This window comes from Cydia pomonella, chromosome 28 (assembly GCF_033807575.1).
Source record: "Cydia pomonella isolate Wapato2018A chromosome 28, ilCydPomo1, whole genome shotgun sequence".
Lineage (NCBI taxonomy): Eukaryota > Metazoa > Arthropoda > Insecta > Lepidoptera > Tortricidae > Cydia > Cydia pomonella.
Window position 1 is genome coordinate 1,568,475 of NC_084730.1, and position 504,561 is coordinate 2,073,035.

General features: G+C 37.8%; 9 protein-coding genes and 1 non-coding gene across 22 annotated transcripts; 5 read left to right on the plus strand and 5 right to left on the minus strand.

Annotated features, from left to right (window-relative positions):
• Positions 1 to 2,677: 2,677 nt before the first annotated feature.
• LOC133532954 (acidic fibroblast growth factor intracellular-binding protein) lies at positions 2,678 to 26,566 on the minus strand. The gene is made up of 11 exons (XM_061871840.1): positions 26,404 to 26,566; positions 24,655 to 24,751; positions 23,793 to 23,894; positions 20,395 to 20,476; positions 19,950 to 20,095; positions 18,844 to 18,943; positions 18,315 to 18,442; positions 17,933 to 18,001; positions 17,077 to 17,163; positions 10,270 to 10,368; positions 2,678 to 6,270 (listed from the first exon to the last, which is right to left on the minus strand). Exons 1-11 carry the CDS (start codon positions 26,486 to 26,488, stop codon positions 6,192 to 6,194), a joined length of 1,074 nt encoding a protein of 357 aa, XP_061727824.1. The 5' UTR covers positions 26,489 to 26,566; the 3' UTR covers positions 2,678 to 6,191.
• Positions 26,567 to 26,922: 356 nt separating this feature from the next.
• Positions 26,923 to 32,526, plus strand: LOC133533054 (zinc finger protein 189-like). Its single transcript, XM_061871985.1, has 3 exons — positions 26,923 to 27,122; positions 28,935 to 29,288; positions 30,360 to 32,526. Exons 2-3 carry the CDS (start codon positions 28,939 to 28,941, stop codon positions 31,894 to 31,896), a joined length of 1,887 nt encoding a protein of 628 aa, XP_061727969.1. The 5' UTR covers positions 26,923 to 27,122; positions 28,935 to 28,938; the 3' UTR covers positions 31,897 to 32,526.
• An 8,798-nt stretch (positions 32,527 to 41,324) lies between these two features.
• On the minus strand, positions 41,325 to 155,610 carry LOC133532880 (SH3 and multiple ankyrin repeat domains protein 1). The gene is made up of 31 exons (XM_061871740.1): positions 154,891 to 155,610; positions 116,179 to 116,372; positions 97,203 to 97,347; positions 95,602 to 95,663; positions 92,151 to 92,289; positions 88,766 to 88,916; positions 87,935 to 88,076; positions 86,738 to 86,810; positions 85,353 to 85,482; positions 82,900 to 83,039; positions 81,952 to 82,149; positions 79,794 to 79,880; positions 78,580 to 78,696; positions 76,302 to 76,382; positions 75,922 to 76,009; positions 75,173 to 75,319; positions 73,935 to 74,033; positions 72,686 to 72,754; positions 70,143 to 70,231; positions 68,148 to 68,249; positions 65,943 to 66,074; positions 64,461 to 64,629; positions 62,166 to 63,361; positions 61,425 to 61,560; positions 60,136 to 60,229; positions 57,432 to 57,506; positions 57,015 to 57,078; positions 56,004 to 56,130; positions 52,554 to 52,668; positions 51,486 to 51,690; positions 41,325 to 48,557 (listed from the first exon to the last, which is right to left on the minus strand). Exons 2-30 carry the CDS (start codon positions 116,235 to 116,237, stop codon positions 51,486 to 51,488), a joined length of 4,431 nt encoding a protein of 1,476 aa, XP_061727724.1. The 5' UTR covers positions 116,238 to 116,372; positions 154,891 to 155,610; the 3' UTR covers positions 41,325 to 48,557.
• Trnar-ucu (transfer RNA arginine (anticodon UCU)) lies at positions 84,740 to 84,812 on the plus strand. The gene has a single exon. It is a non-coding gene; the product is annotated as a tRNA-Arg (tRNA).
• Positions 155,611 to 171,106: 15,496 nt separating the features above from the next.
• LOC133533107 (glia maturation factor beta) lies at positions 171,107 to 180,187 on the minus strand. Its single transcript, XM_061872060.1, has 4 exons — positions 179,972 to 180,187; positions 178,394 to 178,503; positions 173,269 to 173,356; positions 171,107 to 171,462 (listed from the first exon to the last, which is right to left on the minus strand). The coding sequence occupies exons 1-4, from the start codon at positions 180,077 to 180,079 to the stop codon at positions 171,343 to 171,345; spliced, it is 426 nt and encodes a 141-aa protein (XP_061728044.1). The 5' UTR covers positions 180,080 to 180,187; the 3' UTR covers positions 171,107 to 171,342.
• Positions 180,188 to 180,522: 335 nt separating this feature from the next.
• On the plus strand, positions 180,523 to 280,987 carry LOC133533049 (copper-transporting ATPase 1). Of its 6 annotated transcripts, none has more exons than XM_061871975.1 (31): positions 180,523 to 180,647; positions 182,747 to 182,823; positions 183,758 to 183,791; positions 221,805 to 221,922; positions 223,977 to 224,101; positions 225,264 to 225,385; positions 225,576 to 225,755; positions 226,393 to 226,484; positions 226,961 to 227,069; positions 228,169 to 228,335; positions 231,255 to 231,355; positions 232,616 to 232,744; positions 234,193 to 234,379; positions 237,059 to 237,156; positions 239,131 to 239,266; positions 240,641 to 240,781; positions 241,852 to 241,960; positions 243,356 to 243,515; positions 245,015 to 245,114; positions 245,817 to 246,017; positions 247,363 to 247,519; positions 253,812 to 253,950; positions 255,913 to 256,036; positions 256,605 to 256,734; positions 260,733 to 260,875; positions 261,260 to 261,352; positions 263,374 to 263,484; positions 264,803 to 264,946; positions 266,206 to 266,282; positions 266,446 to 266,589; positions 273,418 to 280,987. In XM_061871975.1, the coding sequence occupies exons 2-31, from the start codon at positions 182,814 to 182,816 to the stop codon at positions 273,533 to 273,535; spliced, it is 3,699 nt and encodes a 1,232-aa protein (XP_061727959.1). In that variant the 5' UTR covers positions 180,523 to 180,647; positions 182,747 to 182,813; the 3' UTR covers positions 273,536 to 280,987. The 6 variants fall into 6 exon arrangements, with proteins under 6 accessions (XP_061727959.1, XP_061727958.1, XP_061727955.1 ...); XM_061871974.1 differs by having other exon boundaries at positions 180,571 to 180,897; XM_061871971.1 differs by lacking the exons at positions 180,523 to 180,647; positions 182,747 to 182,823; positions 183,758 to 183,791 and adding exons at positions 188,901 to 189,229; positions 200,715 to 200,890.
• Positions 280,988 to 283,279: 2,292 nt separating this feature from the next.
• LOC133532856 (uncharacterized) lies at positions 283,280 to 287,912 on the plus strand. Its single transcript, XM_061871705.1, has 3 exons — positions 283,280 to 283,582; positions 286,158 to 286,244; positions 287,345 to 287,912. The coding sequence occupies exons 1-3, from the start codon at positions 283,510 to 283,512 to the stop codon at positions 287,596 to 287,598; spliced, it is 414 nt and encodes a 137-aa protein (XP_061727689.1). The 5' UTR covers positions 283,280 to 283,509; the 3' UTR covers positions 287,599 to 287,912.
• A 315-nt stretch (positions 287,913 to 288,227) lies between these two features.
• LOC133532855 (P protein-like) lies at positions 288,228 to 333,776 on the minus strand. 4 transcript variants are annotated; one of them, XM_061871701.1, is made up of 20 exons: positions 333,632 to 333,776; positions 331,865 to 331,977; positions 308,797 to 308,900; positions 306,828 to 306,950; positions 306,162 to 306,223; positions 304,176 to 304,311; positions 302,805 to 302,941; positions 301,341 to 301,500; positions 300,743 to 300,891; positions 299,689 to 299,892; positions 297,269 to 297,384; positions 295,704 to 295,842; positions 295,243 to 295,378; positions 294,237 to 294,334; positions 293,504 to 293,605; positions 293,195 to 293,288; positions 291,840 to 291,982; positions 291,180 to 291,290; positions 289,896 to 290,043; positions 288,228 to 289,040 (listed from the first exon to the last, which is right to left on the minus strand). In XM_061871701.1, exons 2-20 carry the CDS (start codon positions 331,972 to 331,974, stop codon positions 288,865 to 288,867), a joined length of 2,448 nt encoding a protein of 815 aa, XP_061727685.1. In that variant the 5' UTR covers positions 331,975 to 331,977; positions 333,632 to 333,776; the 3' UTR covers positions 288,228 to 288,864. The 4 variants fall into 4 exon arrangements, with proteins under 4 accessions (XP_061727685.1, XP_061727684.1, XP_061727686.1 ...); XM_061871700.1 differs by having other exon boundaries at positions 306,162 to 306,222; positions 306,824 to 306,950; XM_061871702.1 differs by having other exon boundaries at positions 301,341 to 301,479; positions 306,162 to 306,222; positions 306,824 to 306,950; positions 333,632 to 333,775.
• A 552-nt stretch (positions 333,777 to 334,328) lies between these two features.
• On the plus strand, positions 334,329 to 406,504 carry LOC133533095 (TBC1 domain family member 1-like). Of its 5 annotated transcripts, none has more exons than XM_061872042.1 (25): positions 334,329 to 334,472; positions 336,447 to 336,638; positions 337,390 to 337,478; positions 338,904 to 339,009; positions 375,627 to 375,796; positions 384,809 to 384,908; positions 385,271 to 385,411; positions 386,168 to 386,842; positions 387,322 to 387,523; positions 388,423 to 388,557; positions 389,014 to 389,129; positions 389,930 to 390,021; positions 390,896 to 391,034; positions 391,195 to 391,318; positions 393,578 to 393,674; positions 394,652 to 394,767; positions 395,317 to 395,466; positions 396,211 to 396,378; positions 398,032 to 398,196; positions 398,800 to 398,951; positions 399,866 to 399,964; positions 400,053 to 400,206; positions 400,745 to 400,914; positions 402,553 to 402,699; positions 403,082 to 406,504. In XM_061872042.1, the coding sequence occupies exons 2-25, from the start codon at positions 336,519 to 336,521 to the stop codon at positions 403,940 to 403,942; spliced, it is 4,488 nt and encodes a 1,495-aa protein (XP_061728026.1). In that variant the 5' UTR covers positions 334,329 to 334,472; positions 336,447 to 336,518; the 3' UTR covers positions 403,943 to 406,504. The 5 variants fall into 5 exon arrangements, with proteins under 5 accessions (XP_061728026.1, XP_061728027.1, XP_061728028.1 ...); XM_061872043.1 differs by having other exon boundaries at positions 388,435 to 388,557; XM_061872044.1 differs by lacking the exons at positions 334,329 to 334,472; positions 336,447 to 336,638; positions 337,390 to 337,478; positions 338,904 to 339,009 and adding exons at positions 351,606 to 352,142; positions 364,405 to 364,480; positions 395,059 to 395,077 and having other exon boundaries at positions 394,652 to 394,749; positions 395,315 to 395,466.
• A 1,023-nt stretch (positions 406,505 to 407,527) lies between these two features.
• Positions 407,528 to 476,051, minus strand: LOC133533058 (probable multidrug resistance-associated protein lethal(2)03659). The gene is made up of 33 exons (XM_061871989.1): positions 475,859 to 476,051; positions 473,866 to 473,928; positions 471,987 to 472,063; positions 469,681 to 469,783; positions 468,578 to 468,682; positions 467,822 to 467,924; positions 466,905 to 467,121; positions 465,768 to 465,924; positions 463,981 to 464,334; positions 462,475 to 462,640; positions 461,115 to 461,276; positions 460,489 to 460,618; positions 459,568 to 459,677; positions 457,482 to 457,607; positions 455,979 to 456,110; positions 452,496 to 452,595; positions 450,861 to 451,011; positions 448,539 to 448,612; positions 447,357 to 447,522; positions 446,187 to 446,313; positions 443,508 to 443,658; positions 441,711 to 441,820; positions 439,504 to 439,627; positions 437,334 to 437,443; positions 435,509 to 435,623; positions 434,964 to 435,198; positions 430,201 to 430,387; positions 428,962 to 429,134; positions 426,818 to 426,934; positions 425,775 to 425,868; positions 422,637 to 422,749; positions 420,899 to 420,995; positions 407,528 to 411,838 (listed from the first exon to the last, which is right to left on the minus strand). Exons 1-33 carry the CDS (start codon positions 475,936 to 475,938, stop codon positions 411,797 to 411,799), a joined length of 4,371 nt encoding a protein of 1,456 aa, XP_061727973.1. The 5' UTR covers positions 475,939 to 476,051; the 3' UTR covers positions 407,528 to 411,796.
• Between the last annotated feature and the right edge of the window lie 28,510 nt (positions 476,052 to 504,561).

Consider the following 504,561-nt stretch of genomic DNA (forward strand, 5'->3'; position numbering starts at 1 on the left):
AAATGCAAACATGTCAGTCGGATACTGCCACGTACACTTCAGCTTATACCAGTTATGTATAATGCACCGGAAATGTTCACACTGCGGGTAATAGTTTACTGTGACCACTATCCTCGCTAATTCGTCGTTTTGACCGTTTAACATTGTTCCTTCGCTCCAGCACCAATAACGTATCCACCGTTGTACGCGGTCCGCCCGTGTCCTGTACATCAACGTCGAACTGCTCACGATATCTGCTTGCACCTGGTGACTCCTATCGTCTATAATCCGGAGAGAATCAACGTCAGGGCCACTGCAGAACACCTGGTATTCTTCACCGATCGGCACGAAGTAACCATCACCTTGCTTAAGAACCCTGGCCGAATTGACGGCGTGACCCTAACAGCCAGAGAGTGCTTGCAGCTAGTTATATTATCCGTACAGCTATATGTAAAGTCACCGAGGTCTAGTTCCTGCAGCTTTAGTTGAATGGTGGTGCTGTTAATCGCGACAGCTTGTAGAGATTTTTCGTTTACATTTATCTTGATGTTGCGTGAATCCTTGCCGGAACGTGAGCCTTACCAAAGAGAATTAAGTCTACATCTAGCATCGAGTAGCGGAACTCTCAGTACTACCACTCGACAAAAGATGTCACGGCAAACAAAAAGTCTAATGCTCAACGATTTTCAGCTAATATTATAACTAGAGTAACCGGAACTCACTTTTCCACTCTTACGTTTACTCTGGTAATAATATTAGCTGAAAATCGTTGAGCATTAGACTTTTTGTTTGCCGCGATATCTATTGTCGAGTAGCAAATATTAGTACTGAGAGTTCCGCTACTTGACGCTAGATGTAGACTGCGAAAATAATAGTATTTTTGGTAACAAAACCGTTGTATGGAGTGAGCACTCTTGGTCTTCTTAATTATCTTTGGCCTTACGCTGCCGCGCTGGACACATGACCGGTTTTGGTATGCTAATGACGAGCGTGGTGTTTAAAGTGTTAACAGTGTCACATTAATTGCAAATGCAAGTGTTGACGACCGCTCTGGCCTAGTGGGTAGTGACCCTGCCTATGAAGCCGATGGTCCCGGGTTCAAATCCTGGTAAGGGCATTTATTTGTGTGATGAGCATGGATATTTGTTCCCGAGTCATGGGTGTATTCTATGTATTTAAGTATTTATAAATATTTATATATTATATATACCGTTGTCTAAGTACCCTCAACACAAGCCTTTTTGGGCTTACTGTGGGTCTTAGTCAATTTGTGTAATAATGTCCTATAATATTTATTTATTTATTTAAGTGTGCGAGCAGTACATCGCTATATATAAGTGTATAGCGATGCACCACTCACACACCGAAGCAACTTACGGATCCACATCATGTCCACATCAACGTTACTTTCCTTTAGTAAACTGCGTCGTGAAGTTCCGACACGCGATACTCCAGGGGGCCTACCGCGAACACCGCAATTCGCAAATTACGGGATCTTTCTCTTTTACTCTGACTAAGACGTTATTAGAGTGACAGAAAAATGCCCGTAATTGACGAACTTCGATTTTCGCGGTTATAGCCCAGGAGCCGAGTACAGCTGTAAAAATATCGGTAACTAATTTGTTAGCACCTTATATAATCGTTCAGCACGCAAAAATCCATAATCAATAAAGAAAACTCCAAATAATTGAAAACTTTAATATATTTTTCTACAAAAACTCAAAAACTTTACATTAAATAAGTAATTTATAAGTTATAACATACATTTAAAACACAGTACCTGGGCGACCGAGCTTTGCTCGGTTATAACTATTTATTGTAATATGGTGGTGTATAGGTGATAATCTTAACTACATTTTTTTACTAAATTAAACTTGTCTAACACAATAAAAATTAAAAAAATATATAAATCATAAAATCATATATTTATTTGTAGGTATATAAACTAGAACATATAAAAAAAAAACAAAAGTTAGTCACCGGGCGAGACTCGAACCCGTAACACTCGTTTAGCAGTCCGCGTCTTAACCCGCTGGACCAGACGGACAGTGGCCAGCAACACGAAATTAGCGACCATATTCTGCGTCGAAAAAAAAAACGCATGAAAACTCGAAAACACGCGTTTTCCCAAACATAAGACTAATCTAGATAGATTGTATGGGTCTCTATTGTTTCCCATAAAGTTTTAAGTCATAATGTATTGTTTGTCCGCATTTTCGTTAGTCATAATTTGGTTTTTCTCAGAAACGCGTAACTTTTCAGGATTGCCATAAAACAAACCTAACCTAACCTAACCTATCTATAGGATAATCTAAGGAAATTCCTGAAAAGTTAACGGTTTCAGAGTTATGACTAATGATAATATGACTATCATTACATTATGACTTTCAATAATTATGTCAAACAAAGGGATCCGAGATTGTATACCCCCAAAAACCCCCATATACCAAATTTCAGCGAAATCGTTAGAGCCGTTTCCGAGATCACAGAAATATATATATATATACATACAAGAATTGCTCGTTTAAAGGTATAAGATACCAAAAAAAGCGACCAGCAATATTAAATACAAAAAAAAAACAACAAAAAAGCAATAGCGGTCAGTATTTTTGGAACTTTTGCGCCGGGTACTTGTCGTCTCGGGGATTAACGGAGAATCGTAGGTAGTTTTACGTTTTTGGACAAAGCTTGTTGCGGATTTTGCGTTGTACCTACATTAATGACGAAGCAAAAAAAAAAACAAATATAAAAAAAACACATGAAACTTACACATCAGTTTGTCTCTTTTTCACATATACAATATCATAATATAGATCGTGCCATTCACGAAGACGCTTGCCTTGACTAGTATTATAATGTCATTAAGGATTCGATTAATGAATATATATATATTAATATATATTATTTAATTAATATAGCCAAACAGTAGGAAAAGATGTGAAATTCAATATTTCCATGGGATAGGCTTACAATTTTTTATTTGCCGCCCTTTTGTATGGGTTTAGTCAGTTTGGCAGACTATAAATATTTCCAAAAAACAATTGTACAGTTTAAGCGTCCCCAGCTAGCTCGGTTCTCCATACAAACGTAGTTAAGCTCTCATTTTGAAACGACTAGCTAGATTGCTCTGAAACTTTGTACTTACAATAGGATAAGGTATATCTTAGGGCTGTAATTAGTTATCATTAGATACTATAGAAAAAAAAATACAGCGAATTAAATATTTTCATACGAAACTTGTTTTTTCTCTATTTCGTTTGTTTTATATGGTGGAGCACTAAAACAAAATTAAAAAATAATAATAAATACAGGACATTATTACACAAATTGACTAAGTCCCACAGTAAGCTCAATAAGGCTTGTATTGAGGGTACTTAGACAATGATATATATAATATATAAATATTTAAATACATAGAAAACACCCATGACTCAGGAACAAATATCCATGCTCATCACACGAATAAATGCCCTAACCAGGATTTGAACCCGGGACCATCAGCTTCGTTGGCATGGTCACTACTCACTAAGCCAAACCGGTCGTCAATAAAAGGCTAAGGCAATATAAACTAATTTCAGGTATATATATCATGTATGTGTAAAGTTTCATTACAATCCAATACGTAGTTTTAAAATGAGAACGAAACTGTGTGGGAATGTGGAATTCGGCCGGGCTTGCTCCACGAATATTATAACGGAACTAGATATCGAAAATTAGAAACGATCTTAATTTTGCACACGGAATTTTACCCACCTGTTGCTATCTCTATTCCACGCTCATACTCATTTATTTATTATATTCTTAAAATATTACATGAATAATAATAATAATAATTCAACCTATATACGTCCCACTGCTGGGCACAGGCCTCCTCTCATGCGCGAGAGGGCTCGGGCCCACGCTAGCCCCAATCCGCAAAATATTACATGAAAATATCAGAAAATAAAGTTTTATCATCACATTGTGAATAATAAAATGTGTCACTAGACTTAAATCGACACCGGAATATAAACCGTAATTACCTTTTATATTGTTTTTGAGCTCCCGATATTTCGACGCAGTTACATGCCTCTTGTTCACGGGTAACGGGTGGTGTTACCCGTGAACAAGATGTCCCGTTACCCGTGAACATGATGTCCCGTTACCCGTGAACAAGATGTCCCGTTACCCGTGAACAATATGTCCCGTTACCCGTGAACAATGTGTCCCGTTACCCGTGAACAATATGTCCCGTTACCCGTGAACAATATGTCCCGTTACCCGCGAACAAGATGTCCCGTTATCCGTGAACAAGATGTCCCGTTACCCTTGAACAAGATGTCCCGTTACCCGTGGACAAGATGTCCCGTTACCTGTGAACAAGACGCATGTAACTGCGTCGAAATATCTTGAGCTGAAAAACAATATAAAAAGTAATCACGATTTAAATCCCGGTCGATTTAAGTCTAGTGTAACTAACCGTGAATCATTCAAAACTGTTATAATAAAAATGTATATCTATAATTTATTCAAGGGCATTTATTCGTGTGATGAGCATGGATATTTGTTCCTGAGTCATGGGTGTTTTCTATGTATTTAAGTATTTATAAATATTTATATAGGTATTATATATATCGTTGTCTAAGTACCCTCAACACAAGCCTTATTGAGCTTACTGTGGGACTTAGTCAATTTGTGTAATAATGTCCTATAATATTTATTTATTTTTATTTATTTAATTAAAATTACAATAATCATTATGTTCATTAATATCAAATTACAATTGAAATATTATGTCAAGATTATTAAAAATATCATGTCTGTACATAGTTATACTACGGTATTAATAATTAACATTATTGCATAATATTTTATTTTAAACTAAAAAAAACTTTCAAAACTTGATATTTTTAGCTAAAGAAAGTACGGTATCACGAGAAATTTGCTGTCCTGCCCATGATGCCGGCAGTTAATGATACTGTGCGAGCGGGACAGCTATGTGGTCTTGCGCGTGCAAGAGATACGAACATGCGGGTCAACGTACGAAATCCTTCGTGGTAAGCGTACTTTTATAATAACTTAATTGAAGCAAAGAGAATTTGAAATAGCATTGTCAAAACTTTGTAGCCACAGTAAATTTACTGCCATCTTTCGACACATGATTATAACTTTTCGAACGCCATTTGACTTTGATCCTTATTATTTCACGGATATGTGTTAAATTTGTAAATTATTAAAAAGTGGTGCCATCTTACCGGGCACCACCTAAAGGTTATGGCGCCATCGCTCGAAACTATGCTGCTATTATTATTATTATTAATCATTTATTTCAAATAACAAGGATTCATAATACATGGTTAGTAACAAAATAGTTCATTATCCTATTATCTACGTTAGTATTCTTATATCTAAGATTTTTATATTACTATGGCTATGTACACAAATAAATAAATACTCCATTGCAACAGTGCGCACATCACCCCACTACATTGTAAGAGACACAGCCACTACACAGCATTGTAAGAGATGTGCACACTGCAGCAATGTCGTATATAAGGACAATCAATCCTATCCGCTATCATGGCCAGGATGCGGTTGCGGCTATCCCGCACCCGCCGCACCAGGGACGCGCATTTCTTTCTGATTGTTGCATAAAAGCAGTCAACTCCCGCTTCCGCAAACATCCCTGATGCGCTGCAGAAGCGGGGCAGCCGCATCAGCACCCTGAACGCATTACCTTTGCTACCTACCTATACCTTACCCCTTATACCTTATACCTTTGGCCTTCGATCTATTAGATGGCGCCACTTTTTGATATTTAACAAATTTAAGACATATCAGTAAAAGAATAAGAATCAAAATCAAATGGCGTTCTAATAGTATATTACGATATAAGTGCGAAAAATAGGAAATTCGAAACGAGTGGCGATAAATTAAAACACGACCGAAGGGAGTGTTTTAAATCGACACGAGTTGCGAATTACCTATTCGCACATGTATCGTACGTTTTACAGTACATATGGCCCTTTAAATGTTCGACATAGTAACGTAATATTCTAATTTTCGCACTAATGCGGTAAAGTAGCAACCATATGTACTGTAAAAGATTTAATCATGCGTCGAAAGATGACAGTAAATTTACTTTGGTACAAAATTTTCTTTGACAATCCACCTCTGTTTCAAATTCTCTTTGATTGAAGTTACTGTTTTACTAACTCTGAATTTTCTGGTCTTCAAGCGTGATACATTGTGAGCAAACACTGGCTGACTACTTTCATGTATCTCTCCCAGACGCTCTTCAGATCTGCTTCTCTGTAAATAAAACCAAAAACATAAAAAAAACGTAAACAAATCATCTCACACACACACACACTCTAGATAGATAGATAGATAATCCGTGTATTTGTTTGCCACAATACACACAGGAAATACAATTAATAAAATGACAAAAAAACAGATAATACAAAACTATACGAGAGTAATACACATTTATACAAAATATAAGTAGAAAGAAAAAAAAATACATATAAATAATACTGTTCCATACATATAGGAAATGTTGTGTGCGTCGCAGCAAAACAAAAGGGTTCTGGCTCAGTATTACGCTTCACCCTATGGGAGAGGCACTGATATCCTGCCAGGACCAGATCACGTCAACCAAGATACAGTGTAAAATATGCAATATTCAAATTCTTTAAAAACTAGTCAAGCCTCCATGAGCTAGCAACCCTAGGAAACAGTTCTTGCCAAATCGTGTAGTAAATGTGTGGAACTCTCTATCAGAAACTGTTGTTAGTGCACCGTCGGTGAACTCTTTCAAAAACAGACTAGATACACATTTTAGAAGTTTAAAAAGTGCTAAATATATACAAGTGCTGCGACATACACGCATCAGCTCCAAGAGTTGCTAGTGTAAAAATAAATAAATATTATAGGACATTATTACACAAATCGACTAAGTCCCACAGTAAGCTCAATAAGGCTTGTGTTGAGGGTACTTAGACAACGATATATATAATATATAAATATTTATAAATACTTAAATACATAGAAAACACCCATGACTCAGGAACAAATATCCATGCTCATCACACGAATAAATGCCCTTACCAGGATTTGAACCCGGGACCGTCAGCTTCGTAGGCAGGGTCACTACCCACTAGGCCAAACCGGTCGTCTGTCGGCAGTGTATCAAATAAAATAATAATAATAAGAACATCGACACTATTAGAGCTTGAGAAAGGAGACCTAAGCTCTCCGAAACATGTCGCGCGAGTGACTAAAAAATACGTGAATGTAAACCGTAGAATTATTTTAACCTTTTGAACGCCACGCCTATCGTACGCGGCGCGTAATCGTGAACCTTGTCGGTACGCATGAAGGTTGATATTGGGCTGCAGCCGCGCGCGTCATATGACGTCTTTGGCCGTCAAAAGGTTAATGTTAGTATGTCTCAGAATGCCGGATTTAGAGGTCTGGAGGCCTCGAGCAATAAAGGAGTAGAGGCCCCCTGGCCCCAAATTTTTTTCAAAATAAAATGGTAAATTTTACGAAGTCTATTGTGGGGGCCCCTCTTTTGTGGAGGCCCGGGGCTGTAGCCCCGGTTGCCCTCCCCTAAATCCGGCCCTGTGTCTCACGACAGTTTAAATTCAACGTTGCTGCTCGGCAAATTATAATTTTTTTTAAATTATGAAGTTATAACCACAGATAATTTGGAAATTATACACCTCTATTGTCAAAGAAAACTTTGTAGCGACGTAAATTTACTGCCATCTTTCGACACATAGTTAAAACTTTCAGGACACCATTTGACTTCGATCCTTATTCTTTCACTGATATGTTCAATTTGTTTAATATCACAAAGTGGCGCCATAGAAATGAAGAAAAACATCGTGAGAAAACGGGACTAATATTGGGACCGTGCGAAGTGCATGGTGGGGGTAAGTAAAGCGATCCCGGCGCATAAGGTGGTAAAAATTTGAACTAACTGCGGATAGCGTCTTTAACATTTCGTACAATTATATGGCTCGAAATGAAACTTTGATTTACGATTACTCCTGAAATATTCATTTAAATTGTATGGTGTAAGGGACCATTGTAATCTGTATGAAATGGTTAATATAACTAACGTATTTATTTTGATAATTGTTAATAATGTATCCATGTAAATAGCTTTGCAAATGCCACATATTACGTGATCTTTTTCTAGAAGTTAAGAATGGATATAGTAAGTTATCCTTAAAAGATAGACATTTAACATCGCGGACTTTTTTGTAGACCTATGAATGAGAAACAACCCCACCATACATTGTGTTGTTATAGCTCAAACGGATTAGGCAGCGTTTTCGATTAAAGCTCCTAGCCAGCGTGATTTTTTCCGACAACATCGTTATATTTCAAACAATTTACACAAAACCTTAACAAGTTATATACTTAAGCCTTCCTCAAGAATCACTCTATTGATAGATGAAAGTCGTATGAAAATCCGTTCAGTAGTTTTTAGTTTTGGAGTAGTTTTATAAGATGTAGTGAATTGACGTTTTCCCCTAGACTTGCGGACACTAGGTTTCGTGACAGTCGTGCACGCTCCTAATAGAGGCGCAGTTTCCCCTTTGGGCATTTTGATTGGGCGGGCGATTTTAATAGCCCAGCCTATGCAAGTATTAAGTGAACGTCATCATTTTATAGATATTTGACGTTTAAAATAACACTTTCACTGTGTGATTAGGGACCGTGCGCGTTGGAGGGTCTGCCATCTTGTGGCCTGAATCGGAAACATAAACGTGTACATCGACACTTCACGCCAAATCAAGTGCTGCCATCTACCGTTCTTGTACGTTTTCTTGTGCATAGTATGTTCTGCCATCTTGTTGCCTATACTGGAAGCATAAACTTAACATTTACACCTCGCGACACAAATCTGACGTCTCCTGTGTCCCCTACAGTTTATGCACGCTCACCATAAATAGATAGATAGATAGATAAACCATTTATTCGCTTGCCACAATACACACAACTAAACAAAAAAATTATACAAACAATAGCAACACCAAAATAAAAATTAAATAAAGAACAAAAAGCATCAATAAAAGGTAATGTGTGCTGTGTGCGGTGCAGCAAAACAAAAGGGTTCTGGCTCAGTAATACGCTCCACTCTTTCGGGTGAAGCACTGATAATTCTGCTAGAACCCAGATCACGAACGATTCACGATGTAACAAAAAAAACTTATATATACATAAATATTTAGTAGCATGCCTATAAAATAATAATAAGTGTCGTAGTATGGATTATGTAAAAGTGTGGTGCGTGTTGGTGTATAGTACCTTATTATATCAGATGTCGAGTATAAAACGGCCTACAATAATATAAAGAGTTTGTACACATACAGACTAGATTCGGTAATCTGCAACCAAGTACCCGTGCGGTATTCCTGCAATTTGTTTATTTAAAAGGTACATTTTAAAATGAGACTTAAACGATATGACCATAGTGTCAATGTATTTCTTTTTATAGCAAAGAAGTATTATTTCACAGCACACTAGACCCTACTCATAGTGTTGTGTTCCTGCCGGTGAGTAAGGTTGCCAGAGCTCAACGAGGGTGCGGAGTGTTAGGGTCGGCAACGCGCATGTAACTCCTCTGAAGTTGCAGGCGTACATAGGCTACTGAGACTGCTTACCATCAGGCGAGCCGTATGCTTGTTTGCCACCGACGTAGTATTTAAAAAAAAGAAACCATTTGAAATTCATAGTAGTGTTAGGGGTAATCCATTAATTACATCACACGTTTAGGGGGAGGGAGGGGGTCAAGAAAATGTGACATGTTGTGACAGGGGGCGGGGGGAGTCACAAACTTTGTGACGTCACTTTAACTTCACCAGTATTTATAAAAAAAAAAATTATTCGCTCTACAGTTAAACAACGAGTTTTTAGAACGATAATTGTTTTATGCGATTAATTTTCTTTCCTAGTCGGTTTTGTGTTATAATTACTAATATTTCTTAAGTCCAAAATAGTTTGATAAAATAAATTAGAATGCCGATTTTGTTGAAAAAAAATGCGAAAAGTGTGACGTCACACCAGGGGGGAGGGGTTTGCCAAATGTGACCAAGTGTGACAAGGAGGGGGGGAGGGGTCAAAAAACTTAGAAATTCGTGTGATGTAATTAACGGATGACCCCTTAGTTAAAAGAAATACCTATACCTAAACTTGAACACAAAAAGAAATTCACATGTAGGGTCAATTCCGGCAGAAGGAAGTGGTTTTATAGGTTTTATATTTGGTCGACGCCCAGTATACAGGATGGATTACCTGAGCACGTCCATCTGTAGAGCACATTGCTCGTATGCGCTCAAGAACTGAGCCAAATCGGTGCGTGGCCAGCCGCCTGCTCGTAATGGCTCCACACATCTGTCAAAAGTGTCAAACAATTACTTAATATATAAAAAAACACATAGTAATGTCAATATGGTGTAGATCGTGAGAGTCAGAATGGCGGGTGTACCTAAATAAAATTAAATTAAAACCATACCATAGTTTTGTACCTAATTTGTACTATTTAGTACCTCCTTTAAAAAAAATTTACCTCACGGTACTTAAAGTTATCACCAAAAAACAGTACACCCGCCATCCTGACAGTCAGAATGGCGGGTGTACTTTATTACTCTATGTTCCCGTGGTTTTTGATAAATTCTATAAAAGCCAAATTTTTGTACCTTTGTTGTACCTTTATATTCAATTATAATATGAGTCATTTTATTTGTGCTTTCCAAGTTTTATTTAGTACCTCAAATAGTACAAATTAGGTACAAAAATATGGTATGCTTTTCAATTATTTTTATTTAGGTACACCCGCCATTCTGACTTTCACTGTAGATCGTCTAATAGTCCAAAATCCCAGAGCCGCAAGACCTTACTTATTTGCTCATGAATAAAATGTAATGAATAATTTAGTATTAATATGTACTTTTAATGTCTGCATGCTTGCTATATTGGCCCGACGGCCATTTGTCCGGTAATAGGTGTTAAAGGTTGGAAAAAATAATACTAACTTTTTTAATATTCTCATGGCTGGCTATCAGCAGCTGACTTTTCTCTTTTTGAGTTAGTGTCCAGGCCTCACAGCCGTACATAAGAATAGGCCGAATGACGGTTTTCCAGATTCTTCATTTTGTACTCTTACTGAGAAGCCCGGACACCAACACTTTATGGAGGGCTGCACTACATCGTGTTTGTGTCGGTGACTGTACATCCGAGGTAGCGGAACTTGTCTCCCGGATAGACTGTACCCTCCACATGAATTCCCTCCAGATTTGTACCGTTTCATGTGGACGTATTCAGTTTTTGCTTGATTGATCCTGAGACCTATCTTGGTTGCTTCCTGCTCGAGGACCTTTACCGCCTCCACCACCTCTTCACGGCGTTCCCCTAACAAAGCAAGGTCCTCCGCGTACCCAATCACCTTGTGCCTCCAGCTCTACTCCTATTTCAAGGGTTATCACCTTGCGGACGACATAGGAGTAGAGCTGGGACATAGACACGACGACGAAAGCTCAGTTAGCAGCAAAAAAGCTGGGCATCCTCAACAAGGTGAGGCAGTATTATACACCTTCTTTTTGACGCAGAGGGAATGCTTTTACGCATCATCCCCAGGCCATAGGGTGTCGGCCTATAGTGGGGGGTATGTAGGACTCACAGCTCTCGCACCTTTCTAAGTCAAGAAAAGAGCGTACTCCCATCTTAAAGGCCGGCAACGCACTTACAACCCCTCTGGTGTTGCAGGTGTCCATTGGCGGCGGTAAGTTGAATATATCTCTATATAATCTTTGTACATATAGTAGTAAGTTTATCATAATTGACACTAACAAATTTGTTAGTAAATACCATATGCCTATGGTGTTTTTGACTAAAGGTAAGTGTTACCTTTCAAATTATTACAAGAGACAAATAGCTTTATCGCTATCCTATTTACTTGACATTTCTGCCAAGAATTTGGCAGACAACTCTGCTCCTATTGAGCAGCCCAGTGTGAGCTTGGAATTGGTTCCAGTCATAACCAATGATTTAAACTAGCTGTTAAGACAAAAGATTCTGTCTCTGGCAATTTAGTTTTAAATAAATATAATGAAAAATACTGTAAACATGGAAAGTATATCCACCTGGTGCATCAAAACATTCAATGTATTAGAGGAAAAGATTTACAGATTGAACTTTTTATGAACGATTTTTATGTTGATATTTTATGTATTACTGAACATTGGTTAACAAATAATGAATTAATGCCTCAATTTAATAATCATCAGGTGGGAAGTTCGTTCACCAGAATTAGTTCCATACATGGTGGGTCGTTAATTATATTAAATAGTCAGTTAAAATTTAAGGAACGTAAGGATATTGTATCCATGTCTGTTGAACGGACTATAGAACTAAGTGCAGTAGAATTGGAGCAATTTATTGTTGTCTGTGTGTATAGGCCGCCATTAAGTAATTTTGAAATATTTGAAAGTGTAATGGATTCTGTGCTACTTAAAATATCATCTTCTAGTAAGAAATTATTTATATGCGGCGACTTTAATGTAAATATTTTGGAAAATTCAACAATGTCTTGTAGATTGTTGAATCTATTCAAATCTGGTAATCTCAACCACATGTTTATGGAGCCTACTAGAGTGACTGCTACTAGTGCAACCTGTATAGATAATATTTTCACTGATATTGTTCCTATTACTAAAAAAGTTATCAGTAATTTAGAATCAGACCACTTAGGTCAATTAATGGTATTTGAGACATTAAGGAAAAATACTTTGAGAAAACAAATAACTTTTGTACCAGTAACCTCGGACCGCGTAGAAAGAATGAAGCAAAGTTTAGTTCAGGCGCTACCCTTTTTGTCTTCCGATATGGGTCCAAATAGTATGTATAATTCATTCTTTCACACTTTTATGGATCATTATAATGCGATATTTACTTCAAAATCGGTCGTAGTTAGTGGTGCATCAGTTTTTAGTGAGTGGGCTACTGCGGACTTACATCAACGAAGACGTGCACTGTATGCCTTGTATGAGGAACGGCGGTTTAACACGAGTGATGAATTTAAAGAACATGTCAAGCAATATTCGAAAAAGTTTAAAATAGATTGTCATATAGCTAAGCGAAATTATCTAAGTCAAAGAATAAAAAATAGTACCAACATTATTAAAGCAACCTGGAAAGTAATCAATGTGGAGACTGGTCGCTCGAAACACAGAGTGAATGATTTTAAACTAAATATTGATAACAAAATTATAGATTCCAATTTAGAAGTAGCTACAGAATTTGAAATTTTTTTCACTGACGTACCAGTTTTCACAACTAAGGATTTAAATTCATCACCCTCATCTGCTGTTACTCTATTAAAAGATAACGCTCCAGAGTGTTGCGGAGATTTTCATTTTGAACGTGTTTGTACCTCCGATGTAGTAAAGGCGTTTAATTCGGTTAATGTCAAAAAAACGAATGACCTCTGGGGAGTCTCTGTCCATGCTGTCAAATCCTTAGTAGAAATTATAGCGCCTGACTTAGTAATTATATTTAACAACAGTGTTGATTGCGGCGAGTTTCCTGATTTAATGAAACATAGTAAAATAACTCCTTTATTTAAATCGGGTAGCAACTCTGACCCCACTAACTTTAGACCGATATCTGTGCTACCAACGTTCAGTAAGATTTTTGAAAAATTAATTCTTTCTCAATTAGTACGACATTTTAACGTCAATAATTTAATGCATAATAAGCAGTTTGGTTTTACACGGGGGCGCTCGACAACCGATGCTGGTGTTGAGCTAATTAAGCATATCTTCGATGCCTGGGAGGAGTCACGAGATGCTATAGGTATCTTCTGTGATTTGTCTAAGGCCTTCGACTGCGTTTGTCATGAAACATTAATCAGGAAACTACACTATTATGGAGTTAGAGGAGCGGCACTGGATTTACTTAAGTCCTACTTAAATGGTAGAATACAAAGGGTCGATGTGAATGGACAGCGATCACCGGGGTCATTGGTCTCTATGGGTGTACCACAGGGGTCAATATTGGGACCTTTCCTGTTCCTTATCTACATAAATGACTTGCCATTCCTTGTAAAGACCCACCATGATATAGTATTGTTTGCAGACGACACTTCACTTATTTTCAAAGTCAAACGACAGCAACAAGCTTACAATGATGTAAACGATGCTATTTCTAAAGTAGTAAATTGGTTCAATGTTAATAATTTATTGTTAAATGAGAATAAGACTAAATGTATTAAGTTTGTCACTAGTAATGTAAGGCATGTACAAACAAGTGTCATTGTGAAGGATGAGGAATTGGAACTAGTTGATAGTACAGTTTTTCTTGGTATAACTTTAGATTCTAAACTCCAGTGGGGTCCCCATATTGCTACTCTTTCGAATAGACTGAGTTCTGCAGCTTTTGCAGTAAGCAAAATCCGTCAGTTAACTGATGTCAAAACAGCTCGATTAGTATATTTTAGTTACTTCCATAGCATTATGTCATATGGTATTTTACTGTGGGGTGGTGCTTCAGAGATAAATACCATTTTTGTTCTGCAGAAGAGGGCTATTCGAGCAATATATAAAATGAACCATAGAGACTCACTGAGAGATAAATTTAAGGAAATTGACATCATGACAGTGCACTGTCAATACATTTATGAGAATATTCTGTATGTGCATAAAAATATTGCCGATTTTAAGAAAAATTGTGACATTCATAATATTAATACTAGAAATAAACATAAGCTCGCCGTGCCCTTCACTCGGCTCCATAAAATTAAAAAATCATTCATGGGTAATTGTGTGAGATTTTATAATAAACTTCCAAACCATATTACTGAGTTACCAATTAATAAATTTAAGAATCATGTAAAGCGTAAACTTATTTCTAAAGCTTATTATACCACACAAGACTACATGAATGATAAAACAACGTGGGATTAATTGTGATTCGAAATGATTAATTATTTATTATATTTGAATAATGATGATGAAATGGATATTCCAATGCATGTATTTCCTTTGTTGTTTTTATTATATTTGTTTGACATTTAGAATTTATTCTAGAAACAATCTAGACAAGTATTTTTTATACATTTTTTTTGTATGACTGTATTTTGTGAAAGTTTTAGTATTAAATTTGATCTATGAATTATATTCATTAGTATTATATATGGAATAATATTTACAACATCAATAAATTGCTCTGATAATTAGATTAAGATAATTATATGTAATACTGTCTTACTATTCATAAGTGCTTGTTGCTAGGCCTACATGAATAAAGTATATTTGAATTGAATTGAATTAATCGCTTACCATCAGGTGATCCGTCTGCTCGTTTGCCTCCTCTACCATAAAATATAAAAAAAAAAGTCAGAAAGGAGAGAGAAGACTACCCACTAAACCCTCTGCGGCGTTACACCCTCCTGCCGGTTTGGGGAGCATCGTGGGGTCGCTAGCATTCATCCATGGTGCTCCCCAGGTCGCTAAGTTCGTTAGCACCCTCGCGCCTAAGGAGGAGGGGTTGGCAACGCTACAACCCCTCCCCAGACGGGTAGAGCCATATTGTGGGTCCCCTCCCCGTAGCTCTACTGAGGAAGCAGACGGTTAATGTACTGCAACCTCCTTCTTCCCCTTCGCATATATTTATGAGAATATTCTGTATGTACATAAAAACATTGCCAGTTTTAAGAAAAACTGTGAAATACATAATATTAATACTAGAAATAAGCATAAGCTCGCAGTGCCCTTCACTAGGCTCCATAAAATTAAGAAATCATTCATGGGTAATTGTGTAAGATTTTACAATAAACTTCCTAATATTATAACTGAATTGTCTGTTAGTAAATTTAAAAGTTATGTAAAACGTAAGCTTATCTCTAAAGCCTATTATAGCACACAAGACTACATGAATGATGAAACACCGTGGGATTAAGTGTGATTGTAAAGAATGAATTATTTATTGTTATGTTATTAATGATGAAATTGATAATTCAATGTATATAATATATACCGTATTTTTTGACATTTAGATTTTATTCTAGAAAGGTTCTAGACTAGTATTTTTATACAATTTTGATGTTTGACGATCCTTTTGTGAAATTCTTATTATTAAGTTTACCATATCTATAATAGTTCAATGTTTTTTTAGAACAATAATAACTGCATCAATAAATTGCTCTGATATTTAGATTAAGATGATATTTGTAAAATTTGACGATTTAAAAGTGCTTGTTGCTAGGCCTATTTGAATAAAGAATATTTTGACTTGACTTGACTTGACTTGACTCGCCTGCGCCGTAGCGGGTGTGCGTTCACAGTATTATACACCTAGGCAGCTGCTCGACCTTTACCAAGTACAAGTCCGATCGTGTGTGGAATACTGTTCACATCTGTGGCATGGTTCAGCCAAATACCAGCTTGAGGCGCTCGAGTCAGTCGAGAGGAGGGCCAAGTGAATCATTAATGACGATTGACGACGATCTGACGAATGATCGACTTCAAAGTCTGGAGCATCGTCGCAAGGTTGCCAGCCTAACGATCTTTTATAGGATACATTTCGGAGAGTGTGCCGAGGAACTGCACAACCTTATTCCTCCGTCCCCATTTCACCATCGGATTACCAGACAATAGGCACTCCGGCATCGCTTCATGGTAGGTATTCCACAAAAACGCACGAAGAGTTTCGCTTCAACATTCCTTATGCGAGCTGCCAAGGAGTGGAATGCCCTGCCCGAGTCTGTGTTTCCGTATGAGTACAATCTGAATATCTTCAAGGCTAGAGTAAATAGGTATCTCATAGGTAAGCGTGCTCCACCGTAGACCGCATCATCACTTACCATCAGGTGTGTTCGTGGTCAAACGCCTGCCTATCCTCCATAAAAAAAAAACATGCTCTAGAGCCAGGTTGAAGAGTACAGGCGACAGGGCATCACCCTGCTTTAGGCCGGTTATTACTGTGAATTCGTCCGTCAGTTCTCCACCAACTCCAAGAAAACACGTTACATATAAATCATAGTACATTAAATTTAAACAAGTAAACAAATTCCAGTTATAATAAAACAAATAACTATTATTGTACCTTTCCAGGAGGTCAATAAAGAGTGACCTCAGCTCTCTTCCGCGATGCAGGTTGCACGCCAGGCCCACTAAAGCTCTCGTATATAACCTGCAAGAATATATACACATCAATGTGTATTCAAAACGTGCATTTCATTAATTTCAGTGATTGTACACTTTTGTTTGTGTTTGTCATTCATTCACCGTTACTTCTGTTTTACTCATTTCCTCAAAGGTTAACTGGAAGAGATCCCATACAGGGATAAGTTCGCCTTTGTTGTATTTAATTTACTCTGTAACTGTGTTTTTCGTGTTTTTATTTCTATGTACAATAAAGTATATACATACATACATACATACATCTATTAAGTTTGAACTAGGCCATTTTTGAAATCTCCACTCCACACACAATTTTAATTTTTTTTTTTAATTCTATGATATGATATGATATGATATTTATTGGTAAATATTTACATTTACAAGTCATTTTATATACAATTATCTTGTGATAGATTTTACATTGGATGTCTATTACATTATTTATTTACTATACTCATGTATTAATTCTATACGGAGCGCTTTTGATTGTAATCGAGGAAAAAATAGTATTTTTCTATTTTTAATATTTGTGTAAAGGTAACAAAATGGATGACACTGGATGGCGCCACTATTTGATATTTAACAAATTTAATACATATCAGTGTAAGAATAAGGATCATAGTCAAATGACGTTCTAAAAGTTGTAATCATGTGTCAAAAGATGGCAGTAAATTTACGTGGCTACAAAGTTTTCTTTGACAATACACGTCTATTTCAAATTCTCTTTGGTTTTATTAATGTAAACGCACATGTGCGTTGCCGGTATTTATTGCGAGTACCTGAAGTTCAGTTCTAGCTCTTGGTATGACTTCTCCAATAGCTTTGGTTTCAGACGCATACATATCAAGCTGAAACAAAGGAAGTATATAGTCTAAGCTGCTTAAGTATAAATTTTTAATTGATATTTGTTATTTTGAAATTAATGGCGCCATACATCTCATGACTGGAGCAAAAAACCATAGTTTTAATTGGTTAATAATATTGAAACCAATTGCAGTAGCTTTCATTAAATACATAGAAAACATAAAGGATGAATAGGACATTCAACTTTTAAAGCTTAAAGCGGTAGAAATTTTACAGATGTCGGTGAAATATCAAAAATACTCCAAATTTTCTCTTAAATGTCCCATGATTGGTGCCGTTAACACAGGCATGGCTTACTGTTTGTGTTCCTTCTCCTTGTCCAGCAGGATGCGCAGTTCCCTCAGTTCTAACAAGAACTCGCGGTCCATCTCTGTGTCGTAGTACTCAGGACCCGTGCACGAATACGTCCAAGAAGTCATTATTGACTGTCGAAAAAACATCAATAAAAAAAGTGGAAAAATAACTGCCTTGGGTGAGACTTGAACTCACGGTCAGCGCTCTGCCAACTGAGCCACCAAGGGGTCATCCATAGCCAGCAAATTTTCCCACCATATGTACCATCATACCTAGCGACATCTACCGTAAGAGCGTTACACTTAAACGGCTACCGGAGTTCCAAGTCATATCGTAAATTCACCAGTTACGATGTACTAAATTAATATTTATATTTATTCTAAGTAAAGTAGTTAAAAATTAAAACATAAATAGTTGTTGCTTGTTCCACCACAGAGTATCATCAGCATCATGTAATTAGGTAATGAATTCAATGCCAGATGGCGCTATTGCTATGGTTAATGCCAATAACGACAACGTGTCGTGAACGCACCTGAGCGCAGTGGTAGAAGTCGTTGAAGCACAAATACTGTAGCTTGCGTTTGGTGGTCTCGAATCGCATGCACGCTATGAACACCACAGCGCCATATTTTCTATAACAAAGAAGAACACACACACACACACTTTGAAATACAGAGGGAACTTCAAAAACATTTTTACCGTTTTGTAACAATGTTTTATAAATCATTTTTAACAAAAGCCGTTGCGGTATTTTAATATTGCATTATGGTTGAATGTGAAATCTCCCAACTTAGACGTAACCGGGTTACGGTTCACGACAGCATGTCTTCATAGTAATATTAGTAAACTTACTTGGCTCCGACATGTCGCAGCCAAGTAAGTTTTACTGCAAGTAAGTTTTGGTCGCGACAGTAAGATAATCAATCTAATATTGGCGACTACATTACAAGGCATCTCCTCGACGTATGAAACTCGCGGCGCACGTTCTCGACCTGCCACCCGACGACAACGTGTCGTCACTGTAAACTTAGCAAGAGGCTCTGACAGTAAGAGCGTCGACCTGATATTGGAGAACGTTACTAACGCAACGTACGTTTAACTGCCACCTCACGACAACGTGTCGTCATTGTAAACTTAACAAGTGGCTCGGACAGTAAGAACGTCGATCTAATATTGGCGACGACGTTGCCACGCATCTCCTCGACGCCGCTTTACTTCGCGACAACGTGTCATTATAAAATTATTCACTAAGAGGCAGTAATTTTAGGGAAGCAGACCTTATATATTTGAAACATTGAAGCTTAATATAAACTAATTTTACGGTTTAAACTCACGTGTTTTTAGCCACTCGCGCGACATGCAGCGTGCGACGAGGCGAGCAGCAGTACGCAAAGCACGGTCGTCGTGAACGCTGCACGCACTGTTAGCGCTTGAGAAAGGAGACCTAGGCTCTCCGAAAAATGTCGCGCGAGTAATTAAAAACACGTGCGTTTAAACCGTAAAATTAGTTTAATGCTAGTATGTCCCACGACAGTTTAAATTCGGACATTGTAGCTTGAAAAAGACCCTAAACTTTATTTAATAAAACACTTTTTGTATAATTAAATATTATAAAACACTATACAAATGTGAACTTACTTAGCAAGCGGTTCGGACAGTAAGAACGTGGATCTAATATTGGCGACGACGTTGCCAGGCATCTCCTCGACGCCCCGAAACACGCGGCGCACGTTGTCGAACTGCCGCCGGCAGCAGCGCAGCGGCGCGCCCGAGCGCTCCGCCACCTGACGACAACGTGTCGTCGTTATTTTTCTTTTCATATTTTGATTTGTAAGTGATATCACGGTCAATATCCCGGTGGATATACTCGTAAGTCTAGTAAAACTAACCGTGAATCACTCAAAACTGTTAATAAGGAGTGTACAGGTTTTTAAAGGGTCGGCAACGCGCATGTAACACCTCTGGAGTTGCAGGCGTCCATAGGCTGCGGTGACTGCTTACCATCAGGCGGGCCGTATGCCTGTGGGGTTAGTGTCGGCAACGCGCATGTAACTCCTCTATACTCAACATATTTACCACTCACCTCATCCAAATCTTTTCTATGCCGCGACGACAGTTTTCGCCCGAGCAGCTCCCTTATTACTGCATCGTCCAACTCATAATACCTGAAGCCGAACATATCATTTAATATTTACAAGGCATACTTTCAATTAGATTAACAGTCTGTTAATTACATGTGTTTGGTTAGCAGTAAAATTTACTAACAAACAAAAACTGTTCTTCATAGCGGCGCATCATGCGCCGCGTGCGGGGGAGTAACAAACAACAGCATTCTGGACGTGATCGCTAGCAGTTTAGACTCTCCCATAGCTAGACACTGGAATAATCTGCATGTAATTAATTAATAGGCATAATTTTAACCATTATTAAAATTTATTTTGTGATTATATGTAACGCTAAAATGTACCTTTTTATTTGTATAGGATTTAAATTTAATTTTAAACATTTTATTGTAATATGGATCATTTGTTATCTGTAATAAAGAATTGAATTTAATTAAATTGAATTGAATAGCAGTAAGACAGAAACACTGAGAAAATTTCAACTACATATTTATCTATAACGGTTTTTGACGGTTTTAAGATTATTATAATGGAATATTTACCCAGGTATTTATAAATGTTGTTATGTATTTTTTTCTACTCGCGTACTTTTATTTGTCATTTAAAGGGTCGTGCACACATCTTTAAAACCCTACCTTATAGTTCTCAAGACAAGTCTTTAGTCTATTCCCCAAAAACGCATTTTTGCATACACGCAGTATCTTTTTGGTACTTTTCGATACTTCGTGTAATTACCACTTAAAGAATATTGTATGAAATACATTGTTGCCAACCTTATTTTAAATGTCATCTGTGACAAATAAGTGAACCATAGACAAGTGTTTTTAATTTTATTCATTCATTTTCCCGCCCATACCCTACATTCTGTTACTTCTTGAATGAGGTTATTGTGGTTGTCGAATAAAAACTTAACTTTTGTGTTAAATAACAGTATGTATTTCGAGTGAAATGGATGGATGAAGACGAAAACTTAGTGTCTACGCCTGAAGAATTATCAGTGATGGCCCAAGAAGTCACAAAAAATTTTCTGCCTTCAAAATCGATATAGATGAAATGAAAAATATTTGTTAAATTTACAATTTTATTTCAAAGTAAATTCTTCGTCGTAGAAAAAGTATTGCATGCAACGTTGTTTAACTGAGTCAAAAAATACTCGTGGCGTCTTTATTAACAATTTTCGGCTTCGCCGCTCAATTCTTACTCACACCACTCACCTTTTTTGACCTCTCTTAAACAACGGTTGCATAAAATACTATTTCATGTCCTTTTGTCCGGGTCTGCCTAAAACGTAGTCTGACTAATTCGCGTTATGCCTAGACCAACCGAGAAATAGTCGCACTAAGACTTAGGCCTAATGAGTTTTTGTCCAAATGCGAATATGGCACAGTGAGACATATACTTATGTATTACGTTTTTATCCAAAAGCTCCTATAATAGATTTTTTCTAATTGTTTATTTTCCAAAAACATTTCCTCTTAAACGTAACTAGACGGAGCCCCGCTAAGCGGGGCTCCTATTTCTGGGCAGTTTGCCCTTCGGGCATCTGAAGCTACCTAACGAACCTAACCTATCTATTGACTAATTGTGACTACCCTGAAAACATTACACTTTGGGGGAAAAACGACTACGAATTTCTGCTACTCACTGATAATTAGGCGTATCGCGAAATGGACAAACAGCTACTTAGGCTTACTGCGTTTGGGACATATTGCGAAATAGGTAATATAAGTAATAGGTCAATAGATAGATAGATAGATAAAATCTTTATTCAACCACAACTTACATGCTTTGTGACACAAACAAATAACAAGAGAGAAAGAAAATTGACAAGAGACAAAGAAAAAGTAACATACAGTTTGACACTAATATCAATAATTACGTCAACAATCAAATGTATTACGTGTCTTATTTTAAGATTAATAGAGATATTAGTAGAGGGTCATGTGTTGTGGTAAAGAATAGGCGCTGACTCAGCATACATGCTGCGGAGACCACAGCGCTGATCTTCCGTCAGAACCTTAAAACCTACACTAATAAACGACTGGATATGGATGACTCAAGGTAACGGTTCTAAGCTTACTTTTAGCTTGCGACAAGGACAGCCGGAATCGCCACCAGCGGTCTTCAGCGGCGACCGACGATTTCACTCCACAACTCCCGGACTGGAAGGTAACTTCGCCCTACACTGTTCTTTTACACTCAAGCTCAACTCAGTAATTTAATTTTATCGCAACACAACTTTCTTGCTCAACCGACCCCTAAATTTCATTCCCTATCGCCCCTTTTTTTTCGACATACAGTCCACTCTTTCGCTAGTGAACATTTTGGATACCTTAAAACCTACACTAATAAACGACGAATAGCGATTTAGACGAATAGCGAATTTCAAATGAAGTTTTGTCATAACGCGAATTAGTCAGACTACGTTTTAGGCAGACCCGGACAAAAGGTTGTTACTATAAATGTTGTATTGACTTGTAAAAGAGCCCTTGAGGCCTAAGAGGTCAAACCAAGATAAGGTGACGATATTGGTAGCCCAGATGGTGCACGGATCATTTTAAACGTCAAACTTCTATGACATAATGACGTTTACTTGACACCTGCACCGTCTGGGCTATCAAAATCGCTGCCAACATCTCTTGGTCTGACTCTAGATATTTTTTTCGTGACTTCTTGATTTTTAACTGTAGAATTTGGCCTCGTCCCAAAATTTGGTCATCATCATCAACACCAAATTTCAACCCCCAGTTCCGAATTTTAAATATGGCCGTCTCGTAAAATAGCAAATCTGACATAACCACTTGTTGTTGGTCTCACACTTCATTATTATTTGTATTTTATTTTTGTGTCTAAACCTGTGTGTTACTGTTTTTTGTCCCGAATAAAAAGAAAAATAACCAGTTACCATGACTTACTCGTCGTATTCATTAAATCATAAAGAAATAAGAAGTACATAGAGTGCTCAGTCCATACATCAGTTTTGGTGCCAAACCGCTTATTATTTTCGTAGTCGACATCTAGCGTCGAGTAGCGGAACTCTCAGTACTGCTACTCGACAATAGATATCGCGGTAAACAAAAAGTCTAATGCTCAACGATTTTCAGTTAATATTATAACCAGAGTAAGCGTAGAAGTTGAAAATAGAGTTCCGGAGCATTAGGCTTTGTTTGCCGCGACATCTATTGTCGAGTAGCAGTACTGAGAGTCCCGCTACTTGACGCTAGATGTAGACTACGAAAATAATACTATTTTTGGTAACAAAACCGTTGTATGCAGTGAGCACTCTTGGTCTTCTTTATTCTCTTTGACTAAACCGAGTAGCCCTAGGAGCGAGTAGTTAAAAAAAACTTGCACTCACTTCTCAATGAGCATCTGCTTGGTAGCTTCATCTATCTGGAACACCATCTGCTCCGACAGCTTGGTCGGCACTGTGAGGAGTCGCTCCAGCAGCGCAAATGTCCTAGAAATGAAAAAAATATTTTATGATTTTTTTATGAAATTAAATTGTATTTTTTATTTAGTACAATAATATAACCTTATAAACCATTAATAATGTAAACTAAAACTAAAATATAACTAAATTAAATCTAAAACTAAAAAAATAAACTAATTATTTTTATTTTATTTAATGCATGTTAGTTATAAAATGTAATGTTTTGAAAAGATGTGTCCCGCCCTGTTTCTTGCCAGCTCCATATTGGGATACCCTCCTACAATTTAGGAGGGATTTAAATCTTCTCGACAACTGGCCCATATATAATCTTAAAATATAAATATCATTTTGACGACGCAATTTTCGGTTGCGCCACCTGTTCTGGTGCGGGATTCGGCAGATTCCCACGAAACCGCCGAAATATCACACCTTCCAGCCAGAAATCCGCGCTCGCGATGGTTTCCAGCAGCGGCCGCGGGACGCGCACCACAAACGAGCTGAAGTGCACGTAATGCCGCGATCGGATGCCGCAAGAGAATTTTGGGCCTTATGAGGGTAAGGGTCCAACAAGAGAATTTTGTGATGTCTAGAGGAATGACTCATATTAAATAAAAATAACACTTTCAATATCTCTGGGTTAGCGTTATTCATAACTACGAGTATTCCAAATTTCAATTTGATAGCTTCTTGAGGTATTTAGAAATGTCACAGACACACGGACAGAGTCCCACCATAAGGGTTCCTTTTTACCTTTTTAGTATGGATTCCTATAAAGGGTTTTGCTCACCTGTAGTGATCCAGCACATCGCTGGCGATGAGCTCCACGGAGGCCCCCATCTGCTTGGCGACGCCGCGCTGGTGCAGCGTGGACACTGCTTCGCTAGCTACCAACAAAACAATTTGGCTGACCTCATATTTGGTTTGCTGAGATATTGTCTGCCCACAAAACATTCATAGGAGATATGCTTTTTCTACGAGATTTTTCATTGCTCCGGGTCATTTTCTATACAACAGGCTTAACTAAACTTTAGATTTATATACACTTAGCGTAAGGAAACGCTCCGAAAAGGGTTTCTCTGGGTTTACAATAGGATAAATAGAATATTTATTCGATTAATGTATTATAGTATTAAATTGCTAAATTGTATTATGTACTCTGTAAGTGAAAATTAATTTATATGAACAATGTTTGCCATATATGTTGTGTATAATGTGTAAGTAGGGCATCCAATATTGGACGATTCTCAATACCAGCATTCAAATTTGAACTGTCTGGCCTTGTGGGTAGGAACCCTGCGTATGAAACCGATGTTCCTGGGTTCAAATCCTGGTAAGGACATTTATTTGTGCGATGAGCACTGAGACATGGATATTTTCTATGTATTTAAGTATTTGTATATTATGTATATATACTTATTGTTGTCTGAGTACCCACAACGCAAGCCTTCTTGGCTTACCATGGGACTTATTCAATTTGTGTAAGAATATCCCTACAATATTTATTTATTTAAATTTGATATTGGTCTTCAATTCCAGAATTAATATGGTACTGAAGTTTCACTATATAAAAATCTTTTTATAAGGTAAATACAGTTGATAATCAAATAAAATGGGCCGTTTTTAATATTTTGTTACACATGTACAATTTCTATAAATTTATTCATTTTTTGTACCATTACCAGTTACCAGTTTTTGTGGTAATTTCATTCCTTTTTTTAACTAAATGAAATAAATCCGATACCAGAATTCCCATATTTCATCCTCTTAAGTTCCCGTATTGAACTATCGGAAAAATATTACGATATTTCATAATTCCAGTATTCATGCCCTAGCAATATGTATTAAAAACATGATTGTAAATTGTTACTTAGTAATAAATTGAAAAGAGATGGCGGGATGACCTCGACGCTTTTTGCAGAGACTGGCGGGAACAGACTTCAAACCGTGATGAGTGGCGGAAAAAAGGGGAGGCCTTTGCCCAGCAGTGGGACACAAAATAGGCAATAAAATAAAAAAAATTGAAACTGAATATGTGTTGTTCCAAAACTATTTTTGATTGATATATTTCAGTCATTAATTTCTATTTGATTAAAAAATAAAGTATATCATGTTACTTTAAAAATAATGTGATTTATCATTGTTGTCTTAAGATTATGAAGTTTTATTATCAGCGGGGAAATATACCAAATTACAATGTATAAAATGTTTATTACATACAAAAAGACATAAAACCGTTACAAAAAGATTGGCCATAAGTATTTGGCGATTGTTACGTTTTTTACGTTCACTGTAGGTAAATAATATGGAACATAAATCTTATGGAATTTTTTCTAATATTTCAGATGATATAAAAGTTATTATACATATATGCAATATGCATTAAATTGATTTTCATTAAATTTGTTCTTATATGACTTCCTGGTACTTTAAGGACTTATTTTTATAAATAATCTACGATGTCCGTGATTGCTTTAAGTATTTATTAATAGATAAGACTGATGGAACTCACCGATTAGAAAACGAGCTTAATACTTACATGAGCAACCTTCTATCCATAACTGATATATTTCAGGATCTATTAAAGTGTAATTACTAACGAATACATCCACCTCTGTGTACATTTTGTAATTATTTTAATGTTTTTATACAATTACAATAAGAAAACACGGCGACTTTGAAAGATCCAAGATCTGTCAGACTGTTTCACAGATTTCGCTACGTTCCGATCACTCGCAACTGCATAGCACGAAATATATTTTTCAATTCATTGGTACCAAAATTGGTACACATTACATTTGTTCTGATTTCATAATTACGATGTGATCAAACTATTATTTACACACATGATGATTATTTTTCCTTTTTTTGAGGATCTATAAGTAAAGTATTAAAGACCTTTTATAAACAAATAATAAATTTTTCTCAATGTACTATATAAACGCAAAACTCGTGACGATGTGTTCTGAAACCAGTTTATATATGAGTAATAATAATTGTTTTACTTTTTATAATTAATTAAATATTTAATGTTAGCCCTCGTCACGAATCAATGCAGTTAACAATATTTATTGATTATTAGAAATAGGGATATAAAAAAAATATTGAGGGATAAAAAAATAAACAGATAATTATGTTAAAAAATAATGCGGTGTGCGGCGATATAGTTTTTTCGAACGTATTCACAAAGCAATTGATTTTTTTTCGTGAACAAGAAAAATTGTGATTTTTAATTCGGTTTATTTTGTAAATAGAACCGTAAGTACTTTATTTCCTTACTTTTTAAGCTATTTTACCAGTACATAACAACTAGTTACATTAAGAACTTATGTTTATTGAGAATAATATGTCTTCAAAACCCGATGTTATTGCGCCCAAAAATAGATGATTCTTAACTAATACATATATAATATAGTATTTAAAGGCCTCGGATCTCTATAGAAACTTGATTCCGACTACTATTCGTATTTTAAAACAATATATTTGTTTTTAAACATCTCAAAACTTCGCAGGATCAGATATTTTCACCGGTTTTTTTTTTCCATATCGATCTTTTTTTATTATCTTGCTCAAATTAGACGCATCCTTTGTATTAGGCACATAACATAGATTATATTTAGTTATAATTTGCTATGTTATCAATTTCAAATAACGATTATTAATAAAACCACTATGATTTACGCATTTATCTTGTCCTGCCACATATTCAGCCTTCATACGAAATTATGAAATCTTATGATACATACATGTATTTTGAATAATTCAATAACATTACGAAACAAAGAACTACGCAAAAAGTTTACAAGATTTAAATTGATAGACGGGAAACCTAAGTCCAGTTCCAGTTGACTTGATTAATAGAAACATTTGCACCTCCTAATTAGTTAAATTTAGTTTCATTTCACCACTGCAAAAGTAAAAGTTGTCTGGAAGAGAGCACTCTTTAATGATAAGGCCTCCTTACCTCTGTCTATGTATGTGTGTTAGGTACCTTTTAATTTATTTGGATATTTTGCAATAAACAGGATTTGTATTATATTTGAGTCTTTGATGTTACCTTATCAAATACCATATATCTGACCTGACCATATATATCAAATCATTATTATTAGTTAAATTAAAATAGTACATTACGATACAAGTGCGAAAAATAGGAAATTCGAAACGAGTGGCGATAAATTAAAACACGACCGAAGGGAGTGTTTTAAATCGACACGAGTTGCGAATTACCTATTCGCACATGTATCGTACAACGTTTTACAGTACATATGGCCCTTTAAATGTTCGACACAGTAACATAATATGCTACTTCTCGCACTAGTGCTATAAAGTAGCCCCATATGTACTGTAAATTCATTTCTCCACTACCTAAAGGTTGTCGAAGAGATCACTCTGTAGCGATAAGGCCCCCTGTTCTTCATGTATTATATATGGTTCCATCTACATTTGTTCTGAGGTTGTGCAATAAAGAGGATTTATATTGTATGCAATATGCATTATCTTTGAACTTGGCACAAAACCTTTTAATTTCGGTTTCGCTCAAAAACTGTTATTTGTTTAACTTTAACAGATCAGTTCTTGTCAAACTAACCGGTTTAGAGCAATAAAAACCAGTTTCTTCCTATGTTGGCATCTATATTTACGTGGCACACCACCAGGCTGCCTGGGGGCTATTTTATAAACTGGTTCCGAACCTTGCTGACCACACTATTCTACTATACCTTATTCCAGGGGTTAGTAAGGCCAGCAAAATTACCCCACAAAATGAATGAACCCCATTGTTATTTATTCCAATTTAAATAAATATAAATATTATAGGACATTATTACACAAATTTGCTAAGTCCCACAGTAAGCCCTATAAGGCTTAAGGCGTTGTTGTGGGTACTTAGCCAAGGATATATATAAATACATAGAAAACATCCATGACTCAGCAACAAATATCCGTGCCATCACACAAATAAATGCCCTTACCCATATTTGAACCCGGGACCATCGGCTTCATAGGCAGGATCACTACCCACTAGGTCAGTCAAGTCATCAAACTAAACTTCTATTCTGTTTATTACAGTATAATGTCAGAGTCATTACCCAGCCCGGAGACAGAGAAAGAAGATATCATAGAGCAGGAAGAAATGACATCAGAAAAGCAAGAGACAATGACAGATAATGAAGAAATGTCAGAAAAAGATTTAACAGATGATGAAGAAGTGACATCAGAAAATGAAGAAGTATCAGAAAAGGAAGATGCAATAGAGAATAATGGAATGAAGTCAGAGAAAACTGTGTCAGAGAACATTTTAGAGAGGGATGAAATTACGATAGAGAAGGAAGATATGATGAGCATGTTTGCCAGTGTGTGGGTGAAGGTAGAGGTAGAGGAGGCAAGAGAGGAAGAGTTGCAGATAGACGAAAGTCTAGATAGGTAAGTTCTACAGTAAAACATATATTTTCTTTTATTATGGCAAAACATCCCAATTTGTTGCCATAAGGAGGCCTTGTCAGGTTAACAAATGTCGACCTTATGGCAAGCAACAAAGTGAGACTTTTGCCGGCCATGGTCATATATTTTGAATATAAAGAATCATTTTGATGATCGGTCTGGCTAAGTGGGTAGTGACCCTGCCTACGAACCTGATGGCCCCCGGGTTTGAGTCCTGGTAAGGGCATTTGTTTGTGAGATGAATACAAATATTTGTTCCTTAGTTATGAGTGTTTTCTATGTATGTAAGTTTTTATATATTATATTTATCGTTGCCTCAGTACCCATAACACGCCTTATTGAGCTTACTGTGGGGCTTAGTCAATTTGTGTAATGATGTCCAAGATTTATTTATTTATGTGGATACAAAAGAACAAATCAAATGATTAATTAAGCTTTGACCACCAAAGACGTCAACTGACGCATGTAGGTACAGCCCAATATAAATAAAATAAAATAAAAAAGCCATTTATTTCTGGTAAACTACTTATCTAACATGTTATTAAAAAAAAGTTTCTTAAACCTAGTTTACACCAGAACCCTCCTTGGAGGTGTAGGCCTCTTCCAGCTGTCTCCATTTGATGCGGTCTTGAACCACCCATATCCAGTTGACCCCCGCTACTTTTACCAAGTAGTCTTTCCATCATGCAATCATCATGCATCATCATGCATGTCAAAGGCAGGCTCCTTTTTCTCTTCCCTTCTGGACAGCCCAATATCAACCTTCCTGCATTGTGACACGGTTCATGATGACGAGCTGCACGCGATAGGCTTGGCGTTCAAAAGCGGGTAGCCTAGAGGGCCAGGGCAGTTAGCCGCATAAGCTGAAGCTGATTCGAATCGGTTTTTGATATTGTTACCTCATAACTAGTCCAAACAAAATTACGAAGTCAAAAATTGTGTTCCAAGCGTATAACTTTCTTTGAGCATTTGTTGCCTGGCCTACTGTGCCCTTAATGATCGGACCAGTTAGCTGAGTCCCGCTAATTTAATTTTTGTTTACATTGATTTCAGACCGAAACGCAAGCATCGTTCAAAGAAACACCTAAAAAACCTCGTCTGCGACCAATGCGACTACCGAACAGCCTACAAGAACTGCCTGGAACTGCATATACTCAGCCACAAGCAGGGCAAAGGCTTCGCCTGCCATGTCTGTGACTACAAATCTAAATATCCAACCGCCTTACAACGGCATATCGCCATCCGACACTATGAGATGAACGGAGACACCCCCATGGACAACGGGAAGCCTTTACCTCTACACCAGTGCCCGGACTGTGACTACAAAACCTTCTACAAATGGAATCTGAACAGCCACAAGAGGAAACATAAGGTCATCAAACAGTTTAAATGCCCGTTCCCCGACTGCAACTTTGAAACCGCATATAGACACAATTATATCAAGCATAGCAAGGTGCATAAAGAATCTGTTGCTTTTAAATGTGATAAGTGCCCTTTTACAACCAGATTTGAAGGGCATATCACTAGACATCTAGCGAAAATTCATAACGAAGTCACAGAAAAGGCTAATAAATGTGATCTGTGCGATTTCTCTACTAAAACTAGATGGAGACTGAAAATACATGTAAATAGAATGAAAAAGGAGAATGCGATGAAATGCAGCTTCTGCGAATTTGAGACTTATTACACATGCGCATATAAAAAGCATAAAGTAGATCATTATAATGAAATTTATATTAATCCTAAACGCACTAAAAACACTTACAGCGCAGAACAGCAACATATTAAAGAATTACAAGAAAAAATCCAGGAGACATCAGAAATTGACTTGTCCTTCGAAAATTATGTGGAAAAAAATATGCAATATATACCAAGTGAGCCGGAGAATCATAATAAATATAACTTAGATCCAAATTGCGTGGATTGGAATAACATTCAAGTTTTAGAAACTGATGATAAGGAAAAGCCTTTTCAGTGTCATATGTGTGTGTATACTTCTAAATTCAAAGCCTCAGTGCAAAGACATTTCCAAAGACATCATACCGGAAGCCACAACAGACCGTACAAATGTGTGAACTGTGATTTTTCAACTAAAACTAAAGACCAAATCGCTTTACACAATAAAAGGAGTCTCTCCGACATACAACTATATTGTAACATTTGTAAATTTCAAACTTCATACAAATGTCAGTTCGTTATGCATCAAAAATGTCATTACGCTTACAAATGTACCGCTTGTAACTATTCTTGTAAACACAAATATGAGTTACAAAGGCATTATGGTATAATGCATCTCGGGAACGGTATCAAATGCAGATTCTGTGAATATAAAGCTTCTAGAAAGGACAGCGTACTTTGCCATGAAACTATACACACCGGAATGAAGCCATTTAAATGTGAGTATTGTGACTATACTTCCATAAGAAAATCTCTGTTAGATAATCATGTGAAGCGTTACCATAGTGATATTAAGAAGGATGTAACTATAGTTAGTGAGAGTAAGATACAGAGTTTAAAGATACCGCTGGTTCTTCGGGAGCCTGTAGATTTCTGTAAGGAAAATCAGGACCATAATGAATCTAAGGAGTAAAGATTATTTTTCTAAAATTCTAAGATTCAAGCTGACTGCACGGATGCAATCGTGAAATTCATAAAAATAGTGAAAATTTTGTGTTTATTGTAGCTGTGCAGAGTAAACACAGCCTAAGCCTTGAATTGTGACTCCTCACCTCTATTGTCAAGGTGTTAGATTGCGAGTTCAGATATTTTGAGTTCCTTGGCCGCTCCGATATATCTGATGGCGACTGTCACATTGTCGCTTACCATAAGGATGAAATTTTCTCATATCTTTATACGAATAACCTGTCATAGCATCCTTATGGCAAGCGACAAAGTGGTACCTTTTGCTTTAGAACAACACAATTCTTAGACGGACTCGTAACCTTGGATGGACAGTTATATTTAACCTTTTGAGCGCCACGACAATTTATATAACATAAACTATTTAAATTATAGAAATAGTAAACTTTTAAGGTTAATTTTATTCTGTAACCTTTGTCGGTTATGGCCGACTGTGACGTTCAAACGGAGGCTATTCTCAAAAAATATGTTTTGATTACTTTTAATTGCCACGACTCCACAAACACTGTATATGGAGTCGTGACTAGAGATTCCGCGAATATTCTGCACCCGGTATTCGGCGTATTCGGCCACTTTGCTAAATTGAGGTTATTTTTGTAGTTTTATTTTTCTTTTTCGGTAGGTTAATAGATATTCGGTATTCGGCCGAATGTTGCCTACTATTCTTTTGCCGAATACCGAATATCTATTAACATACCGAAAAAGAATAACATAACCGCAAAATAAATAAATAAATTCTAAAATGTATTCTTGGGACGTTGTTAAATACGAAGGCCATTTTTGAACAGTTTTTTTTATTAAAATTTTTTTTATCATGATTTATATTTGATTGACTCTAACTACATTAACTCATTATCTTCCTTGCGTTGTCTCGCTGGCAACTAATCCCAAGAATTGACGAAGGCACTAGTTTTTACGAAAGCGACAGCCATCTGACCTTTCAACCTAGAGGGTAAACTAGGCCTTATTTTTTTTTCCTTCACCGAAAAGCGACTGGTGAATATCAAACGATATTTCGTACATAAGTTCCGAAAAACGCATTGGTACGAGCCGGGGTTTGAACCCGCGACCTCGCACGTTCTTACCGCTGGCCACTAGCGCTCTAGCTACATTAACTGGCAAAGAAAAAATTTAATCATAGCAAACGTTGTGCTTTGTTGGCGAACAGTTTTCATAAAAAAATCACTCAAAATATAGGCATGTTATGCCGAATATTCGGCCGAAAGAGGCAGAATATTTGGTATTCGGCCAAAACCACTATTCAGGGGATCTCTAATTGTTACAATTAAATCACGGACATATTTTGTGAGAAGCCGTCAATTACACTATTTAATGTTAATAATGAGCCATACTTTATTTATTATATTTAAGAAATTACAAATTGAGCTGGCACAATCTGTTACTATTGTTAGATAGACTCCAGGGAAAAAAAATATAATTGACATTTGGGAGTCAAAGCGCCATACCTAGTTGTACCTACGAATTTTTAATCGCTTAAACGTTGTCGCCTAGGCGGTGTATTCCCATCTGTGCCGGCCTCCTGACCGGAGAGCGGGCATAAATGGGTATTATTCATTCCCATCTATACCCGGCGGTAACAGATGGGAATAATTTCATTTCCATCTGTGACCGCCTCGGTTTCTTGTTATTTTTGTTATAATACAACCGTCGATTTGTTCGAAGAAACCGAGACGGTCACACCCAAGTAGCATTTTACTCCATTTAAGAGTACACATTTAGTTCCCAGGTGTACTTGAAGCATTATTACAGTTCACTCGTGATGTATAAGCTGCATTATTGCGATTAATAACACCTATACCTGTCTAAGGGACTTATAGGAGGGTAGAGTTATACTTTTATACGACTGTTGGTGTTATAATACTCTAACAACTATCCTTTAGTCAGCCGTCTGACTAAGAGCATTATAGGAGGGTAGAGATACGGCAACCGCTGTTTAACAGCCTACTTGTACGATGTTGTAGAGCTAGCATTTTAATAGAACACACATGGTCATTTATAAAGCCAAAAGCTGTTATGTTTACTTGTTTGAGACTGTTATACAGCTAGTAGCTGTAGTAGGACTTGTTTGTGATCATTAAAATAACCTTTTTTTACTAGCTGTACAGAAGTGTTTAAATGGTTCGCATGTGCACTGTAGGCTGTTAAAAGGATTATATGTGTTGTCCATTAACATCAATAGCAGTTTATTTGTCCACAAGTACTACTCTAATTTGCTGTAAGCTGAAAATGAATGTGAATGTGATATTCTATTACACTTATCCCACAAGCTGTGTGTTTATATTACGTCGCGTGCAAAAATTTCTGAAAATGAATAACAAACCTTGGAAAATAAGAGCGAGAACCGGTGGAAGAAGAAAGGATCTCTAAAATTTCAGTATATTGAAAGAATTATACGATGATACACAATTGACCTAAACTACATCTTAAAGCTGTACATTAGTTCACATTAGAATAAATTTATAGACATTGGCTCTGTAGTGGTACAAATGTGGGACTTTATATAGGTAACAGCATTCTAACAGAACACATGTGAACCTATTATACGCTCACCGCATTAAATTGGAGTTATATCAGTTCACATAACCGTATTTCATTTCCACCATTTTGTTCTCCGTAACCTAAAATATTTACCAAATAAATCTCCAAAATTATCATGCAGATTTATCACAAAATACGCAGATAGAGCGATTGAGTTTTGGTTTCATGCTATAATTAATTACCGTAGTATAATTATAATGCCAATATAATGTCAAAAACTGAAAATTGTTGATTTCCTCTCAGCCAGTTTTAAATATTTTAAAATGAATATCGCGTTTTTACAGAGGCGCGTGAATATTTTAGCTGTAAATATGTATACATTTCACGATAAACTTGCATTCCCATAGCATTTAACATTATTAAGAATTTAAAACAGGTACTTTACCGCGTGTTATCATAAAATTTATCCAAAGGATATCCGCCGGTGTTTCTGATGGCACACAAAAAACCAAACTTAATGAGGAATAAATAAAATAAAGAAATATAATGGACCCACGTGAATTTTAGGTAGCACTGGAGTACTTTTGTCGGATTTTATAACTGTGATAGCTGTGTATTTAGCCACTTGTTACTCTTTATTACACTCATGTACGTTGTATGGTTCACACTGCGTCCCATATAGTGCCATTAGTCAGCCTTAAGTCCGATGTTACTACTTAAACTGCTATTATAATGCTATTATACTGCTAATGTACAGCCATAGTGAACTTAAGGCTGTCTAATTTGTGCCCAAACTGGTTCTATAAGAGCATTATAGCAAGCTATACAGCTCTTATACAGCTGACTTACACAGCTTGTGGAGTACATGTGAACGACTAGACATCTCATATAGAACCCCGAATGCTACTTGGGCAGATGGGAAGGATGCATTCTCGTTTGTTCCCGCCGGCCACAGATGGGAATGAATCCTTCGCATCTCTCCTTGGCGGGAACAGATGGGAATACTCTCATAACGCTGTTTACTATCATGGCAATAAGGCTGACGTTTTTATTTTGTTGGTCCTGAGCATGGTTTTAAGTGGATAAATAGTGGTTAACCCTTTGAACGCCAGACGGCGAATGAATTTGCCTTGCCCCGGACGCCAGGTGATCGCGATTATTTAAGCGAAATTGAACGTTACGGAGTCCCGCGTAAGTCCCTATTGGCAAGACTCAGATGACGTCCAAAGCCGTCTGTAGCAGTCAAAGGGTTAAGCAAATAAACTTTTTTATTATCTCTACTTATTTTTGTAGGAAGTTATAATATGAAACAGTAATTCTCTGAAAGTATGTCTACACTTTTAATTGCACACATCTTCATACAACTTTTGTATGTAACCGCGATATGACCGCATACACATTTTAAAGACCCGTACGTGAGATATAAATGTATTAAATGTAGTGTGTACCTACATAATAAATATTGATTGTGAAATAGATATATTTTTACATTTAGGTAGTTTAGTTATTATGCATAAAGAACAGACGCTTTCCACGTCGATTTTCGTACATTGAACCGCCTGTTGCTATCTTTATTGCACTCGCATAGTGGTATTCTTCTTTTTTTTTAATTATGGCTTCAGTCCAGTGGGACTATTTCGTCAGTATCAAGGTATTAGGAGCTTTAAATACGACTAAAATTGTACGGTTAGTACAAGACAGTGTACGGTGATTTTATCAGCTCTTGTAAAGCTATAGCTGGACTTGACAAGTAGCACGTGAACTACCGGCCGTTGACTCCAAAATGGAGGTTAAACGCGTTTCAAGATTAATTCTCCATTCACTACACACTACCACATTAGCCTACTGTATAATAAGCTATCGATATTACACTTTAAACAATATTAATTAGCAAAAAACAAAATTAAAAATTTTGAAAAACCCACGACGGTTAAAATGTAGTTGAAAAAGGATGCACAAATAAATGTTTACTGCAGCGCCCTCTGGTGAGTTGTCACCGTAACACCTATCTAAGAACATGCACCAATCAAACCCGAACCCATCACTGAAAACTGCATCAAAATCGGACTAGTAGTTTTTAAGAAAAATGTCAACATTAGTTTGCACAAACATCCTCTCACCCCAAACGCATATACCGTCTCCGTTCCGTCGTAGGTAAAAAACAAAGCAATTAATCACGAGGCGTGACTATCAATATGGCGCTCGAACCGGAAGTCCTCGCATGTCAAGCTTGCATAGTGACATTGACAAAAAAATAATAATTTAAGATTAGTAGTTAAGCTAGAAAAATGCATGTTTTTTTGGTATGAAATAAACAGATATTTTTTTTTTTCTAACCTGCATCATGTCATGGGCGGGACAGCAATATAATTATGCCAGAGCAATAGAGATGTCAACAGGCAGGTCATTGTACGAAAATCTATTTGGAAAGCGTCTCTTCTTTAGACTGCATAATCTACAATAGATCAGTTATGTAACATAACTAACATGTTTTTAAAACAGAGTTGATGTATTTTTTTTTTTTGTTGAATAAGATTTTTACCTCATAATGTAGTTTTTACGGGTTATTCCCACTATTTATTTTATTAATCAATTCACAAACTAGTTACCACCAATACTGGTAACTATTGGGAATTTTTTTCCCAGTAGTTACCACCAAAATTTTGACCACCAAACTGCTGGGAATTATTTTTCTCAGTAGTTACCAGTGGTAAAAGATGGGAAAAAATCCCAGAAATTACCACTGGTAACAACTTGGTGGTAACTAGTGGGAATAACCCGTTTTTACGCAGGCTTCTTTACAACCACATGTGTAGGCATCTTAAACAGACGGTTAAACCGTTTCACCACCAATGACGTCTAATGACGTCGATGACAAATCGTGCTCCTGCCGGACTCTGTCTGATACTCTGGCTCGTTTTCCTATCTACTTCTAGCTTCGAATTTAGCAATGGAATCCTTGACTTCCGTCACAGAATAAATAAAAGTACTACCGTACAAAAATGACACCTACAAAACCGAAATTTGACTACGATTCACGGACGAATCACGCTGTCCCTTTCTAATGTATGGCACTGTCCCTTTCGGCTATTGAGGGTTGTCAAAATACAAGTCATCTTATGGTCGTGCACGCATATGGACGTCAAGTTGTGCCAACCCTAATAATTGCTCGGAGCAATGCTGAGCCGAATGGAGCCGAGAATACCCGAAAGGAGGAGAGTCGCCCCACTGCTTCCGTAGACGTCGAGGTGAAATTTGGGACGTGATTGGCGAAAAACGGGTTTAACCGTCGTTTTAAGCTTATTATGTTTGTATTATCTGTTTATAACAGGAGGCCTCTTGTGTGTTAGATACAGTATAGTAAATATACCAAGTATTATACAAACTGAAATTATGTGATAATCCAACAAGGTTCCATTTGGTTTCAAGATCTGGTATTTTGGGTACCGTAAACTGGGGTTACTTTGAATCGCGGGGTAACATTGATCATCGATTGAGAAATGGGGCATAGATTTTTGAGCGTGAGCTCAATAATTCTATAATGTCCTTGGCAACCTTACCTACATGATGAAAGCGTTCAGGAACGAATTCCTTGTAGTTCAAAAATCAATGTTACCACGAATCAAAGTAACCCCAGTTTACCGGTACTGGGTGGGTATTACGGAACCCATATGTCTTAAGAGTTGGTAGGTAGCGTTAGTGATGGGTGAATTAAATTATGTTTCCAATACTTAGTCTGAGGGCCTGTTTCATGTCCAAGTATTGGATAGCTAATTAACAAATAAATTAATTAATAGAATCAGGCGTTACTTTGCGGAAGTCCATGCTAATTAGAACAAGAAATATTACTTTGCTAATCCGCGAGAAAAATAACGTGCTAATCAATCAGTGCTAACCCATTATACTTACTTGCGTAAAGTTCAGTGACTTTCAGTTGTCGGGTGTCAGGCCGTCAACATCTCTAGCATCTCCTGAGGATGCCTCGTAGAGAGGCGAAACACGTGTCGAGTTTTGTACTTTTGGTGGTGGGTTGTTATATTTATTGCGTATTTATTTTTGCGGTGGGAGGGTGGAACATTAATTGCATGTAAAAATACGCAAGTAAGTATACCGGGTTAGCACTGATTGATTAGCACGTTATTTTCTCGCGGATTAGCAAAGTAATATTTCTTGTTTTAATTATCAAATAAATTAACTGCCAGATAAAATTACCTTAAGTTGCAAAGGTTTTTATCTACCAGTTAAGCTTATTTGCATATTGTAAAACGCCAACGATGTCTTTATTCGGTTAGAAAAATAGCAAGTAGCTTATTCCGGACTTTACTTGGACATTGTGAAACAGGCCCTAAATATTATATTAATGATTAATTGATGTCAATTTTGCCATAGTTATTTTTTATTGTTGATTTTGTAAATAAAAGTATAGATATTATTATCTAGATTTTTTTATCTACCTTGTTTTCTCCAATACATAATCTTTTTAATTAATTGAACGTCAACGACACATAGTCGTCATGAACTGCCACAGATCTAGAATGACGCATATGGGTCGAATAAGTAATAATGTAAACAATCCGACGAAAATCGGAATGAAGTCATGTCCTGTCACGGTCGCCATGAAATATCAGACTCTCGGGGTAGGTATGGGGACACCAAAACTCCGTATCTGCGTTTCATAAATTCTTGTTTGATAATTAATTATGAAATAGGAAAAATTAATCTTCTTTGGCAGCCAGTTAAATTTCGTTATCTAACCTCTCTATCACTGTTGCGTATTCCAGCGATGAAGAGGCAGATAACTTAATTTCGATTTTCGCGTTTCCCGGTAGGCCCTTTGTAAACAAACCGCCTTGATGCATCAATGTCATATTTTATTATCTGTGAAAACTTGTCAAAAAAAAACAGTTTAAGGCACAGTATGTATAAGTTACTCTATGGTTTATGAGAGGTGCTAGTGGTGCACTCTGGCGGTAGAACAGAACAGTAAGACTCTCTATTCTAATAAATGCTGACCACTTAATATCTGCAGACGTGTTGATATGAGTGTCTGCCTATCGCAAGTTTCATTGCCAGATATGAATTCGGAAATATGTGATTCCGCGAGTCCTTTTCTCCTTTTCCGCAGACGGATTTGGTCGCTACAGATATCCAAATGGTAGTCACATTTTTTAATGTTGCATTTTTTTACTTACTTTATCCTTTTTGACGCCAATGACGGATATAGCACCAATAGGATAAGTCCAACGCGGAAAGACGTATTATATTAACCCCTCGTATGTGTAAGCACTAAGTACTGATCAGTGCAAACATTTTAAATCTTTATTGTACCGGTTGTGGCCTGTAACATGAGCAATAAATTTAACTGTAGGCTGTTCTCCTCACACTTACCAACATTAGTTCAGCGATTTTTAAAAATTATGAATTCTTTAGACTTCCTATTTTTCATACAAATTAAATATTACCTTCAATGTAAGCTGTCATTAGTGTAATTGACGTTGATTGAAAAGTGTTCTAAAAATCAAAATTAAAAGTTATTTTTAATAGTTGCTGAACAAATGCGGAAATATGATCATGTGTCCTCGTTTCGTTCCCAGTTGGGCTGGCTCCCTATTCGTCAACGGCGTAATATTCGTATGCTCTGCACTCTCTATTCCATTCTCAATGATCCACACTCCCCTGAATACCTTAAACACTTCTTTCACTTTTATGGTGCTTCTCGTGACCGTCAATTTCGCTCTACTGGCAATCTCTCTCTTTCTATCCCCACTCATAGAACAGGCTTCATGTCTAACTCTTACGCCATTCAGGCAGCACGTCTCTGGAACGGTCTTCCCCCTAACATTAGAAAAGCTCCCAACAAGTTTTACAAGTTTGCTTTCAAAAAATCTGTGCGTGATTTATTTGCTGGCAGTTCAAAGATCAATTAAGTATCAGTCTCACGAATCGGTTATGTATATATTATATATATTATTTTTATGGAATGTATGTATGTGTCTTTATGTATTTAAGTAGTTTATAATTTCTTTATATGTATTAGGACTCTAATTATTTCAATACCAATTTCTGTTAGTTTTAAACGCACCGCCTACAATCTTTTCTGCTTTGTCCTAAGGTTGACTGGTAGAGAATGCCTCATGGCATTAAGTTCGCCTTTGTAGATTAAGTTTTTCTTTTGTGCAATAAAGTTTTAAATAAATAAATAAACATATGTTGGTCAGTTTGAGGAGTACAGCCTACAGTTTAATTTTGTGCTCCTGTTGCAGGCCACACCCAGTATAAGCCGTATAAGATAAGGCAATGAATTTAAATTCATGCGCACTGATCAGTGCATACGAAGGCTTAATCTGTCCAACATAGACATACGTGCATATGCATAAACTTCAATTTCAGTCTTGACACTTCCGCGAATTCGGTGATGTGGCGTCCCGAGCGACAGCTTTTGTTTGACACGGTGTCAAAAAGTTAACTTTTTGACTGCCATAACCATTCTATATAACCCGCAATAGTAAACTTTATTGGAATGTAATGGTTAATTTTATATTGTACTTAACCGTGTTGGGCGGTCAAAGGCCTATCTTTAACCTTTTGAACGCCAAGAACACCTAATGGCGTCGTAACTAGTCGTGCCCACAGTGCCAGGGACAACTATAATAGTGTGTGTTATGGCGGACGCTGTCAAAGTAACCTTCACATTTACAAGTAAGGTTTACATTAGCTACCTTGCGCCAGGGAGCTTGGCTCATCAGTAACGTTTTTGTTTATGATGTAAAGCGTTCAAGAAGTTAAACATTAGCGTGGTATTAGATCTGTGATATAATTTCAACCAATTTTTTTTGGGAAATGGGTAATGAAAGCAATAAAAAATAAATAAAACAATAATGAAAGGACAAATTACCTTTTATTAAAATTTTATTGTGCATATTTCGGTAAATGTAAAAAAATATGGCAAAATAAAACGTTAACCGAGCGTGCGTCCATAAAAAAACCGCTCACAGACAATGTTTTAAAAAAGAGCCCTATACTTATTAACATTTTTTATACATTTGACAAAAATAATGTCTCATTTTTTAATGATAAAATTTAAGAGACGGAAGCGGCCATAGACTAGAATTGTAATGCGTCGGTTTTTCCATACCCTATTTATTATATCAAATTAGTAAAGAAAACTGTTTTTCATGGAAAATCTACCTTTTTGGAGTCATTTAAATATCCTAATTTATCTTTTCTCTTCCCGAAATCTAAAGATACGGATACTCTACGCATTGACACATACAAATAGGTACTGTCAAACGGGGTGAATACGGACGGCTGGGGTGAATAGAGACAAAACTTAAAATGTGATTAATATTACCTGTCAATTTCTAACAACATAGTTACACAAATTGTATCATACAAAATCGACATTATGTTCAATAGAATGATATAATTTGTATAAGTATTTTCTAAGAAGTTTAAGTTGTGTCCCTATTCTCCCCAGCTGTCCCTATTCACCCCGGTTAAATTAAGTTGTATTTTTAAATTTTTGGAACAGAATTTATATTTTTGTTAACTATTTATAGACCCTAAGTAAATAAAAAGGCAAGTAGTAACAGATTCTTGTCGTGATATTTTTGAGTATATAGAAGTACTCTCCACTAATTAAATATATTAAATGAGGTATAACATAATGAACTCATCTGTAGCTGGATTAAATTAAAAATATATCACTTTCTTCCTGCATCCGTAGTATGCCAACACCTTTAATTTCATTAATTACAAATTCAGAAGCGATACTTGACCATACTTGCAGATTTTTATCGCCACGGCTATTTTATCGGGTTAATTTTAACCTTTGACGGCTATTGCCGTCTGTGGCGTTCAAGGGGTTTGGTGGTTTGACACATTTTATTTTTCAAGTAAAATATTAATCGCTATTTAAATGTACCCATATAAGGAAATAGTTTAGTTACAGATGAGTTTAATATACATATAGAAACCGAACGCGCTTTCAAAAGCGAATTTAAATCAGCAACATTTTTCGGACTTTTCCACACTGGCAACAATACTCTGTGTTGCTAGTGTAAACCAATCCAGGTGCGTCAACCTTTTCTCTCGTTTAATATCATAATTAATTACTAAATATTATTTGTATTAATTATTTATTACATATATTCTCGTTCTAAGACTACGCAGCAAGACTAGAATTTAATGGCATCTACGTATAATTACTATTATATCCATTTTATACATATGTATAGATCGAATTAATAATATTAAAGTATTTAAAAACAATTCAAAGACAAATTAAAAGCAATAGGAAATAACAATTGTCATTTCATTTGAATTATCATGAAATGAGTATTATGTGAAAAGAATAGTATTCGAAATGCATTGAAAATTAAGTTAAATGCTTTCATTTGATATAAATACTTTAATATTATTTATTTAAATTTAAAAGAATAAAAGTGCAACATCGATACCTTGAGATACATTTAAAAACCACAGCGAAATCCCTTCAAAATTCCACATTTGAAAAATATCTTTTTTTATACACTCCTTCAAATAGGATACACAGTCATCCCTGCATTTTCGACTAAAATCCAACTTTCTATTAACGAAAGTTAGAATTTTCGACTTTCTCGAATCTCGAGCCACTTCAATCAGTTCATTCAAAAGCAACGCTTAATATTATTCAAGAAAGTGTTTTTTTTTTTTTTCGAAAATTCCCTAATAATATTCACTCTTAAGCCACGATAGATATTAAGTAACAATTTGATAATAACAATTTATTTTGAACATTACACCTTGTTATTAAAATAAATATTAGTGACCATTTAAGCCGCAAAATAATCAAATAAATAATCTCCTTTTTTTAACATTAAAGCAAACCTCTCTGTACATTTTTCCGTAAAAGAACTGTCATTTCAACTCATGATTTTAAAATCAGTAGCACCTAAAATTAAATTTAGCATACAACTATTTCTTTATTTCAAAATATGCATCTCTTTTTAACCACATAATTATTAACGTACGCGTGAAAGAGACAAGACTAGGGATTAATATGGACACCGAGTCAAAAGCTGAAGGAAAATGGTCGATTTGACATTTCCTGTCAAAATACTCGACGAAAAGTTAGGCTATACAAAACTAGCACCTGTCAAATAAATAATGAGCGATAAGTCTTATATTTATATAAGCCAATTAAATTAAATTATTCAAAACACTATATACATTTCGAGATGAATAAAATGTACTTGCATATAAAATACAAACTTCTACTATTACTAAAAAAAACGACGGCATATGCCGTCAGCGGCGGCAAAGGAATATCGACTCTCGTGGATTGGCAAAAGGTTCAAATTCGCTTTATAAACCCAATCTGTAAGATTCATTACAAAAAGTAGTCGCATACTTACCTACGACGTAATTTCATTGGAAGGATGTAAGAAATGTTATATTTATATGCAAGTACATATGTACCATTAATATTATAAATAATGAATAGATTAACCATAAGCTCAACTGTGCCACTTTAGTTACTATATTACAATTATATTTGTCGTTATCATGTGGGTAAAAATATGATTGACATTTTGTTGCGTATGACGTGATATCACGGCATCATATCAAGTTTTTCACTTCAAATCAGAAAATACTGGCGTACGCGAAATTGCGTAAACTTGTTTATTTAGCATTAGAGAAAAGGTAAACAATCTTGACACTTTTTAAGAAAAACTCTTTTTAACCTTTTGAACGCCACGCCTATCGCACGCGGCGCGTAATCGTGAACCTTGTTGGTACGCATGAAGGTTAATATTGGGCTGTAGCCGCGCGCGTCATATGACGTCTTAGGCGGTCAAAAGGTTAAAAATCAGTAACTATTACTAATGAAAGCAAAATAATGTAAATGATCGTATATGATTTATAATTGTTACATATTTGCCGTGACTTCTTCAAACGTGTTTTTCAATAAAAAACACTTTAAAATCGCCTACCTCCTTTCTATTGCTAAAAAACGAACGATTTTATTTGTAATATTCATCACTAAAACGACGCAATTGACGTTGCGTATGCACCAAAATAAGCGACTCAATGCTTATAGTTTTCAAATTACTAGAAAACAGTTTCGTAACTGTATTTTTTGCACAGAAATTTTAGCTAGCAAAACTATTCCAATGCCTTGATGCTTACGGTAGCTTACAATTTTACATTTAAGTTCAATTTGTACACAATGACCGCAGGCTTATGCACCAGGCTACAATAAAAATATTAAAAAAAGTTGGCAATACTTTACCGTTTTTTCTGAAAGATTCAAACATTAGAGTTTTCAATTCAATCTTTTTTAAATCATTGCCAATGGCCATAACCAAAGATAATTAAGAAGACCAAGAGTGCTCACTCTATACAACGGTTTTGTTACCAAAAATACTATCATTTTCGTAGTCTACATCTAGCGTCAAGTAGCGGAACTCTCAGTACTACTACAGTAGCTAATATTATAATCAGAGTAAGCATAGGAGCGGAGGAGAAGAGTAGATATTAGCGGAAAATCGTTGAGAGCATTAGACTTTTTGTTAGCCGCGACATCTATTGTCGAGTAGCAGTACAGAGGTTCGCTACTTGACGCTAGATGTAGACTACGAAAATAACAGTATTTTTGGTAACAAAACCGTTGTATGGAGTGAGCACTCTTGGTCTTCTTTATTCTCTTTGCCATAACTAAGAAATTTAATCTTACATTGCAATGTAACATTTAGCTCGGGGAAGCGAGTCCTATAATATTACCCTAAAACTGCTTCATCGTATTTCATTAACACAGGTATCACTAGAAGTGGTGAGAGCGTTTCAACTATTACAACTAATGTCCTCCTAAGGCCCAGAAACTTACCACTGAAATTTGAACCTAATGTGTAGGAAATAAAGTTGATTTTGCATTGTTTCAAAACTGAACGAAACAATGCAAAAGTGATTGTTCCAATTGAATATGATTTAAATTTCATCGAACGTAAGTACTACAGGTAGGACCTTGGGCCTTAGGAGATTATTATATTTACTTCTTTAAGAAGAATGTTTATATCTGGTTTTGAAAAAAAAATATTAATACCGAAAAATTATCAATTTTGACTGTGTATGATATGTCTCTAATACGCTGCAGAACCACTTCTAGAAAATAGTCTTTTTGTTACCTCACCAAGCGTATATGCTATACTTATACAAGTTTTTTTTTTCATATAAAAACCAGTCGTTTTTTTCTTTTTTTCTTTTATAAAATCATATTAAAGCACCTGCGTTTTGAAAGCATATCCGAATATATTATGAAAGTTAACGCATTCACTGCTAGGGGGCGCGGCAAACTTGTATGACGGTGAACGCATATATGCGTCAATGGCAGTGAATGCGTTAAGCGACGTAGTTTGCAGTCCAAAACGTTTAGACGCGACGGTTATACACGACAGAGGTCTACGGTTAACCGCTTCCCACTGACAACCGATACAATTTTGGAAAAAACGAATTCAATTCTAAATTTAAAATTTAACCTTTTCACCGCAACGCCAATGAAGTAATAGTTTCATCAACGCCACGTCAAAAATTGCACGACAAACCTGACCAAAACCACGACTTGATATGAAGTCGTGGCGTGTGGGACAAATGTACTGACTTTATATAAAGTCACTGGCGACAAAAAGGTTAAGATCGTGGCGTGTGGGGCAAATGTACTGACTTTATATCAAGTCACTGGCGACAAAAAGGTTAAGATCGTGGCGTGTGGGGCAAATGTACTGACTTTATATCAAGTCACTGGCGACAAAAAGGTTAAGATCGTGGCGTGTGGGGCAAATGTACTGACTATATCAAGTCACTGGCGACAAAAAGGTTAAGATCGTGGCGTGTGGGGCAAATGTACTGACTTTATATCAAGTCAATGGCGACAAAAAGATTAAGGTCGTTATTTGGCTGGCATATTATAAATTCTTGTGAGTCCAAGTTTGGAGCGCTCTTAAGTAGTGAAACAATGCTTTAGATGACGATGTAATTCGTGTCATCCAAGATGACGCGCAGATTTATCAAATTTAACCTTTAATAACATGATAATACACACGTCTTCGTGAATGACACGATGTATACAGCCACCTTTACACATATTATACATTAATAGTACATTACGATGCAAGTGCAAAAATGGAGATAAATTAAAACACGACCGAAGGGAGTGTTTTAAATCGACACAAGTTACGAATTACTTATTCGCACATGCATCGTAAAACACTTTTACAATACACATGGCCCTTTAAATTTTCGACATAGGTAATTATCGCACTAGTGCGGTAAAGCACCATATGTACTGTAATAGTACATTACGATACAAGTGCGAAAAATAGGAAATTCGAAACGAGTGGCGATAAATTAAAACACGACCGAAGGGAGTGTTTTAAATCAACACGAGTTGCGAATTACCTATTCGCACATGTATCGTACAACGTTTTACAGTACATATGGCCCTTTAAATGTGCGACACAGTAACGTAATATGCTAACGTAATTTCCTATTTTTCGCATTTGCATCGTAAATAACTATTGACGGTAGTATTCGTTTAGAAAACGAATCAAAAGTAATTTATCTAAAATAGGTGTAATTGTAAATTGTATTAAATATAGCATAAGTGTTGGAGATCGGTTAATTCCCTTAAAAAGCTATTAATTAATATTAATAACATAAGGTTTATTCTAAGTTGAGGTTCGAGTCGATCACAATTTTTTTATTTCAACATTTCATACCGTTTTAGGTTCCCGTAACTCTTAAATAACAGTGGCCGTTGAAGAATTATATAACTAATGTATCATTCAGTGGTTTATAAAATATGTAATATACTTAAACTAAAATGAGTAATTTTTGGGATATGAGAGAATATAATAGTTATTTACGATGCAAGTGCAGAAAATAGGAAATTCGCAACGAGTGGTGATCAATTAAATCACGACGCAAGTTTTAAGTGTGTACGAAGAAGACTTTACAAAAGTCTTCTTCGTACAGAATCAAATAAAATAAAAAATATATATAAATATTATAGGATATTATTACACAAATTGACTAAGTCCCACAGTAAGCTCATTAAGGCTTGTGTTGTAGGTATTTAGACAACGATATTTATAAATACTTAAATACATATAAAACACCCATGACTCAGGAAAAAAATATAATATAAATAAACCACTTTTTACGTAAATATGTTTCGTAAATCTCAAAGGTCCACTGAAATATAAGTACTAGTCATATAATTCTTCGTTCGCTATACCTTGATATCAACATCATATACCAGTATCACAGCTTGTCTTCCTCGAGTACAGCCAAGCTCATAAATATCTACACTCCACCAAAAAACGTGTGGGAAGTGGACACCGTATTAAAATCACGCTCGGATTACCTGTGGCAAACAATATAGCCTATGTAATGTCAAAGAGAATTTGAAATAGAGGTCGATTGTCGAAGAAAACTTTGTAGCCACGGTAAATTTACTGTCGTCTTTCGACACATGATTAAAACTTTTAGAACGCCATTTGATTTTGACGTGTTATAATTAATCTTTCTTATTTAACCCATTGGTTGACTGGTAAAGAATGCCTTAAGGCATTAAGTCCGGCATTTGTACCTTCATGTATTGTGCAATAAGGATTAAATAAAAATAAAAAATGTTGTTAAATATCAAAAAGTGGCGCCATCTAATAGATCAAAGACCAAAGGTATGGCGGCATCGTTTCGAGCGATGGCGCCATAACCATAACCTTTGGGTACTGCCCGGTAAGATGGCGCCATTTTTTGATATTTAACAACTTTAACACATATCTAAAAGTTTAAATCATGTGTCGAAATGACAGTAAATTTACCGTGGCTCCAATTTTTTTTGACAATCTCTATTTCAAATTCTCCTTGGTACTATTGAAACATCTGTGTTCGATAAAGTAGTGTATAGATATTTTTGACCACTTAATCTGCATGATCTGGACTGTATTCGACGACCTTGACTTGTCAAATCTCATGCTCAATCTCAATGTATACATAACAAGTATAACGATATACTTGTGTATATGTTAGTGTTTAGAAGTCCTCTGCTGTGTCACAGCTGTTTGTGGTGTCCTGAAAAGAAGATATAGTTTTTAATAAATTTCATAGATTTAAATGATTTCTCTCGCTTTGTGTGGTAGGACACAGCGCAGCGGATGTCATTCCAGATCTAGAGCAAAGCCCAACTGGGGAAGTACCTCCACCTTACAAAAAACCGCAGCCAAATAACACTAGACCCTACTCATAGTGTTGTGTTCCTGCCGGTGAGTGAGGTTGCCAGAGCTCAACGAGGGGGGCGGGTTTAGGGTCGGCAACGCGCATGTAACTCCTCTGGAGTTGCAGGCGTACATAGGCTACGGAGATTGCTTACCATCAGGCGAGCCGTATGCTTGTTTGCCACCGTCGTAGTATAAAAAAAAAACACTATATTAACAAGCCGCTAATAATCGTTTGTCCCTTTCCAACGTATTGTTATGATGGAAAGGGACAAACGATTATTAGCGGCTTGTTAACTTTAGTAGACGTTTATGAATAAGGGGGTGTATCTTTAGGTATTTAAAAAAGGTAAACAAAATCTACCCTCATATGGCTCCTTAAGCCAGTTGAGGGTAGATGAAAACATTACATGATCAAATAATGTAGGTTAAAGTCAGGTCGTTCAGTGACAGATCCAGGCGGTTTCGTATTTGGTTGGTTAACCAATAAAGGGTCTAGCAAGCTAAGCTAAGAAGATTGGCCCCCGCAAGGGATTTGGTTGTAATCTGAGGTGCAGTAGTGGCAGGTCCTAAGAACACTGTATGCGTAATATCAGCCTTCGATCTTCTTTTGTTTCAGACTTATCCACGAAAATGTCAAAAAATCAAGGTAATTTTTAAACTGTTATTGCAGCTAAACCGAGCAAGCGAGAGCAACCAAATAAATTCAGAATTAAGGAGCATAAAATGGGGTTCATAATGCATATTTTTACAGACATTCATTTCCTTGAACTTGGATGAAAAAAATAATGTAATTTTTTTCTGCTCCATTTTTTTGCCACTTTTCGCGGAGACACAACTATCAAAAAAATTACGTGATAAGCCACATTTGTTAACTACGTATCCATTTAAAAACATTTTGATAAATCATGGTGCGTCATATTTAAAAAAAAAAACAATTACGAACATAAAGTCGAAAATATTTGGGCCCCACATACCAGTGCAAATGTCTAAGGAGCTCTTTCTGAAATCCTTACCAGACGTTGACATTTCTCTTACGGACGAAAATATTGCCCGTAAGAGAAAATGTGAATATTGTAGAATCGAATTTAGTTATACTTGGGACGATGAAGAGTATGACTGTAAAAATGGAAGAATTGTATTGTTCTGTTTGCTGTACCGAGTTATTTGTTAATATGGAATGTTAATAAAAAATGTTTTTGTCAATGACTTTACATCCAATACTTTTATGTACCCACTTCGTTTCTTATTTGCATAAATTTAAAAAAAAATTAAATAATACCTAAAGCAATAAATTTTTGCAGCGTTCTTTATAATTTTTTAACTATCCATTTGTTTTGCGTAAACATATATTACAACATTTACACCTTCTTTCAGACATTATTAAAATTGCATAAGAAATAGCTAGAAAATGTGTCCTTTAATTATTTCATAATGAAGGAAAGAGGAAGTTATACTACAGACACATTTGCCACTAGGTTGTAGGTACTACTCTATTGATATAATATGATATAGTAAACATATCTTCGTAATTGTTTTTTTTTTGACATGACGCACCATGATTTTTCAAAATGTTTTTAAATGGACACGTAGTTAACAATTGTCGCTTATCAAGTAATTTTTTTGATAGTTGTGTCTCCGCGAGAAGTGGCAAAAAAATGGAGCAGAAAAAAATTACATTATTTTTTTCATCCAAGTTCAAGGAAATGAATGTCTGTAAAAATATGTATTATGAACCCCATTTTATGGTCTTTAATTCTGAATTTGTTTGGTTGCTCTCGCTTGCTTGGTTTAGCTGTAATAACAGTTTAAAAATTACTTTGATTATTTGACATGTTCGTGGATAAGTCTGAAACAAAAGAAGATCGAAGGCTGATATTACGCATACAGTGTTCTTAGGACCTGCCACTACTGCACCTCAAATTACAACCAAATCCCTTGCGGGGGCCAATCTTCTTAGCTTAGCTTGCTAGACCCTTTTATAACTACCCGAAAATTTACACATTGTTTGTTTACTTTTATTTAAATACCTAAAGATACAGAGTGCGCGGACATGTAATTAAACTTTAACCTTTTTACCGCCACGTCAATGAAGTAATAGTGTCATCAACGCCACGTCAAAAATTGCACGACAAACCTGACCAAAACCACGACTTGATATGAAGTCGTGGCGTGCGGGGCAAATGTACTGACTTTATATCAAGTCACTGGCGACAAAAAGGTTAAATGCGATTTAGACAGCATATTCTTAACATTTTTTTTTTATATTATAGTACATTATTACACAAATTGACTAAGTCCCACAGTAAGCTCAATAAGGTTTGTGTTGAGGGTACTTAGACAACGATATATATAATATATACATATTTATAAATATTTAAATACATATAAAACACCCATGACTCAGGAACAAATATCCATGCTCATCACACGAATAAATGCCCTTACCAGGATTTGAACCCGGGACCATCGGCTTCATAGGCAGGGTCACTACCCACTAGGCCAGACCGGTCGTCATAGAATAGAATAGAATAGAATTTGTTTTATTCATAAACACACAAACAGTAATAGACAGACATAAAAGAGAACATAGTGAGAGTAAAGTGTCACGAAATGGCCTCATCTCAGCATGTTGCTGGCGACTTCCAGCGCTGATCTTCCGATGAGACCATCGAGTGCGAAATAATCACGGAAGGTAACAGACAGAAGGAAAGAAACATGAAATAAACCGAAATAAATTACGCACAGTAGACAAGCTAAGACAGTAGTATAGTATAATGTATACCTATGGCGCGATGGAGAGGGGGCGGAACCTCCTGGCGCGCGCGGCGTTGTGCGGCGCGGGCTCGGCGGGGGCGGCCGGAGGGGCGGGGGGCCCGGGGGCGGGGGGCCCGGGGGCGGGGCCCGGGGCGGGGGGCGGCGACGCGGAGGGGGACGAGGCCCCCGAGCCCGGCGGCGACGCCAGCAGCGCCACGCCGCGGGACCCGCTCCTGACACAACACGGACTCACCTCATTATTAACTCATTCAAACGGGACTTAGTCCCTCTTTAGTATTATGGAACGTTCAATGACATTTCGTTATTTGATAAATGTTATATTTACGGAATTATCGCTTATTTTTTTTAATACCACGACGGTGGCAAACAAGCATACGGCTCGCCTGATGGCAAGCAGTCACCGTAGCCTATGGAACACCAGAGGTATTACATGCGCGTTGCCGACCCTTGAAAAACCTGTACACTCCTTTTTTGAAGAACCCCATACTGTAGCCCCTCGGGAAAACCTCGGCAATAAGCTCATTCCACAGCCGGAGCGTCCGCGGGAGGAAATTCCTCTTAAACCGCACAGTACGTGACCATTTAGGCTCCAGGGTGTGAGGACGAACACCCTGCCGACGGCGAGCGGCGCGGTGATAGAAAGCGGCCGTCGGCATCATGTCAAACAATTCTTCTCCGTTTCTTCTTCCTCGCGTTGTCCCGGCATTTGCCACGGCTCATGGGAGCCTGGGGTCCGCTTGACAACTAATCCCAAGATTTGGCGTAGGCACTAGTTTTTACAAAAGCGACTGCCATCAGACCTTCCAACCCAGAGGGTAAACTAGGCCTTGTTGGGATTAGTCCGGTTTCCTCACGATGTTTTCCTTCACCGAAAAGCGACTGGTAAATATCAAATGATATTTCGTACATAAGTTCCGAAAAACTCATTGGTACGAGCTGGGGTTTGAACCCGTGACCTCCGGATTGCAAGTCGCACGCTCTTACCGCTAGGCCACCAGCGCTAACAATTCTTCTCCGTTTAATTAAACTAAATGATTACAGCCCGTACGAGATGAGTTTCAGTAGAAATAGTTACCTAGAGTGCAGCGCGGGCGGCTGGCGGTGGCGCGGGCGCGCGAAGCGCAGGTTGAGGTCCCGCGCGGGGTCGGCCGCGTACTTGTCGCCCGCGTTCTGGCGGCGGCGGCGCAGCGCTGACGATTCAAAATTCAAAATTCAAAAATTTATTCTGCAAGTACGCCTCAAAGACTCTTTTACAAGTCAATACAACATTTATACTAACATCATATAGTATTTTATGCAACAGTTGTATAAGAAGGGTCAAAAAAGGCGAGTGGCGTGAGTTACAATGTGAGCCGGAGCCGAAGGCGTAGGCGAACATTGTAAAGGAATACGCCACGAGCATTTTTTGACCTACTTATACAACGTTGCATACAATATTTTTCCTACGAGTCAACAAAAATAAATCTTAATTTAGGTAAACAAAGCAAAAGTATATAGCCAAGACGCGCGAGCAGACCTTGTTAAGCGCCCGGCCCGCCCCGGGCCGCGGCCGGCCGGTCAGCGACAACTCGTAACTCATGAGGCCCTGGTACTTGCTACTTGCTAAATTAAATTTTTGGACAGTTTTTTCTCATTTTTGGCCACCGTAGCCTACGGAGACTAACAGGCAACGCTAAGCGGTCTTCGTAGTCTATGGGTGTTGCTATATTACAGGTGTCACATGCGTGTTTCTGACTTATGAAATAATTATTTTTACTATGCAACCAAATGAATATATTGTAAGTTGGCAGCAATGCATTTAGTTTAAACTGTATTCGTTTTGGTTTTGTTAGGTTGGTAGCCATTAATCGCAGTAACGTTATAGCGATTAAAAGCACAAGAGCTTTTATGAGGAATAGACAATATAGACTTTTCTTGAAACCTTTTATGTATGCTCTTATATTCGTGTTAATGAATGCATAAATGACAGATAACAGTAGAGGAGTAGGAAAAATACATAACAACATTTATAAATACAACAGCCAATACCTGGGTAAACATTACATTATAATGAACAACAATTCGACGACTCGTATCGTAATGTACTATTGAGTGTCAAAATTATCGTACCGCACCCATAAAACCAAATACAACAGACCCACTGAAGATTTCAAAAACTTAATGAATAATGCGAGTTCATATCTGCATAACTGTAAATTTTGAACATTTACAGTTTTTTTAACCAGTGGGGTACACACCATATGATAAATAACAAGTAACTTGGAATAATCTATCACTTCAACAAAACTTCGAAATAGACATATTTAGTGATTCTATTCAAAATTTAAAGCGCAGAATGTTTAAAAAAACTTAATATGCTTGTAATATTATATTAGTACTATTAGTAGTAGTTAGTATTTTCCTATGCATGTTTCAATCACTTAATCTATTAATGTATAGTTGTAGTTAATAATGTAGTGTAAAAAGCCTCGAACTGTTTGAGTGTTGTTGCACACCTGTTATTGGTGCATAGATATTATACGTGGCCACTATACTTGTTACTTTGCTAGCTTTGTTTATGTACTGTTGGTGTGTCTTATAAAATAAAATAAAATAAAAATAAAATAAATAAATATAGAATTGTCTAACTACTACCCTCGACTATGTCAGCGTGGGTGAATGAATGGTGATTGATAAAACTATCCTAAATTCAAAAATGTATTCTGCAAGTAGGCCTCAAGGACTCTTTTACAAGTCAATACAACATTTATACTAACATCATATAGTGACATGAAAAATACATAACAACATTTATAAATACAACAGCCAATACCTGGGTAAACGTTACATTATAATAATCTTAAAATAAATAATTACTACAATACAATAGAGATGTATGGTCTCTATGGTTAAAAACAAATTAAATCTGGAGATGTAAAATGTCCCCAATGTCAGAGTACTAATACTAATAAAATTTGGAGGTGTGAAGTCTCTCCAAGTGTCAAAATAAAATTTATACTAAATAAATAAACCGCGTCTGGACTGTTAAACTAGCAGTCTCATAAACTAATGCTACAGGACAATCGTATTTCATAGTTACTTTATAGGTTAGGAAATACTAATAAACGTTGAATATTCGTAACAGACTTTATTGAAACAAGTAACGGTACATTTAATCATAGAGAAAGAAGTAATAGAGTGCTCTCTCCATACATCAGTTTTGGTACCAAAACGCTTATTCTTTTCGCAGTCGACATCTAGCATCGAGTAGCGGAACTCTCAGTACTGCTACTCGATAATAGATGTCGCGGCAAACAAAAAGTCTAATGCTCAACGATTTTCAGCTAATATTGTAACCAGAGTAAGCGTAGGAGTTGAAAATAGAGTTCCGGTTACTGTAAATAAATAAATATATAATAAATAAATATAATAGGACATTATTACAAAAATTGACTAAGTCCCACAGTAAGCTCAATAAGGCTTGTGTTGAGGGTACTATTTTTATTTATTTCAATCATAAATATCAATATTTTTTATAATTCAACACAAATTACATTTAATGGGAAACATACAGCACATAATAAAACAAAATGGTAAAAACTTATATACAATAGAAAACACCACTGACTCAGAAACAAATATCCATGCTCATCACACGAATAAATGCCCTTAGGGGGCGTCCATTAATCGCGTCATACGTTTTTGGCTTGTTTTAGACCCCCCCCCTCCCCCATGGTGATCTTTGGTGATATTTTCAGGACCCCCCCCCCCATCCAATATGACGTGTATTTTTTTCGATAACTAAAGAACAGTTTTCTAACAAATGAACCTAAGTACACGTGAAGGATTATTATTGACTATAATACAGTATAGCACAGATGAAAAAAAAAATACACGTGATACGTGTCCATACCCCCCCGTCCCCTGTGGTGATCATTGGTGATTTTTTGCTGACCCCCTCCCCCCCCCCCCCCCTATACAATAAGACGCGATTAATGGACGCCCCCTTATCAGGATTTGGACCCGGGACCGGGTAAGCGTAGGAGTTGAAAATAGAGTTCCGGTTACTCTGGTTATAATATTAGCGGAAAATCGTTGAGCATTAGACTTTTTGTTTGCCGCGACATCTATTGTCGAGTAGCAGTACTGAGAGTTTCGCTACTCGATGCTAGATGTCGACTGCGAAAATAATAAGCATTTTGGTACCAAAACTGATGTATGGAGTGAGCACTCTATTACTTCTTATTTCGCTATGATTTAAGTTACACACATCATGAGAATAGATGGCGCTAGTAGTAAGTAATAAACATTAAATTATATTTTGATACAAAAAAAAATTGAATCTTGAGCGTCCCGAGGGTTTCAGGACACAAGGATTAAACGAACTCATCTGTGAAACACAAAAATTTTCACCAGACCAAAGCGAGGAAAGTACTAACTATGAAATACTAAATAAAATCAAACCAAATCAAATCCAAATGAACGTAATAAAAAAAATATCATTCAAAATCATCATTTAAAAGTCGATATGTCTGCCTGTACATACCTGGCGTCAGATCGTTAGGGTCCGGGGACAGGGGCCCGTCCCCGCTCCAGGAGGCGCACTTGGCCAGCCTGTTCTCCGCCATGGTCGCTATGGGGATACGGGATGTGGTCGCGCTGGTGGTCGAACGCTGCAACAATCGGTCTTATAACTACAAAGTTTTAAATGGCGTCTTTTTTTAGGGTTCCGTAGCCAAATGGCAAAAAACGGAACCCTTATAGATTCGTCATGTCCGTCTGTCTGTCCGATTCTGTCACAGCCACTTTTTTCCGAAACTATAAGAGCTGTACTGTTCAAACTTAGTAAGTGGATGTATTCTATGAACCGCATTAAGATTTTCACACAAAAATAGAAAAAAAAACAATAAATTTTGGGGGTTCCCCATACTTAGAACTAAAACTCAAAAAATCTTTTTTCATCAAACCCATACGTGTGGGGTATCTATGGATAGGTCTTCAAAAATGATATTGAGGTTTCTAATATCATTTTTTTCTAAAATGAATAGTTTGCGCGAGAGACACTTCCAAAGTGGTAAAATGTGTGTCCCCCCCCCCCGTAACTTCTAAAATAACAGAATGAAAAATCTAAAAAAAATATATGATATACATTGCCATGTAAACTTCCACCGAAAATTGGTTTGAACGAGATCTAGTAAGTAGTTTTTTTTTAATACGTCATGAAATTAAAAAAAAATTTTTTTTTTTCAACATACCCATACATGTGGGGTAAATGGCATAAAATAACATTTTATATTTGCCAGTCGCCTTTCGGTGAAGGAAAACATCGTAAGGTAACCAGAATAATCCCAATAAGGCCTAGTTTACCCTCTGGGTTGGAAGGACAGATGGCAGTTGCTTTCGTAAAACTAGTGCCTACGCCAATTCTTGGGGTTGCCAAGCGGCTCCCATGAGCCGTGGCAAGATGCCGGGACAACGCGAGAAAGAAGGCGCAAGGCAAGCGCCGCTGTCGTACACACAACCAATATAAAAATTAAGTCAATAAAATAACACTTACATCTCTCAAGCTCTGAGATCCATCCCCGCCCGCGCTGGAGACTTCCCGTTTCACAATTGGGGTTCTAAAAAAAGGTTTTTTTAAATACAGATTTTTAGTAAAAATGTTCTTATCAGAATGTATTAAAGTTCATTTTATACTGTAAACTTTGTTGTGACTGCGGATAAGAAGATTCCAGGTTCGGATCCTGGCAGGACCGCCATGTAAGGTGTGGCGTCAATGATACAACGGTTTATTAATTAATTAATTTTTATTTAATGTCTAAATACGAATATATTCTGTTAAAATAACGCGCGCAATACTATTATCAAAGAGAATATGAAATTGAGGTGGATTGTCAAAGAAAACTTTGTAGCCACGGTAATTTTTTTAATTTTTTAAGATTGTAAGGAAACAATGAAAATATGTTGGACATACCTATCTGGTATGGTGTCTAGTCTGGTCCTCTCTACAGCTGGGCTCTGGCTCTTCTCGCCGCTGCGAGTTAGCGATCTGTGACCAAATAAATGAATATGCAAATTAAGTATTATTATATTGGACGACCGGTCTGGCCTAGTGGGTAGTCACCCTGCCTATGAAGTCGATGGTGCCGGGTTCGAATCCCGGTAAGGGCATTTATTTGTGTGATGAACACAGATATTTGTTCCTGAGTCATGGCTGTCTATATCTATATACTAGGGTGGTCCAAAAAATTTATTTTGCGATTTTTGAATGGGCCATGTTTTCATTTTGTGATCTATCTCAATAGTATTACTTATGAGAAATTACAACTTCCTAGATTGAGTTTAAGAGGGTGCTCACGAAGTGTAAATTTTAAGCTTTTTGGTAAAATTATCTCATGTGAGCTAAATTCGTGACGGGTCATGTGAACGTGTTAGAGTGAATTTTAATATTATAAAGTTAAGTTTAAGGGGTCCTCCGGATCCTAGAGGTGTTTGAAGACCGTATATGTGTTAAAAAATTGAGTTCAAGTGTATACATATTGAAAATGGCTTCTTCTTCCCGACATAAAATGTTTTTTTTATCGGTTTTCGAGAAATGCAACCAAGTACTCAGCTTAATCAGCTTTTGACCTTGCGACAAGTACTCCGGCCTTTTCACGAATTCCTAAAACATGGGAAAAACGTAAGACGCCCTGCTCATTTAGTTTTAAAAGAATTGATTGAGCTTTGGATAAAGTCCGGAATACTGACTAAACATCATAAACACTGCGTTGAGAAACTTGAATTAATTCATAAGAAATCGTTTCTTTTGTTGTTAATGTTACAAAGGGCTTGATACAGACTCAGATCTAGAACCATTACCTAAAAGTACCTTTGAAGTTCTCGCGAATTCGCTAGCCAAAGAAAGACCTGCTCGAGACAACTACTTCGAACTTATGGAACTCACCATGATCGTTCTTAATAAAGTACCCAATAACATACATTGGCGATCCCCCGGTCCAACACATCATGCACGTTGGATGGCGAAATTACTTTACACCTACCTACAAGCTTTTCTTGTTTAGAGTTTTTGGGTTTGTCCAGTTCGGTGCGCTAATTTACACTGCAGCATGGGTTGAAGCCCCTCTGGCTGCCGAATCAGCAGGCAACAATCTACAGTTGTGGAAAAACCTCTTAGCCTATGAATCAGTCGATTTAGATATCGCAAAAGCTGCAAGAGTGGTCCTGGAGCCATTTGTGGTATTTATCTGACGAACTAGTAGGCTTTGCTTTATTTTCCGACAAAGTGACTTCTGTCGAAAAAGCACCAATAGTAGAAACCTAAACCTCTCGAAAGCGAAACCTCTCTAACTTCTTTTGGAGCCTGTACGGTCCGTACAAAGATTTACATTTCACCCGTCAGCTCTTTCCGTCGCACGGTATAAATTATTACCTATTATAAGACAGTACATGCCCGACCGCCGCAGAGTGTATTCACTAATCAAATACATTTTATCAATAAATCGCCATTTGGGTTTTATCATTATATCAATTATCATCTATTCTTAAGATTGTGCGAGGGCAACCCGTACATTTGCATCGAAAATAACACTGAAAACACTCTCTATGCTGGACATTAGAGAATCTTTTCTGCAATTGCCAATAGAAATTTGGCACAAAACTTCTGACTATGTGCAAGGCATACAGAAAATTCACAACTTACGTGTCGTAAACGATACTGCTGAACGAGGTGTCAAATTATTTGGAAAATATTCTTACCAAGGGGCTTCTTACCAAGTATGAAGAGGAAAAGCAAATCATTTTGCATATAGTGGAACACAACCGGAAGATTGTATCAACGGAACCGAAGAAAACGTCACTAGTGGATGCTATTAAAAATATGAATAACTAACTGTTGTACTTTGTAATGCTAATTTTTTCGTATTTGTACTTTTGTAGTGTTTATTTTAATTAATGTAATATACAAACTCGTGTATTTTTGTATTATTAACATTTTCCTAGTTGCTCAAAAAATTTCAAGTTTCGTAAATTATTTCAATATTTCATGTTCGATGAGCACCCTGTTTCCGTTAGTATTTCTTTCTGAAATTTTGCACACATGATATTGTCAATACGTGTAACAAAATTAGGGGGTGGCCCGAATCTTAAGTCAAGTTTGAATTTTTTTCATACAAACGTGGACCACCCTACTATATACGTATGTATATCGTCGCTTAGAACCCATAGTACAAGCTTTGCTTAGTTTGGGGCAAGGTCGATCTGTGTAAGATTGTCCCCAAAATATTTATTAATTATTTTCATTTATTAAAAAAAAATAGGACATGACATTATTACACAAATTGACTAAGCCCCACAGTAATTTCAAGAAGGTTTGTGGTGTGGGTACTCAGACGATATAATATACAAATACTTAAATACATACATAGAAAATATCCATGACTCAGGAACAAATATCTGTGCTATATTTTTCACTTTTACATTTTCTAAGTCAGCCAGTGAACTAGGGGGGGGGGAAGGTGATATCGCCGGAGGCCTAGGAGGAGGGGAGGGCAGACGCCGAAGACGAGTATACATGTAGAATTTGAGCTCAAGGGGGCGGCTGCCCCCTGCCTGTACCTGGCTACGATCATGAATATTGAATGCAAGTTTTTGTACTGTCTAAAGCGGTATTTCCTTACCGCTTGTCTCTATGGTCCGTGGCGTCGTAGTAAATAGAGGCGTCCTCGTGATTCCGTATTGGTTCGCCTCCGCTCACGACAGAATGGATTTTCACTGTAACAATACCAATATTATAACGACGAATGCATGACACCCACACTTACAAATAATACTTGGTTAATTAAATAGTATCCGATATCTGACGCCGGAAGGCTGCGCGCAGGCCGATCGCTCTCGCTTGTATTAGGCCGCGGGCCAGGAGCATATTTCGTCAGTCATCGCCTCACGGCGAAAAATATATATAAATCGTAATTAAAATATAGACCGCGAGCCAGGAACAATTTCCATGACCAATCGCCTCCCGTCTGAAAACTCGTGTAGTGCTTAACGGCTAGGTATGATGAATCCTCGAGGACGACAGCTGCCGCTCCGTTGGTGGGTTAAGGAATGGCAGCCACCGAAACACGTAAAACAAAAAAATAATTGTCAGCGCCTCCCGTTTAATACTTTGTCAAATGATAGTTCAGATGCTGTTTTAAACTAAAAAACACCGTCAGCCGGTTCTATCGCGGTGGAATGACCGTCAGCTGTAAAATTAACATGTAAAAAATATGCGCCTTACCACTTTATGGCGGCAAAGTATGCGTAATGTGTAAATTGCGTAATCCGTTGATTACTTTCAGGCGTTTACGCATGATGAAATGCTACATGCAAAGTTTTATGATTTGTTATTGCTATCATAAAAGGTATAGCGCTTATTTTTTACATGTTCATGCGACCAGCTGATGTTCTTACCACCGCGATATAACGGACTGACGATTTTTTTTAATTAACAACAGCATCTGAACAATCATTTGACAAAGTATGAAACGGGAGGCGATGACAATTCTTTTTTTGTTTTACGTGTTTCGGTGGCTGCCATTCCTCAACCCACCAACGGAGCGGCAGCTGATGTCCACGAGGATTCATCATACCTAGCCATTAACCACTACACGAGTTTTCAGTCGGGAGGCGATTGGTGATGGAAATTGTTCCTGGCTCGCGGTCTATATTTTAATAACGATTTATATGTATTTTTCTGTATTTCTTCTTCTACGGTGTTCTGTGCTAAACATTTAGCTCCTTATTCATAAACGTCTACTAAAGTTACGATGCCGCTAATAATCGTCTGTCCCTTTCCATTATACCAATACGTCGGAAAGGGACAAACGATTATTAGCGGCATCGTAACTTTAGTAGACGTTTATGAATAAGGGGGCTAAAGCTAGCATTTAAACATTAATAGCTTGCTTATTTATGTATGACTTACCCGAATGACCAGGGGAGGCGGAGTCGGGCGGCCGGACTCGTATTTCAAGGCGACTGGAGACGGTGGCGCCCTCCGGGGGGTCCTGCTTCTCTGGCCTCCGCGGCGGCGCTGTAGTGCTTGACGAACTCGATAGACTCTGTAGAAGAAATAAGTTTTTGGCAAAAAAAAATATTTTTGGTACAAGCTTTTATCGCTGACTGTACTTTGTTTTCCACAGACAACTAATACTCATCGAGACTTCTAAAAGCTCTAAACACAATTAGGTTGCGTTGTTTTATCACAGAGTTCCTATGGATACCTCCTGTCTCCATCATCAGATCAGCTCGATGGTACCATAATATTGCATTGTCACCCGACATACATATGTATGCAAATTTTCAGCTTCATCGGAAACCGGGAAGTGGGTCAAATTTAACTTGCAAGATTCCAAGACATACATACAAAGTAAGCAACAAAGATAAATACACGTGAATTTAAATAAAAGTTTGTAAAATAGTACATTGTTAACCAAGGGTGGAAACCGAACCGTACCACGGCGAGGTGGTTACTTTTACTCGAGTTAAAGACTACTTTTCGACTATGAGGAAAGTCAAACACAAGAAAGGTAGGCTATGACCGGAACAGGCGCCATTTACATTTTGATCGCAAAAAAGATTTGAACCATAGATAATTCGATCTTAAGTTGGGATGTGTCTGAAACGGCCTTAATGTAGACGCGCCTTAAACGAACGTTATACTTACGGGCGCACTGCTGGCCCGAGGCAGCGGGCCGGGCGCGGCCGGCCCCTCGTGGCGCGAGGCCACGCCGCGCATCACGTCCACGCGGTACCGCAGCGAGCCGCCGCTGCCGCCGTCGAACGTTATACTTACGGGCGCACTGCTGGCCCGAGGCAGCGGGCCGGGCGCGGCCGGCCCCTCGTGGCGCGAGGCCACGCCGCGCATCACGTCCACGCGGTACCGCAGCGAGCCGCCGCTGCCGCCGTCGAACGTTATACTTACGGGCGCACTGCTGGCCCGAGGCAGCGGGCCGGGCGCGGCCGGCCCCTCGTGGCGCGAGGCCACGCCGCGCATCACGTCCACGCGGTACCGCAGCGAGCCGCCGCTGCCGCCGTCGAACGTTATACTTACGGGCGCACTGCTGGCCCGAGGCAGCGGGCCGGGCGCGGCCGGCCCCTCGTGGCGCGAGGCCACGCCGCGCATCACGTCCACGCGGTACCGCAGCGAGCCGCCGCTGCCGCCGTCGAACGTTATACTTACGGGCGCACTGCTGGCCCGAGGCAGCGGGCCGGGCGCGGCCGGCCCCTCGTGGCGCGAGGCCACGCCGCGCATCACGTCCACGCGGTACCGCAGCGAGCCGCCGCTGCCGCCGTCGAACGTTATACTTACGGGCGCACTGCTGGCCCGAGGCAGCGGGCCGGGCGCGGCCGGCCCCTCGTGGCGCGAGGCCACGCCGCGCATCACGTCCACGCGGTACCGCAGCGAGCCGCCGCTGCCGCCGTCGAACGTTATACTTACGGGCGCACTGCTGGCCCGAGGCAGCGGGCCGGGCGCGGCCGGCCCCTCGTGGCGCGAGGCCACGCCGCGCATCACGTCCACGCGGTACCGCAGCGAGCCGCCGCTGCCGCCGTCGAACGTTATACTTACGGGCGCACTGCTGGCCCGAGGCAGCGGGCCGGGCGCGGCCGGCCCCTCGTGGCGCGAGGCCACGCCGCGCATCACGTCCACGCGGTACCGCAGCGAGCCGCCGCTGCCGCCGTCGAACGTTATACTTACGGGCGCACTGCTGGCCCGAGGCAGCGGGCCGGGCGCGGCCGGCCCCTCGTGGCGCGAGGCCACGCCGCGCATCACGTCCACGCGGTACCGCAGCGAGCCGCCGCTGCCGCCGTCGAACGAGGCCTGCTGCAGGAGCGGCGGCCGCAGCTTGCGCACGTGCGCGCCTGCGGGGAAACTCCCGGTTACTTATGCTCGCCTGCTACATTTCTATACTATTTCATCATATGTATACAACATGTCTCCACTCTCTGGACATTGACCGAAATCCCGAATAGAGTTCCTTCTCAGGAATGTTCTAATTATGGTATTTTTTTTTATTTATTTGATTAGAAAACAAAAAAAAAATAAGTTAAATTAATTCAAATAAATCATCAATAAATAGGTGCATACTGTATTAGCCGTTCACGATGATGATAACATTAAAGTGACATGACATACTTTTTAATTACCATGTATCTACACACAGGCTTTTTCGAAATATTAAATCGTCATTCTACTTTTTACTGCAGGTTTTCGTGTCCCCAGAACAAAATTTTGATTTTAATATTTGTAAACTATGTATTTTTTTTTAAATTGTATATCATCATAAATCATAAAGCATATTTAAATGCCGCACTAACGATACCTTGTTTTTATAAGTAACAAAATTGTCATTATGAGTAAAAGAGCTAATAAGGAAACATAGTTGTATATTTTCACATTTCAGGCTATAAATTCTAAAATTTTAAAAAGGCTAGGGTCAAATATTGAAGCCTATTCTGGGCTTGTCACATTTTAGTGCCTAGTGTAAGTTAAAACGCATTACAAATATCAAAATTTCAAGTTTCTTTTAAATGGTAAAACCTGCAGTAAAAAGTAGAATGACCCTGTTTAAGTTACTCGAGTTAATATTAATATCCGAGCAAGCGAAAGAATCCAAAATTGAACCACGAGCGATTGGTTCTAAAAATGGAATCTTGAACGTTGCGAGGGTTTCAAGGCATGAGAGTTAAAAAAAAATTGCCCCCGAGTGAAACAAAAATTTTCACCACACCTACAAACTCAACTTCAACAGCATCAAATTAAAACCATTAGAAAATGAATGTTATTAAATATTTATCATTCAAAATTATCATTTAAAAGTCAATTGATGATGAAGTAAATACAAAGCCTAGGGCTGAACTCGAACCAGCGTCTTCTGCATCCGCGACAACCATAACCACTAAGCCACCCGGATCACGGCGGAACCAGTCAAAATGTCTCTTGTAGAAAGTAATAGTTTACCAATAGCGGGTAAGGTCCAGCTGCGAGGTAAAGCGGGCCGCAGCTTGGGGAAGGCCTCGATGCCGGGGATGTGCAGGCAGCGCCGCGGCCGCGGGGCCGGGGGGCCCGGCGGGGCCGGGGGCGCCGGCGCGGCCGCGGGCCCCGGCGGCGGGACCGCCGCTGGCAAGGGCTGGAAGTACCATTATATTTCACTATAATAAGTATTAATATTTTTCCTACTCCTCTACTGTTATCTGTCATTTATGCATTCATTAACACGAATATAAGAACATACATAAAAGGTTTCAAGAAAAGTCTATATTGTCTATTCCTCATAAAAGCTCTTGTGCTTTTAATCGCTATAACGTTACTGCGATTAATGGCTACCAACCTAACAAAACCAAAACGAATACAGTTTTAAACTAAGTGCATTGCTGCCAACTTACAAAATATTCATTTGGTTGCATAGTAAAAATAATTACTTCATAAGTCAGAAACACGCATGTGACACCCGTAATATAGCAACACTCATAGACTACGAAGACCGCTTAGCGTTGCTTGTTAGTCTCCGTAGGCTACGGTGGCCAAAATTGAGAAAAATCTGTCCATAATTGAATTCAGCAAGTAGCAAGTACCAGGGCCTCATGAGTTACGAGGAGGTGTCGCCGACCGGCCGGCCGCGGCCCGGGGCGGGCCGGGCACGTAACAAGGTATGCTCGCGCGTCTTGGCTATATACTTTTGCTGTAATTTGTTTACCTAAATTAAGATTTATTTTTGTTGACTCGTAGGAAAAATATTGTATGCAACGTTGTATAAGTAGGTCAAAAAATGCTCGTGGCGTATTCCTTTACAATGTTCGCCTACGCCTTCGGCTCCGGCTCACATTGTAACTCACGCCACTCGCCTTTTTTGACCCTTCTTATAAAACTGTTGCATAAAATACTATAAAAATATTACTGGTAACACGTTGTAAAAAAAAAAGAAAAAAAAACTAGTGCTAACCACCAATTATCTGTTAACCTGTTGCTATCGGTGGGAACCTATAATTGGCTCTTTGTTATTTATATATATATCTATTCTGCAATTTATAGCTGTTGGTTCTCCGAACAATAAATAAATAAATTATGGAGGAGATAAAATGTAGTATGAAGCGATGGTGGCTCAGCGGTAAGAGCGTGCGACTTGCAATCCGGAGGTCGCGGGTTCAAACCCCGGCTCGTACCAATGAGTTTTTCGGAACTTATATACGAAATATCATTTGATATTTACCAGTCGCTTTTCGGTGAAGGAAAACATCGTGAGGAAACCGGACTAATCCCAACAAGGCCTAGTTTACCCTCTGGGTTGGAAGGTCAGATGGCAGTCGCTTTCGCAAAAATTAGTGCCTACGCCAAATCTTGGGATTAGTTGTCAAGCGGACCCCAGGCTCCCATGAGCCGTGGAAAAATGCCGGGACAACGCTAGGAAGAAAGGAAGAGATAAAATGTAGTATGGTGGTATACCTGCAAGGTGGGGGGAGGATCTCTCGCGTTGAGCTGAGCATTAGTGTTGGCGCGCTGCGTGCGCGGCGCGTTGGCGGAGCTGGACACCGCGCTGCTGCGCGCGTTGCTGGCGCCCGCGCGGTGCTCCGGGGACTGCGGGGTACTACACTGTTACAGTGCTCGCACGAGTATGGTTTTCATTAGAGAAAACGCTGTACTGAGTTGGAAACAAAGATAATTTGAAATATAGGTGGGTTGTCATCTTTCGACACGTGATTAAAACTTGTAGAACGTCATTTGACTTTGATCCTTTTTATTTTATCTATATACCTATATTTATATTATATATGCATACATATATACACCGTGTTTTTATTGAATTGCGTCAACTTTGGGGTATCGGTAAGTACGTTTATGGAAACTAAATGGCATAGTTAATTTTCAAAAAAAAAAAAATTTTTTTTTTACTATTTTTATTTATAAAAAGTAACTAAATGTTACATATAGCGTTGTTGTAACACGGGCATTACATTTAACTCAACCAAACAATTGAAAACTGTGACATGTCAATGTCATTTCGAAGATCTATCGTGCGAGATAGTACTTACGTTTAGTAGCAAATGTATGAACTCGCACTAAACATTCATCAATAAGTAAACAGGCCCTAAGGCAAGTGTACACGCTCGTAAGGCCCTTATAAGATAAAAATTAATGATTGATTATCTTCGAAATGGAGTTAATTAGAATATCGGTGTCTTTGAGAAAGTTACATAATTGAAGCTCAGGAATGCAACCTCGAAATTAACGCAAATAAAAAAAACACGGTGTATATATATTTGTATCAATGTGTATTCAAAACGTGCATTTCATTAATATCAGTGATTGTACACTTTTGTTTGTGTTTGTCATTCATTCACCGTTACTTCTGTTCTACTCATTTCCTCAAAAGGTTAACTGGAGAGATCCCAAACAGGGATAAGTTCGCCTTTGTTGTATTTAATTTACTCTGTAACTGTGTTTTTCGTATTTTTATTTATATGTACAATAAATTATATACATACATACATATTTTACTCATATGAGTTAAATTTGTTAAATATCAAAAGTGGTGCCATCCAATAGAACAACGCTAGAAATATATATATATTTTTTTATATAATTTTTTTTAATTATATATTCTATTTAATGACATATTATTAAAAAAATACTTTATTAAAATAAGAGGGCAGTCTACCGAAATCATTTAATTAGATGACCTAATGTACCTAAAAACAATAATAATTAAAATGTATAAATATTTCATATAAGACTCCTTGACTCAAAAATCTTTTGAATTTAAGATTAGTAGTTAAGTTTAATATTAAAAATAAAAATGAAATAAATAAAAAAAATAAAAATGAAATAAATAAAAAATAAAAATTATTTATTCTCAGACAATTAATACAGTCCATATTTGTTAGTATCAACTTACAACCTATGTTATGTTACCTTCCGCACAATAAATTACATAAATTAAATTACTTAACTTACACACTTTAGATTGCTGATTATCTTGGCCGATTTACCGAACATTATGTAATGTGATTTTTTTTTAACGGCCAAAGGTATGGCGGCATCGTTTCGAACGATGGCGCCATAACCATAACCTTTGGGTACTGCCCGGTAAGATGGCGCCATTTTTTGATATTTAACATATATCATTGAAATAATAAGGATCAAAGTCAAATGGCGTTCTAAAAGTTTTAATCATGTGACGAAAGATGGCAGTAAATTTAAGTGGCTACAAAGTTTTCTTTCACAATACACCTCTATTTCAAATTATCTCTAACCACTGACCTATAGAATACCTAAATCATAGAGAAATAAGATGCATCTAGCATCTAGTAGCGGAATTATCAGTACTGCTACTTGCCAATAGATGTCGCGACGAACGAAAAGTCCAATGCTCAACAATTTCCAGCTAATATTATAACCGGATTAACCAGACCTATTTTCAACTCCTACTTGTAATATATGTTGTAAATTGTTGAGCAATACAATTTTCGTCAGTGGCGACACTCGTGACATCTAGTAGCAAGTAGCGGTACTGATAATTCCGCTACTCGACGCTAGATGTCGACTACGAATATAATAAGCGTTTTCGTATGTACTGATGTATGGAGTGAGCGCTCTATGCCTAAATAAAAGTTGTTTTTTTTCTATAATCAATTAAAAGATTGCTCTTACCTGCAACTGTTCTTGTTTCCACTCATTATCTGTGGTCTCTTCTGAATCGTCGAACTGAGATTTCCATAAAGATACTAGAGTCAGTGCACCTCCCTTTGTCACCTATGAATACAAAAAAAAAAAACAATTACAAAAAACATTATTAATAATAAAATAAATATTATAAGATATTCTCACACAAATTGACTAATCCCCACAGTAAGCTCAATAAGGCTTGTGTTGTGGGTACTTAGACAACGATATATAGGGACCGTGCACGTTGGAGGGTCTGCCATCTTGTGGCCTGAATCGGAACCATAAACATGCACATGTATACGTCACGTGTTTTCTTGTGCATAGTAGGTTCTGCCATCTTGTGGGCTACATCGGAACAATAAACATCACATTTACGCCTCGCGCCAAAAATCTGACGGCTCCTGTGCTGCCTCCTACAGTTCATGCACGCTCCCTATACACCGAGGGCCGATTAAACCCGACAGAATTTAATCACGCATTCATAAGGAGCAAAAAACTTATATGATTTTTGGCCCAAGTCGCCAAAAAAGCTTTTTGTATTTTGGCCCAAGTCGCTAAAAAGCTTTTTGTATTTTGGCCCAAGTCCCCAAAAAAGCTTTTTGTATTTTGGCCCAAGTCGCCAAAAAAGCTTTTTGTATTTTGGCCCAAGTCGCTAAAAAAGCTTTTTGTATTTTGGCCCAAGTCCCCAAAAAAGCTTTTTGTATTTTGGCCCAAGTCGTTAAAAAAGCTTTTTTGTTCGTTTTGTGGTTAAAGAATTGCGTTTTCTTCACACGACACGTTATTAATTAATACAAGGCTTAATTGAGCTTACTGTGGGACTTAGTCAATTTGTGTAATAATGTTATAAGGATATTTTTTTTTTATGGTAGAGGTGGCAAACGAGCAGACGGATCACCTGATGGTAAGCGATTACCGCCGCCCATGGACACCTGCAACACCAGAGGGGTTGTAAGTGCGTTACCGGCCTTTAAGATGGGAGTACGCTCTTTTCTTGAAGGTTTGAATTTATTTATTATACCATACAGATATAATAATATTTCAAGTATATTATATATATGTGTATGTATGTATATATGGTATATGTATGTATTTATTAATTGTTTATTGATAATAGTAGTGTTTAGATAGTTACTTTTATCTCTCTGTACCAAAGAGAATTAAGAAGACCAAGAGTGCTCACTCCATACAACGGTTTTGTTACCAAAAATACTATTATTTTCGTAGTCTACATCTAGCGTCAAGCAGCGGAACTCTCAGTACTGCTACTCAACAATAGATGTCGCGGCAAACAAAAAGTCAACAATTTTCCGCTAATATTATAACCAGAGTAAGCGTAGAAGTTGAAAATAGAGTTCCAGTTACTCTGGTTATAATATTAGCGGAAAATCGTTGAGATTAGACTTTTTGTTTGCCGCGACATCTATTGTCGAGTAGCAGTACTGAGAGTTCCGCTACTTGACGCTGGATGTAGACTACGAAAATAATAGTAAATAGTAGTATAGGTTTGACGACCGGGTTGGCCTAGTGGGTAGTGACCCTGCCTACGAAGCTTATGGTCCCGGGTTCAAATCCTGGTAAGGGCATTTATTCGTGTGATGAGCTTGGATATTTGTTCCTGAGTCATGGGTGTTTTCTATGTATTTAAATATTTATAAATATTCATATATCGTTGTCTAAGTACCCTCAACACAAGCCTTATTGAGCTTACTGTGGGACTTAGTCAATTTGTGTAATAATGTCCTATAATATTTATTTATTTATTTATTTTGGTAACAAAACCGTTGTATGGAGTGAGCACTCTTGGTCTTCTTAATTCTCTTTGCTCTGTAATGATTTTCATTTCAACACCAATTGTTAGTTTCTGTTTAGCCCAGTGGTTGACTGGTAGAGAATGCCTTAAGGCATTAAGTCCGCCATTTGTAATTTTTTTGTATTGTGCAATAAAGGTAAAATTAATAAATAATGGATAATTTAGTGTACCTGTTGTAGAGCAGAAACGTTTTCATCGTCCATGACGGCGAATTGTGTGTAGCTCTGGTCGGCGCGAGCCCTCGCTGTTCTGCGGGTACCTGTTGCGAAAATAATTAGTTTTAGTACCAGAGCACGGAATTTTAGACATAGACATAGACATAGAAAATTTTTATTCAACATCACATGAAATGGCAGAGTTAACAGACAGTGACATTTAATACAAATAAGCCTTAAATTCTGACTTAAAAACCAAGAAATTGAGTTGTATATATGAGGGAGAAATATTCATGAGTGTTAAAAAGGAGCTTGCCTCAGCATAGTGTTGCAGTGTATTTACTACAACGCTGGTTTTCAGGCAGACCCTTGATATTTTCGCGGCAAAACCAAAGACTGCCGCAATCTAGCTAGTGTTAGAAACATTTTTTTATCGATATCGAGTATTATTATATAAAAGAACATGCCGAAATATTTTGATATATTTAAATATATTGAATGTTCAAAATTTTATTTTTTAATTTTAATATTTTTAAATCGGTGTAATTGTAATTTATCTCGTTGACATATTGAATTGATTGATAGTTTTATAACAATGTTATAGAATATAAATTATTGAAGATTAAGATAAATATAATTATTAATAAAAATTATTAAGAGGATTGCTATCGCAATACAGCGCGGGAACGCTGCCTGCGTGATGGGCACCTTGCCAAGGGGCCTAGGCTTAGAAGGTAGTTTTTAGGGATTTTTAAATTTTTTAGTTAGGTTTAGTTTTAGTTGTGTTATTTTATAAGTATCTTACTAATTGTATGTAGTTGTTTTACAAATTGATTACTAATTTAAAATAAATTGATAAACACTTGTAAAATAAAAAAAATATTGATGATGAATTGATGACTATGTATTGCCTGTTATGAAGACTGTATACAATTAATTATGTAAGTATGTTTTTGTACGCCGAAAGGCAAAAACATAGTGAAACAATAATTATTATTAACCAAACACCTCTCATATGATGTACAGTCAGCATCAAAAGTAGCGGATCAAACAAGGTGTCAAAAGTATCTACCATCCTGTAACAGCTTAACATACAGGGATGGTTCTATATGTAGAACAATGAAGATAAAATATATACTTTTGAATGTAAATTTTAGAGATTTATCTATATTTGGAAAAGTTATCCGGGATGTCAGATACTTTTGACGCGTTGTTTCATCCGCTACTATTAATATGAGTTGTACTAATAATAATAGTATGATTATGAGTTGAATTTTATTGCAAATGTCGACTCCATAGCTCGCTATTAGTCTTACCGTGCGATAAAAACTCCGATGCCTGCTAATTATATACAAACCTCACTTTTTTTTACATAGTGGCCCGTCTTTTCCTTCCATTACACACAACTATCGATATCGATAAAAAAATGTTTCTAACACTAGCTAGATTGCGACAGTCATTTGTTTTGCCGCGTAAATTCCGGGCCCTGCTTAGTACATCAGTGGCGGATCGTTCAAAGAACTCGATTCCCACCGGCTTGTCTAATTTCAGCCAGTAGAGTACTTTCACGATCGATTCATGGAGAAAAGGAAAGCAAAATTAGCTCCGGGTTCCCCACGAATATTTGTGACGCGCCGCCGCTGGTACATTATCAGGCGGAATGGAACTTGGAGGCATAGGAAGAATAGGGGAGCTAGAGGGGTTGGTTGCGGTGCCCAATATCATTGGCGAGATCAAAGCCACACGACTCCGCTGGCTCGGTCACCTGGAGAGGATGTAGACAGCGGGCCAGGAGCATATTTCGTCAGTCATCGCCTCCCAGCTGATACTTTGTCAGATGCTAGTTTAGATGCTGTTTTAAACTCAAAAAAACCGTCAGCCGGTTCTATCGCGGTGGAATGACCGTCAGCTGTAAAATGAACATGTAAAAAATATGCGCCTACCACTTTATGTGCGGCAAAGTATGCGTAATGTGTAAATTGCGTAATCCGTTGATGGCTTTTTAGGCGATGCATGCAAAGGTATAGCGCTTATTTTTTACATGTTTTAGCGACCAGCTGATGTTCTTACCACCGCGGTATAACCGGCGGACGATTTTTTAAATTAACAACAGCATCTGAACTATCATTTGACAAAGTATCAAATGGCGATGACATTTTTTTTTGTTTTACGTGTTTCGGTGGCTGCCATTCCTCAAACCACCAACGGAGCGGCAGCTGACGTCCACGAGGGTTCATCATACCTAGCGGTTAACCACTACACGATTTTCAGCCGGGAGGCGATTGGTCATAGAAACTGTTCTTGGGTCGCGGTCTAACGGGAGAGGATCGTGCTGTGAGAAGAGCGCATGTGGGGCACCCGGGTGGAAAACGTCCGTCTGGACGTCCCAGATACCGCTGGAGTGACGAAGTCCTAAAACACCTGTCCGCCCTCGGAGTACCCAACTGGCGTGAAGTGGCGATCTCTTGTCTCAATTAAGTTTCAATGTTTATGTACATTGTAATGTACATTGGGCCTTACAAGGTTAAGTATGTGCAATTTTAAAGTTTAATTATTACCTCTCTTGAAATGTGTGTCCGAGTGTACGCTGTCCACGTCGGCTAAGATCCTAGGGCTGACCGCTTCAGCTGAAATAATTAAAACAGGATTGATCACCTACCACCATCGACGATTTCACTCATAGTCATTGTGCGGGTAAGGAAATTGATTGTGTCATTCGAACTTTGTCACAGTGACAATAATTTTTTTTATACCACGACGGTGGCAAACAAGCATACGGCCCGGCTGATGGTAAGCAGTCACCGCAGCCTATGGGCGCCTGCAACTTCAGAGGTGTTACATGCGCGTTGCCGACCCTTTAAAAACCTGACAATAATATGCGATGTGGGAAGTAATATCAAATCTTAGGGCAGAATTGTATCCCAATAAATTCTTATGGAATATAAGAACATGTTAAACCTTTCGTGGACCTCTAATAAGCATATTTTTGTAAATATTGAATTTAAAATATCTTTTAACTCACGTCACGTGTTTAAAGTAAAAGTAAGTAAAGTATTATTATTACTTAGAGATGTATAAGGTCTCAAAAAAGTCGAACAACAAAAACTAAAATAATAATAATAAAGCACAAATGGACACAAAAAAAAAAAAACTAAAATTATTTAGAGGTGTAAATATCTCTAAATGTCAGAACTAAATGATTTTTTATCAAAGTATCCTTAGAGATGTATAGAGTCTCTAAGAGTCAAAATTCTGTATAATTAAAACATTCATTAATATGGAAGAATGAATGAATGAATTTATTTCATAAACATCAAAATTACATAGATTTCCTTAAATTAGAAACTCTGCTTCCTAAATAGGTATAACCTGTACTTTAGGGTAAACAGCGCTCCACCCCAAAAATTTAGTTGCAAAAGATGTTTTATTTATACAATTTTAGATAAAAATTGAAAGATATTTAGGATCATTAATACTGAGAAATTTAACTAATAATCTCTCTAGATAAAACAAACATACGAGAACCGAATGAGGTTTTTTCTTTTTTTATTATGCGTTTAAAATTTTGGGTCCAGTCCCCGCGAAGTGTACGGGCGGCTGGATCCGTAAGGTCTGTGGGATGTTTTATATCTCTAATGAATTAATTATGTGACACTGGGATGATGTTGTGTTGTTATGAAAGGTGATGGTGGTAATGAATGTTAAGATATGAAGATGGATGGTGTAGATGAGTTGTTATAACCGAATGAGGTGTCTCACTGTAATTATACGAAATGATTTGTTACTGCAACATGTACATGTACACACCCGGGTTGCTGGTGGCGGGCGTGTGGTCGGGCCGCGCCAGCTCCTGCACGCAGCACGGCGGCGCCGTCACCACGCGCAGCCGGGCCAGCGTCGGCCCGCCTGCACATACGATCATCATCAACATACCTCATCAACATACATTACAATAAAAAATATTGGGCTATTTCAGGGTTTGTAACGGGCAACGAATATATAAGAGGCAGCTTTAAAGTCGCACCGATCACCAAGAAACTCACCGAAAACCGTCTCAGATGGTACGGACATGTTAAAAGAAGAAGTGAGGACCATGTGGTACAGCTTGCACTAGATTTGCCAGAACAAAAGAAAGGTAGAGGCCGCCGGCCCCTAACCTGGTGGTCAAAAATACAAAGAAACCTCAAGGAAGCCCATTTGCCTGAAAAAACAACCCAGGATAGATTAGCTTGGCGCAGAAGAGTGAGGAGACCCGACCCCAAATAATGGGAAAAGGGCAGGACGAAGAAGGGCTATTTCAGGGTAAAAAAAAAAACAGATTCCGAGCCCTGGCTGCTATTTAACCAATAGCGTTAGTGTCATACATAAAAACCGGTCAAGTGAGAGTTTGTTTATGTCGCGCACCGAGGGTTCCGTACTAACTTTCAATTTTCTCATGTACCTAATAATCACGAAAGACTTGACTAGAAGTATACTATTAGCATAATTGTATACAGCGCCATCTATGGGCAAATTGGCTAACTAATTTGTGCGATCTGTATGAATGTTGGTTTTTCAGAGTTAATTTTTTATCATGTGAACAGATTTCAATAATTTTTATTTTATTTGAAAGAAGGTGTCTTTAGTCACATTTTCCTTCATAAGTTTTTTTTTTTTCCACTATGAAAAAAAAAATTATTTTGTAATGTTCAATTTGAGCTCTTTCAAATGATACCCCATTTAACATAGTAACTAGACTTTGAATTTGTGCCCCCTCATTATATTGGACATTTTCCATAATATATATAAAATAAAATAAACTACACTTCCAATATGTTTGGGTTAGCGTTGTTCATTACTATTGCAAATTTCAGATCGATAGCTTAAGTACTTCTCGATATATTTAGCACCGTACCGGTCACCACTGAAGTGCTATAGGAGCCCCCTAGTGCTACGTACCGGGCCCGACGCGCGTCTTGCACGGCGGCACGCTCTGCCGCTCGGGCCGCGTGGCCGTCGTACCGGTCACCACTGAAGTGCTATAGGAGCCCCCTAGTGCTACGTACCGGGCCCGACGCGCGGCTTGCACGGCGGCACGCTCTGCCACTCGGGCCGCGTGGCCGTCGTACCGGTCACCACTGAAGTGCTATAGGAGCCCCCTAGTGCTACGTACCGGGCCCGACGCGCGGCTTGCACGGCGGCACGCTCTGCCACTCGGGCCGCGTGGCCGTCGTACCGGTCACCACTGAAGTGCTATAGGAGCCCCCTAGTGCTACGTACCGGGCCCGACGCGCGGCTTGCACGGCGGCACGCTCTGCCACTCGGGCCGCGTGGCCGTCGTACCGGTCACCACTGAAGTGCTATAGGAGCCCCCTAGTGCTACGTACCGGGCCCGACGCGCGGCTTGCACGGCGGCACGCTCTGCCACTCGGGCCGCGTGGCCGTCGTACCGGTCACCACTGAAGTGCTATAGGAGCCCCCTAGTGCTACGTACCGGGCCCGACGCGCGGCTTGCACGGCGGCACGCTCTGCCACTCGGGCCGCGTGGCCGTCGTACCGGTCACCACTGAAGTGCTATAGGAGCCCCCTAGTGCTACGTACCGGGCCCGACGCGCGGCTTGCACGACGGCACGCTCTGCCACTCGGGCCGCGTGGCCGTCGTACCGGTCACCACTGAAGTGCTATAGGAGCCCCCTAGTGCTACGTACCGGGCCCGACGCGCGGCTTGCACGGCGGCACGCTCTGCCACTCGGGCCGCGTGGCCGTCGTACCGGTCACCACTGAAGTGCTATAGGAGCCCCCTAGTGCTACGTACCGGGCCCGACGCGCGGCTTGCACGGCGGCACGCTCTGCCGCTCGGGCCGCGTGGCCGTCGTACCGGTCACCACTGAAGTGCTGGTTTCCTGCACAAAAAAATACTAGTTGAAGAGCCTATTTGAATAAAGAACATTTTGACTTAACATTTAAAAATAATGTGTATTAACTCTTCAAGTGGCATATGTCGTTTTTAAGTTATTGAAATTTTGATTTTATTTCAATTAATCAAATTTGAAATTTAAATGACATAATCGGTCAGGAGTCGACGGCCTACCACTCCAAGGGTTATGGAAGGTAGAGGTAGGAGCCATTTGAGGGTAGATTTTGTTTACTTTTATTTAAATACCTAAAGATACAGAGTATAGTCATGACAAATACCTTGGCATGTCTGTCGGGTGAGGGCGCTGGAGTGGTCCTGGGCTCTGGTTCCTTCTCCACCGTCGGCTTGTCTGTGGTGGACTGTAGACAATCAACATGTTTATTTTTTTGTATCTGTTTGTTTTTTTTATTTTATTATATCTCCTTGTGTGTGTCTCTCCCAGTGAGACACCTCATTCGGTTCTCGTATGTTTCTTTTATCCTAATGAATGTTTTAATTATACGGAATTTTGACTCTTAGAGACTCTATACATCTCTAAGGATAATTTGATAAAAGTCATTTAGTTCTGACATTTAGAGATATTTACACCTCTAAATAATTTTAGATTTTTTTTTTATCTGTTTGTTTTTTTTATTATTGTATCTCCTTGGATTTCACGGGCCTATAAATCCCGTTTTTTTTATAGGCTTGCGTGGGGATATAGATCCAACAGACAGAGGCCCCTTGGAGAGCTTTAATGTCATGTAGATTGTTTTTGTAATTCGACATTAAGAGACTTTATACATCTCTAAGGTTTTTTTTTTCTGTTTGGAACTGCCATCAGTCGGTAACGACTATAATCAGTTTTGATGTATGTAGGAATTGATACATCTCTAAGTAATAATATTTTAGTTTGCATTTATATTTTCAGTTAATTGTATTTTATAATTGTTAATGTACTTGTTTTTGCTAGTGTGTAAATTCCATGTTGACGTGCAAAAGTGCCCGTGTGGCCTAGTTGCTGAATAAATATTGATGTTGAACTTATTGTAAAATTCATACTGAAAGTGGTTAAAACCGTCTATCAGGTAAGAACGCTAATAAGCGCTTTCGTCAAAATTCAAAATTGTATTCTGCAAGTAGACTTCAAGGGCTCTTTTACAAGTCAATACAAAATGTATAGTAACATCATATAGTGACATGAAAAATACATAACAACATTTATAAATACAACAACCAATACTTGGGCAAACATGACATTATAATAATCTTAAAATAAATAATTACAATACAATAGAGATGTATAGTCTCTATAGTTAAAAATACTTTAAATCTGGAGATGTAAAAGGTCCCCAATGTCAGAGTACTAATACTAATAAGATTTGGAGGTGTAAAGTCTCTCCAAGTTTCAAAATGAAATTTATACTAAATAAGTTGACCGGTCGTTGAAGGTTTGACGACCAGTCTGGCCTAGTGGGTAGTGACCCTGCCTATGAAGCTGATGGTCCCGGGTTCAAATCCTGGTAAGGGCATTTATTCGTGTGATGAGCATGGATATTTGTTCCTGAGTCATGGGTGTTTTCTATGTATTTAAGTATTTATAAATATTTATATATTATATATATCGTTGTCTAAGTACCCTCAACACAAGCCTTATTGAGCTTACTGTGGGACTTAGTCAATTTGTGTAATAATGTCGTATAATATTTATTATTTATATTTATTTATTTATGAAGCCGATGGTCCTGGGTTCAAATCCTGGTAAGGGCATTTATTCGTGTGATGAGCATGGATATTTGTTCCTGAGTCATGGGTGTTTTCTATGTATTTAAGTATTTATATATATTATATATATCGTTGTCTAAGTACCCTCAATACAAGCCTTATTGAGCTTACTGTGGGACTTAGTCAATTTGTGTAATAATGTCCTATAATATTTATATAAAAAAAAAAGTTAAGCTAGCAGTCTCATAAACGAATGCTACAGAATACATAACTATTATGTACCCAATAAGTCCAATCGTTTCTTGCGTTCGCAGTACAGTTACGATCGGCAACACATGTAACACCTCTGGAGTCGCAGGCGTTCATAGGCGGGCCGTATGCTTGTTTGCCACCGATATAGTATTAAAAAAAGAGCTTCGAAGGAGTTTGAAGGCCAGGAAATACATATACAACTTACGTATAAAGCCAATTTAAAGCCATTCTCAAGAGCATAGGGCGTCGGCTGAAAGAAGGGGGCTGCGACCCTCGCTCTGGTTCTTTCCTGGTCCAGCAGATATCACTGGCCATTCAGCGAGGCAATGCCGCCAGTATTTTTGGCACTTTTGGTCCGGGTGAAAATCAGAGTGGGGGGTAGGTTTCTATTTGTTTATTGCTTTTTGTTATATAGATACTAGGTAGGCCGTTGACGAAACGTGTTGTGGATATATATTTTGTAGGATAGCCATATTACGATGACGAAGCGTGTTGTGGATGTTTTTTTTTTTTTGCTTGTTTACGTATATATTGACGAAGCCTGCGTCGTGGATCTGACATCTGTCTTGATATTATTTTAAATGTGTTTTTAATACTTACGTATCCATTGACGTGTTTGTCCGGCTCGGGCCGTTTGTTCTCCAGTTTGTGCGCCAGCAGCGCGGGCGCCGTGTCCGTGCCGGCCATCGTCGCCTCCATTTCTAGGCGACGACGGGTCTGCAATTGTTCAATACTTGTAACTTTACGATCCAAGCAGGTAAGTAGGCATTTACTGGTTATTTATCGACCGAAATAAATGTCATATACTAAGAAATTCCCGTTTTTTTCTAAAAGCCATGTTTAAGTTTTATTTGAAAAAAAAAAACAATGTCACTTAGTGCCTATATTTTTCCGATAAAAACGAAAAAACGGGAAAAAATGTACTTTGAAACAACTTGTGATTTTTTTCATTCATAATGAATCCATATTTTAGGTAGCTACACCTGCGTCGTGTGTTTTATTATCCAAAGGCTAGCAATCTTTCCCAAAAATACGGAAAAAAAAAACCAAAAGTTCAAAACGTCCTAAAAAAACATTTTATTTAGGTAACAGTTTTATACAAAAAATAATGTAATCATAAGCAATGTGTCAATAGACCTCGAGTGCCCTACCTTAATAATAATATGTTTTAATCTAAAGTAGCTAGTGTGGGAACAGCAAGCGGAAAACAAAGTTATCAGTAACTTGAGTGAATCTGTATTCATTCATCCATGTATATGTATGCACGGGCAGGCTCGTTGATACTCGTACATACATCCACACGGGGTACACAAGAATGTTATATATAAGTTAATACCTACAATGTTATACTAATATGCAAAGATTATTACAAAGGTATAAATTATACCTACTTTTATTAACGTTACCTACTTAAATAAGTAGTTTGTTAATAACCAACCCCAATTTGGGTAGGTAAACCATTGGGTCGATGGGTACCCAAGGCTGAGCCAGATGCAGATGGGTGAATCAACTTTTTTTGTTTTGTTATCCTGTCCCGTTGTCCAAGGGACAACAGTGGCACAGTTTGTTTGAAGAGACGGTGTATGCCGTTCTATTAACAAGCTTAGTAGGGGGCCCAATATGGACATTGGTTATAACGACCACAAAAACGCAAGTTTGATACATTTAAGTACCATAAAAACAGTATTTCAATGAACTTTTGTCCCCTGGACAACTAATCGTAACCATGGCAACGAGTGACGCTAAAAAGTTGATTCTCCCATTATATATATATGCAACGTGCACGTGTGTGTGGAGCGGTACTCGGTACTCACGTTGTCGGGCACGCTGTCGGTGGGCGCGGCGAGCTCGGGCGCGGCGTGCGCGGCGGCGCGCGCGCGCGCGGCCCCGCCCGCCGCCGCCTGCGGGACAAGCAAGCACACTGCTACTGCCGCCGCCCCGGGACTGTCCGGGACTGTCCGGGACTCCCGGGACTCCCGGGACTCCCGGGAGGGGGCTTGGCCCTATTTGACAGGGACCGGGGGACCGGACTAACCCTTTCCTACCTACCCACCTAGACTCATTAACTCAAAGAATCGTTTTAATTTAAGATTAATAGTTAAGTTTGTACAAATGTTTTTTTTTTCATGAAATACAAGATTATTATTTTTGTTCATTTCAATGAGCATCCCTTTAAGACGGCTAACCCGGTGAAAGACCTACCAGTTCGAACCGCTAGCCCATTGAAAAGCTTACCAAACGATAAATCTAGCCCTTTGCAATTGCTTCCTGCTATCCTATATCCCTTACAATCCCTTTTATTCTCTCTCTGTATGCTGAGGTGGGATCATTTCGTGGTAAACTATTTATTTATTCTGTGTTTAAATTATTTTTGTTATGCTATAGTTTTGTATGTTATAGTTCATCACGAATAAATGCGATGATTTCTGATTTCTCTTTTTGATGCCAGTGACGATTATATCCGCACCATAGAGATAAACAAAATGTAACGTACACTACCCTCAAAAAGTTTAAGACCAAACACAGAATAAGCAAATAATCAACATTTTAATGAGTTTTTAAAAATACTACTTTGCAGTACCTACAATCCGAAAAATAAAGCGTTATACAATTATTCATTAGAATTTATTTAAAAAAGGCAAATATATAATAATAAAAAGTTTTTTTTTACAGTTTCTCATCGAAAAATCCTTGACGCTTTTCCACTACAGAGTTATCTTGACATTCTTTCTACAAGTTTGTGTAGTAGCGTTTATGGATATCCACTCATATTGCAGCATCTCCCATAGAGTTTTTGCTGATGTCGGACATTGTTTTCGGACCCTACGGGCGAGTTCATCCCATGAAAGCTCGATCAGGTTAAGGTCTGGTGATTGTGGTGGACAAATCATGTTTTTAACACACCTTGCTGTTCTTTATTGGCTGTGTAGCCTTTCCAGATCTTTACCGAGTGCTTGAGATTGTTGTCTTCTTGCAAAACAAATGGGTTACCGATCAAACGTGTTCTTGAAAATGAAACTAAAAATTGCGTTTGGTCTTAAACTTTTTGACGGTAGTGTACCTTGATTTTAGAACAAACAGACATAACAGAAAACTCATACACATAAAATAACATATAAATGAATACCATATTCCATTAACGAAATGAAAATGAATACCCCTTTACATTGTGATATGACTTAATACTATAATAATGTCAATCAATATTGATATCAGTAATGTAATGTTTTCATGCCTATAATTTTATTGACTTCATGCGATTACGCATTATGAATTCGGTATCTTTAAATGCTGTAATATGTATGACAAATTACAAATATGTATGTAATAAACAAGAGTACATTTAGATGTGACAGACAGAGATATACTAATGTTGTCTCACCAATATTGTTATTCTGTATAGTCAGAATCGGAATCGAAGATATAAGCCTGAAAACATATGCTATGTTGATTGATTGATTTGTTATTTTATTAATAGTTGTGTGGTTTTGATGATCGTTTGATTTCATAATTAAATTCAAAATTCGGTAATAACGAAAATAAATAATGATAAATATTTTGTTGTACTGATTGAGTGATATAGCGCATGTACAAAGCATAGCTTCTGATTATTAAGTAACATGATTGACTTAAACATGATTATACTCAAGTATAATTAAAACGTATAAAATTTTCCAGAAAATTTATTCTATCTGCTAGACATGATCTGTCCCAAAATTCTTTGTCAATATTTCATCCATAAATATTTATAACTAATCATGTTGCAATTTGATTGGGTCATAATTAAAAATACCTTTTTATTTCTCTCAGTGAGGAAATATGGAGTCTTGATATACTGTCAATATTACTGATGGACTTACATCTTTCACAAACCATGTCTGAATCCGAGATAGCCGAATATAGTATATATTCCAACATTGAGATTCTATCAATACAGATTAAAAATACTGTCAATAATACTGAAGCACTTACATCTTTCTCCCAATCATACGGATCGGTGTCCCTGATGCCTCTCCGTTTGCAGCACCTCTCCAGAAGCGCAGTCAGCATGCAGTAATCTGGACTGTCTGCGTATTCCAGCTGCTGCACGTGTTCGAGGAACTGGCGGAGCTCTGACGGCAGGTGCTTGAGGAGGAGTCGGTGGTCGTACTTCTCTTTCATCAGTCCGACCTGGGGACATAACGGATAGTTATTAAATGAATGAACTTATATTTATACACTAATCGCGCGATTTGACAAGAACTGTTCTCATAAAAACTGGTAAAAAATTACAGTATTCCCAGCGAAACCGAAATAAAATGGTTTTGCGCCTAGTACATGATGACTGTTTGGAAATTTAACCGAGTTTCGAGCCTTGGTTATTGATTTTCACAGTATTGACTGCTTTACTTACTCTTAGTTATTTATATCATAATTACTGACGCGTAGAGTACTGTACTGCCATCATTATTGACGAAACGGACTGTATCGACAGTTACTGATGGACTGACATTATGATTAATGCCTTACTAATAGGCATTAATCATAATGTTTATTGACACGGGTCTGTGCTGACTGTTTTACTGATGCCCACCTGTACTGACATTATTACTGGCAGTATTGACAGCGTACTTGCTCCTTATCCTCGATCTTCCTCCACGGCAGCTGTCCGTTGACGAATTCGACCAGCATGTAGAACAGCGACCACAGGTGCCACAGGTACAGGTCGTCGTGGCGACCTATCTTGTGGCCAATTATTGACTCGCGGTCACTTTACTGTCAGTATTGACATACCTGCTCCTTATCCTTGATCTTCCTCCACGGCAGCTGTCCGTTGACGAACTCGACCAGCATGTAGAACAGCGACCACAGGTCGTCGTGGCGACCTATCTTGTGGCCGATTATTGACTCGCAGCCACTTTGTTGTCAGTATTGACATACCTGCTCCTTATCCTTGATCTTCCTCCACGGCAGCTGTCCGTTGACGAACTCGACCAGCATGTAGAACAGCGACCACAGGTCGTCGTGGCGGCCCATCTCCTTGTTTTTATGAGCGTTTATTGACGCGTAACGGACTGTACCTGGAGATAGAAAATAATGTGGATTTTTTTTAAATCAATATTGGGTAATTTCGGCAGTCAAACTATCATGTCATCTATAGTAATCTAAATTATATTTTTTCTTATTTAATGCATGTTAATTATTAGATGTAATGTTTTGAAAAGATGTGTCCCGCCGAGTTTCTTGCCGGTCCATATGGGATATTGAGGGGGGATTTAAATCTCCTCGGGTCAGAGGTGTAGGGTTCATAAGCGCATTGTAATATGCCTACTTGAATAATAAACTATATTTTATCTTTATCATGAGACATGAAGGAGAAAAATAACCGGCCAAGAGCATGTCGGGCCACGCTCAGTGTAGGGTTCCGTAGTTACTCTTCCGTCACAATAAGCTAAACTGGAGCTTAAAGTATAGTAAATTGTTAACTAAGGGATGAAACGGTACCTTTCACCTGAGTTAAACAAATAGGCAAATTTGCATAATCAGTACCTAATTAAAATAAGTCTTTTTACTATGAAGGGAAAACTTTTTGCGATAACTCAAAAACAGCTAAACTGATCATGTCCGCTATAGTTTTCATTTAATGTCTTTCTTAAGCTCTACTTCCGCGATTTTTTTCATATTTTTTGGACCTATGGTTCAAAAGTTAGAGGGGGGGGGGACACATTTTTTTTTTCTATCGGAGCGATTATCTCCGAATATATTCACTTTATCAAAAAATGTTTCTTCAAATCCCCTATTAGTTTTGAAAGACCTTTCCAACGATACCCCACACTCTAGGGTTGAAGCGAAAAAAAAATTTCACCCCCACTTTACGTGTAGGGGAGGTATCCTAAAAAAAATTAAATTTTTAGATTTTATTGTACGACTTTCTCGGCTTTATTGATTTACATATCCATGCCAAATTTCAGCTTTCTAGCACTAACGACCACGGAGCAAAGCCTCGGACAGACAGACAGACGGACATGGCGAAACTATAAGGGTTCCGTTTTATGCCATTTGGCTACGGAACCCTAAAAATGGGAGTATTTTGATATTACACTGTTATTTTTGAAACTTCTACGGCTTTATTAAAGTCCTTTACGTTTTTGACTTCGACATATCTAATAAAAGATACTGCGATTGGTTTCAACATAATTAACACATTTAATCTACGGTTTTTATGTACAGTCACCTCTGTAGGTGTATTTAAAAACAGATGTTAAATATTTCTTATATTTACTTTACAGTATTTGTAGTTTACGTCCCATTATTGGAGCCACAACTATCATATTATAAGGGTGTTTACTATAGCTATGTGAGCTGTAGACCAATGCTCCGTTATGAAAATTTTGCAAAAACTGATTCGACAAAAAGTATCAAACCTACCACACAATTTCACGAGAAACGGTTGGAAAAGTTTTACCCCATCAAAGCATATACACACTTCCTTGGTCAAATACATACAACCAACACCTATGCAAATAATAAATATGTACAAATACAACAATCAACATACTAAATTAACCATGAAGTAACCACATATTTCTTCAATTTCTCATACTATAAAATAATCATAAATCAGAATTGTTATCCTAAAACATGATTACAATTACCGCATGGTAACCATTTCAAAATCAAAACACCAGAAAATAACCTACAAATATGGTACATACGCCATTTGGACACTAATACAGACGGTCAATAGCACATGAAAGGTAATTTCGTGCGCTCACTCACAGTCCCTGTGGCGCAGAGGATAGCGCGTTGGACTTCTAATCCAAAGGTCGTGGGTTCGATCCCCACCAGGGATGCGCAAACATTTAAAATTTTGTTTTTGTATTTTTTTGCTTACAAATTATACAGCAGTTATCTTGCCTAATTTTTTTTGTAGTCATTTGTTTCTCAATAGAATAAGATTTTTTTTCTCTTAAGGATTTCGTTTGTTTTTCATTGTTTTATAATATCAAAGATACATTGATTGAGTAAGATATGTAAAATCTGAGACAACTTCGTGTTTCGAATTTGTCTGGTAAACGAGATGGCGCTGTACAGCTCAATACATTTTGCGGTAACATGTATTTTTTCAGTGAAAGAAAAAGGATCAGTTTTTTTTTTAAATCATGTGTCGAAAGATGGCAGTAAATTTACTGTGGCTACAAAGTTTTCTTTGACAATCAATCTCTATTTCAAATTCTTTTTGGAACATACATACACATGCATGTTGGCATATTTTCTGCAGATTCAAAAAACACACACGTTACTGTTCAAATTTTCACTTCTGTCGGCACTCCCGGAGTGCAACTATTGTTGCAACAAAATGGCGATGGTACCTAGTACAAAATGAGACTAACCTCTGAAACCGGCCGCGGCCCTCGGAGGCCTGACCTGGCCGTTGCTGGTGGTGTACTGTCTGGCGAGACCGAAGTCCAGCATGTACACTTTGCGACAGTTTGACGGGTGGCGGCCTATGCTGAAGTTACTCTGAAAGTACAAAGGTATTCGTTAAGAGGAAATGGGATGGCCCCTTGTCCGAACAATCGTAGTCCCCGTTTTCCTCTCTAGATATTGTTATTATGGAAAATGTTTTTACATGATTTGGTGTCTATATTAACCATAGCTTATACGTTTGTCCATTTTCGACTTTTTCATTATTGTGTAATTAGGAGCGAATTGAGATTTGATACGAATTATTAAATGCTCCTAATAATTAAAAAATCGAAAAAATCAAACGTAGGGGCATACATTTAAGAGGCTGTCAATACCTAAAGCGCGCACACTGTCTATTTGTATCGGAGTAAATGAGATAGCACTGTCGCATGTTACTGGGCCTGGGCAAGGGAATAATAAGAAAAATATTTAAATAAAAAAAAGTGGATTATTAGTGTAATATTTTACTCAACCACGGTTTAGATATAAATGTTTTGAAATTGTGATTTTAATTGCAGACCCATAAGTCAAAACAATAAAACTGTTTAATTGTGATTTTAAAACCAATCTTTGCAATTATTTTCTATCGAGCCGATTTCGTTCAATCGTGTATCGAGTACAACCACCGTCTTTGAAATATAATTAATATGAACATATATTTTTCTTACTTGACTAAAACAAATAGTCTTTCTTAAAAAACTGTTTAAGTAACATCAATTTCAAGGACATTGGGTGTTGACAGCATCTTAACAAATTGCGTTAAAATACTTTCATTCAATAATGTTAATATCCAGATGAGGATTACGTTTGTATGAAACGGCGATTTTTCGTAAAACTTTAATTTCATTTATTTGTTATAATGCCATTTTGGCGATATTTTTAGGGTTCCGTACCCCCCCATTGGGCGGCATATCATTCGATGTATGAAAACTAAACACGTGTGAAAAATCCATATTAGTCAATTTATATACCTTTTAACGATTCTCCCAAGTGATATTTGGGGCAAAAAAGTGATACCTGCGATTCAAGATATCGATGATTGTGGGGCCAAAACAGTTGTCATAATAATTGTGACTCAAAATGTTCGCATGTCATGCCGAATATTTGGCGCTTCGGTCGAGAGAGGGGCCGAATATTCGGTATTCGGCTAAAATCACTATTCGAGGCATCTTTAGTCTATATACTAGTTTTTGCACAATTGTGCAAGGTTTTCGACAGGGGGGTAAATTAATGAAAGACTAGTCAAGTTATCTATGGTATAAGGTTCTACCAAGTAAAAGTAAGTATAAATAAAAACTGAATAACTTACTGGTTTAATGTCCCTATGTAAAAATCCTACTGAGTGTATGGAATCTATCGCCTTGAGTATCTGCAGGCCCAACCTGAAAAACATAATATTCATTAGATTAATAAACCTACGAGTGTAATAACAGTATGGATATACACGGTGCATGCGAGGAAACGGAAAGATTTTAACTTATCATTTGTCACCACGTTCTAACAAGTATATAAGCGCGAAAGTGACGGGCATAGTGACAAGTGGTAAAAATGGACCATAATACCGCCGCTGATCGTATTTAGAGACAAAAATGTCATATAAACTTTTTTTTTAATTCGCCTTGTTTCAGAGTTAATACCAATTAAATTTTTTTTTTTTCGTGCATAACGTCTAATATATGTCTCAAATATTTACTTTTGGTCAAAAAGTTTTTGATCGTACACGTATTTATCACAACCAGTCATAGTAACGACCGCATCTTATGAATTGGTACCCCTGACCAGGATATCTCACCTGAGTGTGGTGGACAATGAAAATGCGCCTCCAGGCTGAGCCCAACTCAGTTCTGGAAGGTTCCTTCCTTGCAGTTGTATGACTAACAAGGAAAAGTACCCAACTGTCCGGTTCCGATTTGATTTATATTTATACACCGTGTTTTTATTGAATTCCTTTAACTTCGGGGTATCGATAAGTACGTTAAAGGAAACCAAATGGCATAGTTAATTTATATATTTATAAAAACTAATTAAATGTTTCATATAGCATTGTTGTACCGCGGGAATTACATTTCACTCAACTAAACAATTGAAAACTGTGACATATTAATGTCATTTCGAACACCGATGGTCCGCGATAGTACTTACGTTTATTAGCAAATGTATGAACTAGTACTAAACACTAATCAATATGTAAACAGGCCCTAAGGCAAGTGAACATGCTCGTAAGGGCCTTATCAGATAAAAAATAATTATTGATTATCTCCGAAATGGAGTTAATTAGAATACCGGTGTCTTTGAGAAAGTTACTTAATTTAAGCTCAGGGATGCACCCTTGCAATTAACGGAAAAAAAAAAACACGGTGTATGTTATAGAGTAGTCTAAAATAACAGACATGTATTTTGTTTTAACTGCCCAAACTCAACCTATTGGGAGAAATTGTCCTCCAAAGTACAAAAAAATTATTAAATCTTCTAACTCCTATAGAAAGTGATGCTCAAGCAATCTCACCTGAGTGTGGTGGACAGTGAAAAGGCGCCTCTCGGCTGCGCCCTCCTTAACTCCGCAAGGTTCCTTCCTTGTAGTTGCATGACTACGTAGTTGAAACGCGCGTTCCGACCGCACCCTATGAAGCGGCAGACATGCTCTTTTCCTGAAAAAAATTGAATAAAAAACAAAATTAGATGTCTGGAAAGCGGCATGAGTTTAGTGGTGTTATTTTTACAAACTTAACTTGCCCTGTTAGTATAGGGAGCGTGCATGAACTGTAGGAGGCAGCACAGGAGCCGTCAGATTTTTGGCGCGAGGCGTAAATGTGATGTTTTTTGTTCCGATGTAGCCCACAAGATGGCAGAACCTACTATGCACAAGAAAACACGTGACGTGTAAATGTGCATGTTTATGGTTCCGATTCAAGCCACAAGATGGCAGACCCTCCAACGCGCACGGTCCCTATATGTTATTTTGTCATGACAAATCCTGGAAGCTAAATATGGCCCACATCCCGATTTCCGATTGAGCTGACATTTTGCATACATATGTAAATCGGATGACAATGCAATATTATGATGACATGGAGCTGATCTGATGATGGAGACAGGCTGTGGCCATGGGAACTCTGTGATTAATCAACGCAAACTAATTATGTTTGGGATTTTTAGAATTGTCTTTTTGAACATTTTAAGCATTTCGAGTCCTGTCTGTGTGTCAATAGCAGAGCTTCTAACTACCAAAAAAACCTCACCTTGCAGTTTGTTCAATACAGCCACCTCCATTTTCAGCACTTGCTTGGGCTGCCCCGCTTCCACCTTCAGAACCTGTTCCCACCTCCATAGAGCTCACCTTGCAGTTTCTTCAGCACAGCCACCTCCATCTTCAACACTTGCTTGGGCTGCCTCGCGGATTCCACCTTCAAGGCCACCTGTTCCTGGGTCACCAGGTCCAAACCCTCGTAGATCTCGCCGAAGCCGCCGCCACCGATTTTTTTCACGACCTGAAAGATGAACAACTTATGATTGCACCTCTAGAAATTATCAATAGCACTCTTTAAGTGAGCAGTTGTAGATCTTGTGTCGTTGGAGTAAGGTCTCAGAATAATTAGTTAACCATTGACCGCCAAAGATGTGCAATGACGCTCGAGGTTACAGCCCAATGTCAACCTTCTTGCATTCCGACAAGGTCGACGTTGGCGCGCCACACACGATAGGCGTGGCGTTCAAAGGGCTGCTTCGACGATGGCACAGTTTTCAATTGGATGTATCAGACGGATGGACAAAGTGACATACACATACCTTCCATCTCTCCTTGACACGTGCTCGGGCTGCAGATCCTCGCTGGCCATCAGTGCCGGATTAAGACATTTTGGTGCCCTAAGCATTTCTAGACCATGGTGCCCCCTCATCAAGATTACATTGAATTTTCTTGGTAAATTGAGTGACGTTTACGCATTACTTTTGAGAATAGAATTTTCAATCCGTCACATCATTTTATCACGGAAATTGACAGAACTGCAGTATTAATGTTCCAAGAGTAGGTAAGGTCAAGTGTAAGCAAATTCGAAGACCGTGCTTCGCATAAGTCCGGAGGCCAAGCCAACCATGGTCCAAGTGTAAGCGAAGACGTAAGACATAGGTAGTATTCCGCACAGGATTTTGGAACCTCTAGAGCTTTCCTGCGAAGCTTTCATGTGAGGGCCAAGGCCGAGCTTCAGTAGGGGCTTAGTTATTGGCCATTGGTTTTTGTCAGAACAAGTACCAATGGCCACAAATGTTTTAAATAGCAAATTATTATTTACGAAAACGGGACTTAATAGGGTAAGTTTTAAAATTACCTCTGACCCGACGTTTCAAGGACGGCGTTGTCCCCTGGGGTCTCGGAGAAGACTGTGTAAAGTCGACATCATTATTTTGACGTTGGAGGTAATTTTAGAACTTAATCAAACACGCGAATAAGTCCCGTTTTCTTAAATAATAATGTGTCACAATTAGGCCAATACAATTAGATTTTTTCGACCTAAAAATACGTGTAATCCGAGTTTGCTCCATTCCAGGACGTGTGCATAAATGTTTCCTCTTTTTCAGTTTTTTTGCTTGTAAATCGAAAACGGTACGGCCGATGGAAAATTTGTTCTAATTACAAGTATTATTAAAATTGATATCTAAGGATCCGAAATGTAATTTAACTATGTTCTTGCAATAAAATATATTGATTGATTGATTGATTTAAGGTACCTTAATATGTATTCGTAGTACCTAAATTGTAAATTAGGTCGACATTTTTTATTTTTGGTAAAATCATGTTAATAATCCGAAAACGCTTTCTAACACTGGTCTGATCCACCAAGTGCTATTGTAAATTGATAGTGGGTTCCTTCTACATCGAGTGGTTTGGCAATCTAAAGGAAAAAATTATCTCTTAAGGATCCCAAAATGTATGCACACCTCCTGGGATAGAGCAAACTGGGATTACACGCATTTAGGACCAAATAAATGTATTAAAACACGACCAGTTTGGCCTAGTGGGTAGTGACCCTGCCTACGAAGCCGATAGTCCCGGGTTCAAATCCTGGTAAGGGCATTTATTCGTGTGATGAGCATGGATATTTGTTCCTGAGTCATGGGTGTTTTCTATGTATTTAAGTATTTAGTACCTGGGCGACCGAGCTTTGCTCGGTTATAACTATTTATTGTAATATGGTGATGTATAGGTGATAATCTTAACTACATTTTTTTATTAAATTAAACTTGTCTAAAACAATAAAAATTCAAAAATTATATATAAACTTGAACATATAAAAAAAAACAAAAGTTAGCCACCGGGCGAGATTCGAACCCGTAACACTCGTTTAGCAGTCCGCGTCTTAACCCGCTGGATCAGACGGACAATGGCCGGCGACACGAAATTATCGACCATATTCTGCGTCGAAAGAAAAACGCATGAAAACTCGAAAACATGCGTTTTCCCAAACATAAGACTAATCTAGATCGATTGTTTACCCCCAAAAACCCCCATATACCAAATTTCAGCAAAATCGTTAGAGCCGTTTCCGAGATCCCGGAAATATATATATATATACAAGAATTGCTCGTTTAAAGGTATAAGATACATATTTATATATTATATATATCGTTGTCTAAGTACCCTCAACACAAGCCTTATTGAGCTTACTGTGGGACTTAGTCAATTTGTGTAATAATGTCCTATAATATTTATTTATTATTATTATTTATATTTATTTATTTAAAACAATTTCCAGCTTGCTGGGAATTAATTCCTCAAAACGCTATTTTTGGATCTAATTTGATTGGCCTAAATCGTGAAGGTGTTTTTAAAGGCAAAGTCTAAGGCTGAATGCGCGTAGCGTTCGATCAGCGCTTACGGATGAGGCCAAAGGTCGAGCTGGAAGAAAGCAAGGCTTGAATTTGACCAATGGCGAGGTATGAATAGCTGGACGTCCGCAGCGTCAGATCGCGGCGCGTTATCATATAATACAACTAATGGCTAGGTGTGAGCAAGGCAGCCCAGCTGCGAAAGAGGACAGCATGGATTTGGATCCATGGCCAAGCGAAAGTGGGGCAGTTTGCATAAAGTAGAAGGCCTGGCGTCGCATAAGACCTAACGCCGAACTGCAAAAGAGTGGCTTGAAATCGAACCTATGTAATCACGGTCCTCCTACTGCTCGGCCTTTGCCTTAACTCGAAAGCGCAACTTGATAAGATGCTTTTGTTTTTCGGCATTCGCAGGGCCCTTTATTACACTTTGACAATTAGGTCGCAGGATCGCGGCTCTGTAGCAACTCGGCCTGGCCGACACATCTGGTGTGCAAGAGACCAAAATACGCTACAAAATCGGTAATCTACGTCGAGAAAATCGGTTGGCCACAAGCCCGACGGTAAGATTTTTTGGCCATGAGCTTTGATGGCTTCCGCGTAAGGTTGGAGATGTGCTTACGTGTCCTCACTCTCTTACGACCCTTCGTTATTAGATGGGTACTTGCACACGTATCAAAAAGTTTCGTGTACATAAGTACTACACTACGACTGCGATGCTGATGCAGCCTGCGCGTTTTTTTTTTTCCTATGATTTTGGTGCCCCCCTAGACGTGGTGCCCTAAGCAAGTGCTTATTTTGCTTAATGGTTAATCCGGCACTGCTGGCCATGGTGATGTGGTGGCGCGAGGACAGCGGAACACAGAGCCGCCATCTCAGTGTGAGCGGGACACACATACCTTCCATCTCTCCTTGACCACGTGCCCGGGCTGGAGCAGATCCTCGCTGGCCATGGTGATGTGGTGGGCGCGGCGCGATGTATCGCAGCGGGACACAGAGCGCTCGCGTTTACCACCGAAGTTTGGTAGAGTCCGGGACCTGAAAAGAAATGAAATTAGTATTTTTAAACCACTCCCTATAGATGTCAAGATTGTCAATTAATCGGTTTGCAAGGCGTCATCCATTACGTCACATGAAATTTCGTATTTTTGGATTTACATAAACTTGAACAATTTTCCAAGGAGAGAGTGAAAGCCAGATTAGATATTTTTAACGCAGCACTGCAAGGTACAAAGGTAAACCTTGTATTAACATTCGTTAGATTTCTCTTGATCAGGAGGACAGTTTTTAGGGTTCCGTAGTCAACTAGGAACCCTTATAGTTTCGCCATGTCCGTGATCAGGAGGACAGTTTTTAGGGTTCCGTAGTCAACTAGGAACCCTTATAGTTTCGCCATGTCCGTCTGTCTGTCTGTCTGTCCGTCCGAGGCTTTGCTCCGTGGTCGTTAGTGCTAGAAAACTGAAATTCGGCATGGATATATAAATCAATAAAGCCGACAAAGTCGGACAATAAAATCTAAAAAAAATATTTTTTTTTAGGGTACCTCCCCTACACGTAAAGTGGGGGTGTTTTTTTTTTTTTTTTTGCTTCAACCCTACAGTGTGGGATATCGTTGGAAAGGTCTTTCAAAACTAATAGGGGTCTTCAAAAAACATTTTTTGATAAAGTCTCCGAATATACGGAGATAATCGCTCCGAAAGAAAAAAAAAATGTCCCCCCCCCCCCTCTAACTTTTGAACCATAGGTCCAAAAAATATGAAAAAAAATCGTGGAAGAGCTTAAAAAAGACATTAAATGAAAACTATAGCGGACATGATCAGTTTAGCTGTTTTTGAGTTATCGCAAAAACTTTCCCCTTCATAGTTGAAAGGTACCGTTTCATCCCTTGGTTAACAATTTACTATACTTTAAGCTCCAGTTTAGCTTATTGTGACGGAAGAGTAACTACGGAACCCTACACTGAGCGTGGCCCGACATGCTCTTGGCCGGTTTTTTTATGATTTAAGATGGTAAGGTCGTAGCTGCCAAGTGGATGCCAGAAGAAGGGCGCGGACGCGGAAGGCTCAGACGGAGATGGCGGGATGACCAAGATAGATTTCTCAACAACTGGCTGGAAGAGGCACTAAATCGGGGGTTGTGGAAGACTAGGACACCATAACAGGCTAGCAAAAAAAGGAAATCACAGTGACGTGGCATAAACTTCACGACTTTACTTGGAGTGCATGAGATATTATTCATTTGCGTTGCGTTACAGTTCATGTATCTGCTTGCATGCTAGCGTGGAAATTTGTAATCAATAAAATTACAAATAAATTTTTGTCAAAAAAAACGTTTCGGTACAAGCTTTTATCGCTGACTGTAATTGACAACCCGCTTGTTGTTGACGAGCGGTCTGGCCTAGTGGATTGTGACCCTGCCTACGACGCCGATGGTCCCGGGTTCAAATCCTGGTAAGGGCATTTATTCGTGTGATGAGCATGGATATTTGTTCCTGAGTCATGGGTGTTTTCTATGTATTTAAGTATTTATAAATATTTTCGGTTCTCGTATGTTTCCTTTATCCTAATGAATGTTTTAATTATACGGAATTTTGACTCTTAGAGACTATACATCTCTAAGGATAATTTGATAAAAGTCATTTAGTTCTGACATTTAGAGGTATTTACACCTCTAAATAATTTTAGATGTTTTTTGTATCTGTTTGTTTTTTTTTATTATTATTATTTTAGTTATTTTTTGTAATTGTATTTTACACTTAATTGTTGATGTGCTTGTTTTTGTTTGTATGTAAATTCCATGTTGACGTGTAAAGTGCCCTTGTGGCCTATTTGCTGAATAAATGTTGAAGTTGAAGAAGTTGAAACCGGAAAGTGGGTCAAATTTAGCTTCCAATATTTGACCCACACAAACATTGATACTAACAGGGCAAGTTAAATAAAAGCTTGTAAATATACATTGAAATACCTAAATATAAAATGACAAATCGAAATAATTGAAAAAGTTAACATAATAGCATCTAATAAAATAAGCATGTGATAAAATCGTGACATTTAGGGCACGTCACCAGAGGGAGGAAACTAGAGCGTTCGGGCGTTGTCGGCTCCGTTCGGCTCAGCATTGCTCCGAGCAATTATTACGGCGGGCAAAACTTGACGTTCCTTTGTGTGCACACCCACAGATAAGATAATTACATGAATTTTGGCAACCCTAAATAGCCGAAAGGGATAGTTCCATATATTAGAAAGGAGCAACATGATTCGGCCTTGAATCACTGTCAAACTGCGGTTTTGTAGGAAGTTTCCTTTCTGTACGGTAGTACTATTTCTGTGACGTCACTGCGATTCCGCGCCGTCACCGTTTTTGAGCAGCGCGCAGTGTATTCGCGAACGAACTCGCGGACGGAGGCTAATTTAGTAAACAACATACATTACTAACACTAATCATTTTTAATTGGACCGGTGTCGGTTTTTAATTGGACCTATGTTGTACAAATAAAATCTTTGATCTTTGATGATGGTGTTCCAAAAAGTCGCAAGTGCCCCGCCCGAAGCGGTGAATTTTCCCATTATTCTTTTAATTTAAAAATGTGTAGTATTGCTTGCAAATGTATGTATCTTGATTAAAATAGTACATTACGATACAAGTGCGAAAAATAGGAAATTCGAAACGAGTGGCGATAAATTAAAACACGACCGAAGGGAGTGTTTTAAATCGACACAAGTTGCGAATTACCTATTCGCACATGTATCGTACAACGTTTTACAGTACATATGGCCCTTTAAATGTTCGACACAGTAACGTAATATGCTACTTCTCGCACTAGTGCTATAAAGTAGCCCTATATGTACTGTAAAATAGATTAATACTAGCAAAGATACATTGAGTAAGATGTGTATAATCTAAGACAATTTCGTGCTTCGAATTTGACAGGTAAACGAGATGGCGCTGTACACAAAATTTTACGACAACTCCGATAGTCAAAAGTTGACCATTCAGTGACCGCAAAACCTATGTTGGATGTCAAACTAATGGCCACGTTTTTTGACTTTACCTCCCTATTACAATCGATTATTTTTGATACTAATAATAGTGCACAAGTGCGTTGGAGATGGTCGCAAGTTCTGCGACGAGGCCTGGTTTGCGGCACTAGCAGACAAAAGGGAAAAAAGGCACCGTAGCGAAACGTCACAGTCCGTCGCGAACTTCCCTTGCCAGCTCTGTGGCAGAGTATGCCGCTCTCGCATCGGTCTTTTCAGTCACCAAAAAAGATGTTTTGCGGACATTGCACTATAGATCGTCTGAAATAGACGCTAAGGCCAGTAGTAGTAGTAGTAGTAATAGTGCACATACCTTAATAGTGGGTTGGCTTGCACCCGAGGGGCGAGGGCGGCTTCAAATCGCCTCTCTTCACGCTGCAAGAAACACAGATTATATAACACACAAAACATCTTTTTCATCTTAACCTTCTCCAGAATGTAACAAACACTTTTCTGAAAACCGCATCAAAATTGGTTCAGCCAAACGCGAGATAATCGCGGACAAACATACATACATACAGGTCAAACTGAGAACCTTTTTTTTTGTAGGCGATTAAAAAACAAATGTCACTTCTGTGGGCAACAGCTTGATAATGACTTCACCACACAGGATTAATATACGATACGGCAACCCTAACCCCGGGCTCCTTTAAGTACGACTCCCACCGAACGGGCGGAGTTCGTAGCGCATTTCAAATTTGTACAGCCGCAAGCCGGTCGGCTGCTCGCGGACGCGGACGACTCCGGACGGACTCCATCGCGTCTGCCATACATTATGTATAGGCACATTGACGCGCGCCGACGCGGCTCGACTCCGCCCGTTCGGTGAGAAACGTACTTTAGGGCGCGATCAGGACAAAAGTTAGCAGCTTAAAACAAAAAACTGAATAAATATCAAACCTACTCACAAAATTCCACGGAAATCTATTGAGAAATGGGACCTGAAGAGAACAGGCGGACAGGCATAGTAAGCACAAACCAAAGCATTTTTAACTAAGCTGAAACAGAGTCGCTTTGCTAGCGCATCGCGCTCGCTCAATGAGGTTAGATGGGGCAAATGTTTGAGAATCTTATGCCTTACAGTTAGGTCAGATAAAAACTATACCTATAGTCAGTACTCTGAAGAAATCGGGAGATTTTAATCCCATACTGGGATTTTTTTTTCTCTCAGTTTGAGTGTGGCGCCAGCTAGAAGGACTGTTTGTGACATGATCAGGCACCGCGGTTACCTTGGGCACATTTCGCTGCGGCCGCGCGTCTGACCCTGAGCCCTGGGAGTCGGTGTCCGCTGATGAGGAGGACTCTCTGTTTGAGTGTGGCACCAGCTAGAAGGACTGTTTGTGACATGATCAGACACCGCAGTTACCTGGGGCACATATCGCTAGAGCCACGAGTCTGACACTGAACCTTGCGAGTTGGTATCCGCTGATGAGGAGGAGTCTATTTGACTGTGGCGCCAGCTGGAAGAATGTTTGTGACATGATCAGACACCGCGATTACCTGGGGCACATTTCGCTGGGGCCGCGCGTCTGACCCTGAGCCCTGGGAGTTGGTGTCCTCTAACGATGAAGAGGACTCTCTGTTTGACTGTGGCGCCAGCTAGAAGGATTGTTGGTGACGTAATCAGACACCGCGGTTACCTGGGGCACATTTCGCTGCGGCCGCGCGTCTGACCCTGAGCCCTGGGAGTCGGTGTCCGCTGATGAGGAGGACTCGCTGTTTGAGTGTGGCGCCAGCTAGAAGGACTGTTTGTGACATGATCAGGCACCGCGGTTACCTGGGGCACATGTCGCTGCGGCCGCGCGTCTGACCCTGAGCCCTGGGAGTCGGTGTCCGCTGATGAGGAGGACTCGCTGTTTGAGTGTGGCGCCAGCTAGAAGGACTGTTTGTGACATGATCAGGCACCGCGGTTACCTGGGGCACATGTCGCTGCGGCCGCGCGTCTGACCCTGAGCCCTGGGAGTCGGTGTCCGCTGATGATGAGGAGGACTCGGATCCGTTGGACTGGTGCGGCGCCTGTTTGAATGAGGAATCCCTCTCGCAGGTTGGTTCTTTCTCCCTGTAACAAAATATAATAATATTAAAATATTATAAGTGAAAAATCGATAGTAATATACTATAAGTTATCTATAGAGTAGGGAATGCTAACCGGTTAACCGGTTACCCGGTAATTTGACCAATATTACAGTCGGTAAAATACCGGTAATTTCCAGCCATAACCGGGAATTTACCGAACGTTGTATAGGCAAATAAAAATGTAACAACCTGTTGAATTAGCCCATCTATGTCTTCGTACTTACAAAAAAAACAATTACTACGGTTTACGATTACGAAGAGACACTTAAAATACTTACTTTTCTGCATCTTATGATCTCGTCGGAGTAGGAACTAGGAAGCAATGTTTTGTGACAAATGAGTGGTCGCTAATCCGTCGCCCTTTCCCTTCTCGCCACACCTACCCGATCCGCCTTACTATGTTCAGTGTCCTTTGTTTTAGTCTGTAGTGTCAGACAAGTGTGGAATGCGAAAGAACATTTTCTACCACTGGTTACTTATGTTCAAGATATCGTTCACGAATGTCTAAGCAACGTTCTATATTTTATATATAATTAACAGAATGATCTGATGATGACATGTTCCTGATTCCAACTCCTATCTTAAGAGCCCGGTAACGATTTTAGAGCAAAAATTTAAATTGAAAGATTTAGTCGTTGTAATTGGACACCTTTTGTTACGTAATATCTAAATAACAAGTATTGGTTTCTATTAGCACGTTTTTTTATCTTGCCTTTTAATAATGAGGTCGCAAGCGTGCGTCCCCGGTAATAGGTGACGAGAAGGGATAGTTTTTAAAAATTCATATAAATTATGGTAGTAAATTATACAAAATGATGTATAAGAACAGTTTCAGCAAATGTTGTAGATTGTTTAAGTATCAAAATTACGTTGAAATTAAGTCAATTTTCAGAGAAATGCTCACTTGTTTTGAAGTAATTTCTGGAGAAAATTGATTTCGTCTAACTTTCATTTACACTACTTCAAATTTATAGTAACAAAAATGTAGTTTATTAAAGTTGAAGTACAGGATATGTGTAATACAAAATTACCATTTTTAGCAGTCCAAACTTAACGAAATTTACAAATAAGATCGACAAAATCACTGCTTTTCGCGCGTTTACCTAAACGTCCATCAGAAAAAAAAACATTACTAATTAAGTGAGTCTGTTTAAAAAAAAAATATATATATATATAATGAAAGATAACAAGACGTGCTAATAGAAACCAGTACTTGTTATTTTTAATAGTTAACAAAAGGTGTACAATTTCATGCGCTTAATCTATCAATTTGACATTTTTGCGACTAAAATCGATAACGGCCTCTTAAAGTGCAATTTTAAAATAACTTGTGTTAAAATGATATGAAACTAATCTTGCTGTTAAATTTTTTTTTCTTATATTTACTAGATTTTAATGAATGTTGATTACGGTTTTAGTTACTTTAATAACAATATTATATTGATAGATGTGTAAATGCAAACGTGTATGACATTTAAATGACGACTGTCACTTTTTTGTTACCCTTTGATTACTACGATTTTTAAAGAATTAAAAAGTTTAATGTTGCTTATTTAATGTACAAGATCATTTCGCTTTGAAATGATACATGTTTGATTTTTTATTTAATATGATTAGTAAATATATCTTGTTTAATGTTTATAGTTTATTTTCATTATTTTGTTTTGTCGATGTTTCTATAACGTGCTGTTGATTACTTTTAAAGGTTACTGACGAAAATAAGGACACAATCAATAATAATGCAAAATCAATGTTTTTTATTTCATAAACGTATAACCGGTAATTTACCGGTTAACCGGTTAGTGGGACCTCGCGTCGGTAAATTACCGGTAATGAAAAACGCCCGGTTATTGCATTCCCTACTATAGAGTCTAAGGGTCACGTAGTATGGAAATTTTCCGTAAATAGAGTTGCACCATATTGAGTGTTGGTTAGACTCGAGTCTCTAGAGACCTCTGATTTAAGAATCGACTGTGTTTTCCAGACTCAATTAATTAATTAAGTCGAAACTCAAGTCCTTTTCAACTTGTTAGAGACGCCGAGTCTATTGTAGAGGCTTGAGTCCTTTTCACAGAACTCTCATTGTATTTACCAAAAAATTCAAATTGCATTGCATGTAAAAAAACATGGATTATGTACACCATCCGCTACGCTTATTTTCTCAAACTTGCAATGAAATGTTGACAAGACTTACCTACTTCAAATTAGGTCCGCAAATATTACGTATCCGGTGCGACAAAGAGATTTATTGGGTGCGATGAGTGAAGATGATGTGTAAAGGAATTTCATACAGCCTAACACACCTAGGCCTGTAAAGCAACCTTCTTTTGTTTTTAAACGTCGAATTATGACACAACGTCTTAGCATTCAACCATCAAATAGTAGTAGATTCGTAATTTGGTTTTAGCTGTGTAAACCTAAGAATAAAACAAATTTACTTCATTTATTGCAAGTTTGAGTAAAATATAACAAATCTCAGCGAGAAACGGGGTTGCGTATCTCTATCCGACCTCGCTACGCTAGGCTCGCGTCTATATCTACTTGGCCTGCAACCCTACGTTTCCCAGCCTCTATACTAATGTACTACTTACTGCTACTAATATTTTGCCTTGGAGTGGTTCGCCATCGGCTCCCGACCGATTACGTCATTTAAATTTGAAATTTGATTAATTATAATAAAATCAAAATTCCAACCACTCAAAAATTACTTATGCCACTTGAATGCCCACAAAATTGTTGACGGAGTCTTTATTGGGAGGCTAGAGTCCTTTTGATTTGAGCTTCGTAAAAACGAGCCGAATTCTTTAAGTTTAGACTTAAAACTAGACGACCGGTCTGGCCTAGTGGGTAGTGACCCTGCCTATGAAGCCGATGGTCCCGGGTTCAAATCCTGGTAAAGGCATTTATTTGTGTGATGACCTGATGACACGGAATTTGTTCCTGAGTCATGGCTATTTTCTATGTATTTAAGTATTTATATATTATATGTATATATCGTTGTCTAAGTACCTACAACACAAGCAAGAATTGAGCTTACTGTGGGATTTAGGCAATTTGTGTAATAACTCATAATATCCTCATAATATTTATTATTTATTTATTTATTTAAAACACTCGAGCCCTACCAAAGTACCAACAAATAATTAAATTATTTAATTTAGTCGTTATGGTGTTCTTATGGCCGTGTAACTTTTTCCTTTTTAAACGTTTGTTCACTCTGTGTTATTTAATGTTCACAATTCAAAAATTGATTCTGCAAGTAGGCCTCAAGGGCTCTTTTACAAGTCAATACAACATTTATAGTAACTGAATGATGTCTTTCTTCTTGTCTGTTACCTTCCGTGATTCTTCTCACTTGATGGTCTCATCGGAAGATCAGCGCTGGAAGCCACCAGCAACAGGCTGAGATGAGGCCATTTCATTTCACTTTATACTTTCTGTTTTTGTTATATTATGTAATATGTCTTTTTTGTGTTTACGAATAGAATAATTATATTCTATTAAGTATTCCGCGCGATGGCGTTTTTAGGGTTCCGTAGCCAAATGGCAAAAACCGGAACCCTAATGGATTCGTCATGTCTGTCTGTCTGTCCGTCCGTATGTCACGGCCACTTTTCAAAACTATACGAACTATACTGTTGAAACTTGGTAAGTAGATTTATTCTGTGAACCGCATTAAGATTTTCGAACAAAAAAAGAAAAAAAAACCAATAAATTTTAGGGGTTCCCCATTGTTAAGTCGAAATTTGATTAGCTATACGCACCTATACATGTATACCTATATGTACCTATGATGAGCCAACCCACCGCTGCATTTTTAGTTGCAATAAATAGTCATAAGCGTATGGACCTGTTTTAATTTCTTCTAACACCTTCACTCCAAAATGAACCTTAACGTCTAGAACATATGGTCCATCGACCACGGATATCATTTACGGTGACCTATTTCGCGGAGTGAATTTAATGTAATTTGGAGTTAAATATGGACAAATCAGTGCAAAAAAGTGGACAATAAAGCGGATAATAAAGTGTTAAAGTGAATTAAAGTGAAAAGAACGATATAGATTGGTAACTTTGGGATTTACAACAAAATGTTTCTACAACCGTTATTGTTCGAACTAAATTGAACTGAGTGATTTGGCATGTTTCAAGGGACAGTGGAATAGTGCATTTATACATATACAGCGGCAAAATAAGATTGCAGTGGACATTACGTACTTATATGCAGCGCGAACTTACCTACGTACTTATGCGCTTACCCTACACGGAAAAAAGTGAGTGCCGCGTTGGAACATTCTAGAACTTAGTGATTCTGTATTTAATTTGGTGATATTGTGGCAGTGAAATTACACAATGGAGCAAATAGAAAAACGTATATTACTTCAGAAAGATACTTATGAAAAGATAAAAAAGGCTTATAGCAACTACAAAAAGTCGCCTAAGGAAAGGATAACTATTGGATATGTACAAGGAAGAATGGATACTTTAGATACATATTGGAAGGAGTTTAAGACAGTTCACGAGGAGATACTCTTATCGATTTCAATAGAAGATAGACAATTACTTCCGTACTTCGCCGATGATATGTTCGACCAGTTTGAGGAGTTAGTTTATACATATAAAGGAGAGTTAAAGACGGCGTTATTGAAGTTTAGTTCTGAAATCGCACCTGTAAACACGTCCAACCAAATCACTGTGAGTAACACAAGTACATCCAATAGTGAAGTCCGTTTGCCTAGAATTTCCATACCGACTTTTAATGGGAATTATACAGAGTGGCAATCATTTCACGATCTTTTTGTGGCATTAATTCATAACAACTCGTCATTAGAAAACGTTCAGAAATTACACTACTTAAAAAGTAGTCTGACGGGCGATGCTGAAGTATTATTACGGCAGTTCTCAATCACCGGAGAGAATTATACTGAGGCGTGGGCTATTCTGAAAAAGAGATATAATAACAAGAGATATATCGTGAATACCGTTTTTAAGAAGTTTTTTGGACAACGAGCGTTATCTCAAGAATCGGCGTCTGCGATTAAGCAGCTGTTAGATACTACTGTTGAATGTATGAACGCGCTGAAGAATTTGGGTTTGCCTACCGATCAGTGGGATGCAATCGTCACGTTTGTCGTCATATCTAAGTTAGATGTCAGTAGTCATAAACAATGGGAAGAGACAATTAGTGAAGATAGTTCTGACGATCTGCCTGGATTTGAAAGATTGAAGAAATTCTTGGAAACGCGGTTTCGCACACTAGAGATGGTGGAACCTGCAAGTAGAAGTTACAAACAACCACCTAGTATTAAACCGAAGTCATTTCATACAACGGCAAGCAACGATGATCTGCAATGCACCTTCTGCAAAGAAAAGCACTACATACATAATTGTAAGCAGTTTAGTAAGCTACCCATTGAAGAGAGATATAGCCACGTTCAAGGCAACAACTTGTGCTATAATTGTCTCATACCGAATCACACCGTGTTTAAATGCAAACAACACACAACATGTCAAATCTGCAAGAGGAAACACCACTCCTTATTACATAGAGAGAAGGAGCAAGTAAGTGAAGATAAACAGGTTACAACTGCAACGAAAGAGGATCCGCCTGCACACACAAACGAAGAAAAGTTTGTCACCAAGGTTACAGCGCATGTGGCAAGCGGAGAACAGCCTGGTGAGAATATATGGTTAGCCACAGCACTGGTAGACGTCACATCGAGTTCAGGTCAGTCACACGTCTTCCGTGCTCTCATAGATCCAGGTTCAGAGGTGTCACTAGTAACATCAAGAGTCGTCGATTTATTAGGTTTAAAGAAAAACGAGATCAGCGGCGTCATGTTTGGTGTTGGTGAAGGTAATCGCACATCTCTTAAGCACTTAGTAGATTTACAGATTACGTCTAGATATGATACAAATTTCTCATTTAATGTAAACAATGCATATGTATTAAGGTCTATAACGCGTTGGTTGCCTGAAAAGGAAATTAGAGGCTATAATTGGCCACAGCTTAAGGATATACAACTGGCTGACCCCACCTTCAACGTACCGGGTAGGATAGATATTTTACTTAGTGCGAAAATCTATGCTAAGATAATAGATAGTGGTTTGATTAGGGGGCCAGGTGACGTAATCGCGCAGCACACTCGTCTCGGGTGGATCTTGTCAGGTGATATTGAGGTCAATTCAAACAGGTCTCATTATGTCAGGAGCTTTCACATCACAAGACAGATCAAGGAAGAAGACAATCTACTAAGAAAATTCTGGGAATTGGAAATACAACTTTACACAACCAAGAAAGCTTGGTCTAAGGAGGAAGAAAGTTGTGAAGAAATCTCCAAAAATACAACAGTAAGAGATGAAACAGGTAAGTATGAAGTCTATGAAGTACATCTGCCTCTGAAACAAACAAAACAAGAAACAATAAAGGTTTGCGATGAAACAAAGCAACAAGCAACTAACAAGTTCCAACAACTAGAAAGGAAGTTCCAGAGAAATGGAAAACTAAAGGAAGAATTCACGAAAGTCACCAATGAATGTTTGAATTTAGGTCATATGAAGAAGGAAGAGAAGGAAGATGAAAGGGAAGGGATTTACCTAGCCCACCACCCTATCATTCGTGAGGACAAGGACGCCACAAGGGTACGGGCTGTATACGGTGCGTCGTCGAACGGATACAACGGTCGATCCTTAGCTGACAGCATGCTCGTGGGGCCTACCTTGCAACCTGACTTACGCAGCCTCATCATTCGCTGGAGATGTCACAAAATCTGTGTGGTAGGCGATATAGTCAAGATGTATCGTCAAGTAAGAATGACAAACAACCATACCGATTTACAGCGGATAGTGTGGAGAGATGAAGCTACTGGCAACTTGGAAAGTTATCAGCTGTTAACCGTCACTTTTGGAACCGCTGCAGCACCTTGGTTAGCAGTACGAACACTACTTCAACTCGCTGACGATGAATCTGAAAGGCATCTACGAAGCGCGGCAGTTGGTAAGGACTTCGTTTACATGGACGACTTGTTGACTGGCCATGAAGACTTATCTGAAATGAAGGTAATATGCAATGAAGTTAACAAGTTATTAAAGAAAGGTGGCTTTCACATACAGAAATGTTTAAGCAACTCTGAAGAGTTGTTAAAGTACTTACAAGAGGTAAGTGACAGTAAAGAAACAGTGAACAGTCTGGAAATAAAGGAAGATAAAGTAATAAAAATACTTGGACTTACCTGGGACAGGAACGAAGACACCTTTAAAATAACGGTGAACTTACCGGAACTCAGGAATCCTGTAACAAAAAGGTTAGTTTTATCAGATGTGGCCAGTCTCTTCGATCCCTTAGGATGGCTAGCTCCAGTCGTCATAACAGCGAAAGTCATGATACAGAAATTATGGCTTTGCAACCATGGGTGGGATGAAGAACTGCCCGCTGAATTGGTTAATGAATGGGTTACTTACCGGGATGAGCTGAACGAACTGCAAATGATCGGAGTCCCAACCACCGTGGGGAAAATCACAACAGGCTGCAAGGATTTACAACTGCATGGGTTCCCTGACGCATCATTCGTTGTCGACGCCGCAGTAGTTTATGCGAGAGTCGTGAGTAGTCCGAAATTAGAACTTTACGCCGCAGCCTTGTTTGCAGAGCTATTGCATGAGCTCTCAAACTTACTGAAGACGAGAGAAGAAGAAGGGAAAACCAAGACAAGTCGAGGAGATTATTTGACAGCAGCTGAAATGGAAAAAATAAAAATGAGATGTATAAGATACTACCAATATATTTTGGTATATGAAGATAAAATTAAGCATCTGAAAAGGAAAGGTGAAATTCAGGCAAAAAGTTCTTTAATCACACTGACCCCATACTTAGATGAATCTGGTCTGTTGAGGGTAGTAGTTGGCGGCCTTAACAGCTCTTCCATAAAAGAACAAGCAAAGCAACATATCAAAAAACTAATGATAAAAGAGGCTTCCGTAAGAACTTTGCACATAGAAATTCTGATTATAATGAATGATATACATTCGAAGCATATGTTGGATTATCTGTTTAAAGGCAACTATCAGACAAGTTACACTCGGCTGCAGATCATGTATTCTGGAAGAGGCTACAGTTTCCGCTTACCACTACTTTACATATAAACCGCACGCTTGTATATCACCATCGTGATCTACATACCTGAGTCCAAAGGGGTAGGCGGTCAGCCTTTAAAATACTTACATCCAATTACAGTTTAAAAGTAAATACCTATTTTAGGTAGCATCCCAATCAGACTTAGGTATAGTCGCGAATACCTAAGTAACTAAGGTTAAACGTTCATTACATAACCGCTTTCCCGTTGCGTATCTCAATACATGTGCATACTTACCTATAAACGTAACTTGTAATCATTGAGATGATTTAAGTGGTTATTTAACAAATAAACCACTCGTTATTATTTCGTCAACATCAAACATCATTCAAAAAGAGACTTTATTATGATAAAATAAGAATTATAATCGAGTGTGTTCATTAGATTGTTTGTGAAATATAAGATGTAACGAGTTTCCATGTTCGTACTTAATCATAAACATTATTTACTAAAAAGTTTGTTTAGCTAACATTAAGTTTTGTATTTAGTAACTAAAACAATCCATACAGTCCATTACAATTGAATCGTGTTAACCGTGTTAGCAAACAAAATGTTATTTTCTAAGATAAAATGAATTTATAGTCGTAAGTACGCAAAAAATGTTATATATTACATGCCCTATGTCAGATCGCTTTTAATATTTGTGATATATTTGCTTATATTATTTTGTTAAATTGCTCAGTTTACATTATTTAGACGCGAAATGAACTAATTAGGAAACATTTACTATTGAAATTATACTTTAATTTTATGAATCTAAGGTTCAAAGCAGTTCATTCATGGTTGATAACATATGTTCATACACCTCTTAAATGTAAACGAGCACTTGGGTGATGGGATTTGTTTACTTCTTTTACATTATTAATTAGTTAGCACACATTTTGTGGGTACCTAGCTTGACTAGTTATGTAGTACGTAATTAGCACCAAGCTAACTTGTTCGTGATATAATAATATTTTCTACGGCCCGACCATAGATCGATATTGTGTTTCCAATGAATAAAATGTACCTACATTTTGTTAGATTAGATAATTACCGCCGATACAGTAGTTTAAATTGTATTGAGTAAGGAACTATAGTTTTTATGACTATTTGGTTTCATAGTTTGCATGTCGACTGTTAGTTGTTAACTTAATCGACTAGATTTTTATGCCCTATGTTTTTTCGGTTAAAGTTTACAATGTACTGGTGTTATTATGCGGGTTTAGGTCAACGAATATTTTCTTACTCATTCTAGAGCTTGGTTTAAAAACTGTTGTTTTTGGTGGGCGATATGTTAAGTCGAAATTTGATTAGCTATACGCACCTATACATGTATACCTATATGTACCTATGATGAGCCAACCCACCGCTGCATTTTTAGTTGCAATAAATAGTCATAAGCGTATGGACCTGTTTTAATTTCTTCTAACACCTTCACTCCAAAATGAACCTTAACGTCTAGAACACCCATACTTACAAAAATTTAAAAAAAAATTTTTTTCATCAAACCCATACGTGTGGGGTATCTATGGATAGGTCTTCAAAAATGATATTGAGGTTTCTAATATCATTTTTTTCTAAACTGAATATTTTGCGCGAGAGACACTACCAAAGTGGTAAAATGTGTCCCCCCTCCCCGTAACTTCTAAAATAACAGAATTATAAAACTAAAAAAAATATATGATGTACATTACCATGCAAACTTTCACCGAAAATTGGTTTGAACGAGATTTAGTAAGTAGTTTTTTTTAATACGTCATAAATGGTACAGGTTCCGTTTTCATGGGCGAGTCCGACTCGCACTTGACCGCTTTTTTTTCGGGTTACTCCGGCAAAAAGTTTGAGAACCAAATTTAAATTAGAGGTTCGGATCCAGCTAACTCTGTGACTGTGAGAAAGTGTGGTATCATTAAACGTCAAATTAGTAGTAAAATATGACGTATATTGGTAATGACAAAAAATCGGTACATTATGTAGACGGACTATAGTAAGTATGTTTTATACATATAATACAAACATTTTTAGGTATGTAATAATTGCACAAATACGTATCCCACTGTTGGGCACACGCCAGATCTAATAAGCTAAGTACGAGGCCTTTTGCATATCTCTCGCAGATTTTTACTTTTGCTGCCAAATGACTTTAGCGATTTGAGTGTTTTTAATAAAGTGTAGTAGGACCAGAGAACGGAGTTTTGGAAAAATCGTACCGCTTTTTAGGACCCTATAACTAAGACTCCGCTGTCCATCCGTCCGTCTGCCCGTCTGTCACCAGGCTGTATCTCATGAACCGTGATAGCTAGACGGTTGATAATTTCAAAGATGATGTATTTCTGTTGCCGATATATTTTCTTTGACAATACACCTCTATTTCAAATTATCTCTCCTTGTACACAGGGTGAATCATAATTCTGGAATGGATAACTTAGTCCAGTGTTGCCAGGTGTACTATAATTATCGCACACGTACGATAATTTGGGCTACGGTACGATGTACGTTCCAAAGAGCTTAAGAGCATATAGCAGGCAATATTGCTTACCGGGAGACACCTTCTCTTAAATTATATTCGCCAACAAACTGTCCATTCGCCAACAAACTGTCCACAGTTTGGCGAAAAAATATGTATACCTAGGTACCACTTAAGTATTTTCTTGAAATAAAATAATAATAAAAAAAAAATATTCTTCTTCAGTCAGTCCCTCAATGCTGAGGATCGTGACATCATGTCCTTCTGTTGAAGACCAGATTCGTCTATAGGCTTCTATTCCTCGCCAAGCGCATGGCCTCGTGCAGTTTTAGTATTGCATAGGTGCAGTGATTTGAGCACATCATCTAGTAGGGGGAGGGCCCTGAGGTCTGGTGCTTTCAACTTTGCCCGTCATAATAACTCTCATTAGGCTAGCCGGGGAGCGGCGTGAGAGATGTCCGAAGTATATGAGAGTTACATAGGTCATGGCATATTGTTGACAACCGGCGTTTTATGCGTAGCTCTTCCAATATGGACTTATTAGTACGCATAGCTGTTCAAGGTATCCGTAAAAGCCGGCGCCAACACCACATCTCAAACACGTTGATACGCTTGATTAAATCTGCTCGTTTAGTCAATGTCTCACAACCATAGAGAAAGATTGGGAACACCAGAGAACGCACAAGTCTAACCTTCGTCTGTTCGTCACCATTTTAAAGTATATATGTGCAGTATTTAATGAAAATAAAGAATATTGTATTTGTATCGTACGCAAAATGGCGACAATTTTAGCCCTTCGATGACGCCATCTAAAAAGTCTAGTATTTGAAGCAAAATATGACACTTTCCCACTAAAGTAAAAAGGCTAAAATTACAAAATTAGCACCTCGTCTCCTCCTGTGGCTCCTTCTTCTTCTTCTTTTTTGTTAGGGGCTATGTAAGGCTCTACAGCCTAAATATCACTGCGACCATTCCTGATCTATTGTGATCGCCACCTAGATGGAAACCTGCAACTTCAAACAGCTGCAGGATCCCCTTGATCTCGAGAGACCTTAACTCCTCCGGACGTAATATGTGCCTGCCCAGGATTGAGTCACGAGTGCGCATTAGGCAAGGGCCTGTGGCTCCTTAGTTTAAGTCAAAAATGTCCTTTAAACCATTTGGATCTAACTCAAAAACACACCAATATAAAACTGATTTTTGCGCTATTTAGATGAAATTTGTGCTTTCTTTGATTATCTATTAGAAATTTAAGCTTATTTTGCAAGAAACATTTGGGGTACTGCCTTTTTGATAAGAGTACGATAAATTTAATTTACGATAATTTTGACACTCAAATACGATAATTATCTTCCGCTCACCTGGCAACACTGACTTATTGTTAGTCACCCCTGCCAGCTATCCCACAATTCACTCACATGCATGAATATTGAATATATGTGTTATCCCTACCACAAGCACACTTAGTATCAGATAACTGAGTAACATTTGACACGGTTGACTAACCATCATATCATTTATCTAACATATTATAAATATTTGTAATAACAAAGTTGTAAGCTCTTTTGGAATTATAATATAAGTTTCCTATCTCCTAACATTTTGCCCTTTTTATCAATATTACGATAATAAATCAATTATTGACATAATGATGTTTGTTGACATCAAACCAAAACAAACCAAATTTTCCTTTATATTTGACAAGAAGTTTTATGTCAAATATTGACATTAATGTTTATTCTTAAGGTTATTGTTTGATCTTTCGACGACAATCTGACGGGTCTGAAGCACTCAAAGCTCTTTATGTAAGGAGTAGACTCCGGCTGGAGCTAAAAGGTACAGAAACTTAGCAAAAGAAAACTTCAAATTATAACAGGGCTGTTTACTGAACATTAGTGGGTCAAAACAGTTTTGGCCAAGATGGGATACGCTGACAACACCGATTATCGAATATGTGACGAAGAGGAAGTAAGACACCTAATGTATATGTCACGCTCTCTCCAGACAAAGATTAAAGGACTTTGGAACAGGCTATCTGGAACCAAAGGAATTCAAAAGACTACCCATGAGCTTCATCATCGGCATATGGAGATGGTCAAAAGCTCTTGAATAGATGACAGATTCTTCCTATGGGGTTACCCCCTTTACACAAAAGATCCCTATGGGTCGAAGTGTATCCGCAAGGGCCCCCGAAAAATCATAACATAAGGTTACTAAATAAAATATAAATAAATAAATATTATAGGAAATTATTACACAAATTGACTAAGTCCCACAGTAAGCTCAATAAGGCTTGTGTTGAGGGTACTTAGGCAACGATATATATGTATAATATATAAATATTTATACATACTTAAATATATAGAAAACACCCATGACTAAGGAACAAATATCCTTGCTCATCACACGAATAAATGCCCTTACCAGGAGAGAGGTATGGGCATTGTGAATGTCATCTCGCTTTGTATGGTAGGGCACAGCACAGCGGATGTCATTCCAGTTCTAGAGCAGAGCCCAACTGGGGAAGTACCTCCACCTTACAGAAAACAGCAGCCAAATAACACTAGACCCTACTCATAGTGTTGTGTTCCTGCTGGTGAGTAAGGTTGCCAGAGCTCAACGAGGGGGGGCGGGTTTAGGGTCGGCAACGCGCATGTCACTCCTCTGGAGTTGCAGGCGTACATAGGCTACGGTGACTGCTTACCATCAGGCGGGCCGTATGCTTGTTTGCCACCGACGTAGTATTTAAAAAAAAAAGAATTTGAACCCGGGACCATCGGCTTCATAGGCAGGGTCACTTCCCACTAGGCCAGACCGGTCGTCAAAACCGTTCTTATTCAATCAATAATTATTTATACTTTATAATTATTTTTTAAATTAAAACTGAAATAGCTCCTACAGCATTTTCACAATCAGCTCAGGTGATTAACTTGTTCATTAAGTACCTAAACGGCAAACTAGCATACATCTATGTTAAGTGGTTACTGTAGCCTATGGATGCATGCCATCAAGGGCTCTCACATGTGGAATGATGACCCTTTAAAAACACTTCCCTTTTAAAACTTTTTCTTTGATACAAATAAAAATCTTAAAAAATTTAAAGATTTTTGTAAACGAGTAAACTCTATATAGCGATACTCAAGGCACCATTTTCGTTATATAGAGAGAAATTAATATTAAAGTAAAGCAAAGCAACTATAGCCAACAAATGTCCATGTTATAGGTAGGGGTGTCATACATCCCATATATACTGGACTGTCACCGTATTGAAGGGTCGCGTCCCGTATTTGTACCTGTCCCGTATATCAATACCACTGTAGAATGCCTAGAGAAATGGTCACAATCTCTGTGTAATCAGTTTGTTTACCTATGTAACTAAAGAAAGCGACATAACAGAGCCAAGCTATTTATGTATTTGCTACTATATTTACTACCCCAATTAGGGTCGGTTGCACCAAACCGTCTGTCACCGTTAAAGCGTTCGCTAAATTTTATTGTATGGGAAGTTTCATACCTCACTGCTGTCTGACGTTGATCAGGCCGTTAAATGTGGTTAGTGCAACTGGCCCTTACTCCATTGTCCCCTATCAGTTCCGAATAATTATGACAACCCTAGTTATAGGGAGTGGAGGAATTATATGGAGTTTACCCTGTATATTCTGAAATAAGGAAACTTGTAAACATATAATTGTAAAGTACACCAACCCACTAGTTAAAGACAAATATTAAAGATTGTCTAAAACATAAACTGAAATATAGATTGAGTCATTCACAAAGAAGCGTGCCTTGACTCAATCAATCAATCAATTTTTCGTGTTATGGCTCCATCAAGGTGTTGATGATTCTGAAAATGTCAAGGTTAGATAACTCATCAAGTGGCTTATGTCGTTTTTGAGTTGTCGGATTTTTGATTTTATTTCAATTAATCAAATTTTAAATTTAAATGATATAATCGGTCGGGAGTCGATGGCATACCACTCCAAGGGATGATGGCATACCACTCCAAGGGATAAGACATGGCCTCATATTGTCATGTTATTAAAGTAAGATTTGACAAATCTGCACATCATTGTTAACTGTAGATGTGTGATGTAGTGTTTTGGGTTAGCATTTATGCTGAGGAGGAACTATTTATTTATTCTATGTTTTTTACTTTTGTTATGCTATACTTTTGCATGTTACAGTTTATCACGAATAAATGCGATAAATGAGAACTGCGAAGACATATACTAAAGAAAAATTTACCACGCTCTAGTTCATAATTTATATATAGTGTGACTATTTAAAAACACAAATAAAAAGAAATCCCCAGGCCCCCTTTAAGCACGCAATTAAGACACTTAATAGAGTAGCGAGTTAGATTTGTTTCTTTGTTCTTTGAGCGAATTCACAAGGGCCACATTATATTATATATATTGTGTTACTGTAGTTTGTAAGAATCTATTTACTATATACCTATGGAATTCTTTTCTTTTGTGTGTCAAATTCCATAATGTCGAATTAGGATAGCCTATAATGATGGTGAGTGTATGTAATAAATAAATAAAATGAAAAAATCCAATTTTTCAAAAAAAAAAACTTCTGCCAAACTACAGGACAAGCATTAAGCATCCTAAGTGATTCACACTCCCTTATATCATAAGATTCATAAGGTATTTCAATACAATTTGGGGACCAAATCCTTCCTACTTCTTTTTCCATAATAATTATTACCACACAATGTAACCTCTAACATTTTCTTACTAATATTTCTTGTTAATCTAGATAGGTATGTGTAAATTTTATATTTATATTTATTGAACTTGTTTATACATTTACAACACACATACACATTTAAAACAACACACATTTATTCCCTAGTTGTATTGTCAAAAACATTGACAAGAATTTTATTGAATTACAGTCAATAAAATAATCTTGTCAGTCAGAATTAGCTTAATTCCTTTCAAGTTACTATTCCAATTAGAATCTTTTTGGCAATTAAATTAATCAATTCAAGAAAATAGAAGATTCAAAGAGATCAACATTTTTATTCATTGCTACTTTAATCAGGATACGAGAATAACGTGATGTGACCTTTAGCAGATTATTCATCTGGCATTTGCAAAGGAAAATCCACAGTACCTACTGGGAAACCTTCTTTTGACCTTTTCGTTAAGTACCTAGTACTCCTAGTACCTACAATAAATCACTTTTTAAAAAAGAATGAAATCTATGTTATCTATGATTTGTTTAGAAAAAAATACATTTAACTTTTTTTAAATATAACCAAGTCCAAAGTAATTATTGATTTATCAAAAACGGACGTTTTACAATGTTATAACTTAAAATAATAATTAAATAACGCGCGTAATATGATAATATCGATGGTGGCTTCTAATTATATTTATCTATTTAGAAATTCAATAATTTGTCGTAATTAAAAACTAAAATTATCGGCAAAGAAAAGTGGGACAGAAACAGTAAACCGGCTGATTTAAATTGCGGTCTGTTGTACGAAACGCCGCATCGTTACGTCATCTTCGCCGCGGTCGTATTATAGTCGAGCGCGATAGGTAAGAAATCTGCTAGCCCACCCACAAATCGATTTTGAAGGAATATGAAGTTTATTAATTTAAATATAACTACCAATAAACAGTTGTTAATACATATGCTACAAGTAAAAACAGTTTTGAGCTTGCTAAATGTATAAATAATTTGTAAACTCACCCAGAAAAAGTGCAACTAGGTTCTCGTTAGACGAGAATAAAATTAGAACCTCTGAAAAAACACTGAATAGCCACTGAAAAAGCTAAACAACACCACTAAAACCAGCGCAGTGCTCCCACTAATTATGTCGCATAGCGTTTATAACATTCCGTGACATTTAGCGCGGCATATTTGCAATTTCCCCGACTTTTCCTAGGCACGGGCTAGCCATCGATCGCGATGCCATGACAGTTCTGTCCCGAGTGAATAGAGCCGCGATCGCTCAGCTGACGGCGACTTTTTTTTTTAATTTTGCCGCATTGAAGTTAGCCGTGGGCCGCAGCAAGAAGGTCGACGAACTCCTTGGTATAAATTAGGGTTCCTTTTGACATTACGGAGTACATGAGTACATTAAGGGTTATTTATGATTGGGAATTTAAATGAGGGAAAATCGTAATCGTTACTTTTATCTGCCTTTTGGCTTTCGTGATGCAAATGTTTATCGTTTTAGTGTTTTTCAAGCGAATGTCATAGCGGTGCGACGTGGGCACGAGTGCTCTGTGGTTCAGAATATGAAAAGGTCGGGACAGGGACCCTTGATTTGAAAATTAAAAAACGAGTTTTATTTTATCCATTTTGTCAGTAAATGATAAATAAAAAATGTAAATAATTTTGTCAGTTAGCATGTGTCAGCAATTCATGAATCTTTACCAACTTACAAAATAAGAGGTTCAGCAGTAGCAGACTGCCATTATATATATTTAAGTTGGTATCTAGATCTATATACCTATACACCATGTTTTTTTTTTTATTTCCGATAATTTCAAGGGAACATTCCTGAGCTTAAATTAAGTAACTTTCTCAAAGACACCGGTATTCTAATTAACTCAATAATGGAGGTAATAAAAAAAAATCTTATAAGGCCCTTACGAGCGTATATGTTAACGGGACCAACCAATCATGGGACATATAAGAGAAAATTTGGAGTATTTTTAATATTTCACCGACATCTATATAATTTCTACCACTTTATGCTTTTAAAATTGAATGTCCAATTCGTCCTTTATGTTTTCTACGTATTTAATGAAAGCTACTGCAATTGGTTTCTATATTATTAACCAATTAAAACTATGGTTTTTTGCTCCAGTTATGGGATGTATGGCACCATTAATTTTCAAACTAACTAATATCAAGAAGAGATCGCTCTGTAGCGATAAGGCCGCCTGTTGTTTACCTCTATCTTCATGTGTTATATGTGTTTCCATGTACATTTATTCTGAGGTTGTGCAATAAAGAGGCTTTGTATTGTATTGTATTGTATTGTATTGTATCAATGAAAAATTTGACTCAAGCAGCACTTTGGCTCTTGTTTATGGTAAAATGTTGCCAGCGATTAAAAACTGATGGTAAATACTTGTTTTACAGGATTTGTCTAATTATACCATCCCATTACTGGTGCCTATTCCATTATAGGGGTGTTTACTATACACTCGTCTTATGGCCTGTTTACATATTGATTAGTGTTGAGTACGAGTTTATACATTTGCTACTAAACGTAACGTAAGTACTATCTCTCGGACGATTGATGTTCGAAATGACATTGATATGTCACATTTTTCAATTGTTTGGTTGAATTAAATGTAATGCCCGTGTTACAACAACGCTATATGCAATAATTTAATTATTTTTTAGGGTTCCGTACCCAAAGGGTCAAACGGGACCCTATTACTGAGACTTCGCTTTCCGTCCGTCCGTCTGTCACCAGGCTGTATCTCATGAACCGTGATAGCTAGACATTTGAAATTTTCACAGATGATGTATTTCTGTTGCCGCTATAACAACAAATACTAACATTTTTTTATATATTACGTTGGTGACAAACAAGCATACGGCCCGCCTGATGGTAAGCAGTCTCCGTAGCCTATGTACGGCTGCAACTCCAGAGGAGTTACATGCGCGTTGCCGACCCTAACACTCCGCGCCTTCATTGAGCTTTGGCAACCGTAATCACCGGCAGGAACACAACACTATGAGTAGGGTCACAGATCATATAATACTACTACAGATACCCAATACCATACTAAAAACGCGCACCGTCCTAAGTATCCAATACCTGTAGGCGACTTTTTAGTTCACAGCACGTAGGGTCTAGTGTCATTTGGCGAGATGGAGATACTTCCCCAGTTGGGCTCTGCTCTAGATCTGGAATGACATCCGCTGTACTGTGCCCTACCACACAAAGCGAGATGACATTCACAATGCCCGCTACCTCTCTTTTGGGCGTAGTTTAAGGACGTACCCGGGTCCTTCGTCCGGGTAATTCTTGGGATTAGTTGCCAAGCGGACCCCAGGCTCCCATGAGCCGTGGGAAAATGCCGGGACAACGCGAGGAAGATGATGAGTGAGTTTTTCAATTTCGTAAGTAAGGACTGGCAACTCAGCATGCTTCGTTGCCTAATCACGGTTCTCGACTGACTATACTATATCACGATATAGTATAAAATACAATTATATTTATAATTATACATATAATTACATTACATACCATGGTATGATTGAAGGAGCCCAGTCCAACTGGACCCGCCGTGGCGCGACTAGCGACATTTTCTGTCTCTCTTCAGCCACCGTCGTTGTCTCTCTCGCACGCTCACAGAATTTCACATAACATACACTGGTGCCATTTATTTTTAATCTTCACACAATATTGTGGAATCCTAGTTGATTTCTGCCTGATTGTACCTGTAACAATTAAGAATCATAATTATTATAAAATATTAATAAATACGATTTTTTATGCTTACGACTTTTAACACAGAGGCCTTATAGAGGGATCAGCGTTGTGTTCCTTAGCCCATTCGCCAGAGCCGTATTTAAATCCCTGATAAAAAACAGGCTAAAAGAGTGTCTCCTCGATTTGTCTTAATATACTCGTATGAGACTATGAGAGCATGCTAATATCATAAGTTTAATAGGTTAAGTTGTTAAATTGTATAAAGAACTGAGCGCCTCTCGGCAATAAACGTTACAGTTTGGCGGGAATAATAAGTTTTAATTTTAATATACAAATAAATTAAAAAAAAAAAATTTGGCGCCCCTGGCTAATTAGATTCGCCACCCCATTAAGTGATGGATGACGATGATATAGGTAAAAAAGTGGCTGTGACAGAATCGGACAGACAGACGGACATGACGAATCTATAAGGGTTCCGTTTTTTGCCATTTGGCTACGGAACCCTAAAAACTTAAGCAAGTTACCTGTTGTATGTAGTTGTGACGTGTTCGAATAGACAATACATGTTTAAAAGACACGCAACAAAACAAATGTCTATTCGAACGCATCACAACTACATACAACAGAGGGCCTACCGCGAACCACATTCGACGTGTTGCCACTCTGTCGCACTTGTTAGTTCGTTCGTAAGTGTAACAGGGAGGCAACACGTCGAACGTGGTTCGCGGTAGGCCCTCAGGTGACTTACTTAAGTTTTTTACCTATACTGTATTTAATTTTGGATGATATTTTTTTATCCCAATGGGATCGAAAGAGCTCGAGATTCTGAGTAGAAAAAACACAAAATTCATGAAAGTGGCATTCTATTTAAGAAACGTTAATGTACGGCAAGGGCGTACATTGAATCCTGAGCGCAGTGAGGGATTCAAGTGTGTTACGCCTAAGATGGAAATAATTTTGCTTCCATGTGACACATACCTAGGTACTACTTTTCACATCACCCATGAGAAACTTGTGGAAAGAAAAGTACAGTCAGCGATAAAAGCTTGTACCAAAAATGAAATTTATGCCAAAAACTTATTTCCGAGGCACGTTTTTTTCTTAGACTTTATTGACCGAAGCGTAGCGTAGGTCTACGTTTTTTGACCGAAGCGTAGCGTAGGTCTACGTTTTGACTCGCGCAATCTGCTTTCGTATGTCCGGATGTTCTCCTCTACAGGTCGCAATTCTCAACCGATTCGCGTGAAATTTTGCGACCATATTCTATGACCAAATAGAATTTTTTTGTCGATCCAGTTTTTGGAATTTTTTCAAAATGGCGGAGTCATGGTACGTCGCGCCTAAACAAATAGCCGTATCGATATCATAAGAGTTTCCTCCTTGTGAGACATGGTTACAGAGTGATTTGCGAAAAATTCAGATATTTTAGAACGCTGATATAGGGGGTATTTAGATATTTAGATTTTACTCGAGAATAAGTAGCCTAATTTCACCGTATCACATATATCCATTCGTGGCTCAATTGGAATACACTAGCTTTACAATCAAGAGGTTCCGGGCTCAAATCCCGAACAATGAAATCTTTTTGTTTTTTTTTTGCACTTTAATTTCCTATTTTTTATTGACTAAGCTTTGTAACAGGGAGAGAGAAGAGGAGCCTGGATCTATTCCCTGAATTGTAACATTTTGTATTTTTTTTGTATTTAAATTTCATATTGTTGATCAAGCGAGCACGAAGCGCGAGCAAAGCGTATTCGTTTCAGTTTTATTGTCTGAACTTTTTTTACAGCCGTTAAAGTTTAAGGAGACGGACAGTAGCGCAGGCGAAAACGGGTTCATGTTTAAAAAAATCTGAGCAGTTTTTGCATTTGGATTAATTTATCAACTTTGGCTTTGCTATAGAGACGTAGTTGTAGATTGGAATATTGATATTATATTAGGAATAGAAGTTTAAACGTAAATGTATGTTATATTGCTTTAATAAAAAAAATATATATATATCATAGCTAAAAGAGGGAAATGGTTTTCTAACATATTTCCTGCGTGCAGTCGCCGCAGAAAGTTTCGGTACGGTTCGTGGCATTCTTTTAGAAAATTTAGGTGCATATAGATTACTAAGAGCCAGCGATGCTTGCTATAATCTTGTCTACAAAAAATCAGGGCACAAATTTGCAGGAACACATTATATATCTTCTGTTGATATTTTAGTCAAGGTATTCGGTGTAGCAAAATGATGATTTAGTGGATTAAATTGCCAAATCCTATAGAGATAAAACACTACAGAGTGAAGCTCTGATGGCCCTTCTTCTGCCGACGAAGATGGAGGTGGTTCTACTTTTACCATTCAGGGGATGACCGACTAACTGTGGGCTTTTGGAAACGGGAAAGGGAGTATTTTCTCTTTTCTTCCCATTTTGTAGGCGTTGGCAAAGAGAATTTGAAATGGAGGTGGATTGTCAAACAAAATTTTGTTGCTACAGTAAAATTGCTGCTATATCTTTCGACACATGATAAAAATTTGTAGAACGCCATTTGATTTTCCTTTCCTTGATGATAGACCTAAAGTGGCGCCATCTAATAGATTAAAGGCCAAATGTTTGACAGCATCGTTTCGAGCGATGGCACCATAACGTTCCAAAAGTTTTAATCATATGTCCAAAGATGGCAGTAAATTTACGTGTCTACAAAGTTTTCTTAGTTAATAATTAATGAAAGTTCCTTTTCCGTGCGGGCTTTTTAAATTCTAATATACGAAAAAGTATCTATAAAAAATTAAGAGCAATTAACATTATTTAGAGGTGGCTATAAATGAAACAATACTGCTATACAAAATAGTATGAAAATAAATTGACCCATCAATAATTCTGCTTTGGGAATGTCTTTAAGGGCTCTTTATTCATTTTATTTATTATTTAAAAGTATGCTAAAAAAGATGGCGATCGTTTTTTTTTGTTTTAGGTAACTTTGCATTTTTTTATTTGTATGAGGATATTGCAAATCACAAAATCATAGCGACCACCTAATCATTCGCAAATGAGTTCAAATTTGGCACATAGATTACTGTTCTATAAAGGGAGCCAATGTGAAGATAAAATCCTTTCAACTTTTTTCTACATACAAAGTTGGACCATCCTATTCGATAATTATGTTTTTTTGTCAATTTAGTTTTTATAAATTCTTCTAAACAGCGGAGCCCATACATTTATTCAGTTTTAAGGGCTCCTCTACACGATGGCTCAGCGTAGGCCAATCTAAGGGACGCAGCTATGCGGTGAAATGAGATAGCAATATCACTTGCTCCCTCTAACGCAGTGGTTCCTAACCTTGTCAGTTCTGCCACCCCTATGACTAACTAGGGAACCCGATTTTACCCCTACTCCCAATAAATATCAATATTCTTTCTTACAGGTCTAATTTCTGTTATATTTAATTGAGCTTATTACCTCCGTAAAATACCAGATTTACCACTACGGGGGTAATTACCCCCAAGTTAGGAACCGCTGCTCTAACGCATAAATGCGCCCCTAGGACTGGCCTACGCTGGGCCATCGTGTAGAGGAGCCATAAGCTATGCTCGCGAGGTCTACAGCTCACAGAGCTACTAGTTTATTTTATACGGAGTTATATTTTGGTTCTAACTCACTCGAAGACACCTTGCCGTAGGACCATGTCATTGTCACCTCGAAAACGTAGATTTTGAGATACAGTTTGTAAGCTGAGCGACGTGGGAGTCACCTGTTACCAGAATACGTGCCCTAGATATTCGTGTCCCACATAGATCGACACGTTAATGACATGTTTTGTTCGAGATCATTCAAAACGGTTTTGTTAGAATAATAGTTTACGCAAGGTTGGCAGCGCCATCTCTGTTGCATTTCATGAAAGCAAATCTATTTTTGGTAGTTATTATATTATCTGTGGATGGAAAAAAAAGGTTTGTTTAGACTACTCGACACTAGATTGCGTTAGCGTTGGCATTCCAAAGCAAAGAGCATATAATCACTACGTTTTGCAAAGAAACAGTTTTGTAGGAGGCAGCACAGGAGCCGTCAGATTTTTGGCGCGAGGCGTAAATGTGATGTTTTTTGTTCCGATGTAGCCCACAAGATGGCAGAACCTACTATGCACAAGAAAACACGTGACGTGTACATGTGCATGTTTATGGTGTCGATTTAGGCCACAAGATGGCAGACCCACCAACGCGCACGGTCCCTATAGCTGATAGCTGGACACTTTTGCAACAGTTCTACCATAAGAGATTTCATTCGTCACTAGATGGCGTAGTTTAAAGGAAAACTTTGCCATAGAGTTGATTTATAAATATTTTGTCTACTTAAACTTATGACATCCATTCCGGTTGGCGGCAAACTTGTGTTTGAAAAAAGTTTTTATTATTTTAAGTGTGACCGAAATTCACGATGTTTTCACTCAGTGATACAGATCAGCTTTGATTGGCATCAGAGTAATTATCAGATTGCAGCTTCGAAATAGTTCAAATAAAGTTTCCAAACAAACGATTGTTTAGTCTATAATATGTGTGCAGTATAAATAAACGAGGTATTTCCTGAGATGCGTTCCAACACATTTGAGCTTTCAAATAACATTTTGTTTGATTTTTGTAGACGAGCAGTCTAGCGTTCTCTACGTGTTGCGGAGTGCTGAAAATATTGAAAAGTATGAAAATGTAATAGAATACTTACGTAATTACTATGAAAAGAAATTGTTCGAAGTTGTAGTCTGACAAACAACTGTCAGTAAAAAAGGCGCGAAAATCAAATTTTGCTATGGAATGATTAACCCTTCGCGCCTACATTATTTATTTATTAAAAAAAACTAAATATTTGTTTTATAGGATTTGTCCGTACCATCCCATTACTGGCACCTGTTCCATTATAGGGGTGTTTACTATATGTTTAAATGTTATATGATATCATTATTTGGAAGAGATCCCACGACCTAGGCCTCACATTTCAGCCTTCAATCATAGAGTTGAACGCACCGAGACTTTTAAAAATAAACTTTATAGCGATCATTCGTCCGATCCACAAATGAATGTCATGTTGGATCCGACAGGAGACAATTTATAGACAACACAGACGTGTTTTGGCTTCGGATAGTCTGATGATTTAGATTTTTATGGATTACGAGGATGTGGGAGAAAAGTTTTTAAGTTTATTAGCTTCGTCGTTGTGCCTAAACATGTTTTTTTTTTAAATAATATTTTACGAAAAGTAGATGGTTTTCAGCTTCTAAGGGCCACTTGCACCTTCCAGGGTTAGCCACTTGCACCTTCCAGGGTAGCCACTTGCGCCATTTAAAGTATTTAAACCCGGAGTTACCAGTACAATTTAAACCTGGGTTAACGTTTTACTCCCGAGTTAGTGACTAGCTAACCCAGGATTGGCCCTTAGTGGAGATTTATGGTTCCTGCCTCGGGAAGTCGGGAACTTTGGAAGGAGTTGTGGAACAACTGTTCCAAGAAACTCATTTAGTACGAACCAAGGTTCCAATCCACGATTTCCACCTTGCCGCTCGGCTAATAGCTTTGATTCCAAAACATAAAGCTTATAAAAAAAATTAAACCATAAAAAAAATATTTATTTTACACATTAATATTGTTTTTTAATTTGTAATAAAAAAAAATAGCAAGTTAAAAACGAAATAATATAAATATAATATTGTTATTGAAAGACAATTACAAGAAAGATTATGGCATACCACAGATATAGTTTATTTTAATCTCTACGGTGACACTGACAAATCTACCAGTTAAGGGATTCACAGGCCTTGCAATAAATCGGACGCGGTTTTAGATCCTTTGCCGACAAAGTAGGTGTATTCGATTGATCTGTCTTTCTGGCGAACCGCGAGTTCTCACTTCGGGGCGAACTACTAATTTGGTACGCGTGTGGTATGACGCGGTTAAGCTACGAGTGCAGTGCTACGCCGTGGCTACGCTGTAGCCCTTATGAGGCATTTTCGGATCAATATGTACACAGGACCATACAGTCGATACATTAAGGTAGCAAGTACATTTTTTGACTTTTATTTTTCTATCTTTGGAACTAATGGATCTCGATGATTAGCTTGTTTATCAACAACAACACAATAAATTCATTCGCTAGATTACAACAACACCAAGAAGCGATTCACACGTTATTTCGAGCACAAACAGAAAAATGAAAATGTGGCTAATACATAAGATATCACGAAGATTGAGAAAATCAAATCTGTCAGACGCACACGGTAACCATATTTATATTACGTTTTGTTACCATAAAAGAAGCTTTCGAATCATGGCTACATTTTTAAATAAAAGCTTTTGAAATTGAAATCATTTTATTAAACACACACACACAACACAACACACAACACAACAAACAAAATGTTATATTTTATCAATTAATTCACAACCCTTGTCATAGTTATAGTATAGCACATAGCGGAAATTTTCTAGTTTCTATTAAATCAATTCTATTTTTATTGGCGCCTTATTCTGTCGTTTTGACCCAACAGGGTAGCACAGGAGCTTCCTGTTTATTGGCGCAAAGTGTAAATGTCAAAAAGCTTCCAATGTAGCCCACAAGGTGGCAGAACCTACCATGCACAAGAAAACGTACGTGAACTGCAGAACTGTACATTTCCGATTTAGGCCACATGATGGCAGACCCTCTAACGGACCCTTAACAGTAGGAAAAACACATACAGCATGTTCAGTATTCAGTATTTATTTCTTGCAAACCATGGTACATATTTAGTTCATATACGTATCACATGGCGGTGACGAGAGCTGATGAGAAGAAATATTTCTAATATACTTGTGCTAATCCCAATACCCACTTACAGAATGATTCAATAAGTTCATTCAAAGGTCAAATATTACCCGGAACCATAAAAACAAATCAAACCAACGAGGCACCGACACATTACGATATCTAAACGACTATTTAGAAGTAACAACTACTGAAATAGGCACTTATAATTGTAATAGTTTTGACAGCCTTCTATTTATTATTTTAGATAGTTGTACATTCATAAAGCTACTCTATTATTGAGTCGGTACAGTCGAGATTTGATAAACAAATGAGTTGGATACGTATAACATTTCTCCAAAATTGTTTGTCTAAAAAACGAGCCAAGTGGGTTGTTGTTCAATGTTTGTGTGTGATGCCGTAACACGCGTGGCAGACTTTCCTAAATATTCGTGTTGTAAATCGCGAGCGGAACTAACGTACAGTGAGCTGCGAAATAGCATGGAGACATTATGAATGAATTCATTGATAAAGTCGTCATACACTTTTACGGCTGATGCACGCATGCACCACATACGGGTATACTGTCTCGCTGCATGGAGTTGCCCCCGTCAGCGCGACGGATATATTCACATAAAATTCTCAAATCTGAGAAAGGTCTCGCGCCACTTTCCTCTTAACTCTGGCTCTAATATTTCCACATCCTATATCTTGGAGTACCCAGGCGTTGTTCATTTTTCATAATTACATATGCTATGAAATTGGGTGTGTCATATCGCGAAGGTGGCAGGTAGAGATAACTTTTCTGCCCACATGATGTATCATGACAATCGTGATGGTGAAAATAAAGGGGTGTATAATACTTGAAAGCTATTTGCGAGGGGTCTTGCTATTCTGGTCAATAGGCTTGTTTCCATCTACAAATCTTAGGGCACAATTGTATCCCAATCAATTCTTTTGTATTATATGCGTAGGTATGCGTGCGTATGTAGTTGTGTCAAACCATAAACTGTGACGTCACACAATTTTCAAAGAGCGTTTTGGGCGCGAAAGCATCTGTCAAAATATATTTTGTTAATTTAACATATTTAAAGCCGTTTTTAGTATAAAATTTGAATTTTAGGGCAACTTTTAGTTAATATAGAACGTAATACGAGCGTTTCAAAAAATTGGAAACAACCCTATTGTTTGGAAGAACTTATGGTCGAGTTTGGTATCAAATGAAAGTGCTTAGATTACACTTTTATAATAGAACTTCTTTAGAGCGTATTTCCAATCCCTCTCTAGTGTTGCGGGTGTCCATGGGCGGCGGAAATCGCTTACCATCAGGCGATTCGTCTGCTCAATTGTCTCCTATATCATTAAAAATAACGTTTTTAAATTTACTGTTTTAAAATAATTAGCAAGATAAAAAGCGTAAGCGGTGGTAGCCGAGTGCATATGGCGTCCGACTTTCAATCCGGAGGTCACGGCTTCAAATCCTGGCTCATACCAATGAGTTTTTCGGTACTTATGTACGAAATGTCATTTGATATTTACCACTAGCTTTTCGGCGAAGGAAAACATCGTGAGGAAACCTGCACACATCTGCGAAGAAATTCAAAGGTGTATGTGAAGTCCCCAATCCGCATTGGGCTAGCGTGGGGACTATAGCCCGAGCCCTCTCGCGCATGAGAGGAGGCCTGTGGCCAGCAGTGGGACATATATAGGCTGAATGATTGTTTTATTATTATATTAGGTATTTGACAAGAAAGATTACCAAAATACAGATACTTACAGTTTATTTTAATCTCTATGGTGACATTAACCTATCAGTTAAGGGCTTCACAGACCTTGCCATAGCCACCCGGTTTTCTATCCATTTGCCGATTAAGCAGGTGCAACAAATTTAATCTATCTATCATTTTGACGAACCGCAAGTTCTCAGTTCGGGGGGCCTATTCAGTTATAGATTATTTCATCGGTAACTTGCAAAGGGCAACACGGATCCCTACAAGTAGGGGCCTTTTGTACAAAATCACTAATAGTATTAGCTTGTATTTTATTTTATTTTGTCTCGGGTTAGTAAAATGAACAGGCCCGGCCTTTTGATTTATGGCCTTACCGGAACGCTGCTTTTGGCCGTACAATAGCACCCCGTCTTCCAGAACTTGGCTTACATATTCCATGCACAATCTGCAGCAGCGGTTTGGCGCCGTTCCAACATGGCCGCCGTTACCAGGCGCTCAGCCGGTCCAACAGCATTTGCATCAGCTTCAAAACACCTGTATTCAATTAAAGTGGAAATGAACGCGGTAATTTGGCGAAATTCAGGGTTTCGGACGTATTTTTGGAGATTTTATATCTTAGGGGGCTTTTCATTTAAATATTTTAGTGCATTCAGCTCTCGGTATTTGGTTATTGCGTACGATCTCTACGAGCCAACTTGTAATAGATATTATTTAGCAGCCAGCGACCAGTTTTTTTACGTACCACGGAATATCAGGACACAGATACCAATATACTTAACGATCTTCTGATATTGTGAAACCGAAAATTCAGCCATAGAGAAACTCATTTTGCTCTCTAAAATTCGATGTCTGGTCGATGTAAAACCGTCTCGACGCCCTAGTTACCGCTGGAGGGACGAAGTGCAAAAAGACCTTAGCGAACTCGGCGCCGTCGACTGGACAGAAACGGTTTGGACAGAGAAGCATGGCGGTCTTTGGTGTCAGAGGCCAAGATCCACTTCGGGTCGCTACCCTCAGCAGTAAGTAAGTAAGTAGAATCCGATATCTGTTTATAACACGTTCACCAACAAGCTTCTTCATCTATTGCCCATAGACCTGTTCCGTTTTACGCCTATGATAGTGCCGGATTAAGTAACCCATTTTAATGTCCGAAGCATTTCTAGACCATGGTAGTCTCCCTGGGGTCATCAGAGGCCTTGCCGCGCAAATCTAAATTTCTTTATCTGCCTCCACTCTTGCCTATTCGAGCGATAAGGAAGCAGAAAACGAAATGTTGATTTTCGCGGTACACCTTCAGACTCCATTGAGCCCTGAGATTTTGATGCTCATTTTTCCGATGACAAATTTGGCTAGCAAATTGCTATTTCGGTTTGAAAATAGGCTTTATCCCTATCGTCTCACCCATTTGAACTCTCAACTAGTATACCTACCAACGCCCGTCTACGTCACAGTATTTGCGTAAAGTAGCGCACGTGTTATCGCTTGGCAGACACTTTACGTGCGTTTGTATCACAGCTACTATATAAATTAGTAATTACCTTCTTCCCATTTGCCTTAAACAAACTAGTATTGTGTGGTCTCGCAATCCGTTATAAGTATTCTTAGTTAGATATCTGATTTATGCTGGTTTGGGAGAATGATAGGGGATTGAATAAACTCTGATACTAATGAGTATGATCCGTGTTATTGCTGCTATTTATCTTCCGGAAGCTGGTGTAAATAAATCTTAAGAGAAATTGGAGCGTATTAGAAGAAAAGTTACATTTATCAGTATCAAATTCTGTCAAAAAACAACCTACTTAAACGATTAAATTAAAATCTTTATTGAAATATAGTACATTACATTTGCCTAACTATATTCTATAATATTTAGACACACCTACCCAAGAGATACAAGATTCAGATATATCACGAACACAATACTGTGAAAAATATTTCAACAAAAACGTGATTTGGTGGGCAGGACAAGTCCCCTTTGTGACGCTAAAGACAAGAATAGATCAGGCCTGAAATATCTATTTACCAAGCACGTTACTCAAGAAACCAATATAAATGGGACCAAGTGATCCGTAACCAAATCAAATCAATAATCATTTCTTTTTAGGTAACCAAGGTCCATAAATACATACTTTACAGACTACTCTCTACTCATAAATAAATTTCATAAACTTCAAAGTTTCAAACTAATCACTACTTTGGCGACAGAATGGGGTGGCTCTGTTGAATCATCTGCTCTTGTGTCAGATTCGGCAGTTTGCCTCGGAATATCCGAAGCACGACACTACACCCTTGGGCCAGATTTGGATAATACTTGACAATGCGTTTGCCCGATCTACTTGCTATTACCTAATGCAACCTGTCTGGCCTAATGCGTTGTGACTTGCCTATGAAGATTATGGGTTTAAATCCTGGTAAGTTGTGTGATGAGCACGAATATTTGTTCCTGAGTCTTGGGTGTTTTCTATGTATTTAAGTATTAGAGACCTGACGGGATGTCCTTGATTCCGTGGAGTATGGGGCGGGTGCTGGTGTGGGATGTAACCTGCGTAGACACGCTAGCCCCGTCACATCTCCACGGAACCTCGGTAAGGGCGGCAGCTGCTGCGGAGGCGGCTGAAAATACAAAGGTGGGGAAATACCGCGGTCTCGGTGCCGAATACACTTTTGTTCCGTTCCGCGTCGAGATCCTGGGTCTGTGGGGTTCTGGCGCTCTGAGTCTCTTTAGAAACCTTTCAAAGAGACTCAGGGACGCAACTGGGGACCCGAGATCTGGCAGTTACCTCGCACAACGCATCAGTCTGACAGTTCAGCAGGGTAACGCAGCCAGCATCATCGGGACTTTGCCGCAGGGGCCTTTTTTAGATTTAGTTTAGTTTAGTGTAGTTTTATTTTTGTACAGTCTGTATTTAGATTAATTGTAGGGCTAAGATGGTCGGCACTTTATCATTTGTCACCATGCCTGTCACGTTCTAACAAGTATGTACGCGCGAAAGTGACGGGCATAGTGACAAGTGATAAAAGTTGAACCATGCTGCCACGGTCGAAGTCGCCTATCATCATTAGATATCTATTATAAGAATAAAAATAGTTACTTATTGGCACTTTAATAGTGAATTACAATTATGTTTGGTCTCGGCAAATATACCCATTTTGGAACCGCTGGTTTACACCGTACATATGGCAAGAGGCCCGACGGTCTAACACGGTCCCGTGGGCAAAAGGCCGGAGTCTGTTGTGGGATGCCACATGTGTGTACTTTTGGTCCCACACATGTCAGCCACACAAGCAAATACGCCAACTTTGGACCAGTGTTAGACTTTATTCGCTCGCCGATGCCAAGAAGCTGGTTCAGGAGATTGGGCGCCGGTTGAGGAACAGAGGCTGCAGGCTGTGACCCCCAGACTGGATCATATCTGGTCCAACAAATATCACTCGCCTTAATGGCTATGGCGTGAGAACGCAGCCAGCGTATTTGGAATATTTGGGTCAGGTAGGGAACAGTTCGGGGCTTAAGAGGTAATTTTTGACGGGGCTAGTTTGCCAGGTGTTTTTCTCTTATTTCTGCATAAATATATAAAATAAATTATCTTCGTAACGGCCCAGTATGAATTATTTGCGTAGGTTTTTATAGTCCGCCAATGTTTACTCCACCGGAATTTCTACCAGTTCCCGGCATCTTTTATAGCCAAACTGATGGATTACTCTTGATACCCGGAATTCGGTGTCTGGGATATAACATACTTCCTTGACCGTTGGTAATATCCATGACAGATCTTATATAATTCGAGGATACGTCAGTCTGATATAAGTAGTAAATAAGGCGCTGAACACGCCTTTAATGTCAAGGCATATTAGATGTTTTTGAACATCTTGACCCGTCGATGTATCAGCGCGGCTACCACGATTTGGCATGAGCGTCTGCGTGAACTGCCTCTTTATCGCACGAGCCATGGCAAAATGCCGGGACAATGCGAGGAAGATCCCCTCTTTGGTCAAAGAAAATTATAGGTACTTTCATAGAATAAAAATAACGCTACAAGTCCGATCCTACAAGTAAATATTGTCGTCTTTACTTATCGATCCAGAAATGGACAGGAAATTGGCAGCGTCAATTGTCATCGTGGTAAAATAGGTGAAATAGACTCCGACCACGTTAAGTTGGCATCTTCTTGGCTGTGATACAGTATAACATATCCCAAAGGAGGTCAGACTTTAAATATTATATTCCCCATAGGAAACCACCTTGCAGCATTACCTATTGAGTCACTATATGTTTCATCGGTTAGAGGTAGCCCGTTGTTTACTAGCGAAGCGCTCTTTTAAACAAATCGAGTGTTAAATGCTTTATTTTTAGAACAGCGCACGGCGTACTTCAAGGGTGAACAGTTTGTATGTACAACAACTAAACTTCTAATACTTTTCATTTCACATGCTCTGAAAGTGCAGGGTTGTTGTTGTTCTAAAAAGTGTGCAGAAAATGCTACGTTTCTGCTCTAGAGCACTGTACTTTCTAAGTACGTTTTTTCTCTTTTTACGATAAACAACTAAAATTTTGGTTTTAAATAAATGGATTTGCTGTACAATTTCCATTCTTGTAATTATATATATATTCCCATTCCATAATTAATAATATACTTTTACCTAAATTGTTAATAGAAAGTACCCTCAAGAAATACTACTGAAGTATATACGTAGCCGTGTTTAAAAAAAAAGATCACTAACATTTTTTACAGTACATATGGGGCTACTTTATAGCACTAGTGCGAGAAGTAGCATATTACGTTACTGTGTCGAACATTTAAAGGGCCATATGTACTGTAAAACGTTGTACGATACATGTGCGAATAGGTAATTCGCAACTCGTGTCGATTTAAAACACTCCCTTCGGTCGTGTTTTAATTTATCGCCACTCGTTTCGAATTTCCTATTTTTCGCACTTGTATCGTAATGTACTATTATATTTGTCTTGTAAAGATGTTCGTGAACTGAACTGTATAGGTATACCTATGATTTAAATTCATGCTAAGTTATAGAGAGCTTATAATGTGTGTAGATAAAGCAGTGTAACTGTACATAATTAAGCATTAAAACACTCGTGTGATCCTTTTATGAAACTCCCTTATACCTACACTCGTATTTTAATGCCTTTCATTAGCAATAGCTTAACCCTCTCCTCCAATATCAGAAAAAATTACAATATCCTGTGTTTTAGATTGTACTCTCTACTTTCTTCTACTTTTTTCTTGTTCGTGTGTTTATATACTGGTAAAACTTAGAAACAGTCGACAAACTTGACAAATAAATGAACACAATTTCACCGCATTACGAGTTCCGATAATCACATTCAATCGATTCAATCAAAATCAAACCACGGCGAATTCGATAAAAACATCAGTGCCAATTATTTTTGTATCAAAGAAACAGTACTTCTAACCTTCAGTGAAAATAAACAAACTTTATTTTTACTTTGTGCAAAACTCGAATAAATCAAAAGAGTTAATTCTCGTAATATTTCAACGCCTGTAATCGACATTGACCTTGCCGACGTCCGCCATTTTCATTTTATTTGCAATTTGGCGGGAAAGCGTTTCGTTAGTGCTTGCGTTTGATTTCGTTTCGTAACCTTTTCAGATATAGTGTGAGCTATTTACGTTTTCGGAGGAGAAAATTAGAAATTATTAGTGGTTAATGAAAAAAAGCGCTGCCAGAACATGCATTTTAGCTTGTTTCAGCCATAGCAAGAGACTTGATAAGTGAAAGGTGAAAGGCCTTTGATATGATATGAAGAATTTGATAAATGTATCTGAATGATATATGAGGGTTATTTTTATTCTATGAAAGTACCTGTTTGAACCATACTCGGGACTCATTTACGTTATCAACGTTTTAGATTGAAATGACAGGTGTCAGGATATTTACCAAAGGTATATCTATAAAATCCCTAAAACCGGCTAGTAACTTACCTGTAATTGATCTGTGTGTGTGAATTATTCCACTGGTTCCCAATAACCCCATACTTCATACCTACGCATTCTTCACACGCAAGCAGACAGGTGAACTTGTGGGTTTTTAAACAATCATTGTCCGCTCCATTTTCAGTTCACTGACGTCATTGTTCTATCAAACAAAACTATGGAAGGTAGAGGCAAGGAATAGAAACTCCTTAGGCAGAATTGTTGCAAAAGTGTCCAGCTGTCAGCTATAAATAATAGTTCCAAATCTCTCCAGAAAAGCGCTAGAGTAGCTAAGAACCTCGGCGTTATTGACGGAGTGAAGTGCGCTGTCCATGATTAGATTTTTTTCTCAAGTATTCTAGGTATTGTAACGCCACCTATTTATGGTTTTTTTGTCGGACACTTTTTGGTATATGGAGATTCTGTTCCTTGCCTCTACCTTCCATAAACAAAACGATAACGCTTTCGCCTCGTGTGCACATCTAACCCTCAATATTTTTATCTATAAATGTTTACACAAATATTGATGCACAACCACACATCCAGACAGCCCGGCACCGACATATCTTCAGAGTAACAAATCAAATCACGCTGGCGACATGCTGAAACTGTCAGTAAACAAAGAAGTCAGCTGTTAATTTTAGTTTTATATTCTTAGTAGTAGGTAAATAATGTTCATCAGCTAATCAGCTAGCTAGGTAAAGAAATATTGGTTGAGGACATCGAGACTGTTTGTTGTTGTAGAATTTAAATTGGAAGTCTTTAAACGTCAGTGATCGTTTTTTGACTTTTATCTTTTGCTACGGTTAAATTAGCACAATTTATTGCTTTCCTAAAACATTATTTCTTGGCAGAGGCTCATCGCATGTTCAATCCAGTAGTTGACGTTTTTGATTCTTCCACTTCAATCTTCTGATATGATGATAATAGTTTGTTTATTTGTCTAGCAATATCAAGTTGGGACAATGGGTCCTTCAAATCCTCTATTCCGTTCTTTCAAAATAAATATTTTACGTTCAAAACTTTTGCTACTAATTGCAAGTTTGTTGTTTTTAGTTTTGATGGTTTTAGAATCGTAATGGTTGGTATTATTTTCATTTCCCAGTCTCAGGATCCTTTAATCAAGGAAACTTAAACCTTACATTTTGTTTGGGCATTTTGGGATAAGTACATATTAGTAGGTAATTGCAGTTATTTTATTTTCATTATTCCAAGAAAATATGTAACAAACAGGTGTTGTAACACTAATGAAGGAGGAAAGACCCACTTCTGGATCTCCAACAATAACCAGGTCGTCTTTGTTAGATCTTTGCCAAAATCTAACAAAGCATTTTGTAAGATCGGTCCAATTCTCGTTTCCTCCTTTATCCTGGCCAAGAAAAATACTCAGAACGCATGAGACGTCTGTATGTTACAGCTTTTTTGTAGGTGATTCAAAAGGTCAATGAAACTCGGGACGTCGGCCTGGTTAGACCTAATTTGTCATAAACAAACCGGATAAGACAATTCGTACAACCCACGCAGGTGAACTACATTTTGTTCCTGGTTAAGATATCTAGTGTGAGAAGAAATATTTCACAATGTTACCTACGTTGAGTCAGTTGATGTAGATGATAATGACGCGTATATCCCGGAGGAGTATAGCAGACCTCGGATTTCCACTTGCTACGATCCTGACATGCCTCTTTCGCTTCTTTCACTTTCATGACATTCCTCATACACGCTCGCCGGTTTGCGGTGCTCTTGACCTGGCCTTTCTTCAGGATTTCCCCGATGTGATCAGAGAAAGTCCGCCGAGGTCTACCCCTTCCAGCTCCCTCTTCTACTTTTCCTTTAAAAACTCTCTTTGTAAGCCAGCTTTCAGTCTTTTACTTATTTTAAAAGCCTACTTTTACTAATTTTAGTATAAACTGTTTTTGTAGGTATTATTTGGTGGTTTAGACGACCAGTTTGGCCTAGTGGGTAGTGACCCTGCCTACGAAGCCGATGGTCCCGGGTTCAAATCCTGGTGAGGGCATTTATTCGTGTGATGAGCATGGATATTTGTTCCTGAGTCATGGGTGTTTTCTATGTATTTAAGTATTTATAAATATTTATATATTATATATATCGTTGTCTAAGTACCCTCAACACAAGCCTTATTGAGCTTACTGTGGGACTTAGTCAATTTGTGTAATAATGTCCTATAATATTTATTTTTTTATTTTATTATACATATATGTCAGTCAGATCGACTACCTAATTCAATTATAGTTTTAGTACAACAGTTGACAGAATGAGGAATATAGATTGGGTAATTAATTATCTGTGAAATAAAAACAAAATATACTTACAGGTTACATAATTACATGTGTACCAATGGGGCTGTTGGATTGTCCAAATTTGGGGCTACATTTCCCCTAAAACATCACACTTAATTCACTGATAAAATATCTTGTTATTGTCCACAAACATTTACGGTCGATGACTCTGCATACGCATTGAGCGCTGCTTTTAAAACAAATGCTTTTTCAAAATACCTGTCCGACCGCAGACAAAGATGTATATTTACAAGATTACAAGCTGGGCGTGTTGACATACTTGGCGTGAGACACGTTTTTCTGGAAACTTTACGACTACCATCGCCCACACTGTTAACTGCCCATCGGTGGACCTTATTGCAAAAGGCATAAGGTCCACCTATGGACAGGAGGGTTGCTGTTTGTACGAAGCAACGGTTGAGGAAGAGAAAGCCATCATCATTAAATTGAAATATTTTCAGACTTTCGTGAAGACATTTTTACGGACTTTAAACTATAGTAAACGGCTATGATGGAACAGGTACCAGTAATGGGATGGTATAGACAAATCCTGTAAAATAAGTATTTATCATCAGTTTTTAAACACTGGCAACATTTTACAATAAACAAGAGCCATAGAGTTTGAGGTTTCATTGATTTTTCTTTATTTTATAATTAATGGCGCCATACATCCCATGACTGGAGCAAAAAACCATAGTTTTAATTTGTAAAAATGTTAAAACCAATTGCAGTAGCTTTCATTAAATACAAAAGAAAACTTAAAGGACGAATAGGACATTCAACGTTTAACGCATAAAGCAGTAGAAATTTTATAAGTGTCGCTGAAATTACAAAAACACTCCAAATTCTCTCTTAAAATGTCCCATGATTGCTGCCGTTCATATACAGTGTGGAATGGAGACTTTTTTTTTAAATACCACGACGGTGGCAAACAAGCATACGGCCCGCCTGATGGTAAGCAGTCACCGCAGCCTCCAACTCCAGATGTGTTACATGCGCGTTGACGACCCTTTAAAAACCTGTACACTCCTTTTTTGAAGAACCCCATACTGTAGACCCTCGAGAAAACCTCGGAAGGGAGCTCATTCCACAGCCGGAGCGTCCGCGGGAGGAAATTCCTCTTGAACCGCACAGTACGCGACCATTTTGGCTCATCGTATTGACCCATGCTCTAAACATTTATAGACCATGCATGCGTTTGTATGGTTTCTCAGGACTTTTCTCGATTTTTTATTTTTTAAATATCTCAAAAACTGTGATAGTTAAGGTCACACTTTTGCACTAAATGTATTTATTTATTTAAACTTTATTGCTCACAAGAAAAACTTAATGTACAAAAGGCGAACTTAGTGCCATGAGGCACTCTCTACCAGCCAACCTTAGGGCAAAGCAGAAAAGATAGTAGGCGGTGCATTTAAAGCTAAAAGAAATTGTTATTGAAAGAATTAGAGTCCTAATACACATAACATAATTATAAAATACTGAAATACATAAAGATACATACAGAAATAAATATATATGTATTGACCGATACTATCTACAACATCTAAAACTAAATAGATCTCAAATTATTACAAGAGTATTTTGGTATGTTATTTATATAGCAAGATAGCCACGCGGTTACTTGTATATCAATAGATTTTACGATATTTCGGCAAATTCATTCGCCTTCAGACATGCGGAACATATTTCTCGCACCGTTCCCCATCTTTAAAAGCTAAGGGGCCATTTCTGATTTAACAATTTGTTATTGATGTGTTTGGCAAAAATGAGTAAGAGCAGGAGATTGCAAAGGTGGTCACCTACGTCCGGGCGTTAGGGCAAGGCAAATGAAGAAGATTGATGTGATGACGCCCGGTATGGCCTTGTGGGTAGTGCCCAGGGCTCGTACTTTTCATGCCGTTGACGCCAAAATGACGTAATTTAACATACAGAACCCCGAGTGTAAATTTATTCGATAGCGTGACGTGACGTACGCGTTTGTGTTAAGTCTCAATAAAGGTAGAGGCAAGGAACAGAATCTCCATATACCAAAAAGAGTCTGACAAAAAAACATAAATAGGTGGCGCTGCAATACCTAGAATACTGAGAAAAAAATCTAATCATAGACAGCGCACTTCACTCCGTCAATAACGCCTAGGTTCTTAGCTACTCTAGCGCAACTCTGGAGAGATTTGGAACTATTATTTATAGCTGACAGCTGGACACTTTCGCAACAATTCTGCCTAAGGAGTTTCTGTTCCTTGCCACTACCTTCCATACTTTTACGCACCGCAGCGAACGAAACGCAGCTGTAACGGTCGCACTAATATGGAAGAGGACACAATCGTTTCGTCGTTGTAGCGCAAGGGATTGACACCTTGGCAAGGCACTCAGATTGTATTTTGCTCACATCAATGAGCGCGAGCAGAGTCGTGGCATCCTACTTATTGTTGCGAGTATGGAAGGTAGAGGCAAGGAACAGAAACTCCTTAGGCAGAATTGTTGCAAAAGTGTCCAGCTGTCAGCTATAAATAATAGTTCCAAATCTCTCCAGAGTAGGGCTAGAGTAGCTAAGAACCGAGGCGTTATTGACGGAGTGAAGTGCGCTGTCTATGATTAGTTTTTTTTCTCAAGTATTCTAGGTATTATAGCGCCACCTATTTATGGTTTTTTGTCGGACACTTTTTGGTATATGGAGATTTTGTTCCTTGCCTCTACCTTCCATAGTTGCGAGATGCTGAAGGTCGTATCAAAACGGAACGAAATCCTTAACAAATTTAGAAATCACAACCGGCATCTCGGTGATGTTTTGAAATACTTTCTGCGAAGATGTTTTGTTAGACTGGCGTTGGACCGACTTCAATGTTTGTCACAAGGACGCTAGCCTTCCTTGTTTAAGTTCGGCTGAATTTTACCTTCCCATACAAACAGAGTCGTCTCATTTTAAAACTATTTGTCGGATTTTAATGAAACTTTGTACATACAATAATATGGGGTACATTTATGCCTGTCATTAGTTTATATATAGCTTCAGCTTATAAAACAAACGAAAGAGAGCAAAAACAAGTTTTAAATGAAAAACTAAAAAATCACTATAGTTTTTTTATCTATGGTATCTGACGCTACATAAACTAATTACAGGCATAGGCATAATTATACCTTATTTTATTGTAAATACAAAGTTTCAGAGCAATCTAGTCGTTTTAAAATTAAAGCGTACTACATTTGTATGAGAACCGAGCTTGCTGTAGACTCTTAATAGGTAGTTATATAAATAGTAGCTTTGTTATGATCCATTTATTGGTGAGATTATATCTCATGTATTACCAGTACGAATGTGTGAAGAACTGAAGATGTTTCTTTTTTATTTCCCTTGTCGTCGTATCCTTCATGACTCATTAATTATTACAGTATTATATAATATGTCTGTGTTGATTCATATTTCATATCCGGATTGAAGAGCCAAAAACATTTTAACACTCGCATATATTTAAAAAGCATACAGTTTTTTGCAAAATGAACAACAGAAATGACCATGAATGGAGGAGAAAATATAAGTGGTGCATAAAACATAATGGTAAAAAAAAAAAAAAAAAAGCCTTTTATTTCTTGCAAGTAGTTACAGTGTCAACATGATTCGGAAAATTGGAAGGAATATCTCGTAATTACGATAAGTAGTCAACAATTTCATTATATTTACAAAAAATTTAAATTGATTTTTTTAAATAACTCTAAGAATATTCCTACGCTACGAAGCAAGAACCCCTTCTCGGGTAAAGGCCTCCTACAGAAACATAACAGTAGTTTTGGTTAATACCATTACAATGACTAAAATTATTAATCTACATCCTTTTTTTTTAATACTATGTCGGTGGCAAACAAGCATACGGCCCGCCTGATGGTAAGCAGTCTCCGTAGCCTATGTACGCCTCCAACTCCAGTGGAGTCACGTGCGCGTTGCTGACCCTAGCATTCCCCCCTCGTTGATCTCTGGCCACCTTACTCACCTTATACATTACATGTCGAATAAATCATTTAATGAGTAAAACACTTGTTTCTTGAGCCATCGTTGAAGTTGTATTTCAAATGAGTTTAGGCAAGGGTTTTATATTTTCCGGAAGGCCATTAAATATTTTCATATACACAATATAATAACTGTTTTTCATAAAAATTGAACTATTTGGTACGAAGTCTAATACAAGTTTTTGTCATTGGGGTATCGCGTGTTTCAATTTTATACAATTTTGGTGTTTGACGATCCTTTTGTGAAATTCTTATTATTAAGTTTACCATATCTATAATAATTCAATGTTTTTTTTAGAACAATAATAACTGCATCAATAAATTGCTCTGATATTTAGATTAAGATGATATTTGTAAAATTTGACGATTTAAAAGTACTTTTTGCTAGGCCTATTTGAATAAAGAATATATTGACTTTGACTTTGACTATACATCTTTAGCTTTTTTTAAGAGCCCTTAATCCTTGGAGCGTTCTCCGATTTCACGTAATAACGCTCGATTGTGAAATTCTTATTATTAAGTTTACCATATCTATAATAATTCAATGTTTTTTTTAGAACAATAATAACTGCATCAATAAATTGCTCTGATATTTAGATTAAGATGATATTTGTAAAATTTGACGATTTAAAAGTACTTTTTGCTAGGCCTATTTGAATAAAGAATATATTGACTTTGACTTTGACTATACATCTTTAGCTTTTTTTAAGAGCCCTTAATCCTTGGAGCGTTCTCCGATTTCACGAAATAACGCTCGATAGATGGCGTTGGCGCTCGGTACGCGAGCGCCGGCAACGCGACGCGCGTTTCAATGCAGACTAGAATAATCTTGATAGTTTTCAATATAATTTCAAGCAACATTCATTTTAGTGTTATATGATATCATATGGGCACTCTTTATTTTATTTTATATGCACAGTAGTTTTTTTTATGTACACTACTACTAAGTGTACAAACTACAGAGTGTACTATAACCCTTGCTCTTTATTCTGTCTCTTTCACACCAATGGAAAATGAAGAAGTTAGTAAATGACTGCAGGTATAAATAAAGTATATTAGTGCGATAGAGAGACAGATAGTGTTTCGTTGTCGTATCGTAAACGATTGGCATGTTGGCCACACACTTGCTTGGTGCCTAGCCAAAATACCAATCGTTTGCGTATATTAGTGCGATAGAGAGACAGTAGTGTTTCGTTGTCGTATCGTAAACGATTGGCATGTTGGCTACGCACCCATGATACCTAGCCAAGAAGCCAATCGATTGCGCATATTAGTGCGATAGAGAGACAGATAGTGTTTCCTTGTCGTATCGTAAACGTTTGGCATGTTGGCTACGCACCCATGCTGCCCAGCCAAGATGCCAATCGTTTGTGCATATTAGTACGAGAGAGAGACAGATAGTGTTTCGTTGTCGTATCGATTGGCATGGTGGCTACGCACCCATGCTGCCTAGTCAAGATGCCAATCGTTTGCGCACATTAGTGCTATAGAGTTTCAGTGTTATTTGAAATCACGTTAGGGTTTGTATTATTATTTATGACCCGAATGAAGTCCATCCAGGTTCTTATGATGGAGTCAGGAGTTGGTCACCAGAACTCCTAATCTACTCATTATAATTCCATCGTGCTTGGGCTCAAAAGATTTGCCCCGACAAGCACCATCAATTTACCATTATGATGAATAGATTAGGAGTTCTGGTGACCAACTCCTGAGTCCATCATGAGACCCTCGACTTAATCTAGATCGATGGTACTCGTCAGGGCAAATCTTTTGAGCCCAAACACGATGGAGTTATGATGAATAGACTAGGAGTTCTGGTGACCAACTCCTGAGTCCATCATGAGACCCTGGACCTGATCTAGATTGATGGTGCTCGTCAGGGCAACTCTATTGAGCCCAAACACGATGGAGTTATGATGAGTAGATTAGGAGTACTGGTGACCAACTCCTGACTCCATCATGAGACCCTGGACCTCATCTAGGTCGATGGTGCTCGTCATGGCAAATCTCATGAGCCCAAACACGTTGGAATTATAATGAGTAGATAAGGAGTTCTAGTGACCAACTCCTGACTCCATCATGAGACCCTGGACTTTATCTAGATTGATGATGCTCGTCAGGGCAAATCTATTGAGCCCAAACACGATGAGGTTATGATGAGTAGTTTAGGAGTTCTGGTGACCAACTCCTGACTCCATCATGAGACCCTGGACCTCATCTAGATCGATGGTGTTCATCAGGGCAAATCTATTGAGCCCAAACACGATGGAGTTATGATCAGTAGATTAGGAGTTCTGGTGACCAACTCCTGACTCCATCATGAGACCCTGGACCTCATCTAGGTCGATGGTGTTCGTCAGGGCAAATCTATTGAGCCCAAACACGATGGAGTTAAGATGAGTAGATTAGGAGTTCTGGTGACCAACTCCTGACTCCATCATGAGACCCTGGGCCTCATCTAGATCTATGGTGCTCATCAGGGCAAATCTTTGAGCCAAAACACGATGGAATTATAATGAGTAGATTAGGAGTTCTAGTGACCAACTCCTGACTCCATCATGAGACCCTGGACTTTATCTAGATTGATGGTGCTCGTCAGGGCAAATCTATTGAGCCCAAACACGATGGCGTTATGATAAGTAGATTAAGAGTCCTGGTGACCAACTCCTGGCTCTATCATGAGACCCTGGACCTCATCTAGATCGATGGTGTTCGTCAGGGCAAATCTTTTGAGCCCAAACACGATGGGATTATAATGAGTAGATTAGGAGTTCTGGTGACCAACTCCTGACTCCATCATGAGAACTTGGACTTCATCCGGGGCAAAAATAATAATGCAAATGCAAACCCTAACGTAATTTCAAGTAAAAATGCGTTTTTCAGAAAATCGCAGCCAAATAACACTAGACCCTACTCATAGTGTTGTGTTCCTGCCGGTGAGTAAGGTTGCCAGAGCTCAACGAGGGGCGGGAGGGGGTTAGAGTCGGCAACGCGCATGTAACTCCTCTGGAGTTGCAGGCGTACATAGGCTACGGATACTGCTTACCATCAGGAGGGCCGTAAGCTTGTTTGCCACCGACGTAGTATAAAAAAAGGACCACTGAAAATCCATCAATAAGCGAGAGTCTGTTAAGCATAGTGTAAAAAATGAACTTTTATTAAGATTTTCTAATCGCAGTATATAGCACTTCTCGGAACTCCGTAGCTGATTACGATCGCAACGAATGCCTGACAATCGAGCACAGGTCCGTCCTCTAAGCGCGCTCCGCGCGGACTGAGAGCGGGGCGTCGCTGCTGCGTGATTTATACGTGTTTTAAAAAAATATAAATTTACGGCAATGTAGGTCCTATAGTTATGATTTTTTTTTATAGGTTAACATAAAGTTACAGTTTGCTATAATATTATTTTTAATGCAAAATATGCGTACAATTTGCGGAAAAAAAATATAATAAAACCCTGTTTTCGCCAAAAAAATGAAGAAAACTCGGAAGGTATTTTATCAGTTTTTTCAAATGAATCTTCGATTGTTAATCATTCCAGCCCCTCGTACGAGATATGTTGAATCAAATTGTAGTCATTCATGTACCAAATGATTCTTGTTTACAGCAAAATTGAGAACCGAAACGCCACATCTCACTGCAAAATTTGGAAAAGACTCCCAAAAAAACTCATTAAAAAAGAGGTTTAAAAGAGAAAATGAAAATTTGAACTGTTGGAGCCGCTAGTTTAGGAAACGATTATTTAAGTACGTTACCAGTTTTTGAATAAATACTAATAGTTACGTCGTAATCTTGAATGAAAAAGGAAGCATTTTACAAAATACGCTCGTCTGTAGGAATAAGGACTCTTAATAGATCCGGGTATTTTTTAGCAAAAACTGTTGTTTCGAAAATGTCCATGCATGGTAGTGTTAGAATAGAAAAATTCAACCATCATATAAAAGCAACCACTTACCAAGGTCATGCTCTACGAGCATACCTTTAACATTGGCAAAATCATAATAAATTTGATGGAAGCCATTTTCTTAAGAAGAAGAAGAAAAACCCGTTTTCATATTCCACCTGATCCTTTTGGAAATACCATCGACATATTGGCCGAAATAACAAGGTTATAAATAGTGGCCCACATTTGGCGCACTAATAATAGTCGGCCATCGACCTATCGACGACTTGTCAATCAGCCAGGAAACGTAGGTCAAATGATAGATTGCCGGATTCACGCGGTTGCAAAACATGGTGACAAGCCAGATATTTGTTTTAATGGCCTCCTAGTCTAATCGGTAGTGACCCTGCTATGAAGCAGCGGGGGCAGCATGGTTCCATTTTTATCACCTGTCATTATGCCCGTCACTTTTGCGCTTTCATACTTGTTAGAACGTGACAGGCATGGTGACAAATGATAAAAAGCCGACCATCTTAGCCCTACAGGTCTCAGCTTCAAATTCCGGGCAGGGCGTTTTTTTTTTTATTGGACCTTTATACCATTGTACATATCGGCCCTATCAAGTCCGCTTCTTATAGCTTCAGGAATTACGAAAATAACATGTATATAAGTAAATATTTGTGTTTTTGTCACGAATATTTGTTCCCGTGTTATATACGTTTTCTATTTATACAGAATGTAACAAAAATAGTAGGGATCTGTTTAAGGGCGAATTCGGTATCGTGTTCTGATAAGGAAAGTAGAAGAAAAACATTTTTGACGCGAAATTTTTGAAGTGAAAACTTCTTTTGCGGCGCTGTGCACTTTTTTTGATGGGGAGAAAATGTTCAACTCGCGACAGGTCACGTGACCGACAGATTCGACAGATTGAAGATAACGTAGTCGTTGAAATTATGGATGGAAGTTGATTTTTCGGAGAGATAAAGCTTATAATGTTAAATAATTGTAATAGTTCTGAAGTGTTAAATTTTTAATGTAATATAAATTATCATGTTTATGTATGATAGCGCAATAAATGAATATTGTATTTTACCACATAAATTATAATACTATTATACTGATAATTAAAGCAATTCGTGCAAAATTATTCCCTAACCATTCCAAAATATCAAAAATACACAACGTCAATATTCAAGTTTTCACTTCTGCCGGCACCTCCGGAGTGCAACCCGTTGTTTTTTTTTTTGGCCTTGTATGGGTTGGCTGACGGCTTGTATGGAGGGTCGGCTGATACAGACGTATAAGTGTCAATCCTTGTATATTACCTTCACAGAAAAACGATGCGTAACGGTGACAAAATAAAACTTAAGAAGCTAAGCTTTGGAAATCTGTCCAAATATTTGGAAACGCTCATGAATAACTCACGTTTAATGTAAATATTTTGCTAAAAAACCTAGTAGCTGACGCGTAAAACTTCAACATAGAAAAATGTAAATATTTCAATTTTATTTGTAGGAATGAAATTTCTGTTTGTGTCAAGTTTGACTTTACAAATGTAAGTTGAATGACTTTTCCTTATATGGCCTGCGAGGGCTGGAATTTACATAGATATTTCACCGACACCTATAAAATTTCTACCACTTTATGTGTTAAAAGTTGAATGTCGTATTCCTCCTTTATGTTTTCGATGTCTTTAATGAAATATGCTTTAGTGTCAATATTATTAACAAATTAAAACCATGTTTTTTTGATCCATAAATTTTGAAAGTAACAAAAATTAATAAAAAAATCTAACTTAAGCAGTGTTTAAAAAATATAGTCTATCCAGTCATTTCCGTCAGTAGAAAAAAGCGGCAAATTTAATAAATGCAGGCGCGAAGTGTTATTGTCCAATATCAATTTTGAAATTCGCGCCTTTTTTACTGACAAACTTGTTTGACCGACTATTGATGCGCATTTTTCATGATTTGCCTATACCATACGCCCATTACTGGTGTCACGCCCATCATAGTGTTGTTTGCTATAGATAGTTAGCTCATGCATAACCTCATTCACGATCACCATCAGGTTCAAGGCCACGTCTGTCACCGTCAGCAAATTACGTTCCCTTGAGGTAACAATCGTCATTCTATCCCTGTCACTCTTCCACCGTTATACAACAGTAAAAGTAGTACCTACAATAGAAGTCTCCCTTTTCATTTACAATGTCTACAATTTTGATGACGTCATGCAATATAAGCGATTGCCAAGACCGCGACAATTTTGATTAATTGTCCCTGCGGTTTTCATTTTCAGTCACATGATTTAAAAAAAGTAAGATTTTTTAATGAAAGCTGCGTTTTGTTATAGCTTTTATTTAATTTGTATTATATTAGCTGTCAGGAAGATGCCGTTGGCATTTAGGTGAGTGATATATTTTGTTCAGTGAGAACCAAAAAATTTATCAATGCTTTTAAAAGCATTTATAAAATACTCCAGTAGATTGTATGTTGCTATGCATGAAAGTAATTTTAATCAAAAGATGTTAGCTTTAAATAGTTTGGTCATGGAATTTAGCAAACATATTATGTTATGTAAACACTTCATGGTTGAATCATTACAAGAATACGAAAAAAATACAAGAACCTGGCACAATTGACTAGTTAAATAACATCGCGGTATTTCCGGTAGCGATCTTTGAGTTCTTGACGAGGCAGCATTCTACCAGGCGTCTACCCCCCCCCCAGGCCTCCAGAGATATCAACCCCCCCTAGTTCACTGGCTGACTATGCCCTTGTCAAGCGCTCGAAATTCAAAAATTGGCGCCCAGATTCCCGTTTAGGGGTAAAGTCCACTTTAGTCGCTTCTTCAAATTCTACCAACACTCTTAATCACCATCGGTGATCCTTGTATATCTGCAATAAGGTATATAATTGTATTGCCAAATAACATTTTTCATAATGTTACTGTTTGAAACATGTATTGCTAAATTTGCTAAGGTAAATCACTCAACACTCCGCCAAGCGTGAGCATGACAGAATAATAGAGCTGATGACGGATCCGCTGCTGTCTGTTCGCTATGGCGCTTTAGAAATTTTGGCATCTCACTCCTCAGGACTATTTTGGCTAAATATATAGGTGACTAGTCCAAATGTAGATGTAAACTACTACGAGTTACTAGATAAGTAGGTATCTATACCTCCCTCCTTCGTCTCTTTCAATAAAAATAAGAAATACGTCGAATGCGTTTAGAGAAAAAAAAAATTTGTTAGCAGAAACAAACGTGATTTTAACTTGGCTGGTACCTCTTTTTAAGCGTACATGACACTTGTGTCAAGAAACACAGCTCTCCCGTAGGTGGTAACAGACTTTTTACACTTAAAATAACTGTGGATTAAAAATTAAAACGAATATTTTAAAAAATAACTTAAAATATATATAGAAAGAAATTAAGTAGGCATATGAAACAAAAATCTGTTCTTAATAGAGAAAGTGTTGATTTAGAAGGGACAATCAAGAGAATAAGTGTGTGTGTGAGTGCGAGTGAGTTTATGTAAGAAATATGTATATGAAAAGGAAGAAACCAACAGCGAACCAGAAGAAGTAAAACCAGCAAGATGACATCGCTTGATACAAGATATTAGAAAGGCCGAAACGGAATCACGAGTAGCATATCATCAACGCTCTCCTTCGTAGACATAGCCTACCCCACCTATCTTCCAATATTGGCTTTAGGCTGCATAGCCGGCTGATTAATTATAATCAGCCGTCTTCCCTTTCCCATCCTAGAGCGTGTCCCTCCCCACAAAATTACGTCTCCTGGTGGTCCGGAGCAGGCATGTCCCTGGCTAGAAGTGGCGTCTCTTGTCTTTTGTACTTATATACCTCTATTGTAGGATACACATGCGAATAGGTAATTCGCAAGTCGTGCCGATTTAAAACACTCTCTTCGGCCGTGTTTTAACTTATCTCTACTCGTTGCGACTTTCCTACTTTTCGCACTTGTATCGTAATATTCGTAATGTACTATTGTATGCACGGTTGTAAAGAAATGTAGGTGTTACGAAGCAAGTATTTAGAACAGGCAATTAACACATCGATTTCCAACATGTTATAGCGTAAAATTCCACATTACAAAACATTCTAAAAATATATCTCTTTACGATGAACATAACTTTTGAAATGCGATAACAAAACGCCACAGGTTTTTTATATTGCACACACCACAGATGCTATCTGTGCATTCCGGAACAATAAGGAGACGCGCCCACGCGGATTCGCGTCCAAAAAGCACCCAATTATACGCGGAAACTTGGAAATACAAAATGGCTGACCGTTGTTCAGGTGGGTGGCGCAGAAACGGAAACTAAATGGAAAATGACCTAATTTAATGACTTTCATGAGATAGAGCTATACCTACCTATCCAATACTCAACTAACTTATCTATAATCTGGGTCAGTCGGTCTACAATACTGTTGTTTGGTGTTTGGAACAAAATACATACCACAAATACCTACTGAATGGACGTCATGGATAAAAAAAAAAAAAAAAAATAAATAAATAAACGTTTATTCACATTTCATGCCTTATAAATATTTACAATATACTTCTGCCAAACCACAGAGTGGTTTGTTGGCAGACGAAGCTCCTATAATATGCAAGCATGTAGTCTATATGTTACTTATATTTTTATCTATTTAACCTCTTACCGCATGCGCAGCCCTATATGGCAATTATAATATTCAATTCTATTGATAGCTATTAAAGTTTATTTTTAAACAGATATAATACTTTTGTTTACGACATGAAGTAAGGGGTTAACGCTACAATCTGATCATACAGTATAAAAATGCAGTGCATGTATACAATTTATAGCGGTTGTATTTTACCTTTTATTTTATTTAATAGATTGTTGCTAAGTTTCTTTTTAAATGTTCGTTTTGTTATCCTTTTGGTCTTCAAATCCGATGGTAACTCGTTATAGATCATAGGGACTAAATATTTTCTACATCTCTGGCCAAAATAATTAGTAAAACTAGGTACTAGCAATTTATTATTATCTCTGTTTCTTATTAACCTTTGATTGACAATAGGTATTTTAAACTCATCATTATACATTTGTTCCATAGCTAAGAATAACGTGACTTTTTCATGAACTGTTAAAATTTTACATTCTAAGAAGAGTTGTTCATAGGTAGTACTTTTACATTTAAATTTAGTTTTTTTGTCAACCATTAATTTCATGAATCTAATCTGCAATGCCTTTATCTTATCTAGATACGATAAAATCAGGTGTATTAGCTATCAACACTGTGGTATTTAATTTAACGACTTTTCCCACAAACATAAATATCTAAGCCATCGCAAACGAACGAAACGCAATAATGGCGGTTATTTCTGAACCAAAGGGACGGCTTAGATACGCATCGTTGTATGTTTTTGCCAAAACCCGCGCGTAGCATTAATCAACCGTTTTGATGTTAGCGATGTTTATGTGATGTTTTAAATCTTTGTCTCACTGTTAGGACAATGTCCTAGACAGGTTTATTCATAAATCAGAATGGTTATTAATTAATTATTAATTTTACCTAGATGTATATGTATAAGTAGGTATAGTTAATAAGTTGGAAGGCTTATTAGTACTAGACAATACTAAATATATGGATTCAGCGTTTTCTATAACAAGATGTATTTTTTCCGCATAGGTACAGGTATAGGACTTTTTTGCGTGGAGTATAATAAGCTTGAATGTTGCCTTACACCGTATTTTCATAGCGAACTTACATTTAGAGTAAAACGCGAATTTCTCCAAGTTGGTACACATTTTCCAAGCTGTGCGGCGGTTCCTCGAGGTTCCCAAATGTCAAATGGTGTGGACATGAAGAAAGGGTCTTTAATTAACATATACATACCAAATTTAGAGACTGTTCATGATATTTTAAGGTTTGTCCTATTATATAATAGCTATTGTATGAAATTCCATTTTGTCCACAAGAGTGGCAAAGTCATTAGATGCGAATTTTGAGTTGTTTGCTTTTCTCTGTTGTCTGTTTTTATTGTTGTTTGCTGTTGGCTGTGATGTGATGTGTTTTAAGTGATGATTATTAATGATCGTTCATACAAAAAGAGAAAACGTTTTTCCACTTCTAAATGTTTTCCATTCTAATTGACACAATGAAAATCTAGGTTTATAGGTTTTCCTTTTTTCAAAATATGTAAAACAAAAAAATTTTTTTTTTGTATTCTGAAGCGTTCGACATCAAAATCAAAGTGATATGTTATGATTTAGTTAGTGGAAACCGTTTTCTCCCGAAATGGAATTTCAGAGAAAAATTACCGTTATTTCGTTAGATTCAAAATGGAGTAACATTCATTCCCTGTTAACGTTAGCATTTTCCTCGTTTTTGAATGATGACAATTTTTGCGTTTCTCTCGGTGGTATAGTTTTTTAACTCTAGTGCCTTGAAACCTTCGCAATGATCGAAATTCCAATTTTTGAATATTGTTGTGCAATGATTGAGGACGACAATACCGAATTGTTCATGTATAAGTATTGTATTGTATCAAGTTGTACGAATGCAATTTGTAACGTAAATATCCCAGTGCTGGGCATTGTCCCAAAAGTTGTCACCTTCAATTTTATTTCCAAGCAATAGAGGTGACTAACGGGCTGTCAACTAATGTACAGAGGGTAGTAAGGAGAACAATCTATGTGCATGAAGTGTCCATTAAAAAAGCGGCCAAGTGCGAGTCGGACTCGCCCATGAAGGGTTCCTTTATGACGTATTAAAAAAAAACTACTTACTAGATCTCGTTCAACATTTTACCACTTTGGACACACATTTTACCACTTTGGTAGTGTCTCTCGCGCAAACTATTCAGTTTAGAAAAAAATGATATTAGGAACCTAAATATCATTTTTGAAGACCTATCCATAGATACCCCACACGTATGGGTTTGATGAAAAAATATTTTTTGAGTTTCAGTTCTAAGTAACCCCCAAAATTTATTGTTTTTTTTTCTATTTTTGTGTGAAAATCTTAATGCGGTTCAAAGAATACATCCACTTACTAAGTTTGAACAGTACAGCTCTTATAGTTTCGGAAAAAAGTGGCTGTGACAGAATCGGACAGACAGACGGACATGACGAATCTATAAGGGTTCCGTTTTTTGCCATTTGGCTACGGAACCCTAAAAACCTTAAATAGGTGGCGCCACAATACGTCGCGAACAAATTTTTATTTATTTAATCTTTATTGCACAATACATGAAAGTACAAATGGCGGACTTAATGCCTTAAGGCATTCTCTACCATTTGATTTTGATACATAAATTATTTGAAACATAAATTTTTGATTTTGATAAAACATAATCAAATCACTGACAGCGCACTTCACTCTGTCAATAACGTCTAAGTTCATGTCATGTCCTTGTGCTACCCTAGCGCCACCGGAGAGATTTCGAACTATTTACAGCTGCCAGCTGGACACTTTAGCAACAGTTCTCCCATAAGAGATTGTTCTCCTTGCCTCTACCCACTCTCTACCCTCCATAAATTAATGGAATTAGGCTGTCAGATTCTAGGACTTTTACCTTCTAGATAGGTGTAGGTGGTTGTTTAGTCATAAAAAATATTCCCATTGAAACTAATTTGAGTTGAATTTTATTTTTAAAACACCCGAAATTTTCTGATAAGATTTAGAATTACGCTATGGTATTTTATTTTCATTAACGGTATTTTATTTGGAATGTCATGCATACCAGGTCAAATATAATTATGTATTATCGATTTAAATCCGTTTCATCAAATATCAGCACATCGTTTACAATTTACAATGTAAAAAATGGTTCATATGCAAAAATATCAAACATTGAACGTTTTTGGCAATAGGGTTGTTTCCATCTACAAATCTTAGGGCAGAATTGTATCCCAACAAATTCTTATGGATTATAAGAACATGTTAAACTACCTTTAATGGACCTCTAATGAGCATATTTTTGTAAATATTGAATTTAAAATATCTTTTAACACACGTCACGTGACCTAAGTCGAAACGCATTGAAGTTGAAGATTCTGATGACGTCACAACTCTCGGTTTGAGACTGTTGACAGTTCTTAGGCGATCAACCGAGGCCCCTCCGTTGTCTATTCTCAGTACAAAATTTAATACTCAAGCCCAAAGAATACAATACTCACCTAAATGGCTACGGCTTGAGTATCAAATTTTGTTATGTATGTACGGTCGAGGAAATTGATTCTTTAGCAATTTGCGGTTCAAGAAAATTTGGTTGTACGTACTTATGCTTAGAGCTGTCCAATGTAAAGTGAACCGTAAACTGCTAAAGAATCAATTTCCTCGACCGTACATAGTTATGTGTCAAATCGTAAACTGTGACGTCACACAATTTTCAATGAGCGTTTTAGGCGCGAAAGCATCTGTCAAAATATATTTTGTTAATTTAACAAAAGCCGTTTTAGGGTAAAAGTTGAATTTTAGGGCAACGCTTGGTTAATATAGAACGCAATACAAGTATTTCAAAAAATTGGAAACAACCCTATTAGAGACCCAAGTATTTTTTTACATCTCAAAAATTGTTAACGATGTGCTGATATTCCGTGAATCGGAAAACGATTAACAGGCCCGAAATCGGGACTGATTTCGGGCCCAAAATCGGGAAGGGTGGATATAATTAGCGCTTATACAAGCATCTTTGATAGATGGAATAGAATTATTGTAGGTATAATAAAAACAAAGCAGAAGTTATTTTTATCCACGCTCTTATGTTCATAGCGACAGGTGTCTCCACTCAACTCGGGTTAATACACCAGAGTCCGGCCATTTTTTATTTTTACGGCTATTATTTTACGCGACTATAGTTCCTTGAAGTTATTGGACTATTATTTATGCCTCGTTCACATCTATTCCAGTAGCATTCCAGTCCGGTGATCAAATCCAGCACTGGAATGCCACTGGAATAAATGTAAACAGGGCATTATGCCTCGCTCACATCTATTCCAGCACCATTCCAGTCCAGTGATCGAATCCAGCACTGGAATGCTACTGGAATAATGGGAACTGGTACTGGAATATACTTTTACAGTACATATGGTGCTACTCTACCGCACTAGTGCGAAAATTAGCATATTACGTTATTGTATCGAACATTTAAAGGGCCATATGTACTGTAAAACGTTGTACGATACATGTGCGAATAAGTAATTCGCTATTTTTCCTATTTTTCGCACTTGTATCGTAATGTACTATTTCTAGTGAGCATTCCAGTCCAGTGACTGAATTGACGGTCTACTTTTTGATTCCAGCTCGCCCAATCCAGCACCACTGGAATAGTGTAGACAGCCAAACCAATGCTGGATTAAAGATTAAACAATGCACACGTATTGTTGCTTTTGGTTACAGTCTGCATAATTTCACTGGATGGTGAAAATGACTGCAAATAATGTAAACGCTATGATCCAGTCTAGCACTGGCTTCAATCACTGAACTGGAATGCTATTGGAATAAATGTAAACAGGGTATTATATACTGAAATAGATATCATAGAAGAAGAAGAAGAAGATAGAAATAGACTACATAAGAGTCCGCAGCTAGCTCGGCTCTCCATACAAACGTATTCATCTCCTCTCTCCATTAAAACGACTAGCTAGATTGCTTTGAAACTTTGTATTAGATTAGAATAGGATAAGGTATGTCTATGCCTCTAATTAGTGTATGTAGCTTCAGATAGCATAGATTAAAAAATACAGCGAATTGAAGTTTTCCATGCATACTTGTTTTTGCTCTATTTTGTTTGTCTTATAAGCTGGAGCTATATAAACTAATTACGGGCATACGGTAGATATACCTCATATCATTGTATGTGCAAAGTTACATTACAACCTAACACGTAGTTTTAAAATGAGAAAGAAACTCCGTTTGTATGGGAATGTGAAATACGGCCACCCTTAAGAGGCTGTCAATACCTAAAGCGCGCACACTGTCTATTTGTATCGGAGTAAATGAGATAGCACTGTCGCATGTTACTGGGCCTGGGCAAGGGAAAAATAAGAAAAATATTTAAAAAAAAAAGTGGATTATTAGTGTAATATTTTACTCAACCACGGTTTAGATATAAATGTTCTGAAATTGTGATTTTAATTGCAGACCCATAAGGGCCATAAGTCAAAACAATAAAGACATAAAACCGTTTAATTGTGATTTTAAGACCAATCTTTGCAATTATTTTCTATCGAGCCGATTTCGTTCAATCATGTATCGAGTACAACCACGGTCTTTGAAATATAATTAATATGAACATATATTTTTCTTACTTGACTAAAACAAATAGTCTTTCTTAAAAAACTGTTTTAGTAACATCAATTTCAAGGACATTGGGTGTTGACAGCCTCTTAATTAATTTTTAATAAGCAAAAACGTCTGCGAACGATGCTATTAAGCTTAGAATTAATTTAAAAGCGTATAAACTACTGTCTTGGGTGAGACTTGAACTCACGGCCTCTGAATTGATACTCCAGAGAGAGTTCAAGTCTCACCCAAGACAGTAATTGATCCACTTTTAAATTTATTCTAAGTTTACGGCCGACCTTGTTGCGGACTCTTAAATACACATATCTATAATTATTTGATTTGTTCCCTAGTTGTATTAAGTTTAATAAGATTATATAATAGATTATAGATAACACATTCTATGAGTATTTTGGATAAGACGGATATAAGTATTGTAAACCTCAAACGGAAGAGCGGGGTTTCCTGACACAGATGTATATATTCATCTACTAGGAAACTCCAGCCATTATATTATACTTAATTGTAATTTATTTGTTACCCAAATAAACATTTTCATTTTTCATTTTTTTCATTTCTAGATGTTCGTATTTCTATTCATAGTTGCACGTTGTTTATTGTTGGTGTTGTCAAAACAACAGTATAATGTTGTCCGAGGAGAATGATCTCCTAGAACACCTAGATAATTGTATCCTCGTAAGTCTCCGCTAACCTACTTATAGAAGTACAAATTCAATTCGAGTTTTAAACTCTTATAGAAATAAAAGATAGTTTCAAATTCAAAAGCGCAACACTTGCCCTGGGTCTTACGAGGGTATTCGATGAAATTGCTTAATTTTAATTGCTTACATGTATGTACATATGTCAGGTCTCAGGTAACAATAAAATTAAATGTAATAAATGTAATAGGACATTTTTATTACACAAATTGACTAAGTCCCACAGTAAGCTCAATAAGGCTTGTGTTGAGGGTGCTTAGACAACGATATTTTATTTTATTTTATTTATTTAACACAGTGCAAGCTTACAGTACTACACCAATTCGCTTACACACTAGAAAAATAGATGTCAGGAAAATAAAAACATACAAACAGATAACATGTCAAGAAAAATAAAATTTACATAGTCAGTCAATTAATTACAATATTTAGCATATACAAAATGTCAAGGAAGATCAAATTTACAAATTCAGCCAATTAATTACAATAATTCAAATTCAAAAAGTGTCTAGCAGTATTGCATAGGTACGCTAAACTATTGGCAAACATGTCGGCATCTGCGTACTGAGCGAGCATTGAATGCAGGCTCGATAGAGCGCGTGAGGTAGGAGCGTGCCTCGCATAGCATGTGCGAGCAGAAGGCCGCTGCAACAGGCATGGCCGGCGGCGTGGTGTTACTGCCCCGTCCACATCCTGGGGTATCCTCTTAGGAACTATCAATCCCATCTTCTCCAACACCTCGGGACTGTCGACTCGATGGTGAACGATCGAGAGATAGTGAACTAGGAGTAAGAACTTCCTCCTTAGTTCAAGTGTCTCCAGCCCGACCATCCCCGAGACAAAGATGGAGGGATAGAGATACGGATAGTACCCATAGGCTTTTTTATATAACCAACGAGCAAATTTGCGCTGTATTCTCTCCAACATTAGAGAATACTTGTCCTCATAAGGATCCCAAACAATGGCACCATACTCTAATTTGCTGCGCACATATGCGTTATATAAAACTTTAGCCACTCCAACATGAAACTGTTTACATATCCGCATAACAAACCCTAATGTTTTACTCGCCTGCTTACTAATATTAATGACATGTGTGTGAAAGTCAAATCTATCAACAAGAACTAAGCCCAAGTCGCGGATTTCACTAACTCTTTCCAAGGTGGCATCGGCTAAACTATATTGAGTTAGGAGTGGCGAACGTTTGCGTGAGAAAGTTATCACCTTACACTTGTTCACATTAAAAGGTAGCCGATTTAACACGATTTAACGATATATATAATATATAAATATTTATAAATACTTAAATACATAGAAAACACCCATGACTCAGGAACAAATATTCATGCTCATCACACGAATAAATGCCCTTACCAGGATTTGAACCCGGGACCATCAGCTTCGTAGGCAGGGTCACTACCCACTAGGCCAAACCGGTCGTCGAAAATTGTTTCAATACATGATACCCATATCGGGTGTGACAATGACCGATGCTTCTTATAAGTAAATACATTCTTTCAATTATTCCTAATTATGTTAAATAATTACGATTCACGTTTTCCTAGAAGACAAATAAATAAAATTGTATTCATTTGTCTTGCAGAAACTCTTCTACTGTATAATAGTTTTGTGTTAGGAACGACTTTAACTGTTTCATGAATGTATGTAGTTTCATTTTCGGTCGCTTTAATGTGGAGTGGTAAATGATTATAGCATTTTGCTGCAGTATAGTATGGGCCCTTTTTAGGGTTCCGTAGCCAAATGGCAAAAAACGGAACCCTTATAGATTCGTCATGTCCGTCTGTCTGTCCGATTCTGTCACAGCCACTTTTTGAACAATAATACGTTTAATCGTAAATAAATAAACTGTTTTTATTTATTTCAATAGATGTTATATTAGGCACTAAAGAAAAATGACCTAGCCCTCCTGTGACCGAGGCCGAAATCGAAACTGTGTCTTCAGGGCTATAACCGCGAAAATCGAAGTTCGTCAATTGCGGGCATTTTTTCTCTGTCACTCTTATTACGTTTTAGTGGGAGTAAAAGAGAAAGATCCCCGCAATTTGGGAATTTCGGTTTTCGCGGTAGACCCCCAGATTACGCGGCTAACTTCTTGACCACTACAACCACACTACAGATATTTTTTTTTGGAGATATATGACATATATTTAAGATAAAATTTAAATGATCAAAGAATAAAATAATAAAATAGGTATTTCAATTTGTGTCCTAATTGCTCTGTTTCAATTTCGTGTGCATTTTGAATTTTTAGATACATATTTGTTGCGACGACCTGTCTGGCCTAATGGGTAGTGACCCTGTCTATGAACCAATGGTCCCGGGTTCGAATCCCGGTAAGGGCATTTATTTGTGTGATGAGCAAAGATATTTGTTCCTGTGTCATGGATATTTCCTATGTATTTAAGTATATATTAATGTGTATATATTAAATATATATCATCGTTGTCTTAAGTATCCACATCATTAGCCTTATTGAGCTTACTGTGGTACTTAGTCAATTTGTGTAATAATGTCCTATACTTAATAAATAAATAAAAGATTTTTTTATTTTAGTGTATTTTTGACGAGGATATCTACCTATATTAAATTTGTCTATGTTTACAAATCTTCAAATATATTAAGTACAGTTATCATGGCCGATTGGAATTACACAAAAAACATCAAATATCGCAAACAATTGAAGCAATAAGTTACCTACAGTAAAACAGTACGTTTGCACACGGCTTCAATATTTATAGTGCCGTCCCCGACCCGTCCGTTTTCGACATTAACAACACATTTCACTGAAGATTGTCAGCGTGACAATTTATCTCCCTATTCCCCCGGATATACAAATATATAAAGTTTATTGAACTTAAAAAACACAATACTTACTTACCAATATAAAATCATGATCCACAACACAAAACTATATTTAGCAACAACACTGCAATAACGAAACGCGTTATATTTTTAAATTAATTTTGCAATGGCGCGCGACGCTCTCGCCGGCCCAGCGGCGGACTCAAATCTGAAGCGAAAATGTAAAATTACTCGCGGTTATTTTGGCGAACGCCGCCGTGACGGTGGATGATACTAGTTTTTGTACGCGGAATCTTGTATTTCTGGGTTCGGGTGAATGTTTGACCCTGATGAGTTTGTGATATTTGTTTTGTGTAAATTAGGTTCGCGTGACTTTTCTTGTCTTCCGCGATACAGGTGACACAGTCAGTCTGCCCTAGGAGCTTCAATACGAGTCAATAGTTTCCCCATTTTCATTTTGGTCTGCCTCTACCTCAGTCAAACTGTAGAGTCCATTTCGCAGCTAATTTGGCCCTATATTTTCCAATGATATTTTCGGATGCATCCGGTATGATGTGTCAATATTGTAAACATTGACTAGATATGTATATATATTTTTTGATTTATTAAGATTTAGATATACCTATATGTCAATGGTTGTAAACGATATGTCGGCGGCCTATCGTAAGATCAGGCAGATCGTGAAAGATGAAAATCTTTGTCTCGTTCCCTGGGTCGACGGAGCCCTGCTACGCGGGGCTAATATTTCTGCACATTTTGCCCTTCGGGCATTTGAGGCAACTTAACGAATCTATGCCACATATCTATTGGTTTAACGTGACACAAGTTTGCGCGTTTACCGCTAAAAAAAACCCATTTGAAATGAAATGAAATGAAAATCATTTAGTTCGAGCTAAAAACTCATATAGTGTAAAAAGTACATACAACAATTATTATTTATCTACCTATATATCTAAGTTAGTACAATATAAACAAAACAATAAATACCTAAAACTACTTAACATAATCTATTTCGATGATGCGTTGGTCCGTTGGGTTCATGCAGTTGGTTCCAACGCCTCATCAGTGGGCAGTCCACTCTGACGACAAATACGTTTAGGAGACTGTTGGTGCTACTCTGCTTTTACTGTGGTCCCACAGTTCCAAGGCACAGCTCTTATTGGGATCCTCGGTGTCGATATCTCCAGTGACGTCCAATTCCGTAGCCACCTGGAAGGGAAGGCTGCGCTGGCATCTATAAAACTCGGTGTGCTCAATAAAGCAAAGCGATACTTTACTCCAGGGCAAAGACTGCTGCTTTATAAATAGCAAGTCAGACCCCATATGGAGTATTGCTATCATCTTTGGGCAGGAGCACCTGGATGCCAGCTTGGGCCCTTCGACTCAGTCCAAAGCCGTGCTGTACGAATCGTCGACGATCCCAATTACTGATATTAAAAACAAAAAAAACATAAACATTACGATCTGCCTGATTTTACAAGCGGCCGGCAGATGTTAATCCTGCCTGGATTAAAATAGATGTATTCTTCGTCTGTAAGCGTTTCAGTCCGCCTGTTTGAGTATGGTTCTATCCATGCATATTATTTCCAAATATACTTCTATCCATGATTGTTTGAGGGTAATCTCAGTATTTTGAATCCTAACGTATAAAGTCCGACCAAGCTAAGTTGGCAACGATTTTGATAGCCCAGCCTGTGCAAGTGTTAAGTAAACGTCATAATTTCATAGATGTTTGACGTTTAAAATAACACTTTCGCTGTCTGGGCTATCAAAATTGCTGCCAACTTATCAGGGTCTGACTCCATGCATTTTAGCCTCTTCCCCATGTTAACCTTAATTCATCTTGGCTGCTTCCTAACTACGGCTTCTAAGCCCAGTGTCTCACTTCCGACTTTCCTCTTCCGCTACGTTCACTCCACACTTTTCCTTGACATTTCAGTGCTACGTACTAACTATTCGAAATGTTGGCATGTTGTTGAGCTATGCGGGCAGGATACTGGAATAGCAGAAGGCAGGCAGAAGACAAGGTCCTGTTCCTTATTGGCATTCCGAGATACACTAGACTATAATCCATGTGTTCCAAATCTGTAATACTTACATTTCACTTCAAAGTAAACTATACTATGTATCTTTAGGTATATACACCGTGGGCCAATTAAACCCGACAGATTTTAACCACGCATTCCTGAGGTCATAAGGAGCAAAAAATGTTATATGAGTTTTGGCCAGATTCGCCAAAAAACATTTTTTTTTTTTGCCGAAAAAAAAAATTCCTTTTGCGTTTTCTGCACAAACACGTTATTTATTTTTACACCTTGGTGAAAAAAAAATCATTACAACGAATAAGTAAAGTTTTTTTTATTTACAGACGAAAATTACGAGTTTACTTTAAAACTTTAATATCTGTCAGTAGGTATGTCTAAACCAAGTCACATAGTGGCAGCGTCACAGCTAAAAAGGCGTTTTTGACTAAGTTATAAAAGAAACAAATTTTCACAGAAATTGTCATTATCTCTAAAACAAGACCGATTTCAGAAAACATTGTATGACATTTTAGTCTCTAAATGCGGTCAAGAATACACCTTTGAAATCTGTCGGGTTTAATTGGACCATGGTGTATAAATAAAAGTAAACAAGCAATTTGTATATTTTCGGGTAGTTATAACATTTATTGGTTAACTAACCAAATACAAAACCGCCTGGATCTGTGACTGAACGGCCTGACTTTAACCTACATTATTTCATCATGTAATATTTTCATCTAAAGGAGCCATTTGAGGGTAGATTTTGTTTACTTTTATTTAAATACCTAAAGATACAGTACATCATGTATATTTTACAAAACATTAGTTACCTACTTAGATAAACAGTGAGTCACTTCCAGAGTATGGAAAATGAAAACATGTTTTATTTACAATGCTCTGTAAAATTATTGTTCTAAAACGTGTGCAGAAAGTGATACGTTTCATTTTACATTCCAAGTAGGTCTTTTTTAAATAAAAAACACTTGGTTTTAAATGGATTTTTAGGACAGTTTCCATTCTGATATTTAACTCCCAATTCCATAAATAACGATATATAGTACCCTTAAGAAGTACTAAGTATGTTTTTTTAATACACATGTATTTTACTTTCCTATTCGAAATGGAAAGTAGTGTTTAACTTGGGCACATTTAAGTCTCGGACTATTGGCGTAAAAACTACCTCGGAGGAAATGAGTGTCTCATGATCTCATCCCTTGGTTAACAATCTACTATTGTAGTGTATTGTACTATTGTTATTGTAGTGTATTGTACTATTGTTAGGTATTGTAGTGTATTGTACTATTGTTATTGTAGTGTATTGTGTTGTATTGTAGGTCAATTAAAACCGTAGCCATTGATACCCCGGACTGTACAGTCGCCATCAGATATATCGGAGCGGCCAAAGTGGTCACAAATATCTGAACACGCCTCTATTGTCAAGGCGTTAGAGTGCGTGTTCAGATATTTCTGAGCACCTCGACCGCTCCGATATATCTGATGGCGACTGTACAACAAATACACGTACGAATATGTATACATGGTACCACGGACGGTACATTACTGCCCACCTGCGTATATTTCTTGGAAGCGAATCGTTTATTTTCGTTCGATTCAGCGCTGGGTTGACGGGTAAACAGTTGTTGAGGAAAATGAGATGTAAATCACAATAATACTACGTATACCACAACTTTTTTACATTCTGACGACCGGTTTGGCCTGGTGGGTGACTCTACCTATGAAGCCGATGGTCCCAGGTTCGAATCCCAGTAAGGGCATTTATTTGTGGGATGAACACAGATTTGTTCCTGAGTCATGGGTGTTTTCTATGTATATAAGTACGTATTTGTCAACATACGCATGTATATCGCCGACCAGTGGCGGGGCAAAACCAAAATTTGATGTGGGCAAGGTACATTTTGCGAGGCCCTCTGGTGGCACTGGCATTTTTACCTTACCCAGATATAGGTACCTACTTATTTGAGGCGCGAGGCCCCTTGTACCGCGAGGCCGTAGGCGGGGGCCCACGTCGCTAACGCCTAACACCGCCTGTGTCGTCGACTAGTACCCATAGTACAAGCTTTGCTTAGTTTGGGTCTAGGTCGATGTGAAAGATTGTCCCCAAATATTTATTTTTATTTATTATTATTCTAAAGTAACATGATGCAGTATTGTATTCCGGATGGTAAGATTAAGGCGCGGTGTATAGTAAAATGCGCTATTTTTAAATCGATATTTACAGGCTTGTACAAGGATTTCATCGATTATTTTCTAGTATGTATAACTTCAGTCTTTGAACTAGCCGTATGCTTGTCAGAAACACGATGGCTCATCTTTTTCTCGATAGATTTTTGCTTTGAAAATATGCTTAAAACTGTATTTATTTCGATATTTTAGAAGTACTATGATGAATATCAATATGAAATTTACTTCATTCAATAGCTTTTAAGTAACTCTAACATTTTGCTTGTCAGTTTATCGATGCGTTAAATTTTTCATTCATAATTATGAATTCAACATTTTGTCTACTAAACGTTACCCTGCGCGGCAATACCGTCAGTACGCCAGTACGCCCGTGACCACTGTCAGCGTCGGACCTGTGCTAGTTTAGCGGACGTTACATAAAATGGATAATCACACTATAAATAGACAAATATGTTAAACACACAATGTTTTCATCACTCTTACGAAGAAAAAACTAATTTTTAAGCTAATTGATTCTTAAATACGGTGACATTTCAGACATCCATCCGTCATATTATCTTTTTTGACAAGTTTTACACACGCACCTGTCCGGCATACAGCCACGATTAACCAAATGATGAAATGGTGCCTTGCACCCGAGTTAAACACTCTACTTTTCATTTTTAATACGAGGAAGGTAAAATACATGTACATTTTAAAAAACACTGCTAAGTATAAAATTCAGTAGTATTTATTTCGTGAGGGGTACCTACTTTTAACTATCAATTTAGGTAAAATAATATTTTAAATGGCTATTACAGTAGTAATCAAATTGAATACCTATTTTTAAACGCAAACAAATAAAATTAATCCGCTTGTTTAATTTATATAAGTCATTATATTGGAACAGCTTCATTTTTAACACATACAGGATGCAGGAGATATACTGGATTTAAATATGTGGGATTTAAATAGTGCTTAGTGAAAGGTACCATTTCACGTTTTTGTGGAAGTGCTCAAATGGCTGTAATAGTTTATGTTATAAGTGTTGAATTTGTTTGGTATTTCTGGTTTATTAACTTTCATATGGTGTACACTTAAGACTTTATTTACAACATTTATCAACTATTTTATTTTGTAAGGTGAGCAGGAGTGATATTTACCCTTCAAATTCCATTCAAAATTTTGCAAGTACTCGGTTCGGCAGTTCATATATATTGTACCTCTCGCCAATATTTTTATTTCACTGGTTAATTATTCTGTAAATTCAAGAATGTCACTAAATTCCATTTTTGATAATGTTAAACATAAAGTCCTTTGTAAAGGTTTGGTATAATACTTTTATACCATGCTATTTCTGTTTTGTATGAAATGAAAACTGGTGACATTTTATTTCTTATTTCAAGTATAAATTTCGATGACACTCTGCCGTCAATTTCAGGTCTTAGCCAATTTTACCTTCTTCTTTAAAACCTTGGACCTTGTTATGTGATATGCTTTTACTATTTTTCCTGCCAATACAAAATATAAGTGGAAAAATCGATCGAAAGTTTCGCAAAATATATTTTCTTCATTTTTGCATTAGGGTGCTTATGTGTAATATGTATATATTAAAATAGTTTATTTTTAAATGAATCACTAGTCTAGGCCTATAGTATATCCCTTCAAGTGGCAGAAGCCAAAACGTAAAAAGTAGTCACGTGGCGGGGCCCCGTCGGGTGTTCAGCGCGGATTTAGAGAATATTACAAATTCAACTATTTAAGCTTATCTATGTATAAAAGTATATATTGAAGCATATATCGTTAGAATAAGCACTAAATACGCTATTCAAATAGAACAATTAAATTATTGTCTTCTTCTTCTTGGTCCCTCAATGCTGAGGATCGTGACATCATGTCCTTCTGTTGAAGTTGTCCTTGTTGTTGTTAAATTATTGTAATGTTTATGCATTTCGCCACATGCACCTAACTAATTAAACCTAGCAACAGTGACAGTTTTCCAGTTTCGTTATTAAAAATGACTACCACCACAAAACAAAGTTATGATTGGAGGTAATTGTTAATTAATTTTCTACGTAGGGCTTAAAATTCAAAGGTTAAGTCACAAAAAGTGCCGGTGAGGAAACGGATTTTTTTAACCACGTATTCCTGAGGTCATAAGAAGAATTTCATGTACAAGTTTAAGTCAATTCCGCAAAAAAAAAATTCTTTTTTTTTTTACTTTTTGTATGTTTTTAAATATATTAAGTTCATGTTCTTGGAAAATTTATGGATTAATATAAATTGGTACATTTTTTTTCGTAAAAATTAGCCCATTCAAATGGTACCTTGGGACTTTGATATCTGTCAAGAAGGTAGTCTAGACTAGGTCCCAAAGTGGCGACTGGCGACATAGCCATCAAAAAAGGCGTTAGGCGTTATGCACTAAAACACAATATTTTTTTTAATTGGTATTAACTCTGAAACTAGGCGAATTAAAAAAGTTTATATGACATTTTTGCCTCTAAATACGATCCGGAATATACTGTTAAAATCTTTCCGTTTCCTCGAGGGTACCGTGTATTTACAAAATAACCTCTTTAAAAATCAAGACAGAACTCGACCTAGGCGTTCGATCCCGGATGAACGGTCCTTAGCAACCAAGTGTTAACAAGCGTGTGTATGTATGTTTTCCTTGTCTAACTTGCTAGCTACTTTTGGGCGCTAGAAGAGCGTAAATATACTTCAAAGCCTTTAATTTTGCCACTAAATATGGCAACACCTCACTAACCACCCTCTGTTGGCCGACAGCTTTCTGGCTATCGCATCGACCCGTGAGCGGTGGGCCACCACTTGAAGGGATAAATAACATAGTTGACGATAAAATAATTTTGTTCATCGGAAAAGTTTTGTATGTTAATTAACTTTACGGAACAGGTCTTAACTGTACTTCTTTCCAAAGGAAAATAATACTCATTGAGACAATTCTAACAACCTCAAACGCAATTTGGTTGCGATATTTTGACAAAGAGTTCCTATGGCCACCTCCTCTCTCATGCATCAGATCAGCTCGATGGTACCATAATATTTCATTGTCACGCTACTTACATATGTATGCAGATTTTCAACTTCATCTGAAACCTCAGTGGGTCAAATATACTTGTAATATTTGATTACAGACAGAGTAGACAGACACCAGACTGATTCTTCATTAAACATTAATTAAAGTCAGTCAATTATACTCATTACTATATAACTTCGAAGTAGTAGTAGTAGTATAAGTGCATTTTTGCCATTATAAACTTTAAATAATAAATAATAATAGCAGTTTTCTCGACTTTTGCATTTAAAATTTATAATCGTCTTCATTGTCGTCAATTCAAAAAATAATATAGAAATAGTCGTTACAGTTAGAGTCATGGTTCTTTTTTGAGAAGATAGCATAATTTATCTACTTTTTGGAGCTACATATGCTTGTGCATACCTTATGCTTATGTTTTCAGTTATCTCAATACCAGCAAAAACATGCTACCTTTTTACGTTCACTTCCACAAATTACTTAGCTTTGCTAGTATTCTTCCTTTTTTCACTACTTGCCCGAAATTGACTTCTATTGCATTTTTAAGGTCAACTAAGTTTTGAATAGGTATCTATATATGATTTAAAGCAGACAGTTGTAACTTTTGTCTGAATTAGTAAGTAATATTATTTCGACACAAAACGATTTGGTATCATTTTACTAGGTTCTCAATTTGCCGCGGTATATTCTAGTATTATATATAATTATCAAATTTTTAATTTAATTAAGTTTAAATCATAATCAATATAAATTTCCGGAAAAGATCCCAGAACTAACAAACCAGAATACGGATGGCGTCAGAATAAGGACGTAGGCTTGCTGCGAGCGCGGCGCGCGGGGCGCCCGCCTGCCTGCTTTACCACTTCGTCTGCTTCACCCCCTCAAAAACCTAAAATCTCTCTATAAGAGCGCCTTAACAGGACTTAGGTACTGATACATCGTTTAAAAAAAAATAACAACTTATTATTCTACAAAATACTAGAAAAACACGCTTTTATAAATGCACGTAAAAACCAAAAACAAACACGACTATGATACGATATTCCATCATGAAATGCCAGTGCCTATCTTCCGGCTTCATCATCAGAACTTGAAACCTCATCGTGGTCAAAGTCCATTACAAGACTTTTCTAACAAATCCAAACACAGCTATGATACGATGTTCCATCATGAAGTTCCAGTTCATATCTTCCGGGTCGATCATCAGATCAGTTCCACAGTACCATATTATTGTATTGTCATCCGAACTACATACAGCCAATTTTCATGACGCTACGATCCTTGGAAGATGGTTAAATTAGCTACCTTAGATTCCATTACATATTTACATACAGGTCGACCTAATAAAATTGTGTTAAATAAGTTTTTGGCAAAAATTTCATTTTTGGTACAAGCTTTTATCGCTGACTGTACTTTTCTTTCCACAGGCAACTAATACTCATCGAGCAAATTCTAAAAACCCCAAACACAATTAGGTTGCGTTGTTTTATCACAGAGTTCCTATGTCCACCTCTTGTCTCCATCATCAGATCAGCTCGATGGTACCATAATATTGCATTGTCACCCGACTTACATATGTATGCAAATTTTCAGCTCAATCGGAAACCGGGAAGTGGATCAAATTTAACTTGCAAGATTTGATTACAAACAGACAACGGCCAGGTGAAAGTAAATAAAAGCTTGTAAAAACAATACTACGCCTCACCTGCATGCAAAATTGCGGCTGGGTGTATGTGTGTATGGGGTACAATCAATGGGGGGGGGGGGGGGGGGTCACCTCTCTCTGCATCTGACAGTACATGGGGGTTTTAAATGTTTTAATCATTATTGATAACCTATTTTTGTATCTCAGTGTTGGACAAAGGTTCCTTTTTTTCTCTTACGAGTAAATCGCTGATATCGTTTTCCCACCTCTTCTCGCCGATATGCCCAGCCCAGTCCGTGGTCCAGTATTTTCCACCTTCCAGCGAAAAACGCTTACGAATAGAGAACCCGCCCAGTCGGTCCTTGGCAGCGAATGTATTAAATTCTTCAATCAAAATTAGACAAAAAATTTGTTTATACAATCATGCTGTGTATTGAGTGGCGCCATCTATTAGCGAGTAGGGGAAGTAGTTTTAAGTGCATGCTCTTCGTCACTAGAGGTCGCTAGCACTAAAGAGTCTTAGATGCAACATCAAAACCCCTTATAGGGACCGTGCGCGTTGGAGGGTCTGCCATCTTGTGGCCTGAATCGGAACCATAAACATGCACATGTACACGTCACGTGTTTTCTTGTGCATAGTAGGTTCTGCCATCTTGTGGGCTACATCGGAACAAAAAACATCACATTTACGCCTCGCGCCAAAAATCTGACGGCTCCTGTGCTGCCTATCTGTTCATGCACGCTCCCTATCTGTAGATTCCTGGAAAACATAAAAAAGCGTCAAGCGTGAGTCGAGCTTACGGAAAAAAAATTGTGAGAATATATGTTGTCCGGTTTTTTTAGTCCTTGCATTTACTCCTTAGGGCAGAGGCACTTCTTAATTTTTTTTTCAAAACAAGTTAAAATGTATTCAGTCACTATAATAAGATTTCACATTTTAACGAACATTTATACGGTGTGTCCGAGATATAGGTACTTATTTGAGGCGCGAGGCCCCTCGGACCGCGAGGCCGTAGGCGGTGGCCCACGTCGCCCACGCCTAAAGCCGTCTCAGACCGTGGGACACTAGAGGTAAATTCAAATAAAAAAGAAATAATATACAAAAACACATTGATACATGTTTATTATCAAAATCACACGAAAAAATCTTTATACAAATATCTACGATATACAAATACATAAATGCATCTTAAATCACTTGTAAACATACAAATTTTAATTATTTATGATTAGTCTCCTATAAAATGAGACTTCATTATAATACGAGTATCACTCTTGTAATGGACTTCATATAAATTAAAATGTCTTTTATTATTTCAATCACATTGTGCGTTATATTATATCAGAGACATATTAATAATAATTACATTTAATGAACTCAGTACTTCTCGGTATGAAAAGAAATCATACAAGAACATGGGACTGAGATCTTGATAACGTGATAAATATTTTTTTATTTGGCAGTTTTGTATGGTATGTCAGTTTTTATTATTTGAGACCGCGGCTGGCAAAACGTCGCACTTCGTCGCTTGCCATAAGGACGAGATTAGCTGTATCTTTATACGAATAATCTGTCAAGGCGTCTTTATGACGGGCGATAAAGTGGCCCGCGATCACATTTATTTGTCTTTAACTACGTGTACTAAATTATAACTTAACAATCATAAAGTACTCAATCATTAAACATTATTGTTGTACGTGAACAAGCATTAAAATAATATCGTATTTAACCCTTTTCCAGGCCGCACCAATCAACAAGGTTGTTCGCGTCCATACTTCCCTCAAGTTCTTTAATATAAACTGTTACCAAATATCTCGTGAGATGGCGCTGTACCGGGAGCGGCGATTTCTACATCACGCTATCGAAATGTTTATAGGGATTGTATATAAGGGTTTGGGATTATTTTTAATATATTAGCTTTATTTGTGACTGGTTGTCTACTTTCATTGTCAATCCTCCTAAAATAAAGATCGCCCCTTTTGAAAGAGTTAGAGGATTTCCCAAAAAGCCAAACATATTCCAATGAATCCTAGCTTTGATGATTCATTAGAAGACAAGTAACATTTCCTAAAAGTGTAATCTAATTCGAACCTTAAATCGGAAAGCTAAAGTTGAAATTGTAATGGCGCGTATGTGGTCGATAAATCGTACTATGCCTGGAAAAGGGTTAAAAAACTACATAAGTTCCTCTATGTATGGCTTAGTACTTACAGTTAAATTAATTCTGGTTTGTGATTTACTGATGGTTTTTATACATTTAATTGACTACCTTAATGTAAGCCATTTAAAGTTGATATTAAAATACACTGTAACATAATATTAAGATGATTGTAATACATATATAAACAAATGTATAAAAATCTTTTCCAATGAGCTGGTACAAAATGGCAAACAGCATGATAGTATTGATAGTGTTTTATTATGTTGTCCCTGTCACACGTTGTTACATAACATTTTATTTATAACAGCTAATGAGGAAGCACCATTAATCACAAACTAGACGAAGAGAATTAAGAAGACCGAGAGTGCTCACTCCATACAATGGTTTTGTTACTAAAAATACTATTATTTTCGTAGTCTACATCTAGCGTCAAGTAGCGGAACTCTCAGTACTGCTACTCAACAATAGATGTCGCGGCAAAAAAAATTATAATGCTCAAAGATTTTCAGCTAATATTATAACCAGAGTAAGCGTAGGAGTAAAAATGGAGTTCTTTGTCTTCTTAATTCTCTTTGCTATAGATAACCAAGGTGTATGCTATATGCATAAATTTTATTTATTATTTATTTATTTATTATTTAATAAGCAGGCAGGCAGTTTGACAACTGATATGACCTGTATCCCATATTCATAAAGATAGTTATCATGAACGAGTAGTAGATATCATGTGCTTGTCTAATTCATTTTTAAACTGGTTCACATTTGGTGCTGAAACCACAACTTCTCAGACAATTTATCAGAAAAATAACATGTATACGTTTCTGTCACAGGACATTAAATACCGTGTCCAATTTTCCATAAATTTTATAAGATACAAATATTCTTTATATGACGTCATGGCAATCTCTGTATGTGGAGTATATTCGAAAATAATAACATGAAAAATGTCATGACAATCTACAAACTGTCAGGTTTCTCGTGTTACAAATTGACAAATGAATATTGTGGTCTGTCAAAACACGAACCTAGAAAGGCCTGTGCACACCAGATGCGTGGGCATGCACGTGCGTGTTGTAATATACTAATCCTTATGAATGATGGTACACCGCTTACGTGACGTCACTGGGTGCTCTGGCCTTAATTATTGGATTAGCGACTCCGACGTCAGGTTCATCCTTTTTTAACAAAACCCTTATTTTTTCCGTAGTCGACATCTAGCGTCAAGAAGCGGATTTATTAGTACTCCTACTTGACACTAGATGTCGCGAAGTACGAATAGTCTAACGCTCAACAATTTTCAGCTAATATTATAACCGGAACTCTGTTTTCAATCCTTTTACTTGTAATATTAGTTGTAAATTGATGAGCAATACAATTTTCGTCAGTCGCGACTCTCCTGACATATTTTGCTTACGGGAGTAACGCCATTTGGCTATATGTCAATGTGACAACAAATAAATGTGGTAACTTCTGTATAGTCTTTCGATTTGAAGCTGGCCCGAAGCGGCTAATCTTTTGTCTATTGTTAACTAAAACCGCGCGTGCCACTACCTGCAAAAAAGGGTCTTATAATTCTAATTGGCACCTGAGCTCGGGCTAGTCCAACGCTCAAAAAACCAGTGTAGATGTGCTCTCCGATAACGCGCCTTTGTTACGCATATCGAGGACACATTTTAGACTGGATCGGTAGCGTTCCACTCGCCGGCACTCAGTAACCGTATAGGGACCATCCAAGAAATCGCAAATTATTTTTGAATTTATTCATTTTGAATCTTATTTCTATTACCATAGGAGTTGTAATTAAATAACCGGTTAAAGTGACCGGCCCCTTTATTGCAGGTAGTAGCACGCGCCGTTTTAGTTAACAATAGACAAAGGATAAGCCGTTGGGGGCCAGCTACAAATTTAACGACTATAAGTGAGACACATTTTTAGGTTTGATGCTTTCTTTTGGATACTTGGTGATGTGGTTTCGATTTTTCAAAAAAGCAATTCTGTGATCATAAATGACAATTTATGTATTTTACGAGTATCGTTGAAATACTTGCGTATTTTTGTAAATAAATATTATTGATGTATAAATAAAACTTTGGTCTAGTGCCTTAGACACTAACCCCCTTATTCATAAACGTATACTGAAGTTACGAAGTCGCTAATAATCATTTGTCCCTTTCCATTATACCAATACGTCGGAAAGGGACAAACGATTATTAGCGGCTTCGTAACTTTAGTACACGTTTATGAATAAGGGGGTAAAAATCTCTGATAATATTAACAAAATAAATTAACAACACATATTGCTGTCAGTGGCAAGATTCTCTTTGATAGTTTTTTTTATATTATTTTAGTGTGAAATAATGAACTCCAGATTTTTAGCAACTTCTCATATCTTCAAAGATGTTTTTAATAATAAAATCACCACTTTATAAACTTATCTTTGGACCTTTGATTTGATAAGTGTTATCGAATAAGTTTTTATTGTAATAAATAATGATATATTGGTTTTTATGAATTATACATGAAAGGCATAAACCATTGTGGCGCGAGGCCCCAGACCGCGAGGCCGTAGGCGGTGGCCCACGTCACCTACGTCTAACGCCGTCTCTGCTTAAGACGAAAGGGCACGACCCCCATTTTCCTCTCTGGATGTTAACATTGTTTTTACACAATTTGATGTGTTTTAAACACAGCTATCGGTTGGGCTGCGATAGGCAGACACTCATATTGGCACGTCAGTGCATATTGAGTGATCAGCATATTTAATGTAGATCTTGCGCCTCCACTCGATAAGGGATTTCCTCTTCTGTCACGTACAATAATTATATATAATGATAGAATAGTAAGTATTAGGGGGATTCAAGTGTACAAGCTGGGACACAATACATCTGTTAACCTGTATACTGTGTTAAGTGATTCAACCCCTCCACCCCGGCGCTCTGCCTATTACAGGGCCGTTTGATTTTTTTAGATTTTTTTGAATATCAAAAAGGAGCATTTAAAATTTGTGTGAAACCTGTTTTTCGCTCCTAACTTTTATGATATGACTAAAATACATAAAATCCTGTAAAAATATTTTCAATACCTAATATATTATGCAGGGAGGAAAATGAGGACTACGTTTGTATGTACTTGTCGATCGTCCTCTTTCCTCTAAAAGGATTATATTTAAACAATATATTTCATTTTCTACCACTAAACTACGCGTTCTAATAAAGTAATATATTAAAACCAAATTTAGCACTTCTCTAATACTTCATTACTAATATAATAACTATTAATTCAAATATACTATACAAAGATCTACGTCTATGAACTTTTTAATTCGGCATCATTCGTCTGTGTCGTTCAAGTCCAACATTTCATTTCATGTTTAGAAAAATTAATTAATATTGTTGATTGAACAGTCAAGGTATTTTTTTTTTTTTACTAGCAGATACGTCTGCGAACGATGCTATTAAATTTATAATAAATTGAAAAGTGGAAAAATTACTGCCTTAACGTTTTTACGGTAGATGTTGCTAGGGTCCCCTAAACCCATACTACTACTACTTCATTGGCTCAGTGACCTGAACAGGATCTTGGCCTCTCACAAGAGAGCGCTACTCTGCCCTATCCTGCGCCACATCGCCCCAGTTGGGTATTCCCCCCACCTCCTCCCATAGACCCATATGATGGGAAAATTCGCTGGCTACGGATGAGGTCTTGGTGGCTCAGTTGGCAGAGCGCTGGAGTATCGATCCAGAGGCCGCGGGTTCAAAGAACTGAAAGTTTCACCCAAGACAGTTATTCCACTTTTAAATTTATTTTAAGGTTAAAGGTATTAAATATAGATTCGGAAAAAGCGCCAAAAATATGTCCACACTGCCATAATGTATACTAAGGTTGTGTTTACAGGTCGATTCACGAAAGGTGGAATGAAAGAGCGAATTAAATTATCTATGTATCATATCAATAAAATGGCGGCTCTGACTGTATACCGATACATGTGTCACTCGTACAATGAAAGTTTCGTTCATTCCATTCGTGCCAGCTTTCGTGAATCGACCTGTACATAGTTTTAGCACTATTAATAATTAGAACCTTGACAGTACAAAAGTAATGAAGTCTAATTAAAAAAAACCTAAGTTTGACAGCCAAACTAGATGGCATTAGCTGTTAAATTGGAATCTCGATTTTGTGTTGGTGTAAGGCCTGAGTGGACGCTCGAAGCGGAGCGTTCGGCGGGGCGTGCAGCGTGGCGTCGGGCTCACAAGCGACGTGAGCAGCGTGCACTGCGGCCGCTTTTATACGATTACATTTGTTTAATATGCACGCCGCACGCCCCGCCCTGCTGCACGCCCAACTCCAGCGTCCACTCAGGCCTTACACTTAGGCTTACCACATCTGATTAAGAGACTTTTTTCCAAAAAACAACCTTTGCGTTATTTTAACTCGGAATAACGAGGACTATTGATTTAAAAAAAGATGGCTTCATTGTACACACACAGTTATGTTTTGTGTAAACTGTATGGGATAATATATTATAAATAATATATTCTAGGATTATAAGTTTCCCTTTTTTGAAAAAAAAAAAAAAAAAATTTTTTTGTTTTGCAAATTAAGAAAAACCTATAAACCTAGTTTTTCATTGTGTCAAAATAGTACATTACGATACAAGTGCGAAAAATAGGAAATTCGAAACGAGTGGCGATAAATTAAAACACGACCGAAGGGAGTGTTTTAAATCGACACGAGTTGCGAATTACCTATTCGCACATGTATCGTACAACGTTTTACAGTACATATGGCCCTTTAAATGTTCGACACAGTAACATAATATGCTACTTCTCGCACTAGTGCTATAAAGTAGCCCCATATGTACTGTAAACATTTTTTTTTATGATAGGGGGCGTCCATTAATCTCGTCATACGTTTTTGGCTTGTTTTAGACCCCCCCCTCCCCCATGGTGATCTTTGGTGATATTCCCATCCAATATGACGTGTATTTTTTCGATAACTAAAGAACAGTTTTCTAACAAATGAACCTAAGTACACGTGAAGGATAATAAGGGCGGAAAACTATTATTTTTATTTTATTGACTATAAAACAGTATAGCACAGATGAAAAAAAAAAAACACGTGATACGTGTCCATACCCCCCCGTCCCCTGTGGTGATCATTGGTGATTTTTTGCTGACCCCCTCCCCCCCCTATACAATATGACGCGATTAATGGACGCCCCCATACAGGTGGCAATCGAGCAGACGGATCACCTGATTGTAAGCGATTACCGCCGCCCATGGACACCTGCAACACCTGAATCAATCATGGAGAATGGAATAGAAAATATTCAGAAGTGGCAGAACGTTTTTTTGTATGCACGATCATGTATGCTTCCCTCTTAAGTCAATAGCGTTCGTGATTATCTTTAGACTTCACAATCAATGAACCTGCTTTACATAGTACTGTAGATCTACGTCTACCTGGAGAGCTTTTCCTTGAGCCAATCAGCGGTGAGCTCGTCGATCTCGCGCACCTCGAGCAGCCGCGGGGCGCCCACGGCGGCCGCCAGGGCGCGCTGGGTGCCCGCGTACATCACCTGACAAACAAATCTCAAGCTAGCTAACAATCATACGTCGGGGTTTTCGGTGCGGGAATGTTTTCTTGTATTTATAACTTTGTCTATTGTAAAATAATTACCAAACTATGAATTAAAAGTAGAAGGTAAGCTTCAAATGCGCTTAGAAATATTAAAATAGTATTGGTTTTTATAGTTTTAACCTGTTTTTTTGGCTAGTGTAAAACATTCCCGCACCGAAAACCCCGACGTATGCTAATAATATGGTTTTCACCACACCAACTGGTAAAGGCCCTCTTGATTGTTCAAAAACTAATGAGAACGTTGCATTTTATCCACATGTGGGGCAAAGTAATCAGATGCAAATTTTGAGTCGTTTCCTTATGTTAGCTGGTAGAATTGATACGTACGAGCGGTTAAACAACAAGTTTGCCCCCATGTAAAACAAATAACTATTTCACCTCAGCAGCTCGAACAAGCCAATTTTCGTCACTCCAGTGAGTGAGGAAAGTGCGACTTTCGCCACTACAGGGAGTGAGGAATTTGCGACTTTCGTCACTCCAGGAAGTGAGACAAAGAAGCTTTTTAATGTAGTGAAGGCCATGAATACAGGAATATTTCTAGAAGCTTTCGTCATAATGATGATGCCTTTCATTCATGAATGTAAAAAAATTTGGTTAACTTTACTTGATGTTGAATTTTTTTAACCTTTAATATGTTCTCACCAGGGATCGGAACCGGTTTTTTGGAAAAACTCTTAAATAAACATATATTTCGGTTTATTTTATACTCCAAATATAGGACTCGGTTGTGTTTTTAGATAACGACTTCGTATTATGAGATTGCCCAATTAGAAATAAAATAATTAACAAAGAACGAACAAATACCGTTTTCGTTCCCATACAAAAAATACCGGTTTCCGATCCCTGGTTCTCACTACTGAGGTGAAAAGTTGTATGTGTCTCACGAGAGCAAAGTTATTTTACATCTCGTGTTTTTGATTTCCTCGCAAGAAAAACCAACTTTCCTCTCTTGTTGCACAAATAACTATTTCATCACACTTGCTCTAAATGGTCTTAATTCATGCAGGTGTACTGAAGGACAAAGGCCTATTTGGTTCCCGCCGGAGTTATGCATTGTGAAAACTCCCTAAGGACAACGCCGTCCTCGAAACGTCGGAGGTAAATTTAAAAACTTAATATGCGATTAAGCCCCGTTTCTATAATTTAAAAATGCTGGAAAACGTGTGAATCGGGGATTTAACGTCTTTATGAGCAGCCAGAAGGTGTCGCAAAAAGCACGGTTGGCTGTGCATAGAGGGGTGTTGGTGCCCACTGCCCACACATATGTATGGTAGCGAAAGTTGGGTATTGCAGAAGAGGCATCAGAGCCAAGTGAATGCAGTGGAAATGAGAGCGTTGAGAAGTGTGTGTAGTGTGAGATTACAAGATAGAATTAGGAACAGTGTGATAAGGGAAAAGTGTGGACTGAACGAAGATGTGGTGACAAAAATTGAGAAAGATGTTGAGATGGTTTGAACACGTGGAAAGAAAGAGTGAAAGAAGGTTAACAAAGAGAGTGTATAAGGGAGAAGTAGCAGGAGCTGGAAGGGGTCGACCTCGGCGGACTTTCTCTAATCAAATCGGGGAAATCCTGAAGAAAGGTCAGGTCAAGAGCACCCTAAAGCATGTATGAGGAATGTTATGAAAGTGAAGGAAGCGAAAGGTATGTCAGGATCGTAGAAAGTGGAAATCCATGGTCTCTGCCTACCCCTCCGGGATATAGGCGTGATTATATGTATGTATTTTATAAGAAATATATTAAAACCTGTAACTCCATGTGTGCGTCTCGGGGAGTGTAGAATATGAAGCACATCGGAAATGATGTGCGGCCATCTTCGTGTTCCATCTTGTAGCTGAAACAGTTTTTACTTTTGTTACAAAAACATTCCAGGAAATACAGGCGACATCAAATAGATGGAGGCGGGTTTTATTTTATACTACGTCGGTGGCAAACAAGCATACGGCAAGCACTCCCCGTAACCTGTGGACACCTGTAACCAGATGCCTCCGAACCCTCGTTGAACTCTGGCAACCTTACTCACCGGCAGGAACACAACACTATGAGTAGGGTCTAGTGTTATTTGGGTTGCGGTTTTCTGTAAGGTGGAGGTACTTCCCCAGTTGGGCTCTGCTCTAGATCTGGAATGACATCCGCTATGCTGTGCCCTACCACACAAAGAGAGATGATATTCACAGTGCCCATACCTCTCTTTTGGACGTAGTTTAAGGACATACCCGGGTCCATAATATATCATTACATAACACATCCTTATTTCTATGGTAACAAAGGAATGATTCGATATATTTGGTCACATTGACCATCTCTATCTATTTGATGGTGACGGCTCTAAGCTACACGCTTGACTGACCATTTATAGACTTATATCTTTGCGATAAGATTTACGAAGATTTAGTTAACAGTGAGTTGGCAAAATGTCCTTAGTAGCATAGAGAAATAAGAAGTACATAGAGTGCTCACTCCATACACCAGTTTTCTTAACAAAACGCTTATTATTTTCGTAGTCGACATCTTCAACAGTTTTTTCGCTATCTCGAAGGTTCTGGAAAAACTGCTAAACAATAGACTAACCAATTACTTAAATAAATTTAATATCCTATCGAAATCACAGTACGGCTTCAGAAAAGGTATTTCGACAGAGGACGCTGTTACTGCACTATCTTCACTTATTATTAATAACGTAGATAAAAACAAAAAATGTTTATCAGTTTTTCTAGACCTGAAGAAGGCTTTTGATACCGTGTCGGTTCCCATCCTTATTAACATATTGGAAAAGAAAGGCATAAGAGGCACCTCTCTATCTCTCTTTAGTAGTTACCTCCAGAACCGAATACAGAAGGTAAAACTAGGTAATTATATCAGTGATGAACGCCCCATATCCTACGGAGTACCACAGGGTAGTGTCCTAGGCCCTACGCTGTTCCTAGTCTATATAAATGAATTATGTAACATGTCTATTGAGGCTGGAACTATATTCACTTATGCAGATGACACAGCTGTGGTATTCTCAGGAGACACGTGGGAGGAAGTTCGCCTCTCTGCAGAACTTGGCCTCACCAAAATCGCTTACTGGCTGCAGAGACACTTGCTCACCCTAAATACCATCAAAACAAACTTTATTTGCTTCTCCAACTGTAACCGTACACAACCAGGAAATGAATTCTCAATCAGGATACATAATTGCTGCAACCAACTAGCCATCTGCTCCTGCCCATCTATTCGCAAAGTGGAATACACAAAATACCTTGGAGTTACGATCGACCAGCGTCTCACGTGGCACCTTCATGCTGAGAACATAATGAATAGGATCCGCAAACTGACCTGGACTTTCCAAAATCTTAGGCATGTTGTGTCAAAAACTGTGCTTAATCAAGTTTACGTATCGCTGGCTCAATCCGTCATCACATACTGTATCTCTGTATGGGGTGGTGCCACAAAGACTAAGTTTCTTGAGCTTGAGAGAGCTCAAAGAGCATTGCTAAAAGTCATGCACCGAAAGCCGTTCAGATTCCCAACTAACGAACTCTATTCACTCTGCAATTTATTGTCTGTGAGAAAATTGTACATTCTAAATCTTATTCTAAAAACACATAAGCGAACTACATACAAAATAAACAATACATGCACACGTAGGAAAAATATTAACGTAATTAAAACCCATACAGTGAAAACGGCATTTGCCAGAAGACAGCAACAGGCACAATCTTGCAATCTGTATAATCGGATCAACAAACACATTGACATTTATTCCTGCACTACATACGAGTGTAAGAATAGGTTAACTAAATGGCTAAAAACTAAAAGCTACAACGCAATAGAAAACTTAATTCAAAATAAGTATAGCGAACATTGATATAGACCCAAACAAACACGCACACACACACATACACACACACACGCGCGCGCGCGCACACACACACACACACACACACACACACACACACACACACACACACACACACACACACACACACACAAACACACACACACGCACGCACGCACGCACACACATACACATACACACACACACACACACGTCTATTTTATATTAAGTACCCAATGCATCTCTTGTATCATAATAGTGTCTTGATAAAAATTTTGTAAATAAAAAAATGTTGTTAGGTATCTGTTACTTTTCTATAGTTTAACATACTTTCTACATCTAAGTTACTGTAAATTAACCGCGTGGAAGAGCGGTGCTCTCTTAGCACAAGTGTTTTCTCACTTAAAAAGAGGCACCAGCGCAGATATTGTAATTTGTTTTTTAAGCTACTGAATAAAAATATTTTATTTTTATTATTATTATTAAAAAAACCGGCCAAGTGCGAGTCGGACTCTCACAGGAAGGGTTCCGTACCATTATCAATAAATAAAATAAACATAAAATAAAATCTATAAAAACGGCCACCCATCCAAGTACTGACCCCGCCCGACGTTGCTTAACGTCGGTGATTGGATGAGAACCTCGAGATTGGAAAGAAATATTTATTTTATTCTGTTTTTAACCGACTTCAAAAAAGGAGGAGGTTCTCAATTCGTCGGAATATTTTTTTTTTTAGTATTTGTTGTTATAGCGGCAACAGAAATACATAATCTGTAGAATATCACGGTTAATGAGATACAGCCTGGTGACAGACGGACGGACGGCCGGATAGCGGAGTCTCAGTAATAGGGTCCCGTTTGCCCCATTGGGTACGGAACCCTAAAAAGTAAGTTAATGATACGTACACGGTACTATTGACTGTTTCCTATGAACTGTATGAAGATATGCGCGTATTACTCAACTGAATATTGCATAAGTACTACAAGGAAATTCCGTAGTTTCGAATGTGGGTGCGGTTATTGTCTAAGGATACTTACAAGTATAAATCTATTATCTGTTTCCTTAATTCAGAGCACATATCCGAATACAAATATTCATAGTTTTTACATTAACTAGCTCGAAATAGCTGACGATCGGTCTGGCCGTGACCGGCCTAGTGGGTAGTGACCCTGCCTTTGAAGACGATGGTCTTGGGTTCGAATCCCGGTATGGGCAATTATATGTGTGATGAGCACAGATATTTGTTCCTGAGTCATCGATGTCTTCTATGTAAGTATTTGTATATGTATATCGTGGTCTGAGTACCCACAACACAAGCCTTTTTGGCTTACCGTGGGATTTAGTCAATTTGTGTATGAATATCACAAACTGACCTAGGTGTTAAAATCTCTGAGGAGCTAAAGTGGGAAGAGCACATATCTACAATGGTTAAGAAAGCCAGAAGCATGATTTACCTCATTAGAAAAGCCTTCAAGACCTTAACACCGTATGTGATGCTAAAAATATACAAAACATATGTCAGACCCGTACTGGAGTATGCTTTTCAAGCCTGGAGTCCTTACTTTGCCAAGAACATTGAGATGCTCGAGAAAGTACAACGCAGTTTCACGAAACTGCCAAGGCAACTTAAAAACAAGCCATATGAAGAGAGACTAAAGGAACTGAACCTCACTACTCTAAAGCACCGCAGAGAACGTGGAGACCTAATAGAGACGTACAAAATACTATCTGGGCACTATGACCTCAAGGATTTCCAAGAGATGTTCAAGCGCAACAACAACAACCGTCTGAGAGGTCATCATTTAAAGCTGGAAAGGCATAGGGCTCACAGTAACCCATACAAACACTTTTTCAGCAATCGAGTGGTGAGCGCTTGGAACAAACTCCCAGAAGATGTGGTTTCAGCACAAAATGTGAACCAGTTTAAAAATTAATTAGACAAGCACATTATATCTACTACTCGTTCATGATAACTATCTTTATAAATATTGGATACAGGTCATATCAGTTGTCAAACTGCCTTCCTGTTTATTAAATAAATAAATAAATAATATCCATTTACTATCTATTTATTTATGGATCTTATTTCATACAGGTATACTGAGGGACAACGGCATGTATTGTTCCCGTGGGAGTTATAGATTGTGAAAAACAAAGTTTTTTTTTTTATAGACTCACTAGTTAAATTAATAAATGAGTTTTACTTTTAAAATACTGACGTTTATTGTATTATATTATATTCCATTTATTTCAAGCAACATGGCTCATCAAAGCTTTGAAACATAAAGATTAAAATTAAAATACAAAATTAAAATTAACATATTACTAAAGTATTAACTAACTTACAGAAAACATGTCAAATATAAAAGAATAAAAATAAAGTAAAAAAAAATGACTTACTATATAATTTTAAATTAATTAAACTCAATATCTAATGTCATATTCAGGTAAAAAGTAAGTTCCATGTCCCTTAATAATAAACGTTTTATAGTACATTACGATACAAGTGCGAAAAATAGGAAATTCGAAACAAGTGGCGATAAATTAAAACATGACCGAAGGGAGTGTTTTAAATCGACACGAGTTGCTAATTACCTATTCGCACATGTATCGTACAACGTTATACAGAACATATGACCCTTTAAATGTTCGACCCAGTAACGTAATATGCTAATTTTCGCACTAGTGCGGTAAAGTAGCACCATATGTACTGTAAAATAATTTAACAGACTTTTCAATCGTGGCTGAATGTCCGATAGTCTGTACCTTTGATGCCTAACCTGTCGAAGAATGACAATATTGCGGACGAATATATATAATAAGAATTATTTCGCTTAAAAGGGTCTAGCAGGCTAAGCGAACTATCCGATGTAATGAAAAACATTGTGTTACTCCAGGGTAAGAATATTGCAAACCCGAGTCGCACTCCAGCCTGTGGCTGTCATGCATCTAAAGACCTCGTTTGCAAAATTTCACTCACACAGCAGTAGCTCTAGTTTTCACCATCTTATAGGCTGATGCTAATATAGTTTTGTTATTTGCACAGACCTGTAGACAATGAAGCGTGGCTGGTGAGACGGTAATATATCTTGGAGCTCCTCCAACTCCACACTCTCTAGTTCTTCATCCACCTCCAGCATCTGTTTTTCTCTGTTTACCTGTAGCAAGAAGTTTTTATTAGTGTCCGAAATTTCGGTTTCGGTTTCGGCAACTGTCAGCCGAAAATTACGAAATGGTACTTCCTATTTTTTTATTAGCCTATTTGTGTGCCCCACTGCTGGACAAAGGCCTCCCCTCTAGCTTTCCAATCCTCCCTGTGCTGAGCAAGGTCCCGCCAGTCCCGCTGAAACGCATCCAAGTCGTCCCGCCATCTCTTTCTCCGTCTACCTCTGCCACAACTACACTGAACCCCCCCCCCCCCCTACCCTACCTACTATGAAACTAAATTTTGTGACAAAGACTAAAAGTTGAGGTCAAGGTGGGACAACAATATTAATATACTTAATGATTTAAGTTTACAGAAATTAATAGAATATAAATAATTATTTATTTATAACAATTTCAATATATAACTAAGTAAATATTTTTATATAACACTTATACATACAAACTAAATATAAAATACCTCTCCAAAGCTAACCGCTTCTTATTTTATATAATAAAATCATAATTTTTCATTTTATCTGTAAATTCATTGATTGAGTAAAATGGGTTTAATTGGAAGAAACGTTTCAGGTTATTTTTACATTGTAAAGGGTAACTTTTAGGGAGATACCTTGCTTAAATGTTTTTACTAGCTTCGTCAAAGGAACGCACAGTTTATCATTATTATGCTTGTTATATGTATGAATTTGTATAAAAGCGGCATGTATGTTTCGGTCGGACACTAGTTTATATCTGTTGGCTTTATTATTAATTTTAATTGACAAATTATTCAATGTTTCCATTGTTGCAAGGATGGTGAAATGCTTATTTAAGACCCAGTATGTTCATGTTCTTCTCTCACTCTCACTGAGCATAATCGTGAGCGAGATGGATGTATATGCTCCGTGGATAACATGTTTTTGAATTATAATTTTTTGTGTGGTTTAAAAATAAAAGAGTAATCACTGAATTGGCTTAAGCATATTGTTCATTTTTAGAAATAATTTACATATTGTTAGTTTTTGGACTTGCACCAACACTGAGTATTAATTAACAATCATTTTATTACTACAATATGATAAAAAATTCAATATTGAACTAGGCTCGTGACGCATTAACGATGCTTAAAGATACAATATTATTACATGACTCATAAATCGTGAGTTACCGTGTGTATCTCGCCAGATAATCACTTGTATGACGTAAAGTGATAAATCTATCGAGTTATGGGAGGAAGCCCTTAGATACACAGAAAAATAACACTTTTAACATATGTAAGCAGTATTTTTTAGAGTACAAATAAGTATACACCCATTAATGTTGACAAAGAATGTTTAGTTGTTATTTATTGAATGAATACAAGAAAAATGCTTGAAAAGTATTTGTTAAACAATTCGTTAGAACTCATATCCTGTCCAGTTTATAATTTTCATGTTTTAAGGATAAATATGTAAAGGAAACAAGATAATGAACAGCACGTACCTTCAATATTAAAGCACAATTTTCATTGTGTTTAGAGAAGCGAAACTTCTTTAGTTTTTCCTTTACCTCGTCTCCTATATCACATACATTAACATTGTGCCCGGACATGCTTATTTATTTCGGTAATAATTTGTAATAATTGAATTTCGATTGAGACGCTTCAATAGCTAATGACACGCGTCAATGCCGTCAACAGTTCAACACAATTTTGACAGAAAGAACGTGAATAGTTTTGATTGATCGCAAAACGGAATAATTCATATTATATTGTATGTCTATGAATTCATACGATTATGAACGGAAATGTTTTAGAACTCAATTAATTACTATATTATATAATACTAAAAATTAAACTTTCATTAGGTATTTACTTACTAATTTTACTACTTAGTGCTTAAAATTTAAAAACAGTGACCGTAATCAAGCCTTAACATTGCCGAATGAATCTTGCAAAAATATAACGCTTTTTGACGTTTGGCACCGGACAGGTAGATGCTGTTAGATCTTAATATTCTGCGAATCTTACATTTACTCCAATTAAGATTATAGTACCTCTTTAGTCTATAGTTAAGTAGAATGTATAAACATTTATTTTTTAATTACGTATTTAGTGTCTACAGGATTTAGTAAAAGTAAAAGTGACAATCGGAATTTTCTGAGGTAGTTCCTGTCAAAGGTTAGAGCGATTTTCCGCTCGCAAAACTAGAATTTTACACTTAAATTTAATATTAATGACATAAAAATACTCTTTGTGATCTATATCGATATAAGTTTTAACGAAATTCGAATGTGTTTAGTGAATGGTGCGTGTTTTAGAAAGTGGTTTTCGTATGTAGGATGTTTTGTTTATCGTCAATTGTGCTTGCTGAAGAGGTTTAGATGCCCTATTTAGAGTACAATAGCGTAATCTGAGACCTGAATAACTTGTGAGTAGCTCTTCTTCGATAATACATGCGTATTCATTTGTAAATGTTGTAGTATAGTTTGTCTTTGTCTCATTGGGGAGTACCTTAGTGTGTTGACACTGGTGAGTGGTGACGGACTCCAACCGTAACGGACGACGGATTTTTATCACATTTCAAAACCACATTGCCTGTTTTTATATATAATGCCACAAATTCTATAGCTGTGTAAGTCAAACCTACCATTCATTTTTTACATCAATATGCTGTATAAAATTTAGATACTTGTCAGATGGATTCTCAGACACAATGTTGATTTGTTAGTTGTTACATTTTACTTGCTGATTAATTTAATCACTGATTTGATTTTTGTCATAATTTGGACAGATTAAACTTATAATATTGATATTTTTAATTGTTTTGGACACAATATAGGCTGTGAGATTGAATGGTCCTTATGTTAAGAAAGCAAAATTGACGACCGGTCTGGCCTGGTTGGTACTGAATCCTGGTAAGGGCATTTCTTTGTGTGATGAACACAAATATTGGTTCCTGAGTCATGGGTGTTTTCTATGTATATAAGTATGTATTTTCATTTCATTTCATTTATTTATTTCAACATAAACTTACAGTCTAACACCCAAATGTTTACATGAGAGTTTTACATATACATTATTTATATCTACGACATTAATGTATTAAGAAACAAAAAGAGAAGTAAACAAAATCAATGTCAGATGTGTGGCTTACAGGTAGGAAGAACAACGAAACACAAGAAAACATTCTTGTACAAGCTGAAACTGATACGCTGAGCTAGAGCTTCACGCTGGCTTAGTTAATAAAAAATATGAAATTCATGTGCAAAAAAAATACAAAAAGTAATATCTGCATACACATCCGGGGATCAAACCTGGATTGTCGCTGTTACCATCTGTTTCTAAGCGATTATCTGCCAACTGCGTTACTATAGGATATACGTAAGTCGGTGAAATTACGTTAATATTTATTACGAGAAAGATTTTAAACAAAAGAGGGCCGTGATGGGAAAATCTTACACTTTTTTCGCCTAGCCCCCATCCGCCAACCATCCGATAAGGAACTTCATTCCAAAAAAATTAAAAATGAACACACCTAGTGTGCTCTCGGCAGTGAATGTGTTAATCCCAATAGATTTAGTAATCCGGCCAAGATAACTAATCTGTTGATGTGTTTCGACAAGCAAATCCTTAATGGGCTTATTATAGGCTATTGTTATGTAATATATAGATATTACATATATTAATCAGCAAATTTTAAATACCTACATATTTACTTATATATGAACATTGCGAGTACTTAAAAACTTGTGAAACCTGTGGTAAAGTCAATAAGTTTCGTTGGAGAAGGATAATATTGATAATTGATCTTCCACACAAAATATACTATACAAGGCTCGGAACCGGTTTAAAAAAAAAGCGGTAAATACCGGTTTATTTTGGTTTTACTCTGAACTTTCATAATATCCCGAAAGTTTTAAGAACTTTATTGTAAGCTAAATAAACCGGTTTATTCCACGAGCGACGAGACGGCCGGCCGGCCTGGTGGTGTGCCGCGTAAACAAGGACACCGACATAGGAAGAAACCGGTTTCTATTACTCTAAACCGGTTAATCTAACAAGAACTTTATTGAAATGTTCTCTTAAAAACCGGTTTATAAATAACGATTTTACGACTGAAACCGAAATTAAAAGGTTTTGCGCCAAGTACATGATAATGTTTTGCAAATTTAAGGTTTCCGAGCCTTGTGAATATGGCATCTTTTTATGATGAAAGCTGAAACATGATTTCCAAAACCGAAACTTTGGTATGTACCCTATATATGTCTTTGTTTCAGAGGTCATTGCCCTTCGACAATGTTACGCGAGGACCTGATTTGAATCGAGTAAAAAGCAGATAGCAACATGGCGGAGTGTAAGTTATCTATTACATTTATCATTTATGATAAGCAAATAATTATCGATAGTAGAAGAGGTGTAAAGCCTATTATGCCATTATACTTCACTTTAGTTTTATGTTTTATTATAATTATGCCATTTTACTTTACTAGCTGGGTCGTCCGCGTGGGTCTTCTTTCCCGAAACACACTTTCAACCCTTTTTTAACCCCACTAGGGGATGTATTTCCAAAAACGCTGAAATGACTTTTGTTTTCGTAATATAATACCTTTTATCACTAAGTTTCAAGTTTCTAGTTAAAATAAAACTTGAACACAATACTAACGTTCAACTCCTTTTTAACCCCCTTAGGGGTTGAATTTTCCAAAATCGCTTCTTATCTCTTGTACACTTTATAAATTCAATCGAGTGTGCAAATTTCAACTTTCTAGCTTTTGTAGTTTTGGCTCTGCGTTGATGAATCAGTCAGTCAGTCAGTCAGGACGCAGTTTTATATATAGACTAGCTGTTGTATACTTCGTCAGTGTTGATTTATTTCCCTAAAACACTTTTAACCCCGTTTTAACCCTATAAGGGTCTGAATTTTTAAAAGTGGCCTTTGCAGATTTAATCGAGAATCGTAAAAAATCGTTTCTGGTTTGTATTGTACAACCTTATAATTGATTTTTGATTAAGTGCTGTGGCACAGCGACCCGAAGTGGATCTTGGCCTTCGACACCAAAAAACGCCATGCTTTTCTGTCCAAAGCCGTTTCTGTCCAGTCGACGGGGCCAAGTTCGCTAAGGTCTTTTTGCACTTTGTCTCTCCAGCGGTACCTCGGGCGTCCAGACAGTCTTCGGCCATTTGGAACTCCAAAGTACGCCCTCCAGACGGCACGATCTCCACCTATCCGGACTACGTGCCCGAGCCATCGTGAACTTTTTTGAAATATATGTTTTATTTTGTTGCAGGCGAAACCACGGAAATGCTCGAACAGCCATTAAAGTGAGTATTAGAATAAGCTAAGACAATATAAGTCTGAATTCAACTCTTTTACTTAGAATGCTACGCCATACAGCACTACGAGAGGCAGGGGGCGTGGGGGCAGCTGCCCCCTAGATTTAAATTTGTAACTATAGATGTAATCATATGCCCCTCCACTGGGCCATCCCAGTTGTACTTAGCCTTGGGTACACAGTTTTTATACTGCATTTTTTAGTAAATATTTTCAATTTGACACGAGTTCAGATCGTAAACGTAGACTAGAACTGATATAGGCGGTCGCGCTTCTTACTAAGGTAAATAAGTACCTATAGTACTTCCCTTTCAAATGCTGAACTGTAAGCATCGATATTTTTCTCTCCATGTACATTAAAATTATTCCAGTTAATTGTGGTCATCCGTTGTTTGATAGTTGTAATAAAACTGTGCTTTATTCACGGCTTATCAATATACTCAGTGAAGATAATATTTCGTTGTTTTTCTTAAACTGCACGCCAATACGATTCACTCACTGCCAAGCCCTATACAGGCTTTTCTTTTAATAGTTATTTGGTTATCAAAGCGCCTGTCACATTTGTCAGCGCAATCAATTAACGACAAATATAATGGCTATTAAATTATAAGTAGGCGCTGTTTTTGATGAATGTGAGAACAATATTTTCGAAGGTCAAAATCAAAACTACTCGCTAACTTATAACAACTTATATCCGGTTAAAGTTTTTTCGTCATGTTTTTCAACCAATACTAAGACGGAATAGAGACTGATATGCAGAGATGTATTTTAATATTTGGCGCCCTATAATAAGCACAAATAGTATAGTACATTGTGCAACGAGGGGGGTAAGTGAAATTTTGGATACGAGGGTGGTAATTCCCGATAACCGCAGGCTGGAGGGAATTAAAGACCCGAGTTTGCAATATTCTTACCCCCAGAGTTACACACAATGTTTTTCATCACACTTCCGAAGAAAAAACTAAATTTTAAGCCAAATATTTCTTAAATACGGTGACGTATCTAACATTCGTCCGCCATTTTGTAATTTCTGGGCAGGTTAGGCATCGAAGGCACAGACCTATTTGGTATTCAGCCACGATTGATATTATGCAAAAAATAAAATAAACGGCTGTTAAATTAATCAAATTAAATAATTATAAACATAAACAAAAATATTAATTAATTATAAACATCAGTATTTAAAAAGGAAAACTCATTGATGCTACTAGATTTGTATGAATAAGTGACATAATTGAAAAAGAAAGCTATGACTCCCTAGGGATTTAGAGTTTATTTTTTCACAATCCATAACTCTCGCGGGAATAAAATAAGCCTTTGTCCTTCAGTACACCTGCATGGAATAAGATCTTTTTCGAGCAAGTGTGATGAAAATGCATTTTTTTTGGCGCTCTAGAAACGTGGGACCTGCGCCGCCCTTTGCTGCCCGCCGCCCCGGGCCATGGGCATTTATTTATTATCTTCTTCGCGTTGTCCCGGCATTTTTGCCACGGCTCATGGGAGCCTGGGGTTCGCTTGACAACTAATCCCAAGATTTGGCGTAGGCACTAGTTTTTACGAAAGCGACTGCCATCTGACCTTTCAACCCAGAGGGTAAACTAGGCCTTGTTGGGATTAATCCGGTTTCCTCACGATGTTTTCCTTCACCGAAAAGCGACTGGTAAATATCAAATGATATTTCGTACATAAGTTCCGAAAAACTCATTGGGACGAGCCGGGATTTGAACCCGCGACCTCCGGATTGCAGGTCGCAGGCTCTTACCGTTAGGCCTACACCGCTTTTTTTTTTCTTTTACATAAGTAAAATAAACTAATATACTCTTTATATAAGTAATATAAACTAATTTTTTGAAAGCATTTTTTAATCATCTTGAATAAAAAGACACGACAAGATTGTTTACCTTTTTTCTAATACTAAAAAAACGAACGAACTAATAATTAGTTTTTGAAATCGGCCGGAAGGATCACTACTTGGCTGCTGCTGACTGCCAAATAAGCAATATGTCCCGCACCCGCTAGGGCGGCGCCACGGTCATGCACGGAGCGAATTGGAAATATGGAAATAACGTATTTTCCTTAAGTACCTTAATTAATGATCGGAACGGACGCGGGAAATCCTGTTAAAATCACCGTGTCGTTATAAATTAATGTCATTTGGTGATCGATTACTATGATTTTAATTATAAGTTAGTGTCCGAGCTAAGCCTAAGATTCGGTTTCAGTTTTGGCCAAAAAAAAAATGTTTCGGCCGTAGTTTCGGTTTCGGCCAAAAACGGCCGAACCTTACGAAATGGTACTTCGTCTTCGTACGGTCGGTGGTCCAATTTAAGTAACCAAGTAGCCATACTAATTGTATTTATTATTTAAGCGTATGGCGTAACATTGTAGGCAATATTAATATACTATCTATTTATTAGAAGTCGACATCCATGCCACGCAGCCAACTGATCGCGTCCGGAGTCAAATTGGTATTGAGATCCTCAGGGCTGCCTTGGAAACGTCTCTCTGTGTAGTTTGTTCTTCAAGGCCACCGTCACACAACGGACTCTGTTCCATCCCCATTTGTGACGCATATAATTGCACCTGCCATGACCTGTGCGGATTCTGTTGAGGCGGCACCAGTATTTCCTCTGCAGCGAGAAGCCTTTCGGCTTCCGACTAGGGTTTTGGGTACTTTTGTGGTGACCAGTCGCCGCCTTCGCCCACTCTTCCTTCCACGCCTACTAATTACTAATTGTAAAGGAAAGTGGATACTTATGTTAGGGAACCGAATTATGAAACTAAACTATGTGAAAAAGACCAAAACTTGGAACAAGTAGGAAAACATATTAATATACTAATGCATGTATACGATTATTTTTTAACGATTTTAACATGTCTACAAATGTTTCGGTTTCGGCTAAAACTAGAGCCAAAGACGAATATTCGGTTTCGGCAAAAAACATGTTTTGGGTCGGACACTAATAACTGTAATGACATTCTGCCAATCGTTACTCGGGTAAAGAACCCGTCTGCGAATCGTTGTCGGCGAATCGAAAATCGGCGTATTGTTTGTCGGAAAATCAATAGGGCACCGTACCTATTTATGTATGCAACGTCTTATATGTGTATGATATTGATCGTGACTGAATGTTGAGTCATGTTTTTGCATTTTTTTTGGAAGCGCTGGTGGCCTAAGAGGTAAGACCGTGCGACTTGCAATACGGAGGTCGCGGGTTGAAACCCCGGCTCGTACCAATGAGTTTTTCGGAACTTATGTACGTGTGTACATAAGTTCCGAAAAAGAATGTGTTTGTTATTAACCAGTCGCTTTTCGGTGAAGGAAAACATCGTGAGGAAACCGGACTAATCCCGACCAGGCCTAGTTTACCCTCTGGGTTGGAAGGTCAGATGGCAGTAGCTTTCGTAAAAACTAGCGCCTACGCCAAATCTTGGGATTAGTTATCAAGCGGACCCCAGGCTCCCATGAGCCGTGGCAAAATATTGGGACAACGCGAGGAAGAAGAAGGTTTTTGCATTTTTTTTCGAAAACGATCTTTTCTGCTGAATACAGCACAATCGAGGTTTGAACTCCACATTCGTCGATGGTATTAAAAGAACAGTCTAACAAGATTTTGGCAAAAAAATCATTTTTGGTACAAGTTGTTATCGCTGACTGTACTTTTCTATCCACAAGTATCTAATACTCATCGAGACAATTCTAGAAACCCCGAACATAATTAGGTTGCGTTGTTTTATCACAGAGTTCCTAATTTCCTATGGTCACCTCCTGTCTTCATCATCAGATCAGCTTGATGGTACCATAATATTGCATTATCTCCCGACTTACATATGTATGCAGATTTTCAGCTTCATTGGAAACCGGGAAGTGGCTCAAATTTAACTTGCAAGATTTGACTCGAACAAATATACATAGGTTCATTGCAAGTTAAATAAAAGCTTGTAAAATAAATAAAAATCTGGAGGTTCATTGCAAGTTAAATAAAAGCTTGGAAAATAAATAAAAACAGTTACATATTTCACAGGTATATGTTTTGTTGAAATATTTTTCTTGTTACTCCCGACGCAGATATTAAACAGCAGTAGGTATTCTACACAGAAAAACCTTAATTTATATTATCATACCATAACACAGAAAAACTAGTTACCCAATTACAAACCATTTTAAGTCTTAGCTACTTATGTTTAAAATTGACAATCATTTTGATATCACATCGCAATCTTAATAGGATCTTCAGCAAACAAATCATTTTCAACTCTAATGATTTGTCAATACGACACAAATCACCTTGATATTGTAGAGTTATGTAGTTAGGTTAATTTAAGCAAATTAGAAGCTTAGGTAATTATAATAGAGTTGATATTCCCTTGTGAGATGTGTATGAGATTGTAAGAAATGGCTAAGTGCTTGAATGGGTTGTGCGTAATAGTTTTAGTGATGTGACGATTGTATATTTGTCGATATTTTGTCATGTTCCGGTTTTGCAAGTTTTTGCTATCTGATTATTATAGCATCTCATCAAAGTTAAATAAATACCGGTTATTTAAGTTAATGTACGTTCATTTTATATATTTAATGTCTGGGTCTCACGGAAGTTTTGTTCGCATTGTAGGTGAGATGAATTAGAGTTATTACGATGTATATCAGAAATATGAACATTATCCCCTAGCCGCCCACAGACGCATATAAAAAGGTCTCCGTCTCCGCCTATGAAAAGGTCTCTGTCTCCGACTATAAAGAGGTCTCCATCTCCGCCTATAAAATGGTCTCCGTCTCCGCCTATAAAAAGTATGACAAATCAAAATTGCATTCATCTTTGCAAGTTTCGACGTGTGGGTGGCTAAAGGAGTTCTGAGTGTTAAAAAAATACTGGTTTACTTTTCTTGTACATTTTTCTATATTAAAGACCCGTACATCTTTCATTTATGTTCTCATAAACTAAAATGGTCGCCTCACCTTATCGATTTACGGTTGCTATTGTAATACCTACCTACACGGTTACCACGAGTTGGTATTTGTCATTGACGTTAGCGTCTGCGTGAACTCGATCGCAGTCCATCTCGCTCGAACTGATGGATTGGTGCGATAGAGAGGGAATGCGATCGAGTTCACGCAGACACTAAAGGCGTTGTTAGAATTGTCTCGATAAATATTAGTTGCTTGTGGAAAGAAAAGTAGTCAGCGATAAAACCTTGTACCAAAAATTATTTTTTTGCCAAAATCTATGTATGTTTTTTATCGATATATCGACTCTGCGCATCTCTACTTCCATTGAGCACGGCCTACAGCCTCAGTTCCGTCGTTCGCTCGCTGCGTTACCACGTCTCGCTTTCCCGAAGCGAAAGTTGTCGAACTTCGACGGTCTCGATTCGTATTTCGAAATTAGCTCGGAAATTTGTGAATTGTGTTTGTGTTCTTGATATGTTTGTAAGTTTGTGGTGTTATAAGCTATTATTTGTGGTGTTAAAATTGTGTGGTTGATCGTAATGTTGAATAGGTATATAGGATTAGGTGCTGGTCTATAGTAAAATAATAAAAAGTCTTAGATAATGCGTTTATAATTAGGGGTAAAATGACTAGAAGTTATGTAGAAAAAAAAATAGGGGACATCTTACTTTTTCATCTTATTTTTTTTTCTATCTTACACAGATCAACTTAGTCCCAAACTGAGCAAAGCTTGTACTATGGGTATTAGGCGACGATATATACATACTTATATAGATAAATACGTATTTATATACATAGAAAACACCCATGACTCAGGTACAAATATCTGTGCTCATCATCATCACACAAATAAATGTCGTTACCGGGATTCCAACCCAGGACCATCGGCTTAATTGTAGCAACACAAATAAATAAAAAAGGAAAATATTCGTCACTAAACGAAAGCTGGGCGCCAAGGGAATTTCATTTAGTTTTTTTTTTGCCAAAAAATGCAACGAAGGAACAATATTTTTTATTTAAATTAATCTTATACTTTCTGATAGTGTCTGATCTGCATATAAAATATTGTCTTTGACCCGTGTATTAAACAAGGTGTTTTAAGACCGTTAATTTCAAGGGTGCATTCCTGAGCTGAAATTAAGTAACTGTCTCAAAGAAACCGGTATTCTAGTTAATTCCATTTTGGAGATAATCAATTAATATCTTTTTTTTATATTTGTGCCTTAGGGACTGTACCGACATATTGATTATTGCTTAATGCTTAGTATATGTTTATACATTTGCTACTTAACACAAGTACTATCTCGGACGATCGATATTCGAAATGGAATTGATATGTCATAGTTTTCAATTGTTTGGTGGATTTAAATATAAGGCCCGGGTTACAATGACGCTATTAATTACTTTTTACAATAAAAAAAACTAAAACGAAGAGAATACAAAAAACTATGCCATTCAGTTTCCTTAAATTTACTTAGTCATACCCCGAAGTTAATGGAGATTAGAAAACACTTAGTTATAGTTAAGTAGCGTTTTATTCTTTAATTTTCAACAAAAAAGAACCGACTACGCAAAACAGTTTAAATAATTAAAAAAAAAACAACGGATTGCACTCCGGGAGTGCCGGCAGAAGTGAAAACGAATATTAACGTTATGCATTTTTGATATTTTGGAATGGTTAGGGAATAATTTTGCACGAGTTGCTTTAATTATCAGTATTGTTTACATTTATGTGGTAAAATACAATATTCATTCATTGCGGTCTACTGGCTTCAATGACATTGTAACAGTTTTTCGATCAGGTCACGTGTCCGTCTTACGAATTTTCAATCTGACGAATCTGTCGGTCACGTAACCTGTCGCGAGTTTAACATTTTTTTCCCCATCATAAAAACTGCACAGCGCCGCTAAAGAAGTTTTCAACTTTTTTACTTATTTCTTAAACTCGTTAACTTTATTACTTAGTGTTTAAACTCGTCATTATGCTGTTTTTGGGGGCCATTATTCTGAATGTCAAAAATATGTTAAGATGGTCAATGTCCGTATAATATTTATAAAAAAAAATCCGCCCACCGATGAGCTGAACAGCACCATGTCATCTGCATAGCTTATGTTGTTGAATGCTACCCTGTTCACATGGCATCGATAAGTTCATTAACATACAGATGTAATATCTCTGGTGTTGCAGGCCTCCATAGGCTACAGTGACTGCTTACCATTAGGCGGGCCGTATGCTTGTTTGCCATCGACGTGGTATATAAAAAACCGGCCAAGGGCGAGTCGGACTCGCGTACGAAGGGTTCCGTACCAATAAAAACGGCAAAAAAGTTATGTTTGTTGTATGGGAGCAGACACTATTCTATGGTCGGTCACTATTACCACTACCTAAATAAACGTGTAAGCTCTCTGGGAAAATTTGTCTCGTCAATGTAAATCGTAATTTACAAAGTCAAAATTCAAGGGGCCCATTGATAACCAGTTCGCCAGACGATATCGGTCTGTCAGCGTTTCCGAATAACTGGCAGGCCGATATCGTCCGGCGAACTGGTTATCAATTGGGCCCCTTTACGCCGTGTATAGTACTTAACAGTGTTCTTTAGACAAACGGTCGTACTTTCCGTCGACAGGTCAGCTGGGTAGCCGAACTGTGCGTCATGTAAATGCAAGCATTTGTCCAATTGAACGTTAAGTAGGCTGTCAAGTGCTCTGGCTACGATTGTACGAAACTCATTGGGTTCGGGGTTCAAACTTATGGCCACCCCACACTAAATTAAATGTAAATATTATTATAGGGACATTCTTACACAAATTGACTAAGTCCCACGGTAAGCTCAAGAAGGCTTGTGTTGTGGGTACTCAGACAACGATATATATAATATACAAATACCTGTGCTCATCACCCAAATACTGTCCTTAATATATAATGTCCTTACCAGGATTCGAACCCAGGACCATCGGCTTCATAGGCAGGGTGACTACCCACTAGGCCGGACTGGTCGTTAAACTAGCGTCGTAACAAACGTAACGTAACGTCTTTTGAACGTCAGCGCTATGGAAAATGGCGTCGCTTCGCAGTTGCGTCAACGTTGCGTTGAGCAGCAGCCATAGAGTCGACTAGACGCCAACTTACGAGAGACGTTAATATCAAAGATACATTGATTGGGTAAGATCTAAGACAATTTCGTTGTTCGAATTTCACAGGTAAACGAGATGGCGCTGTACAGCTACATACATTTTGCGGTAACTCTGTCAAAAGTTGACGTTTGACAATTCAGTGACCACAAAACATACGGTGCAGTACAGCGCCATCTGTTTTGGATATCAAAATAAGGGTCACGTTTTTTTGTTAGAATACCTCTTTACTACAATTAATTTTCTTTAATATGTAGTGTGGTATAGCCCTTTCGACCACCAGTCACTATGCCACATATTAGCCCTTATCGCGCTAAAGTAGAATATCTTATCTACTTCGTATTTACCCAACTCTTATGTACTATCAGCTGCACTCTTTATTAACTAACTATATAGACGACCGGTCTGGCCTAGTGGTTAGTCTCCCTGCCTATGAAGCCGATGGTCCCTGGTTCGAATCTTATAGTAAGGGCATTTATTTGTGTGATGAACATAGATATTTGTTTCAGTCATGGGTGTTTTCCATGTATATAAGTATGTATTTATCTAATTCATGTGTTATTCATTCGTCGCTTAGTACCCATAGTACAAGCTTTGCTTAGTTTGGCTAGATCAGTGTAAGATTGTCCCCAAATATTTATTTATTTTTACGCATGTTAATGTATATTATGCTCCTCTTTTTTTAAAATTCTTTAATTATTATAAGAGTTATAAAAATAGTTCTTGGCCCAAGATAATACAAGACATTTTATTTCCGAGTTTCCTCATATCGAAATTCGAGAAGTTCGTGAAACAAATAATATTCCTTGGTTCAAGACCTTTTTTTATCGGTGTATTAGCGATGGTAAAATCGGCAAACGGTATCACGTGCGTTCTGGTATTCCGGAAGCTCATCATCGTAATCGACCAATATTGCGCAGTGATTTGATTGCATTGCCGGCAGGACTTACCAGGCGTATCGAATCGAATCATCATCATCGAATTTTAGGTATAGGGACCGTGCGCGTTGGAGGGTCTGCCATCTTGTGGCCTGAATCGGAACAATAAACATGCACATGTACACATCACGTGTTTTCTTGTGAATAGTAGAGGTTCTGCCATCTTTTGGGCTACATCGGAACAAAAAACATCACATTTACGCCTCGCGCCAAAAATCTGACGGCTCCTGTGCTGCCTCCTACAGTTCATGCACGCTCCCTATTCGATCTGTTCCATATATGATACTGATCTGCCAGCGTCAAAAGTGGGGTTTTTGGTTGAAGAAATGTAACTTTTGACACTGACAGATCAGTATCATATCGGAAACAGATCGAATAACTAAAATTTGAATACGCCTTGTAATCTGCCTCTTTATTGCACAACCTCAGAATAAATGTACATGGAAACACATATAATAATAGATGAAGATAGAGGTAAACAACAGGCGGTCTTAACGCTACAGAGCGATCTCTTCCAGACAACCTTAAGAGAGAAAAGAATTAACATAGAGATTACCAAGAGACAGACCCAGAAATCGCGAAAAATATTATTGTCTCACAGAAATCGACATCGTGCTAACATTGACAATTAAAAACTACTTACTATCTATACTTATCACGGAATGTACTCAAAATTGTCAGTGTCAGGTTGCGTAGCCAACATGCCAATCGTCGGTCCGTAGCGAACGAAAGGCAACTGTCTTGACATTTATTCGTGTGATGAGCATGGATATTTGTTCCCGAGTCATGGGTGTTTAAGTATTTACAAATATTTATATATTATATATATCGTTGTCTAAGTACCCTCAACACAAGCCTTATTGAGCTTACTGTGGGACTAAGTCAATTTGTGTAATAATGTCCTATAATAATAATAATAAAATCCGCAGGGCAGCTTGTGGCGAGCTGTTGGGGAGTAACGACCCCTACGGACCCGAGTACTCCCGAGAGTCGGTCAGGGTCTCCGTCTCCGGCGTGTCTTCGTCGGTCGGAGTAGACTCCAAGGGGACCCGCAGGACTCTCAGCTTTGGCTTGCCTCCATTGGCCGTCCAGAGAGGAGTCGTTAGAGTTAAATGCTCCAGGGGTGGAAGTGAAAACTTGCATAAGACGCGAGTTGGCACAGTGGCTGTTATCAGCCACTGGGTAGAAAGCGGCGTACACCTCTCGACACCCCTGAGCCGCTCACACCGGTGTTGCTCCTGGTCGTCTTCACGACGGCATTTTCAGGGGCCCATCTAGTGGGCGGCGAGTCACCGCCTGCCTCGATAACTAGTGAAAACATTGTTATGGCAGGTGTCCGGACCTCTTTGCAATAACTCAGTCTCATTGTCCTCCCAAACTTCAATCCATAGACCGTTATACTGTTCACTTTTTCTACAATAGTCCCAATGCCTGCTGCGACCGGTTCATGGGTGTCTATTGTTGGGCCTGTGAACGGATTGTAGCAGGCGTTATACATGACATTAAAGCTCTCCAAGGGGCCTCTACGTGTTGGATCTATATCCCCACGCAAGCCTATCAAAAGACCGGGATTTATAGGCCCGTGAAATCCAAGGAGATACAATAATAAAAAAACTGTCACTGTCGCACTAATATAGAAGAGTAGTAGAGAGAGATGACTACGCTACGGACCGTTAACGATTGGCACGTTGGCACCCAGGCGTCAATTGTCAGCATGGTAAAATAGGCGCCAATCCATGCTTAACCATATTAATCTACTTATGAACCTCTTCAGTTAAATGGTAGACTTGGTAGACCTTATAACTCAATAATTGGACCCGGGTACGTCCTTAAACTACGTCCACAAGAGAGGTACGGGCATTCTGAATGTCATTTCGTTTTGTGTGGTAGGGCACAGCACAGCGGATGTCATTCCAGATCTAGAGCAGAGACCAACTGGGGAAGTACCTTACAGAAAACCGCAGCCAAATAACACTTCACTAGACCCTACTGATAGTGTTGTGTTCCTGCCGGTGAGCAAGTTCGCCAGAGCTCAACGAGGATGCGGAGTGTTAGAGTCGGGAACGCGCATGTACGTAACTCCTCTGGAGTTGCAGGCGTACATAGGCTGCGGAGGCTGCTTACCATCAGGCGGGCCGTATGCTAGTTTGCCACCAACGTAGTATATAAAAAAAATAGTGCGTTGAATAAAAAGTATTGCGACTCAAATCGGAATAGATTCAATAAAAGTCAAGTACGGGTTCACTGAATATCATTACCTACTTAATTAATCATTGTTACGAAACAAAATTAAATTATACTACAGTGAAACTGGAATACATACAAGAAGGGCTCTTCTTATTTACTCCTATTTAAATAATATTTTGATTCAGGCAACAAGTATTACAAATACCTTAGACTAATAATATATACATATACATTTTATAAAATTAAAACTAAACACTATTTATACTATTAGATGTATTAGAACAAATTAAATTATTTCTAGAAAATATTTTTAATTTGTTTTTATTTCAAGTAGAAACACTACTATATAAATTATAAACTGTAATATACTAAGAAAAAGTGACCAAGGCCTCCAGTGCCCCAGGCTGGAATCGAACCAGCGTCCTCTGCTATCGCGGCAGGTGCCTGAGTCACTCAGCCACCGGTCAAGAATATATATCTTTCGGGTTTGACTGGCCCACGGTGTATATTGTACTCAGTTCTTCTTTTTTGTTGAAAAACATAAAAGATAGTTTAAAATTGTGCGCATGATCAGCTCCAGACCGCATCGAGCTCGCTTTTACCTCGTTCGGTAACCACAGCGACTTTCACCCGCGAATTGGAGCGGTGGCGCAACCGATAATGATCGTTTATCATGGGTGATATTTACTATATATTCCTTCAGTCTTTCGCAAACTAATTAACACCGTTCTGAAGATAATCAATAATTGTTTTTATCTGATTTCCCAATGGCTTACACGTGCCTTAGATTACTCGTTTGATATAAAATACCGCTACGGATTTCTGCACCTGGGCATTTCTAATTAAAGATGTACAGTCAACCTCAAATTAGTGTTTTAAACAATCGTGATATAATAGAGAGCTTTTCAGCCGAGTACAGTGTTTAGGCAACGAAGCTTGCTGAGTTGCCTAAGTGAGGTACGAGATTGAAAAGCTTGATTATATCACTATTGTATAGAATACTTTTTCTACAAGTCATCAAAAATAATATTTTGTTTTACTATAAAACCTAAATAAATAATGAAAATTGGTAGTATCTAAGTAGGCAAAAACACATAAATGCGCGAAATGCGCGATACCGGTTTTTAAGAGAACATTTTCATGAAGTTCTTGTCAGATTAACCGGTTTAGAACAATAAAAATCGGTTTATTCCTACGTATGGTGTCTTTGTTTACGCGGCACACCGCCGGCCGTCGGCTATCGCGTCAATTCTCGTCGCTCGAATAAACCGGTTTATCAAGGTTACAATAAAGTTCGTCGTCGCTCGTCGGTAAAGTTCTTTGAACGTCCGCGTTATTATGAAATTTCGGAGTAAAACTTAAATAAACCGTTATATATCACTATTTTATAAACCGGTTCCGAGCCATAGTTATTCCAACTGTATGGATGGGATGTGCAGCAAAAGCACTTCACAACTCTTTTGTCCTTTTTTACAAGCTTTTTAATCTTTTTATTAACTTGCAATGTAATAATAAATAATAATAAAATGCTTTATTGCACACTACAAAAAAAAATGGTACAAAGTATGTAAAGGTATAAATATGTAGGTAACAACAGGCGGACTTATCGCTAAACAGCGATCTCTTCCAGACAACCTTCAGATAGAGAAATGGCGAACGTAATCAAGGTAACGGGTGGTGCAAAAATAAAATAAAATACTAAAATAAAATACACTACAAATATTTAATATATATAGGTATACTACATTTATTACTATATATAAACATGTACCTATGTATATACGGGTCAAATTTGATCAACTTCCCGGTTTCCGATGAAGCTGAAAATTTGCATACACATGTAAGTCGGGTGACAATGCAATATTATGGTACCATCGAGCTGATCTGATGATGGAGACAAGAGGTGGATATAGGAACTCTGCGATAAAACGACGCAACCTAATCGTGTGTTCGGGTTTTTAGAATTGGCTCGATGAGTATTAGTTGCCTGTGGAAAGAAAAGTACAGTCAGCGATAAAAGCTTGTATCAAAAATGTTTTTTTTGCCAAAAACTTATGTACTCGTAAAGATAAAGTTTTATGACCAATCAATGGAAATGATATTTCACCAACTATACGATCTATAACGATTAGATAGAGCGCTGGTGGCCTAGCGGTAAGAGCATGCGAATTGCAATCCGGGGTCGCGGGTTCAACTTCAACCCCGGCTCGTACCTAACCTAACTGTTTTTCGGAACTTAAGTACAAAATATGATTTGATATTTACCAGTCACTTTTCGGTGAAGAAAAACGTAATAAGTCCTAGTTTACCCTCTGGGTTGGAAGATCAGATGGTAGTAAAACTAGTGCCTATGCCAATTCTTGGGATTCGTTGCCATAGCCCCCCGGCTCCTATGAAATGCCGGGACAACGCGAGGAAGATGATACAGTCTGTAACGATTTAGTTTACCAACCATTCCCACTTTCCCGTTAATTTGTTATTTGACCTGCAATCGACGACTTATAATCTCTAAGATAAACCGTTTACATAGTGATAGTTGTTATCACCCAGTTTCTAGAACACGACCAAAGTATATCGACGTGTTTTACGTTATTTGTGTGACTTTATCAGTGCGGTGATTGTCAACTAGACGTCGAGACGAAATAGTGGTGAATGAAGAGATTTTTAGTTATCAAGTGTTTTATATATTGAGTGATAATAGCTATTAATTTTTTATTAAAAGCCCTTACGCTATATGCCAAATAAACCAATATCATGCCATAAATACATTACATCATTTTGGAAAACAGCTGATACTCTATATCATCGCAAGGAAACTCGATTTCACGAAAAAAAAAAACAGGAGACTCAAAAACCAAAATGCGAATTCTTAAAATTCGTAATAAGACGAATCCTTTACTGATATGATATATTAATTTCAAGTTTTTTTTTGTATACTACCAATCAAATTACTATGATGTCATAAAGGAATCTTTCTTTCTTTTTTAGTACTTTACAACTTCTTCTTCTGGCATTATGCCATTTTTTTCTTTTTTTTTTATTAAAAATTGAACAAAGAAAATACAGTATTGTAAGTACCTTAATTTAATGTTTCGCCAAACTGTGAAACAGTTTGTTGGCGGTGCGCTCTAAAATAATCTTAAACTAAATAGGTACACTAAATTTGTGGTCGGCTCTCCTAATCAATTTTCTCCAGTTATATGTTCCGGGTCGTCGTTGGGTCTATATTCTTATTCTCTAGGTCTTTCTTACACAGATCGAAAGAAAAAAATACTGTTCTTTATTTGACATTATGTCAAAGAATTACATTATGACGACATAAAGTCGCTTACGGTTGTCGTTGAGATTCAAGATGGCGAAGACGTCTCGAGAATATTTTTTTGTGTTTTGCTCATTTATGTTGTTCAAAGTGTAGTATTGATAGCTTATTATGCAGTGAACTATCGTGGAAGTGTACAGTTAATGAAAAACTAATCTTGAAACGCGTTTAACCATGTTTTAATCAACATCCGGCAATCCATCGTGGTTTTTAGTAAAGTCCAGCTATCTCTTTACTAAAAGCAACTACCGAACAACGTCATGCTCTACGAGCACACTTAAAACTTACAACGAAACTTGACATTGGCAAAATCATCATAGATTTGATGGAAGCCATATTTTAAAAGAAGAAGAAGTCGCTTACATTACGTCGTCATAACATAATGTCCCTTACGACATTGATATTTCCACTGTTTTGCGGTCGGCACTACTGCACACGGGTTAACAATAAACAAACCCGTGTGCAGTGCTGACTTATGAGTGCCTTATCAAATCTATTATGTTACACTTAAGCTATCACGACAAGGGTTCTTTAGTAATTATCGGTGGCCTTTTTGATAAAGGAGTCGTCTCTGTGAGGATGATCGTGCAGTTTGTAATGGTTTCAAGTGTTAAAATGTTACACCATAATTTATTTTTCATTTTCATCTAAAAAATCCGTCGTTGTTCTAAAAAGTGTACACAACATTATGCGTTTCTGCTCTAGAGCATTGTACTTTCTATTCTAAGTATGTTTTTTTCTTTTTTTTACGATAAGCAATGAAAATTTTGGTGGTCCATTCTGATAATTAACTCCCCATTCCATAAATAACGATATTTTTACCTAAATTATTCATTGATCATCATCATCTTCCTCGCATTGTCCCGGCATTTTTGCCACGGCTCACGGGAGCCTGGGGTCCGCTTGGCAACTAATCCCAAGAATTGGCGTAGACACTAGTTTTTACGAAAACGATTGCTATCTGACTTTCCAACCCAGAGGGTAAATTAGGCCTTATTGATATTACTCCGGTTTCCTCACGATGTTTTCCTTCACCGAAAAGCGACGGGTAAATATCAAATGATATTTCGTACACAAGTTCCGATAAACTCATTGGTACGAGCTGGGGTTTGAACCCGCGACCTCCGGATTGAAAGTCGCACGCTCTTACCGCTAGGCCAACAGCGCTATGGAGTGAGCACTCTATGCTTACTTATTTGTCTATGACAGCGGAATGAAGAAGTCGTCATCTTGCTAGGCCTTGTTCCCATTTACTTGGGTTCGGCCTCCCCTATTCATTCCTTCCATTCTGCACGATTGAGCTCAAGGTCGGCGTCTATATTACGATCTTTCAGGTCTCGCTGAACCGTCGTCAGCCAGGTCGCAGGCCGTCTTCCACTTCCTCGCTTCATCGTTGGTATCTTGAGGTCGGCCTTTGCTGTTCTTTTCTTCCATTCTGCACGATTTAGTGCAAGGTCGACGTCTATATTGCTGAATCGTCAGCCGGGTGGCACGCCGTCTTCCACTTCCTCGCTCCGCCGTTGGTATCTCGAGCGCTACCTTCACAATGTAGTCTTCTGGACGCCTCTGTCATGTACCGTACCTCAGACATTTTTCCGTCAGCTTTTCTGTTATTAGGGCTACTTTTAAACCAACAGTTTTGAATGATTCACGGTTAGTTTTACTAGACTTAAATCGACTGGGATATGGACCGTGATTTTATATTGTTTTTGAGCTAACACCACTTTGACACCCACTCGCTATCTCCAGTTACCCGTGAACAAGATGCATGTAACTGCGTCGAAATATCGGGAGCTCAAAAACAATACAAAAGGTAATCACGGTCCATATAATGGTCGGTATATATATTATATTGTAATTTAATATTATGAAAGAAATAAATCTAAATCTAATCTATCCCGCTCGATTGAAGTCTAGTACATTGAAACTACTCTGGATACACACGTTTCTTATCTTTTCCATCATGGTGACATCGCTTACCAGCGTAACATTCGCTCTGTGGTGTGGAGCTTGTTCTGATGGGGTTTATTTGTAGCCCAGCATTCGGATCCGTACAACATCGTTGGTCTTCCTGCTGTCTTGTATAGAGGAGAAGAGTTGTGGATTGCAAATGCTATTGATTGATGTCTGCATCATCTTCGCCTCAGTAAATAAGCAGCCTTACAGACAGCAGAGAGCTCAACGAGGGTGCGGAGTGTTAGGGTCGGCAACGCGCATGAAACTCCCTTGGAGTTGCAGGCCTACACGGAGACTGCTTACCATCAGGCGAGCCGTATGCTTGTTTGCCACCGATGTAGGATAAAAAAAGACAGCCACTTATAAATTGACAATTTTAACATCACAAGTTATTTGTAGATATCAAACAAAAACCTAATCCTTATTTTTAAAGTGCAAATTAACCTAATTTGTGTTAATTTAATTAAAGCTATTGTAGAACAAGCGATTATAAAACGATTAGTGGACGTATAGACCGATATGTGTGAGTGAGTGCAACATAGTGTGTGACAGTGACCGCAACATGTCGCGGAACGTCAAATACCAGAGGCTGGACGATGTGGAGATCGGGTGAGTTAATATAATAATAATATATTGTAGCCAATAAGCCTGATATCGTGTTTATAGACCGATCGCTGCGCCGGGCTATGCTCGTCGATGTCACCATCCCCCATGATGAGAATCTCATGAAAGCTGAGAAAAACAAGTCCAGCAAGTACCTAGACTTGGCTCACGAGATAACCGCCATGTGGGATGTTGATGCGACGATCATTGTTCCGATAGTCGTGTCGCTGTCGGCGAACGGTCAAATAGCGAAGAGTTTCGACCAACACCTTGAGAGACTCTCGGTGGATAGCTGGATCAAGGGTCAGATGCAGAAGGCGGTGATCTTAGACACGGGGCAGATAGTGCGGCAGTTCCTCTCTCTGAGGCCCTGACCACTGGCAGCTTGAGCCCTGCCCTGCTGCTGGCGGCACCCTAGGTTAGGTTTTTTATACCGTGTTTATATGTTTTTTGTATTGTTTTTGTATTTAACTTTTATATTATATTATAAACCTAACTTAAGAAGATAGATGATAATAATTCAGCCTATATTCGTCCCTATATAAAAAAAAATTGGCGTCAATCTCTTATAGCGTCCACACCACACGTACACAATTTCATAGTGAAATCGACGAGCCTATCCTTCAATTTCATTTTTGCGTCCACGCCACCTGTTTAAATTGACAATTTATTCAGATTGGCCGAATAATTATCCCGTTTGGACTGGCCCTTATGCAACGTCATTGTAGCACCGTGGGCGTTCAGAAATCAATAGTTAAAGGCGGGGGACGCCCACGCAGTTGAGATATTCTATTTATATCGGAGCTTTGTGGGCGATGATATTAAAAGTCATATACTTATTACTTACTCTTAATTAATTCAATTCAACGGACGCCAGGAGCTTCCTGGCGTCCGTTGGCTCGTTGGGTGGACGACATTCGGAAGGTTGCGGGTCAATTCTGGATGAGATTAGCTCAGGACCGGGACAAGTGGCGTACTGGAAGAGAGGCCTATGCTCAGCAGTGGGCGATACAGGGCTGATATGATGATGAATTCAATTCAATTCATTTATTTCAGAAACATGCCCATAGTTGTTATTAACAAGAAGTTTACTTAGAACTACATATACATATTTATCACAGTGAGCAAGGCTTGGAAACCGGTTAAATTTTTAAACCGTTATCATGTACTTGGCGCACAACCTATTAATTTCGGTTTCGCTCGAAAAACTGTTATGTTTAAACCGGTTTTTATGAGAACAGTTCTTGTCAAATTAACCGGTTTAGAGCGATAAGAACCAGTTTCTTCCTTTGTTAGTGTCTTTGTTTACGTGGCACACCAACAAGCCGGCCGGCCGTTTCGTCGCTCATCGAATAAACCGGTTTCTTTAGGTTACAATAAAGTTCTTAAAACGTTCGCGTTCTTATAAAAGTTCGGAGGAAAACCGAAATAAACCGGTATTTACCGGTATTTTATAAACCGGTTCCTAGCCTTGACAGTGAGAATCATCAAACAGTAAAAAGCAATGTAAAAAGTTGAGTATCCTATTGATGATCTGCAATGGCGTTAATTTGTAACCTTGGTTAATATGTAATACTGATAGCTTCATTCTCTTGTGAGACCTATTTCAAACATTCCAAGTTTTTCATTAAGACCTACAGCGCGCGTCAAACGGAACGCACGCGATTTCAGGAATTTCATCTCGAACGCGGGGGCGGATGGAAAAAGGCGAATCATCTTTATAGGGTCACTCGTTGCCCCGGTAACGTTCCCCTGAACAACTGACGACCGGTCTGGCCTAGTGAGTGACCTTGCCTATGAAGCCGATGGTCCTGGGTTCGAATCCCGGTAAGAGCATTTATTTTTATTTTTATCTCAAATGTTTGATCCTGATTTAGTTTTTATATACACCGTGATTTTATTGAATTTCGGGGTATGGGTATGTATGTTTAAGGCAACTATGACAAAGTTAATATATTTTTTTCCTTTTTTTTTAATAAAAAGTAATTAAATGTTGCATGTAGCGTTGTTTTAACACGGGTATTGCATTAAATTAAACCATACAATTGAAAACTCAATGGGTGGGGTGGTCGGCAACGCGCATGTAACTCCTCTGGAGTTGCAGGCATACATAGGCTACGGAGACTGCTTACCATCAGGCAGGCCGTATGCTTGTTTGCCACCGACGTAGTATTAAAAACAAGAAGACATATCAATGTCATTTCGAACATCAATCGTCCGAGATAGGGGTACCAGGGTCACCAATGACTAGGCGAGAAGGCCGTCAAATAAATACATTATCATGTGCAATGACACTAGATCGTCTGTTTAAACACGCAAATATCTATTATTGAATCATTATGTATTATACAGGGATAAGTTCGCCTTTGTTGTGTTTAATTTACTCTGTAACTGTGTTTTTCGGTTTTTATTTCTATGTACAATAAAGTATATACATACATACATACATACATACATACATATTATTGACATCAATAGTACTTTGTACAATCGTGATATAATAGCGAGCTTTTCAGTCGAGTACCGTGTTTAGGCAACGAAGCTTGCTGAGTGGCCTAATGAAGGCACAGTCAAGTGCAAAAATATGTATCGAAAGAAACGTCTCATAAATATGGTACTACGCTCTTATTACACTGGAATAAGATGCTATAGGGACATATTTTTGAGTAAGATGTGTACACTCATATTTTTACACTTGACTGTCTTCTTCTTCTTCCTCGCGTTGTCCCGGCATTTTTGCCACGGCCCATGGGAGCCTGGGGTCCGCTTGACAACTAATCCCAAGATTTGGCGTAGGCACTAGTTTTTACGAAAGCGACTGCCATCTGACCTTCCAACCCAGAGGGTAAACTAGGCCTTGTTGGGATTAGTCCGGTTTCCTCACGATGTTTTCCTTCACCGAAAAGCGACTGGTAAATATCAAATGATATTTCGTACATAAGTTCCGAAAAACTCATTGGTACGAGCCGGGGTTTGAACTCGCGACCTCCGGATTGCAAGTCGCACGCTCTTACCGCTAGGCCACCAGCGCTTCATTTTTACACTTGACTGTACGAGAGATTATTCAATCATTATGCAAATATGCATTATTTACATAAATAAACCTATATTTGCGGAACATGGCTCCATCGATACTGTCGATGATTTCGCTAACGTCAAAGTGAGCCCCACGTGCGGGATCGCAATAATTTAAATAAATATTTACACTAATTGACTAAGCCCCACAGTAACCTCAAGAAGGCTTGTGTTGTGGGTACTCAGACAACGATAAATATAATATATAAATACTTAAATACATAGAAAACACCCATAACTCAGATACAAATATCCGTGCTCATCACACGAATAAATCCCTTACCGGGATTCGAACCCTGGACCATCAATATATTGATTGATTGATTGATGTATTTATTCGTTATACATTGTATTGCTCTTAGAGGTAAAGCATATTGCGAACACTGTTTTGCCGCGAGGCGTACGAATTTTTTTATATCTATCGATCGTATTATTAATATAGTATGTGAATCTCTTCAAGGCCAGAGTAAATAGGTATCTCAAAAAAAAAAGACACTAAATCGTCTGTTAAAAGACGCAAATACCTATTAGGCAATTATTGTATCATTCTATTCATTCTGCACTATTTAAATGAAATATTTTATTGTAACAACGTCAATATGCAAATATTTACCGCAGTTGACCTCTAAAAAGCAAAAAGTAAGTCCTAAATCAAGTACTTCCTGTTTACAATTTTTTTTGTAAACAATGCGCTATTGTTTTGCAAATATTTCCGTGCGAGTTTACTGGTCACCGGTAGAAATTGCGCCATGGTGTTTGACTTTACCACTCGCGTCCAGTACCCCTAGTGTAAATATTTTCGACAGCGAAACGTGACGTACGCGTTTGCGTTAAGTGTCATTTTGTATGAGATTTTTGACTTTCCAAAACGTCCCGCTTGGCGCGCTGTTCAAAAACCCATACAAAATGAGACTAAACGCAAACGCGTACGTCACGTTTCAAAATCGAATTTATTTACACAAGGGGTACAGTACCCCTAGTGTAAATTTGATCGACATCATAACGTGACGAACGCGTTTGCGTTAAGTCCCATTTTGTATAGGATTTTGAGTTTCCAAAACGTCCCTCTTGGCGCGCTCTTTCTAAATCCAATACAAAATGAGACTAAACGCAAACGCGTACGTCACGTTTGGAAATCGAATTTATTTACACTAGGGGTACTGAATGAAAGTGATAGAAATAGAAATTAACTTCATTACTTCGTAATCCCGCACTTTTTAAGAACAACCATGATCTTATCAACATGTATATATGCTATTATTATATTATATTAAACATTATATTAATATATTATATTAAACTAAATACATGTTGGACTTTACCTGTTTATATACGAGGTGCCCGCGAGGAAACGGAATTTTTTTTAAAAGTATATTCCGGATCGTATTTAGAGACAAAAATGTCATTAAAACTTTTTTTAAATCGTAATTTACTTATTATTTCCTTGCCCAGGCCCAGTAACATGCGACAGTGCTTTAATTCTGATTTACTCCGATACAAATAGACAGTGTGCGCGCTTTAGGTATTGACAGCCTCTTAATACCAATTTAAATAAAATCGTTTTTTTATTGTGTTTCAGTGCAAAGCCTTTTTGATGGCGTGACGCGATGACAAACATCAAAGTGACAAGGAACACTTTGCCGAGACTAGTTTTTTCGATAAATAAAATGTACCAATTCATGTTAACCCATAATTTTTTGCAAGAACATGCACTTATTATTTAAAAAATTAAAAAAAGAACAAAAAAAATTTTTTTTTGGCGGAATTGACTTAAATTTGCATAACATTTTTTCCTTATGAAATGACATGGTTACATTTTTTTCCGTTTCTTCGCGGGCACCTTGTATTTTTAAATATTCCCACTCACTTCCGATTTGAAATTTTTCCATGCATTCGTTTCTAACTTGTGATAAATATTACTTGCTAAAACACTGTGTGACACTGCCTTTACTGTTCTGAGCTATCTTCTTGCCCTGGGCTCCACGGAAGAGCAGCGCTGTAGCATATATATGTTAGAGCATATGCTGAGTGGTGTCCATTTGTAGCCTCTATTGCAGCATCATCACTGTAACTATTGCCATAGAGAATAAGAAGTAATAGAGTGCTCACTCCATACATCAGTTTTGGTACCAAAATGATAATTATATTCGCAGTCGATATCTAGCATCAAGTAGTGGAACTCTCAGTACTGCTACTCGACAATAGATATTGCGGCAAACAAAAAGTCTAATGCTTAACGATTTTCAGCTAATATTATAACCAGAGTAAGCGTAGGAGTTGAAAATAGAGTTTCGGTTACTCTATTGCTTCTTATTTCTCTATGCTATTGCATGTTAGAATAGGTTACAAGTAGTTATAATTGTTTAGTGTATTAGATCTTCTTTCTTTCTTTTTTTTTACTAATGTGGTGCTGTTTGTAGATGGTTTTGCAATAAACGTTTTTCTATTCTATTCTCTTCTAACAGATTATATACATAAACCGATCCGATTGGCCCCTACATAAGACCAGCGCTGGCTTCATAGCTAGCATTATGCTGGGTTGGGTCCTTTTCGAGATGCGCACTTAATGTCCTGTTCTTCTGGTTTTGTTTCCTGTACATGTTCGTACATGTTTGTGACTGTCACTGTCAATGTCTATCTTTATCTTTAAATCTTGCGTTTTTATATCAATTTTAAGTTAAAAGTATAGAAAAATTAAGTTGCATTGGGATAACTTCGAAAACGGGGTAATTTTGAAAATCAGTAATATCTACTAACATAAGCACTGCATGCTTTAGCAACTATTGCAACGCTTACCAAGGCGTCTTGACTACTGTTGCTATACCCCATTTCATTTACCATGCCGGGATTCCACTTGAGACGGTCGGCGTAAACAATACGAGTAGTGACAACAATAGACAACCGGCAAACTTTTTTTGCGGCGTGTCTTACGTGTAACTGTCCAGTCTTAATCCTTTTGTGTTATTATTTGACCACACGCTGGCTTTGAAGAGCAGAGCTCGTAAAGCAATTGTTAAACAATAAATCAACATTATGGTTCTCTTTGTGCTGTTTCAAGTCGAATCCCGCCATGGTAAATGAAATGGGGTTATAATTGCTATAGCAGAAAATGCTTCTAGTTTAGTAGGGTAATTTTCAAAATTACCCCGTTTTCTAAGTTTTTCCAATACACATTATTAATATTTAACGGCTCCTCTACACGATCGCCCAGCGTAGGCAGTCCTAGGGACGCATTTATGCGTTAGGGGGAGCAAGTGATATTGCTATCTCATTCTACCGCATAACTGCGTCTCTTAGACTGGCCTACGCTGGGCCATCATGTAGAGGAGCCCTAACGCAATGGGGCCAGCCTTCTGGCCCTTCTGGGCACACTTCCCATTGGTAGCGACCTGGAGGACGTTTTCTATTTATAAGACCCTTATTTTAAGTTTACCTATATTATTAATTTTAAGTTGATTAATAGTCTATTTCTATTAATTTGTCTATAAAATACGATTTGAATAAGGAAGAAGTCAAAACGGTCGGAAGGCTTAACAACATTAACATACAATATTTAAGGTGAAAACAACTTTCACTATATGTCATATGCTGACAAAGTCTGTCATATTTGTTTTCATTATTCATTATTTGCAATTTCTAATGAACTCCACTTTAAGTAGAGTAGAATACCGCGGAGTAACTTATACTTTTTATGACTTTAAGTTATTTTTATTTGCGTGACCGACCTTCGGTTCGTCGCGGTCATACGTGGTGGTCATACGTGTTTCTTGGGAGCTTTCAATTATAATTTTGGAAGTGTTTGTGATGAGAATAAGTTCCCTATTTATTTTTTGTTTCTCTACGTATTTTTGATGAGCCTGATGGTAAGCAGTCTCCGTAACCTATGGATGCCTGCAACTCCAGAGGAGTTACATGCGCCTTGCCGAACCTAACCGCATCCTCGTTGAGCTCTGGCAACCTCACTCCCCGGCACACAGGTCTAGTGTTATTTGGCTGCGGTTTTCTGTAAGGTGGAGGTTCTTCCCCAGTTGGGCTCTGCTCTAGATCTGGAATGACATCCGCTGCGCTGTGCCCTACCACACAAACCGAGATGACGTTCACAATGCACATACCTCTCTTTTGAACGAAGTTTAAGGACGTACCCGGGTCTAATACTGGCATATTAGTGTGAGCGAGATGTATAGTGTAAGTTACGCAGACGTTAGCGAGTAGGTATGTATGTCAGTTCGACATCGACAGTGCTAGGGTAATCGTGGTAAGGCTACTTGGCTCTACCGAAAGATGTCGCGCGAGTGACTAAAAATACGTGAGTTAAACCGTATTAAATAAATAAATAATAATTATTATTAATAATAAGTATCATACAATACAATACAAATACTCTTTATTGCACACCTCAATACATAAACAGTACAAATAATACAACACATAAAGAAGAGGTAAACAACAGGCGGTCTTATCGCTAAAAAGCGATCTCTTCCAGACAACCTTTAGGTAGCGGAATTTAAAAAAAATTATGTTATGTCAGTAGGTGTTCCAGATGCAATAAAAGAAGTATTATTAGATTATATATATGCTTATCCCAAAGCACGCAAGATCCATAATGCAATGCATATGATTCAAGTCTTAATCTTGAAGGTACACAAATTTGAATCTTAACCCAATGGCTTAAGAGCCAAATTGCATGGAAGTTATTGCGTATAAGCACGTGACATACTGTCGCAAGGTTGTCCTTTCTCCGCCGACCATTGGCAGTATTGTTTTAATATTTGACCTTATTAAGTACCATATGACTTAAATGATATTATATACGGTTCTAATATACCGGTTTAATAACCGGCGAAGTGGGTGTCGGACTTACTAATAACAAAGAGAATTTGAAATAGAGGTGGATTGTCAAAGAAAACTTTGTAGTCACAGTTAATTTATTGCCATGTTTCAACACATGATTATAACTTTTAGAACGCCTTTTGACTTATCGCTCGAAACGATGCAGCCTTTGATCTATTAGATGGCGCCACTTTTTGATATTTAACATCATGTGTCGAAAGATGGCAGTAAATTTACTGTAGCTACAAAGTTTTCTCTGATCATCTACCTCTATTTCAAATTCACTTTCCTAATAATGAAATAAACTCCCTCAAAAGTACTTACTCAAAAGTTTCTTCAACCAAAAACGTCACTTTTGACACTGATCAGTATCATATCGGAAACAGATCGAATAACTAAAACTCGAATTGGTCTATTAGTCATTGTTTTAGTTAGTTGAAATGTTTGAGCGCCCAATCAAATCGAAAGTAGTCATTTTATAAACAAAGCAGCTACAATGCTGTTTTGATTTTAGTGTATGATAGAATTTAAATAAATGTATCTACATCTACATACATATTATTATTATAAACTATCTATGATGCGTTCATAAACCGCAAATTACGGCCAGCATGAAGATAAACTCAAAAACAATAAACGGCTTTGTTATAGTATTTTTTAATCTCGATGGGTAGCATGACAAGTGTCACCTTCATAAAATTTATAACCTTAAGAGGCTGTCAACAACCAATGTCCTTGAAATTGATGTTACTTAAACAGTTTTTTTAAGAAAGACTATTTGTTTTAGTCAAGTAAGAAAAATATATGTTCATATTAATTATATTTCAAAGACCGTGGTTGTACTCGATACATGATTGAACGAAATCGGCTCGATAGAAAATAATTGCAAAGATTGGTCTTAAAATCACAATTAAACGGTTCTATGTCTTTATTGTTTTGACTTATGGGTCTGCAATTAAAATCACAATTTCAAAACATTTATATCTAAACCGCTAACGAGTAAAATATTACACTAATAATCCACTTTTTTTTATTTAAATAATTTTCTTATTATTCCCTTGCCCAGGCCCAGTAACATGCGACAGTGCTATCTCATTTACTCCGATACAAATAGACAGTGTGCGCGCTTTAGGTATTGACAGCCTCTTATAACGCCAAATCTCGCAACATTGTATTGAGTTGATATCTGGCAGCCTACCCATCGATTTAAAAAATAATATAGATCAAATTTCTTCTTTTTTTAAATGAATTAAAATGAAAATTTTCATAGAAATTTCACATAAATTGACTAGGCATCGGAGTTTTTATCGCATGCTAAGACTAATAGCGAGCTATGGAGTCGACATTAGCAATAAAATTCAACTCATATTCGTACTCATACTCATTAATTTATATAATTAGTGATTTTAATTTTATAATCATTTATTTAATTAGTGATTTTAGTTTTATGAGATTGAAGACCTAGTGGCTGAACCTAACATCATGGGAAAAAGTAAAGCCCACAGACTCCGTTGGTTGGGCCACCTTGAGAGAATGGACGAAGATCGGTACGTAAAAAGAGCGTACCTGGGTCGCCTAGCAGGAGGACGTCCTATCGGACGCCCTAGGTATCGCTGGAGCGACATGGTGGAGGCGGATCTGCGCGAGCTTCGAGTCGACAATTGGCGAGAGGTCGCACAGGACCGAGAAAAGTGGCGCTGTCTTGTGTCGGAGGCCAAGTCTCATTTTGGGTCGCTGAGCCAACGGAGTAAGTAAGTTGTAAGTAATCAAGTAATAGTAGTAGTAAAATGTCTAAGTTTATAATAACTCAAGCACATTGTGTAAGCATTTCTCACTTGTGCTATTAAAAGTTTGAAACAAAACACATCATATACATTATTCAACTATGCCTCAGTTTATCTTAGTTCTACATAAACACATCTATATTTAATCAATACGAACGTTATGGAACTAAAATACTATTGTCCCAGTGTGTCAACAATAGTACAGTAGGAACTTTCAACAATACCATTGAGCGAGGGGCGTTAGGCGCTTTGACACGTAAGTGATCAGCGGCGGCATCATGGTTCCATTTTTATCACTTGTCACTATGCCCGTCACTTTCGCACTTACATACTTGTTAGAACGGGACAGGTATGGTGACAAATGATAAAGAGACGACCCTCTTAGCCCTACTGCGGCGGTATCATGGTCGCATTTTTATCACCTGTCATGTCATGCGTCACTTTCGCACTTACATACTTGTTAGAACGTGACAGGTGTGATGACAGATGATACAAGACCGATCTTAGCCCTACTGGGGGCCAAGCCAAGGTTACAATCGTATGCAGAAATGAAGCGAAACGCATAGAAACGTAAAAAATGTATGGAAATGATAGCGTTTCGTTTTCTGCGAATGATTGTCATCTTGTCTATGGCTAGGCTCTTTTACTCATTAGCTGCGAGGGCTGCTCTGAAAGTTGTTAGTTGCTTGGGCTCTACTGATGTTATTGCAATATTTTTTATTGGCGCCGTCCCACCTCCAACGGACTAATTCCCACAAGGCCTAGTTTTACCCTCTGGGTTGGAAGGTCAGATGGCATTCGCTTTCGTAAAAACTAGTGCCTACGCCAAATCTTGGGATTAGTTGTCAAGCGGACCCCAGGCTCCCATGAGCCGTGGCAATATGCCGGGACAATGCGAGGAAGAAGGAGAATATTGCAATCGCATCAGTCGGAGCAGCTAACAAATTTCGGAGAAGATTTTTGCATTTTTAAGTTAACGCCGGAGACGGGAGGTGGGGGGAGACCGGGGTGCAAATTTTGCTCCTGTGAATATCATCCGGGACACCGCGCTTAAAACCCTTGCGAAATTATGAGAATTGACGGGGACAATTGACAACTTATCCCTCTTAGGGATAAGTTCGCTTGTACTACCCAATTATTTTCCATCTGATGTAATATTTATTTTTCTCGTACAATAAAGTGTTTACTTACTTACTTACTTTACTTACAATTGGGTACTTGACACATGTTGAATATTCTAACAAAATTTAGCTAAATTGATAGAAAATGGGCTATTCATTATGAAAAAACAGGAATTTAAAAAGACATATTGAGATTATAAAAAATACAAGGATTCAAAGACATTTTTTTTTTTACTTTCAAATATAACTAAGCAAATTATGTCATTCGATTCCTGAAATGATATTGAAAAATAAAATGTATTACAACTATATACATAAACGCAATATTTAAAGGTCAAAATAGCAATTTTCATGATCTTCCATATATTTAGGACAGACTAATGTAATGTGACGTCACATTACATTATCATTTTGTTAGAGGCGTTTCAATCGTCGAGTGCGAGCGTCAGACTTTAACTCTCATTTCTGACCTGTGTGTTGCTTAAATGCCATGAGTCCTATATAGACATTAATCCTCAGGAAAATCAAGATCGATTGACTTTATTTACAAAAAATTTACAAGTAGCCAATTTGCTTAATGACGGGGACGACGGGACACTAAGCTTCAAACGGGGACATGTCCCGGTGTACGGGGACGTATGGCAACCCTGGCTAAGCGCTTTGCCGAAATTCCGGAATCCCAAAATTTATCAAATTGGTTTTTAGGGTTCCGTACCCAAAGGGTCAAACGGGACCCTATTACTGAGACTCCGCTTTCCGTCCGTCCGTCCGTCCGTCACCAGGCTGTATCTCATGAACCGTGATAGTTAGCCAGTTGAAATTTCTACAGATTATGTATTTCTGTTGCCGCTATAACAAATACTAAAAACAGAATAAAATAAATATTTCTTTCCAATCTCGAGGTTCTCATCCAATCACCGAAGTTAAGCAACGTCGGGCGGGACTTGGCCGGTTTTAATTGCTTAATGCTTACTTTCGCACTTGCATCTAAAATAACTTTGTCATGTGATGTGAACCAGAGATGTGAACGAAGTCAGTTGATGATATATTACCTACCTTATCCATAGTACAGTCGCCATCAGATATATCGGAGCGGCCAAGGTGCTCACAAATATCTGAATACGCCTCTATTGTCAAAGCGCTAGATGCGTGTTCAGATATTTTTGAACATCTTGGCCGCTCCCATATATCTGATGGCGACTGTACACATCTGTAAACAAAGAGGAAAATCCGCGTTAATCCGCAAACAAAGTTTTAAAACAGTTAAATTTTCATGTATCCATACTATTTGATTAAGGCAATACCATAACTGGCCGCAAATATAAGTTTGCACTAACCTTACTCATTCAAAATACACTTCTGAAACTAAACAGCATTAAATCTAGTAACATATCCATTGAAATGTGAACTTTAACCCATTTAGTTGTAGGTTTAAAATCAAACGACTATCACTATTCAGTTATTTCATGTTAATTTTAAATACAATTTTGCACTCAACGCAGAGCGTGCCGTGTGTATGGTAAATACGCCGAAATGGTTTTGAGTTTTATTGTTACTTTGTTAAAGTTCAATTTTAAATGTAGATGAGATTTCACTTTTTAAACAAATTCTGCTACTCGCTCAGTCAACTCGGAATCTCGGCAACTGTGAACGTGTTATGTTTGGTCATTGGAAATTGAATCTTATTAGTTTCTTATAAAGTTGTATTTGTTTTGTAAGCGACCGTGTGAATTTATGAGAAGTTCGCGAAATACTACTCTAATTTTATCGTGTTTGAGTTCGGTTTTGGAGTTTTTGTTGCTGCTAGTGAAAATGATTTTAATGATTAAGTGAGTCAAGTTTATCATTTATATACATTAATTACTTTTATATCATTTATTACATTAATCTCTGCCGCTTCTTTTCGCCATCGCCCTATATGACAATATTGTCATCCTCTTCACTTAGATGGTTGGCAGTCCTCAACTGTCCGTTTCCCCGGAATCTTCCTGCCTTGCACAGCTTAAAGGTGGAATGAACTGTCGCCTGCGGTATTTCCGGACCGATCTTAAATGCCGGCAACGCACTTACAACCCCTCTGGTGTTGCAAGGTCTGCTCGTTTGTCTATGTCATAAAAAAAGTAGATGTAATAATTAGAGTTTTGTAAGGAAACCATATTAAGCGTTTGGTATAACGCTATGACTCAACTTAGATGAATATCTCCAGCTTCACCAAAATACTAATTTACCTAGATATTAAGGTGTTTTTATCGTCATTATGGTGTTTTCCGCGTGACGCATTTTACATATGAAAAGTATATACAATTCTATATACCAATAGGTTCTCGATCGAGGTTTTCCTTATAGGGACCGTGCGCGTTGGAGGGTCTGCCATCTTTTGGCCTGAATCGGAACAATAGACATGTAAATTTACAAGTCACGTGTTTTCTTGTGCATAGTAGGTTCTGCCATCTTGTGGGCTACATCGGAACAATAAACATCACATTTACGCCTCGCGCCAAAAATCTGACGGCTCCTGTGCTGCCTCCTACAGTTCATGCACGCTCCCTATACAAGACACCTTGGGGCCTAGCCAAAGATGACAGTCGTTTGCAGAAAACGAAACGAAACGCAATCATTCCCATACATTAGTGACGTTTATCTTAGCGTTTCGTTTTCTGCAGACGCTTTTCATCTCGTCTAGGCCCCCTTGACAGACAAAAGTTTCACGTGATGTTATTATTAGACTGGATGTATTATGGAAGTAATCAGAAAAGACCCAATCCTTCACGTCCATGATTAACAAAGCTGGGTTGTCCTGCCTGCGTAGCCGACAACCCAATCGTTATCGCGCCGTGGCGCACGAAACGCAACTTTTTTTTTTTTTATACTACGTCGGTGGCAAACAAGCATACGGCCCGCCTGATGGTAAGCAGTCTCCGTAGCCTATGTACGCCTGCAACTCCAGAGGAGTTCCATGCGCGTTGCCGACCCTAAACCCGCCCCCCTCGTTGAGCTCTGGCAACCTTACTCACCGGCAGGAACACAACACTATGAGTAGGGTCTAGTGTTATTTGGCTGCGGTTTTCTGTAAGGTGGAGGTACTTCCCCAGTTGGGCTCTGCTCTAGATCTGGAATGACATCCGCAGTGCTGTGCTCTACCACACAAAGCGAGATGACATTCACAATGCCCATACTTACCTCTCTTTTGGACGTAGTTTAAGGACGTACCCGGGTCCAAAGGACGTACCCGGGTCCCGGGGCAACTGTCACATCTGCACTAATGTCGAAGAGTGATAGAGAGAGATGACTACGCTACGGAGCGTTAACGATTGGCATGTTGGCTACGCGGGCTGCTCTTACATTACATTCACAAAAGGCAAAGATACAAAAACATGTCTAATTTTTCCTCTCGCTAATGGTCCCTATGCCAGTTTCTTCAAATCTCTTTTGGGTGGATTTGATTTTATATATATAATAATTCAGCCTATATACGTCCCACTGCTGGGCACAGGCCTCCTCTCATGTGCGAGAGGGCTCGGGCTATAGTCCCCACGCTAGCCCAATGCGGATTGGGGACTTCACATACACCTTTGAATTTCTTCTCAGATGTATGCAGGTTTCCTCACGATGTTTTCCTTCACCGAAAAGCTAGTGGTAAATATCAAACATAAGTTCCGAAAAACTCATTGGTACGAGCCAGGATTTGAACCCGCGACCTCCGGATTGAAAGTCGGACGTCATATCCACTCGGCCACCACCGCTTTTTATATATAATTCAAGAAAATGTTTTACCTTATTACTTAACCTCCATACAAACGTAACGTAACGCTCTCGTTTTGAAACGATTTAAAACGACTAGTTAGATAGCTCTGAAACTTTGAACTTACAATAGGATGAGGTATATCTACTCTTCTAATTAGTTTTGTAGTGCTTCCTCTCGCATGGTTACTCTAAACTATTACTACTACAACAATCGGGATACTTGCAGGTACTCTGACCTAACCAGCTCATTACGATGCGTCCTCTTTGACGGCCTCAACCCAAGTGAACGAGCCTGTCCAACATTTACCGTGTCCCCACCACTTGCTAAAACTACCGTGTTGCCAACAGTATAATGTTATTTTCCCAACTACCCCTGTATTAATCGGGGTAACATAATAATGTTGTCACGGTATAATTATTATTTAACTGCTATCTTAAATGTAAACATAAATAAATCATGACATTTTATGTATCTTCAGATACCATAGTTAAAAAAGAAAACGAATATATCTATCTATCTATCTATAAACTGGACCTAGTTAGTTAGTTAGTGCTGCTGGGCATTTTCCGCAAATCGACAACCATTGTGCCTATTTTGCGTGAAACGAGGTAGCGCTACTCTAACCACCCCAGCTCCTCCACGAAGCCTAGCAAAGTTTTAAGGTTGCTAATTGCCTCTCCTAGTGTGCACGGAGTCCCTAGGTATTTGTTCCTGTATACTTCTACCTGTTTGCAGTCTAGGAGAACATGTTTTGTTGTTTCTTCTTCTTCCATGCACGCTCTGCACATGGGGCTGTCTGTTTTACCCATATTGTGTAGGTGTTTGTTGAGTGTGTTATGTCCTGTAATTTTTATTTTATTTATTATAATTTTTTTTTTATAAATATTAGGACATTGTTACACAAATTGACTAAGTCCCACAGTAAGCTCAATAAGGCTTGTGTTGAGGGTACTTAGACAACGATATATATAATATATAAATATTTATAAATACATAGATACATAGATAACACCCATGACTCAGGAACAAATATCCATGCTCATCACACGAATAAATGCCCTTACCAGGATTTGAACCCGGGACCATCGGCTTCATAGGCAGGGTCACTACCCACTAGGCCAGACCGGTCGTCAAAAATTAATTCTACTATTTTACGTAGTTAGTGTCTAGGTGACCTGGACCTATACATATAAACTAATTACGGAACTAGATATACTTCTTGTGTGTGCAAAGTTTCAATATAATCCAAGACGTAGTTTAAAAATGAGAACGAAATTTCGTTTGTACAGTCAGCTGCAAAAATATGTATCGAGAGAATCGTGTTATAAATATGGTAGTACGGTCTTATTACACTGGAATAAGATGCTATGGGACATATTTTTGAGTAAGATGTGTACACCCATATTTTTACACTTGACTGTATGGGAAGGTGAAATTCGACTGAGCTTGCTGCGGACTCTTAAATGTTACATTTCCAAATAAATAAATATGTATATATTTAAAAAAAATATCTAGAATTTTTTGTGACAGCTGCTTCATATAAAAATGAATTTGATTGTAATAGAGGTAAAGTCTAAGAAAAAAACGTGCCCTTGACATCCAAAAGATGGGGTGAAACTGCAGCGCTCGGGTGTTCTCGGCTCCGTTCGGCTCAGAGGGCCTACCGCGAACCACGTTCGACGTGTTGCCTCCCTGTCACACTTACGTGCGAATTTACAAGTACGACAGAGAGGCAACACGTCGAACGTGATTCGCGGTAGGCCCTCAGCATCGCTACGAGCAACACTTGACGTCCCTTTGCGTGCACAGCCACAGATAAGAAAATTATTTGAAAATTAACAACTAAAGAGCTGAAAGGAAAAGTGCCACACCTTAGAAAGGGACAAAATTGGCACAAAATGATTCTACCCTGAATTGCTGCGAGAGCTACCTATAGCGTAGAAATTCGGGACAAAAACCCATAAAAAAGTAAATACTCTGTTAGGAAACGTTAACTTTCAATTAACGTGTGAACTTGACAAGCGTGTACTCACCGATAAGACTAATAAATATGCATTTATGTAAATGCAGTTACGTGCGAGCGAATTAATGACTCGTCGTGTGCAAAACGCCGTGTGCTATGCTTATGAGGGGGCTGTCGCAATAGCACAGAATAAAAAATAGTACTATCGTACAGAAATGACACTTCCTATAAAACTGAAGTTTGACAGCGATTCAAGGACGAATCAAGCACTATCCTTTTCGGATATTTAGGGTTGTCAAAATTCAAGTGGTTATCTTATCTGTGGTCGTGCACGTATAGGGACGTCAAGTTGTGCTAACCCTAATAATTGCTCGGAGCAATGCTGAGCCGGACTGAGCCGAGAATGCCCGAAAGGAGGAGAGTCGCTCCACTGGCAATATTGTAGTGTATTGTCCGTTACCGAAGGTCTTCGTCTTAACTCGGGCATTTTGCTTTCGTATGTCCGGATGTTCCTCTACAGGTCGCAATACTTAACCGATTCTCGTGAAATTTTGTGATCAGATTCTAGGATTAAATTCAATTTTTATGTCGATCCAGTTTTTGGAAAATTTTCAAAATGCGGAAATTGGCATGAAGGACGATAGCCGTATAATTTTTGTAGTTGTAGTGGAGGAATCTGACCAGCTAAATTATAAATATAAATATACACTGAAAAAAAAAATGATTTATCGAGCACACATGAAAGTGATTTTCATTAAGATTAAAATCTATTTATTTAAAACACACTTTTTGCAAATTAATTGAATCGAAAAAGTCAAAACTTTGTAAACAATAATTGAGGATCTCTTCTTCTTTCTCGCATTGTCCCGGCATTTTGCCACAGATCATTGGAGCCTGGGGTCCGCTTGGCAACTAATCCCTAGGTTTGGCGTAAGCACTAGTTTTTACAAAAGCGACTGCCATCTGACCTTCCAACCCAGAGGGTAAACTAGGCCTTAATACGTAAACAATAATTGAGGATGAATGATGAACAATTCGAAACATCAATCCTAATTGACTGATGTTTCGAATTTACATCTGTAATTACTAATGATTTTTGCGGCGAATATATTTGTACCTACTTTATCAAAGCGTGCGAAATGAAATAAATTTTCTTCAAGACTCGTTAAGAGGAATTCCTAGTTGCGATTTTCCCCTACAAACGCTCTCGACTGTTTCCTCCCTGGATTTTTAACCTAGGGCAATGATTTTTTCAAATAAGATCATTATCTGAGCCGCTATGTTTTGCTTTTTTGGATTATTTTATTTTGAAGAAACTTACAGCGCCTCGAAAATCGCAAAAAAGGCTCAATTGAATTGGCTGCAAAAAAGGCGCAGTATACAAATATGACAACAAATATTCAAAAAACCAAAAAAAACCGACATAGATTATTTCTTCCTTTGGTGAACGTAACCTCGATTTTTGAATTTTTTGCGTGGGATGTTTAGTCCGAGCTGCATTTCTCCTTATCGCACACACGCACTCCCGCCCACCGCAGCGCGACAGAAACAGCTTCAAAAATTCGAGATTTGAAAAGTTGCTCAGCTAAAGTTGGAATTGCTCTTAAACTGCCACATACATGATTTTCGGCGTTTATGGTAGGCTTAGAATATCTGTATGTAAGAAATACTAACCACTTATAATAGTTATAATAGTCGGAACCACCATTGAGAAATTCATTTTCACATCACCTATTCGGAAAAAGGCTCTTTCTTCTCTGCTGGAAGAATCAAAGTGGCACTTTTCTTCCCCGTTAGGAGGGATCAAAGTAGGACTTTTCTGTTTTAGGGCTCTATTTCTTACTTTTTTGCATACTGTTTTGCACAATTTCTATAGTAATCTAAATTGTAATTTTTCTTATTTAATGTATGTTAATTATAAGATGTAATGTTTTGAAAAGATGTGTACCGCCGAGTTTCTTGCCGGTCCATATTGGGATACTCTCCTCCAATTGAGAGGGGATTTTAATCTTCTCGGGTCAGAGGTGTAGGGTTAGAGCCGGTGTAGCTTTATTTGACGTTCATAAGCGCATTGCAATATGCCTACTTGAATAATAAAATATCTTTATCTTTAGCTTCAATAATATTTTTAAATATAATCATTTCCTAATAAGTGATGTGAAAAGCAGTATGTGTCATCTTCGGCGTTAACACTTGAATCTGTCACTACGCTCGGGATTCAATTATATAATGCTTCGCTTCGTTCAGGATTCAATGTACGCCCACGCCGTAAATGTCATATTGCTCCCTTGTGACACAATCTACTATTAATTGTGTATCGTATTCTAGCGCGTTCCAAATTCAAACCGGTAGAACACAGCAGAAAGAAACGTTATCGAAGGCGGAAAACGATACGTTGCGGTTCGATGGATTTGACAATGAATTTTGTTACAGACAAACTTGGTAACAAAAAATAGGCAAATTTACGATAAGCCATTGAAGGTTTTAGCATCGGTGACTTCGAGATCATGCGATAAAAAAGTCTATTAATAGTTATTTGTTTTACAAGGGGGCAAAGTTGTTGTTTGATCACTCTGGCTAATAATGATAATTGATAATCGTATATGATTTATAATTGTTACATATTTGCTGTGAATTATTTTTCAAAAGTGTTTTTTTTTATTATTAAAATATATGTCAAGATCCCCCTTCTTTCTAATAAAAAAAGCGGCCAAGTGCGAGTCGGACTCGCCCATGAAGGGTTCCGTACCATTTATGACGTATTAAAAAAAACTACTTACTAGATCTTGTTCAAACCAATTTTCGGTGGCAGTTTGCATGGTAATGTACATCATATAGTTTTTTAGTTTTATCATTTTCTTATTTTAGAAGTTACAGGGGGGGGGGCACATTTTACCACTTTGGAAGTGTCTCTCGCGCACACTATTCAGTTTAGAAAAAAATGATATTAGAAACCTCAATATCATTTTTGAAGACCTATACATGATACCCCACACGTATGGCTTTGATGAAAAACATTTTTTGAGTTTCAGTTCTAAATATGGGGAACCCCCAAAATTTATTGTTTTTTTTTCCTATTTTTTTGTGAAAATCTTAATGCGGTTCACAGAATACATCTACTCACCAAGTTTCAACAGTTCTTATAGTTTTGGAAAAAAGTGGCTGTGACATACGGACTCGGACGGACAGACAGACATGACGAATCCATAAGGGTTCCATTTTTTGCCATTTGGCTACGGAACCCTAAAACACGAATTATAGCCTCGTGCAGAAAACCGTCTCAGTTAAGACAAATTGCCGTGAAATCAGTTAATGTGTAACGAATGTGTTTTCCAACAATCTGTGATTTTAAGATAATAGCTACTCGTATAATTCCGGTTTTTAATCGTGTGTCAGTGATATTGTGGGCATCCCTATTGACTTCTAGAAATATGTAATTGCATTAGAACTATCGTGAGTCATAGCTGATATTAAAATTAACATAAAACAAGAAACAAGTTTGCTAAAACAAGAGTTCAAATAAGATCCATCATTATTATATTTATAGTATATATTTTATAAATATGTGGTAGTTTATATATTGTTATTATTTATTTATGTAGTTTATAAATAAGTATGTTTGGTTAGCTTTTTATTTCATTCTCTGCACCAATTCTAGGTATCTTTGTTAGGCCCTATGGTTGACTGGTAGGGAATGCCATTTGGCATTAAGTCCGCCATTTGTACATTGTTGTATATATTTTATGCAATAAAGTTTAAATAAATAAAACGGTGTTCCGGCGCGGATATAATAACAAACAGAGAGAATAACTTTATGGGTACACCAAAACAACACAATAACAAGTCGTATACGTATATACGTATTATTATAAAGACAAAAAAAAATGACTGCTTACATATATTTTTGGAATGGTATTTTCACTAGTCTTCATTTGATACTCATATTGCTATGGTAAGAAAAAAAACAATACCCCCCTTTTCTTCATTTGCGGGCGCCATTTTGAAAATGTATAGTGACGAATTCAGGTTGTATTTTTAATACATTTTTTCAGGTTGTATTTTTACCTTTCAAATATGTTCACCCTGCTGCCGTGAAAATTTTTGTGTACTACACGAGATCAAAGTTATTTACATCTCGTGTGCTTTTGAGTCCCTTACTGCGCTCCAAATAAGCACTCGAAGAAATATCAAACTTTGCTCTCTTGTTGTACAAATAACTATATTGCACCACAAAGAAAACAAATTTAAAAACAGATTTACAGTAAAGTTTCTCTTGTTTCCGGTAAAATTTTCGTAGAACTTTTCCTACTTCTTGGAAAGTTCCGCAACATCACATCTGTAGTATTTTCTCAGCCTCTACTAAAGCTCAAAAATACTGAACACTATTTCTCTTCGTTCACAGGGAGACGGAGCAGGCCCTGGTGGCGGTTCGAATCCCGATCAAGGGCATGACTTGCCAGTCCTGCGTGCGGAACATTGAGGGCACTATCCGCGGACTACGGGGCGTCGAGCATGCTAAGGTAAGCTCGAAATAACTGGTCTACTCAAAAGACTGGTGGTTTACTCGAAAGACCGGCGGTCTACTCGAAAGACCAAAGGTCTACTTGAAGTACCGGAAAACCTCCCCTCCCTGAAGTACCGGAAAACGGCGTCAATCTTAGGGATAAGATAGAGGAAACCCTCTAAATTCCTATTTTTACCTCTAAAAACAAGAAGTACCCGAAATTTGCTGGAAAGACCTACTGGATGTACATTGAGACAGAGTAGGCTCTGGTGGCGGTTTGAATCCCGATCAAGGGCTGTGTAGACGGCGCTACTACCACAAACTGAGGGCCTACCGTGGAACACAAAAATCGAAATCACTTGCATATTCGAGGGATAGAGAGGCCGATAACGAAATTTCGATTTTCGCGTTTCGTGGTAGACTGTAAACAAACCGCCTTGATACACCAAAGTCGAAGTGGTTGGATAGCCCAAGAGAGGATTTTTGTAGTCAATCGAGCGCGTCAAATTAAGATAGGGCGGATACCTTGCATCCTGTTATTGTCCAGTACCTCCACCAAGTATGAGACCTTAAAACCGAACCGGGAGTCGAGGACAGCCCGTCAGAATAGTAAAAAAACGTTGCCACCTTGAAATACTTGAGCGCGTCAAATTAAGATATGATGGATTAATTACTTGGTAAACATTATTGACTTGGTCAGATTATTATATAGATAGATATTATATATAGATATATATAGATAGATATTATATATAGTAGTTTCCGGTAAACTTCTATTATATGCCGATGACATAAAAGTCATGGTAGATATCAAAACCCCGTCCGATTGCCAGGACATGCAGCATAACCTGGATGCGATATATCGATGGAGCGTTAAAAACCGCCTTTCCCTTAATGTGGCCAAGTGCCATGTCATGAGTTTCACCCGGGCTAGGCTGGGCATACTCTCGAACTACCTCATCGATTGCAAGTCTATATCCCGCACTCATTCTATGAAGGACCTGGGGGTGCTCTTTGATCCTGGTCTTACATTTCATGACCATATACGCTCTCTGGTTGCAGAAGGGTTTAAACGCTTGGGGTTTGTTACACGTAACTGCAAGGACTTTAAGCATGTTGGTGTCTTCAAAGTTTTATACTCTGCTCTGGTACGATCCAAACTGGAAGCAAGCTCGTGCGTATGGAGCCCATACGAGACGACCTACATGCTTATGCTTGAGAAGGTTCAAAAATGTTTTCTGCATACTCTCTTCAAGAAAATGTACGGGTACTATCCGTTCATGTATCCGACGGCTTACTTGCAGGGTGCGCTAGGATACAATGCACTAGCGACGCGCAGACTGTTCGACCAGCTGGTAACAGTGCTTCGTATCCTGCGCGGTCGTCTGGACTGTTCTGAGTTAGTTGGCGAGGCATGTCGACTATTTGTCCCAGACGGGCGTGCCCGGTTTCGTGCTGACCGCCTGCGCCTCTTCGCGGTCCCTCCCGCCCGCACGGTCTCGCGGCGCAACTCGCCCGTTTGAGCTCAATAAGCTCGCTGCTGTGCAACACTCCTGCGATTTGTTTGCGGACGGCTGGACGGTTATTGAGAAAGATTGTTTAAAAATATGCGAGTTACTGACCTGATTTAATTATTTAAATGTTTAATGTATTTTATGACATGACGTGTAGCTTATTTTTATTAGTATTTTTTAACATATATAATTATAATGACCTTAATTATAAGAAATGTAATGTCTTAGGCTAGCCCTGTATTGTTACATTTTGTGGTTACTTGAATAAAATCAAAAATCAAATCAAAATCAAATATAGATATATATAGATAGATATTATATATAGATTATTGAAATGGGCACCATTTCAATAATCTGACGATTTTAGCATTTTTGATTCCATTTAGAAATGACTTACACCTTAAAATAATGTTGGCCGCCTAAATCGAGTAAATCGACGTCTGTGCCTTGGCTTCCTATCAAAAACATGGACTGTTAAAATATATTCTTACTACGGTCTTCTAGATAGATCGGTGGTCTTCCAGCATTACACAATGTGTAAATTTTCTTTCCGCAGGTGGAACTATCAGAAAACGCGGGCTACTTCCGTTATGCGCCGCGAGAGTGCAGCGCGGAGGCGATCCGCGAGCGAATAGAAGACATGGGTTTTGACACACAAGACACCGCTCAGGACGAGACTAGGTAAGATTGTACCTTGGTCTACTGGTAATACCACGGTCTACTGGGAAGACCTACGGTCTTCTCAATAACTCTAGATACTTTCGTTATACGCCTCGAGAGTACAGTGCTGAGGTGATTCGCGAGCGAATAGAAGAAATTGGTGTAGACATACAAAACACCGCTTAAGACGAGAGTAGGTAAAATTGTGGTCTACTAGAAAGACCGATGGTCTTCTCACGGTTATACGTGCAGCGGGTGTGATCTGTGGGCCAATAAAACACATATGCTTGGACACACAGGTTCCACAGGGCGGAAGACACTAGGTCAGGGGTTCCCAAAGTGTGCGCCGCGGCGCCCTGGTGCACCGTAGAAAGTAAAGAGGGGCGCCGTGAGTTCTATCATTATCCGAAACCACAAATATTCGCGGGTACCTCTTTGAGCGCTCGCATCGGTAAATAATATAGCGTCGTGTCACTCTTTTTCGACCGTGATTTTAAATTTACAAGGGCGCCGTTGCAAAATACTAAACTTGTAACTGCGCCGCATGTTGAAAAAGATTGGGAACCCCTGCACTAGGTGATGAAATTGTAGTGCTCAAAATACCATAATCTACTTAAAAGACCGATGGTGTTCTAAAAATCCAGATTACTTCTGATAGACCCCACAGGCAGCCTTTATGGGCTATGTAGCGAGAAGACAAAAAAGTGTATTGTTCTACTTTGCATATGAATAGTCTAATCAAATACACATTGATATACTAGAATGCCAGCTTAATGAAAAGGCCGACGATCTGTAGAATTGATGTCTATCAGAAAGACTGAAAAATTACCTACTTAAACAATAATGTACTGAAATGACAAAGGTCCTTTTGGAAAGGCTGACCATGCTAGATTGTCCACTTGAAAAACGAAATTTCCAGTAGAATTTTAGCCCTCAAGATTATTAGGCGAAGAACCCACATAAATAGACAGATCCGTCTCGTCACACGACGCCGCGCCTCCGACGTTCCGCGCGGTGCATCAGCGCCGTGTGTCCGGTCTAGGGGGATTACCTACACCGTGATACCAAATTTCACGCTACGCCTCCACCGTTCCGCAGCTACGTGGGCTCTTCGCCTTAATACTGAACTTAGCTCCCATTTTCACATTTGTATTTTACATCAAAATTTCTTCTCTTCTTCCAGAAATCTCCTACCGAAAGAAATCCCAACAGATCTGCTGATAGACATGTCAGCTGCCGAGGAGAGCGACGTGCTCATCTTAGTCGGCGGCATGACATGCCAGTCTTGTGTCAACACTATAGAGGGTACGTATTCCTGCACAGGATGCTACAGGATGATTGCATTTGGGATACACTATAAAAGGCGCATATACTGAATAGAACTTGTACAGTTATTAGTCAAATTAAATCGCCTTCATAGCTAGGTAATGTTAATATAGGTACATTGAATACAAAATGTAAAATTTCTAATTTGTGTAAAATATTCCGTTTATAGGTGCTCTAAGAGAAACCCCTGGCGTTATCCACGCCACAGTGGACCTCGCGTCCGGCACAGCGAGAGTCCGGGCCAGCCGCTCTACTCTGACACCTCAACAGATCGCAGACATCATATACGAACTGGGATTCGATACGTCGATCAAGAGCGTCGATGGAGTGGAAACAAATGGAAATAGTGGTAAGAATTGTTATTATCTGTTAAATATATCTTTGGTCTACTGGAAAGACCATGGGTCTACTGGAAAGACCATGGGTCTACTGGAAAGACCGTTGGTCCAGCTAGAGTCCAGGCCAGCGTCTTTACTCTTACACCTCAACAGATCGCAGATGCGCCAGTAGGCTATAATACGTCCATCAAATGTGTTGATTCCATGTTGCAAGTGATATTTTAATTTTATATCAAGAAGAAATGTCTGCAAACGATGCTATTAAGTTTAGAAATATATTAAAAGTAGAAAAATTTAGTTTCTTACATGAGACATGAACTCACGTCCACTGTATCGCTAGCCCAATGCTCTGCTATCTGAGCTACCAAGACCTCACCCAACTCAGCAAATATTTCCACCATATGGGCCTTTTAGGGAGGCACCCTAACGACATCTAGCGTAAGACCCTTACACTTAAACGGCTACCGGAGTTCAAAGTTATATTGAAAATTCACCAGTAAGAATTAATTACTTAATTTATTTCTAAGCTTAATTGCAAGTGATAGCATTTTCAACTGTCTCTGTAAGGTCTTTATTACAAAAAGAAGACAGTTTAGATTAGTTTTTCAATAGTTCTGTTTGTTAACTAAAAGGCTTTTGTCTTTCCAGAACCTAATTCACAAGGCAAAGCCAACCAAGATGCTTCAGGTGACGGCGTGCTAGTCAGACCGTCGCCAACCAAGAGTAAAACACAAACTAATGTAAGTATGAGCGTTGTATAGGCTATGGCGACAGCTTAACATGAGGCGGGCTTATGCTTGTTTGCCATAAGCGAGGTGGTATAAAAAAAACTTGTATAAGAATATTGTTATAGGTACAGGTACCAGATATCATTCACATCATTGCAGCGAGAGTTTAAATTAGTGTTGTTTTCGTATACCAAAAGTATGTTGAACGACAAGTCACAAGGAAATCTCGGAAAGATATCTTAAATATCGTGCATTTTAGTTCACTTATTCATTAATTTGAGGACTACCGTTTTTGCGATTGAAGCTGTGTTCTAGTGCGTTGTGTCGTAAACCCTTTGACTGCCGAAGACGTCAATCAATGCGAGCGGCTAACAACCCTATAAAAACCTTTGTGTATTCTGATAAGGTTCAGGATAGGAGTGGCGTTCAAAGGGTTAAGCATGAGCAGATAACTAGAACGGAACCTGTAGAACAGTTTATGATTTCAGGGCAAACTACCATCAGAATCAGAGTTAACACGATGTACGTTAGAAGTGAAAGGCATGACGTGTGCGTCGTGTGTCGCCGCCATCGAGAAACACTGCTCAAAGTTATATGGTAAGCTGTCGGGGACAGCAGTCTACTGAAATAACTGCAAGCCCACTGTTTGACTGAAAAAACCGTTGGTCTACTGAAAAGACCGCTGGTCGACTCAAAAGACAAACATTTGAAAGGGTCTATCTTGTCAAAAGAGGCTGAGAAAGTGATACACTTAGTGGAGCATTCCACGGGCTGTCCCGTACGGACGTATTTTATTTCCTGTGTTGCGGGCTTTTCTTTCGGATTATTTTCCTGTTCATATTTTTGATCATTAGTCACAGAAAAGGAAACCCTGGTACCTGCAAATCTAAAGAAAATTCACGTTTGTACGGGACAACGGTAGACAATTACATGGAATGCTCCTTGTTGGTTTTTTCTGAAGCAACCACGATGTACGTTAAAAGTAAAATGCATGACATGTGCATCGCGAGTTGCTGCCATCGAAAAAACACTGTGCCAAGTTATATGGTAAGCTGGGACAATAGTCTACTAAAATAACTAAAGGTCTACTGAAAAGACAGCTGGTCTACTAAATTATACAGACAGCTGGGCTAATGGTCTATTTATTAGGATATACATTCCCTGCCTCGACACTAATGTTACTATTTCAAACTTCTGTTAGTTTTTCTAATTTTTTGACTATAACTCCAGGAAGATAAACATGTGTTTTAAAACGTTTTCACATCACCAATTCGGAAAACGGCTTTTTCTTGGCTGCTAGGATCAAAGTGGCACTTTTTTTCCCTGCTAGGAGGGATCAAATTAACACTTTTCTGTTCTAGAACATTATTTTATATTTTTGTGCGTACTTTATTGTAACTAAAATAATATTTTTTAACATCATAATTTCCTCATAGATGATATGAAAAACAGTGTGAGTCACATGGGAGCAAAATTATTTCCATCTTGGGCGTAACACACTTAAATCACTCACTACGCTCTACTTTAGAATCCCGCGCTACTCTCGGGATTCTATTGTAGAATCCTTCGCTTCGTTTAAGATTCAATGTACGCCCTCGCCATAAATATGTCATTTTGCTCCCTGGTGACACGATCTACTATTAATATATGAGAGCCTTAATGAAGTTTTGTTATTAATGTTGTTTATATTATTCAGGTGTGGACTCCGTCCTCATTGCGCTGTTAGCAGCCAAGGCAGAAGTCAGTTTCTCCCCTAGAAAGATCTCCGCCACCGACATCGCTAACAGCATAACTGAATTAGGCTTCCCCTCCGAAGTGCTCAGTGTCGATGACGGAACGGGCCTTAAGGAAATACAACTCACGGTATGACATTGTATTATTCTCAAATATGGACGGTAAAGTCGACTTTCCCAGTTAAAAATTAAAAAAATTGCAAATCGGGGAAATCCTGAAGAAAGGCCAGGTCAAGAGCACCCTGAACCGACGAGCGTGTATGAGGAATGTCATGAAAGTGAAGGAAGCGAAAGAGGTATGTCAGGATCGTAGCAAGCGACCAAATTTTATTTTAGGGACAGAATGAAGAAATAACGGCTCGAAAAATAAAAAAAACCGGCCAAGTGCGAGTCGGACTCGCGCACCGAGTGTTCCGTACAAACCTGTAGGTATATATTATTATATAATGTAACTTAAAATTTACGGTTTTCGCAATTTTTCCTTTATCTGTGCTATAAGACGTTGCTTCGTACCAAATTTCAAGATCCTGAGTTCACGGGAAGTACCCTGTCGGTTTTGATTCCTTTGCGAGTGTCGAAAATTTGCGGCATAAACGGCTGTATCTTTAGATTGCGTTGGCTTAGAAGTTTGATTTTTTGACAGCTCCAAGGGACAGTAGACCTGAGTATTTGATATAAATTACAGCTTGATATCTCCACGCGTTCCTGAGAAAAAGGGACTTGACAGACAGTCAGACGGACGGACAACAAAGTGATCCTATAGGGGTTCCATTTTTTCCTTTCGAAGTATGGAAACCTAAAAAGGGGGCTTGAACAGTACCTTATTGTCAGTAAGATACTATTACTTGGATTGGATGGAGCAGACCCGCTGTATCCGTGGTCTCTGCCTACCCCTCCGGGAAATAGGCGTGACTATGTATATGTATGTATGTAAAAACTTTGCAGTCTCGATTTCCCAACAGCAACCTTTTTCCTCGCGTTGTCCCGGCATTTTGCCACGGCTCATGGGAGCCTGGGGTCCGCTTGGTAACTAATCCCGAGAATTGGGGTAGGCACTAGTTTTTATGAAAGCGACTGCCATCTGACCTTTCAACCCAGAGGGTAAACTAGGCCTTATTGGGATTGGTCCGGTTTCCTCACGATGTTTTCCTTCACCGAAAAGCGACTAGTGAACATCAAATTATATTTCGTACATAAGTTCCGAAACACTCATTGGTACGAGCCGGGGTTTGAACCCGCGACCTCCGGATTGCAAGTTACATCTAGGCCACCAACGCTTTCCAAACAGCAATGTTGCATACAAATTCCATTGTTAGTCGAAATCCATACTTTTTCAAATGTGCAAATGGCCATATCAAATGAAGGCATAGGTCAATTAAACAGCCAAACTCAAACAGATGATGAGTATTTTTCATTATAATGCTAGTTAGTGATATTAATTACTATGAATTCTAATTTGACGGACATTTATTTCTTGTATGATGGCAGCTAGAGGTTATAATTGTTGACTATCATTTGTTCATTTACATGCTGTCGTTGTGGATTTAAGGAGAGATATATTATGGTATGTTTTATAATGAGAGGGCGGAATTCTGGCGGCATTTTTGTCATAGGGACTTCCCATTTATCGACTTCCGACATCTATCATTTATCGATACAATTTAAGAAAACAACATATTGACCAGTTTGGCCTAGTGGATAGTGACCCTGCCTACGAAGCCGATGGTTCCGGGTTCAAATCCTGGTAAGGGCATTTATTCGTGTGATGAGCATGGATATTTGTTCCTGAGTCATGGGTGTTTTCTATGTATTTAAGTATTTATAAATATTTATATATATCGTTGCCTAAGTACCCTCAACACAAGCCTTATTGAGCTTACTGTGGGAATTAGTCAATTTGTGTAATAATGTTCTATAATATTTATTTATTTATTTATTTATTTATATTAAAAAGTTAATAGGATATTTGACTGTAAAAAAAGTAATTTAACTAGATAATATGGACAAAATATGACTATCTATTTCTTTAATAAATAAACTAATGCAACCCTTGTTAACACGAAAATAGAGTTTGAACATGCAATTAAAAAAAAACACTGAACTGAAGTAATTAAATGTGAAATCATCAACTATTCAGTTTTCATTGTTTTTATTCCGTATCTTCATTTCACATGTTCAACTACTCAAAAGTTTTCTTGTTTATCTCTGATCTAAATCTTCTTTAATATGTTGTGTTCTAGTTTTTATCGATTTATGGATATCGATAGTCGATAAATAAGTCGTCGCTAGGACAACTTAAAAATGCCACGAGAATTCCGGCCTCTGTTGATAATACAAAAAACATTTTCTTTCAATATTAGATACAAAATTACATATGTACCTATTTATTTCGATTAAAAATCTTTTCACCACACATGCTGTAATGGTTCTCTTGCATGTTCAAAAACTGACGAAAAAGTTGCATTTTATCCACATGTGTGGCAAAGGAATCTGATGCAAATTTTGAGTTGTTTCCTTATGTGGGCTGGTTGAATTGACTTTTAAATAATGATTTTGAATGATAAATATTTTGTAACGTTCATTTTGATTTGTTTTAGTTTGTTGTTGTTTGATATTTTTCAGTTAGAAATTCCTTGCGTTACTCGGTGGCAAAATTTGTTTAACCCTCGTGCCTTGAAACCCTCGCAACGTTCACGATTCAACTTTTCGAACCACTCGCGACGCCACGAGTGGTTAAACAACAACATTGCTCCCTTGTAAAACAAATAACTAATTCTTGGTATTGTTATAACATTTGATAACATTTGTTTACGTATGTATCTATATTTCCCTTTTGTTAACGTGTACAGTCAAATATATGTTTACGCTTTTACACCCTACGCCTTTGTAAAAGAAATATAACATATTTTTGCCGTCGACTGTACTTCAAATGCATTTAGTCATTTATTCATTCAATTTATATTCACCCACTTATTAATTAATTCATTACTTAAAACTCATTTAATCATTTATTCATTCGATCGCCAATTGATTCATTCAATCGTTGCAGATACGCGGCATGACGTGCGCGTCGTGCGTCAATAAAATCGAGAAGACTGTACTTAAACTGACCGGCGTTGCGTCCTGCTCCGTCGCGCTTACCACCAGCAAGTGAGTATGATGATGATGGTATCCTGTTATCCCTCATCAGGGGCTTTCAGAAGGGATTTCCATTTATCACGGTCCAGCGTGGCCTCCTCCAGCTCCGCCCAGCCGAGGCCAGCTGATGCAGCCTCCTTTTCCACTGTTCGCCTCCAGGTGGTACGTGGGCGATCTGGCCCCCTTTTTCCGGGAATTTTCCAAGTCACCACTTGCTTGGATAGGTGGTTGGCCTTCGTAAAACATGTCCTATCAAGCTCCATTGTCGCGGAATTGGTATTACGCATCGTTACTTAATTTCCAATATGACTTAAATAAATAAAATAAATATTATAGGACATTATTACACAAATTGACCAAGTCCCACAGTAAGCTCAATAAGGCTTGTGTTGAGGGTACTTAGACAACGATATATATAATATATAAATATTTATAAATACTTAAATACATAGAAAACACCCATGACTCGAACTACAGTAGAATTCATTTATAACGACGTCGCTTATAACGACTAACCGTTTTTAGCGTCGATATTATTTACTCAAGTTCGGTCCAATACATAATTACAATACATATGTAAATATCCGTTTTATACGTCATCCGGTTAGTACGACATAATATCGCCGGTCCCTTCAAGGTCGTTATATCCGGATTCTACTGTACAACATGACTTGGAACTACAATAACTGTTTAAGAAATATAACATCTTACGGTAGATGTCGCTAGGGCCTTCCTAAGGCTCATATATGGAGGAAATATTCGCTGTATTGGCTAAGGTCTTGGAAGCTCAGATGGCAGGGCACTGAGCTAGTGATCCAGTGGTTTGTACAAGCTGAAACTGATACGCTTAGCTCAAGCTTCACATTCGCTTAGTAAATAAATAAATATAATAGAACATTATCACACAAATTGACTAAGTCCCACAGTAAGCCCAATAAGGCTTGTGTTGAGGGTACTTAGACAACGATATATATAATATATAAATATTTATAAATACTTAAATACATATAAAACACCCATGACTCAGGAACAAATATCCATGCTCATCACACGAATACATGCCCTTACCAGGATTTGAACCCGGGACCATCAGCTTCGTAGGCAGGGTCACTACCCACTAGGCCAAACCGGTCGTCGTAGTCAAACAAAAATATGAAATTTAAGTACAAAAAAATAAAGTAATATCTTCATATACGTCCGGGGATCGAACCCGGATCGTCGCTGTTAACAAATGCCAGCCTTACCATATATATATTGATATTTTTTTTGCAGAGGGAAAGTTAAATACGACGCTGAAGTTATAGGTCCACGAACGATATGTGAAGCAATCAACAACTTAGGCTTCGAGGCGACCGTCGCCAGCCCCAACAGCAAGGGCGCTTCCAACTACTTAGAACACAAGTGAGTATTATACAAATACAAATACAAATAATTTTATTGAAAACAGTATAAGTACAGTGTTAGCACTTAAAGACTAAGGATTAAGGATAAGGAAAAGTTTACAAATGCCTGAACTAGGAGTTCCTGTGTTTCAGGCAGAATAGGACCATATTAATTAATTTGTAATTATTCACTTAATTATAATTATAAATAGTACACAATAAAAATCTGGTAGGGTGATAACCTTAACAAAATAACTTATTTAAGTATTCTATATCAAAGTACAGTAAGAAATCATTTTACGACTATTAGTAAGTTCTCTGTATCATCGTATGTCATTTTTTGAAGGGCGCGTCGTAGAATATTCTTACAACCAACATAGCTAAGTGGGTATAAGTCTTATTTTGAATTTAACCTGTTGTACAAATAAGGGCCCAAAAAGACAAAAAATCTAGAAGAAAATACGTGTTTTCTTTGTACGGTTTGTATACATATAATATCTTTGCGCCTTATTATATAGTAGTTTCTCCCTTCCCATCCCATCTTGAAGACTATTATCTGTCCCTTCCTTAGTGTTTTTGTCCGCGTTACTGGTTATCACTTTTGGCAAGAATTATATAGTATTGTATATATGTATATATGTAGGTATATAATTATGTAAGTAGTATGTATGTATATGCATTGTCTTGCTGTTGTAGACTTAAATTTTAAGGGTATTTTAGTTTTAATTTAGTTTGCTATTTAGTTTTTTGCACCTCCTAATTAGTTAATTTAAGTTTCATTTCTCCACTACCTAAAGGTTGTCTGGAAGAGATCGCACTGTAGCGATAAGGCCGCATGTTGTTTACCTCTATCTTCATGTATTATATGTGTTTCCATGTACATTTTTTCAGAGGTTCTGCAATAAAGAGGATTTGTATTGTATTGTATTGTATTTCTTGTGTACTTCGTTATCATTCAATTACTGACTTATTCGTTCATCACAGATGTCAACCACTTAGGGAAAAACGCCAATTGAAAACTCACGTCACCATTTCCACGCTTTATGATCCTTTGAATGCTACGGCTGTTGTGTGCGGTCAGGGAGTTTTCAGAAACTATTGTTTCAATTAATACCCAATTACCGTAAGTTGGTAAGAAAAGTTATCGCTGTTTTGTAACGGCGATTAAGCATTAAATGTTTATGGGAATGTACTTTTTGCCTTTTTTACATTGGAATATCGCTTATAGTTTATAAAATGAACATCAAAACCAATTTTTTATTGAAAATTAATGCTTAAAATTCCCGTCATCGTGAACTTTATCGGAATGCTCGAATGGAATGCTCAGTTGACGTATGCGCTTTGGCGGGCAAAGCAAGATGTGTAAAGTCTTATGAAAATTACGTACTTGAAATCCTTTTTATTAAAATATTTCAAGTCCATATGAGGGTACTTAATCCAAGATCTGTCTTTTGTTTTATTTTCCAGAGAAGAAATAAGAAAATGGCGGAACGCGTTCCTAATCTCTCTCCTGTTCGGTGGGCCCTGCATGGTGGCCATGGCGTACTTCATGGCCAGCATGGGCCACCATCATGATCCCAGGGACATGTGCTGCGTGCTGCCTGGCCTGAGCTTGGAGAACCTCATCATGTTCCTGCTGGCTACCCCCGTACAGGTAGTTACTATTAGGATTTCATTCACTTGCTCTATCATTCATTCTTTCTAATTTGTTCGTGAATACAAACTTATTCTTTCATTAAATCGTTCATTTATTTGTACTATTTTATTCATGAATTCACATTTATTCATTTATTTATTTATTCGGCGACTGGTCTGGCCTAGTGGGTAGTGACCCTGCCTATGAAGCCGATGGTCCCGGGTTCAAATCCTGGTAAGGGCATTTATTCGTGTGATGAGCATGGATATTTGTCCCTGAGTTATGGGTGTTTTCTATATATTTAAGTATTTATAAATATTTATATATTATATATATCGTCGTCTAAGTACCCTCAACACAAGCCTTATTGAGCTTATAAATCATCATAAATAAATCATTTTTTTAGCTTTCTGTGAGACTTAGTCAATTTGTGTAATAATGTCCTATAATATTTTTATTTTCATCCTTTCCTTTTCATTAATTTATTTATCTCTTGTAATCATTCATTGTCATAAATTCATTCATTTACCACTGTAGCTTAAGTCTCAATGAGCTACAGGGTCCGCTTACTATGAGGCGAAGTTCAAAAACTAATGCATGCGCCAGTTGACCTCAGGCTCTTTAAAAACCCGTAACAACACTATTAGGGCAATCAGTTGCAAGTATCTATCCTCATAAGGCCCAAGGTCCTACCTATAGGACTTATTCAGTTCGACGAAATATTAAATCATATTCAATTGGAACAGAGTTGCATTTATTTTGCTCAGTTTTCAAACAAAATAAAATCAACTGTATTACACATACCATAGGTTCCAATTTTAGTGGCAAATTTTTTATTTTGTTTTTTATTTTATTAATTCAAATTACAATTTGAACCTTACAGCTATTGCCAAAGTGACACAAATTGGAACATATTAAGCAATTTTACAATTTTAAGACACAATTATGATACACACATTTGTATGGCTTGGCCTTAGCAGGTTAGAGAGGTATGGGCATTGTAAGAGAGGTATGGGCATTGTGAATGTCATCTCGCTTTGTGTGGTAGGGCACAGCACAGTGGACGTCATTCCAGATCTAGAGCAGAGCCCAACTGGGGAAGTACCTCCACCTTACAGAAAACCGCAGCCAAATAACACTAGACCCTACTCATAGTGTTGTGTTCCTGCCGGTGAGTACGGTTGCCAGAGCTCAACGAGGGGGGATGCTAGGGTCGGCAACGCGCAAGTGACTCCTCTGGAGTTGCAGGCATACATAGGCTACGGAGACTGCTTACCATCAGGCGGGCCGTATGCTTGTTTGCCACCGACGTAGTATAAAAAAAAGTTAAAAGGCTATGGTGTCTGAACCTGGCTCCTTCATGCCACTTCTCTACTATTGGGAGCGTGCACGACTGTCACGCAACCTAGTGTCCGCAAGTCTAGGGGAAAACGTCAATTCACTACATCTTATTAAACTACTCCAAAAATAAAAACTACTGAACGGATTTTCATACGACTTTCATCTATCAATAGAGTGATTCTTGATGAAGGCTTAAGTATATAACTTGTTAAGGTTTTGTGTAAATTGTTTGAAATATAACGATGTTTTCGGAAAAAATCATGCTGGCTAGGAGCTTTAATCGAAAACGCTGCCTAATCCGTTTGAGCTATAACAACACAATGTATGGTGGGGTTGTTTCTCATTCGTAGGTCTACAAAAAAGTCCGCGATGTTAAATGTCTATCTTTTAAGGATAACTTACTATATCAATTCGTAACTTCTAGAAAAAGATCACGTAATATGTGGCATTTGCAAAGCTATTTACATGGACACATTATTAACAATTATCAAAATAAATACGTTAGTTATATTAAGCATTTCATACAGATTACAATGGTCCCTTACACCATACAATTTAATGGAATATTCCAGGAGTAATCGTAAATCAAAGTTTCATTTCGAGCCATATAATTGTACGAAATGTTAAAGACGCTATCCGCAGGTAGTTCAAATTTTTTTTTTTTTTTTTTCATTTATTTAGAACACAAACAGTCACATATACAAATGGATTTGAAGTACAATGTAGAGTACTTAACATACTTAAGAATCATAGACCTGGAGGTTCATTATTAAGTACATAATGTTAACATACATACCAACAGCATAAAGAAAATGAAATCATGAGCCATACTTAAATTCTATTTACTAGTCTTCAGAGGAGAAAAAAAAATACAATAAACAGGTTTGACATTACTGTCTGTTTCATTAATTATCGGATATGTTGTATTTTTTTTTTTTTACTAATATTTGGTAGGTATTAGGACAACCGGAAAGTTACATTTATACATTGTGTACATTGTATTGTATTTAATTATATGAAATATGTACTTGAACTAAAACAATTTACGTCTAAGTATCATTTTGAGACTAGACAATGAAATGTGAAAAGGATCAATATCAAGTAGGTACTTATTATAATAACTAGGGACTCGTCTGAAAAAAGTGTGCCGAGAGTAATTCTTGCGGGCAAAGCTGATATAAAATAGAGATCTAGGACGTAGGGGGTGGTTTTTTTGATTTTTACCACCTTATGCGCTGGGATCGCTTTACTTACGTGGGACCCTGCGAAGTGCATGGTGGGGATGCACTTCGCACGGTCCCAATAGTTACTATGATTATTTTTTACTAATTTGTTCATTTAATCTGATTGTTCCAGTTCATCGGCGGGTGGCATTTCTACAAGCAAGCGTACAAGGCGCTGAGCCACGGGACGTCGAACATGGACGTACTAATCTCTATGACTACTACTATAAGGTACAAAATCGTTTAAATTTTTATTATTCTACTCGTCGACTGTAATGGTTGAATTAAGATTTCGTATACCAAACTATAATTGCGTACTTTTCATGTATGGGCTCCAACTCAACTATAAAATTCATTTCGATACGCTGTAGTCAATTATAAAAAATAATTGACCAATCACGTGCCGCCGCGCTCCCATACAAAATACGACACGGGCGCGGGGCACGAGGCGGGAGTCGCGTGTTTATGTCCACATTTATGTCCACTGAGATACTTTACTAATTAATTATTTAGGTTTTATAGTATTATTTTAGATGACTCGTAGAAAAAGAATTGTATACAATAGTGATATAATCAAGCTTTACAATCTCGTACCTTACTTAGGCAACTCAGCAAACACGGTACTCGACTGAAAAGCTCTCTATTATATCACGATTGCATAAAATACAGTAAAACCATTATGGCACAAAATACTGGTTCTCGGTGCTGAGGGCCTACCGCGAACCACGTTCGACGGGTTGCCTCCCTGTCACACTTATGTACAAATGTACAAGTGCAACAGAGAGGGGAGAGAGGGAGGGGTGGTTTCATACGTGTGACGTTTACACAAATGTGTTGTGCCAACTACCTGCAAGTCGAAGTCCGTTGGGAAGTGTCATGGCGTGCAGACCGCAGGCATACGATCATGATCTGTATTTTATTTACCACCTTGTCATACAATGGAGTCAAGACGTCACAGTACTTAAAATAAATAAATAAATATTATAGGACATTATTACACAAATTGACCAAGTCCCACAGTAAGCTCAATAAGGCTTGTGTTGAGGGTACTTAGACAACGATATATATAATATATAAATATTTATAAATACTTAAATACATAGAAAACACCCATGACTCAGGAACAAATATCCATGCTCATCACACGAATAAATGCCCTTACCAGGATTTGAACCCGGGACCATCAGCTTCGTAGCAGGGTCGCTACCCACTAGGCCAAACCGGTCGTCAACTAAGCTTAAGTTAACTAACTTATGGAGTGTGGAATTAAGAGGAGTGACATCTCTTATGGTAGAACTGATGCAAAAGTGTCCAGCTGTCAGCTATAAATAATAGTTCCAAATCTCTCCAGAGTAGCGCTAGAGTAGCTAAGAACCTAGGCGCTATTGACGGAGTGAAGTGCGCTGTCTATGATTTGATTTTTTTGTTCAAGTATTGTAGGTATTGTAGCGCCACCTATTTAAGGTTTTTTGATGACACTTTTTGGTACATGGAGATTTATTTCCAACTTCCGTAAGTTAGTTGTCTTACTTGACAGCCAAAAACCACCTTGGAAGTTTTCAATTTCGAATTTAAATTTGGTTGGGTTTTGCGTCAGTAGGAAGAGAGAGGTTAACCCTTCACCTGGCTTACGTAATTTTTAGGGTTCCGTACACAAAGGGTAAAACGGGACTCTATTACTAAGACTCCGATATCCGTCCGTCTGTTCATCAGTCACCAGGCTGTATCTCATGAACCGTGATAGCTAGACAGTTGACATTTTCACAGATGATATATTTCTATTGCGGCTACAACTGCAAATACTAAAAAGTAAAGTCCGGTTGTTATGCATTATCTGTGCGAAAAATATAAAATATAAAATTAATTTCTTCTTATATTAATTTTTAACAAGTAGAAACGTCTGCGAACGATGCTATTAAGCTTAGAATAAATTGTCTACAAAGCTGGTGGTCCCGGGTTCAAATCCTGGTAAGGGCATTTATTCTTGTGATGAGCAAATAAGCATGGATATTTGTTCCTGAGTCATGGGTGTTTTCTATGTATTTAAGTATTTATAAATATTTATATATTATATATATCGTTGTCTAAGTACCCTCAACACAAGCCTTATTGAGCTTACTGTGGGACTTAGTCAATTTGTGTAATAATGTCCTATAATATTTATTTATTATTATTTATTATTTATTTATATTTATTTGTTTTCAGTTACGCGTACTCGCTAGCGGTGGTGGCGGCGGCCATGGCGCTGCAGAAAGACACAAGTCCCATGACGTTTTTCGACACGCCGCCCATGCTGTTGGTGTTCGTGTCCCTGGGCAGGTGGCTGGAGCATATCGCTAAGGTAAGGTATCGACTCGACTGTCAAAATGAGTAAAATATAAATAAAAAGTTGCTATGTTCCTAGTGGTTTCGAAAAAAAAAGCATGGTTTTTAGGGTTCCGTACCCAAAGGGTCAAATGGGACCCTATTACTGAGACTCCGCTGTCCGTCCGTCCGTCTGTCACCAGGCTGTATCTTATGAACTGTGATAGTTAGCCAGTTGAAATTTCTACAGATTATGTATTTCTGTTGCCGCTATAATAACAAATACTAAAAACAGAATAAAATAATTATTTCTTTCCAATATCGAGGTTCTCATCCAATCACCTAAGTTAAGCAACGTCGGGCGGGGTCAGTACTTAGATGGGTGACCGTTTTTATAGATAATGGTACGAAACCCTTCCTGTGCGAGTCCGACTCGTACTTGGCCGATTTTTATTACATAGTTACTGGCTAAGCGACCCGAATAGGATTTTCGCCGTTCCGTTTCCATCAGAGATGTGCGAAGATGCGTACCGAGGGATGTGTTTGTTAAAATAAATAATAGTACATTACGATACAAGTGCGAAAAATAGGAAATTCGAAACGAGTGGCGATAAATTAAAACACGACCGAAGGGAGTGTTTTAAATCGACACGAGTTGTACCCATATGTACTGTAATATTATTTACAGTACATATGGGGCTACTTTATAGCACTAGTGCGAGAAGTAGCATATTATGTTACTGTGTCGAACATTTAAAGGGCCATATGTACTGTAAAACGTTGTACGATACATGTGCGAATAGGTAATTCGCAACTCGTGTCGATTTAAAACACTCCCTTCGGTCGTGTTTTAATTTATCGCCACTCGTTTCGAATTTCCTATTTTTCGCACTTGTATCGTAATGTACTATTATAGGACATTTTTACACGGATGGACTAAGTCCCACGGTAAGCTCAAGAAGGCTTGTGTTGTGGGTACTCAACGATATATATAATATACAAATACTTAAAACCACCTACCACCACCTGGCCCAATACTGCGCAACACAGGAAAAGATGGCAAGAGCTGGAGGAGGCCTTTACCCGTGAGGGGTCCTAACCAAATTATATAATTATAATCTTAAGTGCATGTAACAAAATAAAAATAGATTTAAGTAACTTATTTCCGTTAGTATATATTAAATGTATTATGTTGCTTTTAATTTTATTTTATTTAATTATTTATTACTTAAAACCACCTAGGCCAGACCGGTTGTCAAAAATGGCTGTGTTATGAGTGTTATGACAAGCGACAATGTGGTACCTTTTGCTGAAAAACGACACATATTTTCATATAAATATGACATGTATGATGTTTCCACACTTCTAGATAGATTAAATCATGTCCTTATTTGTCGAATTGTGTTTCCAGGGCAAAACATCAGAAGCTCTTTCCAAGCTGTTATCATTAAAAGCTACGGAGGCTGTGTTAGTAAATCTGGACGCAAACGGACAAGTGCTCAGCGAGAAGAACATACCGGTGGAGCTGGTGGAACGGGGAGATGTGTTAAAAGTGAGTTTTAGCAAGAGGTCATCATGTAAAAATTAAATAAAATTAAATAATCACTCAAAAAAAAACACTAAAAACACTCGATATTTTATTTTACTAGTCGATACAGTTAAGGTTCCTCCTCCCGCAAAAAAACCGTAAACTAAGATACTCTGAACCATTTTTTTTATATTAAACATGACACTTTTTGTGCAGAAAAAAATATACAACAATCTACAAGATATGAACGATGATATGCTTTTTCTGGAAATCTATTTTAATTTAAATACCTAAGTGAAGAAAAAAATCTAACCCCTATTTCTTTCAGTTATATCCTTATTACTACTGCAACAGTCGTTGGCGTTAGGTGCAGCCTTAATCTTGTAGGGGATGCAGAAAATACCAAACGATATATTTTTAAGCCATTTTTAGTGACTAGTGTTCTACGAGTATCATTATCAGGGCCCGTACTTTTCATGCCGTTGACGCAAAAATTACGTAATTTAACAAACAGTTGTTTTACAATACTACAAATGTTATATAACTTACTTACTGACGGGTATCAAAATAAATACTTGTTACGAGAATAAAAGCTTGTTACGCTGTTAAAAATCAAAAATATGTATTATTTAATAAATTAATAATCTATTATTTGTTTGAGTGACAATAAGATGAAAGTCAGTTAGACGTTTTTGTACTGATTGTCAAGTATATGTATGTATAACTTACCTAAAGAGGTTGATAAATGATTAATTATTACGAAAATACTAATTGGAATCATACTCTATGTAGCGTGACGTCATTTTTCTGTCATCGGCATGAAAGGTACGGGCCCTGATCATTATTATAATGTAACACACCACTATGCCCGCCTACTACGACAGCGCAAGACCTCCCCCAACCGGTTCTCTCAGCGTGCGACGCGGCGCGTAGTAGTACGCGAAGCGCGGCCATCGTGAATGCTGAATGTGAAGCACTCTTAGTGCTTGAGAAAGGAACCTAAGCTTTCGGAAACATGTCGCGCGAATGACTAAAACACGTGAGTTTAAGCCGTGAAATTAGATTAATAATGTGTGTTTATTTTGTTTGATCAGGTAGTACCAGGTGCGAAAATACCAGTGGACGGCAAAGTTATTTCAGGACAGAGCACGTGTGACGAGTCGCTTATTACTGGAGAATCCATGCCCGTGGCCAAAACTAAAGGTAAAATCAACTGTGCTTTTACTAGCTTTTATTTAGTTTCACCTGACCCGTTGTCTGTCGGTCTGTAATCAAATCTTGCAAGTTAAATTTGACCCACTTCCCGGTTACCGATTAAGCTGAAAATTTGCATACATATAAATTGACTAAGTTCCACAGTAAGCTCAATAAGGCTTGTGTTGAGGGTACTTAGACAACGATATATATAATATATAAATATTTATAAATACTTAAATACATAGAAAACACCCATGACTCAGGAACAAATATCCATGCTCATCACACGAATAAATGCCCTTACCAGGATTTGAACCCGGGACCATCAGCTTCGTAGGCAGGGTCACTACCCACTAGGCCAAACCAGTCGTCAATATGTAAGTCGGGTGACAATGCAATATTATGGTACCATCGAGCTGATCTGATGATGGAGACAGGAGGTGGCTATAGGAACTCCGTGATAAAACAACGCAACCTAATTGTGTTTGGGGTTTTTAGAAGTGTCTCGATGAGTATTAGTTGCCTGTGGAAAGAAAAGTACATACAGCGATAAAAGCTTGTACCAAAAACTTATTTATTAAATTCCGGCCATTTTAACCCCAGTCCAAAAGCAGTTTTCGACTGCGAATTTACTTGGGTGCAAAAAAAATCCTTCATAACAAATCTGGGGCGGCCCGCGCGGATGGGAAGCGGGAGACAAGGGCAACAAACATTTGGCCGGTAATCTCCGGCCTGGGTAAATAGACAGTTATTTTTTTGTGACAGCTTGGTAGACAACAGGTTAACTCAAGATACTGTAAAACTTGGCATAGACCATAGTCATTTTTAGGGTTCCGTAGCCAAATGGCAAAAAACGGAACCCTTATAGATTCGTCATGTCCGTCTGTCTGTCCGATTCTGTCACAGCCACTTTTTTCCGAAACTATAAAAGCTATAATGTTCAAACTTGGTAAGTAGATGTATTCTATGAACCGCATTATGATGTTTACACAAAAATAGAAAAAAACAATAAATTTCGGGGGTTCCCCATACTTAGAACTGAAACTCAAAAAATCTTTTTTCATCAAACCCATACGTGTAGGGTATCTATGGATAGGTCTTTACAAATGATATTGAGGTTTCTAATATCATTTTTTTCTAAACTGAATAGTTTGCGCGAGAGACACTTCCAAAGTGAAAAAATGTGTCCCCCCCCCCCTGTAACTTCTAAAATAACAGAATGAAAAATCTAAAAAAAATATATGATATACATTACCATGCAAACTTCCACCGAAAATTGGTTTGAACCAGATCTAGTAAGGAGTTTTTTTTAATACGTCATAAATGGTACGGAACCCTTTATGGGCGAGTCCGACTCGCACTTGGCCGCTTTTTTTTACTTAATATCATTTCCTTTCCCAGATTCCCTAGTAATCGGAGGTAGTATAAACCAACACGGAGCGTTGCTCGTGTCCGCCACACACACAGGCGAATGCAGTACTCTCGCCCAAATAGTTCGACTGGTGGAAGACGCCCAGAGCAGTAAGGCCCCCATACAGCGCCTGGCCGACACTATAGCCGGGTACGTTTAGTTATTTAATCATTTATTCCCTAGTATTAGCAAAGAGAATTAGAAATAGAGGTGGATTATCAAAGATAATTTGGTAGCCACGTAAATTTACTGCCATCTTTCGACACATAATTAAAACTTTTAGAATGCAATTTGACTTTGATTTTTATTATTTTACTGATATGTGTTAAATTTGTTAAATATCAAAAAGTGGCGCCATCTTACCGGGCAGTTAGTGGTTATGGCGCCATTGCTCGAAACGATGCTACTATACCTTTCGCCTTTGATCTATTAGATGATATGTCATATCAGTGAAAGAATAAGGATCAAAGTCAAATGGCGTTCTAAACGTTTTAATCATGTGTCGAAAGATGGCAGTAAATTTAAATGGCTACAAAGTTCTTTCTCTCTCTCTTTGACAATATACCTCTATTTCAAATTCTCTCTGGTAATAGTAATAACACAACTCGGAGCATTACTCGTGTACACCACTCATATAGGTAAATGCAGTACTCTAGCCCAAATAGTTCGACTGGTGGAAGACGCCCATTGCAGTAAGACCTCCATACCGCGGCTAGCATTTAATATTGTATTGTCACCCGACTTACATATGTATGCAAATTTTCAGCTCGATCGGGAAATGAGTCAAATTTAACTTCCTAGATTTGACCCACACACATACTAAGAACGGTCACACACTTACTAAGTACGGCCACACACATACTAAGTACGGCCCCACACTTACTAAGTACGGCCACACACATACTAAGTACGGCCCCACACTTACTAAGTACGGCCACACACATACTAAGTACGGCCACACACTTACTAAGTACGGCCACACACTTACTAAGTACGGCCACACACATACTAAGTACGGCCACACACATACTAAGTACGGCCACACACAAACTAAGTACGGCCACACACATACTAAGTACGGCCCACACTTACTAAGTACGGCCCACACTTACTAAGTACGGCCACACACTTACTAAGTACGGCCACACACATACTAAGTACGGCCACACACTTACTAAGTACGGCCACACACACATACTAAGTACGGCCACACACATACTAAGTACGGCCACACACATACTAAGTACGGCCACACACAAACTAAGTACGGCCACACACATACTAAGGCAGGTTAAGAGGAAAGTATGCTACTTGATCGTCCATACAAAAAGAGGAAACGTTTTTCCACTTCTAAATATTTTCCATCCTTCATGATTTTTTAATATGTTATACAATGAAAAACTAGGTTTATAGGTTCTGTTTTCCTTTTTTTTTCAAAATTTGCAAAAAAAAATTTTTTTTTGTTTTTAAAAAAAAGCGAAACCGATACAAACCTAGAATATATTATGCTGAAGCGATCGACATCAAAATCAAAGTGATTTGTTAAGATTTATTTAGTTCACACCGTTTTCTTCGGACATGGAATTTCATAGAAAAATTATCGTTACTTTCTTAAATTGGTTAAACATGTATATCTATTTTGTTTGCAGGTACTTTGTCCCGATAGTTATAGGTCTGTCTGTCCTTACGTTGGTGTCCTGGATGGTCGCCGGAGCTATAAATGTGGACGTTATCAAAAGGATAATGCCGGTAAGTGTTACTTCTTACATTAATATGCAGGATTCGAAATTATCCAGATAATTATAGTCTTTGATAGTTGTCGCGATAATTATACGATAAATATCGGATAATTATCCCAGGTATGGATGGTGCTATAATTATTTTATTTGAATTCTTTGAAAGTAAACAATGATTGGGTCGTTTTTCGCTATGTACAAATAAAACTGACATAATGTTGATCAGTTTTTTTTAGTAATCATTGAAATATAAGATAATTTTGACGACCGGTCTAGTGGGTAGTGACCCTGCCTATGAAGCTGATGGTCCCGGGTTCAAATCCTGGTAAGAGCATATATTTGTGTGATGAACACGGATATTTGTTTCTGAGTCATGGGTGTTTTCTATGTATTTAAGTATTTATAATTATATATTATATATATCGTTGTCTAGATACCTACAACACAAGCCTTATTGAGCTTACTGTGGGACTTAGTCAATTTGTGTAATAATGTCCTATACCTATAATATTTATTTATTTAATTATTATGCAACAGTAGTTAGATAACAGAAAAAAGCGTGATTGTTTTACTTAAATATGACGGTGACCGATTCATTAACATTTACTGATTGTGTAGGCTTGGTCCTGCTCACGTCTCATGAATCATCCTGTATACATACCTTAGCTACCGACTAATTTAGAAGGCTGTTTCGTAATGTATTGTTTGTCTGCAGGACTCATACTTAAATTCCGGTTTCTCCGACTGGGAACTGATCGTGCAAACGGCCTTCCACTTCGCGCTAAGTGTCCTGGCCATAGCGTGTCCCTGCGCACTTGGACTGGCCACGCCTACCGCTGTCATGGTGGCTTCTGGAGTCGGGGCCAGGAATGGATTGCTGGTGAAAGGCGCGGAACCGCTTGAAAATGCACACAAGGTATGATAGAGAAGGACGGAGCGGAGCACCTGTCTTTCTCGCATTGGCAACTTACGTTACTAAGTTAACGTAAAAATAAGTTTTTGGCAAAAATTTCATTTTTGGTACAAGCTTTTATCGCTGACTGTACTTTTCTTTACACAAGTAACTAATACTCATCGAGACGATTCTAAAAACCCCAAACACAATGAGGTTACATTGTTTTAACACAGAGTTCCTATAGCCACCTCCTGTCTCCATTATCAGATCAGCTTGATGGTACTATAATATTGCATTGTCACTCGACTTACATATGTATGCAAATTTTGAGCTTCATCGGAAACCGGGAAGTGGGTCAAATTTAACTTGCAAGATTTGATTACAAACAGACAACGGTCAGGTGAAAGTAAGTAAAAGTTTGTAATAAAAACACGGCCGTTTATCCCGCAAAAACTTCTATTACAGTACATATGGGGCTACTTTATAGCACTAGTGCGAGAAGTAGCATATTATGTTACTGTGTCGAACATTTAAAGGGCCATATGTACTGTAAAACGTTGTACGATACATGTGCGAATAGGTAATTCGCAACTCGTGTCGAATTTCCTATTTTTCGCACTTGTATCGTAATGTACTATTTCGACGCTCTCAAGGGAATCAAAATTTATAGGGTACTTTCCGTTGACTTAGAACTGAAATTTGGTAAGTAAGTACTATCGTCTTACCCCCTTATTCATAAACGTGTGCTAAAGTTGACAGGCCGGTAACAATCATTTGTCCCTTGCCATCATACCAATACGTCGGAAAGGAACAAACGATTGTTAACGGCTTGTCAACTTTAGCACACGTTTATGAATAAGGGGGTTATACTACAAGTATCTACTAGGAAATTAAGTTAAAATTGTACGGAATCCTCGGTGGGCGAGACCGATTCGCATTGGTCCGTTATAGTTATAGAGAAGTTTAAGAGAGGTATGGGCATTGTGAATGTCATCTCGCTTTGTGTGGTAGGGCACAGCACAGCGGATGTCATTCCAGATCTAGAGCAGAGCCCAACTGGGGAAGTACCTCCACCTTACAGAAAACCGCAGCCAAATAACACTAGACCCTACTCATAGTGTTGTGTTCCTGCCGGTGAGTAAGGTTGCCAGAGCTCAACGAGGGGGAGGGGGGTTTATGGTCGGCAACGCGCATGTAACTCCTCTGGAGTTGCAGGCGTACATAGGCTACGGAAACTGCTTACCATCAGGCGGGCCGTATGCTTGTTTGCCACCGCCGTAGTATTAATTACATTTATTTATTTATGTCTTATTTAACAAATTATCGTAAAATAATACTATTTATTCATTTTAAAATTTATTTGTAGGTGAAAACGGTGATCTTCGACAAGACGGGCACCATCACTCGCGGCAGCACCGCCGTGGCCAAGGTCTCCTTGTTGACTGGAAGCGCCGACTCTTTGCACGAAGTCCTCTCCTGCATACTGTCGGCGGAGCTGAACTCAGAACACCCCGTCGCTTCTGGTGAGTGAGCCATCGTGAAGGGAACATAAATAAATATTATAAATAAATATTATAGTCCCACAGTAAGCTCAATAAGGCTTGTGTTGAGGGTACTTAGACAACGATATATACAGGGTGCTCGCGAGGAACCCATATAACTTTACCAGCATATAGCTGAGGTCGTAATAATTAAAAAACATTATATAAACATAGGTCGAAATTAGATTTTTAACTTTTTTAACTTTTCATACAAATTAAATAAATTATTTTTGGTTCACCAGTAACACAATGCCTTAGGACGAGCTGGCAACGTTTGTTATTGTCTCTATCTCTTTTCACTAGAACGGCAAGTAAGTCACATAGACATTTCTTGTCAAACTAATTATTTCAAACCAGAATGTACATAATGTGCAATCGGATCTCTTTACCTATGTATGATTTACTTATTTAAGGCTTGCCACACACTAGTATTTCCGCCCGCAGGATTATGATAATTATGAATATTATGATCAACCACCGGCGATTTAAATCGTAGTTGTACAGTCGACGTCAAAAATATGTTTACAAATTTTTCACCTTATTTCTTTGTAATTAGGTTCAAAAGTGTAAACATATTTTCAATCTGTAAGTCAATATCTGGCAGTGTTGTCAGAACACTGTAGAAAGGGAAGAAAGAAGAGAAAGAAAAGAAAAGACTTCACGAAATGTAAACATTGCCTTTTTTCAGCGAGAATCGCCTCATGTTGTTAGATGTAACTAAAAATAACATTTAAACTACATAAGGAGAACAACATAACTACGATTCTTATCAAAAAACTTAAATACTCTTAAAATGCTTTTAACTTTTACGGTTGCTTTCGCCACTCTTCAAGGTAAAAAATTTTCAAAGTGGTATCCTCCCTTGTCAACACATAAATTTATTCTTGTACGCATTTGTTTGTTTAGTTGAGCTGGCCAGTCTTTCAGGTTCTGAGCGGCTTCCGTGATTTTTAGGATCAATTCTTCCCTTGAATTAATTGGTTTTGAATAGACCATATTCTTCATAGTGCCCCATAGATAAAAATCTAAAGGGGTTAGATCTGGTGATCTCGGAGGCCACTGTATCTTTGGAGATCCTCGACCAATCCATCTATTTGGAAACTGTTGGTTAAGATAATCCCGTACCACGAGACCATAATGGGGGGGAGCTCCGTCGTGTTGAAACCACATTAAACGCCGAGTCTCCAAATCGATGTCTTCGAGGAGAATGATCAAGTTGTTTCGCAAAAAATGTAGGTAGCTTTCTGAATTTAGTCTAGCAGGGAGCTCCACCGGCCCTATCAATTTATCGTCAATAATGCCTGCCCACATATTGACTGAAAATTGATGTTGGTGCGAGGATTCCCTGATTGCGTGCGGGTTTTCCTCCATCCACATATGACAGTTGCGTGAATTGAATACCCCTGATCTCGTGAATTGAGCTTCATCAGTCCATAAAATAGTTTTAAGGAAATTTGGGTTCTGAAGAAGTTTTTGATTAATTCTCTGACAGTAGGCAAGTCTTGAAAAGCCGTCGTTTTCGATCAGTCCCTGAACTTTTCTGAGGTGGTAAGCATAAAGACCATACTTTTTCCAACATCGCCACACGGTGAGGTCGCTGACCCCACACATCATGCCTACGCGTCTAGTTGACAAGGAAGGATCTTCCGTAATTAAATTAAGTAGCCTGTCTTCAGTCGCGTCATTCAATCCCACAGCTCGCTCGGAGTTGTGCGGCCGAATTCCTCTTTCTCGCAATTGTCGAAACATGTCCGTAATCGTAGAATAATGGGGCACACGCCGATTAGGGTATGTTCGCCGGTACTCCTCAACGGCCTGCACGGAGTTACCGTTGCAGAAGCCGTACGTAAAAATAATATCTGCGACATGTTCTGGTGGGAATGTACGTGGCATTGTCGGTATACTTTTTTTTAAATGTACTTTTTGGTCTTCAAGCAATGCAACAAAAATATGACATTTAAAGGAAGTCATAATTAATAAGTCAAAGTAAGAAAAAATAAAATCCTAGGCAGCCATCTAGCTGTAGATACATATCACTAGAACTAAGTACCTATTGCATGGATCCAAAAGTTAAAAATATCGCACTGTGAAAATAAATGTTTTAAGTACGCATTAAAATTATTACCAGTCTATTATTGTCGATACGTAAATAATTTTAGTAATATTTTATCAATCTTCATGGATTATGATACATACTGGCCACTTGGAAATTTCCTTCGAGTGTGTTTTATAAGTACTTTAAATAATGACATCAGTCACATGAACGATGGGTGACATTGTTGGTATTGATTCTAATATCAATATGATGTCTCACGTTTATAACATTTATTTAAACAGTGCGACGAATAATCATTTTCCTAATAATTGGACAAATCGTGCGGTTTAACTTAGACGGCAGACTTTTTAATCAGTGGAAAGGAGAGTAAATTGGTTTTTTAGTGCTGCTCAGTGAAAAATGTATTAAGGATGCTGTAATAGAAAATACTGCGAGTACTAATACTGAAGCAGTATCTAGTTGAGTGGTTACGGATTCACGGATTCTACGAAGTGCACGTAGACGAACAAGCTGGTAGAATGAGAAGGGTACCTATTGCAATTCCTGACAGTGATCATACTTTTTTGTTTGTAGGGTAATAAATAAATAATCTTATTAAAATTTGTGTTACTTTATTCAGCTTTAATACAATCAAACAATAATGGTATGGGTAATAAAAACACTTCGAACTGTTTATTTAGTTTCATGTGTAGTTTTCACGATTTAAACTGAATAGGTGTCAAATTTTTACCCGAAGTAGCAAAAACTTAGCTTCGTTGTTCTGCCATCATAAGAAATCAATCGATCATTAAGAAATATGCATTCTTATGAATAAATACGTGTCACTTCAAAATTAAACTAAGACGGTTAAATTTATCAATTCTTGGGCGTTAAGTAATTTTGTTTATCAATACTTCACTAATACCATTGTTTTAGTCGTGGACTTAACAAAAGCAATGATCATTGATCATACTTTGGATTAAGTGATAGAATTTTAAGATTCTACGTATTTATTTTCAATGACACATGTCGATGATAGTGACAGGAACGAGCTTCTGCAATTTACGTCAGACAGATAATGTGATGCGGTCTTGCAACGTCGCTATCCTAAAGGTGCATTATACTGGATTTTTTCTTAAATAAAAAATATTAATTACTCGCAAACTAAGCCGAATCCAGTTTACTTTATATGACATTTTATTTTCTAAAGATGGTCAAGAACATGGTGGTAAAGTTATATGGGTTCCTCGCGAGCACCCTGTATAATATATAAATACTTAAATACATAGAAAACACCCATGACTCAGGAACAAATATCCATGCTCATCACACGAATACATGCCCTTACCAGGATTTGAACCCGGGACCATCAGCTTCGTAGGCAGGGTCACTACCCACTAGGCCAGACCGGTCGTCGAACATGCTGTGTAAATTTTGTCCTGATACAGTTATGCGTTTTTAGTCAAAGGTATGGTAGTCGTCTTCGAGGTTTTTGGGAATGTAAATAACGAAAATGACGACTGTTTTTTGTTTACCGTGTAAAAAAAATATTGAACCATATGATAATAAATAATAATAATTAAAGCTCTCCAAGAGGCCTCTACGTGTTGGATCTATATCCCCACGCAAGCCTATCAAAAGACCGGGATTTATAGGCCCGTTAAATCCAAGGAGATAGATACAATAATAATAAATAAATAATAATAAATATTATAGGACGTTATTACACAAGTTGACTAAGTCCCACAGTAAGCTCAATAAGGCTTGTGTTGAGGTTACTTAGACAACGATATATATAATATATAAATATTTATAAATACTTAAATACATAGAAAACACCCATGACTCAGGAACAAATATCCATGCTCATCACACGAATAAATGCCCTTACCAGGATTTGAACCCGGGACCATCAGCTTCGTAGGCAGGGTCACTACCCACTAGGCCAAACCGGTCGTCGAGAACCATATGATATATAAAGGTTTCCTGGAGATCCCGGGTTCGAATCCCGGTAAGGGCATTTATTTGTGTGTTTATCACGAATATTTGTCAATGAGTTTTGGACGTTATTTATGTATATCAGACGACCGGTCTGGCCTAGTGGGTAGTGACCCTGCCTATGAAGCCGATGGTCCCGGGTTCAAATCCTGGTAAGGGCATTTATTCGTGTGATGAGCATGGATATTTGTTTCTGATTCATGGGTGTTTTCTATGTATTTAAGTATTTAGTACCTGGGCGACCGGGTGTACGAGGCGTACGAGTAACTATTTATTGTAATATGGTGGTCTATAGGTGATAATCTTAACTACGTTTTTTTTACTAAATTAAACTTGTCTAAAACAATAAAAATTAAAAAATTATATATAAACTTGAACATATAAAAAAAAACAAAAGTTGTTAGTCACCGGGCGATATTCGAACCCGTAACACTCGTTTAGCAGTCCGCGTCTTAACCCCCTGGACCAGACGGACAGTGGCCGGCAACACGAAATTAGCGACCATATTCTGCGTCGGAAGAAAAACGCATGAAAACTCGAAAACACGCGTTTTCCCAAACATAAGACTAATCTAGATAGATTGTATACCCCCAAAAACCCCCATATACCAAATTTCAGCGAAATAGTTAGAGCCGTTTCCGAGATCACAGAAATATATATATTTATATATATACAAGAATTGCTCGTTTAAAGGTATAAGATAAATATTTATATATTATATATATCGTTGTCTAAGTACCCTCAACACAAGCCTTATTGAGCTTACTGTGGGACTTAGTCAATTTGTGTAATAATGTCCTATAATATTTATTTTATTTATATAAGTATGTATATCGTTGCCTAGCACCCTCTGTTCGGGGATAGGTAGATCTATGTAAGATGTCCTCATATATTTTTTATTTTATTAGTATTTTATGCAATCGTGATATACGTATATATCGTTGTCTAAGTACCCTCAACACAAGCCTTATTGAGCTTACTGTAGGTCTTTAGTCAATTTATGTAATAATGTCCTATAAATATTTATTTATTTATTTAATCTCTACTAACGTCTGCACGCCATGACACTTCCCAACGGACTTCGACTTGCAGGTAGTTGGCAAATACACATGTAAACGTCACACGTATGAAACCACCCCTCCCTCTCTTCCCTCTCTGTTGCACTTGTACATTTGTACATAAGTGTGACAGGGAGGCAACCCGTCGAACGTGGTTCGCGGTAGGCCCTCAGCACCGAGAGCCAGTATTTTGCGCCATAATTGTTTTACTGTATTATATGCAATCGTGATATAATTGATAGCTTTTCAGTCGAGCACTGTGTTTAGGTAACGAACCTTGCTGAGTTGCCTAAGTAAGGAAGTGATTGAAAAGCTTGATTATATCACTATTGTATACAATGCTTTTTCTACGAGTCATCTAAAATAGTAATTTTACTAACTATAAAACCTAAATAATTAATGAAAATTAATAAGTATCTCAGTAAACAAAAATGTGGTACAAAAGACATGCTCCCTATTGGGAGCGTGCACGACTGTCACGCAACCTAGTGTCCGCAAGTCTAGGGGAAAACGTCAATTCACTACATCTTATAAAACTACTCCAAAAATAAAAACTACTGAACGGATTTTAATACGACTTTCAACTATCAATAAAGTGATTCTTGAGGAAGACTTAAGTATATAACTTGTTAAGTTTTTGTGTAAATTGTTTGAAATATAACGATGTAGTCGGAAAAAATAACGCTGGCTAGGAGCTTTAATCGAAAACGCTGCCTAATCCGTTTGAGCTATAACAACACAATGTATGGTGGGGTTGTTTCTCATTCGTAGGTCTACAAAAAAGTCCGCGATGTTAAATGTCTATCTTTTAAGGATAACTTTACTATATCCATTCTTAACTTCTAGAAAAATATCACGTAATACGTGGCATTTGCAAAGCTATTTACATGGATACATTATTAACAATTATCAAAATAAATACGTTAGTTATATTAAGCATTTCATACAGATTACAATGGTCCCTTACACCGTACAATTTAAATGAATATTTCAGGAGTAATCGTAAATCAAAGTTTCATTTCGAGCCATATAATTGTACGCAATGTTAAAGACGCTATCCGCAGTTAGTTCAAATTTTGACCGCCTTACGCGCTGGGATCGCTTTACTTACCACCATGCACTTCGCATGGTCCCAATAGTGGTAGACAGCGGTGACGCGTATTGAAGCCAGGTGTGGTTGCAGCGATCGTGAAGTTCTGCCGCGCCGCGCTGGGCCCCGCGGCGCCCGCGCCGTGCGCCGGCTTCGTGGCGGCGCCGGGCTGCGGCCTGCGCGCGCGCGTCACGCTGGCGCCGCGCCGCCCCGCCGACACGCCCACATACGAGTAAGAGCGTTTTCACATAGTAACCTATTATAAAACCAAAACTTCAGCGTAGAATGTAATTCAAATTTTCACGTCAGCAGCAGGAACAAGGGTAATTTGCTGCTTAAAAACAGTGAGCAAAATCGCTTCACCTCTGGAAATTGGAACTGTCTAGCCATCACGCTTCATGAGATACAGCCTGGTGACAGACGGACAGAGAGACAGACAGACGGACAGTGGAGTCTGGTGGACTGGAGAGTGGAGTGGAATTAGTGTTGGTCGAACGTTAATTAGAATTGACAAGAAACAATTACAAATTGAATCGTAAACGGTAAGGGACGGTTACACCAGGCTGTATCTCATGAAGCGTGATGGCTAGACAGTTCCAATTTCCAGAGGTGATGCATGTCTGTTGCCGCTATAACAACAAATTCTAATCGCTTTCGCTTGCACGGGACTCAAAACAAGCACTCGAAGAAATATCAAACTTTGCTCTCTTGTTGTACAAATAACTATAGTATTGTTTTCAATCTGACTCCACAACACAGGCATAGCCTAGTGTGGCAGTCATAGGTTAAGGAAATCTTGTAAAATTTTTGGTAAATAAACTATTTTTATTTTATTTTTTACATTGTCCGATCCGATATCGGCTGTCGGAAGGGCGTAAATATTAAAATGTATGTGCTTCTTTGTGTTTATTTATACATTTACTAAATCATTATTCATAAAAAACGATATATAACGCAAAAAAGACGGACATGAACACCTTCCGATATCCGATATCAGAAGGTACTTCCGACAGTTTTAGATATATCGGACGATAATTTTGGTTTATGTGTGTACATGTGTAGCATTATGTTACTAGTAGTGTGCGTCATCTGAAATGATCGAAAGGGACAGACTGATGTACCTTTTAGTATTGTTTGTCCTTGTCTATTGTAGGTTCCTACATCCTTAGCACACACTGCGATGAAATTCTCGCGGGTTCAATCTTGCAAATACGTGCGCTTATAAAGCATGCCGTACGTTACACTTTTTATAGTTCCAGAACCGCAAGAAATGAATCACAGTGCGTAAACTTAAGCGAGGGATATTATTTCTGTCACACGTACAACTCAAACCTTTAGTTTCGGGAAGCCGGAATCATCTGCTTTTTTTAGGATTGAATTTATAGTTAAACCATGATAACTATGCAGCGATTTTGATAGCAAAAACTGTGAAGTGATATATATGGAAGTGGGTTAGGTTTTTGCTGTTAGGTCATTCAGTCAGTCAATCCCGATTTTCAGATGTTTGTATCATCATATCTGGTTGAGCTATATTCATGAAATTTAAGGTTCTAGTTACCCTTGAGGGTCTTAAAAAATTAATATGTTTGTGTTTAATACATTTTTAGAGTTACGTAGGGGTAAGAAATGGACCCAATGGTTCGTGTAATATAACACACGGCCGCTGCGTCGCCAGTCCTCTTCTTTTGAACTTCGATTGACACGCTACCGCGTACGTCACAAAATAACACTTCAACAATCTGTGCTATCAAACACGCTGCAGAATTATCTTGCTCTAACTCTATGCGCAATCGTCTCAAATTATATTTAGTTATTTAGGTTAGGATTAGATGCACAATTATCTCTCATTAGGCAAGCTGGTGTGAATCGAGGTATTTTTGGGCAGCTAGTGGAAATCAAGTTCTAATTTAGAGAACTGGAGTAATTTAGCCTATATTGTCTCTAATAAATATGATCCCTGCCAGGATAAACTCATAAACGCGACCACACCGAGCATCGGCGGTTGAAATGTTATTCAGTATTTGGGCATGTTAGTTTTTACGTGTTAATGGTTTTACTGGTGCATGATTCGATTATGTAATTGAGCGCTTCATTCGCCAACAAAATTGACACAGTTTGGCGATAATATATTTTTTTGTATAAGCATGTACAGTTTGAATAAGTAATTTAAAAAAATATTATGTTTTGTTAACAGGGCTGGATCAACGTTCACAGTTTGCGGGGTGCCGGTGGAAGTGGTCGGCAGCGAGGGCGACGCGGCGCTGAGCTCCGCGCAGGCGCAGCACCGGCTCAGCGCGCTCATACCCACGGACGAGCGGGTACGTGCGCCAGGCCGTTGGCTACAGTGACCGCTTACAGGCGGAAACTTTACCAACGATGTGGTATGAAACAAAGGTTTAGTGAGTAATTGAAGTTAACCAACAAGAAGGGTCCTAGAATTGAACCTTGAGGTACTCCAAGAACTGCATAATATAGCTTAGCAAGTGATTGTACTGTATTGATAACTTCTCGCAGTGTTTTATTCGAAAGATATGATAAGATAATACAAGGTCTCTTATTTTTATATTACAATACTTTAATATTGTTACTAAATTCTTATAGTCAACGCAATCAAATGCCTTCGATAAGTTACAGAATACTTCAATACGAATTTGGACCTTTTCCTACGCATTGGCGTACTATAAAAATTCGATTTTCTGATCCCCTCGCTTGTTTGTAAAGTATTTTTATTTAATTAATTAATAGGTAATTCAGAAATAATTCTTTAAATCTTTTTGTATGTATAATACGAGTTCTTATAAGAAAACTTAATCTCACACAAAGATAAGCCTTTGTATTCCCTTTTTTTATACTTATTTAACCATTTTTTTTATATTTTTTTGGCAGGAAGTAGTAGTACTAATAGGCAACAGGGAGTGGATGTCTCGCAACGGGGTCAAAGTCGGTCGGAGAGTGCAGGAGGCGCTTAAAGCGGACGAGCAATTGGGCAGGACTGCTGTCTTAGCTGCCATTAATGGTGAGGACTTCTGTCAAATTTCAATACACCTTTTTCTCCTGTTTTACTCTATAATAAGAATAAGAATAAGAAACCATTTATTGCCACACAAAATACAATGTTTAACTTAAAAAAAAATAGGCATGCGCGGCAAAAGGAAAGGAATTAGCATACGCTGCGTCAGCCATTTTATTACAAATTGACTGCGCAGCGCTGATTTTCAGTTCGTCCCCTTCACTGAACCGCATTGATATGACATGCGGGTTAATGGATTTTTTGTTTTATTACCAGAGATAGCTTGTGTATACAATTAAGCGCTGGTGGCCTAGCGGTAAGAGCGTGCGACTTGCAATCCGGAGGTCGCGGGTTCAAACCCCGGCTCGTACCAATGAGTTTTTCGGAACTTAAGTACGAAATATCATTTGATATTTACCAGTCGCTTTTCGGTGAAGGAAAACATCGTGAGGAAACCGGACTAATCCCAACAAGGCTTAGTTTACCCTCTGGGTTGGAAGGTCAGATGGCAGTCGCTTTCGTAAAAATTAGTTGTCAAGCGGACCCCAGGCTCCCATGAGTCGTGGCAAAATGCCGGGACAACGCGAGGAAGAAGAAGAAGATACAATTATAGTGCAAAAAAAATCAAGAATTTTTTATTTCAAGTGAATATTTAATATTTTAATCTGGTATTTACTTGATATTGACAACTGGTTACATTTATAACTCAAGTATTTTACTGTATAGGTACAAACAATGCCATAGTCATAAGTTTCGTTCATTGAAACGTACAGCGATAAGTAATAGTACTTTTTGTATAATGGCATACCTGTTTCATGTTGGATGATTTATCCTCATAAAGCTCAATGTGCATTACAATGTACACTCCGTTTCAATCCAATTAGAACCTTTCGTAAACCAAATAAAGTAGCATTTCTTTTGATCCATTGCTTTCTCAAACAAACGAAATTAGACCCAATTTATTATCCAAGAAGGTTCAATTTAAAAATAGGAATATTTTTAGTCTATTTTTTTGTCCCGTAGACTAAAATGACATTTCATGTGTTGCTAGTTTTATACGTCTTATAAATAGTGATGTGCTAAACCGGTACTAGCCGAAAATAAACTATATATATATATATATATATGCATGTAACACCATTTTGAGGCATTTAGAAAGTTTGTATCCAAGTGTATACACAATATTTCTAATATTTAAAAGATTATTGTTTTATTGTAAGATTAACGTCACCTCGAAGCTCACAATGCAATTATTAAATGTTTGAGTGGATTAGTAGTGAGTAGATTGTATTTATTGTTTACTTCCTATCATGTAGTGAGTAGATTTCATTAATTGTTTATTTTGAATCTAAAATTAATTTAATATTTATCGGTTATTCACAAACCGAAATCAAAGATCAGCGCTATTTGTTTTAAGCTGGTCACATTATTAAATGATGTCACATTATGAAATGAATAAAAAAACAGACTTTAGTACGGTATGTCTTATGAGACTATAACAGAATGAATAGATTATACAACAATTTAAAGAACGATAATATTCATATGCAATAATTTTGTGAACTATAATATTAATTTAAGATCCGACCATCGTTCCAACAGCTAATAAACAAACAGGTTTATAGACAACTTTGACAAGTAATTTAATAGTTTTTTTCATGATGAGGCAATTTTTTCGCCATAAATGCGAATGGCATTTGCTTCAAAAAGTAAAACGGAACCCTATTACTAAGACTCTGTCTGTCCGTCTGTCACCAGGCTGTATCTCACAGTTGAAATGTTCACAGACAAATACAAAAAAGTACAGAACCCTCGTTGGGCGAGTCCTACTCGCACTTGTCCGGTTTTTGTAAATCATGTCATAAATATACGGGCCCCGATGCATATGTTCTCATCTATACCGAAGTCCAAAAGAAAAATCAAATAATGTAAACCAATATGACAGCTTTTTTTGGCATTCGACATCTAACCTAAAATTGTATGGAGGTTGATTTCACTGAAATATTATTAACATACATATATTTTAACAAAAAATAGTGTTACAGATAAAATATTTAAATATATTAATTGTTGATAAGATCATGATTGTCGTCAAACAGTGCGTGATTACGAAGTAGGTAAATTGGTTTGTTTTCATTTCTATTGACGACCGGTTTGGCTTAGTGGGTAGTGACCCTGCCTACGAAGCTGATGGTCCCGGGTTCAAATCCTGGTAAGGGCATTTATTCGTGTGATGAGCATGGATATTTGTTCCTGAGTCATGGGTGTTTTCTATGTATTTAAGTATTTATATATTATATATATCGTTGTCTAAATACCCTCAACACAAGCCTTATTGAGCTTACTGTGGGACTTAGTCAATTTGTGTAATAATGTCCTATAATATTTATTTATTTATTATATTGAACTCCGCTTTAAGGAGAACATTATCTAAGGTTTTCCCATTTATACAAAAAAATATAGATAGATATAATACTCTTTATTGGTACACCTCATTAAAAATATACAAGAAAAATAAACAATTGATTAAATTTAGAGGCAGACAACAGGCGGTCTTATCGCTAAAAAGCGATCTCTTCCAGACAACCTTAAATAATAAACCTTAACCTTGAATATGTTTCAGATAAACAATAAAAAAGTCATTTCAAAATTCAAAATTCAAAAATTTATTCTGCAAGTAGGCCTCAAGGGCTCTTTTACAAGTCAATACAACATTTATAGTAACATCATATAGTGACATGAAAAATACATAACAACATTTATAAATACAACAGCCAATACCTGGGTAAACATTACATTATAATAATCTTAAAATAAATAATTAATACAATACAATAGAGATGTATAGTCTCTATGGTTAAAAACACATTAAATCTGGAGATGTAAAAGGTCCCCAATGTCAGAGTACTAATACTAATAAAATTTGGAGGTGTAAAGTCTCTCCAAGTGTCAAAATAAAATTTATACTAAATAAATAAACCGCGTCTGGACTGTTAAACTAGCAGTCTCATAAACTAATGCTACATTCTGTACATAACTAGTATGTACCAAGTCAAGTATATTATACAATATGACAGAGACGTATAGTCTCCACGGTTAATATATTAAGTTTGGAGATGTATAAGGTCCCCACGGTCGGAGAAAAATAATAATACACAATAATAAGATTTGGAGGTGTAAAGGTTCTCCAAATGTCAAAGAATAAAAAAATAAAAAATTGTATGAAATACATATTTCACGTCAAGAGACTGTTAAGCTAACAATCTTAAATCTAGTTCTACAGAATACATAACTACTATGTATTTAATATGTCAATGTCATCATCAAAATAACTAAAACATAACAAACATTAATACATAAGGTTGAACAGCTAGAAACAACAGCGCCATATGCCTCTCCGGGACACTGCACGCAAAACTATTACAGCTTTTGAGACTGGATACTTGGCCATGATTCCGTGTCTCCCAAGTAGTCATCTATTTTATAGTATCCCTTTTTGAGAAGTGCATTTTTGACGTATTGCTTGAATGAAGTATAGGGCAGGTTCCATGCCTCTAAGGGTACTTTGTTATAAAATGTTACACAGTTTCCCATGAACGATTTTTTAACTTTCTGTAGACGAAACTTGGAGACTACTAACTTATGTTTATTTCGCGTATTATAACTATGGATATCGGACAGTTTCTTAAAGGACTTTATATTCTTATGCGTATACATTATCACATCTAGTATGTATTGTGAAGCTACTGTGAGAATATCTATTTCCTTGAATCGTTCTCTCAGTGAGTCACGAGAAGCCATGTTATAAATAGATCTGATTGCCCTCTTCTGAAGAACGAAGATGGTTTCTATAGAACGAAGATGGTTTCTATTCATCATTTTGAATTTTAAAATAGTTATCATTTTGGTAATCCGCGCCCCCGATAATCCTTGGAAACGACCACCATGACTATTTTGACTGAGTGCGTACAGTGCTACATGAAGTTGTTATTTTTCTGTTACAGATGAGCTGGTGTGCACGATAGGAGTCTCTGACGAGGTGAAGCCCGAGGCGCACCTGGCGGTGTACTGCTTGAAGAAGATGGGGCTCGAGGTCTGTCTCCTGACGGGGGACAACAGGAAGACTGCCGTCGCCATCGCTAGACAGGTTTATTTAAAATTTATTGCAAAAAATACAGAAATAATATATGTCTGAAATTAATATGTGAACAATTAGACAACACTAGTTTTCACTAAGGCACTTTACGAAAAATTGTTTTGACTGAGAAATCCCAGAGCTCAACGAGGGTGCGGGGTGTTAGGGTCGGCAACGCGCACGTAACACCTCTGGAGTTGCAGGCGTCCGTAGCCTACGGTAACCGCTTACCACCAGGCGAGCCGTATGCTTGTTTGCCACCTGCGTAGTATAAAAAAATCCCACTCTAAAACTTGTTTTTACGAAGGCCTAACTAGTTTTACTAGGGTAAACGTGTTTTTGCGGAAAGTAACATTAAAAAATTATTCAGTGTTAACTGTTTGGTTGTTTGGTCAGGTGGGCATCAACAAGGTGTATGCGGAGGTGCTGCCCTCGCACAAGGTGGCCAAGATACAGAAACTCCAGGAGCAGGGGCAGAAGGTCGCCATGGTGAGTCACCCAAAATTAAAAACTATTGTAACATGTATTTTACTTTTCTCATATTCGAAATGAAAAGTAGAGTCGTAGACTCGGATTTTATCCCGTGGTTAACAATATTATAAATAAATGAATCATTTATTTGAGACCAAGTAGATCCATAGCTTGTTATTTACAGAGTATCTTCATAACTATGTTGGTGGAACAGTACAGAAACTAAAAAAAAAACATGTTATTGTCTGTGTGTTAGAGGCGTGTTAATATATTTTTTAGAGCGCAATTGAATCGTCTTTGGGTTTATTAGAATTGTCTCGATTAGTTGCCTGTTGAGAGAAAAGTACAGTCATCGATAAAATGATGAACAAAATACGTTTACGTTTTATAGAGCTCAACGAGGGGGGGGGGGGCGGGTTTAGGGTTGGCAACGCGCATGTAACTCATCTGGACTTGCAGGCGTATATAGGCTACGGAGAATGCTTACCATCAGGCGGGCCGTATGCTTGTTTGCCACCGACGTAGTATTAAAAAAAACGTTTTTTTTGTCAGAGCTTATTTTGTCTATAATATAAATAGGTTATTTATGTAGATAAGTATAATGCAAATAGTTTATTATGTTTATATTGTCTTTTCTCTTAATTTTTGAATAAATAATTTTCTTATCTATGTTGGGGTCAAATCTGCAACCCAAATTAGACTCACTTCTCACTTTCGTTTGAGCTGAATCTTTACTTACATATGTAAATTGGGTGATAATGTTATATTATGGTACCATCGAGCTGATGATGGACACATGAGGTGGCCATAGGAACTCTGTGATGAAATAGCGGAACCTTATTGTATTCGAGTTTGTTAGAATTGTCTCGAATAGCATTAGTTGCCTGTTGAAAGAAAAGTACAGTCAGCGATAGAGTCTGTTCGGAAAGAGAAGAGTCGTGGAATGTATTGGGCCCCATACATTTCACGACTCTCTTTCCGCACAGACTCTAAAAGCTTGTATCAAATATGATTTTTTAGAAAAAATAAAATTTGTGTGACAGGTATTTATTAGCTAGTACAGACCGGATGGTGCAAAGAGTGCAAAACGCCTGCACACGTTACTGTTTTGGAGTCGCCCCACGAGAGCACGTGACGCCATATTTGAACTCAGCACGTATTCTTAAAATGTCATTACGCAGAGAATTGCATCTTTCATCTCTGTTATTTGGTGTTTTTAAAACGTCTAAACCAGAGTATCTATTTAATAAGTTTAAATTTCGTGGTAGCAGGTCAAGCTTGTAAGGAATCAGATCGGTTTGCGATGATTTGTTACTGCCTCGCTGTCACTTTGCCGTTTTCAAAGGTAGTTTTAAATACTCAGCAACAAAATGCTGGAATAACTTACCGCCACCTATCAAAAACTTAAATACAATTAGTACTTTTAAATTAAAACTCAAACAACAACTTCTAGAATTTCAAAGCATGCTACCTCCTGGTACTAGAGTAAAGCCGTCGTATCTGTAGTGGTCGAAATCGTTCTTATGCGCCGTTCAACTTTGTTAATCTCGGTACTTACTTATAGTAAAATTATTACATTCATGTTATTTATTTCCTCAATATATACTTTATTACCCAACGTATTTATTTAGCCTAAACATTAAACCTACTATCACATATGTCATAGTATCATACAGTATAATCTTATAAATATATCCTTAAACATAAACATATATTTGCATACCTATATTACTTATTTTCTACACAAACTAAAACAGTCTTAGCCATACAGTTTCCGACAAGCAGCAAGTAAATTCGTATTGTACGAAGGGTCGGCCTGAAAACCAGCGTTGTAGTAGGTAAGCCTGCTGCAACACATGCTGAGGTTCGCTCCTTTTTAGCATCATAATTTTAAAAGTTTAGTTATCTACATGTAAACATAAATTTGTGCCTAATTAAGTTTCATTTTAAGGCTTGTAATGTTTTGTAGTATTGCCTGTAAACATGTTTCAATGTGGTGTTAAATAAATAAATTCTATATCTATGTCTATGTCTTCTAGGTGGGTGACGGCGTGAACGACTCGCCGGCGCTCGCGCAGGCCGACGTCGGCATCGCCATCGCGAGCGGCACCGACGTCGCCGTGGAGGCGGCCGACCTCGTGCTCATGAGGGTCAGTATAGACGGCTCTACTGTTATCTGTCATTTATGCATTCATTAACACGAATATAAGAGCATACATAAATCTATTCCTCATAACAGCACTTATGCTTTTAATCGCTATAACGTTACTGCGATTAATGGCTACCAACTTAACAAAATCAAAACGAATACAGTTTTAAACTAAGTGCATTGCTGCCAACTTACAAAATATTCATTTGGTTGCATAGTAAAAACAATTACTTCATAAGTCAGAAACACGCATGTGACACCCGTAATATAGCAACACCCATAGACTACGAAGACCGCTTAGCGTTGCTTGTTAGTCTCCGTAGGCTACGGTGGCCAAAAGTGAGAAAAAACTGTCCAAAAAATTAATTTAGCAAGTAGCAAGTACCAGGGCCTCATGAGTTACGAGGTGTCGCCGACCGGCCGGCCGCGGCCCGGGGCGGGCCGGGCGCGGAACAAGGTATGCTCGCGCGTCTTGGCTATATACTTTTGCTTTGTTTACCTAAATTAAGATTTATTTTTGTTGACTCGTAGGAAAAGTATTGTATGCAACGTTGTATAAGAAGGTCAAAAAATTCTCGTGGCGTATTCTCACGCCACTCGCCTTTTTTGACCCTTCTTATACAACTGTTGCATAAAATACTATTAAATATACTCAAAGCATTAGTGCCTACTTATACACCGTGTTTTTTTTATTTGCGTTAATTTCGAGGGTGCATTCCTGAGCTTAAATTAAGTAACTTTCTCAAACATACCGATATTCTAACTAACTCCATTTCGGAGATAATCAATCATATTTTTTATATTATAAGGCCCTTACGAGCGTGTACACTTGCCTTAGGGCCTGTTTACTTATTGATTAGTGTTTAGTGCGAGTTCATACATTTGCTACTAAACGTACGTACTATCTCGGACGATCGATGTTAGAAATGACGTTGGTATATCACAGTTTTCAATTGTTTGGTTGAGTTAAATGTAATGCCGTAATAAAAACACGGTGTATAACAAATGAAATGTGTGCTCCGTATATGACATTTATTCCGGTTTAACAATGAAATCTTATTTACTTAACTTATTGAAATTTGTATGTCCATTTTTTGTAAGTCCATTTTTAGCGATTAGCGATAACGAGCTAACTTGAGAGCGAGGAAAACGCGCGCACCGTCGCGGCCGAGGCACGTCTAGACTGGCCGTTTTGTGCGCGAGGAAATTGCCTCGCGCGTATGCTCGCTCAGTGTGGACCCGGCTATTGAATGGAAAATAAATAAATGAAAAATAATATTGATCCCTAATTCACCTCGGTTGACATATTTTGTCCACAGAACGACCTGTTGGATGTATACGCGTGCTTGCTGCTGTCCCGCGCGTGCGTGCGGCGCGTCCGTCTCAACTTCCTGTTCGCGTCCGTGTACAACCTACTCGGCATACCGTTGGCTAGCGGTGCTCTGGCTGTCTTCGGTCTTCAAGTAAGTTCTTTTTTCTATTAGTCGACTTTAAACGCAAAATAATACCCTCCTTCCTCGTTCTTCATCTTAACAACTTGAATTTGCACAAGCAAACAAATTATTGCGTTTGTTCGCTCACTTATAACTCACTCACTCACTTTAAACTTAAATAAACAGTCTCTTATCACTCAAAACTCAAAATCGTACGATCAATTCATAGAGAATACTTGCGCGTCGTGTCGAATGGCACAGGTTCCCCGTACGATGGCCAAGCGGCACGCACGAACTTCAATCCTTCTTCCTCGCGTTGTCCCGGCATTTTGCCACGGCTCATAGGAGCCTGGGGTCCGCTTGACAACTAATCCCAAGATTTGGCGTAGGCACTAGTCTTTACGAAAGCGACTGCCATCTGACCTTCCAACCCAGAGGGTAAACTAGGCCTTGTTGGAATTAGTCCGGTTTCCTCACGATGTTTTCCTTCACCGAAAAGCGACTGGTAAATAGCAAATGATATTCGTACATAAGTTCGGAAAAACTCATTGGTACGAGCCGCGGTTTGAACCCGCGACCTCCGGATAGCAAGTCGCACGCTCTTACCGCTAGGCCACCAGCGCTGATAGCGCACGCACGAACTTCAATAGTATCGATTTCTCAAAAACTATTTATATAATTGAAAAATCGGCCGACGTAATTAAAGTGTACATCATTATTCACTATTGGTTACAGTTTCGTATCTAAGCGTTGCATAATAAAAGGTTCACGGAAAAAATATTTACTTATGATACGATATGTTTTTTGAAATCTCAGTAGACCTAATTAAAGAACAATAGCTAAAATATTGTGTACATATCTTTAATGTTTATACAACGTTTAAGCAGGCTATAGCGATGGTAAAAACAGCTAATTTGGCCAGGTAGCCTCTTAAACAACTTTCGCTCGAACGAAAAAATACACGAACGGTCTAAATGCACCATTAAAAATTGTGTAAGTATATTTGCACAGAAGCTTGAAGCAAAAAAATTAACAACATAATTGGTAGTGACTCTGCCTATGAAGACGATGGTCCCGGGCTCAAATCCTGGTGAGGGCATCTTATTTGTGATAAGCACGAATATTTGTTCCCGAGTCATGGGTGTTTTCTATGTATTTAAGTATTTATAAATATTTATATATTATGTATATATCGTTGTCTAAGTACCCTCAACACAAGCCTTATTGAGCTTACTGTGGGACTTAGTTTGTGTAATACTGTCCTATAATATTTATTATTATAATTGCAGCTTCAGCCGTGGATGGCTTCGGCGGCCATGGCGATGAGCTCTGTGTCCGTGGTGTGCTCCAGCTTGCTGCTTAAGACGTGAGTACATTTTTTTTCAAGGTTTACCTTCCTAAGAACAAATTGATTACTAGTTATGAACAACTCGAAATCAATTTGTACTTGTACAAGTACGCGGGGACTTACGAGGATGTGTCATTAATTTTGCTTACTACAAAAATTAATCTACCTATTTTTATCACAGGTTCAGAAAACCTACCAAAGAAGAGCTCCGTACTCCCGAGTACCTGCAATCCATAAGACTAGAGGACTTAGATAGCGTGTCGGTACACAGAGGTTTGGACGAGAGGATCGACGTGGGGGATCGGGGGAACTCGCCCATTGCCAAGTGAGTACTTTCATTCGTTCGTTCATACATTCACATTATCATTCTTTCAATCATAGAAGAGCTCCGTACTCCCGAGTATCTGCAATCTATAAGACTAGAGGATTTAGTGTGTCGGTACACAGAGGCTTTGACAAGAGGATCGACGTTAGGGATCGGAATACGCCTATTGCCAAGTGAGTACTTTCATTCATTTGTTCGTTCATACATTCACACACTCATTCCTTCATTCAAGACCTCCGTACTCCCGAATACCTGCAATCGTAAGGCTAGAAGACTTAGCGTGTTGGTACACAGAGGCTTTGACAAGAGGATCGACGTTAGGGATCGGAATACGCCTATTGCCAAGTGAGTACTTTCATTCATTCATTCGTTCGTTCATAAATTCATACACTCATTCCTTCATTCAAGACCTCCGTACTCCCGAATACCTGCAATCGTAAGGCTAGAAGACTTAGCGTGTTGGTACACAGAGGCTTTGACAAGAGGATCGACGTTAGGGATCGGAATACGCCCATTGCCAAGTGAATACTTTCATTCATTCGTTCGTTCATACATTCACACACTCATTTCTTCATTCGAGACCTCCGAACTCCCGAATACCTGCAATCCATAAGGCTACAGGACTTAGTTTGTCGGTACACAGAGGCTTTGATGAGAGGATCGACGTGGGGGATCGGGGGAACTCGCCCATTGCCAAGTGAGTACTTTCATTCGTTCGTTCATACATTCACATTATCATTCTTTCAATCATAGAAGAGCTCCGTACTCCCGAGTACCTGCAATCTATAAGACTAGAGGATTTAGTGTGTCGGTACACATAGGCTTTGACAAGAGGATCGACGTTAGGGATCGGAATACGCCTATTGCCAAGTGAGTACTTTCATTCATTCGTTCGTTCATACATTCACACACTCATTCCTTCATTCAAGACTTCCGTACTCCCGAATACCTGCAATCCGTAAGGCTAGAAGACTTAGCGTGTCGGTACACAGAGGCTTTGACGAGAGGATCCTCGTTAGGGATCGGAACACGCCCATTGCCAAGTGAGTACTTTCATTCATTCGTTCGTTCATACATTCACACACTCATTTCTTCATTCGAGACCTCCGAACTCCCGAATACCTGCAATCCATAAGGCTACAGGACTTAGTGTGTCGGTACACAGAGGCTTTGATGAGAGGATCGACGTGGGGGATCGGGGGAACTCGCCCATTGCCAAGTGAGTACTTTCATTCGTTCGTTCATACATTCACATTATCATTCTTTCAATCATAGAAGAGCTCCGTACTCCCGAGTACCTGCAATCCATAAGGCTAGATGACATAGTAAGAAGCCGAAAAAACCTCGCGTGTTTTGTGCACAAGCCCTATATAGATTTAACTTTAAGTCCGTAAATAGATTCAATAAAGAGATTCAAAGTATCTCGCGTATACAATTGTTAGAACCTTCATCCACATAATATTACTGATACCGTCAATTGGGGTGAATAGGGACGGCTGGAATGAATAGGGACTGAACTTAAAATGAAAACCTGATAATTTCTTAATAACTACTTACCTACACAAATCGTCTCATACAAAATCGACTATTATTTTCAATCGAATGATACAAAGGTCTGGGTAGATTTTAAGAAATGATCAGGTAAATCACATTTTAAGTTTTGTCCCTATTCACCCCAGACGTCCCTATTCGCCCCGGTTGACAGTATGTGTGTTTATTTAGACTAAATTGAAAAAAACGTAGTTAATTGCATGCCATTAACTACGTAAACGTAAACGTAGTTAATTGCATGCCGCTGTTTTTGGTTATTATAAATTAGTTACTTATAATTTAATTAATAACATTCTAAATTATGTAAAAATTACCTTATATTTTAAAGGTTGATTTATTTTATTTATATTACTTAAAAATATATTTTTATGAATTTGTACTGACATATTTGTTATAAAGAGTAATCCTAATTCTTATAGCTTTAGATTTCACAGGCAACACTCTGTATACTGGCTTCTCACTCGCACTTATACTAATGCTAGTCTGTCTCTTTCACTCTAGCAAAAACGGCGACTGGAAATCTCTTTTAAAGGTGTAGTTATTGGTGTGTAGTTTTTTTTGCCTTTTTTGTGTTTTTTGTCGGTTTGTGCGGTTTGTTTCATATCTTTGGTGGAGGTTTTGTTTTCGTGTGTTTTAGGGGATTTTATTTGAAAAATTTATTTATTAATTAGGTCGAAATTCTTTTAGTTGTCTTGTTTTCTGTCCCCAAAAAATGTGACGGAGTGAAGTTTTTTGTATGAGAGGATTTTTTTTTAATTTTTGTCATGTAAAATATAGTCTACAGCTATTTTTTTTATGTATTTGATAGAAGACCTAGATACAAGCGTGACAGAGTGGTCAGAAACAAGACAACCAAAACAATTTTGACCCAACTAACCTATAGGTTGAAAAAAAGAAAATACTATGCATTTAGGTATCGTTTTTATTCAAAAACTAGCGACCCGCCCTGGAGTCTCATAGGTTACACAAAACCTTAACAAATTATACACTTAAACATTCCCCAAGAATCACTCTATTGATAGGTGAAAACCGCATGAAAATCCGCTCAGCAGTTTTTGAGTTTATCGCGAACATACCTACAGACAGACGCGACGGGGGATATTGTTTTATAAGGTATTGTGCTTTTCACCTCATATTGGGGGTGATTAGGATATGAAAATTTGTACAAGTTCAATTTGGTTACTATCCCATTTTAACTCTCTTGGGGATAAAATTTCGAAACCTCTTTAGTACTCGCATATACGCGTATGGCAATCATTTTTATATCACGCTGGTGGCCTAGCGGTAAGCGCTGGTGGCCTAGCGGTAAGCGCTGGTGGCCTAGCGGTAAGCGCTGGTGGCCTAGCGGTAAGCGCTGGTGGCCTAGCGGTAAGCGCTGGTGGCTTAGCGTCAAGCGCTGGTGGCTTAGCGGTAAGCGCTGGTGGCCTAGCGGTAAGCGCTGGTGACCTATCGGTAAGCGCTGGTGGCCTAGCGGTAAGCGCTGGTGGCCTAGCGGTAAGCGCTGGTGGCCTAGCGGTAAGCGCTGGTGGCCTAGCGGTAAGAGCGTGCGACTTGCAATCCGGAGGACGCGGATTCAAGTCCCGGCTCGTACCAATGAGTTCTTCGGAACTTATGTACGAAATATCATTTGATATTTACCAGTCGCTTTTCGGTGAAGGAAAACTTCGTGAGGAAACCGGACTAATCCCAACAAGGCCTAGTTTACCCTCTGGGTTGGAAGGTCAGATGGCAGTCGCTTTTGTAAAAATTTGTGCCTACGCCAAATCTTGGCATTAGGTGTCAAGCGGACCCCAGGCTCCCATGAGCAGTGGCAAAACTGCCGGGACAACGCGAGAAAGATCTTAGTCAAAAGTGCTGTCATAACTACAGCGGTATTGTTAATTGATATACGGGATAAACACTATAGAGTGATTAATTGCCAAGCAGACCCCAGGCTCCCATGAGCCATTGCAGTAAGCCGGGACTAATGCTAAGAAGATGATAATTATGTTGGTGGCAAACAAGCATACGGCTCGCCTGATGGTAAGTGGGTACCGTAGCCTACGGGGGTGTCATGTACTAAACGTATGCTTTTATTTGCATTGTTTGTGTGTTTAAAGTTTTTTTTTTTGTTTTACTTCAGTGATGTGATATTTAAAAAAAAAGATTTTTTAAAAAACTGTCTAATAAATTTGAATTTGTACACAAATTTAGTATAACTAGTGATCGCGCTCATTGAGAAACGAAGATGTTTTAACACAAAAAAAAATTAATAGGCGTACCGTAAAACCACCCAACTATCCCACCCTAGACGCCTAGACTCCTTAACTCAAAAAATCTTTTTAATTTAAGATTAGTAGTTAAGTTAGAAAAATGCATATTTTTTTTGATATGAAATAAACAGATTAAATTTTTTTTTTTTATAGTCCAAAGCTCCCAACTATGGTCCACAAATAAACTCAATTTTTCTCGTTCAGGTGTGTATTTTACTATATTTTTGTAGTTCTAAGGCAAAGTACGTTTATAAATGGAAGGTAAAACTAAGAGTAAACCAAAAGGAACATTGGTATAGATACTTAATTTCCTTTTGAACTTGTGGACCATAGTTGCAGTATTGGACTATAGTTGGGTGGTTTTACGGTATTCGAATTTTAGTTATTTGATCTGTTTCCGATATGATACTGATCTGTCAGTGTCAGACGTTTTTGGTTGAAGAAATGTCACTTGACATTGACAGAACAGAACATCGGGAACAGATCGAATAGGGACCGTGCGCGTTGGAGGATCTGCCATCTTGTGGCCTGAAGCGGAACAATAAACATGTACATTCACACGTCACGTGTTTTCTTGTGCATAGTAGGTTCTGCCACCTTGTGGGCTACATCGGAACAGTAAACATCACATTTACGCCTCGCGCCAAAAATCTGACGGCTCCTGTGCTGCCTCCTACAGTTCATGCACGCTCCCTATAATTAAAATTTGAATACATCTGATATTGTAATGTCAAGATGCTATTAAATTCAAAATTAAAATCACAATTACACATTATTTGACAGTTCTGGGGTCAATATCAGAGCGTTTTTGCCCCCTAATTTCATTAGACACATTTTTAACGCAGTGTTTCGACATTTTGATGATTATTTTTTTGGTTGCCTGATTGTCCTTGACTCCTACCGATCAACCAAAAATATAATTAAAATGTATGGTCACCTCTAAAATTTTTTTCTTAATTAGGCCTTTAAACATCTAGACCGCGAGCCAGGAACAGATTTCTATGACCTCCTCCCGGGCGAAAACTCGTATAGTGGTTAACGGCTATGTATGACGAAACCTCGTGGACGTCAGCTGCCGCTCCGTTGGTGGGTTGAAGATTGGTGGCCACCGAAACACGTAAAAAAATAGTCATTGCTCCCGTTTGATACTTTGTCAGATGATAGCTCAGATGCTATTGTTAGTAAAAAAAAATCGTCAGCCGGTTGTATCGCGGTGGTAAGAACGTCAGCTGGTCGCATGAACATGTGAAAAATAAGCGCTTTGCCTGTTTATGATAGTATAACGAAATCATGAAACTTTGCATGTACAATAGGGTTGTTTCCAATTTTTTGAAACGCTTGTATTACGTTCTATATTAACTAAAAGTTGCCCTAAAATTCAACATTTATACTAAAAACGGCTTTAAATATGTTAAAATCACAAAATATATTTTGACAGATGCTTTCGCGCCCAAAACGCTCTTTGAAAATTGTGTGACGTCACACTAGTTTACGGTTTGACACATAACTACATACACACGTAGAAGATACGAACTGTCAACTGACATTTGTCATTTGTTGTTTATCGCCTAACTGTCAACAGTGTCAATCCGAGAGTTGTGACGTCATCAGAATCTTCAACGACGTTTCGAGTTTGGTCACGTGACGTGTGCCAAAAGATATTTTAAATTCAAATATTTACAAAAATATGGTCATTACAGGTCCCCTGAAAGTCGTTTAACACGTTCTTATAATCCAAAAGACTTTATTGGGATACAATTCTGCCCTAAGATTTGTAGATGGAAACAACCATATTCCATCAGGCATTTTGAATAAACGGATTACGCAATTTACACATTAGGCTTACTTGGCGGATATAAAATGGTAAGGCGCGTATTTTTTACCTGTTCAATGTAATTACCTAAGTTTGTTTCTGCAATTAAGAACATAAATAAATAAATAACAGTAATAATAAAAAAAGTAGTAAACATTAAATCTAAGATAATGACCTGCATGTACATTAAGTATAAGCAAGGTATAGCGTCTTCCTTTTCTGTTGTTAAAGTTTAATAATCTTACCTGAACCTACTTTACAAATTCATAGAAGTTAAACCAAATTGTATAAGTCTGGTTTGAGCAGCAAAGAATGTTATTATTCTATAAGTGGAAACTGTTATGGCTTGTGTGTATTCTATATTTGTTTAAACATATGTATTATTTTTCGCTGTTTGTTTCCCAATAATAAATAAAATAAAATAAAATAATAGCTGACGGTCTTTCCACCGCGATACAACCGGCTGACTATTTTTTAAATTCATTATTGCATCTAAACTAACATCTGACAAAGTAGGTATCAGCCGGGAGGCGATGACTGACGAAGCTCCTGGCCCACGGTCTAATCGTGAACATTACAAAAGTAACTGGAGATAGTATAAGGATTGTGCAAGAGAGGTATGGGCATTTGTGAATGTCATCCCGCTCTGTGTGGTAGGGCACAGCACAGCGGATGTCATTCCAGATCTAGAGCAGAACCCAACTGGGGAAGTACCTCCACCTTACAGAAAATCGCAGCCAAATAACACTAGACCCTACTCATAGTGTTGTGTTCCTGCCGATGAGTAAGGTTGCCAGAGCTCAACGAGGTGGGAGGGGGTTAGGGTCGGCAACGCGCATGTAACTCCTCTGGAGTTGCAGGCGTACATCGGCTACGGATACTGCTTACCATCAGGCGGGCCGTATGCTTGTTTGCCACCGACGTAGTATAAAAAAAAAATAAGGGGTCTCCCGTTCAAGTATTTGCTCCTGTCACATGCCCCACCTTGTATAATTGTTTTTTTAAGGCTGTTGAACTCCCTTCTGTCATGGGCACCAGATCGTGATATGGTATTGTAAGGTGATGGACGAAAATTGATTGTGATCTGTCTTTCCTATTGTCTCATCCTATTTTATAATCTGAATTGTACAGTGCTTTGGTTTCGACTGTAATGTTATATATTATGTTTCAAATAAATAAATAAAAATATACATTTTACAATTCGTGTTCCAGATTGTTCAACCGACACAAAATAAGTGATGGCTGCCTATTGCAAGAAGAGGACGACCTGATGACCGTCTCTTTCATACCGAAGCGGCCGACCAAGGACCAGCCCAGTCTCAACGACTGAGCATTTCACACTAGATAGAAATATTATCTAGACTGAAATCGGGACTGATATGTTTTAAAAAAAACGGATGATGCGACAACGCGATAGACAGAATTAAAATATTATGTAATCGTGTAGTGTTGTAAAATGTGTTGGAAACGGGTATTAGGCTTCGAGCAACACCGGGAAGGGAGTCGGCATTCGCACTATTTCCCCTCTGTCGGAGCCATAGATGGTAGGATTGTATAGATGTGCTATACCCCTTGAGGGACAGGACATACGCAATGCGACAAAATTAAAAATACATTTTAATACTGACAACATACCTACATAATTTGGTCGGGTTATTTGTTGCTCACCATAAACCATATTAAAATTTACGGTGGGGACTAAAAAACTGTGACAAGAATAAACATAACGCTTTCTCTGCTACTCCTACAGAAAGATACATAATACTATCCCGTTCTGTCAGTTCCCCCCACCACACATGCCCAACTGGGCATAGCGAGGTGCGAGTTGTGATTCCGTACACAAAAAGAGATCGAGGTGTGCAAGATGTGTCATTTTCTATGTTGTGTCGTCATTACAGATTGGATGTTGTATGTAGTGAGTAAAAAGTGCGACTGTGTGCACGTGCCCGCAAAAAATGGCAGAACGGTTTGCACGGTAAGATATCGCTTGGTCTCCTCCCTTCCGACGTGTCGGATGTCGGAAGCCGGTGTTGCTCGAAAGTATTACGTGTCACAATGTAAGAAGAGGCCGGAAGAAGTGAAGTATGGTCAGATCAAAATATAGATCGTGTCGTTCATGATGACGTGTGGCTTGATTGGTATTTTCATGTTAATAAAGGTTAGATTTGACAAATCTGCGCGTCATCTTGGATGGCACGAACTATAGATCGCGTCTTCTGTCACACGAAATAACTGATCTATTGCGCAATATAATTCACGGTCTGTCAGTACCTGAGGATGTTTTTCGGTATGTGTATTTGTATAAAATATGTTACCTATATTACCTGAGTATTGTGTACAAATACATATTTTATTAATTTTTATTAAATCAATCGTACATAAAAGTTCTTTTTGTACTCGACGACTGTAATGGTTAAATTAAGATTTCGTATACCAAGCTATAATTGCGTACTTTTCATGTATGGGCTCCCAACTCTACTATAAGATTCATTTCGCTGTAGTCAACTATAAAATAATTGACCAATCACGTGCCACCGCGCTGCCATAGAAAATAATAAACGGGCGCGGGAGTCGCGCGTTTATGTCTTTTGTACTACATTTTTGTCTACTGAGATACCAATTTTACATTCATTGTTTAGGTTTTATTGTAAAAAAATATTATTTTAGATGACTCATAGAAAAAGTATTGTATACAATAGTAGATTATATTAATCAAGCTTTTCAATTTCGTACCTTACTTAGGCAACTCAGCAAGCTTCGTTGCCTAAACACGGTGCTCGACTGAAAAGCTCTCTATTATACCACGATTGTATAAAATAATAGATAATACAACGTATCTTGTTGTAATAGATTTGATGGTGAGTTTTGGTTAAAAGGCTGTCAACACCTAAAGCGCGCACACTGTCTATTTGTATCGGAGTAAACGAGAAAGCACTGTCGCATGTTACTGGGCCTGGGCAAGGGAATAATAAGAAAATTATTTAAATAAAAAAAAGTGGATTATTAGTGTAATATTTTACTCGTTAGCGGTTTAGATATAAATGTTTTTGAAATTGTGATTTTAATTGCGGACCCATAAGTCAAAACAATAAAGACGTAGAACCGTTTAATTGTGATTTTAAGACCAATCTTTGCAATTATTTTCTATCGAGCCGATTTCGTTCAATCATGTATCGAGTACAACCACGGTCTTTGAAATATAATTAATATGAACATATATTTTTCTTACTTGACTAAAACAAATAGTCTTTCTTAAAAAACTGTTTAAGTAACATCAATTTCAAGGACATTGGGTGTTGACAGCCCCTTAATAGACGATTTTTTAATGCCGTGCGAGCTACACATGATCGTTATTGCCAAAATACTCGTGTCGATTTTTTCCATGATCAAAATGATCATTTTTTTTTTATTGATAAAAATGTTTACATGACATTACAGTTGAACCAATGCGTCACGAAACTTCGACTAACACCAATAATAATTATAAACATTAACAATTATAAGACAATAATGGCACATTGACAAATTAAATTGGAACAATTAAATTTAATCATCTTATAATTAAATTAATGGCTGGCATTTGAACATGTTACGTAGATTTATTGCAATCAAAACTCACTAATTAAAATATTAAACAAAAATCAAGCATGTTTGGGTATTACTACGGTAATTAGTGAGTTCTGTTTATCTGTGATTTATGATCATCTGAAGAAATACTAGGCAGGTACCGATACAGTTTCATTCGGTTCTTAACACATTCACAACCCACCTGGTGGGCGCTCGTGAACTTTGTTCAGATGCCGGATAACCCGCTAGGCGGGTTGTTTTGTACGCAGCTATAGACCACTGGTTTCTGGGGTAGTGCGCCGTTTTTTGTCCGGCAGTGAATGTGTTAATCAGAAAACACTCAGAAACTTCGTATTTAGGTACTAAATACTAAATTAAGTAAATTTGCCCGTTGAATACTTAGTCAGCTCATAAGTTCTCTCACAAAGGTTTTGACTGATAAAATGTAATACTATTTCAACAAAAAAGTTGCCACGATTTGAAAGCTTGTTTTATACTGATCAAAACGTAATATAATTAGTTTAAAAGTTTGATCGCGTCTTTGTTTACTTTGGGACTGTCGTTAGACGTGAAAACGCGGCTGGATTGTGAAAAATTATACTCTACAAAACGTGTTGTTTATTTATATGAACCTATTTTATTAGAACGTTATTTTACCACCAGCATTTAGTTCTCCGACAAGTCTGTACTTCAGCTAATACCCTTCAAACTTAGGGTACTTTTTAGTGACACGCTAATTTTTGACTGCCATTCAACCAGTAGGTTTGGTAAAACACGTACAGTTGCAATTTGGCAATACCAATACACATGACTTATATATTTCAAGATAGATAAAAGTCCCAGCTTTTTTATGACAGATTCAACCGTGTAAAAAGGGAAAAAAGGGATCAAAATCACCTTGAACAAGTCGTGTATTTTTTATGACATTTTTCCGAATATTACGTAGAATTATATTGTAAGTAATTCAGCATTAAATAAGCTTTCAACGTATATATAAATATATATACTTATGAATAATAAGGGATCTGTAAATAGCTTTTTTATCTGTAAAAATCTTTGTGACAGGACTATACTCTGTATATGTCTTTAAATAAAAATAAACAAGCATTTGTAAATTTCCGGGTAGTTATAACATTTATTGGTTAACCAACCAAATACAAAACCGCCTGGATCTGTCACTGAACGACCTGACTTTAACCTACATTATTTGATCATGTAATGTTTTCATCTACTCTCAACTGGCTTAAGGAGCCATTTGAGGGTAGATTTTGTTTACTTTTATTTAAATACCTAAAGATACAGAGTATAACTATAAGGTAAAGAGTTTATAGGCTTCCGCGTATACACGTTGCAAGATTCTAAGAAACCAGGAACCTGCTTCTTAAAGAAAATATTACATTACTAAATTTTTTACATTTGTACGATGGAGTTTTATAATCAGTGATATTATAATGTGTAGACATTTTAATGGAAAAATGTTATTGATCATGTATTGCTATTTATTGTGAGTATTTTCGATAAGTTTTGAAGTGTCTAAATTCTTCCATTGTCTGTTTTATAGTATTTCAATTAGTTTCTAAAATATGTAAAATATCTGAAATTAGTTTGATGTAAAAATTTACATATTTAATAGGGAATATTACCCGAAACTCTGCGTAGAGGGCGCCACTACCACAATCCATCACAATCCGGTCTACCGCGGAACAAGAAAATCGAAATTTCGTTATCTAAATTCTATCATTCTTGCATATTCGAGCGATAAAGAGGCATATAACTAAATTTGGGTTTTTCAAGTTCCCCGGTAGGCCCTTTGTAAACAAACCGCCTTGATGCATCAATGTCATATTTTATTATCTGTGAAAATAAGGCACAGTATGTATAAGTTACTCTATGGTTTACGATAGGTGTTAGTGCTGCACTCTGGCGGCTGAACATTGCAGTAATACTCCCTATTACTCTCAAAGAAAATACTGGCCCGATTTCCTTGTATGAAAATTCTAAACTACAATTTTTGAAGAAATGTATACATGTAAAAATTATTTTAATCTACTTTAAATTACAAAATCATTTATTCAGACATAAAAACAGTTTAAATTATATACTTAATAACAAAACTTATAAACTTATCTTAATTAACTTAACAATAACCTAAATTACCTTTATAGTACATATGGTGCTACTTTACCGCATTAGTGCGCAAGTTAGCATATTATGTTACTGTGTCGAACATTTAAGGGGTCATATGTACTGTAAAACGTTGTACGATACATGTGCGAATAGGTAATTCGCAACTCGTGTTTTAATTTATCGCCACTCGTTTGGAATTTCCTATTTTTCGCACTTGTATCGTAATGTACTATTACATCTCATTAGTTGTTGTCTTACATCTTGTAGACGGTATGGTATTTTCAACAATTCATTTATTGTATAATACTTCGTTTTTTTTAATTAGAAAAAGGGTAAATAATCTGGACGTGTCTTTATAATGATTAAAATAAATAATAACTATTACCAAAGACAATTTATTGTAATAGAGAGGTAGTCTAAGAAAAAAACGTGCCCCTTAGTTTGACATCCAAATATTTTATGTAACATTACATATTTAATGTAACACATTATTCAAAAGTGTTTTTCAATAAAGACACTCAAGATTGTACCCTTTTTCTAATGCAAAGAAAAAACGAAGATAGATATGTTAATTCCTTCGAGCAACACCGGGAAGGGAGTCGGCATTCGCACTGTTTCCTCTCTTCCGAAGCACATGGCCAACTGGGCATAGCGCGGGCATGTTGTGACTCCATACACAAAAAGAGATCGAGGCGTGCAAGATTTGTTTTTGACGTGTGTCATTTTCTATGTATTTGTGTCGTCATTACAGGTTGGATTTTGTATGTAGTGAGTGAGAAGTGCGACTGTGTGCACGTGCCCGCAAAAAATGGCAGAACGATTTGTACGGTAATATATAGCTTGGGCTCCTCCCTTCCGACGTGTCGGATGCTTCGAATTTGTCGGTGTAGACGGCGCTGGCTCCGTACATTATGCGGTAACTGGTTGTCAAAAGTTGACATTTGTCAATTCAGTTACCACAAAACATGGCGCCGTACAGCGCCACGTTTAGCTGTCAAACTCGAAGGCACGATATTTTCTTATAGGGAGCGTGCATGAACTGTAGGAGGCAGCACAGGAGCCGACAGATTTTTGGCGCGAGGCGTAAATGTGATGTTTTTTGTTCCAATGTAGCCCACAAGATGGCAGAACCTACTATGCACAAGAAAACACGTGACGTGTAAATGTGCATGTTTATGGTTCCGATTCAGGCCACAAGATGGCAGACCCTCCAACGCGCACGGTCCCTATACTTTATACGTCTAATACAATAAATGAATCTTTGGTATTTTCTATAAGAATTTTAGATAATCATATTAATCCTCCAAAGACTTGTAAATATTTTTATTGGGAGTTTATTTTTAATGTGTATTTTAATTTTGTATCGTTTTATGTATAGTGACAGGTATAGGCGTTCTCTTTCGCACCTTACTTACGTACTCATTTTATTGCCAGTATTTTTTAATAAATGGGCCAAAATACTTTTTAATGCCTATTAGGAATTATGTACAAATTTTGATTCTAGAGACAAATTAGTTAACAAAGGATGCTTTATTATATTCATTCGGAATTTCAATGTTTTCTATAATAGTTTGTCATCGCTGCAGCGAAGTTTTCACGATAACTATATCATTTATGCCGATATTTAAACAATATTGGATATCCCAAAAAAATTGCGTTACTTTACAAAAACTTTTTTTTTGAAAAATAATATTGCAAGAAGATTATTGGGTAGTGGTAAGTAACAAGACAATTTTGGAGTCCAAGTATTTTAAATAAATATTACTGTATTTAATTTAATTTCATAAATTATGCTAATAAATCTTTGGGTCAAAATGGTAATAATAAATAAAGAATTTTATTAAACGTTATGTATTACATTGTAAGTTAATTGTATTAAATTTGGAAATAAGTGTAATTTTCTCGTAAGTTACCTGAAATTTTTGCTTTAGTAATTGATTTCAAAAATGTATTTTGGCCCAAGTATATAATATTTTCGAGCTCTGTGTGAAAGAGACGGCTATTTACCTACCTGCTATCTCACTCTTAAGGCTTTATTATATAACAATTAATCAGGGATCTCTTTGTAAAGCCTTTAGTCACAATTAAAGAACTAATGCAGTACAAAGACTCCATTAAAATGTTCTTTTAACTTGTTCCAATTTATACAGTATGTACATATATACCATGCTTAGTGTTAACTTATAATACAAAACTAAAAAGCTTCCTAGTTTGTTTTTATAAGTTTTAAGGTCAAAAATGATTGCTCAAAAACAAGATACTTAAGTAATATTAGTTAGTTACACTATACACCGCGCCGAAATAGGTGCCTCTCTGCAGATGAAAATATGTCAGATATTTTCCGTGATATGTGCGTTGTACACTCAATAAGACATATACATTATTTTTCACTAAACCAGCTCGAAATGGCTCTCTTTTTACTTCAAAACTGATAAGAAAGTTGCATTTTATCCACATGCGTGGCAAAGTAATCTGATGCAAATTTTGATTTGTTTGCTCATGTTGGCTGATAAATATTTAATAACCTTCATTTGAATTTGATTTGTAATGTCTTACAGATAGTATTTTCCTCGCGTTGGTGTGGTGAAAAATGTTGTGTTTCACTCGGGAGCAAAGTTTGTTTAACCCTCGTGTCTTGAAACCGTCACAGCGCTCAAGATTCCACTTTTCGAACCAGTCGCTGTGCTCGTGGTTTAATTTTGGATTATTTCGCTTGGTCGGATATCAATATTATCACGAGGGGTTAAACAACAACTTTGCCCACTTGTATAACAAATAACTATTACATTGATCCAAAGTGTTTTTCTATTTTGTGTCCCACTGTCCTTCCCTTTTCTTCCGCCACTCATCACGATTTAGGGCACGCTCCCGCCAGTCACTGCAATATGCGTCGAGGTCGTCCCGCCATCTCTTCTATTCTGCCTCTAATCGTATTATATCGAGCGTTTTTCTGGAGTCGTTGTACTGGTTATAGTTATTATGTGGTAGTCACGTATCCCAGCTAATCCTTCGATGTATATCGTAAACGTACTTTAGTGCAAGTATTCTATTTTTTATTGTACCGAATAAAAATGTATACTTTTTAAAATGCCTTTTATTTTAATATTTATAATCTCATCTTGAATGTGTGGATGGGCGGAGGAACTTTCTTTCTCTAATCCAAGGAACAATAATGGTACAGGCCGCGTAGCTAACACGCAAATCGCTTACGCTCCGTAACGATCAAAATACAACTCACTGTCACACTAATATGGGAGAGTGATAGAGACATAAAGCGTTTCGTTGTCGTAGCGGTAGTGATTGTCAGCTTGGGTAGGCCTGTAGGGCTAATATGGTCGGCCCTTTATCATTTGTCACCATGCCTGTCACGTTCTAACAAGTATGTAAGCGCGAAAGTGACGGGCATAGTAACAGGTGATAAAAATAGAAACATGCTCCTACCGCTGTTCTTTAAAAGTTATGTTATAGAGCCAGGCTAACTCTGCACCGTGTTTGACAACACAGAGTGTGGAAGTGTTAATATAAACGTCAAACTTCTACGATATGACGTCTGGAATAACTTAGCTCAGCTTATAACGTTCGTTCTACTAACATATAGTATATAGAAATGCATGTTTGGTTATAACACTTATAACCCTTTATAAAGCGTAAGGGTGTCAGGAATTATGCTAAAAGGAACCCCGCCATTTTGAAATAAAGTTCAAAATTAGGTGGGAAATATATTCCCTCTGTCTGAAATACCAAAAAATAAGAACTATGATTGTGGGTCCCTTGAACAACTAACCGTAACCATGGCAACGAGTTACACTAAAAAGTTAATTCACAGATAGTGTTTAATATTTTATAAGCATTGAATAACACCCCCTTATTCGTTGGGGCCAAATAAAGTTATTTATCCATTAGGTGGCCATCAATTTAATATCGCTCTGAATCGGTGATGACTACTGGGAATGATTTCCCATTTAAGACTAAAACATAAAGTACGATTCTTTTTATATTAGAATTTAAAAATAATGCTGTATTTGTATTTGGTTAAGATGGAAAAGACGAGAAAAAAATCCCACGAGTTACTAGTGAGTTTAAATATACTATTCCCTCGTAAAACTATGTGTAAGGTATATTATTCTCCCTTATATAATTTTGAACTTCTTCTATAATCATATATTTAACACTATCAAATTTATTCACGAAAATCTTCATATCTTGCTTAGTTTCACGAGCTAAAATCGCCATAAAAATGATGAATTCACTCAAATTCAGCTCAACAAAGTTAGGATCTAGTCTTGAGTAGGTTCTTGCAAAATGCTCCTCGGTTAAAAATCTTCCGTCTAAGATGTTGCATTGTTTAAACCACTTTTGTATGACTGAAAACTTCGCACCTTCACTAAAACTGCCGGCTCTTAAAACTGTATGCATTTCTTCCAAATGTATTGCCATTTTGTAGGTACTTACTATAAAAAAAGTTGCTCACAAATTTTTTATCTAGTCCTAACCGGGCTTGACTACTATGCAGTGCGTATTTATGTAAATTTTTAGTGTTAAAAATATAACCTAAGCACGTAGTTATGTAATTTATAAATACAACAAATACTAAGTAGGTATATACCTATCTTTAAGCCTTTAAAAGGCAGAGGGAATATATTTCCCACCTAATTTTGAACTTTAATTTAAAGTGGTAGGATTCAATTTTCCATAATGCCTCACACCTGTGTTAAAACGGAAGGATATTTAGGCCTGTATTCAGCTCTAAAATACAAGCCCAAAACCTAATCAAGTAATGAACATTAAGGTCGCCTCACTCTCCCTATTAGGCGGCTCCTAAAGTGGGAACGGGAGACTTGGACCAATATTCCAATCTAATTTTCATAGTGATAGCGTAGGTACTCGAATAATGTTAAAATCTATAAAGCCATGATTCTTAAGTCAAGTGGAGGCCCGCGCGATATCACCTTTTCATACAAACTTAGTCCTCATTTTCCTCTCTGGACATTAACATTATTGAAAAGATTTTGGCACAATTTGTTGTATATCAATCACTTGTCTAGGGGCAAGGGGACGTTTGTTTGGTTTTTTTCGAATTTTTAATTATTACCTATAAGAGTTAAGAGTAACATTTAAAATTTATATGAAATCTGTTTTTCGCTCCTAATTTTTACAATACTTAATCAAAAACCCGGACTTGTACCCGGGTCCGGGTTTTGGACCCGGGTACGACCTTAAACTACGTCCAAAAGAGAGTTATGGGCAAAAATAAAACGTAGCATAGCTACATCGAATATACGTTCATCGATTTTCGATAATATCCGTATCCAGAGAGGAAAATGGGGACTACGTTTGTATTGTATGGAGAACCGTCCCCTTTCCTCTTAATGACGTGCACCTAAGCCTACACGATTATATTTCAAACTAACATAATGTACCTCTAAATTCTTCAAGTTTTTCTACCATCCTTTTAACCTATTAATTTTGACCCTATTTTCAAAACTAAAAGTAATTCAAATTATCGAATTTAAACCGTGAATCGTCCTAATTAGCCAAAACAACGGTCACGTAGTTTAAGTGACTCGCGCGACATTTCAAATTACACAAAACGTTACCTATCTCACCAAAATGGAAATGTTCAACCAACTGCAAGGGGAAAGCCAGAAAATGCTTCAAGAGCTGAAAAAATGGACCGCAGATTGTAAGAAGCCAGTTTGAACTTTCACTTCTATACGTGGTGTTTTTTCGTCACCTGTAATAATATACGGGGTGAATATATAGGGACCGTGCGCGTTGGAGGGTCTGCCATATTGTGGCTTGAATCGGAACCATAAACATGTACATTTACACGTCACGTGTTTTCTTGTGCATAGTAGGTTCTGCCATCTTGTGGGCTACATCGGAACAATAAATATCACATTTACGCCTCGCGCCAAAAATCTGACGGCTCCTGTGCTGCCTCATACAGTTCATGCACGCTCCCTATAGGTCATACTGAGTGACTTTTACTATGGGACCAATCTCGAAATCGCGAAAAAAATATTGGCTGTTTCATCCATTTTGGCTGTCTGACCTTGACAGAGAGTAATCTTGGAAGAGAGGAGTCTATGGGAGAATAATTTCTTTTTTCGCGATTTCTGGGATTCCATAGTAAAAGTTGCTCAGTATGACCTATATATTCACCCCGTAAATTATTGCAGGTGCCTAAATAAACACCCTGTATTATCAAATCACGTCGGTATAATACATTACGATACAAGTGCGAAAAGTAGGAAATTCGCAACGAGTGGTGATAAATAGAACACGTGCAAAAACAGTGCTTTAAATCGACGCGAGTTGCGAATTGCCTATTCGCACATGTATCGTACAACGTTTTACAGTACATATGGCCCTTTAAATTTTCGACATAGTTACGTTACATAATGTACTAATTTACGCACTAGTGCGGAAAAGTAGCACCATATGTACTGTAATAGTACATTACGATACAAGTGCGAAAAATAGGAAATTCGTAACGAGTGGCGATAAATTAAAACACGACCGAAGGGAGTGTTTTAAATCGACACGAGTTGCGAATTACCTATTCGCACGTGTATCGTACAACGTTTTACAGTACATATGGCCCTTTAAATGTTCGACACAGTAACGTAATATGCTAATATTCGCACTAGTGCGATAAAGTAGCACCATATGTACTATAAAATACATTACGATACAAGTGCGAAAAGTAGGAAATTCGTAACGAGTGGCGACAAATAAAAACACGTGCAAAAACAGTGCTTTAAATCGACACGAGTTGCTAATTGCCTATTCGCACATGTATCGTACACTGTTTTACAGTACATATGGCCCTTTAAACTTTCGACATAGTTACATAATGTACTAATTTACGCACTAGTGTGGAAAAGTAGCACCATATGTACTGTAAAAATTGTTATGACAGACTTTATAAAATTGCAAGATGTAATTGAAATACACATACTTATATAGTATAGGTACAACTATTGGATCAGTGAGCTGTAGACTACCCTACTATTGAATATACTCTATGCTGTACAATTGTAGATCTTGCATTAGCTTAAGAAATGTAAAAAAAACTTAATTCGTAGAGTCATTATCACAACTCACGGTAGTCGTAAGTGCCACAGACTCTACCGACGCTTAAATCCTTTATGTAAATTTCAACCATTTTGAATATTTTCCAAAAACCGTAACGACAGAAAAATTTATTTAATTACTACTGAATCTGCTTACCGAATTTCACGAGAATCGGTTGAGAATTGCGACTGTAGGAGAGAACATACGGACATACGCAAAGCATTTTGCAAGCTGAAATAGAGACCTTTGCTAACGTTCGGTCAAATATACGTAGTGAAGCTAGATAAGTGTGAAGCTAGAAAAAATAAGACAATTGCATGTGAATGGGGTCTCTATTGTTTCCCTTAAAGTTTTAAGTCATAATGTATTGTTTGTCCGCATTTTCGTTAGCCATAATTTGGTTTTTTCTCAGAAATGCGTAACTTTTCAGGATTGCCATAAATCAAACCTAACCTAACCTATCTATAGGATAACCTTACGCAGCGGCTTACGTGAGCGATGACTCGCGAATGCGACGCGGCGCGACGGCCCAGCGGCATTCGGAGATCGCCCACGTATAACACTTCCATAGGTATCAAAGGATTGAATTCACCCGCGCCGCTTCGCGTTCGCGAGTTATTCGCTCACGTAAGACACTGCTTACGAAAATCCTGAAAAGTTAACGGTTTCAGAATGATGACTAATGATAATCTGACAATACTGTGTTATTCCAAGGTGGTCTACCAAAATATTAATCAAGTTTTGTCAGAACTGTATCTTAAGATGCATACCTAATAGTATTTTTAAAAGCCATGTTATAAGTATACATGACGACCGGTTTGGCCTAGTGGGTAGTGACCCTGCCTACGAAGCTGATGGTCCCGGGTTCAAATCCTGGTAAGGGCATTTATTCGTGTGATGAGCATGGATATTTGTTCCTGAGTCATGGGTGTTTTCTATATATTTAAGTATTTATACATATTTATATATTATATATATCGTTGTCTAAGTACCTTCAATACAAGCCTTATTGAGTTTACTGTGGGACTTAGTCAATTTGTGTAATAATGTCCGATGATATTTTTTTAAAAAAGTAAGAGATTCAAGTGTTTAATCAAAACAAGATCTGACAATCATTATATTATGACTTTCAATAATTATGTCAAATAAAGGGATACGTTATGTTTGATTTGATACAGCGGGGGCCGAGTTGGCGGCCGTGTACGGAACCATGAAGAAGACTGGCAAGAACAGCGTCGACGGCATCGTGCAGTGGATGAAAGATGGTGAGTTGTTGCTTCTTAGCTAAAAGGATGACTGGTCTGTTCTACTCGTATACCAGGTGCCCACGAAGAACCCGAGAGATTTTAACCACGCCATGCACCACAAAAAGAGGTTTTTTTTTTTATAAGAGTTTAGGTCAATTACACAGAAAAAAAAATTTGTACAAAAAATGTAAACGCTGCTGGTTAAACTGTAACTCAAAAAGAATTTGAACTTTTTTTTTATAAAACCTATTTTTTGCAAAGTGTTACTTTTCACTTTTTAGGATATTTGGACTAGGCATTTAGGGATTTTTTTTACATAGTGGCAACATCGCCATCTAAAAGGCGTTTTGCACTAAGTAACAATAAAAAAATTGTTTTTTTTTTTTGTAAATGGCTTTAACTCTGAAATTAGGCGACTTCCAAAAAAGTTTGTAGGACATTTTAGTCTTTAAATAATAAAAATGGGGCCAGTACAGCGGTGTCACACACACGAATTCGAGCCAATCGTGCAGTCTAACGCCACAACGCGATTTGGTTGATGAGTTCGCATCACGCGTGCGATTGGTCGCAACTAGTTGCGTTAGACTGATAGAACAATTGGCTCGATTCGTGAGTGATACCACTGAAGTACCACAAAAAGCCCGTCCTCAGATAAATGCCAATATGGACCCTGCCTATGAAGCCTGGGTTCGAATCCCGGTAAGGGCATTTATTCGTGTGATGAGCACGGATATTTCTTCCTTAGTCGTGGGTGTTTTCTATATGTAAATATATGAGTATTTATTTATAAATTATATTTACCGTTGTCTGAGAAATCGCAACTTGGGAAAAACGATTCCCGAAAATACCATCCGTTGTGATATGGTTTTAATCAATATAAAAACTTTTAGAGTTAGACCAGGCTACGTTTGCAGTGATTTTGATAGCCCAGAGACCGTGCAAGTGTTCTTTAAACGTCATAAATTCATAGAAATATCAGTCTGGGCTATCAATATCGCTGCCAACTTAGCTTGGTCTAACTCTAGAGCTTAATTAATCAGTGGCACATTTTACAAAAGAAGATATCTGATCTGTTTTTAGGCCACATTATGTTAATAGTACTTAAATTTGTTCTACAGTAAAACTGATCTCCTCAAAAGAGACAGAAGAAAAAGTCCGCGCAGAACTCGACAAGGCACCAGATAAAAAAGACGTCGGCTTCCAGCAATTCAGGAACACAGTGTTCCAGGTGGTGGAGGAACAGAAGAAGGCGTTTGCGGAGATGGAAGCAGCGGTGAAGGAGCAGGGGGGGAGGTTGGTAGCGGCGTTCCAGGCGGGGACTAGTGCTGCACAAGAGGCGCTGAGGAGGCATGACAAGACGACAGGAAAATAGTCTTTATAGAATAGTCTAAAAGTTTCAATGGATGACGCTCCAGATCTTAAAAACTACCTATTCATACATCATGCGCCGATGGAAAGGAAATGGGCTTTGGGAAGCAAGTACAGTAAGACAAACATACAGCTAAAGAACGCTCTAAGAAGCTAAAAATAAAACTGAGCTGAAAGGATAAGGACAAATAAGATTAATAACACAAGCACATGTTAACGAACGTGTCAATTAATTAAAAACCGTATAACTACATCTACATTTTTTTTTTACAATTGATTGTAATTATATGTACATAAATAAAAGACTACAAATCACTAGCTAATCTTTAAATCTAAATCAACAGGTACTGAAAGTCTAAAACAGTTATATAAAACATTATTCATATTCATTTATTTCGTACACCTAAATATCGTGTTAATGGTGTAACCTCGAGGTGGGTTTTAAATTTTCAACATTTCCTTTGTTTTTAGTTTTGTACTAGAGTGTGCTGGTTCCTGGTGGTGGTGGTTCCTGTACTGGGTTTTTATTCAGAATCAGTCTCGGAACCGATAATGCCCGGAATTCACCATACAATCGCAGCCCCAAGATTATTATTATCTTTATTTCTGGTGGTAGGTAACAGAAACACATACTACAATTCATTAAATATATTTCACTTAGCATTATCACGTAAAAATAAAACTTATATTTACAATTCTCTTTGTAATAATAATAAAATTTGAATAACAACTAATAATAATTATAGCTAATAACAGTATTAGTAAATTAATAATATATAATTTGTGATATTTTGTATAATCTGATCGCATTAGACTGCCATTTTTAGATTTTCATAAAGATATAATAAAATCTATTTTTAAAAATAATAAATAATCGTAAAAGAGATATAAGGATAGAGAAAATAAAAATGGAGAAATGTGTGTAACATAAAATGTATATATATTTTTACCAGAAGAATTTTTCGTATCGTATCTTTTCGTCACGACCGCCGTATAAAAATTCATTCCCATAAAATAAAGCAAGAAGATGACTAAAAATTCATTGTGGATTATGTACAGACGAGAGGTTAAAGAACCCGTCTAGCGGGTCGCTGGCAGCGAATATGTTAAAGGTTGTCGTCAGTGCCATCCAATAGCATCGAAGAGTAGAAGGTAACCAGTGGCGACGAGTAGGTTACCCAGCATGACCGGGAAACCGACACGCAGGTATTGCAGGAAGGTGAACCGGTAGCCGTGCTGCTCGGCGACTCCCGCGCACACTACGTTTATATCAGTGCCATCCAACAGCGTTGCAGAGTAGAAGGTAACCTGTGGCGATGAGTAGGTTACCCAGCATGACCGGGAAACCGACACGCAGGTATTGCAGGAAGGTGAAACGGTAGCCGTGCTGCTCGGCGACTCCCGCGCACACTACGTTAGCGCTCGCGCCGATTAAAGTGCCGTTGCCTGAAAAATAAATTCAGCTTCACCATCTCAACTCCCTAAATATCCACCTAAAATAAGAAATAAGCAGTTTAAAAAAAAACTCAAACAGACGCGATGATCGCAATATAGTTTATTTTTAATTGCAAACTTTACTTGTCTTAAATAAATATTAGTTTAAATAAAAAAATATTGATCTACTGAGCATGATGAAGTCTTAGTGTTTGGGATTTTTCATCTTTGTATGTGCCATGTCCAAGAGCGAAAACTAAGGAAAATATCGGACTCGGATCGAACTTGTTTTACAGCTGAAGTAGATGTCGCTTTGCGATGTCATATTATGTTATGTGGTAACCGGGATAGACCCAACGTTTTTTTTCTGACATCCAAAGCAGGCTCCAAAGGTACGAGCCCAGGCCAGTGAGGCAAGTGGCAGAGCCAGGCCCGCTGAGTTTGCTAAACATGCCATCACCCCACTATACTCACCTGCAGGACAGGCTCCGAAGCTAAGAGCCCAGGCTAGTGGGGCAAGTGGGAGGGCCAGGCCTGCCGGGTCTGCTAAACCTGCCATCATTACACTACTCACCTCCAAGATAGGCTCCGAAGCTAAGAGCCCAGGCTAGTGGGGTAAATGGCAAGCCAGGCCTGCCAGATCAGCTATAAACCTGCCATCACTCTACTACTCACCTCCAAGATAGGCTCCGAAGCTAAGAGCCCAGGCTAGTTTGGCAAATGGCAGGCCAGGCCTGCCGGATCAGCTAAACCTGCCATCACTCCACCTCCAAGACAGGCTCCGAAGCTAAGGGCACAGGCTAGTGGGGCAAGTGGGAGGGCCAGGCCTGCCGGGTCTGCTAAACCTGCCATCACTCCACTACTCACCTCCAAGACAGGCTCCGAAGCTAAGGGCCCAGGCCAGTGGGGCTAGAGGCAGGGCCAGGCCTGCCGGGTCTGCTAAACCTGCTATCACCCGGACCATCATAGTCGTCAGAGGAATGTTGTCCACGAACGCCGACGCTAGACCCGAAACCTGCGCATATAAAATCAAATCATTTTATTCAATGACAATTGGATCCATATTTACATACGTATCTAATGACCCTAATGTTCCTTTAATGTATATTTTATCAAAGACTCATTGATTGTATAAAATGTATAAAGAGTAAGAAACAAAACATGCCTTAAGTTAATATTATTTTACAGAAATGACAGCCTCTAGGAAGTTTTCCAGAGTCAGCTAGAGGTGGAGAATATCAACAATATTAACTATAAATTATTAGCAAGAAAAAACCATGTACTTCCTCCAAGATGGCGGCAGGAGTAACCCTTCTCCCTACCCCAAGACAGATGAGGAATATGATGCTGCACGGTACCATGTTCTGTGGTACCTATTAACAGAATTGTCAAACTTCTTCTAACTTTGACAAACAACTACCGTATAACACCCGCATATAGTTAGTGCCAGTGTTGGCCGAACGTATAAAGAAATAAGAAGTACATAGAGTGAGTCCATACATCAGTTATGGTACGCTTATTATTTTCATAGTCGACATCTAGCATCGAGTAGCGGAACTCTCAGTACTGCTACTCGACAATAGATATCGTGGCAAACAAAAAGCCTAATGCTCAACGATTTTCCGCTAATATTATAACCAGAGTAACCGGAATTCTATTTTCAACTTCTACGCTTACTCTGGTTATAATATTAGCTGAAAATCGTGGAGCATTAGACTTTTTGTTTGCCGCGATATCTATTGTCGAGTAGCAGTACTGAGAGTTCCGCTACTTGACGCTAGATGTAGACTACGTAAATAATAGTATTTTTGATAACAAAACCGTTGTATGGAGTGAGCACTCTTGATCTTCTTAATTCTCTTTGCTGAACGTTAATTGCGATTGACCATTACAAATTGAACTGTAAACCGTTACAGACGGGCGCAGGTTGGTGCCATTTACGTTCACACGCCCACACCTACAAGTGTTCAACCTTTAAGCGATAAGGAAGAATGCGCGCGGCGCGTCTTCGTAGATGGCACAAACTATTATAAAGGGTTCCAGAGTGACATCTTTGATGACTTACCCAGTTACCCACCGTAAGACACGACTTTCCGCCGACTTGTAAGATGAGTTACCCTGTTAGCTTGCCGATCCAGTTGATGGACTCACCCACAATATGAGCATGATGGCCACCGTGAGACGGGACTCTTCGCCTACTTGTAAGATGAGAGACCCCGTTAGCTTGCCGATCCAGTCGATAAGTCCCAGTTTAGATAAGGCCTGAAATTATAACGCCATTATGGAAAAGAATAGAAAATAGAAATAATTTATTCGTGAGCGTTTACACGGCATATACATATATACAAGACAAATAAACATAGGACGGAGTGCCCTGAAATGGTCTCATCTCAGCAAGTTGCTGGTGACTTCCAGCCCTGATCTTCCGATGAGACCTTCAGGTGGAAAGATGAATAAAAGAGAAAGGATTAATAATTCTAGTAAACTGTTGGAGTGCCCAGGGGGCCTAGCCAAGATGACAATCATTGACAGAAAACTCCAATGCCATACATTTATGGAAGAGTCACGTGACTATGTCCATACATTTACAGAAACTTCACACTTTTTTCGTTAAAGGTTTGTCAATGTACAATTGTCATATTGACTAGGCCAGGGCTGGAATCGAATCTTCTGCATTCATGGTAGATGCCTTAACCACTAGGCTACCCGATCACAGAATATGCAATGTTTTGTTTGCCGTGCTGAAATTTCCCGAATATATGCTATATTTTTTAAAGCTCTTAAGTCGAAGGCCACTATAATTCCCAGTACCTCCATCAACACGAACAACGCGGCGAAGAACAGCAGCGTGGACCATTCGACCCTGGCCAGGATCGGCTCCAGGTCCTGGATGTCTGCCAACAACAGCAGCAACAGCGCGCCGAGCAGCGCAGTCCAGCCGAGAGACAGCCGCTCTGTACCATGTTACAGTTTAGTTTACACACACAAAACGGTTTCCGTACAATGGCGTTTCCCAAGTTTAGAGCCATTATAAAGTTTAATTTAGGCTACTTAGGTATACAGATTCTAATGGCTCTAAACTTGGGGTAGTTTATTCACTTGCGTATAAGTAGTAGTAATAAAACAAAGTTGATGTTAGTACATACATACATACATATAATCACGCCTATTTCCCGGAGGAGTAGACAGAGACCACGGATTTCCACTTGCTACGATCCTGACATACCTCTTTCGCTTCCTTCACTTTGATGTTAGTTTCGTTATTTTTTGCAATTAAATGAGTTTTGATTGAACCAAATGATGGTATCCGTATGATAAAATCAACACAATCATGTAAGTAAGTGTTTTATTTGTAAATATATATAGGTAGAATTACATTGGCGGTCAGTTTATATATGTACAGTTTCACTATATTTTGCCAAACGGCGTACAGTCAGCGTCAAATACTTTGTAGCAGTCAAAGTGGCCAAATAGTTCGGTACACCATACTAAATATATGGTGTACCGAACTATTTGGCTACTTTGGTTGCTACAAAGTATTTGACGCTGACTATACAAAAACGTTAAACTTAATACTAGAAACTAAACTATCATGCTCACAGAGTACGAGTAATTATGTAATTCTACTTACAGCTATGACAATTCAATAATGATAAAATCAATATGTGTTGATTTGAAGTGGACGTGAAAGTACACAATTTAGCAACTCGAATAAGTCCCTTGTAGTATATTAAGAGCATCTTAACATTGTCCGATCGAGTAGCGAGTGCCCTCTGACATCAAGTCCTTTTTTTTAATTTAAAATTATCTTTGGAACATTTTTCAATTTTTATTTCTTTATTCTTTCTCTTTCTTTATACTTTTGATATCAGAGCTTTGACGACCGGTCTGGCCTAGTGGGTAGTGACCCTGCCTATGAAGCTGATGGTCCCGGGTTCAAATCCTGGTAAGAGCATATATTTGTGTGATGAACACGGATATTTGTTTCTGAGTCATGGGTGTTTATATGTATTTAAGTATTTATAATTATAATATATTATAAGCCTTATTGAGCTTACTGTGGGGCTTAGTCAATTTGTGTAATAATGTCCTATAATATTTATTAAAAAAAAAAATAATAATAAAAAAAAAATCTGACAACAGGAAAACGATATGCTGATACTTACGTAGGAAAGGGAAGGCGTGTAGGAAGAAGACAATCACGACGAAAGACACGCAGACACACGACTTGACGAGGAGGGGCTTGTCTCTGATGCGATACTGTCAAACATTCGTTATTATCATAGATCGTATAGATACATTAGATACGCGTGCGCCCGTGAGGGACAGAACATACGCAATGCGAAAAAATTAAAAACACTTTTTAACATTCCTGATATCATACCAAAAACAACCTAAGTAATTTGGTCGGGCTATTTGTTGCCCACCATAAACCATACTAAAATTTACGGTGGGGAATAAACTTTATAGGTTACCTTCTGTTTCATCTGTGCCAGGGTGGAGCAGAACTTGGGGTCAGTCTTGTTGACGCCGCCGCCCGCCTCTCTCTTCAGCAACGCCGCATTCAATCGTTCTACCTGTTTAACAAAAGATTATGGTTATTACTACACACGTGGGAGAGGTGTAAAGTCTAATAAAAAGACGTAAACTCCAGTTTAGCAAGTGGATAGCCGAACTATCTGTATCTTTCGGTATTTAAATAAAAGTAAACAAAAACTACCCTCAACTGGCTTAAGGAGCCATTTGAAAACATTACATGATGAAATAATGTAGGTTAAAGTCAGGTCGTTCAGTGACAGATTCGGGCGGTTTTGTATTTGGTTGGTTAACCAATAAATGTTATAACTACCCGAAAATATACGAATTGTTTGCTTTTATTTAAATAAAGATAGTTTATTTAAATAGATAGATAAAGATAGTTTATTATTCAAGTAGGCATAAATAATACAATGCGCTGATGAACGTCAGATAAAGCTACACCTCTGACCCGAGAAGATTTAAATCAACTCTTAATTGGAGAGGGTATCCCAATATGGACCGGCAAGAAACTCGGCGGGACACATTTTTTCAAAACATTACATCGTATATTTAACATGCATTAAATAAATAAAAAAATACAACTTAGATTACTATGGAATTCATGCAATTACATACAGTAGCTACTTTTCTTTATAGAAGTAAGACATACGTCATAAGTAAATTAAGTACCTTCTTTTCTAGAGCTTTCCTTACAATATCCTCATCTCTGGAATACAAAGACAAGGAGCCAGCTGCTCGCTTCCACACCGCTATTTCTTGACGCATTTCTGGAATTGGTGAAACGTTTGCTGTAAAAATTGTGTATGACAAGCCTAATACCTACTCAAAAAGTTCAGGTTGATAAAAAGACCAAATGAGTAGGTAGTTCGAAACACTTGCGCACTAAAAGTGGTGACATCTACTTAGGCCTGTCTTTCTTCGGAACCACGGGATGTCGCGCTCAAATGTAAGAGATTAATTTACTAGATAAGCATTTAAGTACATGAATACTTACTAACCTTATGGGCTATTTGTGCAACAACCTTTATCTCAACTTTTAATCTATGGATTATGATCCGTTTTTCTTTTGTCAGGTTGTACTAATATTTTGTGTGGATTTTAAATAAATAATATCATTAACTAATATTTCAAAGTTTGTTCATGCCAAATAAACTGTCATTCAAAAAATCCATTCATGCATTCCCGATCAACCAAACGGATCGATTGCTTGTCAATATTCACTCCCGCTTAAATCAGGCAGCTGAATCAGCTGTCAGAGGGCCTACCGCGAACACCGAAGTTCGCAGTTTGCGGGCATCTTTCTCTTTCACTCTAATTACGCCTTAATTGGAGTAAAAGAGAAAGATGAATCCTAAGAACTCAAGGCAAACGCACGTTCGTCACCATCGCAGGAAACGTACGAAATACGTAGTGCATTATCAAGACGGGTGTTAATTGAATAAACAGTCATCCACGCCCGATCAGTTGGAGCAGCTTTAGGACTCGTCGTCACACTTTCAAGGTTCTGTAGCCAACTTTCAAACAACGGTGGACGGAGCACCGGCATAACTACGTTACTGGGTCGCAAGAAGATTTGGTAGCATTTTCTGGCGGCCCATGAGGGGGACACAGCAAATTATCAACAACCTTTTTTGAAAGACAACTTGGTTGCTAGATTTCATAATTAAATATTTACCTTGTATCTCCCTGGGCACGTCGTGTCTTAATTTGTTTAGGTCCCGAAACATGTATCGTAGTTGTAGATATGTCTGCACACACACAAGCAAGATGCCCACACCCATGTGTAGCGTGAACGTCGTGAAGTTTATGTTCTACAACGAAATTAACACTATAATGGACGGGGTACCAATAGTGAGATGTTAATCACTAATCCTGTAAAATAAGTATTCAACATCAGTTATTAAACACTACCATAAACAAGAGTCAAGAGATTTTCATATAGGTAGGACATTTTTGACATTCGGGATCACGAGCCCAAAATCACCCAGCATAGTACCTCTTGCAGCACTACGGGGTGGCTGGCTATGATGACGTTGGGGGCTTCCCCACATTGCTAAAGATCACCATTGACATCAGGACTGGCACTGGGTTGAGTTAGTACAAGAGAGATTGCCATTAGTATATAATATATAGCACCTCTCTCAGCACAGCGGGGTGACTGGCTATAATGACGTTGGGGGGATCCCCCACGGGAGTGGCGGCACCCCCCACATTACTGAAGATCACCATCGACATCAGGACTGGCACTGGGTTCAGTTGCATCACTTCACAGAGCCTGCAAAATATTTTTAAAACATAATGAGTGTTTTTATTCATTCACTAATTTATTTATCCCTTCATTAATTCCGTTCTATTCTAATTCAAATTAATCCCCAGATCCCGCGGATGCGAACCTCCTCACGCATAAAGGAGGTACAGTGAAAAACCCGGAGATATTTGACGGTGTCTGAAAGTGTGCAAGTCTCAGAAAGTGATATAGGAGGCAATTGAGGCAAACGAGCTGAAAAATCACCTGACGGTAAGCGTTGTCGATGGACACCCGCAACCTAAGAAGAGTAGTATGTGTCTTGGCGGTCTATGAAATCGGAGTACGCTCTTTTATTGAAGGTCATACGATACAGTCCGGAAATACCGCAGGCGACAGTTCATTCCATAGTTTAACTGTACGAGGCAGGAAGTTTTTGGAGAACAGTAGTTGAGGACAATTAGGCTTGCTCTAGTCCTCTTCCTCGTCCTCTTCACCACTAAGATGGTAAGTATGTGTGGTGAAGATGGAAATCGCGAAACTTCATCGCGTAGAGGGATGGCGGTAAAAGATTTTTGAACATTGTTCCTCGCCCTTTTCTATCTCTATCGCACATGCCTAATTTGGACCCGGGTACGTCGAACTTAAACTACGTCCAAAAGAGAGGTATGGGCATTGTGAATGTCATCTCGCTTTGTGTGGTAGGGCACAGCCAGTGGATGTCATTCCAGATCTAGAGCAGAGCCCAACTGGGGAAGTACCTCCACCTTACAGAAAACCGCCGCCAAATAACACTAGACCCTACTCATAGTGTTGTGTTCCTGCCGGTGAGTAAGGTTGCCAGAGCTCAACGAGGGGGGGCCAGGTTTAGGGTCGGCAACGCGCATGCAAATCCTCTGGAGTTGCAAGCGTACATAGGCTACGGAGACTGCTTACCTTCAGGCGGGCCGTATTGTCACAGACGTAGTATAAAATAATAATAATTATTATATTGCTGTAACGACCACGACGGCAGTCAATGTCACTGTTCGAGTGGGACACCAATATTATGAGCGTATGTAGGGCTGCCATCTCGAATTTCGCAAAACCCGGACAACGATTAAAAAAAAAAAAATAAAAAAAAATAGTTTATTTACCAAAAACCCGGACATTTGGCGTAAATCGCATTTTTTCCCCGGACGAGTCCGAAAATAAAATTATTAAAAAAGAAGACCTTTAATTTTACATGTAGTTTTAATGTGCTTCCTTACATGAACAGTGTCCGGGTTTTCCCCGGACACTTCTTGACACCCCCCCGGATGGCCCCCGGACGGCCTCCAAACTAGGACAAATCCGGGAAAACCCGGACGGATGGCAGCCCTAAGCGTATGAAAGAGATAGGACATGGCGGCCATGGTGGGCCAATGTACAAAATGTTTTATGCTTAGCGTCCATACTTTACTGATGATGATTGTACCTGATGGTGACTGGTGTCATGAGCAGCACAGTGGTCACGTTGTCCAGGAACGTGGAGAAGACGGCGGTGAAGAGACACAAGCAGTTGATGAGTGGCCATGTGCGACCTCCTGTCACCTGAAATAGAAGGAAACTTTACTTTAGATCGCAATGAAGGTATATAATGAGCTGGCTGGAAAAGATTCCTTCTAGAGAAATATTTGTACATAATTATTTCAAATATAGGCAGGTATACGTTTCAACAGACGACAGAGTTAGAATATCCATGTCCATAAATTTCATTTTTATTGAGACCAACTGAGACCATTATTGTTAGTACAATATAATTGTGGTTAGTACAGTCAGCATCAAAAGTAGCGGATTAAACAACGCTTCAAAAGTATCTACCATTCTGTAACAGCTTTTAACAAAAAGTGATGGATCAATATGTAGAACAATTTAGACTGTAAAATATATAGTTTTGAAGGTGATTATTAGAGAGTTATCTATATTTGGAAAAGTTATCCGGAATATCAGATACTTTTGGCGCGTTGTTTCATCCGCTACTTTTGATGCTGACTGTACTATACACTATAACGGGAATGTCAATATATTAATGATAATTAAGAATTAATTAATTGAAATTGAAAAGAAGTGAAATGAGTTGAAACATAATACAATAAAAACAAAATTTAATAGAATAAAAATAAATGCAAATAAAATTAATTAAAATGTTTCAATTTGGTATTAATGAATACAGAAGTAAAATTTGATTTTTGAAAATATCCAATATCACTTTTTGCAAAATGAATACTGAAATGAATGAATGCCGGAAGTTGAACCCCATAATATAAGAACGTAAGTAATTAACTTAAACTTACGATATTATTGTATTTCCTCGGATTTCACGGGCCTATAAATCCCGGTCTTTTGATAGGCTTATGTGGGGATATAGATCCAACACGTAGAGGCCTCTTGGAGAGCTTTAATGTCATGTAGAACTTCTGATGGAACCCGTTCACGGGCGCAACAATAGACACCTATGAACCGGTCGCAGCAGGCATTGGGACTATTGTAGTAAAAGTGAACAGTGTAACGGTCTATGGATTGAAGTTTGGGTGGACTATGAGACTGGGTTATTGCAAAGACGTCCGGACACCTGCCATAACAATGTTTTCACTAGTTATGCCACAAGAATATTTTCACTTGTTATTACGATATTATTATTAATAATATTAATTCATTTATTCATGTAAAACAATTACACAGCTGTTCGGTTGTGGAATGCTTTGCCAGTAGAATTAAGATTAGCTAAATCTCTCCTCATTTTCAAAAATCAGCTGAAACTATACTTTCTATCTCTGGCTTAAGTTGCCATTTTATATATTGTATATATGTAAGTATAAATATATACCTATTATATTATATTGTATATTTATTAGTGTATTAAGGATTGTTTTAATACATATATAAGTAGTATGTAGTATGTGTGTTTGTGTTTAATAGTCTCCATTTTTAGCTCCTTGCACTACCTGTTGACTTTTGTATGAGTTCTACATTTCCTGCTACCTACAGGTTGTCTGGAAGAGATCGCTTTTTAGCGATAAAAACGCCTGTTGTTACCTGGTTCTATTTTTCTTTAAAATTTATTTGTAGTTTTACATGCATGTAAAATGTATAATTGTTGGTGCAATAAAGAATATTTACTTACACAGTTACAAAGTAAGTACGATAAATGCGCCAAACTGGAGTAACCACTTTATCGGCGCCAAGGCTCGGAACCGGTTTTTTCTTCATACAAAAAATACCGGTATTATTACGTTCTTTTTCGTTCTTTGGTTTATTATTTCATTTTTAATGGGAATATCTAATAATGCGAAGTTGTTGCCTAAATACATGATCCAGTCCTACGTAAAGAGTATAAAATAATTAAAAATATTGGGCTATTTCGGGATTTAAAAATAAACCGGTTCCGAGCCCTGATCGGCGCACCGCGCTCAAATGTCACTTAATTAAGGTAATGTTTACATTCGCGACTTATCTATTATATTGTTAGTATAGAAAAAGAGGAAAGCATGCATTTATGTAATTATATTCAGATTAAGAATATGTTAAGTATTATTATTAGTTAGTTAAATGAATAATTTTAAATTTGCAATGCCCTTACAGGGTTCATAGCTGTCCGATATCCAAATGTAACATCTAATGTACTTACCTATGAAACCAATAAATGATTACTGATTACTGATATGTTAGAATGACCTTATAATTTATATAAGTATGTATCTATTTATATTATTATACTTCAAGAAAGCGAAGTAGAGTAACCGTGCCTAATACTCTACATAGGTAATCCACTTTATTTTCCCGACTGCAAAATTAACAGAGTTTTAACCTGCTTGTTAACGAAATCAAATGAGTTATCACTAGTTTTTGTCTTACCTCAAACGCCATCAAAGCCAAGTAATCCAGCAAGCCGGTCTCAGCCAATATGGCGACCAGCAGCATCATGCTCAGCAGCAGAAGTAGTGTCTCCACATCCAGCCAGGAGACCAGCTCCGGCAGCGAGGGTCGGGAGCCCGTGAGGGCCAGGACCCCCACGGAAAGAGACGAGGAGAGGAGCGCGGCGATTGTGCGGTTTACAACCTAGAAAAAAGATTAGGTATATTTGTTTTATACATCAATATTCAGCAGTCGCTAATGGTCTGGCGAATCTCTAATACCACCGGGTGTGGTATGCTCTTAACCCTTCGTATGTTGAAGCACTGATCAGTGCGTATGAATTTAAATTAATTGCTTAATATAATTTAAATTCGTTCGCACTGATCAGTGCTTCAACATACGAGGGGTTAACTCCTAAAAACAGGCCTAAAACATCAATTACATCATTCTGGGCTGCTCCCTTACCATATAAAACGGCCATATACACGAGTTTATTTAAGATCCTGCCAGAAGAAGTAGGGTGGGGCCAAAATCTAACTTGAGATTATTAGTTTTTTTTCCTTTTTGTAAGTGATCCAGTGACATGATACGCCAACGCCCTACGATAAATAAATAAATCTCGACAATTCAGCCTTTTTGATTTCACTGTAGGAAGGGTAAAAGAGTATTTAGGTGGTAGGGTAAGGGTAGTCCAGGATTATTTCAAAATTTCAGGATCATGCTAAATTACTAATATCGATTTAGGCCTCAAAATTGCAGACCCTCCAATGCAAAAGGGAGCTGAACATAATCCTTTCTTTTAGGCATAAAGGCCTCAAATCCTGAAATTGGCATCTCAGATACATATTTTGTTTAACTTAGTGTCAGTTACTTAAGCTATGTTGGTTTTAGGAATAAAATAAAATAACCAAGGTCAAGGTCGTAGCCAGCCAGTAAACTAGGGGGGGGGGGGGGGTGTAAGTTGGTATCGCCGGAGGCCTCGTTGAGGGGGGCTGACGCCGCAGAAGGGCATACATTGTATGTAAAGTATGAGTAAGAAGAATCGGTAACTTACCTCAAATATGACGAGGATATATAAAGTGCACAGTAGAATGGTTGAGTATATGAGGCCGTCTCTCTCTTCCAAAGGACTCATGACATAGCTGACAGTGAGAGGGACTGTTGCGTTGCTGGATGACTGCATTCGGAGCGACAGCTCCGAACCTGGAATATAAGTGAAATTCTAACGTGGAAAGCCTTAGGTAAGACTTCCACCATATGGGTCTAGGGGTAGATGTCGCTAGGGGTCCTAGACCGATACGAAGACAAGATGGATGAAATCTTGGTGGTCAGAGCGATTTAGTATCGATCCAGAGGCCGTCAGTTTAAGTACTTTTTAATTTATTATAAGCTTAATAACATCGTTCGCAGACGTTTCTGGTTGTCGGCCACTGCTGAGCATAAGACTTTTCTTCGACTATGCCACCTGTCCCGGTCCCGACTTAATTTCGCCTATTTTATGGCTAGTATAAAACATTCCCGCACCTAAAACCCCCAGGGCCAGGGTAAGCAAATAAGGGCCAGGGTAAGAAAATTGGTTTGTCAAGAAGTTACACCTATATGTTATATGTTATTTTGAAATCCAATGAAACACTATATAGATAGTCTCTTACCGTTCCTGTTAAAGACGTCGTTCTCACTGTCCGAAACATTCAACCGTCCCACCAGCACCAGGGTCTTAGTATCAGTAGCACTTTCGGCAAAGTCGATGACGTCATCGGACCTCAGTCGCACCGACCAGGGCAGGGAGCTCTGGAATTTTTCAAAATGTTCCTGTAATTTTATTCTTCCTAATTCTGGATATACGTGTAGATGTCTTACAGAAATGTTTGGCGGACAAATTTCTCAATGTATGGCGCGATTTGGACAAAAATCTCCAGCACACACATTTGCTTAATTCCTGCCATCACGCCATACTTTGGTGGACGAGTTCGCCCAACACCTCTGCCAGGCAAATGAGAAAAACACAGAATGCACGTATGTAGGTAATGTTCCTATTTAACTAAAATCCACGGTCATCACCAAAAATAAAGGATGACTCACGCTAGACCGGGTCGGGGCCCGGCCGGAGCTTTCGGCGCTTCGTTTTCTATGGAAAGCACCACGTGATCAGCCGTCATAGAAAATCACGTGTCGGATGCCTTGGCTCGGGCCTGGGTCGGTCTAGAGCAAAGAGAATTAAGAAGACCAAGAGTGCTCACTCCATACAACGGTTTTGTTACCAAAAATACTATTATTTTCGTAGTCTACATCTAAAACCCCCAACCAACCAAACCAAGTAACGGAACTCTCAGTACTGCTACTCGACAATAGATGTCGCGGCAAACAAGAAGTCTAATGGTCAACGATGTTCAGCAACGATGACCAGAGTAAGCGTGGGAGTTGAAAATAGAGTTCCAATTACTCTGGTCTTACTCCTTAGGTAATGCATGCATGATTTCTATGCTTGTAGATGTACGAATGTAAATACAACCTAAATAAATGCATCTTCTGTATCGATTAATTAAACCTCGTCAATAGGACTATGCTTCGTTGTATTACCGTTGAGTTATTAACTACATTATTAGTTCTAAATTATATTAATAATACCACTATTATATTCTTATCGTACCACACAGATTTCACTGTATTGTAAATAAAGCAATCATGTATGATACAGTTTGGAAAAAATTAAAGGGTCCTGGAGGGAAAGTGCCTTAAAACCTTAAGTTAGCTCATTTCACTTAAAGGATACATTCTTTTATTTTTAAAAAGCTTTTCCCGGGAATCGAACCGACTAAAAATTCAAAATTTACTATTCTTTTCCACTAGCCGATACAGTTAATGTTCAAATTTATCCAAGAAACATTAGGTTCTACACTCGTCTGTCGTACAAAACATTCATAAAATCTAAAATTTAGTACATAAGTATATTTTTCGACAAGTGAATTGTAAAAATCTTTGACTGCAGTTTTGTTTATTAAAAAAAAAAAGATTCCTTGAAGTAAGACGAGTTAACTGAAGGTTTTAAGGTACGAGTACTTTCCCTGGGCTCATTATTTTTTTCCACCCAGTAACGCATTCCCTATGATTTTTACCTCTGTGTAATTTTCGAAAGTCCGCTCCAGCCAAACTTGGAGAATATTATCAGTGTCATTCCCCGCCGTTTGGTCAAAAGGACCCGTTAAGGTCGCTTTTAGGGTCACTCGCCTTAGGGTGCAGTTTAACGGATATACTGAAAAGGAAAATATGGATCAACTTTTAACGTGTTTAAAATCTGTAGAAAGTATTTATAATAGGTTACTAATAGTAAAACATTTTTGATAATAATAACAGGCTTAAACTAAATAGGAACGATCACAATTTAGGTAGAGTAAAATTATTACACGAATTTATATTATTAACCGTTGTAGACAGCAATTGTGTGTGTGGTGTGTTTGTGGTGTGTGTAATATTACTAAGCGAAATTGAAGGCAAACTTTACCGCTAACAAAGCCTACCGAGAAGTTAAACCATTGATTTTACCAATCATTAACCTTCATTAGTTGTTCTGTTTCAAATAAAATCTATTCTATTCTATGTAAACTAGATGCTTAGAGGGGAGTGGTTATTCCTCGGAATTAATGTACTGATGTCATACCTAGATGGCGCTAAAAATGACGCATTCGAAGTCGAAATGAGAAGATCCTAAAAACCTAACTCAGCGTAGGGCGGAAGACTCAGTGTCCAATAGGTGCGCTGTGTGGTCACTGCTTTGTACAGTCACCATCAGATATATCGGAGCAGCCACGGTGCTCAGAAATATCTGAACACGCCTTTACTGTCAAGGCGTTAAACTGCTTGTTCCATAGATATAAACTAAATATAAGCCCATGCATACAATCCGACCGATCGTTCTCGTTAAGCAAAACGGCGCCATCTGTTGTATACTGCGTAAACTACGTGGCCGATGGTGAGAGCAAAGACACAATCGTTAGAGTGCGTGTTCAGATATTTTTGATAACCTCAGCCGCTCCGATGATTCCGATATATATATTTGATGGTGACTGTACTATTGCTTGTACTACCTTTATAATGTTTACAGGAATAATAAGTTTTTGTGCAAAAATTTCATTTTTGGTACAAATTTTTAACGCTGACTGTACTTTTCTTTCGACAGGCAACTAATACTCATCGAGACAATTCTAAAAACCCCAAATACAATTAGGTTGCGTTGTTTTATCACAGACTTCCTATGGTCGCCTATTGGTCTACATCATCAGATCAACTCGATGGTATTGCATTGTCACCCAACTTACATATGTATGCAAATTTACAGCTTCATCGGAAACCGAGAAGTGGGTCAAATTTAACTACATACATATTGTACAAACATAGTTACATACATACGACTCGGATTGGAAATTAAATAAAAGCTTGCAAAAAGGCCCAATTTCCCGAAAGTTAATGACTAATTTTATTTCATTTACCTTTAACTTCTCCTTCTTTCACAGCTGTATGCAGCACCACGTCAGTCCTTTCACTATTGAGGAGCAAAGATACTGTGAGGAACACCCAACCTGCCACCAGTATCGACAGCTTGATGATCTTCAGCGTGCGGTCTACCTGAAATTTCACAAACATAATACATTTTAATAAGTTTAATGTAAGGAGATAGAAATATACTGCGCAGCTCCGCCAAATATCAGCTGGCAGCCCTGGACTTGATAGAGCGCTGCGCGCTGGCGTCATAGGCTCTTTGGCGATGACCCATCTATCAAGTCAAAGTTACAGAGTCTTGAACATCGCCGTCTAGTCGCTAGCCTATCGGTGTTCTATCGGATACATTTCGGGGAGTGCATCCTAGAACTTCACGACCTGGCCGCATAGCCAACGTGCATATCGTTCACGCTCCGTGGCGAACGAAACGCAACTGTCACAGTCGCACTAATACGGAAGAGTGATAGAGAAAGATAGCTACGATACGCTACGGAGCGTGAACGATTGTAACGTTGGCTACGCGGCCTGATCCCACCTTCCCCTTTCTATCATCGGACATCCAGGCGCGGGGAGCGAATGCACCAGTTCGTGGTAAACATTCCATTTGTTCGTACGAAACGGTTTGCCTCTTTTTTGGTACGGACGGCTAAAGCATGGAATGTGGTCCCGCCATCTGTATTCCCTGATAAATATGTCCTCGGTCTCTTTAAAGCAACAGTGAATAGGCTACTACCGAATCGGTGAGATCCAGCTTGGGCCCTGTCTTCACTTTCCATCAGGTGTGACTAGGGTTAATCGCCGATCAGTTTATAATATATATAAAAAAAAAACATGGGGCAAGAGGAACACGTAGGGAATTCCCAGACTGGTCCTAATTCTTAGCGTAAAATAAATTAATATGTTTCCCTTAATATTGTCTTCGATAATCGCGATTCTTCTTACCCAATATGAAATTAAGAGGAAATATTAGTTGAGCCCCTTTTCAAATGTAAGTAATTTAAACCAATGTTGCTGTCTCGCAGGTGCGGGCGGTTCCTCTAAAAATGTGCGACAAGGACAACAGCAGCTCCGTCCAAAATTTCGAAGTAAAAATCTCGGAAATCGAGGTTTCGTTCTTGACTAAAATAATAAATAAATAAATAAATAAATATTATAGGACATTATTACACAAATTGACTAAGTCCCACAGTAAGCTCAATAAGGCTTGTGTTGAGGGTACTTAGACAACGATATATATAATATATAAATATTTAGAAATACTTAAATACATAGAAAACACCCATGACTCAGGAACAAATATCCATGCTCATCACACGAATAAATGCCCTTACCAGGATTTGAACCCGGGACCATCGGCTTCATAGGCAGGGTCACTACCCACAAGGCCAGACCGGTCGTCAAAATGTTACCAGCGATTAAAAACTCCATTACTGGTGCCTGTTCCATTATAGGGGTGTTTACTATATTTCTTATAAAAACAAGAATATCAATAAAAGCAATACGTACAGATTATTATCGGTAATATTGAACTCATATAAAAAAAAAAAAAATTTTTAGAGTCTAGGGTCAAAATCTAGAGAGGAAAATGTCGAGTAAGTACTTTTCTACGTTTATATGAAAAAATTCCACCAATAATAATATTTTCTCTGAAGGGCCACGCCAAACTAGCGTCTCTCGAGCGCCGACGTCTGTAACTCTTACGGTAGATGTCGAAAAGTGCTTCCCCCCACCCTAAACCGCATATGTGGTAGAAATATTTGCTGCTGATAGGTTGAGTTTCAACGCTCAGTTGTCACAATGATGGGCTGGTACCCGGAGTTGTGAGTTCATCTCTAGCTCAAGGTAGTGAGTTTTTCCTTTTTTTTTCTTCATTTAAATATTACATTATTTTTAGTATTTAAGCGCGATATGTTTGGGAGAGCCTAGTCTCCATTTTTATATACCTACTACAGAGTATCACATAAATATGTAGGTACCTGCTTTTTTCTCGCTGATCTGACTTTTTTCGCCTCTTGTGTCTGTATAGGCTCCACTAATCTGTAAATTAGATTTTACACTTTAAATTACCTACGTTAATTATTTGTTTTACAAGGAGGAAAAGAAAACGTGCTCGTGGAAATTGATACCTAAGCAAGCAAAAGATTCAAAAATTGAAGAAGATTCGAAAAGTGGAATCTTGAGCGTTGTGAGGAATTCAAGACACGAGAGTTAACGGATTCACTGCCACCGACGCATATATGCGTTCACCGTCATACAAGTTTGTTCCTAGGCCACGCCCCCTGGCAGTGAATGCGTTAAACAAGTTTTGCCACCGAGTGAAACACAAATGTTTTCACCACACTAATGCGACGAAAACACTAACTGTAAAACATCAAAAATCATATCCAAATGAACACTATCAAATTTTATCATTCAACATCATCATTTAAAAGTCGATTCTACCATCCAACCTAAGGAAACACCTCAAAATTCACATCAACTTACTTTGCCACTTTTGTGGGTAAGTTTCTCATCAGTTTTTGAACAATCAAGCGAGCCTTTACGAGCTAGAGTGCTGAATATTTTTTTAATTTACTTATTTGAGAGAGAGAGATAATTGATAACATTTCCGACCAGAAAACTATGTATTTTGACTTACCTAGTATCACATCCCTTAGTGGGAACATCATTATTAGCTACGTTTTCTTTACTTTTACTGATTTCCGTGGGGTTTTTGGTAAATATTGATTTGTCGCCATCATGATTCTCCGTGGAGTCAAGTTTTCCTGAAAATATAAAATGTTAACATGATTGTCTCAAAGAAACAATAATCATAGAAAAATATAGCAAATGCACTAAAGTTGCAAAATCTTTCATGCGGAAAATGACCCAAGTACTCACGTACCTATGGTAGATTTTATCTTGTCACAATAAAATTGCAAAAGGGTAATTTATAGTTACTAAACTGTGTGGTAAAATATTATACTATGAAATATAAAAAGACATTCTGATAAAAAATTATAACTAGAAATAAGCCCTATGTCCCGTTCCGACTGTCACCTGATCCAATTCCAAATGTGCCAAAAATGCTAGCGGCATTGCCGCGTTGCACAGCTAGCGATATTTGCTGAACCAGGAAAGAGCCGGCACGGGGGTCGCTGCCCCTATCTCTCAAACGCCGCCCCAAAGTACTAATAAGTTTTTTGGCCTCCACACACCAAGGCCCCGCAGTTTCTATAAACTGTGTTAAGGATGGCGAATTTGTCTCAGGCTCATAGGTAAATTCATAAGAGTTGGTGCGAGATTTGTACTGAACAAATGTCTGACAAATTTTGTATATAAAATCCGCGCCATCTTTAATGAATTGACCTACAACTCATCTTATACTGAAACGCCAATCAAACAAATTTGCTACTACTGATACTATTATATTATATGCTATTATAGTCCTATGATACTGGACAAGATCTATAAACGTGACATTAAACTACAAGGTTCTGTACCCCTAGTGTAACTTTGATCGACATCATAACGTAACGAACGCGTTTGCGTTAAGTCTCATTTTGTATAGGATTTTGAGGTTCCAAAACGTCCCGCTTGGCGCGCTCTTTCGAAATCCAATACAAAATGAGACTAAACGCAAACGCGTACGTCACGTTTGGAAATCGAATTTATTTACACTAGGGGTACTGACCTACAATCGGTTTGTCATACGATTCAAACGTTACATTCATTTTGTACTTCGAATTGTATTGCTTCTGAAGCCTTACGTATGTAAGTGATTTGAGGGAAATTGAGGACGTTTCTCCAAAATAATCTTAAGGTTTCAGATTTTTAACATGTTACCTGTATTATTCTATTATTAATATTATTATGTACTTGCTGTGAACAAGAACAAACGTACGAGTAGCTTAATAACTGAATATTTTTTAGTTTAAGATTGGTGGGCAAAACATTTTTATAAAAAAAAGCATATTTATAAATGGGATAAATAGGGAGATGAGTGTAAGTATAAGAATTAATTTGAATAGTTTAAGAACTATTTTGGACATTGATACCTACATATCTCACCATGTTCTACTCATACAGATGCTTGGACGGTGCTAACAACGGGTCGTATTTGATGATATCTGGCAGGTCAACCACCTGTGGGCTATGTATGTATATATGTCTCACCATGGTGTTGCTCGTACAAATGCTTGAACGCTGCCAACGATAGGTCGTACTTGATGGTATCCGGCAGATCCACCCACACCTCGACGCTGCTCAGCGTTAGGTTACTGCAGGATACCATGGAATAAACACTGCTGTATGTATTTATGTCTCACCATGGTGTTGCTCGTACAGATGCTTGAACGGTGCCAACGACGGGTCGTACTTGATGGTGTCCGGTAGATCCACCCACTACTCGAAGCTACCCGGCGTCAGGTCACTGCAGGATACCATGGAATAAACACTGCTGTATGTATTTATGTCTCACCATGGTGTTGCTCGTACAGATGCTTGAACGGTGCCAACGACGGGTCGTACTTGATGGTGTCCGGTAGATCCACCCACTACTCGAAGCTACCCGGCGTCAGGTCACTGCAGGATACCATGGAATAAACACTGCTGTATGTATTTATGTCTCACCATGGTGTTGCTCGTACAGATGCTTGAACGGTGCCAACGACGGGTCGTACTTGATGGTGTCCGGTAGATCCACCCACACCTCGAGGCTGCCTGGCGTCAGGTCACTGCAGGACACCATGGAATAAACACTGCTGTACACACTGTGGCGGCCATCTTGTTTCGGCTTTTTAAACTTTTTGAACAGTCCAGCCATAAATTGTTACAATATTCACTTTTGTAAAGGCACGTGATGTCTAGTCTTGGAATTACATCAAACATGCGCAAAAGCAATGATAATGGGAGATTATGTTACATTATATTATTGTTACATAAAGTGACCCGTTGTCATTGCTCTTGGGTGTACGCCGAACTTATACAAAGCGTTAACAATTAAGAAACATTTACCCCCTTATTCATGAAACTTTATTAGCCTTAAGATTGAGTTAAGATAGCTTTAGCTTTTGATGAGCTCAGATAGAGGAGGGAGGGTTGTTAGGGTCGGCAACGCGCATGTAAGTCCTCTGGAGTTGCAGGCGTACATAGCCTACGGAGACTGCTTACCATCAGTCGGGCCGTATGCTTGTTTGCCACCGACGTAGTATATATAAAAAAACTCTCGTTTCATTAGAGATAAGATAATAATAAAGACTGTTAGTCTCCATGCAAAGTTAAATTCTACCTTATTTATGTGTTAGGTAGTGTCATTTTGATTTGTTTGTTGGTCATTATTACACAAATTGACTAAGTCCCACAGTAAGCTCAATATGGCTTGTGTCGAGGGTACTTAGACAACGTTATATATAATATATATATATAATTATAAATACTTAAATACATAGAAAACACCCACTCAGGAACAAAATATCCATGCTCACCACATGAATAAATGCCCTTACCAGGATTTGAACATGGGACCATCGGCTTCATAGGCAGGGTCATTCATTACCCACGAGGCCAAACCGGTCGTCAAAGGTCGTATAGAAAGCACATATTTATTAAGTTGAGAGTTTAAATGAATTGTCAAGTAGATAGGAATGCGATTTTAATAAAATGCATAAATTAAGTATTTTATCTTAAATATACCTAATATTACATCTAGGTCTCATTTTTTTGTATATATATTGTCTCACATATTTGATACCAAAACAAATATATATAGATAGATATATTAAAAATAACTAAACTAAATAACTTAAAACCCCTATCCCCCTGCGGCATGGTGGCGTAGATGCTGGCGAGCTTGAGCGAGGAAGCTGCCATCTCTGCGGTCACCTGCTAATTGTATCAAAACTATGTATTGGGGTAAAAAGGGTTTGATGTTAAATCCATTACGGAGGTGCTCATTTACCCAACGAAGCTTAAAATTAGAACCCTTCCTTGACCTATATGTGTTAATTTCTAAATATAGAAGGAACTTTACTGTTTATGTCTAAAAAATATTATACTCGTATGCAGTGTTCACTGTGTGTTTATTTAGATTTATGTTAATGAATTGTCTGGACAAAGAATCATAAATAGCCTAAACATATACGAAGGAAGTAGGTACATTACATAAATGATATTATATTAAAGCAAAAAAACCGGACAAGTGCGAGTCGGACTCGCGCGCGAAGGGTTCCGTACCACTAGGTAAAATACGGCAAAAAAATCGCGTTTGTTTTATGGGAGCCTCACTTAAATTTTTTTTTTATTCTATTTTTAGGATTTGTTGTTATAGCGGCCACTGAAATACATCATTTGTGAAAATTTCAACTGTCTGGCTATCACGGTTCGTAAGATACAGGCTGTTGACAGAGAAACAGACAGACGGGCAGTGGAGTCTTAGTAATAGGGTCCCGTTTTTACCCTTTGGATACGGAACCCTAATATGGTCAAAGAAACATGTACCTACGTATATCCGGACCAATGCCTACGACCATCAAAACTTTCAAGAAAAAAGTGTATTCCCATCTTAATCCCGGCAGCGGCATTGCAACCCTTCTGGTGTTGCAGGTGTCCATGGACGACCGTACGTAATTGCTTACCGTCAGATGATTAAAAAAATCGGCCAAGTGCGAGTCGGACTCGCACAGGGTCCGTACCATTATCTATAAAAACGGCCACCCATCCAAGTACCGACCCCGCCCGACGTTGCTTAACTTCGGTGATTGGATGAGAACCTAGAGATTGGAAATAAATATTTATTTTATTCTGTTTTTAGTATTTGTTGTTATAGTTATAGCGGCAACAGAAATACATAATCTGTAGAAATTTCAACTGGCTCACTATCACAGTTCATGAGATACAGCCTGGTGACAGACGGACGGACGGTCGGACAGCGGAGTCTCAGTAATAGGGTCCCGTTTGACACTTTAGGTACGGAACCCTAAAAAGTGTATTATCACAGACGCCAATTCACTACGGCCTCTCATCTCTCGCGCAGCAGGAATGCTGGAAGAATCCCTCGGCACGACGCACGACGTCATCCGAAGAGCCCTTGCCACTGCCAAGGTGCCGGAGGTCCTCGAGCCTAACAGCCCGGCCAGGGTCGATGGCAAGAGGCCTGATGGAATGACGCTTATGCCTTAGAGTATGCACCGGCCCCTTGTCTGGGATGCTACTTGCGTAGACTCCCTGGCCCGGCCCATATACCAAGTACTAAAGTTGGCCCTGGTGCAGCTGTATCGTCAGCCGAAAGCCTCAACGTCGCAAGTATGCCACCCTTGGTAGTAGTTACCAGCTACATATTTGTGGCGTACATATGTCAGCGTTGAGTCAGTAAGCGCGACGTTTGGCATGAAAACAACGCAATGATACATTACTCAATACTGAAATATTTTATAAGGAAAAGTCAATCATCAATCATCAATCAATCATATCAGCCTTTTATCGCCCACTGCTGAGCATAGGCCTCTCTCTTCTAGTACGCCACTTATCCCGGTCCCGAGCCAGTCTCATCCAGAAGTGACCCGCAGTCTTCCGAATGTCGTCCACCCAACGAGCCAACGGACGCCAGGCACTCCTTTCGTCTGAAAGCGGCCACCATTCCGTTAGCATTTTGGCCCACCTGCCATCACTCTGCCTGGCAACATGTCCCATCCAGCTTCATTTTAATTTGGTAATGACGTGTCCGACGTCTTGCACCTTGGTGCGACGTCGGATCTCGATATTCCTCACTCGGTCTTGAAGTTTGATGCCGAGCATGGCGCGCTCCATGGCTCTCTGTGCCACTCGAATTTTATGCACAGTCTCCTTAGTGAGCGTCCATGTCTCGGCACCGTGGGTCATGGTGGGCAGGACACATTGGTTAAAGAGGCGAGTTTTCAGGCATTGTGGAATGTTAACGGGTTTGAGGATGTCCGCCAGTTTATTGAATGCCGCCCAACCCAGCTGGATTCTCCTGGAGATCTCCTTCCGTTGGTGTGTTTTGTCAAATAAGGAAAAGTAAAAGACATTAAGTTGTTTTAGTAAAAAGTTTAAAAAATCATTCATTTAGGTAAATATATAATATCCACCCTTGGAATATGTGCACGTATCAAAAATGTACACTGTAGTTTACATCCCAGATACGAGTACTAAAATGACAATCCTTTGCCCCAATTTGTCCAGCCGAACTGTCATTTTAGAATCAGGATTATTTTATTCCCAGCGCACACAAGTTTTTTGCAGTAATCGCGTAACATTGTTTGACGTAACTGGTGACCGAAGAGATTCCTCGCACAACGTATCAGCATTGCGATATAACGGGGAAATACCGCCAGCATCCTTGGTACAATGCCTCAAGGGCCTATTTTAGATTTATGCTAGTTATAGGGACCGTGCGCGTTGGAAGGTCTACCATCTTGTGGGCTACATCGGAACAATAAGCATCACATTTACGCCTCGCGCCAAAAATCTGACGGCTCCTGTGCTGCCTCCTACAGTTCATGCACGCTCCCTATAGTAATCCTCTGTCCTCTGTCTGTTTAGATTTAAGCTAGTTATAGTAATCCATTATGTATATTGTTATTGTAAATAAATAATTATAATTACTTCGTGATAAGCTATATCAAGTATAATACAATAGGGAAATTTAAAACATAAACACATAAGTTATGATATGATATGATATGATATTTATTGGTAAATATTTACATTTACAAGTCATTTTATATACAATTATCTTGTCATAGATTTTACATTGGATGTCTATTACATTATTTGATTATTCACTATACTCATGTATTAATAACTTTAGACTCATATAGCATTACAAATATTACAATACATATTAAGATAACGAGATATTATTATATTCCTATATATTTTAGTAGGTACACGATTGAGGCAATGACCCGTGGCCATCGAAAAACTCGTCAATGGTATAGCAAGCCATTTCTAGTAGCTTTTAGTTTGCGGACAAATATCGCATCGCTAGAAGCTTGCTTTATTTCATCGTCCAGTATGTTGTACAGTCTGATTCCCATTTTTTTTTTTTTTTTTTTATATTATAGGACATTAGTACACAAATTGACTAAGTCCCACAGTAAGCTCAATAAGGCTTGTGTTGAGGGTACTTAGACAACGATATATATAATATATAAATATTTATAAATACTTAAATACATAGAAAACACCCATGACTCAGGAACAAATATCCATGCTCATCACACGAATAAATGCCCTTACCAGGATTTGAACCCGGGACCATCGGCTTCGTAGGCAGGGTCACTACCCACTGGGCCAAACTGGTCGTCAAAACACGTCAATTACGTGCATAGACTTCCTAGTTTTCACGAGGCGGCACGCGGGCACGACCAACCAACTGATTACGTCTGCGCGTAACGCTACCTCGCAGTTGGCTATGAGTAGGGATCTGATCAAGATTTTGTCTCAGGTATTTGCATACTTCTATTATGTACACACTAGGTAACGTAAGTATGTTAGAGGAGAATTAAACAGCCAGATAAACTTACAAAAGCGGTCACACGGTCAATAACATGAATAAAAGTATTCGTATGCGCCCTAAATAGTTATTTTATTAGCCGACTTCAAGATTTCAAAAGGAGTTATCAATTCGGTTGTATGTTTTTTAGGGTTCCGTAGCCAAATGGCAAAAAACGGAACCCTTATAGATTCGTCATGTCCGTCTGTCTGTCCGATTCTGTCACAGCCACTTTTTTCCGAAACTATAAAAGCTATACTGTTCAAACTTGGTAAGTAGATGTATTCTATGAACCACATTATGATGTTTACACAAAAATAGAAAAAAAACAATAAATTTTGGGGTTCCCCATACTTAGAACTGAAACTCAAAAAATATTTTTTCATCAAACCCATACGTGTGGGGTATCTATGGATAGGTCTTTAAAAATGATATTGAGGTTTCTAATATCATTTTTTTCTAAACTGAATAGTTTGCGCGAGAGACACTTCCAAAGTGGTAAAAAGTGTGTCCCCCCCCCCCCGTAACTTCTAAAATAACAGAATGAAAAATCTAAAAAAAATATATGATATACATTCCCATGCAAACTTCCACCGAAAATTGGTTTGAACGAGATCTAGTAAGTAGTTTTTTTTTAATACGTCATAAAAAATAAAAAATAATTTTTTTTTTCATCAAACCCATACGTGTGGGGTATCTAGGGATAGGTCTTCAAAAATGATATTTAGGTTTCTAATATCATTTTTTTCTAATCTGAATAGTTTGCGCGAGAGACACTTCCAAAGTGAAAAAATGTGTGTCCCCCCCCCCCCCCTGTAACTTCTAAAATAACAGAATGAAAAATCTAAAAAAAATATATGATATACATTACCATGCAAACTTCCACCGAAAATTGGTTTGAACCAGATCTAGTAAGTAGTTTTTTAATACGTCATAAATGGTACGGAACCCTTCATGGGCGAGTCCGACTCGCACTTGGCCGCTTTTTTAAACAGTTCTTTAGCCGGATGGTCGAGTGGTTTTTTTGTCATAATGCGGAGGGCACGCTTTTGTTATTTAAATAGCCTCTCACGGTCCGCAGCAGTACCCCATAGATCTACACCGTAGATTAAGAGGCTGTCAACACCAAATGACCTTGAAATTGATGTTACTTAAATAGTTTTTTAAGAAAGACTATTTGTTTTAGTCAAGTAAGGAAAATATATGTTCACATTAATTATATTTCAAAGACCGTGGTTGTACTCGATACATGGTTGAACGAAATCGGCTCGATAGAAAATAATTGCAAAGATGGGTCTTAAAATCACAATTAGGTAAACGGTTCTATGTCTTTATTGTTTTGACTTATGGGTCTGCAATTAAAACCACAATTTCTAAACATTTATATCTAAACCGCTGTTGAGTAAAATATTACACTAATAATCCACTTTTATTTATATATTTTTCTTATTATTCCCTTGCCCAGGCCCAGTAACATGCGACAGTGCTATCTCATTTACTCCGATAGAAATAGACAGTGTGCGCGCTTTAGGTATTGACAGCCTCTTAATATAGAATGGAAGTAACCATAGTAGGCCTTCCTTAGGTTTTCCTCAGAAAGACTGTTAGTTAGCCTAGACAACGCGAAGCACGCAGAAGCGAGACGTTTACACGTCGCATCTGTATGAGATGCCCACGTTAGTCCCGAATCAATTACAAAACCGAAGTATTTGACTTCGTGTACTTAATGTAATAATCATATTAGAGATCGCTAATCTTCATAACTAATACTGCAGCAACATGAACTAAAATAACTGACCACCGTTCGATCGTATGCCTTTATAATACGGTTTATTTATTGTCAGTTCACAGTTCTTCAACAAACATGTTTGTTTGCATATTCCTGACTACTTTATTAGCAGTTTCCCGTTGTATAATTGTCATTACTAGAGTCTAGTAAATAAAGAAGACTGACAACCTCCATACTTTTTTGAAAGATGGCAATCGAATGTACTTTCTGTGAGATTCAAATGTTTTTAACAGACCAGTACCCCTAGTGTAAATTTGATCGACATCATAACGTGACGAACGCGTTTGCGTTAAGTCTCATTTTGTATAGGATTTTGAGTTTCCAAAACGTCCCGCTTGGCGCGCTCTTTCTAAATCCAATACAAAATGAGACTAAACGCAAACGCGTACGTCACGTTTCGAAATCGAATTTATTTACACTAGGGGTACTGATATCTATTGTACCTGCCCCAAAAACTAACAAATTGCTAAAGTATAAGTAGCAGGTTTTTAAAGGGTCGGCAACGCGCATGTAACACCTCTGCAGTTGCAGGCGTCCATAGGCTACGGTAACTGCTTACCATCAGGCGGGCCGTATGCTTGTTTGCCACTGACGTGGTATAGAGATTTTTTATTCTTTATACCACGCGCCACTTTATATTAAAAGCCAGCCGCCAGTGAAACCGCTCTGCAAAAAATCAAAATTAAAAAGAATGAATCAAAATTAAAGATTATGCAAAAAGATTTAGGGCTGTGCAAAAAAATCATGACCAATAAGTTTTCGCTATTTACGCCGTAAAAATGCATTTAAGTATATAGTTATCATTCACATTTTTTCTTCTTATAACATAAGGAATCTGTTAATATACTATGCATTAGGGCAATAAAGAAATATGTTTAATTTAATGTTTTTAAACTCAGGTAGGAATGTTTACAAAAGAAAAATATTTTTCATGCATGAAAGTAAGTGTCACTGTTGTAGGTAGGTGACAAATCTTATTTTTGTATTTTAATTATTTGCGTATGTAAACTGCCACCCTACTACAATTATAATTTTAAAACGTAAATTTCTACTTGAGAGGCCGTGACTAATATTGTCACAAAAATTTATCCAAAGCGTAAATAAAGCAAGTAGAGTTTTTAGACAATCTTAAAATGTTAAATAAGAATATGACTAATGTGCTTTTATTGTACTTTTGTGTATTTGACAGCTGTTAAGAAAGCCAAATTTTACGTTTAGAAGTCATTAAATAACAGTAGGTTACAGAGGTTATTACGTAAGCAACAATAGAATAATTTTTTTGTAAAAAAAATTGTTTGAAGTTTTTATCGCTAACTGTACTTTTCTTTCCACAGGCTACTAATACTTATCGAGACAATTCTAAGAACCCCAAACAAATTAGGTTGCGTTGTTTTATCACAGAGTTCCTATGACTACCTCCTGTCTCCATCATCAGATCAGCTCGATTGTACCGTAATATTGCATTGTCACCCGACTTACATATGTATGCAAATTTTCAGCTTCATCGGGAACCGGGAAGTGGGTCAAATTTAACTTGCAAGATTTGATTACAGACAACGGGACAAGTGAAACTAAATATAAGTTTGTAAAATAAATTGGCAAGCAAGAAACTTGGTATTGTTATGGAGATTTATTTAATAAAATTTTATTGCACGGTAATATTTGTACAAATAGTAAACTTAATGCTAGAAGGCATTCTCTACCAGTTAACCCTGAGGCCAAACAAAGATCAAAATAGGTAGTGATTAGTGCGGATAATATTTACAATTGAGAAATGTATGGTTGTCAGTCTAGTATATTTACTAGTCTTTGTCATTGCGTACTAACAATAACACTTTTCACTGGACATCAATGGATCTTATGTCTTTGTATTAAGGTTTAAAATTGTCAGTTGCTGTGTGGACGATATTAACCGAGTTTAAAAATAGTTTAAAGGTCATCGTTAATGTTTGATCAGGTGGAAACTGTGTAATTAAAATTTGCTCATGTGGCTAATTGTAAACGAAGTAAATGTGAACGAATGTCAGCATTTTAGAGTAGAGATGCCACGACTATTCGGCAACTATTCGGTATTCGGCCTATTCGCCACTTTGCCGAATATTGGGCATTCGGCTTTATAATGTTTTCTCTAATAAAATATTTAGAATTAATTAATTTATCCACATTATTACATAATATCACATGTCCAAATAATACAAAAATCAAAATGCCATAATATTACAATCTACTTAACGTTAAAATAAAGTCCAAATTTACTAAATAATAAAATATTAATGCATTGATATACGAAATGTGTTTGTATAGTGAAGCCGTTAACCATAAGTACGATGAATTTTATCGACATATCTACCCCATACCTACGTTTTTCTCAACCATTTAAAAAATACTGAGCATTTACTCGGTATTTACTCAAAGCATCCGATAAATAGTTTTTTGACGACCGGTCTGGCCTCGTGGGTATATAGTGACCCTGCCTATGAAGCCGATGGTCCCGGGTTCAAATCCTGGTAAGGGCATTTATTCGTGTGATGAGCATGGATATTTGTTCCTGGGTCATGGGTGTTTTCTATGTATTTAATTATTTATAAATATTTATATATTATATATATCGTTGTCTAAGTACCCTCAACACAAGCCTTATTGAGCTTACTGTGGGACTTAGTCAATTTGTGTAATTATGTCCTATAATATTTATTTATTTAAATACTTACTGAACATTTACTCAATATACCCGTATTTACTCGTTTATACCCAAATTGGTGGGTATAAACTATTTAGAGTGCTGAAAGGGGCATATCAATTTGAAATATGGGTATAAATTGAAGGCCACTACTGGATTAAGTATTAAAAATTATAATAAATATATTTTTAAGGGGTATTTACTCACTACCCATCGGCACAAAATCATACGCCGCGCCGATGCCAGTGCGGAGCGAAATATTTTCAATTAATTCAATTATTATATAAAATACAGACTTACACTTTTTTATGCGCACTCATGGAAAAAACATCTCTACGTTTGGTAAAACCCAGCCAGTAGGCCTATTTGAACTTATATTTGATGTCAAAATGATATCATTTTGTTACATCACACGTGTATTTTTTCATATTTGTTCCGAGTTCGAACATGGGCAGGCGCGAACGAGACGCACGGACAAATGATAACAAAATTACATTATTTTTACATCATAATGTAAGTTCGAATTGGCCTCTGGTAAAATTCCAAAATGGCGCACATAACTGGATTGAACCGGTCCGTACCAGTTGGAACCGGTCAACGAACTCTTGTTTGTGAGAGAATGTTAGTTAGATCATAGACCAGGCTAAGTTGACGTAACTTTCTGAGTCTGAGCTATAAAAATCACTGCCAAATTAGATTGGACTAACTGTACCAGTGTTCTGTTACTTTAGTTTTTAGTGTCTACGTCTAACGTCTTAGCAATATTTTCTTAAACTTCATTTAATATCACTGGCTTACACACATTTTGGTGCCTAAGATTTTAGACTGTACCCTAGTGTAAATTTATTCGATAGCGTGACGTGACGTACACGTTTACGTTAAATCTCATTTCGTATGGGATTTTGAGTTTCCAAAACGACCCGCTTAGCGCGCTGTTTCTAAATCCCATTCAAAATGAGACTTAAGAGGCTGTCAATACCTAAAGCGCGCACACTGTCTATTTGTATCAAAGTAAATGAGATAGCACTGTCGCATGTTACTGGGCCTGGGCAAGGGAATAATAAGAAAATTATTTAAATAAAAAAGTGGATTATTAGTGTAATATTTTACTCAATAGCGGTTTAGATATAAATGTTTTGAATTTGTGATTTTAATTGCAGACCCATAAGTCAAAACAATAATAACATAGAACCGTTTAATTGTGATTTTAAGACCAATCTTTGCAATTATTTTCTATCGAGCCGATTTCGTTCAATCATGTATCAAGTACAAACAACCACGGTCTTTGAAATATAATTAATATGAACATATATTTTTCTTACTTGACTAAAACAAATAGTCTTTCTTAAAAAACTGTTTAAGTAACATCAATTCCAAGGACATTGGGTGTTGACAGCCTCTTAACGCAAACGCGTACGTCAAGTCACGATATCGAATAAATGTACTCTAGGGTATGGAGGGGTTCAGCTTCAGAGCGGCTTTACCTGTCCCGGTGTCTGTAATATAAAATCTTGCAAGTTAAATTTGACCCACTTCCCGGTTTCCGATGAAGCTGACAATTTGATTTGCATACATATATACCTACCTAAGTCGGGTGACAATGCAAAATTACCTATGGTACCTACCATTGAGCTGATCTGATGATGGACACAGGAGGTGGCCATAGGAACTCTGTGATAAAACAACGCAACTTAAGAGGCTGTCAATACCTAAAGCGCGCACACTGTCTATTTGTATCGGAGTAAATGAGATAGCACTGTCGCATGTTACTGGGCCTGGGCAAGGGAATAATAGGAAAAATATTTAAATAAAAAAGTGGATTATTAGTGTAATATTTTACTCAACAGCGGTTTAGATATAAATGTTTTGAAATTGTGATTTTAATTGCAGATCCATAAGTCAAAACAATAAAGACATAAAACCGTTTCATTGTGATTTTAAGACCAATCTTTGCAATTATTTTCTATCGAGCCGATTTCGTTCAATCATGTATCGAGTACAACCACGGTCTTTGAAATATAATTAATATGAACATATATTTTTCTTACTTGACTAAAACAAATAGTCTTTCTTAAAGAACTGTTTAAGTAACATCAATTCTAAGGACATTGGGTGTTGACAGCCTCTTAATTGTTTTTGGGGCTGTTAGAAATTATCTTCATGAGTATTAGTTGCCTATGGAAAGAAAAGTAGCCATCGATTTGAAAATATTTTTTTTCGACAAATAACTTATTGAGCTGTAAAGTCGAAACGAAAGCGTCAGTTTTCACATGAATTAATCTATTGAAAGGTTTATCTATACCAGCTGTCAAGTGGAAAAATACCGGTTTTATCTGGTTACTCGTGCGATAGCGATAGCTAATCGATCGGATAAGGTGGCATCAATAAGCATATAGCTAAAAAACTTAACTAAAAGTCCCTCTCGCATGTAGTTCACGAGTACGTGTTTGGATAGATTAGATTAGATGATTTATTTCATGAAAGACAATTACATAATAAATTTGCATTGATGTCAAAAATATAAGAATTTCTATCATGATCGTCAAAATAAAATAAAAATGAAAATAATAACAGTACTAATGAAATAAAATAATAGCTTCAATAAGGATTGTCAATACAATTAGAATAACAGTAAGTAGGTAAATACTTACAAAATCCAAAATATAAATTTACAATGTCAAAACTTACGAAAATACAAGAACAATAAAAATAAAAACGATAAATTAATAAAAGAACACAAATAATATCTCCCAATAAGAATCGTCAGTTTAGATAAGATAAGTATAGTTACCTAAAACTATTTTTAACTTTAGAATAGAATAAATTTATCAGAAAACGCTTAAATTTAGGTATTACATGAGACGACAGAACCAATTTATTATTAAGCGTCACTGAAAAGGTCTCCACTCAGCTTAATGTCAAGATACCACTAAGGTGTCGGCTTACGTGAGCGAATAACTCGCGAACGCGAATCGGCGCGGCGCGGGTGACTTCAATCCTTTGATACCTATGGAAGTGTCCTACGTGGGAGATCTCGTTGTGAATGCGAATGCCGTTGGGCCGCCGCGCCGCGCCGCGTCGCATCCCGAGTTATTCGCTCACGTAAGCCACTGCGTAAGGATCTCGACGCTGGTCTTCCGTGGATACCTTTCCTAGAGAGCGCAAGTACACGCTAAAGTACAAATTTAATATAAGTGCAAGAGTTTTAGGTTAATTTAATAAGGTTATAATTATTTTTCAATTAAATACTACAATAACAAATAAATAATTTAATTTACGATACCTAAACAGTTATATATTCTGTACTCAGTACCCCTAGTGTAACTTTGATCGACATCATAACGTGACGAACGCGTTTGCGTTAAGTCTCATTTTGTATAGGATTTTGAGGTTCCAAAACGTCCCGCTTGGCGCGCTCTTTCGAAATCCAATACAAAATGAGACTAAACGCAAACGCGTACGTCACGTTTGGAAATCGAATTTATAGACACTAGGGGTACTGGTCTCGAAAGCTCAAAATTAAACAACTTGTTTAATAACTATAAACAGTAGCCTGTTTACTTGGCTGTACTTACACTCCAAAACAAAATGATTACCATATAAAATCCACGGTAGACAAGCGTTCGTTAGTTGTAAAAATGAAAAGTGCCATCTACCGGGAAATTGAGTAAGCTGTTTATACAACAGTAGTAAACACTCACATTTTTGTATTTTTTTTATCTATTGAAACTATCCTATCAAAATTAACTATTTGACTCCAATTTAACCTCGCTAATAGCTCAGTAACCCCTAGTGTAAATTTATTCGATAGCGAATCGTGACGTACGCGTTTGCGTTAAGTCTCATTTTGTATGGGATTTTGAGTTTCCAAAACGTCCCGCTTGGCGCGCTGTTTCTAAATCCCATACTAAATGAGACTTAACGCAAACGCGTACGTCACGTCACGCTATCGAATAAATTTACACTAGGGGTTCTGATTATATTCAGTAACTATATAAATAGTTATTGTAAACAATTTCCAACGGTTTACCTCCTACGTTTTTAATCAGTGTGTCGGAAAAAATGCGCCATTAATTTAATCTTCCATTGTCTTCCGGTAACAAGACTCAGTATACTTGAGAGCAAAAAAGACGGGTCTCTTTGTGCAGATCTATTGATACAAAGCAGTCCGTTTCTATTGCTATTGAGTGTTCGTACTCCTGTTAAATATGAAGATACTAAGCAAGATTCATTATGTTTGCGGTAAATGGCTTCGCGTTATGTCATAGCTTTTTTTTAAACCATTGACATATATCTAAGGACTGTAGGCACTAAGAATGGTGCTAGTTCAGTGGTGTCACTCACGAATTCGAGCCAATAGTGCAGTCTAACGGAACTAGTTGCGACCAATCGCGCGCGTGATGCGAACTCATCAACCAATCGCGTTGTGGCGTTAGAATGCACGATTGGCTCGAATTCATGTGCGTGACACCGCTGTGCAGGGCTATAACCGCGAAAATCTAAGTTCGCAAATTGCGGGTTTCTTTCTCGGTCATTTGAAGGCGTGTTCATTGGAGTATGAGAGCAAGATCCCCGCAATTTGTGAATTTTGGTTTTCGCGCTAGGCCCCTTGGCCCAAAGAGTAAAGTAAGTATATAGGAAAAGAGAGCCCTCTTGAAGCATTTTAAGGAAACTAATTTCGAAGCGCTATCTCTGATTTGCATCCGAAACTAGCTATGTATGTGTGCGTGCACATCTACATATGCATCCGTATGTGTAAGTTCTTACGTACTACATGATATTAGGTCTTCTTGGGCGGTTTACATTTTTTAAAGGTAGCTAGCCTTTGTAATTAATGTTTTAAGAAAATATTCCCGCATATATATTTATGAAACTTATTTTTTATGAAATGTTAATTCTGTTTAATATCTTTTTATTTACAGTAACAATATACATAATGGATGTATACACAGTATTAATATAACTAGTTTAAATCTAAAATAGGCCCTTGAGGCTTTGTACCAAGGATGCAGCGGGATTACCTCGTTGTATCAAAATACTGATACGTTGTGGGAGGAAGCCGTCAGCTCTTCAGTCACCAGTTACGTCAACCAGATGCTTCGCGATTTCTGCAAAAAAACTTGTGCGCGCTGGGACCCCATGGACCTAGAGATTCAACGCCACGAAACTTATTAAAAGTCTGATTAATTATTGAACTCCATTACTAGATTCTTAAGCAAATGAGGCACTAAGTTTGCGTAATTAGCACTGCGATTATTTTTCCGATGATTCTATTGTTCACGCTACAATTATACAGGGCAAGTGTGACACATGGTTTATTTCCAATGATTACTTCATGGCATCTGGTGACTGGGATATGTGATACCTTTATTATATTTAGTGTTGACCGAAGTTTCGGTTTCGGTAGGTTTCGGTATAAAACTCTTGCTTCGGCCGTAGGTTTTCGCCAAAAAAACATCGAACTTAGTCCCTCTCCCTTTAGTTTCCTCTCCAGATATGAACATAATGGAAAATATGTTTACATAATTTGATATAAGTACAGCGTTTGATACGACCGCATAATCAAAGGGCAAATAAATCTCAAAATACCATACAAAATGAGACTTAACGCACTACTATTTTCATTTTAATTATTTTCGAGTCTTATTTGAAAATAGTAAATTTTGAAATAAATCCTATTAAATTTATTGCCCAAATCAATTTCACCCAAGAAAATCACTCGTTCGTCACGTCACGCCATCGAATAAATGTACACTAGGGTTACAGCAAGCAATGTACTCCTATTTTAACTCAAAACGTCGCATTTAATGACGCGCCGTCACAACTGTCATAAGTGATAACTTGATAAGCGCCCGAAATATTTTCAAAATTAACTATGCTCTGGTAGTTAAGACCACCACCACCGTACCACTTTGTTACTGTTTATTTTGATCATAAAAAATAAACACAGATGCATAAAATTGTGTCAAGTAAAAAAAACCGGTCAAGAGCGAGTTCGTTTTACTCGCGCACCGAGGGTTCCGTTCAAACTTCGAATTATCTCGTGTGACTATAAAGGCGTAAGACTTGACAGAAGTACCTATACTAAGTATAATTGAGTACAGCGCCATCTATCGGCAAATTGTCTAACTAATTATGATTTTTCGAGGATAATTCACTACTATCATGTGAACCGATTTCAAAAATTATGTAATCCCATTAAAAAATGTGGTGGAATAAACAGACGTAAAGCTGGTTAAATTGCAAACTGAAATCGACAGGTTTTTTGTTGATTACAAAAAGTTTCCAAGATAGAAGTCTGATTATATTTTTCCTATAAAATTTATAGTAAAGTTAATATAATGTAAAAAAATCATAATTTTTCGTCGGTAAACTTCGGAGATAAGGGGGGGGGGGGGCTATTTTTTCACATTTTCCTTCATAAATCATTTATTTTTCTCTATAAAAAATTAATAAAAAAATTATTTGGAAGGTACAATTTGAGCTCTTCAAATGATACCCCAATTGACCTAGTCACTAGACTTTGAAATTTTGCCTCCTCTTCATATTGGGCATTTTCCATATTTAACAAAAATAAATAAATAAATAATACTTTCAATGTGTGCGGGTTAGCCTGGTTCATAACTATTCCAAATTTCAAATCGATAGCTTAAGTGGTTCTCGTGATATTTAGCGATGTGACAGACGGACGGACGGACAGAGTCGCACCATAAGGGTTCCTTTTGTACATTTTTGGTACGGAACCCTAAAAAAGGAGTCAATAGTACACGTGTTATGCAAAACCCAGTTACAATGCTTCCGTTACAGGTTGAGATGTTTACAAACATTACCAACGTGTTTGTAATTCTTCTTAGATTAACACGAACACTGCTTATCGCCGATATCATACAAGAGGGTGCGAACGCAAAATTGTAGTTATTTATAATGGAGTTTTATACGTTTTAATCCAGCACAATTGCTTTGAAATCACACGAAAGCTATACTATACAGAATATTGATTTAGTCACCTGCAATAATTTACTGACTGAATTTATTATGTATGGTTCCCTATTTGGAGTTTCCATAGGAGGAAATAAAAATATTGGAAAAAAATTTTTTTTTTCTACTTTTCGATTCGAAATTACAAAATAACCATAAATGCCAAGTACATCATATGTTAGGCGGATTTGTAGAAAATTTCAAGGATTACTGTTATGTACTTATGTATTAACCATGTGCCCCTCCCCTTGATCGACATCAACTTCTCCAACTTCTACTAATATTCTACTATTGGCGCAGTTTTGCTCCTAAGTGTATATAGGCCATACTGAGAAACGTTCACTATGGGACCAAACCCGAAATCGCGAAATAAAATTGGCTGTTTCATACATTTTGGCTGTGTGACCTTGACATTTTCCATGGGAGAGTACATTTTTTTTCTCGATTTCGGGGTTGGTTCCATAGTAAAAGTTGCTCAGTATGACCTATATATTCACTCCGTAAATTATTGCAGGTGACTAAATAAATACCTCGTATAAGGGCAGATTCTAAGCTACACCTTCGCGCTGTACGCCATATCAATCCCAGTTGGATGGGGGCAAGCAAGTCGATGCTGCCTATTTTGATTTTCGAAAGGCTTTTGACTTGGTTGATAATGACATGTTATTGATCAAGCTCTCGTCATTCTGCTTAAATTTTTTTCGAACTATCTCAAAGATCAGAGGCAATATGTCCAGCTAGGAGGTTTTAGATCAAAAGACTAATTTACTCGCTCAGGTGTGAGTCAAGGCACATATTAAATAATAGTTCTTACGGTTCAAGGCAGTAATCTAGGACCTACTCTATTTTTGACGATGATTATCGATCTTCCCTCTGCTATTAGCAATTCTAGATGCCTGGTGTTTGCTGACGACCTTAAAGTCCTGCAGCCAGTGGCTGATGTTCGAGACTGCAGATTACTTCGGGAATTCTAGCCGAATGGACTGTGATCAATCGGTTGTTTAAGTGCAAAGTAATTTCCTTTTTCCGTTCCGAAACGCCTAAGAATTTCCCTTATTGTCTACAAGGCTTTCCCCTTTAGCGTGTTAATAGTATACGGGATTTAGGGGTCACAATTGAAAAAGGTCTGACCTTCCATGATCACATTCTTGACGTGTGTAAAAAGGCTAATAAAAACCTGGGTTTTATCATGCCGACCGTTTCCCAGTTCCGAGACACTAGGATTGCGTTAGTCTTGTACAATGCTTTTGTCCGTAGCCGACTGGAGTTTAACTGCATCATATGGGATCCAAACGACCAAAAGTATAGGGATATTATTGAGAGAGTCCAAAAAAATCGCTCGGTATCTCTACAAGAGGCTATACGGCCTCTATCCTTTTCTCTATCCCTCGTTGTTTGTGGCAGATATGGTCGGAATGGAGACGCTAGAGTTCCAGAGGAAAATGCTTCTCGCGATCCATTATGTCTTGCTTTTCCGTGGCAAAGTGGATAATCCTTGTGTGCTCTCGAGCAATACGGCTGTTCGGTCCCAATGACTATGTGCGCACAGGCGCTCGACGCCGGCACGCACTGTTCGCAGTCCCCGCGACGCGCACGCGGTAAGCGCGCCGAGCGCCCACGTCAAGAGCCCTTACACTTTTAAACGGTTTAGTTTGCTTGGTCCAGGATGCTGACCTTTTTAATGATAACTTGAGTGTTTTGTGCTCGAAAATATCCCTATATTTCAATTGTTTTTATCAGACGTCCCTAGACTGAGGCGGTTGGGAGATATGCCTAAAAAATGTTAATGTTATAAAATGTAGTAATTTTTATCTTGAATTATTATGAAATTTTTTTTCTTATTACTTGTTTATTTGTTATTAATATGATTTTGTATATATGTTTTGACATGTTTTTTCCATGTCCTTGTGTTTGGCCTCCGCTGTGAGCCGGACATGTGTTTGAAAATAAATAAATAATCTTTTTCCTTCTGGCCTGGCTTTCTGCCCCCTCTTACCAGTTTAAGAGGAAATACATATATAACTGAACTCCTAAAATTTGTGCGATAACTTATCGCCGATAAGAACAACTGCAGCTCAGACGGAAACCCTGCGTAAAAATCCCAGAAATCTAAGTTTCGTTCTCGACATTTTCCTCCTCCGCGAAATGAGAAAGGAATGATCTCTGTCTGATCGTTGATTGTCGGGTTTATTGTTGCCATTTTTGTATGCTAGACGTCTGTTTACAGCTCTTTTATTTGGCCGTTTTTAGCGCTTTTTAATGAAACCTACTTAGTTCTTATAAAAACAAAAATATCAAAAAAGCAAAACGTAAAGACACAGGTAGTAATATTGAATTCATATAAAAAATTAGTCATCTAAAGCCAAAATCCTTAAAGGAAAATGTTGAGAAAGTTTGTATGATAAATTGACCACTAATGTTTCCTCAAAAGCCTCAAGTGTCAATAGTAAATCACGACCTACAATGTAGGTACAGATCGTTTCTGCGAAAACCAATTTGCGAAGCGTCCGTGGAGCTCGGGTCTCACCAACCGGCTTGCCCATTAAGATACAGCTGGGAACTTAATTAAGTATGAAAATCCTAAACAAACAGTAAACCAAATAAACCCAGTGAATATTTTAGACGCACCGCCAATGTATGTAAAAAAAAAGTATTTATTGAGCGTTCCAATTTAGCAACAATAATGCTCTAGAGAAAAAATGTATCATTTTTTAGAACAACAACGACCCTCTTTCAGAGCATAACAGCGCGGCTTACGTGGGCGATGACTCGCAAATTTATGCGACGCGGCGCGGCGCGGCGCGGCGGCCCAACGGCATTCGGAGATCGCCCACGTAGGACACTTCCATAGGTATCAAAGGATTGAATTCACCCGCGCCGCGCGCGTTCGCGAGTTATTCGCTCAGGTAAGACACTGCCTTAGAAATAAAAAGTATTTTCTACCAGTCAACCTAAGGACAAGTAGAAATCGCTGATATTGTACTTCCCATACCAGGTGATCGTCCATAGGTACAAAAAGAGAAAACGTTTTTCCACTTCTAAATATTTTACATTTCGTTTATAGGTTTTCCTTTTTTTGCAAAATTTGCAAAACAATAAAAAAATAAAAGCAAGACCTAGCTTTAAACCTAGAATATAATATGCTTAAGCGATCGACATCAAAATCAAAGTGATTTGTTAAGATTTAGTTAGTTGAAAATGTTTTCTCCCGAAATGGAATTTCATAGAAAAAATACCGTTATTTTGCTAACATCCCAAAGCTATTCTTCCCTCTTAAGCAGTAAAAGTTTAAAAACTTTGCTACTTTTTAAATTAATATTAACAACATAAACACACAACAATACACATTTTCGTTTCAAAACAATTCAAGCCGAATCATCACATGCCTTTTGTATCCACAAAACACTACAGCGTTAATTAACACAATGAATATTTATAATAATTATAATACGCTACAATGACAAACTTTTTCAACACGAGTAAAAAAAAACGCGGTAACTTTTTTAAAAATGGCCGACGGCCGGTATCGATGGCGTCTGGCTACGGACTGGTTACACTGTTGTGAGTAAACAAGAACCATTGTGGCTACAGATGAAATAATTAAAATACTTGCTAACTGTAACAGGTAAAGTATGTGCACAATTTATTATAAATAAGGTAATTAATGTGGTAAGGTTACGAAGTAGGTAATATGAGTAATAATAATGCTATTTGAAATGATCTAATTTCTACGTAATAACTTCTATCCGCGACTTCGTCTGGTGGTGACTGTTAAAAAAACGGCCAAGTGCGAGTCGGACCCGCCCACCGAGGGTTCCGTACTTTTTAGTATTTGTTGTTATCACGGGTCATGAGATACAGCCTGGTGACAGACGGACGGACGGACGGACAGCGAAGTCTTAGTAATAGGGTCCCGTTTTACCGTTTGGGTACAGAACCCTAAAAAAACGGCCAAGTGCGAGTTGGACTCGCGCACGCAGGGTTCCGTACCATTAGGCAAAAAAACGGCAAAAAAATCATGTTTGTTGTATGGGGCCCCACTTATATATTTATTTTATTCTGTTTTTAATAGATACAGTCAAAAGATTTAATTTGTGTCCCATTTCGTACTTTGTCCCAGAGACAAACAACATGAAAGTCGCTAGAGACTGGTTGTCGTTGAGATTCAAGATGGCGAAGACGTCTTGAGAATATATTTGTGTTTTGCTCGTTCATGTTTTTTAAAGTGTAATATGGATAGCTTATTATGCAGTGAACTATCGTGGAAGTGTGCATCTAATGAAAAACTAATCTTGAAACGCGTTTAACCATGTTTTAGTAAAGTCCAGCTATCTATCTTGACTAAAAGCAACTACCGAACAACGTCATGCTCTACGGGCATATTCAAAACTTACAACGAAACTTGACATTGGCAAAATCATCATAGATTTGATGGAAGCTATTTTTTTTTATTGTTCAAACACATATAGTCATACATAAAAATATAGATATGACTTACATTTTTTTTTATATGAAGAAGAAGACCTCATAATATTGTCACTGACACGAAATACGAAATGGTCACAAATTAAATCTTTTGTTTGCACATCATCAAATTTCAACTGTCTTGCTATCACGGTTTATGAGATACAGCCTGGTAACAGACAGACAGACAGACGGACAGTGGAGTCTTAGTAATAGGGTCCCGTTTTTACCTTTTGGGTACGGAACCCTAAAAACTGTCCTATGTCCTTGCATTTCTGTTAATATTTCCAATTGCATTATCTAAATCGGTTCAGTGTATAAACGTGAAGACGTAACACACGACACAGACTGGGTTATTATTCTGCGACCTGATTCTGCGACTGGAATGGTTATATGGGTTATTATTGTTTGTCCTGGTCACAGTCTCACTTTTTTTAAATCCTTACCATAAATTTAGTATGCCAACAAATAACCCGACCAAATTACGCAGGTTGGTTTTAGTATGTATTCAGAAATCTTAAAACGTGTTTTTAATTTAGTCGTATTGCGTATGTTCTGCCCCTCTCGGGCGCACGCGTATTGAATAACTATAGAAACTATATTGTATCCATGGTTTCAGATGATAAAGTCGAATGTCAAAACGGCTAGGATTAATTTTGACAGTTTGACCCTGGGGCCTAAGCCGCAGTGACGCTCAAACTCGGAAGGTCGGCTGAAAATGGGTGAAACCTTACAAGAAGAGATTAATTATTTGGCCTTTTGAAACACCTCTAGTAATAAGTAGTTAATAATAATCGTAAGGCTAAAATTATGCGATAAATATTATAGTCTGGTAGAAAGTTTATATTATAATATTAGAAACCCAACGCCTTCTATTTCTTCTTCCTCGCGTTGTCCCGGCATTTTGCCACGGCTTTGGCAACTAATCCCAAGAATTGGCGTAGGCACTCGTTTTTACGAAAGTGACTGTCAACCTTCCAACCCAGAGGGTAAACTAGGCCTTATATGCATTAGTCCGGTTTCCTCACGATGTTTTCCTTCACAGAAAAGCGAGTTGTAAATATTTTTCCCGCGAATATCAGCAATGATGCCCGATAATTAACGACCGAGGAGTTCAAAATGATCTGAGCACAAGTTTATTGTTAGAACCTTATCAACCGGTTTATTTTTAAATCCCGAAATAGCCCAATATTTTTAATTATTTTATACTCTTTACGTAGGACTGGATCATGTATTTAGGTAACAACTTCGCATTATTAGATAGTCCCATTAAACATGAAATAATAAACCAAAGAACGAAAAAGAACGTAAGAATACCGGTATTTTTTGTATGAAGAAAAAACCGGTTCCGAGCCTTGCTTATCACACTGGCGATTAGGTATTTGTAGGAGAGTTGAAAGCGGCGCGAGCGCTACGAATTCGCTGCGTACCTACTGGGAATTTAGGAAAAATATAAGAAAATTCGTTGCGCGCTCGCAGCGATACAGTTGCGCGCTCGCAGCGAAGTTGCTGCGTTCTTACCTCGCTAGCAACTACCCCACAAATCACCACTGTGATGAGGCTCTAAAGCAGGGGTCACCAATCAGTTTCTCCAGGGGTCCGGTTTTTAAAACAAAATTACCATCGCGGTCTGTTTCTACTTGATTTTATTATAGCTAGTGTACAGCACAAATGTTGTCGCCATGGTTGACAACACCACGACGACGATCCTACCAATACTGCACGTGACGTACACAATGCCGGATTTAGAGGTCTGGAGGCCTCGGGCAATAAAGGAGTGGAGGCCCCCTGGCCCCAAATTTTTTCCAAATAGAATGGTAAATTTACCGAATTCTCAATTGTGGGGGGCCCCTCTTTTGTGGAGGCCCGGGGCAGTAGCCCCGGCTGCCCTCCCCTAAATCCGGCCCTGGACTTACATCCAGAGCTGTCACACCCAACGTCATATAAGCAGCGATAAGGGCAAGCACAAGGCGCGAGCGACCACTTGCCATCTAGGAGCCACCAGCGACAGAGTATTGTTTATATGGTGTCCTGAGTTGAGTATAATTGTATCATCTATTGGCTTTATCGTTCACGATCGTATTAAGTGTAATATGGTTTACATATTATACTTACGATCAGTTTATTCCTTGTATTGTTGTTACGTGAAAAAATAAATAAATTTATTTAAAAAAAATAGGCCGCGGTCCACCATTTGATGACCCCTGCCCTAAAGCATACGTGTCTAAGCATCTTTCGTCCACTTAAGAATTTTCTTAGTCTGATATTCTCTTACCGTTCACCCTCCAAGGTGGACACATCGCCGTCGCAGCTGGACCCGGTGACTGTGACCAGCTTCAGCCCACGCCAGCTGCCGGACACAGAGCTGGACAAGTCGTCAGGCATGATCTGCAAGATTACCGAACATTAGGCTTGTACACACCGAATATCGATAAATCTTTCTCTTCCTAAGAAGAATGTCTACGGAAATATTTGTATTATTTATTTGTCTATATTTTAAATTTATAATATTAACAAGTAATAAGTAGTACCTATTTAAGAGAGGTATGGGCATTGTGAATGTCACCTCGCTTTGTGTGGTAGAGTACACCCAGTGGATGTCATTCCAGATCTGGAGCAGAGTCCAACTGGGGAAGTACCTCCTTACAGAAAACCGCAACCAAATAACACTAGACCCTACTCATAGTGTTGTGTTCCTGCCGGTGAGTAAGTTTGCCAGAGCACAACGAGGGGGAGGCGGGTTTAGGGTCGGTCAACGCGCATGTAACTCCTCTGGAGTTGCAGGCGTACATAGGCTATGGAGACTGCTTACCATCAGGCGGGCCGTACGCTTGTTTGCCACCGACGTAGTATAAAAAAAAAGTAGTTTTAACAACCATTTTTTTTATATTGTATAAAATTGTGCCATATATGTACATATAGCTCTATATTCTATGATTTATTTAAAACTTTATTGCACAAAAGAAAAACTTAATGTACAAAAAGCGAACTTAATGCCATGAGGCATTATCTACCAGTCAACCTTAGGGCAAAGCAGAAAATATTGTAGGCGGTGCGTGCTGCACGGCACCTGCGCGCTGTAATATACAGATACTAATGAGAGGTGGCACACCGCATGCGTGACGTTTACGTGCACGGCACGTGCGCGCTGTAATATACAGATACTAATGAGAGGTGGCACACCGTATGCGGATGAACGTGTACGGCACGTGGACGTTGTAATATACAGATACTAATAAGAGGTGGCCCACCGCATGCGTGACGTGAACGTGCACGGCACGTGCGTGTTGTAATATACAGAAACGAATGAGAGGTGGCACACCGCATGCGTGACGTGTACGCACACGGCTCCATTTTAGCGGACGTACGCATATGCACTGGCCTTAAACATTATCCTTTAACTACCCAGAGGCCTATAAAGAGGCCTTCAATTAAGTTGTAAGTGGATCTAAACTTTTATTTTTAAACATATACTTATAGGCCTAGTTTACCCTCCGGGTTGGAAGGTCAGATGGCAGTCGCTTGCGTAAAAACAAGTACGCCAATTAGTTGCCGAGCTGACCCCAGGCTCCCATGAGCCGTGGCAAAATGCCGGGAAAACGCGAGGAAGAGGATTATGATACTTATTGGCAAGTTTTGGCTCTGACTCCTCCCTCTGTTGTTCACTTTCTAGCATCTTCAACAATGTAAATTATTCTATACCTTTCACAAGTGCAAGAAAGTAGGTAAGTCACCGTTAAACAATTAGCTTCGACATTAGCTTTATAATGACATTGAAATCATCGACTGTTTTGCAGAAAAAAACAGAATAGGACGCTTCCAATATTACTTAAACTAAAACGCTTTAATTACCTATTCAATAAATTTATAATGTATACCTAAATAAAGTAACTTCATTCAATGCGTTAGCCATTAGCACAAATTTAATGTTCCCACTCACCTTAATGTCAAGTTGCCTTTCGGATATCTTAACGCTAATCTTACGTTTTATAATATATTTTCAGAAATCAACATCACACAGAATAACAGTTATTGTACTAACCTTCACTGATTAATACACTCCTTTAATCAAAATAACAATATTATTTGTTTAATCATACTAAACACAATCCACTACATTCAAATAATATAAAAGATATCGTTCTTGACATGCTACTACGTACCCTCTTTTCATAAAAGACGGTAAAGAATGCGTGAAAGGCCTACCCTAATTCAATTAAGATATTGTATACTGCATATGTACATTACAAACACACACAGTATCTTGTCATTGAATAAATGATGCTACTCAGTATTTTTATTTTCTTATAATTACATAAAACATTAAAATTATAATAAAGTATACACATATGTTGTCAAATCGAATAATAAAATGGCTTAATGTGATTGTTAATTAAAACGCCATTTTTTACATCCTTTACAAACTAAAATGTAAAACAAAATTAGTTCTGCTTTTTACCACTAGATGGCACGATTTTTGATTTCAGCGCCATCTTATAGATAATGTCTGAACTAAAACATTACACATGCAAACATGCACGGTGTTAGTTCTGCTATTCGTCGCTAGATGGCTTATTGAAACTAAAAATGAGAACTTGCATGAAGATATTAGTTCCGCTATTTATCGGTAGATGACACTTTTTTTACAAGGTTAGTTTATAAACTATGAAGCGTATCGTTTCTATCAGAGGCTACTAGATGTCGTAATGCAACTAATAAGGAGGACAGAATTTTCCAGCTACTGTTTTAGTAGGTACTTTCAGATCACAGTTCAGTTCAGTAGCCTCCGATCTTTTGTTTTGGCTGTACGAAAACACCAACCATCGATTTCAATACTGTTTTCGTATGTGAAATCAAATAAAAACATGCCTTAAAATGATTACGTAAGTGAAATAAGTGACCAAGTCGTGCCTTTAAGTTGTTGTTATGTTAAAACCGAGTTCTTGTTTAAGATTGTTAGAGTTATTGATTTGAAGAGTTTGCGGTTAACGTTTATTTCGTTTGTTAATCTTTATTTTGTGAATGAATAATATTTTGTACATTTGAACAGTTTGTGTGATTTGTTTTATTTTGTTATTGACTCACGTTAAAGGTTGGTAATATTTGTAGTTATTTATTAATTAATTAAAAGTCAGTAGGTTATTTTCATACCTAAATTAAAAAGCAATTTCAAATCATTTTCTACTTCACTGAATAAATGTAGGTGTACTATATAGTTTCTTTAATACAAAGAGAAAAATAAGCAATAATTTGTTTTAATTATTAACGTAACCAAATTTTGAAACAAATAGTTTGTCGAAATAAAAGACTACTTGGAAGAGTAATAGCCAAGTTGTGTAACTTTTGTAGTTTTTCGAATGCGAACGGTGCCATGACATAAGGCCTAGTCATTATTTTGGAACGATAAGATTTCACTTTAAATATTAAACCCTCGCAACTATTTGAATACTTACCTAATAATGGTAATATTGAATGTAAGTTTTTCTTCGATCTCAAAACGTAAGTAGTCGTATTACCCAACGATTGAAATAAGCCCAGAGTTCTAAAAAGCGTTATACCATATATTTATAGAGGTATCACTCTTATTCCATTGCAGTTTAAAAATAATAATAAATAAAGTGGCGTGGCTATAGATTATTCTAATATTATGTAAGTAGCCATAGCTGCATAGTCACTAAGAGTATACACATAAATTAGAACAGGGAATTAGATAAATTAAAATCGAGTCGTAGAAATGCATATAATTTAAAAAACACACATTCAACGAACGGGTGCTAACGTTAAGCCAATAACGTAATAACGTTGTATAGTATAGTTCGTGGCATCCACGATGACGCGCACATTTGTCAAATCTAACATTTATTTACATGACAATACGGTTCAAGCCACGCGTCTTCGTGAATGACACGATCTATATCTAACTTAGTTAAGTAGATGAGCTTGATAGGCGGTAATCGGATAATGTTGAATGTATAAATTGTTCACTTCAAATAGCTACATCTACTATTATAGGTAGTCTAACGGCGTTTGTCACTGCGTAACCATGGCAACATACAACCATTGCAAATATATAACTCCGTATAAGATAAATAAGGTCTAGGAAAAAAACATGCGTCCAAAAATCAAGAAAAATGTATCCTCGAATAGATGGCGATATACTTTTGGCCTATACTCGAGTAGATGGCGACACCGTTTGATATTTAAAACATATCGGTGAAAGAACATGGGTCAAAATGCCATATGTCATTCTAAGAGATTTAGTCCTGTCCTGAGTCGAAAGATGGCAGTAAATTTAGCGGACTACAAAATTTACTTTGACTATACGCCTCTATACTAATTATCTTTGATCATAGCTAAATCTCCCCCTATTTTCTTCTGTACAGTCGACGTCAAAGATATGTTAAATATTTTAACTTATTGGGAGAATCAACTTTTTAGCGTCACTCGTTGCCATGGTTACGATTAGTTGTCCAGGGGACAAAAGTTCATTGAAATACTGATTTTATGTTACTTAAATGTATCAAACTTGCGTTTTTGTGGTCGTTATAACCAATGTCCATAATGGGCCCCCTACTAAGCATGTTAATAGAACGGCATACAACGTCTCTTCAAACAAACTGTGCCACTGTTGTCCCTTGGACAACGGGACAGGATAACAAAACAAAAAAAGTTGATTCACCCTTTTACAAAGAAGTTAAAGTAATTTTTTTAATGAAATATGTTTATTATGACTCCCTTAATTTGTCCTCATCATCTCATCACAGATGATATCGTTGTCTGAGTACCCACAACACAAGCCTTTTGTGTAAGAATGTCCCTATAATATTTTTTTATTAATAGTTTTATTTTCTTCGCAGCCTAAAACACTCATGATGCCTACCAATTAGTCTTCTAAGAGTTCCCGAAATCTGTCAAACACCCACAAAATCATGAAGACTCGTTTGACAGCTGTCACATATCTGGGCTTCACCGCAACGGACCGCCGCCTGTCAACTGTCATGCTCCCCTGGCTGTTGAAGGAGATTAGGACTTGCGGCACTAATGATAAGGTCAGTTTTTCAGCATTTAATTATCACTTTCAGTTTGATGTTTAACCGACTGTAATGTTTCGAATTTGTTTTTATCTATGTTCTAATTTTAAGGGTTCCGTACCTCGAAAAGAAACAAACGGAACCCTTATAGGATAACTTCAAGACCCTTTTTCTCAGGGACGCGTGGAGGTATCAAGCTGGAATTTATATCAAATACTCTGGTCTACTGTCCCTTATAGCTGTGAAAAATCAATCTTCTAAGCCAACGCAATCTAAAGATACAGCCGTTTATGCCACAAATTTCCGCAAATTTTCGACACTCGCAAGGGAAAACCTACAGGGTACTTCCCGTGAACTCAGAATCTTGAAATTTGGTACGAAGCAACGTCTTATAGCACAGATAATGGAAAAATTGCGAAAACCGTAAATTTTTAGTTACATCATATAATAAAAATATTTTTAATAATTGATGACTCGAATATGAATCGAATACCTACAGGTTTGTACGGAACCCTCGGTGGGCGAGTCCAACTCGCACTTGGCCGGTTAAAAAAAATTATGTCGGAAAACATAATTTGGTCAAGTGGAACGGGCGATAAAGACCATAAAATGATGATATGTATTTGAAATTTGATATCGCCGGAGGTCTAGGGGGCACCGCAGAGGGGCATACACTGTATGTAAAAGTTGAGCTCTAGGGGGGCCCATCCCCCCGCCCGTACCTGCCTACACCCATAATGTATGATAACGAAATTTATTTTTGTTGTAGCTCAGCATAACGATAGAAGACGGCTGCCTTAAGGCCTACAACGAGAACTTTGAGCCAGTCATCGTTCACAGGCTGGTGGATATCATCAGGTAGGTAGTTACTAGCTTTTGTAATAGCTAATTTAATATAGGTAGTAATTTTTACTAATACCTACGCTACGTACAGTCCCTGTGAATGAAATCGGCTAGGATCTCATCATTATTATCAATTATCATCACTAAATTTACTTTTTTTATGTTTTATTTTTATATTAATTAGTACCTGGTTACATATGTAATTAGTACCTGGTTACATATGTAATTAGTACCTGGTTACATATGTGATTAGTACCTGGTTACATATGTAATTAGTAAGTACCTGGTTATGGTTACATATGTAATTTTTATTTAGTGATGGCGTTATCGTTTAAATATTTTTTTTTCATAAGACCTACCACAATGTTGTCTGGAAGAGATCGCTTATAGTAATAACAATTAATAACAATATCATTATTAAATAAGCACCCACATTTTTCATCAACGAACTTTTTATTTATCGTGCCGTAAACTCACCCAATTAAATTCAATCTGCAACTGGTTCACAAGTTCAATGCGTCATTAAGTATGAATACCAATGTTATTTTTGGTGTTATCCGTTTTTTTTTCTCCCATTAAAAATGACACTTTACAAAACAAATAATCATATTTTAATGAAAAGAAAAATGATTAAAAATACATCTTTTAATTCAAACACAAATTACAAAGCTACAAACATTATTATTATAGAAATAAATTAAATAATTATTAGCGGCACTCTGTAGAAATCATTACTTTGTTTGGCCAGTGATCATAAGCGTAGGAGTTGAAAATAGAGTTCTGGTTACTTTGGTTATAATATTAGCGGAAAATCGTTGAGCATTAGACTTTTTGTTTGCCGCGATATCTATTGTCGAGTAGCAGTACTGAGAATTCCGCTACTCCATGCTAGATGTCGACTACGAAAATAATAAGCGTTTTGGTACCAAAACTCATGTATGGAGTGAGCACTCTATGCACTTCTTATTTGTCTATGGTTCAGCAGAGACGCTATTCTCTTCCTTCTGACGGAATCATAGGTATTTTCATTTATAAAAATATTATCATCAGAACTCAATCATTCAAATAATAATTCCCGTACAACTAAACAAAGATATTCGATTTAGTTCTGAACAGGACAGTAGTTGGGAGATTTTGGACTATACGAGTACTCTGTATCTTTAGGTATTTAAATAAAAGTATACAAACATTTTTTAATTTTTCGGGTAGTTATAGCATTTATAGGTTAACCAACAAAATACAAAACCGCCTGGATCTGTCACTGAACGACCTGACTTTAAACCTACATTATTTGATCATGTAATGTTTTCATCTACCCTCAACTGGCTTAAGGTATGGAGCCATGTGAGGGTAGATTTTGTTTACCATTTTTTAAATAGGTAAAGATACAGAGTATAGATATAGTTGGATGCTTTCATTATATTTAAAACTGTTTGGCAGGGCAAGTCAAGTTCCGGGCAGGCCTGATGAGCTGTTCTACATACTCCTCAATGAGAAGGAGGCGCTCCTTCACTGCTATCTCTTCAAAGCAAATGGTGTCCAAGAGGTAAGTCTCACCAGCAGGGCAAGCTAAGGCCCAAGTCCTGAGGATTCTCCTCAATGAAGGAGACCTATCCTCAACCAGTAGCGTCCAGGAGGGCTCGTTAGTCATGTACCAGGCAGACCTGATGAGCTGTTCTATATGACACACTGTTTGATGAAAAGGACGCTCTGCTGTACTGGTACCTCTTTAAATCAATCAGCGTCCAAGAGGTAAAATCCTAGGCGTGAGTGGTCCTACAGACTCCTCAGAGAAGGAATCACTCCTTGTAGCCGCCGTACAGGTCAGGATCTCGACGATTCAAATAAAAATTCGATTTATAATGAAGTGAATCTTCCAAAAGGTACTGGTTTACAAGGGTCCTTGCCAAAACGGTTAACTGTAGAAAGTGGGTGTTGATAGTCTGGAGGATGATGAAAGAGTGATTTGCAATATTTGATCAGTCCAAAAGGTGGTTTAAATTTAGGTGCCTCTAATTGGCCGCGTTAGAAAATATGTGGAGCGCTCCTATTGGTGCTTTTGAAAAGCCTCCGAATACTAGCCGAGCCCGACGGCTGCGTTTAGCTACTGCATTGGGAATATTTTTATACAATAATAAGTTGCATTCGCAACACTCCTCTACCTCAGAATCACACACTACAGAATTATTAGTGTCCAAGACCAGTCTCACTAGCAGGGCAAGGTTCTAGACCTTTGTTCTACATACTCCTCAGTGAAGGAGGCCCTCTACCTCTTCAGAATTAGCGTCGAAAAAGTAGGTATTACTAGTAGAAGTAGTGGGCAAGCCATTAAGTACCTACCAATAACAATGTTATTTTTAATATTTTCTAAATTATTCTAAATATAAATAATAAGACGAGCGTAGCGCAAGGGCACTACCTATCTTTTCGAAGCGCTCTGTCGTTTTTTTTAACCTCTTAACTTAGGTTTGGATTATACCAGATAAACAAAATTCTTGGGATATGATGTCAATATCGGACTTATTAAAAATACAAAGTTTCAATTGCATAGATTTCATATTTTAGATTTTATTGATACCTAAAAAAATCCGATTTCGTCACTGACACACTCACGCACTGATGATCATCAAAATTGTTAGGATACTTCCTGGAGTCCTAGAAAGCTGAAATTTAGTACGTAAGCTAGTTAATAGTATACAAACAACAAAAAAATATAAAACTTGGATCTTTTACCCCTCAAATCCCTCAATCTCTTAAACTAGGTAATGGCTGATAACTTTTTGGCAGTGCGAGCCGTATGGTCTCGTCTTGACAACATACACGAAAATGTTTTTGGTGGGATAATGTAGACCTGCGGGTCGCTATTTTATCGCTTGTCACGTTCTAACAAGTATGTAAGTGCGAAAGTGACAGGCATAGTGACAGGCAATAAAAATGCAACCATGCTGCCACCGCTGAAGTCTCAGAGTAAAGTATAAGATGTAATGTGTTGAAAAGATGTGTCCCGCCGAGTTTCTTGCCGGTCCATATTGGAATACCCTCTTCCAATTGAGGGGGGATTTAAATCTTCTCGGGTCAGAGGTGTAGGGTTAGAGCCGGTGTAGCTTTATTTGACGTTCATAAGCGCATATTAATATGCCTACTGGAATAATAAACTATGGTTATCTTTAAAAGTGATACAAATAATAGTCACCAAATTACCCAAACCATGATATTCGAGTTCGATTTTCACCATAGTAGGAAGATTTTGGACTATAACTGGGTGATTTTACGGTGTATGGTACAAAACTTAGGATACTTCGTCCAGATTTAATACACGTTGGGCTCGAATCCGACAGATTTTAAAGGTGTATTCTTGATCGCATTTAGAGACTAAAGACTAGACTTTTATGTTATACAAAGTCTTCTGAAATCGATCTTGTTTTAGAGATAATGACAGTTCTTGTGAAAATTTATTTCTGTAATAACTCGGTGAAAAATGCCTTTTTGGCTGCGATGCTGCCACTATGTGACTTGGTTACTTACATACCTACTGACAGGCATTAGTTTTATAACGAAACTCACAAAATTTATCTGTAAGTAAAAAAACTACTTATTTGTTGTAATATTATTTTTGCCAAGATGTCAAAATAATGTATCCTGTGCAGAGACACACACACACACATACACTTACAATTTTTTTTTTCCGAATTTAACAAAAAAAAATTATAACATTTTTTGCTCTTTATGGCCTCAGACATGCGTGATTAAAATCTGCCACATACAGATCGCAGTTTACACTCCTTATTAATGATCCCTGCATTTACCTAATTAAATACGACGTAAGTAGCTTCTATTCTGGTGGAATGCATAACTAATTAGGTCAAGAGACTTGGCCTCTTTTTTGGCGACACAATTTTGTGATATTTCAAATTACCCTGAGAGCTCGAGCTAAGATTGGGCATGTATTTTTTACAGGGTAGGTTTATTCGATTCTTTAAAATACATACAAACATACATTACAATCTCGCCTATTTCCCGGAGGAGTAGACAGAGACCACGGATTCCCACTTGCTACGATCCTGACATACCTCTTTCGCTTCCTTCTCTTTCATAACATTCCTCATACACGCTCGCCGGGATAGCATGCTCTTGACCTGGCCTTTCTGCAGTATTTCCCCGATTTAATCAGAGAAAGACCACCGAGGTCTACCCCTCCCAGCTCCCTCTTCTACTTCTCCCTTAGAGAGTGTATATCTTTGTTAGACTTCTTTAAATCATTCTTTCCACGTGACCAAATCTCAACATACCTTTCTCAATTTTTGTCACTAAATCTTCGTTCAGTTCCGTTCCTTATCACACTGTTCCTAATTCTTTAAAATGTAGTGAAATAAGGGTAAATAACGTCACCTGTGTCTGTATTGACATGACACCTATATTTTGATATCTTTCCCATCACGGAACAATGGTATTCCGGAACTTTGGGAGTCGTGCGCGGAGCCGAAGCCAACCCGTAGAGGGTCTTTTGACACTTTAATGAAATGTAATGGTGTACCGAGCGGATACTGCCCTTGCTCGTGTCATGGGACACATGCATGGGATTGGGAGTGGATGGAAACTAAAATGAACTAGGCTAGTGGGTGAAAGCAATGGACTTAATATTAATACTGGGCTGTAGGATATAAAACCGGACTTATGCCTATTAAATTACACCTTTATTATTGTATCTCCTTGGATTTCACGGGCCTATAAATCCCGGTCTTTTTATAGGCTTGGATATAGATCCAACACGTAGAGGCCCCTTGGAGAGCTTTAATGTCATGTAGAACGCCTGCTGGAACCCGTTCACAGCACCGGTCGCAGCAGGCATTGGGACTATTGTAGTAAAAGTGAACAGTATAACGGTCTATGGATTGAAGTTTGGGAGGACAATGAGACTGAGTTATTGCAAAGAGGTCCGGACACCTGCCATAACAATGTTTTCACTAGTTATCGAGGCAGGCGGTGACTCGCCGCCCACTAGATGGGCCCCTGAAAATGCCGTCGTGAAGACGACCAGAAGCAACACCAGTGTAAGCGGCTTAGGGGTGTCGAGAGGTGTACGCCGCTTTCTACCCAGTGGGTGATAACAGCCGCTGTGCCATCTCGCGTCTTATGCAAGTTTTCACTTCCACCCCTGGAGCATTTAGCTCTAACGACTCCTCTCTGGACGGCCAATGAAGGCAAGCCAGAGCTGAGAGTCCTGCGGGTCCCCTTGGGGTCCACTCCGACCGACGAAGACACACCGGAGACGGAGACCCTAACCGACTCTCGGGAGTACTCGGGTCCGTGGGGTCGTTACTCCACAACAGCTCGCTACAAGCTGCCCTGCGGATACACCTTTATTATTATTATTATACCTGAAAAAAAACTCAATCTGTTTAGTAGGTAGACTATACAAACATATTTTAGACCCAATTGTATATGACTTAAGGCCTGTTTCTCAATGTCCAAGAAGATTATTGGACAGCTAACTAACAAATAAATTAACTGCCAAACTTCCTACAAAACTTATCACTTTATCTACCTACCAGTTAAGCTTATTTGAAGATTGTGAAACGCCAACGATGATTTTATTCGTCAGATAAGTGGCAAGTAGCTTATTCAGGACTTTACTTGGACATTTTGAAAAAGGCCTTTAATCTACTTATCTATTCCACTTAGAAACAAAATTATATAGTGAAGTAGGTATGTTTTTGTATACGTTATATTGAAAATTAATCTTGTACATATTGTTACATTTTGTTATGCATCTGAGTTGTTTGTAGATGATCGATCACCGCGTGCGTCACGCCATTTTGTTGATAGATCACCGATTTCGTTATAGACCACAGATTAGATAAAACAGCGCTTTCTCTTATGAGTACGTGGGATGTATTAGGACTATTAGGTAAACTATACCTCAGGTGGCAAATGATGATCCCTGAGGCAGTTCATTTTAATAAATAAAAAAAATAAAAAAATGTTTTTAGACCATTTCGGTCGTTGCAATTTTCCCATAATTTACACACAATACACAGTGTAACTTATAAAGTAATAGTTCTAACACGATATTTATTTAAATAAATAATTAGTAGTTAAGAATTCAATATCAAACATAAACTAAAATTATATATTTTTTTGTTTCATTGCCTTGGTGGGTATTGGCGAACGAATTGAGCGGGTCAATTACGAACGTTCGGCATTGCCCCATACCTATAGAATAAAAATCGGCCCTCAAAAGGGTGTATAGAATATGTAGCTATTTAATTAAAAGTAAACGTAAACTCCCATTTAACTTGAATTCTCCATTAAAAAAAAGTAAATCTTCATTTTACGTTTGTTTAAAATGAACCCATCTATGGAAATGAAAATGGAAAGAGTTAGGGGAGGCCTTTGCCTACAAAAGGCATACAGATGGATATTAGATATATATATATATATGTTAACAACAAAATGTACTTACAAAATACTTGTCTGAAATAAAGGCTATTTCATTCATTCATTTCATTTCATTAAAATGAACCCAAAAAAATGTACAGCCGGGCAGTCGTCTTCATTTGGCTAACGTTTTGATTATATTTGCCGGCAATTTGTACGTTTTAAAATTAAAGTTTAATGTTGACTAACTGTCGTACATGATCCCATTTATGGGCTAGTCTGGGACATTTGAGAACGATCGTAAAGGCCTCATTAGGTGTTCGTGATTGCCCGACCAGTGTCGGGTAAACATGAATGAAGATTTACAATGTTATTTACACAAAAAAGAAATATACATATATTTATAGTTTTAAATCTAAATTGAGCAGCCAATCCCTTGCATCTGCTGTGAGGGCAATCAGGTCTTGCATGCCTCCGGCAAACCGCCTCTTAGGACATTTCTCTACGATGTGAGGGATTGTTTGGATAGGCTCCCCACAGTCACAGGCCGGTGTCGGCGAAATTCTCCATCTGTGGAGGTTGTGATTGCAGCGCCCCACTCCCGTTCGGATACGGTTTATAGTGACCCAAATCTTCCGTTGATCTTTAAAGCCAGTCGGCAGTTTAGTGGGGTCTATGTTGGAGTCACCATCTTGTTCTTGCCACTGCTTTCTCCACTTCGCGGAAACATTAAATGGCTCTTGGCCCTGTAGCAGTCAATGCAGTTAAGGTCAGACCAAGCTAAGTTGCCAGCGATTTGATAGCCCAGCCTGTGCACGTGTTAAGTAAACGTCATAATTTTATAGAAGTTTGACGTTTAAAATTACACTTGCACTATTTGGGCTGTCAAAATCGCTGTCAACTTATCTTGGTCTGACTACCAAATTTACCAGTAGGTACCTATATCTAAGTCTCAACGATGCAGTTTATTTTAGTTCAGTAGTGTCACTACCCCGAAGCGCAAACTCACCCATTGTATGCAAGTTTATTCAACTAATATTTTCCACGTTTGAATATGTTTTGAATTTTAAATTGGGTAAATTCATTCTTGATCCTGCCAAGGAAAATGTTAACATTAGGAAATTTTATCACCTTTCTTTATTATTTTACCCTTATCGAGGCTGAGATTTACGGAGTGTAATAAAATTACTTTATAAGTATTAAAAGTTATTTTCAAATTTACAATATGCGGTATTTTAAAACTAACGTATTTTTAAAATGAAACTAAATTAAAACTAAAAACGAATACTAAATAAAACTAAAATATGTCTAAATTTGGCCTCTTTGGCATGGTGCCGAGGATGCTGGTAGCATTTCCCCGCTGGATTGCGATGCTAATACGTTGCACAAGAAAGCTGCCAGCTCTTCGGTAGCCAGTGAAGTCGACCGGTCTTTTGAATAGCTGTTTAAATTGTAGAGCCGGACCCCACGGGCCAAGGGTCTCGATCCCAAAGGCTAAGGATAAATAGTTTAGTTAATTTATTAAGGATTAATAGCTAGCCGTCAAAATTAAAGTGGGATAGTTGCAATGCATTGCCATTTTGAAATATTTAATAAAAAAATACGTTCATGAGTCGCTTCCTCATTTCGTCGCTTGCCTAGTCGATAAAGGGTTAGAGTAATAATAAATAAATAAATATTTAGAGACAATCTTACACAGATCAACCTAGCACTAAACTAAGCAAAGTTTTTACTATAAGTACGTCAACCAATTTGATTCCTAGGCCATTATAGAACCATGTCATAATGACTTCTACGACAGTGCTTATTCAGTGATGCATGTCATGTATAGAATAGTTAAAGCGAAAAGGTTCTATAGTGGCCTAGGATTCAAATTGGTTGACTGTAGGTGACGATGTACATACTTGAAATAGATAAATACATACTTATATACATAGAAACACCCATCACTCAGGAACGAATATCCGTACTCATACAAATACATAAATGCCCTTCATCGGCAGAGTCACTACCCACTAGGCCAGACCGGTCGTAATTAATTTAATCAATCCGATTTTATTAAACTGCACTAGCTGTTTTAGAATAACCTATACCAGTCAGGATGAAGATGATTCAATTAGGCGTGTTTACACGATGCTGTTAACGAACGGTATTAAATGTAGCATACTGTATACGCCGTACGCAACATTTGCGTCATATATCGTAATAGTAGTTTACGTGACTGTTACATAATTAAAGTCATTAAAATACGAGTGTGGGGTTATGGAACGAATAAAATGAGTTTCATAAAAGAATCACACGGGTACTTTAATGCCTAATTATGTACAGTTATATATACTGCTTTATGTACACCAATATCATAAGCTTCAACAAAACAAACTAATTTTATACTTACAAACGAATTAAAAGATAAACAAAACATCAAATGGCGGTACTTAAATGAAAACGCATGGGGCATATCCGTAGTTTTTTTTTTAATTTAGAGACAAACTAGAGTCGAGGGCCGACTGCCATATCGTTTGATAACAAGTAAAATGCGAGATTCGTCAATATTGTTTGCAACTGACATTTCATTTCTGATACAAGAATAGAGGTCGAATAGAAGCCTGCATAGCTTTAAACGGCGTCTAAAACACTGGCTTATTGAGCGCCCGTTTTATAATTATAATGAATTTTTAATGTATAAGGGCAGTTAGTCCTTTTACACATCAATTTAGATATAATTATTAATTTATTAATCATATATTAATTATTCTGTTTTTTATTATTTCTATTTTACTATTATTAGATATTATCATAATTTCAATGAATTTGTGACTTGACTACTTTTTTTTTTTTTTTTTTTAATGTATTAATTGAAAATTTTAATGTTATTTTTTGTAATTTTACCGTGATGTAAGGATTAATTTTTCTGTATAGTAATTCGATGTTGACTTGTAAATTGGCTTTATAAAATAAATGACTATGACTATGACTATGACTATAGAATTCATTTGTTTCTCAGAGATGTTCTAAATTTGAATGTAATTAAAATATCGGCTATCGATAACGTAAAGTAAAAATCGGCCAAGTGCGAGTCGGACTCGCACAGTAAGGGTTCCGTACCATTGTCTATAAAAACGCTCACCCATCCAACTACTGACCCCGCCCGACGTTGCTTAACTTCGGTGATTGGATGAGAACCTCGAGATTGGAAAGAAACATTTATTTTATTATGTTTTTACTATTTGTTGTTATAGCGGCAACAGAAATACATAATCTGTAGAAAGTTCAACTGGCTAACTATCACAGTTCATGAGATACAGCCTGGTGACAGACGGACGGACGGACAGCGGAGTCTCAGTAATAGGGTCCCGTTTGACCCTTTGGGTACGAAACCCTAAAAATTACGATTCAAACACAGATGAAGGTTTGTTAATAGGCCATTAGCTGGTCGCTTCTGAACATATTGTAGGGGAGTTATGATATGGAAGTAGAAAATATATTAATTTGGGGATGTCGACTAAGAATGCCGACAACGCACTTGCAACCCCTCTGCCCGCATAGCCTTAGGGTCCGACCGAGAACGCTTTTTTTGTCTCGGCCGAGACCGAGACCGAGACCGAGAATTTACAAAATAGAAAAAAAAATACGAATTTTGTACTAAAAATGTTTTGAATATCGAAATTCGACAATTTATCAGCAAAAAGTTATCATAGGTAATCAATTCGTAGCACTATTAAATAGTATTTTCAGGGTTCCGTAGCCAAAATGGCAAAAATGGAACCCTTATAGTTTTGTCACGTCCTTATGTCTGTCGGTCTGTGCGTATGTCACAGCCATTTTACTCATAAACTATACAATATATTTTATAAACAAATTTGGAACGTAGGTGTAAATGTATTATGTAAGTTGCTTCTTAGTTTAGAATAAAAATTGTAAAATATATTTTCAAATATATACTCCATACAAATGTAACTAAAAGTTAAAAATAATTCATGTGGTTCATCATTAGATAGGTCTTTAAAAATACATAAAGATTGTTAAAATTTTTTTTTTTTATTTAGTCAATATTTTTGGAAATAATTGCTCCAAAAAAAATTGTGTGATCTCCTCTAACTTTTGAACCGGGAGAGCAAAACCACTTCCAAAATATCTAAATAATAAAGCTTCATAAGCAAATAATTTTTCAGGAAAATTATTTAGAATATGGTCGGTTAAGTCATTTAAGAGTCATAAAAAAACTTATCTTATTAAAACGACGAATGACCCAAATGAAATGAACAAGTCATTACTTGCAACCGCGCCTATCCGTATAGTAATTGGCTTAAAATGTGGGTACTAAACCAATCAAAATCACAAAAAAACGTCACACTAATCGGGCGATGCAACCAACGGGTGGCTTAGATCCCGGTGCTCGTGCGCGGAAAATTCAAATTCACCAATGATAACTCATTGCCTAGTCTCGGTCTCGGCAGGAATCTCGGCCGATTTTGGCCGAGAGCCGAGACCGAGATCTCGGCTCGATTTTTGGCCGAGAATGCCGAGACCGAGACCGAGACCGAGATCTCGGTCGGACCTTACATAGCCTACATGTAGGGATTGCAATCCGGTCCGGCGGATCCGGTAATCCGGCCGGATCCGGCACTTTTCAGGAGCTACCGGATCCGGTAAAAATCACCGGATCCGGACCGGATCCGGTATAATAAAAAAACGCCTAAATACAGCACGCGCTGTGCGTTTCAGATGAGGAAAAGGCAACGGATACGAGGTATGAAGTTGAACAGAACAAAAAACGAATGAAAAAGTTTAAATTTAGTAAGATAAAAATATATTTATTATGACGATGACTGGGAACAGAAGAGGATTTCTTCTTCTTTCATGTTGGTGGCACGATATGACGATTACATAAATACTGTAATAAAAGGAAAAATGAAAGGATGGAGATGCCATAGAAGGCATTTGTAATTTATGCATTTGTTAGATGCTTTATGTCGTATCATAATGTTGTGATAGGAGATTAACTGACTACAGTTGGGCTCATCAATATGTGTGAATGAAGAATATCTTGTTTCTCCACAATAAATAGGCAATACAATATTTTAGAATTCGAAAAGTAAGCAATATGTACCCCTAGTGTAAATTTATTCGATAGCGAAACGTGACGTACGCGTTTGCGTTAAGTCTCATTTTGTATGGGATTTAGAAATAGCCTACTTTAGTTTTCTCCGATATATGTATATATATATGATAAAATATAGATTCTTTTCTATTCAAATTTAAGAGAGAATCTTTTGTCTTTACAATTACATCCAATCTAATGGAATTTCCTTCAACTCCTGGTACATGCTACTCTACGTCTAGCCAATTCTTTATTTGATCTATGTAACTTTTCTTAGGGAGTCCCTTTCCGCGATGGTTTTCAATCATACATTCTATTATTTTTCGCATGAGATCGTCGTGTCGTGTGTTGTTCCTTATAATTTGACCAATATACTTTTCAATAAATTAAAAAAAGTACAATTTTTTAAGTCATACAGTCTACTACTTTTTCGGACAAATAAATTAGAGCAAGATAATACTAGAGCGCATTTAATATCATAATTGGTTAAAAGTAAAAAATCTTCAATAAAAGTAATAAATAATAGTAAGCGTAGGAGTTTAAAATAGAGTTCCGGTTACTCTGGTTATAATATTAGCGGAAAATCGTTGAGCATTAGACTTTTTGTTTGCCGCGATATCTATTTTCGAGTAGCAGTACTGAGAGTTCCGCTACTCGATGCTAGATGTCGATTACGAAAATAATAAGCGTTTTGGTACCAAAACTGATGTATGGAGTGAGCACTCTATGTACTTCTTATTTCTCTATGCTAGAATGGATGTCAACGTTAGTTTGTGAGGAAAGAGAAGAGTCGTGGAATGTATGGGCCCCAATACATTCCACGACTCTTCTCTTTCCGAACAGACTCTACAAAGAATCCAATCAAAGAACAGTTACGAAAACTTGTCCTTTCAAGGAGCTCCAATTCCCACCCCACATCCCATGAATCCCATCATGCTTTGGAAACTAATGAAATTTATAGTTGTAAACGAAAATTTGAGCACTTTAGAATGGTTAAATATAATAAATTACCGATTTAAAATTTTGTTTTTAAAATGATATTGACATTGTGACACTTTTTAATACCAAGTTCTATTTTATTATTATGAAGTTATTTATTAACTTCAAATTATAGATTTAGGAATACGTATTACGCAAAAAACTAGAAAAATATGTCATTTAATTAACTTTTATATCCCTATACCAAACCGGATCCGGTCCGGCCGGGTCCGGCCGGATTACGGCCAAAATCCGGCCGGATCCGGCCGGATTGAAAATCAATCCGGTTTGCAATCCCTACCTACATGCCAATCGTTAACGCTCCGTAGCGTAGCGTAGTCATCTCTCTCTATCACTTCCATATTAGTACGACAGTAACAGTTGCATTTCGTCCGCTACGATCGTTACGATTGGCATGTTGGCTGGCTGGTGTTGCGGGTGTCCATGGGCGACAGTATTGCTGCCCATCGGGTCTACTCGTTTGCCTCCTAATATCGTAAGAGAAAATTAATAAATATTTTGGATAAAAATTAAAATGCGACAGAGTGTAGCATTTTTCTACAAGCTTTGTGAAAATGTTAAAATAATATAGGTACATACTTTACTAATAGGCCAGGCAATGAATGCTCAAAAGAAGTTATACTCGTAGGGGGAAATGCTTGGAACACAATTTTTGACTTCGTAATTTTGTTTGGACTAGTTAAGAGGTTAACATATATCCGCTCTTGAAAGTTTATTTAGGGCCTCCCCCTCCCCATGGCTCATGTGCTACGGCCGGGGACTTTCACTTTTAGATGTTCACCTCCTAACTAATCCAAACAAGGTTACGTAGACAAGAATTGTTTTCCAAGCATGTCCCTCGATACCTTATTATTAGGCACTTGGCCTATAAATACATTTCATAAATACTTAAATAAATTCGTACTAAGTGTCAAAATATTCACGCAGCAACGACAACCAACGCACGACGACGACGTGGGGACTATATTAGAGTCAGACCAAGCCAACTCCGCAGCTGCAAGCGTCGACGATTATAACGTTAAAATAACACTTGCACAGTCTGTGCTATCAAAATCGCCGCCAAATTAGCTTGGTCTTGTCTTCTCAATTAAAAAAAAACTCCTAATAAAAACCTTGTCAGTAATACGCAAGAAAGAAAACGTTCGAGAACATCATATGATTGTTTTTTTGTTGCTAATGTCGACTCCATTGCTCGCTAACGTCTTGCCGTGCGATAGGAACTCCGATGTCTAGTAATGGGTCTATTGCCTGAATAAAGAAATATTCAATTCAATTAAACTACTACTACTAAAATATAAAGAAATAATAAATCATTGACCTACCTCAACGTGGTTCGTCTGCACATCAACGATCAAAATATTAATTCCCCACTTATTTATAGACATTGACATTCAAAAACCTGTACTACTTATATGATATAAATATTGATTAAGTAGTGTCGATCTACGATATCAAATCCTTGGCTTGAAATAGTGTTCGGTATGACTTTGATTAGTACAAACTGACCAGCGTTACTGGTCATACATTATTTTATTTTGCTAGTAAGAATAAAACACTTAAGTAATATCAGAATTATTTAGATTCTTAAAGTGACAGTTAAAAGTGTGTTTGAAGACAGTGAAATCAAGTGAAATTTAAAAAAAATTTGGGGCAATTCTAAAGTTCGCTGCATAAAAAAAAATAAAGTAACTTCGTTAAAGACCCCTGTTTAATTTTAGTAACCATAATTGTTAAACCCTCGTTACAATTTCAACATTTTCCTAATAAAAATAACAACATAATTAAAACAGTGTGACTGTGTATTAATCTAATAAGTGATTAATTGACTCGGAAACAGTGCCAAGACGCCATCGCCATGTTAAATTCAGTGTGTACCCCGCTAGCGCACCAGACGGCCGTGTTTCGAACGGCCTCGCAAATTTCAAATTTAGAATTCTGGCTCGGAGTCGTCCTAATACTGGCGGCTTGTGAAATGGACTTGATATATTTTCACTTATGGAACAGTTTCAATATGTTTTTTTAGTGTGACTATGCGCGTAAATTTACATATTTTCCTGTATATTGAATAAATATTAGAGTTGTGTACGAAGTTGTTTTGTTATCACATGTTTAAGAGTTTTAAAAGTTTTGACAGAATCAAATCGTTTTAATTGTGAGATTGGTAGTGATGGTGTAAAGGATTAATAGTACAACTTTACCGCGTAAGTGTTTTCCTTATTATCAAGCATTATATTAATTTAAATTATCACTAAATATGTTACTTTTTTGCGAAAATGTAGAAAATTAAAAAACAAGTTTCACCTATTTTAAGTCGATATATCTATTAACAAATAGGTAGGTAGATAATTTGCGTTTTTTTTTAAATTTCGCGCGAAAACTCAACGCATGTTGGCGTAGAACGAAACGCGCCAACGCCAAGATTTGTATTATTTTAGGTGCACAGTTTAACTGCCAAAACAACGTTTTCAAACATAATTTGTATTGACAGTGTGGTCATATTGTTTTCAAATGAAGGTCAAAGTTATTTTCTTTTATTGCGTAAATCATGAGCGTCGTTACCAAATACAAATCTGACGCATGAACGTACTTATGAAATAAATAGATAAATATTATAGGACAATTTTATACAGATCTACCTAGTCCTAGTAGTAGTAAAATACAGTATATATAATATTTATAACTACTTATATACATGGAAAACATCCATAGCTCAGGAACAAATATTTGTGATAAACATAGAAATGAACACCCTTACCAGAATTCGAACCCGGGACATTCTGCTTCGTAGGCAAAGTCATTACTGACTAGGCTGCAAGCCGTTATAATTACTCACTCACTCACTTATAAATGTTTTGTTGTTTATGTTTTGTTTTATTATTTGTTAAATTATTCAGGTAGTTTCTTCTCCATCATATCGTACTTAGGGAACAAAACGACACTATCAAACTGCGTGTTGTTTTTGACGCACCAGCAAAAACAACGTCAGGAAATTCTTTAAATGACATTCAGTGTGTCGTACGTGTAGTAGGGTCATTGCGCTGGTTCTCGTCCAATTATAGGAGTCGCCAACTAAAAATGTGACCGTGACCATCAAAACGTACCAATTTGTCTCTTGCCATAAGGACGCCTTAACAGGTTATTCGCATAAGGGTAAAAATTATATTTTTGTCTTGTTTTTCATCCCTAAAAATGTGACGGGGTGGAGCTTTTTGTATGAGATGAAATTTAGTTTAAAAATTTTCCCATGTTAAATATAGTCTATAGCTAAAAATACATGCAGTAGCACTCAACTTTTTTTGTTTATTTGATAAACGACTAAAACAAAAGCGTGACAGAGTTATCAAAAACAAGACAACGAAACGAATTTTGACCGAAATCAAGCAAATCTCGTCTTTATGGCAGGTAACAAATTGCGACGTTTTGCCGGCCGCGGTCACAAATAATGAATGTTTACGAAAATCAACCAAACAAACGCTACATAATATCTATATCCCGAATTTTAACCTTGTGTCCCGAATATTAAACATAGTTTCCCGTAAAATAGAAATTTTGAATGTGGTAAAATTATCAAGAATTTTAGTGTGTGTGGTGCATTTTGATCACTTGTAGTCGTAATAACGTAAAAATTGATTTTAGACAGTTATGAATTATCCATTTTATATCTTCTAGCATCGCACGGTCCTAATTCTAGTACGTACTAGTATGTACAAATAACTTCCAAAATAATTATTAAATGGGCCAACATGGCTTATTTGTATTTTGTAATATCATTGATTCCAATTTGACTGCCAATTTGTATGGAGGGCGCAAAGTTACATACAGTGTGAAAAAATGAATAGGCCCTGGTGGAAAAGTGCATTAAAAATTTAAGTTAGCTCATTTTTCTTACAGGAACATTTTTTTTTTCAGAAACAACCCTTAATTTAAAAAAATAAAAATTCGCTTCTCTCGCCCCGGAATCGAACCGACAACAAATTCCAAAACATAAAAATTAGCTATTTTATTAGTTAATGTTAAAATTTCTCCACGAAACATTAGGTCTTACAGTCGCCTGTCGTACAAAATATCCATAAAATCGAAAATTTCGTACACAAGAATATTTTTAGACAAACTGCGTCGGAATATTGGGAACGCGAAAACAATACAAAAAGTAACAACGGTCCATATTCCGGTCAATATAAGTCTAGTGAAAATAACCGTTAATCATTCAAAATTATTATTGCAGCTATATTTCTTTTTAAAAATAAAATAATGTTTCCTTAAAGTAAAATGAGCTAACTTAAGGTTTTAAAGTACTTTCCCTAAAGGGCCCATTAATTTATTCCACCATGTATATTTAAATGAGAGCATAGGTACTTTTGCTGCAGTCTATACATTAATTGACAGATAAATAACAATACAATATTATATCATTTATACGGCTTGTTAAACGTAAACAAACAAATCATAATTGTCTATGTTATTCAATACAGCCATTGAAAATCAAATAATTACCAAGTGGCGTCATCTTTGTTACGTCAAATTTGTTTTGTTGTTGTTGTGTTTAAAAAATAACAGGTTCCGTGACCGTGACAGACAAGTTTTTCCTGTTGAACTTCAAAATGGCGTCGTCTCGAAAATATATTTATTGGTTATTATAATGTAGATAATACTGATAGCTTATTAGTTATGCAGTAAACTCACGTAAAAGTGTCTAGCTAATGAAGAATCTCGTTTTGGCCCTGTGGTTGACTAGTAGAGAATGCCTTTAGGCATTAAGAACGCCATTTGTACTTATTATTTTATGGGCAGTAAAGATTAAATAATTCAATAAATTAGTTTTGAAACGCGTTTAACCATTATTTATTCAACACCCGGTTAATCCGGCAATCCATCGTGGCTGTTTGTAAAGTCCTGCTATCACTTTACTAGAAGTACACTTTACTAAAAGCACACTTTACTGAAAGTACACTTTACTACGAGCACACTTTACTGAAAGTACACTTTACTACGAGCACACTTTACTACGAGCACACTTTTGACATTGGCGAAATCATCATACATTTGATGGAAGATATGTCTTATAAATAGAAGATTTTCAAACAACTGCGACAACGCACAGCTTAACTAAACGGTTACAGATTAACTGAAGGTAACATAATTATTCCCTGAGTTATTTTTCCAATTTTGAATTTGGAACCTTTTATTCCATCATACTTCAAAATATAAAATGATTTTGGGCTTAGGTCAAAAATGAAACCAAGCTAAATCTGTTTAGGCTTTGTAGTGACGGAGTGGGTAAGTGACACTCCACACTATGTCACTTCAAAACCTGTGCAAAGTTAGATTATAGGCGGACTCGACGAGTTTTTTATATTTTAAACACGTATATGTAGGTGATTTTCGAAGGTTGTAGGTTGGAAAGCAAATTTCTGAACTGGACAGAAGAATAAAACATGGAGCTAATTTGGGAGCCTAAAAGAGGTCCTAAAAAGCAATCTTCCAATAAATCTGAAGAAAAAAGTTTTAGACACTAAATTATTGCCATGCTTGACATACCATGTCAGACTTGAACTTACGCTAAAGACATAAGACACAAAATTCAAACTTGCCAAAAAGTGTAAGAAAGAAGACTTCACAAACTCTACACCTTAGTCAAAATATGCGGCTTGGCCGTTTCGTTGCTACAAGAACTATTGCACCTATAACAGAAAAATAATGAACAATGAATACATTTTTCACCTTACGCCCATGTGACGGTAGCAATCTAGCAATATGTAAAGGTAAGATATAGTATCCGAGAGTATAATGTAAGTACTTATGTAGAAATGTGACCTACAATCGATATCGATGGCCTTATAAAGTAATACATACCTTTGTTTATTCATGTTATTATCATAACAAGCTAAATATTCCACGGATTTGACCTAGCTCAGAGGTCAAAAGTTATGTACACGGAGAATAATACCTTATATTTTGTCCCTATAAAATAAATTTGCAGTATGAATTTGGAACCTTATATTCCATTATATTTCAAAATACGAATATTTTGTTTTTAAAAAGGTCTTTTTTCCTCACCTGTGGTGCCCAAATTTGGTCATTAACTGAGGCGCAAATATCATGGCTCAAGGTTTGCCAAAGGGCAATGGAGCGGAGTATCCTGGGTATCCGAAGATCTGACAGGGTGAGGAACAGAGCTTCACTCCAAAACCCGTGTCGTCGATGTTGGGATGAAGACCGCCAGGCTAAAGTTGGACTGGGCTGGACATGTCTGCCGGATGAATGATGACAGATGGGCCAAAACAGACCGAGGAAGAGATGGCGGGACGACTTGGATGCGTTTCAGCGGGATTGGCGGGATCTTGCTCAGCACAGGGAGGATTGGAAAGCGAGACTTGAGGCCTTTACCCAGCAGTGGGACACACACAACTAGGCTACAAAAAAAAGTCTTTTAGGCGACCAAGAATCAAACCTAGCTCAGGTTTTGTAGGCTTCGTTATAATTGTAGATGAGAATGTGTTTGTGTCGAGTGTTCCACGGTGACGATGTACCTAACTACTCAACCGGTTTTGATAAACAACTTGTCAAGTAATTCCATTTTATGGCGTGGCTAAAGCAAATGTAACTTTTTAACATCGAACGATTGAAAAATATGGTTATCTTGACACGAGCGAGACCATGTGAGTAAACTTATTTACCTAAAAGTCAAGATATTTTTATATTAAGAGTTCTCCAAGCTCGGTTCTCCATACAAACGTAGTTACGCTCTCATTTTGAAACGACTAGCTAGATTGCTCTGAAACTTTGTACATTACAATAGGATAAGGTATATCTAGTCCTGTAATTAGTTTATATAGCTTCAGATACCATAGTTAAAAAAATACAGCGAATTTAAGTTTTTCGCTCAAAACTTGTTTTTAACTAATTACAGTAGGGTTAAGATGGTCGGCTCTTTATCATTTGTCAACATTCCTGTCACGTACTTCTTAGAACGTAGAAGTAGAATGTAACCGCGAAAGTGACGGGCTTAGTGACAAGCGATAAAAATGGGACCATGATGCCAACGCAGGACTAGATATACCTCATGTCAACGTAGTTTTAAAATGAGAACGAAGCTCAGTTTGTATGGGAGGGTGAAATTCGGCCGTTCTTGCTCGGGACCCTTTATTAATTGGCTACTTGACAGGTTTTTGTAAATAATGTCAATGGATCTTGATTTTCCTGAGGATCAAATGTCTATATAGGACTCATGGCATTTAAGCAACGCAAAGGACAGAAATTAGAGTTAAAGTCTGACGCTCGCACTCGACGATTGAAACGCCTGTAACAAAATGATAACATGATGTGACGTCACATTATATAAGTCTGTGCTAAATGTATGGAAGATCAAGGAAATTGCCATTTTGACCCTGAAATATTGCGTTTATGTGTATAGTTGTCATACAATGTATTTTTCAATAAAATTTATGGAATCGAATGGTACCATTTTTTTTTTCTATTTTTCAAGGAAAAAAAAATTTTTTTTGAGACTTTGGAGCCTTATATTTTTTTTATAATCTCAGTATATTTTTTTAAATTACACTTTTTTATAATGGATGGCTCCTTTTCTATCCATTTAACTAAATTTTGTTATAATATTCAACATGTGTCAAGTACCCAATTGTAAATATAATTTACACCTCGACTGAACTTCCAATACAATCAGCACCTTACAGAGACTTCGGTTGACCAGGGACCCATTTCTCGAACGGTATTAGACTAATATTATTAGACTACGAATTGTTAAGCAAATAACCCATAAGGGGTTACCATGGCAACACACTAATAATATTAGAATTATACCGTTCGAGAAATGGGCCCCAGAGGGCTGGCCAATATTTCGCTCGGCGGCATTGCTATCTTGATGGGCAATGCGTCCAGCCTTCTGAGCACCCTAGCAAACGACCATGACTTAGGGGCTGTTTCACAATGTCTAAGTATTGGATATCTACCATAAGTTGTTATCTACCAGAGCTTATTTGAAGATTGTGAAATGCCAACGATGCTTTTATTCGTCAGATAAGTGGCAAGTAGCTTATTCAGGACTTTACTTGGACATTGTAAAACAGGCCCTTAGGGGAAAAAATATAGAATTTATTAATTTAAGTGTTAATTTTATATAGTTTTAGTTTTTAGTTAATAATTGTATATTAGGTTTATTGCAATAAAACTTTCTAATAAACTTCTAAAGCTAAACTTATTAGATGTTTAAAATTAATTTTACAAAAAAATATTGCAATGAACCTAATCTACAATACATATATACGGTACATTATTAAAAGTAAACTAACTTATCTATTAAATAAATCTAAATTAAAACTAATACTAAATAAAATTAAAATAAGTCTAAAAAATTTAGCCCCTTTGGCATGGTTCTCATGGCCGTTTCTTATGTTTTTACCGATTTGTATTTCGTTGCATCAAATAAAATAAAACGTTTCTACTACAACGTACGTAAGCGAGAAAAAAATACAATGAATGAATATTTTTGTCAAATGATCATGACATTACTAAAGACGTTCACCTGATTCGTGGTTTTGGCAGCTCGCCGACGCTCTAGAATTGTGTTGACTAACATTTGGACGCACGTATTATGTAAATACTAGTTTCGAACGAAGTGAGTTGGCTTGAGAAAATTCGACCCATGCCGTGACCCGGGTGGCCGAGCGGAGCGGAGGCATCTGCCGCGAATATAGGTGACGCTGGTTCGATTTCAGCCGTGGGGACTGGAGGCCTTGATGACTTTTTCTTTCGTATATGTTTCGTTCATTTATTTCAGTTTATAATAAATATTGTAGCCATTCTTACACAAATTAACTAAGTCCATAATTTCCCGTCCCGTACCTCCGTACCCAAAGGGTAAAACTGGACCCTTTTACTAAGACTCCGCTGTTCGTCCGTCCGTCCGTCCGCCCGTCCGTCTGTCACCAGGCTGCATCTCATGTACCGTGATAACTAGACGGTTGAAATTTTCACAGATGATGTATTTCTGTTGCCGCCACAACAACAAATATTAAAAAGTACGGAACCCTCGGTGGGCGAGTCTTGTCCGATTTTTCTTCTTGAAATAACACAAATTATAATGTTTTCACAAAATAATAGTATAATATAATGTGTGCGTCACATTTTGTAACTCAAATTTGAGCCACTTCCCGGTGTCTGATTCAGTTGGAAACTGGAGTATTTCCTTTTTTTATTAGACTATAAAGTGTCCCACTGCTGGGCAAAGGCTACCCCCCTAGACTTCCAATCTTCCCTATTAACTCCAGCATCCGTCCAGTTGCTGACAAATGAATACGTTCAGGTCGTCCCGCCATCTGTTAGGCCGACCATGCCGGCGTTTACGCTGTGGCACCCACCTTTCCTTATAACAATGCAATAATATGCTAACATGGAGCTGGGCCCTATTTCTCGAACTGTATAAGACTAATATTATTAGTCCACGAACTGGGCCCCATTTCTCGAACCGTATTATTGTAATATTATTAGTGTGTTGTCATGGCAACCCATACGATTTGACAGTTCGTGGACTAATAATATTAGTCTAATATCGTTTGAGAAATGGGCCCCTGTCAAATCGTATGGGTTACCATAGCAACACACTAATAATATTAGACTAATACCGTTCGAGAAATGGGTCCCTGATCTAATAAATTGATAATGCATTCTGAAGGTAGCCAAAGAAACTCAACGATGAATAAACACAAACACACAACACACAAAACATTTTGGTACAAATAGTATTATAATAACATGTAAGCACTAACTGCCAACAGGACTAATTATATACTTAGTTAAGGCTAAACTTAAGATAATTTCCAAATATAGAGATTGTAATTTGTAACTGAGTTCAGCCTGTACCTCAACAAAAACAAACACTTCTAGTTTAGGCTCATTATAAAAATCATTGCAACTTCTTTTTAGATTGTTATTACAGTGAGCAAGAAAAGTGTGTCACAATTTTTTTTAGTTTCTTCTTATTCTTTCTGCTACTATTGATCCTAATTGTATAACAATATAAATTACGTGTCAGTTCTACAGCGTGTATTTTTGATACAATCGCTACTGTATCAAATGTATCACTACTTTGTTTTAACTCAAAACGTCGCATTTAATGACGCGACGTCACAACCGTCACAAGTGACCATGATGTACGAAATACATTGCCGCTCGAAAAATTAACAAAATTTAAATATGCTCTGGTAGTTAAGACTAAATTTAAAAAAGTTTCGGAATTGTTTTATAGCGCTAAAATCTAGTTTAAGTTTACAGTGATATCTAACATATACACTATATTATACTTATAGATTTATATTTTACATCACTTTTCAAGTGGCCTTTGGTTTACCATTGTCCGATTTTGATCGCTTGCCAAAGAGATTCTGAGAGTTACCGAAAATAACCGAAAATTTCTTCCTTGTTCTCAAAACTATTGCAAACCTTGAGACAGAAAATACTCTTATTTTTTAGGGTTCCGTACCCAAAGGGTAAAACGAGACCCTATTACTAAGACTCCGCTGTCCGTCCGTCTGTCTGTCCGTCTGTCAGCAGGCTGTATCTCATAAACCGTGATACCGACGACCTGACTGGCCTAGTGGGTAGTGACCCTACCTATGAAGCCGATGGTCCCGGGTTCAAATCCTGGTAAGGGCATTTATTCGTGTGATGAGCACGGATATTTGTTCCTGAGTCATGGATGTTTTCTATGTATTTAAGTATTTATAAATATGTATATATTATATATATCGTTGTCTAAGTACCCGCAACACAAGCCTGATTGAGCTTACCGTGGGACTTAGTCAATTTGTGTAATAATATCCTATAATATTTATTTATTATTTATTTATTATAGTTAGACAGTTGAAATTTTCACAGATGATGTATTTTGTTGCCGCTATAACAACAAATACTAAAAATCGGAATAAAATAAATATTCAAAGAGTGTTTTTTGCTGTTTTTATTTCGTGCGCGAGTCCAACTCGAACTTGGCCGGTTTTTTTTTTTACCGTTTCCTAGAAAAAGACCCGGAAGAACATTTACAGTGGATATTTTGAGATATTTTAGTAAGTTTTTGGTAAAATTCCGAAAATATTATTCATTGATAATATGAAAGTTTGAATGTTTTGATTTGTTAGAATTCTGTTGAAAGAAAAGTGTTTTTACAAAGAAATATGATTAACTATATTATTCTGAACTTTGAAGTTTGAACCACCTCTAGCAAATCATAACTTATGATTTTTTGTCGAGCCAAACCCCACGTGGGACACGCGAAATGGCGGTAGATTTCGCCGTTTAGGGTTTGAAATTCGATTTTATCACAAACAATACATACTTAAGGAACATAAATATATTTTTGTTATAATATATACACCGTGGGCTGATAAAACCCGACAAATTTTAAAGGTGTATTCTTGACCGCATTTAGAGACTAAAATGTGATACAAAGAAGAAGATAACGAGTCGTATGAAGAAAAAGCAAAAAAAAAAATTTTTTTGTCTGATAAAAAAATTTTTTTGCCGAATTTTCCCAAAACTTATATAAAAATTTTTGCTCCTCATGACCTCAGGAATGCGTGGTTAAAATCTGTCGGGTTTTACCAGCCCACGGTGTATAATGAAAATATACCCATAGCAATACTGTTCGTTCAATGTATTTGGAATTATAGCCTTGCGACAGCAAAAATGCTCATTCGAAAATTGACCCTTTTGTGTCAGTTGTGACGTCACGTCACTAACCGCAAACCGCAACGTCTTGAGTTACAATAATTTTTTTGACCAAAATTTCATAGTGGACTTTACTTTTCTTTCAGCAACCAACTAATACTTGTCGAGACAATTCTAACAAACCCAAACACAATTAGCTTGCGTTGTTTTATTTATCACATAATCTCCATGGCCAACTCCTGTCTCCATCATCAGATCAGCTCGATGGCTCCATAATATTGCATTGTCATCCAATTTACATATGTATGTATGCACATTTTCAACTTCATCAGAAATCGGGAAGCGAGTCAAATTTAACTTGAAATATTTGACCCGTACAGTCATAGTTACATATGTACAGTCACGTCTGAAAATATCGATACGAACAAAGTCCCAAAAATATGTATACACGACCTAATTGACCATATATTAAGGTGTAAGTATACATATATTTGCCACTTAATCTTCGTATCTATATTTTCAGATGTGACCGTACATAGGTACATTACATTGCAAGTTAAATAAAAGCTTGTAACTTGATACAAATTAGTGATATACCGCATGCTGAATTATTTTATTAGGAAAAATAAAAGTCGTATTTCTTTATAAATCCTATGAAAGTGTGTTTACGGCCTAAACTATAAGTACTCTAATATTATTCACTCGTACCAAAAAGACACTGTATAATTATATAATTACATAGACATAATCTTTACCTTTTGACCTCTGAGACTTGTAAATTGTTTGAAATAGCTACTTAATTCAATATTCTTCTGTATTTACGCAGGAAGCTAACAACAATCAACAGATGATTTTAGCGAAAACATGTCAAAATAATATACCTATGTAATTTCCTATTCATTGGGCAGATTATGCAAAACGTATGTTAGAATGTTGACGGAATGGCACATTGTTCAAATTATTTAAATACATACATTCTTAGGTGCGTAACTGCGTAGACAGGTTACCTACCTGGCCTGTCAACTTGTTTCACTCTTAAAGAACGTTAAATACCTAAATATGTGTTGACATCTGACGTTCACGGATATATTATGCACCTAGCATTGACATATATCTATATCTAAGGAAGGGCCTTTCGGGCACTAAGAATAGTGCTAGTTAAGTGGTGTCACTCACGAATTCGAGTCAAGCGTGCAGTCTAACGCAACTAGTTCTCATCAACCAATCGCGTTGTGGCATTAGACTGCACGAATTCGTGTGCGTGACACCGCTGTACTGGCCTCATTCCTATTGCCCGTAAGGCCCGTCCTCGCCTAGTCCCACTTACTTTTCGCGGGCATATCATGTGCCAAAAAAAGGTCCTATCCTCTATTCTCTCACTGGTACCTAACACATATTATTTAAGTTAAAGGAGGATGGGCAGATTTGCATGGACACTGGCCCATGAACCAATAAGAATAAGCGACATACCATCGGAAAGGTTTTTAATAGACTCCATTTTTTTGTATGGCGATACTTGTCAAAGCTCTGTTTAAAAAAAAATATGACAAAGAAATGTAAGAAAACTAATAAGAACTAAAATATCGTGACACAAAATCATCGACCCGGACCCGGGTACGTCCTTAAATTACGTCCAAAAGAGAGGTATGGGCATTGTGAATGTCGGGCACATTGTGGTAGGGCACAGCACAGTGGATGTCATTACAGATCTAGAGCAGAGATCAACTGGGGAAGTACCTCCACCTTACAGAAAACCGCAGCTAAATAACACTAGACCCTACTCATAGTGTTGTGTTCCTGCCGGTGAGTAAGGTTGCCAGAGCTCAACGAGGGTGTGGAGTGTTAGGGTCGGCAACGCGCATGTAACCCGTCTGGAGTTGCAGGCGTACATAGGCTACGGAGACTTCTTACCATCAGGCGGGCCGTATGCGTATTTGCCACGGCGTAATATAAAAAAAATTGACTATAACAAAACCTATCTATAAGTATCGAAAAAAACTATATACCTAAGTAGTTAGAGTAGTCACGTTTCAACTCACACTACTTTGGGGTCATCCATTAATTACATCACACGTTTAGGGGGAGGGAGGGATTCAAGAAAATGTGACATGTTGTGACAAGGGGGAGGGGGGAGTCACAAACTTTGTGACGTCACTTTAACTTCATCAGTATTTATTTGATTTTTTTTTTCGCTGTACAGTACAGTTAAATAACGAGTTTTTGGAACGATAATCGTTTTATGCGATTAATTTTCTGTTATAATTACCTACTAATATTCTTTTGGCAAAAATATTATGATAAAATATGAATAGTACCTAATTCTCTTCGCAGATTTTGTCGAAAAAAAATTGCCAAAAATGTGACGGCATACCAGGGGGGATGGGTTTGCCTAATGTGACCAAGTGAGACAAGAAGGGGGGAGGGATAAAAAAACCTAGAAATTCGTATGATGTAATTAATGGATGAACCCTTTTTGCGGCGATAACTTTTTTCACACAAAGATTTGGGACTACCTGCCATAGGCAAAGTTTTACAACTTAGAATAACCTATCCGGTGGCATACCGCTTGCCCTTATTGGTCAAATGGACCAATTTGCCCTTTAGCTACCCTACTTCCTTAGCTAATAGAGCTTCCTTTAGCTAATAGTTCCCCCGAATAAAGACAATCAAAGAAAAACATAAATACAAACTAACAATAATTCTGTGTAACTATAAAGCAGAAAAATTCATCTCATTTCTTAATAAATACAATATTCCTTTACCTCTATTTTTGCTTCACAGATAAACCATGAATCCGAAAGAGAAGCCACTATTCGGCTCTCACTCTGACACGTCGACTATCAACATAAAGCACATGGTATTTGCTTTGTGCGTGTTTTTTAACATTTTTTTTACTTACTGACCTCAATAACACAGTTTTTGTGTGTATTTTTTAACCCTTTAATAACTTTATTTTGTAACTTCCTCAATAAAAAAAACACAAGCAATTTTATCCTCGTAAGGCCCAAGGTCCTACCTATAGGACTTATTCAGTTCGATTAAATTTGAATCATATTCAATTAGGACAGAGCATTTGTTTTGTTTCGTGCAATTTTCAAACAAAATAAAATCAACTGTATTCCGTGCACTATAGGTTCAAATTCCAGTGGCAAATTTTGGAGTTTTCATTTCTATGGCTGGGCCTTAAGAGGCTATTTACAAATGTCTGCTATTTCCGAAAATGATCTACAGCGTGTATTTTTGATACGACCACATAATCAAAGGGTAAGTAGTTAGTTTAGGCTGTAATTACACACACTTTCATAGGTTTTATAAAAAAATTGCCTACATTTATTTTTTCATACAAAATCATTCTGCAAGCAACGCATCACTACTTTGTTTTAACTCAAAACGTCTCATTAATGACGCGACGTCACAACCGTCACAAGTGATCATGATGTACGAAATACATTGCCGCTCGGAAAAAAATCAAAAATTAATTATGCTCTGGTAGTGAAGACTAAACTAAAACAAAACTTTCAGAGTTTTTATAACGCTAAAACCTACGTCTAGTTCAAGTTTGAGGTTATATCAAAAATACAGACTGTATAATCCAGGTCTGTACAGGTCAATTTAATGTAAGTTTGTATGACATATTTACGATATGATAATATGATAATCCGTTTATTTGTTTGCCACAATACACACAGGAAATACAATTAATAAAATGACAAAAAAACAGATAATACAAAATTATACGAGAGAAATACACATTTATACAAAATAGAAGTAGAAAGAAAAAAAATACATTTAAATAATACTGATCCATACATATAGGAAATGTTGTGTGCGTCGCAGCAAAACAAAAGGGTTCTGGCTCAGTATTACGCTTCACCCTATGGGAGAGGCACTGATATCCTGCCAGGACCAGACCACGTCAACCAAGATACAGTGTAAAATATGCAATATTCAAAGTTAATACTTACCTAAATACCTTGTTTATAAAACTAGTGAAGTAGTGACATAATTATCATTGAAAGTGTGTACTTGCATAGTTATGATATTGAAGTGTCAGTGTGATTAGCATGCTTAAGTAATACGTAGTGTCAAGTGTAATTATAAGAAGAAATCATTTTATATACATTATGAATTACTAAGACCAAATAAAATAATAGTATTAGTATAGATATCTAAATCCAACAATGGATGGAAAATGGCAAAATTAGAGATAAATGGAAAGAGTTGGAGAAGGCCTATACTCGAGAGAGGTCCTTAATATCCAAGACATAAGTTATATATTCATTAGACAATTAATATTTATTAAGTTATTTATTAAATTATATTTCAATCAAATTAAATAACAAATTAATGACATAATGTAAACAATTTTAGAATTTCAGAATATATTCATAAGTAAATTATCTATGAATTAAAATTAATAATGTTAATAATGCATGCATTCACATTTGTATATTGCAACGATATTAAGGAATAAATGGCTTATTTATTTTATAGATATCTAAATTACTCCAAGCATACATTGCTATATTATAATTATCTGGCTTATATTTGCGTATCCGTCAAAGGTACGTCATCGTAGCACGTCAAAGATTCTAAACTCGTTTACTTAATTGGTTAAATTGCTTCTGATTTTCTACTACTACTACTTAATGGCGCAGCGACCCAAAATGAGTCTTGGTCTCCGACAAGAGTACACGCCAGTTCCTGTCGGTGAGTAAGATTGCCAGAGCTCAACGAGGGTGCGGAGTTTTAGGTTCGGCAACGCGCATGTTACTCCTCTGGAGTTGTACGCGTCCATAGGCTACGGAGACTACTTACCATCAGAGATATGCTTGTTTGCCACCGAGGCAGTATTAAAAAAAATTGGTCCCTTGTTTTTAGGGTTCCGTAGTTTCGTACCCAAAGGGTTAAACGGGACCCTATCACTAAGATTCCGCTGTCCGTCCGTCTGTCTGTCGTCTGTCTCATGAACCGTGACAGTTAGACAGTTGAAATTGTCACAGATGATGTATTTCTGTTGCCGCTATAACAACAAATACTAAAAAGTACGGAACCCTCGGTGGCAGTCTGACTCGCACTTGTCCGGTTTTTTTTGTTGCCTGTCTGATAAACGGTAATACAATACCATTGATATCGCACACTAATGGATGTCTAAATTTGGATGTACCTAATTGTGTTTTAATCAGTCATAAACGGTGTCAGACCCAGACAGGATATTTATGCGTATATTACTATCAAAATACTGACTTGTTTAGGTTTTATTGATTAGGGAACAAATCTGGTTTGAAAATTAAACCGAATCATTACTTTAAACAATTTAATACCCACCGGACTACCTCGAAAACTCGGGCAAAATAATTATTCGAATTGTCGTTTTCATACGTCACTATATTTTAAATTGAATTGAAATCACTAAACCCGTTTTAGGGAAAATACTAGAAAAAAATATGAAAATGTATGTGTGTATGTAATGTATGTATGTGTATGTATGTATGATAGATTACTTGCCGCTTCTAAATAAAATGTGATCGGAGCATGGCCCATTTTTTTCGCGGTGGGCCCTATGCTGACATCATAAGCAGTAGTGTAATTTCTTCTTCTTTTAAAATATGGCTTCCATCAAATCTATGATGATTTTGCCAATGTCAAGTTTCGTTGTAAGTTTTAAGTGTGCTCGTAGAGCATGACGTTGTTCGGTAGTTGCTTTTAGTAAAGAGATAGCTGGACTTTACTAAAAGCCACGATGGATTGCCGGATGTTGATTAAAACATGGTTAAACGCGTTTCAAGATTAGGTAGTTTTTCATTGACTGCACACTTCCACGATAGTTCACTGCATAATAAGCTACACTTTGAACAACATAAATGAGCAAAACACAAAAAAATATTCTCGAGACGTCTTCGCCATCTTGAATCTCAACGACAACCTCGTAGTGTAATTTAAACATCTTTCAAATTAATAATTTGACAGGCTGCTAGCCTAGTAAGAACTCGATATGTTTTCTGAAAAAGCTACGTATTTGTATGATTTGATATGACATTTATATATTTTTTATCAATTTTCTATAAAGAAAACTAGCTACTGTATTTAATTGCATGATTTCTATAGTAATCTAAATTGTATTTTATATTTCTTATTTAATGCATGTTAATTATAAGATGTAATGTTTTGAAAAGATACGTCCCGCCGAGTTTCATGCCGGTCAATATTGGGATACCCTCCTCCAATTGAGGGGGGATTTAAATCTTCTCGGGTCAGAGGTGTAGGGTTAGAGCCGGTGTAGCTTTATTTGACGTTCATAAGCGCATTGTAATATGCCTACTTGAATAATAAACTGTTTTATCTTAATTTATATCGTATAATCATATTTTTTGGTCACAATAAACGTGTAATTTACGCTTAAAACTAATATATATTTTCCAATCCGTCATCCATATATTCTTCGAGAGTGTAAAAAGCTTTACATATTTTTTTTAGTTTTGTAACTAAAGTCGTGTTTTTCTCTTCAGCTACTAACAATAGTTTAGAATTTAGAGTCTGTAAGACAAAATCAGAATGTTAATACTCAAACAGACCTTGGATAAAACAATAATAAATGCAAAATGCAACAGCACGCTGACAAATAATAGACTAGAGTTAACAGTACACTCACTCGGCACACGATTCACCTAGGGCTGCCAATTGGGCACTTGACACACGTTGAATATTATAACCAGACATAGGAATCCATCGGGCAAAATTGTTTGACAAGTAGGGAGTTCCTGTATCGATAAACTTAACTATCGATGCTAGTTCTATATACTAGTGATCACTCAAGGGTTTGCTTGTAAAAATATGTTTTTATTAAGAGTAAAAAAATAATTAAATAATAATTCAATGTACTCTTCTTCGTTTTTAAGACAATTTTATAATTGAATTATAACAAAAAAAATTGCTAAATAGATAGAAAATGGGCCATTCATTATAAAAAAGTGGGATTTAAAATGACATATTTAGATTATAAAAAAAATACAAGGCTCAATTTTTTTTGATTTTTAAACTTTACAAATATAAATAAAATTATACCATTCGATTCCTTAAATTTTATTTAAAAATAAATTGTATAACAACTATGTACATAAACGCAATATTTCACGGTCAAAATAGCAATTTTCTTGATCTTCCATACATTTAGGACAGACTAATGCAATGTGACGTCACATTACAATATCATTTTCCTAGAGGCGAGGCGTTTAAATCGTCGAGTGCGAGCGTCAGACTTTAACTCTCATTTCTGACCTTTGTGTTGCTTAAATGCCATGAGTCCCATATAGACATTTGATCCTCAGGAAAATCAAGATCCATTGACATTATTTACAAAAAACTGTCAGGTAGCCAATTAGAGCTGGCGGCTTCCTCGCACAACGTATCAGTATTGCGATACAACGAGGAAATGCCGCCAGCATCCTTGGTACAATGCCTCAAGGGCCTATTTTAGATATAAGCTAGTTATAGTAATCATCTGTATATATCCATTATGTATATTGTTATTGTAAATAAATATAGCGTTGTATTAGAAGAACAATAAATAGTTATTTGATTTTCAAGGGCGCAAAGTTATTTAAGGCCCCGTAAGTTCGTGTACTTCTCTCACTCTTACTAACGTAAGCGTAAGATGGGTGTGTGTGCTTAAAAATAAAATTAAAATATTTAGAAGCAGTCTTCATATCTATCGCCAACAAACTGTCTCGAAGTTTGGCGAATATTTTGTTTTGTGGTACACATATTTTATATTTTAATGTTATAATAAATAAATAAAAAAATATGTTTAGCTTTTGTGTAAGTATATATTTTAGAAAATTTTTAATGTGCGTCGTTTGACCTATGTTTTTAATATTCCTATCGAGCGAAAGTCAAAAGATCAGTATTCGAATCGCTGAAGACCCTAGAGCAAAATCCCCAAGATTCTCAAAAAGCTTTATCAAAAAACTCCGTTCTACTAACCTGCGGCACCTTTACTCGTGCTGATATTGACACCCGAGCAAGCGAAAGATTCTAAAACGCTTTAAAACAAACATTTCAACATACTCGCAAACTCCTGAAAATAACCCTCCCTTTGTCAATCATAAACAATAAAATTAGAATCCTAAAGCCATTATAAATAAATCAGGCTAATTGACATCGTAATTACTATAATATGACGCCACGTTATTAATTGGCACTATTAATTATTCTTTCTGATAACTACCTATCAAATTCATTTACGGGTCCACGAGTAGTTCAAATTATCATTTTCCTGACTATTTGCTGAGTATATTCCTTGTATTCTTGAGAACGTAAAAAAGCTATTAAGTTAAAGATAGGTTGGATGTATAATTGTTGGTGCAATAAAGAATATTTACTTACTTACTTATTATTCAAGTCGGCATATTACAATGCGCTTATGAACGTCAAATAAAGCTACACCGGCTCTAACCCTACACCTCTGACCCGAGAAGATAAATAATTAAATCCCCCCTCAATTGGAGGAGGATATACCAATATGGACCGGCAAGAAACTCAGCGGGTCACATCTTTTCAAAACATTACATCTTATAATTAACATGCATTAAATATGAAAAACAAAATACAATTTAGAGTATACAGTTGCTACTTTTCTTTATAGAAATTTGATAAAATATATATAATCATACAAATACGTAGCTCTTTCAGAAAACATGTCGAATTCTTACAAAGGGAAAAGAAAAATAAAATGAATAAAGAAATGAGAATATACATTATATAAATCTGACTGATTGCTATACCTACAGCTACTAATAGCTTTGCGATCCTAACGAAATAACGTTACTTTTTGGAGCATACAATTTTTTTTATGAAATCTGTTTTATAAACCTAATTTTTACAATAATCAAAAATCGAAAAAAGTCAAACGTAGGGGTTTGACCATGGTTGATGTACATCAAATTATGTAAAAATATTTTTCATAATGTCCATATTCAGAGAAGAAAATGAGGACTCCGTTTGTATGGATAAGTCTTTCCTCTTAATGTTGTCTCGATATAAGAAAAAAACACCAAAACACGTCTATTTTTTATTTTATTTAATTGTTTTCGCTGTCAAATATCATTTGATATTTACCAGTCGCTTTTCGGTGAAGGAAAACATCGTGAGGAAACCGGACTAATTCTAACAAGGCCTAGTTTACCCTCTGAGTTGGAAGGGCAGATGGCAGTCGCTTTCGTAAAAACTAGTGTCTACGCCAAATCTTGGGATTAGTTGTCAAGCGGACCCCAGGTTCCCATGAGCCGTGGCAAAATGCCGGGACAACGCGAGGAAGAAGTTAGTTTTCGCTGTCAGTTGTTCGATTTTTGTTCAATCTGTTGACCCTAATTGAATGAAGCCATGATGTTCATAGTAATGACATAGTCATAAATAGCGGGTTTAGTGGGCAATCACACCGCGTCTGTAATTACTTGATTTATGGCTACAGCTATATATACAAATGTCGAGTACCTAGCAACAATTGTTCAGCAATAAGGAAAACGTTAAAAAACTAACTTGAGTACCGGTTTTGTACCTCTAGTGTAAATTTATTCGATGGCGTAACGTGACGTACGCGTTTGCGTTAAGTCTCATTTTGTATGGGATTTTGAGTTTCCAAAACGTTCCGCTTGGCGCGCTGTGTACTAAATGAGACAACGCAAACGCGTACGTCACGTTTCGAAATCGAATAAATTTACACTAGGGGCTCTGCTCATAAAAAAAACTTCTTTCATAGTCAGTTACGGCCCCGTAGGTTTTTATATATTTATGTTTGTTTAACCCTCGTCGTAAGTTTGTCATCGTAAATACATATATATATATATATATATATATAAAGTGTAAGTGAGATAGATGTGCGTGCTCGAGACCACTTTTTTTGTAGGTTTAAATACAAAAAAGTAATCTCTACATTCCCTCAAACATGATAAAGCCGATTTCTAGAAGCAATTTTCATATTTTTAGCCTCTGTGCATAATTTGTTACGAATTTTTAAAATGCATTTTAGACATGTAATCACTGACAACGCACTTTACTCCGTCAATATCGTCTAAGGTCATGTCATGTCCTTGTGCTACCCTAGCGCCACCGGAGAGATTTCGACACGAACAGTTCTCGCATAAGAAATTGTTCTCCTTACCTCTACTCTCCATACTTGGAATTCCTATCATTCAATCAATGCAAATTACATTAATTAATACATTAATTAATGTTCTGTTTCAAGAAATTAACTGTACCTACCAGTTCAAGGTGATACCGTTATAAAACTAGATCAGTAATCTTACTAATTTTGAGTTTGTTTAAGTAAAATACATTAACCATAGCTATGCTTTTCTACTTTTTGTTTGGATTATTATAAGATTTTGGACCAAAAAACAAATTCCATACATTTTTAAAAGCTCCCAAAACTTAGATTGTTTGATAAATAGAAAAATATAACAGAACAGAATTAAGAGACATTACATATCCCTGTAATGTTTATTTATTTATTATTTATATACTCTGTATATTTAGGTATTTAAATAAATGTAATCAAGATCTGCCCTCAAATGGCTCCTTAAGCCAGTTGAGGGTAGATGAAAACATTACATGGTCAAATAATGTAGGTTAAAGTCAGGTCGTTCAGTGACAGATCCAGGCGGTTTTGTATTTGGTTGGTTAACCAATAAATATTATATTATAACTACCCGAAAATTTACAAATTGTTTGTTTACTTTTATTTATATACCTAAAGATACAGAGATAGCTATGGTATATATACATAAAACTTTGTAAAAATATTTTCTGGAATGTCTTATATCCAAAGAGGAAAATGATGACTACGTTTGTATGGATAAGGGGTCACTTTCCTCTTAAGGTATACCTATCGGTCGAATGCAAACGTTCGCTCAGAGTGAGTTCACTATAAAAGAATAGTACGTTGTGCAACGAGGGGGGTATGTCAAATATTGGAAACAAATACAAATTGTTTATTTGACAAATATAAGTTTAAACAGTGTTACATGTTATACTGACCTCCGCACTAGGCATAGCCTGTCTCGTAGAGGAAATAATAAGATTGACATATTGTACGCATTAGCGGCTAGTAGCAACAGTAAGTACTTATTCTAAAGGTAATACATATAATTAATTTATATGACTTATGACCTAGATAAGTAACATACTTACATAAACGAGGGAATTAAAGACCCGAGTTTGCAATACTCTTACCGCCGGAGTTCACAAATTTGAACTTAATTGATCCAGTAGTTTCGGAGCAAATAAGCTGTGACAGACGGACGGACGGACAGACAGAAGCACGAGTAATAAAAGCTATAACTCACTTTCACAATCCATAACTCCCGCTATATTGATCATTATAGGCATTTGTCATTTATGAAATCAGATCTTTATCGAACAAGTGCGATGAAAAATAAATAACACATCTTGCTTTGCGATACTAACTTTGATCAATGAACCTTGATAAATGTTATTTGCGTGTACGTTAGAGCTAAACGCATGTCAGCTACCAATTGCCATGATTGGTTACCTTGACATTCGCCAGACAGGGGGCGCCTCTGACGCACTATCAATAGGCAAATAGTTAAATATGCGCTCCACACGTAATGAATACTTTTATCACAGATCTAAAATGACTGTATTCAGAGGCTGTAGGCTGTCAATACCGAAAGCGTATAAAGTCTATTTATTATATGTATGATTTCTATTTATAATATATACTGTGTATTTGTATTCTACTAGCAAAGCTACTAGCATCTTACTGGGAACTACCTAAAAGTTATGGCGCCATCGCTCGAAACGATGCTATAACTTTGGCCTTTGATCTATTAGATGGCGCCACTTTTTGATATTTAACAAATTGAACACATATCAGTGAATGAAAGAATAAGGATCAAAGTCAAGTGGCGTTCTAAAAGTTTTAATAATGTGTCGAAAGATGGCAGTAAATTTACGTCACTACAAAGTTTTCTTTTTAGGATTCCGTAGCCAAATTGCAAAAAACGGAACCCTTATGGATTCGTTATGTCTGTCTGTCCGTCCGTATGTCACAGCCACTTTTTTCCGAAACTTTAAGAACTATACTGTTGAAATGTTGTAAGTAGATGTATTCTTTGAACCGCATTAAGATTTTCACACAAAAATAGAAAAAAAAATATTATTTTTTTCATCAAACCCATACGTGTGTGGGGTATCTATGGATAGGTCTTCAAAAATGATATTGAGGTTTCTAATATCATTTTTTTCTAAACTGATTAGTCCCCCTCCTGATCCCTCCCCCTGTAACTTCTAAAATAAGAGAACGATAAAACTAAAAAATATATATGATGTCCATTACCATGCAAACTTCCACCGAAAGTTGTTTTTTTTTAATTTATTATAACTTTGGCCTTAGATCTATTAGATGGCGCCACTTTTTGATATTTAACAAATTGAACACACATCAGTGAAAAAATAAGGATCAAAGTCAAATGGCGTTCTAAAAGTTTTAATTATGTGTCGAAAGATGGCAGTAAATTTACGTCGCTACAAAGTTTTCTTTGACAATACACCTCTATTTCATATATATTTTAATACGTCATAAATGGTACGGCCCTATAAGGATGAAAAGGGTTCGCGATCCTGAGTAGAAATAACACATGCAAAAAGTGGCATAAAAGGTCACACAAAAAAAGTGGCAAATAAAAGAAACGCTACACTTTAAATTGGCCTTCAGAGATATAGCGTTGTGGGCGTAAACGCATGCTTCTGAACCATGCACACACGCGCGATCGCCAGTTTGTAAACAAAACATTTAAATTTAAACGTTAGTTATTGATGACGGGATTGATGAGTAAGCTGTGAGAAGTAAGGATGGATCTTCATTGAATAGAATTATTTTATTCGTAAACAGAAACAAGACAAATCATATAATAAGAACAAACATCTCATATACTCGTATCTATATAATATGTTACCGTAACAACCCGCTGTGAAAACGCATTAACCCTAGTCAAAACTAGTTTTCCGTATGACTTAGGTGAAAAAGCGTTTTAACTAGTCAAAACTAATTTTCCGAAACGCCTTGGTGAAAACTCGTATTAACTAGGACTTTTCAGTTAATACTAGTTTCCACAAAGAGCTGTTAATTATTTGTGTGTTTATCACTGATATAGTAAACACCCCTATAATGGAACAGGCACCAGTAGTGGGATGGTGTAGACAAATCCTGTAAAACAAGTATTTATCATCAGTTTTTAATCGCTGGCAACATTTTACCATAAAAAAGACCAAAGAGCAGTTTAAGTTTATTTTTCATTAATATTTGTTAGTTCGAAAAGTAATGGCGCTGGAGCAAAAAACCATTGTTTTAATTGGTTAATAATATTGAACACAATTGCAGTAGCTTTCATTAAATACATAGAAAACACAAAGAACAAAATGGACATTCAACTTTTAAAGCATAAAGCGGTAGAAATTGTACAGATGACGGCGAAATATAAAAAATACTCCAAATTTTCTCTTAAATGTCCCATGATTGGTGCCGTTAACATATTTTGTTCCTGAGCTATTGATAAACACATACTCACACCCACACACAAACACGCACACATTGACAAACTTTTTTGTGCATTATTTCATTATTAGATTACCTATTAGACGTACTTCTCTCTTAATTATGTTCCTTAGGTAGTTTTTAATTAAGCTTATCTTTGGCTATATGTTATCGGAGTAACTACCTTTTTTGTGTAACTACTTTCCTCAAACCGAAAATGGCTGCCACGTGACAGGCGTAGCCTAGTGTGGAGCCGCAGGAGGTGTGGATCTTTTAAATGTTAATAAAGTTTTTTTCTTTTAAATAAACAATTCTTATTCTATTCTGGATGTTTTTTATCTATCTACATATATCTATCTAGTACCCACATTACCCACAACACAAGCCTTACCTATTGATCCTGTGGGACAAGGTCGACATTGTCTCACAATAATGTTTTACCCCTTTCCAGGTGACGGAACTCTTCACGCAGATGCGGGAGCCCTCCCCCGGGGCCCCGAGCCCCAAATCCTCCACCAGCTCGCTGCACGTAACCAAGAACGTTGGCTTCCAGCAGCAGACCCAGGAGCTGCCGTGGCAGACCCCCGCCATATCACTACCAGGCAACTGCAATAGCAACTTGTACGTTATTTCTTAGTTACTTGTTAAGAAAACCATCGCCCTCCCAAGCCAAGTCCTCCACCAGCTCGCTGCACGTCACCACGAACGTGGGCTTCCAGCAGCAGATCCAGGATCTGCCGTGGCAGACCCCCGCAATATCACTACCTGGCAAATGCAATAACAATTTGTAAGTTTATCTTTTTAACCCCCGACGCATAAGAGGGGTGTTATGTGTTTACGCCTATGTCTATCTGTCTGTGATATCGTAGCTCACCAATGGATAGTCCGATTTCGATGCGTTTTTTTACGTAAATGAGAGTTTCCTTGCGCTGGTTTCATGGTTTAGATCCAGCAGTTTGAATGGTATCAGCACTTTTTCAAAATAATGTGAGGAATTTTTGGCATAAAATGGATTTTGTTGGCATATAGCTTATTTTTAATGTAATAGTTATACTCCGAAGCGCTCATGAGAATCTTCAGCCAAAAGCGTCATCTAATGCTTTGGTACTATCAACCAACAAACTTTGGTCAGGATACTGAAAGAAAGAAAAGTGGTTTATTCTATTCAAAGCACACATACTGGTGACCTTAGCCATTGGACAAACCCTGAAATCCCACGTAGGGTTACTTCTGAGGAATGCTCTGACGTTAATATTTTTTTAGTTAGAGCAAACGATAAAAAAAATTTTTTCGAACAAAAGTTATTTGCTATTGCATCGACAACAAAAAGAAACACACTGTGTTAATCTTTGGCAGTGTTTTTGACAATTTGTTCGAAATATTTGATAATGATGACATTTTTCAAAAGTCAGAAGCTTATTAGTGTCATAAATAAAAAGATAATCAAAAAGGTCGAAGAAGGTTCCATACTATTCTTTGAGGATATTACCTTAGGAGCTACTAACACATACAGGCTGCTCCAAAGTACAAAATGGTAGGTAATTTGTTAATTTCTTCGAAACCGCTACACCGGTTGTTATGATACTTTGTACACTGGTCCTAAATACCCTAATGCATGTGTACATTTCGGCTTTGTCCAATGGCTAGGGACACACTGTATAAAGCCTGACCATAAATATATGATCATTGTCAAGAAGGTGCTGTTATTATCAATATTATCATGTGTAGAGGGGCCAGTTCTTTTTAGTATGAAAAATTTAGTTCCAATGATATTCCGCAATATGGCGCGTGGTCATATATTACTGGTCAGGCTTTACACGACAACGACTCAAAAACAAAACCCTTCCCTATAGCTCATTCGTAACGAATTAAAATGAGGAGATTCCCTCAAAAGAGAATAATAATTCAGCCTATATACGTCCCACTGCTGGGCACAGGCCTCCTCTCATGCGCGAGAAGGCTCGGGCTATAGTCCCCACGCTAGCCTAATGCGGATTGGGGACTTCACATACACCTTTGATTTTTTTCGCAGTTGTATGCAGGTTTCCTCACGATGTTTTCCTTCACCAAAAAGCTAGTGGTAAATATCAAATGATATTTCGTACATAAGTTCCGAAAAACTCATTGGTACGAGCCTGGGTTTGAACCCGTGACCTCCGGATTGAAAGTCGGACGTCATATCCACTCGGCCACACCATATTTCAAAAGAGAATGCCATCACAAAAAAATCTTATAAAAAACCAAGTCTCGCAACTCAATTCTTCTTTGTACCGTAAAAAGTTGTGAGATCCATGTAATACCAAGTCGGTTAATTTGTTCAGTCCCTACTTAAGGGACCTTCTGTCTTAAGTTATTACCGTAAACCTACACAACTATAGTCCAATACTGCAACTATGGTCCACAAGTTCGAAAGTAAATTAAGTATCTATACCAATGTTCCTTTTAGCTTACTCCTAGTTTTACCTTCCATTTATAAACATCTTTGCCTTAAAACTACAAAAATATAGTAGAATACACACCTGAACGAGAAAAATTTAGTTTATTTGTGGACCATAGTTGGGAGCTTTGGACTATAGTTGGGGGGTTTTACGGTACGCAATTAGCTAACCTAACAACATCTTATAACGGCCATATCAATATTAAAAATCCTTTATATTTCAAATAAATAGATTGACTTGGCAATCGCACTAAACAATCAAATTTAATATAATATGTATTGTTTGTGAGGATACATTGTGTTTTCATGCGATGCAACTATGTAAAATATACAATGAAATATATATATGAAATTAATGTATTTGTCAAAAGGTCAAGGAATATGGACACGTTTAAAAATATTTTACTGTTGACAGTTTCCTTCCTTAAACAACTCATTAATCACATTGGTTTATTAGGTATATAAACAGTTAGGTATTTACGTGTATTAAACATAATGATTCATTGCCAGAATGAAATAGGTATTTGTTTTACAAGGGGTAAAATTGTTGTTTAACCACTCGTGCTAATATTGATACCCGAATAAGCGAATTCCAAAACAGAACCACGAGCGTAGCAAGTGGTTCGAGAAGTGGAATCTTGAGCGTTGCAAGGGTTTCAAGGCACGAGGGTTAAACAAACTTTGCCTCCGAGTGAAATACAACCAACGCGAGGAAAATACTAACTATGAAATACCAAAAAAATCAAATGAAACCATCAAACCAAAACCAAATGAACGTATTAAAAAATTTACATTCAAAATCAACATTTAAAAGTCAATTCTACTAGCTAACATAAGGAAACAACTCAAAATTTGTATCTGATTACTTTGCCCAACATGTGGATAAAATGAAATTTTTTCATCCAAATTTTACCGTTTATTTTATTTTATGTCCCCTTTAAATAAATATAAAGTGTCATTTTTTCATTAGCTTTTGAACAATCAAGAAGTCCTTTACCAATTGGTGTGGTGAAAACATTGTTATGACAAGCTTTTATTTAACTTACATGTTTTGTAAGAAATCTTTGGGCAGTCTTTTTTATTTGATATAGGTGGCAAACAGTCAGGCAGATAGGCGATTACCGCCGCCCACGGAGTTCTGCAACACCAGAAACCCACCACCAGAGAGTTTTGAGAAAGTATTTACAAATGCAGTAATAAGCGCTGGTGGCCTAGCGGTAAGAGTGTGCGACTTGCAATCCGGAGGTCGCGGGTTCAAACCCCGGCTCGTACCAATGAGTTTTTCGGAACTTATGTACGAAATATCATTTGATATTTACCAGTCGCTTTTCGGTGAAGGAAAACATCGTGAGGAAACCGGACTAATCCCAACAAGGCCTAGTTTATCCTCTGGGTTGGAAGGTCTGATGGCAGTCGCTTTCGTAAAAACTAGTGCCTACGCCAAATCTTGGGATTAGTTGTCAAGCGGACCCCAGGCTCCCATGAGCCGTGGCAAATGCCGGGACAACGCGAGGAAGAAGATTTACAAATGCAGTAATATTTACATATATTGTTTGTTGAATTAATATACTTGTGTGGAGACACGCGTCGGTCCAAAGTCGCGATTGGCAATCGTCCAATGGCAGTGTGGACTTTAAATAGAGCGATCCGAACACGCTGACAATTTCTACAGGATGGCCCAAAAATACGTTGTTTTTAGGGTTCCTTACCCAAAGGGTAAAACGTAAAACTTATTACTAAAACTCCGCTGTCCGTCTGTCAACTCATGAATCATGATAGATCTTCGACCAACACCGGAATCCGACACGTCGGAAGGAGCCTAAGCGATATCTTACCGAACAAATCATTCTGCCATTTTTTGCGGGGGACACGTGCACACAGTCACACTTCTCACTCACTACATACAAAATCCAATCTGTAATGACGACACAAATACACAGAAACAAAGAGGTGTGCAAGATTTGTCTTTGACACACGTCGATCTCGTTTGTATACGGACGAGTCACAACATGCACCGCCATAGGTACAGTTGTACCTATGCTTCAGCAGAGGGGAAATAGTATGAATGCTGTCTCCCTTCCCGGTGTTGCTCGAAGTGATAGACAGTTGAAATTTTCACAGATGATGTAATTTTGTTGCCGCTATAATAACAAATAGGGTAAAGGCACCTATTACCGTGGTAGTTAAGGAACTTTTCAAAAGAGATCCAAAAATTAAGGGTATCAATGCTGTCTAACAGCCAGGAATTTTTTTTTTTCATCAGATCATTTAATGAACTTTCCGTTTCACACGTTTTTGGATTCATTTTGGGTTATTATATGTATTAAAATATTTTTTGAAGCCAAAATGACCAAATCTTCTATTACCGTGGCAAGGGACAGGGTGTGATTCTATTATCGCGAATTGAGCTTTCATTACCGAGGGTACAATTGGCATGATTTTTCTGCACTCGTTAACAGAAACCAAACTCAAAATTCGAAACCTAATACCGAGGGTTAAAACAATAATAACGACGTGGGTTCTGTATATTATTTTTGTGTCATTAAGTTTAATAATGACACAGAAATAAAAAATAAAACTATAGAAGTATGTTTAAAAATAAGAGATATATTCGAAGAGATTATAATTACACTTTGGCACAATCAAATACTATTAAATAGTTAACTTACCAAGTACCCACGAGTACCTGTATAACAAGTTATAAGTTGAATGTTTTACATGTAAAACAACAAAAATTATTGTTAGTAAAGTTTTACTAAGGACGTATATGACAAATAGGCCTGCCTGTTATTAAATAAAGTAATTTTTAAATGCTATAAAGATTGATAAGAGTTTGTCTTACTGACATAATTAGCTGCACAAAAAAAACAAGTAAGTAACATTTTCTCATAAGGCACAGCGTAAATTATAGTCGAAATTTTATAAGCTGGACGTTTACCACCTGAGTGAAAGTTTACCACAGTGAAATGGTAAATGTCCACATTATAAAATTTCGACTATATATAAAAACATGAAATTTTTTAATTCTCATATTTTTGATAAGGTAATTAAGTTAAATAAAGTCTCTCACATATTATGTGTTATAATTTACCCGTTTATAACTAACAAATCACAGTACTTTTCTTATTGCTGATTCTTATAGCTAAAAAAAATCATGTCTGAGATTTTGGACTACTGTATAAATAAAATTATATAAAAAAAAAAACTAATCTGAATTGTCCGGCAGTTGGGTACCCTTCCTTGTCTGTCAGAGTAATAACTGAATCAGAAAACAGAAGAATTTAAATCTGATAATGATAACTGAAGTCCAAATTTTATCAACGAAATCTGTACTTGCGGTACCCTAAATGCGATATTTCAATACAATACCAAATAGTCACTCGGTAATAGATAACTCTTTAAGAGCCTATTACCGACCCATTCGATATTTCTCTGGGTTGGTAATAGATTTCTATACATTCTATTACCGAGGGTAATCTGATCATACCATCGGTAATAGGCTTAATTTGGAGTTTAATTAAACCTAATTCCGACCCATAAAAAGAATAAAACACAGATGTTTTTTCAAATCAAATCAAACACGTATATTACAAGCTTCTTGTAAAGACAAAATCACATAACTGGCAAGTAAATTTTAGGTTTTAACTCAAAATAAAAAAAAAGTTGACAGATTAAGGGTTCCCATAGAAACAAGGAAATCGGTGCTGAAGTTTTTGTTAAAAATTAAGGGTTAGTTGAATACTTTCCATACCACGGAAATAGCTCTTTAATAGTGTGAATAGATCAAGATTGGAATAAATAAAAGAAATTATAAAATTGATAATTTGTACCAAAACTAAAGAGTAAATAACAAAACTACCACTTTTTCTATTAACGTGGCATACCACGGAATTACTTACCACAGAAGTAATTGGCGCCTATCACCGCTGTATTTTATTTTCAATTTTAAACGTATTTCCCGGTCAAAAACTAAGTTAAAAGTAATTCAAAATCGTGTAGAAAATAATACACAACCTCTTAAAAGGCATTGCACTAGTTTATTTGCCATAACTATTACGTAAAACACTAAGTAAGATTGGAGTGCACTTACCTGTGGAGTCACGCGTCTGTATGGAACAACCGGTTCTTGCGCCGCCGTCGCACAAACTGACGAATCGCGAGTTTTTTGTTACACTCACACAAATGCACACTAATGGGCACGATAGACCAATGAATGAGCTTGTCTTGTGTATGCTTTATTTCTTAGAGAATAGATCTGTTTGCTTGCAAAATGCGTATTTGTAAACACCGCGGTGTTAGACGTCGATTTTGATACCCGCGTTAATAGCCGCCGTTACCCTACTAAAAAAACCGGGCAAGTGCGAGTCGGACTCGCGCACGAAGGGTTCCGTACCATTATTTATAAAAACGGCAAAAAATGACGTTTGTTGTATGGGAGCCCACCTTATTATTTTATTGTTTTTAGTATTTGTTGTTATAGCGGCAACAGAAATACATCATCTGTGAAAATTTCAACTGTCTAGCTATCACGGTTCATGAGATACAGCCTGGTGACAGACGGACGGACGGACAGCGAAGTCTCAGTAATAGGGTCCCGTTTGACCCTTTGGGTACGGAACCCCAAAAAGCACGGAATCCTCGGTGGGAGAGTGCGAGCACTTATAAGGCGCAGTGAGTTTAGAAAACCGATTTTTTTATTTCGAACACTGGATTTCGTCACTCGAACATCTGTGGAAAACGGCGAAATGCTATTATTACATATTTATAAATATTTATATATTATATATATCGTTGTGTAAGTACCCTCAACACAAGCCTTATTGAGCTTACTGTGGGACTTAGTCAATTTGTGTAATAATGTCCTATAATATTTATTTATTATGGAAAGGGGAATTAATTATCATAATGGAAGTTGTACAACAAATCCATTTAAAATCAACATTTTAATTGCTTATCGTAAAAAAAGGAAATAAACGCACTTAGAAAGTACAGTGTTCTAGAGCAGAAACGTGTCATTTTCTGCACACTTTTTAGAACAACAACGACCCACTTTCAGAGCATGACAAATGAAAAATAGAAAATATTTGCTACATACTTTGTTTTAGTAAAATTGGAAAAGTAACGTATATTTACCTGATTTAATGTTTCCATGCAAAAATGTAAACAATTCCGTTCGAGGTCAAATTTAATGCATTCCAAATGGGAACCGGTAACCGTCCGTAGCCAAATATAATTAGGAACAAAGACATGATGGAGTAGCGCTTATTTCACGTCCTACGCATTAAAAAAATCTTACACAAGTCGTGTTGTAACCGTAGCTGTGTTAATTTTAGCTTAATATCCTTTATATTGTTACCTAGCGCTATATAGTGAAAGTCAGAATGGTAGATAGATAGATAGATAAATCATTTATTTGGCAGCTGCAAAAACACACAATATAAAGTTTAAATCATCATAAAGAACACAAATTATTACAGGAACAAAATAAAATAGCACAAAAGAAAATTGAGACAACAAAATAGGCATAATTAATAAACAATAAAATAAAATAAAAGTACCTACCTACATACTGTGTGCGTTGCAGCAGGACAAAAGGGTCACGGCTCAGTGATACTCTTCACTCTTTCGAGTAAAGCACTGGTTTTCTGCCGGAACCCAGGTCACAGCAGATGTATAAAATGAGGGTATGTGTGTGTTACATGTTTATAATATATAAGTCGTATGTGATAATAAATAAGTCGGCAAGGGTGTGAACAGTGTGTCTGCCTGCCATCTCCACCATGTTAGATTCTGAAATCTGGCGGGTGTAGGTACCTAAATAAAAATAATTGAAAAGCATACCATATTTTTGTACCTAATTTATACTATTTAGTACCAACATTAAAAAACATTGTACCTCACGGTACGTAAAGTTATCATCAAAAAACAGTACACCCGCCATCCTGACAGTCAGAATGGCGGTGTACTTTATTACGCTATGTTCCCGTGGTTATTGATAACGACGGTACCTTCGGTAATCTAGTAATCTATGAACGATGTTGTTCTGAGACATACTTTATTATTTTTTACATTTGAAAGAAATATTTACTCTCCCATAGATGTCAAGGTCAGACAGCCAAAATGTATGAAACAGCCAATTTTTTTCGCGATTTCGGGATTGGTCCCATAGTAAAAGTTGCTCAGTATGACATATAAATTCACCCCGTAAATTACTGCAGGTGAATAAATAAACAGCCCGTAGAAAACAAAATGTACGAATCAGCCCAGACCCGGACTGTTAAACCAAGTGCCGTGCTCAGCCCTATTATCATTAGCACGCGATTATTAATTGAATAAAGCATTATTATAATTAGTCATCACGACTCCACGACGCCGCTGTTTTCACACCGAAGGCAAACAAAACCCATTGTTGGCGCGATCGTCTCATCAACGCGAATGATGCGAAAATAGGTCCGGTTTTATAAGACTACTGTTTTCATGCGACTTTGTCTGCTAGAATACCTATTTGTTTAGTTAAAGTAGTTAAAATGTCCCAGAGTTTTTCCTATTGTGTTACCATTTCCTCATATACTTTGTATGGCGGTAACAATAAGGAAAGATTGATAAATGTATGGAAATTTTGGGTATTTTTTTTCTCGTATAAGGATATTTTGTTATTTTTTTATGAAAAGGGTCCGCGATCCTGGCTAAAAACAACACAAAAAGGTCACATAAAAAATGGCAAAAAAAAATTAAACCGTATCCGTGCAAGAAACAAGTAATTATAACCTCTTGCGACATAAGATGGTCGCTATGATCATTTCTATATGGAGTAGCCTCATATCTTTACAATAGCACAAACATTATAACACTGTATTAACATATATATATATATATATATATATTCCTATTCATTTATTTATCTCGTTGCTTAAGTTAGGCTTTTTACAATATGTATATAAAAGTAAAATATAAAAACTCAAAACAATGCAAAAGATATAGTTAATTACATTTTAAAAATCTAACCGAGGGTGCCGCCAGCAGCAGGGCAGGGCCCAAGCTGCCTGTGGTCAGGACCGCAGAGAGGGAAACCGCCGGACTATCCACGCCGTGTCCTTGATCACCGCCTTCTGCATACTACTATTATTATTAACATTGTTATGAAATAATAATAATACCCAATTTAAAATATTACCAGTAGATTTGCTTTTTTCCAGAGCCGGAGAGCCGTCTCCCCTAGTAAGAAGCGTCAGCAACGCGTCCGCTCTAACGTCCCTTTGCGCCGATCTTTCCCCTTCAGACTCACATTTCTTTGAGGTAAGAGCGTTTTCACATTATCCGATCCGCTATCGGATGTGGGATCCTACATCTGCATAGTCAGGCCGCGGGGGTGCTGTCTTTAGCGGTCACGCGCACTACGACAAACATTATACCTACAAACGCACAAAGACAAATAATATCGTCGTTACTGTTGAACACTTAAAGTGGCTAATGGCCATATTACAGCTCGTTTACCTCCTACTATATTATAAAAAAGCATAAAGCCTATACATGCTTCGGTACTTATATTTTGGAAGGAATATGTATTTTCGGCCTTATGAAATTAAATGGTCTTGGTTCGTCCTGGTTTGTATCGCACTCTGCCTACAATTTTAATTATTAAACCTCATAACTTACAGGTATTATACATCGGTAAAGTCCGGATATCGCAACGGAAGGTTCCCGAGTCGCTCATAGATGATGCTTTAATCAAATTCGCGCAGCATGAGGCTGACAAAGCGAAGAACCAACGACGACACAGTCTGCTGTCTTCTAATGGGGTAAGATGGGAACTTCTCTCCTGCGGATATACCGAGAGTTAACGCAATAAACCCTAATTAGCCGGGTCCACACAGAGCGAGCATACGCGATATCCTCACACACAAACCTCGGCCGAGGCGGCGCGCGGGTTTTCCTCGCCTGAGCGTGCCGCCTCGGCCATGGCACGTCTACACTGGCCATTTTGTGCACGAAGAAATTGCTCGCTCTATGTGGACCCGCCTAGCTTTGTATTAGAAGTAGCCTATCAAAACGTCCACTTAGTATGCAAACTTGATCATAAATAAAACGAGGGTTGTGTTATTGCCTTATAATAATATTAATTCAGCCCAACGTCCCACTGAGCACAGGCCTCTTCTCATGGGCGAGATGGTTTGGGCTACAGTCCCACGTTGGCCCACTGCGGGTTTGAAGACTTCACATACACCTTTGAATTCCTAGATATATGTAGGTTCCCTCACGATGTTTTCCTTCACGGAATAGCAAGTGGTAAATATCAAATGATATTCCATATATAAGTTCCGAGAAATTCATTAGTACGAGCCAGGTTTTGAACCAGCGCCCTCCGGATTGAAAGTCGGAGGTCATATCCTCTCGGCCACCAGTGCTTTTAGCATTGCCTTGTTTAATTTTATTCCAAATCTACATTCTTACTGAATACTTCTGTAATAGTACCGCATTTGCTCTTGCCTAGCTCAATGTATGAAATGGCTTTGATAACACAATTTAATATTATTAATTATGTTTTTACTTTGCAGACTTCGATCTACAGTGCTGACTCCAATGAAAACTTAACAAATGACAAAAAGACTGAATCACCAGACAAAAAAACAAACGTATCCATATCAAATACCCCGTTGGAACCAGACAAATCCGTCTCCTGGAAAAGTCATGAAAATCTACCTGACATTGTAAAAACAGACAACGCAGATTTCGACCAAGAATTTGAGAAATTTACTAAAGAAAGAGTAAATAACAGGAAAGCGGATATAGTACTTAATGTACCTAACTTAGGTACAGTTGCAGAAGACGAAGAAAAACACGAAGACATCAGATCAATTCTGTCTGACACAGCGTCGTCTATAACTCAATTCTGTCAAACGAATTTCTTAACAGACAAAAATGAAGATAAAAAAGTAAATAATACTAGTGAAAATATTAACCCATTTGATGTTAAATCTAATCAAAGGAATAAATTAGATTTAAAGCTTAACTTAGTAGAGAAAGCTGAAGTAAAGAAATCGGACAGCTCAACTAATATAACTTTTGAGGAATCGAAATCAGGAAGGAAAAATGAAGAAACTAGAAATAATGCAGGAATGCCGGAGAATAAGTCGTTTTTAAGAGACAGGTCTGCTTCAATAGGCACTATTAGTTTAAAAACGCCAATAGCACAAGTTATAGGAGAGCAAAACAGGACAATGCTGTTTCAAGTAAGTATAGGTACATTTTTGAGACGATCTTTATAATATATTTTATTGTAACCCCAGGGATAAATGTATTGCAAAGTGGAAAGAGATCACGCATACAACATGCCGCATATTGACTTGAATCTGTCAGCGCCATTAAATAAAATGTAGAAATCTTACCTACTCGTTTCTTCATTTCCCTCTTTAAATTGAAACACCTGTCTTTGTGCAAAGCACGTGAAAACTAAAAGCTGATGATAATGTCAGCTTTCATATACGCAAAATATTCGTCGACGAGTTTTTTAGGATCTCTCAGAACTCTATACTCACTGGTTTTAAGAATTAAGTTAATTTAATCAGTCCGGGTCTGGGCCGTCCAACACTTCGTTTTCTATGAGAGGTAATCGGTAATCACGTGATGTTTTCTATAGAAAACGCAGTGTCTCGGTCCGAATCTGGATCGTTTTTCCGTGACTCATCCTTTAATCTCATGTACTCCTAAGGTCGGGCGCTCCGAGCTCCGCCTCATCAGCCCAGACAGGAAGCAGATCCTGCTGCACCGCGCCTTCAAGGACGTTGCTAGTTGCGTCATAGGCCGGCACAACAGGGACCATTTCGGCTTCGTCTGCAGAGAGACCAACGAAAGCTATGCGGCTTATGTATTCAAGTGTGAAAGCGATTCAGTCGCCATGGAAGTTGTCAGTGGTGAGTATTAGTAAATTACCCTTACTTTCGAAGCCAAAGTTAAGACCTTATGTTCTGAACCTGTTGTACCTGAACGGCTATCATGTCTGTCTATCAAGTCATCAATCGCAAGGAATTGGCACAGTTCTAGTTAGAAAAAGATTAATCTTAACAGCGGAATAGTGCTAAAGATACTGCTCAGGCAGCTTTGAGTTAGTGTCAAAAGATCACAAGCCAAAGTCAGCCTCATCAGCCCAGACAGAACAAGAAGCCTTCAAGGACGTGATAGGCCTCCACAACTAGGACCATTTCGGCTTCGTCTGCAGAGAGGCCAATGAGAACTATGCGGCCTGTGTTCAAGTGTGAAAGCGATTCTTTTGCCATGGAGGTTGTCAGCGGTGAGTTTTCATTTCCATCCGTTTATTTATGTATTCACATCTGTCCCTGCTCTAAACGGCAAAGCAACCTTAAATAGAGTTAGTTCCGAATACGAGCGGCTACAAGTGCAAATTTATAAATTCATCATGTCGTGTAACTTAACAGTAAAGTACTTGTATATCTTAAACTGAAAGCCTGCACCATCTTTATTGTTCCGTGGTTCCTACTCAGTAACCATTTTGGCCCACCTTTCTGAATGTATGTGGCAGATATGTCCAGCCCAGTCCAATTTTGGCTTAGCGGTCTTGACACCTAATAATACGAGTTCTGGAACGCAGTTCCGTGTTTCTGATCCGAGCGGCCTTAATCAAAACACATTTACTCAGTTACTATTTTTTATTCTAAATACGTGTGTAATCAGTGGCTTCAAACCCAATTTCACAAGTTGCTATCCCTTCCCATACCCCGATAGAATAGAATATCATGTAGAATAGTCACACCCAGATATCTACTATTTTAAAAAAGCTCTCGATTCAAAGCAGATCTTGTTCCAGCGATCAAACAAGCGTTCGTAGCGCACGCGGAGCTCTTGAAGAAGTCTCGAGAAAAGTCTCCAAATCTGACGTGTGAACACTGCCCCATGCTGTGGTATCATCGGCTGTGCCACGACGTGGAAGGTAATGATCCACCAAGCAAGCGTTAGCCCACGCCGAGCTGAAGTGTCCAAATCTGACGTCATTCTGCCCCATGCTGTGATATCACCGGCTGTGCCATGACGTCGAAGATAATTATCCTCCAAGCAAACGTTACGCGTTAGCCCATCGTCGAACTATTGAAGGGTCCACCTGACGTGTGAACACTGTCTTATGCTGTGATTAATTTTCGCATTCCATTCGCATGCCTAGGCGCGACTAAAGGCAACTTGTACAAGGTAAGCGCTTCAATTTTCGAACGCATATAACTTACCTTGAGTGATAATATCATTGGGTGCAACCCAACCCTATAGATTATGCATTTGTTTTGCAACAAACGAGTCATAAATGTATCTTTGAAAAAACGAGCTGTCAATAACTGATGCCTGTCAGTTTAAGGTGTCCACCACTGGTTACCCCTAACCCTTTATTTGTTCTCAGGCATGAACGAGAAGAAAACACACGCGTTCATATTACGGCGAATCGAGCAGTTGCCTGAAGATGAACAGGATCTCATCATCACTAAATACCAAGGGGGGACCAACCATATGTACGAGGTAGGGTTAGAGTAAAACTATTCACTAAATGCCATTAAGGTCAACGTGAAGAGGACCGGCATAGGTATAAAATTAATTTCAGGGACGACCGTGATAGGGCAAGAACGTACGTCACTCAGACATAGCCAGTCAGTAAGGAAGAGCTTCACTCGTTCTGCTCTACCAACCTTTTTTTCTTTTTTTAAAGTGGCTTGTAGACGGTATTCCCTTATGGCCGGTCTTTTTCACATTGAATAAATAACGTTTTTTTTTCTGGTATTGTTTAAAAACAAGTAAATTCAACGTGCTGAATCGTAATTTGCACATTTTTTTAAGAAGTAAATATATATAGCCTCATAAGGCACCATACAAAATTTTCTTAGTTGTTTTCTTTCCTTCGTTGTCTAGTAAATTGGGAAGAATTACATGCAATCAAACAAAATAAAAGCTTCTTTATTTGGTTAATAAGGTTCTAATTAAGGGATCCCTTTGTTTGACATAATTATTGAAAGTCATAATGTAATGATAGTCATATTATCATTAGTCATAACTCTGAAACCGTTAACTTTTCAGGAATTTCCTTAGATTATCCTATAGATAGGTTAGGTTAGGTTAGGTTTGTTTTATGGCAATCCTGAAAAGTTACGCGTTTCTGAGAAAAACCAAATTATGACTAACGAAAATGCGGACAAACAATACATTATGACTTAAAACTTTATGGGAAACAATAGAGACCCTCTAATTAAGTTTGAACCGGAGTGTACATTATAATGCACGTTGGGCCTTACGGGGATAGATACAATAAGTGGTTTTTATTTCAGGTAAATGAACACAACGCTTTCCTAATGATGTTGTTACGGGCCCATTGCGAAGCGAAACAGACCAGGCATATCCACGACACTGCCGAAAACAGGTAACATTGTCTTCTCTAGAATATAATAGAATAGAGAAGCTTTATTCAAAAACGCTTAATTTAAACTTAACTAAAGCACTGACGTATTATCATTATAAAGCGTCACTGAAATGGTCTCCACTCAGCTTCATGTCAAGGAACCTTTGAGGACCCCGACGCTGGTCTTCCGTGGAAACCCTTCCGTGAGAGCGCAACTACTGATAATGAAAAACTGTAACAACTATTAATCTGTACAGTAACAGTTATACTTGACTTACTAATAAAATTAGTTTCACAAAGAAAGAAACACATAAGTACACAAAAAAAAAATAGCACAGACTCTCTATCTCTCGTTCAAGTATAGGCCATCTGTTCCCGATTGGGGTTATTGTTGTGGGGACAGATGGGAATGATTTCATTACCATCCGTGCCCACCGGAAGTTAATGAAAGTTGTTACATTTCCATGTGTACTATTTAATTATTCACCGCCTTCCGCCATTTTGAAAAAAATCAAAAACTTAATCGTCAAATAAAATTGTCATCGAACCTGCTAAAATAATTTCACGAGAATCGGTTGAGATACGGACATACGAATACATTTTTTGTCCAAGCTGAAACTGAGACCTTCGTTAACGCTCGGTCAACTAATAGATATTTGGAAGAATGCTGCATATTTACGATTTTAATGATCTATCTCTATTAAAATTATCACGTTTCAGAGAGCCTAGGCCTCCATTTTCAAGCACTTTAAAACCGTAAAATTAATTTCATGATTGAACATACAACAGTTTGAATGTGTTAATTTATTCTACTGATATGTTTATACCCTTTTGAAATCCTAGTTATGCTTCATAATAACAATAAACTATCTAATATATAATGATCTGTTGTCAGGTCGGAATTCCTGAACCAGTACCTAGGCGGCAGCACCATCTTCATGAAAGCTAGACGTTCCCTCACGAGCGGCTTCGATCATCTTCTCAAAAGGAAATCCAGCTTGTCCAAAGACGATATCATTCCTCACATTAAGAAGGTAAGAATAATCGTGTATTTTTTTATGCGTATGGTAGTCAGCAGACGAGCAGGCGAGATCTGTGGAGTCTTCGAAGGGAACCGAAGGACATTGATATAATGGTAGCGTTATATATCTAAAAAGATACATATCATACGACTATCCTCTGACATTGTTTCAGGAACCATCCCCTCTGCCAACCCCTCCAATACTAGACACATCGTCGGAACCGTCCGGGTCAGAGTTGTTGTCCCCTGATCAAACTCGTTGCAAGTCCCTGTCTCCAGTTATTCTCAATGGAAGCGGTAAGTCCCGATTTATCTGGAATTTTACCTGGGATTAGTTGAGAAAATGGGAAACTAGAAAACTGTGTACTCTGTCCCCACTATCAGTGGCGTAGCGTGAACTAATGCAGCCGAGGGCGAAGTCGCATCTGCGAGGCCCTGTTCTTTCAGTGCTTATTCCCAAGACAATAAAAAGGGCTTGTTGGCTTGCGCGAGGCCCCCTTTAGTGCGAAGCCGTGGACGAGGCCCCACTTCGCCCACGCCTAGCTACGCCACTGCCCACTATGGGGATACACCTATCACTGTTTAACAGAGATCTATAGCGCATATCATGATAACTGTTTTTGATCCACTGACGTAGAATCATTGCTACATAAGTATAATTTTGGTAATTTTCCATCTACTGTCAGACTGTGGCTTCTCAAAATATGTGCAAATATAGGTACTACAAATGTCACATTAACGTAATTTCAATACCCGCCTCGTATAACAATGGCGTACCCGTATGGCGGGGACGGATAGTAATAGTTTTCCTTCCATATGATACCGCCGGGGACAGATGGGAATGAAACTACTCTAATAGGATGTTCACGGGTTAATTGACATAAGGTTAAGGTTAAGTTAATTGCATATTGCATATTGCCAGACCAATAAATTAGATCTAAATGTATCTAAATGCTTTACTTTAACCTTCACTAGACAACAAAGTTCAATTCCAACTTCGTACAAGCTAAATGATCATGTGCTTAAATCTGTGTCATGTATGAAGGACCTGGGAGTCACCCATGATTCAAAGCTTTTATTTGATACTCATATAGATAATATAGTAACTGGTGCTACCAAGACTTTGGGATTCATAATGCGTAGTTCTTTACATTTTACCCAAATTAAAACTATAAAAGTTCTTTATTGTACATATGTCAGAAGTAAACTTGAATATGCGTCTCAAATTTGGAACCCCAGTTATAATATTTACATTAACAGAATAGAACGTATACAGAAAAAGTTTGTAAAATACCTCTGCTTTAAAATGAAAACTCCTTATAATTCATCCAATTATGAGAATATTTGTAAAAAACATCACCTTATCCCACTACATAAACGTCGACAGATTGCAGATATTACTTATATACTTAATATTTTAAATGGTAACATTGATTGTCCTGAATTGCTCGCTAAGCTCTCCTTCAATACTCCATCTAGGTCTAAAAGATACTTCCCTCCCCTCTCAATTCCTTTTTCATCACGTAATTACAGAAAGAATAGCTTTCTACTACGAGCTGGTAAAAGTCTAAATGAACTAACGAAGGAGCGGGATATAGACGTTTTTAATAGCAACATCACAACTATAAGACGGATTCTAACAGACAAATTACTTGAGTGAGCGAGTCGTATGTGTTGGCATATTATTGTATCTATTAACGTATTAAGATTACTAATAAGTTTTGGTTTCTTTGTTCAGTATATAATATAATAAGTATTAATATTTAAAAATATTAGTGGTAACACGTTGTAAAAAAAAAAAAAAATCTAGTGCTAACCACCAATTATCTGTTAACCTGTTGCTACCGGTGGGAACCTATAATTGGCTCTTTGTTATCTATATATATAACTATTGTACAATCTATAGCTGTTGGTTCTCCGAACAATAAATAATAAATAATAAAATAATAATAAGGCAATATTGACGACCGGTCCGGCCTAGTGGGTAGTGACACTGCCTATGAAGCCGATGGTCGTGGGTTCGAATCCCGGTAAGGGCATTTATTTGTGTGATGAGCACAGTATTTGTTCTTGTGAATCCTGAGTCATGGGTGTTTGCTATGTATTTAAGTATCTGTATAATAATATACAAATACTTAAATATATCGTTGTTGAGTACCCACAACACAAGCCTTACCGTGAGAATTAGTCAATTTGTGTAAGAATGTCCCTAAAAATTATTTATTTATTTATTCAGTATTACAAGTCATTCAGCCTCAAGGCTTCTACTGAAACTTGCTCTACTCGCAAACTTCATGGTTATATGAGCTCTCCCTTGAAAGAGTAGAGAAAAGGGCAATGATAAGTTTATTTGGAGCATTCCACGGGCTGTCCCGTACGGACGCATTATATGTCCTGTGTTGCGACTTTTTTTAAAGCAGGGGATTATTTTTCTGTGCACATTTTTCACCATTAGTCACAGAAACTTTTGTACCTCAAAATTTTCAGAGAAGTCGCGTTTGTAAGAGACAACGGTAGATAATTTCATGGAATGCTCCATTTAATTATCCGTTTCAGAACCGCCACCATCGCCGAAGCCTTCAAACATGACCCCACCAGTTGAAGAGGAGGAAGAAATGAAGGAGGAACCCGTCAACTCTCCCATGATGGACATGTAAGTTCTTCTTCTTCAACCTAGCGTTTTCCCGGCCTAGCGCCAGGGTCCGCTCTCCTACTTAATCTTCTCCACTTTTCCCGATCTTCGGCATCCTCAGATGTGAGATTGCTCTCCACCACGTCCGCTCTCACGACGTCCAGCCAGCGCTTCTTAGGCCTACCGCGGCCGCGTGATCTAGGGCCTTGGACAGTGAGGTTGAGGCATCTATTTCCGACGTAGTCTACTGGTCTGCGGCTTATATGGCCATACCATCGGAGGCGACTTTCCTGCAGCTTATCCGCTACGTCACGAATTCCAAGGCTGCCACGAATGTGTTCGTTACGTATGCGATCTAATCGCGTAACGCCACACATCCATCGCAACATCTTCATTTCGGTGACGTGTAAGTTATACAGAATAATTTTGATATTTTTGACCAATTTTTTTCCAGGCACTCGTCAACATAAATTTAAGAGGTGCGGTCATGGCATGCCCTGTTCTTTTATCCCAGAATTAAGTACAGTCAGCTGCAGAGATAAGGTACCATCGACTCCATTCCTGCATACAAATTTCTATGCATATACCTTTGCTGCAGCTGACTGTACCTATATAAACGAGATATCTGTTTTATCTTGACGTTGAGTGGTACAAAACGTTTTGATAAAAATGTTTCGAGCAAATTCGCTTACACTACGATTAAATAACATGGGAATATATCCCGACTTTGAGTCTGGCTTAAATTGGGGATTTCTTCCATTTTCAAGGCCACCGAGGTAAGTTGAAACCACGTCAATTTTGAGACATCTGTAACTGTTACCGAGTTGGGAAAAATGATGTTTAGCCTTGTCCCACCGTCCGCTGGTCCCTCAATATGCGTCCTTGCTTCAAGACAATTATAAATACCGCAAAATTCTCTCTTTGTTTCAACTTACCTCTGTTGTATTGTAATGTAAGTCACCTCGGTCTCCGCTACTCAGCTTTTTTTCTCCTGGCAGATTTTTGAAAGTAAGCGACAACCGACCAGCGCCGACTGAAGCAGGCGCTGAACACGACGCTACCTGGCGACAAGCCATCTATGAGAAGGTCCTGCAACCTGACGTCCAGTGTGAAGGTAGGTAGCAGTAGTCCAACCGTTGGTAACCGTTGGTTGGTCGTTGGTGGGCAAGACAGACAGACAGAAATCCACCAGTTCCAACTAAGGCGAGTGCCCAACAAGACGCTAGAGTCAGACCAAGACAAGTCTGTCTGTAAAATCCTGTGCCTGCCTGTTACGTAGGTAGCTTCACACTGGACGTCAGTAGGTTCCATAACCTTCTCATAGATGGCTTGTCCAAGATAAGTCTGCAACGATTTTACAGACAGACTTATCTTGGACAAGCCATCTATGAGAAGGTTATGGAACCTACTGACGTCCAGTGTGAAGCTACCTACGTAACCGGAGTGGACATAACACTCATAAGCAGGGTCGGGTTTCCACTTAGGCCCACAAGGCCCGGGCCTAATAATGGTTTTGAGGTGGAGAAGGGGGCCTCCCTAAAATCTAAGTGCCTAGGGACCCTAAATCTCTAAATCATTTCATAAAATTATTTCTTGTTTTACTCAAAATTTCTATTTAACCTTATAAATTCTCGTAAAAAAAAAAAACAATCTTCTGTTTTAGCCGGAGACCTGACTCCCGCGAATCTCCTGGGTCTACCCTCTCCCCGGCCCGGCAAGAGGAGCAGAGAGGAACTGCGGCAGCTGTGGAAGATGGCCATCGACCAAACTGTACTCCTGGTCAGGATGGAGAGAGAAAACGCCAAGCTCAAAAGTAAGTTCTGTGTTGGTTAAAATAATATTTGTTGCCTTCTCTGGAGCTTAAGAGGTAAGTCTTCAGACTTGACTTAGGAACAGAAGCCAAAAGAAGACTGTCCTATTGGCTGGATAACAGGAAAACGTCGAGCTGAGTCTTGAAGAGTTGAAGAGGCTCTCGGGATCTTGAAAGCTAAGTCTGCATATCTCTACTCCCGTGAATCTCCTGGGTCTACCATCTCCCCTGCCCCATCTCTCCAAGAGTAGGCAATAACAATAATCCATCGTTTTATATACAACCTCCAGTAAAGTTTTAGTTTTAAGCTTCTTGGTGTTAACTTTCTGGACCATAATAGCCAAGTTCCGTTGACTTGCCAAAAGGAGCAGGCAGGGACTCTGGCAGCTGTTAGGTGACTGCTATAGTTATTGGCCACTCCATAGGAATTGGGCACTCCATAGTAATTGGTCACTCCATCGTAATTGGCCACTCTTAACAATAAGAATTCTATTACCTTGTTTCTTTTTGATTTGTTAAGGGTCGGTTGCACCAAACCGTCTGTCATCGTTAAAGCGTTCGCTAAATTTTATTGTATGGGAAGTTTCATACCTCACTGCTGTCTGACGTTGATCAGGCCGCTAAATATGGTTGGTGCAACTGGCCCTAAGAGTGGCCAATTACTATGGAGTGACCAATAACTATAGCAGTCACTCGTCAGGATGACAAAATATGTGCGGTCAATATTATTTTGTTTATATGTTACAGAAAGCGAAGAAACCTCAGCAGTGCGTCGTATAAAGCTAGAATACGTGGAGCTAGGCGCATGTGACACCGGCGTGGTGTCTATGTGGGACTCGCTCCTGGCCTCTAGAGACCGGTTGCAGCCAGTAGCTAAAGTTGATAGGCATATGTTGACTCAAGCTGTCATACAAGGTGAGAGTTCGAACTCTATATACTTACTTTACTCTTTGGTACGATAGGTATATACCTACCGACGTAATTGTGTACCATGAAAAGGGACAACAGGCAATCGCCGCTTAAAATAATTGTACACAGATACATTTTCAAACATCCAAATCACTGACAACGCACTTCACTCCGTCAATAACGTCTAAGTTCATGTCATGTCCTTGTGCTACCCTAGCGCCACCGGAGAGATTTCGAACTATTATTTACAGCTGCCAGCTGGACACTTTAGCATCAGTCCTCCTATGGAGTGTGGAATTAAGATGAGTGGCATCTCTTATGGTAGAACTGTTGCAAAAGTGTCCAGCTGTCAGCTATAAATAATAGTCCCAAATCTCTCCAGAGTAGCGCTAGAGTAGCTAAGAACCTAGGCGTTATTGACGGAGTGAAGTGCGCTGTCTATGATTTGATTTTTTTGTTCAAGTACTTTAGGTATTGTAGCGCCACCTATTTAAAGTTTTTTGGTACATGGATATTTCGTTCCTTATCTCCTACCTTCCGTAAGTCCTCCCTTAAGAGATTGTTCTCCTTACCCCTACGCTGTATACAACCATGTTATAGGCAAAAAACTTAAGTAAGTCACCTGTTGTATGTAGTTGTGACGTGTTCGAATAGACATTTGTTTTGTTTGTGTGTGTCTTTTAAACATGCATTGTCTATTCGAACACGTCACAACTACATACAACAGCGGTGGCAGCATGGTTCCTTTTTTATCACCTGTCACTATGCCCGTCACTTTCGCGCTTACATATTTGTTAGAACGTGACAGGAATGGTGACAAATGATAAAGAGTCGACCATCTTAGCCCTACTGGTGACTTACTTAAGTTTTTTACCTATAATTGATTTGACAGAATACATAAATATATAATTTTTTATTCAAATGTTTATTTTTGCATTTTTCGTTTTGCGGATTTATCAAGAATATTTAAGATATTATTACTAAGTTGTTCTACTCATACCATCGAAATTTTTACTCTTACCCTCCAATGTCATAAATCTTTATTTTGTAACTGTTGTATAAAACATGTTTCGCATTCTCTCAAAGGTTAGCTGGAAGAGATCCCTTTTAAGGATAAGTTCGCTTTTGTCAAAGAGAATTAAGAAGACCAATAGTGCTCACAATAGATGTCGCGGTAAACAAAAAGTGTAATGCTCAACGATTTTCCGCTAATATTATAACCAGAGTAACCGGAACTGTATTTTCAACTCCTACGCTTACTCTGGTTATAATATTAGCGAAAAATCGTTGAGCATTAGACTTTCTGTTTGCCGCGACATCTATTGTCGAGTAGCAGTACTGAGAGTTCCGGTACTTGACGCTAGATGTAGACTACGTAATTAATAGTATTTTTGGTAACAAAACCGCTGTATGAAGTGAGCACTCTCGGTCTTCTTAATCCTCTTTGCCCTTGTACACCTGTTTATGTGCAATCAAGTGACATACATACATACATAAAATATATCCCCCTTATTCATAAACGTGTGCTAAAGTTGCCAAGCCGGTAACAATCGTTTGTGCCTTTCCATCATACCAATACGTCGGAAAGGGACAAACGATTGTTACCGGCTTGTCAAGTTTAGCACACGTTTATGAATAAGGGGGTATGTCATCATCCAGGGGTCCCCCGCATGAGCCGCGGGCTGGTGTGGTACTTCCTGGCCGAGCAGGCGAGCCTGCGCGCGCCGCCGCCCGACCCCCGCCGGTACCCGCGCTACCAGACCCCCTACAGGACGCTGTTGGCGGGACTGACCAAGCACCAGCACGCCATATTGATTGATCTAGGTACGTAACTACTAAATAGGGATCTTAAGAAGGAAGTTATTTTACCACTTTGGAAGTGTCTCTCGCACAAACTATTCAGTTTAGAAAAAAATTATATTAGAAACCTCAATATCATTTTTAAAGACCTATCCATAGATACCCCACACGTATGGGTTTGATGAAAAAAGATTTTTTGAGTTTCAGTTCAAAGTATGGGGAACCCCCAAAATTTATCGTTTTTTTTCTATTTTTGTGTAAACATCTTAATGCGGTTCATAGAATACATCTACTTACCAAGTTTGAACAGTGTAGCTCTTATAGTTTCGGAAAAAAGTGGCTGTGACATAATCGGACAGACAGACGGACATGACGAATCTATAAGGGTTCCGTTTTTTGCCATTTGGCTACGGAACCCTAAAAAAGACCACCTTTGTATGTACACAGTTATACAATAAAAAAATATTCTATCCTATTCTAATTTGACAAGGTTCTCATAAAAACCGGTTTAAAAATGACGGTTTTTCGAGCGAAACCGAAATTAAAAGGTTTTTCGCCAAGTACATGATAACGGTTTGGAAATTTAACCGGTTTCCGATCCTTGCTACATAGTCTTACTTGTTCCAGGCCGCACGTTTCCCCAGCACTCGTATTTCGCGTCAGCGCTCGGTCCGGGACAACTCGCTCTCTACAACATCCTCAAGGCGTACTCCCTAGTAGACCCTGACGTAGGCTACTGCCAAGGACTTAGCTTTGTTGCTGGAGTGCTTTTATTACATGTAAGTACTTGCCAAGTGGCATTTATAGGAACAGCTCTCGGTCCAGGACAACGAGCCTTCTGCAATATACTCAAGGCGTACTCCCTAGTAGACCCTGACTTAATTTGACTTAATTTTGTTGCTATAAAGGTAAGTACTTGCTAAGTGACAAATCGTCGGGGATAGTGCAATACCGGGCAACTAACAAAGTCGTAAGAGTTCGAAATTCAAACAATGTACAGTCGAGTACACAGATATCTTTACAACCCAACATTTCAAATATATGTCAACGCGACCTTAAAGTCAGTGTCATAGAGGCGTGTAAATATATTATTGGCATGTTGGCTTGTAAAGATGTTGGTGACGTCGACTGTACAAGGTAATTGGACCTTACTGCATTTGTTAGTTACGCGGTATTGCACTATCCCCGACGAAATGTGACAATATCTATTGACTGATTCAACTGTCATCTTAGTATTTAGGATATAAATCATACTGACAACTTGAAGGACCTTGACAAGTCAATTCTATCAGCAAGGGCGTTGCCAGCTATGGGCTATCAGTTGAGATAGCTGATGGCCAAGAGGAAGGGAAGGGGCATTCAGTTACAAATTTTGTTCTCTTTGGGGGGGGGGGGGGGGCAGCTGATATCTTTGAACTTAATATAGTTAAAATTTCAGTTCAGGGAGCGGACGAGTTATTTAAAAACGTACCGCTTTTTTTATATCACAATAAAAATAAAACTTGATAGAAAATCACAAGCATATGTCTAAAACGCACTTTTAAAATGTATAACAATTCATGCACAAAAGCTATATAAAAAAAACGTCCAAAATGCGCAATAATATTCTTCATCATTTCGCTCACGGTTATGCTCAGTGAGACTGAGAGAAGAACCGACCTACGGAACCTTAATACTTCCTTTCGTGTTGCAGACGGAGGAAGCTGATGCCTTTATTCTCCTTCGGCACCTCATGTTCAGACGAGGCCTCAGGAAACAGTACTTGCCTGACATGAGCGCTCTACAAGTTCAGGTATTTATCTGCCTACAATATATTAAAGCACCTATTCCCATCCGTTCCCGACGGGGATAAAATTACATTAATCATTGTTTTTTTTTAGCTTTACCAACTATCCCGCCTACTCCGCGACCACGAGCCGGAACTGCACGCCAAACTGGAATCTCTGGACATCTCTCCTGCACTCTACGCAGCTCCATGGATGCTGACTCTCTTCACAAGCCAGTTCCCTCTGGGTTTCGTCGTAAGGGTCTTCGGTGAGTCTCTCTCCTTACACCTAATTGAGGTCAGAGCAAACTAGGATCCCTGGACATCTCTCATGCACTCTACGCAGCGCCATGGATGCTGACTCTCTTCAGAAGCCAATTCCCTCTTAGTTTCGTCGTAAGGGTCTTGGGTGAGTCTCTCTCTCTCCTTACACCTAATCTGAGGCCAGAACAAACTGGGATCTCTGGACATCTCTCCTGCACTGTACGCAGCTCCATGGATGCTGACTCTCTTCACCAGTCAGTTCCCCCTGGGCTTCGTTGTTAGAGAGCTCGGTAAGTCTGTCTCTGTCTAGATATATCTCCCTCTTTGTCTACACCTACTCTGAGCCAAAACGGGGGTGTTTTTTTTTAACCATGGCAATGTGGATATCAAATGAAAGCTAGTGAAAAAACCATTTCAAAATTATATGTAGCCATCGGCTTTTTTGTTTTTATTATTAATTTACTTGTTGAAGAAACTTGCCGCCCTTGTCCACTCACCTAATGGTTGCCAGACTATATCTTATAATTTGTTTTTTTTTTCCAGACCTAATCTTCCTGGAGTCCCTCGACATCGTGTTCTCCGTCTCCCTCGCACTACTTGCTGCGCATAGAGACGGACTGATGTTATGCGAGAGCTGCGAGGAAGCAGCCGAGTATTTGAAACATAAGCTGCCGGATATGAACAAGGCGCTCTGTGATCGAGTTATAAAGAAGGTAACATATATCTCCGTCTCTCACACACTTCTCGCGGCGGATAGAGACGGGCTGATGTTATGCGAGAGTATCTCAAACATTAGCTGCCGGATATGAACAAGGCGCTCTGTGATCGAGTCATGAGGGAGGTAAGATACATCTCCATCTCTCTCGCACTGCTCGCGGCGGATAGAGACGGGCTGATGTTATGCGAGAGCTGCGAGGAAGCAGCCGAGTATTTGAAACATTAGCTGCCGGATATGAACAAGGCGCTCTGTGATCGAGTTACAAAGAAGGTAAGATATATCTCCGTCTCTCTCGCACTGCACGCGGCGCATAGAGACGGGCTGATGTTATGCGAGAGATAAGCATCTTAATTCTAATGCTCTGAAGGGGGGTCATGTTCTGAAAAGTGTGCAGAAAGTGATACGTTTCTGCACTAAAACACTTTTTTTTTTATTATACGACATTATTACACAAATTGACTAAGTCCCACGGTAAGCTCAATAAGGCTTGTGTTGCGGGTACTTAGACAACGATATATATAATATATACATATTTATAAATACTTAAATACATAGAAAACATCCATGACTCAGGAACAAATATCCATGCTTATCACACGAATAAATGCCCTTACCAGGATTTGAACCCGGGACCATCGGCTTCGTAGGCAGGGTCACTACCCACTAGGCCAGATAGGTCGTCTTTAATTACCAAGTACGATTTTTTCATTTCTTTACGATAAGCAATTTAAATTTGGTTTTAATTGGATTTGTTGTATAGTTTCTATTCTAATATTTAACTCCCCATTCCATGAATAACGATACTTTTTACCTAAATGGTTATTTAAAAGTACCCAAAAATTCTGTATAAAATTATACTTAGTCATGTTAAAAAAACACATGGATTTTACTTTCCTCATATTCAAAATGAAAAATAGAGTATTTAACTCGGGTGATAGGCACCATTTAAGCCTATTGGCCCAAACTACCTCGGCAGAAATGAGAGACTTTTATCCCTTGGTTAACAATCTACTATTTTAGTACAGTCGAGTTCATAAATATATGAGCTAATCCGAGACTTCAAAAATAAATGAGCATAGAAAGATACATATGCATCTGAACAGATATTACATATTAATCTGAGCAAGTCTTACAATAATATGTAAGCAACTGAAAACTGATAATGTCTGTACTAATATTTTTCAAAATTATTTAACCAAGTGAATGTACACAAATACCTACGCAAAAGTTTTTCAAATATTTATAAGCATGTCACTACATGCTTGTTGTGCATGTTTACAATTTTAGGTATGTGAACACGTGGAAGTTCATAAATGTCGGATTAAAACTAAATAAATCATTACTAAATCATTAGGTCTGAGATGGTCGGCTCTTTATCATTTGTCACCATGCCTGTCACGTTCTAACAAGTATGTAAGCGCGAACGTGACGGGCATAGTGACAAGCGATAAAATTAGAACCATGCTGCCACTGCTTATTTTATCGCTTGTCACTATGCCCGTCACGTTCGCACTTACATAGTTGTTAGAACGTGACAGGCATGGTGACAAATGATAAAGAGCCGACCATCTTAGGCCTACAGGCCCGTATAGTTTTATGAATAAGAGGGTTATAAGATATTTTTTGATTCCAGGTTCTAACTCTGGACATAAGTCGCCAGCTATGTGATTACGCCGTGGAGTACGCAGTACTGAGAGAGGAGATGCCGCGACTCGCGACGCTGACCGAGGACAACCGGCGACTGGTCGCACAGACTAATCGCATGTCCGGCGAACTGGACGTATGTACACATGTGTACCTACTAATAATTATCGGAGAAAATATTAAATGGCTATGACTATTTGTCAGCAGAAAAAAATTGTTCGTAACTAGTTACGAATAATTAGTTACGAACATGTTTTTTTCTTTGAAACTGAGTTACCAAAGATTAGTTTTCAGCGTAATTAGGCAATTAACTTGATTACTTTTATTTCTTAGTACCCAGGGTCCTAGGCTTCTGACGGGCTCATGGTAAATCTCAGACAATCTGAGACATCTATGAGAATGATGCTTGCCCTAAATTGAACTTTTTCAAGCAACTAAATGTATTTGTAAGATAGGTTTATATCATTTGATACTCCCGCGTTGTTTAAATAAAACTCACTAATATGTTTTTATTCTAGTCTGCCATGGACGCCATAACTGCGTACCAGAACAGCCAAGCGCGCTTAGAATCAATAAACAAATCCATGGAACACCAGCTCACTCTCCTCAGTCGGTACATCGCCGCCCACCACAGACAAGATATGCCCGCAGAAATAAAAAAGATCGTCCAAAACCACAACAAGAAAATATCCTTCGGCTCTAAAATATTCTCATCCAAATTCACATCAAACGAAGATGACGAAAATGATCCCAAAAAGACTTTCAAAACAGGCATCAGCGCACCTAACCTCTTCGCTAAAATATCCAGGGAAGACGTATTCAATGCTGTAAAAGAAAAATCTTCACCAGAATCAGATAAAAAACAGTTCTTGTCCAAAAAATCGCAATCTGTATCATCTGGCTTGACTGTTAAACCTTTCCCATTAAAAGTCCTCGAAGAAAAACCGGAGAGTAAAAGATCTGATAGCTTCAAAAACAGCAACGTACTTAATGAATCTCTAAGAGAATTGGGGAAGAAAAATACAGGATTCTTTGCTAATACACATGAACAAATAAGACAAGAAAGACTCTTTGAACAGCAGTTAAAACATGATTTCGATGAGAATTTAAAGAAGTTAGACCAGAAATTATCACCCAAATACGATGAAGATTTAAGTATATTCCAAAGTAGAAAGAGCATGTCGTTAAATTTGAACACACCGAAGGAAAACAAACAAGACAGTGGTTTCGTAACTCCCATGAGTCCAGAGGAAAGAAAAGAAGATACTTCATCGATAATATCGCATCCTTTAAGCGATTGTGACGTGGAAATCAAGTTTGATGGTCAATCGACTAAACTGAAGCAAATTAGGCCTTTTAGAATATTAAGCGAACAATAAAGTGTCACGTGCCCTTAGTAGTTTCGTAACCAGTTACGAAACAGGAAATAATATTCCGATTGTAACTATTTAAAACTACATGGAAAATACCAAGGGGAAAGGTTACTAAATAGAATTTTACCAGCTGGTTACGGAACTCAGTTGATGCCTTACTCAAAATGGTTAAAGTTAGCTTTACAATGTTCGGCTTTACATTCAAGTGTAAACTACCAACAGTTTACGTTACGTTAATGCTTAATGATTTTAGCTTGATGTTCGAAATAAATAGTTCCAATTTAAATTTAAAATTTCACTATCATAAGCGGTTTATGATGATGCTGCGGCTTTTCAAGAAAGTCAAAATTGTTGCTTTGAATTGAATTAGAGTCAAACCAAGATAAGTTGAAAGCGATTTTGATAGCGGATTGTTTGAAACGTCAAACTTCTATGAAATCATGACGTTTGCACCGTCTGGGCTATCAAAATCTTGGTCTGACTCTAATACCAAATGCACTCTTCCAAAAATCGTGACAGATAGAAATAAGCTCAATGTCATGTAGTAAAAGCTGTGTTATGTGCATACCCGGACAGACGGGGGCAATTTAGGTTTGGCAATAGTGAAAAGGCAAATTAAAGTTGAAAATCGTTATTATTTATTTAACTTGCTCTAACTTGCTTGCTTGCTTTTATTTTTATATCTGCTTGATTTTCAACTATCATTAGCCTTTGCTCTATTGTCAAACCTAAATTCCCGTCTGTCCGAGGTATGGTTACGTGAAAACGAATCCAAGAGATCTTTTAGTTTCGATTCGTTTAGGTTTATCCTCAATAGTTCCGTTGATAGAAGGAGCTTCAGCGGCAATACAACAGATTGAGTCAAAATATTTTCAATAATGTAATCCAGAGAGGAAAATGAGGACTACCGTTTATATGAAAAGACGATTTCGCGCGGGTCCTCCACTTTCGTCTTAATCTACCCGATATAAACATTATTTGAACTAGATCAGCGCGTGCGCTAATTTCTTCCAAGTTATCGTCACGTGCTGATAATATTTTGCTGACTGGCATCTGGAACATTACCAGGAGTTTCCCGAGGAACATATCTTCACGAGGAACCCGAAAGATTTTAATCACGGATTTCTGAAGTAAAATGAAGGACAAAAAGTTTATGAGTCCACGTTCATTTCGCCAAAAATATATATTTTTTAATGTATTGGCACATAGAAATCTAATATTATTAGTAAACCTTTCATATAAAATGAACTAATGTTTTTTTTTTCGTGAAACCTTTTTTTTGCTAAGTGTTATTCGTTATTTTTTTACATCTTATCTATGAGGATATTTAAACTACGTCCGTAAACGTATAAATTGCCACCAAACCGCGTATAAAACGGCCTAAATCACAAAAAAATGTTATTTACTTATATGAGATCCAGTTATGAACTCGTTCTATCAATCGGATTGTGAATAAATACTTATTAATTCATGGAGAACAAACCATTGAAATGTTTTAGATCTCTTGCGGTTTGTATTGTTGCACTTGCTAGTTGTTAGGTATAGATTGATTCACGTGAGCTGGCATGAATGGATCAAATTGTAAAAGACAATAGAGTCAGACCAAGATAACTTGGCAGCGATTTTGATAGCCCAAACGGTGCACGCTATAATTTCATAGAAGTTTGACGTTTAAAATAACACGTGGACCGTCTGGGTTATCAAAATAGCTTGATCTGACAAGCAATTTGTGAAAGTAACAATGAGCTGAAGGCAGTAAAGGCTACACAATAGGTTATTTTATAAAAAAAATTGATCAGCGTCTCGCGACAGCGACGTTATGATATGTTAAAACGCTTTTTGCTACGTAAAGCTCCACCACAAATATATAATCATTGTCAAGAGGGCGCTTTTTACTCTTGTATACGGTGACAGTTCAGTTTAGTATGAAAAAGTTTATTCCAATGAAATTTCGCAATATGGCGCGTGATCATATATTACTGGTTAGGCTTTAGTTAATAAGAGACGTATCTTGTGACATCACATATGTTGTGAAGTCAACCTGCTTTATATGAGTTATTGATTTAAGCCACGATTTACTATAATTTTTTTTTTGTTTATAAACAGTGTTCGTAAACAAACTGTCCCAGATAATGGTATGGTATAAAGTAATATATGATATATTAAGAAACATTGTTTATAAACAAAAATATTTATAATGAATACGTGGCATTACAATATTTGCGATGCATTATTTGATATTTGCCGCATTTGCGTGAAGAAAAGCAACACAGGAAACCGGACTAATAATAATATAAGGCCTAGTTTCGCCTCTGTTGAAAATGATATAGATCGTGCCATTCACGAAGACGCGTGCCTTAACTCGTAATGTCATGTTATTAAAGGTTAGATTTGACAAGTCTGCGCGTCATCGTGGATGACACGGACTTAATTTACTTAATTTCATAATAGCTAGGTTTTGCGAATCCATCTGTACGTAGAAAATTATGTTATTGTTGCATATATGTGTATGTGTGCATGGATGTATGTGTGACTTGCCTTATACAATAAATAGTGTGCTACAAAGTATATGTTTGTTTCATTTGTACGTTCACAAGCATTAACGGGAAAGGAGTCAGATATTAGTATTACACAAAATTTAACCCTACCACTGTGAAATAGGTATATAAAGGCTTAACCCTTTACCAGGCTGACAATTCAAAAATGACAATCGAATGTCAATCTTACTCATCGAAAATAAAACACATGTTTGAAGAGCCGCATGTGGGAAACATTTTAGCCTAGTAAAGGGTTAATAGGGAATATTATGCAAAACTCTGCGTAGAGAGCGCCACTAGTACATACCGAGGGCCTACCGTAAAACACGAAAATCGATATCTACCTGTCTATCACTCTTACATATTCGAGCGAAAAAAGGCAGATAACGATATTACGATTTTTGCGTTTCTCGATAGGCCTCTGTAAACAAACCTTGATGCCTCAAAGTGATAACAGTTTAAGGCATAGTATGTATATTGTGCTAGTACTGCTCTCTGGCTTACTTTTTCTTGGTATTGGTATATTACTAGAATATATAATAGGCCTTTTCATCTGCGTGAGATGTTTTAAGCAGCATCCTGGTAACGACACTTGCGTTCGTGGCTGTATAGCCCTATACGAGAGAGGATCCCACGTCCACACACGCGGCAGGTGTATGCTTGCCCAGGTGGGCGAGGGTTGGAGGCCTGCTCGTGGCGCCTCATACGTTTCTCTCTTAAAGAGGTAAACCAGGCATCGTCGTGTGTGGCCTGACCATCGTGAATAGCACGACGCCATACGGGTCGGTCTTCGGCCAGTTTTTGCCATTGGTTACATGTGATATTAAAAGTAACAACAATACGAAACAATAATACGTAACAATAATATTTACATCTTCGTAAGTAACCCAAATATTATGAAATAATTAGTTATCTTGGACGTAACCTAAGACCTGTAATTAACCCTTTTTGTGAAAATAAATGAATATGAATCATCTCATGAATGTTTCGATCGTAACTAGTTACGAAACATACTTACATTTTTATAGAGTTATCTCACTGAATAAAATAAAGATTCATATTTAAAATATTTATTCGCTTTAAATATCACAATGTACTAGCAACCAATATAACATTTTATATTTAATCACTTAAGTACATAACATTATATACACTACTAAGTACAGAACATAAGATTGGGATAAAAAATGCCTAAATAATATACAATTAAAATTAGGGCAAATAAATAGTGGAGCCCGAATACTGATAAATTGCATTTTTAAAATTATTTCACCTAATAAAGTTTCACCTAATGTTAATAAAATAAAACTATTAAATCTAATACGTGCGTAACATATTCGAATCATTTAGTCCAAAAAAATATTAAAATAATCGACTGTAACAAATAAAAGAATAGATTATGTGAAACACTTATTAGGTCAAATAATGTTACAACAAATGCCATAATTGGAAATAACACAATATTTACGTAATAGGTATATTTATAATTTCCTAATTGGTTTAAATTAAATTAATCAAAGTAAATATAGCACCACGTTGTTTAAGGCAAGCTTCAGTTTGAATTTACATTTATATAGCATGAAGACATATTGTTAGATCAAATGATCCTGTGGGCCATGTACTGGTAAGGGTAGAAATGGAATTCAAACAAGCTGAGGTACAGACTTGTCGGAGAACTAAATGCTGGTGGTAAAATAACGTTCTAATAAAGTAGGTTCATACAAATAAACAATAGTACCTATTTTATTAATGTGACACTGGTTTTAACTCCCTTTTGAAAAGTATAGTTTACCGCAATCCAGCCGCGTATTCGCATCATAACGCAATCTCAGAGTAAAAAGTAGTAACAAAAGACGCGATGAAAACTTTAAACTGCGTTTTGATCAGTTCTATCAGTCAAAACCTTTGTGACAGAACTTATGATCTGAGTAAGTATAAGACATGATGTTACCAGTACTGCTGTCAAGTTGCGAAAAGTTTCCAAAAAGTTGGTAAAGTTCTCCAATTTTTCGTAAACCGGACATCATCAATAGTTACAAGTATTCTGTTGTCTCCTGGATCACAGGACAGGCACAACAGAAAATAATCAAGTTGCAAAATTATCTCTCTTTTACTAACATCCGTATATTTGATATTTTTACACACCGTATCTTAAATATAAAAGCTGTTCCGAAAATGCCTTAATTAAAGCATAATTAAGTGATCACAAGATACAATTGACAGTAAATGCATTGCATAGGCAAGGTGGCTAATAAGTATACATAATTCAAACTTTAGATATAGCTAGTGGGCAAATCTTAGAGCTTTACAGTCTTTTTACGTAACCAAGTCACAAATGTGATTTTTCTCTCTGTTCGAAACCGGGTTACGAACGAAAATATCATTTCAATTATTCGTGCGAAACTAGGTTACGAATTGAGATTGTTTTTCTTTATTCATGATTATTTATATTTTAAACTTGGTTATGTACGAAACTAAATTGCATTATCAATTATCATATTTATTATTTGACATCACTATTAAGTACTAAAAATACCGTCACAGCACTTTTTCATAAGCTCTAGGCGTAAGTAATTTAAAAATGGCGTTAGCTCTACCAATATATATATATTTTTTTAATAACATAATTACCTATTAATTTGCATTTGTATATGTAGGCGTCAAGACTAAGCTTTAGTTAAGACTGGGCTGGACATGTCTGCCGCATGCCGGAAAGGTGGGCCAAAATGGTTACTGAGTGGGACCCACGGGTCACCATAGACGGTGCAGGCAGACCGAAAAGGAGATGGCGGACTTGGACGCATTCTATTCAAAATGGTGAGAAAATGCCGATGACAGGGTTTAGTGGAGAACAAAATAAAGGCTAACAAAAAAAATAGTACATGGTTATTGCGATGATTTTTTTAGGAAAACCCGAGCCAAACTCAATCTGTTAAATACCCGTCCAATGAAGAAAAAAAAAAAAGAAGTAAAAATGATGAAAAGGAAAGAAGAAATGATGTGTAAGAAAAGCACTATTATACTCTGCATTTTTAGGTATGTAAATAAAAGTAAACAAAATCTACCCTCAAATCGCTCCTTAAGCCAATTGAGGGTAGATGAAAACATTACATGATCAAATAATGTAGGTTAAAGTCAGTTCGTTCAGTGACACATCCAGGCGGTTTTGTATTTGGTTGGTTAACCAATAAATGTTAGAACTCCCCAAAAACGTACAAATTGTTTGTTCACTATTATTTAAATACCTAAAAATACAGAGTATAGTAAGTATGCGTTATTTTATGTGACCGCGACCGGCAAAACGTCCCACTTTGTCGCTTGCCATAAGGACGAGATTTGCTTGCATCTTTTTACGAATAACTTGTCAAGGCGCAAACATTAAAAGTAAATCCCACATAATTCGAAAAATATAAGCATTAAATTCGAGACAAAATGAGAAAAAATTATATTAAGTAAATACATTATTAAGTACCGATAAAATTATATAAAACATACTGTTTTTACTACCTGACAATTTTTTTTATGATAGTGGAGGCAAACGAGCAGACGGATCACCCGAAGGTAAGCGATTACCGCCGCCCATGGACACCTGCAACACCAGAGGGGTTGCAAGTGCGTTGCCTACATTTAAGATGGGAGTACGCTATTTTCGGTTTTAGTTTATATGTTTCATTATTTAAAACAAAATAGATTAATCTACATCTTGAAGATTTTTTAAGAGGAGAATATTAATGGCCATTTTCCATACAAACGTTCCCGACATTTTCCTCTCTGGATTTTGACCCTAGATTTTTTTAAATATATGAGTTCAATATTACCAGTGCCTGTGTCTATACGTTTTGCTTTTTTGACATTCTTGTTTTTATTAGAACTAGGTTACTTCAAACAGCGCTAAAAACGGCCAAATAAATGCGCCGTAAACAGACGCTAGCAAACAAAATCGGCAACAATAAACGCAAAAATCAGTCAGACACTCAGAATTTTTTTTTCTCATTCCGTTCCCAAAATTTTGTTACGTTTAATTAAGAGCCCGGTAACGATTTTAGAGCAAAAATGTAAAATTGACAGATTTAGTCGTTCCTTTTGTTACGTAATATCTAAATAACAAGTATTGGTTTCTATTAGCTCGTCTTGTCATCTTGCCTTTTATTAATGAGGTCGAAAGCGTGCGTCCCCGGTAATATGTGACGAGAAGGGACAGTTTTAAAAATTCATCAAAAAATTATAGTGGTCAATTACACTGAAAGAAATGTTTGCATAACTGTAACAAAATTTTGGTTACTGTTTACACAAAAATTGGGACTTGCGAACTATGTGTTATATGTTACAAAACCGTGTTTGGCTATCAGTGTTCAGGTACTGGGTATACACTACAAAATAAATTTGTAAATTTATGCAAAGTTTATTTTCTTATAACCGTAGTTTAGTTATTTAGTAAAGTTACAAAACCAGTTCGGCTATCTATTTTTTTCAGTGTATACAAAATGATGTACAAGAACAGTTTCAGCAAATGTTGTATATTGTTTAAGTATCAAAATTACGTGGAAATTAAATCGATTTTCAGAGAAATTGTCACTTGTTTTGAAGTGATTTCTGGAGAAAATTTATTTCGTCTAACTTTCATGTACACTACTTGAAATGTATAATAACAAAAATGTAGTTTATTAAAGTTGAAGTACAGGATATGTGTGATACAAAATTACCACTTTTAGCAGTCCAAACTTTACGAAATTTACAAATAAGATCGACAAAATCAGTGCTTTACGCGCGTTTACCTAAACGTCCATCAGAAAAAAAATCATTACTAATTAAGTGAGTCTGTTTTCAAATAACATATTTATTAAAATGAAAGATAACAAGACGTGCTAATAGAAACCAGTACTTGTTATTTCTAATAGTTAGCAAAGGTGTGAAGCAAATTTCAAATACTAAATCTATAAATTTTGACATTTTTGCGACTAAAATCAATAACGGCCTCTTAAATTATAGAGCAGGCAAATGTCGAGAAAGAAACCTCGACTTCTGCTGCAGCTATCCTTATCGCACATTTTAGAGATTCTACTCGCGCCTGCGAGACAGCAACATTCATTTAAATTTCTTAAATCTGAAAAGGGGTTTGACTAATATTTCTTCATAAAAATCTTATTATCAGTATCTCTTCCGTCTATCTCTAACTGTATTAATTAGAAAGAGACGAGAGATGTCGCGGTGCAATCGTGTCTATAAATTAACAATTCTTAGTACAGACTAGTCCTTTTTCCAAGGCACATAAGGTCTATAATTGATTCATGCACGATTTTTTAAAATGAAGCGAGTAGATCCTTTATTCGACTTTGCTTTTCCTTGCCAGCATTTTGTTGTAGCTCTGAAAAAAAAAAACAATCAAATACATTACTGTAAACTAGTGTGGGTATCTATGCAAAACTTGGGAGGATTTAACAACCAGAGTCGCCTTTAAGAGCTCACCTCTCTGTCTTTAGACAAAGGTTTTAACCTTTGGCCATTTTTATTTTTATTTATTTTTTATTCATTGAACAAGTTTACAGTGTCAGACCAATTCACTTACATGCTAGGAAAACATAAATTATCAAGAATAATAAATTAATAATGCTGAATCAAGAACATACAAAAATATAAAAATCATGCGCATAAAAATGTCAAAACTAATTCAAATTGTCATTTTACTTACACTCTAAGAAAACAAGAAAATAAAATCAGGAATATGGTAAAACAATATAAATAAAATAAATTAATATTGATAATATTGTGGTGATTAAAGTGTTGAATGGATATGCAATACGACTACGGTGACTAACAGCCGTAAGCGTGCCGTAAGCTTGTTTGCCACCGTCGTGGTATTAAAAAAAACCGGACAAGTGCAAGTCGGACTCGCCCACCGTGGGTTCCGTACTTTTTGACCGAAGCGTAGCGTAGGTCTACGTTTTGACTCGCGCAATCTGCTTTCGTATGTCCGGATGTTCTCCTCTACAGGTCGCAATTCTCAACCGATTCGCGTGAAATTTTGCGACCATATTCTATGATCAAATAGAATTTTTTTGTCGATCCAGTTTTTGAATTTTTTAAAAATGGCGGAGTCATGGTACGTCGCGCCTAAACAAATAGCCGTATCGATATCATAAGAGTTTCCTCCTTGTGAGACATGGTTACAGAGTGATTTGCGAAAAATTCAGATATTTTAGAACGCTGGTTTAGGGGGTATTTAGATATTTAGATTTTACTCGAGAATAAGTAGCCTAATTTCACCGTGTCACATATATCCATTCGTGGCTCATTTGGAATACTCTAGCTTTACAATCATGAAGTTCCGGGCTCAAATCCCGAACAATGAAATCTTTTTTGTTTTTTTTTGCACTGTAATTTTTTATTGACTAAGCTTTGTAATAGGGAGAGAGAAGAGGACCCTGGATCTATTCCCTGAATTATAACATTTTGTATTTTTTTTGTATTTAAATTTCGTATTGTTGATCAAGCGAGCACGAAGCGCGAGCAAAGCGTATTCGTTTCAGTTTTATTGTCTGAACTTTTTTTACAGCCGTTAAAGTTCAAGGAGACGGACAGTAGCGCAGGCGAAAACGGGTTCATGTTTAAAAAAAATCTGAGCAGTTTTTGCATTTGGATTAATTTATCAACTTTGGCTTTGCTATAGAGACGTAGTTGTAGATTGGAATATTGATATTATATTAGGAATAGAAGTTTAAACGTAAATGTATGTTATATTGTTTTTAAAAAAAAAATTATATATCATAGCTAAAAGAGGGAAACGGTTTTCTAACATATTTCCTGCGTGCAGTCGCCGCAGAAAGTTTAGGTACGGTTCGTGGCATTCTTTTAGAAAATTTAGGTGCATATAGATTACTAAAAGCCAGCGATGCTTGCTACAATCTTGTCTACAAAAATTCAGGGCACAAATTTGCAGGAACACATTATATATCTTCTGTTGATATTTTAGTCAAGGTATTCGATGTAGCAAAAAGATGTTTTAGTGGATTAAATTGCCAAATCCTATAGAGAGAAAACACTACAGAGTGAAGCTCTGATGGCCCTTCTTCTGCCGACGAAGATGGAGGTGGTTCTACTTTTACCATTCAGGGGATGACCTACTAACTGTGGGCGTTTGGAAACGGGTAAAGGGAGTATTTTCTCTTTTCTTCCCATTTTGTAGGCGTTGGCAAAGAGAATTTGAAATAGAGGTGGATTGTCAAACAAAATTTTGTTGCTACAGTAAAATTGCTGCTATATCTTTCGACACATGATAAAAATTTGTAGAACGCCATTTGACTTTCCTTTCCTTGATGATCTTTGTGATCCTTATTCGTTTACTAATATATGTTATAATTGTTAAAGACCTAAAGTGGCGCCATCTAATAGATTAAAGGCCAAATGTTTGACAGCATCGTTTCGAGCGATGGCACCATAACATTCCAAAAGTTTTAATCATGTGTCCAAAGATGGCAGTAAATTTACGTGTCTACAAAGTTTTCTTAGTTAATAATTAATGAAAATTCCTTTTCCGTGCGGGCTTTTTAAATTTTAATATACGAAAAAGTATCTATAAAAAATTAAGAGCAATTAACATTATTTAGAGGTCGCTATAAATGAAACAATACTGCTATACAAAATAGTATGAAAATAAATTGACCCATCAATAATTCTGCTTTGGAAATGTCTTTAAGGGCTCTTTATTCAATTTATTTATTATTTATAAGTATGCTAAGAAAGATGGCGATCGTTTTTTTTGTTTTAGGTAACTTTGCATTTTTTTATTTGTATGAGGATATTGCAAATCACAAAATCATAGCGACCACCTAATCATTCGCAAATGAGTTCAAATTTGGCACATAGATTACTGTTCTATAAAGGGAGCCATGTGAAGATAAAATCCTTTCAACTTTTTTCTACATACAAAGTTGGACCATCGTATTCGATACTTATGTTTTTTTTTTTGTCAATTTAGTTTTTATAAATTCTTCTAAACAGCGGAGCCATACATTTATTCAGTTTTAAGGGCTCCTCTACACGATGGCTCAGCGTAGGCCAATCTAAGGGACGCAGCTATGCGGTGAAATGAGATAGCAATATCACTTGCTCCCTCTAACGCAGTGGTTCCTAACCTTGTCAGTTGACTATGACTAACTAGGGAACCCGATTTTACCCCTTCTCCCAATAAATATCAATATTCTTTCTTACAGGTCTAATTTCTGTTATATTTAATTGAGCTTATTACCTCCGTAAAATACCAGATTTACCACTACGGGGGTAATTATCCCCAAGTTAGGAACCGCTGCTCTAACGCATAAATGCGCCCCTAGGACTGGCCTACGCTGGGCCATCGTGTAGAGGAGCCATAAGCTATGCTCGCGAGGTCTACAGCTCACAGAGCTACTAGTTAGTATTTGTTGTTATAGCGGCAACAGAAATACATCATTTGTGAAAATTTCAACTGTCTATCACGGTTCATGAGATACAGCCTGGTGACAGACCGACGGACGGACGGACAGCGGAGTCTTAGTAATAGTCCCGTTTTACCCTTTGGGTACGGAACCCTAAAAATGACTAGCATAGTTTCTTAAGAATTTACCCATTGTTACTAGCATATTTAAATTTAATTATAATCTTAATTTATATTGATTTTGAAGGATTTCGTGGCTTTAATAGGAGATTTAGAGAAAGAAAACTTGTACTTCTTCACTAACGGTATATTTCACAGCATTTTTCAGATGACAAACAAAAAGGCGCCAGCATTGGCGGATAAAAAAAAAAAAAAAACTATGGCTGCGTTCTAAAACAACTTAACACCCACCCCTAGAACGCAAGCCTATTCTTGCTAAACAATATAACATTTTATTGGTTGTTACACCTTTTGTTAAAATGTCGGCTAACATTTCATCACCCTTACAATAACAAAATTTTATCTTAGAGTTACAAACATGTTCTTTAAGAAAATGATAACGTATATCAATGTGTCTTGATCTAGGCAAATAACAATCATTTAAAGAAAGTTTTATCGCACTTTGGTTGTCACTGAAAATGATGAGGGGCTCGTTCAGACATTGGCCAAGCTCCGCGCTAAGTTGTCTCAACCATAGCGCCTCTTGAGTGGCCGAGGACATCGCCATGTACTCCGCTTCGGCTGTCGACAGGACCACTGTCTGCTGCTTACGGGATGACCAGGAAATGGCACCGCCCTGTAACATAAAGATGTAGCCCGTGCAGGATTTGCGGTCTACCACATCTGCAGCCCAATCTGCATCGCAGTATCCTGTGATGTTTGATTCACCATTCTTGGTATAGCTCAGTCTGAGATCCTTGGTGCCTTGCAAGTACCTCAACAGTCTTTTAACTGCAGTCACATGCTCAGTCTTTGGTTCTGCATTGTATCGACTCAGTGCATTGACTGCAAATGAGATATCGGGTCTTGTGGCTTGAGCTATGTAGAGAAGACAGCCAATAACCTGCCGGTATGGATACTTATTATCTGGTTCTGCATCTTGGCTAAACTTAATGGCAGGCTCTATAGGCGTTTTTACAGCCTTGCACTCTGACATCCCGAATCTATCTAGTATCTCATTAATATACTTTTTCTGATCCAACATAACTGTATCTACTTGTTTTGTAATGTTGAATCCTAGGCACTGGCTAGCCTTTCCTAGATCTTTCATTTCAAAATGTTTCATCAACTTCTTCTTTAACATATCCTTGACATCTTGTTGAGATGTAAAAATAAGTAGGTCATCGACCCATACTGCAATGAAAGTATTCCTCTCTTCATTGAAATAAACACATGGATCAGTCTTAGACTGCTGCATTCCAATATTTTGTAGTACACAATTTAGTTTCATGTTCCATAAGCGGCTAGCTTGCTTTAGACCGTATATGGACTTATGTAAACAGCATACTTGAGATCCTTGTACATATAGTTCCGGCTGTACCATGTAAATATCAGTGTCTATTTCTCCCTGTAGAAATGCAGAAACAGCATCCATCTGATCAATATCCATGCTATAGTTTGCGGCTAGAGCAAATAAGTAGCGTATGGTTGTGTACCTTACTACTGGTGAGTAAATCTCCTCGTAATCTATCCCTTTCTTTTGAGCAAATCCTTTTATGACAAGTCTGGCCTTAAAACGTGTAACCTCTCCAGCCTGGTCAGTTTTAGTTTTGAATACCCATTTGGAAGGTAAGGCCTTCTTATTGGTAGGAAGATCAGTTAAGCTCCATGTGTTGTTCTTCATCAGGGAGTTGTACTCTTCGTCCATGGCCTTTTTCCATTTAGCAGCATGTGGAGACGACATGGCTTCCTCTACTGACTGTGGATCAGACAAATTAGTAAATAAGCAGAACAGACTATTCTCATTAGCTTTCTTACGGGGCCTTAAAGTCATTTTCTTATCTTGATTTTGCAATAGACTTGTATTTATCGAGGGATAATAGGTTTCATCAAGATCATCTGTATCAGTCTGATATTCACTGTTGGAATCTTCACTATTATTATCCTTTACAGGCTTTATAGCTTTACCTTTGCTGCCTGGTGTACCATTGGGGTTTGTCGGACTCATGTGATCTTCGGTGTTACCTTTAGAGCTGTCATCACTGGTCCCTGGGCTCTCCTTCTTGTCAGATGAGGTACTGCGGCTGACTGATGACGGGTTTTTTTCTCCTTGGAGATCAACTGAAACAGTGTTTTCATCAAACATGTTATTATGAAATTTTTCATGAAAAATAACATCTCTGCTCTTGATGATTTTTCTACTAGTTGGGTCTAATAGCCGGTATCCTTTCGAGTTCTCACAATATCCCACTAGTATCAACTTGGTTGATTTCTTGTCCCATTTTTGTCTCTTCTGCTTGGGTATATGGACCATGGCCTCCGTGCCAAATATTCTAATATGGGACAGATTAGGTTTACGCCCATACCACATTTCATAAGGAGTTTTACCTTCCAGGCTCCTAGACGGGGAGCGATTTGTGATATAGGCAGCTGTGGCTATGGCCTCGGCCCAATACCTCGGCTCTAATTTGGCATAAAATAACATACACCTCGCCCGTTCAACAAGAGTGCGATTCCCGCGTTCTGATAATCCATTGTGCTCAGCTGTATACGGTGTTGTAGTCTGATGGATAATACCATTACTACTTAAATATTTTTCAAAATGATTATTGCAGTACTCTTTGCCTCCATCTGTGCGAATCATCTTAATTTTTCTTTCAAGCTGTAGTTCAACTCTAGCCTTAAAATCTTTAAATACCTCTGAAATATTCAGTTTATCTTTCAAAAAGTACACATGGAACATACGGGTGTAATCATCGACAAAAGTGATAAAATATTTCATACCTGAGACTGATAGGTGTTCCATCGGCCCACATAAGTCTGAATGTATGAGCTCAAGGGGCTGTGTGGCTCTGGAACCCACCTTGTTGAACGGCAGTCTTGTCTGTTTTCCTTCTGCACAGTGAGTACATCTGATATTGTCACTTTTAGTTTCAATTGTCACACCCTCAGCAGCATTAGGCAGCTTGTTGACATCGGACACATTTAAATGTGACATTCTTAAATGCCATAAAAGGGTATTGTCAACATTTTCTCTGGCTGTAGAAAATTGTGCAGTTTCAAAGGTATTAGCTGTATCTAGCAAATAGAGCTTATTCATCTGCGTTCCTGAGCAGATGATCTTTCCTTTTTCATTCACAACATGGCACCCTTTTTCAAAAAATCTCACTTCATAGCCATTCTTTGTTATACTGCTCACTGATATCAAATTAGGACCAAGTCCAGGAGTATACAAGACGTTTTTTAGTTGAAGAATCCCTCCTTTACTTAACTTGACATCAACACACCCTACTCCCAATACTGGTAATGATGCTTTGTTACCTACAGTGATTGAAGTTACCGGTGGCTTGCTAATGTTATACATTAATTCTTTTCTTGCTGTCATGGTCATCGAGGCACCCGAGTCTATAAACCAATTATTGTTCTTTTCTCCTCCCAATGAAGCAGAAAACGCTGCCACAAAATTTGTACTATCTCCACTCTTTTGCTGTTTGTGCGTAGTTTTCTTAGAATTCTTGCAAAACTTAGCATAATGGCCATGCTTGTTGCAGCTGTAACATCTTGGCCCTTTAGGCTTGACAGGCTGTTGGTCCTGCTTAGTCTTCTTAAAGTTTGTGTATAAGGCAGCGCCGGAGTCTGTTGATTTAACTTCTTGTAAAAGTTTTGTTTTCACAAGATCAGCGCTAATTGACACACCTGAACTTTCGAGCCCCATTATCATGGGCATATAGACTTCTGGCAGACCAGCTAGCATTAGTGTGCCGAGCCACTCTTCATTAACCTCAAACCCAATATTGCGAAGTTTGTGAGCGGTTGTCATTATTTTACTGATGTAGTCTTCAACACTATTGCTTGACTCTAAAGATGTGTTCACCAAGTCCTTAAGCAATCCTACTTTCCTTGTCAGACCATTGTCATCGAAGGCCTTTTGTAAGTTTTCCCACACTTGTTTTGCCGTTGTGCAATCTTGTACATGAATATAGTTCTGAGGATCCAATAGCAGAATCAGCTTAGCTTTAGCTTTCATGTCCTTTTTGGCGTCTACCGTTTTGCTTGTGTCACTAGGTTGCACGCACTCCCAAAGATCTTCATGCTCCAAATATGTCCTCATACTAAATTTCCAAGTCGCAAAGTTATCACGGCCGGTCAATTTCTCTAAATTGAACAAGTTTGTGCCCATCTTGATGTCCAAATATCAGTAAAATTGCTGTTTCGTTGTATTACGACGATCTGCAGTCGATATACCCGGCGACTGTATCGCTGTACTGTACGAACAATATATTCTTGAAATACTTCGGATTTTCCTTCAACTACTGATCACTTCTACTAATTAGCAACCACGCTCTGCTACCATGAAGGATTTCGTGGCTTTAATAGGAGATTTAGAGAAAGAAAACTTGTACTTCTTCACTAACGGTATATTTCACAGCATTTTTCAGATGACAAACAAAAAGGCGCCAGCATTGGCGGATAAAAAAAAAAAAAAACTATGGCTGCGTTCTAAAACAACTTAACAGATTTATATTATTTTAATGTAATGTTATATGGAGTTAATTTCTGAATTAAATTATTGAATTGAATTAATTGTATGGACCGACGTTTACGACATACATTTCACGTGCCCCTACCCCGCAAAAAATGGCAGACTGTTTTGTACAGAAAATTACAGACATGGTAGATAGATAGATAAAAGATAGATAGAATACTCTTTATTGGCACACCTCAGTAAAAATATACAAGAAAAATAAACAATTGATGGTGAATATGGTGTCTTCAGTTGTTAAATCCTCCAAGATGCAAAAGCTGTAGTGGCTTTTCCATAAAAATATATGACAATGACTGGCCAATTCGCCCAAATGATACCTAAGGTCAACGTGGGGAAGACCGGCATATAACGATTTTGGTTGGGATGACATTCGCAGAGCAAAAATTCTCGTATTTGTATACATTTATATTCGTTTTGTTTGTGGTGCAATAATAGTACATTACGATACAAGTGCGAAAAATAGGAAATTCGAAACAAGTGTCGATAAATTAAAACACGACCGAAGGGAGTGTTTTAAATCGACACGAGTTGCGTACCTATTCGCACATGTATCGTACAACGTTTTACAGTACATATGGCCCTTTAAATGTTCGACATAGTAATGTAATATGCTAATTTTCGCACTAGTACGGTAAAGTAGCAACATATGTACTGTAAAGAATATTTACTTACTTACTTACATTTAAGAGAGGTATGGACATTGTGAATGTCATCTCGCTCTGTGTGGTAGGGCACAGCACAGCGGATGTCATTCCAGATCTAGAGCAGAGCCGAACTGGGGAAGTACCTCCACCTTACAGAAAACCGCAGCCAAATAACACTAGACCCTACTCATAGTGTTGTGTTTCTACCGGTGAGTAAGGTTGCCAGAGCTCAACGAGAGTGCGGAATGTTAGGGTCGGCAACGCGCATGTAACTCCTCTGGAGTTGCAGGCTTACCACCAACCGTAAGATTGTTTGCCACCGACGTAGTATTAAAAAAAAACGTACGTTGCTCAGAAACAGCCAAAAACGAAGAGCTTCGCTCCTTCTGTAAGTGGTATGTGTACAATCGCAAGACTTAAAAGCGACAAAAACGCTTGTAGACGGTCTTCCCTCATAGACGGTCTTCCCTCATAGACGGTCTTCCCTCATAGACGGTCTTCAGACGGTCTTCCCTCATAGACGGTCTTCCCTCATAGACGGTCTTCCCTCATAGACGGTCTTCCCTCATAGACGGTCTTCCCTCATAGACGGTCTTCCCTCATAGACGGTCTTCCCTCATAGACGGTCTTGGCCACATTCAAACGAAATAAAATAAAAATAGTTACCTCCTCGGCCATCTGGTACAGCATGGCGGCGGTGTCGCGCCCCGTCTGCTCCACGAGCGTCTTGAAGATGCCTCCGTCCACGTCGCTCACTTCCGACCTGAAAGATATTAATTTAATAAACAATAGTACATTATACAATCGTTAGAGAACTTTTTAGTCTGCCGTATTTAGGCAACGAAGCTTGCTGAGAAGCTTGATTATATCACTATTACTTATTCTACGAGTCATATAAAATAATACTAAACTGACATAACTGTCATATACTATGAAAAAGTAACCAAGGCCTCCAGTGCCCCAGAATGGAATCGAACCAGCGTCCTCTGCTATCGCGGCAGGTGCCTGAGCCACTCGGCCACGGGGCTCTTTTTCTTAGGATATGTCATTTATATCAGTTTACAGCTACAGCGTATCGAAATGAATATTATAGTTGAGTTGGGATCCCGTACATGAAAAGTACGCAATGATAATTTGGTATACGAAATCTTAATTCAACCATTACAGTACGCGTAGACTTTTTTTTTAAGTTCACTACAGCGTATCGAAATGAATATTATAGTTGAGTTGGGAGCCCATACATGAAAAGTACGCAATTATAGTTCGATATGCAAAATCGTAATGGTTGTCCATTAGAGTCGATGAGTAGAAAAAGTATAGTATTTTGACTTCAAAACCAACAAGTGAAAAGTGGGGGGTCGTATAATATTAAGTCAAAGAGCTAGCACAAGTTACAACTGGAACAAATTTTATTAATTCCCTGTGACCACCAAAGACAAAGACCAGTTTTATCACTGCTGAGCAGAGGCCTTATCGAGACACAAATCAAAATTTTTGATAATAATAATTAGATTTATTCCCAAAGTTGTGTATACAAACTAACATATACAGTGTGTCCCTAGCCATTGGACAAAGCCGAAATGTACACATGCATTAGGGTATTTAGAACCAGTGTACAAAGTATCATAACAACCGGTGTAGCGGTTTCGAAGAAATTAACAAATTACCATTTTTTACTTTGGAGCAGCCTGTATGTGTTAGTAGCTCCTAAGGTGATATCCTCAAAGAATAGTATGGAACCTTCTTCAACCTTTTTGTTTATCTTTTTTATTTATGACACTAATAAGCTTCTGACTTTTGAAAAATGTCATCTCTTTATTCCCCGCGTTGTCCCGGCATTTTGCCACGGCTCATGGGAGCCTGGGGTCCGCTTGGCAACTAATCCCGAGAATTGGCGTAGGCACTAGTTTTTACGAAAGCGACTGCCATCTGACCTTTCAACCCAGAGGGTGAACTAGGCCTTATTGGGATTAGTCCGGTTTCCTCACGATGTTTTCCTTCACCGAAAAGCGACTGGTGAATATCAAATAATATTTCGTACATAAGTTCCGAAAAACTCATTGGTATGAGCCGGGGTTTGAACCCGCGACCTCCGGATTGGAAGTCGCACGCTCTTACCGCTAGGCCACCAGCGCTTCATTTGGATTTGTCATCATTATCAAATATTTCGAACAAATAGTCAAAAACACTGCCAAAGATTAACACAGTAGATTCACTGTGTTAATCTACTTTCTTTTTGTTGTCGATTATTGCAAATAACTTTTGTACGGAAAAAATATTTTCTTATCTTTTGTACTAATTAAAAAAATATTAACGTCAGAGCATTCCTGAGAAGTAACCCTACGTGGGATTTCAGGGTTTGTCCAATGGCTAAGGTCACTCTGTATAATATTAGTAGGTGTACCTGTTGGAGTACGTCCTTGTCCTGTCGCGCGACACGATAAACGTCTCGTTCTGGTCGAGGTCGCGTTCCGCGGACGGGTCGAATGTGAAGTTCTCCGGGATCGCCAACGGAGCCTGGACATATATTAATATTTATTTGTTTTACAAGGGGGCAAAGTTGTTGTTTAACCGCTCGTGCTAATATTGATACCCGAGCAAGCGAAAGATTCCAAAATTGACCACAAACCACGAGCGTAGCGAGTTGTTCGAGAAGTGGAATTTTGAGCGTTGCGAGGGTTTCAAGGCACGAGGATTAAACAAACTTTGCCTCCGAGTAAAACAGAAAATTTTTCACGACACTAACGCGAGGAAAATGTAACTAGGTAAGAAATATCAAAAAAAACAAACAAAATCAAATCCAAATGAACGTAATAAAAAAATTATCATTTAAAAGTCAATTCTACCAGCTAACATAAGGAAACAACTCAAAATTTACATCTGATTACTTTGCCCCACATGTGGATAAAATGCAACCTTCTCATTCATTATTGAACAATGAAAGTTGAAAAAAATGGAATGAATAAATGGTGTGATGAAAAATTAATTAATAAATACTATGGGGCCATCTATACCGCATGTGTGTGGACAGACTTAAATAAAACAAAGTGTGGGTTGACACCCACACAAATTGAATCGAGTCGAATATTTTAATGATTTGAAAAACGTCGTATATTCATATATGATTCAATATATATTTTTGATTTCAATATATATATTCCGAAATCAGGACATTTCCATATGGTAAATTTTGGGGATTTTTTCATATTCTTGTATGGATTATGGGTATTGGAAGGGTTAAACAAATTTTGCCACCGTGTGAAACAACATTGTTCACCAAACCAACGCGAGGGATATAACTGTAAATCATCAAACAAAATTAAACCAATTCAAATCCAAATGAATGTTATTTTATTAAATATTTATCATTTAAAATCATCATTTAACGACCAGTCAAGCCTAGTAGTGACCTCACATGTGGATAAAATGCAACTTTATCATCAGATTTTGAACAATTAAGATAGTCTTTACCAGATGGTGTGGTGAAAACAAATAAATAAATAATAATAATGTTATTTATTAAGATTATAACATTCCAAATTAAGATTAGTATTACAAGGCTCTTTATTTTTATTTGATCTTAGGCTAGGCTTTTATAATATCTTATACCTTTAAACGAGCAATTCTTGTATATATATTTATATATAAATATATTTCTGTGATCTCGGAAACGGCTCTAACGATTTCGCTGAAATTTGGTATATGGGGGTTTTTGGGTGTATACAATCTATCTAGATTAGTCTTATGTTTGGGAAAACGCGTGTTTTCGAGTTTTCATGCGTTTTTCTTTCGACGCAGAATATGGTCGCTAATTTCGTATTGCCGGCCACTGTCCGTCTGGTCCAGCGGGTTAAGACGCGGACTGCTAAACGAGTGTTACGGGTTCGGATCTCGCCCGGTGACTAACTTATGTTTTTCTTTTATATGTTCGTTTATATATATATTTTTTAATTTTTATTGTTTTAGACAAGTTTAATTTAGTAAAAAAATGTAGTTAAGATTATCACCTACACACCACCATATTACAATAAATAGTTATAACCGAGCAAAGCTCGGTCGCCCAGGTACTGGATATAAAAGTAAAATACAAAAATAATACAAACATATAAACACATTCTAAAAACCTAACATGTCCGCCTTCTGCATCTGACCCTTGATCCTACCTGGCGAGAGGCTCTCTAGGTGTTGGTTGATTGTTGGTCTATTACAATTATTATACCTACCTACAGGTTGTAATCGTTAAATGTAGCCAGGCGATAATTCCGTAAATATAACAGATATCAGAAAACTTCAAATTGATATCGAAAGTGCGTTACCCAATGAGTAAAGATAAGATAAAGATATGTTATTATTCAAGTAGGCATTGAATGCGCTTATGAACGCCAAATAAAGCTACACCGGCTCACCTACACCTCTGACCCGAGAAGATTTAAATTCCCCCTCAATTGGAGAAGGGTATCCCAATATGGACCGGCAAGAAACTCGGCGGGACACATCTTTTCAAAACATTACATCTTATAATATACATGCATTCAATAAGAAAAAATACAATTTAGATTACTATAGAAATCAAGCAATTACTTTTCTTTATAGAATTTGATTAACAAAATATATGTGTACATCAAATCATACAAATACGTACAGAAAACATATCGAATTCATACAAAAAGAAAAGAAAATAAAATTAATAAAGAAATGAGAATATACATTATATAAACGTGACTGATTGCTATGAAATACATTAAATAACTTTTTTTTAATAAAAGCAGGTATATCCCAAACATTAACTTCAAACCCTTCCATACATTTAGTATCCCGTTCGTAATTACTAATTTAATGTAATTAATTATTTAAAATAAATGTTACATTTATTATTGAGAAGCGCTGGTGGCCTAGCGGTAAGAGCGTGCGACTTGCAATCCGGAGGTCGCGGGTTCAAACCCCGGCTCGTACCAATGAGTTTTCAGAACTTATGTACGAAATATCATTTGATATTTACCACTCGCTTTTCGGTGAAGGAAAACATCGTGAGGAAACCGGACTAATCCTAACAAGGCCTAGTTTACCCTCTGGGTTGGAAGGGCAGATGGCAGTCGCTTTCGTAAAAACTAGTGCCTACGCCAAATCTTGGGATTAGTTGTCAAGCGGACCCCAGGCTCCCATGAGCCGTGGCAAAATGCCGGGACAACGCGAGGAAGAAGTTACATTTATTATTTCATAAACGGTAGTTTTATTATTTTAATACAGTTTATTCGTGCAAATAATGAATCTCAAGCAGTTTTATCTCTTACGAAACCGACGTTCTTTGAGGGGTGAGTCGTACTAAATATATGAAAACATTTAAACTTAATATATTTAATATTTCTACTTTTATTAATGTAGTTTTACTGATTGGGTAACGCACTTTCGATATCAATTTGAAGTTTTTATCTGTTATATTTACGGAATTATCGCCTGGCTACACTTAACGATTACACCCTGTATACCTATAAAATAAAAAAAACACAAAAAATACTACAGAAAAATACAATAGAAGTGTTACCTGGCTTTTAGACAGGAGCGACCGTCGCGGCGCGTCGCGTGCGCCCGGCTGCGTGAGCAGCTCGAACGGGTGCCCGGCCTCCACCACGCGACCTCTGCGGTGGAAATAACTGTCAGCCATCGTTTTACAGTTAATAACTAATAAATAATAGTACATTACAGTACATATGATGCTACTTTACCACACTAGTGCGAATATTAGCATATTACGTTACTGTGTCGAATATTTAAAGGGCTATATGTGCTGTAAAACGTTGTACGATACATGGGCGAATAGGAAATTCGCAACTCGTGTCGATTTAAAACACTCCCTTCGTGTTTTAATTTATCGCCACTCGTATCGAATTTCCTATTTTTCGCACTTGTATCGACATGTACTATTGTGTAACGAGAGGGGTAAGTGAAATTCTTAATACGAGGGTGATAATTCCACGGCTGCAGGTTGGAGGGAATTAAAGACCCAAGTTTGCAATATTCTTACCCCCGGAGTTACACACAATGTTTTTCATCACACTTGCGAAGAAACAACTAAATTTTAAGCGAAATAATTCTTTAATACATATCAAACTTTCGTCCGCCATTTTGTAATTTCTCGACACGTTAGGTATCGAAGGCACAGACCTATTCGGCATTCAGCCACGATTGAAAATTATGTAAAAATATTATAAACGGCTGTTTAATTAATCTAATTAAATAATTTTAAACATAAAAAAAAGATTGTAAATGTTACCGATCCATGACGATGACTCTGTCGTAGTCCATGACGGTGTTGAGTCTATGCGCGATGGTCAGCACGGTGGAATGTGACTGTCATAGTCGGACCAAACTGACTCTGTAGCTATTCTGACATGACGTATTATGTTGAATATAAAATGATGTTACCGATCCATGACGATTATTGACGATGACTCTGTCGTAGTCCATGACGGTGTTGAGTCTATGCGCGATGGTCAGCACGGTGGAATGTGACTGTTATAGTCGGACCAAACTGACTCTGTACCTATTCTGACATGACGTATTATGTTGACTATAAAATGATGTTACCGATCCATGACGATGACTCTGTCGTAGTCCATGACGGTGTTGAGTCTATGCGCGATGGTCAGCACGGTGGAATGCGCGAATTTGCTGCGAATGGTGTTTTGGATATGTTTGTCGGTCCTGAAACGATCAAATTTAATGAAATGTCAGTCTTAGCTTACTAAATCAAATAAATCAATGAATAATTTTTATTACCCCATCATAGATGTAAATACATAAATACATTTAGAAAAGTTGATAGGGTGTTTTACTTGCAGTAACTATGAAGTACCTTTACGGCGTACGATACTTATAAATATAGCTAACTAATACAATAAAGCGTTAACGATTAAAACCACTGTTAGAATAAGAATTGTTTCTTTTTTAAGAAAAAACCTACGGCGGCAGGCAGATTCGGTATGAAAAAAGTAGTTATATAAAAAAGCTAGTTACTCTGGTAACATACAGCCAAAATTAATTAAGAACTAGGAAACATTATTAAGAGAGAAGTATGTCTAATATGTAATTTATTTTGAAAGAATGCAAAAAAAAAGTCAGTGTGTGCGTGTGTGCGTGTGCGTGCGTGCGTGCGTGCGTGCGTGCGTGCGTGCGTGCGTGCGTGCGTGCGTGCGTGCGTGCGTGCGTGCGTGTGTGTGTGTGTGTGTGTGTTATGTGTGGGCATGGAATCGCGTATGGAAGGCTACAGAGATTGTTAGCATGTAGGCGATTAGGTGATAACCTTCGGCAGCATCTCGGTTTGACTGTAGCTAAGACCTTTCAACCAGTTCTGAATTATGAATTTTGCTTAAAACATAAATTACACACAAAAATATATACATAGACAAATTACGTGAATACAATGTTTTTTTGTCATCATTGAGTGCTCGTTCCAGCAGAACCAAAGTAACTATTAGGGTGGTCCAAAAAATATATATTTTCTCCACAAGGTACTTTTTAGTCAAACACGTATAAAAAAGCGGCCAAGTGCGAGTCGGACTCGCCCATGATATCATTCAAACCAATTTTCGGTGGAAGTTTGCATGGTAATGTACATTATATATTTTTTTAGTTATATCACTCTTATTTTATAAGTTACAGGGGGGGGGGACACATTTTACCACTTTGGAAGTGTCTCTCGCGCAAACTAATCTAACTAGGTTAGAAAAAAATGATACTTCAATATAATTTTTGAAGACCTATCCCTAATACCCGACACGTATGGGTTTGATGAAAACTAAGTATAGGTAACCCCCAAAATTTATATTTTTTTTCTATTTTTGTGTGAAAATCTTAATGCGGTTCACAGAATACATCTACTTACCAAGTTTCAACAGTATAGTTCTTATAGTTTCGTAAAAAAGTGGCTGTGACATAGACGGACAGACAGACAGACATGACGAATCCATAAGGGTTCCGTTTTTTGCCATTTGGCTACGGAACCCTAAAAATAATATAAACCAATTTTGAGAACAATCAAACATTATTTAGAGGTCGCTCAAAGTGGAGCAATTCTGCCATACCAAGCCATGTATGAAATGAACTTGACCAGAGAATAAATCTTACCTACAGGCGTTTTATTGGTTTTATAACATTTTTCCCTATTTAGTTACAACTAAATAAAACATAAACCGGCTATTTTGTTATTTTTCCATTAATGTGTTTTTTTGCATGAGATATCAAATTATGAACAAATGAGTCCAAATTTGGCACATACATTACTACTTCGTATTCATAATAGAACATAGGAAGCAATGTGGAGAAGAGATTGCAAATATTATTTTTTTATTCCATTCCACACAAACGTGGACCACACTACCTACCTATCATAGTGTTTTATTGTTTTTTTTTTTTGGTTTAAGATGTTTATTTCTTAAAAGATTACAAATAATCACTTACTGAGAAATACATATTTCAACTTAACATAACACAAAGGAGAGGGTAATTATGCAACTTTCACGGCCAATTTTAAACTAAATATACAACTATGTAAACTATACTACTACATATTAAAACTAAAGTGGGTGGGGTGGGTGGGGTGGGGTTGGTTCGGTGATGGTGGGTGGGGGTAGATATAAGCAACGAAAATACGCATGCGCTATGTTATATGTCCTTGTGTACCATATACAGCTGCAAATCTGTTGAATAAAGTTATGGAAATGTATACTCACTCAGTGTCCACGTTGGCCGTGGCCTCATCAAGGACCAACACGCGGCAGCGCGCCAGCGCGGCGCGCGCGAGGCACACCAGCTGCCTCTGCCCGGCGGAGAAGTTGCCTCCGCCGTCGCCCACCATGGTCGACAGGCCCGCTGGCAGGTTGTTTATCATCTCGGTTAGTTCCACCTTGAAAGAAAGTTAAAATTAATGTTTTTGCCTCGCAAACTCATCACAGAGGCATTAAGGGTTAGATGCAGAAGGCGGTAATCTTGGACATCGCGCGTATGGTACGTCGGTTCTTCTCTGCGGAAAAATTATCTGTAGTCTAATACATATAATAGCGCCTGAAAGAACGCGTTCAGGGAATCATTTACATAAGTTAAACATTGCTCGGAAATTTTGAACAGGTGCTTGTGTGTTAAACTCAAATTGAAATTGTCGTGAGTTATACTAACATTACTAACATTATGCTAATAGACAGTACCCGGCGCGCGGCTATCATGAATACTGCTCATACACTACTAGTGCTTGAAAAAGGAGGGCGAGTGACTAAAAATACGTGTGTGAAACCGTAAAATTAGATTAACGTTAAACTCAATGTATCTCACCTCATGTAACGCGTTGTTGTGTTGTTGCGTCAGTCTGTCTAAATTAAGAATATTGCACCTGATAGAACATTCATAGCATCATTTATTAAAGTAAACATCGGACGCTCTAACGTTTAATCAATAATGTCTCACCTCATGTAACGCGTTGTATATCTCAGCATCAGTATAAATGTGCTGCGGGTCGAGATTGTCCCGTAGCGGGCCGGCGAACAAGGCGGGGCGCTGCGGGAGCGCCAGGAGCGGAGCCCGGCTTCTTTGGGTGTCACCCCGTCCACGGGGAACTTGCCTGAATTTTTACTTAACCCAGGGGTCAAACCGTGGCTTGTTGAAGGTACAATTGCCCTTCAAGGCACTTACGAGATTAACCCATGAGTGTTAGACCACTAAAAACCACTCTTAGATTACAAAAACTAGTGATTTATATAGTTCTTCTTATCACAAGTTTGCCGATTCTGACCCAACCTGCTAACGCTATTTTACCTCTGTCACATAATACTATAGACTAACTATAGTGATTCCTGGTGTGATTTTTCTCGTCTCAAAAATATTGCGCCTGATAGAACATTCATAGCATAATTTACTCAAAGTAAACATTGCTCGGAAATTTTCTTCAGGCGTTCCAATATTTAAACATAATGTCTCACCTCATGTAACGCGTTGTATATCTCAGCATCAGTATAAATGTGCTGCGGGTCGAGGTTGTCCCGCAGCGGGCCGGCGAACAGCGCGGGGCGCTGCGGGAGCGCCACGAGGCGCCGGCGCCACGCGCGCAGCCCGGCCTCCTCGGGGGTCACCCCGTCCACGGAGATCTTGCCTGATGTTTTACCTAGCCTGTAATAATAGTACATTATTACAGACGAAATTATTCGTACAGTGGGACCACTCTGGACAAGGGTGGCAAGAGAGAGAAGATACTGGAAGGAGTTGGAGGAGGCCTTTGCCGACAGGCACACTGAACTAAGAGACTTCATATGATAATTCAAGACTATCAAAAAGAACAATCATGTTCAGAACTAAGGGCTATATAATAATATAATAATAATAGTACATTGTACTCCTTACATTTCATTAAAGTGTCAAAAGGGCCTCTACGTGTTGGCTTCGGCTCCGCGCACGCCTCCCAAAGGTCCGGAGCACCATTGTTCCGTGATGGGAAAGACGTACATTGTGCAATTAGGGGGGTAAGTGAACTTTTGGAAGCGAGGATGGTAATTCCCGACAGCCGCAGGCCGGAGGGAATTAGAGACCCGAGTTTGCAATATTCTTACCCCCGGAGTTACACACGATGTTTTTCATCACACTTGTAAAGAAAAAACTAAATTTTAAGAGGAATTATTCTTAAATACTGTGACATATCAAACATTCGTCCGCCATATTGTCATTGGTTGACAGGTTAGGCATCGAAGGCACATACCTATTCGGCATTCAGCCACGATTGAAAATTATGTAAAAATATTTTACACTACATATGGGGCTACTTTATAGCACTAGTGCGAGAAGTAGCATATTACGTTACTGTGTCGAACATTTAAAGGGCCATATGTACTGTAAAACGTTGTACGATACATGTGCGAATAGGTAATTTCCTATTTTTCGCACTTGTATCGTAATGTACTATTAAACGGCTATTAAAATAATCAAATTAAATATATTTAAACTTAAAAAAACATATTAAATTATTAACGGCAGTATTTCTAAAGTAAAACTCATTTACACTACTTAGTTTCCATGAATTAGTGACATAGGTTTAAAAAAAAGTTATAACTCCCTAGGGAGTCGTGGCTTTTATTTCACAATATAGGCCTTTGTCCTTCAGTACACCTGCAAGAAATAAGATCTTTTTCGAGCAAGTGTGATGAAAACATTATAGTTTATCTTCCAAGTGTTGACCCTGCTCGCTAACACAGCCTGGAGTTACCATGGCGAGCTAATCGTTACTAATCCTAGAATTACCCTAGGTACTACCAAAGAGAATATGAAATAGAGGTGTATTGTCAAAGAAAACTTTGTAGCCACGTAAATTTACTGCCATATTTTGACACCTGATTATAACTTTTAGAATGCCATTTGACTTTGAACCTTATTTTTTCACTGATATGTGTTAATATTTTTAAATATCAAAAAACGGCGCCATCTTACCGGACGCAACTTAAAGGTATGGCATGTATGACATGGTGCCATCACTCGAAACGACGTCGCCATACCTTTGAACGTTGATCTATTAGATGGCGCCGCTTTTTTATATTTAACAAATTTAACACATATCAGTGAAAGAATAAGGATCAAAGTCAAATGGCGTTCTAAAAGTTTTAATCATGCGTCGAAAGATGGCAGTAAATTTGCTCTGGCTATAAAGTTTTCTTTGACAATCCACCTCTATTTCAAATTCTCTTTGATTAAAGTCAGACGTTTGCATCGGAAGGTCTTTCTCTTATATTATCTTATGAACTTTTTATACCTTAATATGAATGCGCCTGTTGATATCATACCAACAATTACAGTAAATAAATATTGCTATAAATATATAGATATTTGTTCCTGAGTCATGGGTGTTTTCTATGTATTTATAAAAATTTATAAGTACCCTCAACACAAGTCTTATTGAGCTTACTGTGGGACTTAGTCAATTTGTGTAATAATGTCCTATAATACACTCGGCGTCACGGAAATCGCACACCCACCGATTTTTGTTTCAAGCGAATATAGCTCTTATAATATGTATTATACTGTATCAATATTAATATCATTTAAAAGCACAATTAATAAGCTTTAAAACATGAATAAAGCATTTTCTGAAAAAATTATAATAATCACGAAATTATGGCGTTCTGAAAGAACACCTAGAATACGCGTTGTAAGGGTCGCTAGTTGGGTTACCTTGGGTAGGTATAAAAGGGGGGGTAAAAGTGAAATATGGGTCATTCGGTATCCGAAGTTGACACAGGTCACACCGGAACAACTGGAGAAAGAAAACACCCCAAGAAATGGATACCACGGAAGCAGTAGCAGCTCAAGCAGTAGCCCTGGTGGAATCAGGAATGACGAAGTCTGCTGTTGCTCGGCAGCTCAACATAAGCCGTTTCCGAGTTCTCCGAGCAGTTCATCGATTCCAGAGAACTGGAAACTTCACCAGGAAGCCCGGATCCGGAGGACAGCGCTGCACTTCCGAGAGAGACGACCGCTTTATTGTGTCGTCTTCTTTGCGGAACCGTTTCTCCAACGCTGTTCAGCTGCAGCAGCAGCTACGAGCAGTTCGGAGAACCGTTGTGAGCGTCTCTACAGTAAGAAGAAGGTTGCGGGAGAAGAAGATCATGCCCCATAGAGCGGCTATGGGACCCAAATTGACAGCAGAGCATCGGTGAATCAGACGTGAGTTTGCTCGCGAACACAAGGATTGGACGGTCGACCAGTGGAAGGCTGTCCTCTTCTCCGATGAGACCAGGGTGTGTCTTTTCTGCAACGATAGGCGCAGAAGAGTGTACAGGAGGCAAGGGGAACGTTATTCACGGGCATGTCTTGAAGAAACCGTCGGATACGGAGGAGGATCCTGCATGTTCTGGGGTGGCATTTCCCTTGCCGGCAAAACCGAGCTCGTCTGTGTCTCCCGCACTGGTGGTGGTCGAGGCCAGGGATCCATGACTGCTCATCGGTACATCACGGAGATCCTGGAGGACCATGTGGTTCCATACGCCGAATTTGTCGGTCCCGGCTTCACATTCATGCAGGATAACGCCCGCTCCCACACAGCGTTGATTGTTCGGGACTACCTTGATCAGGTTGGGATCACCGTTATGCAGTGGCCAGCAAGGAGTCCGGACCTGAATCCCATCGAACACCTTTGGGATCAGCTAAAACGGAAGGTGCGGTCACGTGATCCTGCACCGGCGACCCTGGAACAGCTTCGAGATGCCGTCATTGAGGAGTGGGAAGCTATTCCTCAAGAGCACATCGTAACGCTCGTGAAGTCCATGAGGGCTCGCATGGTGGCAGTAATTAAGGCCAAAGGAGGGAACACTAGGTTTTAAGTTTAGTTTTAGCCATTTGTGTTCCAATTTTTGTTGATTTTATTGTGTTTTAATTTGTTGATTTTTTTTGCATGAATACGATTTTTGTTTCTGATTAAAAAGTTGTTTTTTTTTTTATTCTTTAATAACTTTTGATTTTTTTTTAAATGAAGGGTTACATTATCTTTAAAATGAACCCACACACTCATACTTTACCTTCAACAACATAAGGTCTATAACGGCTTGAATCAAAAACCCGTGGGTGTGCGATTGTGACGCCGAGTGTATTTATTTATTTAATACTTTGGGCATACAAAGTGGCGCCTGATACACATCATAGCAACAACTGCAATAGCGAAACATTGCTCGAATACTCTATACAGGCGCTTATGTATTTTCTTACCTGAACAGGGGCCGTATGAGTGAGCTCTTGCCAGCTCTAGTCCTCCCAACGACGGCTGCCTTCTCAGCAGGATTCACGACAAAGCTTACACCCTTTCTAGCATACGTCGGGAGTTTTTCGTATATATTATTGATTATTTAACCTTCATACTCTGGGCATAGATGGTGGCGCCTGATACTTATAATAGCAACCAATACAATAGCGAAACATTGCTCGAATACTCTATACAGGCGCTTATGTATTTTCTTACCTGAACAGGGGCCGTATAAGTGAGCTCTTGCCAGCTCCAGTCCTCTTAACGACAGCTACCTTATCAGCAGGCTTGACAACCAAACTGTCACCCTTTATAGCATACATCGGGAGTTCTTTCGCATATATCATTGATTATTTATACCTTAATACTTTGGGCATAAATGGTGGCGCCTGATAGACTGAATAGCAACAACTGCAATAGCGAAACATTGCTCGAATACTCTATACAGGCGCTTATGTATTTTCTTACCTGAACAGGGGCCGTATGAGTGAGCTCTTGCCAGCTCTAGTCCTCCCAACGACGGCTGCCTTCTCAGCAGGATTCACGACAAAGCTTACACCCTTTCTAGCATACGTCGGGAGTTTTTCGTATATATTATTGATTATTTAACCTTCATACTCTGGGCATAGATGGTGGCGCCTGATACTTATAATAGCAACCAATACAATAGCGAAACATTGCTCGAATACTCTATACAGGCGCTTATGTATTTTCTTACCTGAACAGGGGCCGTATAAGTGAGCTCTTGCCAGCTCCAGTCCTCTCAACGACAGCTACCTTATCAGCAGGCTTGACAACCAAACTGTCACCCTTGCATACATCGAGAGTTCTTTCGCATATATCATTGATTATTTATACCTTAATACTTTGGTCATAAATGGTGGCGCCTGATAGACTGAATAGCAACAACTGCAATAGCAAAACATTGCTCGAATACTCTATACAGGCGCTTATGTATTATCTTACCTGAACAGGGCCTGTATGAGTGAGCTCTTGCCAGCTCCAGTTCTCCCAACGACAGCTACCTTCTCAGCAGGCCTCACGACGAAACTGACGCCCTTTATAGCATAACTTGGGAGTTCTTTCGCCTCGACCACTTTGGGGGCTTCGACGTCTTTGACCTTTTTATGGGGTTTTTGGGGTTCTTCCTTTTTAGGGGGTTTTTCGTATTCTAGGGATACATCTTCGAAGGCGATTTCACCTGCAATTTTATTATAAGTTAATGGATATTGAAAATAAAGTTCGTCGGCTCATAGAAAATCTCAACATCTGTTGTGAGTGACATTTTTGAAGCGTTTCAGTTTTTATATGTTTACATACTAAAATGAAAATTCGATTATCCAAATTTGTCCAGCAGCCATTTAAGTACAACATTGGTACAAAATCAGACGACTGGGTAGCAAATAGGTTAATTGAACTAAAAAAGAAGTACCATTTATGAGTCCAGGATGTACACAACTTATGAATATATATATATATTTTTTTACAAATTGGCAAATAAATAAGTGTACCTTTTTCTGGCCATTGCTCGAAGTTTAGGGTTGGATGGTTGGATTTCAAAGCTTTCGTGTCTACTTCCACTGGCTTCTCTGGCTGAAGGTTTGTATATTCTAACATTCTTTCCACCTGCAAACGAATAATAATATTATTAACCAAAAAAAATTTATCGTAATCATATCACAAATAACCCACAACAATCTTTTAGACCCAGTGGTTGACTGGTAGAAAATGCCTTAAGGCATTAAGTCCGCCATTGGTACTTAAAATTTTATGTGCAATAAAGTATAAGTATAAACAATATTGGGACATGGAAAAAGCAACAATTAAAATCAAAGTTTTTTTTATTGTTAATTAGAGTCAGACCACGATAAGTTCGCAGCGATTTTCTCAGCCCAAACAGTGCAAGTGTTATTTTAAATGTCAATCTCCTATGAAATTATGACGTTTACTTAACACTCGCACAGAATGGGCTATCATCATCGCTGCCAACTTAGCTTGGTCAACTCCAGTACATATTTCTAAGTATTCCCTTAATATACTTAGTATTAATATTAATAATAAATATGAATATAATAAATAAATAAATAATTCAGCCTATATACGTCCCACTGCTGGGCACAGGCCTCCTCTCATGTGCGAGAGGGCTCGGGCTATAGTCCCCACGCTAGCCCGATGCGGATTGGGGACTTCACATACACCTTTGAATTTCTTCGCAGATGTATTGCAGGTTTCCTCACGATATTTTCCTTCACCGAAAAGCTAGTGGTAAATATCAAATGATATTTCGTACATAAGTTCCGAAAAATTGGTACGAGCCAGGATTTGAACCCGCGACCTCCGGATTGAAAGTCGGACGTCATATCGACTCGGCCACCACTGCTTAAAATATGAATATACTAGGTGAAAAAGGAGATGGATAGAATGAAATTCCTCAGATTGAACATCAAACAACAGGTAATTTAGTTTAGACTCATTAACGAATATTAAAAAAATTGATTTAATTCTAAATATTTTCGCTTACTATGTAAAAGGAAAAAAAAAAAAAAAACCATATTTACTACAAACATATTCACTTACCAAGATAGGTAAATTCAGGTGCTTGGCGAGAGCAAGAGTCAAATGTCACGATTTAAATCGTCTGTCAGATGTTACAGGGCCTGATGATTATTACTACACAACTCAAGCAGATTGCTTGAATTTGCCGGCTTTCTTTGACAAAAAAGGCCGTTAAGACTACAAGGTGCCCGTGAGCATTGCGAGCCATTTTTTTCTCTTTATTTTGGCACAAACAGTCATTACAAAAGAGTTACATTAGAAAATATTACAATACAGTGCCGAAAACGTTATAGATTATAGTTATTAATTTTGTTGCAATGGACCTGGAGTTAACTTAACTATGAGAAGAATATGAAATTGAAAAAAGAAAATTTTAATTAAGCATTCCCGGTAATATTTAGAAACTAAAATTTCATATAACATTTTCTGGATTAGGGCTAGTTTCAGAGTTCCTAGTGTTCAAAAAAAGGGAAAAAAAAATTTTTTTTGTCGAATTTCACATATAACATTCTTTGCTTCTGTTGCCATCAGAAATGCACCGTTAAAATCTCTCGCAATGCTCACGGGCACCTTGTACATACCAACCAACCAATAATATTACCAACTAATAATTTTATGAGTTAAGCTAATTTAATTTAAGATCTAATATATTATTACTAGACAGCGTGGGTACTATAGCTTAAGCACATGAGAGCAGGCCTGTGCCCAGCAGTGGGACGTATATTGGCTGAATTCTTTTATTTATTATATTAATACTATACACATGTGTGGTTGACTCACCGATGTCATCTGATTCTCCACTTCAGCAGTCTGCCGCATGCCGTACTGACACATGCCTACCAAACCTATAACCTGCGTTATAGCCAAGCCGACGTTGCCTCCGATCGTATCTACAAAATAATATTTTTTTGGTAAAAATAGTACATTACGATACAAGTGCGAAAAATAGGAAATTCGAAACGAGTGGCGATAAATTGAAACACGACCGAAGGGAGTGTTTTAAATTAAATTAAATTAAATATCCGTTTATTTCAGGCCGGGGCCCATAAAGAAAAATGTTAGTTACAATTCCTTAAATTATGTTAGCACCTACTCGTATACAAAAAGTAATTACAATGAAATTCTTAATAATTATAAATTAGAATAGATAATACATAACAACAATAATAATTATAATATTCCACAATAACCAAATAATTAAAATAATCAAATTAATAATTCAAAATATAATACATAATTTTTACACAAGGCCGAGCATTATTTGCCTCCATTTATCATAAATGGGGCAGTCAAACCTATAAGCAAACAGGCCCAGGATGCTGTTGCTGCTGCTTCATACATAAGCATATTTATGTACATAAGTATTATGTACATTTCGTACATAAGTTCCGAAAAATTGGTACGAGCCAGGATTTGAACCCGCGACCTCCGGATTGAAAGTCGGACGTCATATCGACTCGGCCACCACTGCTTAAAATATGAATATACTAGGTGAAAAAGGAGATGGATAGAATGAAATTCCTCAGATTGAACATCAAACAACAGGTAATTTAGTTTGACTCATTAACGAATATTAAAAAAATTGATTTAATTCTAAATATTTTCGCTTACTATGTAAAAGGAAAAAAAAAAAAAAACCATATTTACTACAAACATATTCACTTACCAAGATAGGTAAATTCAGGTGCTTGGCGAGAGCAAGAGTCAAATGTCACGATTTAAATCGTCTGTCAGATGTTACAGGGCCTGATGATTATTACTACACAACTCAAGCAGATTGCTTGAATTTGCCGGCTTTCTTTGACAAAAAAGGCCGTTAAGACTACAAGGTGCCCGTGAGCATTGCGAGCCATTTTTTTCTCTTTATTTTGGCACAAACAGTCATTACAAAAGAGTTACATTAGAAAATATTACAATACAGTGCCGAAAACGTTATAGATTATAGTTATTAATTTTGTTGCAATGGACCTGGAGTTAACTTAACTATGAGAAGAATATGAAATTGAAAAAAGAAAATTTTAATTAAGCATTCCCGGTAATATTTAGAAACTAAAATTTCATATAACATTTTCTGGATTAGGGCTAGTTTCAGAGTTCCTAGTGTTCAAAAAAAGGGAAAAAAAAATTTTTTTTGTCGAATTTCACATATAACATTCTTTGCTTCTGTTGCCATCAGAAATGCACCGTTAAAATCTCTCGCAATGCTCACGGGCACCTTGTACATACCAACCAACCAATAATATTACCAACTAATAATTTTATGAGTTAAGCTAATTTAATTTAAGATCTAATATATTATTACTAGACAGCGTGGGTACTATACCTATAGATAGGTTTTAAATCGACACGAGTTGCAAAATACCTATTCGCACATGTATCGTACAACGTTTTACAGTACATATGGCCCTTTAAATGTCGATACAATAACGTAATATGCAAATTTTCGCACTAGTGTGGTAAAGTAGCACCTTATGTACTGTAAAATCATTTCTGGTACATGTTTTTATCGCTAACTGTACTTTTCATTCCACAGGCAACTAATACTCATCGAGACAGTTCTAAAAACTCCAAACTAAATTATTAATTAGTACAATTTCAGCTCAATCGAAAATATGGAAGTGGGTCAAATTTCCAAGATTTGACACACATTAACTACATACATACTAACAGAGCAAGTTAAATAAAAGCTTGTAACAAACTATAATATATAATTGTACAGCGAGCTGTAAAATAATGAATTCAAAGTGGATATGCACTTTTGCAGCGGTGTGTACATAACCAAGCACAAATTTGATTTATGAAGCTATTTCTAAACTCAATCTAAACATTACTTCGGCATTATAACGTAGACACGAAAATTATACTTAATGCCTCGTAAAAATATAATAGCAATATCCTACCAACACACACCAAAAATGATTGCTACGATATTTCTATAAGGCGTTCTTACCTTCGCTAAACAGGAAGAAGCTGAAAGTAACGAAGGCGAGGTAGAGGCAGCAAACCATGTCCATCCAGAAGCCGAAGGCTCTGTTCGTGTTGAGGACCAGCGTCCATGATGAACTGTGAAGGTCCTGTAGAGAAAATAAGCTTAGAATAAATTTAAAAGTAGAAAAATTACTGCCTTGGGTGGAACTTGAACTAACGGCATCTGGATCGATACTCCAGCGCTCTACCAACTGAGCCACCAATACCTCATCCGTAGACAACGAATTTTTCCACCATATGGGTCTAGGGGACCCTAGTGACATCTACTGTAAGAACGTTACACTTTTAGGAACTTGAACTCACGGCATCTGGATCGATACTCCAGCACTCTGCCAACTGAGCCACCAATACCTCATCCGTAGCCAACGAATCTTTCCACCATATGGGTCTAGGGGACCCTAGTGACATCTACTGTAAGAACGTTACACTTTTAGGAACTTGAACTCACGGCATCTGGATCGATACTCCAGCACTCTGCCAACTGAGCCACCAATACCTCATCCGTAGCCAACGAATCTTTCCACCATATGGGTCTAGGGGACCCTAGTGACATCTACTGTAAGAACGTTACACTTTTAGGAACTTGAACTCACGGCATCTGGATCGATACTCCAGCGCTCTGCCAACTGAGCCACCAATACCTCATCCGTAGCCAACGAATCTTTCCACCATATGAGTCTAGGGGACCCTAGTGACATCTACTGTAAGAACGTTACACTTTTAGGAACTTGAACTCACGGCATCTGGATCGATACTCCAGCGCTCTGCCAACTGAGCCACCAATACCTCATCCGTAGCCAACGAATCTTTCCACCATATGGGTCTAGGGGACCCTAGTGACATCTACTGTAAGAACGTTACACTTTTAGGAACTTGAACTCACGGCATCTGGATCGATACTCCAGCGCTCTGCCAACTGAGCCACCAATACTTCATCCGTAGCCAACGAATCTTTCCACCATATGAGTCTAGGGGACCCTAGTGACATCTACTGTAAGAACGTTACACTTTTAGGAACTTGAACTCACGGCATCTGGATCGATACTCCAGCGCTCTGCCAACTGAGCCACCAATACCTCATCCGTAGCCAACGAATCTTTCCACCATATGGGTCTAGGGGACCCTAGTGACATCTACTGTAAGAACGTTACACTTTTAAAACGGCTACCGGAGTTTTGGAAATTCACCCGTTACGACCCATACTAAATATATTTTTAACATGCAGAAACGTCTGCGGACGATGCTATTAAGCAAAGTCGAAATACATTTCCCAATTTCACCGTGATAATAGTGCCACATGGCGGACTTTAAACTTAAACTGATCCATTTTATTACCATTTGTGATTTTATTGACATTAAATGTCATAACGTCGGAATTTCCGTGTCTTCTCCAGCAGAAAGATAGCTGTAATGACCTTGAAAGCAGCTACCTTTTTTTTTTTAATACTACGTCGGTGGCAAACAAGCATACGGCCCACCTGATGGTAAGCAGTCTCCGTAGCCTATGTACGCCTGCAACTCAGAGGAGTTACATGCGCGTTGCCGACCCGAAACCCGCCCCCCCTCGATGAGCTCTGGCAACCTTACTCACCGGCAGGAACACAACACTATCAAGCCCGCAAAAGGAGATTTTTTGCTCCTGTTTCCTAGGTATTTATGTCACATAAATATTATGTGTTTTCATGTATTCGATATTTACATAAATCTCGAACACATTAGTTTCCGATGTTTTTACAGCTAGATATAAACATTATAGGTTTTATGATGTTTTTTGGACAAAATTGGAAAAAAAATCCTGTTAATGAGATAATTAAATGAGACCTATAACCTCTAACAGATTCTATAACCTCTTTTACAGTAGATATGGTGCTACTCATAGAGAAATAAGAAGTAATAGAGTGCTCACGAGTAGTAACCGGAGAGTAACCGGAACTCTATTTTCAACTCCTACGCTTACTCTGGTTATAATATTGGCTGAAAATCGTTGAGCATTAGACTTTTTCTTTGCCGCGACATCTATTGTCGAGTAGCAGTACTGAGAGTTCCACTACTTGACAATAGATGTAGACTACGAAAATAATAGTATTTTTGGTAACAAAACCGCTGTATTGAGTGAGCACTCTTGGTCTTTTTAATTCTCTTTGGTTTTAGTTAAAAAGTGAAGAATACCTGTAACTTATCGAATTCACGCGCTAGAGTGACCTGGGTTTCCTTGGTCGATCTGATGGTAGCTAGACCACCCACTGTAGCCGTGGTGTGGTTCAACGATTGACTGCGAGCTGAAACAATAGATTTATTTCATGAAAGACAATTACATAATAAATTTGCATTGATGTCAAAAATATAAGAATTTCTATCATGATCGTCAAAATAAAATAAAAATGAAAATAATGACAGTACTAATGAAATAAAATTATAGCTCCAATAAGGATTGTCAATACATTAGAATAACAGTAAGTAGGTAAATACTTACAAAATACATAGCGTCACTTTACTATTTAACCCCATAAGTCCCGCTGCCCTTTTAAAAGGACAACATTAAATCGAAGTTTGAACTATAACCTTGTTCTTGTAAAGTTGCTTTTCTTACTGCCGCTTGGGAGTTTCGAACAAATAACATTGAACTTATTATATTTTTTAAGCATAATTCAAGTTTCGATATCCTTTAGTGGTTTAAAAGATTTGCTGGTTTAAATACATCAACGGTAAAACGGTAAGACAAAAAAATAAACGCCTTAAGAAACATAAAAGCAACATTTCACCTAAGTACTATTGCTATGAAACTTTTATCAGGCGTTCATCAGTAAGACAAATTACTGTTACCTTCATATTAATGCTGGGAACCAGGTTGGATGGATAGATGGTAGATTCAATGAATGAACTGATGGACTGATAGATAGATGGACTGATTGATAAATTGATGAATGAATGAACAAATGAGTAAATAACAGATGGATTGATTAATTGAAGGATTGAGGAATTGATGGATAGGTGAGCGAATGAATTGAATGTATGAACGACTCACCTAAAGCTTCTATCCTCTTGAGCTCCCTACTGGTGCTAAGGAACAGGCTCCGCAGCAGGAACAGCAGGCCAGCCACGACGCCGGTGGGCAGCAACAGCCACCAGTTGACGAGACACACCACTACTAGGATGACTCACCTATAGCCTCTATCCTCTTGAGCTCCCTACTGGTGCTAAGGAACAGGCTCCGCAGCAGGAACAGCAGGCCAGCCACGACGCCGGTGGGCAGCAACAGCCACCAGTTGACGAGACACACTACTAGGATGACTCACCTATAGCCTCTATCCTCTTGAGCTCCCTATTGGTGCTAAGGAACAGGCTCCGCAGCAGGAACAGCAGGCCAGCCACGACGCCGGTGGGCAGCAACAGCCACCAGTTGACGAGACACACTACTAGGATGACTCACCTATAGCCTCTATCCTCTTGAGCTCCCTACTGGTGCTAAGGAACAGGCTCTGCAGCAGGAACAGCAGGCCAGCCACGACGCCGGTGGGCAGCAACAGCCACCAGTTGACGAGACACACTACTAGGATGACTCACCTATAGCCTCTATCCTCTTGAGCTGCCTACTGGTGCTAAGGAACAGGCTCCGCAGCAGGAACAGCAGGCCAGCCACGACGCCGGTGGGCAGCAACAGCCACCAGTTGACGAGACACACTACTAGGATGACTCACCTATAGCCTCTATCCTCTTGAGCTGCCTACTGGTGCTAAGGAACAGGCTCCGCAGCAGGAACAGCAGGCCAGCCACGACGCCGGTGGGCAGCAACAGCCACCAGTTGACGAGACACACTACTAGGATGACTCACCTATAGCCTCTATCCTCTTGAGCTCCCTACTGGTGCTAAGGAACAGGCTCCGCAGCAGGAACAGCAGGCCAGCCACGACGCCGGTGGGCAGCAACAGCCACCAGTTGACGAGACACACTACTAGGATGACTCACCTATAGCCTCTATCCTCTTGAGCTCCCTACTGGTGCTAAGGAACAGGCTCCGCAGCAGGAACAGCAGGCCAGCCACGACGCCGGTGGGCAGCAACAGCCACCAGTTGACGAGACACACCACTACTAGGATGGAGACCACTTCGAGGAAGAACTGAAATAATCAATCAGTTTTTAATAAGGAGCGTGCGTGATTTTGATTCGGACATTCGTGATCTGGGTGATTTTGAGAAAAACTTGTTAAGATAGTGATACTAAACAAATTTCCCTATGGGACTAATTAATAAATGGCGAATAAAATCGAATGAACACCTTGAGGGCCCGATGTAGACGAAACGAAGGATCCAATTTTTTTCACGATTTTCATATTGGTCCCATCGAAAACCTTCTTTGAATTTTTGACATTTAGGATCACGACCCCAAAATCACCCAGTATAGGTGGCAGCACTGGAGTCAAGTTTTAAAAGCTTGATGTGGTCATGACAAGTTATTAATTCCCATTCAGGCTACCAGGTGGCGTTGACGCGCGTGGATACGTCTAGCAAGATTTCAAAATTTTAGATTTTTATTATTGATTTATTTATTTATTTATAAGAACAATTTACACCAATCACACTTGCACTATCAATGAACACACTTATATACGAGTATGTCAAGGTGTACAAAACATTCTTCAACATATTCACACATCATCATCATCATCATATCAGCCTTTTATCGCCCACTGCTGAGCATACACATTCACACAGTCTCACAGTAAGTGATTTAGTGACTTACAGTAAGTGAGTTAGATTATTAAATCCCGTCATAGTTTGGTTTTAAATAGGCTTTCTGGTTTCTCGATCTTTATTATTTCTCGAGGCACGGGAATTCTCGACCCGAGTTTCTCCCGTAAGTATATCGAGAAATTTTGAATTTTCTATAAAACACCATGTTACTCATAGTGTTGTGTTCCTGCCGGTGAGTAAAGTTGCCAGAGCTCAACGAGGGGGGGGCGGGGTTAGGGTCGGCAACGCGCATGTAACTTCTCTGGAGTTGCAGGCTTACATAGGCTGCGGAGACTGCTTACCATCAGGCGGGCCGTATGCTTGTTTGCCACCGACGTAGTATAAAAAAAATGTTATTTTAATTTTTTTGCTTTATTACATATAAGACCCATAGGAGTCGTAGGTGAGATCAATAATCAAACAAATGATACATTTTTAATTGCCATAAATTGCACTTAATAGTCAACAAATCAATAATGAAAATAACAGGGATGACACGTGTTGAATTTTATTACAAAATCTAGTAAAATAGATAGCAAAAGGAATAAAGTAAGGGTACCATTCGATTCCTTACATTATATCCAAAAAAAATCGGCCAAGAGCATATCGGGCCATGCTCAGAGTAGGGGGTTCCGTAGTTACTCTTCCGTCACAATAAGCTAAACTGGAGCTTAAAGTATAGTAGATTATTAACCAAAGGATGAAGTGTGGATAGTACGTCTTTTTACTATGAAGGGGATTTTTTTTGCGATAACTCAAAAACAGCTAAACTGATCATGTCCGCTATAGTTTTCAATTAATGTCTTTCTTAAGCTCTACTTCCACGATTTTTTTCATATTTTTTGACCTATGGTTCAAAAGTTAGAGGGGGGGACACATTTTTTTTCTTTCGCAGCGATTATCTCCGAATATATTCACTTTATCAAGAAGGTTTGTTGTATACCAAATATATACATAAACGCAATATTTAACCGACAAAATCGCAATTTTAATTTTTTTCATACTTCAAGCTGGTCTCTTGGTGACCGTGACGTCACGTTTGCTTATCGTTTTGTTGGGAGCGTTTCGCGAGTGAAGTACGACTGTCGGACTTTGACTATCATTTCTGACTTTTGTATTGCTTTAATGCAATGGGTCCCATATATGGTAGACATTTGATTCTAAAAACGAACCTGAACGATTGATACCATTAATAAAAACCGGACATGTGCGAGTCGGACTCGCCCACCGAGGGTTACGTACTTTTTAGTATTTGTTGTTATAGCGGCAACAGAAATACATCATCTGTGAAAATTTCAACTGTCTAGCTATCACGGTTCATGAGATACAGCCTGGTGACAGACGGACGGACGGACGGACGGACGGACAGCGGAGTCTTAGTAATAGGGTCCCTTTGGGTACGGAACCCTAAAAATTGTCATGTAGCCTATTCTCGACTCGAGAATTCTCGAGCAGAAACCCTGGTTTTAAAATACCAGATGTAATAAAAAACTTTACTTTTAAACGAAACAATATTTCTACTCACACTTATTTTACTCACTTATAGTAAATATGCGAGTTAAACCTACAACTAGAAGAACTATAGGCGTTCCACCAAAAACGTAACTTTTATCTGATCATATTCATTACAAATCCAGATCCAATTCAAAACCTGTTATTACAATCAGAATACACATCTAGAACTAAAAGCTCAACGAGTGCGGAGTGTTAGGGCCGGCAACGCGCATGTAACTCCTTTGGAGTTGCCGGCGTACATAGGCTACGGAGACTGCTTACCATCAGGCGGGCCCTATGCTTGTTTACCACCGACGTAGTATAAAAAAAACCTACATCTGCTATCTGCATTCTCAAGCACTGAAAAATTGATTAATAAAGCCGTAAAATTATTATAGCTTTTAGGTTTTTCTGAACTTACCCCAAGACAGTCGACCAACGCCACCGGCAGCAGTGTATCAACCTGCCCCATGTCCTTAGAGAACCTATTCAGGATGCGGCCGGAGGGGTTGTGGTGAAAGAACCACATTGGTGCGTTGGTTACTCCCCTGAAAAAATACGTTATTGTATTAGATTAATTTGAATCATTTCAATGAGTTGAGAAACTATTTTTTAAATTATTTTGAAAACAACGTCATTATTAATATCGTATTAATCTGTCGTTTTTTTTACCACGTCGGTGGCAAACATGCATACGGCCCGCCTGATGGTAAGCAGTCACCGTAGCCTATGGACGCCTGCAACACCAGAGATAATACATGCGCGTTGCCGATCCTTTAAAAACCTGTACACTCCTTTTTTGAAGATTCCCATACTGTAGCCCCTCGGGAAAACCTCGGCAGGAAGCTCATTCCACAGCCGGAGCGTCCGCGGGAGGAAATTCCTCTTAAACCGCACAGTGCGTGACCATTTAGGTTCTAGGGTGTGAGGATGAACACCCTGCCGACGGCGGGCGGTGCGGTGATAGAAAGTAGCCGTGGGCATCATGTCAAAAAATTCTTCAAAGCACAGCCCATTGTACAAGCGGTAGAACACACACAAGGAGGCAAAGTCTCTCCTTAGACTTAAAGGTTCAATACCGCTTGTGAGTTTGGGATCGTCGACGATTCGTACAGCGCGCCTTTAGACTGAGTCGAATGGTCCAAGCTGGCATGCAGGTGCTCCTGCCCAAAGGTGACAGCAATAGTCGTCTACCAAGCTCTCAAAAAAAAAGGACCCTTGTATTTATCCAGGCCGGAGATCGTTACCGGGCAATCGTTAGTTGTTCTTGTCTTCCGCTCCCCACCCACTCGGGCCGCCCCAGATTTGTTACGATGGTTTTTTTTTTTTTGCACTTAAGAAAATTTGCAGTCAAAAAGCAGCTTTATTTCGATTTTAATAAAACTTCTTTTCAACTGGGGTTAAAATGGCCGAAGATCTCCATACGTAACAAAAATGGGGCGCAAAATACTGGACGGAGATCTCCGGCCTGGGTAGATAGAGTAGAGGGGTGCTTTTTTATCAATTGATTGATTGGATTAATTGATGATTGATTGATTGAATGATTGATTGACTGATTGATTGGTGGATTGATATTAGGGTAAAAAGTAACCTGAACATGGTGTCGTGCAGTGTGATAGACGCGCGTATACAAGTGTTGTAGAAGAGCACCAACTTATTCCAAGTAAAGAATATGCAGATTCCGATGAGACTTGCGTACACGTACACACATTGGTTGCGGGTTAGGTGGAATATGTTGCCGGATACTTCGGTGAATTCTGAAATAGAAACAAAAAAAACTTTTTTGAATACTACGTCGGTAGCAAACAAGCATACGGCCCGCCACCATACCCTATGTCACCATAGACTATGGACGCCTGCAACTCCAGGGGTGTTACATGCGCGTTGCCGACTCTAATACTCCGCACCCTCGTTAAGCTCTGGCAACCTTGCTCACCAGCAGGAACACAACACTATGAGTAGGGTCTAGTGTTATTTGGCTGCGGTTTTCTGTAAGATGGAGGTACTTCCCCAGTTGGGCTCTGCTCTAGATCTGGAATGACATCCACTGGCTGTGCCCTACCACACAAAGCGAGATGACATTCACAATGCCTCTCTTTTGGACGTAGTTTAAGGACGTGCCCGGGTCCAAAATTAAGTTTATCGTCAAAAAATTTCAATATTTCTATGTACACATTTATCGCCGCCTTTGATATTTATATTAATAAATATGCTTAAAGAAAATATAGAATAATTTAACAAAAATTCAATAAGGAAGCCTTCAGGCTCTATCGAGAGATCTCTCAATTCACTCATGCATTGCAAATAATGGTAAGTCAATGTGTGTGTCACGCGTAAATACTAGGAAATTGGTGAAGCGCTGGTGGCCTAGCGGTAAGAGCGTGCGACTTGCAATCCGGAGGTCGCGGGTACCAATGAGTTTTTCGGAACTTATGTACGAAATATAATTTGATATTAACCAGTCGCTTTTCGGTGAAGGAAAACATCGTGAGGAAACCGGACTAATCCCAACAAGGCCTAGTTTACCCTCTGGGTTGGAAGGTCAGATGGCAGTCGCTTTCGTAAAAACTAGTGCCTACGCCAAATCTTGGGATTAGTTGTCAAGCGGACCCCAGGCTCCCATGGGCCGTGGCAAAATGCCGGGACAACGCGAGGAAGAAGAAGACTAGGAAATTGGTGGATGATGGAATCCTAGTTGTGTCTTAGCGAAACTACGTCCTTAGTAATCTAGGTCTTTGGTTTAATAATAATGTACTAAATATAATGTACATACCTGGTGTAGATAAAGGTGGTGTTTGGTTTTTGGCGGCTGCGACCGCTGCGCTATTAGCCTCTTCCATATTTACCCTGTGAATAATATAAACAGTGAAAACGGGTCTCTATTGTTTCCTATAAAGGTTTAAGTCACGGATCCCTTTGTTTGACATAATTATTGAAAGTCATAATGTAATGATTGTCAGATTATCATTAGTCATAACTTTGAAACCGTTAACTTCTCAGGAGTTTCGTAAGGTTATCCTATAGATAGTTTAGGTTAGGTTAGGTTTGTTTAATGGCCATCCTGAAAAGTAACGCGTTTCTGAGAAAAACCAAATTATGACTAACGAAAATGCGGACAAACAATACATTATGACTTAAAACTTTATGGGAAACAATAGAGACCCTCTCAGTAACGTGTAACTTTTCAGGATTGCCACAAAACAAACCTAACCTAACCTATCTATAAATTCAAAATTCAAAAATTTATTCTGCAAGTAGGCCTCAAGGGCTCTTTTACAAGTCAGTAAAACATTATAGTAACATCATATAGTGACATGAAAAATACATAACAACATTTATAAATACAACAGCCAATACCTGGGTAAACATTACATTATAATAAACTTAAAATAAATAATTACTACAATACAATAGAGATGTATAGTATCTATGGTTAAAAATACATTAAATCTGGAGATGTAAAAGGTCCTCGATGTCAGAGTACTAATACTAATAAGATTTGGAGGTGTAAAGTGTCTCCAAGTGTCAAAATAAAATTTATACTAAATAAATAAACCGCGTCTGGACTGTTAAACTGGCAGTCTCATAAACTAATGCTACAGAATACATAACTAGTATGTACCAAGTCAAGAATATTATACAATATTACAGAGACGTATAGTCTCCACGGTTAATACATAGGATAACCTTACGAAAATCCTGAGAAGGAATGTTTTCAGAATTATGACTAATGATAACCTGACAATCATAACATTATGACTTTCAATAATTATGTCAAACAAATATGAAAACAAATAGATAATATCGTCTGTAGACAACAAAAATTCACTAATTGAAAAAAAATTATAATCAAAAATCAACCTTGTGTTATTACTAGTACGATTCACAATGGCTCTGAAGTTGTAGTAGTAATGAGTGAGTTTTGGTTGTCAACTGACGATATAGACCTATTTTACACAACATTTGATTTAATTTATTGATATTAACACAATAAAATATTCTTAGATTAAAATGAAAGCAAATCACAGCCTCCAACACAATAGAACCTTGTTCTGTTGAATAAATGTACCACATGTAGTGGTAAAACAAGTGCGAGTGGGACTCGCGCACGAAGGGTTCCGTACCATTATTTATAAAAACGGCAAAATAATTATGTTAGTTCTATGGGAGCCCCCGTTAAATATTTATTTTATTCTGTTTTTAGTATTTGTTGTTATAGCGGCAACAGAAATACATCATCTGTGAAAATTTCAACTGTCTAGCTATCACGATTCATGAGACACAGCCTGGTGACAGACGGACAGACGGACGGACAGCAAAGTCTCAGTAATAGGGTCTCAGTATAGGTAGGTTCGACCCTTTGGGTAGGGAACCCTAAAAAATGATGACTTGATTGATTGATAAATTTATAAAATAACTAACCATAATATTTATCACAATTAATTTGAACATGAATCGACATGAATTTAATACATTAATTAACGATTGAATTAAATATCTTACCATATATAATTTTAATCAACTTAAACAAATTGCTGCTCCTTATATACGGCGAGTAAATCAATGATTCAATTAAATAATTTAACTAACCATTCCTACAGCCATATGTCAGTTCAATAGACGAGTAGTACTCTTGCGATCTATTTGCTTGCCATTTTCTCCCCCTATTTTGTATACGGACGTAACAATATTGGGATAATTAACCATTTTCAATTTTAATCAATATTGTACTTTTTTATAACCTAACTTGAACGAATATAAAAATATACTTTGTTAAAATGAATGAATGAATAAAAGAATGAAACTAACCATTCCTTGAGCTATATGTCAGTAGATGAGTAGAAGCCTTGCGCCACTAGAAAACATGTGAACATTATGCCGTCACTCTTACTCGTCACTCTACGCCGAATCAATTATATGTCAGTAGACGATTAGAAAACTGGCTAGGTCAGGGCAGATTGAAAAAGATTGAGAACCCCTGCCTTAAGCCATATGTCAGTATAATTTTTTTGTGATCATAAATAAAAATTTCAAAAAAAAAATTGTCGCTCTTTATATACGCCGCATAATTAAATAATGAATTAATGACACTAACCATTCCTTAAGCCATATGTCAGTAGACGAGTAGAACACTTGGGCCAGTAGAAAGCAGGTGAACATTAAGGCCATCGACCATTTGGTGCCGCCACTCTTTATGTACGCTATGTAGACGCCGTTATCCACAGATCCTTTGTGCTGGGCTTCTCCTAAAAAAAAGTTATTACGATACAATACAAATCCTCTTTATTGCACAACCTCTGAAAAACTGTACATGGAAACACATATAATACATGAAGATAGAGGTAAACAACAGGCGGCCTTATCGCTACAAAGCGATCTCTTCCAGACAACCTTTAGGTGGTGGAGAAATGAAACTTATCAAAACGTAACCATTAAAAATATGTTTTAAGGAGGGTTATGTCTATCGAGCATAGGTTTATTTTAATATTTAGAGCCCCGGGCTTCAGCCGCCCTATGTAATGAGCACAAATTCATTTTTTTCGGCGTGGTCTGGAAACGTCGTGCCTGCTCCGTCCTTCGCACCCTGCCGCCCCGGAACATGGCCCCCTTGGCCCTAGGGTAAATACGCCCCTGTTTTCGAGCGTATTTATCTATCTCCCTTATTCACAAAACATACCAAAGCCGTGTTAACTTTTGTTTTTTTCTAACAAACACAAATGTCAAAAGACAAATAAGGACGAATAATTATAAAGACCTGGTTAGACTTAACAGGCGTTTAAGAATATATATAAGTCTAATTATAATCGTAACTCAAAATGACTCGAAACTCATAATTCTTAAGGCATAACCATCAATTATATTCTGTATCATTAGGTATTTAAATAAAAGTAAACAAAATCTACCCTCAAATTCTTTAAGCCACTTGAGGGTAGATGAAAACATTACATGATCAAATAATGTAGGTTAAAGTCAGCTCGTTCAGTGACATATCAAGGTGGTTTTGTATTTGGTTGGTTAACAAATAAATGTTATAACTACCCGAAAATGTACAAATTGTTTACTTTTATTTAAATACCTAAAGATACACCCCCTTATTCATAAACGTCTACTAAAATTGACAAGCCGTTAATAATCGTTTGTCCCTTTCCGATGTATTAGTATGATGGAAAGCGACAAACGATTATTAGCGGCTTGTCAACTTTAGTAGACGTTTATGATTAAGGGGGAAATAGTATAGAGTAAAACTCTATAGTTAAATAATATTTTGTGTCCATGGGCGATCGGTAATTAACTAATTACTTACCATCAGGCGATTAGTCCGTTTTTTATCATTAAAAAGAAGGTAAGCGATTTTGATATGTCTTTTTATTGAAAAACACTTTTTAAAAATAAATCACGGCAAATATGTAACATTTATAAATGATATACGAAGTTTTACATTTTTTTACTTTCATAAGTAATAGTTTCTGATTTTTAAAAGCGTTTTTCAATGAATAGCCACATCAAATTTTTTTCTTAATATCCCACAATAAGCTCAATAAGGCTTGGGCTGAGGGTACTTAGACAGCGATATATATAATATATAAATATTTATATATACTTAAATACATAGAAAACACCCATGACTCAGGAATAAATATCCATGCTCATCACACAAATACATGCCCTTACCAGGATTTGAACCCGGGACCATCAGCTTCCCTCCTCTTACATCATTAAAAAACAATACCTTCGTAAGTCGGGTCCAAATAGTTGTCCAAATCGAGATTGAAAGACAGCTGAGACGCCTCGGACATGGAGCGCTGCGATCGCAACTTGTGGCTGTGTTCCTGGTGAGAAAAACGATTAATATGTAATATTATAAATGGCGGAGTTAATGCCTTAAGGCATTCTCTACCAGTCAACCAATTAGAGGAGTTAATTAGAAATAGAATACCAATTTCCGTCCGATCTACTTCTAAATAAAATAAGTAATTATAAAAAATAAAATTCAATACCCTATCTAATTAATACCAAAATGGACCTGAATGGAGAATTTCAATTACGCAAACAGTTACGTTGTAACTATTATAAACTAATGACATTTTATAATATTTATAGCAATCTACTTTTTAATCGATACAGATATAGCTAATTAATCAAATATAATATAGTGTATAATATGATACGATTATTAACAAACGAATAAACTACCAAAGTCAATTTTATATAACGTACACTTCTTTTGCATTCCGGTCTTAAATTTTCACCGCCAAGTACACAGTTGTAAACCTTCGAAAAATATCCAACAGTTCAAATCTAGGCTTAAAAAGTTGTATATAATCATCAAAAGGAATTCCAGGATATACACGTTACCAGCCCGGAGAGGGATGCGTTCATAAAGTTAACTTTTAGGTAAATACTAACTTCATGTTATTTATTATTCTGTTCCAGTGTCCCGTAAAAACTCTTGTTACCTACTTAATGTTCAAATTTTTTTCTCAATTGTATAATTCACTAAATGTCCAAACCTGTCCAATTACCTGACCAAGGGCGGGTTTAAATCCAGCAAGCTGTACCCGCACCTTTTTTTTTTAAATATTGTAGGACATTATTACACATTTTTTTTATATAAAGATAGGCAGGCGTTTGACCACGATCTCACCTGATGGTAAGTGATGATGCGGTCTACGATGAAATGACGATGAAATTGAATAAGTCCCACAGTAAGCTCAATAAGGCTTGTGTTGAGGGTACTTAGACAACGATATATATAATATATAAATATTTATAAATACTTAAATACATAGAAAACACCCATGACTCAAGAAGAAATATCCGTGCTCATCACACAAATAAATTTGTGTGATGAGCACAGGATTTAACAGGATTTGAACCCGGGACCATCAGCTTCATAGGCAGGGTCACTACCCACTAGGCCAAACCGGTCGTCAAAATTTTTCATTACTTACACAATCAAATAGTTGCACATTGTTGAGATAAATACTTACCTACACTTTGTACCTAAGATGGACTACTTACCTACCTAACATTTATACCTAAAAACTGCTGTAAAAAGAAATGAAATAAACGTATTTGTATTTATTTTAAAAAAATGATTCTTTTTTATTGCGACATGCAGGTTCTGCTAGGAGTCAGAGGAGACTGCAATGCACATTCTCTGTTCCTGTGGACCACTAATGTCAAAAAGAAGTACCCACTTAGGGCGGCATGTATTGCAACCCTATGAGGTACAGAACATTACGGCCGAAAGAATCTAGAACATCCTGCATTCCACGGGCATTAGTAATGAACTTTAAAAAGCCGTCACAATAAATCACTGATTGGTCGATGTGGCACTCAAAGGCCCATAAAACCCCAATAGTAATAAATTCTTTATTCTCGTTTGACTAACGCTTTTAATCTCAAATAAAACCTCTTACACACAAAACAGATTACGTGCAATTTGACTGGAGATACGTATAAAATTGTATATTTAATTTGTTGCTATGCTAATGCATTATCGCATTGGGTTCAGCCTGTAATGATAATTGTATGTGTGGGAAAAAAAAACAGATTGGTCGGGAACCGTAGATTCGATCTTGACCAATCAAATCTAATTTTCGACGTTATTCATTCATATGGAAATTTAATTGTTTCGTATGATTGTAAACAATTGCATTAACCTATTTAATTGATAATTTAACTGCTTGACGTAGAAGGGTCATGAAGCATTAGAGTTAGACCAAGCTAAGTTGGCAGCGAAACCTAAAACTTCTAAGAGATTATTTATTTTTAACTTTATTGCATTCTCCAGTGGTAGAGAATGCCTATAGTGGCATTAAGTCCGCCTGTTGTACTCTTTTTTTATGTGACTGTCATAGAAGTTTGACGTTTAATATTCTCTCTATTCTATTATATTTTGACGACGGGTTTGGCCTAGTGGGTAGTGACCCTGCCTACAAAGCTGATGGTCCCGGGTTCAAATCCTGGTAAGGGCATTTATTCGTGTGATGAGCATGGATATTTGTTCCTGAGTCATGGGTGTTTTCTAAGTATTTAAGTATTTATATATATTTATATATATCGTTGTCTAAGTACCCTCAACACGAGCCTTATTGAGCTTACTGTGGGACTTAGTCAATTTGTGTAATAATGTCGTATAATATTTTTTATTTTATTTTATTATGACGTTTAAATAACACTTGCACCGCCTGGGCTATCAAAATCGCTGCCAACTTAGCTTGGTCTCTAACTGTATCCATTTGTTTATGTTGTCTTAATATGGTTAATATGAGTTATAAACAATAAAGACAGATTTATTTTCACGGCACTGCGCGAAAATGAGGCAATAGACGGTCTAAAACTTCACTAGAAAGTAGCGCTCAACCTGAACCAACAGTCCAACAATCCATGTCCGTCCGCCATCAGATATATAGGAGCGGCCGAGGTGCTCGAAAATATGCACAACTCTAACACCTTGAAAATAGAGTCGTGTTCAGATATTTGTGAACGCTTTGGCCGCTCCTATATATCTGATGGCGACTGTACTCGTACTACGACTACTACGCTTTTATTTCCATTCACTGACTGGTTGACACCCAACCAATCTCAGCGCGTCAAGTTCATTAGGTCATTGATGATAATGCTTATTCTAATAAATTCAGTGCTAACGCTAGAAAGTGACTGTGGAAGTGGAATCTTTTTAAATGAACAAACTTACTACTTTTCCATCACTTTCTAGCCTCTTCAACAATTTTTTCCACCGAACGGGCAGAGTCGGCGCATATTTCACATTTGTACGGACGTGACCGGTTTCGGACGGACTCCATCGCCTACTGTACAGGCACCAAGGCTCGGAAACCGCAAACCGTTATCATGTACTTGGCGCAAAACCTTTTAATTTCGGTTTCGCTCGAAAAACTGTTATTTTTAAACCGGTTTTTATGAGAACAGTTCTTGTCAAATTAACCGGTTTAGAGCGATAAAAACCGGTTTGTTTACACGATCAGGCCGACCGGCCGTTTCGTTACTCGTCGAATAAACCGGTTTTTTAAATATAAAGTTCTTAAAACGTTCACGTTCTTATAAAAGTTTGGAGGGAAACCGGAATAAACCAGTATTTTATAGACCGGTTCTGAGCCTTGGTAGGCACATTAAAAATGTGGGAATCGTACATAAAGTAATCAGAAGAAATACAATAAAAATCAGGGTAAATGAAACAGCAACGTACCACACTGTCCTGGTTCTCATAGACTATCTTCTCCTTCTGTTTTTTCTCTTCTATCTTCTCCCCCATTTCGATGAGGGCGTTGAACTCTTGCACGCCATTTTGGAGTTCGTGGTACGTGCCTTGTGCTACAATCTAAATAATATAAGTTTGTTTAAAAAAATATTTAATAGAAAATGAGGAATAATTAATAACATCAAAGAGTATTTGAAATAGAGGTGTTTTGTCAAAGAAAACATTATATCCTCATAAATTTACTGCCATTTATCGATACATTGTTAAAACTATAAGAACTCCATTTGATTCTGAAATCATCAAAGCCTACCAAAACGCTTCATTCTTTTAATGATATGTATTAAAATTGTTAAATATCAAAAAGTGGCGCCATCTAATAGATCAAAGGCCAAAGGTATGCACCAACGTTTCGAGCGATGGCGCCATAACCTTTAGGTTGTGCCCGGTAAGATGGCGCCACTTTTTGATATTTAACAAATTTAACATATGTATTATATTCATTAATAATTTAACATATATTCATTACGTTATTCAAGTAATCATTTAACCTTTATTTAATTGACATTATGAATAATGTCATGCATATTAAGGTTATTTGATTAATCAAAATTGATTAGTTTTTTAGTCGGTTATTTTCCTAATGATATTTTAAATTGTTTCTAAAAAGTTTACAAATATCATAATAAAAACAAGTTTACACATATACCTATAAATACCTATTAAAATCGTTTTAACCTTTTATAAAGAATAGTTGATTATACTTGTTAGGAAAGTTAGCAATTTTCTGCGAAAACTACTAACCATCCTTTTTAGGGTTCAGTACCCAAAGGGTATCCGTCTGTCTGTCCGTCCGTATTCGTCTGTCTATCCATCTGTCACCAGGCTTTATCTCATGAACCGTGACAGTTCAAATTTTCACAACAAAAAATACTAAAAAGTACTCTGACATGGGGACCTTTTACATCTCCAGATTTAATGTGTTTTTAACCATAGAGACTATACATCTCTATTGTATTGTAGTAATTATTTATTTTAAGATTATTATAATGTAATGTTTACCCAGGTATTGGCTGTTGTATTTATAAATGTTGTTATGTATTTTTCATGTCACTATATGATGTTACTATAAATGTTGTATTGACTTGTAAAAGAGCCCTTGAGGCCTACTTGCAGAATAAATTTTTGAATTTTGTATTTTTGAAACAATCTTCCCGACACATGAATACAAGTGGATCCCAAACTAGGCTATGCCTGTGACTTGGCTCCTAGGATGCAGTTGACATTTGTAGATATTACACAGACCTATTTTAAGTATTATATAATTGGTAAGACTTAGTATACGAGGAATAAATAAGTTAAGTTAATTTAGTTAAGAACAGATTGATAAACTGAGAAGAAACTTACAACTAATTACTAACTAACTTACAAGTTATGGTGAGTGTTGTGTAATTGTGATGTGATAAAGAATATAAAATGCATTGTTAGTATTACCTTTCCAGAACGCATGACGCACACGTTGTCAGCGTGGCGCGCGTAGTGCGCGTGGTGTGTGACCAGCACAACGGCCGAATGCTTTAGGAAGCCGCGAATACAGTCCTCGTACATCGCCTGTGCCACCTATAAATACAACTTTATTTTACCTTTACATTAAAAACAATCTTCTAGTACTAGTAGCCCAAAGACCTATAACTCATGGCTCTGTGACCTAGCTATAGACCTCGCAAGAAGATTGATAAGCTTAAAAAATATAAATACAAAAAATACTTCGTTAGGTAATTACGAAACGTTAGAAAAATTATATGTAACTACTGAACCTGGTTACAATATTTCACGAGAATCGGTTGAGAATTGCGACCTTCAGAGGAGAACATCAGGACATACGAAAGCAAACCCGAGTCAAAATGGGCCTTCGCTAACGCTTCGGTCAAAGACACCTTCAATTCCATTTCATTTCGAAATATAAGTTTAAGTAAATATCGCCAATAAAATAGTACATTACGATACAAGTGCGAAAAATAGGAAATTCGAAACGAGTGGCGATAAATTAAAACACGACCGAAGGGAGTGTTTTAAATCGACACGAGTTGCGAATTACCTATTCGCACATGTATCGTACAACGTTTTACAGTACATATGGCCCTCTAAATGTTCGACACAGTAACGTAATATGCTACTTCTCGCACTAGTGCTATAAAGTAGCCCCATATGTACTGTAAAGATATTTTTTTGTTTTTTTTTTTCAATTTCTCAATGTATTTAAATTTATTATAAAATTTTATGTTATGGTAAAACTGGCACTGAAAATGATTTTTTGCAAAGGTTACTTTTCACTTTTTGACATCTCTCAATAAGGATAGACTACGCCCCATAATGGCATCATCGCCATCAAAAAGCCATTGACGACCGGTTTGGCCTAGTGGGTAGTGACCCTGCCTACGAAGCTGATGGTCCTGGGTTCAAATCCTGGTAAGGGCATTTATTCGTGTGTTGAGCATGGATATTTGTTGTTTGTTGGTGTTTTCTATGTATTTAAGTATTTATAAATATTTATATATTATATATATCGTTGTCTAAGTAGTCTAGAGACTAAGACTTAGTCAATTTGTGTAATAATGTCCTATAATATTTATAATATTTATTTATTTATTTAAAAAGGCGTTTTGCACCAAGTTACAATAAGAAGATGGTTTTTTTATTATTTAGCATTTACTTTGAAACTAGGCGAAATCCAGAAAAGTTTATATGACATTTTAGTCTCTAAATGTGATCAGTACCCCTAGTGTAAATATTTTCGACAGCGAAACGTGACGTACGCGTTTGCGTTAAGTGTCATTTTGTATGAGATTTTTGACTTTCCAAAACGTCCCGCTTGGCGCGCTGTTCAAAAACCCATACAAAATGAAACTTAACGCAAACGCGTACGTCACGTTTCGCTATCGACAAAATTTACACTAGGGGTACAGGAATACACTGTTAAAATCTTTCGGTTTCCTCATAACATAATAAACCGTGTATAGCAACGAGTGACGCATCTGTGTCAACTACTGGGTTACCTTAGCGTCGACCGCGGCGAGCGGGTCGTAATATAGGTACATATCTGCGTGTTGGTAAACGCACCGCGCCAGCGATATGCGAGCGCGCTGCCCGCAAGACAGAGAAGCGCCTGTGTCAACTACTGGGTTACCTTAGCATCGACGGCGGCGAGCGGGTCGTCCAGCAGGTACACTTCTGCATGTTGGTAAACGCACCGCGCCAGCGATATGCGAGCTCGCTGCCCGCCAGACAGTGAAGCGCCTGTGTCAACTACTGGGTTACCTTAGCATCGACAGCAGCGAGCGGGTCGTCCAGCAGGTACACATCTGCATGTTGGTAAACGCACCGCGCCAGCGATATGCGAGCTCGCTGCCCGCCAGACAGTGAAGCGCCTGTATCAACTACTGGGTTACCTTAGCATCGACGGCGGCGAGCGGGTCGTCCAGCAGGTACACATCTGCATGTTGGTAAACGCACCGCGCCAGCGATATGCGAGCGCGCTGCCCGCCAGACAGTGAAGCGCCTGTGTCAACTACTGGGTTACCTTAGCATCGACGGCGGCGAGCGGGTCGTCCAGTAGGTAGACATCTGCGTGTTGGTAAACGCACCGCGCCAGCGATATGCGAGCTCGCTGCCCGCCAGACAGTGAAGCGCCTATGTCAATTAAACCCATATTTTAACTAACAATTAATGAATGTGGGGAACGATCATCTACAAGGAATTCCTACAAGCTCTTTCGTCGCTTTTAACTCTTGCACTTGTACAGTCAACATCAAAAGTAACGGATCAAGCAAGGTGTCAAAAGTATCTTCTATTCTGTAACAGCCGAACATAAAGTGATGGTTCTATGTTAAAGGCACCAGTCATGGGACATTTAAGGGCCTCCGCTAGCTTATTATTATTATATTTTATTGCCGGGCCGTGCTCGTCGACATCACCATCCCCCATGATGAGAATCTCGTGAAAGCCGAGAAGGACAAGTCCAGTAAGTACCTAGACTTGGCTCACGAGATAACCGCCATGTGGGATGTTGATTCGACGATCATTGTCCCAATAGTCATTTCAGTGAACGGTCTCATAGCGAAGAGTCTCGACCAACACCTTGAGAGACTCTCGCTAGATGGTTGGATCAAGGGTCAGATGCAGAAGGCGGAGATGTTGGACACGGCGCGGATAGTGCGGCGGTTCCTCTCTGCGGCCCTGACCACCGGCAGCTTGGGCCCTGACCCGCTGCTGGCGGCACACTAGGTTAGGTTTTTTATAATGTGTTTATATGTATTTTGTATTGTTTTGTAAATGTTTTTATATTTTACTTTTATATTCATATTATAAATAACCTAATCTAAGATTTTAAACGAATAAAGTAGAATAAAAATATAATAATGTATGATCGCATACGTATCGTAATAAATTAATTGTACAACACTTTAGAGAACTATATGAACTTCCCTAACACGCAGGTTACCTCTTTCACCGACGATGGTTTTATCGCCGTGGGACAGTATTTCCAAATCGCTCTTCAACTGACAACATTTGATCACTTGCTTGTACCTCCTAAGGTCCATCTCTTGGCCGAATAGGATATTTTGACGAACCTAAAAAAACAAGCAAATTATAGCAACGAGTTTTATTTATTTTGACACTTATTTACTACACATATGGTTCAATCTTACATTCATTCAAGACTAAATATTATTATTCATTTAATCAGTCATTAAATCACTCATTAGTTCGTAATTATTTTTAACAAATTTATTAAATCATTCTAAAACTAGCCTTAAAATCGTTTTCATAATTCACGGCCGGCCTGGTGGCGTAAACAAAGACACCGGCATAGGAAGAAACCGGTTTTTATTGTTGTGAACCGGTTAATCTGACAACAACTTTATGGAATGGTTTAAAAATAACGGTTTTACGAACAAAACCGATATTAACCTTTTGAACGCCACGCCTATCGCACGCGGCGCGTAATTGTGAAACGCGCGCGTTATATGACGTCTTAGGCGGTCAAAAGGTTAAAAGGTTTTGCGCCAAGTAAATGATAACGGTTTGGAAATTTAACCGGTTTCCGAGCCTTGGCTGGGTACTTACCGAAGCCTCAAACAACCAGGGGTCCTGTGCGGCGTACGCCACCGTGCCTGTGACCTCCAGATGCCCCTGACTTGGCTGCAGCTCGCGTAGAATGGCTTGTAGTATCGTGGATTTGCCTGAGCCGACTGTACCCACTATGGTGGTTAAGGTTTCGGGTTTTATCTGGAAAAAAATACGATTTATCCTGTAGCGGGCCACCATACAGTGAACTCTTTCAAAACAGACTAGATAGGTACACATTTTAGAACATTAAAAAGTGCTAAATAAACACAAGTGCTGCGATATACACGCATCAGCTCCAAGAGCTGCTAGTGTATCAAATAAAATAATAATAATAATAAATAATACAAAAATAAAATCGGACAAGTGCTAGTCGGACTCGCCCGCATAGGGTTCCGTACTTTTTAGTATTTGTTGTTATAGCGCCAACAGAAATACTTCATCAGTGAAAATGTCAACTGTCGCTATCACGGTTCATGAGATACAGCCATGACAGACGGACAGACAGAAGGACGGACAGCGGAGTCTTAGTAATAGAGTCCCGTTTTACCCTTTGGGTTCGGAACCATAAAAATTTGTAAAATTTTAATTAATAGTATAAAGCGAGGCTTAGACTAGCAAGAACTTGCATGCAAATTACGTTGCATTGCCATTGCCGACTACTAAGGTAAACTGCATTCAAAAGTTTGATCAGATACCGCGATGTAATGAAACTTCTAAAAGTTGACCAGGGGAACGAGTGTCAGAAAAAAGTTGATTCACCCATTTATTTGTGTCATTTTCAATCAAAAGGTACTTTGTCGCTTAACATAAAAACGCTTTGACAGGTTCTTCGTGTAAATTTCGTCTTTATTGTAAGCGACAAAGTGGCGCCTTTTTGAAAATGACACATTTGATCTTTGCTATTAATCTATATACTGCAATATATTAGCAATACTATTAGCTTAGCACCTTTGCCTACAAACTTCTATGCAGTGGAGGGGGGGGGGGGGGCTTTTCTCCAACGTTTTCTGTCCATAGTGTCCCCGCTGTCCCCCGGCTCGGCGTTTTTCCAATACGCTGTATAGTTTATAAGTGGACCAACTCTTTTGTGTTGTTATTCTATCCCGTTGTCCAAGGGACAATAGTGGTATAGTATGTGAGATTCTTTTAAGTTTGTTAGAAGAAATGTTGAATCACGTTCTATTAACATGTTTAGTACATCTCACGCACTCACTAGAGATATGGCTTATAACATAACAATGTAAAAATACATGTTTGATAAATTTTAATACCAAGATCAGGGTTTAAAGAGTTGTCCAGGGGAACGATTGCCACAAAAAAGTTGAGTCGCCCATTTATTTAATCTGTATGTACTTACAACTAGATTGATGTCGCTGAGCGCCAGCGTTTTTCTGTCCACAGTGTCCCCGCTGTCCCCCGACTCGGCGTTTTTCCAATACGCTGTGTAGTTTTTCATGGAGACTAGTATTTGTGGCTTCGCTAGTTTCTCAAGGTTGGTGTCGGATTTGATGTAGGCTTGTTGGCTGCGAAACATATACAACTATTAGGAGAAAAGTATACTACGTGATCGTATATACAATAAAAACCGGCCAAGAGCATGTCGGGCCACGCTCAGTGTAGGGTTCCGTAGTTACTCTTCCGTCACAATAAGCTAAACTGGAGCTTAAAGTATGGTAAATTGTCAACCAAGGGATGAAACGGTACCTTTAACCTGAGTTAAACAAATAGGCAAATTTGCATAATCAGTACCTAATTAAAATAAGTCTTTTTACTATGAAGGGAAAACTTTTTGCGATAACTCAAAAACAGCTAAACTGATCATGTCCGCTATAGTTTTCATTTAATGTCTTTCTTAAGCTCTACTTCCACAATTTTTTTCATATTTTTTGGACCTATGGTTCAAAAGTTAGAGGGGGGGGACACATTTTTTTTTCTTTCGGAGCGATTATCTCCAAATATATTCACTTTATCAAAAAATGTTTCGTGAAAACCCCTATTAGTTTTGAAAGACCTTTCCAACAATACCCCACACTCTAGGGTTGAAGCGAAAAAAAAATTTCACCCCCACTTTACGTGTAGGGGAGGTACCCTAAAAAAAATTAAATTTTTAGATTTTATTGTACGACTTTGTCGGCTTTATTGATTTATATATCCATGCCAAATTTCAGCTTTCTAGCACTAACGACCACGGAGCAAAGCCTCGGACAGACAGACAGACAGACGGACATGGCGAAACTATAAGGGTTCCGTTTTATGCCATTTGGCTACGGAGCCCTAAAAAGAGAAAACGTTTTTCCACTTCTAAATCTTTTACATTCACCATGATTTTTTAGTATGTTATTGGCACATTGAACTTAGTTTTTGGTTTTTCTTTTTTTCAAAATTTGTATTTTTTTTTTTTGCAAAAAAGCGAAACCTGTAAACCTAGAATATATTGTGCTGAAGCGATCGGCATCAAAATCAAAGTGATTTGTTAATATTCAGTTAGTGGAAACCGTTTTCTCCCGAAATGGATTTTCATGGAAAAATTACCGTTATTTCGTTAGATTCGATAAGTTTTTGGCAAAAATTTCATTTTTGGTACAAGCTTTTATCGCTGACTGTACTTTTTTTTCCACAGGCAACTAATACTCATCGAGATAATTCTAAAAAAACCAAACACAATTAGGTTGCGTTGTTTTATCACAGAGTTCCTATGGATACCTCCTGTCTCCATCATCAAATCAGCAAACTTACATGTGTATGCAAATTTTCCTCTTCATCGGAAACCGGGAAGAGGGTCAAATTTAACTTGCAAGATATGATTACAGACCGACAGACAACGGGACAGGTGAAACTAAATAAAAGCTTGTAAAATACTTACCCATTACCAATCTTCTCGAAAACCCCATTGACCTTGACCTTCTCATCGATGTTCGTCAAATCAATCCCATCCTTATTATCCACCTCCGCTAGCAACAGAAACTCTTGCATCCTCTTCACACTCACGTACGCCTCGAGAGTGAAAGTGATAGCAAGAGGCAGGAAATCCACTAATGTATACTTTAGTATTTCATAGTAGGAGAATATTACGAACACTTTAGCGGCGGTTAGTTCGTTGTCGAAGGAAAGGAATGAGATTATGGAGAGAAAAATGGCTACTTTGGTGTTGAGTTTGACGCAGGATATCATGACTGCTCGCAGCCAGGACATCTTTTTTATTATGTTCATTTCTTTTCTGTAAGGTAAAAGTAAAGTATTAACAAAGAGAATTTGAAATAGAGGTATATTGTCAAAGAAAACTTTGTAGCGACGTAAATTTACTGCCATCTTTCGATATATAATTAAAACTTTTAGAACGCCATTTGACTTTGATCCTTATTCTTTCACTGATATGTGTTCAATTTGTTAAATATCAAAAAGTAGCGCCATCTAATAGATTAAAGGCCAAAGGTATAGCAGCATCGTTTCGAGCGACGGCGCCGTACCTTTTAGGTAGTGCCCGGTAAGATGGCGTTCTAAAAGTTTTAATTATGTGTCGAAAGATGGCAGTAAATTTACGTCGACACAAAGTTTTCTTTGACAATACATCTCTATTTCAAATTCTCTTTGGTATTAATTAATGTATACTCAAAAAATATTATAAATTATTATACTGAATTAGACTAAATTGACCAATAATTTTTCTACATATTTTTTTCTAATGTAAAATTTATTGACATCTATGTAATTATGTTGACATGCACGACTTAAAATAATTATAAACTAACCTATTAAATTGCTCTCGTGTTTAAATATAATTCATGTAAGTAATTGTAATTTTTACTTTATTTGGTTATTAAGTTTAGTAATTAAGTAACATGTCCCATATTGTATGCCCTAACAGGGTATCATATACCCAATATGACTGAAATATACTGTATTCTACAAGGAGATAAAACAGAAGCATACAATACAAGTGAAGAACAATATAGACATTAGACAGAATATCAACTTTTTCTTGTTTTTTGAAACAATTGCCCTTAATCATTATCAGTTCAACTTTTCTAAGTTTTAACATGGTCCAAATGAAACAAGATCCTTAATATATATGCCAGATCCGGCAGACATAAAAATACGTATAATTTTTATAGAAAAAATTGGGTGACCCAGTGGACGAACCCTTATTTTCATACAAAAGTGTAGGACAACTTTGTCCCCTGGGTCACTGCTCATAAACAGGTTATGAAATATCAAATCATGATATAAATGTTGCATTACGTAGCTTGTTTATCTCTTTTTATACACGGTGGCCAAAAATATGTGCATTCCTGGCTTATACTGAGCAACTATTACTATGTTACCATTACCAACCCCAAAATCGCGAAATAATTTTCTACATTTTTCTACATTTCAGCTGGCCCATTTTCTATGGGAGGGTAAATTTATTTTTCGCGATTTCGAGGTTGGTCTCATAGTAAAAGTTGCTCAGTATAATCCCAAAACCTCCCTGGCAGCGGGAATGCACATATTTTTTGGCCACCTTGTATAATAAGAAAAAATGATAACATAAAATCCGATTTTTTTAATATCATTAAGTCAGCCATATACGTAGCTAGTACAATATAGATTATGGTGTCTCCTTAAACATATCTCACTGAAATAAAGTGCGTGTAACTATCATATACTTACTTCCTAGCCTCTCCTATGATCCTAGCGAACGCGTTCTCCCAAGCATACATTTTAATAGCTTCTATACTTTGAATAACTTCGTTCATTAGTCTGATCCTGTTGTCTGTTCGCATGGCAGTTTTCCGACGTAGTTTACTGGATATTTTGCCCAGGTAACCTGAAAAGAAAATAGGTAAGCGTTTTTTTTTTCATTTTTATGTGACCTTTTTTGCTACTTGTTGTTTCTAGACAGAATCGCGAGCCCTTTTCATCCTTACAGGAGAAAAAAGTGTCCCAAAATTTCTTTATATATTTAAAACTTTCCTTTTTGTTACCGCCATATATCGGGGGAATGGTAACACAATAAAAAAACTCTGGGTATTTTTTTATCCACTGATTTAAACTTCAACGATTTTTACAAATTATTAACTAATATAATATATTTTTTATCTCATTAGAAGCTCGTGATTCTGAGTAGAAATAACACAAAATTTATGAAAAATTAGAGATGGCTGGGTTGAATAGGGACAAACCTTATAATGTGATTTACCTGACAATTTCTTAAAAATTACCACATAAATAGTATCATACAAAATCTACCATTATTTTCAATCGAATTGCATTTCAATTATAGTAAATCACATTTTTAATTTCGTCCCTATTCACCCCGGTAGACGGTAGTCTTTCGTATGGTAACCCAGGAGACAAAAATGGTCCAAAAGTAGATTTGTATATGTAACTAACTAATTATAACGGTATGAACATTAATATAAAACTACTACTAGATGGTAGTTATGGCACTAACCTTATAAGGGTATAAACATGAGTAGAAACGCAATACCAATTTGCCTATACATGAGATACACAATCAGCTCAACGAGGGGTGGGAGGGTGTTAGGCTCGGCAACGCGCATGTAACTCCTCTGGAGTTGCAGGCGTACATAGGCTACGGATACTGCTTACCATCAGGCAGGCCGTATGCTTGTTTGCCACCGACGTAGTATAAAAAAAAAAATCAGCAAGTTTTCAATGGGTTTTCGAACTATATCCTCCATGAACAGAGGCCATTTCGAATCGAGGCACGTCGGCAGTTAGAAGTGACTCTTTCTTTAGGTAAGCCAGGAGACAAATAATGGTCCGAAAAATTTTGTAACTAACCTTGTAGGGGAATAAACATTAGCAGAAAAGCTACGCCCACTAAAGTTGCTACGCCGATTTGCCTATACATGAGATAGACAATCAGCAGGCTTTCTATAGGTGTTCGTACTAAATCCACCATAAATAAGCACGCCATGTCGAAGCGAGGCGCATCTGCGGTTAGAAGAGTTAGTACGCGGCCGGAGAGACCGCTTTCGCCTGTTTCTAATCGTAGGAGCTGAAACAAATTAAAAAAAAAATCATTAATAGAATACAATACTCTTTACTATACACCTACACCTACAGGTATATAAACATAAACAAAATTCAAAAAAGTATTCTGCAAGTAGGCCTCAAGGGTTGTTTCTGTCACAAGTCAATACAACGTGTACTTAATACAGTAACATCACATAGTGATTTGAAAAATACATAGCAACGTTCATAAAGAAAATAAATGAGAAAAACGTGCTGAAGCCATTTGTATCGATTAAACATGTTATTAGAATGATATATAACTTGACTATATCACTATTGAATACAATATTTTTTCTAAAATAATACTTTGTCGACTATTAAACCTAAATAATTAAAGAAAAATAGGTAAGTATCTCAGTAGTACAAAAGACATCAACACGTGCATAATATATGCACGTGCACGTTGGTGTCTTTTCCACTGGACCGCGGCGCCACGTGATCGGTTAATTTCATTATAGTTGACTGCAGCGTTCGCTTATGACTATTATAGTTGAGTTGGGAGCCCGGACATGAAAATTACGCAAGCAAAGCTTTGTATACGAAATGATAATTCAACCATTACAGTCGACGAGTAGAAAAACAATTCTTTACACAAACTGTGCCACTATTGTCCACTGGGTAACGAAAAAAACAACAAGTAATAGTTGATTCACCCTTATTTTCTAATAATAAATAACGCATACCTTCCTGTATATGAGGGAACAGCAAGCAACCCTTATTTTCATAGCCATGTCCAGTAACCACAGCAACATAGGATGCATCATACTTGCATTTATCGCCATAAAACTGTAACGTAAAAAATATGTCAAGGTCAAGGCTCAACATGAATACTCTAACGACTCATCAAGCACAACAATCTGCCAAGTGGTTTACGCCACAAAACGTGCCAAATATTATACCTATTAAATAATATTATAAATGAAAAAGTATGAAATTTGGTATCAAGATATTTTCACAGAAATCATCATTCCACGCAGATGAAGTCGTGGGCAGAAGCAAGTAAACTCTTAAACATAGAGAAAAGGATATTATGGTATTTAAAACAGGTCATATATTGCAATGTTATGGACCCGGGTATGTCCTTAAACTACGTCCAAAAGAAAGGTATGGGCACTGTGAATGTTATCTCGCTTTATGTGGTAGGGTACAGCACAGCGGATGGCATTCCAGATCTAGAGCACACCCCAACTCGGGAAGTACCTCCACCTTTCAGAAAACCGCAGCCAAATAACACTAGAAGACCCTACTCATACTGTTGTGTTCCTGCCGGAGATTAAAGTTGCCAAAGCTCAAGGAGGGTGTGGAGTGTTAGGGTCGGCAACGCGCATATAACTCCTCTGGAGTTGCCAGCGTCCATAGGCTACGGAGACTGTTTACCATCAGGCAGGCCGTATGATTGTTTGCCACCGACGTAGTATAAAAAAACAATAGACACTTACCCTACTACACCCGCCGCATAAAAGTACGCCAGAGTGGTGCTGACGCCGGCGTGGTTTGGAGAAAAATAGTTTATTAAGCCTTCGAGACACATTGGAATGGATAGCCTGAAAACAAACAAGTATATTTATCCTCTGCCCTATATCAAAGAGAATTTGAAATACAGGTGTATTGTCAAAGAAAACTTTGTAGCGACGTAAATATACGGCCATCTTCCGACACATTATCAAAACTTTTAGAACGCCATTTGAGTTTGATCCTTAGGGCCCATTTAGACGGTGCGAGAACTCGCACGCGAGATTAATTACATTGCGGTATTTGTTCGGTCGGCCGAATTGGTTGTAACCTCAATAGTCGGCAATGTAACTTAAATCGCATGCGAGTTCGCGTGCCGTCTAAATCAGCCCTTATTCTTTCACTGGTATGTCAATTTGTTAAATATTAAAAATTGGCACCATCTTACCGGGCATTACATAAAGGTTATAGCGCCATCGCTCGAAACGATGCTTCGGCCTTTGCGACCTTTGGCCTTTGATCTATTAGATGGCGCAACTTTTTATATTTAACAAATTGAACACATATTAATGAAACAATAAGGATCAAAGTCAAATGGCGTGCTAAAAGTTTTAAATATGTGTCGAAAGATGGCAGTAAATTTACGTCCCTACAAAGTTTTCTTTGACAATTCAAATTCTCTTTGCATATACTAAAGCCCAGCTAGTCAGTATCTAAATAATTATTCGATTGTCCATTTTTTTTTCAATAAAAAAGATATTTTAGTTAATTTAATTATTTTCATTTTGTTTATTTTTAATTTGACCTTGATTTAAAGTCACTTTTAGGCTTCTATTATACTTCACTTTAATATCTTAAATGAACTGTGTCTACTAATGAAAAGTAAAAGACGTGACGCTAGAAGTAAGGACCGGAACGCTAGAAGAGGAAATATTTAATTTCCTTTTTAAATAGATACAAATATATTTGTCTCCTGAGTTACTGCCCAAAAAAAGGGCCTATAAATAATTTAGACCCTCCCAAATACTAGGTACATAATATTTTGCTATGTCAGTTTAGAACTAAGAAAAATTTAATAAAAACAACTCACCTTATACTAGCGTCGACGATGGCGAACAATATATTTCCTATGATAAACTTAAGACCGTATATCTTAATAATAGCACGCAGTAGGGACGGATTCTTGCCTTTTTCTGAAATATAACACAATATATAACATACGTGTGTTAGAGATTAGACACACGTAGAATATAATTGTCATGTTCATAAAACATTTATAATATGTTAATAGTAAGTAATAGGTAGGTAATAGTTTCACTGCGAAGACAAATTTATCATCAAAGTACAAAGACCAAACGGTATAATAAATGAATAGAAATAAAAATAAAAACATAAAAAAGGTAAATTTCTGCAAAAAAATGCAGTCATGCACACGTGTCTCTAATACTATTTTGATTTAATTTTTGACTAGTTGACATGGTTGTGTCTCCTGGACAACGTTATACTATATACATTTATTGTTGCCCGCAACTTCAAGACCTGTTATTTCCAAACATTTTGACTTTGTCGTTAACTCTATTTTTTGTTAAAGTAATTTTGACTCGTTGACATGGTTACGTCTCCTGGACAACTATTTGAAAGTGTGCTTTCGCCACAGGATTCTGAAGATTCTTAGCTGGCAGCTTCATTTTTTCTACTTGTTTTGCTGACCCTCATCCCGGGCTCTCGTAAATAATAGCAGCATATTAATAATATGTCCGCTTTTTACACCGTGCAAAATTCCTTTTGTTGTCGTTTTTTCATTTAACTACTAAAAAATGCGGAACACGTGTGGTTTTATATGTTGCTAGATTGAATAAAAAGTATTGGTATTTATGATAGTTCACATTAATATTGTACGTACGTCGTTGTCACTATTGTCTCCTGGCCAACGTGACTAAATTGTTTATATTTTAGGAAATATAGTGCTCGATTGTAATGCAAGCCTAGCCCTAGATTTAAAATTCGAGCTTGTACCGAGTTTCTCCAAGATTATGTGAGAAATATAATAATAAGTCGCATTCCGATATTTTCGATAAAGAAAACATCGCACTCGCAGCGGCCAGGTTTATTTTGCATTTACTTCCACCTCTCGCGTGGAATGTTGGTGCCTATGACAGTTCATTTTTATATGAACTAACTGTTGCGTAATGTTTGTAGATATTGTTTCAAAGTTTAGTAGGTACCTAATTGAATTTATTTATTTGTTCGATCAAAGTTATTGATTACAATCAAAAAATGTTAGGTGGGTCTTTATCGCTCGAGTATGCAAGAGCCGTCAACATGGACATAATTCATGATATGGGGGAGGAGAGAGAACGCTAGTGTGCGTAGAGCACCATAAGCTGGATATAATTTCTTTTGTGGTGAGCGTTCAGAGTGTTCCGACTCAACACCAAGCGACTTTCACCAAGCAGGAGTTTTGGCGGTCAAGTTCCGGCGGTTCTGCGGCCGGCTCCCTGACACGGCGGGGTTGCGGACTACATCGCAGCCATACTTGTGCGTTTTTAGATTATTTTTTTATTATTAAAAAAAACTGATCGGCGATTGGCTCTAGTCACACCTGATGGAAAGTGAAGACAGGGCCTAAGATGGAGCTCACCGGTTCAGTAGTAGCCTATTCACTCTTGCTTTAAAGAGACCGAGGTCATATTTATCAGGGAATACAGATGGCGGGAGCGCATTCCATGCTTTAGCCGTCCGTACCAAAAAAGAAGAGGTAAACCGTTTCGTGCGAACAAATGGAATGTTTACTACGAACGGGTGCATTCGCTCCCCACGCCTGGATGTCCGATGATGGAAAGGGGAAGGTGGGATCAGGTCGTGCAGTTCTTGTGCGCACTCCCCGAAATGTATAATAATAAGATATATTTAATAATAATATGTATGCTAGTTTAAAAGGTATTTCTCTACGGCACAAGAGCATAATTATATTGCTGTCAAACTCGCACAGTGACATTGACAGCCGGCATCTTTGGCGGGACAGCCATATATAATTATGCGCGTACAAGAGAGATAGCAACCGCCAGGTCACTGTACGAAAATCTATCTGGAAAGCGTCTCTGCTTTAGAAAAAAGATTTAATGGCGGCCCGAATATATGGTGCTCCGTTTCGTCCGTTTCCGATGCTGATAGTACTGTACCGTTATTTATTTATTTTATTTCCCACACTTTTTTTCCTTGTACATCCATCATATATATCGGAGCGGTCAAGGTGCCCAAAAATATGTGAACATGTACTCTTGTGCGTACAATAGAGGCGTGTTCATATATTTGTGAGCACCTTGGCCGCTCCGATATATCTGATGGCGACTGTAATTCAAGTGAAAAGTATCATTTGAAGTATGTTATTATTACCCCGGTTATCCAGTTCTTGTTTCCATTTTTCGGCGAGCGCGTCTCCCCGAGGCGCCGCCCTGTGGCCTGGTGTACATCTGAAAAAAAAAAAACAAGAATAAATTCAATTTTAATATATAACGTATAATTGTAGGTACTAAAAAGACTCAATCTGTATTCCGAATTATTTTTGTTTCGTTTATCGTGTGCTAAAATATCCGTAAACAAACGTTTTATTTACAAAACCGTTATTTAAATTTTTTGGGTTTTTGACATTTAACACATATTAGTGAAAGAATAAGGATCAAAGTCAAATGGCGTTCTAAAAGTTTCAATCATGTGTCGAAACTCGAAAGATGGCGGTTATTTTTTTTTTATACCACGAAAGTGGCAAACAAGCATATGGCCCGCCTGATGGTAAGCAGTCACCGTAGTCTAAGGACGCCTGCAACTCCAGAGGTGTTACAGTCAGCTGCAAAAATATGTATCGGGAGAATCGTCTCATAAATATGGTACCACACTCTTATTACACTGGAATAAGATGCTATGGGACATATTTTTGAGTAAGATGTTCCCTTTAAAAATCTGTACACTCCTTTTTTGAAGAACCTCATTCTGTGGAGTGTGGACCCACAATTTACTGTGGCTACAAAATTTTCTTTGTCAGTCCACCTCTATTTCAAATTGTCTTTGGTACAGTCAAGGTATTAAATATTGATACGGACAAAGTGCCAAAAATATGCATACACGACCTTATTGCTTATAAAATATGTATATTAAGGTAGTGTGTACATAATTTTGTCACTTCGCCCGTATCGATATTTAATACCTTGACCGCACTACACGCATGTTGACAACGTAGAGAGCCAATCAAAACTTTTATTGACCAATCACTAGGTATTTTATTTATTAGCGGGCAATTATGTACTCGTATTGGGTAATATTCTCTCTGGACCCGGGTACGTCCTTAAACTGCGTCCAAAAGAGAGGTATGGGCATTGTGAATGTCATCTCGCTTTGTGTGGTAGGGCACAGCACAGCGGATGTCATTCCAGATCTAGAGCAGAGCCCAACTGGGGAAGTACCTCCACCTTACAGAAAACCGCAGCCAAATAACACTAGACTTTTCAAACGACTACTTCGCAAGCATCTTCTGTCAGAAGAACTTAAATAAGGTTCACCATCATGTATATGTACATAATTATATGTATTAGTCTATCTTTTATACATTATATAAGTGGTAGTATTTAACTATTTATATATTTTTAATATTATTTGACTTCACGTTTAATTTTTTCCTTATTATTTGTTATTATTTTTTCCTGCACCAACATACACAAATGTCTCTGTTTGACCCAATGGTTGACTAGTAGAGAATGCCTTTTGGCATTAAGTTCGCCATTTGTACATTTTTCTTTATGTGTGCAATAAAGTTTAAATAAATAAAATAAATAAATAGACCCTACTCATAGTGTTGTGTTCCTGCCGGTGAGTAAGATTGCCAGAGCTCAACGAGGGGGGGTAAGGGTCGGCAACACGCATGTTACTCCTCTGCTTACCATTACCGCCAGGCGAGCCGTATGCTTGTCTGCCACCGACGTAGTATAAAAAAAATTCGCTCGAGGCCTAGACGCTTTTTTTTTCACTTTTTTTACAATAAGCCATTAAAAATTTGGGTTTAAATAGATTTATTGTACAATTTTTGCTGACACAGGTCTAAAACCCACCTCAAAAACTTACAAAAAAACTTACATACTTTTTTTGTTAAAACTTACAAAAAAAAAACAAAATCATGATACTCTCACTGAGCAGTGAGTGAAGAAACCACGGGGCCTTAATCAGATTCTTCTTAAGCTTTATAAGATAATTTCTGTCATAAAAGCTAAAAATAAATACACACCTGTATACATCTGATATGCTAAGCTGTCCTTTGCGACCTTTCACGAACAGTGGCCTGGTATACCTGAAACATGTGAATAAGTACGGCTACCATGAGCTTATCACTGACATGACACTATACTATCCGCAAAACTATCTGGCCGTCAGGTCATAATGTCATCTCTTTCACTCTTGGTTGGTCTTAACAAGGGTAAAGGAGATAGCATTATGATCTCAGTGGCCATTTAGTTTTGCGGCAAGTATAACATATTTGTTAGCGTATGCGAAACCATTGACATATATCTAAAGACAATAAGAATGGTGCTAGTTCAGCGGTGTCACTCACGAATTCGAGACAATCCTGGGCTACAACCGCGAAAAACAAAGTTCGTCAATTGCGGGCATTTTTCCCTGTCACACTAATGGGGTTGGCTGGTCGAAGTATTCAACAGATGGCGCCATCATAGCTTGCCCTGTCAATCCCTAGAATTGTGTCAAATTCTTGTTTTTTTTTGGAATTTTGTGACCTGGATTCCAGTACTTTAAGCCAAATCTCATAAAACAAAACTAGAGACAGGGGCAAGCTATGATGGCGCCATCTATGCAAACCTTTGACAGTTGCCAACCCCATTACGTCTTAATGAGAGTAAAAGAGAAAGATCCCCGCAATTTGCGATTTTCGGTTTTCGCGGTAGGCCCCCTGCATTCCAAGGCAACTAGTTGCGACTAATCGCACGCGTGATGCGAACTCATCAACCAATCGCGTTGTGACGTTAGACTGCACGATTGGCTTGAATTCGTGTGCGTGACACCGCTGTACTGGCCCCATTCTTATTGCCCATAAGGCCCGTCCTTAGTCAATGTGCGAAACTAACTTTCTATGCATCTCACTTGTACTGGCATGTTAATGCGAGCCAGATATACACCGTGTTTTTTTTATTTCCGTTAATTTCGAGGGTGCCCTGAGCTTAAATTAAATAACTGTCTCAAAGACACCGGTATTCTAATTAACTCCATTTGGGAGATAATCAATCATTCATTTTTATCTTATAAGGCCCTTACGAGCGTTTACAATTGCCTTAAGGCCTGTTTACATATTGATTAATGTTTATTGTTTAGTGCGAGTTCATACATTTGCTACTAAACTTAAGTACTATCTCATAATAATAAATATTATAGAACATTATTACACAAATTGACTAAGTCCCACAATAAGCTCAATAAGGCTTGTGTTGAGGGTACTTAGACAACGACATATAAAATATATCAATATTTATAAATACTTAAATACATAAAAAACACCCATGACTCAGTAACAAATGTAAATGCTCATCACACGAATTCCCTTACCAGAATTTGAACCCGGGACCATCGGCTTCATAGGCAGGTTCACTACCCACTAGGCCAGATCGGTTGCAAATGTATGCAAGATTCCTCACGATGTTTTCCTTTACCGAAAAGCTAGTGGTAGAGGTAAATATCAGTGTAAGGCCTGAGTGGACGCCCGCTCGGCATGGCGTGCAGCGTGGCGTTGGCTCACAAGCGACGTGAGCAGCGTGCACTGCGGCCGCTCCTATACGTTTGCATTCGTTTAACATTCACGCTGCACGCCCCGCCCCGCTGCACGCCCCGCCCCGCTGCACGCCCAACTCCAGCATCCACTCAGGCCTTACAGTCTTCTTCTTCCTCGCGTTGTCCCGGCATTTTGCCACGGCTCATGGGAGCCTGGGGTCCGCTTGACAACTAATCCCAAGGTTTGGCGTAGGTACTAGTTTTCAGGCCTTACAATCGGTTGATTAATTATGTATCAAGCTGAGACGACTGAGAACGATGCTATTAATTAGGGTGCCTCCCTGAAAGCATATGGTGGAAATATTTGCAGTGTTGGATGATGTCTTAGTAGCTTAGATGGCAGAGCACTGGGCTAGCGACCCAGTAGTCGTAAGTTCAAGATGGTAATTTTTTCCACTTTTATTTAATTTTTCCAAGCTTAATATCAGAAAATTTCAACTTACCAAAAACATGATTTCGATATGAGATTGGCTGTCTCCCTCGGATTTTGCTTCCTCTCTACATCGAAGTAACCCGGGTCCATGTTAAAACTTATTTAAGTACGAATGTAAGTAACACTTATTTGTAGATTGGCACTGTTGGTTACGGCATTGTATCTGTAACAAAAGACAAGGTTATATTAGAATAAGTTTTAAACAAGTTACTGTCAAAATAATAGTTACTGTCAATAGGGTTTAGGCAACGAAGCTTGCTGAGCTGCCTAATTAATGCTCAGAATGCAATTGAGGATGTCGCGCAGGCGACGCATCAGTGAAGCGCACCTCTTGCGCATTATCGCCGCAAAGCTGTCAATTTGTGCCTGCGCAAACATGCGAGAGGCAAGGCTCGAAATCCGGTTAAATTTCCTAACTATTATCATTGACGCAAAACCTTTTCATTTCGGTTTCATTCGTAAACCTGTTATTTTTAAACCGGTTTTTAAGAGAACATTTCCATAATGTTCTTGACAGATTAACCGGTTTAGAACAATAAAACCCGGTTTCTTCGTATGTCGGTGTTTTTGTTTACGCGGCCCACCACCAGGCCGGCCGGCCGTTTCGTCGCTCGTCGAAAAAACCGGTTTATTTACAATAAAGATTTTCAAAATGTTCGCGTTCTTATGAAAGTTCGGAGTAAATTAAACCGAAATAAACCGGTATCTACCGTTATTTTTAAAACCAATTCAGAGCCTTGGCCAGAGGCACTATAAAATCGCAACAACCCCATCAACACCCGGAACGCAGCACCAACAGTAGCAGCAGCAGCAAAGAGCAGGTCAATTTTTTAAAAACTCCACTCTAACCTACGGCACTTTAACTGACCATTGGTGAACCTTATGTCTTTGCCATAAGGTTCTTGTATTGGCATTTAAAAGCGTGAACGATGATCGGCCCCGGTAGTGTTGGTTTAGTTAGACTAGAGTCCTTCGAGTCCTCTGCTTCAAGAAGACTCGACTCAGTTTTTCACTCTTATAATTAAGACGAAACTCGAGTTCTTTTCAACTTATTAGACACCCGAGTCTTTTGTAGAGACTTGAGTCCTTTTCGGAGAACTTGTATTTTTTTTACGAATAACTTCGAAATGCGTTGTCTTTATGTAAAAATTTTAAACGCCTAAGACGCCTATTCCTTTACTGTAGTGTGTAAAACCTATAAAATTGTTGACTGAGTCTTTATTCGGAGACTCGAGTCCTTTTGAGTTGCGCTTAAAAAAGACTCAATAAAGGACTCGACTCGGGACATAAAAGACTTAGAAGTTTTTTAAGCTCTGCGGTGGCAGCATGCTTCCATTTTTATCACTTGTCACTATGCCCGTCACTTTCGCGCTTACATAATTGTTAGAACGTGATAGGCATGGTGACAAATGATAAAGAGCCGACCATCTTAGCTCTACTGAGTCGATATAGTCGAGTAAAAACGAGTCGATATCTTCAATTTAGACACAAACGACTTAAGTTCCTACTAACACTAGATCGGGGAAGCCCACTAGGTTTATTAAATACAATGACACATTGAGAGTCCAAAACCGGAGAGAATTAAGATCATTACCTACAAACCAAAACTAGACTTTATAGCTTCAACTTTAGGTTGTTTTTCCTTCGCAACTGTCCATTTTAACGACGAGTCATGGATGCCAATAGTAAATACTTTAAATTCGTTTCTAACTATAGATCGTGTCATTCACGACGACGCGAGCCATGACTCGTATTGGCATATTAATAAAGGTTAGATTTGACAAATCTGCGCGTCATCGTGGATGACACGAACTGTATATTTTTTACCTGCTTACGCCAAGGTTATAATTATAACGGTTTATTTATGTGATTATACTGTCATTAGTGGCATTACTTATATTATTTTATTTTTGAAGTGAAAACTTCTTTAGCGGCGCTGTGCACTTTTTGTGAAGGGGAAAAAATGTTAAACTCGCGACAGGTCACGTGACCGACAGATTCGACAGATTGAAAATTCGTAAGACGGACACGTGACGTCGTCGTTGAAATTATGGATGGAGGTTGATTTTTCTGAGAGATAAACTTTTCAATATTAAATAATTGTAATAGTTCTAAAGTGTTAAATTTTTAATGTAATAAAAATTGTCATGTTTGTATTCGATAGCGCAATAAATGAATATTGTATTTTACCACATAAATAATAGCACTTTTATACTGATAATTAAAGCAATTCGTACAAAATTATTCCCTAAACAAGCGCTGATTCGTTCGGGTAAATGTTTCGTTTCGAGTGATAAGTGATGTGATATCTCAGTGTAACATTACGTTTTCGAAAAAGTGATGTGATATAGCATTACTTTTTGAAGCACTGTTTCGCGCATGTCTACTAAACATTCCAAAATATTAAAAATGCACAACGTTAATATTCAAGTTTTCACTTCTGCCGGCACCTCCGGAGTGCAACCCGTTGTTTTATTTTTTATTTATCAAGGAGATAACAAAGAAACATACATGGAACGTGCAGGTACAATAAAATGTTGGTTACATATTTGAGTACAGACGTTTCCTTAAAAGTATTTCACTGTACGTAAAAAAGTATATTACTCTAAATTACTCTAATTACTTACCTCAATACAATGGGCCAATTGTCTACAAAAATTTCTAACGTCTGCCTATCTCGTGGTTATTTATCACGAGATATATAGCGACTATGAACGACAGGTCTTACGGTGTTACTCCACCTGTCCAACTTCTTGATCCAATGTGTTTTTGCGTCTCTCATTTTCATCATGTTTAATGAGAGCAAGGACAATTGATTGTAATAGAGAGGAAGTCTAAGCAAAAAACGTGCCCCTTAGTTTGATATCCAAAACAAATGGCGCTGTACTGCGGCATATGTTTTGCGGACACTGAACTTTCAAACGTCAAGTTGACAATCAGAGTTACCGCAAAATGTATGAAGCTGTACAGCGCCATCTCGTTTACCTTTCAAATTCGAAGCACGAAATTGTTTTAGATTTTACGCATCTTACTCAATCAATATATATTTGATGAGAAAGTGAGACGCAATGCACATTAGACCAAGAAATCGGAGAGGTGGATAAATAAAATTATTTTATAAAAATATTTTGACTTGCGTTATTTCAAGATTTGATGTAATATATTAAAAAAAGATGATTCTAAATACTAAGATTTAATGTATATTTAAAAAAAAATACTTCCCGCCGACTTTCTTGCGCCGGTATCTTCTCGCGCTGTGGTGCAAGGCATAGACAAATAAGTAAGGATAGAGTGCTAACTCCATACATCAGTTTTCTTACCAAAACGCGGGTTATTTCGTAGTCGACATACGCTAGATGTAGTAATAGTGGATTTATCAGTACCGCTACCAAAGAGACTGAAATATCACCTCTCCCTCGGATTGTAAAAGTAAACTTTTAGAATGCCATTTGACTTTGATCCTTATTCTTTCACTGATATGTGTTACACTTGTTCAATATCAAAAAGTGGCGCCATCTACTAGAGCATTGGCCAAAGGTATGGCGACATCTTTTCGAGCGATGGCGCCTCTCGCCTTTTTTTCTATCGAGCCAACTTTAACTTTTAAAGGTTTTGGTTGAACAATATATCATATTCATATCATATCATATCGTTTATTGCATACAATGTGTTACAATAGGTATTTTATAGGGTTCCGTACCCAACGGACAACAAATACTAAAAAACAGAATAAAATAAATATTTAAGGGGGCTCCCATACAACAAACGTGATTTGTTAGCCGTTTATAGATAATGGTACGAAACCTTTTGTGCGCGAGTTCGACTCGGACTTAGCCGGTTTTTATTTATAGTTTAGGTTAAAAGTTACAACATGCACTCATCAGGGCATAGCAAAATAGGTACTCACATACTAATTAATCCTATACCAGTATATCATTGACATATACATATCTAAGGGCGGGAAGATCACGAAATCGAGCCAATCGTGCAGAATACATGTCAATGCAGTATACGTATCCCCCCTCACCCCTCCCCCCCCCCCCCTCCCCACGTAACGCCATCACAACTACTAACCCATTGTCCCATATTAGTTCCAAATAATTACGGCAGCTCTAGTAATAAACACACATTAATGTCTCGAGTTGAACGACCCGCGTACATGATTGCAAACGCCACGTGTTTTTGAGGTCACTATGCTAATCGCCTGTTTTTGCATAACGCCGCTCACGAATCGATGTGATGATGACCCCGTGATCTTTGGGCTTTAGACAGGGATACACGTACAATCTGGGCGTTTTCACGTAACTGTGTACCTTTAAGAGGCAACAGGAGTAGTCATTTCTCCATATAAACGTACTGGACTGATTCCTCTGTGGTTTTTGAAACTAGAGCAATGATTTTCTTTCAACACAGATTATTATTATTACCTGTGTCGGACTGTTTTGGATACTTTCATTTCTTAAGACGCTAGTCCACTTCAAATATTCGCAAAAACGGCCTAATTTACTAGACCGCAAAGAGAAGCATGGTATTCAAAATCAACTAGCCCAAAAAGCCAAACAGTCCGACACAGATAATTTCATTACCATTAAGATCTCAAGATTCGTTACATTTGGTTAAGTTTTGGAGGAGGAAACAGTTGAGTACGAAACATCGTTTTTTGAGTGACTGCACGATTGGCTCGAATGTGTGCGTGACACCACTGTACTGGCCCCATTCTTATTGCCCGTAAGGCCTGTCCTTAGATATATGTCAATGAACGTGAGTCATACTTAGAATGATACTCATCCAAAACTGGAGCATGTAACTATTGTAACTAGAGTGGTCCAAGACCTTGGTTGATAAGCTATCAACTCATATGTTGGCAATAGATACCGAGTACTAGTCTTTATATTGCTATTCTCTGATAACATGAGTGATTGGCTATAAACTTATCTTTTAATATGATCCCCTGACAACTCATCATAAACTTAACAAAAAATGTTCACATCACATATGAGGAAATCATTTTCATGTTCATATCCATGTCCCTGTTCATGTTCTTCGTATCCGTGTCCATGTACAGTCGCCATCAGATATATCGGAGCGGCCAAGATGCTCAAGAATAGATATTCAGAAGAATAGGTGTTCAGATGAACACGCACTCTAACGCCTTGACAATAGAGGCGTGTTCAGATATTTGTGAGCTGACCTGGGCCGCTCCGATTAGTGTTGGTAGGAACTCAAGACTTTTGAGTCTAAATTGAAGAACTCGACTCGTTTTTACGAGACTCAGAGCTTAAAAAACTTCTGAGTCTTAAGTCCCGAGTCGAGTCCTTTATTGAGTCTTTTTTAAGCGCAACTCAAAAGGACTCGAGTCTCCGAATAAAGACTCAGTCAACAATTTTATAGGTTTTACCTAAACTACAGTAAAGGAAATAGGTGTTATTGTATGATTTATGTTATGTACATCCATGAATTTTACATAAAGACAACGCATTTCGAAGTTATTTGTAATAAAATTACAAGTTCTCCGAAAAGGACTCAAGTGTCTACAAAAGACTTGGGACTCTAATAAGTCGAAAAGAACTCGAGTTTAGTCTTAATTTTCAGAGTCTGAAGAACTGAGTGGAGTCTTAAAGCACAGGACTCAAAGGACTCGAGTCTTAACCAACACTAGCTCCGATATATCTGATGGCGACTGTACAAGTTCATGTGCATGTGCATGTCCATGACGATGTCCATTTCCAAGTTCATGTCCAAGTCCAAGTCCATGCGCATTTACGCAGTTTAAGGATAAATCATCCACTCAGGCACTACCGATAAGAGAGACGCTGGACCACCTTCCTCGAGCGCGCCTTCCATCCCGCAAACCTATTTGGTCTGACTACCAGCTACAGGGCCAAGAGCCATTTAATGTTTCTGCGGAGTGGAGAAAGCAGTGGCAAGAACAAGATGGTGACTCCAACATAGACCCCACTAAACTGCCGACTGGCTTTAAAGGACAACGGAAGATTTGGGTCACTATAAACCGTATCCGAACGGGAGTGGGGCGCTGCAATCACAACCTCCACAGATGGGGAATTTCGCTGACACCAGCCTGTGACTGTGGGGAGCCTATCCAAACAATCGCTCACATCGTAGAGAAATGTCCTAAGAGGCGGTTTGCCGGAGGCATGCAAGACCTGATTGCCCTCACATCAGATGCAAGGGATTGGCTGCTCAATTTAGATTTAAAACTATAATTATATGTATATTTCTTTTTTTTTTGTAAATCTTCATTCAGGAAAAGCCATACGATATAATAATAATAATACGCAGTTTACGCTCCATCGCTCTACGCGACATTTCCATCTTCACTACTAAAATGGTTGGCATTGGCATTCCTCAACTGTGCGTTTCTTTAGAAACTTCCTGCTTCGCACACCTAAACTGTGGAACGAACTGTCGCTTGCGGTATTTCCGGACCGATATAACCTTCAAACCTTTAAGAAAAGAGCGTACTGTGAAGGTTGGAAACCTTCAGTCTCTTGATAGATAACTGGCAACGATTATTTGAATTCAGAACTATCGCCCTGCTGAAGGAATAAAGATCTGCAAGGCGTTTTTAACCGACTTCAAGATTTCAAAAGAGGAGGTTATCAAGTCGGTTGTATGTTTTTTTTTTTGTTACTCCATAACTCCGTCATTTCTCAACCGATTTTAAAAATTATTTTTTTGTTTGAATTTATATATATAATCACTAATAATCACTTTACCATCAGGCTATTCGTTTGCTTGTTTGCCACCTATATCATAAATAATAATAATTAAGATACTCCGGCGGTTCCTTTCTCTGCTTGGGCCCCGCTGCCGGCGGCACCCTAGGTTAGGTTTATTACTTGTTTTTGTATTTCACTTTTATATCCATGTTATAAACAACCTAACTTAAAAATGAAAGGAAAAAGAGAATCATAATAAGTAAATATTTTGAGGACAATCTGACTCAGATCGACCTTGCCCCAAACTAAGCAAAGCTTGTACTATGAGTACTATGCGACGATATACATACGTATACAGATTACAGATAAATCTTATACCTTTAAACGAGCAATTCTTGTATATATATATATATATATTTCAGGGATCTCGGAAACGGCTTTAAGGATTTCGCTGAAATTTGGTATATGGGGGTTTTTGGGGGTAAACAATCGATCTAGATTTGTTTTATGTTTGGGAAAACGCGTGTTTTCGAGTTTTCATGCGTTTTTCTTTCGACGCAGAATATGGTCGCTAATTTCGTATTGCAGGCCACTGTCCGTCTGGTCCAGCGGGTTAAGACGCGGGCGGCAAGAAACAACCAGTGTTACGGGTTCGTGTTCCGTCCGGTGACTAACTTTTTTCTTTTTTATATGTTCAAGCTTATATATAATATTTTAATTTTTATTGTTTAAATTAGTAAAAAAATTTAGCTAAGATTATTACCTATACACCACCATATTACAATAAATAATTATAACCGAGCAAAGCTCGGTCGCCCAGGTACTACATACTTATACTCGTATACATAGAAAACACCCATGGACTCAGGAACAAAATCCGTGCTCATCATACAATTAAATGCCCTTACCAGGATTCGAACCCGAGACAATCGACTTCATAGGCAGGGTCACTAGGTCACTACACTCACTACCTACTAGGCCAGACCGATCGTCAATATAAAAAACAATGGTTGGCAACACGTTGACAATTTTCAAACAATTGTAAATCTTCGGGAAATTCATAACGTCCATAACTAAACCGCATCGACCAACTACAAATCACAATGGGCCCGACCTCCGACCTCACCCATTAAATCACAACGACCTTGACCTCGTGACCTTTCCGACCACCATTAACCTGACGCACGTGAAATAAGATTGCGGGCTTAGGGTAAACGCCGTTCCGTATTTGATAGTGCGACTATAACTTTTTCATTTCTCATGCTCTGAAAGTGGGTCGTTGTTGTTCTAAAAGGGTGCAGAAAATGATACGTTTCTGCTCTAGAGCACTGTACTTTCTAAGAACGTATTTTTTTTGTTTTTAAATGGATTTCTTGTACAATTACCTAATAATTAGTCCCCATAGTTTTACCGAAATTGTTTATTGAAAGTACGCTCAAAAAATATTATTGAAGTTTATACTTAGCCGTGTTTTTTAAATGCACATGTCTTTTACTTTCCTCGCAATCCTCGCATTCGAAATGAAAAGTAGGGTGGAAGGCACTATTTCAGTCTTGGACTTTTCAACATCGGCGAAAATGCACAGAGAAATTATGAATGAATTCATTGATAAAGTCGCCATGCACTTTTACGGCTAATGGTACAACTGAAGTTAATTAATATAATAAAGTTTGTTCAAGTTGGTCGCGTTATTCGGGTTCACCCTATATGAAATGAAAACCTCGTTCTCACAGATAATTCATAAATGTTGATTTGATTACACGCTTATCTAGTTTCCACGAACACTTAGACTAGCATTACTTGCAATCCTAATTAACTCGTGTATTTTATGTAGATTAAAGCTGATAACAGACAGAACTACTCGTTCAGTCATTGACCTAGATTTTATCAACCAGCATGTTAAATGACAGTTCATAAACCTTATTGCGATGGCATAAAGCTGCGTTTTTACCAGAGATGCGACTACAGCTGTGCTGAGCGAGGAAAAATAAATAGAAATATTAATGAATAATAGGTAAATGAAGTATTAATAGTAATAGCGTAGTAGCAATCACTTTATTGCACAATAAGCAGGTTCACATGCAATTAACACAAATTGACGTACAAAAGCGAATTTATCCCAATAAGAGATCTCTTCCAGCTAACCTTAGACATAGAGAAACAAGTAAGCATAGAGTGCACAGACTGCACACTCCATACATCAGTTTTCTTACCATAATTATATAATATTATTTTCGTAGAAAGATTTCACGAGAGTTCTTACGTTATTTCTAATGTCCTACCAAAGTCTCGGTTTCGGCATAAAATTTAGATAAAGATAGTTTATTTTCCAAGTAGGCATATTACAATGCGCTTATGAACGTCAAAAAAAGCTACGCTACGCTGGCTCTAACCCTACACCTCTGACCCGTCAAGATTTAAATCCCTCCTAAATTGGAGGGATTTTAAATCCCTCCTAGGAGAGTATCCCAATATGGAAACGGCAAGAAACTCGGCGGGACACTTCTTTTCAAAACATTATAATGAAGCCGAAACCACCCGAAACTAAAGCAAAACTATTAATCTAGTATAACTGGATCAGGCATGAGCGGGGGAGGGGGAATGACCGAACGGGATAGTCTAATTTATTTTCCAGTAGGAGTTGCAGAGAAAGCGGTATTATTGTTTTTCCTTATCACAATATTCACAATCTCATTTCTTTTTTTTTCGGCGTAAATTTTTGTATAGTTTATGATGGGCAAAAAAACAACCCGACCACATTAAATAAATAAATATTATAGGACTTTATTACACAAATTGACTAAGTCCCACAGTAAGCTCAATAAGGCTTGTGTTGAGGGTACTTAGACAACGATATATATAATATATAAATATTTATAAATACTTAAATACATAGAAAACACCCATGACTCAGGAACAAATATCCATGCTTATCACACGAATACATGCCCTTACCAGGATTTGAACCCGGGACCATCAGATTCGTAGGCAGGGTTACTACCCACTAGGCCAGACCGGTCGTCAAACGTACATTACGTAGGTTGTTTTTGGTATGTTGTCAGTAATGTCCAAAAGTATCCGACAAAAGGATCTACATGTATGAGCAAAGCCGAACTTTCGGTTTCAGAAAAAACCGGTTTCGGTCATTCCGTCGGACACTATATCTCTGTATCTATAGGTATTTAAATAAAAGGGTAGATGAAAACATTACATAATCAAATAATGTAGGTTAAAGTCAGTTCGTTCAGTGACAGATCCAGGCGGTTTTGTATTTGGTTGGTTAACCAATAAATGTTATAACTACCCGAAAATTTACAAGTTGTTTGTTTACTTTTATTTAAATATCTAAACATACAGAGTATAGTATTTAATTCTTCATAAGCTGGTAGGAATCTAGTCAAGACACTCCCAGTTAGCCTTAGCTATAGGTCTTATGCAAGTACAGTTAATAAGTTACTTAACCAGTCAAATGAGACGTCAAAAATTAATTATCTACAGAGGCGACAACCATCAACAGACAACAAACTATTTTGTGTCTTAAAATAAACGTCTTAAGGGTGATTATTACGCGAATGCTTGTGACATTCACTCAGTTTTTTTGGTTCTATAACCTTGTGACGATTGACTCTCGAAGGCTGGGAATTATTTTCGGAATGTAAATGAAACTAATTATTAAGAGGGAAATATACGTGGTCGTCCGTACAAAAACAAAAAACGTTTGAAAACTTGAAAGTAAACATACATGGTCCGTATGAATTAGTGACAGAATAAAATAAAATAAGCGAGAACTCCCTAAGGAGTTATAGCTTTTTTTCACGATCCATTACTCCCGCAGGAACAATATAGGCCTTTATCACCTGCATGAAATAAGATCTTTTTCGAGCGAGTGTGATGAAATAGATTTTTTTATTCGTAAGCACACGGTCAATTCATGAACATATGAATAACATAGAAAGAATAAAGTGTCGTTAGTTTCCTATATTACCTTTGTTATGAAAACGACTCAGACACACGAGTCATGCTTTGAAAACTGTCCGATAGTGAGAACAGTTGTTTGAAACCTGTAAGTCACACCTGATTATGAGAAACCAAACACATTAGGCATAACGGAATACAAAATAATAATTTATCTTTTGTGGTGCGGGTGCTACGACCGCTGTAGGGGACTTCAACCTACTTCGGCCTACCGCGAAAACCGAAATTCGCAAATTGCGGGGATCTTTCTCTTTTACTCTCACTAAAAAAAAATGGTGGGAATGTGCATTGGACAGGACCAAATGACCGAAAAGAGGAGGCCCAAGGCGCAGCAATGGAAATCTCTAATAGACTAATAAAAATAAAGTTTTAAAGAGTTAATAGAATCAGGAGATCAACCTATCAAAACTAAAATAATGACAAATAGCATAAAGAAACCCATTACATTGGAAAATGAAATGGTGGAGTATGTACAACAGTATATCTATCTAGGCAAGCAAATCAGTTTTGACAGTAACAATAACGACATCGAGATAGAAAGAAGATCACGACAAACCTGGAACAAGTTCTGGAGCTATAAAGAAATACTAAAGAGCACTATGTCAATAGACCTAAACATTATGAACTCATGCATACTTCCATGTCTAACATATGGCTGCCAAACTTGGAAATTTACACAAAAAGCTTCAAACAAAGTCACCACATGCCAAAGAGCCATGGAACGCAGCATAATGAAAATTAAAAAAATAGAAAAAATTCGACATACAAAAATAAGAAGTATAACTAAAACCATAGATGCATTATGCTACGCAAAAAAATAAAAAAGATGGGACGAGGATATTAAAAATAACAGCTGGACCAAACTGGCTGCATATAGCTAAGGATAGAGATAAGTGGAAGTCGATCGATGGAGGAGGCTTTCACCTAGATGGGGTCTAATGTACAAAAGAACAACGTAAACCTATAAAACACAACCTAATTTTAAATTATTCACACAAAATCATGGATTTGTAACTGATTTATGCTTAGAATAAAAGGCTTTTTATTTTATAATAGTATCAGGCGTTACTTTGTGGGGAAATCCATATTAATTAAAAAAAAAAAATTACTTTGCTTATCCGCGAAAAAGTAATTACTTTGCTTTTCGCGGATAAGCAAAGAAATATGTTTTGTTTAAAAAAAAGTTTTAACACGGTTGTATTTACAAACTAGGCAACAAATCTAGAGGCGTCGGTATATAGGTAACTGTATGTTATATTTTTTAGGGTACCTCCCCTACGCCTAAAGTGGGGTGAACATTTTTTTTGCTTCAACCCTACAGTGTGGGATATCGTTTGAAAGGTCTTTCAAAACTAATAGGGGTCTTCAACAAACATTTTTTGATAAAGTGAATATATTATACAGAGATAATCGCTCCGAAAGAAAACAAAAATGTGTGTCCCCCTGTAACTTTTGAACCATAGGTCAAAAAAATATGAAACTAATCGTGGAAGTAGAGCTTAAGAAAGACATTAAATGAAAACTATAGCGGTCATGATCAGTTTAGCTGTTTTTGAGTTATCGCAAAACGTTTCCCCTTCATAGTAAAAAAACCTACTATCCACAGTTCATCCCTTGGTTAATAATCTACTATACTTTAAGCTCCAGTTTAGCTTATTGTGACGGAAGAGTAACTACGGAACCCTACTATGAGCATGGCCCGATATGCTCTTGGCCGATTATTCATCGAAGTTTCGATTTTCGTTTGATCGCGGACATCGCGTTTCTTAGTTATCTGTGGCACCTATTCCATGGAATTTTCTTCTATCCAATTCGTTGCTATGAAGGTGACATCATACTCCTAACATGTTTTGTTTCGCGTACGTCCCAAACATACAGTAGATTTGTATAGCAACCTTATTTTTCCTTTAGTGTTCTTAGGAATGTTCCTTGAAAACTAATATAATTTCAGCAAAAGTTACGTTTCGTTTCGTTTAAGAGGACACTATTTAACGCAAAATTGTAATTTTTATAATGTTGTGCTTTTGAGATGTTGGTTGGCGAAGTACTGCTGCTTATGCCAAGGTCCAAGGTACAACTATACCTTGCCGCAAAACTAACTGGCCACTGAGATCATAATGCTATCTCCTTTACCCTAAGACCAACCAAGAGTGAAAGAGATGGCATTAGACCTGACGGCCAGATAGTTTTGCGGATAGTATAGAAGAACCCCCTCCATTCTCAGAGAACTCATATCGCCACTCTGCTCTCCAGAACATGCTACGTGCGAGCCCTAAGATTCCCCGGACCATATTATGCGGCAATGTTGGCCGAAACGTTAACGCAATAACCATTATTGGCCATTAACCCATTATAAATTGCGCCGTAATCTGTTACGGTTGAATTTATAAGTTTAAGTGTAATTAAGTTCGGCCAATACTGTTATGCGGTTTCCAACGACAAACATTTGGGACGAATATGAACAGAAAACGAGCTCGGGCTGGAGCATGTGTGATATGGTCGAACGATATGAAGAGTGAAGAGGTAGGCTGGGGCAGTCTGCACCGTGCGGTGATGACAGCAGGAAATGGAGACAAATTACATGTGGTCGCGACCCTGAGAAATGAGAAAAAGAGGAAGAACATGATGCGTCTCAGTGAGCCAGACAAGAAAAAATAAAGAGAAGCCATAGCAGTCCACTATGTCTAGCAAATTTCAAGGATATTTGGAATTCTATTTTATTAATATACGTCATTCTGAATACGATAAGCCGGAAAGGGTCGGAAATCGGTTCAATTTCCAAACCGTTATCATGTACTGGCTCAAAACCTTTTGATTTCGGATTCGCTCGAAAAACCGTTATTTTTAAACCGGTTTTATGAGAACAGTTCTTGTCAAATTAACCGGTTTAGAGCAATAAAAACGTGGCACACCACCAAGCCGGCCGGCCGTTACTTCGCTTGTCCGCAAACCGGTTTTTTTAGGTAGCAATTAAAAGTTCTTAAAATTTCGCATTCTTATAAAAGTTCGGAGGAAAACCGAAATAAACCGGAGTTTACCGGTATTTTATAAACCGGTCCCCAGCCTTGGATAAGCCATGGAAAGCATGACTAAACGGAGAGTTACAGATCGGATCAAAGGTCATTGGGACCAGGTAACCCCATAATGCAAGCCAGTTACTAGGGAAATCAAGTTACGTATTAATGTTATTATACATATCTGATATTCATTTACAAGCCCTATTTTACTCACAGCCTATTCAAAACTATACGTACCAGCAACCTGGATTGTATAAATTAAAAAAAAAAAACAACATTTTTATGATTATTCTTAAGAAACCTTGACTTTCAGGATTCTTAAGCCGATTCCACGCCGAAAACACGCCGCCGCCGCTGATTTTTTGGGCAAACGCCACCACTGATCGTTTTTCACGGCGCACACGTCTAGCTAAAAAAGATTCTAATGTATAAAAGTATGTATTTATCAATATAAGTATGTGTTTGTCGTCGCCTATAGTACCCATAGTACAAGCTTTGGTTAGTTTGGGGCTAGGTTGATAAGTGTAAGATGACCCTGATCTTTAATATTTATTTATTATAATTTAGACAGCTACTTTATGTACTTTAACTATCTTTTCCATTTTCTGCATTAAAATCTGCATTAAATCAGCATTTAAATAAAGGGCTCATTATACACAATGTTTGATAAAGATAAAACAAGTAAATACTGCCACGGTTTGCCTCCACAACAAAGAGACTTAAGACTGTACAAACAAAATGTGTACATTTTCTTTGCCATTTACTTAACACGGTGCAAGCTTAGTTACAGGTGGGAAACAGGTAAAGCCTCTCTATACATGGTGTAACACAAAGAACCCGTAAGATTTTAACCACGCATTTCTCCTTTGTTCTCCGTCTGCCTAAAACGGATTGTGCCTATGTCGCGTTATGCCTAAACTTCAATCCTTAAGGGCATAAACACTATCTAGCTTGCTGGCCATTTCGCTGTTTGTCTATATAGTGGACCGCCTGTTTAGAGCTCGTGCCTGATTCTCTAAGTGACATACTCGCGTTTTGCCTAAACTTCAATCTTCATGGGCGATAGGTCATTTCGTTGTTCTTCTATACAGTGCACTGCCTGTTTCCAGCACATACCTAAGTCAGTCATAATACCGCTGTTGTCCTAATGCGTGTTAGTCGTAATGCAATGTAGCTTAACAGCCATTTAGTCTTAATATTCTTTAGTTCAAAAGCTGTAATGGCATGTTGATAATTACGTTTTATGTCATGTGCGATTTAGACTTGAGAGCTACAGAGGCACAATCCGTTTTAGGCAGACGGAGAACAAAGGGCATTTCTTAAGCCAAAGGAGGATAAAGCTGTAATGGCATGTTGATAATTACGTTTTATGTCATGTGCGATTTAGACTTGAGAGCTACAGAGGCACAATCCGTTTTAGGCAGACGGAGAACAAAGGGCATTTCTTAAGCCAAAAGAAGGATTTTTTTATCAATTTCAATTTATTTTATTTCGGACCATGTCCATAGTGTTAGTGTACATTCCTTTAATCCTATGTTAGTAAACCTATACTAAATTAAAATTAATTATAAATTAAGCCTCTGGATCCCATATGTACGGTCACGTCTGAAAATATCGATACGGACAAAGTGTAATATGTATGTATACACTACCCTAATATATGGGGGCCATAAGGTCGTGTATGCATATTAGGCACTTCGATCGTGTCGATGTGTTCAGACGTGACTGTACATCCTCCCTGTGTTTCCAGACAGAAACACACAAAGACAATTTAATAAAGGTAACAAGTTAAGAGTGAGTGAGCGCTGGTGGCCTAGCGGTAAGAGCGTGCGACTTGCATCCGGAGGTCACGGGTTCAAACCCCGGCTCGTACCAATGAGTTTTCGGAACTTATGTACGAAATATCATTTGATATTTACCAGTCGCTTTTCGGTGAAGGAAAACATCGTGAGGAAACCGGACTAATCCCAACAAAAAACTAGTGCCTACGCCAAATCTAGGGATTTGTTGTCAAGCGGACCCCAGGCTCCCATGAGCCATGGCAATATTCCGGGACAACGCGAGGAAAAATAGAGGCTGTCAATACCTAAAGCGCGCACACTGTCTATTTGTATCGGAGTAAATGAGATAGCACTATCGCATGTTACTGGGCCTGGGCAAGGGAATAATAAGAAAAATATTTAAATAAAAAAAGTGGATTATTAGTGTAATATTTTACTCAGGTTTAGATATAAATGTTTTGAAATTGTGATTTTAATTGCAGACCCATAAGTCAAAACAATAAAGACATACCTAAAGCGCGCACACTGTCTATTTGTATCGGAGTAAATGAGATAGCACTATCGCATGTTACTGGGCCTGGGCAAGGGAATAATAAGAAAAATATTTAAATAAAAAAAGTGGATTATTAGTGTAATATTTTACTCAGGTTTAGATATAAATGTTTTGAAATTGTGATTTTAATTGCAGACCCATAAGTCAAAACAATAAAGACATAAAACCGTTTAATTGTGATTTTAAGACCTATCTTTGCAATTATTTTCTATCGAGCCGATTTCGTTTAATCATGTATCGAGTACAACCATGGTCTTTGAAATATAATTAATATGAACATATATTTTTCTTACTTGACTAAAACAAATAGTCTTTCTTAAAAAACTGTTTAAGTAACAACAATTTCAAGGACATTGGGTGTTGACAGCCTCTTAAGAGTGATCTCTTCCAGACAACCTTTGATTTAATATAAGCGTTAACAATAATACTCATTGCCAAAGATCTTTTCCTGAACGGTTGTGAATGTTGAGATGAGGAAATCACCCATTCAATTAATACAGGAAATTACCGTCGTGTTATTAACGCGCAGTGAATGTGGCAGTTTGCCATACCTTTAGCAAAGTTTTGTACTCGTAAACTAAAAGACTGCCAATAGTGCCAATATTTCTGGTGATAGTTAGGCTGCGTTTCCAAACCTGTGCCAATCAAACCAAAGCTGTGCGAGGTATTAGCTGAGCGGTGCGAGGATGCGTAGCGAAGATGTGGAACGATGGGAATGTTTGCACCAGAGAAGTGTAAGGCGTCATCCTAATACAACGCAACTACGCGATTATCGCAAGTTCGCGCGAATTTTACTCGCGCGAACGCGCGATCAAACATATTGAACTCGAATAGGTGTCCTAATTGTCAATCGCGCGACCAATTAGATTAGATTAGTTTAGATTTCTTTATTTCACGATGAAAATTACACTATAAATTTGCTACATTCGTCAAAAGTATGTTTATCTTGGGTGCGTCATGAAACGTATACGCACTTTTGGTATAATTTTACTTTACAAACGTTCATAACGTATAATAACGTTAAGTATAATGTACGAATTTTCTATTTTCAAAAAGTATAAGCTTTTAATGATATAACATACATAAAATATATCGTTGTTTCGCCTTATCATGATCGTCAAAACATTACAAACATTATAAATCAAAAACAATAAAATTAATTGTGTCTCCCAATAAGAATCGTCATATGCAAAGAAAAATATGTCAAATAATTGAATATAACCAACCAACTTAACATTAATTTGGAATTGTCGTTAAAATGTCAAATAAAGATAAAAATATTACAAAAAGAACAATATGTCATGTTTAAAATACAAATGCACACAATTTAATAATAAATTAAATTAGGACACCTATTCAAGATCAATGTTTGATCGCGCGTTCGCGCGAATAAAATTCGCGCGAACTTGCGATAATCGCGTAGTCGCGTTGTATTAGGATAGGGTGACGCCTGAGTGCCTGAGGTAGCTGATCAGTGCGAGGATGTCTAACGACGGTGTGTACGGCTCTTTTCAAATAAGCGAGCGGGGTGCGGTGATCCTTCACTTGTTTTGTATGTACAAAAACCTCGCGCCCCTGAGCTGTTTCCACTAGCGCTGCGCTGAACAAGGATAGATAAAATGAAGTGCATCCCTCCTCGCTACACATCCTCACACAGCTTTGGTGGAAACGCAGCCTTGCATTAGAGGTTGCGGCTCTCCTCTACAGAACCCGGGACCTCTTGTTTCATAGGCAGGGTCACTACCCACTAGGTCAGAACGGTCGTCAATAGTATGTAAATATTCGTAGAAGATAATTTAGTACTTGCTAAATGTCTAGAATAAACAATTAATTGTTTGTACAGCTGTGTTTTTATCAAAGGTGAGATTCTCAATATGGAACTGACGCATGCTCGAGTAAATAAGATATTTTAGGCAAATTGCACACACTGTCTGGTAAAATAGGGCGTCCGCTAGCGTGTGCGGGTGCACGGAGCGGGCGCACGTACGCGGGTTCCACTGCAGGCAGTGGGGCGACACTTCTTTCGGTCATTCTCGGCTCCGTTCGGCTCAGCATTACTCCGAGCAATTATTAGGGTTGGCACAACTTGACGTCCCTTTGCGTGCACGACCACATATAAGATAATGACAACCATAAATATCCGAAAGGGATAATGTGCACTATTAGAAAGGGACAGCATGATTCGTCCCTGAATCGCTTTAAACTTCGGTTGTGTAGGAACTGTAGGAAGTGTCATTTCTGTACGGTAGCACTATTATTTATTCTGTGCTGCAGAATCCGTCGCACGCGTCTGCGCCAGTTAGCAACGCTCATAATATTTTTGGTACTCACCACTCTCACCAGCTCTGTACAACCGCACCAGCTAGCGAGCGCCCTTACAATTTTACATATAAGTATGTATATGTAAGTATGCATGAATATACAAGGTGCACGTGAGCATTGCGAGAGATTTTAACGGTGCATTCCTGATGGCGACAGAAGCAAAAAATGTTATATTACTTTTTGTAAAATTAAAACAAAAATGTTTTTTATTTTTCCCTTTTTTTGAACACTCCTGTACATAAAACGTAATTTTTATTGATAAACACATAACCTAAAATTAACTAAAAAGTTTTTTTTTATTTGAGGGTAGCCACTCGAATACATTTTTTAATTTTTCGATGTCAATCAATAGGTATGTCCAGGCTAGACCTCAAAGTGGCAATACTGCAGTCAAAAATGTGTTTTGTACCGACTTAGGCGAAAGATTCATTTCGAAAAACATTTAATTATCTCTGAAACTAGGCCTAATCCAGAAAGTTTTAAATTACATTTTAGTTTCTAAATATTACCAGGAATGCTTAGTTAAAATATCTTGCAATGCTCACGGGCACCTTGTATGTGTATGCATTGTCTTAATATGATGTAGATTCAAATTCAGGTTTCTTCTTTAGTTTTCTATTTAATTATTTGCACCTTCTAATTAATTAAATATTCTTTTCTACTCGTCGACTGTAATGGTTGAATTAAGATTTCGTATACCAAACTGTTATTGGGTACTTTTCATGTATGGGCTCCCAACTCAACTATAATATTCATTTCGAAACGGTTTAGTCAACTATAATGAAATTCAAGTGGTCAAGAGGACGAAACAAAACGATAGCTCAAATTAATTATTTATTTCCGGTTGTATAATAGAAACTATTGCTTCATAACTACCCAACGCGGAGGTGATTTGTTACGCTGACGACACGGTAATCCTCTTTCATGGACCTAACTGGGCCAATGTCACGAGCGCCGCAGTAGCAGGTGTAGCGGTGATAGCAGATTGGTTAACCAATAACTTGCTCACCATTAATGTCTTAAAAACAAAATTTTTGTGTTTTCATAAGACAAAGGCCTCTGCTCCTCCTGCGTTGTCTAGAATAAAAATACATACCTGCAGCCGAAATGGACCGCCAACATCTTCCTGTCCATGCAGTTTTATTGACAGGTCCCACACTATTAAATATCTTGGTGTAGTGCTAGATGAAAAGCTGGATTTCAGGGAGCACCTAATAACTACAGCAAATCGCGTGCGAAAGCTAATATATGTGTTTAAAAATCTACGAAACTCAGCTCCCAAGTCATTGCTCAGACTAGTTTATATTAGTATTTGCCAATCAGTCTTAAGCTATTGCATAACTGCATGGGGCGGGGCATGTAAAACCCATATGATACTGCTGGAGAGGGCACAACGAGCTGTACTCAAGGTTATCCTTCGTAAGCCCATTAGATACCCAACCCAGCTTGTTTACAGTGACATGAACGTACTCACCGTTCATGGCTTGTTCGTTTTGCGCGTGGTATGTAATGTGCATGGAGCGGTCATAAAGTCAAACAATTACAGCTCCATGTTGCTAAAGCGTATTTTCAAAGTACCGGTACCTTCGACTGTCTCAGTATTCGCTCAGCATCTCCCTAATTTCCTGCATCCTTTTGTTTATAACAAAGTTAATTCAAAAATTCCCATAAAAACACTATCTGTTAGAGAAGCCCAGAAAAAAACATCAGCCTGGCTGAGCTCCCTTTCATATGGGGATATAGAGGATCTTTTGAGAGTACTCAAGTAAACATACCCACTCATAAGCACACACAAGCACACACACACACACAAACACACACACACACACACACACACACACACACACTCTAATATACCAGACACACAGCAACATTAAAAACGGACGCAACACTTGTAACCACCTCTATTTAGACTAAGTTTATTGTAGATAGTTTTAAGTCCTACCTTCTCTTGTTTTAATTTCATTTGACTAATTTGTAACTTTCATTAAATTTATCGTGTCTTATTGGCTTTCGCAAAAAAAAAAAAAAAAACACAGCATTGGAAATTCATGCCTGAAACGGTTACCTACGAGACAGGCTTCGCCTAGTGTAGGAGCCAGTGAAACCTACTGAAAATTCTTAAATGTACATATACTGCTTCTTAGTTTTAAGACTGAATAATTTAAATTTTTGTGTAAGTTATCTTGTGTACAATAAATAATTTTTACTTTTTTTTTTTTTTTTATAAGTCAGAAACGCACATGTGACACCCTTAATATAGCAACATCCATAGACTACGAAAACTGCTTAGCGTTGCTTGTTAGTCTCCATAGGCTACGGTGGCCAAAATCAAGAAAAAAAACTGTCTAAAAATTGAATAATAGCAAGGAGCAAGTACCAGGGCCTCATGAGTTACGAGAAAGTGCCGTTGACCAGCTCGCCGGGCCCCGGCCGCTGGGGCATGTACGAGCATGAAGGTATCGCAGCTGCTCGCGTATCTTTTAATATTCCCTAGCTATGTATACATTGACATTTTCTTTTTTGTCGTGACATTTCTTTATTTATTAATTTATATTTTTTGTTTTAATGTTAAGTTGACGATCTTTTAGTGAAAGCCTTTGTTATATCCTTTTGTGTAAAATACTGTGTCTTTTTCTTTAAGAAATAAATAAATCTAATCTAATCTAATCTAATAGCTGTATACTTTTGGTTTGTTTACCTATATGATTATATTAGTTTAAAGTATTATTTTTGTTGACACGTAGAAAAAGTATTGTTTTTTTTTTTTTTATACTACGTCGGTGGCAAACAAGCATACGGCCTGCCTGATGGTAAGCAGTATCCGTAGCCTATGTACGCCTGCAACTGGTTGAGCTCTGGCAACCTTACTCACCGGCAGGAACACAACACTATGGGTAGGGTCTAGTGTTATTTGGCTGCGATTTTCTGTAAGGTGGAGGTACTTCCCCAGTTGGGCTCTGCTCTAGATCTGGAATGACATCCGCTGTGCTGTGCCCTCCCACACAGAGCGAGATGACATTCACAATGCCCATACCTCTCTTGTGGACGTAGTTTAAGGACATACCCGGGTATTGTATACAATAGTGATATAATCAAGCTTTTCAATCTCGTACCTTACTTAGGCAACTCAAGCTTCGTTGCCTAAACCCGGTACTCGACTGAAAAGCTCTCTATTATATCACAATTGTATGAAATACTATTATAATTTCTCCGCTATCTAAAGGTTTTCTAGATCGTTCTTTAGTGATTGATAACGCCGTATATACAGGGTGTTTATTTAGTCACCTTCAGTAATTTACAGGGTGGTGAATATACAGGGTCATACTGAGCAACGTTTACTATGGGACACGAATCCGAAAACGCGAAAAAAAATTTACTCTCCCATAGAACATAACAAGGTCAGACAGTCAAAATGTATGAAACCGCCATTTTTTTTTTCGCGATTTCGGGGTTGGTCCTCTAGTAAAAGTTGCTCATTATGACTTATATATTCAACCCGTAAATTATTACAGGTGCCTAAATTAACAGCATGAATATTAATCTGTGGCCCTAGTGAAAAAGGGTACAAGTCTCTGGCAGTTTAGGTGTATAAGGGCATAAGTGTTACGTGGAACTTACACCCCTTTACACCTGCGCTGCCAGAGACTTGTACCCTTTTTCACTAGGGCCACACCCCTTTACACCTGCGCTGCCAGAGACTTGTACCCTTTTTCACTAGGGCCACACCCCTTTACACCTGCGCTGCCAGAGACTTGTACCCTTTTTCACTAGGGCCACACCCCTTTACACCTGCGCTGCCAGAGACTTGTACCCTTTTTCACTAGGGCCACAGATTTAATCATCGAACTTGATCACAAAATTTCACGAGAATCGGTTGAGAACTGCTACCTGTAGAGGAAAACATCTGGACATACGTGAGCACTTTTGCCCAAGCTGAAACGTACACCTTCGCTACCCGCGTCCCCGGTCAAAAATACATATAATTTATAAAAATGCTGGAACAACCTACCACCACCTTTTAAGCAACTAACTTCTTTGCAGTCTTTTAAAGTAAAATTAAAAAGTTATCTTCTCTCTAAGCAAAAACTATTGTCAGAGTGATTGAGTGAAGCCATTACAAATCTTAAGTACTGTAACTAATTATTTATATTATTATTTTAGGTACATATATATATATATATATATATTCTGGACCATGATAGTCATGCTAACATATGATGTCAACTGCTTCATAGCCGCTTTGTTGTTTACCGTCGTAATTATTATAGTTATCTCAGTAACTTAACTGTAGTTGGTAGCTGCGCGCAACTACGCTCCCTACAGGTGTCCGCGGAAGACCAGCGTCAGCGTACTACTTCAGTAGGAACTGGCATTATGCCGAGTGTTCACCTTTTTCAGTAAAATTATATACAGTGTACAAGTTAGTTATAAGTCATTTTTTCTCTTTCTTTCTCTATATGTATTGTATAACTGTGTACTTATACTGAAATAAATGATATTCTATTCTGTTCTATTTTTCTCAGGTTTATTGTAAGTATACCGGTGACCTTAGTTACATCCGCGTGTTTACATATACAAGAGAAGCATGTTTTTTACTAGACCATGTATAAATAAATAATCATTTATTAGGTAGGTATAGGTTCCTTGGTATAGTCACCTGCAATAAAAATATATGTTCATTTCTCATGCTCTGAAAGTGTGTCATTGTTGTTCTAAAAGGTGTGCAGAAAATGATACGTTTCTGCTCTAGAGCTGCTTTCCAAGTAAAAAAAAAGAAAAAAACGTTTCTTTTTTTTTACGACAAGCAATTAAAATTTTGGTTTTAAATGGATTTGTTGTACAATTTTCATTCTGATAATTAACTCCCCAGTCCATAAATAACGAGATTTTTACCTAAATTGTTAATTGAAAGTACCCTCAAGAAATACTACTGAAGTTTATACTTAACCGTGTTTAAATGGGTGAAAGTCACCATTTTAGCCTCGGACTATTGACTCTCTCACTGCGCTCGAGCGCCAAACTACCTCGACAGAAATGTCTGTCTTTCATCCCTTAGTTAACAATCTACTATACTCTTCGAAGACCGCAAAAATATGTGACACGCTCTTGTGGCTCTAAAAATAAGATCGTGTCAGATATATCTCTCATGCACTGAAAGTGGGTCATTGTTGTTCTAAAAGGTGTGCATAAAGTTATACGTTTCTGCACAAGAGCATTTGACTTTTCAAGTACGTTTATTTTTATTTTATATACTTACGATAAACAATTAAAATTTGGTTTTAAATGGATTTATTATAAAATTTTCATTATGATAAATTGGCCTCAGTCGCTCGGTAGGGTGCCCAGAAAGCTGGCCACTAAGCCCCGCTGGATGGCAATGCTAAATCCGCTGAGCAAAATATTGGCCAGCCCTCTGGTCACCAGAAGCCTCTATAAGGCGCTTTGACAGCTCCTCATAGAAGCGACGCGCGCTGAGCCCCCACGGCCCCAGGGAACCACCATATACGCCGCAAATATGTAGCTATTACCAAAGAGAATTTGAAATTGTCAAAGAAAACTTTGTAGCGACGTAAATTTACTGCCATCTTTCGACACATAATTAAAACTTTTAGAACGCCATTTGATTTTGATCCTTCTTCTTTCACAGATATGTGTTCAATTTGTTAAATATAAAAAAGTGGCGCCATCTTACCGGGCACTACCTAAAGGTTATGGCGCCATCGCTCGAAACGATGCTGCTATACCTTGATCTGTTGGATGGCGCCACGTAGAGGCTTCCATAAATAACCATACTTTCACGTAAATTGTTAATCTATCACACAAATAAATGTATCAGAATCATACACGCACTTGCTACGCAAATTAACATTTAATATGTTGCATAATTCTATGTAGCAATACTTTCTATAGTTTCTATACCGGTTTGCGAACGGTACCTACGCTCACTTTTCGGCCTTAACTTGGCTGATTTTAGTACTTGTACCCAGTCACTTTACTAAGTTGAGTTGTTGAGTATTTGCGCTGTGCATGACTACTACTATTAATAATATAACTAGCCATAGTAGAACGTGATTCAATATTTGTTCTAACAAATTGTACCATTTTGTTGTTGGGATAAAATAAAAACTCAAGAAAAGTTCATCAACATAGCAACATAAATAAATAAATAAAATAAATAAGCACAAAATCGGGAGTTATGGAGAACCAGGGCAGAGGCTTTTGCCCAGCAGTGTGACACTCCGATAGGCTAATAAAAAAATAAAAACAAAACCAAAATCGGCCTAGCCCAACAGTAAGCTCAAATGAAGGCTTGTGTTGTGGGTACTAGACGGCGATATAAATACTTAAATAAACATCTACCCCCTTATTCATAAACGTCTACTAAAGTTAACAAGCCGCTAATAATCGTTTGTCCCTTTCGACGTATAAGTATGATGGAAAGGGACAAACGATTGTTAGCGGCTTGTTAACTTTAGTAGACGTTTATGAATAAAGGGGCTAATCTATACCACAGGAACAAATATCTGTGATAAACACAAATAAATTGCCCCTACCAGGATTCGAACCCGGGACCTCCTGCTTCGTATGCAGGGTCACTACCAACTAGGAGGCCGCTAACCAAATAATTATTTATAGACGCGAGAACCGTTTTCCACAGCCAATGTCAACGTCCTTTAAATATAGCGGTTGTGAAGAACTAAGTATGCAATGGATCAACCTTGTTTTTAAATCTACATATTTAAAAGGAGCCTTTATCAATGAGACATGTCGGCTCCGTTGGGCGTCTACATTACAGAGTTTCAATGTGTTACTAGTTATCAAAAAAACTGTACACGAGTTTTAGACAGGGGTTCCGCCAATACCGAGTGAAAAACCCCAATATCAGTTACTGCATTGCCCCTAGCTTCAAATAGTTCCGTAGTTGGATCAACCTGGTACTCAATCCCGTCAGACGACAATAGTAATAAAACATTATTTCGAAACTTAGCATCACTTTTATGAAAGTGTGCCATGGGGCCTACCAGGGTATCAGATTACGTAGCAGGTAAAAATGTAACAGGCATTGTACCAAGGATGCTGTCGGTATTTCCTTGTTGTATCGCAATATTCGCATTATTCGCAATGCTGATACATTGTGCGAGGAAGCCGCCAGCTCTTCCGTCGCCAGATACGTCAACCAGACGCTTGGCGATTTCTGCAAAAAACTTGTGCGTGCTGGGACCACATGGACAAATAAATGTTACAAAATGATACTCTCCATTGAGGCTCTTATATTTATTACGTTTAAAAATTTTGGCGCTATCCGCCGCTCCGCTCGCTTTTACATTAGCCCGTTGGAGGTGGGACGGTGCCAGTGTGTCTACGCAGGTAGCATCCACACTAAGATCCGTCCCAAGCTCCCCAGAACTAAGGACACCCCATCACGAAGGAGGATATTTTACATGTGTCAATTCCCAAATCAATACACCTTATAAAAATAATTCCCCCCGCCGCGTCTGTCTGTATGTATATTCGCGATAAACACAAACTACTGAACGTATTTTCATGCGCCTTTCACCTATCAATAGAATGATTCTTGAGGAAGGTTTAGGTTAGTTAGTTATAGTTTTTTATGGTTTTGTGAAACCCGGGACGAGTCGCTAGTAACTAATATCTTATATTAGACATAGATATAGACACCAGCCGAACGTCAATGTCACACGTCACACAAATAATAATGTATGATTGTTGAACCGGTGAGCTCCATCTTAGGCCCTGTCTTCACTTTCCATTCAGGTGTGACTAGAGCCAATCGCCGATCAGTTTTTAATTTAAAAAAAAAATTATTACATGATCTTTCATCTATTAACAAACATAATAATTCGCCTCAATTGAACTATACGAGTTTAGATTAGTCCAATCACTGATACCAACATGTCAATTGATTCTAATTTATCTTTCGTTGACATTTAAGTCTTTATAATGCATATATAAGGGTGCCAGAAATACAAAGGTCAAATACATAGTATAGCCGCATTGCAAGTTAAATAATACTTTGTAAATATCCGCTTTACTGCTTGCTTTCCTCCACTTTGCGCGATCCTGGGCGCCCTCTCGTGTGAGCCCGTCTTTCTCGATATCGAGCCATTGCTTTTTGGTCTGCCGTGGGGTCGGGGCCGTAAAGGGTTATGTGAAAGCATATGCTTACTACTTAGTCAGTCTTCATAACCACCCCACCAACCCACCCCAGCCAGGAGTCAAGACACATCTGTGATCGATGCCGCAAGAATGCCGATCGGCCACTGGTCTATACAGTCATCGCAGTCGATGTAGCTGTAGACTACTTCCTCAAAATACCTCTTTATTCGCTGCAACTATCATCTGCAAAGATGCTGTGGCCAATGATGAGTCAGTCTTCATAAGTAATAGGAGCGTGCATGAACTGTAGGAGGCAGCACAGAAGCCGTCAGATTTTTGGCGCGAGGCGTAAATGTGATGTTTACTGTTCCGATGTAGCCCACAAGATGGCAGAACCTACTATGCACAAGAAAACACGTGACGTGTGAATGTACATGTTTATTGTTTCGATTCAGGCCACAAGATGGCAGATCCTCTAACGCGCACGGTCCCTATAGTTGTATCTACTGATTTTTAAAAAGCGTTTTTCAATAAAAGACATGTCAAGATTGTTTAGCTTTTTTCTAATGCTAAAAAACGAAGTACCTATAGATATGGGCACTGTATAAGAGAGGTATGGGCACTGTGAATGTCATCGCTCTTTGTGTGGTAGGGCACAGCCCAGCGGATGTCATTCCAGATCTAGAGCAGAGCCCAACTGGGGATCTCCGCCTTATAGAAAACCGCAGCCAAATAACACTAACCCTACTCATTGTGTTATGTTCCTGCCGGTGAGTATGGTTGCCAGAGCTCATACGAGGGTGTGGAGTGTTAGGGTCGGCAACGCGTATGTAACTCCTTTGGAGTTGCAGGCGTCCATATGCTACGGAGATTGCATCAGGCGGGCCGTATGCTTGATGCCACCGACGTAGTATGAAAATAAAGATATTCTGAACACCAATGTAGTGACTTTTGAAGCTGTTTAGAAATATGCCACTTATGTTGTTATTTATGTTGTTTAAACATGTATGTAAGTAGATTGCCCTTCGAGTTTATCTTGGAAAATGTTGAAATACCTATACTCATCATTGACAAAGGTGATGATATTTATCTCAATAATGATAGCTTCATAGTAGTAGCTATATGTTTCGCGCCTGCATGTTTCCGCCACGGCAGAAGATGTGGTGGAATATGTCCGCAAGAAGATTAGTTACGAGCTGAAAGTATTCCAGCTGCGATCGCGGCATTACGTGCACTTCAGCTCGTTTGTGGTGCGCGTCCCGCGGCCGCTGCTGGAAACCATCGCGAGCGCAGACTCTGGCCGAAAGGTGTGATATTTCGGCGGTTTCGTGGGAATCTGCCGAATCCCTGCACCAGAACAGGCGGCGCAACCGAAAACTGCGTCGTCAAAATGATATTTATATTTTAAGTTTATTATGTATGTATGTTAGTCTGTAAGGTGTATAATGGGCCATAGTTGCCTGAAAATAAATGATAATTAATTTATAGTCATACCAAGCTAAGTTGGCAGCGATTCTAATAGCCCAGCTTATGCAAGTGTTAATTAAACGTGATAATTTTATAGAAATTGGACGTTTAAAATAACATTTGCACTGTCTGGGCTGTCAAAATCGCTGCCAACTTATCTTGGTCCGACTCTAGCGGCCGATTCTAATTTTGCTGTCGATATTTTTTGTCAGACTTCCATAAAATTTGGTGGATAGATATAGAGTTCGGCCGCAATACATTATCATAGATACATAGAAAACACCCATGACTCAGGAACAAATATCTGTGTTCATCTCATCACACAAATAAATTCCCTTACCGGGATTCGAACCCAGGAGCATCGGCTTCGTAGGCAGAGTCACTACCCACTAGGCCAGACCGTTTTCTGTACAAAATTAGCGCAATTTCACCGCTTATCCTAAAAATATTATTATTATTTTAGGTTGTCTGGAAGAGATCGCTCTGTAGCGATAAGGCCGCATGTTGTTTACCTCTATCTTCATGTTTTTTATGTGTTTCCATGTACATTTTTTTTTTCAGAGGTTGTGCAATAAAGAGGATTTGTATATTGTATATTCCACTCGTTACGAAACAGTACGGTGTTTTCGCAAATCAACGAAAAATTACATACATTACTTTCGGACAAGTTTGTGAATTCGCATTTATGCCGCCCGGAATAAGTACTTCAAACCAGCCAAATTTTATCCAGATATAACGGGGAAATACGACAGCAAATTTGCTTCACAACACAAACATGAGATCTAGTTTACAAAAAA

Bases quoted from the DNA above. Each gene is read 5' to 3' on its own strand.
- LOC133532954 (XM_061871840.1), bottom strand. From the start codon at position 26,488: ATGTACACAGAGGTGGATGTATTCGTTAGTAATTACACTTTAATAGAT. The intron at 24,752-26,403 runs GTAAGTATTAAG...TTTTGTTGGTAG, and splicing joins ATGGATAGAAGGTTGCTCAT to CTAGCGAAGCAGTGTCCACG. The intron at 17,164-17,932 runs GTACTCGCAATA...ATATTCTTGCAG, and splicing joins GAGCTAGAACTGAACTTCAG to GTTATATACGAGAGCTTTAG.
- LOC133533054 (XM_061871985.1), top strand. From the start codon at position 28,939: ATGTCAGAGTCATTACCCAGCCCGGAGACAGAGAAAGAAGATATCATA. The intron at 29,289-30,359 runs GTAAGTTCTACA...CATTGATTTCAG, and splicing joins ATAGACGAAAGTCTAGATAG to ACCGAAACGCAAGCATCGTT.
- LOC133532880 (XM_061871740.1), bottom strand. From the start codon at position 116,237: ATGTCGCTAGTCGCGCCACGGCGGGTCCAGTTGGACTGGGCTCCTTCA. The intron at 82,150-82,899 runs GTATGTCAATAC...TTATGTCCCCAG, and splicing joins AGATCAAGGATAAGGAGCAG to GTCGGACTGATGAAAGAGAA. The intron at 79,881-81,951 runs GTAAGTGCTTCA...CTTGTCCCGCAG, and splicing joins CGTATGATTGGGAGAAAGAT to GCGGCGGCGGGCGGGGCCGC.
- LOC133533107 (XM_061872060.1), bottom strand. From the start codon at position 180,079: ATGTCCGGGCACAATGTTAATGTATGTGATATAGGAGACGAGGTAAAG. The intron at 178,504-179,971 runs GTACGTGCTGTT...TTCTTGCTACAG, and splicing joins ATTGTGCTTTAATATTGAAG to GTAAACAGAGAAAAACAGAT. The intron at 173,357-178,393 runs GTCTGTGCAAAT...AAACTGTTTCAG, and splicing joins CCACGCTTCATTGTCTACAG to CTACAAGATGGAACACGAAG.
- LOC133533049 (XM_061871971.1), top strand. From the start codon at position 200,844: ATGTCGCGGAACGTCAAATACCAGAGGCTGGACGATGTGGAGATCGG. The intron at 241,961-243,355 runs GTAAAATCAACT...TTCCTTTCCCAG, and splicing joins GCCCGTGGCCAAAACTAAAG to ATTCCCTAGTAATCGGAGGT. The intron at 261,353-263,373 runs GTGAGTCACCCA...TATGTCTTCTAG, and splicing joins AGGGGCAGAAGGTCGCCATG to GTGGGTGACGGCGTGAACGA.
- LOC133532856 (XM_061871705.1), top strand. From the start codon at position 283,510: ATGGAAATGTTCAACCAACTGCAAGGGGAAAGCCAGAAAATGCTTCAA. The intron at 283,583-286,157 runs GTAAGAAGCCAG...GATTTGATACAG, and splicing joins GAAAAAATGGACCGCAGATT to CGGGGGCCGAGTTGGCGGCC. The intron at 286,245-287,344 runs GTGAGTTGTTGC...TTTGTTCTACAG, and splicing joins CGTGCAGTGGATGAAAGATG to TAAAACTGATCTCCTCAAAA.
- LOC133532855 (XM_061871700.1), bottom strand. From the start codon at position 331,974: ATGCCTGACGACTTGTCCAGCTCTGTGTCCGGCAGCTGGCGTGGGCTG. The intron at 301,501-302,804 runs GTAAAAATCATA...ATAAAATTACAG, and splicing joins CTTTCGAAAATTACACAGAG to GAACATTTTGAAAAATTCCA. The intron at 295,843-297,268 runs GTACAATCATCA...AATATTTTGCAG, and splicing joins ATGACACCAGTCACCATCAG to GCTCTGTGAAGTGATGCAAC.
- LOC133533095 (XM_061872042.1), top strand. From the start codon at position 336,519: ATGAAGACTCGTTTGACAGCTGTCACATATCTGGGCTTCACCGCAACG. The intron at 384,909-385,270 runs GTAAGAGCGTTT...CATAACTTACAG, and splicing joins CAGACTCACATTTCTTTGAG to GTATTATACATCGGTAAAGT. The intron at 391,035-391,194 runs GTAAGAATAATC...ACATTGTTTCAG, and splicing joins TCATTCCTCACATTAAGAAG to GAACCATCCCCTCTGCCAAC.
- LOC133533058 (XM_061871989.1), bottom strand. From the start codon at position 475,938: ATGGACCCGGGTTACTTCGATGTAGAGAGGAAGCAAAATCCGAGGGAG. The intron at 467,122-467,821 runs GTATGCGTTATT...AATTTGTTTCAG, and splicing joins GTTCCCTCATATACAGGAAG to CTCCTACGATTAGAAACAGG. The intron at 435,199-435,508 runs GTACACTTATTT...ATAAAATTGCAG, and splicing joins CGAGCAATGGCCAGAAAAAG to GTGAAATCGCCTTCGAAGAT.